The sequence below is a fragment of the Chionomys nivalis genome, chromosome 1 (assembly GCF_950005125.1).
Source record: "Chionomys nivalis chromosome 1, mChiNiv1.1, whole genome shotgun sequence".
Taxonomy (NCBI): Eukaryota; Metazoa; Chordata; class Mammalia; order Rodentia; family Cricetidae; genus Chionomys; species Chionomys nivalis.
This window is the reverse complement of record NC_080086.1, coordinates 192494866-193071581: the sequence shown is the minus strand read 5'-3', so window position 1 is coordinate 193071581 and position 576716 is coordinate 192494866. Positions and strand designations below refer to the sequence as shown.

At 38.3% G+C, this 576716-nt stretch overlaps 1 protein-coding gene and 1 non-coding gene across 4 annotated transcripts; both read left to right on the top strand.

Annotated features, from left to right (window-relative positions):
* The first annotated feature begins 106608 nt into the window (after positions 1 to 106608).
* LOC130890069 (U6 spliceosomal RNA) lies at positions 106609 to 106713 on the top strand. The gene has a single exon (XR_009058684.1). It is a non-coding gene; the product is annotated as a U6 spliceosomal RNA (small nuclear RNA).
* Positions 106714 to 143220: 36507 nt separating this feature from the next.
* Positions 143221 to 450403, top strand: Nxph1 (neurexophilin 1). Of its 3 annotated transcripts, XM_057771967.1 has the most exons (4): positions 143221 to 143697; positions 144514 to 144677; positions 447720 to 448373; positions 448477 to 450403. In XM_057771967.1, exons 2-4 carry the CDS (start codon positions 144624 to 144626, stop codon positions 448630 to 448632), a joined length of 864 nt encoding a protein of 287 aa, XP_057627950.1. In that variant the 5' UTR covers positions 143221 to 143697; positions 144514 to 144623; the 3' UTR covers positions 448633 to 450403. The 3 variants fall into 3 exon arrangements, with proteins under 3 accessions (XP_057627950.1, XP_057627940.1, XP_057627959.1); XM_057771957.1 differs by having other exon boundaries at positions 143300 to 143697; positions 447720 to 448611; XM_057771976.1 differs by lacking the exon at positions 143221 to 143697 and having other exon boundaries at positions 144228 to 144677.
* The last annotated feature ends 126313 nt before the right edge of the window (positions 450404 to 576716 follow it).

Below are 576716 nucleotides of genomic sequence, written 5' to 3'. Positions count from 1 at the left end.
AACCAAAAAATGTACACCTTCTCAGTACCCATGGACCCTTCACAAAAACTGACCACCTACTTGGTAACAAAGTAAGCTTCAACAGATAGCAAAAAATTGGAATAACCCCCTTTATCTTATCGAATCACCATGGCTTAAAGTTGAAATTCAACAACAACACTAACTGCAGAAACTTCACAAACTCATGAAAATGGAACAATGTTCAACTGAATCACCCCCGGGTCAAGAAGGAAATAAGAAAGAAATTAAAGACTTCCTGGAATTAAATAAAAATGAATACACAACATACCTAAATTTATGGGACAATTTGAAAGCACTGCTAAGAGGAAAGCACATAGCACTAAGTGCCTACATAAAGAACCTGGAGAAATCTCACACTAGTGTCTAACAGCACAACTGAAAGTTATAGAATAAAAAGATGCAAATCCACCCAGAGGAAAAGATGATAGGAAATAATCAAACTGAGGGCTGAAGTCAATAAAATATAAACAAAAAAGTAATACAAGAATCAATGAGATGATGAGAGTTGGTTCTTTGAGACTATCAACAAGATAGACAAACCTTTATCCAAACTAACCAAAAGTCAGAGAGGAAATATCCAAATTAACAAAATCAGAAAGAAAAAAAAGGAGACATAACAACAGACACAGAGGAAATCCAGAGAATCATCAGGATACTTCAAAAAAACTGTAGTCCACAAAATTGTAAAATTTAAAGAAATGGACAATTTTCTGAATAGGTACCACATACCAAAATTAAATCAAGAACAGATAAGCAATTTAAATAGACCTTTAACCCCTAAAGAAATAAAAGTAGTCATCAAAAGTCTCCCCCCCCCAAAAAAAAAGCCCAGGGTCAGACAGTTTCTTTGCAGAGTTCTATGAGGATTTCAAAGAAAGGCTAATATCAATACTCGTCAAATTGAAACAAAAGGAGCATAATAGAAACAGAAGGAACATCACCAAACTCTTTTCATGAGGCAACAGTTACCCTGGTACCCAAATCACACAAAGACTCAACCAAAAGCGAATTACAGACCAGTCTCACTCATGAACATAAATGCAAAAATACTAAATAAAATACTGGCAAACCAAATCCAAGACACATCAGAAAAATCATCCACCATAATCAAGTAGGCTTCATTCCAGAGATGCAGGGATGGTTCAGCATCTGAAAATTTGTCAATGTAATCCACCATATAAACAAACTGAAAGAAGAAACCCATATGATCATCTCATTAGACGCAGATAAAGCCTTTGACGAAAGCCAAGACCTTTTCATGATAAAGCTCTTGGAGAGATCATGGATAAAAGGAACATACCTAAATATAATAAAGGCAATATACAGCAAGAGAGCAGCTGACATCACACTAAATTAGAAGAAACTCAAAGCAATTCCACTAAAATCAGGATAATGAAAAGGCTGTCCACTCTCCTCATCCCTATTCAATATAGTACTCAAAGTTCTAGCTATAGCAGTAAGACAACAAAAGGAGATCAAGGGAATTCAGATTGCAAAGGAAGAAGGCAAACTATCACTATTTGCAGATGATATGATATTTTACATAAATGACTGAAAAATTCTACCGGGGAACTCTTATAGCTAATAAACATCTTCATTAATGTTGGAGGATAAAAGATTAACTCAAAAAATCGGTAACCCTCCTATATACAAATGGTAAACAGGCTGAGAAAGAAATCAGAGAAGCATCACCCTTCAAAATAGCCTCACACAGCATAAGTTATTTTGGGGTAACTCTAGCCAAACAAATGTTTTAAAAAAGAAATGGAAGAAGATATCAGAAAATGGAAAGCTCTTTCATGCTCTTGGCTAGGTAGGATCAACATAGTAAAACTGGCAATTTTACCAAAAGCAATCTACAGATCCAATGCAATCCCCATCAAAATCCCAGCACAATTCTTCACAGACCATGAAAGAACAGTACTTAACTTTATAGAAAAACAAACAATCCAGGATAGCCAAAACAATCCTGTGCAATAAAAGAACTTCCAGAGGCATCACCATCCCTGACATCAAGTTCTATTATAAAGATATAGTAATGAAAACAGATTGGTACTGGCATAAAAATAGACAGGGGGACCAATGGAATTGAATTAATGATCCTGATATTAATCTATACACCTAAGAACACATCTTTGATTTTTGACAAAAAGCTAAAATTATACAATGGAAAAAAGCATCTTCAACAAATGGTGTTGGCATAACTTGATGTTGACATGTAGAAGAATGTAAATAGATTCATATCTGTTCCCATGCACAAAACTGAAGTCCAACATAAATCCAGTACACTGAACCTCATAGAAGAGAATGTGGGAAGTAACCTTGAATGCATTGGCACAGGAGTCCACTTCCTGAATAGAACACCAGTATCACAGACACTAAGATTGACAATTAATAAATGGGAAACCTCCTGAAACTGAGAAAGTTCTACAAGGCAAAGGACACAGTCAACAAGACAAAACAACAGTCTGACAAAAGGGAAAAAAATTTAACCAACCCCACATCTGACGTAGGACTGATCTCCAAAATATACAAAAAATTCAAGAAACTAGAAATCAAAATATCAAATAATTTAATTAAAAATGATCTCCTGAATAAATTGGGAACATGGGGACCTTGGGAGAAGCTTAAAGGGGAGGGGAGAGGTAGGGAAGGAAGCAGAGAAAAATGTAGGGCTCAATAAAAATAATAATAATAAAAAGACTTATTTTTTTTAAAAAAGTGGGTACGGATATAAAAAAAGAATTCTCAACAGAAGAATCTCAAATGGCCAAAAGGCACTTGAATTGCTCAACATCCTTAAGCATCAGGGAAACGCAAATCAAAACAACTCTGAGATACCATCCTACACCTGCCGGAATGGCTAAGATCAAAAATACTAATAAAGCTTATGCTGGAGAGGATGTGGAGTAAGGGGAACACTCTTCCATTGCTGATGGGAATGTAAATTTGAACAGCCACTTTGGAAATCAGTAGTGTGGTTTCTCAGAAAACTGGAAATCAATCTACTTCAAGACCCAGCAATATCACTCTTGGGCATATACCCAAAGTATGCATATTCATACCACAAGGGCATTTGCTCAACTAAGTTCATAGCAGCATTATTTGTAATAGCCAGAACCTGGAAACAGCCTAGATGTCCGTCAACCGAAGAATGGATAAAGAAAATGTGGTGCATTTACACAATGGAGTACTACACAGCAGTAAAAACAATGACATCTTGAAATTTTCAGGCAGATGGATGGAACTAGAAAAAAACCATCCTGAGTGAGGTAACACTGACCCAGAAAGCCAAACATGGCATATACTCGGTAATAAGTGGATATTAGACATAAAGTAAAGGATAACAAACCTAAAGTCTACAACCCAGAGAAGATAGGAAGCAAGGAGAACCCTTGGAGAGATATACATAGATCCCCAGAAAGGGGAAACAGACAAGATCTCCTGAGTAAATCGGCAGCATGGGGTGAGGGAGGGAGGTAGGGTGGTACAGGAGTAGGGAGGGGAGAAGGTGAGCAGGGAGGAGAATATGAGGGTTCGGGAAGGTTGAGTTGGGTGAAGGACAGAGAGGGGGATCAAGGAAGGAGATACTTTGATAAAGGGGTCCATTATGTGGTTAGTGAGAAGCCAGGCACTAGGAAAATTCTCAAAAATCCACAAGGGTGACCCCAGCTATGACCTTAGTGGAGAGGGTACTCTAACTGCCCTTCCCTTGTAATCAGATTGAAAACAACCATAATTGTCATCATAGAACCTTCATTCGGTAACTGATGGAAGCAGATGCAGAGATCCACAGCTAACCACTGGGCCAAATTCCAAGAGTCCAGTCTTTGAGAAGGAGGAGCAGTAATATGAGCAAAGGGGCCAAAACCATGATGGGGAAACCCACAGAGACAGCTGACCTAAGCAGGTGGGAGATCACTGACTCTGGACTGACATCTGGGGACCCAGCATGAGACTGACCTCGGCCCCCTGAAAGTGGGTGACAGTTGTGTGGCTTAGGCAGTTTGTCAGACCACTAGCAGTAGAACCAGTATTTATCCCTAGTGCATGAAATGGCTCTTTGGAGCCCATTCCCTGTGGAAGGATGCCTTGCTCAGCCTAGGCTAGATACAGATGGTATCTGTCTTGAGACTGGTCCTATCTTAAGGGTGTGACAGGCTTTGTTGACTTCCCATGGTAGGCCTCACCCTCTCCATGGTACAGATGGGAGATGGGGTGGGGAGATGGTGAGAAAAAAAGAAAGTAGGGAGGGAGACAGAACTGAGATTGGCATGTAAAATAAGATTGTTTATAAAATAATACTAAAAAAGTAGAAAGGAAAGAAAAAACCCAAACAGTTGTATGTTTTAGATATTTAGTTATTGCAAGAAACGCCCGAATCTTTCCCCTCTTTCCTGCTGGGTGAATCAGCTTGGCCATGTAAGTGAGACCAAGACTGGACAAGAAGGAACCTGGTACCACTGTGGACTGCTGTGTGGAAAAGAACTTGTTATGGTTGGGGTGTCTTACATGTCCCTTGAAGGCCATGTGTTGGGAAGTGCTGGAACATTTTGGGGGTGGGGCCTAGGGAAGGAAGCTGGGTCAGTGAGGGATGTCCTTGAGAGGGGTGCTGACTGCTTCTCTCTGTCTTTCTTTCTCAGGCACCATAAGGTGAACGAATTTGTTCCACCGCTTACTTTCCACCATGATGTTCTGCTTTTTCATAGGATCCAAAGTAACAGAGCCAAACGAGCGAAGTCTCTCATGCTTATAAATTCCGAGTCTTGGACCCTTTTGTCACAGCAGAGGAATGCTAACACTCAAACTTGGCTATTGTTTGAGCCACTCTACCCTTTAAATATTAACACAGCTTAGACTTTAGCCTAGCAGTTCGTCACCTCAGTGAAGGGTGCTCCCTGACAAAGTGCCTCAGAAGGAAGCTCCGCAGACTGCGTCTGTTCTCTGTGTGCTGCCCCCTTCATTAGTGCCTTACCGTTCGCTAAGCGCACACTCCCAGACCCACATCTACTCAGGAAGATTGCGTTCTCTGCCTGCACCTTTTTCCTTCTATCGTGGCCTGGAAACTTTCTTCAGATAGTAAGTTAAGCTCCGCCCCCCCCCCCCAACCTAGTGCTCACCTCATTCATTTCTGGAGGACCTCTGCTCTTCATTCCGTAACGGCCAATGTTTTGAGTAACATGAGGTCTGTTTTAACTATTTCAGAAAAGGTAAAATATCTGGTTCTTGTTACTTCACTTTGATGCCCATTATGAGTTCTGACCATAGTTTCACAAATATGCGCTGTATACATCATATTAGTTTCTTTCATCATCTCAGTGACCAAACACCCAACAAAAAGTAACTTAAATCAACAGTTTCATTTTGGTTCAGGGAAGGAGGGTGCAGTCCATCATGACAAGTAAGACAGGTCAGCGGAGTGGCTTGGGCTGTGGTGGCAGGAACATTAAGCTACCTATTTACTTCTGCTGGGACCTGAACACACAGACAGAACCTGAGCCAAGCTGGATTATAAGCCCCAAGGATTTCCCCACAACAATCGACTTTTACTAGCTAGCTTCCACATCCTGAAGATCTCATAACATCCCCAAACAATACCACTAGCTGGGGACATGTGTCCCAACATGTAAGCCTAAATGAGGACATTCCACATTTAAATTTTAACTCGGAAAATTATTTTTATATCAAGGATAGTCATTATAAATACCCCACCTAACAAATGGAAAAATGACAGGGACAGGTAACTCATAAAAGAAGCAACTGAAATTATAAATATGAAAAAAAGACTACAAAAATTCTCAAATAATGTTGTTTTGAAAATCCTATGAAATGGACAGACATGAAAATTATAATGCATGGGGTTGGTGACAGTCTGGGAAACAAGAGTGTCACAGTCTCATAAACTGAGGTCTGACCCAAAAATTCACATATTTTTATAGAAAGCAATCAGGCAATATTATAAAATGTTAATTGTTCATATCTGTTGACTGACATGTCTGCTTAGAATATTTTGTCTGAAGAAACAACATACAAATATACAATGTGAATGTCTGTGGATGAACGACCAAGATCTGAAAGTAGTAAATTGTACACCTAAAAGACCGATAGGTTAACTGAATTATGATATATTTTCATGTTGAGCCACTGACAACCATTAAGAGGAATCACCACTTGTACAACCTCATGTGAAATATGATTCTGTTTAAGTGGGTATTTTATATGTTACTCTAAAATCTTATAATACTAAAATATTAACGAGGCTCTTTGGCAAGGTTTGAAAGTTAGGGAAAGTTATATTTTTATTTATACTCTCTGGTAATGTGTGGCTATTTTTTTTAAAAATCATGGTCATAAAGGTATTTTATAGTTAGTGAAAACAAAGTTTTAAATTTTGACACCAGAAATAAAAATGTGAGGGAAATATGATCTCCCAAATTTCTAGGTGTGTAATGTCCAGGACTTTTAGGGTCTTGAATGGCTTTTACAATTCCTCTTGTGCTGAGTATCCCAGTGCTAAAAGTCCACGGCTTCCTCCCTCCCAGTTCCTGCAAGAGGAATGTGAGCTGCTTAGTGTCAACCATGGACACTCCCTGCTGGAGACACCTCTACACTGGCCCAAGTTCTTTCAACTTGCCTTCTAGTCTCAAGCGACCTTATTTCTTGGCAGCAGTCTGATGGAGGAAGGTCATTTGTCAATAAACAAACTGCCTTGGCCCATTTGATAGGCTACCCCTTAGGTGGGTGGAGTGAACAGAATAGAATGCTGGGAGGAAGAGGAAGTGAGCTCAGACTCAACAGCTCTGCTCTCTGGAGCAGACGCCATGCTCCCCTCTCCCCGACAGACGTGATAAAGCTCCGACCCAGGATGGACGTAGGCTAGAATCTTCCCGGTAAGCGCTCCTTGGGGTGCTACACACATGAATAGAAATGGGCCAAGCAGTGTTTAAAAGAATACAGTTTGTGTGTCATTATTTTGGGGCATAAGCTAGCTAGGCAGCCATGAGCCGGGCTGTGGGAAGAGGCCCACAGCTCGTACTACAGATGGCGCCCACGTGGATAACTGCATCCACAGAAAGCCTGAGAAAGCTTGGGAAAGAATAGAGTAAAGCGTGTTTTCTTGGTAGCAGCAATTTCTCGGGTCTGCTCTGCTTGCTAGAGGCAAGCAAGCGCTCTCATCTAAGAGAGGCTTCCTGACTCAGCTTCAGCTGTGAAACCTTGCAGCTCATTTAAGAGGTCCTGCCACGAAATACTTAAAACGGTGTTGGTGAAAAGCTGAAGGCATGCTTTTCGGTTTTCAGCCGTAGCAGGAAAAAAGTTGTGCTGTTTTAAAATGCCGGCTTTGTGGGCCATCTTGCCAGGGCAAACTCTGACTCTTTGAGGCAGGAGGTCAGCTACAGAGAGAGCATTTGAATGTTGTAGCTTGTTTGCTGGCAAGGACCTTGAAACGCCACAGAGTTGTGGTGATAAACATGGCTACAGCCGATACCTCAGCCATGAGGCTGGAAAGCTAAGGAATGTGCTGAATCCAGCCGTCAAAGCCACGGCTTTCGTCCTACTGATATTGCTTGGTAAATTAAAGACTCATGTGGTCAGAAAAAGAGAGATATACAGTAAAGAGAGATTCAAAGACAAAGAAAACTTTAAATGATTTACAGTGTGTTTAAAAATATATGCAGGCTGAAAGATAAAGTTCTTAAAAGTAAAAAAAAAACAAAACAAAAATAAGGAAGTAGTTGGGTGTGGTAGCACACGCCTTTAATCCCAATGCCTGGAAGGCAGAGACAGAAGGATCTCTGAGAGTTCAAAGACAGCCTTGTCTAAAGAGTTATTCCAGGACGAAGATATACAGAAAATATAAAGTAAAAGTAAAAGTAAACAAAATAGAGTTAAAATAAAGCTGCACAAAGATGGAAATTACACAGAGAATCTTGATACTGTATGCTATTATGCTCTCTTTGAATTGTTTGAATGCTGAGGAAGGAGCAACAGCTGCTAAAAGATATTTGTTTATAAATGTTGCTGAACTAATCCAAGATAGATATTTTCAAAATACCTTGACTTCAGAATTTGGATCTAAGAATATGATACTTTGGAAAAGAGTTTCTTCTTTTGTTTTCACAGACGATGAGATCCTGTGGATTGCTTCTATCCCAATATGGTATGATAGACCACGCCCTCCTGAAAGGTTGCTGTGAACACCCTCAAAAAATTACTTTGCTCAACTGCAGACTGAGATGAACCTAGCACACAGGTTATACCCTGAAATATCTGATTAACAGCGCCCCCATTCAGCAGGAAGCAGTTTGGAGAGAAATAACTGCGCCCATATTCCCAAATATTGTTTATAAATGTTCTTTTACATTTCAAGAGGGAGATGATATAGATGTGAATAATTTGCATTGATATGAATCTTGGTTTACTGATATTAATTTAAGGTCAATTTTATTATATGTATATGTATTTCTGATATTGATTAAGGTATTGTGATTGTGTAGTTCACTTAAAAATGTAATGTCTATAGGTTGTTAATGGATAATTATCAATAATAGTCAAGTTTGTAGTCATGTTAGTTAGATTTTCTAGATGTGCATGCATATATTTCAGATAGGCATTCATCATATCTTTCAAAGGCTAGAGAATATGGTATTTTAAATGTTTTAATAACTTAGGGTTTTTCATGACAATGAGACACTCTGCTCCTGGCAGCACCAATCTACTTCAAGAAGAAGATGGGCATCGAAGAGGATCCTTATGGAGTTTGATAGCCATTTGGGCAAGAAACTGCTCTTGCCTGGACTATTTTATAAACTGGACACAAAGAACCCGCAGAGAGAGGACTGCTGAACTTGCCTAAAGGTGAGATGATCTTTCGGGGTTCCTGATTCATGAAAGAGTCTGCGAGACATTCTGCAGGACACAGCAGATAAGTGACTGAACTGCCTTTAAATTTCCTGCTTCATGGAAACGTCTCTGGATACTATGGGCCTTTAGGCCGAAGATGGATGCCCCAACGGTACAGAGGAACTTTGGGTGACTGTCCAGGCAGTGAGATGTCTCTGTCATTTCTAGAGTTTAGAAGTTGCTTACTTTTTGTTTGCTTAGGTAATATTGTATTCTTCTCGAGTCTTTGATGGAGTTGAATAATAGATAGATAGTTATAGTTATAGTTTTCCTTAGTTATGATAAAGATAAAATAGATGTAAATATTGTAATTTTTACTTGATAACTGTTTTGTTATATGTAATTTTGCTATGTTAAAGTTAAAGCCTTCCTTTTTTTTTTTTTTGTTTAAACAGAAAAAAGGGAAATGATGGAGGAAGGTCATTTGTCAATAAACAAACTGCCTTGGCCCATTTGATAGGCTACCCCTTAGGTGGGTGGAGTGAACAGAATAGAATGCTGGGAGGAAGAGGAAGTGAGCTCAGACTCGACAGCTCTGCTCTCTGGAGCAGACGCCATGCTCCCCTCTCCCCGACAGACGTGATAAAGCTCCGACCCAGGATGGACGTAGGCTAGAATCTTCCCGGTAAGCGCTCCTTGGGGTGCTACACACATGAATAGAAATGGGCCAAGCAGTGTTTAAAAGAATACAGTTTGTGTGTCATTATTTTGGGGCATAAGCTAGCTAGGCAGCCATGAGCCGGGCTGTGGGAAGAGGCCCACAGCTCGTACTACAGCAGTCTTTTGACGGTCGCAATTGCAAAACTACTTGAAAGCCTGAAGTAGAAATCTTAGCTGAGACTCCAGGGAGTATCTATAAATCAATAAGCAATTACATGCTTCCAATATACAATGATACATAATAAACATAACCTTTCCAAAAGAGAAGAATGGAACCATAGCAAATAATGATCAGACCAAAGCAAGACCCAAGCACAGCAGAGCAGGCACCAAATACTGCAGCTCTATGTGTAACGTTTGGGGCTCCTGATGAAATCATCTGGCCTCCCTTCGGCTTAGGCAGCTCAGCTGCCTGTAGCAAGCCTAGCTTCTCTCTTGATCAGGTTCCACCCAATGCACACAGCTTTCCTTAGTAGACACTCCCTGGTCATAGACTGTCTCTAACATACTCAGGTCTCTACATCTAGATCGCACCTGTATAACTTCGTTCAGTGGCGTCTCATGGTCTCCTTGTAGGGACTTAGACCCTGATACATGTTTTCTGACCTCATCAGCTCTACGGGATCATAGCACAAAACTCCACCATCCCTTCAATCTCTTATTGTTTATATCTGCAAATTTCATACAACACAGATAGCAATGCTACCTCCTGGCAGCTTCCGATGGAGCCAGACCTCAATGCACTGACCCAAGAGGAACACTTGCCTTGTGGGTTGTTTTCAAAAAGCTGGAATGTCTTCAGAGGCAAATTCAGTTTGAGTTCTCTTCTTTCACATGAATGTATTGTTTCACAAACCGGAGCCTTTGACGGGTGGGTCTTGTCATCAATGCACCTTCCCTACTGTCCCAGTGCAGAACAAGTTAACAGTTACAGTTTCAGTAATTTCCTTGGCTGCAGTTATTGCCAGAGCTCTTTCCCTAGGAAAAAATGCATTTGTCTTTCTGCCCCACTTGTTGCTCTTTTTCAGTTTAGACCTCGTTAAGCAATAATCATGCCCCAGCCTCGGTGTTGTTCTGTCTTGAGATTTTCTCTCCCAAACATGTCACCCCATTACTCCTGTATTCAGTCTCACCCAAGTTCTCAGAATATGGCAGAATACTGCCAGAGGCTTTGCTAGAACATTCCATAATGACTTTTAGCCCCATCTACCACAGAGTCCTCATTTCTCTGAAATTTCGTGATCCAGGATTCTACTGCCCATGTTTCTCGCAGAATTTTGGCTTTCTAAATTTTCCGTAGGATGTCCCATTAAGTTCTGGTTACAGTGTGCTCGGTCTTTTTAAAACCCAAGACCTCCCATATTTCTCCTGTAAACCACTTCCAACGGCCTACATATGGTCTCACATACCACAGCAGCAGCCTCACCTCTCAGTGCTGATTTTCTGCGCTAGTTATTTGTCTCTTAACTGGAACAGAATCCTTAGTGGATGAGTATCTGACTTTGTTTCACAATGTAAGAGTACAGTCTACACCACTATGTACATATAGTAAGTCCTGGCAACGATGCCACTGTGGAAGGACATTGAGGTAGCTAATCACATCCCATCCCCAGAAGGAAGCAGGAAGCCATGAATACTTATACTCAGTTTACTTTCTCCATTTTATTCAGTCTGAGAATTCAGCCCATGAAAGGGTGTTGTTCAAAATTAGAGTGGGTTTCCACACCTCAGTTTAAACAGTTACTCACCCATATGTCCAGCAGCTCGTCTGAATCCCATTGAGATTAACCCCCACAGTTGTTAAGTACTGGTTCATGAGCTAGGGATTTAGCTCAGTCAGGAGAATGCTTGTGCAGCAGGTAACAAAGTCCTGGTTCAAGCCCCAGTACTGCATAAACTGGACATGGTGGCACATGCCTGTAACCACAGCTCTGGAGAAGGGTTGGAAGGTGGGTAAAAAATTCAAGGTCATCTTTGACTGATATAGGTATGAATAATTTGCATTGGTATGGATTTTAAGGATTCTGTTGAAGGAGCTGCAGGCCGCTTCCTGCTACCCAGCTCCCGGCCTCCTGGCTAGCTTATGCCCCAAAATAACAACACACAAACTGTATTCTTTTAAACACTGCTTGGCCCATTAGCTCTAGCCCTTACTGGCTAATTCTCATATCCCGATCAACCCATCTCTAATAATCTGTATAGCACCAGTCTTACCAGGAAAGATTCAGCATGTCTGAACTGGCAGCTTGCTTCATCATGTCTGCCCAGTGCCACTGTCCTTGGCTTCTCATCAGTCCTCATTGTCCGCTATGTTCAGTGAGTCCGGTTTTATCCCATACTTTTTTAGACCCAGTCCAGCTGGCCTTGGTGAGTTCCTGATAGAACATCCCCATTGTCTCAGTGTGTGGGTGCACCCCTCACGGTCCTGAGTTCCTTGCTCATGTTCTCTCTCCTTCTGCTCCTGATTTGGACCTTGGGATTTCAGTCCGGTGCTCCAATGTGGGTCTCGAGACAGAGCTTTTAAATGGAACATTTGGAGTAAAATGCTATGGCTTGCTTGATGGCAATGTGGACTGCTGTGTGCCTGGAACTGTGTGTGGCTCAGGGGCACCAAATGGCTCTGAGGCAGGAGCAGCTCAGCTCCACCATGCTGAACTGTGCTGGTCTCAGGCAGGAACTACTGTAATTACCATAATAACAGCGCAGTTAAGGTTTAGATTAGACTGACAGTAAACAGGCAACACTGTATTACCTTTACATGGTGCAACTTAAGTTTTTAAGAAGTGCTTAGCATTTTAAGAAGTGCTCCTGGATAGTAAAAAAAATTACAGATTCACAATAGGACAGATTCAGACCTATAAATGGATCACAGTGTTGGATGAGTGTACGTAGGCTTGGGAGAGAGAAGAAAAAGAATATAGAGAATAAAGTTAATGGTTAAAAAAAAGGGTAAAGTCTTTAAAGAGACAGAGTACAGATAGTTATAGATTAAGAGAAATAAATAAAAATAAGCCACGTAAAAATGGAAATTCACAGAAAGTCTGGATTCTTTGTATTATTGTGTTTTCTTTAAAATTTTTGACTGTGAAGGATCTAAGTACAGAGAGACATTTCATTCCATGGGCTGCCAAGCTAAACCAGAATGGATATAAGGGTATTACGATTTCAGAATTTGGGTCTAACAGAGGATGAGACCCTGTGGATCGCTTCTATCCCAATATAGTATGATAGACCACGTCCTCCTGAAAGGTTGCTGTGAATACCTTCAGAAAATTACTTCATTCAACTGCCAACTGAGATGAACCTGGCAGACAGGTTATCCCATAAAAGACCTGAATAACAGCAGCCCCATTCAGCAGGAAACAATTTGGAGAGAAAAAACTGCGCCTATGTTCCCAAATATTGTTTATAAATGTTCTTTTACATTTAAAGGGGGATATGATATAGACATGAATAATTTGCATGGGTATGGATTTTAAGGTCAATTTTGTTATATGTATATGTATTTCTGATCTTGATTAAGGTATTGTGATTATGTAGTTCATTTAAGAATGCAATGTATAATTAGGAAATATAGGTTGTTAATGGATAATCATCAATAATAATAAAATTTATAGTCATGTTAGTTAGATTTTCTAGATATATAGAGATATATTTCAGTTAGATAGACATTCTTCATATCTTTCAAAGACTACAGAATATGGCATTTAATATTTTAATAACTTAGGGCTTTTCATGACAATGAGACACGTCTGCTCCTGGCAGCACCAATCTACTTCAAGAGGAAGATGGGCATCGAAGAGCCTCCTTATGGAGTTGGTTAGCCATTTGGGCAAGAAACTGCTCTTGCCTGGACTGATGCATAAACTGGACACAAAGAACTCACAGAAAGAGGACTACTGAACTTGCCTAAAGGTGAGATGGTCTTTCGGGGTTCCTGACTCATGAAAGAGTCTGCGAGACATTCTACAGGACACAGCAGAAAGTGACTGAACTGTCTTTGAAATTTCCTGATTCATGGAAAAGTCTGCTGAATACTATAGGCATGAAGGCCGAAGATAGATGCCCCAATGGTACAGAGAAACTTTGGGTGACTGTCCAGGCAGTGAGATGTCTCTGTGATTTCTAGAGGTTTGGAAGTTTCTTATTATATCCTTCTGGAGTCTTTGATAGAGTTGAAGAATGGTTAGTTATAGTTATAGTTTTCCTTAGTTATGATAAAGGATAAAATACATATAAATATTGTAACTGTAATTCTTGCTTTATAACTGTTATATGTAATTTTACTATGTTAAAGCCTTTCTTTTTAGTTTAAACAGAAAAAGGGGAAATGATGTGGGAGTCTTCGGTTTTGTGTTGATTTCATTGATTAAATAAAGAAACTGCCTTGGCCCTTTGATATGCCAGCCCTTAGGTAGGTGGAGTAAACAGAACAGAATGCTGGGAGAAAAAAGCTGAGTCAGTCGGTCGCCATGCTTCTCCCACTCCAGACAGAAGCAGGTTAAGATCTTTCCTGGTAAGCCAGCTCGTGGTGCTACACAGAATATTAGAAATGGGTTAGATCAATATGTAAGAGCTAGCCAATAAGAGGCTAGAGCTAATGGGCCAAGCAGTGTTTAAAAGAATACAGTTTCTGTGTAATTATTTCAGGTGTAAAAGCTAACCATGCAGGTGGCTGGGAGCTAGGAATGCTGCCTGCCGCTCCTCACTACATGTCTTGAATGTTTTTAAGAATGGAGTTAATTATTTTGAATGACTGAAGTTCCAACTTTAAAGTTTTCCAAAGTTTACAGCACAATCAGCAGCCTAACCAAGACACCAAGCCTTTATCAGCTGCCCTGGTTGCCTTATGCACCTTGCAACTCTGGTTTCTGCTTGTCTCCTTTGTTCTCCATCCCCCACAGTCACCCTTTTTTCTAAACTCATGCACACAGAACAACTGTCATCTCTACTTGCTAAGGCCAGCTCCAGACCTCCCGACCCATGCATGATTCTGCAGCTTTTTCTGTTTCCCCCAGGTACTTACTGTACTTCTCAGAGTGCTTACCAAGGCTATACCATATGAAAACAGAGAAGCTAAGTAGACTTTGCTCCATTGCTTCAAAAATTTTCAACAAGAAATTTATATGCGCACTCAGGTCATTTAGAGCGTGGGCTTTTTATTATCATCCTTGTGTTCTCTGTCATATTCACTGCAAAGTTTTGGATTCTGGTGTTTAATAGAAGTTAGTGAGGGAAGTTGTACATTTAAAAACACCCTTGGAGAGTGGATGAGCAAGTGAGTTCTCTTGGTTGTATTTGGTAAAATCTGCACTAATTCTTCAAAGTTTTTCATGCCAGACTTTCATACTCCAGTAACAATATTTATATGTCTGATACTGATTTTAAAACTTGATGTTTTACTGTCAGCTTAGCAGCTGCATATGAATCTGCTGATATTTAATTACCATCTGTGTCCCCAAAGCCCCATAGTCAACATCCTGCTGGCCACCCAGGAGAGGCCCAGAGGGACTTTCAGTCCCAAGTGCCGTGTCCCCCCTTCCCACCCCATGGTCGTGGTAAGTAGGTTTAAACTAAGTCTCTATAATTCTGTTTACCAACAAAAACTTGGAAGTCAGATGTTGGGATGAAAATCTGCTAGGTCAGAGAGATTGAGAAGCAGCCAGAGGACCTTCCTTTCTTGCAGGTGACTAAGCAAGAAGGTGAATTTCTTCTGGTCCCAAACCAAAAAGAAGTGCCAAACTGCAAGTCCCCATCCTATTCCTTCCCATGTGTCTCCTCTATCCAAATTGCTGCTCTTCAGGACTCTCAATGACTAATTCCAGTCAACTAGCGGCTGGCTCTGCCCCTGAACCAAGGTCGATTTTATTTAATTAACGCAAATACAAACTCATGGTTCACAGTGTGATGTAATATCCCACAATGAAAACTATTATTAAAATCAGAAGAAAAGGTGTTAACTATCATTATAATAATTTTGAACAATGTTTCAGTAGATTTTCCTTTCCCCTCACCCCTCCCACCCCCTTGTTAACCCCAGTCTCCATTTGTAACCCCTCTTTATGCTCCTCATTTATGTCCCGCAAGGTCTAAGAATATTCTTTACAATAACTTTCCAAATATTTCTGCCACAAGCAATCTGTTACACACTTGGAAATTACCTCTATCTAGTCCCTTTTTCTTTAGAAGCTTTAGGGTGGGCTCCTAAATTCTGACAATGGTCATGGTAAATCATAGCCAGAAGAAGCTGAAAACCCCTTTTTAGTCATTCTCAGCAGATAATAACTGGGATAATTGTTATCTAGAGCTTTATGCCAAATATAGCCACACAAACTTTGACTTGACAGCAAAATCTCTGAGCTCAAAGTCCACAAATTAACCTGAAAATAATCTAGTATTTCACAAACTCGTCTGCTCTCAGACTCACATTTAAAGTCCCCAAAACTTGACTAAGAATGATGGCCCATATCTGTAATCCCAGTTCTCGGGAGGCCAAGACAGGAAGACCAGGCGTTCTGAGCCAGCTTCAAGCACATGATGTCATAGCTCAAAATATCTAAGTAATTAGCAAATTAATTTACTAAATAATAGTTGTTCTACTCAAGGGACAATTAAATAGCAACCTATAGAGGCAGCAAAGATATCTATCTTCTATCTGTCTCTATCTATCTATCTATCTATCTATCTATCTATCTATCTATCTATCTATCTATCTATCTATCTATCTATCATCTATCTCTATCTATCTATCTATCTATCTATCTATCTATCTATCTATCTATCATCCATCCATCCATCCATCCATCCATCCATCCATCCATCCATCCATCTATCTATCTATCTATCTATCTATCTATCTATCTATCTATCTATCTATCTATCTATCTATCTATCATCTATATCTATCTATCTATCTATCTATCTATCTATCTATCTATCTATCTATCTATCATCTATCTATCTATCTATCTATCTATCTATCTATCTATCTATCTATCTTTCTATCTTCAATCAAGTGATTTCACCATGTATCCAAGCCTGGGAGCTACTAGGCTATTGTTTATTACTTCAAAGCATATGTGTTCACATATAAAATATTGGTAGTTATTATTCTGAAATGTTATTAGGATTTCATCTCAGAATGCACGTGGATATAGTATATTAACAATACAGCTCTGTACAAACCTAACATATATTTTTACCTTTAAAGTATTTAAAATTCTTAGTCTGGGGCAGGAGATGGATAATGTGAAGGGAGCTTCCTTCTCAAGTTTGTTATTATTCAGGTCTGCTTCACTGACCTTGAAGACAGTTTTCAGGCTCTGGTGGCTAAATTGGTAATGGGACCGTCTGCCAAATTGTCTCATCAGTCCCAATACCGAGCCACAAGAAACAGGAAGTATTAGTTGGTACAGAGGAAATCGACCTCCCCCTTCCCTTCTCTTCCTTCCTGTTTTCCCTTTGTTTCTCAGTCCGGGCTCCTGTCAACTTTCTTTCTTCCCTGTGATGTGCTGCTTTGTAGACCACTTTAGGAAACACCCACCTGGAACAGATCAGAAGGCAGACAAAGATCTTCATGTCTAAAAAAAATTTACCAATAATAACTGAAGCACCCAATTTGCCTTTAAATTACAGGAGCAGAAAATTTCATAATTCAGTTGGGCTAATTTTGTTTTCTGTAGTTCATACATGGTTTCATTTGATCATTCTTTGATTTGCTGGGCAATTTTGTTTCCTGTAGTTCATTTTCATTTGCCAACATCTTGATACAGCCTGAGGCTTCATCTGTCTTTGATCTCAGATACCCTATCTTCTTTCTGGAAAACAAGTAGTAAAGGATCTCCCATCTTACCTGAGCTAATGGGAGCTCACCAACTCTGACTGGACAGAGAAGGAACTTGCAAAAGACCAAACTAGGCCCTCGGAATGTGGGTGACAGTTGTATGGCTGGGGCAGACTATGGAGCCATTGGCAATGAAGCCAGGATTTATCCCTACTGCTCATACTGGCTTTTTGCAACCCATTCTCTTTGGAGGGATATCTTGCTCAGCCTAGATATGTAGAGAGGGCCTTGGACCTTCTTTAAAGCAATGTGCCTTACCCTCTCTGAGGAGTGGATGGGGATTTGGGGAGAGAAAGTGAAAGGGGGGAGGAGGGGAGGGAGTGGGAACTGGGATTGGTATATAAAATGAGAAAACATAGTTTTTTTTAAAAAAAATAGAATAAAAAAGGATTTTCTACCACACTACATTGTATTGATAGAGAAATATATGGATTGACTACTGACTCTCACATTTTATATTTATGCCTTAAAGAAAATTGCAAATTATTAATAACCTTTGTGTTAAATCAGTGTTGAATACGTTTTAGCTTTTAACCTGGACTTTAAAATAGAGGTTAGAGTATGTGAAGAGCTAGCAGGTTGATTAATCTCCTTCCAAAGAATTTAGTTAAAATTCTAATTATGAATCCCATTCTTTCCTCCCACACAGTAGATGAATAGCCAAGCACTGCTGGTTCTTGCTGTTTGCAAGGGAGGACTCACCTCAGAGGGTTAGAGGGGCTGAGGGGAGCTCACCTTACCTGTGCCATCCCCGCCTGGCCACAGTTGTGTCAGCTTGCCTTCCTCCTGGAGCTGCAGCCACTCTCTAGCCAAAAGTCACGCTAATCTTTCTAAACTAAAATTTTAACTGCTTCTCCTTTCTTTGATTAAAGTCTCCTGGTAGCTCCTTGTGGGGTGTTATCTCCAGCTGTGAAAACAAGAAGCTCTTTTTTTTTTTTAATCCATGGAAACAAAATAAACTTTTTCTTTTGTTTGTTTTTTAAGATGAGGTCCCTATTTAAAACATTTTTAATTTAATTTTTGATAATTCCATATATGCAAGCATGTATTTTGAGCATACTCCCCCTCACTGCTCTGTTCCCCCTCCCCACTCCTGAGGACCTCCTTCTTCTTCCCACCAGTCTTCCTGCTTTCCTGTCTGTGTTGCTGGTCTTGTTCAGGTCTTGTGTGTAGACTGCTCTGTGCAGGCTGCTTTTGATCAGCTGCTGTGTGTTCAGGATTCCATCAGCTACCACAGACTCAGAACAGCTTCACAGCCCTGTCCTCCTGCTTGTGACATCCTGGGTCTCCTTTCCCATGATCTTCCCGGACCTTGGGAGGGTGATGTAGATGTTCTGCTTAGTGCTGGATGTTTAACACGCATAAGCCTCTTATTCTTTGTGCTTTGTCCAGTTGTAAGTCTCTGTATTAATTATTACCTATTGCAGAAGGAACCATATCTGATCTGACTGAGAGCATCACTAATCAATGGGCACAAACAAATATTTAGAATATTTGCCATGAGTCCATTTATCATAACATCAGCAGTCCCCAGTCATAGTTATTTTTTCGTTTTACTTATTAAAATACTTTTTTTCCTTAGAGATGGATTCATTCCTGAAGAGTATTTGCTGCACTTGCAGAGAATGTGACTTTTCCCAACATCACATAAGACAGCTTACAACAGACTTTAACCCAGCTCCAGGGTAGTCAACACTCTCTTCTGCCCTCTGAGTATGTGTGTATGTGCACAGATACATAAACATATATGTATGTGTATGCATACATATATGTTCACACACTTAGACACATATGCATAAGTAAAAATTTAAGTAGATTTTAGTTTTCTTTATTCTTGAGAATTTCATATATGGAAGCAATGAATATGATCATATCTGCCCTTTATGTTCCCTCTCCAACTCTGCTCATTTCTTTCCCAGTAGGTATTCTTTTAAAAATGTTCTTTTGATAACACAATTAATTGATAGTCCAGTTAATTCTGCCCATATATGTATGAGCTTGGGGCCAAACATCAGAAAATGTGAAATCTGCCAGTAGCCACACCCTGAAAAAGAATGATTCTCTCTCCCTCAACAGCTATTGATTTCCAGTAGACCCTCAATGAGGAGTGGGGACTGGGAGCCTTTGCCTGTTTGTGCTGGTTTGCCCTTGGGCAGGTATCCATAGCTTCTATGGCTTCCTGAGTGCAGTATTCATGTCTAGCCAGAAGACAGAAATTCACAGCACACCCCCATCCTCCTGCTCCTATGTTCTCTTTGCCTCCTCTTCCAGTGGTTTCCCTGAACCTTAGTAGAGGGTGTGAGCTGATAAATATGTCTCATTTAGGGCTGAGAACCTACTCTCTTATTTTCAGTACTTTGAGAGTTATGTGTTTCTCCACTGACTGTTGCTCATTGCTAAAAGAAGCTTCTTGGACCAAAGGTAGCAGTAGCTCAAGTCTATGGGTAACATGAGTATTTGGAAAGCAAATCCACAACATGACCACTTAGCTAAGGAACAAGAGCAGATTCTACTCTAAGGCCCAGGACTAGCCCAGCCACGAGCTTCTGATCAGGTTTACAGTACCAGACATGGAATCCCCTCCTGCAGCCACAAGTTAATTTAGAAAGTGGCCTGCTACCTTGCTAGAGTCATTTCACTAAGAGGCTGATATTGCAGCATGCCAAGTCCAGTGCTGGCTAAGACCACTGAAGTCGTTTCTCCATCTGCAGTCTGCATTGTATCCTCAGGGGCTATGAAAACAAACCAGCAGGTGGGACATTTCCTGGTTGTTCGAGATTGATTTCTCTCTGTCCTGGTACCAGAGAATTTTTTTCAGCAATAAGGTATGATCATGTAGTTAAGAGTGTAACTAAGAGCAACGACAGTAGCCTGTGTTGGTTTGGAGGCCTCTGGAGAGCCCCTGAACTCCTAGGGAGCTATCCCATGCCATGTATTGTGACTTTCATATAATAACCCATGTCATCTCAAAACAGCAGCCACTGATTTTCATTATACTAAACATTATAGTACCAGGTATGTTCCTACTCATGGAGTAGGCCTCAAATTCAAACAAAAATACATTGGTCACCCCTCAAGTGATCATGCCAGTTTTGTATCTGTGGGCACATCCTGTCTGGGGATGTCATCTCCTGGTGTTGCCCCAACTGTTCTTGAACATCCCCTCTTTCTCAGGCACCCCAGTAGTTAGGACTACAAGGGTGTGTTACTATTAGACCGTTACTACTGAAGAGGGATGTGCCAATGCTTGTGGGGGAGGAGAAGACAAAAGAGGAGACGCTCTGGTCTATGATATTCAGGTTTCTCAGCAGGTACAGGACCTCGACAGCAGCCTGGAATGGTGAGCCCAACTGTGGAAAGGAGCCACCGTGAGAGGTGGCGATCACCACATCAGTTGGAATCAGAGCTTCTACTTCATGTTGTCTCTGGATCTTGGGTGTAGAAGTATTTCTATGAGATTAAGAGGACTCATCAGTCCCTCCTAAATTACGGGAATCACCCCAAACAGTTCCATAAGCAGCTCAGTTTGGCCAAAATTAGTTAGAAATATGTTTCTATACTCCAAAGAAAGAGTCGAGTTTGGTGTAGAGCTGAGTGTCAGAACATTTGTCTAGCATGATCGAGGACCTGAATGTAATCTCCACTTTCAGGGGGAAACAAATTTTTAAACAAGCATTAATTCAAACAGATTGTACATCTTTTTGTGACCTGGCTCTGGCTCATCAATTCAGTCTTAATAAAGTCCTTAGGAATTTGTACAGTTATAGTAAAGGAATATACAACAAAAATTCTTAAATGATAATCATTTTTGCTTAAATAATGTCATTTTCTTTTCTCACATGCCAAGAAATACAGATAATGAAAAGAATAATTTCAAAGATGTTTTGTCAGCTCAGCTAAATGATGGTGGCTAGGTCAATGCTTTACGCTTGTGTTCTAGTTTTTCTGTGTGTGCACGTGTATGCACATCTGTTTACACACTTGTGTGCAGTTATGTGGAGATCAGAATCAGGTGTCTTTCTTCATCTCTACTGTCTTAGTTACTCTTCTATTGGTGTAAAGTGACACCATGACCAAGCTATTCTATAAAAGAAAGCATTTACTTGGGGGCTTGCTTATAGTTACAGAGGGTTAGTTCGTTACCATTCTGGGAGCATGGCAACAGGCAGGTAGGTGGATATGGTGATGGAGAAGTAGCTGGGCATTGTATCCTGATCTGCAGGCATTGGGCAGTGTGTGTGTGTGTGTGAGAGAGAGAGAGAGAGAGAGAGAGAGTGAGAGAGAGAGAGAGAGAGAGAGAGAGAGAGAGGAGAAGAAGAAGAAGAAGAGGAGGAGGAGGAGGAGGAGGAGGAGGAGGAGGAGGAGGAGGAGGAGGAGGAGGAGGAGAAAGGACCTCACAGTTCATGCCCAGAGACACTCCTCCAACAAGGTCACACTTCTTAATCGTCAAGCTCCCAAACAGTTCTACCAACTGGGGGTTAAGCATGCAAACACATGAGCCTATGGGGCCATTCCCATTTAAACCACCACACTTTCCATCCTATTTATTGAGACAGAGTCCTTCACAAAACCCAAAGCTTGTCAATTTGGCTAACAAGGTCAGGCATTTTATGTAGGTGTTAAAGATGTGAACTCAGGTCCTCTGTGTTTAAAGCAAATGTTCTAACTCACCCACTTAGGCCCAGCTAAGGAGGGAGGGGGTTTCTTGTCAATTCTAGGATTATTGCAGCAGTTCCAGTTTCTTGATGGCCAAGGAGGGATGGTGGCTTTCCTTTCCAAGGAGGGAAGGTAATTCCTTTCTGAGAGTTATCTTCAAGAGAAGCCTTGGGGACTTCTTAGCTCATGAGCCAGACCTGGGTCACATGTCCAAGATTAGACTCATTGTTATGAAGAGAAAATGTTTTGTTAGTTTTCTTTCTCTTTTAAAGATTCTTCATTTTTTTTAAGGCATATGGGTGTTTTATCTGCACATATGTCTGTGCACCATGTGAGTACAGGTGCCCAAGGAGGTTAGAAGATGGCATCAGATCCTCCGGAACTGAGCTAAAGACACCATGTGGGTTGTTAGCCACCATGTTGGTTCTGGGAAGGAGTTTCTACAAGAGGAAGAAGTATTATAAACCACTGAGCCATGTCTCTGTCCCCTAAAATGCCTTACTTTATTCTCTTTCTGTCCTTAAAGCGAGAAAAATCTACCCTTTACCAGAGGTACTGAAAGACAGAGGCTATGATGAAGGTGAGGACCTGTGTCGGCCACATTCATGTTTCCTTCTTACCTTCTCCATCCTTCTAACCTCCACCCAGCTACTACTATCACCCGCCCAAATAAGGACCAGCATTGCAGGTGTCTCCAAATGCCATGCTTCTCATGGATTTTGTATCATTGTATTTAACTTTTGCTTCACCTGAGTACACTGCCTTCACTTCTGTCTATGGTATCTTAGTCTGAATGGCTCCCAGTCCACTGTAGCCCTCTGCCTAGGTATCAGTTGCATTAGGTACTTTCCTAACCCCCTGATGGCAAAGCCCCCTGCTCTCAGTCCTGTCTTAAGACTTCCCAGTGTATGTTGTAATCTTCTCTTCCTTTATTAATATTCTTGCTTGGATGATGAGTTCTTTCATGACTTGTTGTCTGTGCTCCTCTTTGCCTGAAGTCCCAAGTAGAGACTGCACATGATCAATAGATATAGATGAGCAATAAATACTTAAAAATAAAAGAAGTAGGCCTCTCTAGCATGGTTTTTGTCTGAATTCTAACATTCTTCATTATATACGAATACAAGTCCTTAAATTTGATTAGTACTGATTATTACCTGCGTGGTGGGAAGGCTTGTTAAAAATATGTATTTCTGGCCTTGGCATTCAAATGTTCTCATTTGTTAGTTTCAAGGTAAGATCCAGGAAGCACCACTGGTTTTAATAAGAACCAGAAGTTTGGAATGTACTTTCTCATCGGTTCCATGGTCATTGAAATTATTCTCAACACTAGGTCAATTAGAAGAAAGAGGTAGCTTACAACTCACAGTGACCCTAAGAAAACAGTTCAAACCAGCTCTGTCAAGTCATGACCAGGGATTGGGCACATATTTCTGCTAAGTTAAATTTCATTTATAACAAGCCTAACTGCCCACATTCAAGCTAATACAATCTGAAAGAGTTAATTAGGGGAGCGATCTTGAGTCTCAGTAAACCAGACACACTTTTTTGTTTGATTTACAGACAAGGAATACCTTCTGGGTCCTGGGAGACTCATATCACTTTGTTAGTCTGTTCTTCCCAATGATTATTTGAGATCCTATGAAGACTTTACATCACAAAAGTCCTTCCTTTTCCTTATTTCCCTCCTTTCTTGTATCAGTTGGCTTACTATATATTCCTTGACTGATTCTGAAGAAACAAAATTAGAGACTGCGAGAATAGAATACAAGACTAGGCTATTCCTCTCAATATCCATAGAATTTGGAGACCACCCAGCTCCTGCCTCCTATAATTTGCTGCTGATTGAGACAGATGTTTGGCTCAGCATCATTAAAAATACAACAGAACCAAAAAGAAGCCATGTGTTTTGGTTTAATACTTATTTTCAACTCAACTGAAAATACTCTGACCTTGAATGTCTAAGAGACTAATTATTTTGAATTACTGTGAAGGAACAGGTAGATGTAAATATGAAATAGCATCTCTGGTCTGTCCTGATTGTCAAAATTCTCAATTCAAATTAGTAAGGCTTAGCTTTGTTGGTTTTTTTTCCCTTTACTAATAGGCTCACATTGTAGAGAACATATGAAATATGTCATAAAGACATTTCAGATAAGAGATGGTATTAATATTTGGTATACAAAATAAATTTGAAAAATATATTCATAGTGGCATGGAGGAATTAGTGTTTCATTGAAGATCTGATTTTGAAATTATTTGCCTTAGAGAAGTGATGCCTCTTTCCCATGTTTTGAAGTTAAGAGTCCTATGGGTTTGGAAGAGTTCTGTGTTGTTTGCTTGTTCTTTGTCTAGCAGAGGAAAGGAATTTCTTCGGGAAGATGATAGCACCTTCTTGCCAACCCTTCATGCTGAGCTGTCACTTTGTCCATGTCTCAGAGATGCTGGAACAGCATAAAGCACTTTTATGGAGAGAGACATCATTTCTAAACACGTTTTTCTATTTTTCTTGAACTTTGCTCTTCCATATGTGACTTAGTATGAGCACAATTTACAAATCACAGGTTGACATTCTTCAAGCTTAGTTTTCCTGAAGAAACAACACGAAGGAAATGTCAGATTGAACAAACTGCTCTCATGTTGTGCTGTGCACGTGGACATCCCATGAAGTAAATGTCACTTCAGCTCTGTCACTCCGCATGATGTCAGAAAACATCCTAATTTCAGTTTTGTTATTCTGTTACTCAAACTAGTTCCTTCTTGCCGCATTGCCAGGTATTGCATTATTGGTATTTATTCTGCTGCAATTACTGTCATAAATTAATTTTGTCTTGCTCTTCTTAATTTTTCTAATGCTTTTAATGTTTTTCAAATTTTGGCAAATATTTTTATTGCCCAGTCTTTTATGAAACAGAATTTAATTAATTAAAAGTATGACTTTATTTAATTCATTATTATCTGTGGGGGAGGCATTTGTGTAGCGCATGTAAACGTGCACGTGTGTGTAGGAACACTTGCCTGTGTGGGTGTATATGGAGTCCAGAAGCTGGTGCTGGGATTATCTTCCTCAATTGTAAGAAGCTCTCTTAGTTAAATGAGATTATTCTGTTTATAAGATTTAATTAAAATTCATTCCTCAATACATTAGACTTGTAATTGTCCTTACATTCTGGTATTTGGTATTAATTCAAATCAATAAGGAGAATGAAAACATTCCTAATGTGAGCCAAATTATTTTCCTTGGTTATTTGAGAAACTGTACATTATCTTATTCTTGAGATCCTTTGAAACCACGTCTTTTCTATCTACACAATACTCTGTACTTTTTCACACATATACCCCATTGGCTATTCACAAGGAAATAGCTTAAAACCCTCTTACCCGAAAGTGAATCTTATCATGAGTGTAAACTGCAGCATGCTTATATCTGAGACGTAGCTGCCAAATAAAGACACTGGCAGTTCTTTTAATACTAAACATACTCAGTGAAATCATCTGTGTGTTTTATATGTGCATATAGACTTCATTAAAGTTAACAAAAAAGTTACCGGAAACTTGACTGGCAATGCTTTTATTTAAGATGGCAAAGTCAATATAAGTGAATGCGAGCTGTAACTTGATATTCAGTTAGGCATCAACTTGCTCAAATCAGGCCTTTCATTTAGTAGCAAAGCTGGGTTAAACCATGAAAGCCTCTTGGTAGTCATGTTAAAATTATTCCACTCACTGAAAATGGACTGTTTTCAAATTAAGTTTTGTTTTTAGATCTGCATAGATTACACATGAGAAAATTAGCAAGATAAATAGGAAATAAATCAAAAATGGAAAAATTTCACAGACGATTTCATCAACCAGAAACCACGACGTTCAGTCAGCTGTGTTTGGGCATGATCAGGAGGACCAAAGACGGCGGCAGTGAGCTAATCAGTGCCCCAGCATCTCGGAGCAGCTGCGAGGGCATTTTTGACTTTGGCTTCTTTGGCTCACACTGCTTACATTTTGCCAACTGATTGGACTCAGCTGCTGCCTAGCCATCTGTTTATGACTTGTATTTTAAAAAGGCCCCATCCCCTCCTTTAAAATTACTTTTCAAAAGTTAGCGTAACAAAGGAAGGGAATCAGCCTACATGACTATCTGCAGATAAGTGGGCAAAGAAATATGGTAAACACACAATACAATTTTATCTATCCATAGAGAAAAGTGAGATCATAATAGCAGCATGAGAATGGATAGTAGTAAAAAAATCAGTATGTTAAATAAAATAAGTCAGGCTCAGAAACGCAGATCCTGGATATTTTCTTCCCTGAGTGAAGTAAAAGGCTCATTTATAGGAACACCTGATCAAGATCAGAATAAGATCTTTATTTGGGACCTAAGTAATAGCAAGCCATCCTGATGGGATGTGAATTAAATGTCACACAAGAAAAGTCAATGATGGGGTGGTGGATCCCAGATTTAAGGGTCAGGAGGGCTTGAGGGTTGAGGCTCCTTAGAATATTACAAGTCTGTGTAAGAGAAGAAAAGTTTCTGAGTCCACAGAGGAAGTCAGCTGGAGTAGAAGCAGACAGGACTGAGGGATGAAGCTAGCTCATAAGCAAGAGAAACAGGAATGTATGAGAAGCAAAGGGAAACACACCCAGCTTATCACAACCAACTTTGATTTTGACCTTTCCTAGGATCTAGAGAGAACTTACCATTGACCTTGTTCCTTGAGGGTCTCCCCTTCTCTCGATTTTAAGTCAACTTTATTTCATGAACTTGGAAGATTGAGTATAACTTCTAAATAGACCTTTAATTACCACTAATGATGCCACACAAAGGGAGCCTCAGTCCCTGTCCATCCTGCATGGGAATCTCTGTCAGTAAAAGGGGACCTACTGAGGAGCATGCTCACTTCTGGTGTACCTTATCTCTAGTCCCTAAGGGATAAATGACTAATATGATTAACTAGAACCTCATTTAAATTAGGTCATACTGTTATGGGCACGTCAACTGGGCAGAGTTAGTGTGTGGAGGGACATAGTTAATGTTTGGGGTACGCCCATTCACATTGCCTTCCTCTCTTGGTTCAGTGTTCACAGTGGAGTTTACTAAGATTAAAGTAATGATGATAGTTGTAAAATAATCAAAGTAAACACATTAAAATTTTAAAAAAGAGCCTTGACAAAACATGATTAGACAAGGAACCTCCAAAGATGATGCTGAGTTTGTTTTCTGTTGGCCACCTACCGCTGGGCTTGCAGCCTTCCCTTGAGATAGTTTGTTTCCCTGGTGAGACTCCCTTGGAAGAAACTAAAATTTGGTTTGTGAGTGGTTTTCGACTGGAGATTGTGGATTAGAGACAGGACCGGTGTCCACGTCTCCCTTCAGTTCCAGGGCCCCCACCTGGTGCAGACCTCTGCAGCCCCGATGGACATGTGTCAGTCTCTGTGACTTCATGTGTGCTTTGCTCATGCTGATTCAGAGGGCCTCGTTTCTTGGTGCCCTCCATTCCTTCTGACTCTCACATTCTTTCTGCCTTCTCTTCCCCAGGCTTTTCTGTTTCCTTAATCCCGACTCTGATGCCGTAGGAGAGCTAGAGACTTCTTCCCTGTATGGGAAGCTGTCCAGTAACCTTCTCTCTGTTTCCAAAGCATACAACAGCTCAGCTTAGGCTGCCGCCACACACCACAGCAAGGGACAAGTCCGCTTTACATCAGATAAGGGGATAAGTGTGTCCCTCCTTGCTGTCTGCCTCCTTCCTTGAGTTTGGCGCTAAGGAAGGATTTTATATTGATTTCTTCCCTCGTTGCTGTGAGGATAACTCATCCGCTGGAATGAAGAGTGGAATGGAAAGCAATCCAGAGCAGAATAAAAACAGGAACAATACTTCATATGTCTCCATCTAAGCAGTGTTCTCCAACCCGGCTATCTTAAGAAGAGTTGTCTTGGTGAGTATTGGCTGCTTGTCAACATTTACCAAGATGTACTTTATTTCCTATCTGTACTTGAATGTTTACTCTTGGTAGCAGACACAAAATGATGGAGGGATGTGTGGCACCTGGGCATTCCAGTTAGGTTTCAAGGGAGTTCAAACTTAAATTGTACTTTAGAATTACTTGGTTATTTATATATTTGATCATATTATATATTTGATTATATATTAGCTACAGAAAAGCTGTAGCTAACTTGCTGGCACTTTTTAAATGAAATAGAGCTTGTTTAATTGTCTAATATTTATTAGTGGGAACACAACCCGCATGCAAGGAAAAGTTACAATAAACTCTCAAATTCTGGAAAATGGACAGGTTTAAACAAATTTCTAGCTCAGTTCAGAATCTTTTATTGAATTAAAATGTACAGAACACAGCCTCTGGGCCAGACAACATGCTGAAGACCCACGGTTCCTCACCTGAGTCATGAGCAGATGATCTCTTTCTGTGCATAAAGGAAATAAAGGCTATGAAATCACATGCAATAAAAACTGTATCCAAAGCATAAAATGGCATTGTAGTTTTCTATAGGACAGTGGTCTTGTCTTCTTAGTCTGAGTCCTATGACTGAATTTAATAGAATTTGAAGTATCTGAAAAATTATCCGTACAATTTTACACATCCCAGAGTCGTGTGAGAGGAGAACCTTTACTTGAGGAATTGCCCAGATCAGATTGGCTTCTGGGCATGCTTGTGCGGTATTATCTTGATTGCTAGTTGATGCATGTTCAACCCACTGTGGATGGCACCTCTGCCTTGGAAGCTGGTTCTGGACTGTAAGGAAAGCTGGCCTGGCATAAGAATGCCAGTGAAGGAACCAGCTAGCAAGCAGCATTTCTCCACGGTTTCTGCTTCAAGTTCCTGTTTGAATTCTTGCCCTGTTTCCCTCAATGATGGACTGTAACCTAAAAAATGAAATGAACACTTTCCTCCCTTGAGTTGCTTTTTGTCAGAGTGTTTTTCATCACAGCATCAGGAGATAAAACAAGAATATCAATGCAAAAATTCATTAGTGAGCAGGATTAAATAGATTGTGCTGCGCCATCCTAACGGTCAATTTCAGGGAGAATCATAGCAACTATAACTTCATGTGCTGGAAAATTCACACCATAACAATGACATTTCTCACTAAATGGAGATAAAAAAACATTGGTAGCTGTTTCATTCTGATTCATATAGTCCAATATTTGAGCTCTTTCTCTCTAGAAGATACAGTGATAAAATACTGTTTGCAAATAATACCTGACATTTCATATAAATATAAATTATAATATATATATATGCTATCAGGTGTTCTTTTTAATAGCATAGTTTGAACACGATTATCTATGATGACTTCTATATGAGTATTTGTATTTAATAGGTACTCCAGAGTTATTTGTTACTGACATTTACACTGGTTTCTGCTCAGACTAACTTCTTTGCAAATGAATCTTGATCTAAAACAGAAAAAATAGTAAGCAGCTTTATAACTGAAAACTTTTTATAAATCTGTCTCTGTATTTCTTTGTCTGTCAGTCTGTCTCTGTATTTCGTTGTCTGTCTATCTTTGCCTCTCTGTCTTTCTCTCTCTCCTGTTTTTAGACAGGTCTCATGTATCCCTGACTGGGATCCAGCTCGCTGTATAGTTAAGGACAACCTTGAACTTTGGATTCTCCTGTCTCCACTTCCTGAATGCTGGGTTTGTATGTATGCTTCATTATGCCTGGTTTATGCAGTCATGGGAATTCAACCATGGGCTTTGTAAATACTAGGTAAGCTTTGTACCAACAAAACCTCTGGGATTCTCACCTAATGAAGCGTGTTTCTAGTTAGATGCATTTGAATGATACCTGATGCTTATAAAGTGTTCAATAAATGATTTTTAAATGAGTATAGACGAATGAAAAAAATGAATTTGAAAATAGAAAGAGGGAATCTAATTAAATATCCTACTTTTTATAATAAATTATAGGATTAGACAATTTCAATTGCTATAATATACCATGATAAAAACCATATGAAACCAGCATCACATAGAATAAGGAAAAGATGAATGTTTTCTTTCTCAGATCTTGAGTAAACAAGATGCTAACTTGTTTATATTCCACATAATATTAGAAGTCTTGGCCACAGCAATTAGTATCCAAATGAGAAAGAATGAAGCCAAATTGTCACTGTTTGCAGATGACAGGTTCTTAATTAGAGAAAACTCCAGATTCCACCACAAAACTAATACTAATAAATTAACTCAGTAAAGCTTAAGTACATTAATGAGCATAAAATATAAACAATTCTATATGCTAAATGAGAATTATTTGAAAAAGTCGCTTATATTAACTACAAAAAGGAAAACTTAATCAAACATATAAAATATTTCCACAATGAAAACTATAAAATATTTTTAAAAGATATCAAAAAGGACATTAATAATGAAAATATATTCCTTATTTATGAGTTGAAGAATTAATATTAGATTGCCCATATACCCCAAAGTCATCTACAGATTCTAGGCACTCTTTATCAAAATAACAATGACATTATTTATAGAGACTAAAAAAATATCTAAATTTTATTTTCCAAAATGTGAGCTTGACTAGTCAGGGCGTTTGTGAACAGAAAGGGTAAAGCAGTGTCCATTACATTGCGTGACTTCAATATCCACAACACAGCTATCGTTCAAACAGGGCAGTCATGCTGTAAGAGAGGAGGTATAAATCAATAGAACACATGTCAGACTTCATACATCGGGGTACATGGGAAGTTAGAAGTGAAAAGTGGCCTCGACTAGAGGATCCTTGAGAAATAAGAGTGGAAATAGAGCCACGGTATGATCCGGCAATTGTCCTACTGAATATGTGCAGCCAAAGGAAGCGAAAGTATGTGCAAGAAATGTCTGTGTTCCCAGTTTAACTGCAGCCCCGTGCAAATTAACCAAGAAATGGAAATGAGGTCTCTATTACCAGATGAGTAGGTGTAATCCCAAAGGATTACAGACATTGTCATAAACCAAAGGAATACTCCAGCCATGAAAAATGAGCACCTCTGCCGTTGCAGTCATACATGGCTGTGGAGGACGCTGGGTTAAAGGATTATCCAGTCATGGAGAGGCAGGCCATGTGACTACTGAAACGTGGACTCTAAAAACATTGATCTTAAGGAAGCTGAGACATTAAGTGGGGGTTGCCAGAGGATCATGTCTATAAAGAGGAAGGTAGACAGTTGGTCCCTGGGTTCTAGGTTAGATGGAAGAAAATTCGAATGTGTCGTTGCATAGTAGGATGACTGTGGGTGATATAGACTGCATGTCTTGAAAAAGCCAGGAGAAAGGATTTTGAATGTTTTATCATAAAGATGCAATGAGGAGCCGGGCGGTGGTGGCGCACGTCTTTAATCCCAGCACTTGGGAGGCAGAGGCAGGCGGATCTCTGTGAGTTCGAGACCAGCCTGGTCTACAAGAGCTAGTTCCAGGACAGGCTCCAAAACCACAGAGAAACCCTGTCTCGAAAGAAACCAAAAAAAAAAAAAAAAGACGCAATGAGGAGACAGATCTGCTTATTTTTATTTGAACATCTTAACAAGATGTACACATAGAAATATGGTATAGTACCCAATATGTATATAGTAATAAGTAAATTAAAATACTTTAAAAGTTATCCAGACAGGTTTCGAGTCATTCTTGAATCTAGTAAGGACAGGAAGGTGGACCAGTGTGTCGAGGCTGGTGGGTAATAGGAAATATACAAAGAGTTGTGGAGGACTTGCTACGCACTCCATACTAGCCTATCGCTTCCACAGATGCTGGCCTAGTTAAATCCCAGGAGCCCCAGCAGGAAGATGCACTAATGCTGTTATACTGGGGGAAATATATGGGTTCCGAGAATTAGGCTGTTGTTCAGGGATATGCAGCTCCATGGTACATGAATTTGAACTTGTTTATTGTTAGTGGTCTTGAGACAGTGGTCCTTTCTGGATCTCAGTATTATTTTGTTGAAAAACCATAGAATTTGCAAGCCACTAGGTGAGGTCCTATTTGAGAAGGGTGAACAAGCACTATTACATGAAGACTTCATTTATCAGGGAAACAAGGTGATTTGAGAATGTGAAGCCATTCAAGGACATGCGTTCCAAAGCAGTTCATTTCACTGGTGCATTCGTGTCTTATTTGTTTATTCAAAATTTATTTGGCATTTTCTACATACTATGAACTCAGGTTTCTGAGACGTGGTGTGTGGGCCTGGGAGTCTTTCTGGTGCTGTGTTCTGTTTTATTTGGCTCTCCAACATAAAACCTGTTTACACGTTGATGCCTGTGTCTACTTACTCAAGTTTAGATGGGAGTTTGTCTCTACATCTGCAGCCAGGGGTTTTCCAGTCAGTGGGAGAAGTTGAAAGGAGAAAGGGCAGAATTCAAGGCAGTGATTTTTGTTTCCATTTCTGTAGAAGAAACCACTCCAACACATTTTCCTCAGGCTGTGGTGGTTTGCAGAGCTGTCTCTCATTCAATACCCTGGAACCCCGAAAAGCCAGTGGCCACAGCGAAAAACAAGCTAATGGGCACATATTGCCTGTCAACAGCCACTGAGATAGCTAACCTTCCTGTGTTACTGCAAGGTGGTCTGGGAATACCAGGTGGGAGAGACCAGCTTTCCAGTTCATTTTCCTCACCGTATGCACTAGTGCAGAGATGACATATTAAGCCAGGTTAAAAGTTAACTAGTTGCCTAGGAAGAGAAGCACAACCATGGAACCTGGCTAAGAGCATGGTAATGCCAGAGTGCTTGCGTGTATTCGTTGTGAGTATTGTGTCAGCAGTAACGGACACGGAAAATCACACTTCTCAGGAACCCAGATCCCATGAAACATTTTTAGGAAGGCTGAGATTGCTTCAATCTGGGAAGCAATGCTCCTTTAAATTTCCCTCTGGGATGTTGTTAACAGCCAGGTTCTAGGCAGTCAGTCTGGAGCTGGCCGGAGAAGACACTGGCACTAAAGCTCCCAAACGAGGTCCATGTTTCTGGTCCATGAACTGTTCTTCTCATGGCGCAGATGTAGAGCTGAGAATATCACTCCTTAGTTCAGGGCAATTCACCAAGCATTCTGTTATCAACACAAACACACTCACGTGCACACACATTCTGTGAACCTCAGGACGTGGGCGTCTCACCAAATCATCTTTATTTCTTCTTCCCATCATTTTAAAAACATGGACACTAATTATTACGTAGTGCTGGGTGGAGATTTCTCCAGACACCATGCTTTTCTGTTCATCCTTAAGTAATAGACCCTCCTACTGTCAATTAAGATCATGAACTCAAGAACCCATTCACTAATTAGATTGCAGGCCTAAGACATTAACCAAGCTCTGATCTTAATTTAATATGGAAAGCTCATGTGGCCCAGCCTGGGCCTCTTTTCCCTGCAACGTGGCCCTGGAAAGGGACTCTCATTAGCTTTCTCTGTTTGCCCTTCTTGGATTCTTTTATTTAAAGTATATTGTCTTCCTTCTGGGGCTCTTCCCCGAGGACCTTCTTCCTGCCTTTGCTCACTGCTGCCTGGAATAGCTATTACAGTTCTAGGAGGACCCTTGCCCCTCCTGACTGGGGTCCTAGGAGTCTGGCTTCACCTCATCATCTGCTGCTGCCCTCTGGGACCACACTGATGCTTGCTGTCCTCTCTGCTTCTCTTCTGGTGCCCAGGAAACACGGTGATGTGTTTTACTCTGTAAAACTCCGAAAGTGTAGGTGGAGCTTCCCCGAGAGCAGTTATACAACCATCCCCCCACCTGCCAGATTTTATGGGCTGAAGGTAGAAAGCAGATTCAGAATCTCAAAAGTGCAGCGTCAGCATCTCCAAATGAGCCTATTAGAATCCTCTGTAGAGTGGGGTGGTGGGAGGCGACGAACATTGTCCCTAAGTGTCTCTTCAGAGATGGCCTTCTTCCTTAAACTTTTCATGTTCTCAAGGTGGATCAGAGGGTTCAGAAGTTATAGGTTATATTCTCCAAATTTTTCTTTGGCATTATTTATGTGGCTGAATTTTGCTTCCTTTTAAATATTACTTAGTAGTCTCTTATATATAACAATTATAACAATAGCCTAAGCATAGCAAGTCTAATATCATCAAGTATGATACATTTCCTATTTTACAAGTAAAAAAATGTGGTAAAATTAATTACCACATTAAATTCAAAAGATTAAGTAAAAAGTGCTGGTTATGAGTCTAGTTAGGAGAGGGGCTCTTGAGTCTCCCTGTAGCTGAGGAGCCGCTTGCCGCTGATTGCTGCTGGTGGAGTCAGTTTTCTTCGGGGATGTAGTTCGTGATAGGTTAGCAATGCTCCAGCCAGTGGCTCTATACTTAAGTCCACTTTGGCAACACTAAAGGACTCAGTGGGAGTGAAAACTGTGGTAGGGATAAGGGAGAATTTGGAGGGAGAGAAAGAGGGGGTTGATGTGATCAAAACACGTTATATGCAGCTATGAAATTCTTATTAAAAATGCTGGGTGCAATCTAAAAAATCTCGAGTTTGGATTCTTTGCCGCTAGGCTCGGCCTTTAGCAGGAAGCTGCTGCTTTAATAAGCATTTCATTACTGTGACAAAATGTGTGGCGTAAATAACTTAGAAGAGAAAAGGTTTCTTCTGGCTTATAGATTTAACAGTTTCCGTTTTAGGGCCGGGCGGTGGTGGCGCACGCCTTTAATCCCAGCACTCAGGAGGTAGAGGCAGGCGGATCTCTGTGAGTTTGAGGCCAGACTGGTCTACAAGAGCTAGTTCCAGGGCAGGCTCCAAAAGCTACAGAGAAACCCTGTCTCAGAAAACAACAACAACAACAACAACAACAACAAAACCAAAAAAACCCAACCAGTTTTAGAGGATTCCATTACTTTCAGAGCTCATGCTGTGGAAGGGCACAGTAGAGGGAAGCTTTTCACTATTTGGCAGCCAGGAAGCAGGCAACCCCACAGCGGCCCACTTTCTCCAAACTGGTTCGTCCTGGAAGCCCATTCAGCAGGGCTGGCCAATGATGAAGTTAGTGCCCTTATGATCCCATCCCCTTTCAGAAGTTCAAGCCTTTCAGAGGAGTAAGCCTTAGATCGAAGGCCCAGTAACTTCTAAATACCAGGTGATCCTCTAGTGACAGATTCAGAGGTGAATGCCTAATAGCAAGCAACATATCAACACTGCAGAGTGGAAGTTTTGGATAACACTTTTGCTCCAAGTGTTACCTGTTATTGCCTCGAAAGTTAGACCCTTGGGTTGCATTTCTTAAAGTGTGTTGTCATGGACCAGTATGTTGGGTGGCTAGTTAGAATCAGTCTTGAAGGCCATTGAGGATGGAGCCTCCCATCCCCCATAATCAGCACCCTGTGAAATCAGGAACAGGACCTGATGGCTACTCAAAGATTGGGAGCTTACTTGTATCGCTGCCACTGGGTGGAGACATGACTTTGTGTACTTCCAAAAATACTGTAAGTTTACAATCTAGCAGAACACTTTCTGGAAAAAAATCCATATTATTGTACCCTTTCTTACCAGTTAATCCAAAATAGACCTGTCAGTCACTTGAACAGGAAAATGCTGTTTCGTACAGTTTTAGAAAACTTTGCAGTTTGCTTACTCATGGAGTTTGGCACAACTGTTTCTCAGGCTGCTACCTATCTTTACCAGTCAGAATGCTTTCTTATTATTCTATGATAAGCTCTTTCTGTCTTCTGTACTCCCTGGATCTTGTCTGAATTGTTTTGATGAAGAGCACAGACTATTAAACTGAGGGGAAGCTAGGGTCTGAGATTTTTGCATCACTCAACTTGTGTGCAGGTCTCATGGGAAGTCTGTAATATTTCCAGTCTATTAACAGGATGCATATTCTAAGCAATCCTGCAACAGTAAATTGTTTTATATTAGATTTTCCATCTCCTCTCATCCCAAACACTATTCTTTGGCTATTTCTTAGAATTCATTCTTGGGGGAGACATCTTATTTAGGACTAAATGTTCCAAGATAATTCACTCTGCATTGTCCAGTTGTGGGTCTCTATATTGTTTCCCATCTACTGCAGGAAAAAGCTTCTCAGATGATGGCCCATTGAGGCACTGATTATGAATATAGCAGAATTTAATTAGGAGTGATTTTATTGCTGTATTCCTTTCGTGGAAGAGTAGTGGTTGGTTTTCTCCTAGATCCATGGCCTAGCTAGTCTCAGGGTCTTGACCATCTCAGCAGGGTAAGGCCTGGACTCTAATCAGATGGTGGTTGGTTACTCCCACAACGTTTGTGCCACTATTGCAGCAGCGTGTCATGCAGGTCACCACTGTACATCAAAGGGTTTGAATCTGGATTTGTGTTCACCTTTCTCCTCTGATAGCATGCTGAGAACCTTCTAGTACCATAGACACTAGTCAGTAGGGGTGAAGGCTCCAGGTCAACTCCCTCCCCTCAGGACTCCTTGAGCCTTACAGAAAAGAAGTCTGAATGAGCCAGTGGGGATGGAAGACACAAAGGAAACAAGGTCTTCTAGACAGAGCAGGGCTGATGTACGTGTGAACTCAACATTTTGGTAGCTTGCACGGGGCCTGCACAGATTCAAGCCAGATGGGATCCCAGTACTGAGAGAGGAAACAGATCCCCATCCCCAAGCACAAGCTCTCTTCAATAGACAACCTCTTGCAAAGGAAAGTTTAGTTTTCTTCAGGAGAGTTGCAAACCACACTAAGGGCAGGCCCCCTGCCCAGCAGTCAATGACCAGTACAAACTCACTGATGGTTTTGGAGGGTGTTTGTCTCATAATTTTTGTCTGGTCATTCTTAAACCTTATAAGTCTTTTGTTTATATATTATGGTTTCTGAGTTGGTCTTTTAATGAGATTTCTGTATTATGAGAGTGTGTCTCTGTGTCTATATGTCTTTCTTGTACTTTTTCCTTGGTTCTTTTTTTCTTTCCTGTTTGTTTTGTCCCATTCTGGTGGTTTTTTATTGTTGCCTGTTTGTTTTCTAGTAAGAGAGAGAGAGAAAGAAAGAATGTAGGCTTGGATGGGTCTGTGGTTCAAAAACTATTATCACAATATACCATATAAAAAGAATCTATATTCAATAAAAATTAAAATTATAAATAAAGGAAAGAATCACGTTGGGGAGTTTGGCATGGAAAAACTCAAGAAGTCAAAGATAAATGCAAGCACATTTATTCATTATGCTTTTTTCTTTTGCTTGGTTATGAGGTGTTTTTAGTTTTTAGTCACATTTTCCTTAACCTGGTTGATTTTCTTCTCATGTACAAGTTTCACCTAATTGAGGAGCACACCCACTTACAATAGCACCGAGATTAGCAAATCACCAATGCATTAATACATGCATGCACACAATGTAAAGCCCAGAGTAGTAGTTTTCATCTCTGCCTGCCCATTAGGATCTCCGAGGAAGCTTTAAAACATCTGATGACTCCAACCTACGCAGGCCAATTACATCAAAATCTCTGGGGTAAGATTTAAGCATGAAGATCCAAGGTTGTGGTTGAAGCTTATCACACTTTATGTGATAAATGATCTAGTTTAAACCACCTCTTTAAAAAGAGATAAAATGAGCTACCAGGAAAAGATTCAGTCTGAAATAAAAGGGTAAGATGTGCAAGATTTTCTAAAAAAAAAAAAAAATCATGAAATGTACTCTTTGCAGATCATCACAATTATCTAGGATAATTGAGATACCATGATTGATGATGACCTTTTATGAAAGCCCCGTGTCTTTACCTGGCTCCTATCTGTCAGTTTTATATTTTTACTTTACACTCCACTGAAAATGATGAAATCAGATCACTACAGTTATGTTAATGGCTGTAATATGCACCTCGTTGGCACGGGAATGGAACAACATATTTTTATAAGTTCCGAATTACTCAGTTCATTGACCAGAAATGTGTTATGGCAGAATGCTGCACGTCTGAGAGACACACTGATGGCATCTTAAAGATGAAGAGCAGCAACACCTGCAGAAGTCTAGACAGAATGACAGCGCTGAACGTACTTAAACGATCGTCAACGCACTGCTTGAAGGCACAGATTATATTCGGGCTCTGACGATTACCTCTAGGAGCAAAGTAAATTGACGATGTGCTTTACTTCCTCTCAACTCACAGTTCTTTGTCACTTTGAATATTGAGCGTAATTCTGCTAAACAAAACAAAAGCAAAAGCACATGGCTGTAAAAGTCACAGTACTGGAACCATGTGATTTCATAAGAACAAGCCTGCAGTAAGGGCCTCTTTGGGGTTTCTTCCTCTGTCTTCAGGCGCACGTGTGTTTCTTTGCTGTCTCGTTTTTGTTGCTTGGGTCTCAGCACTGTTGGTTTGAGGTTTTCATTCACAGTGGAGGACACAGTGCTGAGAGTTACCATGTAGTAAGCGACTTCCAAGGTGTATCTGTATTAGAAATAGAAAGGGTTTACATATTTTCTCCCAGCGACTGGGGTAGAAGTCCTGAAGATGAAAAGGACAGAGAGAATTAATTACTTGTTGGAATACTGAAGTGAGGGCAAAGATGGAAGACCACTTCCTGGCCTGTAAAGGAGAAGAGAGCTCAGGGGCAAAGTGTCACAGCACTTCTTCTGTTTACAATGAAGAAATTAAAAACCAATCTTAGGTATAGCATTTGATCAGAAATTCACTTGTAAACTTTATAAGTATGAACTCCATTTAGTGGCTGCTGTTGAAATGTCACCTATAGAGAAAGAATTCCTTTCAACTGTACTTTGATGAGCAAGATCTTTGGGAAGGTCGTCTCCAGTTGATAATGCAGAAGACAGAAGCATTTTTAAAACGAATAAGCACTAACACTTGACACAGGCAATTCTTTTGATATGGTTCTTCTGTGGCATCCTAGCCTAAGGGGCAATCATTGGGCTTGTTTACTTGAGAAACAAGACAGAACAAAACAAAAACATGAAACAAGAAAAGCACTAGAAGGTGTTTGGGGGTTCTAGACTCAGTCTGGATTTTTGTTCCAGAAAGTAATTAGATCCTAGTTTCATGACATGCCTAGTTTGGGATGTGCTCCCAGGCTTCAGAGATACAGAAATCCCATGAATTAGCCGGGAGCAAGATTTAGCGTATTTGTTTAAACCAATAGTGACATCTGGTGGCTGCATACGCCAATGACGACTATTAGCATACTTCAGGCTTCCACAATGGCGCAGTAAGTCTTGTGTTTTAAAATGGCTGCCTTTCCCATGTGATAATGTAAAGTATCAAACATAGATGGAAATCTTACTGTTTAGATTTGATCTTTGTGATCTACTGTTTACATCATAAATTTGAAAAAAAGTTTCTACAAGTATGTGAATGGAGGAGGTTTTTTTCAGTGAATGGTTCTTTGACTTTTTACATTTTAAAAGCAACACTATAAACAAAACTCTAAAACAAAACTCTAAATTGTTTTGTCTTTGTAGCTACTTCTTCCTAACAGACCGCACTGCCCTGCAGTTGCTTGGATTTGAGCCAGATTACATTTTAAGGTAAGTGAATTAGCTTTTTTTCTCTCATTCATCCAAGTCCTGTTCTCTGCTGGCCTCTGTACTGGAGAGCAGTACTCAAAGCAGAACCGGGCTTCAGAAAGAAAAGGCTCACAGATCCCCAGTTGACCATGGACCACCTGCTGTTTGTTCCTTTTGTAAACAGAGCCAGAGCAAATCTTTATTTTTCCCCCTTCTTTGATGCTGATGTTTTAGTTTCTTCTACCATCGTGGGTGTTCACCCCTGCTTTGAATTCCATCCCTGGTCCTCTCAGTCCATATTCATAGTTCCTGTACATCAACGAACACATGAGTGAGCGTATTTCCATGCAATGCTTAGTGTTGACTTTGTGCTTAATGCTCACAATTTGTTCCATGTGCAATGTTAATTTTCCCTTCAGTTTGGAGTGACCACCTCCCTCATCTTAGTCTTTCTCCGAACTATTGACTTAGAATTCCATAATTCCCAGTCTTTACTATAATGTCCTATTTTCTCTTTTTTCATAGGAGTTTATGAAATTATTATATTATTCTTTTTTTGCTGTTTTTTTTTCCCTATAGTGTCTGCAAGAAGAATTCAAGTTTTACCAAGAAAAAGAATTTTCCTAAGACTCCAATAAGGGTCAAAGTAAGGGACTGAATCCAGTTTCTGAACTGGGACAGTGGCTCTGTGAGTGAAAGGTTTACTATTGAGGTGTAAGACCTGAGTCCAAATCCACAGAACCGACACAAGAGTTGGACTCATTGCACAGGCATCTGTGATCCCAATGCTGCTAAGAGGAAATTGGGTGGGAGATGAGAGAGTCCCCAGGAGCTCTCGTCAGCCAACATGATGCATGCATGCAGCAGAAAAATAATGAAGTCTTGCTTCATATGAGGTGAGGGCCAATCCCTGAGTTTGTCCTTGCACCTCTAAATATACTCCATGGCATAGCATGTGCATGCCCACATTTATACACATGAATGCTGGCACACATGTACACACACACACACACACACACACACACACACACGAGAGAGAGAGAGAGAGAGAGAGAGAGAGAGAGAGAGAGCGAGAGAGCGAGCGAGCGCAGGTCCTTAGATTCTGTAGTCTTCACATTGTACAACAGACTCGATGACTATGGAAGGGGAAATTGCCAGTGTCCAGCTCCCCTCCAGCCACTCCTCTTTCAGTATTTCAGTAGTGTCTACAGCTTCCGTGATGCCCATGACAAAAACGATTCAGCAGGGGAGAATGCACAGAAAACTTTCCTTGTCTTTCTTCTCTGTGGCTTTTGAAACAGGAAGTGGAGTCACGGGCAACTGTATATTCAGTTTAGTTTCCTTAGGAACACAGACAGACAGGGGGTTCAAACAGAAGTCTCAATTATTTATAAATGACTGTAGGAAAATATTTACTCTGGGAACACTAACCATTTTATGCTTGAATTATTTATAGTCTTTGCTATTTAGAGCAGCAGTTAGGATTGCTATCATCTATTCATTTCTTCAGAGAGTCAGAGAGCCTTAGTTCACCAGACATGCTGGAATAACCAGTAGGTTCTTCCCTTAAATATTGTCTTTCTAAAATATTGCTCCAAAATGACCTCCTTCTGTGTAGTAAGAGGAGGATGACACATGGTAAGGGCAGAAGGCACAGTGATAGATGTTGGTCCCCAATCAAGGATACTTAGCGCCTGGTATGTAGCAATATTTGATATATGATTGCTGCTCATTGGCTGTGGATCTTAAGAGCCTTTAAGAGCCTTCTGCAACACAGTGATGGTCTCCTGACTTTGGTGACCTTCAACCTTTGTTTTCCTTTATAACCCCATCTACACAATTCTATCTACACCAGGATTTTAAAATTAAATCTTGTCCAAAGATTTTTCTCATTTGTTTTCTTTTCAGATTTTTTCTTATGTGTGTGTTTTGTGTTTTTCCTCTATTCTTTTCTCGGGTCTCAGTTAAAATATCACCTTCTCAGAGAGACCTTTCCTGGTTGCCTTTTTTAAGTAGGGTTTTTTATTAGTCATTGCTGTGGTATGTTTTTATTGACTTTGTAGTATTTTTCCTAAACTTTACTGTGACTTAGCATCTTTTAAAAAGTCACTATTAGTCTTTGTTCTCTAGGCCAGTGGCCCAAGATCTGCCCATAGCACTACAACATCACTGGAGTTAGCAACAGTGATGGTATGCATAGATATGGCTCCCATAGGTTCTTAGGGGGTGGCACTATAAGGATAAGTGGCCTTGGAGTAGATGTGGCTTTGTTGGAGGAAGTATGTCATTGGTGATAGGCTTTAAGGTTTCAAATGCACAAAGCCAGACACAGTCTCTCTTTCTCTTCCTGCTGCCTGCTGATCCAGGTGTAGAACTCTCAGCTCCTTCTTCAGTACCAGGTCTATCTGCATCCCACCATGCTTCTTACTATGATGATAATGGACCAAACCTCTGAACCTCTAAACCAGCCCCCAAATTAAATCCTTTCCTTTTTAAGAGTTGCTGTGGTCATGATGTCTCTTCACAGCAGTAGAAACCGTAACTAAGACGGTAAACTTAACAAATTTGCTGTGTGTCTTTTCAGATGCCTAAAGAGAATCTAAGGACAACATATTTTCCACTATCCACTACAAATCTCAGCGGACTTTTACTGATAGGGCCAAGGAAACCGTTTCTTCATCTGTAGGTCACACTATTTGGGTTATATACTTAATATAACTTTTTTTTTTAGCTAATATGAATCTCATTTTGTAGTGACAAACATTCTGGCATTGTGTTAATGTTTCCTTTCTTTAAATGTCTCCTGAGTATCTATCTTCTCGGCATTAGATACAATTAGCACTGGGGATTGAGCCAGTAAGATAGATTCCTTCTGTCTTACACACTGTCTGAGTCAGCTACGCTATTGAGTGAATGAACCCATCTATTCGGTGGGTGAATAGCAGAATTTATTTTTCATAGAAATGGAGGCTGGAAGAATAGAACCTGTTGTGATGAAGGTACTTCATGGCTTTACAGGTGGTTACTTTCTGGCTTCCGCTTCATATCTATAATGAGAGAAGGAAAGTGAGAGCGAGGGACCCAGAATTTGATTTTTTCTGCAGGCTGTGGCAGGGGTGGCATAACTTTATTATAGAGAACAAACAATCTTGGGAAGGAGGTGCCAGTCAGAAGCAAGGATTCACCTTGCTTTAGAGCTCTTGGAGCCAGAGGTTTATACATAGTGGCTTATCTACCCTGGTCATCCTCAGACAATTCCTAGGCTTTTGTCGTCATTATTTTTGTGCTTATAAGGCTTAGTATCACTTCCTATTTGTGTCATTGACTGTTTAGACCTTTCAGGAGTGTCTCCTGGAACTCAGGTCAATATCAGCAAAATCCAATTTCTTCTATGAATGCATTGTTTATGTTTCTAACCTACAGATCTGGGTGTCCCTGGAAACCTCTGAGATGCAGAACACATAACTTCCACATCTACGTCTAAGGTCGGTCAAATGTCCTTATTCCAGCTGTTGCCCTAGTCCATTTTCACTCAGAAGCACATGCATTTAGGGTTCTTACAGAACCTCTGTTTGTTCCTTTTTTTGTTCATTTGTTTTAATTTAGCTCTTGGCATTGGCCTTATTTTCCTTCTGTCCATCACTGTTTCATTTTCTATTCTCATTTATTTACGTAACAAAATGTAAATGACACATCTAATACTCCTACTTAGATCCCTTGATTCCTCATTTTCAGGTGATTCCTTCTTTGTCCTTTGATCATATCCTAGGCTTTGCTATAACTCCTCTACAACCTCTGAAATAGTGATGTCAAACTTAACCTTCACCCCTGTCTACTCATTTAATCTGACATATAATGGCCACAAATTAAAAACTTTATTGGGATCTTTATTTCATTGATGTCACAACTCTTCAATGGCACCTCACTGTATTAGTTCCCCTTTTCTTAATTTCAGTGAACACATATTGAACAAGGAAGAGAAGTTTCTCTTGACTCACAGTTTGATTTGATCTGATCCATCTTGATGGGAAGAGCTCCAGGATGGGTAGCATGGGATAAGGCAGCTGCTTGCTCACATCTCAGATGACCAAAGAATCAGAGAGTGAGGAATGCAGACAGACATCCATCAGATTTTCTCTTTTTCCTCTTTTATTCAGTTTGGGTTGCCAGCACATGGGATCCTGCACCCCACATTTAGGGTGGTTCTTCCTTTCTCAGATAAATGTCTCTGGAAACACCTTCATAGACATGACCAAAAGTAGTTCTGTTATACCCTTGGAGACCACTGAGGACAGTTACCAGGCCTCTGTCAAGGTCTAGTAAGGAAACGTCATTTCCTCTTGGTCAAAAGAATAAAACATGAAATTCAACTTCATTTCCTTGTTGGGTATCCAGGTTCTCATTTTTCCACATATGTATACCACACAGATTACTCTCTGGGTCTCTAAACTTTCAACTCCAGGGACTTCCTTTCTTTGTGCCCTTACCTGAGGATAGAACTTCTTGATTCATTTAAAAATATTGACAATCTTCATGCCAACAAGTTGAACAACCTTCTTGTCCAATACTGATATGTGATGTCTTGTCTCTGATCTCATGAAACTTTTGTTTCTTTGGGGGACAACTTTTCACCCTATCACCTCTTCCTTGAGTACCCTACCCACCTTGTTTAGCTTGCATCCTTAATTTTCCTTTTTTACTGTTTTGTTTCAGCATAAAGTCATGTTATCTGGATTTCCCTGGTTTCCAAGACCTCATGCAGACTTTCCTATTTCTCTATTTACTTTCTTCACACTGAAATTCTTGTTAAGATTTTCAGACATTTTTTTTTTGTCACTTACCCCTTTGACACCTAATATTTCTGCATTCTAACCTAATCGGTACTTTTGTCTCAACATTTTTTTTTCTAGACAGGTTTTGTCAAAGCTATTGATTACCTTTATCTTTTTAAACTCAAAGCCAAGTCTTGGCTTAAGTCTACCACTCCTTTCTGATGCACTTGGCAATGGGCTTCTGCATTCTTCTTGAAATGGTTTCATTTGGATTTGGGGGGATGAAGCAGAATGTGTCAGATGGGGGAACGTGAATCCAATAATCCCATGCTAGCTCTGAATAAGGTATACTAAGATTTTTCTTCATTAAAAGGAAAAACTCACAGGTCACAATGAGGAAACAGGAATGGGAGCCAACATCCAGGTGTGGCCAAAGGGAAGAGAGAAACGGGTGCTCTCGCGGCCTTTTTGGTACCCTAAAACCACACCCCACCTGGTCTAGCCTCTCAAAGGCCTTTGACTGAAGGAAGTTCCCCATTAGGGTGTGAGTCCCAAAACTTTTAAAATTGTTTTCTTTACTAGTATTTTCTAAGCATCCTTTGCTAGCTCCTTTTCCTATGCTTGACACTTACTGTGCTAGGGATAGAGAGGATGCCTATGGCTCACTCCTTGTGTGTTTACCTCTTCAACCTTTCTGTCATCTCATCAGTCTTATTACTTTAAACAACATCTATAACCTGATGAACACTAAATCTCTACATGTAGATAAACATTTGATTGAACTCTATATTTGTACAACCTATTGTTCATTCAGTATCTGTGTAAACATGTAAAATTTACCTCACTTTTTCTATGACCTTCCAGTTCTCATTCTGTCTTTAGCTCTCCCTCTTATTTTCATCATATCTTCCTTCATGTCCACTCAGTTTTCAGGACCCTTGCCTGTTCAGTGCATAAACTATCATCTTGGCTTTACTTTGTCAATATATTCTGAACCTAGCCATTCTTCACTTTCATTGCCAATGCAAGATCTAACTCACTTTCATCTCTGACCTGGAATATTTTCATCTTCTTATTTTTTATTATACATTGGAGACAAAGTGAATTTCAAAACAATATTGATTAGTCTGTGCACATTGAAATTCTGGCTCCACTCTATAGAAACATTATGATGATATACTATGAAATCTCTTTGGGCTTACTTTTCTTATTTATATAATAGAAAGGACATGTTACCTCTTTCATAGACTTTGTATGATGATTCAATAAGTTTATACGTTCAAATCACTTAAAGTACATAATCAAGATGATATAAGAACTTTTTATACATAATAACTCAAACTTCAATTACTTCTCATTACACTTAGAATTCAGACTGCCCCCTGTCATTAATCCTTAAGACCCTGTGTTACTTTGGCCCATGGCCACCTCTTTAAATCTATTATTTGCAGTTCTTCTTGCACACTGTACAGTCACTCTGACCTCACTTTGGATTGTCAGAGCTTAAAACGTGCTTTTACTACTGCCAAGAACGTGTCTCCGTCAGACCTTTGTCTAATTCACTCTTGCATTCAGATGTCTCGTTTACTTCTTTTGGTGCTGGGTATTGAGCCCAGCCCTTTGTGCATTTCCGTAATACTCTACAACTCAGCTATACCCTCAGCTCAACTTAAGAGTCATTTCTTCTTTTCAGAGAAATCTTCCTGACTTGCTTATGTAAACTAGCTACACACCCAATCACACTCTGTTACCATATCTCTATTATTTTTCTGCAGGAGTTGTCATCATCAGTAATCCTATATATTGATTTTTTATTTAATTGTTTTCTGCCTCCACAATCCCACGTTGCTTATTAGGTTACCTTTGTTTTCTCTGGAGATAGAGCACTGTCTGAGCTCCAGTAGGCATTCCACAAATATCTGTTGAGGAAATCACAGAATAGTCTTTTAAGAACACAGTTGTTTGTATTTCTTCCCTCCTGCAAAATGTGCCATATCTACATAAAGTGCAATCCACTTTCCTTAAGTTAGCAATAAGGACTTGATTTGAGTTAGCCCAGATTTACTTGATTATAGCAAAAATTGTAGTATAATCTCATGGCATCATGTTTCAGAGTACTGTTTGTATTTTCAGATTGCTGAGTTATTTACAGAACTCTTAAGTGTAATGACATTTTCAGTCACTACCAAATTCATTAAAGTATTTTATAAAAAGCTGCTGATAGATGCAGTTTAAATCCCTTGGAATAATCTATTTATTTATTTATTTATTTGAGAGAAGGCTCAGTGGCTAAGAATACTGGCTTTTCTTCCACAGAACATGATTCAATTCCCAGCACCAACATGGCAACATAAAACTGTCTGTTTCAGCTTTCATCTCCAGTATGAAAGCATCCCACCCCCTTTTCTGGCCTCTATGGGCACTAGGCATGCATGTGGTATAGAGGCATGCATGCAGACAAAACACTGTTCTGCATTATATGGATGAATGAGTGAATTGATTTTTTAAAAGAGCAGGGAAATGGATGTGGGTGTATTCTCAAAAACTGCGTTCTTTGAGGAAGGTCTATTCAGATTAATGGCACATTTGCTTAGTTTGTCAAGAATGTAGACATTTAGACTAAAATGATACATGAGAATTGCTTCCGTTTATCATGGTGAATGAGAGGAATTAAGATAACAAAGAATAGGTTATATTTCAAAGAAATAAAGAGAGAAAGAGAGGAAGAAAAAGAAAGAAGGAAAGAAGGGAAGAGAAAAGGAGAGGAGAGAAGAGGAGAGGAGAGAAGAGAAAAACATCAGAAGTCACAAAGGAAGTGGTAAGATTGCAGGAGAGGGTTTGGGGAGAAAGAAATTTATCTTCAAAAATGAGAAAACAATCTGCCTACAGCTCCAGGTCTAGATTGTCAAACAAATAGCAGAAGCAAGACTCTTCCATGAGAAGTTTCTTTTCTCCTTTTTGTAATTTGCTGGGAATTGAGCCCTCAAGAAAAGGCTGCTCACCAAAAAGACCCCCAAATTAAACTGGAAGAGAGGTCTATTTCAACAAATGAACATATTGCAACATAGAAGCATAAGAAACATTAAAAAGTAACTTAACTCCTCCAAATATCATAATCCTCAATAATCAAATTCAAAGATATTAAAGTGGCTGAAATGACAAAGTATTCAAATGTTTGTCAAAATGATAAATAACTTCAAAGGGGATAGTGACAAGTGTAGGGAAGTCAATTCAAGAACTGGATGTGAACGTTACCAATGTGAATAAAACAGCAAGTAATTTAAGATTTTTGAAAATAAAATCAAACCGAAATGCTAGACTTCAAAACTCAAGAAATCAAATAAAAATCAAATGAGAAGAATTATTAATAGATTAGATCAAGCAAAAGAAAGAATTAAAAATAAGATGCAAAGCCAAGGAAATACTATAGTCAATCAAACAAAGAAGCAACAAACATGGTTACAAATTTTAAGAAGCCTGGAAAATAATCAAGACATCAAATGAAAAAAAAACAAGGCTAGAAAAAAGATATAAGATACACACTAAAGGAATAAAAACATGTTTGATAAAATTATAGTAAAAACCCCCAAATTCAGGTAGAGAAATGAATTTCGAAACACAAGAGGCATTATAACCCAAAGTAGTCATAATCAGTAAAAAACCTTCCTCATTGTACATTATGGTTAAAATACCATATTACAGATGAAAGAAATAAAGACTTAAAGACCGTGCCTTGAATTCGTTCTGTAGATGCACTCTTCTGGCCTGTGTAGCCAAGGCATTGCTAGAAAGGTGTCCTTGGCAGGATCTACCAGAAGTTGTTCAGAGCATTCTCAAGGGCTTTGCCATTTTAGGTTATCAAGGGACTAACATAAACATTTTTTAACTTATGTCTTTCCCATATTAAGAACACTTCATTTTTACATTTAAATGAGAGCCCAATTCTTACAATCCGAGTTTGGCAAGTTTTTTCTTTTTTCCTCCGGACTTTTTTCTTTTAAGAAAGTGACATGTTGGGTTTCGATGTCCTCTGTTGAATCATGGAACTGGTCTTCGTTAGGGCCTTGCCTAGAACAATGTGTAGTACAAAATAGAATATTTTGACAAGGTTGTCAGAATATAAAATCTGTTTTCTATTTCTGACCCTTAGCCAATTACTGGAAACTTTGAGTTTCCATTTTATGCATTGTTATAACAGCTAGATTTTTAACAGAGACAGTTTATACTTGTAACAAAGCATACAGTTAATTTAAACTAATCTTAAGCGGTGCTGTGTACAGTCTAAAATGACTCCCAGTGGATTTTTCTTTCTCAGACCACTGTGTTTTCATAAGAGCCCGCTTTTTAGTGTAGGTAGTACACATGGCTTGCTTCTAAGCTGTAGAACTTGGCAGATGTGATAAGATGCCGTTCCTATGGCAATGCTGTGCTATCATAGAACATGACATCATTTACACATGGGCCAGACTTGATCAGATAAAAGCTATTAAAGGAGGACTTGGTTCCTTTCTGAGTTGAGGTCTTTTTCTATTTGTCTTAAGATGGCAAAACTCCCCGGGTATGGCCAGGCTTTAGAGATGGTCTGGGCTAAGTGTTGCTACCTACCAAGTGAGTTTGGCAGAGGACTGTGAGCTCTGGAAAGGAACAAGGTCACCTTTTACAGAGGACCCGCTTAGTTGATCCACAGAGGCAAGAGCTGCTAAATGCATGGAAGCTGCTATATATTTTTTTGTAGCAGCAGAATATAAACCAAGTATTCGTTCTGTTCACATGCATACACATAGTGCATTATACATGAGTTTTGTGATGTCAGATACATTGTAGTTAGTTTATCTATGAGTTGTTTACTTCAACATCTGAGAACTCAGAGAAAGGAAGATGGAGAAGGAAAGGGGGAGGAGGGAAGGGGAGAGAGAATAGCTGTATCCCTAAACTGACAAGTTGTAGCCAGCTTAAGAAGATGCCCTTTTGAGAAAAGAGATGTGAAGTAGCCTAAGGCTAAGCTAATCCCCTTCAGCCCTGTTTCTGTTGTTTTTGGCCCTCTCCAGTCCTCTCTCCAGCCTAGTGCTGAACCTCTTCTAAACTTCTAGAGGAGCTGCTGTTCCAATTCATGGATTGCAAATAAAAATCAACTCAATGGTTTAATAAACTCAGAGTAAAGTTATTTGGTGAGTAGTGTTTGTGTTATAGATTTCACAGATTTCTTCATCCCACCGTAGCTGGCCATTTCACCTTTCTTAAGCATGGAGAATCAAAGAGGAGGTTGCAGGAGAGAGGTCATCCAGGACCTCTCCCCCAATCCCCCAGCATGATAATACAAAAGGTGCCTGTGAACTGCTGCTCAGGCTGCTCCCCAGTACCAGGGCTACTGGAAGGGACACACATGTTCGGTTATTCCATTCAGCCCAGTTTTGAACCATCTCATCTCTGATCTCTGTTAAGCACATTTCAGAGAGAAAAATAAAGCCAAGTGACGGAAGACCAAAGATAGAACTCTGGCAGCCTTTGTATCAGTCTTCCTTCCTTAAGGTCATCTCCCTAAATTGGCCTCATTATGTTGTCCTTGACTTCAGAATGGCTCTGTCAAAACAGCTCCATCAATGGCCTGTATACTCAAAACAGAACCCAGGTACGACATTACCTCAGCACAAGACTGACCATTATATGGTCTGCCTTTGTCAATGTGCATCCCCGGTACCCATGCTAATTAAATCAAGTCAATTAGAACTCAGCCATGACCTAATGCCATGTCTTACACATCAGAAGCAGTTTGTTTGTGCCAGTTAGCAGAGCAGGGCAGTCAAGCTACGGAGATAATTTACGTGGCACTTTCCAAACAGTGTCGATCAATTTAAAGTGAATTTGCCAAAGTGACTCATGGTCAAGCGATGAGATCAAACCTATAATAAACAGTGTCTGCAAATGGAAGGGGATGAGATAAGGTTAAGAAACCATAATGCATGATTTAAGTACTCCAGATAAATTAATCCAGTTAGCAACCACTTATTGAATGCCTACTATGAACCAGGCACAAAAATGTCTACTTTCATGAGGCTTTTATTTATGGAGGAGGGAAAATAAAAACATTGAAGAATAAATCTTTAGTATGTCAGAAAACAATAAGTACTGTGAAGAAAAGCAATAGAAGAAAGAAAGGCATGCCATACCGAGTCACCCTGCTGGTCTTGGTGGTTTTACTTTCAAAATATGCTCAGAACACGCAGTTTCTTCACTGCCTCTGCACAGGCCAAGTCACCAGTAGATCTAGAGAAAGTAAAGTTTCTTCTCGGCTTTTCCTTTGTCTTAGTGTTGGGCTTTCAGCTTGACTACATCATCCATGGAAATCCCACTAAAGGGAAGTTAGACAACATCTTTTTACCACAGAAACCCCCAATAGTTTACTGCAACATTCAGGGTGAAAGATCAAGCTTCCAAAGCCCTTCCTTATTTGACCTCTGACTCCTCTTTGTATTCCTCTGTGATTACTCCTCCTGTGTCCCAACTCAAATAGCCTGTGGGTGTATGGGTCTTGAACACTGTATCACCTGCAAGACCTTTGTTCTTACTGTTACTATGTTTAGAAATCACCTCATTTGTGTTTGCTGTGCTAGTTATCAGGTCCCACATCTTCTCTGGTGTGTGCACTGTGTTGTCGTGACAGTTCCATCACAGGATAGGACAAGCAGAGGACTGAGCCCACCTTGTCACCTTTTATCAGTTATTCTTATCATACCGCCAAGCACTGTGTGGATCACTGACGGTCAACTTTCCTGGTGATGTTCTCATTTCACCCCCATCTCACGCATCCTGCCTGACCTGGAATTGCCTTGCTTGTGCCATGGCTTCTGTGCATAGGACTTGGTGGTCTTCTTGGTGATGAATGCCCACACTGCTTTGGAAATGCAACACACTTATGTCTCTGATTCAGGGAGCGTTTCTAAAGGAAGGCTGTCATAAGTTTACCTGTGCCCATTCACAGAAGGCAGGAGTTGGACATTTTTGACAAGAGAAGGTAGCTTAAGTTGATGCTAAGATCAAACAGCAAAATATGGTCAAACATACATATAAAGCTTTACCTTAGAGTTAGTAATGACTCTTACAATGAAGTGGATGTTTATTACTTGTCAACTGATACTGCACCTTCATTTCTCAGCTGCCCAGACCCAAATAATTACACAGAAACTATATTGATTACAATGCTTCTTGGCCAATGGCTTAGATAAATTCCTATCTAGCTCTCATACCTTAAATTAACCCATTTCTATTAATCTGTACATCACCCTGAGGCTGTGGCTTGCCGGAAATGTTTTGGTGTCTTTCTCCTTTGGCAGTTACATGGCATCTCTCTGACTCTGCCTTCTTTCTCCCTGCATTCAGTTTAGTTTTCCCTCCTAGCTATATTCTTCTCTGCCATAGGCCAAGGAAGCTTCCTTATTAACCAATGGTAATAAAACATATTCACATATAAGCATAAGAGGGAAATCCCACACCAATTATTTAACTCCTTGCTCTAACAATGAATCTTTTCTGCCACTCATCCCCTCTTCTCTTTTGAAGGGTAAGAACATTTTGATTGGTTATTTATACTGTCGATTGGGCCAACTATGGTGCTATTAATTGTATAACTTTCTGCAGGGAGCTGTGATTTTCTTGCTCTTTACTTAGATTGAAACACTGATGAATGGGTTACCTTTCCTGTGGGTTATCAAGATCAAATATTTGAGTCTAGGCTGGGCAAAGTTAAGGGACATAGTTCATCTTAGCTTTTCAGAGTCCCTTTGAATGGATGATCTAAATTTCTTCCTGAACAGAATGTATATATAACATAAGACACACATAACACACACACACACACACACAGAGAGAGAGAGAGAGAGAGAGAGAGAGAGAGAGAGAGAGAGAGAGAGAGAGAGAAAGAGAAAGAGAGAGAGCGCTGACAGATTCAGATCTTTACTCCATGATGTCTAGGATGCCAGCTAGGAAGTGTTTAGTGGCTAGGAGTGACTAAATGGCTGAGAGCTGGAATCGTCTGGAGTCTCCTCCTGCCTTCAATGAGATAACTTGAAGATAGGTTCAGTTGGGAAAGCTAGAGCATCTGTGTGCTCCACGCTATGTGGGTTAGTGCAAGTACAACAGTGCTTTTCATTCTATATTAAAATGTAGCACAGTACTACTATGGTTTTAGTGTGAAATCTCTCTCATATGCTCAAGTGTTTGGTCACAGGTAGTAGAGCTCTTCTGGGAAGTTAGGGAACCTTTAGGAGGTGCAGCTTTGCTAGAGGAAGTGGGTACCTGAGGACTTGGCCCCAGTTCTTCCAGAATCTCTGCTGACTCTACCATGCCTATTCTGCCATGATGAATTGTACCAATAAAATTGTAACTGTTAGAGTAAGTTCATCTGTCTGTACATTGTTCCTGTCAGTCTGTTGGGATTATGAGGAAAGTAACTATCACAAGAATTATCTAAAACATAGCTGTGAGTCATGAACATAGCTCCAGGTTCCAAAGCCTGTCAGTCTTCTGCCAAGAATCTGCAAGTCTTATTTTTACACTTAAGACTTTTTGGATACATTTTATATTACTTGACCAATAGTAAATTACAAGAAGTCAATTAGATAGGCAAGGCTGGATGCTATAGGAGGGGGACATACAGGGCAGTGGCTGCCAGATTTGCAATGGGCTTGTAATTACATTTTAAACCAATAGATCATCACTGTGACTTCAAAAGAACAACAGTGTGTGTCACTGACTACAATAATCAATATATCTACTACACAGTTCACCAGATCCAGGGAAGTAAGGTGGGGGGGGCACTAATTTTATTTCATATACTGGGTAAGGACACAAGTTTGAAAGTGAGATACTCTTGGTTTCATTTTCTTCTCTCTGTCTCTGTCTCTGTCTCTCTCTCTCTCACTCACTCTGTGTGTGTGTGTGTGATTGCTTGCATGTGTGTGTGTATGTGTTGACATGTGTAGGGTATGCATGTGTGTTTTTGTGTATGTGTGAATGTGCCTGCACAAACATGTACATGAGGATGCCAGAGATTTATGTCGTCCACTGGTCCTCTTAGTTTTTGAGACAGGGTTTCTCACTAAGTCTGAAACTTGCTACTTTGTCTAGGCTGGCTGAATGCACACTGGAGATCGGAACGCAGGTTCTCACACTTGTGTAACAAGCATTTTGCATATAGATCCATATACCCAGGCCTTAGAAATGAAATTATTTCTGTTTACTACGCAACAGCTATGCTTCCTTGATTTCACACAATGGGCCACTGACCACTTTCAGCTGTCATCTCTCCAACCCCCCTCTACCCCCACTGTGTCTGGATATGAGAGTAAAAGGAAATATTAGATGGGGTAATGTTGTAAAGTACAAAGGACAGTAGATAGAAGAAGCAGATAAATATTATCTCTCAGAGTCCTGATGACCCTGAATCATGACGAGAACACGTTATCATGTGACACTCATTTGCGTAAGGAAACAAGGAAGCACATCATTAGCATCACAAATATCAAAATTATAAGATCATAAATAAAACATCTGAGTCACCCAGAGGCCTTCCAGGAAACAGCCAGCTCATACTGAGCAATCTGAAGAATTCTGAAACTGCGTGGAAACATAGAGGAAGATCAGTGGTCATGGGTGGCACGACCACTCCTAAGTCTGGACTGAGGCAGGGAAGTTCCAGGACCTGAACGCAATGAAGCTGTGTACAGAGAGTTGCTGAGACCTTTGGTAGAGACGTAAACTCTGCCCTCAGGAGAGGTGGAGGAACACATACATTGGCCTTGCTCTGATCTGCTGGCACCATGTACTGAACCATGCTAGTGGGTGAAGAAGCCTGCTGAGGAGGAAGACCTCTGGGATTTGATTTTCTGTAGCTGTGTCATGTGGGAACAATTTGCCTGTAGCCTATAGTAGACTTTGTGGCAGGCTGTTTATGGTAGACACTTGTGTCCCTAGGCAGACATTTTCACTCAATATGCAGAAGCAAAACTGAGCCTAAACTTTTGGTGAAATTGACTGGGGAACGAAGGTCTCCATTGTGTTTTATAGGAATTTACAGTATAGAAAGAAAGAGAGGACAGATCTTTAATGTGAGTCTGTCAAGGGAGTGTAATAATCTAAACAGGAGTTGGGATTCTAAAGAAGGTCATCAGTTGAAGACATGGTACAGCGAGAGGGGTTTTCCTGGGGTGAGAGGCAGCACAGTTCAGGTGTGCTTTGAAGATGGGGGAGACTTCTCATAACCAGACTCTTTACCAAGAAGAGTGGTTTGGGGGTTCTCCTGTTGTTTTAGCCAAACACCAGTAGCCTAGGAAGCAAGGTGAAATTGGACTGAAGTGATAGATTTAGGAAAAATGTAATAGAATGAATATGAAGGGACTGTAGAATGCCTTGTTTACTCTTTTGGTAGCTTCATAAATCTGGGTATCACACAGAGAGCTCAGGAAATTGAACACATTGACTTTAGATCAATTTAGAATTTTCAGATGTGAACAGGTGAATCTTGTCGGTTATTTTTCCCCTAGTTTTCTTCACAGAAGCTGTAAGAAGCCTACTTGAAATCTTAAAATAATGAGCTTGGTAGATTTACATTAATGAATATGACTGCATGAATTTAACTAATTCAAGCATCTCCCTGAGACAGTACATTTAATTAACTGATGATAAAAATAAAGATAGAAATTTACATCATTATACTTGGGAATACTAAAACAATTGTGATTTGTTTCCTATGATGACTTTCAAATGAGTCTTTACAAGTATTTGAAAATAACAATATATTTTATTTATATAAAATAAATGATTTCCCTGCTTTTGCATTCTTAAGATTAGTATTGTAAGTTTTTAGTTAGAACCTTTTAAATCTTCTCTTTGGTAAAATTAAAGACCTATATGGCTTTGTGTCATTTACCAAATCTCTGGTCTGGTCTGTGAAGAAATGAAAGTTCCAAGCCGAGGAGAGACCTTACTACAGTCTCTACTACATGCAGAAGTTGGAAAGAACCTTCGATGTGGCTCAGTTGATAGAGTGCTAGCCTTGAATATACAAAGCCCTGAGTTTGATCGACAGCATTTCATGAAGTAGACGTGGTAGTTTATGCTTATAACAGCTCTTAGATTCCATCCTTAGCTACATGGAAAGTTCAAGACCATCCCACCCTACATGTGTCCCTGTCCTGAAAGAAAAAGAAAACTTCTACCCACCAGGTCCTGTTATTGCCTTGCTTTTTATTACTATGCATTGCAACCTAGTGGGCGGTTAATATGATTTCTACTCTTTGTTTTAGGAAACTGGGGCTTAAAGACGGCAAATAGACTGAGGCCAGACCGTTAGAAACAGATGGAGTTGGGATTTAAATCAGGACCTTCTGACTCTACCTCAAGCCTTATTACCTTTGTTGTAAACTAACTTAAGCCTTTGCTGAGTTAATTCTTCGACAGTCACTGCACTTTTTATTAGAATTTCAGAAACAGATATTTCACAGACATTGATGACTTTTAGCTAGAGGAATAGCAATCCTAGCAAAAATATGAATGATACATGTTTCCTATTCCTTTGTTGCTAAAACTAAGGTTGAAGTTTTCATTAATGATGTCCTCCCTAAAGGCATATGCTATTCTGATTATTGATACCCTAGATAGGTTTTGCATGATTTTGAATTTTATATAAATATAAGACTACAGTGTGTACTTAAAAATTGGCATTTCCTCAGTAAAATATCTTTAAGATTCATTTCTGTTGGTCATTGTGTCAACAACTTTTCCAGTTTCTAGAGACTGATCAGCTAGGAACTATTTGTTACTAATGTTCTTGAAATTTAATACTCCATGACCAAAATTATTGCAGCATTAAATAGAGTGACTTTTCGTACTCTAAATAAAACATGAAGTATGCTGTGTAAAGAGGTATTTTAATATAATGTTAGTATTCTATTGCTGTGAAGAGATAACATGATCATAGAAACTTATTTTTTTATTTTTTTCAAGACAGGATTTCTCTGTGTAGCTTTGGAGCCTATCCTAGAATTCAAGGTTAGCCTCAAACTTATGGAAATTCACCTGCCTCTGCCTTCTGAGTGCTGGGATTAAAGGTGTGTGCCACCACCACCCAACAATCATGGCAACTCTTGCAAAAGAAAGCATTTTGTTGGGGCTTGCTTACAGTTTCAGAGTTTCTCATCAGGGCAGGAAGCATGGCGGCACGCAAGCAGGTACCGTGCTAGAGAAGTCACTGAGAGTTGTACCTCCAGATCCAGAGGCAGCAGGGAGAGAGGGACGCTAGGGTCTGGTTTGGGGTTTTGAAACCTGAAAACCCACCGCAATGACACTCTTACTCCAACAAGGTCACCCCTCCTAACTCCTTTCAAGTAGTGTTACTCTCTGGTGATTAAGAATTTATATATATGAGCCTTCGGGACTATTCTTGCTCAACCCCCAGGGATGGTTAAGCAGACCTATTGATCAACATTCTTGAAGGAATTGCTCTTGGTCAATGAATGGTATTGGATATAAATTCTAATTGTGGGCCATATTTGTTTGAAATAAATCGTTTTGTAAGTATTTATCATGTGAGAAGAATGAAATGGCGTTTTCTAATGGCTCTTTAGTTTGTTAAATGAGCATTATTTCCTTCTATTCCAAAGAGATCTTGGCTTTAGCTTACTCTTGTGCTTTGTTTACAATGCACTCCTTCATGTGTGAGGTCAATCTGTGTGCAAGAAACGATGTTGAAAAGTTGTCATGGATGAGGACCCTGAGCTGATCAGGTGAGTGCTATGAACTGTACGTAAAATACATTATCCACAAAAGATTACTGTTTAGACTCCTGCTTCTTATGTATAGAAACATCTTCCAGTAATCCACTGATATATTTGCTCTTGTGGATCTTCTGATTTTGATATTAATAATAGAGTAAAGCACACTATGCCTTCTCTCTAATGAATAAAATATTTATGTTAAAGCTTTTAATCAGTAGTTTTGGTCCACTTGTCAGGCCATGTGTGTATCGATTCACAGACATTCGTAATATAATCCTGAATCTGTATCCTCGTCTGCTATTGGTATTGCGTGCGTGTTCTCTTGCTGTGTAACTTGCCCTTTCATGCTGTTAAGTGGTGACTTTTGATAAACAGAGAGCTTTAAAATTATTGAAGTTCAGTGTATCAATCTTCCCTTTAAGGTTAGTAGTTTTGTGCTGCTAAATGAATCTTTGCCTACCAAGGTTACCAAGTTGTTTCCTTTTGGATTTGTGATCGCTCCCACCTCTGACTTTTAGACCTGCAATCCATCTGGAATTGATTTTTTTGTTTTTGTATGATGTGAAATAAGGTCAAGTTTCATTGTTTCCCAGATGGATATCCAAGTGACTCCGCATCATTAGAATGCAGCTGACCCAATCTTCCCATATTTATCATAAATCAAGTGGCTGTGCTATGTGCATGGGGCCCTTCTGGCTTCTGGTCTTCTGTTGCTCTCTCAGTTCTGACAGCCATAACATTTTGGTTTAATTGTTAAAATTTTAGTATAAACCTTGATAATTAATAGAGTAAATTGTCTAACATTTATTTTATTTATGTTTGTTTTAGCTTATTGGTCTGTTGTCTTTTGTAAACATTTCAAATGGTCAACTTAGGTATACACACACACACACACAGGGGTGAGGTGAGAGAGGGGAGAGATAGAGCTAGAAAATTGATTGAGATTCTACTGAAAATGCAATTTAATTGAGTTTAGGAAGAATGGACATAGTAAATCCTTTGTGTATGTAGGTCTTTATTTCAGCAGTGTTTCCATTACTTTGTATAGGGAAACCTTTTTGGAAAGGGACAGTTTACTATGAGAAGGAAAACATCCCCAGGAAGGAATGGGCTGGTGAGCTGAGTGGAGCTGTACTTCTTCTGTGCTTCATGCCGGAGGCCGTTAAAGTCAAGGCCAAGTTCCCTGGCAGCCTTGAGCTCTCAATTTTGCTACCCTAGCTGCTCAGTGTTCCTGCTTTTGCCCTGCAGTCGAGAACTGGCCCTTCTGATAGAAAAGGTTAGCACATGCCTGCAATTGCAGCATGTGGGAAACAGGCAGGAAGATCAGGAGTTCAAGACCCTCTTTGGCTACATAAGCTGGAGTTCAACTTCAGTTACCTGAGACCTTGGTTCAAAAATCAAAACAAAATGCCCAACAGGTATAACCAACCCACTTTCTCCAGAGTTCTTTCAGTTTCCATGATGGCCTGACTATCTCTCAAGCTCTGGGTAGCCTTGATGCTTCCAAGAAGGCACTGAAAATCTTTAAAGATCATATTTCATGCTGCATCTTTCAAATTGTGTTCAGTGGAAAGACCAGTGTCAACAGCCTCATCTGCTAGTCCAGGAGCACAGCTCCTCATCTGCTAGTCCAGGAGCACAGATCCTCCTCATCTGCTAGTCCAGGAGCACAGCTCCTCATCTGCTAGCCCAGGAGCATAGCTCCTCCTCATCTGCTAGTCCAGGAGCACAGCTCCTCATCTGCTAGCCCAGGAGCACAGCTCCTCATCTGCTAGCCCAGGAGCACAGCTCCTCATCTGCTAGCCCAGGAGCACAGATCCTCCTCATCTGCTAGTCCAGGAGCACAGCTCCTCATCTGCTAGTCCAGGAGCACAGCTCCTCCTCATCTGCTAGTCCAGGAGCACAGCTCCTCCCATCTGCTAGTCCAGGAGCACAGCTCCTCATCTGCTAGTCCAGGAGCACAGCTCCTCCTCATCTGCTAGTCCAGGAGCACAGCTCCTCCTCATCTGCTAGTCCAGGAGCACAGCTCCTCCCATCTGCTAGTCCAGGAGCACAGCTCCTCCTCATCTGCTAGCCCAGGAGAACAGCTCCTCATCTGCTAGTCCAGGAGCACAGCTCCTCCCATCTGCTAGTCCAGGAGCACAGCTCCTCCTCATCTGCTAGCCCAGGAGCACAGCTTCTCCTCATCTGCTAGCCCAGGAGCACAGCTCCTCATCTGCTAGTCCAGGAGCACAGCTCCTCCTCATCTGCTAGCCCAGGAGCACAGCTTCTCCTCATCTGCTAGCCCAGGAGCACAGCTCCCCGTCATCTGCTAGTCCAGGAGCACAGCTCCTCATCTGCTAGTCCAGGACCACAGCTCCTCCTCATCTGCTAGCCCAGGACCACAGCTCCCTGACCTCCTGACCTATTTCCAAGGCAGCTTTGGGAGAGAAAGGATATGAGTCCTCTTATACTTGTTTGATTGGAAGAAGAGAGATGAGTTGTGGGTAAAAACATCTGGCAAGCCATATCCGAAGAGTCGTTGTTTTTTGCTGTGTTCTGGGAGTGCAATGACAAGGTCTAAATTCTAGAACTATTTGTACTGGAAATGGGAATAAAAAATACTCCTGTGTGTACAGGAAAACTCTTATTTTCACTAAATATGATTTATTGCATTTTTTACTAAACACAATTTGTTTACTATTAAGCCAACTGTCTTTTCCCTTGGGCAAGCATCATTATTTTTAAGACCTAAGGCTACAATTGTACATAGACATCAGTTATGAATAGGAGTCTTAAGTTGGATTGTTCAGACAGTCACAGTCGAGAAGGTATTTCATGTTTCTGGAGCAGGAATTCATTTCCGTGTTTTATAAGATTTGCTAAGTCAGATCCACAAATGGTTTGGCAAACCATAAATACCTCTATTCTGTATAGACCTAAACTGGGTTGTCATTTAGTATAAAAATTCTGGGCTGTGTTTTCCATGTGCACTTCTCATGGCATCCCATCCGAAACCAGTAAGGCTCTGTTAAAGAACTCACCTTGAGCTTGCTGAGTAGGCTTTAAATGTTTCTCTTCTGCCTGCCTCTACTTTCTCCACATCAGGATACAAAACAAAACAACACAATAACCTCAATTCTATAGCGAAGCATTACTCTTAGACACTCCCTCGGAAAAAAATAAGAAAGGTAAAATCCATTTGTCACTGCTTACGGAGCTGAAGGGTGGACAATCAATTTAAATTTTCACAGGATATTGGCTGAGCCTCTTGGGGTCCCTTGTTCCAGTTTCCATTTCTTTTCTTTGATGCAGGGACTTTTGGGTGCGCGGAGTAGGTTTTCTTTGCTCTTTGATAATCTAGGACTTTGTCTATTTTTCATCATCTCTTAGGGAAATATTGAAAAAGATCCATATATGCATTTCCTATGAAATGGCACTTTGCTATGCTATTATGGGCTCTAGTTTTGATGAAAACGTCAATACAACATCTGCTATCCTGTTATAAACAGTACTAATCCCACAAAACAAAACTATCTAGATGATATACCTAGTAATTGTTAGAGCACAGTCTAAGCTGAAGACTGTCCATCCTGCTAAGACTCATTTTACTAGAATCTGTTCTTGACTTAAAAAGATTAGGAATGCATATTTAATAAACAGCTGTCAACATAATACACAATAGTATACTTAGAGTAAAAAACTTCATTTTAGTTATAAGAACAATTTTAATAAAATTAATAATTTTAATAAAATTTAGCTATCAGATATGGGAATAAGTAAAATAAAGGCAAGGACCACAGATGTCTCAGGTAGGCGTAAAGTCTGTGCTGTGAAAGGGACTCTCTTCCCCACACCCACATCAGAAGTTAACTTAATTAAATGGGCAAAACCTTAAGTGAAATTGATTTTATATACTACACTCTGTTGCTCAAGACAATCCCCTCTGTTTTATGTGGTGGTGAATATCTATAAGACAAGCTAGAGAAACAATGCATTTATATTTCTGCCTGGTGTAAAAGGAAAACAAATTTTGTTGAGTTTCAAAAATAATAACTATTTTCCAGTCACGTGCTATAAAATACGCTATTTCATGCTATCGGCTTGCAATTTCAATAAAGGTTGACCAAATCCTGGATGTGCTTTTTGCTTGCAATTATTCTTTGTGGAATATTTCCAAATAAAAGTTGTCAGCACAGAAGACTGAACAAATACCATCAGGAGGAAGAGAGACACGGTTTGCGGCTGGAGGGCCTTAGATGTGAGACCTCGGAAGCCCTAACGTGTAACCTTGAGATCAAAGTACCAAAGAAATGTGAATAAGGTACGAACTTGTGGCAAAAATATCAAATTATAGATTCCTTGGAATAACACAGCATGCAATTGTCAAAACATGACACGTATTCCTGTCGTGCTATATTGGGATAGCTTGCGGCATTTGGAAAGTATTCATTTTAATTGAAATCAGATGTTCAGGGTTTTCAGCTCTTGTATCATATAGAAACAGTTCGTTTCCTTAGCACATGATTAAATTGGTTCTATGAGATGGAAGGCAAAAGAAGACAAGGTTTGTATTTTTAGGTGCTGAGAGTAGCCGTGTGAGAACACAGGGAACTGAACAACAATGCCAAGATACACGTGAGTAGCAATAGTACTTAGGATTATAGATCTTTGTTCTAGACACGCACCAACTAACTAGTATTTCCTCTTCTTCCCACTGCCTCACAATGATCTCTGGTTTATTTGAATAGAGCTGGAAAATGTAAAATTAGAGAATCATAGCAGAATTTCTTCTCTCGCTACCAAATACCCTGAGTTTGCCTAAAGGGTGCCTTAATGCATGTTACTAGAGGAAAAGATGAGGCAAGAGGGCCTGTCATGGTTGAAAAGAATGTTCCCCAGCTCTGTGAATGTAGAGATGGCCAAGGCATTCTGCTGATCTTCATAGTGCCATGACCAATTAGGAAGGGAAATGTGTTGGTAAACAATCAAGTGCACATTACTGTATTGGGTACTATGGAAGAGATTTGTAGAAACCGTCACGCGAGATAGAAAAGCAGTAGGTAGAGACGGGAGATGGGAAGAAACAGGGTGCCACTTTGGTCACATTCTTCAATTTGAGCCAGTATTCACTTGCTCAGAAGGCCGGGAGGGGAGATCATGTGTTCTGGATTGTAACCACTAACTGGCTAATGACTCAGAACGTAAGTGAATCCTGGGAAAGACTGGTGAAATACAGCATGTCGTCGTTAGTATAAAAAAGGACAGGCTCAGGATAGAAGGATACCTGGCTGAAAATTCACACCCAAGGTGTTTTTTAGGTTAAAGTAGGCAGGGCTATGACTTTAAATTCATTTTATAGGGGAGAACAAACCACCCAGGCTTGGAGAGGCAACTCACTCACTAAGTAATAGAATAAGATCTCTTTGTCTATAAAGCCCACACTACTCCTTCTACTCTCTTACTGAGTCTCTAGGGAAGAGAGGGAAAAATGGATACAATGAGGATGAGGGAAGATGCTAGAGGGGAAGGAATGGGTCATGGTCTTGAGGCATGTTTTATGGACTTAAGTCCCAACACTTGAAAGAGACAGTGCCCATGTTCAACTTCTCCCGGGTCTCGCAGTTCTCACCAGGCTCGGAGAGAAGTGTCTGAAAAAACCAAATGTGAAAATAACAGCTGTCCTTGCTTACGGTGCCAACTGATTTCTGGCTGTGCATTTGTTGCTTCTGGCTTTGCTTCTTGAGCTTTTCTAACATGGAGGAGACACTGGCATTGTGGTTCTGGTGACTATGTAGAGGCTTATCATTTTCAATATGCTTGAATTTCATAACCTCATTTAGTTCTCACATGACAGCCTTCTGAATGAAGGAAATGAAAGATCAGAGAGGCATTGGTTGGCAGTACTGTAAATGCAAATTTGAATTATTAGCAATATTCTTTCCAAGATATCACACAGACATTGATTAGAGTGAGAAAGATAGGTGAGCAATATAATAGAAAAAAGAAGGCAAAATGAATTCAGTAAAAATCCAGGAGAAATGGAGTTAACTTGTATGCTTTCAAGGCACTCCTATTTCTTTCTGGAGTCTGCCCCTTTGCTTTGTTATGTGATCTCAAAGATCCATGTGGCCTTGAGACTTCAGTGAACAGCTATGAATGTAGCCTTGAAGGCTATCAGAAAGGTCTTGGAAGCGGGAGAATTAATGGAGCCCTAACTGTTCTGTAGCTGCAGCCAGTGTCAGAGTCACACTGTCCTTGCTGCAGACTGTCTGAGGGTGTCCCAGGGACTAAACAGACCATACGATGATGCTTCTTGATGTGACTGTAAAGCACAGAGGATGTGCGGATGACTCTAAGTCTGGGATCTCCTTCTAAACAGCTTCACTGTTATATTAAAATGTTTCTCCTCGAGGACCAGCACTGGTGGACGGGCCCAGGAGAGCTGTTAGCATTTCTTGGTGAATGATTTAATTTTCAATGGGCAGTGCTGCATCTTTGTTAAATACTGCAGCCATGGGCCCTTCCAAGAATCTCCTTTCTAGTTCTCCACTTCTCAGAAAACACTTTTTTCTGCTTCTCAACCATGGTGAGCTAAGGAGATACGGCTTCTCCTTCTTTCCCCCTTCTTGCTCTGAGTTGCCACTTTCAAGAGGGAGCAGAGATGGTTCTCTGACATACCTGCAAGCTTAATTACTCCCTTCCCCTGGTTGTCTCACCTGCCACTGCTATTGGAGCCAGGCTAATTAGTTAGCTTGTTCCAGAAATATCCATCCAAATCTGTGCTAGCTAAATCAAAATGTCTCCCATAATATACTTTTCAAGGTCCTGAGAGAATGTTGATCCTAATGTCTCTCTCTTCCCTTGCATGGTGTGATTTGAAAAGATGCTATTTTAATCAAATGTATGAAATTACAAAAAAGGAGTCTGTCAAACTATTAAATGCATCAGTGATAGCAAAATAGTTGAAATCCTGTAGCTGCAAAGTCTCAGGGTCATTACTTTTGATGAATATTTTCCCTTTTTTAAGAAGCATAGCTAATATAAGCAAATAGAGCAGAGACGATGGTTAAAATATATCCATAGATTGCCTTTTGTTAAGAGCTTTAACCCTGAAAAATCATGCCCATAATCATAGCTCATTATCTTAATTAGATCTGTCCTACATTATCTCACAATTTATTCTCATTACTTCATAGGTGATCAGTCCTTCGAAAAGCATTTCAACAGAATTTGCTGATTTTGATTGTGATAGTGTCTGTATTCTCTTTCAAACTCTATTTAGATCTTTTGGGTGTAATCATGGGGATGCTATATTTAATTAAAAATTACATTAGAAAGATATTAATATTCATCCTGCTGAATGAACAGCAGATTAACTGAAGAATTAAAATCTCTATAATGGCTAATGAGGTGAACTGTTCTGCGATGTCCATAAAGAGATGAGTCGTAAAAGCACCCGAAGAGCTGAAGCTTTTCTTCCCATTGTGAAGCTTGGTGTTTGGAATGTGGAGCTCTTAGCAGCAGGTCACTTCAACATATGCTTCTTTTCTAACAATGAGTCCACTGTCAGGATGGAATATGTATTTCTGAACAGAATATACAAGATAGAAGCAGAGCAAAGCAGGCCTCAGTAAAGGAGCCATACCCAAGAAACATGGTCTTGGTTGTTCCTGTTGGTGAGCAAATATGGCAATGATAACATATAGAGAAAAAGCATATTTGTTCAGACTTAAAAGTGTCTTTGGGAGGGAGGATAATAAATTGTGTAGAAGTAGCTCTAATCTGAACCAGAAATAATTTCTAGTTCTTAGTCTATGAGACATTAATCAAATTATTTAACTTCTTTAGAATTCAGGTTACTTGTTTCTGAAATGGAGAAGTTATAGTAGACAATGATTATCAATGCCTCTCAATCTTCAATTTCTGAGAAATTAGGAGAATGTAACCAACTTTTTACTTTTAAAAAAAAGGTAAAATGAAGGAAACAAAACAATCTTGCATATGACAGAGCTCAGTAAAATCCCAGTCTTTGCCCACTCAAAATCTCTCTCCTTGAAATTGACTGCATTTTTCCCACTGAGGGAGGGAGTTGACATCCCACTATTTACATGTTGCTTGACCTCCTGATTTGGTTCAACAGACAGAATTTGGTAAAGTTAATGGCTTTCCAGGTCTATTCCCAAGCCTCAAGTAACCTTGTGCTATTTTTTTCTTTTTCTCTGTCTCTCTTTCCACTTCCCCTGTGAGGGAAACCTTGATTGATAGAGGGGTTTAGAGACATTTTATAGGTGTCTTACTTCAGAGTGGGTTTCCTAGTTCCGCATGCCTCAGTTGACCTGTTAGTTAATCACAGATTCATGAGAGCAGATAAGACAAACCAAGCCTGACTCAGGTCCTCAGAGTCACACCATCTAACTAGAGGTGTGAGAAATAACTGGTTCTTGTAATGTAACATCATGTTTTAAGATATTTTAAACAATAAAAGTTAGTTAACACAAGAAGCTTTGTTGGTTTCATTTGTTTATGCAAGAACTTTCTGTGGGTAAATTTGCCTCTTTTTGACCCTGTTTTTCTAGTTCTTTAAGCTCATCAAAAGTCTAATGAGCCAAATAGCATCGGTAGGGTCCTCCCGTCACTTACACTGGTCATTCTCTCACTGTAGAGAGCTCAATTGTGGCTGCCATGGCTCTTGCGCTTCCTCACTTGGCACTCTGGAATCAGTTACAAGGGCTTCAAATTCCAACAGTTTGTTCAGGAAAGGATGACCTCGTAGCAGAACTAGCTTGTGTCTCATATTTGGCTATTTACTGAAACAATTCCAATCTACTTTAGCTTTTGCTTTAGAGAAGTTTTCAAAAAAATATTCTTTTATTTTTGAGAATTTCGAAATTCTCAAAAATAAAAGAATATATTTCCCCTTTACAACTCCCCTATCATTCTTCTAAGATCTTCTTCAGCAAGGTTCAAGGAACGTCTCGGAAGAGGAAGCAACTGGAGTAGTCCATGACCAACTGGAGAAGTTAAGGTTGTCAGCGAGGGTTCCTGGCTGAGGTTTCTTTTCACAGGTGAGCCTCTCATGGCTGAAATTCCGCCTCCATTCTCACTACAGACATTTTCACATCGTGGGATAAACAATAGTAACTCTATTGGAAATTGTTTATCTGCTAGCTGTTCTCACACTATTTTTACTTTTGGGCTCTTTTTCTATTCCCTACCCTTGCTGTCACAGGGCTTGGGGTACAGCCCTTAATTTGGTTTTAGGAAACATTCAGACAAATTTGTTTGGATCTGGAACCCAGGGGGAGTGCAATGCAATTTTCCGAGCCAGCTTCTCAATGAGCTCACACAACACATGGTAATTTTTCAACATAGTGAGCATTATGCCCTCTTTGAGGCTCCACTTTTCTCAGCAAAATCCTGTTTCCTGGTGCCCTGGTCGTCAAATAGTTGTATTGCAAGCCTTCAAATGTCAATGGTAATGGTTTTAACCAGGTTTATGGCTTCTTCAACAAGCAGTTCCCATGCAAACTTTAGGCTTCTGCTTTATCTACTCTTAATACATTCAGTGGAGCACCAAGTACATCAAGAACTTCCTTCTGAACACAGTTATAAAGTGTGCTTTGATGGCTTTCTCTCTTCCATGTATTTCTTTCTCAACTTCACCATGGCTTCTTGAAGTCTTAGAGAGTTCACATGTTCAACCCCATCCTTATCCTAAGTCCTCCATCCCCATGGGTATATTGTGTATTGTACAAAGCTCTTCAATACATCAAGTCTCAGTGCTTGGAGTCTAGCAGCACTCACTTTCCTACCATGGAAGCTTCTCCATAGACATCCATCTCTCTTTTATTTCCATTTGCAAATTACCCAGGGTTTTCCTGAGTTTATGCATTCATATCATCTTTTTCAAACACAACAAATATGACTTTTAGATGCTCTTGTTCTAAATCATGTGGATTCTAATCCACATGGCCCACAGTCCAGAGTGTCAGGATTTCATTTTTTCCAAATATGTCATTAATATTCCCTGTCTTTTTCTCTAGCCTCCAACACTGGGTTTCTTTCTTTGTGTCTAACTGCTAAGACACCATCGCATATTTTGGGTTTTCTTTGTGACAACCATTTCTCTTGAGATAAGTTATGAGTTTGTTAAGAGTGCCTGGAGTTCTCTGTGTTTAAAAAAAGGCACATCCCAATCCACTGGCTAACCTTAATGCAGTCTTCTTCTTTGTACAAAATTAATCTTCATGATCCTGTCTTATTTCACCAAGGTTTAGGGATATATATTGTCAGATCAGAATTCCAAGACATTGTGCTTGGCAAACTTTGAATTTATTTTGAGACTTATTTAAGTGTCTATACATGCAGACCAGAAGGAACTGGAATTAGAGTACATTGTGTGAGTGCTGGGAATTGAACCACGATCCCCTGGATTAGAAGTCAATGTTCTGAACCATTGAGGCGTTTCCCCAGCACCCACTCTATGATCACTGGTTTTTCCTTTTTGAAAGGGTAAAATAATATTTTATCAGATTTATCAGTGAAAATTACCAAAAATTTTGTGATGGTAGATGTAAAATTCTCCACTAAGTCGCAATCATTTAGATTTAAGTTTTTGCTTAGGATATGGAATGATTATGTACTTTCTCTGGTTGCTCACTGGTACAAGTTCAGACATTTTAATTTGCTATAGATTTTATAGTGATGCTTCCAGCAACCTAACTATGCAGGCAGGACAAAGATGATGGCATCCTTTTCTTCATTTGATGATGAGAAAATAAGGTTACCTTACTACTGAGAACCTTGAATACATTTTGTTGAATGAACAAGGTAAGAAAAATTTGAAAGATTGAATGACTATAGTGACTAGCTCTGGATTAGTTATTAGCACAACCTAACCAGGTTTACTAATGCTTCACTAATCCTGCCTCCAACTAGCTTCAGAATGCAGGCTTCTATTTCTGCTATCAATATTTTCTTTAGAGTTGTGCTGATGAATTGAAGTTTCGTAACAGGAAGAAAGCAGATGGCCTTTGGAAGGGGCTGATACTGCTCTTCTGTGCTTCTGTTTGGCTTGTTAATGCAGAGTGTGCATGAAGGTTGCCAGAGCCTTAATTTCAAACTGCATCATTTAATAAAATACAATAAGGAGAATTAAGAAGCAAGGCTGGAGTGGGGGGAACATCCTGCTTATTATCCCCGGAACGAGAGGACTATTTTTTCCCATCAGTTGCCAATGATGGGTTTTTTTGTTTCCTTTCGTCTGGGCACGATTGTGATATTCAATGAGAGGAGTGTGAAGTGCCACTTTAAAGCCAAACATTCAATTCCTCCTAATTCACAAGGGAGAGAAGGATCAAGTTGTGCAGCTGGGAGGTGATGCTTCTTCCCGGCAGCTGTCATTGAAGAGACACGTGCAAACCATAGAAGTCATTTGTCACCAGAACCCTGTCCAGAATTTGCTATGTGTGTCTCACTTGCTAACGTGACATGAAATACTGAAGCTTTCAAAATCAAGTGCAGAGACTTGGTTGTGTTGACATGGGCAAAATAAAATGAAGAGCAGTAGCAATTACATGGATAAATCAGACCCAAAATAGCCAACCACCCAGAGAAAAAGTTCCCTTGGCTTGATTATTCAGAGTGACTGTTCATGCTCATTAATTTATCAAACTAATGAATTCTATTCTATACTTTACTTTGTCACTATAGATCTATCTTTAGTCTATGAATTTGAATGACTTTTTGATATTTTATTTCACTGGAAATTATAATAGGAATTGAATGAGCAAGAACTACATTGAAAGATGGCTGCTGAAGCTGTGATAATAGTCCAGGAGAATTTAAATATCATTATTCAACAGCTATCAGATAAGGCTATTGGATTGGAGTTATAGAGGGATATGTGAAATCTGTTAGAATCAAATTTTTCTAAGAAATCTCTCTTTCTTGTTCAGTAGCCTATTACCCCAAAGTATCTTGGTTTGAAGCTCCCAGCTGGTTTTCTAATCATTTGACAGTTTAAATGATCTTGAAAAATTCATCAAGATTTATATAAAGGCCAATATAGTTTTATACATGGACTTGGTGCCTTTCTGTATTTTTAACATCCCTTATTCATGTTCAAAGGGATGAATATTTGAAGTACAAAAAGGATAAACTGTCATATGTGGCATATACCTTTAATCCCAGCACTCAAGAGGCAGAGGTGGGAAGATGTACGTGAGTTCAAGGTCAGCCTAATTTACACAGTGAGTTCCAGTCCATCCTGGGTCATATAGTGAGACCTTATGTCAAAATATTAGTGAAGTGGATTCAGTTGGTGATGTGCTTAATCATCAATCATAAATAACTGAGTTCTATCTTGAACACCCACATAAAAATGATGGCCAAGGAGCGTGGGCCTGACATCTCAGAAGTGAGGAGCGTATGCCTACACATCCGTACACGCATCTGCACACACACGGTGGGGCGGGGGAGAGAGAGAGAGAGAGCACTTCTATTTGTAACTTTAGTATACTTTTTGCTTTAGCTATTCCTCCTTTCCTTCCAGAACCACCAGAATCATGTTCAGTATGGCAGAAGCTTATCAAGGGCTAAGAGAAGAATGTTGCTGCACCTGGCTGATTACCTCAAGTGATCCGTTCAACCCAGAGAGTCCTAAACATTAGGAACATTTCATCCCTCAGAGGCTACAGATTGTGAGTCTGCTCATTGCAGGAGTGAGAATAGTAGGTGGGAAATCAATATCTAATACGGATGGCCATTTTTATCTTGTTACAAAGTTGGATCAAATAAGTGTTTAAGGGACTCTCCCTCACATATATGTTTTCATATTTAATGTATATCTACTTGATTAGAAATTATGCTTATGTAACTCCCCTATTTGTCTCCTGATCTTATTGATTTTGACTGTGATAAGTAAAGCCTTTAGTATCTACAGAAAACCCCAAAATCAAGTTGTATCATAAGAAAGGACCTTGAAAAAAATGACCATGTTTTTGTCAAAATAATTTTTGCAAAATGGAAACAAATGTATGTTATTGTTTGAGAAAGAAATATTGATAGATTAATGAAAATATTATTGAGAAAATGTTCTTGGTCAATTTAATTATTCTTTTAAATTAGATTTATTGGTTTTAAAATGGAAGTAATAGATCTATCTACTTCAAAAGGTTTTCATAGTGCTGGAGTGACAAGATGTGTAATGTATGCATGTATCATGGTGCATAGCCATAAATGCAAGATAAATTTATCTTTATAGTCATTAATACCAATTTTTGTTTTATGATAACTGGCAATTTATATATCTGATGCAACTCTTTACTTAATGACTGCTATGTAGCAGTTTAATCTCAGAGAAAACCATCTATTTTAGAGGGAAACTTGTTGAGACACAAGATGCTAGAAAGGAGGTAGAACAATAGTATGTTCTGAAGATGGATGATACATCCTCTCCTCCAGGGAAGCTTCTTATGCACAGGAAGTAGCAACACAAAGGCTTCAGGAAGTCCCTAAAACTGATCCAATACACTCGGTCCTACCTCCCCATGCTTAGATAATCTGTAAAGACAGCTGAGAGACACTCTCAAACAACCTGAGCTTTAGAAGAGCCCCAGATGAGCCTAGAGTGGCCTGGAAGAAGCACAGACAAGCTATGTCACCTAAAAGACGCAGACCCAGGTGTGCTACCCCAAAGAGGCTCAGACCAGCCTACTGGCCAAAATGAGGCAGTCTTCCAGCCCAGAAATTGTGCAGTGTGGTTGTCAAGGTTCTTGGCTTTCATGATCTGTCACCCATGCTGGAGTGGGCTTTTGGTGATACACCTGCCTTTGAGACATCTCTGCTTCTCCAAGCAACCCCATTAACTCACTGATTCCCCAAGTTCGGCCTTGGTTTTATCTGTATTTCAGTCCATAATCAGTTCTCTATCTGGAGTGAATAGATGTTTGTTCACATTTTCCAGCAGTAACGTCCCACTACAGTGATATTTTCCTATAAAGTCTAAACTCATAAACACATGTCAGAAAGTAACGTACGCTACCATCAAACATCAGGGTTGTCATTTCACTACAAAACAGATTGTGGTGTGTGTGTGTGTGTGTGCATGCAGGTGTGTGCACATGTGTGCTTAGATCACCATTTGAAGTATACAGATGAGAACATGCTAATATACTATCACAAAATTCTTCCAGGGCAAACACAACCTTTATTAAACAATTACATAATTCTGGGACATGAGGGGGCTGTGTTAAGCTGAGAACTCAGGGCACAGTGCGTTGCTTTAAATTGTGCTCAGGCAAGCGTTTGAAATATTAGTGAATAATGAAGCATCTTTCAACTTCTTAGTTGACAAGCATCCTATTACTCTAACCATTGCTAGATTTAACAGTCATTTCATTTATTGACAGCCTCAGCAAAAAGTTTGCAAAAATCAATTCTACACATGAATTATGGCATTTCATTGAACACCAACCATTTCTGTTAGCTCTAAAATCGGCACCCTTGGTAGTATCCCTTATTTCTGAGGCATAAGTTATTAAAGAATTCCAGTTGCACAATTTCCTGTGCTTGTTATAATTTTTGTCAGAAAGATAATAGCAGTTCCTAACACAATAACCTTCCCACTGCTTCGTGATTTGATTTGCTGCAATTTCTACCCTCCATTCTGTAACCGAGGAAGAGGTAAGTGGCAGGGTCACTCAAAGGACAGAAATTATCACCATGTTTAGAAGCTAAATCATTAAAGAGCTGATATCTTCCCATATGACAATGATACTAACAAGAAGAGGAAATTATATGAGAGCATTTTTTTTTTTTGGTGAAACAAAAGTAATGGAACTGGAAAATCAGTATTATACAGATTTACTGTTTCCATGATAGCTACATAGCAGCCTTTGGGACTCATCCTTAAGGGTTCTATTCCTTTCTCTAATTTCTGTTGAGAGTAGCAAATTCATATGGCATTTGTGAGCTCTTAAACTGGTCTTTTTCCTTTTGAAATAAAACTATTACATTAGTCATGTGCAAATTAATGCAGGGGGACCTAGTGACAGTGACTTCATCCACTAAAAAGTACCAGAACAAATTCTTCCCGGAGTCCTTTATTTTATATTGATCTTTTCCCTCGTTTCCACAATATTATCTTGATGTAATTTTTTGTTTAACAGTCTTTTACTGATCCTCCTATAAACTTCTCTGATATCAAAGTATGTTTGTAAGTAGAATTTCCTCCTAATTCTGTAATGTCTTACTCTACTTATTTGTAAGATTTCTCTTAATCTATGGTTTATAAACCAAATATATTAGACAGAATTCTTTAGAGCCATATAATCAATGGAATGTATGTATAATAAAATATAAAATGCTCACATATGTAGGATGTATATAATGAAGTGGATTTCTTAGATTGGTCTATGCAGGGGTGACAGAGTTGTGCGGCCATCGTCTTTTGCATGCTAGTGAGGCTGAGAATCTGGTAGTGGCTCCTGTCATAAAGCTCTGTACTGCAGCAGACCTGACTCAGCTAAGGGCCTGGAGAGGCCTGGAGACTCCACACTAAGGACTGAAGAAGACTGGATCTGTTGTTAATGGAGGGTGGCAACATGCACTGAGAGATACATTCAGAAGAGGAGGTGAAGACAGGCAGCCAATGCTGCTTCTTCCTTGCACTCCTTTGTCTGGGATGTCTGTTGGAAGATTCCACCCACTTTGAGGCTGGGTCTTCACTCCTCAGTTAATCCTGTCTGGAAACACCCTCACAGACATGCCCAAGATGTGTCTTCTCGGTCATTCCCAAACTCATTTAGCAGATACTCAAGTTAAACTCTCACACCAAGTTTACGTATTAAGTTGCTTGTGAATTATTATAGAAAAATATTAGAGTTAACTTACTAATAAGGAAAATTGTATTTCTGTGTGTATTTGCCATGACTTGAGGATAGATTGCTTCATGGAGAGAAATGTTTTAAAGAAGCAGATGATCAAATGGGGGTATCCAGGCCTCATCTGCTCCGCATAAAGAACTCTAGCAGCAGATGTATAACTTTATGGTTAGGCAGTGATTGTAGGAGAACATTGAATCCAACGGTAGAGCAAATGGAATCTGTAACATTCAGAGACCTGGGCCATCGGCAAGGCAAAGGAGAGACAGTATTCTAGCACCCACTGTTCTGTCTCTACAGCTAGGGGTGGGTGGATCTCTCCCACATATGTAGGATATATATAATGAAGTGGATTTCTTAGACTGGTCTATGCAGAAGTGAAGGGTGAATAAGAGAAGTATTCAAAGGTAAAATCCAGATTTTAGGATGAATATATAATTAAGATTTTTGAAATGATATTTTTCTTTGTTAAATATTTTATACGTCTTGATATATTTGGAAAATCTTTAGCTAGACTAGAGGAGGAGAGGAAGGGAAGAAGGGAAAAGGGAGAGGGAGAGAGGGGGAGATGAGTAAATAAGTAAATAAAAACAAAAGGGAGCTATTACAACTGGTGTCACGGAAATGTAAATCTCATTCCAGATGATTTTGGAAACTGTATGCTAACAAATTGGAAAATCTAGAAGAATTGAGGACATTTCTGAACACGTGTGATCTAACTAAATTAAATCAAAAGGATCTGATAAACAAGAATAGACAAGAGCAAATACTGAGGTCAAATCAGGTGTAAAATGTCTCCAACAAAGGAAAGTCCAGGAACAGATACATTCACTGCTGGACTTCATCAAACCTGGAAAAAAAACTGGTGCTGATGTTTCTCGAAGTACCCCTAGAATTCATAAAATTCAAAGACCAGAAACTCTTCTACATCACTCTATAAGGCCAGCATGACCATGCTGCGGAAGCAGGACAGTGATATAGAAACAAAACAAACAAAAAGGAAAACTATAGACCAATATCTCTGATAAACACAGATTCAAAAATGTTTCAACAAAATACGAGAGACTTGAGTTCTGCAGCATATCAAAATTACATCATACTAGAGTCAAGGTGGCTTCACTTCAGGACACATAAGCTGTCACATAGATATTGAGAAAATTCAGGGTAGAAATCTTATGATCATTACAGCAAATGAAGAAGCATTTAATTAAATTTCCATTTAATGATAGTATCTCTGAACAAATTATGTGTAGAATTGGTAGAACATTGTCAAGAGGTAAGAAGTTGGAAAAGTAAACTCGTGTTCAAGCTGTCCTTTGTTCTTGGGTTCAGGGATTTTGTCTGACTAGGAGCCAGGCCAGTCATTGTGTCTTGCTGTGAGCACCCTGACTTTTGGCTCATTGACCTTTGTTCCTCATCAATAATTAAGTTGCCAATACTGTCATCAGTGAAATTGGGGTCATCTATATATTGACACTACAGTTATTTAATTAAAGATTGGTGAAATAACACAGTTAAAACACATGGATCATTGCACACACCAGAGGCTTAAACAATAATTTAAAATATATACACAACCAGTGTTTATTTCTTAAAAGATACATTTAGACATGTCACTATTTTAAAGAGTTTATTTGAATGGTGATTCATGAATCCTACAACATCACATCATAGCACGGCACACCCTCTGAGAAGGGGAAAGGGGAAGCTTTTATAAAGTGCTCACGGAAGGAAGACAAAACAATCGCTAAAAGTAGAAAGTCCCAAGATGGAGGGGAGTCAGAGGGAAAGTTTCCGCTGAGCTTAGTAGGCAGTTTGTGCTGGTGAAGCTTATTTTATGTCCCCAGGAAAACTTTTTACTCTGAGCTGGGGGCCAGTTTGCTTTAATAACAACCCAAGGTGTTTGAGTTGTCTGTATAAGGGCCTAACTGGTTTCAGGTAACTTCTAGCAAAATTCATAAAACAATCAGAGAACTCAAAACTGCCCAAAGAGGGAGTGGGGAAAAACACAGAGTTAGTACAGTACTTGAATGAGAACCTAAGTTTGCACCCCCAGCATCAGTATAAGCCAAACCAAAACTAAGAAACAAACCAAACTTTGCCCCAGCAAGTGCCTGTAATCAGAGTCCTGGAGAGGGAGACACAAAGTGATTCTGGGCTTCTTGGCCAGGCAAACTAGCGAAATCAGTTAGTCCTGGATTTAGTGAGAGATGCAGCCTCTAGAAACAAGAGGGAAAGTGACTGAGGAAGCTATCTGATGTCAAGCTCCAATCTCCACAGGCATATGAATGCATGTACATGAATCTAGACACACACACACACGTACGTAAGCATACGCTACACAGACATGACTCCAAGATTGATATCAGATACACTCAAAGTAGTAACTATGTACTTCCCTGATGATTTAAAGATAATTTCACTCATTTGCTATTTTTGGAAGAAAAAAGAAAAATACTTTACTAGTCTCCTAAATTCTGCTTCAACAATCGCAGGCATTTCCTAGCCACCTTAAGCAAGAGAAGATAAAAAGCCAGCCAAAGAAAAGGCCTTCTCATTCTGAACTCTTATCAGCCCAACACAATGCTCGACAAACAGCTAGAAGGTTTTGTGTCAGCAGAGAGGAGCTCCTGCTTTGAAATGTTTTCAAAGTTTCCATGACAAAATATTCTTTCACAGTCTCTGCATCAGTGAGCTGCTTTGTGCTTCCAGCACAGCGAAGCAATTAAAAGAAGATGAATAGATGTATTCCGGCGTGTGTGATAACAAATGGCATACTTAGGGTGACAAGGTTTTCTGTGTTAACTGGCTTTGCAGTCACTTGCAAGTTTTTGAAAAATATTCCCTTTTATTGGAAGTTTCTCCCTTCTTAATCTCAGCTTTAAAGCCATTTTTCTCCCAGCAAATTGGAGGAGAGCTGTTCAAGTCATCTTTGATGGGACAAAATATATGTACATGCTCCCTGTGCAAGGCAACTGCAACGCGCCTATGACTATTTACGATGGGCTAAAGTTTTAAGCAGCAAGCCATTCACATGACAAAAGATGTTCAGCCATCCGGGCCTTGAATGATGAGACCTCTGCAGGACAATGAACTGGCCTCTTTAATTGCAACTATGCTCCGGGCTTTGTGGGCCAGTTAGTGCAGGCTAAGGGGGCACCACAACCCCCACATCCCACAAAGCATCAGACTCAGGACATTAAAAAGAAATTAGTTCCCAGGAACAGGGAATAATGGCCATTTCGATACCACTTTGGTATCTAAATTCATGATCAAAGGGTTGGATGACACAGAAGCCCCCATGATAGAATCTGTAGCTCCTCTCTGTTTTATTTTCCCTTGTCCTTTGGAAATGTATCTGTTCTGTTCAGTTAAGATGTCTCTGGCTATTTGAATGCATGTTAATTAAATCAGGCTTTCTGGTTGGAGGTGATAATTCAGAATTTGGAATGGAAACAAACCTGGGTCAGGTTTGCAAGCTGATCCTTTTAGTTTTTTGACCCTGTGCAAGGTAGCTGACCTTGCTCAGCTCTCAGTTACTGGTGCACAGTGAAGTCATAGGATAATATTATATTATATTATATTAGTTATATTCTAAGGAATGGTTAAAAAAGCCTTGTGGTCTGATCAACCTGGGTGTGCTAGGCTAATTTTACTTTTGCACTTGTGAGATCTTGATAATTGAACTGTGTAGGTTTGATTAAAAATACTTCAAAACAGCCACCCCTTACAGGGTTATCATGAGGATTAAACACAGCAGAACAGGGTTTTAGTAAAGAATAGTTCAGTTAGACCAAGATCTCTTGCCTTAAGCAAGCAAACAAACAAACAAGTAAGCAAGCAAGGAAGAAAGGAAAGAAAAGAAGAAGGTTGTACCATTCTACAGCCCTCAAAAAAAGATTCAGAAAAGAGGGCATTGTGAGCAAAATGGATTATGTAATTTCCATTCCTTATTTTACAGATGGAAAGAAGAAAGAGGCAGCAACAAAGATGTCTCCAGCTATTTGAATGCACATAATGAAGATCCCACAAGATCCCACACTGATTGTAATCCCACAGTCTCGAGTGTTTATGCCAAGGAATTTGAAATGCAGCACCCTTCCACCCCAATAAGCAAGGGACACAAAATCTTTTCTCTCTGTCTCTCTGTCTCTGTCTGTCTCTCTGTCTCTGTCTGTCTCTGTCTCTCTGTCTCTGTCTCTCTGTCTGTCTCTCTGTCTCTCTGTCTCTCTCTGTCTCTCTGTCTCTCTCTCTCTCTCTCTCTCTCTCTCTCTCTCTCTCTCTCTCTCTCTCTCTCTCGTGTGTGTTTGCAGGGAAGGAAACAGTTACAATCACAACATCCTCATTTCTAGGTGAAGTAGCAAACTTCCCTTTTTTTTTTATTAATTAATTTATTTAATTATTAAAGATTTCTGCCTCTTCCCCGCCACCACCTCCCATTCCCTCCCCCTCCCCCATCAAGTCTTCCTTCCTCCTCAGCCCAAAGAGCAAGCAGGTTTCTCTGCCCTGTGGGAGGTCCAAGGACCACCCACCTCCATCCAGGTCTATTAAGGTGAGCATCCAAACTACCTGGGCTCCCACAAAGCCATTACGTGCAATAGGATCAAGAACCCAAACTTCCCTTTAAAAAGATGGACTGGACTGAAAATAGCATAGATAGAAAGTGGACACAATTCAACTTTGATTAGAAGAGTTAGGACATTTTTCAAGACAGAGTGTTTTGTTTTGCCCAAATCCAGCTGTTCCTTTCAATAAACGCAACCAATATCTGCAAACTGCTCAAAGGAGTGCTGATGAAATTTTTATATTGAATGCTTAAATTTTGTATTCCAGTTTTCATCTTCTCCACAGACAATGTTTCCAGCCTTCCTCAGCAGCCCTTCCCTTAAGAGTTCTATTTATTGTACCTTCGCAGAAGCGGCTTGTCCCTCTGCTCCATTTTAGACACTTCACTTCATTAGGCTGAAATGAACTAGAGTTCGGAATAGGAGAAGAGAGAAAAATCCAACCATAATACAAATTTGTATTTTACGACCTGCATTTTGTGAAGTTACCTTGCTGGGTGTTTAGGCTACCTGGTACCTCTATACAAAAGAAATCTTACTCTCTAGATGGCTTGGTGGGGTTAGAATTCTTCCCAGCTATTTAAAAAGGAGAGAGGGAACATTAAATGACACAAAGGACTTCCTGCATCCTTACGCTCTGCACAGCAAACACATCTGCCATTTCACAGCCCTGTGTGCCTTGCCTCTTAAAGCATCGGCCTTCTCCTGACTCACCATCCCTTCCTTCTGCAATGGATAAGAACCTTATGCAGAGGCACAGACAGCAAATATTGTACTGGCTTTTTATCTACAAAGCATGTTGAGGCTGGAGCTGTAATGTTTACCCATAGTCTCCAATCTCCATCTGGATAAATAAAGTGGTATCTTGGGACAGCCTGCTCTGTAGATAACGAGTTTGAAACTCATTCACCCCGAGAAAATTTAACCGATTCAGTTTGTCTATCAGACGGATTTAAAATGGCATTGCCACAGACCTGCTTTCTATGGTGATTGCTGCTGCGCTGTGGTCCCATGCCTCAATAGCCAGTCTGATTGTGTATGTCACCACTTTCCTCACGCTGCACTGTTTGTAATGATCTGTAAGGCACGGCCCGGCCTTCCTGTAATAAAGCTGAGCATGACCCCTTCTGTGATTTTAGCTAAGGAGTTTGTGTGCTTCTAGTGCCGCTTCTTGAGAGCAGAGAACATTGCCCGTTTTTCCTGACGATTCTGTCTCTTTGTTTTGTACTTCTCCATTTCCTGTCCTTCCTTCTTTCTTTGATCTAGGTGTCTTTTGTTCACAGTGGGATTAATGAATATTTCTCCTGGATTTTAGTGACGAGAAGATAAGTTATCAATCCATTCTGTCTTTGTTAGTGGCTTCAGCCGCCCATCATTTATTATCCGAGGGCTGCTTGCCCTGAATAGATGGTAGAGTAGATGAGGCAGCTTGGATATATGCCCCCAACTGTCAGGGAACAGTCTGGTGTCTTTGATAGAAATCAAGGACTGTCACTTGCCTCATGTGTTACTGGTTCCAGGAAGGAGGCCAGGGTTATATTACTCTGGAAAGAGAATAAGCTGTATTTCCTTCAACTGTCTTGGTTTCATTCACAGACTCAATTATCTATAAAAAAGGGTTTCTATAGTCAAGAGAATTCACCACAGAGAAATGATGTAAAGTTAAATGGAATATAAAGGAAGCCATATTTCAAACTATCTCTGATAGGGAATTTAGTCTTAACTAAAATCTGAAGTTGAAGAATTAAGGGAGCACAAAAACATCACCTCAAAATATCTTGCTTTCTCAAGAAAAATATTGCCAGGCAACCTTGCTTTAGTTTTCTCCTGTTCCTCTCTGATTGTTTGATTTTTGAGACAAAAATCTCTTTCTGTAGTCTAGGCTGGCTTTGAACTCATGATCTTTCTGTCTGCCTTTCAATTGCTAAGATTATAAGCACATACCAGTCTTCATGATTGCTCCTATGTTATTTCCGCAAAACAATCTTCTGTTTCTGACAAAACTTCTTAAAACATTAATATTAGTATTAATTAACTTGACACAAGCTGGAAAGATTTTGGAAGAGGGAGCTTTAACTGAGAAAATACCCCCAACAGACTGGCCCTAGGGCCAGTCTGTGGTGCATTTTTTGGCTTGAATGTTGATGTGGGAGGGACCAGTTCACAGTTTGTAGTGCCATCCCTGGCTGATAGCCCTGGGTACTTTACAAAAGCAGGCTGAGCAAGCCAGGAAACAGCACTCCTCTTTGGCATCATAGAAATCCTTACTATGACAAAGACCACATCTCCTAAGCATCCTCAAACAACACAAGCTGAGGACCAAATATTCAAATACTAGGGACAGCGGGTGACACCTCATTCAAACCACCGCGTCACCCAAGTTGCTTTTGGTAGAGGTATTTATTACAGCAGTGGAGAAGCAAACTAACAGTTCCATTTCTTTGTAACCAGGTTTGATTAGGAACACTAATTTATAGAAATTATGCAATCAACATTTTTTGGAATTTCTATAAGAACAGTATTTTGTTTGGTACACATATTGAGACATTAAAAGTTACCTAGATTTTGAGAAAATAGGTGTCCAGCCTTTATCAGAATTGAAAATTTCTCTTCTACAATGGAAAACATTGCATGGAAGTGAGATTTAATAGTACCTTGTTGAGTCCGTGTGGAAACATTAAATGTTTAGTGACTAATAGGAGCTGCCATGTCTAGAATAAAAGTCAATATTCTGATTGCTTTACATTTATAATCTCTTAATCTTTACAACAACCTTGTGAGGCGGGTCTTGCCATCAGCAGTATCTTGGGCTTTCTTTTCACCTTGGGGTATCAGATGTCGTCTCTAAACTCTTGGAATTTCCAAGTGATAAGAGTGTTATTTCATTGACACTAGACTATGAGTGTGAGTGGGGCGGCCTGGATGTAGTTTCCAGATGAAGACTGAATATGCTAGAAGGACCAGCCATTGATGAGAGGCTTTGGGCTTTGAGTCAAGCAGTAGGAACCCAGCCTCTTAAGAAGACAAGGTGGCTATAGACTGAGTTTAATCACATGGTGAAGGATTCTGTCAGTGGTACTGGTATAATGAAACCTCAATAAAAATCAAAATTTAGGTAAGGGTATTGTGTTCTGATCCCATAGAGTGATATCACAGAAGGTTCACACTGGACACCACTCCTGGTAGTTCCTCTTATAGTTATCATAGATAATTCTTATTTCTGTGTTTTGCTCAGCTAACACGGCAATATAATGTGTTCCTGAATTCTGTGAATTGTTTGAGCATATTCTCAAACCTGGGCAGGTCTGAGGAACCTCTTATTTTACAACAATGTAGTCAGAAGTGCAGATAACTGGGAGACCCCAACTTTGTGGCTGCTTTTTTGAGTAGAGGAATACACCATTAGCCTGCAAAATATCACCTAGCTCCAAATCATTAGTATTATTCCCTCACAGCTGACCTAAATGATTGATCCCCTGGAGAGGCCAAATTCATCTCAAACTTCTCAGCTCATAAGTGGCAGCATCAGGAATAAATCTAAATTTTGTAATGGAGGAAAAATACATTCTCTTTACTTTGTCAAGGAAAAACCAAAGAAAATGAAGCAACTTTGGTCAAGAAGGTTGAAACAGAGGCTTGAGGATATGGCTAACCAGAAGGTAGACCTATGATTTTGTCATTGGTTAGTGAAGATTTTGGAATATATAAAGATTATTAAGATTATATATTCATATATATGATTTTGCAACATTTATATATGCAAAATTTCTGTGTTTCAAGCTTCTCCCATGTCTACAGTTCTTAAAAATTATCAGCTAAACCAACAAACAAACAAAACAAAACAAAACAAAAAACTCTTAAACAAGAAAGGCAGTTGTTTGAGGAGCAACTGACTTTGGTATCACCATTTTCTGTATGCAGAACTGTTCTATTCTTAATCATCATACAATTTTTTCCTGTTAATTCAAGAGTTCATTTCAGGTTTCAGCAGATGAAGGACTAGGATGAACCATTACAAATCTACTACCTTGCCAATATTTTGGTTGTGAATTTCTGGTCTCTGTACTGCAGAGAATAAACCTCCATTGTCTGAAGTCATATGGTTTGTACTCATTTGTCGTAATGGTTCCAAGAAGCTAATACAGTGCCTCAAATTTAATATAGTTGTTCTTCCACATTTGTGGGCTCTGCAAGTAAGGCTTTTCTAAAATTTGAAAGTCTTTCCTGTTTACCAACTATCTTCATAGTTACTAGTATTATATTTGGTATTTTAGTAATCCACAGATCATTTAAGCGTTTGAGACTCTATGTATAAACTATGTGTAAATGTTACAGCATTTTATGGAGGGACTCAGGTATCTGTATGACAGAGGCCACTCCTTTGTGAGTTGTTTTTTGCAGAGTTGCTTCCTTTCAATTTTCAATTCTTAATATTAAAGAAAAGCTAACCCTAAATGATTAAGAACTTAGCTGTGGAATACTCATTCTATACTTTACTAAAGCCAGGATATCTGTGACTTTCAGCCTGTGTAAGAATGTGTAAGATGGTGCTTAATTTACAGAAAGTGATATATTTATCAGAAGACTTACAGGAACTAGCTTCAGACTGGTTGCAATGTTCTGACCAGAGGAAAAACACACATACTATCCTTTGGTAACAAAGACAATCAAGGAACACCAGTTCTTCTATCTTCTCAGTTTGCTGGCTTTTGACTAAATTTGACTTTCATCCCACCAGCATCCTCGTCTCTTGAGTTTGGCTCTCGCTGGTGAGTAGATGCATATTGATATGAAAAACAATATAGATCTTAGGGTCTACGGCAGTGCTCAGATCATTGTCCTGTAGGAGTCAAGGGGCAAACTCACAAGCAAAATAGAATGCTTGGCCTGTTTCCACTCAAACCCCACTTTCCTCTAGTCTTACTTCCCCAGAATATGGCAGTTATTTAATTGCTAATGTTAATTTTAAAGGCTTATTTTAATTATGTGCATGTGGGGGGGTATTGTGTGGGCATGTGCAGGTGAGCAAGAGTGCAAGTGCCTGCAGAACCTACAAGTGTTGAATTCCCTGGAGCTGGAGTTATGGGCCAACTGTAAACACAGCTTGATGAAGGTACTGGGAATGGAACTCAGGTCTTCCCCAAGGTCATGGAGTGTCCTTGAACTTTGAGCCATATCTCTAGCCCCTGAAGTAAAAAATTCATTCATTCATTCTTCTTCTTCTTCTTCTTCTTCTTCTTCTTCTTCTTCTTCTTCTTCTTCTTCTTCTTCTTCTTCTTCTTCTTCTTCTTCTTCTTCTTCTTCTTCTTCTCCTTCTCCTTCTCCTTCTCCTTCTCCTTCTCCTTCTCCTTCTCCTTCTCCTTCTCCTCTCCTCCTCCTCCTCCTCCTCCTCCTCCTCCTCCTCCTCCTCCTCCTCCTCCTCCTTCTTCTTTTTCCTCTGAACTTTTATGGATTTATTTCAATTAGATTAGCTTTTCCGTCTCTGTGTCTCTTCAGTTCTGTGTTTGTGCTTACATGTGTATGTGTGTGAAGGTCCATGTGTCTATGCCTATGGGCCCATTCACCACAAATGCTCAGCAGTCAGAGAAAAAAGTCAGGTGTCCTTCTGCATCATTCTCTGACTTCTTCCCATGGAACAAGAGCTTTCCCTGAACCTGGAACTCACCTTGCTTTTTGGCTAGGTTGGTGGTCAGCAAGCCCCAGCAATCCTCCTACCTCTCCCCAATAGTACTGACTGTGGTCATGCCTTGCTTTTGATGTGGGAACTGAAGATTTGAACTTGGGTCCTCATGCTTATGTCGCATGAATTCTTATCCACCGAGGCCTCTTTCTAGCTCTCTTAAACTCTTTTGCTATTGATCTGCTCACAGTCACACCTCTGGCCTAGACAACTATGATATGTTTATTTAATAAAACAACAGGTCTGTTTTAAAGGAAAGTACAAAGATAATTCTATTGAGCCAGATACAGGTGACATAAGTAACTGGATGGATTTTCAAGTGCTGAGAGCGCTCTGAAGAAAAACAGATCGCGGTGACCCTCATGGTCAGAAAACAGAGGCAATCATAAGTTAGCATAACACTAACGTAAGGGGCATTACACCTCACACTGGTGGGTGGGCAAGCCATGGATTTCTGACCATTGAGCTACAGTAGTATTTAACTGCATTCTTAGATGCTTCAGCCAGTCAAGTGTCCAGGTTTTTACTCACTTATCGTGACAAAGTTGACAGGTACAATGATCAAAAGCAAAGGCTTTTTTTCTGAAGATCTAAAGATAGTTCAGTGTTTTCTTTTACAGACCGTCTCACCGTCTGAATTTTCCTTTAAGAATTCTATGATAATAGTTCCTTTGAGAACGTTTAGCTTCATCCAACTTAACTGATTTCCCCTCTTAAACTTTTGGTCATTATACATGGAATAAAGCCAAGAATTCTAAAAGAACAGCCATGGTAGCCCTGAAGTTGTGCAAGTGAGGAGGTTCGCTATAAAAATAACCGTGCTCTTAAGTGTTATTTTATACAAAAATGTGCTCTTGGGTGGTATCTTCAGGTCATTAAGACTATTTAAAGCTTGTCCAGTTGAATGGCCTTAAATCATTGAAAATAATGTTTATGTCTTCTTGATAGATTTAGAATTTTCTTTTGGTTTTAGGAAACAATAATGAAAAACAAATTACTGATGATGAGCTAGCTTTTAAAGAAGTACTTACTCCCAAGGTCCAGTTGAAAGGCAGAAAGAGGGAGAAGACGAGCAAAGAAGTTAGGACTGCGAGGGGTTGGTCCACCCACTGAGGCAATGTGCCTGTTCTAATGGGAGCTCACCAAATCCAGCTGGACTGGGTCTGAATCAGCACGTGATCAAACAGGACTCTCAGATTGTGGCTGACAATGGGGGCTGACTGAGAAGCCATTGATAAAGGCACTGGGACTTGTTTTTTATGGCATGTCTGGCTTTTGGGGATCCTCGTCTACATGGATGCACAGCTCCCTGGGCCTGGATGTAAGGGGGAGGGCCTTGGACTTCCCACAGGGCAGGGTTCCCTGCCCTCTCTCAAGCAGGGTGGGAGAGGAAGAAGGGGGTGTGGGGGAGCGGGAGGGGATTGGGTGGAGGAAAGGAAGTGTAAATAATTGAATGGAAAAATAAAAAATAAAAGGAAAAAAAAGAAGCACTTAAAGTTTGCTTCAATCTTTTTGAAAATTGACTTTCAGGGGCTGAATAGATGGTTCATCAATTAAGAGCACTGGCTGTTCACCCAGAAGACTTGGGTTTGATTCCCAGCACCTACATGGAAGTTTATAAGTGTCTGTAACATCAGTCCCAGGGCATCCAGTACCCTTTTCTGTCCTACTCACGCACATGTGGTACACAAACAGACATACATGCAAAACACCTTACATATCAAAATAAATAAGTAAAAAAATTGACTTTTACTTCAATATCATTTAATGTAAGCATTCAGAAGTTAAGTTCCACTTAGGTTAAATTTATGCTATACCTAACTCATGTATGATTAGTGGTTTTCTATGTTTAAAACAAAAATTGAAAATGAATATTTTTGAGGCATATGAAAAGTCTATAAAATTGAAAATGAATATTTTAAGTCATATGAAAAGTCTATAACATTTAAATTATATTGACTGTAAATAAAGTTTTATAGAAACTCTATGTGTATGACTTATGTATTATCCATGGCCATTTTCTTCCTTTTTATGCATTTATTTATCATGCACTTGTATTTGTGTGCATGATTGCGTGTGTGTGTGTGTGTGTGTTTGGACACAGAAATGTTACAACAAATGCTTGGAGGTAGGGCTCTCAGGGCCTGTTTCCACTCAATAATTTGAAATGAGTGGTTCCAATCTCATATAGACCCATTGCAGGCAACCATGCTGCTGTGCAGTCATGAATACATCAGCTATGCCATGCCCACAAGTCAACATTTCACAGAGCTTCTCTCTATCTTCTGGTTCTTCATCCCACACAGCAGTGATCCTTGAGTCTGAGAGGTGGTGACATAAACATCTTTCTAGGGTTGAGTTCTCAACTATAACTTTTTTTGGAACCTTGATCCACTATGAATCTCTGTGACCACTGCCATTTATTAGAGAGGCATCTCTTGCTAAGGCTTAGAAACATGTTTCCATTATTTGTCTACAAACATAAATATTTAGAAGGTAATTTGTTGCCATGATAATCTTGCTGGACAACAGTGACAGGTTTGCCTTTAGGGCCTAAGACATCCCAGCCATGTTTTTTTTTTTTCTTTTTTTCTCTGAGTTTACAGTACCAGGAATGTGATTAACTCTTTGCAGTGGGCCGCATGTCCCAATCAGAGAATAGTTAGTTACTTTTGTAATAGTGTTACTGTGGTGCAGGTGGACACATAACGTCTGGCAGGTGTTATAGTAGATCATAGGCTGCACAGTTAGGTAGGAATGTACAGCATATGGTTACTATGGCCCTTACCTCCAGTCACCCCAGTAACTTCTATAAAACATATAAAATATTAGAAAAATATTTTTCTTATCCTTTTCACCTTAACCTTCTGGTTAGAATACAATAATATCTTTTTTTTTTTTTTTGAGAAAAGATCTTATGTAGGTCCCTCAAGAATTTATCCCTATTTTAGAGGTAAAACAACAGAAATATAGAGACATCAACAGCATTTCCAAGCACTTTGAAATGTGTGAGGTTTGTGCTCCACTTCCCTGCTTAAAGATTAACAATGCAGGAAAAAATGCAGGTGCGTTTTTTACAAATAGCACAGGGCCGAACACATGCATAAGTAGAAAGAAGACCCAAAGGACAGTGAGCCCTGGCAAGTCCATGGCAGAATGTGTTGTTTCTTTTGAAATCTGACAAGTCCTTCTGTGGGTTCCAGGTTTCATATGGTTAGGATGAAACAGCAAATACAGGGAATGAGAGGACTACAGACATGCCGTTTGCTAAGAGGGTGTTCTTTAGAAACACGTATTTTAGTGGATCACAGACTCCATACTAAGTTTCTCACTTAAAAGAAAAAAAGCCATAGTAAATCCCTGCAAAGGATCAACGTGTGCTAACATATGCGAGAACAGTTCTCAAGTCTGCCCTTTCTTGGAGGTGGATGTGATGACCCACTTCCATCCCAGGTGGAGATTCAGTTCCAATAACTGTGCATGCCGCTGTCCCAAGAAGTCCACATGTGAACTTACAAATGGATCCTAGCCAGAACACAGAGCATACAGGAACACAGATGCACTGATAGTCACTTCTGAGGTTTAGACTAGAGAAGTAAAGGCCCACCCTGCAGCCCATGTGCAAAGGAAAAGAATCTTCCCTCTGCTCTGAGCTGCTTCTGCCACCCAGAAATTATCAGGAAATATGCACAGTCAGAGACATAGAGATAGAGATGTATAAACTTTTACCCGACTCTGACAGCTGGCTAACGCAGAACACCTTCTGTGATAACACAGTTGGACTGGGGGGGTTGCTTTTCTCTCAGCAAGTCACTGAAGGTTCCACCAATAATCATGTCTAGTTTGCTGCTCACTCTCCCCTCCCCTGGGATAATGGATTGCCATTAGAACAGGTGTGCTATTATTCATTAAAATTTCTTCACCAAAGGTAGAAAAACACCTCAAGTAAAGTTCAGCCTCCTAGAAAGAAGTATTCAAGAAAAGAGCAATAAAAATCAAGTAAGTTCATCACCTAGAGTCAACCATTAGCAGTTTGTCACTTTTGTGCCTGCATGGCCTCTCTGTTGCCATTTAGCCTAAAAATAGCTATCTAGAGGTTTACAAACTATGGTGCTCAATCCTCAGAAGAGATCCAAAGCACCTCTTTGTGCATTGCAGGATAACATATAATTTCCCCCATTTGACCCACTCCAGAATTAACTGTAGATTTTCTGACACACTCCTTTGTTTTCTAAGACATTGACATGCTTCAACATAGCCACTGATAATATCATAACCAACACCTTAACATGAATACAGAAATAACAAGTAGACTCAATACAAATCCACGGTTGTCTCAACAGTGCCTCTGTAGACATTTAGAAGTTGACATCAGAGTGGAAAATCCACAGATCTGGCTCAGGGGATAAAACCCTTGTTTCAAAAGCGTGAAGACTTGAATATGGATCCCCAGAAGTCTTGTAAAGCCAGACTTAGAAACACACATCTGTATTCCAGGACTCTTATAGGATGCTGAGACATGAAAATCCTCCAAGGCTTGTGGGCCAACCATTCTGAAATCTGTAACATTAATTAAGAGACTTAGCTGCAAGTAAGATGGGAAGTAAAGATCAACACCTGAGGTTGTCCACCTCTAGGTATGTGATATGGGTGCCTACATTTGCACACGTGATCACATACACACATCCCACATTCCCACACACATCATACACACCCACAAATTACACGTCGCATTCACCTGCCACTTGTCAGCCTCCTTTATGTGTGATGAATTTCATTTCCTTTGAGAACCCTATTAATTACCTTGCAGATTGACTTTCATATGGGGTTTGTCTAGTGATTTATTTTTCCTCAGGTTTATATTTTTCTCAGGAATACTAGAAAGCTGGTTCTGCACACCATCATCTTCTAGGAATATTCACAGAGTACATGGGTTCTATGATATACTTCTGTTATTCTTCATTACTGCTCTTGAATCTGAGTCAGTTGAATTTAGATTCAGACCCATTTCATCCTTCTGTGGGCATCTGAGATCTGTGTGATGTGAATCTGTGCTGGACCAAACCTCTCCATGGACTTGTGGACTCTGGTTACTTAGAAGTAGAGGGAACATAAGCATTAGCATCTCATGGGCCATAGACATTCTGCCTAATAACTTGACTCACATTAGTAGGAAGAGTCCAACTATTACTCTCTTCTCTAGGGTCTGGGATCCAAGTCTTCTTCCAGTTAGCCTGTCTTTAACCTCCTGATTGACCACACATCTTCTGCCATCTGGTGGTCATTTCGTGAGCTGACAGAAAGAGACTACATTATTTGGGGACCAAATAGGATGTGTTGTCACATAATGTCTAGATATCAAGTGACTGCACCCAATTATCAGCATGTTATTTTTATGTAGAACTTTTTTGTTTTAAATGTATCTCAAATCTAAGAACGGGAAAGAAAATAAAAAAACACTCACTGGGCTCTGTACTGGGGCCCCTAACACTCACTGGGCTCTGTACTGGGGTCCCTAACACTCACTGTTCTCTGTACTGGGGTCCCTAACACTCACTGGGCTCTGTACTGGGGTCCCTAACACTCACTGGGCTCTGTGTTTGGGTCCCTAACACTCACTGGGCTCTGTACTGGGGTCCCTAACACTTGCTGGTCTCTGTACTGGGGTCCCTAACACTCACTGGGCTCTGTACTGGGGTCCCTAACACTTGCTGGTCTCTGTGTTTGGGTCCCTAACACTCACTGGGCTCTGTACTGGGGTCCCTAACACTCACTGGGCTCTGTACTGGGGTCCCTAACACTCACTGGGCTCTGTACTGGGGTCCCTAACACTCACTGTTCTCTGTACTGGGGTCCCTAACACTCACTGGGCTCTTGATGGGGCTGCTAACACTCACTGGTCTCTGTGTTGGGGTCCCTAACACTCACTGGTCTCTGTATTTGGGTCCCTAACACTCACTGGGCTCTGTACTGGGGTCCCTAACATTCACTGGGCTCTGTATTGGGGTCCTTAACACTCACTAAGCTCTGTGCTGGGGCCGTTAACATTCACTGGTCTCTGTACTGGGGTCCCTAACAAACACTTGACTTCAAAAAGTTTTGGAAAATAGTTACTTTTGAAAATAATTGAGTATTCCATCATAGTAATATAAAAATTAATAAATATATTGTCTTTTCCCTCAAGGCACTTAAGACACATATTAATGAGGATAACAATATTAAAATGTATTTAATTAGAGATCAAGAACCTAAGGTAAAGAGTTTAAAAACTTGTGTAATTAAGAGATAAACTTGTACAAATAAGAAAGAAATGGGTTGTTTTTTGTAATATTATATTTCTTATCGTCTCTTAAATCACATATGTTTATATTTTCTGAGAATATTGATCTAGAATTTAACTATGCATCCATAACTTATTATAGTCTATTTGGAATCAATGTAACTCCCCATATAATATGATAATCTTACAATAATAACTTCCATTACCCCGTCTAGGCTTTGGGTTATTCTTATGATACTTTTTATTTATATATGCCTTAAGCCCATAAGTACATAGCTATTAGTTTTTATTAAGATAGCAAAATTCTTTTTAGAGGGATTTAAATGAGGATAAAACCTTATGTATTTTCCATGAAGCTGCCACTTCTAGTGCTTCCATTTCTTTATCTAGATCCACATTTCTGCATGAGATCTTTTTCATCCTGCCTGGAGGATTTCTTTTAATGTCTTGCAGTGCAGGTTTTTGATAAACACTTCCAGCTTTTTTATGTATGGAAAAAAAATCTTTGTTTGCTTTCATGTTTGTGACATACTTTTGCCGCATATAAAATTATAGAGTGATGGGTCCCTTTTCTTTCAGCTTCTCTCAGAAGCTGCCCATCTTCTTCTTGCCTCTGTTGTTTCTGATGGGGAATCTGTCTTCGTCTTTACCTTTTTTCTTTTCTACATGTTGCCCCAATCCCAGGTGCTCTTAGGTTTCTGTCTTATCCCTGGCTCTGACAAATTTGGCAACCATATTTTAGTAGTTAAATTAATTTTCCTGTGCTTTGGGTTTTCTGGGTTTCTTTGACTTCTGGGGTTATGATTCTCATAAAGTTAGATTTTGGTCATCATATCTCCAAATGTCATTCGGGTCACTTTCTTCTAATTTAGTGGCTCTAATGTATAAATATCCAACCACTTGAATTTAGCAGAGTTCATGGATAGTCTAGCTTTCTAAATTAGCTTTCTTTTCATGATTCATTTTGTGCATTTTTGCTTCTGCTTCTCTAAGTTTAATAATCGTTTCTTTTCTAGTACTTAATACACACCTCTCCCACCAAGTGGACTCTTCCCAAGGTCTCAGTGCCTTAGTCTCCTGCGCTCTGAGTCTTCCTCCCATTTCACAAACATCTTGACCATGTTGGAACACAGTCACAATTGTGATTTTTTTGTCTTTTCCCCCTTTTATTGAAAATAAATAATTTTCTCCATACAATATGTCTTGATTAAAGTTTCTCCTCCCTCGACTCCTCCCAGTTCCTCACCATCTTTCCTCCCCTCTGGGTACTGATCTCAGTTCCATGTTGCTTTCTATTGATTTATCCTCCTCTTTATTGTGGGTTGTATATTCTGGCTCTTTGCAAATCCTGATCAGATACCAAACATTGTGTATTTCATTTCAGATGTTGGATATTTTGTTCTTTCTTCTGGGATACAGTTACAATTCTTGGAAATAGTCTTAACCTTTTGGGTCTTGCTCTTTTAATTTTCTAATTATAGCCAGAGCATCACTTAAGGTGGGGAGATTATTCTCTATTGCTAAACTATGCCTGTTTCTGAACACTGTGCCAACTGGCTAAAATTTGTTCTTTACTCTGGCTGTTGATATAATAGTCACTGATCGCTGTCCTATGGGACCACTTTGTTCCTTGGACTCAAGCTTTTTATATGAATGTGCTAAACACTTGATAGAGATTCTGTCAAGATACCCAACACTGGTACTCTTCTGCAGACACTAATTGCCTTGTTTTCTTATACTCTGAGTGACATGTTCTCAACCGAAAAACTGAACCCTGCTTTTTTTCTCCTTCTCTGGTCAAGAAGCTAGGGCAGACCAAAAGCGTATTTCAATTACTTCCTGCTTTTCAGAGAGCAGTGTCCTCTATGGACTAATAGACTCATCTTGAAATCTTTTCATTAAATCCTTAAATGGCTATCTTGGAACTTGTTCTTGTAGATCAGGCTAGCCTCGAACTCACAGAGATCCATTTGCCCCTGTCTCCTGAGTGCTGGGATTAAAGGCATGCGCCACCACTGCCCGGCTTAAATGTCCCTTTTCACAGTCATGTAATCTTTGGTTTTAGTGAGAAGTAAGATACATTTGGGAGGCTGAGGAGGTGGCTCAATCTGTAAAGTATTGTTTTGCAAGCAGGAGAACCCGAGTTACGTTCCCCAAATCCACGTAAAGAAACCATGTGTGGCACATGTACTATGGAATACTAAGGAGACAGAGACAAGTGAATGCCTGGGGTTTGCTGTCTACTCAGAATAATTTACATGGCACGTCCAGGTCACTGAGATAGCCGATTTTAAAAAAAAGGTATATTATAGAACGATTAATAAAAACTGAGAGACAGATATAGGGGCTCAACCTGAAGACCAGAAAAGCAAAGCAGCCAGTCACTGGCTCTTACTTTGACCTCAGTCTGAAATGGTGATCCTGCTTCCAGGAAACCTTAGAACGAGACTGAGACTGAGAGCTGTCTCCTCCCATTTTATAATCCTCTCTAGTTCTGGGATTGAGGGTGTGCACCACTACTGCCTGGTTTCTATAGCAAGCTAGTGTGGCTACTGGGATTAACGGTGTGCGTCATTGCTGCCTGGTCTGTAAGGCTGACTAGTGAGGCTCTTTTACTTTTCTGATTCTCAGACAAGCTTTATATAGTAAAATACAAATGAAATGCCACTACAGTGGGATCTGGCCTAGGGTATGACACCTAAGGTCATCTTGGGATCTCTACACACACACACACACACACACACACACACACACACACACACACACACCGTTCTTGTTCTTCCTATGTGTGGTAATTTTGCTTTTTGGTGAAACGTTTGGCTTAAGTGTCTTTTCTATCATGTATCTAGATGGTATTCTCATCTGTATATTTGTTCTATTTTGCATTTGCCTCTCAGCTTCTTGGGTCTGTGGTTGATATTTATCACCATTTCTTTAAGTATTTCATTTCCTCCTTGTGAAATATTCATTACATGTCTGCTAAACATTTGGGTGCTAAACATACTGTGTCATACAATACAAGGGAAATAAGTGCCATTCCCTTTTTAAATGCATTTTTATTTCTTTTCTCCCATTGGGGTTGTTTTTACAGATCCATTTTCAAGGTCTTTGGTGCTATTGTTTCTGTTGTTGTTTTTGTTCTTACACATATCCAGTGAGGTTTTATATTCATATAGTCAAGTATTTAGTTTTCAAATTTCCACTTGGTTTGTTTTTAGAGTTCCAATATTTCCATTGAGAGTCTATATTTTGTCACTCACTCCAGTTACCATTTCCTTTAAATCTTTTAACATGCCTATAATAGACTTTTAAGAGTGTTTCTCTGGCATTTCCAATTCCTACATCATTCTGGGGAACTACTTCTACTGAATACGCATTTTAAATTTACCTTTAGGTCGCATTGCTTGTTTGCAAGTGTAGTACTTTTAAAAATATATGCTGGACATTGTGAATGTCACCTGGTTTGTAGATTATGTATTTAAAAGCTGTGGGATTTTTATTAGATTGGCCATTGGTTTATGGGTGACTACTTAGATCCTAGAATGTGGAGAGTTGATGATGAGACCACCCTGAGACATTTGATAACTATGGGATTATTTTTAGAAACCTAATGTGCTATCCATTGCACAATGGAGCCTGAGAGGATAATTTTAGTTCACATATCTGGAGAATGATAGGGTTGTATAGCGGGTAGAACCCAGAAATGCAGCTCAACACCCAGCAGTATACAGAGTAAGCACCCCACAATATGGTATAATCATATTCAGTATTTCAGTGTTTCTTAGGCTGAGAAACTTGGGGCTTGGGATTTTGTTAGAGAAGATTTATGGGATATTTTCCCCCCTCCAGTCCTATGCCTGTCCTTTACTTGAGAGTGTGGTTCTTAGGGTCTTAACTAAATGCCCAAGGTATTAACTGAAGTTTCTTTGTACTATGCTGACTGTCTGGGACTCCAAAGTCCCTTCCCACTTCACATCCTCTAAAAATTTCACTGAGACATCAATTCCTTGCAGCTACTTTAGGGTTAGCCTCACTAAGCTTTGCCCAGCCTGCATGCCGCCCAGGACTTTGCCATAGCCTCTGAGTGTCTTAGCTTTTGTATCTGCACTTTCTCCTTTGTCTCTCCTGGAAATTTCTTCTCTTTCCAGCCTCTGCTTGAAGAACGTCCGGTTAGGATATCTAAGTTCAGAAAGTGCCTTAGAGAGGAATATTGAGTCCTGATAAAGCTGAGTTCATATGTTTTTCTTCTGCTGAGTATCAAAGAGTTTTGTACAAACTGGGAAGTTTGTCATCCAATCCTGGCAACAGTTGCTGCATATATTTGGTCTAGTTTTATGACTTATAATAGGAGAGCAAATCCTATGTCAGTCATTTAGTCACGACCAAAGATGGTACCCAGAACTGGAATTTGAATCCCAACTCTGAATCTCAGATTCCTTTCTCGTTCTCCAAGAATAACTAGAAGTTCTTGTGATTAGAAGTATCAGTTCCATAACAGATGAAGATAAAATTATAGTTATCTCTTTCAGGGAGTGCTTGAGATGAATATTTCTTCCAAAGCTAGCTTCTCATTCAGCTTTCCAATACTATTTCCAGACCGGCTAATAATGCCATACAAATTATTTTCTCTCTGCCGAGATATTAATAGCTACCTTCTATCATAGTCTTTCTATTGCCAGGCAATGCCAAAATTATATATATTGTATTTTTATAATCACAGCACATCTATTTTCCCTCTTTCCTTTGTAAGGACCACGAGGCTCCAGGAGATGAACTCACTTACCACGTGTTCTGAGTTAGTTAAGTTAGGAGCTGAACCTCAGACCTCATGCTGCCTGACGATAAATCCTAAAGTTTTATCAGGCAGGGTAGGATACCTGCTACAGCACCCAGTTCTCAAGTCTCAGTGACTGGTGACTGGCTACATACTGACTTCGGAAAGTATTCTTCTCAAGCACATCACAGTCCAGCAAGGGTTGATGGGAAAACAGCCTCCCTCCGGCTTTTTCTTTCACTGGCTCTGCCAGTGTGGAGGCTATGGATTGCTTTGACATTTTACTTTATCAGAAAAGAGTGAAGGACAAATAATGAGAATCACATCAGGCAGTTTTTAGGGTTGTCAAGTGAATAACATCATCTCTGGTTGTTTTAAACTGGGCAGAAGTCAGCTGGAATCTACCTAACCACAGGGAGGATGGGAAAGGTAGTCCATTTATTCAGAAGGAAAAGTGCATGCATTTTGGCAAACAAATTTCATATCAGGCTAAATTCTCTCCCCAGTAGCTCCTTTGGAAGTTTTTAGTAAATTTTGCTCTAAATGAAATTTTTCTACTCAGAAAGCCTGCTTTATAGACATAACCAATCTTCCTCAAACTCAACAAAAATGAATACAAATCATATTCTGAGATTTACACTTTAAGCTAGTATATCATGCTGTTGTTCACAGGATCAATTATAATAACTGTCCTCATCATCTCCAATTTGAACAGTACATTTTCATTGTTAAGTATTTGATAGTCTACTTTCAAAGTTTGACATCAGCTATTTTAATTAAACCACTACTTATCCATCTTACTCCTGTATCATGTTCTTGAGGTCTGGAACACCATGGAGTCAATACTTGGTTTTCTGGCCATTATTTTGTTCCAGCATCTCAGAATGTTGCCTTTCTAAGTGACACTTAGAACTCCAAAGACACAAAACCAATGTCAGGGGCTTTGTAATTGCTCAAAAAACAACATCAGTACTACATGAAGAAAACAGCAATTCTTCAGTGTAAGGAAGACATTTCCAGGAAGGGCTGGATTAGGTTCATCTGGGAAAGAGTGGTGACACCTACAAGACCAAGTGTTTTCCAAGAGTGAAGCAAACCGGTAAAGCCTACTAGTCTCGGTGTTTTCTTCGGCACACCAGCGTCTTTTGACTTGAGTGCATCTCTCCCATCTGCTTGGTCAGAAAGTCTGAACAAATTTGCTAACTTTCATTGCGAATACACCTGCCTTAACCACGAACTTCTATTTCTTTCCTTATCATGATATTTCCAATTTTTCCCTGTTTTTAATATCTCTCTTCCTAATCTGTCCCACAAGAAACTGCCATTACCTTCTGAGAGCGCAGGCGACATTGTGTTCATCTCCTCAGTAGTGTCTTTCTATCTCCGGATCATGGATCTCCGCCATCTCTAACTGCATCTCTGGTCTCCACCCCTTCATGTCCCCAGGATGCAGCTAGAGTGTATACTCTGCATCCCCAGAACTTCTTACAGCCCTCTGTAGACGCTCCTAACACCCGAGTTTCTTATTCTTGGCAACATTCCCATTTTCATCTCTACTCCTCATAGCTTCCTTAGGTTCCCTGACCACAGTACCCACTGATAATTTTTTTTCTGTGAAGTCTGCACAGAGTTTCTGGTTAAAAAAATCCCTCCTTGCTCATGTCTGAGTGGCGCTTTGTGTCAATCATCACTCTGTGCTCTATCTTCCCTCTTAGATCACAAGGGCCTAGGTTACGAGTGTCTTGTGAATTTTCCTGTTGATCTCCTTTCATGCCGAGAACCACACCCTGGTCAATGAGGATACCTAGAAATGCTCAGTGGGAAATTTTTAAGGCAAATGTAACATCTACTATGCAAAGACATTTTACTTGGGGCCTGGAGAATGTAAGTTACTGTGCCTGTGAAGGTTATCCTATCCCTTCTTGGCTCTTCGTTTTCTGGCCACCATAGAATGAGCAGCTCTGACTGACTGAAGATGACTGAAACCTTTGTCATCATAAGCTAAAATTCAGTCTTTGTTCGGTTTGTATATTTCTCTCTCAGGCAGTTGTCACATAGATGAAACGCAAACAGAATAAAAGGTAGGTTTAAGCTTGATGGATGCAGTGGTACATGCCTACAATTCTAATCATTTAGGAAGCTGAGATAGGAGGGCCAATTGAGACTAAAGATTGCAAGAACCAGTCTTAATAAGGAATGGAAGAGAGGGAGAGAGGGAAAGAGGAAGAAAGAGAGAAGAAAAAGTAAAGATAAAGAACACGATCTTGAGGAAAAGAGAAACAATTTATTAAAATAGTTAATTTTAAAATTGTTTAATAGTTTTAGTTAGCCTTTATTTTCTCAAGATAATATATGTGCTACTTTACTAAGAAGATTGACACTACCCCTATAAAATATACTCTAATAATATGTTTCCAAAAAGCATCTGAAGGGCTCTTTCATGTGCCTTGTAGGCACCTTCCGCAACAGTATTATGAATAAAATTTTGCAGGTAGACCAGCTTGCGTGCACAAGCACAACTTTTGTTAGAAAGAGCAACTGCGGGTGCAGGTGGAGCAGGGCAGTGGGAAAGAGCTGCCTATGGCACGGATCCTTCAGGGAGAGCGTGTGTCTTCATCAAAATTCTAAAGGCATTGAGACTGCCATTCAAAGAGTTAACATCTGTGGAGAATAAAAAATGCAATGGAGAGGTTTCAGGCAAAGCATGGGGAGACTGATAAAATTATCAGTGAATTAAATTCAGACAGATGGTTCTGGGGAGGAGTGAAACACACAAACCTTATGTAGAGTATAATGGCTCTCACTTTGACAGGGGCTTTGTCAACAGGACAGGCTCCCCCCACTCCCTTTTAATCTGCATTTTAAGGCAATTGGAAATCAGATTCTCCTTTTTTAAAGGTGTTGCTCAATACTTACAGCAACAAAAACAACAATGAGCTTAAAAAGCAACCTGGACAGCCACAGACACCCCCAGGGACCAGTGTAGCTGCTCAGCCCCAGAGAAGGCATGTGGCAGGTGCATATCGCTCACGCCGCTTCTCACTAGTCTCAGAGTGGCTGTCTGCATCAGTAGGTCCTTGGCAGTTAAAATGATTCTAGGAAACACATGCCAATCATTAGCTCTGTTTATAACAGCAGGATGGCAAAGGAAGCTTTAGCCATCCAAACAAAGCTAAACAAACAGGAAACCCAGAGATCTCACATCACAGAATACACAAACCAGTGCAATGTTGCTGATTTAAAATTTCAGTCTTTGAAAAATCAAAATCCCAGAGGGCTGATTGGAGATTATTCTACATTTAGGCAAAAGCTATGGGAAAATAACACATAATTTCTCCCTCGGGGTTTCTTCTTTCCCTTGTGATTCTTCCCTTATTTGGCTCCAAAGACCCCGTCTTTCAGGTGACAGGACCAGGCATATTCACGCTTGAGTGATGATGGCCAGGCGGCTTCTTAGCAATGGACTTTGCTTTTGTTCCAGACCAGATGTTCTGTTTCTCCCTGGTAACAGTTCGCATTGTCGTACCTTATTATACGACACTCTTTGGATGGGATGCCAGAGTAGCCTCCAAATCAGCCAAGAGCAGAGCTGAATCAATGGGACAGCTGGCAGCCTCCGTGGGGAGGGGGCATTTTTTACCTTTTTGATTCATGCAGTCTCCACTAGTTCAGATCCAGGATGCCATGAATGATTTTTCTTAGCGACAGGTGAGAAAAAAGAAAGGCTTTATAAATCTAATTCAGTGGAATCTGGAGACTCAGTGCCCTATCGACTAAAAGGAGGCGACCAAGAGTAAGTGGACACATGGACTAGTATTTCCCCCACAATCGACTCTGTGCTTCCGTCTGTATTGGAGTTGTCAGGTTTGTCTCAAGGATAAGCTGGAAATCAAGAGTATTGTGTTTATTGACCTAAGGTTAGGATTTTCATTACGTCTCCAATAGCCTATTATCCTCAACAGTAAGATTATCACCCCCTTTAAAAAAAAGCTATAACATTCCCTGACTTATTCTTAACTTTGCTAAAAATTTAATGTTACTTTAGTGGGCTTGTTTACATCATCCGAGATTTAGAGGTTGAAATGTGTTTATCACGGCCATGGTTTTATACCAGGATCATCCATTTTAACATGTAAGGAAGGCACTAAGTTCAGGCCTTTCCCCAGGTGATGCACACTTCAGCACACTTTTTGGGTCCTTAAGAACACTGGTAATGGTTTCCTACTTCTCTATGGATGTAGACCAGTTCATCAGCCATTTAAACCCAGAGGGTTATTGGGAGATGAACAGTACCGTACCTGGGAGATCCACTCCTGGTGTGGCTGAGAGACAAAACCTTAACAGTAACAGAAGTCAGAGATCCTGCAGGGCAATGTCCCATCAATCATGGCAGACATATTGGCAACATGATGGATTATAGCCAACATTGACCTTGGTGGGTTAGCCTTTGTCATGTAAGTAACAGAATAAGTCAGAGCAGCGGGTCTACCCACTGCCAACCAGGAGAGATGTGCTGAGCCAGCAGCAAGACAAAAAGGAACATTAGTGGGAAGTGACATCCACATTTCTGAGCCACAAGGAATGGTTATCTTTTTGTTCAATCACTGAATAGAATGGGATATTTCAGGAAGGGTTTTTCAAAAAAGGAAAACAATGTGGCAATGTGTCCTTGTAACAGTAGGTTTTTTTTCTTTCTTAACCTAAATATAGCTTGGAAAATAGATCTTGGGAACTTGGGGGGGTGTCATAGATATTCTTTCAGGGTGAACTATTATAATTTATTTTGAGGTCTATCCAGTGAACAAATATGATACGAACTAAACTGTCAATCCCATTGAGAACACATGGGTTCACATACATGTAACCCAATATTCAGTAATTGGCATATGGTTTGGCTTGGGACTAGAAGTAATTAAGTCGGAAGCTCCTGTTGATTTTTCTATATGATCTTAGTACCAGTCTCTCAAGAAAAGTACTGAAGTTTTATCATCTTATATGACCTATCCAAGTTCCGTTTTCTGGAGTTTAATATTATTTGAGCAGCCACAAAAAGCCAAAAAAAAAAAAAATTCCTGGTAAGATGTTCAATAACGTGCACTTAGCTGTTTAGAGGTTCAACAGCTACAGAGAATAACAGAAAGAGAAAATATTGTGATCAATTGGCTTTTCATACGTAGGTTAGGTTAGAACAGATCAAAGCAAGGGAGCTACCCAGTTACTTTCTAGATGTTTAGAACTTATACTATGGAGTAGAGAATTTGGTCACTTTTAACCAATAAAAACAGTCAGTAGTCCTGATCAAACCCCTAATCCTATGGGGGGGGCAGTGATATTCTATGATCTCTTCTGGGATGAGTACTTATGTGTGCCAGAGATCCAGGTGCTGTGTGCATGTCCTTCTTGTTCCAGGTCAAAACACTCAAGTTGGTATCGCGCAGCACTTAGACACAAGCACCAATTAGGTGGTATTCACAGCTGGAGATGAGACTCTGCAGATTTGCAATCTGGCCAAGCCAAGCAGCTTTGTGGGTTTTTCCCAAACATCTGAACATTACAAACATCAGTTAAAGCAATGACTTTTAAGACAAAAAGGGTCAAAATTTATCACAGAAAGCTTAAAAAAAAAAAACCCCTTTTTTTTTTGGATTTAAACAACATGCGCCTACCAAAAGCATATACAGAGTCAGGAAGAATTCAAGAAAGAAAGATGCAGAGGTTGGCAAGACAGCTCAGTAGATAAGCGTGCTTGCCTCGAACTCTTGGCAATCCCTATATCCACATGAAGGTGGAGGAGGGAACAGCTCCACAATTGTCCTCCGAGCATCACACATTGATGTGGCACTCATGCTCTCCCCAGTCACATTTTCCACACATAATTATAATTTTACAAAGAAATACAGAAACAATATTATATGGATCTTGCTTTATTAAAGGTAAGGAACCCAGGGGAGTCTCAAAGTCCACATTTCCTCTTCTGAGACTGATGCCAGGGAGGATGGATGCACGCTTCCGGGGATAACCTGAAGATAGAAAACGCGTCTCGGACTCTGTAAGACATTTCATTTGTTCTGCGTTCCTTTTATGGGAACAGATGCCGAGAAGCCCAAGCATGCAGATGGGCCATCTTTAGCTATGTGGGCTACTGTCTAGAGAGGGGAGATGAAGCCAAGCACAAGCTGTGATTGTATTCTGGGTGCATTTCTCTTCTTTCTGGATGAAAGCCTATGATGCTGCTGCACTGAAGACAGAATTACTTCTCTCGCTAATCTTTCCCATTCTTCTTGACTGCAGGATTTAGAAGACATTACTCTCTGGGTCCAGACATCATTTGGGGATCCCATCATGATAACTCTATGTATGTGCACCAGGAGGGCAGAGTTGCAAAGCAATTGCTCAGCAATGCAGAGGAAAGAAGCAATTACAGGAATGCATTTTAGCCCTGCTTGTCAGAAGGAGTTTCACTGGGGCACAAGGGAAGTATTAACTTGGGCAGCATCCCTTTCAGAGCTTCATTTAGTTTTTTTTCCCCTCTCTCACTCGTGTGATTCCAGTATTTTAGCTACAATCCCCGGCCTTCGGAACAGTTCTTTATATAAAGCAGGGCTTGGATTCTTGAAGAAGAATAAATAGGGAGCTGCATAATTTATAGGAAAATGGCCTGGTGGACTATTTCTTCACAAAGAACATGAAGGTTACATTGGAAAAAGCCAAATACCTTTTTAATGAATAGTCAGTAATCACCAGCCGCTCCAGTAAATGCTTGGATTTGTTCTTTTATGTGCTGTGTGTCCACAAATGAAGCATCTGATTCTGATGGCAGTCATGCATGCATAAGCCTGTCGCCACCCCCTCACTCCCCACTCAGATCTGCAGCAGCTCACGCCCAGTGTAGAGAATTAGGAAAAGTGGACGGCAAGGATTTTTTAATAAGTTCAATTTCCATCTACTTTGAATACCACAATGGAGGCATGGTGACAATGCATTCCCTTTTTGGATTTATGCCACTGTTTGGGTTTAAAGATAGCAGTATTATATTTTAGAATGTAAGAAAAGAAGTTTAAACCAAGAGCCATTAAAATAAATTGCCAAAGCGTCTTTTAAAAAATTACCTCTGCTTCATTTCATCTGTAGCCTCCAACTTGCTCATTCCCCCTGATTTTGTACATGATCATCTCATCATTTGGAATGCATCCCTGCCTTTGAGTCCCTACTTCTCAATGTTTCTAATTCTAACAACCCTAACCAAACATCTCAGGAAATGGGTCAGGGCTAATCTCCTCTGTCCAGTTCCTGTTGAGTGACTTACTCCAATCCATAGCTTCTATGAAGTTAATGGAAGTATGTTCTAGGTGAACTTCCTGTGGTTTTTTAAATTTATATCTTTTGTTTTTGAGATTATAAAGTTAGGGGCTGGAGAGATGGCTCAGAGGTTAAGAGCACTGGCTGCTCTTTCAGAGGTCCTGAGTTCAATTCCCAGCAACCACATGGTGGCTCACAACCATCTGTACTAAGATCTGGCACCCTCCTCTGGCGTGCGGGCAAACATCGAGGCAGAATGCTGTATACATAATAAATAAATAAATAAATAAATCTTTTTTTAAAAAAAGAGAGATTATAAAGTTATTGCATTATTTTCTTTTTCCTTTCCTCCCTCCAAATCTTTCTATATACTATACTCACACTTGCTCTTTTTCAAATTCATGGTCTCTTGTTTTTACATACATACATACATACACACACACATATGTTTTTATTGCTCTTCGCATTCCTCAGTTGCGGGTAGTTCTTTATGCAAGGTTGAGGACTCATGTGAGCTTTTCCTTGTTCACTTTATCATGCCAAGGAAATGTCTTTTTGCATCAGATGGGTGCCATCAAAGAAAACCACAACCAGTCAAAATGCAAAATTGTGAAGTTCGGTCCCAGTTGCCATATGTGCTATACAACTCCCGCACCTAAAGCTTCCAGACGATTGCGAAAGAGAAATGAAAGATTGTAAGAGCCAGTGGATCAGGAAGTTTGCGATGAGATTGTCTTCTACGAATAATAGAAGCTACACTCATAAAACCTCACCAACACGACTGCCTAAACAGCAGTAGAATGTTAGTTCTTAGCTGTGATGGTTTCTGAATGTTTTAAGACTATAAATATATTTTCAAGTGAAGGCAGTGCTGTTTAGTAGTTATTAGGATATACTTAATTCAAAGTATGGGTTACGTACAGATATTTAAAGCTTTTTGTTTTGTTTTGTTTTGCTTTTTTAGGTACCAACTACTCTAGGATGTGGAGCCTTCTCTGAAGTGTGGTTTGCTTACCAGGGTCATACCACTAAGGAAACCCCTCTCCCTCTCCAGGTAGCTCCTCAGGCAGGTGTGGGATTTCCTACCCAAATCCCCTCTCCATGCTGAGATTTTGTCTGACTTGAGTTCACACAAGTCATTTGCACAGCAAAGCTGCTGTATTCAGAAAACAGTGTTTTCTTGAAGTCATCTACCGCATCTGGACCTTAAAATCTTTCTGTTCCCTTTTCCTAAAAGATCTCTGAGCCTTGGGAGGAGGATAAAGATTTTTTTAATTGACAATAGTCTTCTCTCATACTGTGCATCCTGAGCAGAGTTTCTCCTCCCTCCACTCCTCCTAGTTATCCCCACCTTCTCTCTCCCCCAGACCCATGCTCCTCCATGTCCACTTCAGAAAAGAGCAAGCTGCCAAGAGATAACAGGAAAATAGGACAAAATAAGACACAATAGGACAAAACAAAAGCTCTCATGGCAAGTCTGACCAAGACAACCCAATGGAAGGAAACGAGTCTTAAGAGCAGGCAAGAGTCAGAGTTACACCTGCTGCCACTGTCAGGAGTCCCACAAGAACACCAGACTCGCCATCAGAATCTATATGTAGAGAACCTGCTGCAGGCCCCATGCTTGCCACTGCCACTTCAGTGTCTGTAAGCCCAGATAAGCCCTGCTTAGTTGATTCAGTGGGTGATGCGATTCTTAAAATTTTAAATACTGGTCACTGAAAGAAGAATTGCAACATAAGTCTAAGCTCCCTTATATCTGATTTGAGAAGGAGGAAAAAATGCCTGCAAATGCAATCCAGAACAGTTTTGTCAAAGGCCCAGTAGGTGCTGTGCAGCCTGAGACAGCTCAGGGCTGAAGATGTATCTCTAAGGCCCAGGATTTCAAGGAAGTGAAGGGCAAACATGTGCTCAATTATGTTGACTTAGTGATTACCTTGGCAATGGTGTCACATAATATCCTTCAAGTTTTGGGTGCCTGCATGGTTTTTTTTTCCTTTGGGTGCACTATAGTATACAGGGGTCAGACATACTTACCGTATGACTATCTGGAAAACTGCAGAGGTCATTCCTACAGATAGCAGGACTTCACCTCTGCCACAGACCATCTTCCTCATGAAACAATCTCTTCACCAAGATAACGTTCTCACTGCATCTCTATCTCCTAGCAGCTCTCTGTAGACTTCACCCAACTGACAGGATTGAATCATTGGTATAGGCATTCTGAATCTTGAGTTTTATGGAAGCACAGGGATTTTGTAGTTTCAGGCTGAACATCTCTCCTCTCCCATCTGTGTGACGGCAGAGGCAGAGACTTCTGCTTTCTATAATATTACACTGCTGCTTGCCAGAGTAGGGAGTAATGTCATGTGAAGGGAAGTGAGAAGACTTGGGTAGAATGTAAGCACTGTGCAGAAGTGAAGTGCTTAGAGCTTTGCATTAGGTAAGCAGAATTTCAGTGAGTTGAGATCAGCAGATTTGCGCGATGTTCTGGTAAGCCACTTCCCTCCTGCAGCCCGCTCATTAATTTTCGGAAGTCTGACAGAATGGCTAAAAGGATGATCAATTTCAAGTGTCACTTCTGGCTTGTTTTTAGCCTTCTGCAAAAGGAGTTCCTGACAAGCAGCCCTGTTAGTGCCCTCAAAATGTCTCTTGGTATTAAATATTGGGAATAAGCTAAAATAATGAAACTAAGATTTTTATGTCACGGGAACTGTAGATTTAGAAGATGATGAGATTAGGATGTATTAATGACTTGTAGGTGAACCTGAGCACTCAAAGCATTAAGACTTCCACTAATAGACTTGCTTGAAACATGGGGAATGTCCTTGTTCTTGTGGCAAATGACTGTACGACATTGTTACCTCCTGGGAAAACCTCTGGTTCTGCCTTCCTCCTTCTCATCATCTGTTGTTATCTAACATGACAGTTTATTTTATTTTTTTGAGATTATAAGAACTTTCTTTCCCCCCTTTTTCCCTCTAACCCTACCATGTATCCCCTAGAACTTTTTCAAATTCATTGCCTCATTTTTCTTTAAATGTTGTTACATGAATGTGTGTGTGTGTGTGTACAAATAGCATAACCTGTTTGGTTTATATAAAGTTACTTATGTATATAGGTAGAAAACTCCTTTTCTTTTTGTGGTTGTCCTTGAGCTGGACCCAGCAAAGTGGAGTTGTAGGTGGCAGTGCATTTTCTTCCTTATTTTTTTCCTCCCTGTATTTTTATCCACTCAACATTTTTCCTTCTTTGCTAGATGCCTTCTTTCTTTCAAGAGCAACTCCTACCCCTATATCATCAGGGCAAATTATCAGCAAGGTTTATCTACTTGGGTGTCTATGGCATCTACTGATGTTGATTTACCATCATTTTATCTTAACATTTGACCATTTGATTTTATTCAGAGTGCTCTTGGTGAGTGAAGGGGAGAAAGGTATCAAGGAGTCCAGTTGTGGAAGTTACACATTATAAAATATGAGAAAGTTCTCATACATGCCTTTTAGATAGAAATCACACTATGTGGCTCTGTGTACCAATAAATGACAGCAGAGATGAACAATTGCCGGGAGAGGGTTGATGGTTCAAGTCCATGACAGAAGCAGCTAAGGACCGGAAGACTAGGAGACTATGCAGCTATTCAACCCCACACATACTTCTACCCTTCGGGAATGTGAAGACATATGTAATTGTTGATTTGATATTAATATTAAAAAGTTGTCCTGACAGGAGTTGTGTGGGTGAGAGGAAAAAAGAAAAAAAAAAAAAAACTAATGAGAGAGAAAGTAAAGGAGAGAAAAAGAAAAGCCATCTGCGGTCTTGGGTACTGTTGCAGCTTGTTTTGTGACTTCTGCCATAAACACTATAAAATACCGGAGACAGAATTCCGTACTTTGGTCACACCTGGGAAATTTAATGTTACCACAGTGGTCTGAGAAGTTTGAACACAACCACTTTTCTAGGCGAGTGTTTACCCACTCAATTAAAACTTGATAACTCATCAGAATGCTAAGCTCTGAACTAAGACTGGAAACAATAAACTGACAAATTAAAGAACATCACCTGGTGCTGCGATACACAGTACTATTCATTTGTAATGCTAATTGGGTTGGAATCTGCCTATACCCAATCCCAAGCTGCATTCTATTTGCTCTTTTTGTTGTCTGTGATAAGAGTCAATGCTGGGCCCGGGAATCATCATATCTTAGCTTCCAAAGTGATGATATCTTTTCTCCCCCATATCTTTAAGAAAGCATCAAAGATGAAAAAATAACATTTTTTATGGTGATGGTTCTTAACAAGCCATGCAAAGTCCTCAAAAATACTTTGTTTAAAATAGTGGTATTTGGAAGGATTAAGGGTAACAGGCCAATTCTATGGGTTATCTGAGTCTATTAGAAGCAAAATAATTTGCAAAAGGCATTTAAAATCACAGCCTACGTTTTATATGCACTAATAGCTTGTTGTTTCATAATGTGTTTTTCTAATTTTGTTTTCTGAAATGTATTTGCTTTCTGCATGAGTTGTTTTTACTTCTTTAACCAGTTAAGAATCATTTCCTGTGCCTTAATAGAGCTGTCAGGCTGTTTACAATCATCTTGGCTTTCATCTCTGCCAGGAATAGATGCACAGAAAGAAGGGTGGAAGACCTGTGTGATAGGGCACTCCCCCTGTGGATGCAGAGTGACTGACTTAGTCAAGTGGAAATGCATGTCAGAATCTGTGATGGGGGCTTGGGAGCACACGGTCGTCGGGTCTGAACCCTTGACTGGTGTTGGTGTTAAAGGGCGTGTGCACATCTATTCAGATCTACTGCTCAGATACGTGTCTTCGTGGAGGGCCTCAGATCTCAGAGGCCCTTGTGTCTTTCAACTTTAAGTTGGAATAGCCTCAAAGAGCTCACAAGTCATTTCATGTTACTCATAATGAGTTTCCTCAGCCTGTTGTTTGGTACCTTGGAAACGCGCTGTTTGCTAAGCTTTCTTGGGGGTACCAAGTATTCTCTGTTCCTCGGATTCACTGTCCCTATAAAAAGTGTGGGTTGCAGCTTAGTCTTGACCACCTAGGCTCATCAACATGGCAATCTTGCTTGCTTCGGCAGCATATATATTAAATTGATATGATACAAAGAAGATCAGCATGGCCCCTGAACAAGGATGACGTGCAAATCCGTGAAATGTTTTATATTGTTTAAAAAATGACAATCTGGACATTATAATTAAGTCAAAGGTAGAGTATTTTTTTAAAATGCATTTATTTTTATGTGTGTGGATGTCTTATCTGCATATATATCTGTGAAACACATACATGCAGTGCCCATGGAGGCCAGAAGAGGATGTTAGGTCATATGGGACTGGAGTCACAATAGTGAGCCTTCATGTGGGGGCTGGGAATCCAATCTAGGTCCTCTGAACAGCAACTAGTATTTTTAAACATGGAACCATCTCTCCAGCCCACACTAGGAGTGTTGAGACTGAGGCAGGATTTGTAAACTCTCAAGGATCAGGTGTGAGCTCTGGATAGCCACCGACTTGCCACTGTGACATGGTGGATGCTCTGTTCTGCCTCTTGAAGAGTTGGGGCTATGCATAAAACCTGCAATTTTCCAGGCTTGAGACTGCTACCGAGTGATGCCTCACAGACTCACTCGGTGACCTCATTCACTTCAATTTCTTGAGCTCTGTCTGTCATGCCTGCTTGCCCAGAGGGCTCTTTCTTCTCTTTCTAGCTTCATGGGTGTGGTCCGTGTCATGGCAACAGCAGCTGCCCTTGGTCCTTTGCCCTCTGGCTATAGCTCTGGCTCTTGTTACTTCACACACTTCTTCTCCATCTGGTTTTAGGGAGCCTCAGTGCCATGCTCAGGGTATGTACATCTCAGAGTAAGACGGCTGGGAGAACTCCGTCACCCAGTGAATGTCATGTCTTAATGAGGGAATTTCCAACCAGCCTTTACTTCGTGGCTTCCTGTATTTCCTGACTGACCACCACTCTCCTGCTCTGTGTTTCGCTTATCCTCATGTGCTCAAGCGAGACCAGCGTTACATGTTAGACATGAGTTTACCTTGAGCAACTCTAGGCCATGAATGTTGAAGCCAGGGCAACATCAAGGGGATGAACAGGAGGGAAGAATGATCGTAATTAATCTGTTACTAATACACCTCTGTGGGAAGGTGATAAAGGAAGAATGGGCTCGGGAGAAGGAGGTGTAAGTCTCCTTCAAGGCTTGCATGAGAGGAAAACTATTCTATTTTATTCCAGACATTGGCTTATTGCTTCTGACATTGGATGCTTTCCTCTTTGAGCGCCTCTTCTCACGCCTCTTCTCCCATTTCCCCCTTGCCAGCCTTAGAAAGCCACTTTCCTTAACAACACTGAATTCAACACAGCTAGGTTACTTTGGCAGCAAAGCAATCACACAGCCCCAGTATGTGTGGCCATGTGTATTATTCATCCCTGGTCGATCTTTCCGCAAACAGCGCATTTAAACACAATACACATAAGTCCATAGCAGTTCCTTTGTCGCACTATTGTTTAGGCAGCTAATGTTTTATGTAAAGTATCTAATTAATTTTCAGATCCTTAGCAGCCTCTACAGCCCCTCTCGTCACCCATGCATGTTCAGAGTCAGTGGGATATTTTATATGTTGTGGTTGTGAGCCTAGCCTTTAATGGCTGAGCCATTTCTCCAGCCCCAGTGGGATATTAAACACTTCCTGACAGTTTGCTTTCTGTGCCCCAACCGACTTCCAACCTGTGGCACCTTGAAACCCTGTTCTTGGGAATCTTTCTTTCTCTCAGAGTAGAAAACTGTATAATTAAGTGGAGTGATTATAACAGTCTCATGAAAAAAAAAATCCTTTCTCAAGTCTTGTGTCCCATCCCACTCAACCTTCAGCATGACCTCATGGTGTATGCCTGGCTAGCCTGGGGTTGCCTATGTAGATCAGGATGGCCTCAGACTCGTAGAGGCTGGCCAGCCTCTGCCTACGGAGTGCTGGGATCAGAAGTGTGTGCCATCGTGTTCGGAATCCCTTGCATTCTATTTTTATACAATGACTTGCCAAGCGTCTAAGGGCATATGGCCTGAGGATTTATGTTTGGGCAGCACTGTTTTCAATAACTGTGACATAATTCATAACACAGGCTGCAGATTTCTGTGCAGCTCCTGTTTGTGCAGTTTTATCCTTGTCTGCCAGCGTCTGCTTTATTTCTTCCTTGCTTTTATCTGTTCTCTAAGCTGTGTGAGAGAGAGTTCAATGCTTCCTCTTCAGAGGACACTGAAAGACAGGCAGATGAGAATTCGGGGGAGTCTTTGGCTCTTTGCATTTTCTACTTGTGCAGTCAACGTCCCATCAGTTCAGCCTTCTGATTCACACGGAACATTAGAGACAGAAACCAGCCTCATCCCTTCAGGATGGAACTGGACTGGCGTGTGCCCTGCATGCCTGGGGATGAATGCTCGTCTCTGGTTGTGAAGGGTTTTTAAGTTTTCTCGGCAGTAGGACTTTTTAGTTTTTACTTAGAAACATAACTCTCTCTCTCTCTCTCTCTCTCTCTCTCTCTCTCTCTCTCTCTCTCTCTCTCTGTTTTTCTCTCTCACTGTGCATGCAGCTAATGTGAGTCCAGCAAGCATCTAAAGACACAATTACACTTTGCTTTGTTTTGGGAAGATATAGAGGTTCCCGCTGTGAATGGTATACTTGACATCTTTACAAGCATGGAGAAACTTTCCTTGTAGTCACAGGATGTGTATTTAAATGAAAATGGAACTTTCTTACAGAGAATAGGGAGAGCATTTCTCCAGACATAAAACGTTCAATGAGTTACACTGTAACAGAATTCTCCCTGTGCATATCAATCTGCACCCAAACTTCCCTTTTTAATAGTGTACAGAACAACAGGCTTTCTTCTGTTACTCAACCTTACCCCCCCTTTTCCTTTTTTTGTGCCTTAAAGACCACTTCACAGCAGAGAGAATATGTGATACTGTCTGTTGGAAACTGCTCATTTCACGTGATGTTAGGTACTTCCCCAGCTCCATTATTTATTTCCTATAAATGACATTATTTCATTCTTAATGGCCAAATAATACTCCATTGTGCATTTATATGTCTTTAACCATTCAACTGTTGACAGGAACCTATGAAGAGTCAATGACTTTGTTTTCACAAATAATGCCACAATAAATGGGATGTCAGGTGTGGCTAGTGTGTGTTAACTTTGGTCCTTCAGGTGTACACCAAAGTCTGGTATAGCTGGGTTATATCATAAACATGCTTTTAATTTTTGAGAAAACACCTTAGTGGTTTTCACAGCGGCTGTATCAAGTTTCATTCCCACCTGCAGGTACAGAGTTCTTTTTTCTGGTGCATTCTTACATTGGTATTTCATGTTTTTTTGGTAGTAGCTATTTCATTTAGAATGAGAAGGATGTTTGATTTGCATTTCCATGAGGGCTAAAGGTGTTGAAAATCTTTTCATATGTTTATTGGCCATTGCTGTTTCTTCTGGCAAGTATGTTTCAATGTATGAACGGTATGTTTCAATGTGTGAACGGAGGTGCATATTAAAATATAATAGAGAGAAATCCTGTCTCAAGAAACAAAAAAGAATATATTAAAATGAGTTTTATTAAATTGGTTTAATTAAATGATGTATATATTAAGTATCATATATGAAACATTTTGTAATTCTGAATTGGTAGACAAATGTGATTCATGAAACTTAATGAAAAATGAAATAAATAAAATGTGAAATTTCTCCCTAACTCACCCAGATTGGCAATATATTATAAGAATAGTGAGAAGGGCATTTTTCTGTTGTTCTAGCTATGGTTGATATTACACAACAGTAAATCCCCAAATAAAACTCAGCTGTTACTTTTACTATCTTCCACAAGATGCCTGTCAGCTGCACTACAACCCATGTCTCATACTTCACTTTTCTCATAGGCAGCTATAAAATCTTTCATTGGGAGAGGTCGCCACATAAATGTGAAATATTGTCATATGTGGTAGATACTGGGAAGGACATGGCAGCCCAGTAGCATAGATCCCTAACCCCAAATACTGAGAATTTCCAATTTTCCTGAACATTTTCAAGGAAAGCTTGGTGATAAAAAATAATTCAGCAACAGCTCTGTTTTGAAATGTAGAGTCATGAGGTCCCTTCCCTGCGAGGCCTGGAAGGCACGCCTAGTCCTCTCATCAGACTGTGTATTGTGAGTAGCTGCCAGAGAGAGGACGTCTGTCCGTGGGGAGCTCCCAAAAGAACTAATGCCTAACCCTCCCCTTGCAACGACTTCCAAATTTGAGCTGAGATCGTGAAAGTCCACACGCAATGATAGAATAAAGTTTCACTTCTGGAAAAGATGCAGACATATTCATCTCTAAAAACCGTGATATATTGTTCTACATGGCAAATGGAATGATACAGATGTCAACTCAGGATCCCAGGATGAGGACATTACCTGGGTTATCTGAACTGGTACACTGTGATGTGGGCCCTTACGAGAGGGATGCCAGAGGGTCAGAGCAGTCTAAGTGGTGTGAGGGGACCAAGGAACAAAGAATTCAGGATACCTCCAGAAGCTGAAAATGTAAAGTTCTCCCCCAGTGTCTGTAATCATCATCACTACCACACAGCACTGCTGGTATGTCCACAGATGCTTTAGGGGTTGCGTGTGTGTGTGTGTGTGTGTGCACACGCGCACGTGCATGTGTGCATGCGTATGTGTGTGATTTGGGGTCTTGTGAATGTTAGGCAAGCATTCTATTTCTGAGCTATAGCCATAGCCCCTGCTACAGACCTCTGATTTTTCTAAGTGTAAGATAATAAATTCAGAGTATCCCAAGCACTGTATGTGATATTTGTTACAGTACTAATAGGAAATTGAAATTCCAGGTTCTGGGTTCCAGGGTTCCATTTGATGGCCCCCTTTATGCTCCTTTATAGTGCTGTTCAGTGATTTCCATAAGCTCAGCAGGAGGAATAGTAAAGGCAGTGCAGCTCCAGAGAGAAAAGCTGCATGTGACTTTTAATGAACTCAAGGGATGTTTTTGTATTGGTTCATTTATTCTAACAGATTTTTTTATTAGAAGGGATTTTAGTCTAGCTTAGCACACAAAACATTAACAATTTCTAATATATGGAGTCTTTTCAAACTTTATTATCTTCCTGCTAACCTGATTTTTGCAAGATAAGCATTTTCTGTTATAAATGAATTAGGTATTCATTATATAAAACTGGAAGAAGACTTTGGAAGGAAAGGAAAAAGCTTTCAGTTTTGCATTTTCAGAGAAAAGTGCTTAATGGTCTGATGTATCTCCTGTGTCTTCTGTGCAGTTTTAAAACTTCTTGCACTAATTTATACAGACACAGCATTGTGCATTTTGCTACTTTCACATAATATTATTTGCATATTTAGTTTATAATTATGGATTTCTTGTAACTGTACTTTATTATTATGTTCTAATTCTTAGAGATCCACAAGCAAGGGTTTCTGCATGCAACTGTAAAAAGTAAATGCTAGTTAGTGTAAGCACAAAGGTGTGATGTCAAAGGGAACTTAGGAACTGACAGGATCTGGGAAATTAGAGAACAAGATGTAGTCAGGATCAGAGTGAGTGCAGGACTCTGGCCCATCTTTTAGTGTTGCCTGCAGGGCACAAACATGTCCGATAGGCTCTGTGCTTTTCCCTGTGGTAAGAGCAACAACTTGCCTTTTGTCTCAGAGAAACTATTTTTACATCTGTACCCATAAAATTCCGTGAGTTGTCTGCAGTTTGATTTTATGGGATTAAAAAAGTCTGAGAATATAGCCCCTCCCCCCACCAGGTGACTTTTATATTGATTTGCAGATCACAGTATCATGATGTCCTGTCTTGCTTAAAAGTTTCCTGAACGAAATTTGGAGTAAGGGAATCCATGTGATTCTTGGGGAAGGTGGCTAAGTGTCATGGTGGATATTAAATATACTCAAAAGCCAAGTGCTCAATGCTTGTTCCATTATGGCTCTGTTAGAGGGTGGTAGGGACTGGGAGCTGGACCAAGTCAGAGGAAATAGTGCAGTTCATTGAGGACATGTCCTTGAGGGGTATACTGCAATTAGGCCCCTTATGCTATCTCCGGTTGCTCCCTGCCACTTCGAGGTGAACACTCTCCTGCACTGTGGTGCATTGACTCACCATAGGCCACGGGGCCATGTGACCACAGACTAAATCATTTTCTGAACCTATGAATTCAATAAATCTCTCCTCTCTTAATACCTGTTCTATCAGGGGTTTTGTCAAGAGACTCTGAGTTCACTACCATTGTAAGACCCTTCATCAGATCAAGGTAAACTCTTTCTGGCCCTTTCTGATTGAGAGATACATAGAAAGAAAAATAGATTTCGTTTACATTACAAATGATATAATAGATGCCTATCAAGTTTCCTCAAGAACAGCATTTGAGGACAGCGACATCCAGTCACTAACATTCCTTGAGTCTCACATGTCTCCTGCAAAGGCTGCCCCAACAGTTAAATGGAATTGTGCATTCCTTTGTCCTATGAGAGCTCATGTCAAGCAGGTCCTGGCCCAGATGCTGCCAATACATCAATGGAGAAAGTGGAAGCTCCTGGCTTTACTTGGCGTGTAGTTTAAGAAACTGCTCTCTGCACCTTTTCAGGTATTGGAGAAGTCTTTGCTGCTTGTGAGTCACTGTCAGAGAGGGAACGTCCAGGTGACACCCCTGCTGTGACAGCACACACTCCATTTACTCACCCTCAGCATGGTGGTTTCTTAAGTGAAGTTGTGCATATTTGTAATCGTGGTTTTTGTTGCGGTCAATAGTGGGCAGTTATTGAATTTAGTGGTCAAGGAGCAGGGATGTCGTATTCCTGACAGGCTCATGCAAGAGAGAATCGTTTTCTCTACTCCTAGACAAACTACAAGTGAGATTAAATATTAAACATTCTCATAGCCTAAGAATGAAAGTTATTTTTGCTGTGTGGATACTCTTTGAGTGTCCTAGAAGTAGAAACTTCCATGTAATTTGGGAGTTGATTTTATTGTTTCACTTTTTTTTTTTCTTAAGAATTGCTCTTCAGACAGAATGTAACCTACCTACATCAGTCTGCAGTGGCTGTAGGATTTGTAGTGACTCTGAATGAGTTGAGGATTGATTTCTTCTTTCTGTACTTAGACCCATGTGTTTTCTCTTAATATTATTCTGAATTAATTTCTTTCTATTTTTTGTTCATTATTACCAGGTAGTTCTGCTATTTTTAAAACTTACGTTTGCAGCCTGGAGTGGCCATACATACCTATGAATCCAGTACTCATAAGGCAGAGGCAGGAGAATTAAAACACGAGTCAGGGCTACAGAGTGAGATCCTATCTCAGAAAATAAAGCAAAACAGCAACAACAGCAAAAATCCTTACAGTGATAGATGTTTATATCAACTATGGTTTAATTTATGGAAAATAAAAATTAAGTTTTAGCGAGTGGCTAAGGAAGTTTTAGGTCTGTCTGGCATGAGATTGAACATTATACAAATCAAAAAGCCGGCAAAAGGAGTCTGTCAGCTGTTGCTGATAATAGTATACCTACAGAGATAGAGAAATAACTTCTGTAAATGTTTGGGGGTGTTTCAAGGATTACCATAAAATGTCCTTGATTCAGAATTTATCAATATTTATCAGAATTCTCTCCAACAGGTGAACATCATTGATGTTCTGGGCAGCTAAGATTTGTCATTCTTAGCCAGTGACATGAAGTCCCCAGGGACACAGATCTTCTTTGAAGACTGGTGAAACATTCACTGAAGATACTTGCGCCATCCTAAGTTTTCCTCAAGAACCCACTGATTCTCCATCAATTAAGGATCCTTTCATCACAGACACATCACAACCAATAAAGTTTGTGTCGCACACAGAACCTTTCTACACATACTGGGTGTCTCTAATGCAGCAACTAAGGAGTATTTGGTAGCTCGCTCCTAGATTTTGGTGTATTCATCCCTATGGTCCCTCATCTTTTGCAAAAGAGCCCACTTGAATAAATCACTCCAGGTTTCACCTGAGCCTGTTTTGGTTGTAGTTATTTCCCCATCTTGAGAGCCCATGGACCTTCTGACAATGTCCTGCACACTGGACTAAAGGAAGAGCCACATAATGACTTTCCACTCCTTGTTAGCACTTTTCTAATTGGTGCGTTTCTCAAGGCTGGAGTGAATGAAGCGCAGAGAGGACAAAGCCAGGCAAGCTGCAGATGACTGACACATCCATTCTGGCACTGCTGTATAGTAAGTTCTTCACAAGCACACCTATGGTTTGCCTTTATCCCTGGCATCTAAGTGTCATTTAATGTTGCCAGGCTGTGTATCTAGGTTTCAGAAAAGCCATACAAATACTGATTGAAATCATTGTAACTTCTTGAATTTGTTAAATTCTACATCTTTGATTAATGTACTCATGGTTAGTACACCTGTGTAAGCATTTGCAGACTTTATTTCCTTATATAATTCCTATGTTTTATATGGGTAGATAGATTTTGTATATATAATATATATATGCATATCTATAAACTACACAGCTTTTGTTGTATAAGCTTTCTCTTTGAGTGTTGTCCTTGCCGCTGTATCACAAAAACACACTGCAGAATCCCACTGTATCTGTAAGACAGTGGTGGGGAGAAGGGGAGGAGGAGGAGAAATGGGCTTCCCTTGAGCACCTTCTTCAAATAACTTCATTAATACCAATTAGTATAAATTAGCTATTAAAATTATTTACTCATGCCTGAGTCTATTCTCTTATTGCATTTTAGGATTTCTCTGTGTATTCTGGACACTTATTTTCTGTATTATATGTTATTAAATATTTTCTTCTAATGCATTGCTTTTTACTTTTAGTTATGCTCATTCATGCCCTTATTTTTTTAACTGTTAGTATTCTGAAGTACTATTTTACTTTATTTTGTTTTTGTTACCTATACATTTAGTATTATCTTCAACAAACTATTGACAAATTGGATCAAGAAGATTGCCCTACATGTTTTCTAAACATTTTAAAAGATATATCTTACATTTAGATATTTGATGTATTTTGATTTAGTCTTTTAGATGGCTGGAGAGAAATAACCAAACTCATTCTACTGCAGGACGGTTTTCAGCTTTTCTAGAACTAGTTCTTGAGAGGAATGCTCTTCTTTATTGTACTCTTTTGGGAATCCTTATAACAAAATAATTTTTATATGTGTGTGAGTGGACTTTTTGTCTTACTAGTTTATTCAATTTGTCTACTTGGTTGTCTTTGTGTTAAAATCCTCACTGTTTTAAAAAAAATGGAAGGTGATCAGTTATGGTGACGAGTCTCCATGACTGTTAAAGTTCCAAATTATTAGCTGTTTGCAGGTATTCCTTTCTGATTTGTCAGTTTAATTTACTGCAATAATAGAATCCCATAGACTGAGTTGCTTGAACTTTAGGGATATGTTTCTTACTGCTCTGTAGGCTGGGGAATCGAAGATGAAGAGGATGCCAATTCCTGGGCAAGGTCTTTCCTCCTAGTTTGCATATGGTTGTATCTTCTCTATGTTCCTGTGGTGGGAGGAGAAGATACAAGCTACCAAAGAGCTCTTCATACTGGGGTTCTAATTTCATCATGAGGAGCCCACCCTAGTGACATATCTGAACTTAATCAAAGCTCCCATCTCTAAATATTATCACATTGGAGATTAGAGTTTTGAGATATAAGACTTAGAGGAAAACATTCAGCTAATCATACCAATTATCTTTCAATAAGCAGTAACTCTGAGTTCAACTATGTGCTTCCTGCTTGATGCCCTGCATTTCACAAGACACTTTGTAAACTATTAAGTTGAAATAATGTTGTGATTCATTAATTTATAGGATAATCATCAATTATTAAATTTTAATATTATCTAAGTCTGTGTATTATTTCCTCAGTATTCAGGGTTCTAGGTACACATTACTAGTTGGCTGAGCTGGAGTCATAAGTGTGTATGCAGTCACCACCCTTTGCTCCTTTCCTTCTCTTTCAAATCCCTTTCAGGTGGAACCTAGAAAGTCCAGGTGCTGGACAAACTGTGCAGCCACTGACTTACATCCCCAGCCTCTGGAAGGTGAGGCCCTGATTTCTTAGCCTTCTGAGACTGTCCTTAAATCAAAAGGAAGTTTAAGTGTTGAGTAGCCAAAAATGCCCAACAGATTACTGTAAAAATGTTCAGGTATTTGTCTTCATTTTTAAAACTATTTTAAATGGTATCCTGACAGTGAGGTTTCCCTTTAGTTTTTAGAATAGATTGTCAGAAGTAAAGCTTCAAAGGTCTTCAGAAGAACTCTAGGATATGGGACGTACACTGTCCATTGCTTAACTATTGGGCTACACGATTCCACTCTGCCAGCGCGTGAGTGTTCCCCTTTCACTCTCCCCACGGCCACTGGCCTGACAGAGACATTTGCTAGAATAGTTCATTTTTTTAAAATAAAAGATCAACTTTTCTTTTTAGTTTTCAGAGAAACTTAGCATTCCACGAAGTGTTTTCTCAGGCTTCCTAAGAATTTGTGTAAATAGTAAGAAGGCCGCAGTGCTGTGGGGAGCTCCTTCCTCTCCTCCAACCAATAGCCTTTAAGACACCAGCTCACTTGGGCGTGGTCTCTTTTGCTTTAAAAAGCAGCGGTAGCCCTGCTCTGGCTCTCTTGCTTCCAGCTCTGCTTCTAGACTCCTTTCCTGTTGGTGTTTTATTTCTTCAGTACAGGGACCCTGATCTAGGGCATCACACACACTGGTGTGATGCTGGGTGGTTGCTCAGGTACTCAGTTATATCTCCAATCCATTCTTCTATTTAACAAAAGTTAATTGATCACTTACTATGCACTAAGACTAAAGCCATGAGTCTGGAATATATAAGAATGAAGTCCTGCTCTTGTGATGCTTTTACTGCAGTTGAGGAAGAAATACAATGAAGAGTGGACCACTTTGTGACATGTAAATCCTTTAATTTTTTAGAAAGTGATAAAGCCCAAGGGGAAAAATACAAATGAAGGAATCTAAAAACAGGGTAAAGTTTGATGGTGCCAGCAGGCTTAAAAACTGTATCATTAATCTTTTTCATCTGTATATGCAATGTGCATGCATGTAGGTATGAGTTATTTGCATAGGTGGCATACACATGTACATGAATATATGCACATGCTCACATGCACGTGGAAGCTCCAGGGTGGTGTGAGGACATCTTCCTGGGTTCTTCTTCCACCTGATTCCCCTAGGCAGAGACTTTCAGTCAGGCTTAGAGTTAGCCTTGCTAGCCAGCTTGCTCTGAGAATCTTCTCTGGCTCAAATTTCTATTAGTTCTACATGTGTCTGCCATTCACATTGGTTCCAGGGACCCAAACTCTGGGCCTGATGCTTGCACAACTGTGACTTTAATCACTGGGCAATCTCCCAAGCCCAGGACTGTGATTTTAATAGGGTAGGAAGTGCATGTTTTATGATAATATGATATTTGATGAAAGACTTCATGAAGAGGCTGCAGTTGCTCATGCAGATAGCTAGAGGAAGAAGATTCTATCAGAGGCAATGGCTAGGAATAAGATCACAAGCTACAGCAGGCATGCAATGTTTTAAAAATGCAAGAGCAGCTTCTATTTCTAGGCTTTCTTTCTTTTCTGGTTGCAGCAGTGTAGCTGTTTTCATGGGTCTGGACATAATCATAACCACCTGGGGCAGAGCAGCCATGATGATTCTCATGAAAATTGCCTCCTGGGAGAGTGTGGGGGTCATGAGACTCAAGAGTGTCTCACAAGGCCAACAATGGATCCTCGCTAGGCCTTCCCCTCTCTGAGGTTCTATTAGGCAAACAGTTCTCTAGTGTTGGGATTTTGTGGTGTGTCTGCCCAAGAGTCCCACAAGCAATGCCAGTATACTGATGGATTCACCAATTAGGATTGGATGGAATACTTTCTTTGGTCTGGTGCCATGCCTGTCTGGAATGAACAGGTATTTCTTTATACTTCCCCTGGGAAAGACACAAGAGGGCTACTCACCTTAAGGCAGATGTGAACTTCATACACCATGAATTTCATGTCATGTTTCAGATGAATGTCTAATTCCATAGCTTCTGCTATGTCTCAGATGAATGTCTAATTCCCACCCTCCCTTTCCTTCACATGCATTTAGTATCACCTGTTTTTGCTTTAGAAATAATCCTGGCTATCTGTCTTATCTGGTGCAGGAGGAGCAAACATTTTCGCTCTTCATTCTGTCACACAAGAGAGAAGGAATGCTCCAATTATATCAAAGAACAGAATAAAACAGGAAATTTGAGTTTGGGTCAAGAGGAGAGAACTTTCAGTTTCATGCGCCATGGGTTTTAAAAAACAAAATCTAGGACACTGAATGACTAGAGTGGATGTTATAAAAACCAGCATGCCAGCACAGGCGAAACGAGGGAGCAATTGCTACCTTTGTCACCATGCAGCTATACAGAAAACATGGACTTCCTTCAAAAATTAAAAGTAGAAGGTAGTAGTTTGGCGTCTAGTCATGTAATGAAAATAACTGAGAACAGAATCTCAAACAGATATTGGCATGTACATATTTATGGTGAATATTCTTTAATGTGAACTAATCTTGATGATGATGTTAGGATAAGTGTAATAAGCCAGTCACAAAGGACAAAGGTTGTATTATTTTCCTTATATATGGTACCTAGAACACTTGATTCTTAGAGAGAGAAAGTGGAAGGCTATTTGCCAGGAGCAGAGCAGGGAGAGGAAATTTTTTAATGGGTATAAAATTTCCCTTTGCAACATTAAAACTTTTGAAAATTGCCCGAACCACAGTGTGGGTGCATGTAACTACTGAACGGACTCTTTGCAAAGAGCACTGTACTAGTTCCTTGTGCACATGTTGCCCCAAGTGAAAACCTCCAGGCTCTCCAAAGGTTTCAATAGATGTTACCAGCCAGTTTAGGGCTGGTGCTGTGAACCAAGGCTGGAGGAAGCATCCACACCCATGACCCTGTCTCGCTCTGATCATACAGTATGCAGCCTCTTCTGAGGGTTTGTTCAGCTACCCCGGAAATGTGCCAGTGAGAACGGTATAGGGAGAGAGGTGACAGCAAAGCCTCTCACAGACTAGTAGGCTCATCTGCCTGGAGCTCACAAGGGAAGACACATCCTTTCGTTTCATCTAGTCTTTCTTATGTTATTACCACACAAGACTGTTAATAATACAGATCATAGGTTTTTTATATTGTTCTTTTTCTACTGAAGTCTCTTTTCTGTTTTTGGTAACTATGTTCTGTTGCTGATTTTAGCTTAGGGGCTTCAAAGGCAGTCTTGATATTTTATTGACATTAATGGCCTTGGTGTCTTTGAAGAGAGTTTCTTAGGAGTTCTGTAGAATGTCTATTCATTTGAGTCTACCTGATGTTTTTCTGTAGCTAGAAGGCAGTTGTACATTTTTAAAAATTACATTTATTTATTTACTTGTATATGGGTGCCCCTATGACCACATGATTTCCATGGAATACATGTAGAGGTCAGATTATAGCTTTTAAGAGTCAGTTCTTTCTTTCTACCATAGGGGTCCTGTTGATCAAACTCAGATCATCAGACTTAGCAGCAAGCCCCTTTAACTATAGAGCCATCTTGGTGGACCATGGTGCTGGTGGAGGCTGCTTGTTTGTTTTCCCAGCTGCCCAGACTCCCAAAGTAATTACATAGAAACCATATTATTTAAATCAGTGCTTGGCCAATCACTTAAACGTATTGCTAGCTAGCTCTTATATCTTTGATTAACCCATTTCTATTATTTTTATACTTTACCACGAAGTTCGTGGCCTATTGGCAAGGTTTTGACTGGAGACTTGTGTATTTCTCCTCTGGCAGTTACATGGCTTCTCATGACTCTGCCTTCTTTCTCCCAGCATTAAGTTTAGTTTTCCTGCTTAGCTCTATTCTGCCCTATCACAGACCAAGGCAGTTTCTTTATTCATTAACCAATAAAAGCAACACATATACAGAAAGACTTCCCATACCATTTCACCTTTTCTGTCTAAATAAAAAGGAAGGTTTTAACTTCAACATAGTAAAATTACATATAACAAGACAAGTATTGGTGTGGGGAATTGTCTGTAATCTGTCAATCATGTTTTAAATAAACGCTGATTGGCCAGGCAGGAAGTATAGGCAGAAAACCAGACAGGAAGTAGAAATAATGTAATGAGAAGAGGAGAATTCTGGGAAGGAGGAAGTTGATTTCTCCCACTCCTGCCCAGATCACCAAAGCAGCAGGATGTGATCTGCCCCACTGATAAAAGATACTGAGCCACATGGCTAAAATAGATCAAAAAAACGGGTTAATCAAGATGTGAGAGTTAGCCAGTGAGAGGCTATAGCTAATGGGCCAATCAGCTTATAATTTATGGAGACCTATGTGTGATTTTCTTTGGGGCTAAACAGTTGTGGGGTACCAGGTGGAACAAAAACCCCAACAACAAATAGGACCTTTCATGTTACAAGGTATCAGGCAAAAATTACAGTTATAACATTTAAATCTGTTCTTTTGTAACATTGAGACATCCATCTCCAGCCTACAGGATCATAGTATCTGGCAGACTTTCCACAAAGCAGGAAATTTCAAAGACAGTTCCACTTCTATTTGTCAGTCCTGCAGAATGTCTAGCAAACTTTTTCATGAAGATCATCTGAAGGACCATCTCACCTTTAGGCAAGTTTAGCAGTCATCTCTCCGTGGATCCTGCATATCCAGTTTATACAGCATAACATCAAGCAGTCCAGGCAAGAGCAGTTTCTTGCCCAAATGGCTAACAAACTTCATGAGGAGCCTTGAAAACTTCCTTTTCAAGTAATGGTGCTGCCAGGAGCAGATGTGTCTCATTGTCATGAAAAGTCCTAAGTTTTTAAAGCATTTTAAATGTCATATTCTGAAGGTCTCTGAAAGATTTGAAGATTACCTTCTAACTGAAATATATCTCTGTATATCTAGAAAACCTAATTAACATGACTATAAGCTTGACTATTATAGATGACTTTCTGTTAGCCTATATTTTTAATTATACATTACATTTTTAAAAGAGGTGCACAAACACAATACCTTAATCAAGAGCAGAAATATACATTCAACAAAACTGACCTTAAATTTGTATCAATAAACCAAGATTCATACCAATGCAAATCTCTATAGCATACCCTCCTTTAAATATAAACAAACATTTATAAACAATCACTCATTAACCAATAAAGGCAACACATATACAGAAGGACTTCCCACATGGCCACGGGGTATCCACTTTTAAGAAAGGGCTACAGGAGTCAGATGTACACATTGTATCACAGCAGAGTTGCGTGACTCAGCATGGCTCACAACTGGAGATGACAACATTGATCTCTTAAGCAGTCTCTCACTGTAAGATAATTCTATCTTTTTCAACCTTTATTTGATAGAAGAGTCATCTTATCTGACCCACATTCAGTAGGAGAGGAATTAAACCTCAACTACTGTGGGAGGAACTAAAACAGGCACATAAAAAATAAGTGTTTTAGGAGGGTCCTTGGAAGCTGTTTGATGGTACTACTTCTCATTACAATATTGTTAAAAGATGGATCTTATATACCAAATACTGCTGCGGCATTATGGTGGTAGTCTTTTGTTTTACTCAGCTGCCCTCGAATCCAAGCAGTCACACAAGCAGGATGCAGGGTTTTCCACTCTCCCTCTCGTCTTCTCTGTCCTCCCTGCTTCCCTTCCTTCTTCTCTTTCCTTATTTTCTGGCACTGTAAGATGCCCTAAGCTTGTATCATATTTTCCTGCCTCAGCCGTGCATTCAACCATTTATCTAAAGAACCACAGTATCTTCCATTGGGACATAGCATTCAGAAACCAAAATCTGGGTGCTATTTAAGGAAATTAAGTTTTTAGAAATGGCACATGTAGAAGGAGCTAGAAGTGAATTCTCTCAAGGTTATATGTACTTGTTCTCTGGAAATTCTTTTGTGTGAAATATTAAGTAAATATTGTAGAGACTTGCAGATAAAAATGTACAAAGTGATTCTAAATACTGGAGAGGTAAACTCTATAAAATGCCAAGAGAGTTTAAAATCATTGCCTAACACCTATTGTCTGTTTGATGGCTGCCATCTTTAATTAGAAAGAAGTGCAATAGTACATCAAAGCTGGTGAAGAAAAACTACTGCTAACTAACTGCTGTGATTTAATCCTATATCCTTTCTCCACAAGCTTCCTGAAAGTGACTCAAGCTTGAGGCTATAATTAATTAGGTGACATTTCATTTCTTGAATGCATGTTCTGTACCCTTTAGTCCTTTTGCAATAGCTTTGGGCAGATACTGAAATCTCCACACCTTTGTTTGGTAGCCTTCTGTTTCCTTTCTTCTTCCGTAGACACCGCGTTAGCAATTTCCTGCTCCGCTGCTCTTGCCTGTAAAGCAAATGGTAAGGTTTCACAGTCTTACATTAGAATTGAGTAAGAATACTTTCTTTATAAAAAAATCAACCTTCTATTTTCTTGTCTGGGTCTGCCTTAGCATTCCATTCAGCCTTTGAAGATATTTAAATGGTAGTGAAGAATGTCATCCCAACGGTTCAGTTTCTCAGCAATCTTTCTTGATCCAACACTGACTTGACATGGCCCTAACTGATCCACCCTGCAGGGATGTCTAAGGTCAGTGTCAGAAGATGGACACTGCAGAGTTCCTGGGGAAGGACTCAGATACAGATGTATTCACTCACATTCAAACTGTGGATTGAAGGGAAATTTTGCTTGAGGGTAGGAACCACTGCTGTTTTTTTTTCAGGCTTTGCAGCATCTCTCACTGAAAGAAGACAGAGCTTGATCATTCCAGAAATAAATATATTGGATAATATATTATATATTGGATAATATAATAAATAAATATATTGGATAAAATATAATTCTATTTTATCCAATGTTGAACACAAGCTAAAGAAAGATTGTCTGGAAGACACTTGGTACACACATTGCCTAACACTGCCCAATTTGCACCCATGCCCTGAAGCTTATCTAAGTTGCTTTTAACCCTTTAAAATATACCTTTAGATACCCAGTCTCTAAACCTTAATTAATAAAGATGTATTTTAAAATAGCAATGACATTTTAGAATCTTCTGGGAAAATAATAATAAAAATGTTATGAATTCAGCAATGTTTTGAAATTAATCTTTATTTTTCACATACACATGCATACACACAGAGGAAAATTGTGTTCTTTCTCTATGGGGTGATTAATGGCTATAAATAATTCTTGGTTAATGTATAGATTTTTAGTTTTCTCCCATGGAGCCAGGAGTAGAGCGTGAACCCACAGGTAGGCATAGTGGGTAATTTACTTAACTGACCTCATCAAGAGTTTCAATTAAGAGGTGGTAAACAAGGGAGCTTGTCTCAGAGGCAGAATCATATGCTTCCAAAATATTTATTAACAGGAATACTACAATATCAACACATACATTTTTATTATCAAAATGTCATTTTTTTGAGGTTAGATATTTATTTAGTAGGTTATGGAAGGGAAGGGGAAAGGGAGAGTGAAGGGGGACAAGGAGAGAGAGGCTGAGAAAGAGAGAGAGAATGAGTAGAAGTTATCTCTTCAGAAGAAAGATGAAAAGGGCATCAAAATGTCAATTTTGTTTTATTGGTTTAAGAAGAAATGTTGTCACTGGAGCACCGGACTGAGCTCCCAAGGTCCCATTGAGGAGCAGAAGGAGGGAGAACATGAGCAAGGAAGACCACAAGGGGTCCACCCACCCACTGAGACAGTGGGGCTGATCTATTGGGAGCTCACCAAGGCCAGCTGGACTGTGACTGAAAAAGCATGGGATAAAACCTGACTCTCTGAACATGGCGGACAATGAGAGCTGACGAGACACCAAGGACAATGGCACTGGGTTTTGATCCTACTTCATGTTCTGGCTTTGTGGGAGCCTAGCCGGTTTGGATGTTCACCTTCCTAGACCTGGATGGAGGGGGGAGGACCTTGGACTTTCCACAGGGCAGGCAACCCTGACTGCTCTTGGGACTGGAGAGGGAGGAGAAGAGGAGTGGGGGGAGGGGGAGAGGGGCGGGAGGAGGGGGAGGGAAATGGGAGGCGGGGAGGAGGCGGAAGATTTTTTTTCAAAAAAAAAAAGAAGAAATGTTGTAACTATATTACAACATCAAAAATAAAAGTGAACTATTAAATATTTAAAGAAATGAAAAATGAATAAAAAGGAAAATATCACAAATGTGCAGATTAAATTAATATAAGACATGTCATGAAGCAGTTTTTTAAAGAAATTAGCAAGCTATTCTAAACTTCTTGAGGAAGTAAAAGGAACCTGGGGTAGTGCAAAAAAAATCTAGAAAAAGAACAAGATTACTGGGTCTGAAAAAGCATGGGATAAAACCGGACTCGCTGAACATAGCGGACAATGAGGACTGCTGAGAAGTCAAGAACAATGGCAATGGGTTTTTGATCCTACTGCACGTACTGGCTTTGTGGGAGCCTAGGCAGTTTGGATGCTCACCTTACTAGACCTGGATGGAGGTGGGTGGTCCTTGGACTTCCCACAGGGCAGGGAACCCTGATTGCTCTTAGGGCTGATGAGGGAGGGGGACTTGATTGGGGGAGGGGGAGGGAAATGGGAGGCGGTGGCGGGAAGGAGGCAGAAATCTTTCATAAATAAATAAATTAAAAAAAAACAATGTCCTCAGGGCTGGCTTTCAAACCTCATATAAAAACTACATTTGGCAATGCTGTGTAAATTTTTAATTGTTGAAATGAAGAATACTCATGTAAGATGAAATATCAAGATAGTTTTGATTTATATTTCCCTGATAATGAAGGACATTGAACATTTTTTTGTGTTTCTTAGCTATTTGTGTTTTGAGAATTCTCTGTTTAGTTCTGTTCCCCATTTTTAACTGGTTTACTTGTTTTCCTGGTATCCAGCTTCTTTTTGTTATCTTTATTTTATTTGTCTTCTATTAGATGTATAATTGGTTAAGATCTTTCACCATTTTGCATCCTGCCACTTTACCTGAATGATGCTGTCCTTTGTCATAGAGAAAGATTTTCAGTTTTTTTTTTCATCTTACACCAGTATTCTGGCCAAGTTCATTAGAAAAAATGATAGCCCACGCTAGCAAGGATCTAGCTACATCACTCTTGGTGTACATTCAGTGGATTCTACATCATACTACAGATAAACTTGTTCTTCTATGTTCATTGCTGCTCTGTTCTTAATAGCTAGAAATTAGAAAGAGATTAGATGACCATTAATGGATAAATGGATAATGAAAATGTGATACCTTTATACAACAGAATATCATTCAGCTGTTAAAAATACCAGAAATCATGACATTCAGAGGTACATGGATGGAGCTAGAAAAAAAAATCATCCTGATGAGTAATTTCTGATTAAATAAATAAATGAAAATGAAACAAAGCAAAACATAAAAAAAGAAATGAAGAATACTCACTCTGATTAGAATCACCTGATACCCTGCAGTAAAAGTTGAAGTAAATTAGATGGTTATGATAAAAACTTATTATGACTATAAATATTTTCTTTTAGATTTTAAAATAATAAATATTGTTATCTTGTTGAAGACAACTCAGGAAATACGTTTTTGAACTCAATGCTACAAGGCAATTGTTCCTTTTTTTATATTATTGAAAAGTTATGTGTAGATCAAAACAAACTGAATTTGGTTCAAACTCCAGTGTTAGACTCAGGCATGTGTGTCAAGCAGAGTGAAAGGGACAGAGTTCCACAGCAGAGGATGGCATGGGATGTGCTGTCAGGGAGGACCTTTCCAAACACCGAAAGGAGTAGAAACCAAAAAGAACGGAGGGAGAGGTTCTCTAGAGAGGAAAAGCAAATCCACACACCGCGAGGATTCTAAGGCTCTAGTGGGAGCTGCCAGCCAATGTTTGGTTTAATGTGAGACCCACATGAGACTCTGCCCTCAACTTCCTGGATGGTCAGGGACTGGAGATTGTCTCGTCCAGAGTGGAGGGTGGAGGTGGGGAGAATCAGTGAAATGATTCCTAACGATACTCTGCTATACTAGTAGACTGTATCATTTGAGAAGATTCCACCTGGATGCAGAGTTCCAGTCAGACATTATCCAGAGAGAGTTCCATCATAAGAGCTGGGGAGACAGCAGGAGGGGATGGAGGACACCGGGAGAATACAACCCATGGAACCAACTAAGCAAAGCTCATAAAGGTCTCATGAAATCTACAAACACCGGGCCTGCATAGGTTTGTGGCAGGTTTACATCATGTTTAGCTTGGTGTTTATGTGGGATTCCTAACAGCGGTGTATCTGTGACTCTTTTGCCCATTTTTGAGACTCTTGTCCTCCTATTGGGTTGCCTTGTCCTGCTTCCCTATGAGGGTTTTATTTTTGCCTTGTCTTGTTGTATCTTTTTTTGTCTTGTTTAGCTGTTATTTCTCAGAGGCCTGCTCCTTTCTGAAGAGTAAAAGGAAAGGGAGAGGGGAAGTGTAGGGGAAGACTAGGAGTGGAGGGAAGGGAAACTGTGGTTGGGATGTGTTATATGAGAGAAGAATCTGTTTTCAATAAAAAATAAACAGGCAATTAAGGAGTCTCTTTTGATCTTATGCACTTATTCTAATTTGTAACCTATTATCATAAGGGATATTATGTTTGCATTATTCTAAATAAAAATATATATTGAAAATAATAAAAAATAAAAATAAATTTATTGACATAATAAAAAGTTATAACTTTATTACCAAAATAAAAACAACCAAATTTGTCTTTAGAAATATTTGTTTAAAAATCAAGCCTCAGGTGATGCTGCCACACTGCTTCATAGGTTTCTGCTACTGTTCACTTTTATACGTGGAGAGCACGAACCCATTTAGCAGAGAACATAGATTCTCATTCATTCATTGACTTGAATTTGACATGAATGGTGTGTGTGTGTGTGTGTGTGTGTTGGTAGGTGTTCAGGGGCCATTTGTACTAAATGTTGAGCTTTCCCTTCCTCTGTTTCCTAAGGAATTTCAGAGCAGGGGTAGGGAGTGGGGGAGGGCGTTCCTTGCTCCTGTTTGGTTTGTTGTTTGTTTTCCTAACCCTGGAAAGTATCGGCATTCCCAAGAGCCCAACTGCAACTCCACTGCCCAGAGCTTGGTCCTTATCTGTCAGGGTCCTAAGGAGTCTTATCTAGAAGCAATGGGGCTTTTCATGCGTTGGATACCTTTGAGAGGGTTTAAAAAAGCATAAACCACAATAGGCCCGGTCTGCCCCGGTTTCCAGGAGGTCCCACTGTGTGCTCATTGCAGGGGGTCATACCTGAGAGAGTGTTACCTCCTGATACCTGCTGGGTATCAACAGTAGACAAATAGAGAAGACCATTTGGTAAAAATACCGTGCCTCCACGTGATATTATTACTTTTAGTCATTATTATAAAGTCAGACCAGACACCAGCAGCTTTCACCCGTGAGGACCTGCTTAGGTCTCCTCCCTAAGCACTGCCCTGCTGGTCTAAGCGACTGCCTGATGGCGGTCACACTGTGACGTCTGTCCTCCTCGAGGACCAGAAAGAATAGATTCAGGACTTTATTGAACAGTATGCACAATTTCCTACTTGTCTGCTACTGGATATTTTTTGATATACGTCTATGTGCCAGGGGTAATCTGGTCTGAGACACACTTTTCACCATAATTCTGTAGTGTGACTTCAGGAGAGCAGCCGTAGCTTTCTTTCGTAATCACAAAGAACAAGACTGGCATTGCTTACTCAACCCATTTTATTTGTCATTCAAGAAAACTGGGTGCTCAATGAAAACTGGCGTCCATGTTTTCTTGCTTGTTTCTGTAACGTCAGTGTGATGTTAATTTACATGCATTTTTAAAACAATAAAATTTACAAAATCTTTAAACACTTAGATGTACAGATAGTCTACTCTAACATGCACAAATCAATTAATTAAGAAGTGACTATATCATTCGTCAAAAACAAGCTAACTTTGTTAATTGTTGTAGTTTTGGAGGAAAGGACAATTAGGTGATTAACAATGGAAATAAACCAAAGATCCAAAAATCTTTTTGTTGGACAAAAACAAGAGATACTTAAACTTAAAGTAACTTAAAGCAATTAAAACCAAAGCATTGAAAAATGCTTCACGATATCAAAACCAAGCTTTGACATGTGTCTGATTCCTTTTATTTCGGAGATCTTTGTAGGAAATTGTTTATTTGGTTTAGTAGGTGAGCTGGGTTACAGCAATGTAGAGGAACACTAGGTGGCGCTAGAGGACTGTATTAATTGACCACAATTAGCGCCCTTTACAAATCACCTCACTGTCAGAATCAGGAAGACTATGAAATTTTACATTAAACATGACGCATATGATCAGGTTTTATTTTCTTCTCACTATAGCTTTGCTCACTAGAAATCCATGCACAGTTTTTCCACAGAGTTTATGCAGTGCTCACTGGGCAGTAACTTTTCGAAACAAACGCTGGCTGAGCAATGTCCCTTTGTTTGCGTGCCCTCATTTTCAGTTTCTCTTAATCGTTCAGGTCATGGTCCTAGTGCAGCTAAACAGTGATCAGTGTTCTCTAAACCTTTCTGCGGAATGTGTGCTCGCTAGTCACCTTTCCAGCAAGTAGTTCTCATTTTAAAGTTTTTTTCTTCCTTCCCTTTTGGACGACTGTAAATCTTGAAGCAGAGCTCATGATGAAAGGAGAAACCTGTGCCTTCATCCTCCATTTGCTCACGTTGTCAAAGAGGATGAAAAACACCTTCTGCATGGGCCAGTCTTTTTCATGTCTCCTGCTTGCTCTGTAGCGTGAAAATTCATTTCATAATCATTTCATTGAAGCTATTTTTGTCCATTTTCACCCACCTCCTGGAATCTAATTAATGTTTGGCCAGAGAGATGGTAGTGAGCAGGGTTAATTGTCATTGCATTTCTATAGCTAAAAAAAAAAAAGACTTTAAAAGCTTAGCCTTAGTTTTTCAGCCAGCCTTATTTGTTAACCTCTTCTGTAATATCTGAAAGTTTCAGTCACATCGTTTTAATTTTGAACCTCAAATATGAGGTAGACATAGTAAATCTGAGATCTGAAATACATACTCTAAAGAGACAATGGTGCCTTGGTCATAAATAGCAAGATCATATATCTTCTCAAATTAAACTCAGTCTCATCCAATTCATTTTCTTTGAAATGGTGGAGAATCCAAAATCCAAACCACTCACATTGCAGGCTCGTCCTTCACTCTGACAATAGCTACAAAATATTTAATGCTGAATAAAATGAGAAGGGTAGTTATTAGTGTATAATTATCTCTAAATTAGATCACCTCACCTTGATATTTCTTTGCCAGAGATGGTTTGAAAGTGGTGCTTCACTTTAATGTGCATTTTCTCTGAAGATTTCATACAGCTTTAAGCTTCTGTACAGGTTATTTTAGGGCAGACGATAAGATGATGGCCTTGTTCGGGCACTTGGGATGGAGAATGGAACCTTTATTGGTTGGGGCCTTTTAGTAGATTATGTATTTCCTTTATAACACCAGACGTTTTTATGGTGTCTCTGCCTTCTCTCCTTTCTGCCTCCTCCTCCTCCCTTCCTTTTTTAGAGTTCATGGTTAACAATAAAGGAAAAACACTTGTGCTAAGGGTCATGGCATCTACCTTTAAACTAGGGAAGCAGAGGCAGGAAGATCTCTGGGAATTTGAGGCCAGCAGTGCTCACATATCAAGTTCCAGACCAGCCAAGGATACACAGTTAAACTTTGTCTCAAACAAAGAAATAAAAATCCAAATTGAAACAACAGCAACAAAATACTTATTAACATTGAGGAACTCAATCATCAGGTACGTGTGAGTGAATAACTCAGTTTGATTGCTATTTCTTCTAAAACTGGAAATTAAATAAATTCTTTAAAAAATATATCAGAGACAGATCTTCAATAGTCTCGAGAGAAGTACTTTTTGGATAAATTAGTCTTGATTCTGTGTTCTTGAGATTGGAAATCTCTAATTAGGATCATGTGATATGCGCCAGAAGGAAACATTCCCCAGAGAACATCTCTAGCCAGCAGGCAGTGGTCACCCGGGTAAGCTCTCTAGATTTAAGGAAACCCTGACCGCCAAGAAAGTTCTTAAAAACTGAGGCAAACTCCATTGTTCTTATGTCTTATAAAAGACAAAAGTAGACTAATCAAACCAATTGCGAGACTAGAAGTCCCTTTGTTACTGAAGAGAAAGAGGAATGAAGCTGCAGAACTACAATTTCATCTGACAAACAACAAACACAATATTCAGTACTAAGTGAAAAGGCTGGGGGAAATTTAATCAGTAGTGTTACATTTTTAGACAGGAAGCGACCATGGTAGAAGGAGAAAAGAGCGGATTATAGAACCAGAAGCTAGGGTTTCATTGCCCCAGAACGACTGTGGGATTTTTACGTGCCTTAAGAACATTTTGTCACCTGTAAAATTTGTGCTACCCTCATGTCTTTTTAGTGGATAACAATGGTTAATGTGTGAGATGTGGGAAACCCTTCCCTCCGTTCATCTCTCTCTTCATTTATGTCATGTATTATCACATCATTAAACATGGTGCTACTTTGTTTCTTGATGTGGGATTCCCCTCTATATGCTGTGATTACCATTGATGAACAAAGGAACTGCTTTGGCTCTATGGCAGTTCTATAGGGGACCAGAGGTAGGTGGGGAAAACTAAACAGAATGCTGGGAGAAAAAGAAAGTGGAGTCATAAAGAAGCCATGTAGCCCTACCGGAGCCAGATGGAACATTAGTCAGTAAGCCACAGTCACTTGGCGATACACAGATTAATAGAAATGGGTTAAATTACTATGTAAGAGTCATCCAATAAGAAGCTAGAGCTAATGGGCCAAGCAGTGATTTAGTTAATATGGTTTCTGTGTGATTATTTCAGTTCTGGGCAGCCAGGACAAACAAGGGCCCTCCTTACTACAGTTTCTCAACTTACTTCCAATTGATTCTGAAATCTCTAGGTAACAGGCATGCAAATGATAAGACATAAAATCTGAATGATTTTTTTAAAACGCAAATGGCATAAAAATAAAATTTAAGTTCTTTATTATTTACTTCCTAAAAGGAAAATGGTTCTTGAGTTGAAGAAGGCTTTTCAGAAAGAGGTAATATTATAAATTAAATGACAGGAAATGACTGATAAATTATCAGAAACACTAAAAGACTAAGTTTCAATAAGCCAGCTTGTGGACATCTTTACAGGCCTAATGGAAGGACATAAACCTAACTGAAGTTGTTTAAGATCTAGAAAGGAGAACTGAGGAAAGGCGCTCAGAGAGACAGCAGAGAAATATTTAGTTTACTGTATATTTTGCATGCTCACTGTGGGTGTGAACTTACCCAGCATCCTAAGGGGGTTGCTGCATCTGCAAAAGAAGGTGCTGATTTGCTCACTTTTTTAGTTGGAAAGAAGATATGACCAGAAGGAAGTGTTCAGCATCACGGATGGGAAGCAAGTGCAGTGAGCGAATGAGCAGGTTCTATGTAGGTAGCTCAGAGCCTTGGGGAGATGAGACCATGGGGAAAGTCCTGAGAGGAGGACTTTAATAAAGCTGCTGTTATCGAGGTTGCTGCGGACTTCCGTCTCTCACTGGTCATTCTCACCAACGCCTTTGATTCAGCCACTTCTTTCTGCCTAGAGCACTGAGTGTATATTCTCCTTCTGCTTGATCCCACCCACTGCCCACTCTTTCTTTCTTTCTTTTTTTTTTTTTTTTTTTGGTTTTTCGAGACAGGGTTTCTCTGTAGCTTTGGTGCCTGTCCTGGAATTAGCTCTTGTAGACCAGGCTGGCCTCGAACTCACAGAGATCCGCCTGCCTCTGCCTCCCGAGTGCTAGGATTAAAGGCGTGCGCCACCACCGCCCGGCTGCCCACTCTTTCTTACACTGAAAAGCTTTCTTCCTTATTTACACCTATTTAACAGTTTCATTTTCAAAAGCGCCATGAATATGCTGACAATAGCCAAATTCATATCTTTAAGTTAAAGCATTCCTCTGAATTCTTAGCTCTTTGTTCACCTCTGTGTAAATATGTTATATGCATCTCAAACGTAACAGGATCTACGCTGAGCTGGTGGCTGCCCGGTTTTCTTTGCACACCTTCCTCTTTCAGTCTTTTCCATCTCAAAGAAGGGTCCTTCCTTTTAGGCACCCAGAGCTAAAACCTTGTAGTAAACAGTGTCTCTGCCATTCCATCTTCAATCCTTCTGCAAATGATGTCACAGCCCTCTTTTTAACATAACCCAGAATCAGTTGCATCTCCCACGCCACCAACTCACTTCGGCCTAGTGTTTGGATTGTTTCAGGAACCTCCTGATTCTCCTGGAGCTGTGCTCTTGTCCTTCATGTTTTTTTTTTTTTTTTTTTTTTTTTCCTTTTGGGACAGCCTTGTTATGTTGTCAGGCTAACCTTGGATTTGAGATCCTTTTGCTTTGCCCCCAGCTGCCAGAATCACCTTTCCCAGCCCAGCAGGTTCTTCTTGAGAAAGTATCTGCAATAGTTATGTTAAAGTGTGAGTTTGAGCCTGTCACTTCCCTGCCCGGCTTAACGCACACTGTGACATCTTATCAAGACAAATTGTTTCAGTACCCCCAGTTGCTACTCAGTCTGTCACTTCTGTTTTCTTCTTTGTCACCTCTTCCTGACTTCCTCTTCCCTGGATAAAATGCCACTCTCCCTGTCTCTCCAGTCCACAAGTAGATCACTGCTTAAACTTCCCTTGCTTGCTTCTACTTGAAAAGTTTACTCACGACTTCTAGATGGTACCCTACTTCATCTCCGTCCATCTGCACTCAGATTTTAGCTTCACAAGAAGACCATCATCAACCACTGCACCTAAAACTCCTTCTGTGTTTGCTGCTATGACTGTCTCCTGTACCTTCTTCGTTTTTTCTGCAGGACTTCTCCCCATCCAACTTGCTGTATATTCTAACTAAAGTCATATTTGTTGTCAGTCTGTTGGAATGTTAGCTCCCTGACAAGGATTTATGCTTGCTTCTCTGCAGCTGCATCTACAGTACCAAGAACCATGGCTTATTTGGTAAACTGGCATTAGCTTCCAATCAAGGAGCAGAACGTAAGAGAGGATTTAAAGTTGGAGTCAAGTCAAAATGGTTGGAGGAGTCACAGTGCAATAGGCTGAAGCAAGTGTTCTTGAGAGTGCTATGTTTCTACATCTTTTAAAAACATTTTATTTTCGATTACAAAATCATTATTTTATTAAATACATGTGATGTTACATGTATTCAGTGTACAGTAATTAAACCAAGTTAATATTCTATTAGTCTCTTTTTTATTGAGTAACTTATATATAGTTAAAATTTGTTTGAATCAATATATGTAGTCATGATATTTTGTAGGTTTATTTATTTATTATATATACAGTGTTCTGCCTGCATGTATGCCTACAGGCCAGAAGAAGTCATCGGATCTCATTACAGATGGTTGTGAGCCACCATGTGGTTGCTGGGAATTGAACTCGGGACCTCTGAAAAGCAGCCAGTGCTCTTAAACTCTAAGCCTTCTGTCCAGCTCCAGTCTTGATGTTTTGGGTAAACACCACTCTGACTAATAATTTCTACATTAAGAAGCTCAATTGTTTTTTAAATTTGAATCTACCATATTTGAAGACAAACTTTCTCCAAGTTTATTTGGACAATCTTCCTCTGGATCACCTAGACACTTATTAAAATATATCCCTTTAAAGGCAAATGAGAGGCAAACATGAACTGACACGAGCCCTCATACTAAGACAGAGTAAAGACGAGACAGTCCCTTCCATTGAAGGGCTCAGAACAGCATGATGGGAATTGTGACATGGGTTATAAAAAACATAGCTTCCTAGATACTAAGTGATGAGGATCTCACTTCTAGTCATGAGATAAGAGTGGGTGGATACCCAGAAAGAAGCCTGGATCTGACAAGTGCCATACTGGTCTATGAGATGTACACCAAAAGGCTATCTATGTGCATGAACACTGCAGATGTCACTGGTGAGTAGGTGGGTGTGTAGGTAGGGAGTGTGGTATCAGTGATATTGGTGAGTTCTTCTTGAACACTGTGTATCAGAGCAACAGGGAACTGAGGATGTCCTCTGTGATGGAGGTCTCTAACTCTTTATATCAAAGACAAGCATGGAAAGAAGAATGTGAGTCTGGGTGGTCAGTAGAGAAGTGAACACAAGTGATGATGTGGGAGTGATTTCTTTCTAATCTGTTGTTTTCATTGATTAATTAATAAAGAAACTGCCTTGGCCCATTTGATAGACCAACCCTTAGGTGGGCGGAGTAGACAGAATAGAATGTTGGGAGAAAGAAGCCGATTCAGGTAGTTGCCATGATTCTCTCACTCTAGACAGACGCAGGTTAAGATCTTTCCCGGTAAGCCAGCTCGTGGTGCTACACAGAATATTAGAAATGGGTTAGATCAATATGTAAGAGCTAGCCAATAAAAGGCTGGAACTAATGGGCCAAGCAGTATTCAAAAGAATACAGTTGATGTGGTGTAATTATTTCGGGGCATAAGCTAGCCATGTGGGGCGGTGGGGTGCCGGGGACACAGCCCCAGGCGCTCACATCAAAACAAAGTGACAAATGAGAACTGTTTAAAGAGGTAGGGAAGGAGATTTTGATGGCGTTAGTTACTGACGGCATGTAGAAGAAAGGGTACAGGATTCAGGAAGCTGTATATTTTACATTAGATTCTGTCAGTGAGATAATGGAAGTATAATCCAAGGTAAGGCTGAAGGGAGAACAGAAATGAGAGATTAACATCCCTTGGTGCCTACTGTATCAAGGTAGGGATGAAGGGAGAGCAGAGAAGAGAGTGTAGCATCCCCCGGTGCCTATTGTATCGAGCATTTAGCCTAGGGCTAAAAATCCTAGTACCAAGTTTTTTCATCGGTATTGTTAATTAGGTCCAGAGTTAGGGTTGGGTGTACCAAGAACAGGGGTTCTCTAGTTTTCTTCCCTCGTTTCCCCTTCACCCGGTTTCATGGCAGAGGACGAGGTGGGGACTGGTGTAATAAAGTGTTCATGTAACACTAATGTCTACAGTGTCTGAAACATTGAGAGCCTATCTGGGATACTCCTGGGAAGAGTGAAGCTAAGGTTTAAGGACATTGGGTACTTTTCAATGCCGTGTTTACTTGGCCCTGGGCAGGAGAAGTAATTGGTTGAGCCATTGAACAGCATATCCAGCCAAATACCCACCCGGCCATTGATTCCGAGAAGAATTTCTGAGGATTTGGGGCTAGGGGGTGTCTTAGGACTGAGACCCAGTCCTCCCAATCTTGAAACTGCCTCTATTCATTTCACTGATTTAAGGTTACCTGACTTGCTCTACTCAAAATCTCTGATCAGCTCACGTTTCTGTATCTGTCTCTCTCTTGCTATATAGTTCAAGCTTCAAAATGGCCTTAAACTCATTATCCTTCTGCCTCAGCTTCTGAGTGCTGAGATAAGACCTGCTCTTTTCCATGAAATGGACAAGACGGTTTTCTGCACACTGAGCTGAGTGTGTCTGACTGTCTAGTCAAGAAAGAAACAATGGTATAGACAATATGGTGCACATGAATTGATAAGATGCTTAATGTACAAATCCTTGAAGAAAGTAGAGCAGATTGGAGGTGACTTTTGAGCAAAAGTTTGCAAGTTCTCCTTGGAACAGTGGTTCTCAACCTTCCTAATGCTGTGACATTATAACACCGTTCTTCATGTTGTAGAGACCCCAAACCACAAAACTATTTTGTTGAGACTTCATCACTGTAATTTTTTATTTTTATAAGTCATAATGTAAATATTTGTTATGGAGGATATCTGATATGTGACTCCTGATGGGGTTGCCTCTCACAGGTTGAGAACTGCTGACCTAGAGGTTAGTTGAGAGGAATCTAAGCAAAGGAAAGAACGTGCCAAGCTTAGACACAAGTTTGTGCTAAAAATTCTAAGGATTTTGTGGCTAGGGAAAATAAGGTATGTAGGTAAGGAGAAGCTGGGTTTGACAGGAGATGAAAGAGAAGATATGGATAGAGGTTGGGAGTAGTCTTCTGGTCCCTAGGAAGTTTGACATGATTCTGTAAGCAATGGGGAGGTTTAGAAAGAAGTTTAAATACATACATGTTACGAGTACATCCTTGGTCTTATCATATGGTAGTGAAGACAGTATATGTATGAAGGCAGGAGATGAAAATGGGCTAGACCTGTTAGTAGGATACTGCCAACTCAGTTGATGCAGGGTACCAACCTAAGTCAGAAGCAATATCAGGAATAGAGAAGAGAAAAGATAGCATGAGACTTAATTAGGTCTAAGTTTGAGAAGTGTTGGTAACTTAGTGACTTATGTAGAGAACAGAAAGAGTAGAAAATGACCAGAGCAATCTGACATTCGAGATTTCGAGGGTAGTGCCGCTTTATTCTTAACCAACCAGCTTTGCCTGTGATGGTGCTGAAAACAACATCAAAATCTGGACAGTTATCAAGTAAGTAAAGATTTTTATTTTTAAGTCTACATGATGGCAGATCAGCTTGGTAGATCTGCCCCAGATAATGTGCCACTTCTAGCCTGTTAAATGTGTTATTGTGTTTCAGGTCCCATGTTGAAGGCTACGACTCTGTCTGCTGGTCTCCTGCTGGCTAGAAGAGGAAGTGGAAACACATTCTTCTTCTTCTTCTTCTTCTTCTTCTTCTTCTTCTTCTTCTTCTTCTTCTTCTTCTTCTTCTTCTTCTTCTTCTTCTTCTTCTTCTTCTTCTTCTTCCTCCTCCTCCTCCTCCTCTTCCTCTTCTTCTTCTTCTTCTTCTTCTTCTTCCTCTTCCTCCTCCTCCTCCTCCTCCTGTTCCTGTTCCTCTTCCTCTTCCTCTTCTTCTTCTTCTTCTTCTTCTAGACAGAGAGAGAGAGGGAGAGAGAGAGATATTAATTTGTTTTATATAGAAGGCCTACTTCTCATTTCACAAGAGGCCTCTTGGCTAAGTCTCTTAGTGTTAACAATGAAAATTATGCGAATAAATAGAATTATGTTGTTAATGTAGCAAAATAAAGTTGTGTTTTAGTCACATTAATTTTAGTACCTCAAGGTCATCTGGGTGAGTATGTAGACTATTGAAATTTTGGTTGAAGGAAAACATCAGAACAGGAATTAGGAGCTTGGTTGTAACTGGATATTAGCAGTCATATAACTGTGAAGCTGTTAAAAGACCGACTTGTCTTCTCAGGGCAGAAGTAGAAACAGAATTACTAACGGAGTCCTGGAGAGGACAAGTGTCTCATTGAAGATCAGTGAATGGACAGCATGAGAAGGAATGGCTGGGGCCTTATTGAAAAACACGCACAAGAGTGGCACTGAAATCAAACAGGTAGGGCAGTTACGAGACACAGGTGTGTGTGGGAAAACAGGTAGGGCAGTTACGAGACACAGGCGTGTGTGGGAAAACAGGTAGGGCAGTTACGAGACACAGGCGTGTGTGGGAAAACAGGTAGGGCAGTTACAAAACACGGCGTGTATGGGAAAGGTCCAGGCACCCCAGGTTTGCTCTGAGTCGACCTCATGGGGGAAAAATAGAATGAGGAAGATACGTTTGTCTAATCTTAAAGGTTTGCCTTCAATACTAAATTCTGGATTCAAATTCAAGGGCTCACTGGGCATATTGTGTGGCAAAAGAAACAACGGTGAGGCATATATGTGTATTGTTCCATGGCAGTCATTGTCGTTCCGAGAAATGCAGTTTTGGAGGCATTATGTCACCCATTTAACACAGAATTTGATGTGACACCATTTTACTTTAAACTTTAACAAAAATGCATTATTATTAAAATTGAAAGCAGAAAGACATATAATTTTTATGACATGGTCCCTAATGTTAATCAGAGTGAAATTCTAGTATAGCTGTTTTCATTTATTTGATGTTCAAATGGGAAATTAAGAGGCTTGTTGCTTCTTTATGAAATTTCTATTTAAACAAAATAATACAGAAACAGTCTTATCTCTATATTTTAGTTGAAGTAGCTTTTGCTGCCTGCCTATATCATTTTGCTTAAGACTTTGGTTTCATATTGTCTAATCAGGACAAAAACTTGAACAACAATTGCATTTCAAGAATGTTAGATGATGAAGATAAAATATAGATGCATTTTCAGACTCACTTATGGCTTCTGGTTGCCCCAAGACTGCATCCATTGTCCTCACAGTTTATACCATCTTCACATGGTTGGGAGTTCCAGTGTTCTTTCTAGCTGAAAGCAAATACTGTACTTTGCTTTGTTCACAGAACATTGGCTGTCAAGTTCTTTGTCTTAATGATTCAGCTTTAGGGAACTGTCAGTTAATCTCTGGGGGGGACTATTATGACAAATTTCTGTAATTAGATTATAATACTTGTTTAGCTCCAATATTTAAAATATATTTATGATTTTGGGGTGTATGACCTCAATCTTTCCATCCTGTCTATTCAACTTTCCTTTCAGTGCTGGCTGTCTTTATTTCTCTTATTGTATTCATGCTCTTTTTAACCTTGTGAGCATAATTAAAGCCAACCTACCTTTCAGAGCCCACAGTCCTTGCCTAGCAGAAAAAATATGGACACAAAGACTGAGCATATACATTGCTTCTAAAATGAAAAATGCCTTTTACATCAAGCTTTGGATTTTCTTTCTTAAACTTGATGGCTATTTTTTTCTCTCTAGTCCAGTGATATGGTTACTAAAGCATTCTTGTAATGGTAATACAGCATATCTCACAGTTATTAGCTAAATTAAACTACATTGAAATGCCAAATACTTTAGGCTGGCATTAAAACAACAACAACAACAACAAAAAATAAAGACACTTCAACTGATCATTCTTTATACTAGCAAAACACCTTGAGGGTGTGGAGGGGCCAGAGAGTTTCTTAATTGTCTTGGGTGACATTTAGGAATTGTGAAGAAGGGATGGAAATAGCTTTGCCTCTTTTGTAACAAATATTCATAAATATAATAAGGATGCCACTCTGAGTGCAGATTCTCATAAATCAATGACATTAAAAACATGTGCAGAACAATTTATATGAGAAAGTGGTATGATTAATACAATAGAGTCAACCCTTGACCTAGAGAAAAGGTTACAAGAATGAGGCAGGAAAGAATGCACAGAAACTGATTTAAACCCACAAACATCTTGAGAATCATTGGAGTGTGTTGAACAAAATAATGTTCTTTTAAATTGCCAACATCTTTTTTTAGCATACACTTTGTGACATAGTTAAGTTTTTCAAAAACATTTGTGACTTCCTGTCTAATTACATGAAATAGAATAAAGGCATTTAATCTATTATCTAACCTTACTTCCTCATTAGATAGAGATGGGTACTGAGACCAGGGGCCTCTTTGGGCACTTGCTCAGGGCTGTATAACATGAAAACATCAGCTTATACTGAATTCAGGATGGAAAAATGATACAGCTATACATTTTTTGGTGTTATTAAGAAAAAGTAGGCATAACTCTATTTGTTATTTACATATATATATATATATATATATATATATATATGCCTGAAGCTTAAGCAAAATCACAACTGGGCACTTCATAACTACATTTTTCTGTCTACTTGGGTTTTGGGTAAAATATGATATCAATATGTTTTAAGATAAGTTCAGCTTAGGGCTTATTTTTGTCAAACTTGAAATTAATTTGTACTTCTCTCTTCTCTCTAGTCCCAAAATATATCAAAGCTTCAACTGATTTACTTCCCCCCATGCCAATAAAAAGGTAATTGAGACTAACAGTGTACTTCAGATAAATTATAAACTTAATCTTTTTGTTTTAATTGTCAGAAATCATTTACAATCTTAATTTCTTGGGGAAGAACAGCTCTTTGAGATCTTTCGAGACATTTTTTTTTTTTTTTAAGTAGAAGTAAGTTTTACACCAGACTTTATACTTTGACCAAGTAGACTGGGGAGGTAAAACGTGAATGTTATGGTTTGAAGTGGTTGTAACATGCAGAGGGAAAGGGAGATTTTTCAAAGGACTCTCAGCATAAATAAAATCTGGAGGAACTAGTACCTTTGTTCTTTTTCTGGGAAGATCATTGCCATTTTTCACTGCAGCATACTGTAGGAGTTGAAGCAGAAGAATGTGTAAGAATCATGTTCTTCCTTTTGTTTTTAAAGCAAGTAACAGGAGGCAGGTGAAGACGCCATCTTTGTGCCCCTCCCCACTAATATTATGTCATCAAAATTGAAGAAATCTCACAGAAATGGTTATGGACTCTTTTGTGTTGCTCAGGGGCTCCAGATAGTTTTCTAATTAAGGAAATTACTTCTACAATGACATAAAAAGTGATACACTCTTGTTTTATATCCCAGGCCAAAGAGCTTGTAGGATTGTTCAAGAATATACACGTGGATAAAAATTCTCAGGTGTTAGCATAAAAAGGCTCTTTGGCACCCCACCTGTCATAGAACAAAGTGTCTGACCATTTCTCCTGGCTGGGTTCCTGTGGTGCTTTTTAAAAAATAATCAGCCCCATTCAGGCAGAGATTTTAAGGTCCCTGATCTATTTCACAAGCAATGTATTTTTTTTTTTTAAACAGCTGAATGGCACTGTAAGAAGGAATGTTTCTGAAGAAAGTTTAGGAAAGGGCCTGGTACATTCCAAAGCTGCCTTTTTTCATTCGTGTGTCTCAAAAGGCCAGAGAAAAGCCCACCTATGACAGCAATGTGCTTGAGTACCCAGGTGAACATATAATAATTTTATAATACTATAGCCTGGGAGGACCTGGGAGCTTGTGTACAGTGACCATTGTATTTAGAACAGTCTTATGGCTCTTGTCCTCATTTTTACCCTTCATCACCAGATATAGATGTTTTCATACTTAATTTTTTCTTCTTTAAACTTTATAGAACACAGAAATTCTAGTAAGTGAAAAAGGTTCAAGTCAACTTTGGATCCAGACAATGTACCCATGTGTATTATTTTTAAAGAGGATTTTCCAGCGTCGTTATTAGAAAGCATGCTTCACTCTCTCACTCTGCCCCAGTGAATTACAATGATCACAGTGGCAGAGCACAAATTTTGGAATTAGGAGAGAGATTTCTTTAAAGAGCTGTTTCCAGAGGGAAAATATTACAGTCCTCAAAGCACAGGGACCCCTGTCCTGAGATGGGATCTAATTTGTAGCCTTTTGGAAAGATCTGATTCTCAGTGGGCACCTTCTTGCCTCTGCTCACGACGATGGTACTTCTGTTGATTGTCACTGCTATGTTTGGAGGGTAGCCTGTGCTCGCTAGAATTCAGCCCGTGGTTACCATGTCTAAAGGGCACATCGAGCCTGGGTCTCATGGAATGGAACAGAATCCACAGGGCCTGAGTTGTCCAAGAGGTACACTTAGGGGAAAGAAACTCCAAAGCCCATTAAAAACCACGATTCTATTTTGATGCTGTGCACTCAGGCTCCGGAGGTAAATTTTGACCCAGTTCCTGCAGGTTAATAAAAAATATTGTCCTGCAGTGTGTATGTATTACTCAACACCAGGCTCTGTCCAAGGCAGAGAGAAGTAACCTGCAAGAGTGCAGGAGAGAAAGGCCTTTATTATTCTCCCCTGTGGCCTAAATGTGGACACGTAGAAGGAAGACTTGGTCTCAGTCTTCCTGGAGTAGATACCAGGCTTGAGGGACTGAAAGGGTGGAGGCCAACAAGAAAGGAACAGGACTTGAGTGGTGAGGTCCTGGCAAAAGCATGGGGATACAGAGAATGAGTGTGGAAAAATCTGAAACATGAGTAAAAAGATGCCTGGGGGGACAGAGAAGACATAGTGGAGGAAGAGGAGAAATGCGGAGAGGGAGAGAGAAGTGGGGGGGGGGGGAGAGATAGACTATAGAAGATAGTCCCCATTCCTGCTTTGCTCAGCCGGCGCAGGAGAGTCCAGCGAATCCAAGGTCGCACAGTCCTTTCTGCTGCCTCGCTCGCTGAATGGCTGGCGGTCCGCAGCATCCCCGCCTCTGGCCACCGCAGCCACAGGTTTACGGTTCTCGGCAGCAGCGCCCCTCCCGAAGCCAGCTGGGGCTCCCCACACTCTTCTGCATCCACCGCTGTCCTTTGCACCTCCCTGCCTGACTTCACGCCACTCCCCTGGAGGTTGCTCTCCTCCCTATGACCCCCTCCCCCAAGGGGGCGCCTCGGCCACCAGAGACGCAGCAGGAGTCATATCTCCCCAAGGGCCAGGAGGCCCGCAGAGAGCCCGAGAACGGGATCTATTTACATGGGGGTATTAATTAGTCTTTGAGGAACCGTTCACCCACGTGCCAATGTAATTGTTGGTGGCAGGACTGTAGGCACGACCAGCCACCACCGGGAGAGAAAACCCGCTCAGGGCGGCGCGCTGAAACCGCGCTTTTGGAGCGTCCCCCGGTGGCCGGGCAGGACCTGTGAAAGAGCCCAGGACGCCAGTCCCTTGCGGGCTTTGGGAGTTTTCTGGCGTTGCTGGTAATGCTGCAGTTGCTACCAGTGCTAGCAGCTTTCAAATTCTCGCCACCACACCCCTCCTTCTGAAGCTGGGACTCATCGCGCCTGTTGTGTGGCTTTTTTTTTTCTTCCGAAAAGGCTCGCGTCTTATCGCTCAAGTTCAAGTCCGGAGGACTTGCCCAGTCTCCTCCCCTTAAGTCATTCTCCATCCTCTGGCAACCGCTGAAAGCCCGGAGTTCTGGGCTGCTGGTGACAGTGCCAGCACAGGCAGTCCGGGTCGGTCGGGTGCAGCAGCCCGGCGCATTAGTCTCTCTCCCTCCTTTCTTTCTTCCCTTGTCGTCTTCTCTACCTGCCCCTCCTTCTCTTGCCTCTTAAGTTTCCTGTACCGGGAACTCAACTGTGCCAAGCCTAGGTTCCCGCGGACCAATCCAGATCGCGACCCCGGCACTGGGACAACGACTCTGCCAAGGCTGGACAAGGCAACTGTACTCGTCCTCGCCCGAGCATGGAGACGGAGCTCCGGGGAGGGCAGGTCCCGGGCGCTGGAAACGCCAGGCCGTAGTAGCTCCTCCATGGAGCCTGTTCAGAGCGGTCCTTGCTCGCTGCATTTGCCTCCAGTCCAGTGCAGTAAGTACCGGTCGCCTCCACTGTTCCTAGCAGAGACACCTTGGGGCAGGGTGGTGAGCACTAGAAAAGGGTAGCAGTGTGGAACTCTAGTTGGGCATAGAGCACGTCTGATAGGTGACCCTCAGAGTCCCATGCAGGTTTCCACTGTGGAAGTTAGTAACTGACTGTGCCCCTTGGCTCAAAAAGTAGTGCTAGAGATATGATTGTGTGTGCCTATCTCTGTGTTACAAGGGGCTCGACTGGGTAAACTGAGCCCCGCTCTCCTGTATGCAAATTGCATCCCCTTCCCCCACCCCCATTTCACCCGCACCTAATCCGGGTCAGTTCTACCTACCGGTTTCTCTGCCCGTGTCCCCCTCACTCAGTCTCTTGCTCGCTCGCTTTTGCTATCTCTCTCCGCTGCTGTGTACATGTATGCACCCTGCCAGGGCTGGCGAAGAACCAGCCGCCGCCTTTAGTCCCAGCCTCCCGCCTGTCAAACACTAGGGCAGGTCTGGCAGCTAGAGACAGTTGGGTTCCTAACCAGCCTGTGAGCGGTTCTCTGTGTGACTAACCTCCTTCGGCCTCAGCCGTGTTTGGGCACTGGCACCTGAGACGCGTCGGGAGCTGGGAGCCCCCTCAGCCACCGCTCAAGCCCGCCCGCCCGCCCGCGGACCGCACTCGCTTGTTTCTGGAGCAGGATTGACTCGCTTTTCAAATCTTCGTGTCCCCTCCCAGCTTTTTGACTCCATCACTTCACACAAAGACACCCTTTCCCCGTTTGCTCATCAGCCTTGTCCGCGTGGTCATGGGATGTCTAATTTCATTTCTATCTAGGCTGCTGAGAGCGCTCCCTGATCTGTAAAGTGGATGTCAGGTGGATCTATGTTTTTGAAGGAACAAAGACTCAGCCAAGGCACCGCCAAGGAAGTTTGAGAGGAGGGAGGATGCAGGCTGCGTGCTGGTACGTGCTTCTCCTACTGCAGCCCACTGTATACTTGGTAAGTCGTGAGCGGTCCAGCATCTTTGAGATTCCACCCTAACCGAGAGGTCAAGTACCTGGTGGTGGTGATGGGGGGGGGGGGGTGAGAAAGAGGGCGAGGCCACCAGTTCCGTGAGAGCTGTGCTCCCAGAGACAGTGGAAGAACTTTGGGAAGCCGTTCTTTGGATTCCTGCGGGAGTTTTCGGGGTTCTCATCCCCATTTCTTGCTTTATTTTCCCCATCTCGTGGTTTGTAGCAGCGGCGCGCGTACCCTGTTCGGCCAGAAACGAAAGAGGTAGTGGCACAGGACGCCTTGGGAGGAAGAACTAGCGGGGAGGGTGAAAGTCTTGGCAGCAGTTCTTCGCCCACCTAGTGTAAATGAAAGGGGATGCAGGTGGGGTTGAAGATCTGAGCGAGAATCTACCCACCGCCCCCTCCCCAGTTTGAATTTGTGGCACATGAAGAAGTGCAGTTAACTTCTTGAGACTTCCAGACTTGTTGTTGGTGTAAGTTTATCCACCAGACACTGAGTAAACGACCTGAGTTAGGTCAGAGATGCACTTGTAAACGTACGCCCTCCCTCTCCTTCCAAGCTCCAGTTTCCTTCAGATAACTTAACCTCAGTTTTAATGTGTGGGTTCCTTTTAGAAAATAGGTTTGTCATTAGGCCTTGTCACTAGGGAGAGAATCTCACCCACGGCCTCTGTCCAGGTTCCCCCAGAAACAGTTTTCAGAGGTTTGAACTCTTCAGTCTGAGAGGAAGTCGCAGGGCGAATCGCTTTGTGTGATTTGGGAGTTACGGGCATCACAGCGAGCCTAGAAGAGTATGATTTTTCAGGTCTCATCTCTCAGGGGACCAGGGACACTTGCATTCTGCCGGCGAAGTTGAGCCTAGTGCACCGAACCCCACAGTCGATCCCGGGCCGCGGGAGTGCACTGAGAACTCAAGGTGTTCTGTGGAGGGTCGAGGAGCGCAGGCGCTGCAGTAGCAGCAGGAGTTTTCTAACCCTGCTGGAGAAATGGACTAGGTGTGGTGTTAGTATCTTTCATTCCCAAGAGCTTCGGAATCCACAAGCGCGGAAGCAATAGTGTACAGTCCCTGCAAATGGTCGTGTTTTTTTGGCCTTTGCTCTGCCTGCGATGGGCAGGGTTGAGAGTTCTGTGGATCCGGTACATACACGCGCGAGCGCGTGTGTCTCTGAGTAAGTGTATTTACCCGGTTCCGGCTTCCGGCTGCATCTCAAGAACTCTGTGTTGCCAGTCTTTGCACCTTTCTCGCCCGACTGTAGCAGAAGCAGACGCCAGAGGGCGCTGCGTATCAACGTCCTCGCCCACAGGACACCTTGAGGGTAAACAGGTGAAAGCAGGGGCAGCCAATCCAAAAGAACAGCTTTTCTGACTGTCGGGTCCGTCCTTTCCCGGGTATAACGCAGCCCGAATGCAAGAAGTGTCCTTCCTATTGCCCACCTTCCGTCATTATCGCTCTCACCTGTGTTCAGTGAGCCCACTGACATTGAAGACCCGGAGTTGGAGGGCGGAAAGTTCCACCAAAGGACAGACAGCATTTTTTTTACTGGGTGAGGTGGGAAGGAGTGAAAAATGAAAGGCGAAAACCGCAGGGGAGGGATACCACTGATTCTCTTGATCGTCACAAGCGTACCCGTCCTCTCCGCACACCCTTAGAAATGATTCAAACCTCAGGAATGCCCCTATATCCCTGGCCTGTGCTCACACACACAAGGCCAGCGCTCTCGGCTATAGTGCAGTTTATTGCTTGAAGCAAGTATTTCGATAGTCTGGAAAAATAATCTATCAAAAGCAGAAATGAAATCAATACGTTGTGTTAAATTTTAAATGTGTGTGTTGGCAGTTAAACCGTTTTCCACTCATTGTAACAACAGTGCTGGATTTATTCTAATGCGACGCGTTCTCAACAACAAGCGCATTAATTCTCCTTTAATTGTAAACTGGGAGCATTTGAAAACCATTCAGTGTGCAAATTATGCTGATTCAATTACCGTTTAGTTACAGACTTCATTACCTGAATGCCTTTAGGCATTACAGAGAAAGGAGACAATTTTTCCAATTTCACTCAAAACAATACGGAATGTGAACAATAAAACAGGGAAGGCGATTTAGAAGTCCATTCTTTTCTCTCCAATCTGAAGTTGTTTTGTGGGTAGGGGATTAGAAACCACACATACCACAAAAACAAAAGACTGGTGGCCGTGACCCAAGACAGTATTCCAGGGATTGCAATCCCACAGCTATTTGCCAGAAAAATTCCAGGCTGTTTTCCTGGAGGAGGAAACTGATGTTTACCATCAAAATGGGATTCAAAGGGTGAACTGGGCAGTTAATGTTAGGGTGGTTTTAGGTAAATGAAGAAGCAGGGAGTCTTGATTAAAACTTGTAGCAATGAACAGATGAAAACACGATAATGCCTCTTTTCATTAATTAGTTCCATTAAACACCAGCTAGAGCAAGGGAACCACACATCTATTTGTGACTGTACCCCAGAACACTTCAGTTCTTTGCAAAATCCTGCAACAGATGCACACAGGTTATCAGCAGCAGCATCAAGTTAAACTCCAAGTAGATGAGGTGGCAAAAAACCATTATTTTATTTTTTTTTTCCGTGACCAGTCACAAGTCATGGAGGAGTTAGTAATTCTTTGCTCTTAAGAATTGCATCATCAGTTGAATGATTATAGAACACTCCCTGGCTTGCTCCTCGCTAACATTTCCAATACACCTTTCCTTTATGGGTGTGAGATCTCAGCCATGTTTTTCAAGGAGCCATTCCCACAGTTTGAGCAAGGCTTGTTTAGATATCTCCTATACAGAAATAGAGTAGATCACTGCTTGTAGAATGTGAATTTAAATGTTTCTGAGTTTTGAGAGCCATTTTTATGAGAATGTCTCTGTCTGGCAGATCGTACCCCACAGTCAGCATGGGAATGAATGCTCACGAAATGTGTTTATTGGTCCAGAGGTCTCTGTATGCCTGTCCTAAGTTGAAGGTCTTTATTTACTGTGTGTTTATTGAGAGATGGGTCTGCCTTGTTTTCATACCAGGAGCTCATTTTTGTGATACAATGATTACAAGTATGTCTGTAAATTTACCTTCTGAAACCCATTATCTTGAATTCTCAAGTTTTACCTCTGGGCAAACTCTCAAAAAAAAAAAAAAAGAGTCAGGAAACCATCTTTTAAAAATAAGTGTAAGGAAAACTGCTGTTTATTAAATGTTGTGTATTTCAGATTTAAACACCTGAGCAACAAGAGGAAACCTATGGTGTAGCTTGTTATTTTTACTAAAGTCCTGCAGGCTTCATTTTCTATCAGTTCTGGACTGATTCCAGGATATTTGGAGTATGAGATAATGAGATGACCAGACAATAGCATTTAAACTGAATTAAAGTGCACACTGGGACAAGGTGGACAAATGTGGTTTCCGGTTTGAAGAAGGAAGGGGTAGGGGTTGTAAATGCATTCACTCCCAGTGGATTGTGCTGAAGACCTTACCAAGGAACAGGGGGGAGTTTGCCCGGCAGAGAACGTGACACTTCATTTGGGGCAGCTCTCAAGAGTGAAGTGAGTCTGGTAGCATTCCTGAGCATGCAAAGAAAAGTCACTCAGAATTGGAGTCCAGAGAATCTGGCAAAGCATGGATGCTGTTATTGCAATCTTTGAGGAAAGGCCTCCCCAGTTCTGCTAGGAATTACAATAGCTAATAACTTGGTTGCTGTCTTGGCCAAAATAGGCAAGAATTAGAAAACATTGCTAAACCTTTGATTTGATAAAAATTTCAGTTATCTATTTGCATGAGTTTAGGGGTTTTAAGTGTGTGTGTGATGTTGAGATATGACTTCTACATCAGTTGCTTAACTGAGTTGAATCTAAAAGTATTGACAATATCCACAGTGCCTCTAATTCCAAAAAGTTAACATGTAAACCATCAGTTAAATTTAACTCAACATGAAGGAGGCTTTTAGGGCCGATGAAGGCTGAAGGGAAAGCAGGAGAGCGGGCACCCAGATCTGCTCTAGTCTTTGAACTAGGTCTGTGTATTTCCTGCCTTTTGGAGAATAAGCTAGTTGCTCACTGCAAGCTTTCATCAATTGGAAATTATTCTATATAGTAGATAACAACAGCTACCCAGTCCTGACTAGTGTTTTCTGTTAAAACTGGTTTTGGGGGGGGGGCAGCATAAAGAATTTCTCCTTAGGCTGAATTTCCTCCCCTTTCTGCTGCAGAGCAAGCACACTTGCCCACTCATGATCAAGTGCAGATAGTTTGAGGCGCCTACACCTCAGCGGCACAGCAAGATGCCCCCTCAGTCCCAAAGTGCTCTCTAGATCTCTGCAGAGCACAGAGAGGCCCGACTGCTTCTGGGTACATCTTCAACAGGCTCCGCCCTGCCTTGACCTGGAAAGAAGTTCTTGGAGGTGTGAGAAGCCACTTGGTGGTTCACCCTTTTGTCCCTTCTACAGGAGTATTATGGCCTTGAGCCTTGTGGTAAGAACTTCCAAGACACTGCCTTCCACACTGGGCACGGGAGGGAGAGAAAGCCAGAATTTTCTCCAACCCTGTCAGCCCTGTGTTCCCAGAAAGCTATTAAATTTGTGGCTCTTTTTGTGTGAGGCTGATTTCTATTTGGCTTTGAATTGTTGATGGCTATTTCCCCCTTAATGAAAGTGTTGTCTGCGTGAAAAATATATCCGGTGGAAGGGAAATAGGTTGATTTTTTTAAAGATAGGTGCCCAAATGTCCTACTTTTCCATTCGAGGAAAGATTTTCTGCAGACTATAAAAATTGACAGCATTGTCCAAGTAATAAGCGCCGTCGACAATATTTTCAAAAGGGCATTTGAGTGATGAAAGCATATGGATATTGCTTTTTCAAATAAGCAATTCTCTGTCCTGGGCTTCTTTGATTTTATAAGGGGCTGGCAGTGGAGTTGGGAGCAAGGAGGGAGAAAGGGCCATATACTGGCAAAGAGATGCCTGCTTCCTATCAGCCCAGTCCTGGAATACTGAAGTGTTCTTCGCCTTTAGGCTGAAGTTCCCGGATCCGAATCGACCGTCAGTGAAGTCCCCCAACGTGGTGTCGGTGTAGAGTCAAAGGGGAATCCCAAGAACGAGCAATAACACGCTTTGCACTCCTCTGCCCTTACAGCAGGACAGCGCAAACGCTGCAAGTTTGCCGGCTTTCAATCGGCAGGCTAGAAAGTGCGCATTCTTCTTCTTGTTCTTTTTTTTAAAAAAAAGTCTAGCTTTGAATCAGTCCAAGAAAGTTCCCGTGGGACAGTTCTGTCGTCTTGAAGCTCCGTCTCTCTTTTTAAGACCTAACAGTTGTCATCATTTTAATTAAAGGGAGGCGGGCAAGACTGCTAGCCGGCGCCGTCGGGTCAGCGGCTCCTGTGTGCCCGGAGTCGAAAGGCGGTTCCCGCCGTCGCCTCCCGCCGCCTTCTCTGGGTCACCATTCACCCAGGCCCGCCTCTAGTTTGCTGGAAGTTGCGGTCTTGATTTATCCGCTAGTCAAGTTCGAGATCAGCTCTTTTTCACAGTGTCAGCACTCACCCCTCCCGGAGCCTGGTAAACACACCGCGCTCATTTTTCTGCTGCAGATTGGCATGTTGACGACTCTGCTTGAAGAAATGTGACAATAAAGTGGGGAACCAAAGCTTGGCAAGCACTTAATCAAGGATAAAAAGGTTCCGCTGTAAGGATGTCACTCAATTTATTGTGAAAGTCGAATGAATTACGTTTAATGAAAGTGCTCCCCAGATGAATATTACCAGCAATTTCCTGAGTTGGCTCTGTCAGCTTGAGATGAGGAAATGCCAACCCAGATCAGAAAAGAGCGCCTGTCTCAATTACTATGCAAGCTTTCCAAGAGTGGCTTTTTATTGAGATGGTATGTGTTGGCGGCTTCTTCGTGCCCCTCGCGCGCGCGCCCAAGAACATGTTTGTTTATTTTTCCCCTTTGTCGTCTGCCCTCCCCAGTACTGGCTGTTGTTTAAACTTCTGCTGCGCTCGCTGCCTCTCTGCTGCCGGCTGCAAACCTAATCACCTACTCTGTAAACAGCTTCTCTAGTTGCACTTTATTTACTATGGAGGTGGGGCTTAGCGCGCGGGGGGGGGGGGGCGTGTGATCTGGAGCTCTGGAGGGTGGAAATCGAGCACTTGCGGGGAGTCTGAGCAAAGAAACTGAGAGCTGAGAGGGGTCCCAGGAGCAGCAAGAGGGCAGCAGGACCCCCTCAGGCCAAGCTTTAGAAAAGCTTGCCCGGCAACTCTACCTTAAAATGAACGAGGTATTTTACTGGCTCAAGCCGGAAATGGGACGGGAGTGAAGTGGGGGTGGGGACTCACAGGCCCAAGCGGAGCACATCATCTCATCTGCATGAGAATGGAGAACCGGGAGGCTTTTCTTGTTCTGTTTCTTTCTCCCACAAAGTGACAAATTGTTGCTTGGAAGAGCCAAATGTTTCCTTAGAAACTGGCTGCCGGGGGCTACGCGCGTCCCCGCGGAACCTGCCTCCATTCCGGCCTCACCTACATTACCCCGGCGCCCTAAAAGAAGCTAGCAGCTGCCAAAGGCTCGAATCAAGGCCAAGTACACTTGGTCCCGCCGGAGGGAAGGCTCTTCCCTCACGCACCAGGCCCTAAGTCTTACCCTCCCCCTCCAGCTGATTGGGAAGACCATATTAGGCATCTTTGTAATAATCGAGAAACTTTCTTCGACGTAGTAGTCTTCATGCCAGTCACTCGGCAACTCCCTCCTACGTCCAGGCTAGGAAGGTATCAAGCCCAAGTCCACCACAATCACGCACTTCACTGTCTCCTTTTTTTTTTTTTTGCCGTCTGTGATAGGTGAAATAAACCCAGCAGGTTTTATGAACATACGGTTGCAGCTCTCTTGTCTTTGGATCCCATGCCATTATATGAAAGCCTTGCTTCAGGGAAACTTTTGGTCTCCTTCACCGACCTTCAATGCTCCGGGAGGTGCAGGCTGACCAGCGGCTGTTCTCCAGCGAGAAGCTCGGAAATGGATTTGGAGCGCGAAAGCGCCTTGTGCCTATCCCGGGCCTGGAGAGCGACCTTCAGCACCACGGCCAGTGCCTCAAGCTCCGCCCCGCCTGGGGCTCCCAGCCAGACTGCAGTCCTTAAAGTCGAGTTGGGGTGCTCACTGTTTGCGGACCTCCCTAAGCACCCCGGGACGATTTTAAAAACCCACTTTCTCCTGCCGATCATCTAGGAACACCAAGCTCCTATCGTTGGGGCACTAAAGTGCACTGTGGTCAGAACCTCTAGTTTACAACCCCCTTCTCCGACTCCATCTAGACTTGGGGAGTCACGTGGTTATCAGTTTATTGGGGCGGGGGCAGGGCTCGAGCATCCTGGTTTCTCTCACTTTTCCTGTTTATTAATCTATCTTTCCCCAACCAGAAACATATATTACGTAATGTGCAACTAAAAGACTCTTTAGCAACGTGCATGTCACAAATGAGGAAACGGAGGCACCGAAAGGTAAACCGCCTTTTTTTTTTTCCTCAGGAGCAAAATCATTTGAACAGAAGGTATATTGGCCCAGCACCCTCACTGAGAAGTGACTGGAGCTACCCAAAGGCCCTGCTTGATCTGGTGCCTTTAAGATGTTGAGCTGGGGGGGGGGGGACAGAGAGGGTTGAGGGAGGGACTAGAAGAGTCCTAATTATTATGAATTTCTAAAGGATAGTAATTATTCACGGGGAGCAGGACAAACCACTGCCTGGGCAAGGGAATCGATATATTTGCTATCGAAAGTGCCTGGCTCGCCTTTAATGCAGACGAATGGGGATACAGCCTCATTATTTTCCGTGGTTAGGTTCGCCGGCGTGGGGCCTGATGCAGCGTGGAATCTATCATCATTAGAGTTCCTTTTTATTTAACAAACAGCAACAATCCGACTTAACCACCCCCTCAAAAACAACAACAACAACAAAAAGTTCTTCGCCTCACCACACAAGCTGCCTCCTCCCCCTCCTCCTGCACTCCCCTGGGGCTTCTCGGTGCACTCTAGAGGTGACTCTGCAGTCACTTAAAGTGTTCGCAGCGCAGTCCCGGCTCAGCAGCTCTCGACCCAGAAATAAACTAGATAGTACCAGGCGCTGGCGCTAGGGGTTGTCTGTGTCAAAGGCTAAGGCTGCCTGGGAAGCTGGCTGATTCTCCTGCCTTAGCTGAGTCAGTCCTTTCAAGACGTCTGATTCCTCAAATCCTCGCAGTATTAAAGGAGCAGACACCTAACAAGTAGTGCTCCCTCAACCCCGCAGGAAAAGTCAGCTCACAGAAAGATGGATTCCAGAGAAAGAAAAGAAAGAAAGGGAGATGTTGGCTCAATGTCTCCAGAGTATTCTCTGAGATTGTGCGGGAGGCAATCCCCACCTAGCTTTCTCTCTGTGAAATTCTATCTTTTTGCCTGTAGACCAGTCTTCCAGAATCCCCCAAGACCTAACTAGGAAAGGGTCCTACCTCTACCACTGAGGTCACTGACCATCCAGGGTGCTGTCTCCTTCCTGGATTGCAAGTGTTTCTCAGTTTCTCCTCTCTTCTCAGGCCTTATTTCCTTGGTACCATCCTCACACTCAGAGACTTCCTGATGTCCCAGTGAGTAGCTTCAGGGGTGCAACTTTTATTGGCATGCAGCCATTTCCAGAAACATTTTAGTTACGGGGTTAACCGAGGCAGGCCTGTTGGTTTGTGAGTTCTGGCTTTCATAGGGCAGGTCCCTCTTCACAGCTCAATGGTTGCTCAGAAAACAGATGCCGACTTAAGAAAACCTAATGCCTCCTTTGTTAAAGAAAAATTATTATAATCATAACAACAACAAGACAAAACAAAAACTGTGGACTTAAAGACAATAAACTAAAAATATCCGACCACCCCATTCCACTTTCTGTCTTTGGAGCACAACCATTCATGGTGTATGTGGGTAGCAAGTGCCTTTATTCCTTCTTCTTAGAGACAGCCAGCCAACACAACACCAGGACCGTATGATCTACTAGCATCTTTTCCTCTCGCCATCACCATTTTTAGAGGCTTTATAATTAAACTCTGTGAGATATATGGAACATACATCTGGTGGAGAGCCTTTTTATTTATATTTATGTAGGACATTGAGAAGGGAAATTAAAAAAGTGCTTATATTGAAGTAATAAGCCTGCCCTGATATTAGCAGAAATGTCCTTTTAATTCACTTTTATTCAAACCTAGAGAACCATCTGGGTGATGCCAGACTGTGTAGTCTTGCCTCTTTTCAGAGAGGTCCCACCGACATGGAAAAGACATTTGCTGGCTTGTGTTAACTTATGTGAGCAAAAGGCCAGGCTTCTACTTACTAGTGACACACACTGAAATGAAGTGCCCTCTGATGCAGGAAGCTGAACAGAAAGAGCAAGTTGCCCCAGGGTCCTGCATTCTCCTGCCTTTCCACACCTCTACTACCAGGCATGAACACACACATATTCTAACAGGGCCCCATAGACACAGCATGATAATCCACAATGCAAACCGGCCGAATTTTGATAAAACCGACAGACTAAAAACTGGAGGTGTCAATGGTTCCAACTCCAAGAGGTTACTGTTAGAAAAGTTGTGGTAGAAAAACCAAGAGAAATTTTCTTGCTCCTAAAGATTCTTTTCCTTTTATAAAGTACATACATACATACATACATACATACATACATACATACATACATATACACAGAATCGGCCAAAGCTAGGTATTCTCTTTGTTTGTTTTTTAAATATATCTATGTCTACTTCCTTAAAGGAGTCTATGAAAAACTATTGTGGAAGATTTTTTTCCTTTCCCCTCATAAGTTCTTGTTTTTACATTTTCACCTTGTTTTCCTTAATACCCATCAATATTTTCATTTATAGCATGAAAATAATGTTAGTTGAGAGAACTCCCTGGCATAACTGGAAAATCAGTCACATATATATGATCTGATTGGACTTGAAAGAGAACTCCTCTCCTTGTAACCTTGTAGCTGGGTGTTCTTAGAGACCTGCAGGTATATAAAACAGCTTATATAAAATTAATGGACTGCTTTACGTTCACAACCTCCTACTTGTGAAACTCTTGTAAAATATTGCACCTGTTTCAAATCGGAAGATTATAAAGTCAAGTTTGCTGTGCAATCAATAGTTGTAAATGGTTCAGTGAAATGTTTGATTGTTGTGAGTCTGACAATGATGGGGATTTTATTGTCCGTTTTTGTGCACTGATGTGCTAATCACAAGGCTGTCCCTTCTTTTATGTACTTGACTCATTTTGAAACTGAATGTTAAGATTTCAAGGTAACATCGAAGGGCATAATAATGAAAAAAATACTTAGAGGAGAGATCTATTTATTGTCTTACCCGGTTAGAAAGAAATCCACAGGTTATCAGGAGGTTGTGGATGAGGAAAGAAATTCTCTAATAGCATTTCAGTATCCTGTTTAAAATTATCGACAGCATACCTATGGAATACGTGCCCTATTGATTTTCATGTGTATTTTTAAATAAGCAAAAGGAAAGAGGTTTGTTTTAATCAACCCCATACTTCATAAAAATGACTTTCTAAATGCAGATAAGTTATTTTATAAGGAAATCTTTTGTCATGTGTGTAATATTCGGATAAATTTCAGATCCTCATTCTTCTCTTCCTTAAAACAAATACAAAACTAAATTTTCTCAAGTATTCTATGATTTGCTTCGTAGACATTTATGAAATGCCATAGGTTTCTGCTATGAACTTCTTTTGTTCCTTAATCTGCATTTTCATTATGAGGAAGGAATAACTAAGAGCTATGCATGGCAAAAAAAGCATGGAAATATTTTCATGTCCTCTTTCCTTTCCTGTTTCACTCTCAGGTTAGCTAGAATCACTTTTGGCTCTCTAGCAAACTGTTCACTCTGTCATTTCCTCCAAATTAATAGCAAAGCGCCCTACTTTAACCAACATGTAGACTGATTGCCAATGTTACCCGGGATTCAATGGGAAGTTCTAAAATGTATGAACTGGACTCTGTGAGGCCCATTACATTTCCTGTTCAAATATTTCAGTGAAAATATCACTATTAATCTAAATTTAATTTTCAAGGCTATTGGCATAATATTGTAATTTGTTGTAGGGCAGCTGGGTTTATGACAGGGTGCAACATGCTCTCTGCAATTGAAAATGTGAACTACTCCCAGTCAGATCATCAATTTGGGGATAATTTCTTGTAACATGGCACCATCATTTATTGTTCTGCAGAGTTAAATGCAGAGAAAAATGCAAACTGTTGTGTATGGAAAGAAGTTATGCATGCGCTGCACTAGCTACTATTTCTTTGCCCTTGATGGGGGATGTAATTGCTATTGATGTGGAGAATTTGCAGAACATGGCACAGTTTTTGCCTCTTTCACAAGAAATGTTTAGTTGAATGATGAGCACCTCATGTTAGATTTTCAACCTTATTTCTTTTAGTTTAACAAGGCAGAATTAAGAACTGCTGTACCAAGCAGGCCACCACAGTTTCTAGCCATTATCAAAGTAATGCAGAGCCAGTGTTAGCATACAATGTGCCAAACACCTTTGAGTTTGCACCTCCTGAAAAATTGTTCTGGGTGGTGGTGGCGCTCGCCTTATCCCCAGCACTTGGGAGGCAGAGGCAGGCGATCTCTGTGAGTTCAAGGCCAGCCTGGTCTACAGAGCTATTTCTAGGACAGCTAGGGCTTTTACACAGAGAGATCCTGTTTCAAAAAAAATTGTTCTGTAGAGAAGAACAGAAAAGAAAATTTAAAGAGAGAGAGAGAGGAAAAAAAAGGAAAATGATTTGTCCTGAGATGTTTCATTGTGCCTTGCATTCTTGACTGAAATCCTTCACAATTAGAATAGCTCTGAGTAACATGAGGCCAGATGCATTCATGCAGTTTGAGAGATTGCTCCATCCCATTTTCCTTGAGAAAACAGTGAAAAGTGTGTGTATGCGTGTACCCGTTTGGGGATTTGAAGATGAACCCACATCTCTAAAGATGACTGATTTTCCCTCAGAGATGCCTGCCACCCAGATTCCGTTTGGTGGACAATACAACAATAGGTTGATGTTGGGCATGGACTCATGATGAGGAAAAAGAGAGTAACTTTCTCCATTCCATTGAAGACTTAGACACAAGAGGGAGAAATATCCCCATATTTGGTCATTTCAGGACTTGTTCTTTAGCTCTTCTGTTGCAGTTCTGAAAGCATGCAACACTCAGAAGGGCTTTTTCTTGTTGTTTTGAAAGGGAGATAAAGGTAAATATATTTTTCTTAAATTCTATAACCTTGGACAAATTTCACTTTTTGGACCTTCCATCAATTTTCTTATTTGTCATATGTGCTAATAACTCTTCATGTTCAGTAGAGTTATTGTTGAGACGTCCCTGAGATAATGCACTAAAGAGCTCAGAAAGAAGGGTAGAATACAGCAATGATGATGAATTGATAATGACAAATACTGTTACCCTTTACAGAGAAAGGCTTCTGGGCCAGCTTTCCAGTACTCCCTGCATAGTCCTTGGAGGGATGACACACAGGAATAACTGATGGATACTTTATTCTTGTATGCTTTTCTAGCAACTGATTTAGGCAAGCTACCTATTACTTCACAGAAATTCACATTTTTTAATGTGGATAGTATGTATTGTGACCAACAACAGAGGGAGAAAGTCTATTTCATATGAACTGGAAAGATGGAGTACACTGTAGGCAGGAGCAATGGATAGACAAAGAATCCCGTGATGTTTTAAATACTAAGAATGGATACTCAGTTATAGTTTGGGGGCAGTTTATTTTTGAGGAGCCTTTTATTTTATTTATTTATTTTTTGGTTTTGTGTGACAAGGTTTCTCTGTATAGCTTTGGAGCCTGTCCTGGAACTTTCTTTTTAGACTAGGCTGGCCTTGAACTCACAGAGATCCACCTGCCTCTTCCTCCCGAGTACTGGGATTAAAGGCATGCGCCACCAACTGCCCGAGCAGTGTTTACTTTTAATTTAGTTTTTAACACTTGAAGTTCTTTTAAAATGTGTGCACAGTACAATAAAAACTGAAAGCAGTGGCTTTTCAGATTTAAGGGTGTATGTCCAGGTGGAGTTTTGTTGTTGGAGTTTCTATCCTGCCTGTTTCCCCCTAATTGTTAAGTCCCAAAGAAATCACACAAAAGTCTATATTAGTTATAAACTGATTGGTCCATTAGCTCAGGCTTCTTATTAACTCTTTTAACTTATCTTAGCCCATTATTCTTATCTGTGTTAGCCACATGGCTCAGTACCTTTTTCAGTGGGGCAGTCCCATCTTGCTTCTTCTGTAGCTGGGCCAGGACTGTTCAAACAGCTTTCTTCTTCCCAGAATTCTGTTCTCCTTGGCCTGCCTCTACTTTCTGTCTGGTTGTCCTGCCTATACTTCCTGCCTGGCTATTGGCCATCAGCCTTTATTTAAAACATAATTGCTAGAATATAGAGCACTGTCACACACCAGAGTTTCATCTTTGAAATTCATTTTAGGTGAACACCTGGAGGTGACATCTCATAAGCTTCCTGAAAATTCTGCATATATTAGTTTGATAGAATATATTAGTTTGATAGAATGAGAAACTCTCTGTCCCTATCATACACTGCTCAAAACTTCTATTAGCCACCAAGTACATCATTTGAAGTCACTGGGGTGGTTGCCCAAGGAGATTCTTTTTTTTTTCTTTTTATTTAAATATAAGCATTTACTTTGTGTCTTAGATTTACCAGAGAATGGGGAAGGATCAGAAAAAAAAAAAAACAACTCCAAAAGATAAAATGCTCCATCTTCCTCTGTCACCAGGTCCTTGTATATTCTAGGCAAGTGCCCTCCTCTCGCCTACAATTCACTTCTCTTACTAATGCTATGAGATGATATTGGTTAGATCCTATTTCTCTCATTAATATTACCATATTATTATGCCCATCTTGGTGATCTTCACAGTTCCTTATTTTACAGATGAGGAAATAAGTGAGACATTGAAAGTTAAAGGCAACAAGATTTTGTCTCAAGTGGTCTTATATTTGAGTCAAGGCTTTTAGCTCCATATTATATTATGTCTGTTTGTTTGGATGCTGATCTTTACATATACATGTGCATTTATTTATACACACACACAGTTATGGGCTGGAATATGAGACTCATTAAAATTAAAACAAAACAAAATGAAACATTTTCTTTGCCATTCCTGATGGAAGACGTTGCTTGAGTAACTGGGGTATGTATAAAATTTCAGGTGTTACTCCTTTAGTTCAGTAGTCTTATTAGAGGTAGGGTCTTATTAACTGGGGATAAAGTCTATCAATATAAGTTTGGTATTGATAATTGTTGATTCTAGCTTCTGATGATGGTATGTAAGGCTTAAACTTTTAAGGAAGTCTGCATCTATTGGCTTACCTATTATGAAAATTGATCACTGGGTCTCAGGGTACAGTACATAAGGTAAAGGGCTCAAAACACTGGTCATCTGTAGTGTGGTTTAAAATGATTCGTAACATCTGTATCTCTCCTAACAAATTACACACATGTTTCTTTGAACTGCTTGCTGTGCCTGGGCAGGTAGAAGTTGTGGGGATGGCTTGCAGAGAAGAGATGTTTGTGAAGGGTGATCGTATGCCTGAGGCTTACCTTTGGTCTTCCTGGGATGTTCATTTTCAAGGGTTTTGTCTGGTAACAGACTTATCACACACAGAGAAATGGAAGTCCACAGCCTTCTACCAGTAGAATCTTGGCACACAGATACCATCAGAACAATTTAAAATAACTCTATCTGCTTAGCTTCTAAAATATATGATAGTAAAGAAGAGTCCTGAGTGGTTTAGTTCTATGTAAGCCTTTCTGTTACATTCTGATTGGGTGATTCTTAACAAAGTAGCAAAACTCTCACAAAACATCTTATAGAATCTTGAACTCTTTCTATTTACTAAGAACAAAGCAGGCTCAAGATTTTCCTGGCCAGTGTGGAAATCCTCTGGCAGGAGGTGATGGGAAAGAATCTGTTTCATTGCAGTCTTGTGCTACATTTGACCTTGGGAGAGCTTAGCTGTGCCTTGGGGCAAAAAATTAAATGTTCCATTTTGTAGCAGTATCATCTTTCACCTTTATGTGGATTTAAAAATGTAAATAAAATTGCTTTCTGTAAATGGTACACATGAAGGTCATGCTCATATTCTCTGCAAGAATTCAAAATGCCATTTGAGCCATCATTGGCTCAATGGATACTAATACGTTCTATTAGTTTCTAGTAATCTATTTTTTAAGTATTTTATGGACTCATATTTTTATGCCTAGTTCCTAGTTTGTGAAATAAGAAATCAGAAATAAACCTTTAGCACTTCATTGTAGACTTATTTATAGAATGTGTGCTTTCAACTCTGAACTTTTAAAAATGCCAAACCTTCCCAAAATACATTTTTTTTAGTCATTAAAATGGCCGGAATGGAAATCTGCAATGAGAGAAGAATATGCTCTTGAATGTGTTTGGAGGATCATTCCTTTTCCAATTATTATCCATTTTTTCCCCCTTGCATATTGTTCTCCAGGAAATAAGGTTTGGAGTCCTTAGCTGCAGCCAACGGACTTGGAAAGTAAAGCAACGCTGCTTTCTTTCCGAGAAGAAGGGGTTTGAATTCTTTTCAATGCAATTTGGATAATAAGGCCCTGATACAGCTTTGTATTTAATTGTTATGATTCTGATTGTTAATGACATTTGATTGCTTCTTCTGGAGGCACCTGTCAGCCATTTCTGAGGCACAGATGGCTTTATCGGCACCAGCAGGAATTTCTTTTCCTTACTGACCTTGAGTTACATAGCTAATTTGGGGAGGATGAACAGGAAGGACCAATGTTGTCACAAATTTTCTGTCTATTTTCGAGAGATGATTTTGATTTTTGAGTAATAATTTGAGATCACTCTTTTTCAAAAGCTTCTAGGTTATTATTCTTTTACTGTGAAGAGCACTGATTTTCTCTGAGTAGATGTGTTAATTCTTCAGTGACCACGACCATGTGATAAGGTGAGAGTTTGTCCTGTTTACTTAGGATGGCTCTATCTTATGCCTTTCTCAGGTATAGATATCCCTGTTATTTTTTGAAAAGTCCTAGTTTGGATAATAAAGTATGTGTGAACTTAGATATAATGTAACATTCAAATGGGTAACTGTGATAGGTTGATTATGAGTCTTTATGAAATGTTTCTGACAATGCAGAATGATCTGCAGGAAAGATGAGTATATATATTCATATTAATTTTTTCCCACTGCTCTTCAGGGTCCTAAGGAATTTGCTCAGAGTCTACCATTATGTTACTCTTTATGGGAAACAGTCCATACTCATTTCTTTAAAAATTTTGTGAAATATTAAGTAAAATTTGAGTAGTACTGCTAACCATGGCAAAAGATATTATGACAGGAATAACTGATTAGTCACTGACTGATGTTGGAGGATGTAGCAGTTTAGGGGAGGACTAAGAAAATAACCCAAGAAATGTAGGACTCAGAAAATGACCTTTGCCACTGCTTCAAGAGTAAAGAGATACACAGAGAAAAGCTTATTCTAACCAGGATGCTCTTTTGAGAATGATAACAATCTTTTCTTTATGAAGAATCTCTGAAACACTAGAGTATTTTGCCTTTTAATATGGCATCACAAAAGAATCTATGTAGAAATCAAAGTGTGTGTGTTCCTGGGTGGGATGTTTATAGCTAGATACAAGCTACAGTTATCTGAAGAGAGGAACCTCAGTTGAGAGAATGCCTCCATCAGATTGCCTGTAGGCAAGTGTGTGGTGTATTTTCCTGATGATTGTCTGATGTGGGTTGTCTCAGCTCCCTGGGGTAGGACCACCCATAGGCAGAGTGTCTTGGGTTTTTATAAGAAAAGCAGGGTGCACAAGCAGTGGGGAGGAAGCCAGTTAACAGTGTTCTTTTATGACCTCTACTTCAGTTTCTGTCTTCAGGTTCCTACACTAAGTTTCTGCCCTAACTTCCCTTCATGGTGGACTATATCTGTAAGCTGAAATAAACCTTTTCCTCCTTGAGTTATTTTTGGTCATGGTGTTCCTGGCAACATAAGCCATGACTAAGTGTATATGTGTGTTTAAAGGCATGTGGGTGCGTGAGTGTTTAGAAAAAAGTAAACAAACAAAGGAAACCTTCAAATTAGCCGTGGAAGATCTCAGAGTAGAGTTGCGGGCTTATTTTATTGATTTTTGTCTTCCTACTGTTAGGATGTTGAACGTGCATCATCATGGCTTGCTTTTCTGATTCCTAGTTTTCTCAACTGATAAGCCCATACAACTGTTTGTTACTGTCTTTTTGAAAATATATTATTACTACTTAAAATTCAGGTAAATAGCTACACTTGTAGACCTATTGAATCTTCTTCCTCTTATCATTTTATCAATATTCATTATATACTTCAAGGACATTTTTCCTCTAATATCATAGTTTATTCTTTTATTTTTTTTTGGGGGGGGGGTCAAGACAGGAGTTTTCTATGTAGCGCTGGTTGTCCTGAATCTCAATCTGTAGACAAGTCTGGCCTCATATTCACAGAGATCCGCCTGCCTCTGCCTTTCAAGTACTGGGTTTAAAGGCGTGCGCTACCATACCCAGCTTATCCTTTTATTATTTGAAGTAGGGTCTTGCTATGTAGCAGTAGCTACCCTGGAAACTCACTCTGTAGACAAGAATTGCCTCTAGCCTGTGTCTTTGGCCTCAGTCTTTGGAGTGCTGGGATTATAGGTGTGTGCCATCCCTAGTCTTTCCACCATATTAATATATTCCTTTTTAGGGTTCCTGTAGTGAGTGTAAGTGTGTAATATGGGTGTGCAATGGTGACTTAACGAGTTATTTGTTCACACTTTAGCTCAGAGTTTTCTCATGGAAAAGAATTCAAGCAATTAGTCTCCAAAGCAGAGGCAACGGCCCCTGTGATGATGGGAAGGGCAGAATAATCATTTTCTATGTTTGTATCCAGTGACTTAATCTGCTCTCTAATATACATCATGCAACCCTCTCTAGACTGTTCCAAAACAGTCTTCTTACAATCAATAAAACATTCAAAAGATTTGTGGGCAGGATATCGTGGTTATGGGGATTGATACTAGAATCACTTCAAAAATTCTCCTGTTTTTCAAATGCAATTTCAAAAGATGAACTGGGTCCCTCTTTCTTGGTAGGAAGCACCAGGGCAGATTGCTATTTCTGAAGTTCAGAAAATGAGTGTATTTCTTACTTTGCTTAATTTTGGCAAAATCTTGTCAGGAATTGCACCCTGTACATCATATTTGTGTAGACTTCTGGCAAGTGCACAGCTAATGTAACTCACTAGAACTTGTGTTTTAGCCTGGCAACTAAAATGAACTCAGAGGCAGTAAACATCCCATTTCTCTTCAAAGATGCTTTATTATTGAGCTAGAAGATGAGAAGGAGAGCACAGGGAGAAACAACAGGGAGAGGAAAGGAAGTGCAGATTCAGAGTTTGGGCTGTATTTCCTGTATTTAGAAACCTTCAGTAGACGATGGTTTCTCTTTCCAGTGAGCTAAAGAGCCGCCATGAACTCCTACCTTTTTAGTGAGGTGGCATTGGAAAGTCACTCTCAAGTTTGAATGAACAGAAAAGAGGCAAACAAACAAAAGTAGACAACAGTGGGAGGAAACCCCAAACAAGTGTAACTAGAAATATGGAACCGCCTCAGTTTCTAGTATGGCTGTGTATTCCAACCATTGCATGTTGTGGTAGGGTGTTTTTTCTGAAGTAACAAGTGGGCGACTAGAATTTGATTAGGATTCAAAAAGAACTATTTGCTTTAAAAAATTAAATTACTTTATTTATCAAGTTTCCTTAGCTAAAGAATATTTGGACTGTGTGATTTGCAATTATGAGGACTGTTAAATATTGGTGCCCCAAACTCCAAAAGCAAATGACTCTTTTATGTTGCATACAGATTATGCTTTAAAGCATTCGTTAACATGAATTTTAAAAGAAAAGATTATAATAGTCCGTTCCTCTTAAAAGACAATATCCTGGAGACAGAGGCTGGCAGAGTTCTGTGAGTTTGAGGGCAACTTGGTCTACATAGAAAGTTCCAGACCAGCCAGGGCAATGCAATGAGATCATGTCTCAAAACGTGCAAGCAAGCAAGCAAGCAAGCAAGCAAGCAAGCATACAAATAAGAATAATTCATTTGAGATTTGGAAGCTTTCTAGTTAAGTTGGGGATATGGATGAGTGAATAGATAATCTTCGGTGTCTTAGGTATTTAGAATTTAAGGAAGATTATAACTACTATAACATAAAGCAGAAAATTCACCTGTGTACTGTGTAACATGTTTCTTCTATAGAACTCTTCAGATTTTCCGAGTTCTTGGTTAATTTTTGTGCCTTAGCTTTTAATGACTTGTACAGTAATAGAATTGGGGCCAACTCACAGATAAAGATTGTATGAGTTAAGATTGCTATCACTATTATGAACTACCATGATCAAAAGCAACTGAAGGAAGAAAGAGCTTATTTTGCATATACTTCCAAATCATAATTTATCATTGGAGGAAGTCAGAACAGGAACTCAAGCAGGGCTGAACTGGGATATAGGAGCTGATGCCAATGTCATGGAAGAGTCTTGTTTACTGACTTGCTCCCTGTGGCTTGCTCAGCCTACTTTCATATAGAATCCATGACTATCAGCCCAGGGATGATACCAGCGAGCATGGGCTGGGCCTCTCCCCCATCTAATCAAAAAAAGTGCCCTATGGCAGATCTCATGAAAACAATTTCTCAGTTGAAGTTCCCTCTTTCCAGTTGACTCTATCCTGTGTTGCCTTAACATAAAACTAGCCAGCACAAAGATGGAGATCTTCAGAGATATGCGTTTGGTGGTTAGTCATTTTCTCTGACTCTCAAACACATCTCTCTTTCCTCGACTTTCAACATATTAACATTTATGAGTGGGTACAAAAGTTCGTTAACATTTATGAGTGGGTACAAAAGTTCTCTTTAAAACTAGAAAGGTGGCTCTAGAATAGTTTGTGGTTAGAAAAGGCAAGAATGGTGAACAAATTGTTTGTCAGTATCTGTGTTTACTGGAGCTTCAACAATGAGACCTCACATTCAAATGGGCAAGGTTTCAACTTTTTGGCATTCCATCTTCTTCATGGTTTCCATAGCTTGTAGCCATCTTCTTAGTCGTTGCTGTATTATACATACATTACATACATAACACACACCTACAGGCGTGTGCGTGTGTGTGTGTGTGTGTATCTGATGGAGGAAGGTCATTGGTTAGAAAATAAAGAAACTGCTTGGCCCTCATAGGTTAGAACATAGGTGGGTGGAGTAAACAGAACAGAATGCTGGGAGGAAGAGGAAGTGAGCTCAGACTTGATAGCTCTCCTCTCTGGAGCAGACGCGATGAAGCAAGTGGCCAGGTCAGACATGCTGAATCTTTCCCGGTAAGACTGGTGCTACACAGATTACTAAAAATGGGTTAGGCAAAATATGAGAATTAGCCCGTAAGAGGTTAGAGCTAGTGGGCCAAGCAGTGTTTAAATGAATACAGTTTGTGTGTTGTTACTTTGGGGCATAAGCTAGCCAGGCGACCAGGAGCTGGGGCGGCAGGAACACAGCCCGCAGCTCCCACTACATGTATCACTCCTGGTAAGTTGTGCTTTAAAAACAGAGAATGAAGATGTTAAAAGAATTGTTGTAAATGAGTCTAGAACTCTAATTTATGTTATGGACTTCATTTGTGCAGCTGTACATTACTAGAATAAGTCATAGTCCTGAAGAGTTGGGTATTAGTGTTATACTGTCAGAGATAACCTTGAAATGGATCCTGTTTGATTATTTTCTCTAAGATTAATATAAATAAAAATTATTCCATGAACTATATAATTAATTCTCCTAGGACTAAATGCAGTAAAAGGGTCCTAGTGTAGTGCTTGCAGAATTGTGTCCTAGGAAGCACATTGACTTAAATCCAAGATCAATTTGTAGCCATTTTAAAATACTATTGCTGTGACTTTAATCAATTGGCATAGCATTGAAGGAAATCAGTGTACTGTGTATTGTGTCTTCATGAGTAATTTCTGGCCCTGTTGTCCTTTGTGGCGTCACTGAAATAGGAAATGAGCAGATTTTTCTCATGGTGATCAAGCCTGTTAGGGCTTTAGTAGAAGGGAAAAGGTAAAGCTTCAGCTTCAAGCCAGGCCATGTCAGCTTACAATGACTGCTTGTCTCTCACTTCCTGTACACCATCTGCACAGCTCTACAGCCTGGATTGCCACAGCTATCTAGAGAAAGTGGTTCTTCCCAGAAAGGGTGCAAATATGAACAGTGCTCTAGATTGCAGTGTTAACATTTCCAACCAATTTGCGAGCTCAGAGAGGGAGGAAATTGTCTGCTGCTTATCAGTGTCCACATTTTGTTACTTCTTCCAAAAAGGTTTTGGGCCAATGCTCAAAATCAGATGCTGTGGAAGCCACTAACCTATAAAATATTGAGTGGGTTGTAACAATATTCAATGGTGTGCTTTTCCTTTATTCAAACCAAATATGAGATGGCAGGACTTCCCTTCCATATGTCTCAGGGGCTATTTCTTTGCCAGTCATTCACTTGCCAACCCTTACACAAAAGGGACATTTTCTCAGAGGGTATAACATGGAACAATTTTTGAGATGTAATCTCTGCTCTATTATGGAAAGGAGGTGATGTGGATGTGGGCAGATTATTTGATTTGTGGAGAAGTGGAGGCACATGGTAGTTAAGTGGCTTACCTGGGTTACGCATGCTGGAGTTAGAACTCATAGCCATTGACTTCCATGTGCAGAAGAGAGATGTTAAGTGCAACAGGATTTTATACAGTTTTCCTGCTTGCCTGTAACGCAGCTGCTTCTAAGGAAAGTACAAATTCTGGTTCATCCTGGGAGCAACTGATTACCTTGTGTATCTTTGTGTTCGCAATAATGATAATGAATGAATGTGGTAATTGTTCATCTGTATTTCTTGATTTCAAGGTTGCTACAGTTTGAGCAATTTCATGAAATAATCTTCCCTTCCCTTTAGAATCCACAGAGGCTGTGGGTCCTTGAGTCTGGTCCAAGTGGCTCTGTGTGCTCAGCATCTGACAAGAATGATGAATGGAGCTGCAGGTTCAAGGAAACAGAGGTCTTATTGGAATGACATCTGCTTCTCTTCCAGGCCAGACATGGCATACCAGGGATCAGTGAATCATGGTGGAGGAGGAATTTGACAGGCTTGAAAACATAACTTTTTTTTTTCTGGTCTATTTGATTTGGGGCTGAAAAACTGGACCCAAACAAAAGTGGTTGATTTTTCTATTAATAAAAAAACTTTACATGCAAATCTATAAAGTTATCTTAAGTTAAACACAAGAATAAATTTATAACTTTATGAGACATGTAATTTGAACTAGGCTACCATGGTAGATCTATTTACTTGGCAGAATGGAGGTTGGTAGCAATGTTATGATTTTAACATGTATTTTAGCATTTCTTTGCCGACGGTTTCTGTCTTTCCATTTGCATCCCACAATGACTTTCTAGATAGGCTTTTCAGTTCTCAAGCCACACATGTTAGTACAGGTCCACTCCCATGCATGGTACTCATATCTGGATCAGAGATTCTCTTATGTCCACAAATCTCACCTGAATATTTTTGTTCAAGGTGGACTTTCCACTGTGAAGGAACTATGGCTTCTTTCTTTTTCAAAATGCCTTTTAAGAGGTTTTTCAGACTCTTTAGCTATAAAAGAGGAACTCCTTCTTGCCTTTCCCACTTCATGCATGGTGGTACTGGGATGTCACAGTGTGTAGCTAATGCAAAATGAAAATGAACATAGGGCTAAGACTTCAGGTTAGAGCTACCACTCTTGCATAAGAGCCCAAGCTTGAATCTCAGCACGGTACAATGAAACAGAAGGGTCTCTACGTCTCTCGTCTATGTAGTTTGAGATTTTTAGGCAGTTTCCCAGCCTTTTACAAAAATAAGAGGAACAACCGATAGAATCACATAAAGTCAATGTGTGCCTAGTTTATATCACATCAGATTTGGTTTACTGATGGAGCAAACGCTGAGGTTTGGCAGCAAGAAATCATGGCATAGCAAACAGTGTGGCCTGAAGGCCAATAATCTAAACATGGCTCAAAAACTAAGAGTTAGTCACACACCATTTCCCCCCCACTGGAATGGTGCTTTTCATTGCCCTAATTCTTGCCTAGTTTTTTTTCCCCAAGAACACTTGAAGGGAGCCTCAGAAGGCAGGTAAGTCCCTTTCATTGGTCCATTTGGTCTCATAGCTCTTGGCAGTCTCTTCATTGCTTATAAGTGCATCTCTGCAGTATTCTTCTTCGAGGTAGCTCCCAGTGAATGCCACAAAAATTATTTCCATATCTATTTCTTCTCAGGCTGTTGGCAAAAGGCTGGGTGAATGTTATTTTATTATCTCCCCTGTACATAGGTTTTTGTCAGAGAAAGGCAGACAGTTCTGCCATTATTTTTGCCAATTAAATAACATTAAATAATTTTTAATATATATAAAATTAAGAAATTATTTAAACCAATTCCTTCAAAAGCAAAAGAAGACCTAGCCTAGACTGATTCACTTCTTGTTTAATGTTAAACAGCTAAGTCAAGTTGTTGGAGCAGTTCTTAATAATGTGTGTGTGGGAAGGGGAGTGGGGGAAGGAGGTTGTGCACACAAATGCAGTGCTCGTATAAGACAGAAAAGTGTGTTAGATCCACTGGAGCCGGAGTTACAGGTGGTTGTGAGTAAGCTGATGTGGGTATTGGAATGCAAACTTGGGTCCTCTGCAAGAGGAATATATGCTCCCGACTGCTGAGAAGTCGTTCTACTTCCAGATTTAGAATAACTCAGAAATTATGAAAATCTGATATCTTATAAAAATAAAATTTGGTACAATTGAGGCCTAATGATATTGCATCTAGTCTTCCCCTTTCCTCTATAATATGTGAGACTTAGATGATGTGAAATGATGAACAATGATGCTACAAGGAGAAAAGCCCCTCATCTTTTTCCTCGGGAATGTTATACAAGAAATGAGGAAATAAAGACTAATTTAGGATCACATAGCTACCTATACAGAAGGGATCGAAAGTCAGCTTCTCCAAGTCTCAGTATCTATAAAGTACAATAATGTACTAAACTAGTCAACATCATTTTTTGACAGGAATAGCCCATAATTGATGAAATAATGAGAGAGAGAGACAGAGACAGACAGATAGAGAGGAGAAGGATGTGTTACAATAGTTTGGGTAGGACTTGCAAATAAAACATTGCAAATTTTGGAGGCTAAACAATCATGACTGAAGACTGTGAAGATAGAATTTGGGGGTAAGGTCAAGAAGAAACAAATGGCATCTTCTTTTTAAAAAACTGAATCTATAAGTTGATTTTTGTCTTGGGATCTTAATTATAAGCCTACAATGACAAAAAATAATCCTTGTACCACACAGTAGATTTTATATACTGCTCCATTCATTTTTTTCTGTTCAAAAGTAAAGAATGTAATGAACATTTTGTGATATCTCTATGGTCTAATAAATTAATGTGTATCCAAGAATTCCAGTATTTTTCAGACAAAGTGGTTAATGAGGACATAAAATTATGCATTTTTACCCCCACTTTTAGATGAAAGGTTATGAGAGGATGATTAATTTTAGCATGTGGAGGCTTTTCTAGATTTTATAAATTAAGGCAAATCCGTTCACAAAATTTCTTGGAGATGTGACAAACTGATTTATATTCCATTAATTGAACTCTGTTTAAACAGAATTGTGAATTTGTGAAATAAAGCACAAATTAATTGAATTGCCCAATAGTGTAATTACATTTTCATCCCCAGCGAAAACAACTTGGAGTGCCAAAGTTTTGGAACACTGAGCTGCTTTTTCTGTTTAATATGGGAAAATGTGTAACTGTGCTCTGTCCTGCCATCGTCTTCTAGAAACATCAATGCCAGGGAATACACTTACTTTTGCTGCTAATATCTTTAGTTTTACTTTTAATCTATTAAATGTAGCCACTGAAGTTCTTGGATACTCAAAGAAATTGAGTTTGTGGAGGCAGAAACATAGAAATGGGGTGGAAGTATAGGGAGAAAGAATAAAGACAGGGAACAGGCGTCAGCTCCAATTAGGAAGTCTGCGTGCATGTGAAGCGTAGGACAGAATGCAATGGGTGGCCAGATTTTCAGTAAATCCATGGATGCAGGAATAGATTCATGAATGAAACCTACTAACTATCCCTTAAAAAGCAGAGCAGTGAAGTGCATAAAACATAGGTCCTTAGCTGGACTGAGCTATGCAGAGATGACCCATGAATATATGTGTAACTTTCTTTAAGATGACAGTTCAGTGTGTGACATTTCTTATATTCATACCCAGTCCTTCTGTTAGTTTTGTTTGGGTGAATAAACCAAAAGCGTCCTTATATGCAAAAGCAGCTTATTACATATTGAATTCACTAATACAAGAATGCCAACATACCATTTTATCCCAGACTAACTTTTTAAAATTAAACTTTCTTTTTAATTTTGAAATTATTATACAACTAAATTATATTTTCCTTCCCTTTCCTGTACCTAAATTGTCTGTATATACATCATGTTTTTATTCTTTGTCTCTCATGCCTTCCATATTCCAAAGAAATGTGAAAACAGGAACTCTTCTTATTCTTTCCATGTGTAGCTACTCATTGTTTTATACTAGATTTCACTAAGAGATAATGAAAAAACTCACCAACACTATATAAATTTTGGTATTAAGACTTGTGACAAAGCTGATTCCCCCTTGCCTGACAATTTGTTTAGAATTTCTCTGGATAAAGTCTATCTCATTAGCTGTGGGATAAAATCAACGGGAAGGCTTGGAGCCATCAGGAAGCTTCACTTTTAGATCTTTCATCAACCTCTGGACCTCCCACTCTGGCCTCTCCAGACGAATAGTAAGCTAAAAAAATAAGTCAACAAGATTTTGAATGGGTTTTATGCTCTAGGCTTTTGACTTCTGCATGATGGGAAGCAAAAAGTAAAATAAAACCAGCCTTATAGCAGACACAATTGAATTTGCATCTCAGTCTTTCCAATTACTAGCTGCCTATCATTGGCAGAATTACTTAGAAACAGCCAAAGCTCTGTCATTTTTCTGTGGATAGGGAGATTAGAATAACCATCTCCTAAGACATGGAGGAAAATAAACTATCATTTGGCACATGTATGGGTTATAACAGCTCTATATCTTTGTTTTTCCTTCCATTTAGCTTTTGGGTCTAGAATAGTTATGGATCGGGTACTAAAAAGAGCTGGCTTACACTGATGGGAAAACACTAGATTTACTCAAAATGTAGTGGGTAGAATTTGCTCAGAACAGGGAGGCAGAAAAGGTCATTGGAAAAGGGAAGGTTGCCTACTTGCTCTTCAAATATTCAATTCATCTTCTTGTCACATGACATGACCAGAAGGAGATTGGGAGGGTTCCATTCTAACTTGACATCTTTTATTTTTCTTTTCTTTTCTTTCCTAACCACTGAGAAAGAGTGACTTCAAACCCTGGAAGGTTCTAAAGAAGGGAGTGTGACAGAGAGAAAATGTAAATGAAAAGAACAGAGGATTCTAGAAGACAAAAGAAGGTTTTCAGTGGCAGCAGCAGATATTTACTGGTTTGCTCTCTTAAAAAATCCCACAGACACATATACTGCACACACACATACTGCACACACATACGCTGCGCACACACATACTGCACACACATATACTGCACATATACTGCACACACATATACTGCGCACACACATACTGCACACACACATACTGCACACACATATACTGTGCACACATATACTGCACCACATATAGTGTGCACACACATACTGCACACACATACTGCACACACATATACTGCACACACATACTGCACACACATACTGCACACACATACTGCACACACACATACTGCAAACACACTGCACACACATACTGCACACACACAAACTGCATATACACACACTGCACACACATATTCTGCACACACATATACTGCACACACACATACTGCACACACACATACTGCAAACACACTGCACACACATACTGCACACACAAACTGCATATACACACACTGCACACACATATACTGCACACACACATACTGCACACACATATACTGCGCACACATATACTGTGCACATAAATACTGCAAACACACATACTGCACACACATATACTGCACACACATATTCATGCTCCATACATCATTTATTGTAAACATTTTGTGACCTTATATTTTCACCACCAATCTATTAGAAGGCTATTTTAAAGTTATTTGAGACTCTTATACATGTATTCAATAAAATATGATCATATACACCCTCCATTTCTTTCCTTCATTTTACCCCAAATCCCCTGTATATCTTTCTAGTACCTGACACTTCTAACATCTTGGTTTTTTTTCTCTTCCTCCTGGAGCCTGAGGCTTGGAGATCATATGTGCCATCTCTGTGGGAATTGACTAAACCTGCTCTTGTGCAGGTCTTGTGCTGGCAGCCCCTAGTTTCAGTTCATGACGGTGAGAGTCATGCCTTATCCAGAAGACAGTGCTTAACAAAACTCCTTCCCATTCTCCAGATGTTATATTCTCTTAGCTTCCTTTTCCATGACATTTTCTAAGCTATGGCAAGGGTGAGGTATTGATTTATATGACCAATTTAGGGCCAAGCATTCAATGTCTTTCAGTACTTTGATCAGCTATGCGTCACTGCATTGGCAACTGCTCACTATAAAAAGAAACTTCTGACTTAGGTTGAGAGCATCCCAGGTCAATGAGTATACAGAAAAATAATTAGAAAGGAATTTGACAACATGACCATTTAGTCAAATAACAACATCAGGTTCTCCCCAAAGCCCTGTGACCTTCTCAGCCATAGCTTTGACCAGGGTTACAGAGTCAGATAGAAAGGTCCCTCTTTTTGAATAGGTCTCAAATATAATCAGAAACCAGATAGGTAGATATCCCATAACAATCATGCAACATTGTTCTAGTAGGACACATCTTACCTGATAGGTTAGATTAATATTGCAGCATGCAGAGTCAAGTATTAAATATGATCTTTAGTGTCTTTTCTCCCCCAGAGCTCTGCAAAGCACCCCCTGGTACTATGAGAAGAGTATATAGGGATGGAGTTTCCCAGCAGAGATCTCTTTCCTGCAGCTGAAGTATGTATTGTCTTCAGCAGCAGGCTCTTATCTTGTATTTCTAATGGGTAATCAAGGGTGATGGTAATAGTATTTATTGTTTTGGAGACCACTGGGGCTTCCCTGATCAGTGAGTCATAGGTCGTTTTCCATACTGAGAAGGTTATAACTTAAAACATTTCCAACTTTTTAATCATTGGCATTTACAGCGATGAAAAATGGTAACTCATTTTTCTGTCATATATACTTAATTTTGAGTGATTTTAGCTTAAATTTTCTGCTTGTCAGAGAGTTTAATGGAAAGAAGCATAGAGTAGAAATGAGATGCATGTGGTTTTCCTTTCTTATCCTTGAGGGCTGTCCTTGGCAGCTAACCTGGAAGTCTTTTATTCTCCCATGAATTCATATAGCAAATGTACTTTACTTTGGGCTAGGGCCATATGTAGCCTGGAGGTTCATATGTACTAAGGTTGGCTCTATAGTTAGCCATTGGATATTTCTTTTCAGGGTAAGAGTGAGGTTGTTAAATAATCAGAGTGTATTTTGGTGAACTAATCTGGTGGACTAATCTGGTGGTAAAATACTGTCCAGGTGGAAGAGATGAAGACATGGATATCAATATGTTGATACTGGCACTGAGAGAGGTGGGGATGGAGATTTTAATATAATGCCATTTATAACAAAAAGGATGACAACAAAAGACACAGCAATTGTGGAAAGTCTGTCCCAGTTAAAGTTTTCATTTGCAGTGGGAAATCTTCTTTTGATGGAAATGGCTCATTAATAGACTGTCCGGAGGATGACTGCACATCCTTGCACTGAAAGCCAACTAGGCTGTCCAGAGGATGGCTGTGCCTCCTTACAGTGAAGCCAACTACACAGTCCAGAGGATGACTGCACATCCTTGCACTGAAAGCCAGCTAGGCTGTCCAGAAGATGGTTGTGCATCCTTACAGTGAAAGTCAATTATACTGTCCAGAGGATGACTGTGCATCCTTGCAGTGAAGCCAACTACACTGTCCAGAGGATGACTGTGCATCCTTGCAGTGAAGGCAGCTGCACTGTCCAGAGGATGACTGTGCATCCTTACAGTGAAAGTCAATTATACTGTCCAGAGGATGACTGTGCATCCTTGCAGTGAAGGCAGCTGCACTGTCCAGAGGATAGTTGTGTGTCCTTGCAGCAGCACAGTATTTCTTTGGAAAATTTTCTCTAGGCTTTCCTTATTTCCTTAGTATGATTTTTGCAAAGATTTTAGAATGGTGGAATTTCCCACTTGTTCCTTTATGCACAGGTGACATTGGGGATTGTGCCTCCTGGAGGATTAATTACCATAAAGGGTTTCTCACCCCTGAAAGGTTTCCTATTAGGTCATGGTCCAACTCAGCCCGGGTCGAGCTGGAGTGCTTATACAAGGGATGCCTGCAGAGCTCCTGACAAGCAGATAGATGAGCTCTCATTCCTCATGTTGTGCAGCTAGATTCCTGCAACAGAGCAACACTGGATACCAGGAAAGTATTGTACAGCAGGAGATATTGTCACAGTCCCTTCCCAGCTGTTGGCTGTTAGCAACAACATCCATTCTGTTGCTGACACCAGGCTCTCCCTGGTGGGGCTTACATGGAGGAATTATTTAAACCACTTAAAGACAGTAGAATATTTAAAAGTCAAAATGCTTTCTTTCTAATTATTCCCCAGACCTCACTTAGCAATAGCTGGCTTCATGTCATACAACATGACTCCCATGGGGTTTACCACAGCCCCTGAGCAGACAAAACATCTTTGGCAACCTATTAATAAAACTGGAAGCTGGGTCTGGAATAGGACGGAGAAAATCCCTACCCTCACCCCTGCATCCTAAAGTCTCAAGTCCATTGGACAGAGCATTTTCAATGGGTTGGCCATAACATGTTTGGAGGAAATTTAGCCTTTTTATTTTGCAACTCACTCATGCCATTTGTAATGAAATGATTTGTTGAAAATGTGAAGTAGTGGAAGGGGAATTTCTTTGCTCTTGGCCTCTCTTAACTCTCTCTGACATTCCTGAGTGCCTTGAAAAGTATTTAAAAAACACAAAAGAATTAATGAGTTGGAGGAAATCAAGACCTGAACTGTGGCATTGTCAGGAAGATGGTAGAATGGGCTTTTGAATGTGCTTTGTAATCTTGAAAATGACATTAAGCAACTAATGGAGTTGATATATTAAATACAGTCTTAATCCATACACAAAATGGACACTCAATAATCAGCGGTTTGGTCCATCAATTGATATGGGGAAGATGAGTTCTTTTTATTAGCTCAGCAGAACTGGGGATGTATGGAGGCTCTAAAATGAGGGGACAGATTAGGCTGCTCTTTGCAATTTTAATTATGAATTTTATGAACAGAAAAATAAAATGTAGACATCTGTGACTGAGGAAATAAAGGTATCAGCATTTGCTAGACTTCAGATCTATTTTATTCATGCTCTATTTTTTTCTTTAGCTTCATGTTTAGATAAAGATTTGAAGGGCAGTATGAATTTTTATATTCTTAGTTTTTTAATATATTGATAAGGAAGTCAAGGTAGGGGACATCATTTTATCTGATTTCCTCCACTATTTCCCAATGTTATCCATGAAGAAGAAAGATAAGGAGAGTGGCTTGGTCTTAGAGGAATCCTAAGGGATGCTGTATGTAGCGGATTCACTCCGTATTTATTGGGGTTGCCTTCCGTGGCTCCACACGGGGTGCTGTGGAAGAGTGGCAGAGAGTCTGAATTTATCAGAATCGATGAGAATGTGGGTCTTCAGTGCTAACTTTCAGACATGGCACAAATGCCCTAGTCTTTTGAAACAATAGTAGGGTCTGCATCTGTAACATCAAGGTAAAAAGTTGTTTGGAGGATGATTAACACAAACGGGAGGAATGTCAGCACTTAGCTTACTGTTTGATATTTAGTGCTGAGTGAATTTTTTTAAACTTTAACGTTATTTGGGTGTGACTCTTGCAGAAGCACTATTAGAACAATTTTTTTCCTAATATGAATGTCTGTAGATGAATGGATTCTCTTGGATTTTCCTTGTAATGGCACTTAAAGCATGCCTGGTTTTAACTAAAATCTGGTTTAAAAGGTCACTGTATTTTGCACGTCTGTGAAGGGATATTAGTAACTAAATGCTCTGAAATGAGAACCCGTAGAAGCATCAGGTGATGAGGTCTCATCTAAAACTCCCCTAAGGTCATATCAAGCATATTTGCATAGAGCTGGCTTATAATTTACAGATGCTCCCTGTCAGTTCTGACATATTCTCAACTTAGGCTTCTATCATGGCTCCCCTTAGGACACTAATTTCCCGAGTTTCTCTAATCTTCCTACGGACTCTTTTCCATCTGAAACTCTTTACATTGTTAATTTTCTAAAACTGGAGCTCAAGACAGCAGATATATAAGTTAAGTGAGAGGCAGCAGAAGAGGCTGGCATAAACCTTTGCTAAGGCATTTCAGCCCGTTTATTAAAATGTGAAATTGTTGGCCTGCTGTCTTTAGGTCTTGCCAAAGCCTCCTGGAGGCATAGAGGAATTAGATTGTAACTAGGAGCAGTTGGTTAATGTGAGTGATCAGTAAAAAGACAGTAAAGACTCTCAATTTAGAACTGTTTGATTGAAAAGGAATAGACATTTTCTTTAAAGACAGGAGTTACTGGGTGCTGGTGCTATTTTCTTTTGAGAATTTATTATTGAACATTGCTGTTTATTTAATTTCAAGTTTTTCAGAGCATCTCATACTATCAGTATTACTGATTATGTGCTGCTGGGATGCCTGTAAATTCATATGTAGTTAATAATAAAGTCTATTGAGCATTTCGTGGTGAGATAAGTTGCACAAAAATAAAGAGAAAAACAATAGTGATCTGTCTGTAACTCATTTAAATTAAGCAGTAAAAATAAAGAACATGTTATATACCACATTTTGATATGGATCCACCAAAATTTCTTAGACAAACTTACCAGTCTACAAATATATAATCAAGTATAACTCTTTCCAGAATCTGAAATATATTATATTGTCCGAAATCAAGTTTAGAACTTAGCTAGTACATGAAAAGTCAGAAAAATCATCAGACAAGTAACCAAATAAGGATGATGCTGCCCTGGAGTTTCTCTCATTAGTAAAATGGCAACATAGGTAAATTTACAGCAGTTGAAATGGGGCTGTCATTCAAGTCAGGACATGCTCTCCGTCTAGTGCGAGGCTTTATACTCCAGTGTAGTGTGCAGTGTTTTAGGCAGTGTGGTTCTGTGTCTTGTCTATGCAGTTGAAACGCATATACTATAGGAATGAGACTGACATATGGTCAGATTGATAAAGAACATGTTTGGGCTGAGTTCAGATAAAAATATCTAGGGCTGACCGTGGCTTAGTATTCCAGACACATGGTGTTTGTATATTTGTCCTTTATGCCGTGCCTTTGTTGCCAGATGGATTATGCCAAGAACTACTTTAATCGCTATGATGGCTGAATATATATAAATATATATAAATGACATCAATATATATCAACCAAGAATGTGAGATATTTAAATCATTAATATTTTTGATATATGGACAGATTGTCATACATCAAATTCAGAAATATGAATTTGGAAGTCATTTTTATGCAGAGAAAAACATTTCACTTTATTCAGCTCTTTTTGTAATTCTTAGGAATTCATATTTTACTTACATCTTGACTATTTCTGAATTTTAAATCATTTACTGTCAACTGCCATTTTTTTAAGGGGAAATGCAGAGCAGGTACAGGCACAGAGTTGAGGGAGAGAGACCTGGTACCTAGCTGGGCCAGTAAGGAATTCTCAGATTTATAAAAGGTGGGGGGAGGAGGGAACATAACAACCCCCCACCTTTCAGACCCCTGCTCATGCATTCTGCAGCCTTATCTTCATAAAGATTTTTATAATGGCTCTTTGTCAAGTTCTTTCAAATGTCCTGCCAACCAATTATCGTAAAAACCTTGCTGAAAAGGTGCTATTTTTGTGGAATGCTTTCAGAGAAGGCAATTGTGAACTCTGCTCGTCTCCACCAGCCCTGCCTGTGGGATGATGAAAATTGACCTTTCTTATAAAAACGAAAGGAAATAGCAGGATGGATAGCCTGGACACGAGGATGGGATCTTACAAAATTCTTTAGTTCAAGGTTTTACAAAATTCACTGGAGAGTAGTGCATCGGTAGGAATGGGGAATGAGTATCTCAGACCAGCTTATCTATTGGGTTTTCTTCGTGTGCCTGGGCAGGGGAAGGATGAAAGTGGGTGGAGTTGCATTTTCTCGTAGTGTTTGTATCTGAAAATTAGAGCCGTTTCACCAGGTTTGAATCTGAATTATTTATGTAGAATTTCCAAGTTTAGCTTTTCAGGGAGAATAACCAGTAGGGCATGACCCTTTGAATTACACTCTCTATGGTAGAGATTAGGTGATAAGCACACTCTACCATAAAGGCTGCAGACAAGAGGGGTTTATAAGTGGAATTGCTCCTTACACTGAGGGAAAGGACTTACAAGCATTGAAAGTTCTGGCTCAGAGGACCATCATTATCAGTCATTATCATAAAATATACGTCCCCAATGAAACTGACCATCACTTCAGATGATGGGTGGAAAGAAACAGAGTGCAGAAGGATGAATATTAAAACACCAGAGTTTCTCAATTTTGCTTTTCAGGGTAGCAACTTCTGAGTCAAAGACTGCGACTAGACGGTGAACGGAATGGAAGACAATTTCTCTTAGAAACTTTTTTTTTTTTTTTTTTTTTTTGTACAAAAAGATACTATTGTGGTGTGGATAAAGGAAAAGAACTTGTCCCCAAGCTTTCAACTTAGCAGAAAAACCACTAAAGCACTTTTCAACTCTCATGCTCGAACCTTCTCTCTTTCATTTATATAATCTCTCTGTGTGTATTTTGTTTCCTGGAGGCCAGATAAATTTATTTTGGAAGTTTTCTCTTTCATATTTCTTTTTACAAACATGTATGGCAGATATTACTTTGTTAGAATGTATAGAATGGCATTTTAAATTCTTTTCCAAAAAGGAGATTATAAACAGTATATAGTCTATAATCTAAAGACAAATGTTATTTACTATTATGTTAACATGAATATTTTTCCCTGAGAGGCTCATTGTGGGTAATTGTTAGTCATTTATTTATTTACTTATTTTCTTCCCTATAGTATGAACATAAAAGCAACAATATTGTTCTGTCATGTCAAAGCATATAGTGGCAATATGCCATTTATTATGTATTTTAGACTGGTTCCTTTTAATTTTTATAGAAATATATCTTCTTTTTGTGCTATGAAGAAAGAAAAGTGAGTCAGTAATGCATTTGCATGCACATTCAAGTGTCAATAATTTGTGATCATTGTATTTTAAATTGTATGACAGCTCTGCTTCTGTTTGACTTTGTTCAAGTCATTTAGGCACTTGGGGACTGTTTCCTCATCTGTATAATAAGGGACTGTACTAAGTGGTCCCTCAGGTCCTTCTAGAATTCTGTGATTTTATGAGTGAACATTTTTCAAAGTACTTTTATATTAATGATTTTATTTGATTCCCTGACCACCCAGTAAGAGAGAGAACATCATTGGCATATATAAAACAAAGGCTGAACTATAGTGGGATTGGATGTTTTGTCCAAAGTCACCCTGAATCAGAGCTGATGTGAGGCTATGACAGCCCTTAGGGTTCCAAGCTCTATCCCTGAAGTGTCTGCTGGCTTGCCTCTTGTGATATCAGAGACTCCCCAACTGGAAGCCATGCTCACTGCATAGGCCCAAGGATCTGGTAGGAAGAAATCTGGATAGGATATCACTTTCATGGAATGTTTTGGTGACAGGAGAGATGATGCAAACAAACAAATAAAAAATAAAACGAAGCAAAACAAAACAAACAACCACCTTAGGCCAAAGCAGGGAAAACTGCTCATTGGACATTATTCTTCTTAGCTCCTTATAAAGTAAAATTTTTGTGTTAAAGGCATCACTGCTTGGCCACAAGAGTCTACTTACCTTTTGGAGGCAAAGCTCCTATCGAAGAATCCACTGAAAGAAAGGAAGCCATGTAGTGGCTTTTCCAAAGGCCTCTAGAAGTTTGGAAAAGCCGTAACTACCACAGTGTCCCAGTTTCCACGTGTCAATAACAGGGAATGGAGAGAGTTCCCTTCTTCACTGCATGGTCTCCTGTGGGCAACATACAAAGGGACCACTTTCTATTAGTGAGCTCTATGGAAAGACATAGCTAAGAGATGCTTCTCAAGTTAAGGTGTTTAGAGATGGTATATTTGATGATTCTTTTGATTCTTTCTTATAATAACCATAGCCAGAGTTGCAGGGACTAACAAGTTGTGGAATGAGTCTTCAGTGTAAGAAAATGATTACTATCAAGTGTTTAGAATTCCAAATGCTTCAACCATGTAGCTGTCCTGATCAAGGCTTGAAAACTCGAGAAAGCATCAGGTTGCATTATATACATCATGCGTAGCTGTTTCAATGTGCTCCACCCAGACAGGGTTATCAATAACAAATGTACACGGATGTCTTTTCCCCACTGCTCTGGAGTGGTGACTATTTGATCTCTTGACAGGATGGCAGTCAGATGACGTTACTAGAATCCTTTTATACCCCTCACAGTCCTAAAACTGGAATGGGAGGGGTAGACTCAGCTAAAATCCACTTAACTTACTATCCTCTGATTGGATTTATCCAGATTACTTATCATTGTACTTACTATTGTATCTGTGCCAAATATATTTACTTCCTCCACCTAACTTTGGTTCTGTTTTAACCTGTGCTTTTTAAATTCTCTGCTTACTACGTAAGGGAGCTTATTTCTCAGTATCATATTCTAAAGTCATTTAGAGTCAGTAACTGTAAGTGGATACTGGAATGCACAGCTTCCTAGGAGGAAGTGTGCTGCCAAACCCCAGCGATGACAAACCTTACATTTAATTAACTTCTTGGTCCAGTTTGACAAGTCTACATGAATCTACCCCCAAAGAACAGGTTTACACATTTTCAGAGTGGGCAGGATGTCATTTCCTCTTTGTAGGCTACTTTGATTTCATTTTCCACTTGAGCTATTGCAGGTATGTGGAGCCCACTTCAAATTACTCAGGAGTTTGATGAATACCTTGGCCATCAATGAGTGGACAGCTCATGAGCCAGTCTGCAAAGGGCCTTCTGTGATTATACTGAATCCAAAAGCAGGTTTCCAGTGGTGGGCAGTACTGACCTTCCTGAATTTCAGCTGTTGCTTGTCAAAGTCTGATACTCTGTTTCATCACGCTTATTTTCATGATTGTAACTGGGATTGTGAGAGGGTTTGGATGAAAATAACACAAGTATGCAAAGATGATCTTCTAGTTGCTGCATGTGTTACAGCTGTTTTTAAATTTCAGAACTGATGTGAGCAATTTTCATGTCAAGTTTTCATCAAGTGGGTGTAGCGCAATCGGACACAGAAAAAGCAAAGCTTTTGGGCCATCTATGCCTATGCATTTAAATACATATCACAATTGGGGTGTAGAGAAACAATAAGAAGAAAATCTCCCACAGCCCTTTGCAAAACAAACCTGTGTTAGCATGTTAAACATCTTATTGTCTTATTGGCTACGCCTCGTGTTTCTTTCATTTCTCCTTCATTTACATAAAAGTATACATATTCCTATTGGTTCAAACTCAAATACAAAAGTTAGTATGTGCATGCAAACTCCTTCAATGTACTTGCTGTGAAGAGGGTCCCAGATCAATATGGGTGTTAGAAAATGTAATTTGTGAGTTGTATAGCAGCTCACAGGGTTCTACTTAATCCAGCTGTTTTAGTTATTTTTCTATTGCAGTAACAAGGCACCATGATCAAGGCAATTTATAAACAATAAAAGTATTTCATTTGGGGGTTTGCTTATAGTTTCAGTGGGTGAGTCCATGGCCATCATAGCTAGAAGTATGGTAGCAGGCAGTCAGGCATTGAGTTGGAGCAGTAACTGGTAGTTTACGAATGATCCACAGTAAGAGAAAGAGAGAGAGACAGAGAAAGAGAGACAGAGACACAGAGACAAAGACACAGAGAGAATGACAGAGAGAGACACACGGGAGAGTGAGCCTTAACTAATTGGGACTGACATAGACTTTCGAAATCTCAAAGCCCGCCCCTAGTGACATACCTCCAATAAGATCAAGCCTTCTAATCCTTCTTAAACAGTTCCATCAACCAAGGACCAAGCATTCAAACATATGAGTCTATGGGGACCATTCTCATTCAAACTTCCACACCAGCTATAGTCATTTACAGCTTCCTTCTAGTTGGCTTCATCCAAGCCTACCCTTTTCCTCTTTTTGTTTTTTTGTCTTCACTTTCCAGCCCATCTTATTACTTTAGGATCATTAGCTACCTTCTGGTTGTCCCCCCTTCTCTTAGCTGGATTTCAGGATCAGCACGTTATTAAACTTTGGCTACATTGCATATTCCTTCAGTGCACTTCTTTCAGGCTGTGCAGGATGCACATGGCTGAGCCCATGTGTGAGATGGAAGCAGTTGTGAGGGCAAGGAGGGAACTGGTGAGCTTTGCTTGGCATCCTCCCTCCTTGGGAGTGCATCCTGGGCCATAGGGGCATGCTGGTTTGGAGGGAGATGAGGCATGGTTTCACTGCAGTGTGCTGTTCTCTTTGCTTACAATTTTACATCCTTAGACTCATACTTTGATGATCTTTAAATTCCAGTTGTTTAAATCCTGTTCAGGATGCTTGCTCTGGGATGTGAAGTCCAATTTTCAATCTGACCTGCCTTCTTATAGATTCCATTTAAATCTGACTGCCTTCTCTCTCTCTGGCAGTCTTGGGGGCTTTGTTCTTCCTTCATTGTTGCCCTATAACTGGAATCTTTCAGTTGTATATCCAAATGACAAAACTGGGCCATGACACTCTGACCTAAAATTAACAGAACACATTGGAATATTTGATGTTGGTGCATACGTACAAATTTGATTGTGATTCACAATTAAAGAAACCCACAGATTGGAGATTTTTTATAAGAAATGACAATTGCCAGGCTGGAAAGAAGCTGCCCCACAAAGGTGTCCTTCATGAATTGTATGAATTAAATGTCTTCACAGGTCTCCCTCTGCCTCCTATAGGTGCTAAGGACTGGTGGTAGAAGCCACCGTTGACAGACAGCTTCCTTTCTTCCTTTAGAACCACTATATTAGTTTTGCCAGACTTTCAAAGAAACCTTTTATCTCCTCACTCCCATTCTTTTCTTTTCCATCACTGGAACAAGAAGACCTGGTATCACATATATACCTGTTGCTAAGGACTGCTTAGCTGTGTGGCTGAAGCAGAATATCACATCATTTGGAGTGAGATCTCTATGGCATTTGTGTCTTATGCCACTAATCTCTAACATTTTTCTAAAATTCATATCCAGACCTTCTATTTCTTCTTAATGTTTTCCCTCATATTGCCTATACAGTATTTTTATTTATTGGCTCTTAGGGCAATCAGGCTGTGGTATGTTCGTGTGTGTAAGCAGCACCCAAAACCACACAGTTGGAAGAAGAGGCAGATTAACAATTTCTTCTTTTTTTCCTGGTTCTAAAGTACAGGAGTCATTGTGAAGTAAAACTCCAGTGAGTTCCTACTCTTTCTGACTTGGGATAGCAAATTTCCAAAGTTTTCATAAGCAACTAAAAAAAACAAAAAACAAAAAACAAAAGAGGGAAAACTTACCTTGTAAGAGACTGGTATATTCCCCACTTTCTATTTCTGCATATCATTTATTTCTTTTTATTTTGTTGCAGGTGGCTAGTACTTTAGGCATTCATTCTAGGTGGTTAGGCTGAACCATCCACTGGTCCAGTTAATGAATCTGCATTTTCTTGTCATGAGGATAACTGAGGAGAGGGCAATAGTGCTTTTGACTTTTTAGCCTTTTGCTATCAGAACATATTAATTGTGATCTATAAGATAGAGGATATTATAAAATTAAAATAGTAACATGCAAATATGTTTATTTTTTATCACATCTTTAGTGGGCTTCTTAGTAGAACTCTAGGTTTAATGGTATTTTAGTGCTTGAATTAGAACAATGACTCTTAATAGGAATCACCTCCTGGTTCACAGGGAGGCGTGATGACTGTGCCACTGTCATAAGGAGGAGAGTCTGATGCAGTACCTTAAGCAAATATGATTTCTGAGTGGAACAGTTATTACTACTTAGTCACTACTGTTGTTCTATCTCTCATCTATATTATAATAGAAAAAAGTTAAGACCCAAAGTGGATTGTCATTCAGCCCTTCACAGTAATTCTCTGTTTAATTGTCTGACCCCATATTAGATTATAAATCTTTAATGGAATGGGTCATGTCTATCTTACTAATCATTAATCTTATTAATTACGAATATCTTTCTTAATAATTTGAGTCTCATTGTTTCACGTGTAGCTGGCATTGACTAGACATGTGCTGAATGAATAAAAGGATCATGATTGCAGAAAGAGCTGCAGCTGTTCTGTTCTCTGAGGGTGAGTTTGAGTTGTCTGCTTACAGATTGCCTTGCAAAATCATTTGCAGAAGTATTTATTACCTCCTCCCCTTTAAAAGCCATCAGAAAAAAGTGTACATTATATAAAAACTGTCCATTGTATAAGAGGAAATACAATGGAAAGTACTCAATACACAAATTTGCCGTATTGAAATGAAAAATATCCAGAAATGAGAATATGAAGGGCAGCAAAATTCATAAATAAAAGACTAACTAGAATAAAATACAAGAATGAATACTATAGTAGATAATACCTTACAAGAAATACAGCAGATGTAAAAAGTAAAACAGTTTTCGAGATCAAAATACATGAAGTGTGAAAAATTTTTGAATAAAATATCCAGCATCAGGGTTGACAGTGGCTCATCAACTAAAGATGCTTTCCACCCAACCTGAAGACCTGAGTTTGATCGCTGGAACCCATATAATGGAAGGATGGAACCGGCTCCTCCAAGCTGTCCCCTGACTTCTATAAGTGTTCTTTGACATATGTACTTCAGCATTACAAAAGAGCAATTTTGACAAAAAAGGACTCAGAATATGTATAATTGGAACTTTGAAGAAGTAATCAAGAGAGCAGAAAGGAATCCTAATAATTAAAATTAAAGAAAAAATTTCCTGAAGGAACAGAGAAGTCACATATTGGAATATGTACCTCAGACTGACAATCCAAAACATCAAATGCCAAAATATGTTCCACTAAATCCTGGTATAAAAGGAAAAGGCCCCCATTTGCATATCTTAATAAAACAGGAAGTGATTTATAATGAAAAAATAATTAGATTTTTATCATTCTTTTTATGGCAATTTTTTATGCCAGAAGAAAATGGAGTAATACATATTAGGAATTCAAAGAAAGAAATTATGGCACAAAGAGTTTTATAACTATAGAAAATGACTCTTGAGCATAACTGGCACAGATTATACTCAGCACATACTAAATCAGAGAATGCTGCCCCTGGATTTCCCAAGGAAGGTGGACTTGAACCTCATATAGTGAAAACAACTCAAGAGCTCCAGAATGACATGGGATGACTAGTGAGCAATGCACATGTAGCTATTTAAAAAACTAAACTTAAATGTGGGTTATAAAGGAGAAAGTATCTTTGAAACAATATATTAAAATTATTAAGGAATAACTGTAAAGATGAGGAAACAATCAAGGAAGCATATTGAACTAAAGCTTCAAATCTATTTCTAGAAATTGCACTGGAGGTAATAGCATTACTCTTAGTTAGGCATGCAATTTGCAGCAAAAATGAACGAGTGATTGTGTGATTGTTACTGTTCATATCTCATCTAGCTTTAGAATTTTTGTGTAGAAGACAGAAGATACAGATATATGATGTGAGATTCCCCTCTGTATTCTGTGAATATGTTTTATTTCCATTGGTTAATAATGAAGCTGCTTTGGCCAATGGCTTAACAGAATAGAGCTTGGCGGGACAACTAAATTGAATGCTAAAAGAAAATAAGCGAAGTCAGGAAGAAGCCATGTAGCCGCACCAGAAACAGATGTGTCAGAACATTGCCGGTAAGTCACAGCTATGTAGTGATACACAGATTAATAGAAATAAGTTAATTGAAGATATAAGAGTTATCCAGAAATATGCTTAAGCTATTGGAAAACAGTATTACAATTAATACAGATTACTGTGTGATTACTTTGGGAGTCTGGGAAGCCAGGAAAGAAACAAGCAGCCTCTCCCAAAAGATGTAATATTAAAGAATTGAATAAAAGACCTGTTCTTCCATGTTTAAGTGGGGATAGATTACACGGAATTATGACATATTTTATATGTACAAGCATATGCCCATGTCTAATCTATTCTTACTGGCTAAGCCTACAAATAATACACTCGTTAGCATCAAAGGGCACACCTAAAAGTCAGGTTGTAATGGTTTTGAAATAAAGTTTCCACTAAAAGAAACCTGTGTTTCTCAGAGCAGTTTTAATTTCAGGCCTAAGACAGGAAATATATAAAATGAATCCAGAAGACCATGTTCAAATACTTACCCAGGAATTGTAAACAGCTACAGAGTTATGTGAGAAACTCAGGAACAAACGTTAAGTATCTTTTTTTTTTTTATAAATAAAGTGGATATTTATATTTATTTAACAATTTTCTCAATAGGAAGTTCATTGGGACAATTTAAACTTCAAACACTTTATAACTGCAATGGGGTCAAACCCTTAAATTTAGTTTGAATACATGAACTCCCAGTAGAGTTGTCCCTCAATATCACTGTGATTTTTGTATCAATGGATTCAACTTACTTTGGATTGAAAACATTTTAAAAACTCTGTCTCTGTGGTTCATATAAAGGGTTTTAAAAGTCACACATTTCCTCAACATTTATATTGTATTGGGTATCATAAACAACCTAGAGATGAATTAACCTATGAACAGGTTATTTGCAAATTCTATGTCATTTCATATAAAGAATTTGCCTGTTCATAAATTTTGATACCTAGGACCTCCAGGAACAACCTTCTCTTATGGTTATCAAGAGGTGGCCATGTGTTAAAAGCCTTGTTAACTTCATGAAATTCTGGAGCAACAGTTCATTATCTTGGAGGCAGATGGAGGTAAGAAATCAAATATTGATCCCATCTTTCCACTATGAATTGTAACAACTGAAAACCAGTCGTAAATGAAAGGAAGCTTCTTTCTCATAAAAAATTAAGATACTTAATTAACAAATGGAAAGTAATTGATAAAATAAAACTCATAATTTTATAAACTCCACATGAGTCACAAGATATAGGTATTTTAAATATATTAACAACTGCTAATATGGAAAGAAAAATATTCAGATCATGTGATTTAGGATGAAAAGTCAACATGAACTAATATCTTTGTGAAGATCTTTCCAAGCCTCTAGATCCAGTGGTTGAACTGTAGCTAACACTGAGGACATACAGTGAACCAAATTGCACCATGTCTGCCTGTAACATCTGGATTATGGCAAAGTTTGCAGATCAACTGCCCCAGTTCCTAAACCAAATACATCATTAAGAGAGAAGGAGTAGCTAAAACCCCGTGGAGTAGCTGGCCCTATGGATGGAAAGGTTGGATATTGTGATATATATATCTATTATCTTAGTACTTGGGGAGTTGGAGGCAGGCAGGTTACAAAGTTAAGGTAATTCTGGGCTACATAGCAAGAAACTGTCTCAAATAACAAAACAAAGAAAAAGGAAACAAAATCAGCTTTAACAATACCAGCTATAGTGTCTAGTAATGTACACTTATGTGATAAAATTGTGAAAATGTGATTATTACTATAAAACTTGAAAAAGTCTACAGTTTCAGAGGAAGGAGGTTTTGAAACACAGCTGAGGAGTGTGGTTAGCACTTTCTAGGAGAATGGCAAGAGTCTGATTTTGATTCAGGCAATGTTTTCAGTTTGTTCAACAATAACTCATTAAGCTATACGTGTGTTTTATGTGTTAAGGATGTAAAACTTATAAGTTTAAAGCAATAAAGGCACAAAAGTTTGAATGTCTTTTTCCCTCTCTCACACCAGTTCTGCAGTTCTTCTCATCTCTGTTATATGAGATCTTATTACAGTCAAAAGACACTTGAAGGAAGAGGGTAGCCCATCTTTACCCAAAAGTGTGCACAATACAGGAGGGAATAGCTTCTGTTCCAAATAGACATCATTCCTTATGGTATACAGAATTTCTCTACATTGTGTTTTCCTCTAGGGAAAAACAATGTGACAGAGGCCTGTTGTCCCTAGTGAGAATGTCTAACACTGGGGTCGAGGCAGTGCTGCCCGGTGGGCTACACCACTGCCCTAAGTGGTGTACTTATATCTTTCTTCTCCTCCAATAGCTCTTTATAATGTCCACAAAAGCCATGCTTTCCAGACACAAACGTTAATCTTTATTTAATCTAGCCCTCCATAGTGAGGACTTTGTCACCTGGGAATTGTGTGAAGAAAAATGAGTCACCAGGACTTGTACGGTGTGCAAGGCAAGCTACCCCCATCCCCAAGCAGTGCTGGAAATTAGATCTTTCACTGCTTAGTGATTCACTAAGTATCTGCAATCACTGTCCACACATTTAGTTGTTGTCAAGATGGATGCTTCTAAAGGAATTATTTCTTCATCTCATGTTGAGGCTCCTTTTATCTTCCAGACACTTCAATTACTGACAGGAAGTGGACACAAGAGGCTTGAGTAACATGGTTTCACTCAAATTCCAGGGCTAGGGGAGGAGAAACTGTGTTTCTTCTCTCTTGTGCTAAATGATTGATGAACCCTAAAGCCTGCTTGGCAGACACACAGATTTCTCTCTGTTTTGACTTACTACATTTTGTTGTTGTTGTTTAGTGTTCTGTTTGTGTGAGTGTTTCATATTAGGTGTATGTATGGTGTGTGTATTTGTTCATGTAGGAGTGAGTATTGGGTATACTTTCATGTGGGTATATTTGTGTGGAGATCCAAGGAGACAGTGTCCATTTTCATTTTTTGAGGCGAGGTCTCTCACTGGATCTGAAGCTTGTGAGTTTGAATAGGCTAACTAGCCAGTGAGCTTCAAGGATCTCTACCTGTCTGTCCCCCATCTCAGTGTTAGGGTTATAGTAAGGAACTCAGTGTCTTATTTGTCTCCTTCCCCTTCACCTCCTCCGTCTCCCCCTCCTCTTCTTCTCCCTCTTCTTCTTTTGCTTCTGCACCGGTTTCCCCTCCCTCCACTCTTCCCAGTTCTACCACCTACCTAATCTCTCCTTCATATCCACTCCTCCTCGGTTTTACTTCAGAAAAGAGCAGACCTCTCAGGGATATCAGGAATTCTGCAGAGGCATAACAAGTTAGAATAAAACTGGGTACAAACCCTCATATCAGGACTGGGTAAAACAACCCAGAAGAAGGAAAAGGGTCCCAAGGGCAGGCAAAAGAGTCAGAGACACTGCCACTCCACTGTGAGGAGTCTCACATAAACACCATGCTAACAACTTAATATGTATGCGGAAGACCTAGTGCAGACCCATACATGTTCCATGATTGTCACTTCAGTCTCTATAAGCCCCTGTGAGCCCTGCTTAGTTGGTTCTGTGGGCCGTGTTCTCCAAGTGGTCTCTACTCCTGGATTCTATAATCCTTCGTTCCCCACATTTGTGGGGTTCCCAGAGCTCCTAGGAAAGGAACCTGATGGAGATCTCCAATTTGGGCTCTGTCTGCACCTAATGTTTGGCTGTGAGTCTCTGCATCTAGACACTCGCTTCTTTATGTGAGATCTGGGGAAATGAATTCAGGTCCTCATGCTTGCATGGCAGGAATTTTTATTGACTGAGTGATCTGTACAGCTCCATTGACAAGGATTTCTGAATTATATCCACCCCCCCCCACGCTCTCTCTCCCAACAGTTTAAAAGATAATGGCACTATCTAATGATAGCAATGCTGGTCAACTTCTGACTTTACTTGACAGAACTCAAACACTATTATAAACAATCTCAGAGTGATGTGGGAGGACTGAAGAGCCAATTATTTCCATAAGTCCTCTCGATGTATTTTAGAACTACCTTTGCAAAGATTCCACTATCGAGATGCCGTGGCAATCCAATGGGCATTGAAGTATCTCCAGAAGGAAAAACTGCCTCCATAAGAGCATGTGTTCATGGTTGGAAAGATGTTATGATCTAGGGGTTGACAGCATTTGTAGTATGACATCAGTTCAACGAAATGAAAAACGAAAGGTCAGAGGTAACATAAAGAGCTTGTTTGCATTATTCTTGGATTTGCTTGTATCTTAGCAATGTCTACCAGGAAAAAGCTAGTATTTGGAGTGAGCTATGCAACCTCTATAGTTGGGAAAAGCAAGCAAGCAAACAAACAAACAAACACACATGCAACAAAAACAAAAAAACACCACCAGCCAACCAATTAAGCACTCACCAACAACTTCACCATAAAAAAACAGTTTATTTTGCTTTAATAACTGGTTTTAAAATTACATTATGTTGATGTCAGTGTTGGGAGCCATCTGAAGGTTCTTCACAGTCCAGACTTCGGACTGGCAAAACAAGGCCTCTCTGGCTGTCTTCATTTTGGCCTAGCTGTGATGGACACAGTCGTGTTGCCTTTTGACGGAGCTCTCCATAAGCCTGGCTCGGGAGCCCTGAGCATCTGGCTAAAAAGCAAAGGAATCTGTGGGCTGGGACTCCGCAGAAGCTTTGGCCCAACAGAGTGAAACTGCTGAACTCCTGCATTTTCACCAGTTTGCTTCATTTTAAAGAGCAGTCTCAGCTTGAACAGCTGGGGCTAAATTGCAGGGCAGAGTGTTTCAGTGAGCTTCGCTGGCTTCCCCAAATGATCATGTGGAATCTGGCCCTTGTCAGCAGAGCCCAAAACACAGTCATCCGATTGTGCCTCAGTGAAATGAGATTGCTTTCATTTTCCTTTCAAAAACCCATTTCCTGCACAATCGAGCCTCCTCTAGTCAGTCCCAAAGTCTTGTTTTTAGCAGGGAGCTTTGGAGCCAGGGAGCTATCTGAAAGATTACTGTACACAGGACTTTCGGGGGCCTTAGATTCCCTCCTGAGCTTCCCAGGGCTAGACTGGAACATACTGGGATTTACCGTGAAATTCAGCATGCTTTAGCTCAGGATTTCAATCCTTGTATTTCACCTCCTTTCTATTCTGCACATTTGATGTTTTAAGTCAAGGATAATAAGGACCTCAGGCCTGCTTCCATTCTTCCTTGTAGCTCAAAGCTTAACCTTGCGGATGGCCAATGACTCCTTTCTACTCAGTCTGCCTTCAAGCTCAGAGTACTTTTTAAATTTAATTTATTTTATTTTTTAAAAGAAAACAAACCATCACCCCTCATCCCACATACCAATCCCAGTTCCCTCTTCCTCCACTCCCATGCTCTCCACCTTCCCCACCCATCCCCCCATCCCCAGCCATTCCTCACAGAGGGCAAGGCACACTGCCCTGAAGAAGGTCCAAGGCCCTCACCACTATATCCAAAGAGAACAGGCTTCCCAAAGGCAAGCACAAGCAGTAAGAACAAGTCCCAACGCCACCGCCAATGACCCCACAGTCAGCCTCCGCCATACAACTGTCACCCACATTCAGAGGGACTAGTTTGGACCCATGCTGGTTCCTTCCCAGTCTGGCTGGAGTTGTTGAGCTCCCATTAGCTCAGGTATAATGTTTCAGTGGGTGTCCCCGTCATGGTCTTGACCTCTTTGCTCATATTTTAGGGGTTCAGCTCAGTGCTCCACTGAGGGTCTCTGACTCTACTTCCATCAGTTGCTGGATGAAGGTTCTATGGTGACATTTAAGATATTCATCAATCTGACTACAGGGCAAGGACAGCTTGGGCACCCTGTCCTCCATTGCTTAGGGTCTTATTTGGGGTCCTATGTTCATAGCAGCATTATTTGTAATAGTCAGAACCTGGAAACAACCTAGATGCCCCTCAACCGAAGAATGGATAAAGAAAATGTGTCACATTTACACATTGGAGTACTACTCAGTGGTTAAAAATAATGACATCTTGATATTTGCATGCAAATGGATGGAGTTAGGAAACACTACCCTGAGTGAGGTAACCCAGACGCAGAAAGATGAACATGTTTTGTACTCACTCATAAGTGGATACTAGCTGTAAAGCAAAGGATATTGAGTCTAAATTCATGATCCTAGAGAAGCTAAGTAACAAGGTGAACCCTAAAAAAAAAACATACATAGATCCAACTGGAAAGGGGAAATAGACAAGATCGCCTGACAAAATTGGGATCATAGGGATGGGAGGGGGGAGAAGGAAGGGTGGAAAGGGAGGAAGAGGGGAGAGGAGGAGAGGGGAAGAGAACTTGAGGGAATGGGATAGTCGAGATAGAGGAAGGACAGAGATGAGAGCAAGGAAAGATAATTTTATTGAGGGAGCCATTATGGGACTTGCAAGAAACCTGGCACTAGAGAAATTTCCAGGAGTCTACAAGGATGACCCCAGTTAAGACCCTAAGCAATGGAGAACAGAGTACTTTTTAAAGTGCCGCATCCTGAGAGATCTCAAGAGTTTGATTGTATTTACTGCCCTTACTCAGGAGAGACACTAATGGGCCTTGCTTCTGTACTCAGTGATGGACTAAGTAGGTGGTTAAAACTGTTTTGACCTAGTTCTGGCACTTACCAGTTAACTACAGTTAACTGCAGTAATCATCCAGTGTCCTCAAGCTTAGATACCTTCATTTAAATCCATCTAAATGTCTTTTCTAAATATATTACAATTTGTTCTTTATATGCAGGACTAAGGCAATGAGGTTCTTTGCGACTGTCTTTTGTTGCATGCATGCAACTACAGATAACACAATGCATTACACTTTTCAGCTTTCCCATTCCTAGATTTACAGGAAGTGGGGTGAGGAGTCTCTGAAGGTGAAATTACTGCATGGGGGAAATTAGTCTATTGGACTTTAGCTTAGTTCTGACACTAATTGCTGAAAACATCTTGGATGTCGGAGATATATATATATATATATATATATATATATAAAGTTGAATTTGATAAATGAAATCAAGTACTGTTTATTAGCAGTAGAATACATACTTTTCTAATGAAGTGAATGAAATCCCAACACTTAGCTTGTACCTATACAATTTAAGTCATATGGAAGAGGTGTCCAGAGTGTCTTCTGTGAGTCTACCCCAAACACTTCTGTAGCATCTTGAGCTCCACTGAAACTCACTCAAAACCATGATGCCTAAAGTTTTTGGAGGCTTATTATTTTATATATGCAATATATTATAGTAAACCCTAGACATATCAGTCTATGGTTTTAAGTAAAAAACGGCCTCCTATTCTCTCATTGTCTTTGTCAATTTTCTTATTATTTCAAGAAGATGACTTAGAATTTTTGGTCACAGGTATGCAAACACAGTGTGTAGTTAGAGTAAATGGTATTCTCCGTGTTTTTTCTTTTGAGAAGTAGGCCTGAAGTATCTCACACAACCTTGACTGTGGAGCCATCTGATTCATTAAGCCTTCGAGCCTCCATATGCTCTCTCTGCAACAGGTCAGGTCTGCAGGAACTTGCTGATCATCCTCTGTGTATCAGGCTCGATGCTGGCATGAGAGTTGCCACAGTCACTGAGATGCAGCCCTGTGTTGAGGATCTCTTACAGCCATGGCGCTTTTAAACTGACTCAGCAAATCACAGGGAGAAATTTATGTGTAGGTCATTTCTTGTAAGATCTTGTTCCGTTTCTAACAGCGAATACAAAAAACAAAAACAAAAACAAGGAACTTTCAAAGAATGTAATTATTTTTATTATTTAAAATTGTGTGTGTTTGTGTGTATGTGTGTGTGTGTACATGCTTGTGAACATGTGCAGTGCAGGTGCTCCAGGAGGCCAAAGGCCTTGGGTCAGCGAGAGATGGAGTTATGAGTGGTTGTGAGCGACTTGGGTCACCAGGAAGGTCAGGAAATGCACTTAACTGCTATCTAGATTTCCAACCATGAAACTTTTATTTTTATATTTGAAAATTTTATTCTGCTTCATTTACTGCAGTTTTCTTAGGTTGGTATCACCCAAAAGGCCAAGGAAAATGCTTAGGACTCAGGGTCCAGTGATAACAACTGTCAAAATAGCCTGGCTTATTTTTGATTTCTATAAATCATCTGAGCTTTCTTAACAAAAATAAGAAAAAATATATTAAAATCCATTTAAATGAAAAATTTAGAAGTCATATCAATGAATGATATCATATTTGCCTTTTCCCATTGAACGTTACAAGGTAGAACTATCTGATAAGATGTTTTAGGGCTTTATTCTAGATTTAGTTGAATACCTGTCATAAACTGAACTTTTCAAAAATGATAGAGGAAAAAAGTCTCCAATAAACTATCATATTTTAGGTATGGTAATAGGAAAATGGACATTTGTGGACATAGTTAATATTTTGTTTCTTTTCATAAAAATAATGGTACATTAGTGCCAAACTACATAATAGAAACTACTTCAGGGAGGAAGGATATATTGCAGCTATGGTTTTAAATGGCTCCATCCATGGCTGCTTGACTCCTTGTACTTAAGTAGAATATTATAGTTGTGGTAGATTGTGGTAGAGGTAACAATCTGTTGTGTGATATTTTGTTTATGTTCTGACAAATAAAGCTTGCTTGGAGTCAGAGGGCAGAGCAAGTCACTAGTTAACCATAGAGGTCTGGAGGACTGTACCAGAGAGATAGGAAGTGATAAGGCAGGAGGGAAAGAGGATCTGGACCTTTTTGGAGCAAGGAACAAGAGAGGTTGGAAGCAACTGGTGGCTGCTCCCTGTTCAATCATATTCCAGGTTTTTACCCCTATATCTGACTCCTGTTTTTTTATTGATAAGATTAGTTAGATTAATGTGTCACCCCCAAATAGCAGGAAGTAATTTTAAGATCATGACACCCACATATCCAAGAGGTGGGGTTGGTGGTTTTTGTTGTTCAGTGAGTTATGGATATTTGTCTTCATTTGGGGGGGTGTTACTGGTAATGGTCAGAAAAAAGGAGATAAGAATCAGGGGTCTTGTTCTAAAAAGAAAAATGGGGGATAAAGAAATAAGGTAAAAGAGTAGATTATTGAATCTATTTTTAAACCGAAAAACCAACTACTAGTTTAAATATTTTATATTGGCATGAATTTTTATAAATTTTACAAATTAAAGTTATTTTTGTTAGAACATATTGTACATATGTTTCTATTTATTTAAGGTATCATATCTTAATGTAAATTTCTAGTCCTTGAAAGTTATTATTGAAAATTATTAAGGATATTAAGGAAATGCAGGTTATTAGTTAGTCACCTATTACAGTCAAACTTGTAGTCATGTCATGTATATTTTCAAGGTCAAATGAAGAAATATTTTAGGTAGATAGATGGCCTTCAAATACTTCAGAAATCTAGAGAATATATCATTTAAGATGTTTTAATAACGTAAGATTCTTTTTATGACAATGAGACATGTCTGTTCCTGGTGGCACTAATCTACTTCAAAAAAGATGATGGATATCAAAGAAACTCCATATGGAGTTTATTTTTTTTTGTAACAAAAGTTAAACACTGGGCAAGAAACTGCCTTGCCTCAACTGCTGACAGTACACTGTCCAAATTAGATAAGTAGTACACAAAAGAAAATGACTGCTAAACTTTTCCAAGACAAGGTAGGATAGCCCTTCAAAATTTCCTGCTTCTCAGAAGTCTGTCAGACATTCTAGACCTGTAGGCTGAAGAGGGGTGTCCCAATATTACAGAAGAACCTTGGGTGAATGTCCAGGTAGCTCACTGTTTCTGTCATTTCTTAGTTTTGGAAGTCATTTACTTTGCACTTTCTGTTTACTCAGGTAATATTATATCCTTCTCAGGTCTCTGATGGAGTTGAAGACTAAATAGTTACTGTTTTCTTTGTTAGTAAATTCAGAAAAAAGCTCACAAAGGAGGTATAAGGTGTATAAGATTGAGAGACATAAAAAGATAGTTTGGGTTGGTAATACAAGTTAGGTAGAAAGTGAATTAGGTTTAATGCTTTGGATTTACTAAGATAGAATAGCATTTTCAGAGTATTTTTTTGAATTTTTCAAATGCAAACGGATTAACATTGTTAATGTAATTCCTGCCTGTATATATTTTATATAGTTATTGTACTTATTGCATAGTTTTTGTATTGCTAAAATCTACACTTTTTATTTAGACAAGAAGGGGGAAATGTGGGATATTTTGTTTGTGTTCTGACAAATAAGGCTTGCTTGGGGTCAGAAGGCAGAGTGAGCAAATAATTAACCATAGAGGTATGGAGGACTGTGCAGAGAGAAAAGAAATGATAAGGCAGGGTGGGGAGAGGATCTGTACCTTTTTGGAGCAAGGAGTGAGAGGGGCAGTAACAACTGGTGGCTCCTCCCTATTCTCTTATCTTCTAGGTTTTTACCCCATATCTGACTTCTGGTTCTTGTTTTTAAGATTAATTATATTAATGTTTCCGTTCTCTTCTGTGAGGTCAGGGAGCAAAGAAATGTCCATTGTGAGATATAGCCTCAAGCACCTGCTAATATGGGCCTCTTTGCTCCATTACCTGGTCATTCATTCATGAGCCATTCATCCATAGATTAGAACCAACCTTTTTGGGAATGCTGTCATAGACACTCCTGAGAGGGTGTTTGACTAGTGCTTTGGGCATTTCTTAACCTGATCCAGTTGACCATCAAGATTAACTATCTTGAATTGACTCTCTTTACTAATCTAGGAAAAATACTCTAATTCACAAATTTACTTTTTCACTTTTCAATGTCAGGATACTTTTAACTTCCCCATTTCATTCTATTTTTAGGCATAGAAATGTTTCACAAATTTACTTTTTCACTTTTCAATGTCAGGATACTTTTCCCCATTTCATTCTATTTTTTAGGTATTGAAATGATTATGTACACACTTATAAGATACATAAGTTTCTTATCCAAGGTAAATCTACAGGTAATTGTAAGCATGTAGTGTACTCATTCAGACACGATTCCCTAAAGTGAGCTAGAAACCATCAAATTTTCCTTTAGAGTGCCTCATTAGTAGAAATTCCAAGGTAAAAATATTACCTGAGCTATCTTCCTAGCCCTTTGTGGAAATTTCAGATATTCATGTGTGAGGAACTTCTAGCTTCTCTTATTTCTGCAGAAGGATGGAAGGAAGAGTTTCTCAGTTCTTCTGGCTCCATAGGGGCCTGTTTATTTTCAGTTTATAATGTTTGTTCATGGGGGAATAGTGAACTCAAGATAACTTCTTAGATGGAAAAATTTTGGTGTGTATTTGAAATATACTGTTAAATGCCCATTTTTAAAAATTCTAACTGATATATTTTAAGTCATATACCAAAGCTAGAGGACAGAAGGCAATAATTGCAATCTGTTCTCCTGATGAAAGCATTTTAGATTCAGGTATTGATTAGGACCATCTGTGAAAATGAAGAGGAAACCAGCGTTGATAAGCTCAAATCAATGTCACGAAACAAGAATGGCAGCTGCCAGAAACATTAGTGGGTTCAGTGTCATTCATGTTCATCTAATATTGACTCTGATTATTAATCTTAGCTACATTCTACCTGGTTTTCCATTTCTAGCCTGACATTTAAGGGCAAGATGTCTAGAAAATGAGTTCCTGCTCAGATTCTGAAATATCCATGCATGAGGGGACTTGAGCAGCCATTATAAACACTACTCATTTTCTTGATTGTATTTGAACCAATTGAGGAATATTAAGAAGATGATCCCCAAATATCTCTATTTATGATAGAATTGATCTTGTAAACTGTAACTTTTCCCTCTTTGCATGAAGATACTACTATTCTGAAGGCAATCAGCCCCATGCAGCCAAATGGCTTTGTGCCACTCCCAATGTAGGGCAAGTGTGATTCAGAGCAGATAGTGTGACTCTTTAAGGAATGAAGCAAAGGAAGGAGGACTACGTTCTGATGTTCTGACTTTCTTGTCCCTTAATATTCACTTGTTGAATGAGCTTTCTCTTTCTGTAATAACCTGGTGTCCTTGGTGGATTCTCTCACATCTGGGTATCACTATAAAGGGAGCAATATTCTCTCAGGGGATAAATTCTTTCTTTCAGGAAGACCACATTCTTCTACTGACCAGTTCTGTCATTTAGATGAGTCACTGAATTTGCTGAATCTTTGTTTTCATGTCTATAAGGATAATGTTACACAAACATAGCTACTTGACTGGCTAGGTGAAGTGCATGCATGATATGCTGGGATACCCCATTCTACCTATCCCAACACATCCTGGTTCCAACCTGATTTCCAGTATTCTTTACTATTGTTCTTCAGTTCCAGGCACACATTGGGCTCATTCTGATCTAAGGATTTTGGACATGAAGTTATTTTTATCAGGCTAGTGCATTACTCCTCATCCAGTTGATTATTGTTCTGTTGTAAGGGGGAAATAATGCCTTTACTTAAGTCATCCTGAAGGCTCATTTACTTAAGTTACAAATACTCTATTTCTTGTTTGTATTAAGCATGGCATTAAAAATTTATTTTAGCATATATTTAAAGTATTTGTTTAAATATATTATTTGACATTCTCTCACCTTCAGACATTATACACATAAGAAGAAGCATTTCAGTTTATTTTGTTTACCATTGTACTCTGCAAGCCTCACAGAGTACCCATTCTAATAATTGCTCAATAAGTATTCGTTGAGTAAATATATAATCTCTTTGTGTATGTGCTCCACAGCCAGTTGTTATCCTACCAGCTTCTATGCTGACAGTTCTTGTTAGTTACCCTATTCTTATCACGCAAGGAGAGTATTCCTTATGAACTAGTCCTTCATGTCTTTACTCATCGTGGGTGCTAGTTACTTTCTACTTTCCCACTCTAAAACACTGTCAAGAATAAAAATTACAGAATCTTGCTCTGCAGTTCATGCTGGCATTGAACTCATAGCAATTCTTCTGTCTCAACTTTCTGAGTGCCAGGATAATAGTCCTGGACTACCACACAACTTCATTTCAGAACTTCTTAATTCCTTAACTTCATGCCTTTGCCTAAAATGTACTAATTCAAAATAAGACTATGGATCTGCTTGGGCTTCCAAGCCTACCTACCTTTATTAAGAGTCACCAGTCCTCTGATCAGCCATGACTGTCTTTGACTCCGCAGGCTTTCTGGGCTGAAAATCATACTTCTAAAACTAATATCCTCTCAGCCTCTGGGAAGGGTGAACATGAGTAACGGCTGGGGAAGCTGTCAGTCTGTTTTCCTCACATTCCCAAAAATGCTGACAACTCAATGAGCGCTGGTCACCAGCCACGTTCCGGGGGGTCAGCAACCTTATCTAGGTCTGTGGTGTTCGGTGCAGTCCTCCATTAAATGCCTCATGGTTCTTTAGGGTTTCCTGAGCGTGTGACACGAGTCACATAATTTGACATAATTTCACCTAAAATTGTAAGTTCACACATTTCGCACATGGGCAAGGTTTGCTTTAGTTCTCATGGTTTTGTAACCTGGAATAAATTCTGTAGAACACTGAAAAAAATGAAAAAGACTAAAAATTAAAATAGTAAAAGTTTATTATTATTCATAGTTTCTGTCTTATATGACACAAAAGCAGATTGGGATTCAGGTGGGGCATGCTGTAGAAGCTCTTTACATCATGTAAACCAGGAGACAGAGAGCAGCCAGAAATAAAAGCAGCATAGTCACCTTGAGGGCTTACCCCTAGTCATCAGCCACAGAAATCACCCACACCCCCAGTAGTGCCAACTAACCAGGGAATAAGCATTTCAAATATGACCCTGTGCTTGGAGACATTTAATATTCAAACCATAATATATTGAAGATTTCTCTATATCCCTAGAAATAAAAATCTTTTACATCAAGTTTTTACAAGTTTGTTTAGGAACAAAAAACTCTATTCCAAGTAGAAAGGTAAGAGAATACAATTTTAAAATTCAGTTAACAAAGGGAAATTTCCCATTTGTCATGGTACAAAGACTCACAGGACAGCTGGAGTGATATAGTGAAAAGAACTCAGGGATCACTCTCAGATGTGTCCCGAGTTTCTGGTCTTCTGCCATACAATTACATTATTTAAGATTTTAAGCTTAAGTTTCCTCTTTTGAAATTTTTAGAGAGTCTTAGTTTGGGTTTTTACTGCTATGATGAAGAACCATCATTAAAAAGCAAGTTGGGAGTAAAGGATTTATTTTTCTTTTACTTCCAGATCATAATTTATCATTGGAGGAAGTCAGAACAGAAACTCATGTAGAACTGGACTTGCAAACAGGAGGTGATGCAGTGACCATGGAGAGGTGTTGCTTACTGGCTTGCTTCTCCTGGCTTGCTCAGTCTGCTGTAACATAAAATCCAGGATCACTAGTACAGAAATGGTACCACCCACAATGAGCTAGGCCTTCCCCCATCCATTACTACTTAAGATAAAGTCCTATAGGGATTTTATGGAGGCATTTTCTAAATTGAGGTTCCCTCCTCTCAGATGATTCTTGACTGTGTTAAGTTGATATAAAACTAGTCAGTACAAAGCATCATGCAAAATAATGCAGAGGCAATTGAAAAAGGGATGATATTGAGACATGAGGGGCATCTGTCAGGTTGTGCCTTCAGGTTACATCAGCCTCTGTCTGAAGATTACCAAATTGGTTTGGGACAATCCCTGTTATCATGAGTGAATCCCCTACAATTCCTCTTAATTTACCAGCATTACCACTGAATGGAAAACACATGAATGTACTCCACAGCCCAGTAGGAACTTCTTTTCTTTTCTCATTGTCTTGTGCTGTGTTGGAGCCTCCATATATCACATACTGTACATCTACCTTCCACTAGAATGTGGTTATCAGTTTGCAAATAATCCACTAACTGTGGTATCAGTCTCAAAAAGTAGTGATTTTTACCCTTTTAATATTTAAAACAAACTGTGAACTGACTGGTCAACCCTAGAGAATAAATTGATCAAGTAATACTCCAAAAAGAATAAATCTATTCTTGTTGAGGAAAAATGATTGAAATTCAGGCTTCAGATCTCTAAGTTTTGCATTTTTTCTTAGAGCTGTGGTCATTTATGGTGACACTATAAGCTCCATTATGGAAATTTTAATTCTGTTTTTAAATATTATATATTATTTTTATTTTCTATTTTGCCCTTTGTTTATTTGGTTTTGGTTGTTGAAGTTTCATAGAGGACTTTGTTCTTTCAAACTTGATGTGGGAGGTCCTGTATATGTGTTGCTTTTATTGGTTAATGAATAAAGAAGCTGCTTTGGCCTATAGTACAGAGTAGAACTAGGCAGGAAAACTAAACTGAATGCTGGGAGAAAGAAGGCAGAGTCAGTGAGATGCCATGTAGCCACCACAGGAGACAGATGCTCTGGAACCTTGCTGGTAAGCCACAGCCATGTGGCAACACACAGAATAATAGAAATTCGTTAATTTAAGATGTAAGAGCTAGCCAAAAAAAAGCTAGAGCTAATAGGAAAAGCACTAATTTAATTAATATGATTTCTGTGTGATTATTTTAGGTCTGAGTGGCCAGGGAACAAATGAGCAGTCTCCCCTTACACAAACTTCTCTCACATAGGGATCTCTGATAGTGGACAATTACTTTTTCATTGTGGGATATGAAATAAATTCATATTTATCTGATTACTTCATCTGTAAAGTGGTCACCCTTTTAAAAGTTATGCCCTTTTAAAAGTTATGAGGGTTAAACTAGAGTCCCTATATACAATAATGCAAAGTTCTTCGAAGACAGTGAGAGAGCAATCAAAGCTCTTATAATTCTTTATAACATGGCAGGTTAAGCAGTTATCCTTCTGTATGGTGGGTAATTTATTCTGTTAAATCATCCTAACTTCTAAATCTTTGTTCCGATGGGAGACTCCAACCTTTTAGACCGGTTTTATTTGGTTCCTTGTACTTGGAATCATAACACATAGAGGACTAAAGTATGGGAGGGGCTTCAAACTTACATTCTTAGCATTTCTTGTGATTGACAAACTCAGTGTCTGAGATGAATGTGAACCATCATCTCTACTCCTCTCCGGGTGCTAAGGAGGACTTGATTCCCTACTTGTGGGGTGCTCACTTCCTACTTTGGCACTTCTCTTGGAACCCTTTAAAAGTAGGAGGCCTTACCACAGAAAAGAGAGCTTCTTATTCAAGAAGGTCTCAACTTTTATGAAGCACTGAGGTTTTGTTCCAGTTTCAGAAAACTCGGGTGGCCTAATAGAGGACCTTAAACCACTAACTACCAAGATAAAAGGAGAAGAAGTAAACAGTTCTTGGGTGTGTATGATGCTGGATACTATATCCTTATATATTAGAGCCATTTTCACATTTAGTGCCTCCAACATCCTGGGACCACTGTGAACAGGATCACTATTCGAGTGTATGCTGCTATTACTGTATTTGAATGCTTGATTTGCTCATGGTTCCCTGAGCTGTGTGGAGATAGTATCCTTGTAGTTAATGCTGACTCTCTGAAAACAATTGTGAAACCTTAGAAGTTCAGGATTTCTGCCTGGTATTTCAGTTGGCTGAACTATTTATGGCTTATTAGCATTAATTGTGGCTTGGTGAACTGATTCAATCCACCCTCAGTTCCTTTAGATGGACATTTCCTCTTCACCTCTAATGTCAGAAGTGCTCTTGTTTCAGAGACCAATTAAGGGTTTGATCTAGAGGCTTTCCCTGCATCTCAGTAGCTCTGGGATATTAAGTTTTAGGATAAGTTAAACACATTGTCTAATACTCTATTGCTAGGTATATGGTCTTTGATTTAATTAAGTCACAATCCATCTTGTTCTTTGTAACCTGAATTTTGGTACTTCCTTCATTTGTCTGTTGTATCCACATTGGAGACACCACAGACAATGGTGTTCCTGACTCCCAAAGCTAAGTTATTGAATGACTTGATGTTGTTCTTTGTAACATTTTTCTTGGGAAATATACTTCATCTGTATATTCAAATTCTGTTTTTCCCCCAGGTATGGTCTATTAGTTAGAACAAGCTCTCACAAATGTTACTTAAAGGGAAATAATTATGATTAAATAATAATTAAAAACACAAGAGAAATGGAAGGAATGTATGAATGGTAAGATAATTAATATGGAAGTTTTTGAACTACCTTTTCAATTCATGTACAGCTCAGTGTTTTAGTAGTGACATACGGGGATAAGGAGGGGGTAAACACTTATGATGCTGACACACAGGCTGGTTCCTAACACATTTCATCTCATTGGTGATGATTCATGCGTGACACCACAGTTACCATTAAAGGGTGTCTTTGCTTCTTGTGAAGATTAATTCCGTTCCACCATTTATGGAAACATTTTGACTACTAATGCTTACTACTATAAAAAATCTGTGCTGTAAAATATGAGAGTCACTGTTGTTTTTGCTATAAGATGTCAATAGTTTTAAAATGGCAATAAATATTTAAGGGAAGAAGGAGACAGTGTTCAATGTGTCCTAAAACTTGACATCCCAAGCGATATAATTTAATCACAACAGCCCCGCCCTTTCGTTCTTTAATATTTTACTCAGTACATTTCATGAATAAATATTAGCCAAATACTTCTGGAGTTTGTGATTAAATATTAACGCTGTTATTTTTACAAAATGCATGGGAACCTTTCATAGATTGCATCTGTGAATGCAAATTGGTCTACAGACATTTTGACAGATGCTTGCGGTTGATTATAGTGACACCTGCTCTGGTTATCATTTGCTATTAGAAAAAAAAATACTTTTGCTAACGCTAACATCTCAGCTCTTCCCCATCAGTATAACTTACAGTTGATCATCATCTGAAAGTGTGACTTTACCAGGGCAATGAATACTGAAAAAAATTGTAATTGGTCCTAATAAGCTTGAATGGGAATCCAACTTGCTTTGGACATTTCCAGCCAGGCATAATTTATCTCCATCCTTGGCTGTGAAACAGTGTGGATCTTCTTAACTGAGTCCCTGACAGATGGTTTCAGTGTTTCCAGGACTCCATTTCCAATCATTTTGCCCATATTGCAAAATTGGCCTTGAAAAAGGGTAAAGAGTTGTTCTGCTGCATTAACGTCCCTTTAGAGCTGTTTGCTGTGAAGGGCATGAAGAAATGAAGGAAATCAAGAGAGTGATGCTTGAAAAATACGCGACTGGAACTCGGAAATGTTAGTGACATATTGATGATTCCAAGATCACATCAGAACCTGCCTTTGATTTTGATGGTAAATCTCCAAGACACACTAAAAGCAACAGTAAGAACACAGACATTCAGTTACCGTGGTTTGCAAGCCACTTCTATGCTGAGCACAATGTGGGACGTCAGGAAGGGCTGTGGGTTCAGACTGACTTCCTGTCACTTACAACCTGCTGATCAATACCACCACCGAAGGTTAGAGCATGGTACCTGTGAAGCACTGTGACTGTCTCCAAAGGAGAGGCCTGAAACATCGACACTCATTTTGCAGGAACCACGAACTGATCGCCTTCAGCATGCCGAATCTTCATTTTCTTTTGCAGCTTCAGCTGACTGACTTCTTCATCTAAAGTGCTGTTCTTTTCTTTTTGTCGCTGTTTAGTTTATGATCAAAATCAATGAGGACTGAAGCTTTCCACAGCCATCTATAAAATGCAATTACTGTATACAACACACAGTAAAACTCCTGTGGTGTATATGTTGAGACATAATTTATGCCACTTACCTCCAGAGAGGTATCGATCTTTTGCTGTGAATGTTTTACAAAAGGGTCTCTAGAGACAAGCACAGGGAAATATGTGGCTATTGGGGCTGATCTATAATTTGATTAATAATGACCAATCTCTTGAACTTGACTTCTCACTGCATTTTTATTGTGAGATGATCTCAGAATCTTAGAGTTTTCTTTCTTTTTATTATTAGTTTTTTCAGTGGTAGAGTTATTCCTATGTTTTGACATGCTAGTCTTGTTACTTGCTTTATTTACAATGTGGGTGTCAAATTCGCACTTACAGGGGACAGACACAAAATCTGGAATCAGAGGATCTTAGTTTGGATGGGATTCAGCCAAGTAATATTCATATGACCTTGGGTTTGGGCATTTTGGTTTTGTCATCTCTCAGTGTTTAAAATGGAGCATGTAATCCAGCTGAGAAGCCATTGATTTCTAAGATAAAAGGAAACATTCACCACACTTTTTGCAAACATTCAACAACCATATATTTTGACAGGTTGTTTGAACTTGATTGCAAATAAGGCTTACATAATCCTTGCCTTCCTGGAGCTGGCATGAATTAAATCCATGCAAGTAATCCCACATGTTTTGATGTCTTGTACATGTACACAGTGACATACTCATCTCTGTTGCTACATTGTTGTCATGACTGAGACTGGAAGAAAATAATGCTGATGATGCTCCTAAGAGTCAGTCCCATTGGCGGAGGGAGCAGTTAGAGTTAATGACATGGAAATGGTTCGGAAACTGCACAATGAGCCTTCTTAGTGCTCCAAAGCATAGCATTCTCTAGCTTATCCCCTTAAGTTTGGCTGGAAACTCTATTTATCGATTATTTTCCTTGTAGCCAGAGTCCTGTAAGTGAAAGAGACAGAAAGAAAAGGAAGGGAAGGCATTTTTCTTTAACTCTTCTAAAGTGTAATCTATCAGAGTCAATGAGCTAGGGAAGTTCATTTTTAAAGAATGAAGCTTCCTGTTTCATCCAGGGTTCTTCAGCACCCTCAGGGTCTTATCGTGGGCTACCATGTAACAGACAGCCCAGAATTCTTTCTATTGTTTTTATAAAGCAGGGTGGATTTGTCATTAAGGGGTTATGGTCCTAGACTGTACAGTGTACTAGTCATCACCAGGGTTAAAATATGGGACCTTCCATATCCCTTGTGCCAGGTAACACCGAATGATTGTTAGCCACCTGGGAGAGGTATCTCTCAAGGTTCTGCATTTGCCATGGAAGAAAGTACATTTCAAATTGATGGTAAATTTAACTTTATGACAGTTTTTTGGCGATTTCAGCATTGCTAGATGGAAGGTTCTTTTGGGTACCGAACAGCAGGTTGGCTTTGATGGATCAGGGTCATTTCTAGAACCTCATATTCTCCTGGAGTATTTATCTGGACCACATGGAGAGAGAAAATTTTGTCCTCATAGAACGAGAGGACAGCTTGGGTTTATTTGCTTTGAACAGAATTCTGGAGAGCAGTGTAAACCTCATCGTTATATTAACACAATATATTTTCCTGCTTTGACCTAGAGTAAGAGTCCAATTTTGGGATTAGAAAAAAATAATTGCCTATTATCACTCCACAGAGGTCAGCAACATAGTGAATGCTCATATGTATGCAATCAGAATGATTACACGGTCAGGGGAATGTTCAAATGGAATCAAGGGCCATCTTTTGTCTTAAAACAAACTCTGGATGAAAACACTTCTATTCAGATTAGAGATGCATGAGCCTTCAAGCTTCTCTCCCTTACTCCAGTCGCCCATTCATTTCCCAAGTTGAGAAAATTTTCTAAAAGTTTGAGGTGCCTGGGAAGCAATGGCATGGTTCTCTGCAGAAAACCCAGCACACAGTGCATTTTATCCAGGGTGTATTTGCTCAAGTCAGAGTGAGAACCCAGAAGTGAAGTAGGGGGACGCTTAGAACCCGTAGATGATTTGTATTGCCATTTCTCTGTTAGGAAGAGTTGCATATGTCTTATATATTTCTTAATTGTTTCATAATATAGGAGACTTTTACAGAGAGTCAAGTGACCAGCAGGCACACAAGAACACGATTGTCATTTTTGTGTTCCAAATCCCTTTGTTGGCTTTTCAGAGGAGATCAATTCTTCAGGTGATTATCATGTTTCTCTAAGCACATGCTTCTGTAAAGAAAAGACAGGGCTAGTTTTCGTTGAATATACACAAAGCCATAAGCCCTGTGATAGCTATTTTGCACATATTCATCAATTTTTTCTCTATATATTAACCTATGAAGTAGGAATTATAGTTTTTTGTTTCTGTTAGACTTGAGATTTAAACATTTTTCTGGAAACCTGCTTGACATCTAAGAGCCTGAGTAGTTTCCTAGTTGTCAAATGATACTGTGAGATCTTTGTAGATATTTGATGATATTGTGACTGTAAGGATCAGCTATAGGGTAAAGATTTAAAAACTCTCCACTCCATGCATGTGTGTGTTTATTTATGTGTGTACATGTATACATTATGCACAGGTACCTAGAGACCAGAGGTCCGTATCATGTCTTTGTGTTTTAATAAAAATTTTACCTATGAAGTAAAACATGTGAAATTTATCTTTCTGGTTCTGGCTTATTTTGTTTAACACAATAATTTTCAGTTCCACCAATTTTTGTACAATTGATAATATATTTTTTTTCTTTGTTGTTGACTATAACTTCAGTGTACAAATACATCAAATTTTCTTCATTAATCTATTGAACAATTATGCTGGCTTAATTATCGAGAAAAGTGATAAAATAAGAATATATATGTAGGTGTCTGCTATATTGTGACTTAAATTTCTTTGGATACATACCTAAAAGTGTGTAGGTGGACCATATTGGTGCTTCTAGTTTTTCTTTTTCAAGGAAGCTCCGTTATGATTTCGACAGTGGCACACAAACTTACCTTCTCACCTGCAGTGCACAAGATTTCCTTTGCATCCTCTTCTTCACCGTCAATTGCAGTTTTCATGATGGCAGCCTTTTTGATTGGAGTGAGATGGAATCTCAACGCAGTTTTGATTTACATTCCCCATGGCTGAAAAGGCTGGATTCCCCAACAAAATATGTTTATTCTTTGATCATTTATAGTTTTTTTTTTTTGGAGAACTTCCTAATTAATGTGTCCAGTTATTGATTGGGTAATTTTTTTTTTCAAGACAGCATTTCTCTGTAGCTTTGGAGCTTGTCCTGGAACTAGCTCTTGTAGACCAGGCTGGCCTCGAACTCACAGAGATCCACCTGCCCTTGCCTCAGGAGTGCTGGGATTGAAGGTGTGTGCTACCACCACCCAGCTGATTTGGCTTTTTGATATTTAAATGTTTGTGTTCTTTATATATTCTGGATCTTCTTTTTAAGACAGGATCTCATGTAGATCAGCTTGGCCTTTAATTGCTATATAGATGAAAATAACCTTGAATTTTTGATCTTCTTGCTTCTACCTCCAGAGCACTGGGATTATAGGTGTGTTTGGTTTATGCAGTAGTCCTGGGGATCAGTCCTAGAGTTTCTTGCATTCTAGGCATGCACTCTACTAAATGAGCAACATTCCCAGTCCATCATCCGTATGCTAGGTATGCAGCTGCCAGTGAGCCAATAGGCTGTTTCTTCACTTGCTAATTGTGCCCTTTGCTGTGCAGGGACTTTATAATTCATGGAGTCTCATCTGTCAATTCCTACTCTCATTTTCTGAGCTACTAGAGTCTTATTTTAGAAGCCATTGTCTATGTCTATATTTTAAAGTTTGTCCTATTATTTCAAAGGTTTTAGACATTAAATCCTGTTTTTGAACTATTTGGAATAGAGTTGCTTTTTTTTTTTTTTTTTTTAAAGGTATGAGGAAGGGATCTAGTTTCAGTCTTATACTTGTGGATATCCAATTTTCTGTTAGAAGTTCCTGGCATCTTTGTTTAAGATTAGCTAGGTAGTTTCATAGGTTTACTTTTGGGTCCTGTATTCCATTGGTGTACACGTTTGTTTTGGGGTCCTCTCCTGTATTCCATTGGTGTACACGTTTGTTTTGGGGTCCTCTCCTGTATTCCATTGGTGTACATGTCTGTTTTTGGGTCCTCTCCTGTATTCCATTGGTGTACACATCTGTCTTTTTTGCCAGTGCCATGTTGGTTTTGTTACTATGGCTGGTATATAGTTTGAGATGGGGTGTTGCTCTTCTGTTCTGGATTGCTTTGGCTATTTGAGGCCTATTGGATTTAATATGAATTTTTGCATTTCTCGCTGATTCTGTCGTAAGTGTTTTCATGGGGACATTAAATCTGTGGATCACTTTCAGTAATATAGCATTTTGCACCACATTAATTATGCCTATCCACACATATGGAAGGTCATTCCATATTGTGTTGCTCAATGTTTTTCTTTAGTGTTCTGTGATACATTTCTTATTTGTGAGTTAAGTTCATTATTATAATTTTGGATAACAGTCACAAAGAGCCTTGGCTTTCTCTCATGGTTTCCCTTAACATCCAAGAAGACAAAAGAGCAGTTTATCAAGTATTTCCATTGTCTTCCTAAAGTCAGAGAAGCATCCTTCGGGTCTCCCCCAAGAGGTGAAGATGACTCAGGAGGTTTTGGCACTCAGCAATTTTAAGCCCTGAATTTGGTTGTGGATTGTGCTATAATTTGAGAACACATACCTTGGAACAAGTTTGGCCAACAACACAAGAAAAAAGCAGTTGCCTCCTCTCATGAATGGATTGACCTATTTAATAACTGTGTTTCACATAGTAAGTGGTAAGGAGGCAGTGAAACAGAATACTTAACCTGTTATCTTACTTCAATTAATATCGTATCATATCATATCATATCATATCATATCATATATATAACAAACATCTATGTTGTATTCATATATAAAATGTATATATGTGTGCATGTGAAAACATTTTAAATTACAAAAATTCTTAACATGCACAAGGTATAATTATTACAAGTACCTTATTTCCATGGTGTCAACTTCACTTTGAAAGGATATCCCTGGAGTTTGCTGATCACTTTATTTTCATAATCACATGTGTCAACTAGTTTCCATCCCTAGCCAATTAGGTATCAAGCAAAAGGGCCAAATCAGAGGGGAAATTGGTCACATAATGGCTGAATGCTTTAATTGAGTGAGAGAAAAACTAGAGTTGACGGATTTTATGTAGGTTGAAACAGGATATTTAGAGTAGTTGAATACTTTATGGCTTATCAATCTCCCTGTTTCCTTTCCCCTACTTTCAAAATTGTTTCTGTCTATCCTATAGGCATTAACAGTTTTATGTGAAGTTAACAAAACAACAACTACAAACCAAAATAAGATGCATTGATTTTGAAATTTTCACTGTAAAAAGCCCTTTTCATTTTGAAAATAGAATCTCATTTTGCTTGTTCTTATTGGAACATCTTTTCTGTTCTTTGGGGGCAATTATACCACAGTGAATTTATGTTTTTACAGATACTGATAATTGTGTGTTAATGTGCCAGCATGCAATCTGTCAGTGAACACACTATTTTGGGGAGCTATTATGAACAAGGATTTATGATATATTTCATGTGTCCTTGCTCCAACTTCTTCCCCAAATTTAGTTGGAGGGATAAAATTGGGGCCTGTGAAAGGGAAGCATATTAGTTGGAAATGGTGGCTGCTATAGAACTGGGTGGGAAGCGCGCAATATAAACACCGTGTGAGGTAGCATCAGATAAGATGAAGCCCTAGGCTGCCTGCACGGTGGATTACTGCTGTTCAACAGGCAGTGCCCTGCGCTGTACCAAAGTATTCTTTTTGTTCATAAGGCAGGAAATACCATTCATTCTAATTGATTTTTTTATGAAAAACATTTTTATTCAATAAATTTTGATCATTTCCTTCTCCCTTATCTTCTCCCAGATCCTGTTTACCCACCCAACTTCAATTCTTTCTTTCTCCCCTCTCAGAAAAAAAGACCAAGAAGAAGCCAAAAGACCCCCCCAATCAAAACAAACAATATCAAAAAATAAAATAATAATACAAAATAAACAAAACAGAAAGCTATACCTAGTACCATTCCATGGTAGAAAACTAGTTTTTCCTTTCTCAGTGGGTTGGTATCAATTGCAAACAACTGCTAGGTTAGGAGTAGAATCTTGTGTCCACTTCTCCTTCTCCATGCTGGGATCTTGCTTGGTTTGAAACTGTGCAGGTCTTGTGTGTGTTGTCATTGTCTCTGTGTGTTCATTTGTGCATCAATCCTGTTGTATCTAGATGATGCTGTTTTCTCGGAATCAACCACCACCACTGGTTCTTACAGTCTTTCTGCCTTTTCTTCTGCATAAATTCCTGAACATTGAAGGGAAGGGGTTGATAAAGACATTCCATGTAGGACTGAGTGCTCCAATGTCTCTCACTACCCTCATATTGTCCAGCTGTGGGCTTCTGTTAACTGCTGTAAGAAAAAGCTTCTCGGGTGAGGGTTTGGTGACTTTCTTATCTTTGGGCATAGCAATATGTCGTTAGGAGTCATTTTATTGCTATGTTTCTTGAGCAAAATAATAATAGTAGCTTTACCCTAGGGTCTTAATCTCAGGTTATTATTCATTTTAGCACTGTCAGATATGGATTCCAAGTCACAGAGGGGTCCTTAAATCCAATCAAGAAGGGGCTGGCTTCTCTCATAATAGTTGTACTGGTATGTATTGCTGGCAGGTCACAGGATTTGTAGCTGGGTGATGATGATAATTATTTTTCTCCTCCAGTATCATGCCATGTACCCCCCAGTATCGTGAATGCTAGTCAGAAGGGTTGAAGCTTATAGTTGGGTACCAGTTTGATTCCTCCATACTCTATGACATAACTAGGTGAGCAGTGGAGAATATCACGTTGTGAATAGCAATCAGTGGCCTTGGCAATCTCCTGTGGTGTTTGGGATGTCTATGAGACCCCCTGGGCTAATGAATCAGTCAGATGTCGCCTATTTCTGGAACTGGAGGTTTTATTTGGTGATATAAGATAGGGAAAAACAATCTTAATAAAGAAACTTTAAAGCCCCTTCCCACCTCTTAAAGCAAGTGACATTAAGTTCTTGAACGTAACAGTTTTCTCCTCTGAGACAACTGGGAAGGAATAATTCAGTAACTCTCAGCTAAACAGCCACCGGGGGGGGGGTTCCACTGGTGAACATCCAGCTGACCACATTACTTTCATCAAGTACCCAAGTAGGAACCATGGTAATAAGAAACTTGACCCAAACAGTGGTTAGCTGAACTGAGTTGAAGCAGTCACAAAGGCCAGTGTGGATCTAAAGATTAGTAAGGAGACTTGGATTTAGCTATTTCACTATTGAGTTTCTGTATTTCACTACACGAGTTTCACTATTAAGCTGCTAAAACCAGCAGTGCAATGATAAGCGTAAAGGTAAGGGAGTCATTTACACACGACTCCTGCAGTTAACATTGAAGCCTCGTAAAATCAGAGGAGTGGATGTTGGACTCAGGGCAAGGAAGCTTAGATGGACTTGACTCTATTCTGGGAGCTTTTCCTTCATGTTCTTGTTGTACACTTTTGAGCATATGCCTGTGTCCCAGCCCTTGCTAGAAAGGGAGAAGATCTGGACAGAGAGCCTCTTTACACAGCCACATTAGTCAAAGCTGATGACTGCTTCTCTCATGGGGAAGAAACGTGGACAGAACAGGCTCTCCATATCTTTTATAGCTTCATATCAATTCAGTGAACTATAAAGTCGATAATGTTTTAGAATGTAATGCAGGACCAACATTCTCAGCAAAGAGATTTTCTTTTCCTTCCTTCCTTCCTTCCTTCCTTCCTTCCTTCCTTCCTTCCTTCCTTCCTTCCTTCCATCCTTCCTTCCTTTCTTCCTTTCTTTTTTAAATGTGATTTTGTAAACTTATCCTTACCCACTTAGGTAGACTTGTGCTGGCAGAAGTTTGACATCTGGACTCTAGAACTTCAAGAGGACCAAGAAGCAGGGCTTTCGCTGGTGTCCAGCATGGGCTTATGTGGAGTCACTCTTACATTCCGAGTCTCCCAGTTTCCCTTGACAGCACTGGAACCTTCTGTCTATTATCCTCTGATGTCCACCATGTACTCACCAGCAGTACTGGGCAAGCAAGTGTCCTTTCTTACAGTTTCTCTGGAAAACTGATAACTCACTGCTTTGTGGAAACCCTTCCTGGTAGAGAGTTTTTGAATTCCTTTCATTTGGGTAGATGCAGGATATTGTGACAATGAAGAACATAAGCTTGGGGTCTGGCTGCTGCCATTTGGAATCTGAGGACTGAGTTTCCTACCTGTGTAGCACATGTAGATTTGAAGATTAGCAGAGAGTTGGATTTGTCCAAATTTGTTGCAGCTTGATTCACTGTTGAGCTAACATCTGCAGTGGAACAGTCGAGGTAGAAGCAGTCCAGTGGAAACACACAGCAGCACCCATGTTCTGTAACCCACAGCGAAGCCTGGTGTGAATCAGAACAACAGGAACTGGGTTCAAGGAAGTGGTGTCCAGGCAGGATTCACTCTATCTTGGGGTCGTGGCAAGAGCACTATCTTCTCTATGCTGTTTGCTGTAAACATTAAGTGAGGAGCCAACTTTTGAGCATTGTTAACATAATGTGATGTATTTTTCTCCTATTTTCTGAATCGCACTCTAGTACATAGATTGTTCAGGGTTTTGTCTGTTACTAGAACACCAAATTTTGAAAGGAATTTTTAAAGTAATGGTGCTAATACTGTGGTCATTCACTCATTGGCTCCATTATCAGTAGCTCTGATAACAAAAATACAGATCCAATGGTCGTTTACTTTCTCGACTTTACATAAACCTATATAATTTCAGATCATATATTCTTTAGTTGGTCATCTTGCTCAGACATATGGCTGAAGATTAATTAAGCAGTTCAGGGTATGCTGATAAGAAGCACAGATGAAGTCTGTGAAGCTCAAATCTTGCAAAGTTGGGTCTGTAGCAATAGACGCTTTCCTGTTAAATCTTTCTGCGGTGTTTGTTTATGAGTTGGGATCTTCAGCATATGTTTCTGGCTTTGCTTTTCAAGCTTTGAAAAGTCTGTCAGCTGTCACAGATATAGTCCCTGTCATCTGGCTCTTTCAAGCACTAAGAATCTGTCACTTCTAAATTTCATGATATAATGTGGCTATCAGTTCTCAATATGGAGTTGAAGTTAGGGTTTTCATGTGCAAAATGTGAAACTGAAAAGCTGCAGTTTGTTATTGAGTAATAAAAGGACAAATAACTGGTTCCTGAAAGCTTTTAGGAGTTGTGTCGTGCATACAAGATTTGGCTATAGAATAGCATGCCGAAATGCCTATGCAGTGCTGACCACACTTGGCCAAGTATCCTGGGCATGAGCCCTTTCAGAAACATACATTCTTTGACCAATCTACAACCTACATCCAGGTTTCTACTAAGTAGGATATAATTTCAGAAGTTCAGTTGTGATTTTAATGAGCTGCTTTATAAAATAATCTTAAGAAGATGTCAAAACTCTGGAGTCATTCCAAATGTTAGGACTTAGAGACTGGTAGGAATTTAGTATAGTGTTCAGTACAATACAGCCCTTGGCGAGTGAATAAGTCAAGGTTGGGGTGATTTGGCCACTCGGATGTTTAGAGGAGGAAGATAGCTCTTTGATTTCTGATATGCTGTTGACCTTCTACAAATGAATAAATGGAGGACATGAGCACTGTGTGGCTGCCCAGTTATATTCAGCACAGTAAGCAGAGAAGACTCATCATCGTCCCCATTGCAGAAATGGGACAGCTTCAACAGTGACAGAACAAAGGTCCTGTCCCAGAGATGTGATAGCGTCAATGATGGCTCAGGGTCTGTGTATCCACAGTGATAGGCATGGATATTTTAAAGTTTTCTGAATATTACACAGTGACAGAAAAATAGTTAATTCAAGGTTCATTTTATCTGGGGACAGTTTTGTCCATGACAGCTGGGGCACGCATGGAGTGAAGAGGAAAAGCTTTAACGAAGAGTTTGAAGAGCTCAGATCTGTTCTTGTTCCACATAAATCATCATTGTGGAAATGTGCCAGTCACTCAGCCTCTGACCTGCATTTCTGCACCTCAGAAAGGACAGTGAAGGAAATTTCCCCAAGAACCCTAATAAGTCATCATGGGTATCAAGCCAAAAGGCATGCAGGAAAGAGTATTGAAAGGAACAACTTACATATTTTAATCAGCAGAAATGTCTGATTTGGGAATAAGAAGATATGCATGAGCTTAAGTTTCATCTATCATTTAGCCATGAATTAAAACCACACAGTTTTTACTGTGTATTCATTTAAAAATATTTATAAAATCTTGAGCCTTACCAAGTATGATGTACAACTATTTTTATTGTAGGAGAATATAGTTAATGGCTAAATGTAAACAAAATTTAAAAAAGTGTAAAGTTTTCTTTTCCTAAGGCTACCAGAATAAGGTATTTTTCCATATGATATTAGATCATATGTTTGTTTTCCTCTGGCCCTTCTATAGATTAGCATACATCTATAAAAATGCTTCTTCTATACCTGACCCTGTTTTGCAACTAAAGAGTAGAACTTTATTGGTCTTGCTACAATAGACAAGGTCTAACCATGAGCCAAAAATCACATAGTAATTTGAATAGGAAAAATATAGAATAAAGAACTAATAATCATAGAATTGTATTAGAGCAAGTGCAGGGCTAGCTAGTAAGAAATAAAGAAAACAATAAAATATATAAGAATAGCAATTCACCCTCAAGTTGAGACAGAGGTTTCCAAAAAGAAATAAATTAGGAAATGTGTGCTTCTAACTTGGGCTTAAGACCTGAAACTTCATTGGAGATTGTAATAACCGTGACCCACTGCTAAGGGGAAGAAATGCCAGGGAGTCCGCAGGTGAAATTCATCCTTCTGGGTGCCAGGGGACTTTTCACAGAAGGTGTTGTGCCTCAGAGCTGGCTGTGTTATGGTTTGAAAAGTGCTGGGAGACTTCCCGGGTGAAGGGTATCGCCAGTATGAGGAAGCTAGGTATGAGAATAGCCATTTCCGAGCACGTGATCAAACCGGACTCTCTGAATGTGACTGACAATGGGGCTGACTGAGAAGCCATTGATGAAGGCACTGGGACTAGTTTTTAACGCACTTACTGGCTTTTGGGAACCCTAATCTATTTGGATGCAAATCTTCCCAGGCCTGGAAGTAGGGGGGGGGGGAGGGCCTTGGACTTCCCACAGGGCAGGGTTCCCTGCCCTCTCTTAAGGAGGGAGGGAGAGGGAGGAGGATAAGTAAGGGAGCAGGAGGGGAATGGGAGGAGGGGAAGAAGTGTAAATTTTTGAAGGAAAAATAAAAAATATAAAAGGTAAAGGGCTGTGGGTAGGGAGAATAAAGATGACTGTTGGGGAGAATAAATTACATGATTGTGAAAAAAGAAGAATAGTCATTCCCACATGAACTGGAATGGAAAGAGAGGCCCACTGAGCACCACAGTTGAATCTAGGCTCACTGTCTTTTAGTGTTCTAGGTCCCTTTAGTGATGAGATTTAGCTTATGCCACCTGGAAAAGCACAATGATTTATAAGGCCCAGCTCTGCCTGTAGAGAGTGACAAGGAGCAAAGGTGTGACTTTGAGTCACTTGGTAACTGGAACGTGCCCCAAGAGTTCTAATACAGTAGTATTTGACCCCTTAAAGTTAATGAACAGAGGTGCAGAAAGATAATTAACATGCATGAGGCCCCACAGCCTTTCTACCTTCCGCGTAAGACGCATGCTCACTGTTATCTCGTGTCCTGTGTACAAGTTCCACAGTAGTGTGAACTGGCTTCTGAAATTATAAACATCATAAACAATTGAACTTTCTTAAAGTGTTGCTTCATTTTCTTCATAACTAATCGCTGACTTGGTTTCTGTTTCTTCTGTTTTTTGCTCAAACCCTGTATCCAAACCAAACCTGCTTCTCTGCACGTTCACTGTTTCCCAGAGAGAGGGAAAGTAAAGGAGACTACCTCCTTTTAGATTTCCATTTCCTACCTTATCACACAAACTCAGACCCATACACCTTTTACCACAGAAAACCTGGATGCCACTCTGCTGGTCTAAGTCATCTGAACACCATCACATGTCAGCTGCCATGAAGAGCGTCACCACTGCCCTCCATATTCTCCGGTGGTTGCTCAGCTGTGCTCTGTTAAGGCTATCTCATCCATGTGTGTGGAAAGGCTTGGAATTCTGAACTCAACTTTGAGCTTTCCTGTTTTCTTGCTTGAGGCGAACATTTGGTGCTCCTTCAACTTTGTCTCAAACGTACATTTTGCTAATTTTTATGCAAAGTGCATGAGTTCATCCCAGATGTCTCCTCATCCAACACAAGGCCTTTATTATATTCAAGCAATCATTTTCTCTCTTGGAGCTCTGGAGTGCTACTTATTTCTCATAACATATTTTGCATTTTAGGACAGTAATATTCACATCAAATTTCATTCTATTTTATGTTTCCTTGAAGACAGGATAATATTTTATTTCGTTTTGATTCATTTATTCATTCATTTGTATATTTATTATTGTATTTCCTTTTATCCAAAGGCCACTAAAGTGATTTTGTTTTTAGGTAACCCTACAAGACTCAGTTAGAAGCTGCAGCTAGTTCCTGTCTGTTAGTCGTTGCTGGGACTTGTCCCAGGATAGAGAGCTATGATGGCAAACAGTGCACATCAGAGACACCACAGACTGTGACCCTTCAGTGCTATATGCAGAATGTTTGTTGCCTTCCACCCTAGACTTAACATGTTGAAACCCCAGTGTGCTAGTAATAAGATTCGGAGCATTTGGGAGGCAGTTAAGTCAAGAGGGTGGAGGCTTAATAAATGGAATTAGTACACTGGGCCTGTTCTTGGCTGCATGAGAGTCTGTGAGGTGAAACCAAGAAACCAAGACATACGGTCTCACCCAGAAGATCTGCTGGTGACCACACTTTGGAATGCTTAGCCTCCAGACCTGTAAGCAATGCATGCCTCCTGTTTAAACTGCTCAGTCTATCGTATTCTATTTTAGCTTGCCAAATTAGAACACTATCTAAATGCCCTGCTGCAGAATTGCCTTAAAAAATAAAGGGAGAATTCCTAATGCAGTTCTGGGCACATAATAGATTAAGGAAATTTCACTTCACAAAATTTTAGGTTACATTTCTGACTTCGCTTTGTGCCAAAGGATCATCATTTCCTGCTATCAAGTAAATGCGAGGGCCAGGACCCGCTTGGTGCTGGTTCTTTCTATATGTGTCCTTACCTGCAGATTCTAATTCCCACCCTTGTTCAGACCTCCAGTAATTGCTTGGCCTTTAAAACTTCCTTAATGACTTCACCTCATTTTCAGTAATAACAACCTTCTTGATCTTTGAAGGCTTCTCTTACTCTCCTCTCCAGTGCTAGGTCCTCAGTGTTTATCTGTAATTTGCCTCAGGGTAACCCAAGTGGACAAGACAGCTGCTTGTGAACCATGAAGCACTGTGATGCCTATAGATTCTCCAATCATTAATCAGAGGTTCTCAGAAGAAAAAAATCTAAAGAAAACCATTTTAAAATCACATTTCCATTATAGGAAGTCAGGGAGATGCAGCAGATTTCACACAGTTTTACAAAGCTTACCCCCATTAAGTTTGCGTTAAGGCTTTACATACACTGAACTTTCAATAGCTGTTAGTTGACTGCTCAGGGCTGGTTTGCTCTCAATTATCACAAGGCTGTTTGTTAGAAAATTAACTTTGGAAAGCATGTAGGTTTCTCTGAATCCCAAGCATCATATATTCCTTTTCAAATAAAAAAATGTAGATTTGTGGAAACTCACTCTGATCTTTTGATTAAGTAGATACAAAAATAGGCTTGTGCATCTACATTACACGTTTGTGTATCTCTCTGTGTGTGCATGTGTGCACCTGTGCATGTATGCATGTCTTTTTGTGTTCTTGTCTAGTGAACACATGTGAAGACCAGAGCAGAATGCAGGGTGTCTTCTCCAGTGTCTCTCTTCCTAATTGCCTCAGGACAGGGTCACTCACTGAACCAGAAGCTCACTACTTTTTGGCTAGCCTGGCTTCTTACTGAGCTATCATGATCTGCTGTCTCTGTTCCCTATTGTCAGGTCGCAGGAATTAAACATGGTTTTTGCAAGGGAACAGGGGATTTGAACTCAAATTCTCATGCTTACAGAGTAAGTGCTGTTACCCTCTCAGCCATCTCCTCAGCTTTAGCATCTGAATTCTTTTAGTATCAATAGCATCAATGATGGCTTTCATTCAAATAGTCTGAGGATATATTTTAAGACTAATTGGTAATGTGGTGGCATGTACCTTTAATCCCAGCACTTGGGAATTAGAGGCAGGCAGATCTCTGTCCATCTGAGGCCAACCTAGTTTACAAAGTTTACAAAGTCAGTTTTAGCCCAGCCAAGAGTTACATAGTGAGACTTTGTGTTGTCATTGTTGGTCTTATTCAGGTAACCATATTGTTGAGACTCCACGTGTGTATTTTCTCTGTCATGTCCAGGAAATACTATTTAAGAGCAGGAATACAATTGATCTGCCAGCACAGATAGGAGAAATTTCACTGGTTTCAAGAAGTCAACGGCTGCTGAGAGAGTGAGAAAGGATAAGCTCTTGAAAAGGTCATCTAATCCAAGTAGTTAGACATGAATGCATGTATGTACAAGACATGCTAAATGGACACAGTAGGTTCTACACACTTGTGCACATGTGTATAAATATATATTTTTGTACAAAAAGAATTTAAGAAGATATCATGAATTTGGAGGTGGGAAATATGTGAAGAATTGGAGGGGCAGTGGTAGAAATGATAAAATGTTCATGTATGATTTTCTCAAAAAATTAAAAAAGAGTAATTGTTAATCATGATGGATAATGTTCAAATAGTTTGTATTTTAGATGTGCTTTCTGGCTTATGTAGTATAACATCACTGAGAAAGTTCTGATAATTTTGAAAAGTAATATTGCTATAGTATAATTTTCTTGCTAAAAATCACATACTTTAGTGTACATACAATACTTTTAGGAATTCTTTGAGTTCTACAACTATAGTTTTAAAGATTTTTTTTAACCTCCTTTGCTTTGGCTCGGTTGAAAAAAATTCATCACAACATCAGGCGGCAACGTAATATGGAAGGCAGCGAAGTGTTTTGACTAAAAGTGTGCAGACCTGTTTGAGCATTTGCTCTTCCATTCACCTGGTGACAGGTGACATGATCTTTTTACCCACCTTGTTTACAAGCAAGGTTTCCTTTAAGTGGCATCTGTGAAGGTTAAATGGGAATAAAAAGGTGTTTGTTTGGTGTGAATTTTGGATTTTTTGCAGCTATTTAGTTAAGATACCTTCTTCTCTATACATACTTTCTGGTCTCAGAGCGGAAGATACATAATGAGTTGGTAGGCAGTGTTGCTGATTTCCCCAAATGCAGGGACAGTGAGGAAGTATGCATCATTCCATGAGGACCTATAGCAAATACATTTGATTCGAATGGGAAGAAAAGGACTGGTCAAAGGGATCAAGCATCATTTCCCTAAGGAAACAAAGATAATTTTTGAGCGAGAGATGGCAGAGTAATTGGCATTAGTAGTGAAGGGAATGGTGGCAATTACAGCCATCTGGAAAGAGTGGGGGTCATTTTACCACATGGTACATAGGACATTTGAGAGATCTAAACAAATGCTAGGGAAACTACGGAGTTGGTTGGTAAAGGTTAAGGGAGAAAGCAGTGCTGGATAGCACGGGCTGTGTCACTTGTAGCCCGTAAAGGTTTGGGCTGATCTTTTGAAAGCTTAAATGTATAACCCATGGGCATATACACAAACAATGAACAGATGTAAATACCCGTTCTGGAAAATCCATGTAGAAGTGGGATGGGATGAAGGCAGAAGATTTCAGCAGGCAACTGGGATGTTATTGTAGCAGTTCAGGTGAGCAAAAACCGAGTTTGGCTGTGGACTACATGGAGGGGACACCGTAGATGTTTTGACTTGCATGTGAAACACTGTTTAAGGACCAAGAGTTTGAGAGTGAGAAGAAGACAATTGTGAGTAAAAACACACAAAGCATTGACCAGAACTTTCTGCTTGATAACTGGTAGCTGCCATTAAGGTGGTGGACTTTAGGAGGTTTAGAATCACCCTGGTGCATCCCTTGAGCTGTAACAGTCTGATTCATGCTGGTTTTGATCATACTGTCATTTTCACAGTAAAGCTTGGGAAGCAACTTATTAATTCATGGTTATTTTCTTTATCTTAACATCAAAATCATTTATATCGTGGACCCTTGGAGTAGCTCTTCAAATGACACAAGAGCACTATAGTGCTGTACTAAATAGGTGCCCATGTTCTATAATCTTCTGGCTATTGATTGGAGCTGACAGCTGTTCCTAGATCATTCCTCTAGGGAATGTCACACCAGAAAAATAACAGCAGACTTGTAAATTAGTACAGTTTACAAACCCACAGACATTTGTCACCGTCCCTCCGCAGAGGACAGCAGAAGGGGAGCAAGCAGTCTTTCCTCGCTGCTTCCTGCCTCCTGATTTGTTCGGCATAAATTGCTACCTGCCTTGTGACTAGGCAGTTAGCTAATTTAAAGGTGGACTGCGAGAGCTCTGAGTGGAGCGAGAGTGCTCTATTGAAGTGGACAGTCCATCAATAGGGAAGGGGAGATAAGCTGAATTACGACTACATCATGAATACACTCTGAAAAGGATCCTCGCGTTTTGTCAAGCTGCTTTATGTGGTCTCATTTTGATGGTCACCTACTGTCCTTCCACTGTTTCTGATTTTGGCCATAGATACTTCCCTGAAAACCACTATTAAATCATGACCGATGCTTCCTTCAGGAGAACAGTTCTTACATAATTGTGACTTAGTTTCTTTATAGTATCAATTTTGCTGTCACTTTACCTGTGCAACAAACTTGCAATTAATAAACACTTGCACACTTGCATTTGTATTTAAAACAACAACAACAACAACAACAACAACAACAACAACAACAACAGGAAAACCACCTAGACTTTTAGATTAAAGCTTAAAATGCCTTAGTTCCTATATTATTGACCAAGACAACTATTGTAAGAGAAAGTATTTAATTGCGGACTTGTTACAATTTCCGAGTTTTAGTCGGTTGTCATCATGCTGGGGAGCTTGGTGGTGCACAGGCAGATAATGGAGCAGTAGCTGACCATAAGCTGACAGAGAGAGAAAGAGAGAGACAGGACCTGTTATGAGCCCACCCTCAGTGACACACTTCCTCTGACTGGGCCACACCCTTTCCATATATATAGAAACTAAGACAGATGACGACACAGTTAGTGGTTAAGTGTGGTTACTCACTATTACCTCCACACTGGAGTCACACTGAGCGACCGAGAAGCTGCAGCTGTGATCTGATATTCAATGACCCCAAAGGCAGTAGAGAGCACCAGGGCAGTCATGAGGAACACAGAGGCGAGCTCATCAGGTAATTCAGAAGTATGTTTTTCCAGGCCAGCTTATCCTCACTATCGGCTTCAGAAGACTCACGAGACCCCATGCACTAGGGCAGAATGTAATGACTGCAAGAGTGTGGCAGGACAAGGCTGCTCCATCTCACAGCAGATAGGGGGCAGTGACTGGAACTTTCCCTGTTTTCCAGCCCTCTCTTCCTCCTTCTATGGGATCAAATTTGCTTTATTCCTATCATCTATAATCTTTATAAAAATGAATCTTTATTCTTTTTCTGTTTTTCCCACATTTACATATATTTGTAATTTGTATTTTAAATCTGTAAGGAAGCACAATAACAATAAACTCATTGATTTTTCAGAGTGGGGGAAAAAAACCCTTAAAATGCCAAGGGCACATCGAGTTAGTGTTTGGTTATGTGGCATTTGTCTCTCAGCCTTGCTTTGTTCTCATTTTAAAGGCAGAAGTTATATTTCCCTTTCAGAAGGCAGTTGCTGGAACTTGAGCATTGCCTGCTACACTGGAAACTGTCGATGAAGGGTCACTTTCTGGCTACCTGGAGGAGACGGTGGTGGAAACAGTTCTCCTCCACACGTGTGAGCCGACCAGCTGTGGACGAGCCAGGTCCAGAGGACTCAGCCTTCACTTACTCCAGCTTGTGTCTTGCCAGCACGTTTTCCTCTCAAATGTGTAGAATGGGGTTCCCTGAGGCCCAGAGATGCAGCTGTTTTTCTTAGAACCACCATCTATACCTTTGTGTTGTACAGGGAAGTGCAAGGTTCAGTGGCATGAAGACTTTTCTTTTCTCAAGTCTTTGTGAAAGAAAGAAAGAAAGAAAGTGGAGTCTTGAAAGAGGTGTTGATCTGACAACATGTCTCTGTGTGTGTGTGTATGTGTGTGTTGTGGGGTCGGCATACCACTAAAAAGATAGAAATAGATCCATGATAAAAAGAGATCTGATGACACAATGCAGCAAGTCCCAAGTGGGTATTTCTAAACGCAATGCCACATTTCCGCATTCCTCCTTGTCTTCCACATCTGCATTTGCCTGAGCTGGACAGGAAGCACCATGAGATAAAACTTTATAAATTAATTTGTGACTACCTAGTCCAGTGTTTAACTGCTTGAGATCTACAGTAAAACTCACATACATTATTTAGCAATTAAAATGTTCATGTCCTTGTGGCAGCACTGTTTGTCATAGCCAGAACCTGGAAACAACCTAAATGCCCCTTGACTAAAGAAAGGATAAGGGAAATGTAATTTACACAACGGAGTACTACAGAGAAGACAAAACATACTGACATCTTGAAATTTGCAGGCAAATGGATGGAGTTAGAAAACATCACTTTGAGTGAGGTAACCCAAACCCAGAAAGACAGTTATCACATGTACTCACTCATAAGTGATTTTTAAACACAAAGCAAGAAAACCAACCTACAAATCACAATCACAGAGAACCCAGACAACATTGAGGACCCTAAGAGAGACATACATGGATCTAATGTACATGGGAAGTAGAAAAAGATAAGATCTGCTGAGTAAATTGGGACCTTGGGAGAGGGTTGAAGGGGAAAGGAGAGGTAGGAAGGGGAGCAGAGAAAAATGTAGAGCTAGAAAAAAATCAATAAAAAATTAAAAAAAAAAGAAAAAAATGTTGATGTCACAGTTACTGAAAAATATATCACTCTGATTTTGTATTGTCAATTATGTAGATAAAATTAATTTTGAAAGGTGTTTCGTGTAATAAATTGGCTTAAGTCCACATTAATGAACAAGTGGAAGTTTCTGGAATAAACTTCTTACTTTGAAGCAGCACATTTGGTTTTAAAGACAGTGGTTACCTGTGCTATGTCATAGAGAGTAACATCACAGCATTTTTTGAGGCATGCTCTTATTATGCAGCCCATATAATGCTGCTTCCTCAGACTCAGTGCTGGGATTACAGGTATGGACCTCCTAGTTAGAGTCACTGGCTCTCCTTTTCTTCCCCCCCTTCTTGTCCTTTTTTTTTTCCATTTCCCCTTCCTTCCCACATCTTGCATCCCTCTTATTATCCCTGAAGTCTCACATCCCTGTTTGCCAGGGTTTACTGTGATGTGAATCAACCCTAGGGAAACTGGAGCGCATATGGCTCCCCTTTCCCACTGTGTTCTCTATGCATGTCCTGTGTGTGCTTCAAAGGGACCTGGGAAGGAGTGCAGAAACTTGTGCTTTACTTGAGAAAGAGGGGAGTGGCTAAGGGGACTGGGAGAGTGAGGTGACCTGGCAATCTATGGTGACCTGACTTTCTTATCACAGTCTTTGCCATGACTTCACCAGCAAGACTTCTCTAATCCCAGAGTTATCATGTGTTCTGACAAAGGCAAAAACCCCTGGAGGGCCGGCTCATCAGTGCTCCTGTGATGAGGAACAGGAAGGAGGGTGGTGGCATTTTTGTCATGTAGATGAGAATTAAAAGTGATTATTTCTTCATCAAGCATTTGCATAATTACAACTTCCAAGAACCACATGAGAAAAATTGGTGAAAATTCTTGGTTATAAATCCTAGAGTGAAGGGACCCAGTTAGTTGCTTCGCGTTTCAAGGTCTCTGAGCTAAGCCCTGATTTTAGGTTGTGTACTTTTTATCCTGCTATACTGGCCATGGAAGTGGGGCTCTAGTAACACAGCTGGGAAAGGCCTTTATAGAACAGGCCTCCGAGGTGTGGTATGGGACTATGCTAGGGAGGGAGCTGAAACAGTCTCAACATTTAGCTTATGGTCCTGAAATCATTATTTGTAAGCCATTAACGGGTGTAGTGATATTAATAATTCCCAATATTTCTCACTATTTTATGAACCTCAAGTATTTAACATACTGTCTAAGAAGTGTTGTCTGAAGAAGCTCTCTCCAATTCACGAATGGCAAAATTGAAGCTCAGAGTAGTTGAGACATTTATTGGTTCTCAGTGAGATACGGGGTCACAAGGGAGAGTTATTAAACTTTTGAAGTTCTATGATTAAATAAATGTGTTTTGATTTTAGTGGAATGAGAAGTATGGAAGCAAAGACAAAAAAATTCTTTTTGGAGAATTACATAAATATATGTTCAAGGATTTATAGGTTTTGGAAATAAATAGACAACTGTGTATGTATTTATGAATACTATTAATATTTATTCTATTGGTCACATTGCAGGGATAGGTTTCAAGTGTTTGTTATTTTTTGCTGGAGATATATAGGTTCTCTCAGTCAACTCCTACTTTTGATTCCAATTCACAGAAGTTTCAACTTCTGAGCCCTTCCATAGGAAGAGTTCATTTATTTTGTCCCAGATTCTTGGGATACAAATACCTGGAGTTCACTGATACTAGTTTGATCGTCTTTGCATCCTTGACCTTGGATCAATAAAGGAGAGGCTGACGAGGCTGTTTGTAGTTTTACAAGCAAACCTTACTTTAAGCAGAGCAGTGAAGCTTGGCTTAAACTAGAATCTGAAAACGGTATGGCTTGGATTGCAAGCATAAGGAAGTATTCTGAAGAAATATGCTAAGTGAGAGTGCATTACTTGTAACATTTAAGAATCATTTTTACAGTTAATAATAAGAAGTCTTATGGGGCATTTTCAGTACCTTGTTTGTGAAAACTTGTGGCATTTTTTTTTTTTTTTATTTTTCGAGACAGGGTTTCTCCATAGCTTTTGGTTCCTGTCCTGGAACTAGCACTTGTAGACCAGGCTGGTCTCGAACTCACAGAGATCCGCCTGCCTCTGCCTCCCGAGTGCTGGGATTAAAGGCGTGCGCCACCACCGCCCGGCTACTTGTGGCATTTCTGGTCTTGTATTTGCAACAATTTCTGAGTTAATGGCTGGAAAGTTTTTTCCCCTCATCTACAGAGGTCACAACTGTTGAAACTAACTACTGGATACAGTTTCAGTTTCTTACTGAGTGTGAAACTTGTTCTGCCTGTGACTATTGTTCTGGATTTTGATTTCAAGTTTCTGCTGCAAGCGGCCTTGGCGCCAATGTAATCTGGCACTATGCCCCTTCTTTCAGGTGTGAGGCCATTATGCCCAGTGCAGATTGATCATTCATTTACCCAGAGACCTTGAAATGTCTCCTTCACTTTTTAAGCAGTAGAAATGAAAAGACTAGTGGTGGAATAAAGGGGAGCCAAACGCTGTCCCTAAATAATTTGCTGAAGAGCTTTCTTCACTCCATTCCTTGACCCCAGAAAAGTTGTTGCCAGGGACTAACATGTTGGCAACAACATAACACAGGTAGTAACAGTTGTTTCTGCCCTGACTCTGTCAGTCTTAGCTTTAATCTCATAGAGATTTGTCACCCCCACTAGAGTTTCCGAGTCGGCCCTAATGCAGGCAGTTTCCACGTGGCATGGGCTGAAGACTCAAAGTGAAGGCAGATTTCCTTTTATCAAGGTTGACTGAAGGAAAGTAGCCACCAGGAGGTTCTGACAGTCCAGGAATGGGCGACCCTCTGCTGGCAGCACTGGCCCTTGGAGTTCAGCCAGGACAGATACAGGAGATGAGGCTCACTACAGCTGCAGATGCCAGAGCTCAAGATTCATAATCCTGAGCTCGACAGCTGCCAAACTAGCCCCCAGAGTGCCCAAATGAGTTGGCTCTTCTGAAGGAGATGACAGGAAGGAACCAGAGGGATTGTCGTGGCATCCTTCCAAATGCAGCATTAAAGGGAAGCAAAGAGAACACTGCAATTTTTTGCTTTAAGTTTAAGGAACACAAAGAGTCGCACAATAATGCTAATTTAGCATGTCATTGCGATGGACAGAAGGGTTGTGAACTTGATCTTTATACTCCTGTTACTCTTTTTGATTTTTACAGAAACTATTCATTCAGGTAATCAGTGGAAATTTATTAAATGCCCTTCACACATCAAGCAATGAGAATATAGAGATGGATAAAGGTGCAGCCATCTACCTGAATGAGGGGTTCTGAATGCATTTGAATAGTATAGTGAAGAAGGGCTAAAGACATCATGACTCACCAATCCCACCCTCTTACCCCTTTCAGTAGTGACAAATTAGAAAGAGTGATAAAAATGTTATTACCTTAGGATTGGCAAAACACCTTGGCTTATTCTTGGATGGTAAGGATTACTCTGATGCTTGAAAACTATGAACTGATTGATTTGAATAGAAACACACAGTTTTGACCCTGTGCAGTTATCCAAGTAACCCCAAGTAAAGTAGTAACACAAATGAATACTATTTCTTAGTTATTGTAACAAATGCAAGTTCTATCTATCATGTGGCTTATAACATGCTGGTGAGAAAGTATTTCCTTTCACATGCAAAACTGTATGTTATCTCTTTGTGTACATGTAGAGAATTTTTTAGTAGAAAGTTAAGCGTATTAGTCAGCCTTCTGTTATTATACCAAAACACCCAAAGGGATCACTGATGCACAAATCAAAAAAAGTCTATTTGGCTTACAGGTTTGGTGGTTTCAGTTTATAGTCATTAGGACCTTTATATTAAGACTTTGACTTGTCTGTACATGATGGCAGGAGATACTGAATACCTCGTGTCAGGAGAAAGAGAAAGACACACACAGAGAGAGAGAGAGAGAGAGAGAGAGAGAGAGAGAGAGAGAGAGAGAGAGAGAGAGAAGGGGAAGAGGGACACAAAGGCCCCCACAGCATTTTAAGGGAATGTTTTCAATGCTCTAAAATCTCTGAATGGACTCCACCTCTTAAAGATTTCCACTGCTCCCAATCTAGATATTCTGGGAACCTTGACTTTAACGAGGGTAGAGAGGGAAATTTCAAATCACAGCACTAGCTTAGGCTCTTCTTTGCATTCTTAAGAACACTAGGTTTCATTTATATATACTAAATGTTAGAAACGTCTGGCATACTCTGATAGGAAATAACCTCCCACGCTCCATGAGAAAGTGGATGTTTTATACTGACTGTGAGTGCAAGTGAACACGGTGAACCTGAGAGTTCTGAAGCAGAGATGTGCAGGTAGATGATATCCCGGAAGAAGGAAGGAGGGCAGGGCTCCCTTATGCGTGAGCACCAGGGACGTTTCTTGGTGTTGCTGTTCTCACAGTGAGTCTGAGAAACTCATATAGATGAGGGTATGGGAGGAGTTGTTCAGGTGGAGGAAGCTGAGCTAATAGGAATAAGGAGATGCAGAATGACGTGGGGACTCTAAGCCCATTGTTAGTGACTCTGAATTCTCCAAAGCTTTACAGCCTGTCAATGTCCCTATACCCCACTGCCCCCACCCAACTCATTTGGGGAAAAGCTGACTTGCAGTAATGTGGGATCATGTGTGGTTCACATTTATTTTGCTAGTGTTAATATCCACATATTTGCTTACAGAATTATTAATGTGTTGGTCACAAGGTCCACTCCTATGCTTCATGAGGGCTCTTGTGTAATGGATGTTCCATGCACTAAAGCACCTTTTCAAATGTGAGAGTTTGTGAATCCTAAAACACAGTAGGCTCCAGCATATTATCAGGTGATTGCGTGCCTTTGGGTTGCTCTAGAAATTTTTCCTATGGTTTGACAATGAGGGGAATTCGGAGTTCACACCTGTATCCCTAGCATGCCTTACCTGTGCCTTTGTTTCCTAGTGCTGCTCCAGCAAGGCACTGCTTGAACAACCACAATTTACTGCTTGAGATTTTGGGAGACAAAACTTCCTTTAAGGGCTATGAGGGCAGGCTTGTTGAAGGCTTTTCTCCTGAGATTTTCAATGACCATTGTCTCCTCCCTCACATTATTTTTCCTCAGTGAGATACATCTGGCTTCAAATTTCCTCTTCCTTTAAAGCTGTATGTTCCATTGGAATTGTACTCAGTTTAATGACATCATCTTAATTACATTTACAAATACATTTGTATTGTGTTGTACTGAAGGTCAGAATGTCAACAGATGCATTTCAGTCTCTTTGTATATTAGTAACGGAAGGTGTGGACCATTTCTTTCCCCCACATTTATTACAGTTTTAATATTCAAGAAACCTGCAAGTTATTCAATATATTTACATCCAGAATGTTACCCTTATTTCTAAGGATGACTCAGAGAAGTTCAATAACATCCTCAAGGTCACACAGTACACAATAGTCTTGGGATTCAATCTTGGGCTTTTGTTCAGTGAACTGAAAAATGGTAAAAATGAGAGATCTATTTCCTGGCCATATCTTGGGGTAGTAGATAAAACTTAATTTCTTCTACGTGTTGTGCAGAATGTTGAAGAATGTATGCTTCCAGCAGGTAAGTATTAAATCTCTCTGGTGGTCTAGATGATCAGCTTTGGAGATGATACAAGCCCTGTGTCCATCTCCCATCTGAACAGCGACAAAGGCAGTATGGTCTATGGCAGTCTCCAAAAGTATGCTAACTTTTCATATGAGGTTGAGATCCACCAAACTCTAGCAGCTTCTTACCCACTTACCTTCTGTGCTCTAAGTCAGTGGCTCAAGTGAGATCAAGAAACATTATACACTGTAAAAGAAAATCATTTATTATCTTGTTTCCTAAACATTTTGTGGTCAGTTTAACTCATATGAATGACCAACACAGCTGCATTCTTAGGGTCATTTTTTTCTGTCTAAAAGGTGTGTGTGTGTGTGTGTCTATTTAGGTAACTAGTAGACAAAGGGACAAATGAATAAATAGCTAATAGATGTTTGGCAGTTTAGAGAAACATTTTAGGTAAAATGACCCTTTGAAGCAATTTTTAATGTAGCTGGGCTAAAAATATTCCCCATGGGGGCTAGTTTTGAGTAAGTCAAGAAGTCTGCATTTCTGGCCAGATGTGTGTCCAAGTGGGAGGTGGGATAAACACAAGAGCAGTTCTGCAGAACTCGCCCTGGTCTGTGGGATTCTGCATCATCATCATCAATTACTGTTTATTGAGTGATAGATCATGGGGCCTGTGGCATTCTGTGCTGCTCCAAATGGCAATATTTTATTTCCTGCCACGAGAATCCCGGAGAGTCGCTACATTTCACAGCTAAATGGTGGATGTTTGAACAGTTGGTTAAAGGGGATCTTTCATATCTTGTTTATAAAACTGCTTTCCAGTGTTTTTGGAATTGAGAGAAATCTTCTGAAAGTATGGAATATCTACCCAGTGGGTGTCAATCCACTGTCCATTGTCACTTCTTCCCCTGGTCCTCCTCTTTTCTAAAGAGGAAGGGAATGCATCTGTCACAATAAAATCATCTTTCTCCCTTGAGAATATAGAGTGATTCAGCTGCTGACATTCACATTTACTTTTTACCAAAATGTTCTAAGGGGTTGTGGGTAAGAGCTGATCCACATCAGGCATGGTGAGGTACGTCTGTAATTACAGCTCTTGGGAGACTGAAGCAGGTGTAACCTGACATTAAGAACAGATTCGACTTGACAGCAAGTCCAGCCTGACTTGACTACTCAGAATGATCCCATTTCAACAAACAAAGCAGAAACAAGGTCCAACCCATACTGGGAATCACTGTTGAGAAATCCTCCTCGTCTGAATTTCCATATTTTCATTTAGCAGTTGACACAACTATGAGTCGGCCATTTTAATGACATCAGCAAGCTTGCATATGCGACGCAGATGTCGCCCTCTAGGACGAGGCAAACTGAGTAAAGCACACATTTCCCTCTAGGATGACTCCTGAGTTGTTACTCTGCATTGGTATTTCCCTCTGCTGCCTCCCTGCTTCGTTCCCCAGCCACTTACTTCTTCAAGTACATGTTTGGTGCTCTTGCCATAGGAGATCATTCACAGAATTGTGTGCTAGTCATGTTTTACTCCCCTGTGCCTTTGAGTTGATTGGTTTTCATCTGTAACGCCATTTTCTGTTGCCCAAGCTAGGTTTCAGTCTTGAGTATCAGTGTGCTGCTGCTAAAATTCTCCAACAAGCTCCCTCATCGCATGACTAGAAAGCGCTTTCCCCTTTCTTCTTCCATCGCCTATCTCTCTTCTCTCTTCCCCAATTCCTTATGTTTTATGTGCTTAATCTTTGCTTATTAGTAGCTGCACATCTGCTGTCACTGGCTAACTGCCATCTTTGACTTTAAGACATTCAAGTTATCGTTCAAAACGCCAGAAAATCCAGAGCCTTTGCTTCGTTGTCCACTGTGAAGTGACAGTGAGCACCAAGGACTTACTCACCAATATAGTTGCTAATTGCAAATAAAAGAGTTTTCTATCAAATATCACTTGAGATTCTTCAGATATTACCTAGGGCTCAGAGATACTTTGATCTTGCAGAGATTTCTAAGTAGATCAATAAAAGTAATTTTTACCTTTAAGGAAAACACTGCCCAAGGCCTATGCCTGAGTGAAAAATTACTTTAACAATTCATTTTTGCCCTTTTTGTATACTTGCTCAGTCGCCAAGAGGAATCAGATATCTTTTTAAGGTTAAAACGTCAGTAAGAAGCAGAAAGGAGAGGAAGTGAATAATTCTCATGCAGTTCATCTCAACGCAAATAAAAATTTAAAGTTCTTTGTAAAGAAAAAAAAAGGATAAATATAGAGAGACTACAATGTCCTGGGTTTAGAAGGTTAATTGAAGGAAAAAGGGCTCAATGCTTCCCTTTACTATCCAGGGGAGTCTGCATGGAGACATATTTACGTTTGTCCTTTAAGGTTAAATTTGATACAATAAATCACTTAATAAGTGAAAGTATATTAATTACTATGTGATATGATACAGAGGTATTGGTTGATTAATTCACTCAAGTCATAAGTATTTACTGATCACTACTATATGTAGGCACAATGAGGCACTAAGCATCCAATAGGGAAGAAGAGAGATTCACTGCTTATTCTCAGTGTCCTTACTATAGTGCATAACAGCAGGTCAGCAATGAGATGAACTGGAGCACAGCAATGCTGATATAGGGGAACGACAGGGTGCTGTGGGCAACAGAGGGACCTAAGCTGTACTTAAGGGCTCATGGGAAGGCTCGTCTTTAATTGGAGAGTGAAGGATAGATAAAATTAATGGCCAGAATAAAGGAAAGGGAGTTGTAAATAGAAGGATAGACATACATGAAGTGCAGGAACATGACATTTGTGAAGGTCACTGTCACTAAGGCACAGAGATCGACATGTGACATTTGTCACGAGGAGCCTACCCTCTCTACTGGTGAGCAGGGAGCAAGACTGAAGTCACTGTTTAATTCCAGCCTTCACCTGTACTATTTGATAGTTTGTTCTGAGTTTGGAATAGTCAGGCATCTGCCCAAAGATCAGAAGCATACTTGGATTATTCCTCTTTAATAAAAACGTGGTATCGAAACATTGAGTTTCTGCCAAAGCCATCTCCACCCATGTTTGTGTTTGTGATCTTGTTTGTGGAATGGTAGAGTGGGGCTCACAGAGGGGAGACAGAAACAGCATTTAATTTCCTTATCATGGGACATTTATATGGGTGCAGCTCTCGGCGATTCTCTGAGATAATATAAAACACACGCTGAAGAGACGGCTGCAAAGATGAGGGCTGACATCTGAAGAAATGCCAGAGAGGACTGGCTGCCTGGCACAATGTTTGGATAGAATAATAAAATATTGGATTTTTTTCATATGTTTAATCCCCTTAAGTAGCTTTATTTTTTTCACATGTGCAAAATTTATCAAATAGGCAGATAAAGGGGAGGTAGCAAGCACAGTGCTTAGAAGCTGAATTTAGTAGTTTGTCTGTGATACTTGGAGTAGTAGATCTAGATTATGATACAGTACTTTGTACATAATAGATGTGCAAAAGGTTATTGGATTAAGGATGGTTTTTAGCACATTAATAAAGACTGTGAGCAATATGGAATTAAAAGAAGTATCTAGGCTACTTTTATCAACATATATGTATTGCATTATTATGCCCACTTACTGGGCTGGGTATGTCGCATTAAATGTCATATTGAAGAGATATACCTTCACTTAAGAGAAATATGAATACAAGTCTTCATTGTCAACAATGCAGTTACACTGCCCCATGTTTTCGAAGGTGTATTTGTAGGTACCTATCCTACCTCATAAAAATTTGCAAAGATGGAAGAAGGAATAAGGATAGCAGAAATGGAGAAACGTGCGGAGGCTGCATTTGCTCCCAGCTCTCTGAAACATGGAGTATGATTGGAAACAAACCAGTCATGATTGAGCCTAACTGTTAGGACAGGTTGTCAAAGTCATTGTGTTTCCTTCTACGGCTCTCTCCATGCCCTGTTTTTTTTTTTTTTTTTTTTTAAATTCCAACAGTGAATTCCATCATGGGTTTCTGAGGAACGTGTGATGAACAGAGGTTTTACAGACAATTTTTAGAACACCTGTATAGAATATGTATTTGTTATTTGTCTTCTCTTCACTTCTTAGGCATTGTCTTCTTAGTTCTTTTCACCTTCTGAATTTTATTTTCTTTGCTGGGGAAAACAATTTTCTTATATTGGCTCTATAAAAGAAAACTTTCCTCAGTTAATAATGGAAAGGAAGTTAACTGTTAAATTTAAATTTACTCAATATCCATGCTTTTAAAAATATTGAAGCAAATGAATGTCAGCCATTAATTAAAGCAACTGCTTCCTATGTAGAGAGCTCTCAAGAGTCGATTAAGTAACACACTGTATTCATTTGTTCAATTTCAGAGTGTCTTTGCTTTTCCCAGTTTAGTAACATTTCTCACAACCTTTCTCAACGTTACAAATACTGTTTTGTTTTCTTCAATGAACCCATCTAAACTATAAACACACCTAAACTAAGGGATTCTGAAGACAGAAAAAATAGACACACATACATGCACTCACACACATGCACACATTCACGAGCACCCGTGCAGCCGTACACACATACCCACATGTATAATTTGGAACAAGTACACGCACCATTTTAAAAGTGAAATTGTCAATATTCCTCTCTTGATAATTTGAAGGTCAGGTTTCCTTTTCTTATGTTTTATTCTCTTTTTCCTTTATCTTTCTTTATCTTTCCATATGTATATGTGCTGCTTGAAAGTCTGCATCGTCAGATACTATTAGTGAGGAGAAAAAAAAAACAAGAGAAAATCATATTGATTTTCACTATTTGTTACCATGAAGAAATAACTACATGCATGTAGATATTGGAGCATTCACTCACATATGTAAACACATGTGTATATTGGAGGTTATGCAATTACTGGTGGATTAAGTACAGACTGATGATATCTGAGAATTCTCAGGGACATAGGGAGAAGCTACTTTAACAAGTGTGTCAGTGTTGCTCAGTTTCTTCATGCTTGTGCACATTAGGATGTGGAGATGGCGTGTAATAAAGATATTCTTCATGAAACTGAGAGAATGGGGGGTCTAGACCACATCTTTAGAATGAGAAATTGGCACTGGAAAAACCCCTTGACCATGACATTAGGAGAGAATCGGTTAATCTTCCAATCTTTAATACTTATCTGGATGAGCCCCTCAGATATTCCATTATGGTGATCTGTTCTCCTGACAGTACCTAGACAAACTAAAAGAAAGGATTTTTGCAAGTCACTGTCTGACTTTTTCAGGCAATTCAACAATTTATTTTTGAGAGAGAGAGAGAGAGAGAGAGAGAGAGAGAGAGAGAGAGAGAGAGAGAGAGAGAGAGAGAGAGAGAAAAGCAGCATTTGTTTTCCTTCAAAGAGTTTCTGTTCTGTGACTGAGATGACATGGTTTCTGGACTGCTCCCTGCAGGAGGAGAAGCCAGACAGAAGGCCGCTCTCTCTCAGCTCTGGCAATTATAACAGTCATAAAACCCCAGGTAAATGGGAACTCTTTAAACATTTGCAGATATAAATCCAACACAGTAGGAAAGTGACCCAAAGGAAGTGTTTATTCATCCAATACCCCCCAAAGCTGTCAGTGACGAATGAACATCCTCTCATTTAATAGGAGCGGCTCCAAGCTGGCAACCTTGCAGGTGCTCACCCTCACCCCTCCATTCCTTGCATGGCTGTGCAACACCGTACACGAGAAGCTCGACCTTTTTAGGCATCACCCTCTTTATCTGTTAATAGGCACAACAGCTTTAGCTTGGAGCCTTCCTTTGGGAGGCAGTTAGGGAGGAATAGGATGCCAGGGCGCTTTGTACTATAAACCTATATCTTGTCAGGTTTTATCATGTATTTTTTCTTCTCAGTAGGACCTTGCCCACCACTGTCAGTTCCTTTTTGTCCCAGAGTACAAAGAGCAGAGAGGAAAGTTTTAATGTTGTGGTATTTACACCTAGTTGAGTGAGACAGTCATGAGCAATTCTGCTTCTCCTGCCCTGTCTGCTGGTCTGGGAAGTCACACCTTTTCTGCTGTTCCACCATGCAGCCAAAGCATATGGTAGAGGCCCAACTTGGTCAGATAGAACGTTTCCTTGTCTGTTTCAGATTAAGTCTGTCAATAATCCTTCCGTGGGTGATTCTAGTGTAGAGATGTAAGACATGGTTCTGGGAACGCTAGTACAAGCCTGAAGATAGGTATGTCGGGTGCTCAAGCCTGAAGATAGGTATGTCGGGTGCTCTCTGTTTAAGAACTCTGGGGAGTCAACTCCAGGGCAGGCCCCAGCCTAGGGAGTACTTGGCCAACACAAATCAGACTTCAGATCCTTTTGTGCTTTCTTGTTCTTGTGTTTTTAAGAGAGATAAAGATGATGTTGGATGGGTGGGTGGGGGAAGGATCTGGTAGGACTTCGGGGATGGGAAAGAATCTGATCAAAATATATAAAACTCTTAATATATAAATAAAAACCTACAAAAAGAAAAAATAAAATAAATTGAAGAAATTATTTTCAACAAACAATAAAAACAATGACATTAGAAGGTATTTATTTTCTCCTTGTTATTTATAGCCATGTTTTCAACAAAATTTCTTTAAATTGATAACCTACAAGAAAGAGACTATAAAAAATTATGAGCTTTTGTTTTTGCCCTGAAAAATAAAATTTACCTAAAAATTTGAAAAAAAAAATAGAAAAACCAGGAGAATCAGGAAAATAAGGCTTACTTTCATTTTAGCATATTTCATGTCCTCATCTACTAGGACAGGATGTGATCTCACTGTGGAATCTCTTGTATTTGGGTTTTCTGTTTCCAGGAACATTTGGGAATACTCTACTTCCCAGGCCCTTGTCAAGTGGGCTGGTTGATTGTTGTTTAGGATGCTTGCTGTACAGGGAAAGGCACTGAAAATTTGAGAGAACATTGTCTGGCTTTCTCTTTTTTCCTCCATGACACACTTAAGCATTACCGTTTGAAATAATTGCATCTCAAGATGGAGTGGGTGTCAGTCATTGAGTGTTCAAAAATAGGTAGCCTAATGATCTTTACTGTATTTCTTGTGAGTGAGAACCTCACTCATATAGAATTTCTAAATAGCCATACATTTGAGATACAGTGAACTTTGTTTTTGAAAGTCACACCCTAGTCTAGCATTTTCTGTGTGAATGGAATGTTAAGAAAATAATGAAAAGGAAAGTTAGGGTGTGCTGGCACATGCCTTTAATCTCAACATTTTGAGGCAGAGGCAGGTGGATCTCTGTGGGTTCGAGGCCAGCCTGGTCTACCGAGCAAGTTCCAAGACAACCAGGACTGTTACACTGAGAAGCCCTTCTCAAAAAAATAATAATAAATAAAAGATTGGAAATGTTTTAAAGGAAAAGGAAGAACCAAGTGGACAGAGGGACAGAGGACAGGGAGAGGAAGAGAGGTGCTGGGAGGAGTCTCGGGAGATGATGAGAACCAAGCCTTCCGAGGTGGTATAGAACATGCCTTGCAGAAGAGGCATGATGCCAAGCATGGCAGCCTGTGCCTGTATTCTCGCACTTGGGAAGCTGAGGGAGCAGAGCTGATAATTTGAGAAAGGAGAGAAGGGTGTGGGGAGAGGGATCAGGAATTTCTTATTAAAATACTGAAATCTGCAAGCCCATGACTTGATTTTGTTATTAAGGGGCAGCATTTCTTTTCTTCTTCTTCTTCTTCTTCTTCTTCTTCTTCTTCTTCTTCTTCTTCTTCTTCTTCTTCTTCTTCTTCTTCTTCTTCTTCTTCTTCTTCTTCTTCTTTTTTTAAATTAAGAGCTGGAATCCATTAACAGCATTCAGGATAAAGAGCATCATCGTTCCTTTGGAAGAGAGCAAAACATGTAATGAAACAAAGGCAGTAATGCTTTTTGGGCAATAGGAGGAGAGCAAGTGGAGTACATGATATCTGTGTGAATTTTGGACGAATATAGCTCTATTGTTTCCTTCCTCTTGCTGGAGTAGCTCTTCAGAGCTGTGTAGGATTCACAGAAAACACTCATTGTATGGTGGAGGGGCCTATGAATCAGTTCACAGAAGTCAATATGACAGTTAATTATTCTCAATATTGCTAAAAGTCCCACAAGGAAATATCTAATTTGTTTTATGTAGTTAATATTATTTTATTGAGTATGCATTATTGATTTTATAGAGTAGACAATTCATTGAGAGATGTATTTATGGATTTGTATTAACTGCAACATTTTTCTTTTTAAAGGACATGGGGTGTTAGTGAGAGACTCAAAATTCAAGTTTTCATCTTGAGATTGTTAATTTTAATCCATTGCCATTTAGATTAATTTCTTCCTAGGTTATAGAAAACTATTTTTCTATGAAAGTCTGAATTTCTACCTCAGACCTGACTTTCTTAGCTTGCTGTGCCAAAGCTGGGTCTGCTGCTGCTTTCTTCAAACTCCATATAATTTTCATACCTCTGTTGAAGGTGGCGATTATACCAGCCTCTGGGCACAGAGATTTTTCGGGCCCTGTACAGCCCTAGGCAAGAATTGCAATGTGCATAGACATTGTCATTGGTGGGGGATGGACCAGGACTTTGATTCTGGCATGTATTGATTACACAATTTAGGCAAATCAGCATGTATTTGAATTTCCTTATCTACAAAATAAATATGCAAGAATGGTAACTGTAAGAATCACAAACAATGATGCTATTTATTATTGATGATAACAGGCACTTGATGTGATTGATGGATAAATAGATATAACTATCAATACTGGCAAACTCTCCCCTGGGACTTCATTTGGCTGCACTAAATCTGATTTAATGTCCATACTGATTTGCAATTTTCCAGAGGGGTAGCAGCCAGCCTATTGCTGCCTCTTCCACATGGTGTCTTACGACAGACATAGCCGGAATTCTCTTCATTCTATCATGTTGCTATTAAGACATCTGCTGCCACCTGCAACTTGAAGCCAGGATCCTCCCAACCATGCCTTCCCTAGTTGAAAATTCTTACGTGTTTTTCTCTCAGAAACTATTTATAGGGGAGTCTAATAAATATCATTGTTCAGTTGTGATTGTCAAATACAGTTTTGTTTGTACAAGCATTTCAAAACTCGTGTTTTAAGTTTTTAGAAGAAAATCAAAGTAGAATTCTAAACACTATATATACTTGAGGGAGTGTCAATTAATTACCATTTTCTGCAGTTCCATATTTCTCAGATATTTCGTATACTGATTTGTAGTAAGTGGCACTATGAGTAAGGAAATAATGAGAGTTGGCAAGTGACTGATATTCCATGATTAGACAAATAACCGAGTGTCTGAGTTAAATGTAGACTGATTTTCTGCATCTAGTTTTGGAGCAGTGCCAGCTTTTCTCGCTCTGTGTCCCCCACATTCCTTCCCATAGCTCTGAATGCCTCTCCTTCTCAACGACCCATGTGGTTTTGGAGACCTGTGAGCCTTTCGTCAGAATGTCAAGTGTGGAAGAAAGCGGTGTTTGGGAGCTACTAAAGCTATTCACATTCTCATGAGTCCTTATAGCATGGGCGTGACGAACCCAGTAAATCTCAGTAACCTTTTGCAGCCTCAGTCTTTCTTTTGGAGAGGCTAAGGTCTTGAATGAAGCATCTTCAAGGACTTGCAGTGTTCTATCTGCAAGGGGCTTCTTCAGAGCCAAACACATTGCCCTGCTCTCATCTCACAGGATTGGACAACTTCCTCTGGAGATCACAGTATAGTATGTATAAATAAGGTACTGATTTTCTAGAGACAAAGCCACAGTGTTTCAGCAAAGGTAAGGAAGACGGCGGGAAAAGTGTTGCTTTTCTTTGGCAATGTGAGCAACCCCAGCCTTTAATTTCTCTTCTTTGTCTAATACGGTTCTGAACTACTGTGGTTAGAGCTCATCAGGATTTTCTCCACAGTAATTTCCCAAATGAGACTACACAGAAATTTTCTACTAATTGAAATCCAGCAAAATCAGTCCTAAAACCCACACCTCTCTCATTAGGGAACAGAGAAACTACTTCTGTTGGGTAGAAGGGGAGGCTGTTCTGAGTGGCAGCTTCTTACTCTGTAAGGGTTTCCATTGAGGTCATTTTCACAAGGATAGGACCACCCCATGGGCACCAGCCTTGGCTTTGATTTTCTTGAATGTGTTTGGGAGCAGCACGCCTCCAGGAAGCATACTGCTGGACAACAGGCGAAAGAAGCAGGAGGAAGCTTGGAGAAGTTCAGGTGGTACAGCATTGCCATCAGCATCTTGTCTTCAGCACAATTATTGATATCCTAGTGGCAATCCTTTACCTTTTATTTGGGAGTAACACATATTCTCTTGGAAAGGTGACAGCGAATGTGACTTTGGCATAGAAAGGACCTGACAGGCCCACTCACTCAAAGTGGGATCTGTACCAGGGCTTCACGTTTTATAATTCTATGAGAAATTTGTGCTTTTAAATGAGAATTCTATATAACCTTTTCAATGGCATATTTTTATAACTCCAGAGAAGAGAGAAACAGGTGTATTGAATGAATTGACAGAGGTGGATTCTTCAAATAGCTCATTCATCCAGCATCCAACCCGAAACTGACTGACATTTTCCCTGTTGAAGAAACCTAGCTACTTAAAATAGCAAAGGAATGATACCCTTAACTTAATGTGCTTCCTGGGGTGCTGTGAGAATTAACCAGATTGTCTTGGGCTCCCTGTTAATGACCAACTATCTTTTCAAGAGATGATTTGGTGAGAACACCCCCTTGAGGAAGAGACCTTCCTCTGTAGATTAGTTTTTCAGCTTTTGTTGTTGTCTTGTAGCTGACAGAACTCACAAGAGTGTCTCTTTTCTTGAGCTCCCAGAGCACAGTCATTGGATGAGGGAGGGCTGTGGAGTACAGCAGCAATTTTCTTTGTTAGGAACAGACAGCAGAGAGAGGAAGGAAGCAAAGGCTACTCTTGTAAGTCTTCCTTTTTCCTCTGAAGAGAGAGTGTGGGTACCTGGCTGGCCAGCTCCAGGGGCACAGACTGTGTTCTCCACAGTCCCTGGCTGCTTGCCAACGACAGATCTGGGAGGAGTCTGCGCAGGCAGGAGTGCCCATGCATTCTAGTGCTCCAAGCTGGACCTTTTTCAAGAGGCTGTGGTGGGATTTAGAGGATTCGGAATTGCAGAACTGCTTTTGTTTTTCTAACAGCTTGTATCACACAAGTAAACAGTACAGACGCAGAGTTTGTTTGAACCCAGAGATGAAAAGCAGGGCTTGAACCATATTGGATCTTCTTTGTTTTAAAACTCTTTATCTCAGAAATGCTTAATTTGCATGTGAAAAGTATGTTTCTTCACAGTATGGGTGTTTCTCTCAGTTTTTCTTTCAAGGAACAGTTTTCTGTTACGATCAAAGATTTACTACACACACACACACACATATTAACTAGAGAGTAGAAAGAGACGTCAGGAAAGTTACACATAGCTGCCTAAAATTTTAACTCTTGCCTTGAAACTAAGACATCTGCTTCTGCATGTCAGGTAGACCTTGGAAGAGGAGGAGAGCTTCCTGGAAGAGAGCTTGCTGGTTTTCTGTTGCTGAGGTAACAAACAGCAAACTCAGTGGTTTTAAAACAGCATCCATTCATTATCCCCGTGGGAGTGACGTTCAGACTTTAGCATGATGTGACGATCTTCCATTCAGGCTTTTAGCTTCACACCCATGAGCCCGCTCCCAGATCTTCTTTAAAATTTACTAGTTCCTGAAAAAATTTAGTTACTTTTAATTTTTCATGTCTTTTTATTTATTTGTCTTTCATATTCTACATCCCAGCTGAAAATCAAGAAAATGTTTCACTGTTAAGATACCCTCAGGCACACTCATCCCTTCCCCCATCTTATCCTTCTCCAGTAAGTCCCTTCCTTATTGTCTTTCTGCTTCCTTCTTGTTTTTACACTGTGACTGACTGGGCTTAACCAGTGTCACTCGAGCTTTTGGGTTTGGAGCTATCTACTGGAGCATGGCTAACTCACCAGTGGCTGTGGCAATGAAGAAAATAACTTTTCTGACTACCTGTAACCCCTCCCTCTCGATGACTGATGATTCTAGGTCCAGTCTTGTGTAGACATTTTGTAGGCAACTGTGCCTTGTCTGAGTTCATGAGGGTCGTAACCCTGCCATGCACATAAGGCAGCATTTTACTGCTGGTGTCCCAGCATTAAACTCTTACATGACATTCCCCCTCGTCCACCATGTTCCTTGAGTCTGAGGAGGTTATATGCCTGTACTGTGTATTGTTGAACACTCAAGGTGTTTAACAGTTTAAAGTATATACAGTGAATAATGATCAAATCAGGGAAAAGATTTCTATCTCTTTAACCATTTATGATATTTTAACTAACAGCAATTGTATACATTTCTGAGATATATTTCACCACATGTACATAGTGTGCATATATCAGAGATATCATGTTCAGGCTTAGTTCCTCAGTATACACAATGAAACATGAAATCCTCTATATGCCAATATGTATTATTTGATAAGGAAATGTGCTAAACGTGTGCAATACATATTATTGAGCTGTATAAAGACTATAACCTATAATTTTCTGCTGAATGGGTAGAATTTGAGGGGAGTGTGCTAACTGAAGTCAGAAGTAAGGTACAAAAGTCAATGGGGTACTATAGCAGCTATAACAACTAGAGGCTGCAGGTTAAGGTGTCTTAGTTTGTTTTTTATTGCTATGCTAAAACACTCACCATAAGTGACTTGGGGAAGAAAAGACTCATTACGTTTTGCAGGACAGAATTCCTTAATGCTGGATATAAAGACAGGAACTCAAGACAGGACCTGGAGGCAGGAACTGAAGTTTCCAGCCTTGCGGGGATGGTGCTTACTGGCTTGTTGCCATAGCTTGACTACCCCGCTTTCTTATACCGTCCAGGACTGCCTGTCCAGTTATGGTGGCACCTCGCGGAATAGGCTGGGTCCTCTCACATCAATCGCCAATCAAGATTATACCCATAGATTTCCCTACAGGCCAATCTGTAGGAGGTATTGTCTCAGTGAGGTTCTCTCCACCCGAGACTCTGGCCTGTGTTACATTGACACACACCCACACTAAAAAACAAAGAAACAAACAAAACTCAACCAGCATAAAAGGGCAGCCAAACCCAGGTAACAGAAACAACTACCTCTAGTGGTGTGTAGAATAGGAGGTTACTGTAGTTCAAAATAAGTTGTCACACATATATATGTACATGATATCTCTGATATATGCACACTATGTACATGTGGTGAAATATATCTCAGAAATGTATACAATATACACATATATATGTACATATATATAGGAGGTTACTGTAGTTCAAAATAAGTTGTCACACATATATATGAACATGATATCTCTGATATATGCACACTATGTACATGTGGTGAAATATATCTCAGAAATGTATACAATATACACATATATACGTACATATATATGTACGTATATATGATTTTCTTCTGTAGTCAAAGGTCTCACACTATCTCCCAAGCTAGTCTCAGATCAACAATTCTCATTCCTCTGCCTCTTGACTTCTGGGATTACAGCCGTGTGCATCTGCACCCAACAGACTATTGCATGTTTTATGAATAACGGAAAGAGAAGATTTTGACATCATCAAACACAAAATAATGAAACTTTGATCTCTCTAAATTTACTTCCTTAACCTGGTCCTTGCATGTCTTTTCTCCTTGGCACATTGCTTCCTGTTTTCAAGCCAGTGGCAGTGCTTTACTGCTTTCTCATACAAATCTCATTGTTTTCTTCTCTGTCGTAACCGCTCTAACTTCTTCTTATGCCTTTTGCTTAGAAAGTTCATTTGGCCACCCTGGGCTCAAGGAAATAATTCAGGATAATCTTCCTAGAAATAATTATTACATAGGAAAGATCTCTTTTTCCAAGTGAGGGTAACATACTGATAAGTGGAGACCCCAGGAGCCCAAAATTCTGCCTGAAAGAAAAGAGAGGAAGAGAATCAGGCAGAAAACATGACAAGAGCAGAAGTATGGGTGTGATGTACATGAGACAGTAAAGGAAGATGTGATTAAGTTTATATTTTAGGAAGAACAATTTGATTAAGAAGATAGGTTAGGAGTTAGGATGGAGATTCGTGCCGGTTCTCTAGTTCATGCTGTCAGGAGAAGTCTGCTTTACAACCCACTACAGTAGTTAAGTGTGAACAAAAGCATGAAGTGATTTGTGTTCCAATCTCCTGCATAGAATGAGGATAACAACAACAAATTTAACTCAGAGGAGTATTGTGAGGATTAAATTAGCAAGGCATAGCTTGTATTATAGTCAGTGCTCAATAAATATGATAATCTTTAAAACTGAAATCTTGCCCCCGTATGGAACAAAAAGCTTGGATTAATGCATATCAGGATGAGAACAGCTTGAGTCTAATACCTTTCCTATTTCTCTACCAGGTAGTGTGATCTTCTTCACTTTGTGCCACAGTTTTGCCATTTTTAAAATGAAAATTATATCAATTATGCTAAATGTGTCAAAAAGGTGATTTTAGAGCACTTTGAAGTTATCACTTGTTATTTTTTGAAATGGAGCTGATGATATATAGAAAATATTCCTGATCTTTCTTAGTTTATTCTTGATCTGAGTCACAATGTAGCCACATCTTTTTTACATCCTACCACAACAGACACCCAGGAAATTCCTCTTGGCCCGTCATTTAGATTCGGCTGCAGGCAGATAGCATTCGACCCCATGAAGATATGCTGAGGACTACCTTATCACAGAAGGACAGAGGAGTATGATTAGGAGAGGCCTGATGTGTGACGCTGAGTTAAAAAGCCAGCCCTGTGCCCACTGGAGTGTGCCTTCTTTCCTGCTGTACCTTGGCGAGATTGTCTTTCCTAACATTAAGATGTGTTATTTTATTTATTGTGTTTATGTTTGTGTGTGCGTGTGTGTATCTGTGTGTGTGTGTGTGTGTGTGTGCACATGCCTTCAGCAGATGACTTACAGGAGTTAGTTCTCTCCTTCTTCCAGATAAATTTGGGAGGCGCAACTCTGACCAGCCGGTGGGAAACATTTTTACTTCAGAGCCATATTGCTAGCACAAATGTTTGCATCTGAAAGGGACATGATAGATGACAAAGGGAACTTACAGAGAACACGATGCCTGGACTCTAGTTTGACTTGAAGACTTATTAGCTGTAAGTTTCACATGCCTTTTGGTTTTATTTGTGAGCAAGGAAGGTCAGCCTAACCTGAGCATCTCTCTTCTGTTAAGACCCTACAGGGTGTTGTGAATTTTCATCCCAGTATTTAGGAGGCTGAGGCGGGAGGATTTTGAGCCTAAGACAAGCCCCTACTACACCGTAAGAACTTGTCTTTGAAGAACAAAACATCCCATGATCCAGACTGCTGGGCTTTTGATCTAGTTTATAAAAATCGGACAGCCATTTTGGCAGACAGCAGGTGTGCCAGGAGGCTTACTGTGAGGAAGCGGGTTGTAGAGAGGGTGGCTGTGGGGACTCTGAAAGTGGTGGTGGAAATGTGCCTTGATGAGGCCAGAGAGGGCATGAGGGGCGGAGGCGAGTCAACAGAGCAGATGGTCTCATGGAGAGGTGAACATAAATGATGTCATGCAGGGTCTTGCCAGCCTCCCTAGCCCTGCTGACAGTCTCTGATTACAGGGAACATCTATTCAGACATCTGCTTTGTACAATAAACTTAGCAGCCTGTTCCCTAGACTGATTGAACTCTCTTGGTGAGAGCGTCGTTTATACACGCGGCTAATACTAATTTATTTGTCAGAACCCAGGGGGTTAAGTTATATTGCTTTTTGAGATCTGTTTAGTAATGAGGTAGAGCTTTGTTTATCCTGGTACATAGAGGGTCTGTTTGGTCTCCAAAAAAGATAAAGAATTTCCTTGAGGTTTGTACATATGAAGAACTCAAATGAAGGGTGACGAAACATATTCTTTATCCCAGGTCTGTCCCCGAGCAGAGATGGGACTCTGGACATTTTGTAACCCATTCGGTGTCACTCCTTTTTGGTGATGTGGAGATAATGATTTCTGCCCAACTGTCTATTAAGCTACGTAAAGTGTTGTGTACAATGTTTCACTCACCAACTGTGTCATAAATGTGAGCTGTTCTTCTCCCAGCCCTGATATGAAAGAGTCAATAAAGAGCTATTGAATGAACACAGGAAATAAAAGATGCAGTTAATTTCAAAATGTGCTAACAAATGGTATCCTTATAAAGTAAGTTATACTCCACTTGTTGAGTGAGGCAGCAGCTTTCACACAAGGAGGTTCCCACAAAACACCTCGAACCTGAAACATCCCACTCTACCCCAACGAGGAGGAAGGTATAAGTGCTAGCTTTTCACCTCATATCAGAGACACCACCCAAGACTGCCCTATCTACAACTGTAGTTCATGCTTCATCTTGTCCTTGTTTCCATCTTAGCACCCTTTGCCTAAGATTGCTTATTGTCTCACTCCAACCACTGAGCTCCATGAAACACTGAGATCCATGAAAGAAAGTACTTTTTTTTGAGTTTATCTTTTCCTCATTGCTATAGTCTTCACACAGGCATTACCATGCACAAGATATAGTAGGTGCACAAAAGAAGATTAGTCAGATCTCTTGGGGATGCCTTGGCTGTGGTAATGACTTGGGTATTACGATTAAGCCCCTTTCAGCCAGCATTACTTGAATCTTAAAATTTAAAGAACCTGTTATAAAAACAAGAGCGGTAACGTTTCCTTTGTGACTCCTTTTAGGGATCCATACATGTGGTTGGACAATATTACCAGGTCTTGGAGACACTTTGTGTAGGCACTTTTGTCTTCTTGGATATGGTCAAGTTAATGGCTTCCCAAATGCAGGTTCTTTTATTCCCAGCAGCTACTGAGGGAGTCTAAATTAGGAGCAACGCCAGTAATTCTGCCCTGTGCTCCATAAAAAATTAATAGCCATAAAAGTCAAATCGGCTTACTCACTAGCAAATGAACTTTACAACCTGCTTTAGCTTACAGACTCTTTGCAACCAACACGTTAAAAAAAATACCAACCAGGGAAAGATATTTTCCTGTTTTATAGGCTTTAAAAAAACATTTAATTCAATCTGGTACCCAGGCTGAATGTAAAATAACTAAAGCAGTATTGATGGAATAACACATAATATAATTAAATCTATATATCAATCCATCAAGTGTAAGATAAAAATCAATCACACACAAGGAGACACCTCCAGGCAGGAAAGGAGAGTAGTGTTTTGCGGCAGCCCTGTCCCCACACTGTGCCATTACACATCCGTCTCTTACTGGAGCAATTTTCTCACCTGTCACAGGATTATCTTTTAGTATTTTTTTCTGGGGTCCTTCTTTGCACAGTACCCTGAATACAAGTGTCTGAGTTTAAATGGAGGTTAGCAGTCTCTGAATGAATCATGTTCAGAGATCTACTGGGGATTTCACTAACTTACAGAGTCATTGATCTCTGTTCTATTTTGATGTAGATTACGCTTGTGGAAGCACTCAGATGTACTTTACAAAGCAGTCATTGGTTCCGGATGGGAATCAGCATCCATAACTTAACAAACCCATGACTTTAGGAAATGTGATGCATCTTTTCATTTGTTGTTTCAGCTTAGAGGTGGAATTCCTTCCATCTCTCCTTCCAGGCTCAACCAGCTCTGTTATCCAGGCAAGTGCAGGAATAACTGAGATAATGCACACAATGTCAGATTTGGAGTCCAGTGAACATGGTGCCATTCTTATGGCCAGCAACTAATTCTTCTTGAGAGCTTACTCTCCAACGACAGTGCCATTAGTCCCTTATGTGTTTTTCCACCTTTACAATCTCATTACTTCACTTTTACTTATTTTACACAGTTAAGAACACAGCGGCATATAGAAATAGTGTAACCTGTTTTTAGTCACATAATTGTGAAGTGGTTAAATAAAGTCAAGATTCCAGGTTTATGTAATCTCAGATACCACACACATGAACTTTCACTATGACTGGTTTTTCAACTGGAGCTTACCTATTGCTTTAAAATATTTTATCTTTTGAAATTACAATATAATCATTCCATCCTTTTTTTCTTTTGTTATTTATTTGTTTATTTTTGTTTTTTTGAGGCAGGATTTTTCTGTGTAACAGTCCTAGCTGTCCTGAAACTACTCTTGTAGCCCAGGCTGGCCTCAAACTCACAGAGTTCTGCCTGCCTATGTCTCCCTAGTGCTGGAATTAAAGGCGTGTAATACCACCACCCAGTTTTCCTTCTTTTATTTTTATTCTTGCATATATCGGATTTTCATCTGCCCAACTTTTTGTTCTTTTTGTTGTTGTTGTGACCGGGTCTCATATAGCCCAGGCTGGACTCCGATGTGGTACATAGTTGAGGTGTCCTTGAATCCTTCCTGGTCTTCCTGTGTTAGGAGCAAGTATCAGGATTACAGTCATATCTAACACTGATGGAATCCTCCTGGGTAATCTGCTGTTCTTTTGTGTATTCTGCAGTTCACCAGTTAACATATACATTCAAATGTAAGAACCTACTCCATGGTTCTTAAGATGTGCAGATTGGCTATGTTTCCTTCTCCTTGGCACCCCAGATCAACACTAAGTGATACGTGCAAAGATTTAAAATAGGTTTGATTAAAAGTTGTGTTCATCCACAAAGAGAACAATAAAGGAAAGATCTGAAAGCCAGACGAATTTTGCTCTTGTTTATGGCTTCCCATGGCTAGTGGTATTGTCCTAATCGATGCTATTAGATTTTGTTCCTTTAGAAAATGTGCTACAAAGAGCTTCTGTTACTTGTATGCTAATACTTCTATTACTTTGAAGAGCAAATTAATTGAAAGTCGACCCTCATATTGCTAGTCCTCTGCTTCCCCAGCCTGCTGTTCACTCACAAGTATACATCCTGGTCACCTCCATAAGACACAGAGAGAAAACTAAGAGCTGTCACTAACTCGAGGCCAAGAAGAAGAAGGAGGGGATGGTGTGAAGGGATGCTTTAAACTCTCAGTGAGTTCTGTTAGTATGCCTCAGTTCACTGACCTTGAAAATTAACCTGGGGTGTCCGCAGGACTAAGCCCTGGAATAAACAAACACGAGAGATAATTCATTTCTAATTTTGACCAAATGTTAACAACACATTCTGATGCATGATGCCAAAACTTACTAGGTTTCATGAAAACAACATCAATCAAGTCATTGGAAACACATAAAATCAATATGGGTGTTACTTTATAGATCAAACTATCACTTGATAGATGGCGTTTCCCTGCTGATTATGTGTTTGTTTAGTTATCACTGGGTATATGCAGAGGTCGTCCTGAATTCTGAACAAATACTAGCATGTCAAAGGCAATTATTATGAAAATAACATGTTGTGGAAGGAAACATAGTAAAAAAGGTTCTAGCATTTTGGGGGGTTGAAAAAAAAACCCTCTGGAAACATTTTGTTTCGACAAAGTGATTGCTGTAAAGTGGCGTAGTGAAGCCATTTACCACCAGGCTGGAAACCTTCGGGGATAAACTATTGTGGACTGGGTAGAACAATCCTGCTCAGCGGTAATCCCCTCCCAGGAAAAGGGATGCATTAAGCTACTTTGTACTGAGTTGCTTGGTAGCTAATGGGATAGAGGGCTCTGGAACTAAGGCATTTCATAATCTTTCGTATAAAAGCAGAGTGTCTAAAATGGAGAGAGATGTTATTGTCATTTTCTGAGAAATTTGAGAAGAAAATCCTATTTATCTGTGTGAGCCAAAGCAGAAATACCTTGTAATAATGATATCTTGTGAAGTGTAATCCTCTCAAATATTTGAGATTTTTTCTAATCTACTTTAGGAGTCTACTCTAGCTGCAGAATTATGCTAGGTAGCATTTAAAACTTTTATTGATGAGAAAACTAAGCATTTGCTTAACATTACTGGTAGAATGAACAGTACAACATAGGCCTTTGACCCTCTAAATTGGGCTTATTTATTCTTTTGTGTACCTGGGGTATTTGCCATTATGGCAGAAATATGTCTATGAAAAACAAATGAAGACAAGAAAATAATCCAAACAGGTTGTGTTTGTGTGTGTGTGGGGGGATGACCCAGCACCCGGCTTGTATTGTTTACATAATATTTAGTACTTAGAGGATCCCAAAAGAAAAAAAAGTCTTCCAAAGCTGGATAATTCACAAATGCTTTTCTTTTTGGTTAGATTGTTTGGTATAGTTTAGATAAATCATAAATTAGAATATGGATAGATATAGAGACAAAAAATTAATGATTATTTGATCAAATTATGTAAATAGTAGAAGTTGTGTGTTTGATTTAGGTTATATTTTTGTCAAAAACAAACAGTAAAAACAATGAAGACAAAAATAAAGAGATACATTGTAGAATCTCATGCCTCAGGTTTTTTTTTTTTTGTTTTGTTTTGTTTTTTTGTAAAAGATTAGTACAAAGACAACCTACTTCTTGGTCTTGATGATGTACTGACTACCCTTGCCTATCAGCAGAACAGAGACTGACATTAAGTCATCTGGGTTCTTATTGTGTGCTGACAAAGGCATTGACTGGAATGCACACTAGAAAAAGAAAAAGCAATCCTTGCAGACAAAACAACCCAGTCATATCCCAAGATTCAGTTCTAATCTCTCAGTACTTAGTGTCGAGGGGAAGACAAAAGAGATAAAACATGAGAACAAAGTAAATCTCTGTGCTGGAGGTAAGTCCTGGAAGGAAATGAAGGACATGAAGCAGGCAACAAGTGACTAGGGTGTGCTTTCAGAGAAGTTAGTAAGGTTTTTACATGGATAAATTTTAATACTCTCATTCGCTTTGCCATTATGGAAATGGGCTAGGATTTGCAAATGTGGGGTATAGACAGTGTATGAAGCACTGAGGTGACGTTTGGCAGGAGAATTACACTTACGTTCATCTTAAACCCATCAGGCTGCTTTATCTACTGTAAGGTGCTCTTTTGTTCCCATGCCCCACTCAACTCTCCCTTTGCCTACATGACTCTTCTAATTTCTATTTAATTAGGTCCAAATTTAAACGACCCTCTGCTCAGGCAGGTGTTGCCTCTCCAGTTCTTCCTAAGGCCTCGGGCTCACTTTGAAAATAACCATCTCTCTAGTGGTCAGGTGTCAGTATCAGCCACCTTCTCAAGCTCGTTGGGAGAGTGATAAATTCATGCTCTCATTTCACTTTATATTTTGTTTTTTAAGATTCCAGTAAATATGAAGCTTAAAGATAAGAAGAGTTTATCTTCCAATCAGAGGATTAAACTCACATGTGTAAATTAACATAATGATATAGAATATTTAAAGTTCAGTTATGATCACATATTTAAGGAATCAGTGATAGTTAATAGTAGTTAGATTTTGTGTTACAAAAACGATTTTAGAAAATTTCTCCTTTAATGATTGTATCATAAGGAGTGGACTAGCAACATTTTCTGCTATTGTTTATTGTTCTAGTGAAATTGTGATAAGATATAATATGGTCACTGAGGTCGTGAATGGTCCTTTTGTTAGTCTGCTGCCTAGTCAATTACTGGTTGACCAAAGTGCAAATTGTGATTTATTGTGTCTACTTATGGAAGCTCTCAACTCGCCCTGCTTAAAAAAATATGGAAGGGGGCTATTAGGACCTTCTGTAAATTCAAGAAAGAGAGTGATATAGTCCCATCCTTGTGTGTGTGTGTGTTTTTTTAAAGGACATTCTAAGGTAAGGTAGAAAATGTATTGTAGGGCTTCCAGTGTAGTGTGGAAGAAGAGGAACTATGCAGGAAGTTATAATAATATCATGGAGAAGAAAGCAGGTTGACTTAGTGCAGGTAGTAGACATGGAGACACCCAGGTGAGAATATCTTTAACACAGATTCCAAAGGATCCCTTTAATGGATTAAACATAGACTGAAAAAAAAGTTAAGGATGTTTGCTGATATTTTTCACAAGTAGTTGGTTGATGGAAAGACTAGAATGTGGGTCAGTTAAGAGTTCCATTATGGGAATTTTAACTACAAGATGTCAAATTATAACAAAAGCGTATCTTTTAAGCTATGACTGCAAAGTGTGGCTTTCATTGGGAGATTTTAAAAATGAATTCTGAATCTGTTTTATTTTTACATTGTTTACTTCTAATACTGGAATGCCTTTTTTTTGGCACTCATTTTACTCTTTCCTCTCTGGTATCTTTCAATGAAGAGGATGAAAAGATGGATGGATGGATGGTAGTCTGGACTTCCACACTGTTTATTCTTTCTCTATTTTGTTTCTTTCCTTCAGGAGCTCTATGAGCTTTCTCTCTGCTTTTTAAAATAGCTTACAATATAAGAAAAAGATTTAAAGCAAGAATCACTGCATTGGGTGCTAGCTATATGTTGCTAAAGTAGCCCCAACTTGTATTTTTTTGGAGCCCATGTTTCTTAATCTAGAAAGTAAGAATTTTCTTATTGGTTAAAATTATGTAAATGGTATTTATTTTTGTTTGAAATGTTTAAATATAATATGTGTTTATTTTGTCTTGTAAATATTTTCAAAATAATGTAATTTTAGAAAAAAACCTTTAGCTGTAATGAGTTCAACTCTTTTATGTGAAAGGTAAGGGAAATAAAATCCTATGATATGCATTTCATTGTAAAATAAGACAAGTAGTGATAGCAACAAGAACAGAAATAATAATAACTTGTAATTCCAAAGATTCTTGCAGAATAAAATTCATAAAACCTGTAAGCATTTTGTAACAATTAACCTTCACTTACACTGTGACTGGATTTGTAGTCAACTAGGAGACTTAGCTTTGGGTGTATGACCTTGAGGGAGTTGTTAAAGGATTAAATGAGGAAAGACCAAACCGTGGATGTAGGTGACACTCCGCCTTGCTATGAGGGCTTCAGACAGATTTAACAGGGGAAAGGAGAGAGTGACGTTGGCATCAGTATTTATATCTGACTTCTTTCGAACTAGACACAGCACAACCAATGACCCCATGCTCCTGCCATTATGTCTTCGCTCTCAGGATAGGTGTTGCACCTTCAAATAATGAGACAGAACAAATCTTTTCTCCACTAAGATGCTTTCATAGGCATTTCATTTTACAGCAGTGAAAAATTAACTAATGCAATATGCCTTGTTAGCAATAAATGTCCAGTAACCATTGGTTCACAATAATTATCATCTGACATATAATATGATTGCCTAACCAGGAAATGCTGGAACTGGTACTAATTTGTTTTTGCAAACAGTGCAAGATTTCCATTTCTTTTTCAGTTTTGCTTCTGATTTTCTTTCCAGCAAACTGAGCTGAACCATACTTCTTAAAATGTGAAGAAAATGCATGAAGAGTGATGAATGTATCTTAGGGGTAGGAGTCATCCTGGGATTGAAACTAGGTTTGGTTAATCTCTACCTGTAGGACACGGGATATTATTAATTATTTTTTCATCCCTTGTTTCATCATTTGTAAGCAGGACTAATAATAACATGTAATAACTTCAATGAGGTATACTGAGGATAGCAGAAGTTTTGTATGCCATGTTCATGCCATGAATAAAGAAAATTGATCCCCCTCATTCTCTGGTGACAAATGTTCTTAATGTTACTGGGTCACTGATGACACTGAAGTTATCTGTACTTTTGGAAGATGGTCTGAATGCCACCCATCTTGGCAGTCAAAGGTATCGATTCAAATGCTTCCCTGGCCAACCTGTCAGCCTCTCTAGTTTAGTGTCACAGACAACAGCAATGCTGGTGGCCCAACCAGCAAACTTCCATGAGAGGTAGAAGGCGATTGGAGGGAGGTCTGTGGGAACAGGAGGAAACTGGTACACTGCCCAAGGTGTTTGAAGATCTGAAAAGTGAAATATGGGAGTATTTAAAAATATTAACGACAACTCAAGTAAATCTAAGAGAAGAAGTGGAACTATTGAAAAGAAATGTACAAATAAAAGAAATGTTATCATAGCACAAATCTTTTGTCTCAACAGTAAACAATATTAAAGCAAAATCTATAAACATGAGCCATCTGTGTAACTTAACTCTACTGGGACAAAAGGTGTGGTTAGAAAAATGGTAACAAGAGTGAAGATGCATCCTAGCTAAATTGCTCATCTTATCTGTGCTTGATGCTGAAGAGCAATGCGTAGATTTAGAAGCATGTTAAGTAAGCAGCAAAAGCAGCTGTATTAAAGGTGCTGAGTTGGAGAAGAGGGCTTGAGTGTGGACGGCTGCCGTGTCGAGACTACTGTCTTCTCTTCTGTGAACTTAGAAACTGACAGAAAACACCAGTCACTGGTGTTTTGATTACAAAAACAGAAAAAGAGATAATAGGCACCCAAATATACATTTTTTAAATCTTTTCTAAATGAGGTAAATATGAGTACCAGTAAAATCTGTCTGAAGAGTTTCTCGTCAGAATGCTTATCACATATTTATAATGGTTACAGAACTACACATCCCTGTAGTGTGGATAGGCTGCCTATAAAATGCAGAATTGGGCAATGTAATTTTCATGGTATTTAGATATAAACTTAAGATGTCATTAGTGTTGGAAATAAAGTATATGTTGAATAAATCATCAACATATTTGCATTTGTAAAATCACTGAACGTCTTCAATAAAAATATCAATTATAAATTTTTGCAAGTAGATGCCATTGTAACCCAAGAAAACATTCTTCTGCTTTACTTTTACTTTATGGAGGGCATACTTATCTTTAGTAATTCTTGAAAAATGACACTGAATATATGCATTATAAAAGTTCCTTTCGTGAATAACTTCAATGTCATTTCTGCTTATGCAAATGTAATGTAGAAAATCTTCATATTTCATTTTAGATTTTTTTTCACTGCAAAAGCTATTTTCAAAAGTTTACTTGGTTTCTATTTTATGCCATTTAGGAAAATATATTATCCTGTCACATATTAATTTTGTTTTCATTAGCAGATTCTGTAATCTTAAAACACAGTATGTTAGCAATTTGGGGAAGGAAATGAATGGTGTCATGGAGCAATCATTTGAAAGTCTGGGAACTCATGGAGAAAGAAACTGACTATAGGTTCAGATTTTCAAAACAGCTTTCCAGTCCCAGGGGAGTCAGCAGTACTTCCTTTCAAAATCCAAGGGCAGTAGCACAAGAATGCAGAACTATTCCTCAGTGAGGATGTTTTTTTTTTTTAAAGATTTTAATGAGAACTGGATTGTAAAGCCAATGCATTATTTTAATTATTGTAATGAAAGCTGAAATTCCCACACAAGCCTTACACCTTATACCTACTGGCATCATGCAAGTAAACTCTTATTGTAAAGTAATCCACTTAAACTAGAAGTACTTTGTTGGATAAAAGCAGAATTATAGTGGCCAAGTGAAACCATAACAAAGTGTGACCCAAGTGTGAAGATATAGGACAGTAGACGACCCCAGAAGGCATAGTAGACAGTAGTCTCCAGGATCCTAGAGAACAGGGAAACAAGGTTAGTGCTGCAGCTCCCCCAGCTTATTGCATTGAGAGAATTTCTAGGTTCTTGTACAAGGAAGGGCCTGGTGGATTTCTGTGTGAGGAGATGGAGAGTCGGTTGAGGACAAGGCTGGAGGAGTTGGAAACAGCTGGTCACATTGATTTGGAGTGGAGTAAAATAAGGACATGAAGCCTCTTTTTTTTTTTCAGTTGAAGAACCAACCCAGGTAATAGGGCTGCCTACTTTTAGAGTGATTCTTCACACCCTAACTAAAATAAACAAGTAATCCCCTGCAGGTGTGCTCAGAGAATTTCTCTTAGAGTCCATATCCTGTCAAATTGATTTTCTCTAAATATTTTTATTTATTTGTGGCGTGTTTGTGTGTTTACATCAGAAACCTGTAGACGTTAGAGGACAACAGTTTGAAGCCAGTTCTTTCCTCCTACCTTGGATTCCAGGTATTGAACTCAGGCCATCAGGCTTATGTGACTAGCAATTTTACCTGCTAAGCCATCTCACTGACAACTGCATTAACCTTTCATGATGAAAATAAGTCAAAAAATCAAGGAAGTACTCCATAAATAAGTTACAAATAAATTAAAATTCATACAATTACAGTAAAACTGTCCTTTGAATTTAGGAGGAAATTATTTCTATCTCAGAAGGAAAAATTATGATTGTAAAGTATATAAAATGACTAATACAATAATATACTTTTATGTATGATCTTATTTAGGAAAAGCTGTATGGGTACTAGAAGGATATAAGATGCATTCAGCAAAGAAACACATGGTTTTGATAAATCAATTAGGAGACTGACTGTAGAATTACTGCAAGATTTCATTGTTTGAAATTTTTATTACGTTTAGTGTGTGTGTGTTCATCTGTGCATGCATGTATGTGTATGTGTTTGTGAATGTGTGTGTATGTGTCTCTGTGTGTATATCATAGCATGTGTGTATTTGTGTATGTGTGCACATGTGTATGTGCATGTGTGTGTGCCTGAGCTTGTGTGTACATATGTGTGTGTGTGCCATAGTCTCTGTGTGTGTATGCTACAGCATGTTTGTATGTGCACAGCATGTTTGTGTGTGTGCATACAAATGTGTGTGTTTGTGTGCCAGCCACAGCATGCGTGTAAAGGACAGAACTAAAGAGTACTTGCAGCAATCCTTCCCCATGCTGCTTCTAGGAAGTCAAGTTTGGTGACCCATTGTTCTAGTTACTTTTTGTTGTTGGGATAAAACACTTACCAGAACCAACCTGGGGAGGAAAGTGTTTATTTCTGTTTACAGGTTAAAGCCTGGGCAGAACTCAAGCAAGAAGCTGGGTACAGGAACTGAAGCAGAGATCAGAGAGGAACACTGCCTGCTGGCTTGTTCCCGGATACATCATGTTCAGCTATCCTCACATAGCCTAGTTCTTCCTGCCGAGGGATGACAGCATTCACAGTGTGCTGGGCCCTCTGTGTCAACTGGTAATAAAGAAAAGACTTTACAGATAAGTCCAAAGATCAGTGTGCTGGAGGCAATTTCCCCAATTAAGTTCCTTCTTCCCAGGGTTTTGGTTTTGCCTTAAGTGCATAAAATATATTTGATTCTGAAAGTACAAAATTCAAGCTTCACAGCTTTGTTTTGAGAGACAATTTTTCCCCTAGATAGGGTTTTTCTGTGTAGCCCTGACTGTTCTGGAACTCACTCTGTAGACCAGGATGACTTTGAATTCACAGAGATCCTTCTACCCAAGTGCTGAGATTAAAGTCGTAAACCACCATTGCCCAGATTGAAAGCTAATTTTTACTCTATATACATTCAATAGGTCGTATAGACTTTTACTTATTTGCAAGTTTTCTAATAATAAAGTTTATTTTTCAAAGTTAACCATGAAGATTAGCCATCACATGCATCTTGCTCACCCTCATTTTATTTTTATTTTGCTTATACACTCTCAAAAATAGGGAAACATTTCATTAATTTCCTTAAATGAAGCACAATAAATTAAAATAACATTTTAATTTATTCTTTTAAGGTCAATATTTTGTCCAATCGTCATTAGAAAAGGTTCCTCCAGAAGTAGATGGGACTGGGTGCAAGACCCGTAGCTAGATATTATGCAGAGAGAATCCAAATTGAAGGTCCCCATTGGGGCCTTCCCCTCTGAGATCTGGGAACTCCTCAGAAGAGGAGGAGGAAAGACTGTTGGAGTCAGAGGAGATGGAGGACAGCAGGAGAACATGACCCACTGGATCAACTAAGCAGGGCTCGTCTGGGCTCCCATAGACTAAAGCTGCAAGTGTGAGATCTGCATGGGTGTGCAGTAGGTCCTCTGTGCGTTATGACTGCTAGCTTGTTGGTTTTGTGGTCTAAGAGTGGGTACAGGTGTGCCTCTGACTCTTTTGTCTGCTCCTGGAAGGGATCAGCCCATGGTGGTCCTGGGTTCTATAAGAAGGTTGGCAGAGCAAGCCATGGGAAGCAAGCCAGTAAGCAGTCTCCCTTCTGGTCTTGGCATCAGCTCCTGTCTCTAGAATTCTGTCCGTTTGAGTTCCTGTCCTGACTTCCTTCAGTGATGAACAGCAATGCTGAAGTGTAAGCCGAATAAGCCTTTTCCTTTTCGTCTTCCTTTGGGGCATGGCGTTTTGTCACAGCAATAGAAACCCTACCTAACACAGGGACTTCACATACATATGCTGTAAACAGAGGAGGGACGGAGCTAGGAATGCAGCTTAGTGCCTTAAAGTAGAGTGCACAGGATGACGTGATTTAGATTTTTATGGCTTTATTATTTATATGAATTTTATTACACTCTTTTAAAATGTTATTTCTTAGTGATACCATGCTTGTTACTCTCTAAGTGGAATATTCTGCGTGTCTTTTTAGCTCTTATAAAGCAGAGTGTATGTATTCTCAACATGAAAAATTAATCTTGTGAATTTTCCAAAAGTCAAGAGAAGCTATGCAGGTTACTTTTGTGAGCCATAAACATATATAATGCCCTGTTGATGGAAGACTTTATCCTCACTTATTTCTTTGTTTTGAATGTAGAAGATGATGGGTGTTCATTGGATCACGTCAGTTGAACATGACCACAATGGAGTCATTGCTCAGTGGATAGCTAGCTGACCATCTTTGCTGCTGTGTTGAAGAAAAAGCATCTTTTGTTTTTATAGAGTAAGAAATATGCATGGAGATTTAAAAGATGAGCATCACATTATCAAGCAGCAACTAGAGAAACATCTCTTTAGTGCGATTATGGTTCTACACTGACAAAAGAGGACTCTTTCCTCACCACAGTGAGCAGCTTGTCTAACAGAGGCAGAAGGGTGTAGGGAAGGTTGAAGCTTTGAGTTGTAATCCTAGGTTTTTCATTGGAGCATATTGCCGTTTTTGCATCACTTTTGCTGATTAAGTAAGAAAAGTGTTGAGCAAGTACCTGCTCTTGGACATACCTGTGTTTCATATCTACAGTACAAATTCTAGCTGTTTATACTACCACTATTCAAATCATCTTACACTAAAGACAAAATATTTTTAAAAGCGAGTTTCACATAATAATGTAAGCTTCATCAGATACTTGAATTTGGGATTTTACTGGAAGGACTTAGAGAGAGAGAGAGAGAGAGAGAGAGAGAGAGAGAGAGAGAGAGAGAGAGAGAGAGAGAGAGAGAGAACTTGGTACACCATGATTCTAATTAAAATAAAGCAAAATACAAGCTTCCAGATGATTTTCTTCTTGATGGCTTAAACACATGCTGTATTCTCCTTAGCAATACTCTGCTCTGAGAGGTCAACCAGCGGTTTAATATTTTAAGGAAATATTTGATTGTTATAATACTGATGATTGTAATAATTAAAATATAGAAGTTATGAATATTAATTATGTGGGTTCCAATTAGCATATTAATATTCTGTGGAGAATACATGTGTCCCTCTTTAATATCATTCTTTTTTTCTCACTCATTCCATGGTACTGAGCACTGTCAGCCCTTAACACAATTACATCAAAGTCTCCTTCAAGTTAGCTCCTGGCCACAGTCTGGCACAGGAAGTCAGTATCAGGGCTTAATTATGTTGATGAACAAAAAGTCACTTTTTTGTGCATAGGATAAACATGTACAGAAGGTTGGGAGAGCAGCTGTTGCACTTTTGATTTGCCCTAAAGACTGCAACAAAAGGTCAGAATTTTTTGATCCTAGCTAATGAAAATATCAATAATTAGGTAGCTTGTAAACTTGTTTTAGGTTTGGTGTATGAAGGCAAAACTTCATTTTGTGTTTATCAGGAGTCTGCACTTTGGTGTAATTAATTAAAGATGTAAGTGCCAAGAAGATTGACATTCTAGCCTTTCAAAGATGATTCAGATAAATATGCCTGTCCCTGAGTATTCTTCCTTTACAAAACTGAGCACACTAACATGTGCTATTCCCATTCATGACAAAGGTGAATTGAGTCTGGGAAACACTCAGAAACCTGGAGATAATTGCAAACACAAGGAAAGGTATGTTTTATGAAATCTTATTGAAACCCAATGAGGCCTTCTTTTCCTGGTGTTTCTGGAGCCTCTTACACATGTGTGGGCACCTCAGTGAAATCAATTGTACTATTCTTCACAAAAGTCAGTGTCTTAAAGGCTATGGATTGTGGCTTACACTTGTAATCCTTTTGAAATGAATGGCTTTGCATTCCTTTCAAAACGCTGTTTGTGGAGTTGCGAGGAAATGTTCACTGTACAGGTCGTTTCTGTCTTAAAAGGAATTAGTTTGGTTACTGTTATCAGGTTATTTCTTCCAGATACGAAATTCTCTGTAATTCTGTAATCCTGTAATTCTATAGAATGAGCAAGGTGATGACCTGGAGCCCCAGGCTAGCCTGGGCAATGAAACAAGACCGGGTCTAAAAAAAATGTAAACACAAACAACAGATCTTAACATCTAAGTGTGGTATCATTATTACCAATTTTAGAATCACCTACGATTCTTGATTGAACTCAATGATATGAGGCTTCCTACAAAAATTCCAAGTGATTCTGAAACTTATGCAGCTTTGTCAGAACCCAAATAGGTCATAGGAACCTGGGCTAAGTAAGTCAAATATTTTATCTTCTGCGTGTCCACTTTTCCGCTCATTAATCTCACATTAACCCATCATTTTCTTCCCTGTCCCTATATGGTTATCTCTTCTTCAGTAAGCAAACTCTTTTGACTAGGAGTTAGACTATTAGCATTTCTGTTTCCATAGTGATGGCAGAATAACATCAGTGATGACAGTAGAGCTACGAAAGTGAAAATGACAGTGCTGAACGGAGTGATGAGGACATCTGACTCTCAATGAAACCTTGCATTTCTTCTCTACTCCTCTGCTACCAGAGTCTAAGGAATCTCATAATCCAAAGTAAATTTGACCTCGGATGTGCTGGACCATTAGAAATCAGAATATTCCTGGACACTAAACTGAAATGTTTAATGATGACCTGTGTTTACAGTGAAACAACTAATATGTGTTTTTAAAGTCTAATCAATATAATCAACACAATGGATGACTTAGTAGATAGTCAAACAGGAGAAAGCCAAAGTAGGCTTGATGGATGTCCTTAAAGTATTTTCTTCATCAAATTACTAAAAAATACAAACATGAGAGTACTTTTGCCTCACGCTAAGCCTTCCCTCTAAACCAGGAGTTCTGAAGCTTTATTAGTTCATGTCTGCCTGCGTATCTCATTCAGAAATGGGTATCTTGCAACTCCAGAAAAACACATAGACCATAAATTGATGGATCTATAGGAAAGGCGTGGTTACTGTCCTTTCAGCTTTTCAGATAAGAAATTGAAGTTGACTTTTATGAAGTCACACATCAAACAATAATTCATTAAAAAGAAACAAGCAATGGTCTTTACTGTGTTCTCAGGGGCCAGGAGTGCCAGTATAGGCCATGTTGGCTGGGGTCTACGTATGGCATTGCATTCATTTTAAACAGTTATCTCTACTAGTCCTGTAAGGAAATGTCCACTGCACAGGTCCTTTCTGTAGTAAATGAAGTTAATTTGGTGACTTTTGGCAGGTTATTTTTTCCCAGATACCAAAACTCTTGACCCGGTTAACTTGTGATCACTCAGATGTGCACAAAGTATTTGAGCAAATGCTGGGGGAATGGATTTCAGGGTCGCTGGCTAGAGTTAGTGTCATCAAGCTTCGATAACAGGTTTGGGAGCTGATATTCCTGGATTCTTCATAGTTCAGTTGCTTCCTTTGCAACTTGGGCTAATATTTAGTCCTATCATATCAACATTGCATTTTCATCACCATAAACATCTCAACAAGGAAGTGAGAGGTAATTATAATAGTGTAGTTAGTTTTTCAGGTTTTTTTTGGTTCTTGTAAACTCTTCATACTGGCAAGCACATTACCTTGTTCTTTGCTTCCTCAGCAGTGAATGGAGCAGTTAAGTGACAGTTAAGAGCCAGACACTGCTGTAGGAAGGGGAGTTTTCATCACTACACAGGAATTCGTTAAAAAATTGAACCCACAACTATTGTGAAACTCTTTCATTTAATATTTGAAAGACAGGAGTCCACTCCATTCCCTAGATTTAAATGCATATTTTAAAAACTGCAACTAGTTGGCTTCTTTCTTCCTCTTAGGGAACGAGTACACTGAAGAGGTTTGTTGCCTAATGAACCAAGAACCCAAACCTTGGATTTCATTACTGTTATGATTCCAGATCCCACTAGAGTCCCTGATCAAATGTAGCCTCATTAAGTGCAAGAAGCAATGCACTTTTCCATTAAATTGTGCTGAGCTAACTCGCGGCTGACATGAGCCCAAATGAAATGTAATTATTTTAAATCTGTTCCTATTGGACTGTAGTTACCCATCACAAATAGACATTAACACAGGCAAAACTGCTGTGAAACCTTGCTTACCTACACTTTATCCTGAGTGCGTATGCTGGGTACCAAAGCTGCTTAATGAGGCTTTGGTCAATAATCAAACCTAAATATAAAACAATGTGTGGGTTCCTGCTCAGACTAAGTTATTGCTAAGAATAAACAATACATTGTTTTTCTTCTTCTCTTGAAAATGAAACTTTCATAAAGATAAACTCTCTCAGTTTAATATGCTCTTTTTGTGAGTAGCAAATAAGTTTGTAAACAGATCTATAGCCTATAAAATGAAGGCGAAATCTTGCTAATGATATTTAACAGTTTTTGATGCTAGAAATGATTATAAATACTGTGTATGTTAAGTATATGTGTTACATGTTGAGTAACTCACTTAATGCTTTTATAGGGAAAGAAAAAGAAGCAGAGAGATTTATCCCGTTAGTGAGTGACAGGACCAGACTCATCACCAGACAGACTGGATTGTATCTGTGATAGTAATGACTCAAATACAGTAGTTTCTCCAACTCCCCTCTGCATTGTTTCAGCTTCCTTAGGCAAAAGGAACAAACTGCTCATTGAAACAGTGAGAATAGGAACTGCAGAATGCAAGCTATATCTGGTGATATTATGTCTTATTTTGTCTCCCAGTGAGATCGAATATGATATCAAATGCAACTCTGTTTTAAAATAGGAGAAACAGCTAATAAATGGTTTATAAGATTTGCCTGCAGTGCTCTGGAGTCAGTAGAGAAAGTAGCGACAGGTACAAGCTCCCAACAGACTCTGTCTTGGCTAAAACTGCTAGAGAAAGTGTCTTCCCGGTGACAGCCATCAATGGCTGCAGGGGATAGAAGTATCTAGGAGGTAATTAGTGATTCCAGAGGAAGTGACAGGACACGGAAAGCTGCTGTGTGAAAGTCGGGTTTCAGGGCTGTGGATCAGGGCAATGACTTTACCAACAACCTTGACTCAACACAAAATAAACCTGAGTTTTAACTGGGCGGTGATTGCTCACACCTTTAATCCCAGCACGTGGGAGGCAGAGGCAGATGGATCTCTGTGAGTGTGAGGCCAGCCTGGCCTACAGGATGAGGTCTAGGAGAGCCAGCACTACACAGAGAAACCCTGTCTTCAAAACCCAAAGCAACAGCAAAATTAAAGTGAGATTTAAATGGCATTTCAAGAGGAATTTGCTACTCTATGCTGAATTTCAAGGACCCTCCCCTGAATACTCATCCACATTTTTATCTCTGAAGTCTCAAAATAAATAAATAAATGAATAAATAAGTAAAGCAAGCACCAGCAATTTTATAAATTCCTCCCTAGATGTCTTGGGAAGCCTAGTATCTTTGTGTTTTATTGACTTCAACAATAGATCAATTTAAACTTAAAATAATGGCTTCTAGAATAGACATTTCATATGGAAATGAGTCAAAGGGAAAATAGATATAATTTTATCATTCAGAAACTAACATATAACTTTTAGAGTCATATTTTTGGTTATAACAATTCTAGGAGGCACATGCATTTGTAATTTAAATATTCTTTTCTTACCTGTGTGTGTGTGTCTGTGGTGTGTGACATACTACATGTTAGAGCAAAATGACGTCAGAAGACAGGTTATGGGTCTTAGTTCTCTTCTTTCACCTGTTGGTCCCAGGGATCAATCTCAGATCCTTAGGTTTGTGCTTTGACCACATTCATCAAGTTAATTTTTCATTTGCTCTCATAGATCTGTACCTTTGAAGACATATGTTATCTTTGTACGGTTTCTTCCCTTCTTCCCCTTCTCTAGTATTCTGGTGTTCCCCCTCCCCGCCCCACCCGCTTAAACAAAGGGCACAGATTTACTTAACTGCAAAATTTGTCTAGACTCTTCCCAAGTCTGAGAATAATAATTCTACTTGGCTTAATTCCAGTGTTCTGTGAGGAAAAAAAAAAAAACTGTACAAAAACTGTTAGGCGAGTAACGATTTGTAGAAATCTGCAGGAGGTCTTGGTCCTTGGTCCAGGAGTACTACTGCTGACAATTACACAAATCGTGTTCCTATGCAATTATCTCAGCAATAACCAATGGCAAGCAAAAATTACAGAGCCCTGATGCGATTTATGCCCACAGGTTTCTGCATAGCACTTTGTTTGAATCAAAATGGCTATCTTTATTTTTCCCTTGGTTTTCAAGAAAAGAATCAACTGACTCCTTAGGAGAATATAATTTTCTTCCATCTAGTTTTAAATGGCATTAGCCTAGCAATCAGATGTCAAGGTGAAAAATAAACATGTCCGTTCCTAGTGCATAAATGGCTAAAACATCAGGTACTACAGGCGCTATCATTCTGGCTTTGCATTTTAAACAGCGCTAACCTTGTGTGCTGTAGAGTTATGATTTCTTAAACTGCTTTCTCTCTACAGTGGCCAATCAGTACTGCAGTTTAAAAATATGGTCTGGGCTGTCATGTTTTTCTCTTAAATAAGAGGGCACAGTTATGAAAAAAGGAATGATTTGTTTTTTCATTTTTCATGATTACTTTTTGGTATATTTCCACATTTCCTTCAATGTCACCATTTAACTCCCTGCATTCAAAACTGCTTGTGTTTACCCTTTGGCCAAGGAGAGGAAGTTGTACATATAATATAGTTTAAGCAAGTCAGATTAGAAGATCTTTTCTCCTTCCTTCCTTCCTTCCTTCCTTCCTTCCTTCCTTCCTTCCTTCCTTCCTTCCTTCCTTCCTTTTTTCCTCTCTTCCCTTTCCTCTTTCTTTTTTCTTTACTTCTCTTGCTTCTCTTCTCTTCTCTCTCTCTCTCTCTCTCTCTGTTTTTTTTTTTTTTTTAATTCAGGTACTAATGGTCACATATGAAGTATTTTGAAAATGATAATTTGCGGGTTATTACTAACTTAGAAATCCATTTAAAAAAGCTAAGCATAACGGCAAAACTGAAGAATGAAGAAAATAGCCTCATGTAGCCTCACTCTTCCACAATGGCCCCCTTTTTATAAAATAAAACAAAATAAAACTGGAGATAAAGGGAAAGCGAAACATAGTTTTGGTTAAACTGTTTTTTGGAGTTGTATAGGTTTTATTTGTTTTAAATGAAAAATAAGAATAGAATATGACAAAAACTCAATTTTTTTGAATATTTAATCTGTAAAATGGAAAACAGATTTTAGTGTGCAAATGACTATGTCTTCTTGGGGATAAAAAATTGATATTCCAAAAGACTGGAAATTTCGTGACTTTTTTAGACTTTTAAAATTATTATTGTTATAATTTGTGTTTTTGTGTATGCCAAATGTCTTTAGTTGCCTGTGAAGATTGGTAGACAAAAATGAGTGTTTTGAGGCTATAGTTACAGGTGATTATGGGTGCTGGGAACTGAACTCAAGTCCTCTGGAAGAACAAGAAGCCCTCTTAGTGCCGACTCATCTCTCCAGTCCAAAGACACCTAATACCCTCTAACAAAGTATCTCATATTATTTTCCTGAGAGGTGGTACTCATAATTTGCTTATTATTTCTATTAAAATGTCATAAGCAATATAATTATATAATTTTCCATATTTAAATGCTGAAGAAGAAACCACCCATATAAATAAATGCTTACTTGATTAAATATTGTTGGTAATTTTGCCTGAAACCCGAGCAAGATACATAATTATTTGGTCTACTGGGAATATTCTCACATTTTGATTATAATTAGGATTTTTTTTTTGTTTTACTAGGATGGAGGGGTTGTTATAAAACTTTCCCAGGGCACTGAGTTAGAGCATATGTAGCAATATAATGTTAGATTTATCTACACATTCAGCACTATTTTTCTCTCTAAGCCTTCCAACTCCATGGATTTAATGAATTACCAAGTCAATGTGTAAGTCTGAATCAACTTGAACACGCTCTGATTAATACCACAGTCTCTAGGTTGTTTGAAATTGAGATTTATTAGGGATTCCAAGTGTCACACGCTTTCTGATGAGTTTGGGGCCTTCCTGTGTCCTCAGAAAACTGTTCAGTACTTGTTTTTGAGAAGATTTCTTTAATAAACCTTTAACAGTGGAATTGAATACCAAGATATTAATATTAAGGAGCCAAAACTGTTATATCAGCAAGTAGGGTGTAGTCGAACTCAAGGTGATATGGGGGTATGTAAGGAGGTCAAGGTGGGCACTGTGTTTGTTAAGAGATACAATAATAGTCCCCACAAGTCACACAAATTAATGGAACACTTAAAATGATCAAAGAAAAGAAATAGTGATGTACAAATGCTTAATATTGCTTCAGTGTTAGACTTCAGTCCTTTACGATGTACTGAAGTTGACTAAAAATGCAATAATAGCCAGGGGCAGTTCTTCAGTCTAATGAGACAGATGTGATGTGAACTTGGGGATGATATGCTCATCAGAGGAGAAGAGATGTGGACCATACGTTGTGAGGTCACCTCACATTCATCAGGATGAGCCCTTAGGGAATCTTTGGATTTGATACTGAGAATACCATGCTTCTGAGGTCATTTAAGGGTTTTCAGGGATGCCTGCCTCAGTTCCCCTCAGCTCCCTGGACTAAGAAACACATACTCATCTACAATACAAGGTTCTTTTTCTGCTAATGCATGGTATTTCTCATACTCTCTCATCGTTTTTCTATGCTCCCAATTCTGGAAAAGAAAAAAAAATCTTATTTAGTCAGAAGAGAGGGTTTTGGATTTCGTTTTAAAATTTGTCTTAGTCCTATTAGTGTTCAAGCTGATGATATATTGCCATGATGGGGCATATGGGAACCCTGGGGTTTTTTTGGATCAAGACACATCTAGATTCGTCCACTAGAGCTTGACAACAGTTCAGGTCAGTTCTCATCAGAGAGTGTGGTAGTGCCCTGCAGTTTCGTTTTATCCCTGATAAAGGGTATGTCATCGGAAAAGTCACAAGATGAAATGATTGCCTGCAACTCAGTTATGCGGATGTCAACAACCTGTGGTTCCAATCGCTGCGAGTGTATTAGGTCCACCGGCTTTTGGGAAATAAACACGGCGGATGCACTGACGTCCTGTGGGGTTCTTCGCTGCTCGGTTCTCTAATGGTGACTCAGTTTGTGCATCCACCAAGAACAGCCTTTTCTGCTGTGGTCGCTTCGCTTTTATTTCCCGTTTTGAAGTGTGACTCTTTGATGGATGTGTAAGGAATCCACTTAGGTACCTCTGACAGGACATACCATACACAAGATAGGACTGGATTTTCAGCAACCCCGATGCTACAAAAGCAATGACGTAGACTGCTGAGTTGCACGCACCAAGCTGGTTTGTAAAGAGACCAAGCATTGTGTGACAGAAGCACCTAAGTCCCCGTTTCAGGCTGTGAGCCTTTGAGGGCTAGAAAGAAGGCATTTGTCTGAACAGAGAGAAGAAAACCTCACCAAGGCTGAAGCGCGCCAGGACGTTAAAGTTAGAGGCGCCGTTTGTTGACCCCAGGTTCCGCTCTCTCCAACCTCACTTCTTTGTTCTTGGCAAGGACCCTCTGTTAGAGTTCAGACTGTCTCCTTTACAGATCTTGTCTCCGACTTGTTCATTCCTGGTTTCCAGTCTTCTCACTTTCCATTACTAACACATTCTGTTTGCGATCTGTGTGTCCCCACTCTGTGTTTGGTCCCCTTTAAAACTCTGGTTTAAATAGAACACTTGGGACAGATTTTTTTTTTGTAAAGATATCAAATTTTATTTTTTTATTCTTTTTTACTTAAAATTTCCGCCTCCTCCCCGTTTCCCATTTCCCTCCCCCTCATCCCACACATCGCCCCTCCCCCCCACTCCCCTCCCCCTCTCCCCACTCCTCTCCCCCTCCCTCTAGGTGCTGAAGAGCAGTCCAAATTCCCTGCCCTGCGGGGAGTCCAAGGTCCTCCCACTTCTATCTAGGTCCAGGAAGGTGAGCATCCAAACAGGCTAGGCTCCCACAAAGCCAGTTCATGTATTAATATCGAAACCTAGTGCCATTGTCCTTGGCTTCTCATCAGCCTTCATTGTCCGCCATGTTCAGAGTCCGGTTTCAACCCATGCTTATTCAGGCCCAGTCCAGCTGGCCTTGGTGAGCTCCCAATAGATCAGTTCCACTGTCACAGTGGGTGGGTGCACCCCTCGTGGTCCTGACTTCCTTGCGGACAGATTTTTAAAACATAACAGCCTAGCTATGAACTGCAGTCCCTGATCATCTTTTTATCTGTAGTTGGGAACCAAAGGACCCAGTTTCATGTGTTGTGATTTAAAGGGTTAAAGTTATTGCTGCAAAGGTATAGTCTTTCTCCCCAGCTCTGCTTGATACCCGTGAGTATAAGAGTGTGTTTACTCATGCAGTGTACTGTCTTCCCCAACCCCTCCATTCAACGTAAGGCTTGATTGCGTAGATGCAGATACTGAGTACCTGCTATGGCCAGTCATCGCCCAATCGAAAGTGCTTTTACGATGGATCCACTCAGGGAGGAGCAGAAAAGCTGCATAGTCCTGTGTTCTGAGAGTCTCTACTGCATAACAAACTACCATAGGAATATGGCTCAACACAGCAACCAATCAATAAGCAGGATTTATATAAGACTGCTCAGCTCTGTTCAGTGTGGAGTTAGCTGTGGCCCGGCTACTTCTCAACTCAGCTTAGAGGAACCAGGGCAACGAAGGCAGGTGGTCATATTTAAAAAGCAAATTAAAGGTGATGTATAAAGCATGCATAACACCACTCCATAAGAAATAAATTGTGTGTCTGTGTGTGTTTGGGTCACAGTCACATTGCAGAAGTATTTTGAACATATTTGGAAAATATAGATTATTGCATATTACTTTATAATGAAACTACACCAAGTCTCCTTATGTAAGTAAAGAAAGCCTGTTTAGTAAAAATGATGGTGATTAACTTTTATTTAGTGCTGATATTATTTCTTAGTTGATTCTCACAACTTATGAATTGATTATTCATTTTTGCTCATTTACAGAGGAATAGACAGAGATGCAAGGGAGTAATATGGATGCTGACTTAATAACAGTCAAATGCCAAAGGTAGATGGTAACTCCAAGTTGGCTAGTGTTTGGGATTCTGCTGTCTTCACTTTCCTGTCTCCTTGAAGCATCAAAAGTGGACAAAAAGTCCTTCCTTCGCCGGCCTGTGGTGGCGCACGCCTTTAATCCCAGCACTCGGGAGGCAGAGGCAGGCGGATCTCTGGGAGTTCGAGGCCAGCCTGGTCTACAAGAGCTAGTTCCGGGACAGGCACCAAAAGCTACAGAGAAACCCTGTCTCGAAAAACCAAAAAAAAAAAAAAAAAAAAAAAAAAAAAAAAGTCCTTCCTTCATGAGTTATGAACTGGGGTTAGAAGTGCATGTTATTATTATAGAGCATAATTTGTGTGTGCATACATGCATGTTTGTTTTAGTGTGACTTTTATCATACTCTAAGAAGGATTTGTATTATAAATGCTTAACTATAAAAGAACAGGTAATCTCTCTCTTTGTAAGGCCAGTTTAGTTTCAAATGCCTTACAAGATCAATTAACATGTTTCTTTAAAATCTTCACAAGAGAAAGTTGCATGATAACCCGGGACATACTTGCTTTAGGGCCTCATGGATTTTGTCAAAATCTTTTGTAATTCTTATAATCTTGGGTAAATTCCTGACCCCTCCCCTCCGGACCTGATTTTCCTGGCTGGTGGAATAGAACTTCTGAAAATCACCTTTAATGGCTTTGAGGACAAAATAATACACTGTGTTTAACAGAGTCCCTGGCAGTAATAGGTTTTTATCCAATGCTGTTTTCTTTAATGGTGTTTCAAGTGTTGCACAGAGCTGATGCAGTAAGAACATTTCCTTCCCTCTCAAGCAGTTGTTACCCTCTAAAAGCAGGGCAAACCCCTATTGAAATCTATACACTAAACCCCGTAGGCATGGCTCTCCGTGCTGCCCTGCCCAGCTCACTTTTTAGTATTTGGTGGTGTGCTGGACCCCCTCTTGTACAAAACCTTTCTTCAACTTTAGTATGAGGAAATCAATCTAGGTAGCTTCTTAATTTTCTGATCATTCTTCCCAGTTTATTCCCAGCTTTGGATGTGTTTGATGTCTTGTTTGTAGACCAAGAACCTGTCCTTCCTCCCTACAATCCTATCACAAAAATAGAACAACAACCCTTTCAACTCAGGTAATTATTTAAATTTTTGATGGGTTTCCTTATTATTGGCTTTCATGAAGCAAAATATTATCTGCTTTATTTATTCTAACTAGAAAAGTTTTTATTTCATTTTGAAATACTTGTTATTGAACCTGGAATGTTTCAAGTACTACTCAAGTGTGCTACCACCAAACTATTCTCCCAGCTTTTATCTATGTATGACCATAAGAAGAACCATTTTCAAGTCCTTATGATACATAGTTGTTGGAATCCCTTCTAGACCTGACATATTAGAGAATTTAGGCTCCAACGAAGAAGGTTAATGGGGGGTTAAAAGTGAAGCTAGTTATTGATTTTGCCTTACTTATCTGGTACATACAAGGATCAATTAAATTGACTATGATTGATAATATTAACAAAAGGTTTAGAATTATCTCTCTCTCTCTTTCTTTTTTTTCCTTTTTTTTCTTTTAAGACAGGGTTTCTTTATAATCACATTGGCTACTGGCCTCAAACTCACAGAGATCTACCTGCCTTTGCCTCCTGAGTGCTGGGACTAAAGGCGTGTGCTACCATGCCTGGCGATTTCCCTTTTCCTTGAGCCCTGTGTTACCAGCAGTCTTGTTTTGAAACTCCGAATTCATGACACAGAATACCCGAGCTGGTATTCTGGTTTTATCCTTGCTAGTTAGTGCTCACGGTATTGAGAGATGTAATGCAGACTTGCTGGAAGAGAAAGATCCTTAATGGCCTTATCCAGCTGTGGAACTGTGAACTACAATACCAACCTGTTAGGTAACATAGAACTAATGGAACAATAGTGTCGTGTCTGTGTGTGGGTAATTTAGTACTTTTTACTGGAATTAAAAACTTTTGCAAGGAATGAAATACATGCCTGGTGTTGTAGTCACAGCAAATAAACCCTGTGGATAACAGTTGAGGGATGTGCTCAGAGGTAGAATCGTGAATCAGAACTCATGAAGTTCAAGTTTGATTCCCAGCACCATAAACAAACAAACAAACAAACAAATAACATTTAAAAATTCTATGGCTAGGGAGATCAGAAGAAGAAATCTACCTTAAATCTTTGAATGTGGAAGTGGGAGGACCTTGGTCTTCCTGCAGGGCAGGGAATTTGGACTGCTCTTCAGTATTGAGAGGGAGGGGGAATGGTGTGGGGGGAGGAGAAGAGGAGTGGGGATAGGGGGAGGGGAGTGGGGGGAGGGGGCAATATGTGGGAGGAGGGGGAGGGAAATGGGAAACGGGGAGGAGGCAGAAATTTTAATTTGAAAAAAAAAACTTTGAATGTGACTTCATCCTCTGCTGAATTCTGACATCTCATAGGCCCACGTCAGTTATGGACCAACTTTTCCTTTTTATTGTGATGTTTAAATAATTTTCTAAAAAGTGCATCAGTCTAAAACAGACTTCAAAGTATTTTTAGAGTCAATTGCTGAGCTTTTAACCTTGCTTCTCATTTCATTATTTTGAAGACAGATGGCTGCCATCCCTTTTGTTCATTATTCTGCTAAGTCTTCTATCATTCTTGCTCTGGTTTTGCAGGTATTTAGCAAACTACAAGGAAAGATGAATATATATCAGAAAATTGATCATATCCTAAAATATCAGGGATCTAACTGTAAAATACCAGCCCTCACTAAACAAGGTGTATGTGATTAGAAAGCATTGTTTTCTTCCTCCAATTACATCCTTTGAGGCTTTATAGGTATGAGTTTATAGTTTCTCTTAGGTTAGAAAGTGTTCCTTTTGTTTTAAGTGTTTTTATTAACATTTGTCCATTCTGGATAAAGTTATGAATTATTATTGTTTGTATGCCCATTTTTAATAAAAAAATAAAGCCTCATTTGAATTTTCTTTGTTCCCTGATTTTTTTGGTCAGATTTCACAATTAGCTTCCACTGAGATATGCTATATTTTATTTTTTTAAAAAATATCTTAGTTGAGTTCCCTAAAATTTTTAGCATTTAAGTTTTTAGGTACATTTAGACATCACTAAGGCATCCAGGTGTTTAGAAAACTTGAACTGGGTCTAATTTCTAGTTTTTTTTTTTTTTTTTTCAGTTAGTAAAACCAACTAAATCTCTACAGATTTAGTTCTGTAATTTTTATCTCATATTTTCCCCTTCAGGGCACTGTTGCAAAGACATGGAGTTTAGTCATACGAATTAAAACACAATGCTGACCACAGAATGAGCCATTGCGGTATCACCATTTGAAGTGAACATGGCATACCAGGCCAGTTCTCAATTTGTTTGCTAGCTCTGAATTATGTGTAGACTTGTAGTGACTCCCGGGAGCACTGTTTTTCAGAAATCACAATGAGCTTGACATGAAAGATGGCCAGAATTGATTACAGATATCTGTTGTGGAGTAGCAAGGGGAAAATGATGAGAGAGCTTCCATCCCCTTCAGTGTTCCAGCGGTTACTCTTTAAAAAGAGAACCTCTTTCCAGGTCGATTTGATGCTTTATGTACAGAGCAGACTCCTAGGTCACAGAATACACATCCAAACATTTTGAATATCTACTTGAATTTATATGGCAGAGTTGGGTCACCTAAAAAGGAAACATCTAGAAGGTTAGAATTATAAAAAGACTGCCCGTTATGATGTTTTCATAATTTAGACTCAGCCTTCTCATTTTCTGAAACAAAAGATAGCCCGAGACTAGCATTATCTTTGCAGTAGTATCTTCAGATTACTGACATCCAGAGCATCTGAACAATGACTTTCTGAATAATAAATACTCTTAGCGAGGGAAAGCACTGCTCAAATCTTTGCCATTGTATTTGGTGTGACATATTGTATTGGAGTATACCATACCCTTGGTCACACAGTTCCTCTCATCTCCGTAGTAGCCACTTAAGTAGAATCCATGTTAAGTTGAATGCATCCTTGGACGGCAGACTATAAATAAGTATTCAAAACTCTTTGCCAGAGTGCAAGGAAAACTCCTTTTGGGAGGCGAGAGGCCCGGCTGGAGTGTCAGGGAAAGGTGAGCAGGAAAGGAGTATGAGATGAGGAGATATCTGTTTCTATACCTCCATCCACGCCACTGTCAGGCTATTGGTTTGGTTTATATACCTCCATCCACGCCAGTGTCAGGTTATTGGATTGGTTTTTCTCAACCTTTTGTGTGCAATTCCCCAGCACAGTTGTTGGATGCCGAGCAACCATGCAACCATTCTCAGTAAGTGGTTTAGGTAAGGGCCTTTTTCTTTGTCATCTAGCTCTCACATACTTAAACAGAAACTCAATTTGCTAAGGTTTTTAACTCTTGATGCCCATTCCCTTTACCCATTTTTAGCACCAGCTCCCTTGGTGGTATTTACAACACATGTGGCTGTAGATTATGGCATTTTGGTTAGTATTTACCACACTAACCTCTGTTAGTTCTCCTAGTATTTACCACACTAACCTCTGTTAGTTCTCCTAGTATTTACCACACTCTCCCTTGCATAGAGTTAATGCTTGGCAGTCTTTCCTTCTCCTAACTAAATAATATGGCAGACTGAGAAAGGGGAGAAAGCCCAGAGAACTGAAAGTTTAGAATGGGAGCTGACAGGTTTTCTTGTAATATTTGATAGAAATGTAGTTACCTCTAGATAATCCCAGACTTGACTTATCCTGTTATAGGTGGGGAGGACACTTCTATCTTCAAAAGTGAGACTCAATTCAAATAAAAATCTAAACAAATCATTTTTATCAGGATTCATAACTTGGTTAAGTGCTCAATAAATGCATTTATTAGTGCCTGTAAGTTGCATGTATGTATATGTATACATATCAAAATAGTGTCGTATACTTTTACTATAAATAACTATTAATTCTTTTATTTCTTGACAATTATCAAGAAATTACTGAATCATCATCTAGGTTTCTTGATTTAACAGAACTCTTTTTATAAAAATTTTTCCTTGTATTAGTTCTCCACATTTTTTATTTCTGTGTGAGCTCATATGGATCTTTACAAACCTATATCATTCCTTCTAATAAAGTCTTTTAGTCAGCCTGGAGTTAGGGGATCTAAGAGAAATGTCAGTCACAAAAGATTCAGTCAGGGAATCTGTGTCTGCCAGCAGGATCCCTGGTCCATATGACACATAACCAATTCTATAATGTCTACTCATTTGTTTTCACCCTTAGGCTGAACATCTCTGAGTAGAGAGCCTGTCTCTCAGGTGGCAGTGGAGTCAAAAATAAAACCTACCACTCTTCCCTGGTACACTATTCTAATTACTGCAAACAGCCCAGGGGAATGAGAGAAATTGTGAGGGAGACGGAATGAAGTGCGCAGGCTTCCCTTGTCTCCCAAAGGGAACATTGTAAGAAGTAAGGAAACCCCCGCCAGCCCATGCACCCACAGGCAATTTGCATACACAGCTTGTTCAGCAGTTGTGATACCCTCCTTCACCAACCAAATACCCTTCTTAGAGTCATGTTTTCTCTGTTAGGCCATCAAAACAGCAAAGCACGAGGAAGCATTCCATTACAAGTATCAGAGTCCAGCTGAGTGTCCCTGGGTGTGCAGCTGTGTATCTTACTGAGACAATACATTGGAGTCCCATAGCTATAACTGATGTTGCCCTTCAGCTTAAAATTCCATTACTTGAGAAGCAGAGGGGATGTTGTTGTACTTATGATTACTAATATTTCAATCCAAAGGGTCTTCCCTGCTGCAAAACAGACTCAAGCCAAACTGCAAAACTAATTTTTTAAAAAACAAGTACTTTAAATCAGTGTAGCAATAAATTAATTTCATGCCTAGTCTAAACGGTGCTGTTAATAAAAATAGATCTCGTGTGGTGCTTGAGAATGACTGTACAGGAGATGCTGGCTCGCTCCTCAGCCTTTGCCGTTGCTCACAGTTCTTTCTTTCCAAACGCTGCCAGGAGCTGTGTCAGTTGCTGGCTGAGGGTGCATAACAGCCAACTGCAAGGGAAGTTGGCAACACCTTGCTGAAGGCATATCTCAAGCTGAGGAATCCTGGCTGGCATCTCAGTTAGTAAGCACTGTAGCTTTCCCACAGGATCAGATGTCTACTCCAAGTTCCTGATGGGAAGGGAAATCAAGCAAGAGAAACGATACGTGTCACTTGAATATGTTACTGATAGGCAATTCATTAAGACTGCATGTTTTTCGTTTATTTCAGAACTCCTTCCAGGTGAAGTGTGGCCCATTTCTGTTAAAAAATCTTGTTAGTCACTAGCTGTTCAAGCATAGGAGAAGGAGTACATAGGTTGAAAGCTCTCTTATTTATTTATTTTTATTTCTCTCTTTTTTGGAAACAAATGAAGGAACAAGAGGCCCTGGATGATTTTGTGCGCTGTTTAGTTGACTTGTCAGCTGCTAGTATTAAACCATCGCAGTGAGCACCCTCTTGTGCTGAATTGTTTTCTTTCAGGAATGGAAGTCCATAAAACATTGGGACAGAGAAGCACGTGGAGTCACTATTGGAAATTGCCACCTCAGAGCAAAGGAGAGTTACTGAATTATTTCCCAAGATTATACTCATAGCTTTTAGGATCTTTCTCAGAAATATAGATGGTAAAGATAGTTAGACTCCTGGCCACTGTCACCATGGATGTCCCTTTCAGGCCAAGTTTATGTGCTTTGGCTGTCATCAAAGCGTCCACTTGTCTCCTCTAAAGAGGATTTCCCAGGAAGGCACAAGGAAGCTCTTATGCCCCCATGCAAAACGACATGGGCATTTCTAAAGTCAAATCCATTACTAAGGGCATAAGCCAAATGAAAAATGGGAACTAAGAATCCATATTTGCTGCTTCTGTCTGCTCCTAGAGTTCTGGGTTTGCGTTTGTGCTTCAGAGCCCCAAGGTCCCGTTGCACAGAACAATCTGCCGGTCTTTCAGGTAATTGTTGCATCTCACTTACCAGAGCTTTGGGAAATGCACTTTTATACTGGTTTGGTTTTGTAAGGTCATAGATTGGGGAATTGTTGGGTCACAAAATAAGAAAAACTCTTTTGGTTTAGTCTTCTTCCAGAAGCTTTATTGTAGCTAACCCTTTTCCTTGGGGTATATATGAAAGCCTTTTAGAGGCCATTGCCGTTTGATTCCAGATAGTGCTTGCACTATCAAGAAAATTTAGTTCATATTGCTTCCTCCTGTCCGTTCCAGTTTCCAAGGAAACACGCCTCATACTTCCCGAGTCTCCGTAGCAAAGGGGTTTTAACATCCCCCCCGCCCCGCCCCTCTGTCTCGGACACTGTCTTTCTGAGGACCCAGAGACCTTCCCTTCCCAAATGGAACGATCTTCGGAAGATTCTCTTCGTGACCACACTGCGATGCCATCGTTTATTTGTTCATAGGGCAGTTCTGGAGCTCAAACTGCTTCTTCTCTTGAGCTTCGCTGGTAGAAATGGTACAGTCCTCATTCAGGAAAAAAAGATTAATGGGAGAAAATGAGAGGAAGGATTTATGTGGTAAACATTAAGTTAACATCGTAATAATTGCCTCATTTGGATATTTTGGTTTTGGTTTATGTTTCTGCCCCTAACAGAGATTCTGTGGTAAATACTCTGCCTAGAAAGGTAAGAGGACTTTTATATGTGGGCAGCGACTGTGCACTCAGGGGCTCTGGATGCATCACCTTGGTAGGATCACTCTGAGACAGGCACACATTTCAATATTTTACTCTAAACGGGAGCATTTCATTCCTGTTATGCTTTGAATGAATGACTCAAAGCATTGCTCTTGAAATTATGAAATGTTGTGACTGACATAAAGACTTCCTGCTGTCTAGTCCTTGTCTCTCGAGTTTTAGAAGACACCTGACTCAAATCTGCATGTATTTCTGAGGAGAACCACGCTGTATCTCTTTGAAGCTTATTTTCTGAGACAGCATAGGGTGCGAAGTTTTCAAGCAATGTATGCATAGGTTATTTAAAGAACACGTTATCTTTTGGGAGGGGTATTGTTCTGCATGATTTCATTGGCATAATTTCAAGTGTGAACATTTATTTTTCTGTCCTAGAACTTAATAAAATCCTAACCCATTTGACCTGGGAGTGGTCTTATATCATACAATCCAAATCAACTCCAATTTTGCCAAAATTATAGGAAAGAATCTATTGAAATACAGACAACTGATGTGGTTGTAGAAACCAGCTGAAGTGTGGAGTCAAGATTTTCTGCATGTTTTGTGTTACTTCCAAAGATGGGTAAAACATAGAGCTTTTAAAATTGGCATTTAGTACATTCTGACAGGTGTAAGAAACCAGCGAGTAACACAGGGAAACTTACTTCATGCTATCTTGAAATGACCTGAGTTTAAAACTTTTGTCTCCTCTTACTGGCTCTTAACCAAGGTGTTGGGATTTAATTTCCTCAAATGCTTTCTGTATTTAAAGATTTTCTTGCATGTTTCTCTTTGGGACCCAATTTCCTTTGGCAACGAATAGGCAAACAAGAACTAATAATGGACTTTCATTAGCTTCATTCTTCTCCTGATGCCATGATTTTCTCTATCTGATGTGCAATGCAAATGTTATAAATGCCGACTTTTTACACAATGCCTTGCACAGCAGCTTATCATGCAGATTTTAGAAAAGAAAAGGCTGTATTCAGTAGTGCAAGCCTTGTTAATGCTCCAGGGAGAATTTTTCTTATTTAAATTTCTCTTTGCGCATTATGACCTCCTAATTGGAGCTGTATTTTCTTTGTGTAGATCTTTAAATTTGATATTTTTGTCAAACAACAGGTCGTCAAATATCTCCTTTCTGTAATTCAGGAAAAACTCATGTCTGTAGCAGAGGCTTCCCATTTTAATAGGATGATGATTGTTGAATCTGTGTCAAAATACTCTGCACAGAGCCAAGTACCTTGTGGTACTTGAAGTCTATGTCAGCTACATTTTGATAAGAGGAAGTTTTCTATGGTTCTGATGTGCATAATAAGTTTTAAGACTGAAGACTTATAACTGCCTAAAATTCTGAAGACAATATTATATTTATTTGCATTTGTATCTGCCTTGTTTACTGGATACCATGGTAGGGGATGGTTGATAATACAAACCAATAAAAAATGTCCATCTTACAAATGATAAGGGATATTTCAATTATAAGAGTATGCTAGCTTAGAAAATCCTTGACATACTGACCCATGACAATAAAAGTTCATGACTTTTGGAATAATTTCTGTAAAAAGCACAGATGGACGGATCCCCTCAACAGTTGTGGAGTGCTTTGGTTTTGGTGTTGCTTATTTTGTTTTAGTTTTTTTCCATGTATATTATATCTTTCCAGTTTTTAATTTATTTTTATTCATTTTACATTCCAACCACAGTTCTCTCTCCCACCCCTCCTCTTGCCCACCTTCACCTTCCTCTCCGGCCCACCCCCCTCTTCAGTTCTCCCAAAGGGATAGAGCAGGAGCAAGCCCCTCACCCCTGCACCAAGGTTGAGCAAGCCATCCCACTACAGGAAATGGGCTCCAAAAAGCTGGTTTATGCACCAGGGATAGATCCTCGTCCTACTACCAGGGGCCCCTCAAATAGTCCAAGTTAAACAACTGTCTTCCACATGCAATGAGCCCGTGCAGGCTCCACAGTTGTAGGTTTAGGGTTCATGAGTTCCCACAAACTTGATTCAGCTGTCTCTGTAGATTTCCTGTCATGATCTTAACCTCCCATGTTTATACAATCCCTCCTCCCTTTCTTTGACTGGATTCCTGGAGCTCAGCCTGGTGCTTGGCTGTGGATCTCTGCATCTGATTCCATCAGTTGCTAGATGAAGGTTCTATGATGCCAGTTGGGGTATTCACCAAGCAGATTACAAAGAAAAGTTAGTTCAGGGACCCTCTCCACTACTCCATTGCTAGGAGTCTTAGCTGGGGTCATCCTTGTGGCTTACTGGGAACTTCCCTAGCACCAGGTTTCTCCCTAACCCCATAATGGTTCCCTTTATGAAGATAAATTGACTCTCTCACTTTGTTCCTCCCCCAACTTGACCATCCCATTCCTGCATGTTCTCATCCCCCATTCTCTCTCCCTCTACCACCCTCCTTGCCCCCAGTTTACCCAGAAGATCTCATCTAATTATCCTTCCCAGGGCGATCCATGTATCCCTCTTAGGCTCCTTCTTGTTACCCAGCTTCTCTGCAGTTGTGAATTGTAGTCTGGTTATCCTTTGCTTTACAGCTAGTGTCCATTTACAAGTGAGTACATTCATGTTTGTCTTTCTGAGTCTGGGTTACCTCACTCAGGATGATTTTTTTTCTAGTTCCATCTATTTACCTGAAAATTTCATGGTTTCATTTTTTTTTTTTTGCAGCTAAGTAATAGTCCATTGTGTAAATGTACCACTGTACCACTGTTTTTTTTTTTTTTTTTTATACATTCTCTGGTTGAGGGGCATCTAGGTTGTTTCCAGGTTCTGACTATTACAAATAATGTTCCTATGAACATTTTGGAACAAGGGTCCTTCTGGTGTGATTGAGCATCCTTTGGGTATATGCCCAAGAGTGATATCCCTGGGTCTTGAGGTAGATTGATTCCCATTTTTTTTTTGAGAAGTCATCATACTGATTTCCAAAGTGACTGTATAAGTAGGCACTCCCACCAGAAGTGGAGGAGTGTTCCCCTTACTCTAATCTTCTTCAACATAAGCTGTTCTTGATGATGTTTTGATCTTAGCCATTCTGACAGGTGTAAGATGGCATCTCAAAGTCACTTTGATTTGTATTTCCCTGATGATTAAGGATGTTGAATAATCCTTTAAATGTCTTTTGGCCATTTGAGATTCTTCTGTTGATAATTTTCTGTTTAGATCTGCTTCCCATTTTTTATTGGATTATTTGTTCTTTTGATGTCTAATTTCTTGAGTTCTATATATTTTGGAGATCAGCCTTCTGTCAGATGTGGGGGTTGGTGAAGATCCTTTCCCTTTCTATAAGTATCGTTTAGTCTTATTTACTATGTTCATTGCCTTACAGAGGAAACTTTTCGGTTTCAGGAGTTTCCATTTAAGGTCTTGCTGTCTCCATAGATGTGGCTGGCCTTGACCTTGTCATTCTCCTTCAGCTTCTCTGCAGACTCGTATTTTATATGTGCACTAGCATGTCTGGCCATGATAAAAGATTCTTCAATTTATTACTACTCTGCTAAATTTGGGATTGTCAGACATTATCATGATATAAGACCTGCACATAACCACTATTGCAAGTTTTTCTTAAAATAGTTTAGAATGAATCCAATTAAGCTTCTAGAATAAAATTACAAATAAGTTTTACAAACTCACCTTTTCATTAAGTACTTAGTTTTTATGATGTTATAAAATCTATATATACAATGTGCAGAATAATACTCTGTACACAGTAAATTCCACATATGATAGAAACTAGTGCACCTTTAAACTGGTGCTCAAAACACACAATTGCAGAAGGTGCAGTTGACGACATTGGGCGCCGGACATTAGTCCTGAGCTGGAGAATAGGAAGTTCCACAGAAAAAGTGTGACATCTCTGAGTTGCCAGAAAAGTGACACAGTTTGGATGGGTATTTTTGGCAGAGAGCTCAGAATGCACAGAAGCCTAGAGAGAATATGAGTTTGAGTTGCAAAGAGAAGGGGAGGAAAGTTAGAGTTTGAAGGTATAGGATGTGGAGATGAGAATATACATGAAGCTGTCATAAGAGATGGTTTATCCTAGTAATTCAGTAGACAAAGGGAGTCATCAGGAATCTTACCCAGAAGATCAACAACAATACACTGACTAACTGCAACAGATGGATATCTTCTTGAGTATCTACAAAAATAATACAGAACTTAGTTTCACTGTGTGTGGGGTGGGGGGGGGTGGGGGCGTGTTCCTTGACCAGTAGGGTCAGTTACCTCTATTGGACCTGTTTGAAATTTTACACAGAGAATTAGGATGTACATATATCCAAGATGCCCAGGTGACTTATAAGCACACTAAAATTTGAGAAACACTGGTCTGAAGTTAGCACAGGCAGATATAATTTAATGCAGGGAGAGAGAATGAGAGTCACTTTCAGAAACTTCTAAGAGGTGAAATGGGGAGGAGTAGGGAGTAGGGATGATGGGTGGCAGAGAGAGTGCCTGGAGAATTTGTTTCCTTATTAGCATTTCTAGGTGGAAGATGATGTGATTACAAACTAGGAAGTTTTGGGGAGTGAAGATAAGAAAATAATTCTCTTTATTGCATGGTGTTTTTAAGTAGCCCATGCTGCATGCAGAGGATCCACTAAAAATGTGTGGGTCATGCTATTAAGGAGAAAATCTGGTCATTCTCTTAATGTCATGGAAGAGTTCCCCAAATGACCCCTCTCCACTGTCCTTCTGTAAGAGAACAAGGGCATGTTAAAATTGGCTTTCTAGTACACATTAAATATTTTGAGAAAAATTGAGTTCATGAAGTCAGAGATCTCTGACTCTTCTGTTAAGTATAAATGCATGAAAATAAAACCATAAAGCACAACAGAGCTTGGTAATTTGTGTGTAATTCTTCTGTGTAGACTTGGCAGGGTTTCAGGCTCTGGAATTGGGTTAGGTTAGGGATCCTGGTGAGGCTTGGCATCAACACTGGTGGATTTTTTTCAAGCTTTCTTTAGAAAGATGTAGAGAATTTAGGTATTTTAGACTACTGCTTGCTGAGTTGAAAGGAAATCTTCCTCAGGGGTGAGCTTGAAAGGTTATCTAGCCAGATTGTAGGATTTCTGGACAACCAATTACTCTCCAGCCTAGAGTTGCCTGATTTAGAAAATAAGAGTGGAGAGCACCCTGATAAATTTGAATCTCAGATGAATATTAATAATTTCTCAAGTCGGTTTGTCCCAAATAGTTCAGAAAATATACACATAAGGAAAAATATATAATACTTTTCTGAAACCCGCTTGAGCTGTATGTTATTTGTTTTAAAGTGGCCTAAGTGAAGACTGTAAATATATTTATAGATATAAAATACCACAAATATTAATGTTTAAGGACAAAACTGAGAAATTAATGAAGTGTCCAGTAAAAATTTATAACATCAATTTAAAAAGCATCTATATATCCATTTTGGAAGAAGAAACAAAACAGGCTTTTTGGGAAAATTATACCATGATTTTCCTTCCTGTGCTGAGATAAAACTACTGATTTATTTTTTAAACCTTCCATACATTTTATCATCCTCTTCTCTAATCTTAATACAACAGAGAGTGGGAAGACAGCCTATAATTAAGGCATAAGTTATCAAACAGACTGCAGATGCAGAGCTGCAATGGGAAGGACGCTTGGCGGCTGCCGGCAGCTCTAGTGTTCAGCAGATGTGCTCCTTCCAAACAAGGAAGGCAGTGTGGAAAATAACTCTGTTACAGGTAGTGGTTAATATAGAGAGAAAACGTTTCTTTAATTAGATCTGTTTTTAGAATTTCTTTGGCCTGGATATATATTACATCTTTTTTTTTTCAATCAAATTAAACAGCTACATCAAAGAGAAAATGCAATTTAAAGTATCTGGAAGTATGATGTGGGAACATAGAAAAGTTAAGGTTTAATTCCATTAAGGGTCATGGAGAGGTTTTCCAGATGGCAGCATGCAAAGATCTTTATAATATATGATAGAAATATTCTTTAGTGCATTTTTAATGGCTAAGGTCATAGATGCAGAGGTTGTGGGTAATAGAGAAGATGATGAAGCAGCCAGAAACCCTTACCTTAGATCTGAACACGTAGAAACACTGATAATTTTGATACATTGCCTTGTAGTGTTTTTTCTTTTTAATGTAGAGATTGTTTTGTATACATGAAAATTTCTACCTCCTACTTCACTCAATGAATGTCCTTTTTTAAAATTCAAAACTCTCCATTTAATATCATTATACAGGCAACCAGCAATACATTGCATGGATGAATAGTGATTTTTTTAAAAATAATCCTTTAACATTGGGCTTTTGGTATCCAGGAATTTTTATCTATTATAAGAGGCATCATTGTATATTCAAAGAATTATATAACATTGATTATTTCTGATGATATGAAGTAGAATTCCTGGACTAAGAGTATAAGACAACATTAATGGTTTTACCATATATACCGTCAAACTGTCTTCTAAATAGACTGTCCTATTTAGGCTTACTTGTTCACAGAGATGGCGAAAGGTTACCACTGATAGTCAGAGGTAGAAAAATGTTGCACATAGTCAGTCCCAAGAAATCAAAGAATGTGCTGGGGACATACGTTATGGGTATGTGGTGGATGGGTAAAACCAAGCTAAGAGAGACTGCTTCATTATTGGTTTGTGGAAATCTTAAACGCCTCACTAATGTAGTGAATTTCTCTTTCTATACTAGGGAATGGAGAACCATGGAGAGTTTCTGAGCAGAACAATGCTGTGACATTAGAACTTTCTTTCAGTTAATTATAGGTTATTAAATGTTTCTGAACTCGTTGATCATGCTCAAATAATATTTAAGGTCATCAGCTATCAAAATTTGAATGTCTGGAAATAAACTATTCCATGGGCACATCATGTTTAAAGATACCATTGACATTTACTTTATTGAACATAAATTGATTTTTATACACTCCTGTCAGTAACTGCATAAAGCACCTGGAAGATGGAAAGAGGCCAGGCCATTCTGTGTCCTGAAGACCTTTAAACGCATACTATGGTGCTTATGGGACTGCGGTGGGATAGAGGTTTACTGAGGATTCAACATGTTTCTAGGACATTTTTGTTTAATGATGTATTCCAATGTTGTTCCTGGCTTTGATAAAGGCTAGAAAAGAACAAACGCTATTTAAAAAGACTGTTCAGGCCGGGCGGTGGTGGCGCACGCCTTTAATCCCAGCACTCAGGAGGCAGAGGCAGGCGGATCTCTGTGAGTTCAAGTCTAGCCTAGTCTACAAGAGCTAGTTCCAGGACAGGAACCAAAAGCTATGGAGAAACCTTGTCTCGAAAAATCAAAAAAAAAAAAAAAAAAAAAAAAAAAAAAAAAAAAAAAAAAAAAGACTGTTCAGATACACTGATTTTAAAATCAGCACACAGTGTGTCATTTTCATGCTTCTTCTCTATAAAAATATTCTATGAAAGTATAAAGAAATAGATTACTCCTGTATCCAGCTCTTTTATATTTCTCTAGACAGAGCTGCTTTTTAAATTAATTTTTGTTTTTGTGGGCAGTGTACTTTGTACATATCCACTCCCACTCCCCCTCAATCTCCTACCAGTCTTCCTACCCCTCTTCCTAAAGCCCCTCACATCCCTGTTCTGTTTGTATTTTCTTCTTTTCTTGTCTTATAACCTGCTGAGTCTGTGTGCATAGGTGTGGGGTGCTCTCTGCCAGAGCTTAGTCAGCCTGCCCATGACCATATCCACAAAGGAAGCTAACCCTGCCTCTTGCAGTAGACATCAACTGATAACAGCTCCTTAGATAGCAGTGGAGCAGTGCGACTCTCTTCCCACCCTGTTGGGTTATTGATGGGCTTGATCTTGTCTAGGCAGCCACAGCTACTGCAATTTCATGAGCGTGATGGCCTTGTCATGTTGAGGAGATGTCACTTTTCAACACACCTCCTTGACCTCGGACCCAAGCTACTTTTATTTCATCCCCCCCCCCCCCCCCCCTACTACACAGACATTTTCAGGGAAACGAGAATACAACTAGGTTAATATTGTTCAGTCTGGACATTGGCAGTTTCTGAAGGAAAAAAAGATAGAATCTGTTGCTTCTTTCACATAAACATCTGCCATAAAAGAAAGGTGGAATAAGCCATGAAGAGAGGGAAGATGGAACAATTACAGGTATATTGTATTTCCTCGTGTCTCTTTATTGTGAACACTCTGGTGCTGGGAGAATGCATGCTTCTCAATTTGAAATCTTTTTAAATGCTGAAGGTTCTGAGTTTCAAATTCAACCTGATCTTTTCAGCCTGTGGATTCTGTCGCCTGCTGTCATAACATCGCTTCTCGATTCAAAAGGGGAAAGGAGATCCACAGCACCTCAAACAGAGCTTGTCTGGCATCAAGTAAAAATGAATCGGAAAACCAAGCATTATCGCTTACTTGAAATAGATAAGACGTTAAAAAATAGGGCCAGAATTGCATTGATGGTCTGAAACAGCTATTGAAGTGTTTTTATGGCACCTGCAACCAGACGTGCTTGGCTGGGAGTCTGAGGCACTTCTTCAGCTTTACAGCAGTCATTGCTGACATTGTGTTAAGCCTAAAATGCAAAGAGCCTCTGCTTGTACGCCTTTTGACTCTACGGGCCTGCTGCACCATTGAGAGTGCAAGTATTTCTGACGAGGCTTTCTAAATTTGTCCAGAAAGTTTCCAAAGAATGAATTTTTGCTCATAAAGCAAGCCATTTAACACATTTTTTTCTTTTGGTCAATTTAAAGCAAATAAATCAGGTCAGGTCAGTTTTATGACATAAAAGGAAAAATGATATTTTCTCATGTTGGATTCTTTTATTTTTAAATTTCTGCAACTAAAATGCCTTTTCTTTAAGTCCATAATGACAGGTCATTAATCCTTAATGTGGATTTCTACCTCTGGGTATTTGGAGTAAAAAACTCATTAAGATTCTTTTGTTTTATATATGACTGTCCTAATATAAATTTGGAGTTCATGTTTAGAATTTGTTAAAATGAATAGAAAGCATAGTCATGCATTTAATGAGTTGAACTATGTAAAAACTACTTCAACCTATAGGAAATGTGTCGCTCTTTTTTTTTAAGTGTTGGCTGGTAATTTTTCAAAAGAATGGAGTTCTGTAAACACATCTGGGTAGATACACTACAATTTTTAATTTTTTATTATGATTTCCTTTTTGACAAGTACTGGCTTGGCTATATCTATCTATATAGATATAGATATATACATGTATATGTCTATGTATATATACATACACACATATGTTAACTAGCCATGGCTCATCTATAAAGACTGTCTTATGGATATTGGAGGTATCTTCTTCATTCTCTTCTTAATCACAGTTTCCCTTGCTCACTTCTTCCTCTCTCTCTTCTATAAGATTCTTGAAAGTCACTGCAAAGGGAAGATCTGCCATCAAGACACATTCCAAGCTCAACCAGAAAGACTTCACTATCTTACATTTACAAGTACACTAGGGACAGCCATGTTCAAGATTACCAAATAGCATCTGTTTCTTTTTATTCCATCTGCTCATACCTATACAAGAACTCATAGAGAGGGATGCTATGATTTTGGTATTGTACCTTCTTTTCCTTAATTATGTGCCAATGTCAACACAGTCTAAGCTATACTTCATGTAAGCATTTGAAAAATCCATAAATTCAGTCCATCAATATTTGGTGAATATCAGCTGCATATCAAGCACTAGGAACACAATGAAGGGCAAAGTTGTTACATTTGTACTCTTAAAATGATAGTGAGTGTAATGTGGAGATTATCTTTTCCAAATTGTCCTACAGATACTAAAGTTGTGGTAAGGGCTTATAATGTATATAATACAACAAACAAATTCCCATTGAAGACCAGCAAAAGCTTTCTTTAAGCAGGAATGGATGCAATGAAGGACATTGTTGCCAGGGTAGTCTAGAAAAGAAAGTGGCAAAAGACTGCACTGTGTGACTGGAGAAGACTGAACTTAGCTTGCAACGGTGTTCTTATAAAGGAGAAGAAAGAAAGCCCTCATATTGGTGCATGCATGGCCATGGCCATATCCGATTGTGAACCAGAGACAAAGAATCCAGCAAATAGTGGTGGATCTACTAAGGAACACGAGGGAGAGGGATGACTGGCTTTCTCATTTGTTCTTGAGTGTAGGGCTGTTCATTATTGGAATGCTGAGTTATATTTTAGCTCATTAGGTCATAAACACAATACTAAACTATGTTTCTGGAGTGATTTTGCAAGTTTGAATATTAGTACAATCAATTTTAGTATGTAACACTTCTTTCTTATTCTGAATGCCCTTGCTGTTTTGTAGTCAAAATTTACAAACATTTCCTCCTAAAAAAAAGTGTCAAAGAAAATGCAAATCATGTTATTATTAGAACTCTGAAATGGTAGTTACAGAAAGGCTTGTATTAGTCTGGTTGTTCTGAGTGCTCAGACCCCCTGTACTGTTTAATGTATTTCTGTAGCATTCAAGACAGTAGCTAAGTTATAAATTTCCATCACAAGAATGATGCAAAAAGGTAAGTTTTTGACAGCATCTAAATCTTTAATCATCATCATTTTCTTACATAAAAGCCATAGCCTTTTCATTTATATATCTAATTACCAACTATTGTAGTGGTTTAAGAAGAGGAAGGCTGGGTTTGGAAAATTCTGATCTGCTTCAGGGACACACATTTTTTCCCCGCTATCAATAATTCCCCTTTCTTAAATCTGTAACATTCAACTCCCCTTTCTGCTAAGGTGACTATAGAATTTGTATATGTGGTCTCATTAACTAATCCAGCATTTCTCTGGCTTTTCTTTTACTGGCTTCAGAAACTCTATAGCAGCCATTCACAAACCCATTCTTTCATCTGTTGACCAATCATGGATTCCTTTGGTCGGTGGTGTTAGCATGTCACGTGCAGGAGAACTTGGGCAGAAAAAAAGTCTTTGGAGGTTCAAGGCACCCAGGCTTCTTTACTTTCCTGGTGCTGGATTTTTGCGATGTCACCTTCCACAGTGAATCAAGACATGAAACATGGCAGGGATAATACTACCAAGTTATCAAGACTTCATTTTCAAAGCATTGTGTTCTCTGAGTGACTTGTTTTGACAGAAGCCAACTACCACACTGTGCATATTAACAGCCCATGCTGTCTACATGGTGAGCCTCTTGTAGACAGTGGCTGAGGTTCTTCTGATTATGAGAGCTACCTTGGAAGTAGGTCTCCTTCTTTAGCTTGAGTTCATTGGATTTATAGTTAATTAATTTAGTCCTTTCATGGGTTTGACAAAAACTTCATGAGAGATTCTGAGACACAAATAAGCTATATTAAATAATTTTCCTTATTAAAAAGTTCTCCTTTATTTTTTTAGCCAAAAATAAGTTTCTTGTCACTTTAAGTAATTAACTTTTGAAATAACTTGCTAAGCTATCATAGACTCGAGTGTTGATCTATGCCTTCTTTTATCCTCACATATGTATCAAGGAAGGGTTATATTCACATCTCAGCTATGTGCTTCACAATAATAAAGAAAGCAAAATCAATTTCAGCAAATAGAGACATTACCACAATTTATGCTTTTTTTTTGGGAATCCAAACAGACATAGATAATAGTAGTCACTTGGACTTTTATCACAATTTGTAATTTATTTTTGTAGTTTGCAAATTTCTTTCAAGATACATATATATATATATATATGTTATAGACAAGGAGACAGTTAATAAATATATACCAAGTGATACCACGTTTCTGTCAGTGAGGTATGTATTGGGGTCATACCCAGATGAAGAAGAATGAAGTCTATTTTCTATGAAGAATGGATAAACACTCAAACGGTCACAAGAGTCATTTTAACTGCTAGAGTTCAAGTACAGGTTGCTCTTAAATATAAAATGAAGGAAGACAGACTAATCTGAGGGTCAGAACGGCTTCTCTGAAAATGTTATAGTTCAGTTGAGGTTTACAAGACTCAAGGACCAATCTGAGAGGAAAGAGTGACAGGTGAAGGAGAGGCAGACTAGTCTAGGTCTATCAAGGCTTTGAGTCAGGGCAGTGCATGGTGTGTCTGAAGAGGTGAAGAGGAAGTCAGCTATGAATGGACAAGAGTGTGCGAGAGGAGAATGTTGTGGCACAATGCTGAATATACAAACAGAGGCCAGCCATTCAGTACTGCCTATGAGTTAAGTGAAGTCAACTAGCACTTGAACTCAGATTTTCTCTTTATACCTTTCATTATATATAACTTAGTATTTCTTGTTACCCTGTCTTTGTCAGTTAGACAACATGAAAATGCCTGCTTTGAAAGAGAGAAAGAATCTTAAGTCTAAGACTTGAGGGCAAGGACAAGATTTAGCAAAGATGATTAACTCATCAACAGCAGAGGTCAAGAATTTGGTAACTGGCTTGCTGCTCATGGATTGCCTTTTAGAGTCAAAATGAGACTAACTCATTTTATCTGTTGGATTTCTCACTTGATCCACATACCTGTTCTAGCTGCTTTCCACAAGCATGGTTAATGAGTGTTTCAGAGAACAGATTGCATAATGACAGCAAGTAAGCCCAGAAAATTGTCAAGCTTTAGCCAATGCTGACAAGTCCCTTGGGGGATTCTAAGATATATATACATATTGAATCCAGCTTTATATGCCCTGGATTCAATACTTTTAGATAGTATTTATAAAGTCTTTACATAAAGAATGATGTGTGTATTTATCAAGAAGTCCAAGCTCTTTTAAGAGCTGGCTGGTTGTTTTGGTTTCATCTTTGTTGCTGGGATAAAATGCTCTAATCAAAAGCAACATAGGAAAATCATTTCGACTTGATTTTGGTTTACAGATTATATTCTATCATCGAGGGGGTCAAGGCAGGTATCTGAAGGCAGACTTTTTCTTTTTCTTTTTTTCTATTCCTTGATCATTACCTCTGACTAAGGAACTCACTTTACAACCAAAGAACAATGGCAGGAAACATGAAGGATGTGGTTTGCTAGCTGGTTTACACACTCAAGCTTAATAGCTTTCTTATTCAGTCCAGGATCACCTGCTCAGGGAATGGTGCTTCCTAGAGTGGGCTGGGTTCTCCTTTACCAATTAACAATCAAGACATTCACCCACAGACATGTCTGCAGGCCATTATCTGAGCAGTCCCTTACTGATACTCCCTTAGGTGATTCTTTTCTGTGTCAAGTTGACAATTAAAGCTAAGTAGGCCTCTGAATCTAGGTGAAAGATGATACCGATTACTTATGGAGTCTATAGGAGACCTTCACAGACTTCTATTATTAGTAGCATATACTTGCACCTAGAAAGATTGAAGAGAAAGAAGGAGAGAGACAGAGTTTCATATTGGGTCTCATACTTAACTTACTTATCTACTGACTTATTTCTGGAAGCAAAAGATTAAGGAATCAAGGATTCTTGAATTAGTAACCAGAGCCCGTGTTCCTTAGGCAAGGAGAAGCTATTGCTTTGCTTGGAGATTAGAGGGCTAAGAGGAGAAGAAAGGCTGATCCTAGGAAAATTGCAAAGCTGCTGAAGAGGCAGAAGCTGAACATATTTTTCTTTTATTTTTCAATGTTTCGATGTCTGAAGAAAAAGATATCAGACATAGTACTGACTGGCAGTGATCCAGCTAAATCTCTGGATAGTTTAGAATTCTGTTGATTGGCATTTGACTGAAGTTCCCTGACATCCAAAAGAATCTGCTCTGCTCATGAAGGCTGACTCGCATTGGCCACTTTTTTACTTCTCATGGGGAGGGAGAAAAGCATATGTGATATTGGGACTTGTGAGGTGTCAGGATGAATCAAAATCCTTTCAGAGCATTTGGGACACATCTTTCTGGGTTCAGCCCTGCCTTCAGTGAAGTCTTTTAATATCTTGCCCGTGGAGATAGATTTATTATCTATCTATTTATTAAATGTTTTCTTAACATTTTTCTCTATATGTGGAGATTTTATTCTAATATATATAATCCTCTTCTTGTTTTGAATGGATTTTCATTTAAAAAATGGCTAAATCCCTAGGTGGCAAAAGGAGTCATGCCCAAAGTTCAAATGGATATTAATTACATCACCATACACCTTCAGTCTTTGGCCTCAGAAGCTTTAGGTTTATTGAAATGTTCTTCAGGTGATTAAGTATAGAAGAGAGAGTGTAATTTTCATGTTTTCTTTTCCTTTTTTCCCAATCTACAATAGATATTAATTAAGGATATATATCATATATACTAAGATAGGATAATTAACACTACATATTCATATATTATAATTAAGGATATATCTTAATATTAATTAAGGATATATATAAAATATTGGGAAAACAATAAGAAGCAGGATATTCAAACATTCCATAGATTGCAGAGTCCACTGGGATATAAACTGATGAAACATTCTAGTATCATCTACTGTGAAAATTGTAGGAAAGTAAAGGACAAATCAGTGACACTCAACTTATTTGGGAGGGAGATGAGATGAGGACAGTCAAAGACGACCATGAAGAAGTTTCTGTGTAATCCAACTAATAGAAAACTCGGTAACAAAGTGGTAGGCAGAGTATTCTCAGAAGAGTGAAACCTGGGAAAGGTCCAGTACTTAGCTAGTGAGATGGTTCAGTGGTCTGCCACCAAGCCTGGAGAACTCTGATGAAATCCACTTGATTAAAGGGGAGAGCCAATTGCCACAGCTGTTCTCTGATCTCCATAGGGATGTTGTGACACATACCCTGCCCCCCACAAAAAGGAACATTTTAAAAAATTCACTACAGAGAGATGATGGCATCACAGTACATTTAACACCACATGTATAAAGTTTAGTAGGTTGGGAAAGGTTATTACTAAGGGTGGTAGCAGAGGTGAGAAATGGTCAGGGAGATAAATGGGGAACAAGGTATTAGAACTGTGATGGTCATATTCTGATATTTAAGTATAGGTTAGTGGGCCTTTTACCCACAGGAATATAATGAGGAGTCCTACTTCCCTCCTAAATTTTGTGTCAATCATCACGGAGGTGGTAAAGCATACCAATGTTTACAGAGCATCTACTATATCGCTAGGCTTTGTGTGCAACACTGGCCTTTGAATACTGGTGTTATCAATTATTTATCATGTGGCCTTGAGCAATGATTTCTTCAGCTCTGTCTGTCATATGAAAATTATGTACAGTAACGATAGTTTATCTTATGATTGGAGGAATAAAGTTAAGTCAGTGTTTAAATGAAATAAAGTCAGTATTTGACAGATTCTAAGCATTTGGCGCATACTTGCTAACAGTACTATTGTTACTCTTAAACACATTTTCTAGTTAGAGAGATTAAGGGTTACAAAGGCCTGACTACATGGCACACATCACTAAATGATAGCATTGGAGTTTGCAATACTCTGGCAAAAGATATGCTAGTCTTTGCTTGCAGATGGAGCTGGCCTTGAACCCAGGAGTAGAGTGCAAGCCCTAAAGGAGCCTAGAGGAATGAGTGTTGCCTAGAAGTTTTCGTGGTTTTGATGTGTGACCTGATAAAGAAGGCCTACAAAGATGTGTCCAGACTTCTCTTCATTTCCTGTAACTCCTTTGAGAGTTGGCAGGGGTGGGGCAACAAAATTATTTTTGAACACTCTGTAGTCTTGCCATAGAGCTCGTGTACAGTGATGAGAAGATACAGAAACAAAAAGAGGTGTTCAAACTTGTAGTAGCTAGTAGCAGAGCAGCTATCTGTGCAGTCTTGGACAGGATATTTAGCAAACCTGAGACTCAATTCTATCCTTACTAAGTTAATAAGCTATGGTTTAGTTAGTTCTGCACTTTTTCTCTGAAATGTGCTTCATAGGTAGATATTACTTCAGTGGATAATCATAACAGGTTGGTAAGGTTGGGATTCACTATCCTATTTTGTAAATCATCAATCAAAGCATTTAGGGATTAGCATGCACAGCCTCATATTGCAATGAAGTGGCATGTTTGGCCCTAGACAGTGGGAGACCCAGTCCTATGTTCTTACCTACCACACTTAAGAGAGTTTTGGTTACAAACAGTAAGTTTATTACTAAGTAACCAGTAACATTGTGACCAAAATAGTCATTGGAGATTAGAGATCAGAATAAGTCACTTTTTTCTTCCCTTATAACTCTTTTCTTCATTAGAATTTTATTTTTAAGGAAAGATTGTGTTAATATTTGTATAGGGAAGTGATTGGTTTGATCTTCATCCTGGAATTAAAGATGAGTAAAAAGCTTACAAGAGGTTAAGAGCCAGTGAGCTAAACACACTTGTAGAGAGACGGACATACGCCAGGTGTCCACCATGAGGCAAAGTATTTATTGCCACCACAGAGGAGCAGCCGCATGGGCATGTCATTAGTGTTGTGGATTCTGGTTTGTACAAGAGGCATTCACAACTTTTAGAAGCCTAACCATCTATTCCAGATGGAATCTGTGGGGTCAGCATGGAGACTCTCTTAAAGATCGACACTGTCAATGTCCACCTTTAGTTGTCTAATTGCTTTCGGTGTTCTTGCAGAGAGGCAGACTTTCACAACTTGTATATTTCAGTGTCCTCGTTTTTCAGGGTACTGCATTTTATTACAATATATCTTAAAACATTCCTGTATCTCATTTTTATCCCTTCAGACTGACTTCATAGGAAATTTTTAGCGAGCCAGCACTTTCTACATCACTTGAATGAAGAAGCGGGTCTCTATCCTTTCATAAAGGACACTTTTTTCATTGAGATTATTATTTTTTTATTTTGAAAGGCCAGTAGTGTTCAAATCTTGGAAAATAGGTCTGTGCAATGTTTTCACATAGCTGTCCTTGCGAGGGGTCTCAGGTTTGTTTGTTTGTTTAAAATCATGTTATTCCTTCAGTGTCTGATAACATTAAGTCATTCCTCTCAAAAGTTTATACATTTCTATACCTCTTTCTTTTATATTTTAAAAATACAATCAGATTAATTCCTTTCTATACTTTTCAGTACCACCATATAAATAATGCAATCTGCCTGTAAGTGATCATGTCTACCTGTGATATTCAAATGGGGACACTTTTTTTCTGCTTGAGTTTTAGGGTTTCTGCTGTAAGCAGTTAGGCATGGTGACCTGATACTTAGAGAGTGGGTAAATTCTTTTGGTACCTCTTAATATGGTAATTCCTGGGTAAACCTTCATTAAACTTATCAATGGAACAGCCAGGCTTAGTCAAAGGAATCCAAGGGACAAGATTGTCCCACTTTCCCCACTCTGACATCACAGCATCTTAAGCAATTCCAAGCCTTCGATACAAGTTTACTATCTTATTGCTATAATCACCCCCATTCTGTTGAATTTTAATCTGTTTCTGAATCTATTCTCAGACTCATCTTCCATCTGGCAATATGGTATGTTTTGGCTGGACTGCTTATATTTCAAGGATCTTCTTTTGTGTATTAAATAAAAGGATGTGTGTACATCACATATGTTGGAACATTTGCAATTAGTTGGTATTACTCTCTTTAGTGACTGGGCAGGGAAGGCAGGCTGCCAGCCTTGGCAATCTTTTCAGATTCCTTCTCATGCCAATTTGCAATTTGTGATGGAGCTACATTTTCATCAGGAGAGTTTCACTGAGCTTTGGAGATGACTGCGTCTTCAAGTGACTAGGTGGATTCTTGACTAGAGTTAATTACATGACTTCTTCCTAAAATATATTTCCATGGAAATGCTGAGAATAATGCCTTGCGAAACTCAATATGGGGCAGACATTGATGTTCTTACATAGAGTTTACCATAGGGACGGAGAAAGTATGAATGATTTTATCAAATGCACAACTTATCTTTGTTGGTTATATAATAACAGAAACAGCTGACTAAATATTCTGATTCAAAAATATGGGGGGCTCTGAAACTGAAAATTCTAAACCAATAGTGTTTTTCTTAGGAAATGACACTAAAACTGTAGTCGGGCTTCAAGGGGAGAACTTTGTGGGGGGAGGGCTTTCACACAAGGGCTTAAGGTTGTTTTTGTACCTGAAAGGATGTTTTGTATGGAATCCAGGATTGCTTCATTAAAAATTAACCAGCAAAATCACATGTCATATTTTCATGGGCCAAATTGTGTTACTGTTTTATGAATGAGGACTCAAGAACACAAGGAAATGAGAACTCAAAATACTGGATGGTAAGAGAAGATGGTAGAAGAGAGTGGGCTTTCTTTAGTGTTGAAGAACAGAGAGTGAGCAATAAGATGAAGGCAAGTGAGAGGAAGCCATAGTCCTACACTCCAGGGAGAGGAACGGTGTGCTCACAGAATACTGAACAAAAAAACACATCTAATAGAAACCAAACACCATAAAACAAATTATAAATTTTGTTTTAAAATAAAATTAATGATTTTTCAAAAACATTTTATTTAACTGTTTGCGTTGTTTCTGAGAAGTGGTATATAATTGTTGGATGTGGAATAAGGTATTTTAAGTCTCAACCACAAAACTGTGAAGAAAAAATTATACCGCAACGCATTCCAGTTCTTGGAAAACATCTAATATCAACATTAGTTAAGTATATGAAGTAATTGTATGTATTTTGTACACATACACGTACTCACATGCACACATACGTTACACTTTCTCACCCACAAATATGCATCCACTAGATAATCAGAAATAACTTCATAAAACTGGATCATAATGTACATGGCTGAAAGTTTCATCCTTTATTATTTTTAGCAATCTCTAATTTGAACGTATAGGTGGAAATGTACATGCCAGAAATTTCAAGTGACATTTCTCTCCACTGTCTAATCATATCTCAGGCACAGTGTTTCCATAACCTTAATATATCTGTGACATTTATTTGCTTACTATGGGACTCTTCATTTGAATTTCCTGGGTTCCTGTATATATTTCTAATTCTTATTCACAATGTTACGTTTTTCAGAAGTGGAGTTTTTTTTTTTTAATGTTTAATCTGTTTTATGGATGGCTACTCCCGTGTTTGAGCGACAGAAAGTTCTTGAACTAAAGGATGGAATTTGCAGGACTTTTTAAAGTCAACAGCAGGGAAGGGCAGGGTCAGATGGGCTCTAGTGTGGGGGAAATAGGGAATCGAGCCCCTGTTGTCTTTGTATGGTGGCCTCTTTCTGCACAGTAGACTAGATATGTGTACATTTGGTAGCATAGCTACTCAAAGCTCCTAGACCAGATGTCCTAAACTTTTTTAGCCTGTAAAATTTTTTTTTCTTTTTTTTTTATTCTTTTTTAATTAAAATTTCCAACTGCTCCCCGTTTCCCATTTCCCTCCCCTCCTCCCACACATTGCCCCCTCCCCCCAGTCCCCTCCCCCCATCCCCACTCCTCTTCTCCTCCCCCCAGTCCATTCCCCCTCCCTCTCGATACTGAAGAGCAGTCCAAATTCCCTGCCCTACAGGAAGACCAAGGTCCTCCCACTTCCATCCAGGCCCAGGAAGGTGAGCATCAAAACAGGCTAAGCTCCCACAAAGCCAGTTCATGTATTAGGATCGAAACCTAGTGCCATTGTCCTTTAGCCTGTAAAATTTTATGACACGTTTATGTAGCTTGGACTATGTGCTAATATATTTTGAAGTTCTCTGACACAGAGATGGCAGCAGAGACCCCCTCTCAGTGGTGTCAGGCAGGCTTGGAAAATTACGGTTGAGTTGGAGTATAGAAAAATTGGTTGGAACAATTAAAGTGAAATTATACAACCATGAAAATTACAGCTTTTTGCCAGTTTATTGTTTGCAATTATATAAATGAGGTTGATATATAATTTGTATATGTGAATACTACCACCTTTTAAAATTTTTTCTTTTCATATTAACATCTACCTCCTTTCTTAAAAACAACCCCTTTCTTATTAGCATCCTATAGACATTCATGCACGAACTTAGGGTTTTCCGCCTTGTAATTTAAGAATAAAACAATGTGTTGTTATCAATGCAGAAGAAAAGCTTCCAAACAAATTTCTGATGGAATAAAGTCTGCCTGCTTTCACACTTGGATAACTGACCTTTTGAAATATAAAAATTTAACTTCTAAAACATTTAGCTCTCCTCTGAGCTCTGGAAAGCAGACTACTGATGAAAACTAAAAAAGGAGACTAAACTTAAAGTGTAAGATGAAAATTGACACCCAAGGTAAAGCAGAAGCAGGGAGTTCAGAGGTGGAGCTGAAATGTCTTTGTTTGGCAGGCCTGGCTACTTCCATTATATTAAGCCACAGGGTGTAAGGTTTTAGAAGGAAATTTCTGGAAACTGTAATTTCCTGTGGTTGTAAGATTGGATTCTGCAGTGTTGCTATTTAGAGGAAAAAACTCACTATGCTTATCAGCAACTGGGACAAAATAGCTGAGAACTATGTGGATGGAATCATGTAGAAGACCAGAGATGTCGGTAGAATGCACACCAGAGATGTGTGTGGGGTGGAGAACTGGGATCTGTCTTGCCCCAACAGACAGAAGAGTAAAGCAACTGATGTCTAGTCCTGAACTCCGGAGATAGCAAATGATATGACCCTAACAAACAACGGGGACTCATGAGTACTAATGGAAAAGGCCAAAAAGATGTGGGCTCTGGTGGCAGACACCTTTAATTTTAGTACTTGTTCCCAAGCACTGACTGACAGATCTCTGTGAATTCAGGCCAGCCACGGCTGCATAGTGAGATCCTGTCTGGGCTATCTTGATCTTGTTAAAATGTGAGCTCCAGGAAAAGGACAATGAACAGTTAGATGGCAGATGACAAAGGCTGATGTCTAGCCCCATTACTCAATGGGTTGCTACTTACTACGTGTTTCTTTACCTCATACCTGACGCTGATAAAGTAGTTAAGAATCTAAGATTAGGTAGCTCATGGGCCTATGGTGAAAACTTACCACTATTATTCTGCTACAGCAGTTTTGCAATAACATGACTCCCAATGGCATATTTCTGCACCGATAGATCAGTGCATTGCTCGACCCTCATCAGAGAAACTTCTTTTCGTGGGAGGTGGAAATTAACACAAAGACCCACAACAGAACAATGGGCAGAGAGTGAGACACTTTGAGGCACTTGCACAGATGGGATGTGTTTATGTCTTCTATGTGGAAGAGGAGGCAGGAGGATTGTCGGAACTGGAGGTGATGGTGACTCCAAGGAAACAGCATTGTCCAGGGACAACAGGGCTGATGCACATGTGAACTCACAGAATCCACAGCAACATACCTGAGACCTACACAAGTTCAAAACAGCAAATCCCAGTCTGGAGAAGGGGAGTGGGCACAAAATTCTCATCAAGAAGCTATTTATAATGAATACTTGCTTGGAAAGGGGAAATCAGTTTTTTCCAATGGAGTGACACTGAGATGTCAGTCACACCTTCTAGGGCAGGCCCCAAACCCAGGAACAGTTGGCTAACAAAATGTATCTCATTTTTTTGTATATGCTTTTTTTTTGATTATTTTTATCTGATTGGTTTTTATTTGTATTTTCCTTTTTTGAGGGATAAAGAGTGAAGTAGAGCAGGTGGGGAAGATATAGAAGGGACTGGCGGAGGGAAAAATATGATCAAATTTTATTATATAAAAATTTAAATAAGAAATAGAATAGCAAATTAAGAAAACAAAGAATTCAATCTTATAGTATTACTGACCACACTTGAGGTTGCTGCATCAGCCATTGTAAGAATGGAATCTTTTCCTGGTAGCAGAAATCCTGTAGGAGAGAGCTGAGAGACTCCACAGTGAGTTCCTAGTGGCCATCAGCCTGAAGGTCAGTCCCATGCCTGGCCTTCCTTCTTCTTATAGCACTCAGAGACTTCTTGGGAGCTCACTTAGATCTTGGCATTAATCTGACATTTGTGGCCAAGCATCACTAGTGACACAAACACTGAGCCATGTCCCAGCTTGCACCTCTGCATCTAGAGCCCCCATTTGCTTCCTGAAACAGTCTGTTTCTCTGGTGGCTGCTAGGCAAAGACTCCAGGTAGTTCGCTCCCATTTCTAGAGAAGGTTATATTTAAGCCGAATAAAAGAGTTGAGTGGACAGGCTATTTTTAGATGGCGTCTCATTTCATGAAGGAAATTATATCAGGGTTTTAGTGGCAAAATCAGACCCTTCACCTTCAAGTCTTTTTTACAAAGAGAGGCAGTGCCTGCTTTACCCAATATTGAATAACGTTAAGATCCTGTAAGGAAATAATAAACCCAGTCTCTTCACTTAAAAATAATTCTTAAAGAAATGGAACCCACACTTTGCCTCTTGAACACATTAATTATTTGACTTCATGTGTTTGTGTATTTATTTTAGCTTAGGTCTGTTTTGGTGTCATCAATGCTTCTTCCTGGGGGTGGGGACCTTTTCAAAGTCATTGACTCCAATTTTGTTGAACTAGTGAGCAATTTAGATTTGGACATTTATTTAGCTTAATTTTGCTCTTTTAAAAAAGAGTGTTGAGAAGAATGTCAAGGCAACTCACAGTAGCTCATTCCTCCACTCCCCTAAAGGTTGCTATTTTTAAATCAACAGTGTTTTTTAATTGCAGCAGCTTTCTGAGGCTATTAGGCTACTATTCAATTAGGTACTGCTTCTGTGTATACAATGGCACCCAGAAGCTTTAAAGTGTGCATGCAGCTTCCGAAATGTTCCATTTGCTACCAGGGAGTAGCTTAGTTCGGAAAAGCATGAGGGAAATATAAAGGAGAAAATAGGAACTGTTTCTTATCTCTGCAGTTAGAAAGGAAAGGCAGTGAAAGCAGTGGGAACAGACACACATTGCATGCTGTATCAGGTTTGACCTCCACATGAGTGACTTGAGGTGTTCAATATACCTTTATCCCCGTTTAGCTGATGAGAAAGCTGAGGTTTAGAGAGTGTTGTGGTTAGGATATGACCTGTCTGTTTTAGGCTCATGTGTGGAACACGTGGTCTCCAAACGGCGTTACTTTTTTTGGAGGTTCTGGAAATTGTGGGGGTCCTAGTTATAAGAAGCAGGTTCCTGATGTACATGGGGTCAAATAATTCTGGATGGAATTGTCTGTATCTATGAGCTAAACCATATCATTCTTAAATTATTTATGTCTTATATATTGTCAAAGAGACACAGAAAGTAATTAATACAGAGGGCGAATAATTGACAATGAGACATAGAGCCAGGACTTTTACTTAATTTGATTCTACAATTTCAATTACCCTTCAACATCTCAGTTGAGGAATATGGATGTGCACTAAACGTGCTATGTAGTTTTCTGCTTTAACTTTTGTTAATCTTGGCTGGAAATGTTCTGTATCTGTCATCTTTTAAATTTTTATCATGATGTAAGATTCAAATTAAGTCTCATCTCCCTCAAGACCTTTCATCCCTTTCTAAGCAGACCATTTTTTTTTTATTTTATAAACCTCTATATCAGCAGTTCACAACCTATGTGTTGAGACTCCTTTGGCAATCGAAGGAGCCTTTCACAGGGATCACATGTCAGATATCTTGCATATCAGATATTTACATTATGATTCATAACATCAACAAAATTACAGTTATGAAGTAGCAATAAAAATTTTATGCTTGGAGATCACATATCATGAGAAACTGTCATAGCATGGGTCAAACCATTAGGAAGGTTTAGAAACCACAACTTTGTATGACCTTAAAACCCCTATAATCTTTTAACATTTTCAGAGTTGCCTTGTGTTAGACATATGGACTATTTGCTCCTGGTTTGCATAGGATTTATCTTCCCTCATTCCTACAATTATGTCTTGATCATAGTAGATACTTTTTATTGGTGATTTGAAAGTTTGCTAAAGAAATATTTATATTATATTTTAAGAAATTGTTTCTTTTTTAAATTAGCTATTTTGGGTAAGTGGGATTTTCCTTTTTTATTATTTTTTATTGAGTTCTCCTCCTTGCCTCTCCCCTCCTGTTTAACCCTCTTCCAAGGCCCCCATGCTCCATATTTACTCAGAGATCTTGTCTTTTTCTACTTCCCATGGAGATTAAATCTATGAATGCCTCTTTTAGGGTCCTCATTCTTGTCTAGGCTCTTTGGGATTGTGATTTGTGGGCTTTTTTTTTGCTTTATGTTTAAAAAACACTTTTGAGCGAATACATGTGATAACTGAATTAAAAAATGGAGTACAGATCTAATCAGAGAACTCTCAACAGAGGAATCTAAAATGGCTGAAAGACACTTAAGGAAATGATCAACATCCTTAGTCAAATGCAAATGCAAATCAATGCAATTCTGAGATTCCATCTTACACCTGTAAGAATAGCCAAGATCAAAAACACCTATGACAGCTTATGGTGGAGAGGTTGTGGGATAAAGGGAACACTTCTGCATTGCTGGTGGGAATGCAAACTGGTACAACCCCTTTGGATGTCAGTGTTGTGATTTCTCAGAAAATTAGGAAACAACCTTCCTCAAGATCCAGCAATACTACATTTGGGTATATATCCAAAGGATGCTCAATTGTGCCAGAAGGACATGTACTCAATTATGTTCATAGCAGCTTTGTTTGTCATAGTCAAAACCTGGAAACAACCTAAATGTCCCTCGACCGAAAAATGGATAAGGAAAATGTGGTACATTTACACAATGGAGTACTACACAGCCTAAAAAAAATAACGACATCTTGAATTTTGCAGGCAAATGGATGGAGCTAGAAAACATTATTTTGAGTGAGGTAACCCAGACCCAGAGATGATTTTGTTTTAACAACTGCTTTTCCTTTTGTTTTAAGAGAAGATGGCTACTGCCCTTTTGTTATTACTTTGTTTATTGGCATTCACTCTGTACAGACCCATGGTCACCTTTCTTCTAATTACTGGATATATTTTGAAGTTCAGAATCTGAAGGAAAAGTTAGATCATTGTAAGCAAGTGCCACCTAAATATACAGGGGGTGCTAGGATGAATGACAAAGGCAGAGGCATTGAGGCAAAGACTTAATGGATGGAGTAGGGGAAAGCACATAGTTAACAGATGAGACATGCTGTGTTACTCTTCCAAAGCTACTGAATAGACAACTCCTTTTTGTGATCCGTTCTTTAGCCTTTATGCATGATAAGCTGTGTCAGTACAGCATGCATATAGGCAAGACAGCCCCATTACTTCAGTTTTATTAAGGTACCTACTGGTTCTCCTAGTGGTAAGTCTTCCCTTTCATAGACATGCTAAACTTCAATGTTATACATTTGGTTCACAGTATAGGTTCCTACAGAACAGTGCTATTTATTACTTATCGAGCCTTCCATGTCAGATAGCATGCTTGCCACTCTATGTTATTTCTTTTAACTGTGTAAAACAGAGGCCTTCACATAGTTTCTGTAGGGATGTAATTCATGTAATAAATATTTTGTGGTTGGTACATAAGATCTATATTCTAAACACTCAACTTTCCCGTTAAGTAGAAAGATAGTTGAGAATATAGAAGATGGATAAGGCCATTTTCTGGCAAAACTTAATTAACTTAATTTTAGGCATTATTAAATTTAAAGAAAAATGACCTTAATGAAACACAAAGACCATCATAGCTTGACAGGCTATTCAAAGACAAGCATCATGTGTAATTTTTCTAATGAACTAGAGTTTTCTAGGCTCTGCTTTTCTCATTGTTCCCATTTCACGGAAGAGAAAGGTAGGTCAATCCAAACAAAGGTGTTATAGATTGCAAGATCCATTTTGTAAGCTCAAAGGTATCCTGCTATTACCAATTATTGGATTCTCAGAATAAATTCCTAGTTTGTTCATTGATTAATTGAATGGTTGTATATGTGCACACACATCTTGAGACTAGAGGTTGAAGTTGGATAGCTTCTTCATTCTTTCCCTCCACCTTATATTTTGAGGCCAGTGAGGTCAGTCTCTCACTGAACCTGGAACTCTCCTATTTGGCTTGGTTGGCTGGCCCGAGAGTTTCTGGGATTTACATGTCTCCATCTTTCCAGCCCAAGGTGTTTTAGGCAGGTGCTGGGGATACAAATCCATGGTTTCATTTTTACATGACAAACACTAAGCCCACTGGGCCATCTCCCAAGAATCAGTCCTACTTGATTTTATATGAAAAGCTTGGTTGCCTTCTAGAATGCCTGCTTCTTAAGGGAAGAGGTTGCTTCTCCTGTTTGGCTTTATTCCCTCTTTAGGCACAGTGGACATGGAGAATGTACTAATCTTACTTGGATGTCCTTCAGATAATCTGAAAGTGATTCTGAACTGTAGATATTTTGTAATACATAGAAGTCATAGTTATATTGCAAACTGAATTTAGTCACCTCAAATGCAGCCCCGAGGACTGATTAGAAAGATGATTAAAATTCGAGGTGTGGCTTTCATGTCATATTTGTAGAATTAGTGTCATATTATTCGTTTTCACGTGCAAATCTTGGAAAACACAAAAATTGATTTTCCTTCCTTTGTGAAATGAATTGCTCTCTGGTCTTCTAAACCATGGGGGATTCTTTAAGTTCTTACTTTGAAATTGTGCCTGTGGAGTCAATTAAAGCTAAATTTAAGAACTGTTAAATTTCATTTTTAAAAGAGTGAATGAGCCAGCCTGGTCTACAGAGCAAGTTCCAGGATAGCCAGAGCTGCAACACAGAGAAACCTCATCTCAAAAGACCAAAACCAAACCAAACCAAAACAAAAAGAGTGAATGACAATTATAATCATTAAGGAATATGTAGGTAGAGATTTTATCATATTGTTCTGTTGTCCTTCACGCTCCTATTTTGTTTCCTTCTCTGGCTACCATAAATAAAGTTAAATTTCAGATGTGACCAAGTTGTCCCAGGATTGTGTTAATACATAGACAATGGCCTTTTAAGCAGTGTAAGCTTGTTTTGCTATTGCAGATGTTTTTCATACTAGGAATACTTAAAACATAATTCCAAGGCTTGGAAAAAGTATATTCAAGGCACACACACACACACACACACACACACACACACACACATATTCTATCATATGCAAGAATATAAATCTTTTATAAATTAATTACAATTCAGTTAAAGATAAAAGTTTTAAGTGCAAACTTTAAAATGTAGGAGTGGGAATAACTGATTCAAAATTCTAAATTAGAAGACAAATAAAAACTAAACATTATTGATTAAGGTATTTCCTTCAAATTTCCATGAAAGCTGGTTGTCTAATGACCATCTCTCCTGAAAGGCCTCTGCTTTATAGGACTACGCAGTCTATTCCTCATTGGTGCAAATGAATTATAAATGTAAATTTTAGAGAAAGCAGCTTCAGAGACATGCACACACACTGTGGGACTTTGGAAATAAATATCATTTGCAATGTAGTATTTTTCGGGAAGACAAAATGCTCTGACTTTGACCCTGGTTGGGAACTCAAAAGGCCTGTTTGGAAGTTGCACTTGTTTGAGATCTGTAGAAGTACATTATTCTTGACAATGATGAGTGTTATGCCCAGATCTCGGAGTCCCCCAAAACCAACTAGTAGACCGAGTCCTGTATGTAAAAGCAAAGAGCCTTTATTCTTACACGAGTTTGTGAACTCAGACTCTCCATGTGCCCTACATATTAGAGTGATCTGAGAGCCTCAGGCTCAGTTGGGGTTGGGTTTCTGTAGTAGCAACGGTGGGGATGAGGAATTTCTAAGGTTCAAGACCCCTGGTTGGCTGACATTTGTCTAGGTGTGTCCTGGCGAAAAGCGATGGGTGTGTGCTGGCAGGTGATCCTATCTACAATGGTTGGGATGTTAGGAATTTCCTTTGGATGGTCTGCTCCTGGGTAGTACCAGCTTATAGCTTTTCCTGGAACCCGGTGCTGCCTGCTATGGCAGCTGTGCGGCCTGGGCCCCATTATTTGTGGCCAGGATGCTCTGGACCAACAATGAGCAGCTCGAGAAGAGAAGTTAATGTTAACTTCTTCAGAAGTATGTGCACAGAGGAAGGCCTCGTTTCCTAACTAAAAAGTGCATTAGTCACACAGATGTGTAGTTCATGTGTCTAAACAGTAACCCCTCCCCACTTAAAATATGTTTCTTGATGTGGGAGTCCCCTATGTATGTTATGAATATGTTTTATTACCATAAATAATAATAATTTGTTAATAAAGAAGCTTCTTTGTTTCATGGCAGGACAGAATATAGCTAGGTAGAAAATTAAAAGATAGAGAGAGGAAAAAAGATGGAATCAGGGAAACATGAGCAACTGCCAGAGAAGAAGAGGTGAGGTAACAGCGTGGCCACATGGCAATATGTAGATTAATAGAAATGGGTTAATTAAAGATGTAAAAGCTAGCCGGTAATAAACCTGAGCTATTGACCAAACTGTTTGTAATTAATATTAAACCCTAAAGTGGATATTTAGGTACTGGAGAGTGAGAGAGAAACCTCCAGTTACAACTTTGCTTTGCCTGTTTGAGGGACAAGATTGTAACAAAAACAGACTTAGTGAATAGCACAGGCCTTAGTAGCTGCTTGCTCCCAAATGACAGCAAGGCATGACGGGAAGAGACATGACATGTTTTTCACCTTATATGGAATTTTCTAAAGAGAGTATATGTGGCAAGATCCCTTTCCTCAGAAGCTGACTTAACATTGCCTTGGTTCAGTGAAGAATTGTACCCTATAGAGCCCTCCTTTACTCAAAGAAAACCATACTTCTAATTGACAATTTGAAATTTAAATAGATTATTCCTTTGTGGAAAGGCAGCCTTTTCAGTATGTTATCTTCCTCTAGCATAAACTTCCTACCCTGGCTTCAGGTCGAGTATGTATGTTTATTAATTATCAAAGCAGGAAGCATAAAACTTCAAAGATGTGTACACCCAGGTAAGACTTGAGAGCTGTAGTACCTGGTTAAGACCTCTGTAGATGACAAAACAGAAGGTGTTGTTGAACAGAACACCATGGTCATTAGGGTGGGATATCTGGCTCTAGGTTTCATTTGCGATAGCCCTGAGACATTTTTAAAAGACAGACTTTTATCTATATTTTTCAAAGTGACTGCATATTTTAGACAGATATTTTGGCTCATGCCTATAATCCACTGGGGACTGAGAATCACCATGCATTTGATGACAGTGAGTTCCATGCTCACCAGAGCTATAGATTAAGACCTTGTCTAAAAAGAACCAACAAACAAACATTAAGTTTTTTTTTTTATCATATAAAGATGAAGTGCCACTAACTAACACAGGCAGTTGAATTTAAACATTCAAGATTATTTCACTTTAAGTGAACATCATATCAGAATATCGGAAATACATGCAATAAATATTCACTAAAGAAGTAAGACATTGAATTTTAGTACTTCAAAAGTGAATATACAAATAACAGTTGTGGTGGTTTGGATAAGAATGGCCCCCATATGCTCATATATTTGAATGATCAGTCATTAGGAAATAGTTCTATTTGACAAGGATTAGGAGGTAGATTAGGAGGTGTGGCCTTGTTAGAGGAAATGGGCTTTGAGGTCTCAAAAGCCCACAACAGGCCCTTTGTCTCACTCTATTTCTGTGTTTGTGGGTTAGTTTGTAGACCTGTCACCCACTGCAGTCACACTTCTGGATGTATGCCACCATGGTCCCTGCCAAGATGATAGTGGACTAACCTGTGAAACTGTAGGCAAGGTCACTATTAAATTCTTTCTTTTATAAGAATTACCATTCTTTATAAGAATTATAAGCATGGTGTCTCTTCACAGCAATAGAACATTGACTATTAAACAAGTTGGTACCTGAAGTATGGTATTGCTGTGATAGGCCTGACCATGCTTTTCTTTGGAAGAACATGGAAGATGTTGAGATTTGGGATTAGGCTATTGATTGAATGCTGTAAGCATGGTTTAGTGAATCATTCTAACAGGAGCATGGAATATAGTGCTGAGGTAGATTTGAACTGTGGGCCCAACACAAGTTTCAGAGGGGAAGAATATTAGTAAGTGGCCTAGAGATAATTCTTGTTACATTAAAAAAAAAAACTGCCTAAATCTGAAGAGTTTCTATTGATTGTGGTTTGTGGTTATTAGTATCATTCTCCTGCAGATCTATAATAAAAGGGGCATGCTAGACAAAGATAAGTACAATACATACAGTCTGAGGAGAGAAGGAGTACTGGTAAGTGTAAAGTAGCAAAGCCCAAACTGCTCAAGAGATAAAAAGTTTAAAGACACGCTAAACAGAATAAAGGAGTTATGACCTCAGGCCAAGACATCACCATTATAAGCTTTCTACTTGTGAAAAGGAATTAAAGTAGAACTTAACCAGTTAAGGAGACCATCAACAAAAGAAAGGTGATATATGAGGGGACCAAGGTCAACCCCAGTCAAGCTGTAGAACTTAGCAACTTCAACAGTGGTTCTGGCTTTAAAGTTAAAGCTACCAGAAAGGGTTGGGGAAATCATGCATCTATAGCTAAGGAAAGCTGCTGAAGCCAGGAGTCGTTCAGGGGTGTCCCTGCATGTAGGCCTGGAGAGGCCATTGCATGAAGCTGTGAAGGTGAAACGTGAATTGTGTTGGAGATCCCAGCATATTGGAAATGCCAAAGTCACGGCATATTTGCCAAGAAGAGCTGTGGATCAAGTGTAGAACCAGTCAAAGAAGTGTGTTGTAGTCAATAAAGGTGGACGGAGCTGGAGTTCTAAAGAATGCCTTGATATCAGGCATGGAGAGGCAGCATTTGATGTTTGCCCTGCTAGGTGTCATCTTGCTTTGTTGTAGTATTTCTTCACTATGCTTCTTCACCTACCTTTGGGAAGGTAATACATATTCTGGGCTACTGAATGTTGGAAGTAAGTGATCTTTTTTAAATTTATTATTTATTTTTTTATGATTTTTCCAGGGGCTTACAGTGAAGAGATTTTTTTGAATCTCAGAAAGGCTTTGAACTTTGGCCTTTTAAGTGATGTTGAAACTGTAGTAGAATATGGGGACTAGTCTTTTGAAGTTGAACTGAATGAATTTTTACATTAAGATATGGCTACATGCTTATGGGGAGCAGGGAGTGTACTATGGTGTTTTTTTTTTTTTAAATAAGAATAGACTTCATCATATCTTAGAATGCTTAGTCATCACAGAATGACACTATTTGAAAAGAATTGTGAGGTGTGGTTGTTGGAGGAAGCATGTCAATAGGGGTGGGTTTTGAGGTTTCAAAAGTCCATGCCAAGCCCAGTGTCTGACTCTCAGTGACTATGGACCAGTATGTAGAACTCTCAGCTTCTCATCTAGAACCATGTCTGCTTACATGCTACCATGTGATAGCATGGACTAATCTGTGGAACTGTAAGCAAGCCCACAAAAACTGTAAGCAAGCCCACAAATAAATGCTTTTTTCCATAAGTGCTGCCTTGGTCATGTTCTATTGTTTTTCACAGCTGTATAGCAATATTGACTAAGACAATAATTCATTACTAACTTAAAAAGTTTATGTTAAATCCATGTATACCACAATTTGAAAAAGTGAAAAATGACAGCCATCTAGGAATGATTTTATAAATTGTTTAAAAATATATAAAACACATGAAATTTAATCTGTATTATGTAACTGTATTAACACTGTAGAAATGAATTATTGAGTGTGTATATGGTATCAGCTCACTCCAGTAGGCATTTGTTTGCGAAGCCTTTGATAAGTTCTATGTCTAATGCTGTGATAACACAGCTCATTAAAGTTAAATTCACTTTTGCAATATCAGAGAACACAGAGTTGAGTTTATAACAGTTCATGTAATCTTGTGATTTTGAGATGGGGGCAATCTTCCCTTTGAATTGTTGACATTTGATGCTCTACTCAAAAGATTATGGAACAGAGATCATTACTCTGCAGCATTTTGAGTGACCCCCTGCCCATTTGTGGCTCCATATTACTCTGTTCTCCATTCCTGTGGTTTTTCTGAGGACTGACAAGCAACAACTTCTATAATTTTTTTTAAGTTTTACAGATGAAATGATTTATAAATGTAATGTATTTCCTGACACACATTGCTATTTAAATCATAGTATATACGTTTGATATGTGTTGACTGCTTGTCACAGAAAAGACAAATGTTCATGTTTTCATTGATACATTATGTATTTTTCTAGGTATATTGTGTCATTTCTTTCTTATACTGATATAAAATTAGATTGTGTTTCTCTAATGTGACTGATCAGTGAAGTAAGGTTGAGAAGTTTATTGTGTTGTGTGAGTAAGTTCATTAGGTTGTTTGGATTTACCTGGGATGTTCTATTAGAAGCACAATAACAAAAATAAAACTCTGAAAAAGTTGAGTGTTCTTGATAATCAAAGTTTGAAAAGAGACAGAGTAGCATTCCTTTATGAAGGTAATGAAAATGTTTAGGTATTAGGGCCCTTGGAATAATGTTAATTGCTAAATGGCGCCAAAACTACTGAAGCGTTTCATATGGAATGAACTTGCCTGTAACTTCTTTCATTAAGTCAGCCTATATCCTCCATACTGGAGATTAAAGACAGATTTCACTGACTTTTCAGTCTGAAAAATAATGCCATCTGAACATTGCTGTGTTAGAGTTTTACAAGGACCCGGTTTCATAATCCTCATTACAGTGTCTATATTGCCATAGTCGATATAGACCTGTTAACAGCTGAGCACACTGTAACCCAGAGAGGTTGGGTAACTTGCCGAGTTTCACACAACTTGTATGGTTAGGTGTCAGGATTGAAAATTAGAGAACTCTGAAGTCTCTCCACCATATTTTAAAACAAATATTAATTATACAAAATTCTACTGTGTCATTCTCATACAGCATCATAAACATACTTTGATGATATTCATCCTCTCTACTAGCCTGTCTTTCCCCCTTTTTCCTCATGTTCTGGTATATTTGTAGTAGTTCCTGTTTACCATTCTGGCTTTCATCTCTAAATTCTGCATATGAGAAAAAGCATTTGTTATTTGTCTTTTGAGTCTGTCTTGTATTACTTAAATACCCATTTCTATCTCTCTTCTTGCAAATGACAATCTTTTTTTTCTTGTTTATGGCTGATAAAACTTCACTATGTATGTATGTCATCTTTCTTTACCCATTCATCAACTGATGAGCACATACTCTTGTGTGTAAACTGACTTTGATTTCTATGAATGTGTTTCTAGACGTCATAGAGTGAATCATATGGAAGCTCCAATCTTAGCCTTTTGAGGAAAGTCCATAATGATTGCTGTAGCATCTGAACTAATCTCCATTTCTTCCAAGAGGATGTCAGAGTCCCTTCTCCTGCACCCTCCATATTCACTAAAGTTTCCTGAGATTTGTTTGCTTGTTGATAGTTACTCTGACCGAAGTGACATGAATCAGAATGTAGTCTTGGCTTTCATTTTTTTGAAAACTAAGAACGTTGAACACTTTCTCGTGTATTTATTGATGGTTAGAACTTCTTATTTGAACTGTGTTCAGTTCTTTTCTCTTTTATTGATTGGATTATTTTATTCTTTTGATAATACTTTATCTTTTATTTATGGATTATTTTATTTTTATCATTTAAAAATAATTCTTTGAAAATTCCTTCACGCATGCAATATTTTTGATCATTTTTGAGGTTTTAAATACATGTTTAACATCACTCTCCTTCTGGTTGAATAGATGGTAAAGATATCCCATTGATAGACTGTGTTATTACACTACTGGTTGTTTCTTTTGGTGTCAAAGCCTGTGTTCACCATCACTGCTTTACTTTAGCAGAAGGTCTTGGAGAACTTATCTTCTACTATGAGAGGATGGGGAGGCACGGTTTTAGTATGGTAGAATAAATGCAATCCAAGAACTATGCTCAAGATAGAATAACACTAAAGAAAAGGAAATTTCCATACTTTTGTGCTGGTAAGTTCAGAGGAGGTGTTCATTGGAGAGAAAAGAAGAGACTTTCTATATGAGCAGAACTGAGTTGCTTAGTTATGGCCCAGGGAAGAGCATAGCAAATCCAGGTGACTGGCACTTCTGCACAGCTTCTTCAGCTACACGTAACTCCATGCTAATAGATTTGGAGTGAAGTAGCAGTGAGTGGGATATCCAGGAGATGAGGATGGGGATACTGACACCAGTCAAGAGACATAGTGTTGTAGGGAGCTGCGGGCCTCTTCCCACAGCCCGGCTCCCGCACGGCTAGCTTTACACCGTAAATAACAACACACGCATTGTATTCTTTTAAACACTGCTTGGCCCATTTCTGTTCATATGTGTAGCACCCAAGGTGCGCTTACCGGGAAGATTCTAGCCTACGTCCATCCTGGGTTGGAGTTTCATCGCGTCTGCTCTGGAGAGGAGAGCATGGCGTCTGTCTCTCAGAGGAGCTGCCCTGCATCTGAGCTCACTTCCTCTTCCTCCCAGCATTCTATTCTGTTTACTCCACCCACCTATGTTTTAACCTATGAGGGCCAAGCAGTTTCTTTATTACTTAACCAATGAAATCAACAGATTGATACGACATTCCCACATCAGACATAGGTCTTTTTTCCTAAAGTTAGTGGCTTTAACCATGTTTAATAAGCTATATTGCTTTGTTAAACATATACACAGTGGGCAGAAATGATGGAAGGAAGATCAACTAAGTTGCTTATCCTAGAGTTTAAGAAAGGACAATGCTTGGTGTGTTTCAAAGGAAGTGAAGTAGACAGAAGGGTACCTACATCTCGAAGCAAAGGTGCATGAGTGGGCTTGAAAAGATGATGAATTTGAGTAATGTTATAAAATTAATGAATGACTTGTATTATTATTATTATTTTATATACATTTTGTTCAGCATTTACTTGTCAATTCAATTATACAGTTATTTTAAGTATTGGTTCTAAATGCTCTATTTCATGGTGATAGACACTCAGGGAAACCAGTTCTTAAAACCAAGCAGGCAATCTATTTGCTCATTCAGTTCTCAGAGTTGTCAAAAGATCTAGAACACTGAGTAAACCTCTGTAGCTCTACTCAAACTTTCAAGTCTGGGAGAAAGTGTCCCTGGGGGGAGGGGAAAGCATCAGTGGTTAGCTTTATATTCATCAACATAACTAACTACTCTTAGGGAGTCATTCTTTAACTGTAGTAAGTGCTAATTATAGGGAGAACTATTCCAACACTTCTTCACTTTGATATGGCCAATATTATGAAATTCCCTGTTAGACAGAAAGTAGTACTACCACCTTGTTTTTCGTGGATCTATACAGGTCTGAATTCTTTTGCTGGGGAGAGTGGTCCTATTGTTTCCATACAGTCAATTAGCTGAGGTATTCTGAGAACATCCAGTTCAGCAACAGGAAGCGAATGGCTTTGCATGACTGTTAGGGAGCTTTCTTGTTTGGCACTCCCCACCCCTGCCCTGTGATGAAGACGAAAGCATTTGGATTTGGATCCTTCCTATGCTGTCTATATAGAGCATATGCCATTCTCCCCATCTTTATTGCTATTCATATTGAGGTCAATTATGAGCTGCTGTTTAATGTCACCACGAAATTGTCCAATTATTTTCTCTCAGCATTTAAGCATCTATCCTCAAAGGGATTTAGGAAGAGTGGTATGGATGCTGAGGAAGTCTTAGGAACCTGCTGGCTCTAGGTGGCTTTGATTTTGTGTTTCATCCTTTCCCAACTACGAAATTCAAAGTACTTCATAAGTCAATAAGGAATAGCTTGATGTGCTATCATCTTCTTGCGTAAGATTGGTGGAAATGGACATTGTTCCCTTCATGGTGATGGAGTAGCAATTGAAAAGAAGCTGTTATACTTGACACTTTTTCCTTATCATTCATAACTAAACTTTTCCAGAGTAACAAGTCTTTGTGTTTGGTTACATCTAGGTAGGAAATCATTAGGGAGAGTTTTCTGTTTCTATTTTAGTGTTGGAATGAAAGATTATGGTTACAGAAAATACTTGTTTTGAAGTGAATCATAAGTGTCTTCACATTATTAGTGTTTACTTGTTGGTAGTTTGCCTATAAAGTGTCCAGAGTCACTGCTGCCACTGTGATTTGCTGAAAGATGCACAGAAAAACATTTCTATAAACATCACAGATTGGTTCAGTGGTCCTTACCTAGAAATATCTCCTCTTCTAGTTATTTTTCCTACAGCCAAAATTTTTTTTTGCACTTAATGTTCAGATTCTTTTTTTCTTTTTCCATTCAAAAAATTTACACTTCCTGCCCTCGTCCCATTCCCCTCCCGCTCCCCCACTCACCCACTTACCTTCCTCCCTCCCCCTCCCTCCTTAAGAGAGGGCAGGGAATCCTGCCCTGCTGGAAGTCCAAGCCCCCCTCCCCCCATCCAGTCCTAGGAAGCTTTGCATTCAAATAGACAAATAGAATAGGGTCCCAAAAAGCCAGTACATGCAGTAGAAACAAGTCCCAGTGCCTTTATCAATGGCTTCTCAGTCAGTCCCCATTTTCAGCCACATCAGAGAGTCCGGTTTGATTGCATGCTCATTCAGTTCAGCTGGATTTGGTGAGCTCCCATTAGAACAGGCACACTGTCTCAGTGGGTGGACCAACCCCTCGCAGTCCAGACTTCCTTGCTCAACTTCTCCTTCCTTCTGCTCTTCAACTGGACCTTGGGGGCTCAGTCCATTGATCTGATGAGGGACTTTGTCTCTATCTCCATCCTTTGCTGAACAAAGACTCTATGGTGATATTCGAGATAATCATCAGTGTGATTATCTCATGCTCCCAACTTTTGCCCAGCAATCTTGTTTGCTTCCAATTTCCAAGAGGATCTATATATGTTTTTCTTTGGGTTGACCTTGTTATTTGGCTTCTCTAGGCTTGTCAACTATAGGCTTACTGTCCTTTGTTTATGGCTAGAGTTCACTAATGAGTGAGTACATTCCATATTCATCTTTTTGGGTCTGGGTTATCTCACTCAGGATAGTGTTTTCTATTTCCATTCATTTGCATGCAAAATTTAAAATGTCATTGTTTTTTACTGCTGCGTAGTACTCTAATGTGTATATATTCCACACTTTCTTTATCCATTCTTCCATTGAGGGGCATCTAAGTTGTTTCTAGATCTGGCAATTACAAATAATGCTGCTATAAACATAGTTGAACAAATGCTTTTGTAGTATGATTGGACATTTCTTTGGTATATTCCCAAGAGTGGTATTGCTGGATCCTGAGGTAGACTGATTCCTAATTTCCTGAGAAACTGTCACACTGATTTCCTGATGGAGGAAGGTCATTTGTCAATAAACAAACTGCCTTGGCCCATTTGATAGGCTACCCCTTAGGTGGGTGGAGTAGACAGAATAGAATGCTGGGAGGAAGAGGAAGTGAGCTCAGATGCAGGGCAGCTCCTCTGAGAGACAGATGCCATGCTCTCCTCTCCAGAGCAGACGCGATGAAACTCCAACCCAGGATGGACGTAGGCTAGAATCTTCCCGGTAAGCGCACCTGAGGTGCTACATACATGAACAGAAATGGGCCAAGCAGTGTTTAAAATAATAGAGTTTGTGTGTCGTTATTTTGGGGCATAAGCTAGCCAGGCAACCATGAGCCGGGCTGTGGGAAGAGGCCCACAGCCCCTACTACAGATGGCGCCCACGTGGATAACTGCATCCACAGAAAGCCTGAGAAAGCTTGGGAAAGAATAGAGTAAAGCGTGTTTTCTTGGTAGCAGCAATTTCTCGGGTCTGCTCTGCTTGCTAGAGGCAAGCAAGTGCTCTCATCTAAGAGAGGCTTCCTGACTCAGCTTCAGCTGCAGAACCCTGCAGCTCATTAAGAGGTCCTGCCACGAAACACTTAAAAGGTATTGATAAAAGCTGACTGCATACTTGTTTGTTTTCAGACGTAGCAGGAAAAAAGTTATGCTGTTTTAAAATTCTGGCATTCTGGTCCATCCTGCCAGGGCAAACTCTGACTGTTTGAGGCAGGAGGGCCAACTACAGAGAGAGGACTTGAGTGTTGTCTGTGGATATAGTATTGCAGTTTGTTTGCTGACAAGGACCTTGAAACGCCACAGAATTGTGATAAACATGGCTACAGCCCGTACCTCAGCCATGAGGCTGGAAAGCTAACTAATGACTGGATCCAGCCGTCAAAGCCACGGCTTTCGTCCTACTGATATTGCTTGGTAAATTAAAGACTCATGTGGTCAGAAAAAGAGAGATATACAGTAAAGAGAGATTCAAAGACAAAGAAAATTTCTAAATTGTTTACAGTGTGTTAAAAGTATATGCAGGCTAAAAGTTCTTAAAAAAAATAAGGAAGAAAGAAAGCAGTTGGGTGTGGTAGTACACACCTTTAATCCCAACACTTAGGAGACAGAGGGAGATTGACCTCTGTGACTTCAAGGTGTGGTAGCACACGCCTTTAATCCCAATGCCTGGGAGGCAGAGACAGACAGATCTCTGAGAGTTCAAGGACAGCCTGGTCTAAAGAGTTATTCCAGGACAAAGATATACAGAAAATATAAAACAAAAGTAAAAATAAACAAAATAGAGTTAAAATAAAGCCGCACAAAGATGGAAAGTACACAGAAAATCTTGATACTGTATGCTATTATGCTCTCTTTGAATTGTTTGAATGCTGAGGAAAGAGCAACATCTGCTAAAAGAAATTTGTTTATAAATGCTGCTGAACTAATCCAAGATAGATATTTTCAAAATACCTTGACTTCAGAATTTGGATCTAAGGATATGATACTTTGGAAAAGAGTTTCTTCTTTTGTTTTCACAGACGATGAGATCCTGTGTATTGCTTCTATCCCAATATGGTATGATAGACCACGTCCTCCTGAAAGGTTGCTGTGAACACCCTCAAAAAATTACTTTGCTCAACTGCAGACTGAGATGAACCTAGCACACAGGTTATACCCTGAAATATCTGATTAACAGCGCCCCCATTCAGCAGGAAGCAGTTTGGAGAGAAATAACTGCGCCCATATTCCCAAATATTGTTTATAAATGTTCTTTTGCATTTCAAGAGGGAGATGATATAGATGTGAATAATTTGCATTGATATGAATCTTGGTTTACTGATATTAATTTAAGGTCAATTTTATTATATGTATATGTATTTCTGATATTGATTAAGGTATTGTGATTGTGTAGTTCACTTAAAAATGTAATGTCTATAAGTTGTTAATGGATAATTATCAATAATAGTCAAGCTTGTAGTCATGTTAGTTAGATTTTCTAGATGTACATAGATATATTTTAGATAGACATTCTTCATATCTTTCAAAGATTATAAAATATGGCATTTTAAGTGTTTTAATAACTTAGGGTTTTTCATGACAATGAGACACTCTGCTCCTGGCAGCACCAATCTACTTCAAGAAGGAGATGGGCATCGAAGAGGCACCTTATGGAGTTTGATAGCCATTTGGGCAAGAAACTGCTCTTGCCTGGACTGTTGCATAAACTGGACACAGAGAACCCACAGAGAGAGGACTACTGAACTTGCCTAAGGTGAGATGATCTTTCGGGGTTCCTGATTCATGAGAGTCTGCAAGACATTCTGCAGGATACAGCAGATAGTGACTGAACTGCCTTTGAAATTTCCTGCTTCATGGAAATGTCTGCTGGAAACTATGGGCCTGTAGGCCGAAGATGGATGCCCCAACAGTACAGAGGAACTTTGGGTGACTGTCCAGGCAGTGAGATGTCTCTGTCATTTCTAGAGTTTAGAAGTTGCTTACTTTTTGTTTGCTTAGGTAATATTGTATTCTTCTCGAGTCTTTGATGGAGTTGAATAATAGATAGATAGTTATAGTTATAGTTTTCCTTAGTTATGATAAAGATAAAATAGATGTAAATATTGTAATTTTTACTTGATAACTGTTTTGTTATATGTAATTTTGCTATGTTAAAGTTAAAGCCTTCCTTTTTTTTTTTGTTTAAACAGAAAAAAGGGAAATGATGGAGGAAGGTCATTTGTCAATAAACAAACTGCCTTGGCCCATTTGATAGGCTACCCCTTAGGTGGGTGGAGTAGACAGAATAGAATGCTGGGAGGAAGAGGAAGTGAGCTCAGATGCAGGGCAGCTCCTCTGAGAGACAGATGCCATGCTCTCCTCTCCAGAGCAGACGCGATGAAACTCCAACCCAGGATGGACGTAGGCTAGAATCTTCCCGGTAAGCGCACCTGAGGTGCTACATACATGAACAGAAATGGGCCAAGCAGTGTTTAAAATAATAGAGTTTGTGTGTCGTTATTTTGGGGCATAAGCTAGCCAGGCAACCATGAGCCGGGCTGTGGGAAGAGGCCCACAGCCCCTACTACAATTTCCAACGTGGTTGCAGAAATTTGCATTCTCACCAGCAATGGATGAGTGTTCCCGTTACTCCACATCCTCTCCAGCATAGGCTATCATTGGTGTTTTTGATTTTAGCCATTCTGACAGGTGTAAGATGGTATCTCAAAGTTGTTTTGATTTGCATTTCCCTGATAGCTAAGGAGGTTGAACATGACCTTAAGTGTCTTTTGGCCATTCGAACTTCGCCTGCTGAGAATTCTCTTTTCAGTTTCAGTACCCTATTTTTTAATTGGGTTAATTAGAATTTTCATGTCCAATTTCTTGAGTTCTTTATATATTTGGAGATCAGACCTTTGTCTGATGCAGGGTTGGTGAAGATCTTCTCCCATTCAGTAGGATGCCTTTATGTCTTAATGACAGTATCCTTTGCTTTACAGAAGCTTCTCAGTTTCACAAAGCCATTCCACTAGAATTAGGAACAAGACAAGGCTGTCCACTTTCACCATATCTCTTCAACATAGTGCTTGAAGTTCTAGCAATGGCAATAAGACAACATAAGGAGATCAAGGGGATTCGAATCAGAAAGGAAGAAGTCAAACTTTCGTTATTTGCAGATGATATGATTGTGTACATCAGTGATCCCAAAAACTCTACCATAGAACTCTTACAGCTGATAAATAACTTCAGTGATGTGGCAGGATACAAGATAAACTCCAAAAAATCAGTAGCCCTTCTATACACAAAGGATAGAGAAGCAGAGAGGGAAATCAGAGAAACATCACCTTTCACAATAGCCACAAATAGCATACAGTATCTTGGGGTTACAGTAACCTAGGAAGTGAAAGATCTATTTGACAAGAAGTTTAAGGCTTTGAAGAAAGAAATTGAAGAGGACACCAGAAAATGGAAGGATCTCCCATGCTCTTGGATGGGTAGGATCAACATAGTAAAAATGGCAGTTCTACTAAAGGCAATCTATAAATTCAATGAAATCTCTATCAAAATTCCAACAAAATTCTTTACAGACCTGGAGAGAACAATAATCAACTTTATATGGAAAAACAAAAAACCCAGGATAGCCAAAACAATCTTATACAATAAAGGAACTTTTGGAGGTATTACCATCCCTGACTTCAAACTCTATTACAGAGCTACAGTATTGAAAACATCTTGGTATTGGCATAAAAACAGAGACCTTGACGAATGGAATTGAATTGAAACCCAGATATTAACCCACAAACCTATGAACACTTGATTTTTGACAAGGGAGCTAAAAGTATACAATGGAAGAAAGAAAGCATCTTCAACAAATGGTGCTGACATAACTGGATGTCAACCTGTAGAATGAAGATAGATCCATATCTATCACCATGCACAAAACTCAAGTCCAAATGGATTAAAGACCTCAATATAAATCCGACCACACTGAACCTGATAGAAGAGAAAGTGGGAAGTAGACTGCAACACATGAGCACAGGAGACCACCTCCTATGTATAACCCCAGTACCACAAACGTGGTTTTTTCTCTTAAGTTAATCCAATTGTTCCTGGTCATTTATAAATGCTCTTGGCTATGGAATTTGGTTTTGATTTTAGACACACAAAAGCAGCCAAGTGTCCTGGGGATATTTATTCACACAGGCTATCGTGCTCGTGCAAGGGTGTGTCCTGTTTTTTGTTGGGAGAAGGGTGTAACTGCATGAACCTGCCAAGGAAATTCTTTGAGGGAGGTTGTAGTAGATGGAGACATCAGACACACAGACAAGGGACCCCAAGTCAAGGCAGAGTGAACTGAGTCTTAGAAGAGAAACAACCATAAGTTTGTGTCGGAATAGGCAATGGAACAGATCTCTTCAGTAGGTGGTGAGATATTTGTGGTGAGGATAAGAAGGATATTTATAGTCAGCATGGCATTGGCTGGGCATTTAGGTGAGTGATGCCAGAGGATGCAACTATATCATTGAACTGTTGACTTCATCTTACTATTCTCTATCACCATGTTTTCTGAGCCCTTCAGTGTCCTTCCTTGTCTTGATCTTCTTACTTTCTTCCTGTATTATTCTTAAAAAATCTCTTTCTGTATATAGTTATCATAGTAAATTTTATTATTTACAGTTTCCATTTTGGTCTCCCAGATTAATAAGAATAATAGGGTTCCATTGTTGTCAAATTGAGGTAGAAGTTCCCAGCATATGATCTGTTTGCTGATTCATCTCTCTCTACTCCGACTCATGGTTACCTGTTCATCTTTATGCCTTTATTGCGTTCATCTTTCTAGCACTCAGTTCATTCACTTGCATCTGTGCTATGTTTAGCTATGAAGAACAGGTTTATTCTTTGAGGACCATGGCAGAATGGGTGGGTCAGGTAGAAGCTACCATGATAGAGTGTTATTTTAAGAAAACATATTTATATCTGTTTTCATATTATTGCCATGTGATAAGATTTTAATTTTGAGTGAGAAAGGATTGGATCATCTTAATTATCAAGTAGAATTTTCAGTTTTCAGGATTATTCATGTATCTTTTCGCTATATGACATAGAATAGGGTAATTTTGAAAGATTATCTTAACAGTGAGAGGACATGGGATTGACTGACTGAGAAATACTCAGATAATTTCAGTAATCTAAAATTATATCATAAAAGTATCATATTGGCAATCTCCAATATTTAAAGGTACCTTTCTAAGGTATATAATACATATTTCCTATGCGCTTACATTACACTGATATGTTCTTCAAGCAGGAAATTGGATTCACTTATTCATTCACTAAATAATTATTCAAAAAGCTTACTGCAAGGGAAATATTTACTTGGGTGTCTGCTTGATTTCACTTTACTTTTTTTCCTCTTCTTGATTCTTGTAATAGATCCCGAAAAACTCATGCCAGCAACAGAGAGAAGCCACATTAAAAAAACAAAACAAAACAAAACAATTTAGAAGCCCGGAATCCAGCTCAGTGGGTTTTTAAGGCTCAGTTTATATCCTCTTAGCACACGCTTCAGCTAATTCAGTGCCTGACCTACTTGGCTCTTTGTGGTGTTGACTCTTCTTTCTGATCTATTTAGACTTGGTTAGTGGCTCTAGATTGTATGCCTATGCCACTAGCTAGACAGACTTCCAAGCAGCAGAACCGTGAGCCGCCAATCTTCTGGAAGGCATGCCTTGAGAACTATGCTGCTGGAGCAGCAGCAGCTGCTTAACTCTGTGTGCCCAGGGTGGGCACAATTATCCAGACTCAGTTTTCCATAGGAAGTTTGTGGGCTATGTGGTGTTGTGACCCATTATTTGCATCCCTCAATTTTTTGCCTTCATTGAGCCTTCTCTCTCCCGTACTGTTCATGTTTGGGCTGTGGTTTGAGAGACATATTTAAACAGACACCATTGATTTCAACATAGTCTGCAAATATTCTTTTTATAAAAGAAAAGTGTATAACTTTGTCGATCCTGACTTCAGTTAGGATTATTGTCTTCCTTACTGAAACTCATGAAATTAGTTATGGTCATATCATACCTCTGAATACGTTTCGGAAATCCTATTTCAGGGGCTAGAGCACTTGGCTGGTAAGAGCACTTGTTGCTTTTGAAAAAGATTCAGGTTCAGTTCCCAGCACCTATCTGGTGGCTTAAAACTATCTGTAACTCCAGTTCCAGGGGACCTGGTACTTTCTTCTTACCTCCATGGGCACCAGGCATATGTGTGATGTACATACGTTCATGCACACAAAACACTTATACACATGAAATAAATAAATCTTAAAAAATTATTTAAAATGTATTTTTTAAGTAGATGAAACTTTCTCTGCATTAGTGTTAAGTTCCAGGGTAATCAAGACTAAAGAGATGTGAGTTAGAATTGATTTTTTTTTCCCAAATCACCCTTGATGCATCAAGGAAAACCTATTGGGTCAAACAATGTCTCTAATTTGGTGTTTGCAGGAATTTTCCTGGGCTTCCTTCTTCATGACTGCTGCTTCAAATTAGCTCTGGCCAGTTTCTCCACTTCCCCATGTGGCAAGCGGGAGCTACTGCTCCACAGAGGTCAAGTGTCTGATCCCTTTTCTCATCCGTGTTAGGCCTCAGCTGTTTTTTATTAAGGATCGGGACAGAGTACCTAACAAGGACTTAGAGTCATCTTGCAGTACATCTTATCAGGGAATTTGTCTGTCCTTGTGCCTGTTTCTCGCTATCCTGTTCTGTGATGGGAAACACCTTGACTTCCCAGATACAACTGAATCCCCTTCCTGTAACACCCAGTCACAATGCTATTCTAGGAGCAGACTGCAGATTGTTTGGGAAAATGCCATCATCATTTGCTGGCTGCTGGAAATATTTGGCTTTTAATCAATATCTGTAAGTGTCCTGACTAAAGGCCAATGGCCACATTTGGCTTTAATCAATACTGAAAGTTAAATACTTATATGACGTTAGTGACTTTTTGCCTCTAACCCCCACATTTAGGCTACAACAACAAGAAATGGTATATTTACTACTGGGGAAAATGGTATAATAGAATAGCATATAATACTTTTTTAAAATAAAAAAATCAACTTCACTTCAGTAATATCATTAGAAAAGAAAAATTTCCAGTTATAAAAGCATCATTTTGTTAATATATCACTGAATGTGCTTTTGATTATTTCTCTTCATTTTTAAAATATAAAAGGTCCACAAGTGTGTTTTAGTTTTTTCTGTATTAGCAACATGAACATTTCACTCTTTGACTCCCCATACTTACTTTAGCCTGTAGAATGAACTCCCATCCCTTGGTTGAGTTTTCAGAGTCCTTTTGATTTTCAAAGATTCTCCCTTTAAGGCCTCTTACCTATTTCTTGTCTCTGACATTTGGGCACTTGGCCATTCTCTCTGCCCTTCTTGGTCCAGTCGTCCTACTTCTTGGGAAGATTCTTCCCTGAGAATGCCCTGAGTCAGAAGAAATGCCTTACTTCATTTGGTGGTATGACCCAGTTCTATTCTGTATACTTATGCATTGGGCTTTCCTTTGATGTATTCCCATGCATACCTTCCTCATGATTTGAGGTGTTTTCTGGGAACTTTTAAACACCTTAATGCTATTCTCCCTCACTTTGCTGCAATCTATAGCAGGGGAATGCACAACAATAACTCTAACACCATATTCTTACCGGCTGGGTATCTAAGAATGCAAATTCAAAGGTAGAAAGGTACATTCACCATCTATCTTTTGCAGTTCTTGCCATAGTGCTACCAATATGTTAGTGCCTAAGAATGAGTAGTTGAACGAAATGTTTCCCTCTGCTTTTAAAGAAACACACATACACCAAAAGCCAAAGGACTATAACTTATCTAAATTCTTAGGAACATTTTCAAAAGAAGAGCATTTATTGCTTTGTAATGTATACATTACATTACATACAAAGCATGCTGGATAGAAATAGAGTAAATAAATAATATTCCAGTCAACTCTGTGTATTACTGCATATTATTAAGGACCTCCACGTCTTAGAAATATTGTTGTTCTTACTATTTTGCTGTTGTTATTCATCAGGCCACATCATTGAGATTGGACGAATAACTATGTCATCAGCTAAATTCTAGGCAGACAGCCATCTATTAAGATCACCCAAGTTTGCCTTTACTATTTTGGAGTTTTTTTTGGGTTATCACTGGCATCTACTTTTCCACAGTTTATATTCATTGTATCTTTCAGCTTTCACACACTATGGCTAGAATCATCTTTCCAGCTCTACCTTTGGTTGGAAATGATTCTGTTTGTACTCAAAGTGACATTGAAAGAGACATATTTTCATTTTTTTCTGCCTCCTATATAGAATGGTACATTTCATGTTACATTTCACCAGCTTTTTCTTCAGATTCTCTTTTATTTGTTGAAAAATTTTAAGTAAAAATGGATTACTTTGTTGTGCTGCTGTTGTTTAGATACCATTCCTTTCTCATTTAATTCCTTACAAAATAATTCAGTATAATAAAGTCTTCAATTCTATATAAAAATTAAATTTTATATTAAAATCCATACTTTTTAAACATTTAGTGTGTGTGTACATATCAGAGGACAACATGTGGAAAACATTTTTCTTCCACTGTGTGTATTCAGAAGATGAAACTCAGGTCTTCAGGCCAAGTCACTGCCTGGCCCTTGAACTTAATTTTTCTGTGCCATTGAAGGTGGTTCAAATAGCCGGGCGGTGGTGGCGCTTGCCTTTAATCCCAGCACTCGGGAGGCAGAGGCAGGCGGATCTCTGTGAGTTCGAGGCCAGCCTGGTCTACAAGAGCTAGTTCCGGGATGGGCACCAAAACTACAGAGAAACCCTGTCTCAAAAAACCAAAAAAAAAAAAAAAAAAAAAAAAAAAAAAAAAAAAAAAAAAGATGGTTCAAATAATTTTCGTCGACTGGAAAAAAAGCAATGAAGATGGTGATAATGTTATGTTAGTTGTAATGTTTTCTCTCATGTAGTTAAGAGAAAATGAAAAGGTACAAATGGTTTTGTCTCTTCTCTTAAGGATGGAGCTAGCTGTTGTGTTCAAGATTGTTGGTGGTGTTTTACAGATCAGGATCTTATGATACTTAAATTCTGAATTTTATGTAGTAAGAAATGATTAGTTCTGTAGACAGAAGGTCTCATCTGGTCCCACTGAACTGGTTTCTCCCCACCCACCGGGTCCTACTCGCTAGTTCCTTCAGATGCTTATGAAATAACCACTCTGAGGCTTATTATCAGTTACAATTGTTTGGCCAGTGTGTTAGGCTTCTTACCGGATAGCTCTAACTATTAAATTAACCTATTTCTATTAATCTGTGTATTGCCTAAAGGCTAGGCTATGGCTAACTGATGTGGCATGTTACTACTCCAGCCGCTACATCGCTTCTCTTTGACTCTACCTATGCTCTCTCTGTCTCTGTTTACATTTCCCACCTGGCATTACTCTACTAAACCTTTGGCTGAAACAGTTTTATTCATCAACTGATAAAAACAACATATACACAGATGGATCATCATTTCTCCATTTCTGTCTAAATAAAAGAAGGGTTTAGCTGTAGCATAGTAAAGTTAAATATAACAAAACAATTGTTATAGAAAGTACTCTTGAAACTTAATTATTGTTTGAGGTTTTTATAGGATACCATAGATATACTGCCACCCCCAAGACAACTAGAAGTAATTCTAGAAAATTATGCTGCCCCAACAGATTTTGTCTTCTCAGGGTTATGGATAATAGTCATCTGTTTGGGGTGGATTATAAATTGTATAGGGTTAGAGATAAAATGTGAAGTAGGATGAGGAATCTCTTTTTTGGAAAAGAAAAGAAAAGGGGGATGATTGGATGGGATAATAGGCAGATTACTGTATCCATTTGTAAGCTATTAGTTAAAGAAAATTTACATTGTTATAGATTCTTGTATATTGATACATATGTAAAATTATCTTTGTATTCTTGTCTAAGATAATTTGTATATTGATACAAATTCAAATTATATTTGTTATATTGAGTAAGCGTGTATTTCTTTTTATAATATTTGTACAAAAACATAAAGTTATTTTGTCATATTCTGTGTATGTATGTTTCTACCTCTGCTTAAGACATTTTGTATATTGATGTATTTTTAGAATTTTTTTATCATATTGCTTTATATATGTCTATCTCTGATCAAGATATATATATATATATATATATATATATATATTTACAACTCAAGGTTATTTTCCTCATTTCTACACATTCACTTAAAGATTGTCTATTTTTATAATGTAAAGCTCTAGTCTTTAAGTTATATAGATGTTAAGAATTACAGGTTAATAGTCACACATGTTTATCATATTTTTAGTTATCTTAGTCAGGTTCTCTAAATGTATAGAGATGTATTCTTCATAGATAGGTAATCTGTAAACTCTTCAAAGAATGTTAGAATATGGCATTTAAATAATTCAGGAGTCTGTTGATATGAGGCACAATTGCTTCTGGCAGCATCAAGCCATTTCTGAGATAATGTTGGACACTGAAGACAGTTCTCTTGGAGTTTGTCTTCTTGGAAAAACTGACCTTTGGGTAAAGGACTGCTCTTGCCTTGCCTACTGACAAAATGTATGCTGTCCAAACTAGACAAGCAGGATATAAACAAACATGATTGCGAACCTTGCCAAGACAAGGTAGGACAGTCTTTCAAGTTTTCCTGCTTTAGAAAATGGTTGTCAGATACTTTAGGCCTTAGCCTAAGTTGGTTGCCCCAGTGCTACAAAAGAGACTTGGGTGATTTCAGGTAGCCAGCTGCCTCTGTCATTTCTTGCTCCTTTTGGAATTCACTTGCTTGCCCCTCCTGCTTATTCAGGTATTATTTATTTCCTTCTCAAGTCTTTGATGGGGTTAAGACTAGCTGGTCATAGCTACTTTCCTCTCATAACTTAGCTAAGACATTTTTAGTATAAAACTTAGACTCTTCAGAATAGGACAATTATTGAGATAATCACTGTTATTTTCTAATTATCTTAGACTGAACATTTGGTATGTGTTTCTAGCTTGATGTTGTTTATGTTGGTTGCAGTTCTATTTCTGTGTGTGCTTTTGCCCTTTCTTTCTCCTGGACAATAATTGATATTTGTTCTCATTTTATTTAGTTTTGTATTAGGTTTAGAACCCTCTTGTTTAGGCAAAAGGGAATTTTGTTTTGGGAGTTCTTTCAGCCAATAGCCTTTTGGGTATTGGCCCATTAGGGTGTGGTCTGAGGCACTAAGACATAAGTGCAGATGAGAAGTGTGCCTGCTCTCTTGCGTTGTTGAAGTTCTCTAGGCAGCTTCCAGTACCCACAGAGCAGAAAACTGCAGTGGCTCTCTACCCTTACTGTGAGTTTTTCCCCAAATAAATACTTGTTATATTTTATTCTTGGCTCTGGTGGACTTCCTTAATTACATCTACACCATTCAACGGTTACAAACACTTTTTAAAGATTTTATTTATTCTTGTTTTATGTGTGAGTGTTTTGTCTGGTGCCCACCATGTCCAGAAGAAGGTATCAGATAATCTGATGTGTAGTTTTGGAAGGTTGTGAACTACTATGTGGGTGCTAGGAATTAAATCTGGGTCCTCTACAGAAGAACAACTCTTAATTATTTAGCCATCAGTCCAGCACCATAAACACTTTTAAAAATATCTGCTGATTTAAGATTCATGTAGTCATTTTTAATATTTCCTGGTCATTTAACCCCAGGTTGTTTTCTATAATATTCTTGAGAACCTGTGGTTAACACTGAACTGGACATTTTTGAAGAGTAGAAATAGAGGATAAAGTGTAATTAGAAAACAGACTAAATGGGTTTTGGTTGTATTTTCTCTGCAGCTGTAGTGTTCCTGAATTTGTACTGTAATATTGCTTATTTTCATTACACTATCAATACAGCTTTGCTCTCACAGAGACTTTTGGTTGAAACTGAATTGAGCAAAAGAAATTTTTAATTGAACTATTTTGAAAATAAAAAAATCACTAATTTCAGACCTCATATTTATATCTTTTCATTGCATTTTAGGATATCTAATGTATTACCACATAATATTTACACTGTATTTATAAATTCATTTACATTGGAAACTTTTATTTATTAATTGTTATATGTAGGCTTTAGTATGGCTGCAAATTACTAGTGGTACTAGTATAGTCAAACATTAGTCTTTTGATTTGAGAATATAAATTGCTGCCAATCATGTGCCTGAAAAAAATGTTGACATTCTAATTGGCAGTATATCTCCTTAAATAAACATGATCCACTTACTCACCTCATAGAAGGGATTCAGAGAGTATTGCCACATAGTTTACGGAATAGAAATGTACTTGTTAATTTTTGTCAATTTAGATAGTTGTCAAGACATTACAACTTCACATAGCACCATTCGTCAGTGGTGAATTATATACCATATGTTCTTTACTTTTGAAGCTTTGATGTTAAGTGTTAAGACAACATCAAATCAATTCACCGAGATTCATTCTTAATCACTATATTCCTAATAGGAAATCTTAAGGAAGAGCTTCTCTTTGTTGAGAGGGAATGAAAGGTGATATAAAAATGCATTATTGTGGGGTGGCTTCTGTGTAATTTTGGATCACTGGAATGCCAGTTGGGGAATGGCAAAGGCTAATGCTCAACAGATGGCAGAGTCCTAAAACCTATAATAATAGATGCGGTTACCCTCATTACTGCCATTTGACGACACACACAATAGTGTGAAAAGGCTTGAACTGGGTAATCATAGTAAGTATACTCAAAGGGTCCAGATGCATTTCAAACAATCAGAACAGTGATGGATATTCAGGCTGAATGCCATTTCTGTACATATTCTAGGTACATTTATTGCTAGGGATTAGAAGCAACATTGCTTGTCACAGAGAGGAGCGCCACGTCCTCTTATAATAACAAGCAACAAAAATTGACATCTTTTGTAACACAGACAGATTATTCCACATCCTTTATGATTGTGTGTCATTACCGTGCATATAAATGTAGTTTGCAGATGTTCAACATCAGAGATCAAAACACCAATTTTGCCTACAAAGGAATTGCAATAGATCTCGAAACCTAAGCACTTCTGAAAATAGATAAGTTAAATCGTTAAGAGTGGGGACAGTAAAAATCAAATGCTATCAGAAAGAGCCAGCATCAAAAGGCATCAGAAGGGTTGTGTAGCTTTCCAAAAGACCTTGCTATTGCTATTTTCAGCTTTGTTAAAGCACAATTCTTGGTCTTAATTTCCAGAACCTAAAAACAAGATGAAAAAAATGGAGGCTGTTTTTTTTTTTTTCCTGAAAGACAGAATCTATCATTCTAGAAAATTAATTAGATCACATTTGAATATTCATAATTTGTCCTGTGTCTAATATGTAAAAATAGGACTTGGTGATTACGGCAGGGGGAGGTGGGTGGGTAACAATGACCTACAATGACACTATTAAACATGGTATAATAGACAAATTTCCCTTTTGATTTGATGAATAATTTAATAATAGTCACATGTATATGTGTATATATATATTTGTTGCTCTACTTAGTCTGTATGCAAGATGAAAAAAGGAATTTTTATTTTGTGGCACATTATAAAATACCTAAGAATAAAAGAAACCATTATGGTTCATAGAAAACACTTTCCCCTGTCCCCAGCCAAGCAACCTCAAACCACAAACAGTATCAACCAAAGGAAAGAAATCCAAGTCACTTATTTTAACAGTCCTGTGTCTGCTTGGAAGGCATGGCTAACAATGTGGATATATTTTGCATTTGCCTCTGGGGATTTACTACTCAATATTAAAGCACTTCCCACTGTGACATTTTTTAAACCGTCTCTTTCCTCTGCTGAGCTAACAACATAATGGGGATCAAGAAAGCAGTCTGGAACAAATACAGCATAAAATTCCTGCCAGGCTTTGGCAGCAGAGACATGGTGTTCAGACCTCTTTGTGCAATGGGTCAGGATATAGGAATGCTGTTCTCTGCCCTTTAAAAGCTTCTTAAATGAATTAGCTTGGCCATATTGTAAATTTGAAATATGTACACAGGGTCCTTGGTTCAAATCTAAGTGTGTTTCTTTTAAGTCAGTGATTATATATGGAATAATGCATGTAAATCAAGAAATGTTGATGATACCATTAAAACTACAAAAGAGGGGCTAGTCAGTGGGAAGCCACGATCCAATAACGAGGATGTGCAATTTCCTGGGATGTTGTAAAGGTTCATTCCTTTTCATCAGATTTATTTTTTCAATTTCAAGAAGTAGAACACTAAGTTTACTGACTATATTACTTTTAATGCTTTTACTATAGATTCTGTTGATAAATTATTTTATTCTTAGTAAATTCATAATGCAAATATTTATTTTACTAGGGACTTGAATCTGACTTGTCTTGGGACTAAGAAATTTGAACACTTAGTAAAGCTATTAGAAATAACTCAAGGAACTTTGAACCTGAGCAGTGAGAAATCACATTGGGACCTTTTAAATCAAATGAAAATAATTGGCCCATCTACAATTAATATAGTATTTATATGGATTATTGCTTAAATAGGTGCTTAAATTTTATATGCTCTAGATGATTTCAGCTTAAATTAGTTAAAAGCACAGTTTAATTAAGACTGATGAGATGCAGGAAGAATGCATTTGGCTTTATACTTTGTCTGGCAGTGCCACTTCATACAGTGCTCATTTACCAGCGACAAATAAAGAAGTCAATAAATTCCTGTTCCCATCAACTAGACTAATGAACTTCATTAGTTGATCATGTTATCAGTATAATTACTACAGACCACATTTTGCCCTTGGTTATTAATGAAACAGACTTCTGCATTACAAAAGCATTGCCTGAGAGGAGAACTCAGTCCATCCAGCTCTGGAAAAGAACTTTACTTCCTTTCTTTTCACACTCTTTGTTACACTTCTTTAAAATATACAGAACATCCTATGTGTCCATTTGTGATGGTTCCCACACTGTTTCTTACATAGTTTTCTCCAAAGAGATCCCTGACTCTTGGTGTCCATAGATATGATTTGATTTGGAAGCACATTTTATTTTGAAATATAAGCTAAGATGAGGTTATGCTGGAGCAGGATAGGCCTGAACCTAAATGAGAATTTTTAGAATGTGTACAAACAGACATAGGGAGAATGGCATGGGCTGGCAGGAGCAGAAGTGAGGGTGAAGCAGCTGTAAAGGCATGAACACCGAGGCTGGACTGTCAGTGTTCTTGGTGGTGGGACTGAACCCGGGCCAATTAAATAGATAAAAGATTGATAACAGAAGGAAGAAGGGAGAGAAATACAAGCTTTGGTCAGTTCTAAGACCTGCTTCAACTGTTTTCTTAACCTGAGTGGCTGTGTGGAAGACCCAGGATGGGGATGGGGAACTGGGCAATGACTGTCATTTTGAAGGTGGAATACTTACCATGATACAATTTTAGATTTCTTTCCAAGTTTTTGAATCTTTTTTTTCTATTAAATACAACACAATAGACTATCAATTTCTTATTTTTATCTAAGAGAGAAATTCTTCCTATATTTTCTATGATATAGAATAGCATTTTGCTGTTAAAATAGTTGAGGACAATTATTTTTGCCATTTAGACTTCCCGATTCCTTGGTGGAGATGGTATTACACTATTATAACTTTGTTTATTGATTTAGAGGTACTGCTAGCAGACATGGGAAGAGTTATAAACTTTTATTTTTTGACTTATTTGCTTGGTAGAATGAAAGTTATGAAGAATTCATAAATTTTATTTTAAGTGGAAAGTTGCTAACAGAATTGACATTACATTATAATCTTTTTGAGACAACACTGATTGCAATTTCACATTGTTTAACAGCACCAAGAAAGAGAAATTTAATTAAATGAAGTAGGGAATAGGAACTTCCTCAGGAGAGCTGGGAGACTTTCGCGGAACCTGACTGTATCTTTCCTATGGAAATCCAAGCACTCTCCATGACATGACACTGAATCAGATGCAAATTTACATTCCCACATCATGTATAACGAGGCTATCACACCACTCTCGACGCGTTGTTGGTAGCTTGTACATTGTGAATGAAGGGCAGGCAGGAAGTTGTATGATGGGATCTGTGAGGGTTGCTCACCTCAGAGCTCCTACTACCAGCAGGCTCTTTGGCTCTCCATTGCCCAAGTCCTTTAGAGGAAATCGCTGTGTCTTCAGGAAGTTCCTTTGAAAATAAAAAGGCTCCATGAGAGGGAAACCATTCTATAGATGACCTGCCAGACACCAAAATGCTGAGAAAAAATTAGCATAAAAGAGACTTGACAGAGCAAAGGAGCTGGAGAACTGATGGGGCTGTGAATTTCTGTAACAGCAGTTAGGTGAAGGGATCCACAAGTTTGTTTAAAAGAATGCCAAGCTATATTTTGGAATGTTGTGATTTATAATTTTTCTGAATTTTCGTGAAGTTTGTAGTGACAAGGTACTGGCTGTCTTGCTTGGGCATGAAGTACATCCAACTGCCACATGAGATGCTTCTTATCAGAGCTTTGTTATTGGTTTCTAGTAATCTTACTCTAGAGACCGTGGAGGGCTATTTTTTTTAAAGAAGAGTTCCATTAGAGCAATTTTAGACAATTGATTTATTAAGTAAAAATTCCTAGATACATGATATAAGACTAAAGAAAAACTCAGTGTAGCTAAATTTTATGAGCATTATAAAGCTATCAAGACTTTATGAAAGGATTGATTGACTTATTCTACTTTTTTTTAATATTTATTTATTATGTATACAATATTCTGTCTACATGTATGCCTGCAGGCCAGAAGAGGGCACCAGACCCCATTACAGATGGTTGTGAGCCACCATGTGGTTGCTGGGAATTGAACTCAGGACCTTTGGAAGAGCAGTCAGTGCTCTTAACCTCTGAGCCATCTCTCCAGCCCCCGACTTATTCTACTTTTATCAGAAATTAATTAAATAAACATTTGTCCTCTCAGGTTCTAAGAGACTCTATGAATTCTGCAGCACCGTAGTGATTTTGGCATCAACTCCTGTTGTGAAGCAAAGATTTTGAAGATTCAAACTAAACACAAAATAAAACAAAAACCAAAACATTTGAGTAGTATCTGTCTGTGTCCCCAGCATGCTATATTCATTCATTAGACTCTTCCCCAGGCTGACATCATTAACCTTGCTTTGAAGATAAAGAGACACACTCAGAGGTCAATAATCCTGGCAAACGTTTTGTCCACTCACTGCCACTGCTGATAGGAGATAAGTCTTAAAAAATATGGAGTCTCATTTCTTTGTTTATCTTACTTGAAGTTAGGTCTCAGTCATCAGCCCAGAGATGTGCTACTGTGAATCTGCTTAGGCAGTGGGTTATCTAAGAATAATCTCATTTTGCTTTTCATTGTAATAAATTGCGGAAAGATGATTGATGCTTTGCTCAGTTTCCCGTGGTTCTCTACATCTCTTTCTACACTTGTGTGACTAGGCTGAGCTTTCATTCTGCTGTCATCTCGGTGTTTCTTTTACAGAATTCGGTGTTTCCTCAGTCCTTGGCTCCATTAATTGTCTCCTTTTAGTAATTATAGCCATAGTTTAAGGCATGTGTGAATTTTCTTTCATCCAGATAAGCTCCATTTTAAATGCTAGCAAACCCAGTTTATAAAAAAAAAAAAAAAAAAAAAGAAAGAAAGAAATAAAGAAAGGAAAGGCTTTCAAACACGGGCTATTGTCCAGGGCTTTCAGAGTGCATTTCAACAAAGAAAATCTGCACTCTCTCAATTTGCAAACATCTGGAGGAAAATAATGTGCTAATTAGAAGGCAACATGGGTTCATCAAAAACAAATCATACCAAACTAACCTAATTTCTCCCTTTGATTTCTTAACAACCTGAGTGGGAACACAGTGGGTATTTTTATTATAGTAAGATACTTGATATAGCCTCTTAATATCTTGAAAGGCAAAGTAAATGCAGATTAGTGAAAATGCCTGGCTAATGTAGAAACGAGCGAGGGACCATTATCTACCTGTGGTTCGGAATATAAGAGGCTGTGGTGAATTCTATTTTATTCATTGCATGACTATTAAATATCTCAAACTTTTGAATTTGGTTATAAGTATTTTTATTTTCCACAATAAAAAATGTAATTGACTAATGGCATTTTATTTTTAAAAAAGTAACACTGAAGGAATATATATTAGAATTCTTCAGTCCAAAGCAGATTGTAATATTAAGTGAATTAAGCTGGTTTCAGAAAGACAACTGTCATATGTTTTCTCTCATAAGTGCTTTCCAAATTTCATATGAATTTATAAAATCATGTATGTAATACAACAGGGAAATAGAAGTGAAGGGGAACAAAGAGAAGAGAGAGGAGCAGGAGGTGACAAAGGGGAGAGCAGGGCCTAGGGGATCTTTTTAATGCACAATATATGTTCTTCTGTAGCACTGCCATTTATAATGAATACAGACATACACACAAAATACAATAACCTCGGTCATTTTCTATCCAGAAAGAAACATATCCTGGTTATCTTTATATTAGAAAACTACAAAACTTAAACATAGAAATTACATGCATATATTCTAAACACATATAAACATGTGTATATTTCAAAGTATAACCAATATTCCCATTTTCCATATTGAATTAATTTTTTAATAATTTTTATTTTTGTTGCATGATTTTTAATTTGTTTTAATAATAAAAACCCGGAGTCAGATATTATGGGATGAAAGCTGAAAGATCATAGAAGCAGAACAGCCAACAACTAGTTTTACTTCTAAGGAATCCTCAGACCAAAGAGGTCTCTTGTCTCTACACATTTTTATCAGTGATATGTAAGCTTTTGCAAAAGTTGAAATATACTATAATTGCCTTAAAGTTTACCTGTTTTTAATTATTAGTATAATATTAACATAGTCTTGATGTTTATGATTAATTATTTGTCCTTTATTAGATAGACTAGAAGACTAGATCTTTTTATCTTATCATGAATGATACATGAATATTTATCATAAGACAAATACCTAAAATTGTATTATTGTGTCAAAATATGAGCATAGTAAGAATTTATATGTTCTTTCTAATTTTGTTTTAAATTTTGAACATGTTTACATTTTTTCTGTCTGTTTCTAAGAGGAAATCAAACACACATACACACACACATATATGCTTGCATGTGCTCATGTCTATACACATTTATACCAAACCCAACTCTAGGTAGATAAATATCTTTTTTTTTTTTTTTGATTTTCGAGACAGGGTTTTTCCGTAGTTTTTGGTTCCTGTCCTGGAACTAGCTCTTGTAGACCAGGCTGGCCTCGAACTCAAAGATATCTTTTATACACAAAGTGGAAAGTTTCGTTTCAGGGAAAATGGAATTCACTGAAAAGGTTTAAGTAATGAAAGTTGTCGTAAATATTTTAGATGTCTATGTCTTATTATGCAGCTGTGATGAAAAACTTCCAAAGTATAGCCTTAAATTGACTTTCTTCTGTCTCTTTCCAAAGATTTCTCCAAAATCAAGATTCGTTTTGTGATAGTTATTGTTCTTACTGAACATACTGAAATAAGGATTATTTTATACCCCAAAGTGATATTTAATTATTTTTTTATGTATTATGCCAACTAAAGTCAACTAAATGGTGTTTGAGGATTCTGCCTTGTATTTTAATGCTGCAGCACACACAGTTTTGTAACTTCCATTGCTATCTGTGCCCAGTCTTTTTTTTTTTTTTTAATTTCTCATCTTTTCTTACATTTTGCATGTTGTGTCTCATTAAAATTTCAAATGAAATTGTATGACACTGATTGGAATTGTTTCTGTGAGGGAAAATTTGCACATAAGATATGCCCAGAATACATCTGTAATAAACACTGCTCTTTGTTCAACACAAGGATGCTGTGTTTTAGGATAGCTTGCAGGAGCTAAATCTTCAATAAAATTGCCATTGATTGTTCCTGTAGGAGGCAGTGTGCATGGTGGCTAAACATGAGTTGGACCCCATCCCCCCAGTTCCATTGCTTACTGACTGTGTAACTAGCATCTCTAAGTTCATTTACTCATCTGAAAAATGCCATGATATTAATCCCTTATGGTTGTGGATAGGACTTAATGAGACAACACTTGGGACATAGTGGGATCCCAACAAACAGTTCTAATTTTTATGTCCTGGTGACCAGACTTCCATGGAAGGTAGGAAATAATCTTTCCTATGTGCTTTAGAAAAAAATAATCTGTCACTGCTTTCTCAAGAGTGTTGAAATTTTTTGAATACTCACAACAAGTATACTTTTACAAATAATACATGTCAATACTGAGCTTACTCTTATCCCTTTCCTCTACTCTCTGGGTTTCTTCCCCTCTTTAGTAATGACTGAGAACCGGTGGTGTTATATGCTCACTTGGCATTAGAGAAGGAAAAACATATTATATCCCTTCATGGACCAACAAAGGAGGCAAATATTAATCAAATAGTTATACAAATAAATCTAAAGTTGTAGGAATACCAAGTGTTACACAGATAATAAAAACATGAGTAGCTAAGTCTGTTATGGAAAAAAAAACACATTTTGAAAAAAAATTACAAGGTGTAAGAAGATAAAACAATGGAATCCTAATTAGTTATTCTCTTTGACTAAGTGATTATAAAGTTTATTTTCTAAATTGTGGTCAGTGTGATCCCATTAAAAGGAAAGTCAGATTACACTAGACTTCTGCTCAAATCCCTCTTAATATGACGCTCACCTCAGAGTAAATCTTCTAGTCCCTACATAAATCTTATGTTTTTGACTCCAACTTCATTTCTGACCTCATTTTTCTATACTCTTTTCTTACAATTATCTTCCTGTGTTCAGGCAGCATTCAGATAAACTCATGTTAGAACTTTTGATCTTCCTGTTCTAAGCTCAAAACAGACTTTTCCAATAACCCCATTGACATAACAGTAAGATCTTCCCTGATGACCTTGTATAAAACATTAACTCAGTCTCTATCAGCACCCCATTATCCTTACTCTGTGGTTACCACAACCCAACATTTTATGCATTTAGTAGCTTACATGCTCCTTCCCGCCTTGTCCAGTCCTACCCAGTTTATTAAAATCTTCATGGATCTGGTGATGCTTACTCCTGAAGTTCTAGCTCTCAGAGCAGTTCCTTGAAGGTGCCTGTGAAGAGTAGACATGGTAGAGAGATTGCACAGAGCAGAAAAAGCAGCACACTCAAGGGCTCCAAGGAAGGTGTAAGAAAGTAAGCCATCTGCAGAGGAACACTGCTGCTCTTCACATGGTGAACAAAAGACTGCAGAGAGACTGAAGCAGAGAGGCAGGGAAGGATGGTACTTGGCCTTTGCTAAGGTCTCCCCACTACAATACAATGGACAATATTGTGTCATAAACTGAGAAGCAGCTGGGCGGTGGTGGCGCATGTCTTTAATCCCAGCACTCGGGAGCCAGAGTCAGGCGGATCTGTGTGAGTTCGAGGCCAGCCTGGTCTACAAGAGCTAGTGGCAGGACAGGAACCAAAAAAAAAAACAAACAAACAAAAAACAAAACAAAACAAAAAAAAAAAAACTGAGAAGCAAATGACCTTAGTTATTCTGACTTCAGGATGGTTTTTTGATGAGGTAGAAGCATATTAATAATAAGGACAAATAAGTTAGGTAGCTAAAATACAAGATGTGGACATTAATATGTACTCACTGAGTAAAAGTACTTATTCCTTGACATAAAATTTAAAAATCCACTCCACAAAGCTGACCTTTGAATTCCATTTGCATGTCATAACATGAACTGCTCCTAGTTCAACAACAGCAGCAGCAGTGGCAGCAACAATAGTGATAGCAACAGCAATGTAGAGACAAAAGATAGGCCAGGGATTCTGTAGGCCATTCTACAGCACACAGCACATCCTTCCACGTGAAGAATTATCCAACTCCAATATCAGTGGGACTGAAGTTGTGAAACTATCGTTGTAGAGCTGACCTTACAAATTGCTCAGTGTTCAAAACTTGACACTTGGTGTTGAAGTGTATGGAAGTTAAGAAGGTTGGTGTAATCACATTTAGCTGTGGCTATCTGCAGTTGAATGACTGGATAATGGCTTACATGTAGTCATCGATTCTTCTCTTTATCCTGTATCTTACCTTCCCTTTTGTGGAGATAAAACCAGTGGAGAGGCTAAAAATAGTTAGGATTGTACTTCATAATAAGTGTGAGTATCTGGCCATATATTTTATGGCAGTGGTATAGACGTTAGAATGCATATTTGGTTTGAGAGTCACTCAGTTAATTAAAGCCAGTGAGTCAGCGGACTGCATGCATCCGATATGATAGAATACTGATTCTAAGAAGAGGTTTAATCAAAAATAGCCTTGATATCTTTCCTTTGGGGAGCATTACTATCATCCAGTATATTATTGGATGATCAGTTAATGAATGACTATCTGAAAGCAATTATTAATAATTATCTTATTAGCTTCACATACAAAAACCCCAAGCACATTCATCACTTTCCCCTTCATCCTTTTAGGCTTGTGTTGACAGGAAGAAGCCAAATTAGCTGTATTGTTTTTGTGAATAAACCTTGAGGCATTTAGACATTCATGAGGCTTAAATTTCACTTGCAAAACAAGGAGCTGAAAACAAGGGATCAGGATTTACCCTTCAGCAAATGTATTGTTTCTCCCACAAGTGTGATTGCTGCATCCTTTCATTCTGAAGGTCTCTTGGGAGTACAGAAGGTATCCAGTCCAATACATTTATATTTCAAATCTGCAAAAGAACTGAAGAATGTGTACTCTTTTCTTTTTTATTGCTGGGTGATGCTAAACACATCATCCAGATTCAAGCAATGCTGACTTGTATGTACCTTAGTTGAAAGTGTCATCAGGATCCTAGTTTTTTCTCTTCTTCTGATACAAAATATTTCAAGCCAGAATATGGAAAGAGAATACCATTAGGCTAAAATAATTCAAACTTTCTTTTTCCTTCCTTTCTTTCTTTCTTTCTTTCTTTCTTTCTTTCTTTCTTTCTTTCTTTCTTTCTTTCTTTCTCTCCTTTATTCCTTTTCCTTTCTCTTCTTTTCTTTATTTTTCATTTCTTTCTTTCTTCTTTTTTGAGAAAAGGTCTTTCTACTTCCTACATAGCCCTGGCTGTTTTGAACTTCCTACATAGAACAGATTGGCCCCAAACTTGCAGAGATCCACCTTCTTCTGCCTTCCAAGAGCTGCGATTAAAGTCGTGTGCTACTATGCCAGGTTATGTATTGCTATTTTTAAATAGGAAAAAAGTTTAGTAAGTAAAAAAGATACATTGTTAGACTTCCTTACTACCCATTTATTCCTTTCTCTACCTTGGTTACCTTTGGTGAATGCTTTTACCCTTACCGTGTATTTATGGTAGAACGTGAAGAGGCGTGCATTTTCAAGGGTCAGTTGCTGTTATTGGATAGGCAATTGATATAGTCCATACTCTTTTACTTTTTTTTCTTACTCAAATGAGCCAATAATCTTCTGTCATCCTACTTTATAGGAATTTATTCCTATTCTCTTATTTTTACTTAGGAAATGAAACTAATAATGTGTGTTCATTACAAAACTTTACTTGGATTTTGGTCAAACCTAGTTTTATTCTTTTTATGTTTTCCAAGACAAATCATGCTTCATGGTCTTTCAGATGATCAATAAAGTAATGGGATAACTAATTAAAATGCTAACAAATACACATGTTCTAGGTGACCCTTTTCTATCCACATTCATCTGTAGTGTTAGCCGTACCTATTATTGAGCAACTGCTTCAAGCTCTTTGAACACATTGAATTTTGAAATAGATACAGATAATAATATAGACTGTGCATGAGAAAGTACTGTAGCAATCTTATATTCCCATCCAATTTATGTCTGAAATGATAAAGTGAGTCCAAGGAACTTGGAATGATGTCTACGAATTATATACTTCATCGAGTTTAACTCCAAAGCCAGTAGTAAAACTGAGGAGAGGGTAGAGTGTGGCTGAGTGCCCACCCCTCACCACACAACAAAAATGCTGAGATTAATTCTACACTATAAAAGTACACGAACCAATAGCTGGGGGATATATTAGTGATTAAGAGCACCTACGGTTTTTGCAGGAGACTCAAGTTCACTTTCTTTCACCTGTAGACAGTCTCCATCTCTAGATAATCTAGTGCCTTTTTGGACTCTGTAGTACTGCACCCATATACACAAGCACATAGATAGACACACAAAAAACATAATGAAAAATAAAATAATTTTTACAGATAGATAGGATCAGATTAACCCAAATTTTCATTTTATGATGATTAGGTTTAGATGTTATCATATAAGGGATAAAGCATCCAAATATATTTCTAGTTAAATAGCAATGGAGTCACCTTATGAATACTTAAAAATTCTGACTTGTCCCTTTAAATGCCCAGTGGAAAGAGGAAAGATTTAGAAATGAATGTTCCAATTTGATTTGCTTTCTTTTAGCTTCATGTTTGAAAAGATGATTCATAATAAGCTGTTTCTCTATAAACTTTTGCATACTCTATGAGTTGTAAAAGATATTTTTCTTCATAATTTGTTTTAATTCAACAAATAAATTATCACTGTGACACCAGGTCACAAGACATTTTCATGCTGAAAAGTTAATAATTTAGTTGTTAGAAAAGACATTTTATTGTGGAATGAAAATTGTTTGACTTTATATATATATGTATATACATATATATGTGTGTGTTGACATATATTTATATACTTATATGTGCTGACTCAAAATCACACACACAAACACACACACATATATATTACAGCCATATTTGTGTAAATGTGATATGTCTTTATTGGGAGATGTGGAAAGCATATAAGGCCAAAATAGATTGAAAAGTGTCAATCTCCATGAAAGAGACAGAATGGTTTCAGTTGTTAATGTTTGAGCAGGCAATGAGGAAAAAGATTATACAGGATCTCCAGGATAGCCAGAAACATGGAGCAAGGAGAATGTCCTTGGGGAAGTTATTGACTGAACAGGAAGGGTTGCAGAAAAGGAGAAGAGTGAGGGAGAAATAGCTCGGGAAGTTTCATCTCTTCTGTAAAGATCCTTGGAACAAAGCTCATGATGATGTAATGGTGACATTCATTAGTGTTGGTTGTCTATTGCATAAGGCTGTGCATGTCATGTGGATTATCTCACTCAGCAATTCTAAAGTACATTTTGGTAGTCATTATGGTTTTCTACATCTAATACAGAACTATACACATGTACCAATCTTGTAAGTATTTGAGTTCATCAGATCCAGGTAAGGCTAGCCTGCCTTGGGAATTCACTCAGGTTTGATACTGTGAAAGTGCCCTCCCCCTTCAGATGAGTGGAATAGTTTCTTAGTAATGTGAGTTTTATATTTCTTCCTCCACTTCAGTGAGCATTTGTGGATTTAGCAAATATTCAGAGTTAATAGAGTTTAACATTCAATGTTTCTATCTACAAATTCTCCAGATGACTTGATGTCAAATATTTGAAGCCTGTCTCTTTAACATGAGATTAGTTCTTTCTTCCTGGGGCAAGTGAATGGATTCTATGGTTAGATTCATCTAGTAATGATTGAGAATACTGCAATTGCATAGGGCTGACTTTTGGGACCCTTCTTCTTATGAGTACACCACTTCTCCAGAACACTAGAAATGTGCTATCATTCCCATTTTATAGAAGGAAACCCAAAATTAAAACATTTAAATCGCTTGTCTAAAGGCATACTTCTGGTTTGAGATGAGCTGGGATTTGAGTTCGGTCTCATCCTGCTCTTTCTCCACGACTTTTGCTCACAAGTGGACAAACATACAGATAAAACCTGTATTTTTACGAACATCTAGAGTAATTTTCTCATATTGATGATTTGACAGAGATTAATTTTCTTTCAAACTTTAAGTTTGATTTCCACAGCTGTCTGGTTATATGTTCTTTAATCTACTGGTTAGTTGGATAAATGTATTGAATGATTTTCACCCTCTGTTTTTGAAAATAGATTTCCCCCCTACATAATATATCCTGATTACTGTTTCCTCTCCCTCTCTAGTTCTCCCAGTTTCTCCTACATCTTCTCTCATCTGAATCTACCACCTTTTTGCCTCTTGTTAGAAAGAAATGAGCTTCTAGGGGATAGTAATAAAACATAACAAAGTATAATAAGATAAAAAAGCTATCTCATTGGACTTGGACAAGACAAAAAGAAGAAAAATAAGGGGGAAGAAGAACATGAGAACTAGAGTTCTTGATTTAGAGAGGCTTATTCTCTTAGTGGTTTTCTTAATGGTTACACTGAGGTTAGATTTAGATGTGAGGATGTCCTGAAATCAAAAAGAGTAGAAGCAGGGAAGTGAGTAGCCATGGCATACTCTAGGGAGCAGCTTCTTTGAAGCCAAGATTTAAACAGGGAATAGTTAGAAATAAAGCCAAGCAGTGGGTCAGGGCCAGTTTGTAGGGGTCTTAAGTGCAACATCAAGGGAACTGGGTTTCATGATGTGAGAATAGTTGCATGGAGACTGATAATAGAGCATGACGGCAGGGGGATTTTAGGAGAGGAATTAAAATAAGAACCCATGTGGTATATAACAGTCAACTTTCGGAGGGATAAGCAACATGAACTAAAGAGTAATTATAATTGGTCAGATTCCCACCAGTTATGAGGGAAAGAGGAATGTGAGAAACAATCTTTAAGGAAATAGACAAATTCAAATTGTTGAACATTCTCCAAGACAGAGTGAACTGTCATGACCAACGAGGGTGGAGGGGATGATGGACGGACACAATATAGTCAAAGAAATAAAATGATTAGATATCACTATAGTCTGTAAGATGTGACTGCATCATAGTTTACAAAACCACGGAACCATTTTGTGAACCACTGAGAATAACCACTGGTGGCTAGTTTTGAGATTCTATTAGAAAAGTTTTATTCTTATTATTTTTAGCTATGATAACATTTGGGGGGAATGGAAGACAATTTTTTTCACTTAAGAATGTTTGCCTATAAGTATCATATCTATCCCATTATTTCAAATTATTCTGCAAAGTGTTTGTGGGGTTTTTTGTGTGTATGTGTTTGCTTGTTTGTATATGAATAAAAAGAGACAGAAAGAGACAGGGATCCTATAACCCCTTTCATGATATATTCCACTGACTTAAGGAACATTGTATAATCCTCACCAGTCAAAGGTTGAAACATCCCTCAGTATTGCCACACTGGGGACCAGGTCTACAACACATGAACCTTTAGAAGGTCTTGAGTTCCAAGCCATAGCACTATGTTGATGTGTATATGAACAATTCTAACTGTTCTCATCCCTATGTCAGTTTATATACCTGTAGCTTCATCAGGATACACAAAAACCAAATTTGACATAATTTTAAAGATTACTGAATATAGCCTATACAAATGTTCATCAGAGCGTTGTGCTCCTCTTCCAATTTTCCTCTATGTTGAACACTTTTATTATAACAACTGAGCTAGAGGGAATGGAAGAAATAGGTCAGGCATTGGAGCCTAAAGCAGAACAGTATGAGTGGTAAAGAAGGAGCAGATGTTGCTAGGATAATTGGCATCACTGTGTGAGTTGTTCAACTATCAGAGGAGTTCCTTAACATTGGGGCCTTGCAGAGTGAACATGGACACATTCAGAACAGAGACAGGAAAGGCTTTAGAGAAAGAGCTTGGGGAGAAATGCGTTCCATTTCACAAGTGTTTAGCTCCCAAAGAGCTTCCCAGTACAGTACTCACTGGAGGAAGACTCTGAGGGATCTAGGTTAGAGACATGACTTTGGTGGTCAGTCATAGAGGTGGATGGCTGAATTCATACAAACAGCTAGAAGAGTAACAGGGGGAAACTGAGAACGACCTTTAAGAGTGCCTCCAGGTGATGATAGAAAAAACTTGATGCCAACAAAGCAGATGAACAGACCAAATCAGAAGGAAAATGCAGGAGTTATATCATATAAAGAAATGGAGGGGATATATTGTGCATGGTAGGCAGACTAGTAACATTTTGAAGCTGAGTGGAGATCATCAAAGTAAAAAGACAGACAAGTACAGCATAGACAAATGGCCTTGGAGATTACTTGTGAGGGTATTTTTAACTTGAGTGAGAGGTTTGTTCAAAAGGCTGTCATAGTGACCTATGGAGGAGACACAGGGCTGTACCAAGAAGAGGGATTCATGATTTGAGGAGGAAGACATAGATTCATGTCATGGCTTCTGTGTCATGAAAAAGCCACCCTAGGATTCAATTATTTTTGCTTAGCTTTTTCCCACTCCCTAGCCACCTTGACAGCTACTCTTGTTTGGCGGCTGCCCCACACCTAAGGCAGGAAAATGGCAGTCCCAAGGAAGATGGAAAAGTTGCTGGAGTGGATCAACGTGAGGCTCTAACTTGTTAGAAAAATTGAAAGTGTGTGCTGGAATGCAGAGTTTGAAGATGATCGTATAGGGCAAAGTGAAACTGGTTATCCTCACCAACTGCCCAGCTTTGAGTAAATCTGAAGGAGAAAACCATGCCACATTGGCTAAAACTAGTGTCCATCAATGCAGTAGCAATAATATTGAATTGGTGCCGGTGGGAGGAAAGTTGTATAGAGTATGCACACTGGCTGTCATTGACTCAGGTGGTTCTGAGATTACTAGAAGAATGCCAGAACAGACCAGTGAAAAGCAAACCAGGAATATTTTTCTTTAACAAAACTTCAACATAACTACTTTAAAAAAATTCATGCTTAACACAGAGATAGCTAACATTCTTTCAACATGTATTTTACTGGATTTTATGCTATTCAAAACAATAGATGTAGTCAAAACTGTACTGATCCCAGCTATGTCATTTCCTGTTCCTTTGTTACTATGCAGGGTATAAGGTTTGTGTGCACTGTTGTGTGCACCTTATATAGAAAGAGAAATATTTTCTCTCTTGCTTTGGAGTCTCACTAATTATAATTACAATTAAGTTATTAGGCTATTAGTCCACATAAACACAATATTTTGAAAAAAAATCATACATTTGCTGAAGAGTAAAATGATACTGTCATTTTTATTTCCATATTTTTTTTAAAAAGAATGAGAAGCTGCCATAACAAATTGCTATGCATTTGTAAATATTTCTAATAAGAAGTTAGGGGGAGACCAAGTCCAACCTTGTATTTTTGCCTTATTATAAACTTCTCTATGCTTTATTAGGTCTAAATATGCAGAAAAGTACAGTTGGTATTATTCTGTTTGAGTCACTCGTCTTGAATGGCAAATGCTTCTCTGGCCAACTCTTGGAAGACCTGTTAGAGGCTGGAGGACATGTATGGAACAGTCCCAAGAAGACTGAAGTGCATGATTGCGGATCTGAAGAGGGAGGTGTTCCATTAGGAATCCACCCATTCTTCTTAACTCTATGTTTCCCAGTATCTCGGAACATGTGCCAGAGGCTTGAGCACAAACTGAATCCCCACCAAGTCACTTAGCAAAGCCTTCAGATCTCAATTATCAAATCCTCTTTGTGATTCAGGCATCTTCTGCTTGTCCGAAGCAATGTCAGTCTGAAGGTTTCAGGAAGCATTTTGTGAAAGTGCATTTGTAGATTAACCCACGGCATTCCTTCAAGTAAATGACATAATGAGGGTTTAGAACAATGAGTCAGAGGCCTGGCCTCTGATCCCGAGGTGACTGACTTTCTCTGTGACCTTCAATTAGTTATATAATCATCTTTTGGTCTGAGAATCAGTTATCTAATCTGTGCTAGACGAACTCTGCTTTGGTTCATTTAGGGCCATGGAAAATTTAAGGTGTGGTTAGTTCTCATGTTTGATTTTTTCTTCATTGAATCTCTGCTAGAGGACATCTTTCCCTTTGAGCATGTAGACTTCAGTAGCAAGGAGAGGTTTCTGATGAGGAAAACCAGTCCTATAAGAGGAAAAAAAGTGACTGATGGGTTGCATATCTTTCCATATTTGTCTTTACTGGGAGTAATAACTTTGTTAAAATCATGTGCATTATTTAAAGGGTTTATTTGTTTTCCTTTTATATACATATGAATGCTTTGCTTTATGTATGTATGTGCACCGTGTGCATTATTGCTGCTCACAGAGGCCAGGAGAGAGCATTAGATCCCCTGAAACTGGAGAGACACATGGTTATTAGCCTCCATATGAGTGTTGGAAACCAAACCTGGTTCCTCTATAAGAGTGAGTTCCCAAGGTCCAAATGAGGAGCAGGAGAGAGAACATGAGCAAGGAAATCAGGACTACGAGGGGTGCGCCCACCCACTGAGACGGTGGGGCTGAGCTAATGGGAATTCACCAAGGCCAGCTGGACTGGGACTGATGGAGCATGTGATCAAACCAGACTCTCTGAATGTGGCTGACAATGAGGGCTGACTGAGAAGCCAAGGACAATGGCACTGGGCTTGGATTCTACTGCATGTACTGGCTTTGTGGGAACCTAGTCTCTTTGGATGCTCACCTTCCTAGACCTGGATGGAGGGGGGAGGACCTTGGACTTCCCACAGGGCAGGAAACCCTTACTGCTCTTTGGTCTGGAGAGGGAGGAAGGGGGAGGGAAATGGGAGATGAAAATTTGTAATAATAATATAAAAATAAAAAAAGAGTAACAAACGTTAGAAACTGCTGATCCATCTCTTGAGTTCAGAGACTAATTTTTGTAACATTTGTCTTTCTTTTTTTGCTAAATAAAACCATCTAATTGTAATGAAGGCCACAAAAACATGAAATAAAAAGTCAAATGGACGTGAATTTTGTTGTTTTACTAGATTCTGATCATTGTTAAAGCATATTCCCCCCAATGTCCCCACACCTTAGCACCTCATGATGCCACCCTTTCTGCTTTTGGCTGAAGTAACATGCCAGGCTGCTGTTTGGGCTTCATGACTTTGCCAAGGGCTCAAGTTTCCATTCTCTTTCTTTACATGATGCATTGAAGGTCTAATAGAGATAGCACAGGTCCCAGTTCTTGGTGCTGGTGTACATAGTTTGAGGCTTTAAGTCATACAAAACTGACATATTCTTTAACCAACTTGGAAAGCCCCACAATGCATATGGTCTTTTATGAAATAGTTCCCAATAGTTTCTTCCATTACTCCCTTTTGGAATGATTTGTTTAGATTTTATGCTTTAAAAAGGACAACCTAGAAATTATGGAGATGTAATATTTTCTTTATTATGGCCAAACTTTATTTACGTCTTTACGTCTTCTTATTCTCAAGGCCATTTCCCCATCATACCATGCCTACTAAAGTTCACTTATACTTCATATAACCATTTCCAAACTATCTTTCCTGATCTTTTCTCTCAAATGGTCAAAATGATCCTGTGTCCATCCTATTTACATACTTCTGACTTTTGGCTCTGCCTTTTACTTCTGTTTACCTGGTACACCTAGATAGTGATCTCAAGATTCTTTGAGTGCTTGACATACAGTAGGTTAATAATATGTGTATGTGTGAATGAACTGGCTGATATGAAAGGATAAATACAGTTTTATATTTCTGTACAATTTCATGCGCCCTAAGAAGCTCAATTACTTAGGTAACTGGGACTCATGTAATCTTGAATAATATTCACTTGATAAGTGAGCAAGGGTAAAGAATCACTAATTAAGTCAGAAATAAAAATAACACACACATACACACCACACGTTTGTAATGAATTAAACCTCAAGTCTGTAGCATATATTCTTTAGCTAATATCTCATGTAAAACAGACAAGACTTCCAGGCCTTCAATGCTCCATGTTGCCATGGCAGCAGCACCATCACTCTTGGCTCTTTGAGTCATAGGATTTCAGGGGAGAATGGCCTGACACTATTAGGCAGATTGCCAAGGGGCTGGGAGAGGTTACTGAAGCATTTTATTACTGACACTGAAGAAATGATTATAGATCTGGAAGCAGGAGACCTACCATACCGTGGCAATGAGATTCATTGGTTTTCAGAGAGTTGCGTTTTGACTTTTAAAGGAGATTTTTAAAAATGATAGTCAAATGCACTTCAATGGATTAAAAAGAATAACCATTTTAAAAGCAGAAGGTAGACACTGCTACAGAGTGTATTTAAATCCATGCTTCTTAGCAACCAGACCAGATTTCACCTATGAAAGAAGGCTAGAGTTACAATAAAAAAAGCCTTTTTGGTTCTCTAGAGAATATAAAGGCATATTAGAGAAAGGAACCACTTTGAGGTCGGTGGATAAAAGGCGCTGCATGGGCATAAAGTACTTTTGCAAAGGCGAAGGACAAGGAAGAAACAGTGTCTAGACTGGTGAGCTTATCTCGGGTACATATGAGAATAATTGCCAGAGTCAAAATGAGAGATCATGACAACGAGGATCATTAGGGTGTTCAGAAGTTGGTCTTATTTTTAAACATAGCGGCTACAGTTTCTTTGCTGAATCAAAGCCAAGGAAATGTAAAGCAAAGTATGTGATGGCTTCGTGACTTGCTAATATTTCTGCAAAAGGTTTTCACAGTAAAAGGAGATGAAAAGTACAAATACAAATATCACTAATGTGGTACTCTCTTTGATGTCAACTATCCGCAGACAAAATATCAGCTCCAATGTTGGTTCTTAGTAATCCAACCAGGTGGGAAGCATCGGAACATTTGTGTATAGTTCCTTGATAATATAAGAAGAAATATGAAATCCCAAACTACACAACAAATTCTTTCTTTAAAAAAGAACCATCAAAGGAAAAAAATACAATTTCTGTTGATAGTATTAAAAAGTGGGTAGTTAAGCTAGAACTTCCACTTCCTGTAATTGAATGAGAACTTTTGTATATGTACAAAGAAATGGGCCAGGAAATGATTCTATTCATATATCAAAAACCAACACATAGATTCCATCAAGATAATTCATCTATATTTTTGAGTGGTATGAAAAGCCTAGTGTACTTGAGAGAATAGAAATGCAAATGAATGTGTTCTGGATAAATGAAGAATAAAAATTCCAAACTAGACTGCTTACATTATGCAGAGATTTGAGCATGGTTTGAGAAGACAGTGGGGCCATTTTTATCTACTCAGGTTATTTTATGAAAGCTACATTTTCTCTTGGAGCCAGACCCCATATGGGGCTAGTATGTCAAAAGCCTCCTACATCTTGCTATCATTAGGCTAATGAGATTGGTCAAGGCCACATGCATTCTAATTCTTGATAAATTTAAGGTAAATCCAGTAAGTTGTTCTAATAGACTTGTGCCTTCTTTGTTGTTTGGAGAACGGATGAAAGAAATGAGTAATAGATAAAAAGTATATGGCTTTTGTTTTAGAAGCATCGATGCAAAAGTACTTTAAAATTATTTATTCACCTTGCTGTCACTGCTTTTTTGATCACTGAATTAATTTTAAGCCTATATTTGTGACATTCCAGCGTATAGACACAAATATTATACAGGGCTTATTTCTTGACTTGTTTCTTGACAATTCCTTTTATGCACAAAAGTTTGCAGTATTTAGTCAAGAGTTTTGAAAATAATGATGCATAGACATTGAAAATAGGCTAACTTAGCTCTAGAAAGTTTATTTCTAACTGAGACCAACTTTTTAAAATATAACCAATTTATAATTGCTAAGAAAGTTGACTTTGTAGGAACCATAATAAATATGTCCTCATTAAATATAATGACCAATGTGCTATTAGGGGGAAATATAATTTCTTTTAAGATCTTAGGATAAGTTTTCATAGCTAGTTAAAAATAGTTCAAACTCATTTTGAGTTTGGTGTGTTAAAATGATATTACAAGCTGCTACATGGATAATTCTCCAAAATTACTGAAATTGCTCTTTATATTGGTAGGCAGTAACTACAAAGTGTTATCTATAAAGTGGAGGCAACTTGGTGAAAAATGTTCATATTGCTGTCCAAAAGCTGGAGTTATGAGAGGGTACAGAGCAACACCCAGTAACAAATGGGAAGAACCATCTGCCGTATATTACAAATGAGTCAATTTAAAGCCTTTTGCGGGACTCTCTAAACACAGTCATAGCTAAGCTGACAAAGTGAACTACAGAGGTTGGAAATTATCTGTTGCATTTATCAGCCTAGACAGTCACTGCGGATAATTTAGACCCTACAACCCTTTGCTTCTGTGGAATTAGATATCTCTCCCCGGATATCTTACATTATGGCTGTAAATTTATATATACCTTCATCAGATTGTTTACAGTGATAGAGAAACCCAGATGGGTAGGTTAGCAAATATTTCCCTCCCCTGACTCTTACACAAGAGAAAATATATTACTAACTTTTCTAGTATAACTTATATCGTAAGGCTGACTGATGGTAGTTCAGTAGCATCACAATGAAGCAATATTATAATAATAGATTCTATCTCTGGTGACATTCTGCATCTGGGTCTTGTGCTTATCCAGGTATTTTAAAGAGTGGATTTCCTTATGCATTTATACACTTGGAAAATATTTTTTTTTGAAAATGCCATGCCAAACTGCCTGTATTTGTGATTTCATTGCCTTTTCACAAAACTCCTTCTCCCCACCCCTCTCCAGGGGATACTTTGTATGTCGAATAACATCTAGTACTGGTCACAACATCCATCAGTAAGTGGTTTAAAAATAATGAGAATTTATAAACCAGTTTTATTTTCCAGTTAACTTTTCTTCTAGTACTCAGTTGAATTTGACTCAACACCTAATTTTAGAAAAGAATATTGTAAAAAAGCATTCTGTATATGAAATGTTTGTGTCTTATTTTCTATTCTATTTCTGTGCCAAGACAGCATGACCAAGGCAGCTCTTATAAGAGAAAGTATTTAACTGGGTCTCACAGTTTTAGAGGGTTCGTCCATTATCCTCATGGTGGCACACAGGCTGGCATGTTAGAGTAGTAGCTGGACTGGAGGTTTTACAGAGAAAGAGAGAGAGACACAGAGCAGACACAGAGAGACATAGACACACAGAAAGAGAGACAGAGAGACCAGGACACACACACAGAGACAGAGATAGAGACAGAGACACAGAGCAGACAGAGAGAGAGACACACACAGAGACATAGAAACACAGAAGGAGAGACAGAGAGGCCAGGACACACACACACATACACACACACACACACACACACACACACACACACACACACACACAGAGAGATTGGACCTGACTTTTGAAATCTCAAAGGACACCCTAGTGACACATTTCTGCTAATAAGGCCACACCCATTCCAACAAGGCCACACCTCATGATCCTTCCCAAACAGTTCAACTGAGAACTAAGCAAGTAAATATATGTACCTATGGGGAGTGGAATTCTCATTCAAACCACCACAAACTGTGCTTTATAAGTTCTTACTATTGTCAGAACACTTATTGAAGGGCTTTGTGGACTAGATCCAGTACTAGATGTTATTGCAGATATAAAATATCCCTTGAAAAAAACGAGAAATATGTGCAGTAAGCAATGGAAGTACAAACACAGGCAGTTTGGCATGGCATTTGTAAAAATATTTTTCAAGTATATAAATACATAATAAAATTCATCCTTTAACATTCTTGGTAAATTTCCATTTTACAGGAGAAATTATATCGATTTTAATTAATAATTTGTTTATTTTTCTAATTTTTATTAGTTCTTTGAGAATTTTGTAGTATATATTTTGACCACATTGCCCCTCCCCTACTCTTACCACATACATTCCTTCTTGCACACTCACTCATCTTTCTGTTTGTGCTTTTGAAAAACCCATCAAGTACAGTTAGTATTGGCCTTACACTCTTGGATATTTAGCCATAATCTGGATCACAGTCAACCCACCAGGGGCCTCAACCTTAAAGAAAGCTGACTCTTTCCCCCATCAGTAAACTGCTGATAACTTGGAATATTTCAGGTGAATATCTCACAGTTTGTCATAGAGTATTTTTCTCTCACTACTTTTTATGGGAAAATACCAAGCACTGAAAATACCAAGCACTGCATTTTTCTCCTTTCTGTGCCTCTGTGAATTCTGCACCTTCTGGGGTTTCTCGAGTAGTTTCCACTTGGACTGTCCGTGCAGTCAGAAGTGGGTGGCGCACCTGTCACATTAGTTCTCGCCTTTCATATTTCCCCTTTCTTCCTAGTCTCTCATACTTTCTAATGGGGCCTGTGGGGCAATGTTGGAAGCATAGAACCTCTGATTTCAGTTTACCCATGGTAACTGAGTCATCTACTCCAGAAAGTGCTCTTCTCAAGAGAGGACAGTAGTGTCAAGAATTTTCCTGTAAAGTCACATACTGTCATCTTGACTCATCTCTACTCTGATGGGAAGGATGCCCAAGACATGGAGTTGGAATCATAAAATAGAACTATAGAACTTCCAATTCTCCTAGAAGTTGTGTAGTTTGTCAGACATTTCCTCATATATACTTCTGGGATTTTTTTTTTTGAGCCACAGTTTACTTAGAGGAAGACTGTGATAAAGAAGGACAAATGGAAAGGAAGCATCATAACTATATTCCAGGGAAGACACATTTTCATTCTTCTCATTATATTACATATCACTTTTGCTGTAGACATATGTGTAGATAATTCTTTTTCTAACTGTAGTGAATGCATGTGTATAGCATATAAAAAGTTATTAGAATTTTAAAGAATAATTCATGTTGTAATTATATGCTTTTATACACAGCCAAGCAACTTACATGTGCTCATTAATAACGGTGAAGTCCAATTGACCATAATGTTTTAAAATAAAGATAGCAGTAATCAAAGCTTCCTGACAAAAGCAGACATCCCTGTTGGTGCTCAGACAGTCAACTGCCATTCTTAAAATTACAGCAATGTCAACGTTTATACACATCGCGTCCCAGAGTTCCATGGTAGGCTCTAGCAGACAGCATGCCAGCCTCAGCAAGTTCCAGAGGTATGCTAAAATACACAAGCATGCTTGAACTTTCAAAACACATCATAAGCTATTCAATTCACTTTTTAGTGGCTTTCATTTATTTGTAAAAAGCAATTTCCAGTCAACTTCCTGTTGGAGCAGAAAAAAGGACAGATGACTCCTGACAGACAGCTTACCCAGCTGATCCTTGTGTGATCTGACGGAGATGCACATGCATGGGAATTTACCTTCATTTAACTTTCTTATCTATATAAACAAAATCGTGAGGTTTGCTTAAGAAAGCACTTTATTGCTTGTATCAAATTTAAGTACTTTTCTAGTTTACATGAGAAATGTTTGGACAATTTAAAAATTAATAAACAAATCTTTACTCCAAAGCATCTGTGATTGTGGATTTCTCTTCATACTTGGTACCCTCTGCTTCACCATATGAAAAACCTAGTGGTCTAAAGTTAGGCCTGATGTTTTGTTTAAATCCGTCTCATGGGAGCTTCAATTTCTTTTCTCATATGCCTGATGGAGATGAAACTGGTTTTGTTTTGTTTGGTGGCTATTGTAGTCCCATCATCTGGATGCATCTGCTGCATTAAATTATAAGGTCATAGGAATAAAATCTTTTGGAGTGAACTCTTTCTTGAAACTGTATTACAGAAATTTTTCCAGAGCATTTCTTTCCAAAAGGAACAGCTTCCCTTTGTTGTGTGTTTGCGTGAAGACGGAAATCATGCAGAAATTGCCACATTTTTGTCAGCTTGCTTATGTTACAGAAAAACAGACAGACACAGACACGTCCCCTCCTAGACCAATCTCTGGTCCTTTCACTAGTTCTAAGTATGGAGAACTCTACAATATACAAGTTCAATTCTTTTCTGGATGATTTTGAAGTACCACATGATGAATAATTTCTGTATAAGTTTGTATTAATGATAGAAATGCCTTTTTGCTCCTCAAAATTGTCATATTACCAGAAATGCAAACAGTTCCTGAGGTTATAATCACAATCTTGAGAAATAATTTTTTAAAAACCATTCTTGTTCAAAGCAGGCTAGAGGTCTTATCTATAGGAAACAGTCAAGCAGGGGGTGGTTTCTCAAGTATTAACTTCAACTGCTGAATAAGAGTTGGAAATAGGGGGAAAAATGCTGTGTCACTGAAGTAGAGGTGAACTCAGAGCTGGAGTCTGTGGTGTGCGTATTTCAGAGGTTATGGGAATGACTGCAATCAGCAGTTTGGAGGTACAACTCCTTAAGAACTGGCACACATGAGTCTTTATTGCTTTTTGGTCTCAAATCTCACTTCACATTCAATTTCATTCAACTTGGTTGGATGGCTATTGAACTCAAAAACACTTGGGGGTTTCTTTCAAGTGAGTCTCTCTCTCTCTCTCTCTCTCTCTCTCTCTCTCTCTTATTTTAAAAACATTCAGTAGTTTTGGTAAGATTGGCATTAAATTCTCTAAAATTCTAGGTTGTTATGGAATTCCCTCATTAGTGAGACAGCTGTCAAAATTTAAAGGTAATCCCACGGTCAATTGAAAAATTAAACAGAGAGAGAATGTAGATGAAGAAGTATCATCATATTACCCGTCAGAAGATTAAACAATAACTTGTAATACTGGGACAAAATGTGTCTAAAACATTTAAAAACAAAATATAAAAAAGCAACATCAAAATCTTTGATTTGTGGGAATATTTGGTGTTTTTATCTATGGGATTGTTTCAGTCAAATTTAGAATATGTATGCTTAAAAATACTTGGTCAATTGCTCTAGTGAACTTCTAAGATTTTAAAATGTATGTTAATTTTAATTCTTCCATGAGAGAAAGAAAAATCCAGGGGAGACAGAATTCTTAAAAGCATTACTTTTTGCTATACCCAATGAAGGTCACTTTTTCTGTCCAAGGGTAAAGGCTTTTCTTCCTTTTATTTTTTAACTGAAGTTGGACTGCAGCCTGCATAGAGCTTCTTTTTCCTTAAAAGATATCGTTTTCTGCCTAATTGTGCCCAGTTTCATTTCCACTCTTAAAAGGACTGTGTTTGAGCTCACAGACTCAGGAGACTGTTCCACTCAATAGCCAAACTCTGGCAACAGCCCTCCGGGATTTCTGAGTGAATGTAAGTGAAAGTGCTGTGTGTTTGTCTCCATATTCCATTTAAACAAAAGTTTAACTCAGGACACTTTGGGAATATTTAAAGAAATTTATCTGGAGAACCGTCTCTAGATAAGATCAAAAAATTTTTTTTTTTTTTTTTTTTTTGGCCCATCAAAGTGCTCATCAGTCAGCAGAATTTGCATAGTGCTTCTGATGTTTACAAGACACCTTCTTCCCACAGTAGTAGGGATGGAAACTACAGCCATCTGCCTGCAGAAGATAATGACATTCCTTTAAAAATTTCCATGAGAACTTAACAGCAAAGGACTGAAAGAGAAAGGGCAACTCAAGGATATCGAATTGATTTCAATTCCAATGGAATGCCAATTCTAATCAATTAGTAAACAAGCATGAAGCGTGAGGCAAGGGAGATGATGAGACTGCATCTGGGTTCAGTGGGAAGGCATGTGGTGGCTGACTGCTGATGCCTGCCATGGGTGTAGGCAAGCAAGTGATGGCATATGTTACCCATGTATTAGGCTTCTACTGAAGATGCTTAGCCAGGATTTCAACAGCTCTACCATTTTCTTGAGTTTTTTTTTTTTTTTTTGGCTTTCTGATGTACATTGTTCATCTCTTTTAGGCTGCGAAGGCTTAACTAGTGTGAGTTCATCAGCATTTAGGGCCATTGGATCTCTTTAACTACTAAGATGTTAAAATGTGAGCAATGATCGAAGGTTTCCTAAGAGGTCAGTTTTGATAACTGGGCTGTAGGCTTTCAGAACTAGGTATAGCTCTTTGATTTTTCTGAACACAACTTACTTTGTGTTGCATTTCTTGTTAAAATCTTAACTTCTCTACCCATGCCACTGACCACAAATGGGGGCCAGGTTTAACATATAAACCATGAATGTGTTTGGTCTTTGCCTCTTGTTCAGCACTGTTTTTTTGTTGCTGTATTACTTACACCTCTTTTCCTTGATCTTGCTTGCTGCTGCTGCCTCTAATTTTCTTGTCTAACTAGGGAGACTCATCTCTCTCTGATTAACCTCCTTTTAACACAGGTGTATCTGCAGCTGCTTTTGACCTACATGATGTGTTTAAAGTTTGTTCAGGTTTAGAAATAACATTTGAGCTTGAAATACCCTGATCTTTTTTAGTTAGTTGACAGCTCAAGCTCAGAACATTACATTTGCCATTGAGCGTCACCAGGTTTACTGTTACAAAGGCAAGGGTATTTATCAAGCTGGGCAATTTACTAGTAATAATTTTGATGATACAGTTACAACACAGCAAAGGAATTTATTTAGAAGTGCATAGGATTTAAAAATTCTTGTCCAGGCTATCATATTAGATAAGACATTCCTTCAAAAAGCTGCAGAAAATTAGAGAATTTGATATAAAAATGGATATGGAGCAGTTGGCCACGACTTTATAAAGAAAAACTCCAACTTGTAGCAACTTTCAGTGGGGAACCTAAAGAGGACAATGATGATCTACTGAAGCAGATGGTCCAAACAATCACAGGCTAGGAAAACAAAGCAGCCAGTCTGGGAGAAGAGCCAACATCCACGATGGACTAATAAAAATGAACAAACACCTCGGCAACCATGTCCAAGAGCTAGGATTTCAAATTGGCATTGGCAAGCTCATTGTCTTAGGCAGATTAGAAAAAGAAGAAAAACAGAGGGATCACCAATCTGTAGATGCTTCAATTCATTGCGACCCAGTGGTCAATGTGGAGACCGAGAATACTAGCCATGTGTATCCTCTCTGAAAGGTTCTAGTTAAGCAAGGGATTACAGAATATGCCATATAAAGAAATTGTAGTTTGCAGGGGCACATTTACCGAAGAATGGGTTTATCTTGGGCTCTACTGTATCATGTTTTTCATAAATGCTTGTGTTTTTGGCAAGGTAATAAAATACATTATTTATTACAATATTATTTAATACAAATAAATACTCTTAGAAGGTAGAGAGAAGACAAAAGTTTTTATTGTTTTGTTTGCACAATACTGTGTCCATTAGTTTAGTGAATGATTATTTTATGTAATTTTTTTTGATGAATGATTTTGACATTTTAGTTAATTCTATATTGTGTAATTCATAAATAAATCAGTCTTGAGTGTATTATTTTTTACCCATTGCAATACATCTTTTGCTTATATTTTATAGAGTTCAGAATCCTTCGAGACAGTCAGACCTGGGCTTGAAATACCCTGTATCAAGCTGTGTGACCTTTGACAAATTCCTCAATCTCTAACCATTGGTATCTTCATCTCCAAACTATGAATACAGTATTAGCATCATAAATAGATCTATGCTCTGACAGAAAGCGTCTAAAAATGGCTTCGTATAGTTTGTTACATGGAGCAAGTAGTGGGTGACTGATACTAACTTTCTTTTCTACTTTTTCTACAAGCACATAACAATAATTGCATAATTACTAAAATTCATATAAGCTAAAGATCAAGAGTTTAATGACAAATTGATTCAATTATAATCTTGAGAATTCTGACCATCCAAATATCATATTATCAAATTTCAAACTTGATTAAAATTGTTTTAATTTTGAAAAACTAGTCGATACCTTATCTATGTAGATAACTGGAGAAATGAGAATTCCCTGGTGATTTATACCTCTGTGTAGTCAAATAGGTTTCCACAGTCTGATTTAGATAATGACTACCAGAAAACATAAATACCTCATTATATAATCATAGTAGAATTTCCTATGAAAGATTGTACCAATACATGCTACCTGCAGTGCAAAAATAATAAAAGTCAGTAATATATGTTGTGGTTTGCTACTATAACAGTTAAAACAGTAATTTTTTAGTTTATACTTTGTGAGTTATTAATGAGGTTGAAACTATTCACAATACACTATCAGTTATTCACGTAGATTCTGTGAACTGCTTGACCATGGTCTTGGATAACTCTTCTGTCATGTTCTTGGATAACTCTTCTGTCCCATTATTTTTTTAAAGCATTTTATTAAAAACTCAGGTCAGAAATTGGGGTTCAACCTGAAGATCTGAAAAGCAAAACAGCCAACATCTTACCTCGACCTCAGTCTGAAATGGTGATCTTGCTTTCAGGAATCTCAGAATGAGACTGTGTGTGAGAGCTGTCTCCCCTGTCTTATACTCCTCTCTAGGGCTGGGATTAAAGACATGCACCACCCAATTTCTATGGCAACTAGTGTGGCTACTGAGATTAAAGTTGTGTGTCACCATTGCCTGGTCGGTAAGGCTGACCAGTGGGGCTGTTTCACTCTCTGATCTTCAGGCAGTCTTTATTGATTAAAATACATTGGAAATGCCACTATATTTTAAAACTTTATTATTATTATTTAATTGAAAATTTAATACCAATTCCAGTTCCACTTTCTCCCCTCCTCCTGCTCCCTCTATTTTGCACTTACCCCACCCCAATCCACTCTTCAGAGAGGGCAAGACGCATTGCTCCTAGGAAGAACCAAGTTCTTTCCCACTATATCTAAGCTGAGCAAGGTGTTCCTCCAAAGAGAATGGACTCTTTAAAACCAGTTCAAACAGTAGGGATAAATTTTGGCTCCACTGCCAGTGGGCCCCACAGATGTGTCAGCCACACAACTGTCCTTTTAATTATTTTTAAACTTTTCAACTACTAAAACTTGCTTATCAAAGTAATGTGTGAATAGCGATTTAACATCAAATGAAACTAAAGCTTCACCCTTGGATCTAAACACTGATGGGTTACTGCCAGTTTGCATGATTCTCTTGGCACATATACCACAAATCTGGGCACTTTCCCCCCAGAGAACACATTTTAAACATTTACTAGCCTACCACAAGAACAACAGGGCCATCCGCCAATTCCCTAACCCACCGGAGACTGTGTGCACTGCTTCCAGCAGTCTCCTAGCTATGCACACATGTCTCTAAATACCATGATTAGCTGTCCCCTTCTTTTCCTCCCATTTCTTTCTTTTATATTTAGCCACCGCCTGTGGTGTTTGCCTCCTACGTTGACGGATGAATGTTTTGTTCTTATATCAGCCCCTTGCTTCCCACTCCTCCCCCGTCGTAGCTGCTTCTTACTTTCGGTTAATTCATTTTTCAGGTGCATTATTATGATTATGGAAGCACATGAGCTTGACTTACAGAGCTTTGTAATCTCATTCTCACTTGCACACATCCTCTCCCTGCCCATTTGAATTGTTTTATTTCTCTCTGCTTGTTCTTCTGTAAATATCTCACTAATCATTCCTTACCCTCACAACATAATTTTTGCACCCAAAACATCAAGCAGTTCCTCACGGAAACCAGTTCGGTGTATCTCACACCTGGGCCTGAAACACTTCTGTGGTAGTAATTTATTTTCCCAACGTTGTGGACGTTTGCTTTGTTTCTCTTTCTGACCTGGTTACCTAGGCTGAGAACCCTCTCAGGAAAGATTCTCCTTTCTTGCAAGTATTTCTGAAGGCATTATCCCCGGGAGCGAATGCCAGTGATGGCTGCATTCTTCCTCTGCTAGAAGTAGGGCCAATCCTGGCACAGTGCTTGCTTTCTGACTGATGGTCTTTTAATTAATTGTATCCATGAATGCCTGCCCTTTGAATCTGCTGACTCTGAGCTTGGGATTTCTTTGCAGCTCTTGTGAGAGGAAAGGCTCTTACCTTGGCAATAGCTTTTTCTTAGGCCTACTTTGGGCTGAAGTTTTTTCCTCAGTTGTTTCTGTCAGTTTGGTTCTTTTCCAGTGTCTCTTCTACAAGTTCTGTGTTCCAGGTTTGGTTACAGTACCCTTTCTTTCTGATGACTGTACTTATTGAGTTTTAGGATACATGCATATGTATATGTATAATATACATGTATAATTCCATATATACATACACACACATATATATGTGTGTGTATGTATATATGGAAGAACGTTTTTATTCAACCCAATGTCTGATATCTAACTTTTGGAAAGAGTATATTAATTGGTTATTCAGTGTCAAATGGTCAGCCCAGAAAACATACATACAAGACATGAATTGAAAGAGAACAGGAATATGAGAGAGGAAAGGGTAGGGGCAGAAGAAATGATGTAATTGTATTATAATCTCAAAATAAAAAATTAATGAAAGGAAGTAAACATTGATTTACTTTTTAAAAAATTAGGATATAGTAATGATTTTAACTTTGCTTTGTGGTACTTCCCGTATACCTCTTCCCTTTGTTCTAAATGGCAATTAGTTTCTTAAAGATCATGAAAGTCATTCCTTTGCTCTTTGTAGTAATTTTTTTCAGAGATATAATTTTGCTAGTACTTCAGGCTGGCTTTGAAATTGCAATCTGTCTTAGTCTCCCAACTAAAGGGAGTATGTCCTAATATGCCTGGCAATAATAATTTTTACTGTATCTATATTTATACCCATACTTATTTACAGCTGTAGACACTGCATTATTTACTTTTGTTTAGTTTTGACTTTATATAATGATAAAGTCTGCTCTGACATATTATTTTGCTTAATATACTATTTTTGAATTTATCCATGCTTATTAATGCAGTTCTAATTAATTTGTCTTGTTTCCTGATATGGAATATTCTATTGAATTGGATAAAGATAAGTCTCATTATTTTGTTGGTAAAAATGCAAGTGGTTTCTACATTTCTATTTATTGGAACATCATGGTTATGATTCTTTTTCAAAATATGTATTTATTATTTTAACTGTATAAATGCATAATTAAATGCATAATTTTTTTTCTGCATCTATATATGTGCTACCTGTGCATATCTTCTGCCAGCAGATGCCAGAAGATGGCACTGGATCTCCTGGAACTGGAGTTACAGATGTTTGTAAACTGCAGAGTAGGCTCTGCAAACTGAGCCCAGGTCGTCTGTAAGAGCAGCCAATGCTATTAACCACTCAGCCTTATTTCCAGCCCCACAAATGGAGTGGGGGGAGGAGAAGAGGAGTGGGGATAGGGAAAGGGGAATGGGGGGAGGGGGCAATATTTGGGAGGAGGGGGAGGGAAATGGGAAACGGGGACAGGTGGAAATTTTAATTAAAAAAGAATAAAAAAATAATAATAATAATAAAAAAGAAAATTCAAAGTTAAAAAAAAAGAAAAACTTTAATACATATGAAGAGCTCCTGTTGTTTATTCTTTAGGTTTAGACTGGTTAGGTCATCACACACAGACACACACACACACACACACACACACAGAGAGAGAGAGAGAGAGAGAGAGAGAGAGAGACCTCTATTTTTATTACATTGATTTTTTTCCCTTAAGGTTTTCGTATTATAAACCTACAAGTGCCATATGTTGTCAAGGCTCCATTATTCAGCAGTATTTTCAAGTTTTATCATATCAGTATAAATGCAATTTTGAAGGCTGCATTCTATGTTCAATTTCTTAATTTGTAGTTTATTTAGCATCTTTCATATATTTATAATATTTAAATTATATACTCATGAAATGCTTTTATATTTTTCACATGGCATCATCTCTTAAAGTCACTTTTAGTCTAGTTAAATAAATTTTAGCTATCAATTCTCCTCTGAATATATAAAGATTATCACATATGCTGCAACTGTATTCTCTCTGTTTTGGCTTCATGCTTTAACTTCAGTGTATTTCTTTCTCCTGTTTGAGTGTCTGATCAATGTGGAATTTAGATTTTAAGTATGTTATCAGTTGGATACACAATATCTACTTTTCAGCGCCCCCATTTCCCTGCGAATCAGTAGTCATGCCGGTTTACATTTGTTTTCAGATTCAGTTGTTTTCCCATTATCTCTGTCATCTTTCTCTTGATCCTATCTGTACTGTATTTTTGTTGTATTTTTTTGCTAGTGTGTATTTGAAAAATATGTTGTATCTTTTTGTATGTAATTTAGTATCATATTTGAAGGCTTTTAGGTATAATTTTGATACTAATTAATTAATTAATTTCAATAAATGACAATTTTAAGTATTGTCCTGTTGATTTATAAAGTCATACTCTGTTTTGAAAGGCTTTTAAGACTATCTAGAAAATATTTTTTTCTATGAGATCATATTCACTTTTCCTAGATGGTTGCTGGTAATAACTTGTTAAATAACTTACATAAATATTTTAAATATTTTTATAATAATATTTCTGTTAATTCTTTGACAGTTTCATAGAATACATTTTGATTATACTTACCCCAGATTCTCTGATGTCCACACTGTCTGCCCTTATCTTCTTACCTACCCAACACAGGGGCTTCTTGTTTATTTATTTATTTTTATTTGAACTCATCCAATCTAAGGTATGTTGCCCAGTTACTCTTTGGTAAGGTAAGGTCTGCCTGGGAGTATAGTAGTATAGTCATATATTAGGCACACCAAGAGAACATACACTTAAAGAAAATTGACTCTTCTGGTGCCTCAGCTACCAAATGTTAATTGTTCCTCAGCTAGTGATAAGGATCCTTGGATTTTGTTGATTTCAGTTGCACAGGTGTTAAGCCTGCGGTCATAATCTCTGTAAGTCCACATGTGCTACTGCCCTGCTGATTCTGGAAAACACTATTTTCTTGAGGTTGTCTTCCATATCTGCTCTTACAGTCTTTCTTCCCTCTCTTCCTGGAAGAACCTTGGGCCTTGGCAGAAAAGGTATGACATGCACGTCCCATTTAGGATTGAGTACTTCCTATTTTCTTGTTCTCTACCTGTTGACCTGCTATGGTCTCTGTGTTCATTGAAATCTTCAGTGAAAGCCTCTATTTCTCTCTAAATTCTGGAGAACACTTGACTTCTCAAGTATAGAATAGTTTGTCTACTGTCTCACAGAATTCAACATACTTAAACCTATCTTCAGGTTAATAAAGAGTTCTTTGGAGCAATTTTCAGTTTTTTCTTAAAGACGAGATGCCTTGGACATCATTTATTTATTTATTTATTTTTAATTTTTTCAAACAATATGTCTCATTAGGTAAAGGCAGTCACTAGCACATCTGAAGACCTAAGCTCAGTCTCTGGGACCTATGTGGTGGGAGGAGCAATCTAATTCTTCTAAGTGTCCTATAAACTCCTTAAGTAGTGCAGTCACTCTCTCTCTCTCTCTCTCTCTCTCTCTCTCTCTCTCACACACACACACACACACACACACACACACACACACACACACAAAGTAGATACATGTAAAAGACTAAACTTGTATCTCTTGGTTTAAACTATTCATGATGTAACCCATTCCATGATGTATTATCAATGGGATTAAGTCTCTGATTAAGGATGTGTTATCCCTTTTTTTTTTATTATTTTTATAGTTAGCATAAAATAATGTTTTATATAACATTTTCTTGCATATGTTGGAAAAAAGATTTTAAGCTGCCCTTTTTGCTGTTTTGGTTTTATGCATCATTTATTCTGGGAATATTTGGATTGAATGGAGACTTTGGAGAATATCGTATGAATGATTTTGATTGAGTTTTAGGAAAAGGAGGGCTTTGGAGCAATACCTGCTGATATTGCTAATATAATGCTGCTGACTGTGGTGTGTGTGTGTGTGTGTGTGTGTGCATGTGTGTGTGTGTGTGTGTGTGTATTAGAAGATGAGAGTCCGCAGTAATTCAAAAGAGTGAATACAAAGGAAGTTATTTAAAAATGAAAGTCAATTCAGATAGTTTATCAGGGAATTACAGAAATTCTTTTTTTGTGTGTGAAATCAAGACTCCCCACTATACCTCTTTCCTTAAGAATATGTAATATTTTTTACGTAATACTTCTAAATATAGGAAGAGAATAGTGGTACCTAATCTCTGATTATGAGTAAATTTTTTTCATATAACACCATCTTTTTATTGAAATTCCTATGAATGGAAAGAGCAGGCAGATCAAGAGAAGCTTGGGGGATCAGCTGCGCAGACACAGCTCCTCATCCACTCTCACTCCGCTTCCAGATTTTCTCCTTCCTTTTTTCACATAGAAAGCAGATATTTAAAAAAATCATTTTTAATTATTATGTGTGCATGTGCATCTCTGTGTGGATATATACATGAGTGTACATGCCTGCAGAAGCCAGTAGAATGCATCAGACATCTTATGCTTGGTGTTACAGATGGTTGTGGACTGCCTGAAATGGGTACTTGGAATTGAATTTAGGTTTTGCACAAGAGTAATATGTTTTCTTAATCAGCAAGTCACCTTTCTAGCTTTACAAATTTTTAAATGGGCCTTTTCAAATGTTTTTGCTCTGATATCATACCTAGATTCTACAGGCTCCAAGACAGCTTTTACATACTAGATTCTAAAGAAAATTTTGTTTTGCAACACCGTATCTTGTGTGCAGGTTCTTTTCTTCATGACTGTCTTCAGTGTTGGAAAGCTATGAAGGCAGTCTTCATAATATCGCTAGTGATTAGCAATTTGTTGGCACAGATTATATGTAAGATACAACAGAATGAATAATCTTAATTTAAATGATGTATATCATTGTCTTCAGTTCACATTGTGGTTTCTTGTATGAGATGGATGTATATACAGAAATGTAGTTAAGACAGCTTCTCTTATTTTAAATATGGTAATAAGAAAAATAGGGGTGACTAATAATTAGTAATATGTATTACTTGCTTTGTGGTATAAAGACACTGTAGGTCTATAGTGATACCCTTAGAATATTTTGTAATTTTTATTTCTATTAACTATGTGCAACTGAATATTGATATGTGCTGGGCATTGAGCAAAATTTAATTTTTATCAATTTACTTCTATTGCTCCATGAGTGAGTTATCATCACCCCCAGTAAAAATGAGGGAGAAAACTCAAGATATAAAGTAGTTTTATCAAGATAATTGCAAGCAATGGAGTCAGTACTTCAACCAATCCTTGTTTCTCCTTATTCTTGTTGCTGCTTTCTGTGTTGCTCATGGGGAGAGTTTTGCATTCTTTGATTTTAAAATTCTGGTTCTTTTTCCCAAGCACGTCTGGAAGAGTATGATATAGCTTCCAATAATTTGTGGTTCTTTTACTAAACAAAGTTGAGTTTATTATACTTTTATGTACATGATGTTTTCCTGGCTGCTTCAAAATATATACTCTTAGTTAATTAAGGACAAAACCTGTGCTTTACTTATTTCAGCCATAGTGTCCTGTTAGTAAAACTTTTAGTTTATAAAAGAATAAAACATTCATTTTGCAATTCTAATTTTAAAAAATCCAAAGATTTTAATGTTAAGCAAGTACAAAACACGTGTTTCAAGAAGGTATGGGTGGGGCATCAAAAATGAGGCGAATATATTGGCACGGCATAGGACTGGATGATATTTTAAGGTGTTTTGAAACTTCCTCCTGTTTGTAACATGTAGTAGTTCCTGTCTGGGTTTTAGAAGTGAATTTTCAAGCTTGGCAGTGGTGGTGCATGCCTTTAATCCCAACCCTCAGGAGTTAGAAGTAGGCAGATCTCGGCGAGTTCGAGGTCAGTGCATTCCAGGACAGTCAGGGATACACTGAGAAACCCTATCTCAAAAAGCAAAAACAAAAACAGCAACAACAACAAAATAAGTGAATTTTCAGAACATTTTCTCATTCTCAAATGTGTCATGGGTACAAGAATGGAAGAATGGAAAAGTCTCCTGCTATTTATAAGTTCTTGGTTGAAACAGGATGGATTCTGGTGAAAGGGGAACCACTGTGCCAAGGATAGGGTAATGCCCATTGAAGTGAAAGTCGATAGCAGGATCAATGATAATCCATATTGTAGTAGCACGGGTCATAAGTGTATTTTTGTTATCATAAATTATAGGTGTCAAAAGTTTCTTGTTTAAATAGTAGCAATGAGGATGCTGGAACAAGTCACATTTTTAAATTTTTTTTTAAAGAAAAAGAGCAAATCAGGTGAAAAGCAACAATGCAAAGTTAACTGCAAACTCTCTATTCATGTTCAGACCAAACTTTGATGACTGTGGAAATTGAGTATTGCTAGTAGACATGCCCATATATTCTTCTTTGTAACCTTAAATAAAATCAACCTCAATCCTTATTACAGACCTAACCTAGAGTTTTTCCTGCTGTTTTACTTATCCTCTTATTTTTAGTCTTTGCCACAGTGTCTAATTTATACCAAGTGCACCTTGAGTATTTAACTAATGAATAACCTTTCATTAAGTATACAATAGTATTTAAGAAAGAAATTTCTTGAGTTTCAACTGATTTATTATTTAAGAACATATTGTAACTACAGCTAAAATAAGTCTGATAGATACTATGGAACACCAAAATAAGCTGTTATCCAGTTATGAACATATCTAAGACATACAAATATAGATTATCTTTTAGTCACATTAATAAACTCATGATTTATTGAAAAGAAATGTAGACTAAACACAGGCACACTCAAATATTTTGTAGAAAACCTTTCTGGTTTTAAATTTATTTTACTTAAAAAATTTCCACCTCCTCCCATTTCCCTCCCCCTCCCCCCATCCCCTTTCCCCCCTCTCCAGTCCAGAGAACAGTCAGGGTTCCCTGCCCAGTGGGAAGTCCAAGGTCCTCCCCCCTCCATCCAGGTCTAGGAAGGTGAGCATCCTAACAGACTAGGCTACCACAAAGCCAGTACATGCAGTAGGATCAAAACCCAATGCCATTGTCCTTGGCTTCTCAGTCATCCCTCCTTGTCTGACAAGTTCAAAGAGTCTGGTTTGCTCATATGCTCCATCAGTCTCAGTGATCCTAGGGAAGCCAAATAAGAAGGTGAACCCAAAGAAAAACATATAGTTATCCTCCTGGATATAGGAAGGAGACAAGATTGCCAGGCAAAAATTGGAAACTTGGGGGTAGGTTGGGGTGGGGTGAGGGGATATGGGGAGAAAAAAGTGAGAAAGGGGGGATGGGGAGAGCTTGGGGGAATGGGGTGGTTGGGATGGAGGAAGGGTGGATATGGGAGCAGGGAGTATATATCTTAATTAAAGGAGCCATTTTAGGATTGGCAAGAGACTTGACTCTAGAGGTGTTCCCAGGTGTCCATGGAGATGTTCCCAGCTAGATACTTGGACAGCTGAGGAGAGGGAACCTGAAATGGCCCTATCCTATAGCCATACTGATGAATATCTTGCATATCACCATAGAACCTTCATCTGGCGATGGATGAAGCTAGAGACAGAGACCCACATTGGAGCACTGGACTGAGCTCCCAAGGTCCAAATGAGGAGCAGAAGGAGGGAGAACATGAGCAAGGAATACAGGAGCGCAAGGGGTGCGTCCGCCCACTGAGACTGAGGGACTGATCTAATGGGAGCTCAGCAAAGCAATGTAGAGAACCTTTCATCTAAACTTGTCACTTCTTTGTATTTTGTACAATCCAAAAGAGATTTAAAGTCATTAATGATAGTGGTCCCCATTCTACTACTTATTTATAGTAACTATCTGCTGTTCTCACTAAAATCCCATTATATTACTCAATATTTACTACATATGCTTCCCACGTGTTACCCTAGTATTTATGTTTTCATAGAAATAATGGTAAACCAATTTCTGTCACATATGTAAAAATACAATAAATATAGATTAATGCATGTAAGACTAGTATGAGGGAGAATTGTTGAGATTTTATGAAAATATCATGGGAGAAATTGGCCCTATCATCTAGAATGTCACAATGAACTGTAACAGGCACAGTTTGATTCAGATTCTTTTAAAAATGTTTTTAGTTGAATAGAATTACATCATGTTCCTTCCTCTCTTTCCTCCGTCCAGTACCCACCTCTGAACTCCTCCCATGTACTTCCTTCCTCAAGTCGATAATCTTTTTAATTTTTTTGCATTACATATGCACACATATATACATAACAATAATAATCATATGTAAGTGTACATATATAAAATACATGCAAACACAACTTGCTGAACACATTTTACTTTCACGTATATATGGTTTCAGGGTCAACTAGTCCATGTTAAAAAGAGAATAAGGGGATTCATGCTAGAGAAAGGGTAGTTTTCCCTCTTCCAGGAGTCATTAGTTGCCTGTAATTCCTTATCTAGAGGTAGGATCTGTGAAAATTCCCCTCTTCCATGCTAACATGAACAAAGATATCGCCGTTGTTCCAGGCTTGTTTATGCAGCCATTTCTAGGAGATAGTCTTTTACAGCAGACTTCCTAGAATTCTGACTCTCAACTTTCTGGTCCCTCTTTCCATTATGTTCACTGAGCCATCGGTGCAGGAGAAGTGATGTAGACACATTCGATGCACTTGGAAACCCTACGATCTGTTGATTGCTGTATTGTGTCCATGAGTGGATTTCTGGTACAGTTTCTGCTACAAAGAGTTGTGATAGCTACACTTATCTATAGGTACAAAGATGAGATTTAGAGTGTAGTAAGGAATTATGCTGGTTAAAAAAAAACAACAGTAGGAGATTCTTTTCTAAGGTCCATGACCTCACTTGCCCTGGGAATCTCTAGATTTCTGGTACCTGGAATAATTTTCCTCCTGTTGAGTTTGCCTTAAGTACAATTAGACAGCAATTGGTTGTCACTGACATTTGAGTGTCATTTAGGGCACCTTTATGTACATCTTGTTGTGTGATAAATATCATGGCTCATGGTGTTGCATCTAAGTAGGACTGTTTACTCACTTCCCGCCCTTAGTAGTTTATGCAGTAGTTTTTGGAATCATGCAGCTAGACCTCAGAAAAGGGGTTTCCATGTCAGATTCAGTACTTAAACCATTGGAGTCCTGTGTCCAACCTGTGTAGTGTCTTTAGCAAAACAGGCCATCATCAACCCATGAACAATAACCAAAGAAACACATGTTACTGTACTATCCTGATCAAACATTCAAAAGGAGGGTTTTTATTGGCTGAGACTAAAATTTTTGTTAGTCTGTGGTTCTTCAGGGAGACATTGTCAATTCAAGTGATTTAATGTTCTTTAACACACACACACAAAATAAATACATAAATAAATAAATAATAAATGCATGCTGGTGAGGTTGTGGAGAAGAGAAAATTCCATTTACTGTTGGTGAGAATACAAATGCTAACTGGTACAATCATTCTGGAAATTAGTTTGGAAAATCCTCAAAAGAGTAAAGATAAATCTACCATGTAACCCAGGTATATCATTCCTAGGGAAAAAAATATTAAATTAGGTAACCCAGACCCAGAAATACAGATGGTACATGTTGGATGTTCTTTATATCAGCAGTTCCTATCTCTAAATCCTCAGCTGTGAGTGTACAACATGAGATAACCACAGGTGCAAGGAAAGTATTATGGTACCAAAAGTCAGTGAGTGTGTGTGTGTGTGTGTGTGTGTTTGTGTGTATCTCGGGATGTGAATAGCAGGATATAAGTAATAAGAAGTGTGAAAGGAATAATGGCAAAGCGCTCAAACCTGAGGAAGAGAAGGAAGAAGGTCAATACAGAATGAGAATGAGGGAAGGGAGACAAATGATACAATAGTAATAAAATCTCTATATTACTTTATATTTATCTAAATTATGTACAATATACCTGGGTGATTCATATTAATAATACTTGTGTGCTGTGTTTACAGGAGAATGATAAAGGGAAGCTGGCATGAGAAATATTTCCCTTTTTGTTAAGTTAGGCTTCTGTGCCAGCAAATGGAGTTGTTCCATGAGTTGAAGATAACTTGCAGGTACCTCCTCCTGGCTGTTTTGTTGGGTCACCTGGAGGCCTTCAGAAGAACACCCAAAGTATAAAAGCTAATTAGTTTAGTTAAAAAGGGTGTCTACCAAAGTGTTACCTGATAAGAACTTTGTGGAGATTGAGGACTTTAAAGAGGTTTATTAGGGCCAAGAAACATTCTATTTGAAAATTTTAAATGACTGCAGTCCACAGGATTATTTTTAGGATTGTCTACTAAGTGTTGTCACCAGGGAATACCCTTTAAAGAGGTGTATAAATACAACTTGAGGAATATAGTGAGTTAGCTTGTCAAGTGAGCACACATATTTGAGGATGACAGCACAGTCAAGTCAGCTCTCATGCAATCTGTTGTTAGTGGAAGCAGTACACCAGGATTGTACATATGAACTTCTGGGGTATTCCACAGTGAGGATGACACAGGCTATGTGGAACATGTTTGAGTAACATATGTGTAGAGGGATCCTGGATAGAATTACTTTAGCATGACATTTTTATTTTGTCATGTAAGCTTGTTTACTTAATTTGCTAATAATATGATAATGATGATTATAAAATATATATCAAGAATTTTCCTATGCAACCACACCAAAAAATGTTTTATATCAATATCTCATTTTATCTTAAAATTTTACTACTATCTTGCTTTGTCATTGTTAATATTTTGCAGATCAGGAGAGTGAGGCATGGAAAGTCAGCTAACAGTCTGAGCAATTAAGAATTAGTTAAGGCAATCAACGGGCACTGCCAGAAGTGACAAGATAATTTGGACCCCACTCTGGCAGAGGGGAGCTTAGAGATCCAGGGGCTTTCAGGGAATGTCACTGCTAAAACATATATATATACATATATATTAACCATTCATGAAGGGCAGGGGCGGGGGTTTGTGTGATCAGAGGATCTGGCGTGGCATCCCATAGCCGGTCATGCCTGCCTGCGATGCTCCACGATTGGTGCCCATCTGTAGTGGGCTTACTAATACATTCCTTCCCCACAGCCATCAAAACTGGACCACCTTCCCCTTGGGACCAAAAGCCTCCTTCCCCCAGCCTGCTTCTCTTTTCCTGACCTCTGTGCTTCCAGTCCATTCCTTGGCTAGGAGTCAGAGATGCTGCCCTGTGGCATTGTGCCACGCTGACCTTCCTTCTACGAGTATGCCTCTCCTACAGCTGTGGCTGCAGGGATTTAATTTATAAGGAGGGGCCTGTGGCTGTCACCCCAGCCACAGCTGGGCTGTACTTAGCACACTTCTGGGCAGCTTTCCTCCCTAGCAAGAGGCCCTTTTGGCTTCTTATTTTCCATTCCTCTCACTGTGGCTAAGGGGTGGAGCCGCGGAGGCAGAGGTGGAAGAGCTGCCCACCATGGTCTGGGGCTTGAGGAAACATGTGTTTGCTGATTTTCAATAACGAGTTTCATTCTTTTTTGAAAAAAAAAAAAAAAAAGAATTAGTTAAGGGTAGTGATGGAATAAAAAATCTGCCTGAACATAAACCTGAGCACAAAATCACCAAAAAGACACACTAGGTAGAGCTGTAGAATGTGTGTGATTAACGCAACTATTGCCCAAAAAGAGGGACAGATTTCCCAACATTTAAACAGTTACTAATTATAAAAATGGTAGTGCCCAATGCAGTGAGATTTTATGATTCAAGTCTTCAATGTAAAATGCATGTCAACTTTGGGGATTGCCTGAAGAACAAGAAACGTAAATTTGAATTGAATTGGATAACCATGAAGCCATTTACTGGAACAGAAATCCTCTTCAATGATATAAACTGAGAGCTTCTCAGTATAAGAATAGCTGAAACATATTTGTGTTTGATTGATGCAGCATTCCACACACACACACACACACACACACATGCACACACACACCCAAAGATTCATGTCACTCTTCTAATAGTAAGTTTGAAATTAGATAAATATATTTTAAAATGCATAATAGGAATCATTGGAGGTTATCTTGGAAGATTAAACATTTAAACTTTAGCTTCTTTAAATTGTATCATGCTTATCAAAAACTTTTTAGATTAAGAATGGTTTATTTTATAATGAGAAATGCAGAAATTACTTGAAAATCAGAGGGTATAATTTATATATGGTTCTCATATTTAATAATAAATATGGCTGACACCATTATGCATATCCTTAGGAAGGATGATCTTTTCCTCTGGTAATCTCTTTTGATTAAGAAGCACTCACTGGCATAGAAGGACAGTGATATGATTGCTTCCTCTGAAAGTCATGCAGGAATAATAAGCAGTCACAGAAGGAACAAACAGAAAGCTGAGGTCTCTTCATTTTCAACCTGACAAGCATTTTGTCATTCTTTTTCACTCAGATATTTGAAGCCCCAAGTTGCTCTAAAGTATGGCATATAAAACAAAGTTTGTGGAGAACAGCAACCAAGAGTTACAGGCCAAAAAGCTCCATGCCTAGGGAGTCAACTCCAACGTGCTTATCTCTTACCTATCCATCTTAAATCATAATCTTGCTGAGTAAATCCGGAATTATTATGAGCATTCAATCTATTGGATATAACAACTCTTCAAGTGATAACTAATAGATGATAAATAAGAGGCACTTGAAAGGGGAGGTTCAGGGGAAGACTGGAAAGAGTGGAGGGAGGGGAAACTGTGGTTGGGCTGTAATGAATGAGAGAATTTATAAATAAATAAATAAATAATTGGCACTACAAAATAGGGAAAAGAAATGTAAATAAAATTGATGGTCTTGGTTCAATTTTATTCCAAGTACCCAAAATGTGTAGAAGTAGCCAGCTTGGGTTGCTACAAAGTTATCATTAATTTTTAGTTTCCTAATTGATGAGAAGTCTTGGTTCTTGATTGCATTCAAACAATCCTCTCTTCATATTTTTAATAATTCCTCACCAATTATGACCCATCAAGGAGTCACTTAGCCTAACACCAGGAAAACTTAACTTACCCTAGGTCTTGAGATGGCTTCCTAAATATCCATTTCCGGTTTTTTTTTTTTTACTTTTAGTAGACATTTCATGCACACTGAATATGACTCATGAATAAATAAACTTGAAAGTGTTTATACAGTTTAAGACAGTGATCTTCAACTTGTGAATCATGACTCCTTTGGGATGGAGCAACCCTTTCACAGTGGCTGCCTATGACCATTTGAAAACATAGGTATGAATTAGCAATGTAAATAATTTCATGGTTGGGAGTCACCACAACATGAGGAACTGTATTAAAGGGTCGCAGCATTAGGAGTGTTGAGAACCACTGTCTTAAGAGAAGATATGTAGTCTCATGGTCTTTGTTTCCGAGTACAATTCCTATGACCTTGTAGAGGCATATAACTAGACTGCATAATGTCAGTGCCTTTTTAGGCACAAAATGTACAAAGTACAGTAAGTACAAAGTACAATCAAGAACCAGGGTTTATCATCAGTTAAGAAGCTACAAATTGGCAGTTTGGTTTGTTGTTGTTGTTTGCCTGTGTGTGTGTGTGTGTGTGTGTTTGTATGTGTGTGTGTGTGTGTGTGTGTGTGTGAGCATGCGCACCAGCCCGAGAGTGTGCATGTGTATGTGAGAAAGAGACAGAGACAGACAGAGAGACAGACAGATCAGGAGGAGTTTGGGAAGGAGAAAGCGTGATCAGAATATATTGTACAAAATTTTTTTTCAATTAAAAGGAAGAAATACTTTTTCCATTTCTGTTTATACTGTCATAGGCCAGGACTGAACTGAATCTGCATATCACTTTGAATAATACAGAATCTATTGGAACAAATCAGTTCTTAAATTTGTTTCATTTACACTTCTCTCCTTCTCTTACTTGGATGTTCTTTCACTTGCTCTTACCTAATTGCTCAGGGAGGACTTCCAGTGATATAAAGAAGAGAAATGGGAGGAGCCTCATGTGTAAGCTTGAAAAGCTTTAAACGTTCTCTGATGACTGTGGTGTTGGCTGTGTGTTTGTCATACACGTCTTTTTGGGTTGTATATTCTTGTACTAATTTTCTGTGAATGCTTACCACGAAAAGATGTTAATTATTTTTGAATGTGTTTTCTATATCTACTGAAAATGAGCATATAGTTTTGATCTTTCGTTATCTCAATGGCATTTACAGGTCTGCATAGTTGGAACCATTCTTGCAGCTCTGAGATAAATCCTAGTTGATCATAATGCATGATCTTTTAGAATGCTTAGAAATTTTACTACCCTTTTTGTATTATTTCTAAAGCTACTTTCATTAAAGATATTGTTCTATTGTTTCAAGCCTCATAAAATAAATTTGGATGTTTTTTTCTTCTTCAATTTTTTATTAAGTGTTTGAAAGTTTATGTTTTGTTTTTATTTTATTTTTAATGGATAATTAAAAATTTAGAATTTTAAACTTTAAAATCTTAAAATTTTAAATTCAGAATTTCACTGTGAAGTCTCCACATCCTGGACTTCTCTCTGATAGGAGCTACTTTATTGCTTACCCAATCTCCTTCCACATTGTCTGTTCAGATCTGTTTACTTATGCTGCAGTCATGATGGGTTTTATGTGTCCAACATTTATGCATTGCTCATGTTTTCCATTGTAGTATCTTTAAGTCCTTTGTACAAATATCATATTACTTGCAATTTTCTTTTTGATTTCTGAACTTATCTCAGTCTCTTTTGTTTTAATAGCCAATATAACCTTTGTTTTTAACACTCTTTCTCTTTTTGTCTTATTGCATTTACTTTGTTTTGAGTTTTATTATTTTCTCCCTTCCCCTCACACTGAACTGAGTTTGTTCTTCTTTTTCAAGTTCTCAGGTTGTTTGAAATTTTTCTTTAAATCATTTGGTAAGCTTTGGTATGTTTATTTTATTTCAATCAAGATACTTTTTTAATTTCTCTTCATTTCTTCTTTTATATATTGGTGTTTGTAAGTATCTTGTTTAGCTTCCTGTATTTGTGAATCTTATCAGCATCTATCCTTTTGTTAATGTCTGGTTTCATGTTGTGTGTGCAGAAAAATACTCAATATGTTTGATTTTCTTTTTTAAATTTAAGACTCATTTTTCAGCCTAACATCTACTTGGTTGTTCCTGAATATTTCACAAGAAAGTGTATTCCATTGTAGTTGGATAAAAGTTCTTTTTATATGAAGAGTTCATTGGTATAAATTCTAGCTTAAGCCTGATATATTCTTGTTTTCTTATATAGCCTATATTTTCTGTATGAACAATCTGATCATTTTAGAAATTGTGATAGTGACTGAAGTCTCTACTCCTATTATATTATAGTTCATCACTCTCTTTTTTGGTATGGGTAATTTATTTATTTTTGAATTTAGGTGCTATAATATTGGATGTAGATGTCTGCACAATTGTTATAGCCTCTTGATAAATGAACTCTTCATCATTATATAAGAGTTGTCTTTGTTTTTAATAGCTTTTGACTTGGTGTCTATTTCATCTGTTTTAAATATAGACAGCACTGCTCCCTTTTAATTTTCATTTGCATGGATGTCTTTCCAACCCCTCCCATTCACTGCCTGTCTATGAAGGTCTATAAAAGTTAATTGAGTTTCTTAAAGGCAGTATATAGTTGGAGCTTCTTTATTGAAATCCAGTCAACCACTCTAAGTCTTTCAATTGGATAATTTAATCAACTTATTTTCAAGGTAATTGCTAATAGGTAAGAACTTAACATTGTCATTTTGTTAATGTTTCCTGGCTTCTTCGTAAAGTCTTTGTTTCTTTATTCTGCTCTGGTTGTGTTCATTGTGATTAGATCACTTTCTCCAGTGATGCTTGATTCCTTTTTGTTTAGCTTCTATAGCAGTGGATTTCAACCTTCCTAGTGCTGTGAACCTTTAATACAGCTCCTCATGTTGTGGTGACCTCCAGTCACAAAACTATTTCATTGCTACTTCATAACTGTAATTTTGCTACTATTATGGAACATAATGTAAATATCTGTGTTTTTCAATGGTCTTAGGTGACCTCTGTGAAAGGGTCACTTGACCCCCAAAGGTGTCCTATAGGTTTTTCCCCCTCCATGGTTATGCTGGAGCTCACCTAAAATTAAGTACAATATTTTAAAAAGTAATTTAATATTTTAACATGTTAAAAAAAAAAAAAACACCCTCCAAATGTTTATGCTGCACTAGCCAAGGGCTCTTTCTTTCTCTACTTCCTGGCCCACATCAGTTACTCCACTCTGCTCTACTCCACTTGCTCCACCATAGTTCATGGCAATAAGGTTAAGAAACCGTGGACTGATGCCTAAGAAATTGTGAGCCAAAATATATTCTTGTTTTAACATGTTTGTTCAGGTACTTCATTGCTATAGTAGGTTAAAAGTGCACCCATATTTAGAAAGTTTTTCTGTTATTCCTTTTCTGGTAAGGAAGGACTCTTCGGATTGAACTCAGCATATCCTCTGTGTGAAAATTTGTACTCTGCCCATGAGTTGTACCCCCAGCCCTCACTATTAGTTTCTTAAATTAGCTCTGTATCTTTCACTTCCTTATTTTCCTTTTCGAAGTACTACTCTTTTGTCTTATACACTATACATCTTTTGAGCTTTATTTGACCATTGGCTTTTGTTCTTTCATCTGTATTATACATATTTAGTAATTATTTTTGGATTACACCAATTCTGTTTGATCAGTTTTAACATGACTTCATTGAAAATTTGGAATCATTCATTTCTTATATTTTACATTTTTAAATAAATGAATAACCTCAATCTCCTTCAAATTCCTAGTCTTCTTGCTTGTTATTTCTATAATTATTTTAAATCATTTCTGTGCATATTTTGAAGTTCTGAGATAACTTAAAATAATTTTGAGCTGTCATGCAGCTTCTGTACCTCTGCTTTTTTGAGGCTAGCCTCATCTACTGACAGATCATTATAATTTTTTATATGTTATATTTCTTTTGTTTATTTTTTCTTTATGTTTGTGCTTGTAGTTTTAAAAATATAAATAATTATTCCAGTTTTTGTAAAATGTCTTTATTTAGAAATGCTTTCAGCATCATGTCCATCAAGAGATTCCAAACAGGCGGTCTCATTTAAGCCACTGGTGGACTTGCTACAATGCTCAAGCAAATGATGTTCCTGAGTCAGCAGGAGGGTGGACCTGTGACTTAGGAATTATTTTGTCACTGTTCCATCCTGTCTCCCCCTTGTAGACCTGATAATTGGGTTTATAGAGGGGAGGCATGAAGCTATTATCATCCCAGGACAAAAGTATTGGCATAGAATGTCAGCTGCAATTTCATGCCCAATACTTGCATTTACTTGGACAGAGCTGCGTTGTAGTAGGCAAACATGAAGCTGCCTTCCTTTTCATTTCCCCAGGTTCTATGTGGGTAGGTGTTGAAGGTGATGTGGATAATATGAACTTGTCTTTGCGATTCTTTTCATTTCATGTTTTTTTTTTGTTTGTTTTTTATCTTGCCTTGCTTTCTTAGCCCCTGTGAATATATATTCATACATGTATAATTGTTCAAACTGATGCTTGTATTGAGAATTAGAGTTAGAAATGCTATTTTGATATCTTGCTTCCATCTTGCTGGACCAGATGCTAATCTTAAGTTGTTGATGACTTAACAATCCTTTTTATTATGAACAAACAGTGAGATTGCTCTTCTGAAGGTGAGTAGTGATTTCCAGTGGTACAAACCTACACTAGTTCCTGGTTTTCCGGTATTTGGGCTACCTGATGGTATTTTGAGATGAACCTTTTTCAGCTTTGACTGTATTTTTTTCTCAACTCCCCAGTCTTCCCCCACCTCTAATTATAGATGACCTAAAAGGCAGTGTTTTCATTCTGACAGAATTTTTCAGGGTAAAATTATTTTGCCAAATCTATATTTCACTGTAGAAATTTGTTATCTTTTTCTGATAAAACCTCTAACCAAAACCAATAGTTTAAAATAAAACTAGGCTGTTTGAAGAATCTACAATATATCCATTTTATCACCTTGCACAAAACTCAACTCCAAATAGATCAAAGGCCTAGCACAAAATCGTACATACTGAGCCTGATAGAAGAGAAAGTGGAGAATAGCTTTTAAATCATTGGCACAAGAGAAGCCTTTCTAAACAGAATACTATTAAAAAAGAAACTAAGATCAACAATTCATAATGAGACATAGGGAAACTTTTATGGCTGTAGTGACTGGTTTTGTGTCTCATCTTGACACAAGCTAGAGACATCAGAGAGGGAGGAACCTCAGTTGAAGAAATGCCTCATGAGATCCAGTTATATGATATTTTCTCATTTAGTGATCAACGGTTGGGGCTCCATTACATGTGGATAATGCTATCCCTGAACTGGTAGTCCTGGGTTCTCTAAGAATGTAGGGTAGGGGAAACAAGCTAGTAAGCAGCACCTCTCCATGGCCTCTGCATCGCTTCTACAGCTAGGATCCTGCCCTGTTTGACTTTCTGTCCTGGATTTCTTCAGTGGTGAACAGCAATGTGGAAGTATAAGCTGGATAAACCCTGTCCTCCCCAAATTGCTTTATGGCCATGATATTTCATCACAGCAATAGAAAGTCTAACAAAGGCAATGGTAAACAACACTGCCATTTGGACAAAACTGCAGCCTAAAGAATGGGAAAAGATATTTTTACCCCTCCACATCTGATAGAGGACTAGTACCAAAATATATGAAGAACTCAAAAAATAAAGATATAAAGAAAGAACAATCCAATAAAAATGGGTTACAGATCTAAAGTGGATTGTTAATCAAGGAAACTTAAAGTGCTAAGAAACACTAAGAAATGTTCAACATGATTATCCCTTAGGGAAATACCTGTCAGAAAGGCTAAATTTAACAAAACGAATGACCAGTCATACTGAAAAGGTGTGGAATAAAAGGAACATTCATATATTACTGGTGGGAGTACAAGCTAGTAGTACAGTCACTACAGAAATCAGTGCGATGGCTCTTCAAGAAGATGGGAATTGATCTACCTCAAGATCCAGATATACCACTCTTAGGCATATACCCAAAGGATACTTTAAACTATCACAAAGGCACTTGATCAACCATGTTTATTGCTGCTTTATTAATAATAACCAGGAATTGGAAACAACTTAGATGTCCCTCAACAAATGAATGGATACAGAAAATGTAGTACATTTATAGAGTTGAATTTACTCAGCTGTTAAAGACATCATAATATTTGCAGGCGAAGTAATGGAACTAGAAAAAAAAAAGCATCCTGAATGACGTATCACAGACTCTGAAAGACAAATATGATATGTATTTATATGAGGATATTAGCTGTTAAGTCAATGATTACCAAGCTATAATCTATAAGACCACAGAGGATAGGCATTGAGTAACAGACTAGATGGAATGGATAGATCTTGTTAGGAGAGGAAAACAGAATAAATAGTTATGGATGGAGACTGGGGTCGTGTAGAACATTAGGGTCAAATGGGGAGGAAGATGGTAAAGAGGATGGTTGGAGTACACAGGGAGAGACACATAAAATTAAGGAGCATTTGAGGGTTAATATGGAAACATAATACAGGAGAAGCTTCTTAAAACATATGCATATATGAAGGCAGTCGAAATTAAACTGCCAAATAATAGGAGAAACAGAGTCCAAACTAGCCCTCTCTTGTCAATGTGATTGGTAGTATCTAATTGAGTTGTTGATCAAAATCACCCATGAAAATTCCCAAACAATCCAGGCTTTTCTCCATGAACTGAACCTATTGGTTGTTCTCCATAAACTGATAGCAACACCCCATACTCACACAATTCACTGAAGATGGAGATGTGGAGTTTGTACCTATAGAGAGGCTTCACTACTACTTTCCAGTGTTTTGTTTTTGTTTTGTACAGGAAGGTATTCTTTATGTTTTCAAAAGAGAAACATAAACACCAAGCAAGCCACAAACCCTTTATCTGCAATAGTGTACAAACTGCAAGAATTTCTAGGGCAATGGTGGCACAAAGCCTGTGGGAATAACCAACTAACATCAAATTTAACTTAGGGCCCACTCCACGACATGACAGCCATATCAGATAATGTCAACCTAATCAAGAGTCTAAGACTAGGTGACCCAGAGACCTAGGGTAAGCCAAATAACACTGACCTAAAAAAGAAAACAGTAAAGAAAAAATGTAGAAATAAAATGCCTCCTAATGACTATTCTGCTATACATCTTGTACACCTGTCAGCAGAGGAATTTCCTTTTTCAGGGGATGGGAACAAATATAGAGGCCCATAGTCAGGCATTATGTAGAGAGTAGGAGACCTTGGAATACACAGCCCTAAATAGGATGTTTACATAAAATCCCTCCTTTTGGATCTCAGAGAATCCCAAGGAAAGAGTATGAGAGCCAGAGGGGATGGAGGACACCAAGAAAACAAGACCCGCAAAGTCAACATGATCAAAGTTCATATGAATTCACAGAGACTGTAGCAGTATGCACAGGGCCTGCACGGGTTTGCAGTAGGTACTCTGCATTTATTATATTGCTTCCAATTTAGGGTTTTCACGGAATTATTAGAGTGACAATGACTGGGTCTCTGATTCTTGTGCCATCTCTTGTGCTCTTTTCCTTCTGCTGGTTTGTCTTGTCCAACTTGATGTGATAGTTTTTGTTTTATCTTGCTATATTTTTAAGAATGAACGAATGAATGAATAAAAATAGAACTAGACTTATTCTGATTTACATAAAGTTGAATTTAACCGATAGAAACTCATCATGATTTGTGACACCAGATTCCCTTTAGTGATACCAACTGCCATCTCAACCTCTAACCCAAAGGAAAATGCATGCGGTCAAGTTCCCATTTTCTGTGCCAACATACCCAGATACATCTACCTCTCCCTATTGTTTGATTTCACTGAAGTTTATTTTACATCGTTTCAATAAATCTTGTAACAGCTGTTCACATTACATTTGAACCATACCATGCCCTCATTTATCTGAAAAATAAATGTAGTCTTTGATATGGAAGTTTTGTGATAAAACAAGATATGACATAGCACATAATCACAATATAAGCAATTCTTTAAAACAAAACAACTTTAAACTCTAAAGTATCTGAATGGGAGGCATTTTCTTTCTTTTATTTTCCTTTTTCCCCCCTGTGAAGTATCATATAAGGTGCCTCCATTCCTGTTTCTTCACAGACTTCTGGCTTAGAAAACTTTTCTCTGCTTTCACCTCTTGGGGGTCTTGCTTTCTAATTCTTAAGATTAGCAAATAATCAAAGTCTTGCTTGGAACACAGTCTGACAGCTTAATATAGTAGGAGATGTGATACAATCTGATTTACCTGCGATATTTCTATCTCCATGAATCATCAGCAAGATCCTTAAGCACAATTTACTAAATCATTGACCTGGTCAAAAGAACATTCATGGCATTTAACTAAAAAATCTGTATTCTTTCCTAACCACACATAATGGTAGCAATATTTATGTGCACAGATTTTAAATAAATACTACTACTATATGTTTATGTTGGTAATACCATCATAACTGGTTTTTTTGTGGAGGATAGAAAGATCAGGATAGCTATTTTACAAAACTCTCACAAGTGGAGAATCTGCATTTGACTAACAATTTTACCACATTAAGCACCCAGTTGTCTTTAGCTATCAAAGCATTGGGCGTTCCAAAACATTTTTTTATCAATAATAAGAAACTTGGTTTTGGGGATAGTCTTCATTTTGCATATTTTCTAGAAAGAAGGAAAACCCTGATACTTTCCCTCAGTTGCATGGTGAGAATCATTATAGTGTCCTGAAATGAGCTAATGCTGAAGGTCGTATAATTACCTCCCATTAAGGGCTTTAAAAACAGAATGGCTATTTATATTCCTGGAGTTGTCTTAATGAAGCTCTTTCTTCAGTGGGTGGGTGATTCCATCATGGTATTGAGGTCATTTTAGGTCTTGTTTTGAATGGTTTTAATGGCTGAGGTAAGTTTGGTTCAGTAAAACACTGCTGATGAGAAAAAAAGGGACCCGACACCAGTTCTTTTATGTTGTTATTATGCAAATATTAATTCTTTCATCACTTCTGAAACAATGTGTTCAAAAGTATGCTAAATAAAAATGAAAGCATTCTACATCCCCTTTAATAAAGAAACTATGAAAGATAAATCTGGAACTGTTCTACGTTTTTGCCTCCCAAGCTTTCTGTAGCCAAAGTCCTATGATGGTTAGAGCAGCTGATGTGAAAGGCATCTGATTGGAAGACTGGAAAAGTGGGGATGAAATTAAAGAAGAGAACTGTTGCAAGGAGGTGATGGGAGTGACATTGGTCCATACTGACAGTTTGCTAACTAATGTGAGTCTCCAGTAGTGTCCTTGCTTCCTTTCCCGCTTAAGGATTTCCCGTCCCAGTCTTCCTTCCACAGTCTCCTCTCTTGCTTCTCTTTTCATTACCTTTCACAGCCTCCTCCTCTGTTCTTTTCCTTTGTGCTGTTAAAGTTGGGGTCCATTAGCATTTGAGTCTACATACTTATCTGCTTTCATAAAATGATATCTAAAAAGATGAGTAGAAAACAGTTCAGTTGTGAACACATACTCTATTCTGAATAAAAAATAGACATTGTTGTTCCAGGTTAAATTCTGTATCAAGGGTAACTCCCCAATTTCAATACAGTTATTTTAAGTTTAATAAAGGAATACAAATTTACTTTAGCAATTAAAAAAAGGAATGAGAAGCTAAAGATATTTGGGAGATATAGCAAAAAAAAAAGCACACTTACAGCACTCTTACTATAGATGGTTCCAATTAAGATATTAACCATTAAATAGAACAACATTTAATTTGCAGATGTGATTAGAGGATGATGTCACTGGTAATATCTGAAAATTAGAGACCCCAGAGAGAAATGATATTTTATATATGTATAGTTAAAATGCACATTAGTTTGTTTATGTGCTTGTGTTGTTTCCCAAGAGCTAAAAGTGTGGGCTTTGGATCTGAGTGTGCTAGGTTGTATTCTCATTCAGTTAGTAAGTGGCTACATTCCCTTGAACTAATTACCTATCTCTTTTATGCTCCAAGCTTTTATATAAAAATTTGAGACAATAATTTTATCCAATAGAGTTCATGTTTGTTTCCATGTATGCACAAAAATTAACTGAACCAATGAATGAATGAATGGGATTAACACAGCCTTTGCTTGTCAAAGACTAAGTATTCAGTCTCTATTAGGTGCTGTTAGTATCATCATCAGTAGTAGACTTGTGTGCAATGCCATAGTGTCACATAAAAACAATTGTATTTGTTAATCTTGTCAGAATTATTTTAGCATTAATATTAAGCAATAATTACATTTACACACTAGAAAAGTGAATTATTTGGGACTAACATAAGATCAATAATATGAGCATTTTAATTCATCAAGAAAGAGCCGAAGAAGAAATACAGTTTAGAAATCTGTAATCAAAATTGGGAACATTCTCCTATTTATTAATATGATATAGTATTGTGATTGTATCTGATTTTTAAGAAAAATTTCTAGGAGACTTCACTATCATGAAAACAATTGCACAGTGATTTTAAGGTAAATCTCTAATCTATATCTGCAATACATAAATACAGCATGTGCGTGCACATGTGTACACACACACATATACACACACAAAACATGCCCCATAGATTGAACGTTGAAAAACTCCTGAAAGGAAAAGCAAACCACCAATGAAAAAACTGAGATCTGGAAGACTAATATTCTAATATTAGACTTTCTTGTTACAAACTAAATAAAAGGAAAAATTCTTGACTATTCCCTGTATAATATCATTGATATTCATATAATAATAGTGAATAATAGGCCATGAACTTGAAAGAGAGCAAAGCAGGGTATATGGGAGAGTTTGGAGGGAGGAAAGAGAAAGGGAAGTTCACAATTACATTATGATAAATAAAAAAGGAAACTTATTTGCAACAAGTTCATATTTTTCAGTGTTTTTTATTGTTGTTTTGTTTTGTTTTTAGAGACAGGGTTTCTCTGTGTAGCCTTGGAGCCTGTACCTGGAACTTGCTCTGTAGACTAGGCTGGCTACAGACTCAAAGAAATTCGACCATTTCTGCCTCCCAAGTGCTGGGATAAAAGGTGTGTGCCACCACTGCCCAGCAGCAAGTTTTACTTCTCAATGGATTTTGCCACATTCAGTTAATGTATAGTATTTAAGGAGAATTTCTGTTTTAAAAATCATTGTCTATAGAGACATATTTCTGTGCTCAGATGGAGACTGGCTGACAGTCAGAGGCAGAAAGGGAAACAATCTTCTTCTGATGGAATGCAGGTTCCAGACATTCCCAGAACAGAGACAAAAGTGGAGATACTGATTAGTAGACAAAGTGAGCCTGATGCCAGAAGGCCTGGATGGTACCCATCTTAATGAAGCAGGTTCTTGTCAATTTGGGGTGAATCAAGCTGACAGTCAACAGCATGCACCAAAGTATAACTCGTGCTCTCTGGAGGACTATCACAGAAGGGATGCAGCTAATGAGAGTCTATATATCACTCAGATGAGGTATGAACACACATCAGGAACAGTTGACCTAGAAACCGAGACAGGATTTCAAGGGGTGGGGTAGGGTGGATGGGATCTTAGAGTCTAGCCGCTACTGGTAAAGGGAGCTACAGATGAAAAATTAACATTTTCTAAGCCAATTGAGTGACAGTGCAGCATTGACTTTGTCCTACTAGGGCTGACAGAGGTTTTTGGACTGAGTGTGCATGGTTATGTAATAAAACAGAACAAGAAATAGTTACGTGAAGTCTTCCCGATCTTGTGTTTAGGGGAAAGAACAGAAACTCTAGTGCCAGAGAGACTTAGACTGAAATGTCAACTCTTCCAGTTATTACTTCTGATATTCCATGAGTAATTTATTTTCCTGGGCCCTAGTGTCTTATTCTCTAAAGTGAGACTGAGAACACCTGCCTAAAATGTGTTAAGATAATTGCATAAATTTTTGTCTCATAGTATTTTTTCAGTTATTATCAGTTGTATTAATCTCTCATTTAGAGATAAAAACTGGAAGACAGTGTTCTAGATACATCCTATTAATCATTAATTATAACTTCTTCACATTCCTGATGGAGGTTATGATTTGTCATTGCTCCCAACAATCACCAACTGACTTATCAAAGTTGATGGGAACTATGCCAGGGACGGAGATTATAGAAATAAAGGAGGTGGTATTGTTTCCAAATCCACACTTCAGAGTTAAAGGAAACATCTACACAATTCAATGAAGACAACATGCTCGGGGAACATCTAGAACAGAGCAAGAGATGACTACATCTATGGTGCGTTTAATGTATGGATTGCCTATCTCAAGGAGGCTGAACATAATGTTGCATTCCTTATATGTGATGATATATACAAAGATAGGGAAGTCTTGTGTGGTGAATAAAACTCACTTTTAAGTTTTATAACTCACTGTTTGCCTTCCTCCCTCCCTCCCTCCCTCCCTCCCTCCCTCCCTCCCTCCCTCCCTCCCTCCCTCCCCTCTCTTGCTCTTTCTATTATAACACTGAGAATTGAATGCAGGGCTTAAAGCATATTCATCAAATGATCTACCACAGACCTATACTCTTAGCTCCCTTTAAGCATTATTTTTGAGACAGTATTTTGCTAGTTTCCAAGTCTGCCTACGAGCTTGCAATCTTCCGGCTTCAGTCTCCTAAGTATAAATTTCACACCATTGTCACTAGAACAAGTCCATTAAAACATGTAAAGAGTTTCCAACAGTGAATTCAACCCCTAGCCACGGACAAGCATGACTATCTAATCCTTCCCAAACATTGCCTTCCAGCCTGAGCTTTACCTGTGTTGAATTATCACACCTCCTTTGTTGCTTGGCTGTGCAAACGAAACTCTTAGGATAGATTTTGGAATTGTGGGTATAATATTAGGTGTTTCTCTAAACAATCTGACAATGGTCAGTGCTGACAAAAGTGAACTATTATTTAGATGTTCAATTTTGTTGCATATGAACATTTCAAAGAAGATGCAGCTTGCCATGTTATAGATTGAACAGATGAAAGCACCCCTTTCTAGATATACATGATTCTAACCATCTATTGTGTATGATGTTAAACACAACACTTATATTTTGTTCAAAATATCAGAGGGAAATGCAATTTTGAAGCTGTGTGCAACCAAGATGACCTTGTGGTCAAAAGTGAGCAGCAGGGAGCTGAAGCCACTTGCATACTGCATACTGAACCCGAGAGCCTCAATATGACATTTATCTATACATCTGTGATTTTTATTTTGGGTAGGATAAAATATGTAAGAAAGACCTTTTCCAGGATATTGTTCTTTTCTTTAAGCGTTGTTGGAACAAATATATTTAAATTTTATTTTGCCCAGCAAAGTCAGTGCACAGAGAATTGTCTAGAAATGTAAATATAATTTTTACATATGCATGTATATTGCTCGCAATGAAGTGCTGGTTGCTGACTTAAGATGTTAATGAGTATTTGAGTTTCATAAAGAACTTTGCAGCCTCTTAGTGGTTGCTAGTGTTTTAAACAAATTAGTTAATTGCTTAATGAGTCAAAGTTGAAACTTCATGTTTTAGGATAACCTGGCTAGAAAATATATTGACTGAAACTTATAGCTTTATGCATTGATTTTTCAGAACTTATTATTTATCAATAATTATTTATCAAATATTATTAGATCAAAATAATTTATTTTGATTTTCAGTTTTGTGTTTTTGTAGTTTCATTTTAAAGGCAAGAGAATGAGAGACAGAGACAGGGAGAGACACACACAGAGGACATAAAATTTGATAGGTAGGGAGGTAACTTGTTTGTTGAGTTCAATATAGTAGAGGTTATTAAATTCTGAATGTGAAAATGCTGAGAATTATACTGAAAAAATGGCAGGTCAGAGATGAAGAGTTTCATAATAGGAATAGTACAATCAGATGAGTTATTTGCTAAGACACTACCGGGGAAAACCAGAGACAGATGCCGGGAATAATCATGAAATTCCCCAGATAGCAAAGGAGAAGTGAAGATGGTACAAAACCAGATGTTCTGAGTAGTGGGATATGTGGTCTGGTAAAAGCTCGTTCCATAACAGTGAGACAGAAGAAGAGATAAACCTTTATTTATATTCAATTTCTTACTGAAAGAAAATTCTGACACTTTTAATTGAGAGCACAAAGACTAAAAATTAACCTAGCCACAAAAGAGATATCCTTTTGTTCTTAAGTTTTGAGACAGGGTTTCATGTAGCTCTGGCTATCTGAATGCACTATACATATAATCAAGATGATCTTGACCTTGAACTTCTGATCTTTTTGCGTCTGCCTTACAAGTGTTGAGATTATAGGTGCTGGCCACCATGAGTGACCTCACCAAATTTTTCACTTCCTTTGTAAGCCATATTTTTAAAATTATGAAGTAATTAAGGTTAATTTGAAGCTTAGAAAATAAATTGCTGGGCTGGAGAGATAGCTCAGAGGTTAAGAGCACTGACTGCTCTTCCAAAGGTCCTGAGTTCAATTCCCAGCAACCACATGGTGGCTCACAACAGTCTGTAATGAGGTCTGGTGCCCTCTTCTGGCCTGCAGGCATACACGCAGACAGAATACTGTATACTTAATAAATAAATAAATATTTAAAAAAAGAAAATAAATTCCTATTATATTCTCAACCAAACTCATTGTCATCAAAATGATTGTATGATACTCCAAATAGTTAAAACATTAGTTCATAATATATAAATATTATATTAGGTTCAGAAGTAATCCTTATCTCCAGAAAATATAAGAGTCTTATCTTATATTGGAATGATGTAAATGGGGACTAGTAGAAGAGATTTTTTTAAGATTTTTTTTGATGTAGGAAGAATGTGTCTGTATTTCAAGTACTTACCACAGCAGCTGATCCACCAAGAGTCTTAGTACTGTAGATGATAATTCTGGGAGTGAGTCTGTAATAAGCTTCATAAACTAAATTGCTGGGTACCTAGTCTAATGACCTCTATATAAGCCTATATATCTTTCCTTAACCAATAATTATTTTTCCTTTTCCTACATTCTGCTTAGAGTTGAATTTTACTTCTTTTATGGATCCTCCCCTATCCTAGAGTATCTCTGAGATCTTGGAGTTTCTCCTATACTGTCTTGACCTCTCTAGTGTAACTTTTCTCCAATTGGTACTTTATTTTGTTACTTCCTATAGTGCATAAGGGAGAGGTCTGTGCCAGTTGGCAGCAATGTTAGTGTGTGGAGGTGCCCTTATGCATGGGATCACTGACATCTCTAATAAATCTTGCTCCTACTATGACCGGTTAAATCATACACTCCAATGAGTCATGGCCCAGAATGAGGTTCTGTATAGGACTGTAAGAATCCATGAAGTGATTAAATTAATATGTTCAATTGGTAGATATAAAAATTAAAGCATTTCATATATTTATAAGGTAAATATGTATTGAAATTATTAATAATTCAACTCTGTCAGTTTTCTTTCAAATTTTTCACAGATCTATTTTGAAAATTATTTTGGTGTGAATTGAAATAATGTGGATTCCCCTCTGTTTGCTGTGAATATCATCGGTTAATGAAGAAACTGTTTTGGGCCTGTAGCAAGCTATAGTGAAACAGCTGGGTGGGGAACTAAATGGAATTCTGGGAGAAAGGAGGCAGAATCAGAGAGACGCCATGTAGTCCTGTAGGAGACAGATGCCGGAACTTTAGCTGGTAAGCTAATGCCACTTGGCCATACACAGATTAATAGAAATAGGTTAAATTAATAAGTAAGTGTTAGCCAATAAGAAGGTGGAGCTAATGGGCCAAGCAGTATTTTAATTAATATAGTATCTGTGTGATTATCTTGGGACTAAGCAACTGGGAACCAACAAGCATCTCTGCAACATTGGAAGCCTTTTGGTTAAGAGTAAACATATGTATAAAACATGTCTGAGTCTGATGAGGCTCATTTCTTTGTAGTTTTCATCATGTAGACCTTATGTTTTCATTTCTTTATTAAGTTTGAGCAAAATCAGCATTTTGTAAACTATTTTTCCCAAGTAGTATGACATTCATCCGTGGTTTGATTAGCTATCTTTATTGAAAACATTTTATTCAATGCTAGTAGGTTCACTTCTACTTTTAATTGTACAAAACAAGGAATATTTATTTCCTTTAGTTCTGTACTGCCCATGAAGCATCAGATATGTAAAGATGTATGGATGTGAATTAAACAACTAATTTGCAGCCTGATATAAGGAGGAAAGAAAGTTGCTTTCTTTCAGATAGGTAGGAAGAATCTGTGCACACAGAATATTGTGTCCAAAATGATGAGTTATAGCTGAAGCTACAAAGACATAGAATTTGTGCTTCAAATTCATTTAATCCAAGGACTGGAGAGATTGATGTTCCTCTTTCAGAGAACTGGGATTGGATTCCTAGCACCCACGTAATGGATAACACTGCTGTAACTCCAGTTCTAGGTGATCTAATGACCTCTTCTGGTCTCTGTGGGATCAGATATGCATGAGGTGTACATATGTATATGTAGGAGAAATTAATATGCACATAAAATAAAAATAAATCTCAAAAATTAAAATTGTCTACAGAGCAAGACAAATCTTGTTCTTACAGACATTTTTATCTATGTGATTCAAAAGTAAAAGATAAACAGTACACACAGATATCTATTTACCATCCACTTGATGACAAAAAGTATTTAAAAATGAATTAAAATTGTGTGTGTGTGTGTGTGTGTGTGTGTGTGTAGCTAGGAAGCAGGTATACACTTTCTGAATAAGTTAAGAGTCTTGTCAAGACAATAGTGATTGAGGAAACAGTAGAATTATCAAGATGATCAAAGGAGGGAATTCATATAATATAAGGGGTCACCGTAGGAGTTATTCGTATGAAGTCAGAACTTGGAGCTGCCATCACTAATGAGATAGCTTCAGCTGAAAATACCTGCTATCAGCATCTCCTTCTAGCTCACAAGTGTTAAAAAAGCTCCCACGCAACCCATGAGGGAAATTTCTATTAACAGAATGTTGTCACTGGCAAAGGATCATCATGATCTGAGGCTTACAGAAGCACAGATGTTTCAACTAGGTCATCCTTAGGGGAATGTCTAGTTATTTTTCTCATTTCACACATATGAAAGCAGGCTCATACAAGTACGTTGAGTTGTTCAGCATCCATAGCTGGCTAGGAGCCATAGTACAGATGTAAAGAAATATCCCATTGTGTTATACTAGGTAGTTACATAAATATGTACTCATGAGAGATATGTGTTTGACTGCCTTTCCAAATTACTTATGTCAAAGATAGAATAATAGTAATAATATTATGTACTATTATTTAATATCTAATTCTTTTACTTTTAGATTTGAGGTCTTTCTACCAGACACATACAATGAAACACTTTTTACCTGACAAAGTGACATATTATGCAGAAATACCAAATTAATGTCACATGGATTTCATTTATGTTCCTTTCTCTAAAGGTTACATTCTTTTGTGAGACAATCTCACCAGTAATATTGGTTTCTTTATATTCTCAAGACCATAGAGACCATATGTGTTATGTGTGTATGATGTATGTATGTTTTAATGTAAAATTTAATAAAAACTACTCTAAGTGAAGAAAGGTCATTAGATAGCATAGGCCCAATGTCCTGACCTCTGCTGCATCCATAGATAGGACTTTAACTCAACAGAAAGATCATGACTTTAGAGAGGATGCATGAACACGGAGGGCAGTGACAAGAGTGAGCACTTCTTCAGCTTTAACAGATCTGCATAAGGATTTTGATCTCATAAACTATATCGGCAAGTGGGAATCTAATTATTTTAATGAATTTTGATGCTTGTGATTGCTACAGCACGCAAACCTCTTGCTTTGAGAAGCACCAATATCACCTGAGGAGGCTCGTGGGACATCATGAAAAAGTTTGGAAACATAGGTCAGTGTTGACCACAAATCCCCATAGTTGGAACTTATGCAGCTCATCGGTATAATGTTCATCGCAGTGAGATTGACAAGGACATTGTCTCATTTTTAGACACCTGAAAGTTGAGACTGAAAGCCAGATTTGTTCTAGGTACAAACATCAGGAATCATAAGAGGAAGACAGGAAGAAGAGAAGCCATGGGTAAGCAGGCCTATGAAAAGATTTGGATGAGTCATGGGGGAAGGAGTGGTGGTCAGCCTCAGCATGTCTGTCTCTCTGAGAAGGCTAATCTAGGGCAGAGCAGGGAATGAGTGCACTTGATTGGGCTCTGGGAAGAGGATGTAGGAATCAGAGTGCAAGGAGAAAACTAAGTACAGAGCCATGAAAAATATCCTTTGCACCATCTTGAAATGAGTTAGGAGCTAACTATTAAGAACAATGACCTATCTGGGTGGTGATGGCACATGCCTTTAATCCCAGCACTTGGGAGGTGGAGGTAGGTGGATCTCTGTAAGTTCCAGGCCAGACTGGTCTATAAAAGCTCGTTCTAGGACAGGACCCAAGGCCACAGAGAAACCCTGTATTGAAAAACCAAAAATAATTAATAAATACATACAAATTAAAAAAATTAAGAGAACAATGACCTAGAGTAGTTGGCTCACCAGAAACAAAACCTGAATGGATCTGCTGCATGGGTAGGGAGAGAACCTAGAATTCCTGAAGAACTGCTTGGTCTTAGGACCAGCAGCAGCAAATGTCAGATTGGCCTTAGCACCAGCAATGTCAAATGTCAGATGTCTCTGAATCTCAGATCTGATTCTCAGCATGGTGATATGCTCATTTTGACTTTGTACATCTTCAGTGCAATCCTCTAGGATTTTGGTACACATCTGGTTCGGGGTTATATTGCTCTGAAAATACTTTAAGAGATGAATATGATTATCAATAATTATATTTTAATATTTAATACAGTCCTAAAATGCTTTCAATATCTCCACTACATCACATTTCTTTTTGGTTCATATGAAGGTCATTTAATTAAGATGGGAAATCAACATACAGATACCATGTTGAAGCACAATGCTATGCCTCTAATGATTAGTGGAAGGGAATACCCACTGACTAGTCCTTTAGAACGCATAACTGAAAATGTCGACCATCAGTCAAAAGACATCATTTCTGCATTTTAATAAAGATGACAGATGCTTTTTCTAAAAGATAGTACAAAACATGCCATTTAAAAGAATGAACATATTGTTAACCTTTTTTGTAGTTCAAGTCATTAAAATGTGATGTTGAATATTTTAAGAGAGCAGAGAAAACAGATTTTTTTTTTCATGAGACAGTTTGTGTGAGCAAGAGTTTAACGATAGCAAGTTAGATTTTAAGTCTAGCAATCTGGGTTCTGGGCCTTATTCAGCTACTAACTAGGTGAGGAGACTGCACTTTGTTCTTTCATATGCTGGAGAGGAAGGACTAGGATCTCCATGGCTATGCGGTCCTAGCATTATATGATATTTGTCATGATGACTCACATGGAGCAGATGGATACAGAGCTACAGTGCTGACAAAAAAGTTCCTATAAGGTTTATGCTCTTTCAAAAGACGTTAAATTTGCAGAATAATTGTTCAATTTGAATATATTGTCTTTAAATATACTCCCTCCTATTTCTGTGCATAGAGAGTTATGGATATGTGTCTGAGTGATGTGTATATTATAGATATGTATGTGATTGTATGTGCGTGTATGATATATGTGTGTGATATGAATGTTCATGTGTTGGGGGTATAGTATGCATGTAAGTGTGTATTATGTATGTGGTGCAGATATACATGTGTATGATGTATTCGTATGTGTTTTTATGACATGCATGTGAATGCCATGGCACGTATGTGGAGATGAGAAGACAAGTTTCAGAAGCTGATTTTCACCTTCTGCCTTGTGTCAAAATGGTCTTTCTGATTCCTACCATTGCACACTGTACTTCAGGGAGGCTGACCTGCAAGCTTCTACCTCCCATCTTGCAGGAGAAGCACTGTGATACAGATGTATGTGGTGGCAATTGGCTTTGCAGGTGGTTTACAATTTGAACAATCATGAACTAGTCCATGTTTCCACCCACTGAGCCACCTTGCAAACCTTAGGTCTCTTTAATTGTAAAGACACTGTCAACTTCTGTTTCTAGCTCCTTGATCAATGTCTTTCCCCCTTTAGAACATCACAACATGTATTTAGTCATTCATTTAACACATTTTTTGGGTTCTCCGTGTGTACGTGTTTGTGCATATCTTCTCATATGTGCATACACACGTGTGTGTATATTCTGTGTATACAAGAAGTCAGCATTGACTGCCTCTTCTTGTGTTGTCCACCTTATATAAAATATTTAAAAAGATTCATCATATTTAAAATAATACGTTATGTGGGGGGTTGGTATGTGAAGGTGACCACAGAGACATGAAGTGTGTTGGATCTCATAGAGCCAGAAGTGCAGACAGTTGTCAGCCACCATATGGGTGCTGGACAGTAAATATTTGTCATTGTAAGAGCAACAAGCATTTCTAACCACTGAGCTATCTCTTCAGCCCTCAACTCATTTTAAAATTATTGTCACTATTACTGTTGCTGTTGTTACTGTATTTTGTGTATTGGTGTTTGGCCTATATGCAAGTCCTGTGCACCATGTATGTGCATAGTGCCCATGTGGAGACCAGAGGAGAGCATCGGATTCCCTTGCACTCAAGTTACAGACAGTTGTAATTTGCTATATAGAGGCTGGGAATTAAATCTTGGTCCTCTGCAAGAGCAAAAAATGCTTTTAACCACTGGGCCATATCTCTAGACCACAAAACCCCACAAATACCTTATTCTTTGAAGTTTGTCATTGAACCTGCAGGTAGGCATGCTCCGTGTTTCCTGTCTTGTTTCTGCACACTCGGATTATGTCACCAGCCCTGTTTTTTGACATGGGTTTTATGGGATTGAATCTATTTCTCATGCTTGTGTGACAAGTATTCATGAACTGAGCCATTTCCCAAGACCCATTTAACCGTGTGTGTGTGTGTTGGCATAATTATATTCAAGACATTGAAGTACTTAGTGTAGAAAACCTACCTCCATGGAACTTAGATGTTAATAACAATGATGAGACATATACTGTGACCCAGGAGGAAGAAACAACGTGTTATAAAATGATGTGACTTATAATAATTTAAACTAGGTGACCTTATCTATTATGTGAGTCAGGTTTGCTAGAGGAGAAATCTGGCTTGTGTCTGTGGGCAGGTAGGGCTTGTGTCTGTGGCAGGTAGGGCTTGTGTCTGTGGCAGGTAGGGCTTGTGTCTGTGGGCAGGTAGGGCTTGTGTCTGTGGGCGGGTAGGGCTTGTGTCTGTGGGCAGGTAGGGCTTGTGTCTGTGGGCAGGTAGGGCTTGGAAGGCACAGAGAACTGAAAGGACTAGGCTGTGTTTGGAGAGCAGCGAATAATGTAGTTTGGTGTACAGGACACCTGAAGTTAACCCTAGGACAGGAGAGGTAAAAGTGGGTTTGATGAGAGGTGGCAAAACGCCACTAGCAAGGAGACTTTCTAGTTTATCAGAAAGAAACTTGCTTCAGAACTGGCCTTTGCTAGGCTTGTTAATTTCTTATTTCTGCCAGAGAAATTTCTGTTCTTTATGTGGTTAGTAGCCACTCTAGGGCTCATTTTCAGGAGACACCTCACTGCTGTGCTGGCCTTTGATATGTTATAGATGACAGGAAAGGTTATGTTCTGCCTTCCTGCTACCTTGATTGCATTCTCTCAGGCCAGTCTCTGATTTTACTAATTCTTAATTTCTTCATTATGGGATGGTTCAAAGATGATATGAATGTTGTAAAAAAGAGAGATCAGTGAATAAAACAAAATAGAAAACACAAACCTATTGATATCAAGGAAGCCTTGGAAATTCAAAGTTTCTTGACTTCTTCCTGAACATTTACAAAACAGCCCCGGTACAGAAAAGCAACTGTGAGCAGAGGCTGAGTATGTTTCAGAAGGTTTTACCTTAGCCAACCATACCTAATAGGAAATAAACTCTGAAACCAACATTTTTCAGAATGGCAAGGAAATTGCAAATTACCGTTCCAAGTATCTAGCGTGTCTTTTTACATTTACCATATTCCTCTGGCAGCCGCTTATTCTCACCCTTTCATTATCTAGTTATATTCACTTATTTATTTATTTATTTATTTATTTATTTATTTATTATTTGTGTGTGTTTGTGTGTCGCATATGTATGCACATACATTTCACAGTCTGCGTGTAGAAGTCACAGACAGTTTGAAGGAGTCAGTTCTGTCCTTATACCATGTATGTGTATGTCCTGAGATTGAACTTGAGTTGTCAGGGTTAGTGTCAAGCTCCTTTACCCAGTTTGGGCCATCTCACCAGCCCTTATTTACCACTTTTAAACTGATAATTTTTTTCTCTGTCTGGTGACACTTAGATATTTCATAACATGTATTTGAACAATAGTAATTGTTTATCATCCAATAAAAACAATGGCTTTTTCCCCAATGCAATTAGTTCAGAATGCTGAGTTTTAAGAGGTGGGAGCCCGCCAAGTGTATCCAGGGATGCTGTAGACAGCATTGGAAGCTGGGGAACTTCATTCTAGGTCCCCAGCTTTCTTTTCTGTCCTTTGCTCATGGATTTGCCTCCTCTCTCAGGTACAGCTTCAGCCAACTTCCTGCAAGCATCTGCTGTTGTTGAGTGATGTGCGTTCAAATCCAATTACTCCGGGCTTGATGAACTGATAGCTGGGAGGTGTCCCTTATCTATGATATTTGTTTTAAAATCACTTTTAAAACTCAAAGCCAAAGGAATTATTTTCTAATTGAGTATGTTTGGTATAGAAAGCTGTTCCTAGTTCATTAAAATAAATAACATATCTTTTACCCTCTCCAAACTCTGGAACAAAGAGTCACTTCAAATTAAGTGTTTGATAGGATATTTCTAAGCTCCCTGTAAGGTATGACCTTAAGTTTAGCAAATGTGCCTGGTGTTTTATATCTGCAAGGTTCCTGCTTCTACTTTGCATTTAGAATATATTCCTTTCCTCCAGTGTTTGATGTTTCCTTCTAACATCTAATGAAAATTCTGTACTGCTGTCAAAATTCAGAAAGCACAGTTATCATTTCACTGTGGTAGTTCAGGAAAATTTAAATTAGATTTGTACTCCTCAAAAATCATTCTGTTTGGGCATAAGCAAATTACATGCAAATAATGTCGAAAATATCAGGTGTATTTGTTCCACTTGAATATGACCTTTGAAGAAATAATAGAGTTTCTGGCTGTCTTGTGGGAATAGTGGAGCAGCCTGGCTGGATAAAAGGTCACCTGCACACAGGTAGACTATAGTTTCTTTATGTAATTGCTCATATCAGAATTACATTCCTGCTCTGATAAGCAAGGGGAAAACCAAAAGGGGTTAACTCCACAAACATGCTAAAGCCAAAGAGACAACTGGAATAATTTCACCAGCTGTTGGTAGTAGTCCTGCTGAAGGGATGATAGTAACATGAGAACCATTGTTTCCAGAATGACATGTGCAGCTCAACTATTGCTTTATTTTTTTCAAAACAGACAAGTTTTGTGACAAATTGAAACTGTTGTCAGTAACATCAGGTAGGATTTGTAGCTAAGAATTCTGCATTTTATTTTGATTTATACACTACAATAAATAGGTTATGATACTTACATTGTCTTTAAGTTATTTCAAAGAAAGGAAAGATAGGAAGCTTTACTTGGGGGAATATAAGTTTTCTATAAGGATGAAGTAAATTGCTATTAATATGATGTAGTTTGGAAAGTATTACTCAAAGGCCTGAGGCCCAGTACAAGCTCCCATGATACAAAGATACATTATATGTAAATGATAACCCACAGCCTTAGTATGTGGCACAGCTGCGCTCCTAGCCTCAGGATATGAGCAGGTAAACTGCGGCAGATGGGTAAGCTCCTAAGACTAGCTTTGCCTTTTGGAAGGAGCACACTGTGCGGGAAAGCTAATGGCAGTGTGCAGGCATTTGCATTGCTAGGAAGAAATCAAGAAGAACGAGGAATACTAAAATGAAGAGAAAAGGAGTTCAAATTTAATCAAGTATTTAATACTGAATACAACTAATTTCAGGTATTGTTCCTCATTTTTTTTCCCATCTGAAACTGTGAAGAGTGACCATGCAGGGGTTCATGTGGGAAAATACTACATTGAAACTTGATTTTACACCTTTTCTTCTTACTGAAGAAGAACGTTTTTGTTGTGGTTGCTGTTTGTTTTGATTTTTGTTTTTGTTTGTTTTTCTGTCAAATTCTCGTTTCTGTACTTTTCTGTCTCTCAGAGTACATGGTCCTCAAACAGAAAGAAATGGGTTTAAGTAGCAGTATTGCTACTGAGGAACAAAGCAAATCTGGGTAAGTAATTACACGGTTCGCCCATTTTCTCTTATTGAAGGACTGGTAATAACTCAGTGAGACATAGAAGTGACAGAGATGATACTTCTGCGTTATCTGAATGAGTGTCTGCTAAACTTTCAGGGAAGCTGCTACCATTGTTACTGACACAACTATCTCTCTGCTGACGTGTATGGAAAATGATTTCTTTTGTAAAACAGCTTTAAGGTCAGATTTATGGTATAGAAATGGGATTGCAGTTTTCTATAGGTTCCAAATCAGAGCTATCACGTTCTTTTATTATAGTCATTATAAGTCTATTTAAGTTAATTTGCCATACCTAAAGTGAGTTAAGAGAGCATTCATCTAAACTTTTTTGTAAAAAAATTATTATTCTGTATTAATTGCCTTTTTTGCCCTTGAGGCAAAATACCTAGCCGAAGAAATACACAAGGTCAAAGACTCATGTTGGGCTCATGGATATGGGGTTTCAGTTGATCCTGGAGGGATGGGAGCAGGATTGCTCACCTGCTGCTTCTCACAAGATGACGATTGTATCATCATCAGAGAGATATAGATGAAAAGCAGGGCTTGGCTTGTCCTGTAGAAGTTCATCCCCAGAGACCAGCATATGCCAGCCAGGACCCGCACTTCCCGAACACTTGCAGCAGCTGAAGACTAAGAACTGAAATATATTACTTTGTGTTGAATATTTCACATCAAAATCATCAATGGTCAACATGTCTTTTATCTTTTCACTGACTGTGAGAGTTTTGATGCTGCTTCCACTCTTATTTTGTATGTTCTACTTATCTTAGTTTACAAAGGATGTAGATTTCTTACATCCCCAAGATTCACAATTTCATAAACAAAGGGTACCATTTCACTGATTTGTGGCATGACAGGCAAAAGAAATACGTAATGGCTGAACTTTGTCTGTTATATTTTTAAAAATATGGGCAATAATTAAGAAGTAGTGGTAGTTAAAAGGGGGGATAAATAATATATTTTGTTCTTACCCTGCCCAACCCTTCAGTTTTACTTGGAATCTTACTCAGAGACTGCAGACAGATTTTCCTTGTGAAGACACAGCTAATGATCCAGATTTCAGTTTCTCAGAAAGCACTTGATAAACGTTAGAGAGAAGGTGTATGGCTTTTTAAGAATCTCCTGCTAATTCTCTTCGATTCTGTATGGGCACAGTTTAAAATGGCACCTGTGAGGGTCTCCAGGTGTTTTTGTTTTATATGGACTTTATTTTGTTATAATTATATAATTATTTTATTATATTTCTTCTAACTATTTTTCTGTTTAGTTAATTCACAAGGAACTCTCTTGTTCAAAAGACAGAGAGTGAAAGAAGGCATGAAGCTGGGTGAGTTGGGAGGTGTGAAGGATCTAGGAGGAGATGAAAGAGGGGAAACTATGATTAGAATATGCTGCATAAAATTATTTTCAATAAACCTACAAAGAAGTAATTGTTAAATGAACATATTCATATTTGATCAAAATATTTCCCTTTTATTCTTTACTGTTTTTACATGTATATAATATATTTAGATTATATCCACTCTCCACTTCCCCCTGCAACTCCTCCGACCCTCCCCCACATCTACTTCCCAAATTCTTATCCTCTTGTGATAGAAAAATTTGCAAGAATCTGCTTTTCCCTTCATTATCTAATATTGGAAGCAGCTGCTAGGTTGACTAACTTGATATAGAATGACAGCCTGAAGCTTTCATAGTCAGGGGCATCTAAAATTGAATTTCATTCTTCTTTGAGCTTAAACTTTCTCATAAGCAAAATGGATATATACAGTTTTTACACACACTGTAGATAAATTGAAAGAAAAAAAAGAGGAAACATTCTATCATTCAGTGTCTTAGTAAGAAATACAAGATGTATACAATTGGGGGTGAGACTATTTTCTATAAAAAATGTAGGCAAGATTAAAGAAATTTACAAGGTACTATGAACTTCCTGAGGGAAATAACAGCGGAGAAATTTTTATATGCCTTGGTCTAAAAGAACAGGGACAAGTGTAGACTTTAGAAGCCAGAACTAGTACTTCAACTTCAATTTCAACTAGCCATTGAAGTCCCACTTTTGATAGTGAACAAACCAGGGTATGAATAACCAGACTCCACATTGCTGGGCCATTTCCCCCTCACTCGGGTTTCTGAGTGACAACACTCACTTAGAGGAAAGCCACTAAAAGAAGACATATAGGATAGCTTCCAAGAAACAGCAAACTGAAGAAAAAAACCAGAATGCATGTATTCAGTTATGTGTTCTTTTTTCTTTTTCTTTTTTTTCTGAGACAGGGTTTCTCTGTAGCTTTGGAGCCTGTCCTGGAACTAGCTCTCATAGACCAGACTGGAGGTGAACTCACAGAGATCCTCCTGCCTCTGCCTCCTTAGTGCTGGGATTAAAGGCATGCACCACCACCGCCTAGTCTTGAGTTACATTTTCATCTATGACTCTATCATGAGTGTTGTAATAAGAGCAGCGGGGCTGCGTCACCCCCATCACATGAGCATAGACATAGATGCCTTATATGACTGTCTAAATTGCAACATTTTGAGAATGAAAAGGGGTGTTATTATTCCTAATTGTACAAAGACATGAGCCATGATACAGAAGGATGCCAGAAAAATTTGAGCTCATTTTCACTTTAGTGGGTAAGGATAAGACTGGATGAAAAGAATGTACTTCTTTTCCTTTGCCACCCTCCAATGTTTTCCTGTTGTGAAAGAGTAAGATGAGCATTTTTGAGAGAAAAAAAGTAGATTATTTTAATAAAGCCATCTAGACTTATCCCTTTGTGGCAAGCTTACACATACTTGCTAATTATGATTTAACCCTTTGATAAACTCTGCCAAAGGCATGTGAAGTGCTTAGGTCATTCTTTGACCCTACATCCCAGTTATGTACTTGTATAGTTTCCTCTCTTTAGCATTGTCTTGTGAACCCTACAAGCAGAAGAGAAAACAAGGATGATTAGTTAATAAGTGGGATGCACAGACTTTATTTGAGGGAATATGGTGTACTCTCCATATCCCTAAAGCAAGGACCTTAGTCTATTGATACAACTTTTAGACTGATTTTGTTATACGGATATTTCTGCTCTTGAAGTAAGGTATTGTGCTTGTGCACAATATATAATGTATAATTAAGAAATACAGGTTAATACATAGTCATCTATAATAGTCAAGCTTATAGTCATGTTAGTTATTTTTTTCTAGATATACAGAGATATATTTCAGTTAGATAGGTAATCTTCAGCCACTTCAAAGAGCTGTAGAATATGGCATTTAAATAAGTTAGGATTCTGTTGATATGAGACACAATTGTTCCTGGCATCACTGATCTACTCTCGAAAGAATGTTGAGCACCGAAGACACTGCACTTGGAGCTTATTTTCTTCTTGGCAAAATTGGCCTTTGGGCAAGGAACTGCCTATGCCTTGACTACTGACTAAATTTCCAGACAGGACAAGCAAGTTGGTTGCTCCAACGTTGCAAATGAGTCTTTGGGTGAGAGCCTCAACTCTGGAAAGCACTGTGCAGCACATAAACCCTTTTATCTGAGTAAAAGCTAAATCTGCCATGCAGTGCACTGTGCAGCTTGTGTGTATGGCAGTGGGAATCCTCCATGCTCTCCTGCCTGTGCACTCCAGCAGACCTGATTTCACTGCCTGCCCCAGTGGGATGCACTGAGCCATGGGCATGGTCTCAGCTCCTTTCCTCCCTAATCTGAGTGGGCTCAAAAGCATCCGGACCTGAAGTTGGTGGTGGACATCGTCCCCAAACTTTTCAGACCACGTTGGCACACCAATTGTTGGCAGAGACTTTGTTCAATCCCAACTGCTCAGACCCCTGAACTAATCACACAGAAACTATATTATTTGCAATACTGTTTTACTGATAGCTTAAGCATATATCTAGTTAGCTCTTCCATCTTAGATTAGCCCTTTTCTATTAATCTATGTATCACCACATGGCTGTGGCTTACCAAGTAAAGTTCCATCCAGCGTCTGTCTCCAGTGGGGCTACATGCTTCTCTCTGACTCCACCTACTCTCTCTCTACATATATATATTTTCCAGCCTGGCTATGTTCTGTTCAGTCATTGACTGAAAGTAGCTTCTTTATTAATCAGTGGCTATAAAATATATTCATAGCATGCAGAGGGGAATCCCATAAAATAGGTTCTTTGTATCTTATAACTAATTACTTCACATACTGACTGCTTTCTCTTAAAAGATACCTGTAATCTGCATTTTTTCTTTTCTTTCTTTCTTTTTTAGCTTCTTTTTTTTATTAATTAATTTATTTAATTATTAAAGATTTCTGCCTCTTCCCTGCCACCACCTCCCATTCCCTCCCCCTCCCCCAATCAAGTCTTCCTTCCTCCTCAGCCCAAAGAGCAAGCAGGTTTCTCTGCCCTGTGGGAGGTCCAAGGACCACCCACCTCCATCCAGGTCTATTAAGGTGAGCATCCAAACTACCTGGGCTCCCACAAAGCCATTACGTGCAATAGGATCAAGAACCCATTGCCATTGTTCTTCAGTTCTCAGTAGTCCTCATTGTCCATTATGTTCAGCGAGACCGGTTTTGTCCCATGCTTTTTCAGTCCCCGGTCAGCTGGCCTTGGTGAGTTCCTGAAAATGTGTATTTATGTTGAATGCCAGAGAATAATTCTCAATGCCATTACATACAATATGTGACAGTGCAGAGAAAGTCAATGAATATAGGTACAATGAAATCAATTTATGTTGGATAAAATCCTGAGATGCATATATGAATTCAAAGATAAAAATAACTATTTACAATAGGAGTTTGTAGGGATATAGCCCCACCCATTGGGGGCGTGTTCGCCTTGGGCTAATGTTTACTGATAAATCTGCCGGGCATGATCCCAGCAGCTCTTTTTTCTCTGCTTTTCCTGTTCTCCGCAGGAACCTGTGGTCCTGTAAGTCTATTTCCTTATTAAAGCTGTATATATCTTTATAATCTGTCTACATTCATTTACACCGCCACATTTGACGCCCACGTTGGGCACCACTCTGTAGTAATATGAACGGCGGGCTGCGTTCCTGGCGCCTGGCCACCTGCACGGCTTTACCCAAATTAATTACACGGAAACTGTATTCTTTTGAACACTGCCTAGCCCATTAGTTCCAGCCTCTTATTGGCTAGCTCTTACATATTGATCTAACCCATTTCTAATATTCTGTGTAGTACTTGGCTTACCAGGAAAGATCTTAACCTGTGTCTGTCTGGAGTGGGAGAATCATGGCGACTCACTGACTCAGCTTCTTTCTCCCAGCATTCTGTTCTGTTTACTCCACCCACCTAAGGGTTGGCCTATCAAATGGGCCTAGGCAGTTTCTTTATTAATTAACCAATGAAAGCAACAGATTAATACAAGACCCACCTCCATCAGGAGTTGAATATATAATCAAATGTGATGGCATGCATCACTTAGGCAACTCTAATTGTGGGAATTGTGTGTGGTTTACCACTTACAGGTTTAGCACTTTGACATGTGTTGGTAGTAATCTACATGAGTATAATCTGGTGAGCAGAATCAGAACACCATTTATTATTATCAGAATAGAACATGCAGGTAAGGTCAAAGAGGGATTTACATGTGGCTTGGTTACTACCTTTCCTCTGGTTAATTTTCTTAGACCGTCTCATCTAAAATGGTGGTGTCTGAATTTTCTCAGAGAACACTGTGGGGCAAGTTTCCCATTGCTTTTTCCTACTCTGCTTATGTGCCTGAATGCTTTGTGTAACTCAGTCCCTTCCTTCATTCCTTCGTTCCTTCGTTCCTTCCTTCGTTGCTTCCTTCCTTCGTTGCTTCCTTCCTGCCTTCGTTCCTTCCTTCGTTCCTTCCTTCGTTCCTTCCTTCGTTCCTTCGTTCCTTCCTTTCTTTTTTTATTTTTTTTTTCTGAGGCAGAGTTTTTCTGTGTAGCTTTGGAGCCTGTTCTAGGACTAGCTCTTGTAGACCATGCTGGACTCGAACTCACAGAGATCTGCCTTTTTTCTGCCTTCTGAGTGCTGGGATTAAAGACATGCACCACTATCACCCAGCAATCACTTTCACCTTTTGTGTTCATAACACAGTTTATAAATTGTTATTCTGTTAATGGAAAGGTAAGGTTGAGTTGAGAAACAAAGTTTAAAGAAGTACATGTGTAGTTGAGAGCACTGTTGTGTGCAAGTTGCTGCAGATGATAAAGTGGCCTACATGAATATTTTTGATAAGGAAAAAGAGGTTTGAACAAATCAACAAATCAACAAAAAGACAGAAACAGCCTGTAACTGATACAAGGAGGTGAATTACTGAAGAACTTTACTTAGTAAGCTAAGACTTCTGACGAGTCCAGGTCTGACGTCTTGATTAAATATTTAAAAAGGCTCTCTAAGGCAAAGAGAAAGAAAAGTGAGAGGCTAAGGAGGGGAAAATAGAGAGCAGACATAGAGCTTAAGCAAAATCAAAGCATGATGTCATGGAAAACACTCCTTTCCACTGAAAACATCAAGGCAAAAGTAAACAGATAAAATCTCAGCCTACAAACAAAACCCAGCCCATGTTTGGGAGAAGGAACATTGACATTAATGTCAGGTAGACCCAAGTTTGAGTTTGCCTTCCAAATTAGACATGTAAGCTCAAACAGAGAGCAATCCCTCAGTTTCACATGTTCATGCATCAAATGAAAATATAATGTTTAAATTATAGTGATCTTGGGCAGAATGGAATGAGCTCAGTGCTCTGGTCCAGTTTCCATCGTTTGTTATCTAATTATCTTTGACAAGAGACTTAGTCTTTCTAAACTTCGTTTCCTAGCTCTAAAACCCAACCCAACTAAAACCCAAGATGGCTATCCAACACATTCACACCATCTGGCATTCTACTGTTGGAGTTTTGCTTGGTCTAAATAAAATAATCAATAATCATATTTTTCTTATTTTCTTGCTTCTTAATTATTTTTCTTTATCCATTGCAGATAAACTCTTTCTCCCTACAATGTTCACATTTTAGTTCCACATATTTTCTTATTCAAGCATATTGTTTAAAATTATTTTTTGCTAAAATACAATGGATGATTATAACCCTTTGGTTTAGCACAGTTGTTAATGTGTTCTCATATTTCTGTTAAAAATTCAGCTTCAACATGTTTCATGACCATATTGCCTAAACTGTGTATTACTCATGTGCCTATCCAAGAAGTGTTTGAAACATTTGTCCTTGAAAGGATTAAGGCTCTATAAAGGGAGATTCAAGTCAGGGTTGCATTTGAAAAAATGATGTTTTGGTTATAAAAAAAAAGTTTCTTATCTACCAAATGAGTAAAAAACTCATTATCCTCCCATAAATGACAGGGGTAGTTTTGATGGCCTGTAACTATATTGTTACTACTGTAGCAATGGTGGTGGAACAGTCACATTTCTGTGGGTCATTTTCTAAGACTGTATGTCATGAAATTCCATAGACATTGAGATAATTTTATTACTCCAACCTTCTCTGTGCAAGTTCAAAGATATCTCTGTGATTCAAATACCTTCACGTGTCATTGGAAGAACTGAATTTTCCTTGTTGTCTTGAAATGCCTGTCAGAGCATCACTATGCTCTGGAGTGGGGACTAGCTTTCTAAAACCCATCAGAAAGTTTCACTACATGGTTCTGGAATTTGGAGATGATGATTTAATTTCTTGACATATCCATGTGATAGAAAGAAAAATCTTGGGAATATTTTAGCTTGTACATTGCCCCAGGACTGCATAAAATGGAGTTGTGGTGAAATTGTGGGTATTTTATGTTTCCTTAAACAAGTTATAATAAAACTCATTGAGTGACATTTAACTCACAATTCAATTGATATTTGTATGTTCTAGGAAGAAATTAGTGAATAAATGTCAATCAACTACAAAATCTGTCTCATCATTTTTTTTTTTTTTTGTACCCTCTCCATCCTGTAATACGACAAGAAAGTTACATGAAATATCTTTCCCTTCAGGTAACTCGCTAACTTCCCAGAAGTGTGACACATTGGAAAAGTTGAAGAAAATAAGTGCGAAATTAAGTTTATAATGAATACTTCAGGGCAGGATTTAGAGTTCCAGTGATAATTCAGTCAGCCTCAGAATGAAAATCTCTGAATACATTATTACTTTAAAACCAAGTATTAGAGAATTTAGACTTTTAAACGTACTGGACAGAATTTGGATGTCTGGCAGAACTAGGAAATCCACTTTTATTAAAACATTTCCTTTGGAAAAAATTAAATATTCATTGGTAATACTGAATCAAACTTCCTTCTATATTAAATCTAAAATTAGGACAGGATGGATACTTTATAGGTGCGTTATGTTGTGGCTGTAATCGCTGCAATCTAAGAGCCTGACTGATGATGTTCCTTTGAAGTGTACTGTGTCTAGCATTAGCATCCTATTTTTTTCCTAGACTATGTAAATTTAGTCATAACTTCCTCTTGACCTAAATGCTTGTTGACTATCTCTATATTCTTTTGCCTACAATATTATCATTTTAAGATTCAGGTACACAGTAGCTCCATGCCTCTTGCCTCTTTGATTTGTGTGTGTGTGTGTGTTTGAGAGCTCCTTGACCTTTCTTCTTAAGGAATTTGGCTGCCTCTTGGCCATGGATTTTTTATTTGATCTTAACATACTGTGTGTTTTATACCACATTAAAAACTGACCACCACTCGCAGGAAATAACTTTTAAAGCTTTATGATAAAGAATGAAAACTTACACTTGTCAAGATTTGGACACTGGAAATTATTTCCCCCTCCCACGAGGACTTGCTTATGATCTCTGGTGATGTCTCTAGTGGAACATTAAAAGTGCTCCTGTTTCCCACTCACTGATCCAGGAAAATCAAAGAATGACTCCTGTCCTTTGAATATTTCTTCTTTTAATATTAATATACTTAAAACCAAACATAAATGTACCATATATCTGAAGATTTTGAATCAAGGTTTTAAGAGGCTGCTAAAAGTTAAAAATTCACAGAAAGCATGATTTATGTCACAAGATCATGCAAATTATATATTCTAATTTATTTTGTATTATTATCTATTATATAATCATATTGTCTAAAATGCCTTTGTATGAAGGTGTTTTAGTAAAGTATATCAAATTTTCTTATGGTTCGTTCTATCGTTCTTCTGATTAAGTAATAACTTCTAGGGCTTTGCCTACACAGTTTGAAAATCAGGACCCCTACTGAATTTTTCGAACACTTGCTCATCTATTCACTCAATAGATACACTGGGTATATCCTAATGCTTAATTTGAAAAATTTTCATTTTCAGGGGAGCGTACTTAATGTAGAATGAAGTACACCAAAAACGCCACAGAATAATCAATTCTGTGATAAAAAGAAAGTAGTTTGATTAGAAAAGAATTGGGGTGAGGCTTCAGCAGACTCAAAGATTGGGGAATATTTTTCTGGGGCCATGACATTTTAAACTGACATCTGGTTAAAAGAATATGTCAAGTCACTTCCAGGCACGGTTCCAGGATACAGCTGACGTCTTCAGAGGGAATGGGTATGACTTAGATACCAGAAAGAGGGCCATTCGTGCAGGGAATGAGTAGATAAAAGTAAACAATGAGGTGAGGCAACCAGGTAATCAATACTCTTGTAGACCTTAGTGCAAGAATTTAGGTCAGGGCTTAAAAGGGAAAGATAGCAATGGAGGGATTGAAAGACACAAAACGTGACCTTTCTTTTTATGAGAGGCAGTCTGGAGTTGAGGGGGTGTTACACGGCATGAGAGAGAGAACACACAGTGATGACTGAGAGCGGAAGAGCATCCTTGCCTGTGGTCAGTTTGGGATGTGCTGTTGAGATAAAGTCCGCAGCACGCACCCACTCATTATATAAAGTCTTGCATTTGTAATAGGATTTGAGGATGTTAGGGCCAGCAAGACAGAAAGTATGTCTGGAGCACAAAACAAGAGTCTTGGTGGGTATTACCTGATAAACGTGCTCATAAAAGGGTCATTAAAGGCTGATGGTCATGAAAAAAATTGGATTATACTCCAAATATGACATACCTAAGTGGCTTACCTAAGAAATATGTTGTGATTCGTAGTGTTTTTAAAATTATCACTCTGGCTTTTACATGAAGAATTCATTTGGAGAGGGCATGATAGTAGAATCTGGATGCAAGGAACATGTGAGAAGGTTACTAGAATAAGAAATACCCATTTTATTACAGTATGTTGGTAAGTTTTACAGAATCAAAAAAATTTCCACTCACATTTCATATGATTTTCAACTATCCAACTGGAAATTCATGCAAGCAGAAACATACTTACAATTATGTGTTATATATTCACAATTCTCCATAATTATACTGCATACTAAATTTTCTAAAATGTGATTATTATGCATATTCAAGGAAGCTTCATAGCTCTATTTTTCAAAACTATACTATTCTTAGCTTATTATTTGGGACAAGCCAAACCATTGGTGGCAATGACATGCGTAGTGCTTAGCTAGTTGATTTCTGTCATCTGATTGATGACATTCTATATAAGAATGGGACTCTGACTTCAGCATCTTCATCTGTCTTTGCCTACTAAATACATCCTGTGTGGGCGCCGCACATAAATTTTGTAGTATGTGTATCTTATACTCATTCTTTTTATTTCTGAGTAATAAAGTATTGTTCTATGTGGGGATTACGAGTTTGATAAGTTGAAAACTGTTTTTAGGTAGTGATGGGGAATATGACCCAGAAACTTTGGTTTCTGGATTTCTGTCTTTGACTGATTTAGTCAAGAAAGAACTAAACTGGTAGACTCTCAAATGAGTTGTTACTTTCCCAAGACTCTCAGCTTATCTGCCACAGGTGCTGCTTTTGAACTCAGATCAAATTGCACCAAAAATCACAATCATCACATTGTCTAGTTATGTCACCACAGATTGCTTTTCAGAAGCTGGCACATTGTAGTAGAGTATTGTGCTAATTTTCTTAATGAATATGATTAAATTTTAAGTTGTGCATCTACTAGCAACGAAATAAAGTTATCAATTAGCCAATTTAATAAAAAGTTAAGTTTGGAGGGAAAGAATGGATCTAATAGATTTTTAGTTGCTAATATAAAAATTAAAAAAATCTTAGTTATGGCCCTTTATTTTCATTCCAATCCAATTATTGGAAAGTATAATAAGAAACAATCTTTTTTTCGTGATTTTAAAATTTCAACTTGGAAGCATGTTTATGAGTGTTTTGAATTATTCCTTCCTATTACAGGTCTGTCTCATCATACTTGATTCATGACTGTTACCTGTAGATTCTTGCTTTCAGATCTTAAAACCAGCAGTTGTTCACAAGAAACGCTGTTTAGCTTTATGTCTGCCTCCTCCCGTATACACATTCGTACAGTGAAACATTCTTTTGAGTGTCAGTGTCTCATCTTATCAGGCACCAACAGTATTATTATTCTGAAGAAGAGCTGAGAGGAATGAACTTGGCAGTAATTCTAAAAAAAATGTAATTTTGAAGGGATATGACAGTTTTGTGAGCCATAGTTGCAGGCACTCTCACCAAAGCATTTTAATTTCAACACCGAAAAAATAGTTACCAGAGAATAAATATATCAACATACTCTGTGCTGTATCAAATGCTTTTTGACAGTCTTCTACTGATGGGAAAAGTACAAGTTAAAATAATCTATCTCAGTCTGTTTAGGCCATTTTGCATTGGAAATTGACATGGTATTAAAGACTGAATTTTAACATTTCACTAATCTTCACGCTGCACCTTGCTTCTCATGGTGATTTGTGTCTAGCTTTGTCTTACGAATAGAAAGAGAAGAGCCACTCACTTACTTTGCTGAAGATATAAAAGAAATTAATTACACTGCCTGTGGTTACTATCTGCACAGAATCAAATTACTTGGTTTGGGAAATATTTCATCTGTTAAAAAACCAGTGTGGACCAGAGATACTGTGCCTCCACCAAATAAATGGTGAAGCCTGAAGATAAATTTACTTTCCATTTCACTGTCTACGAAAGGACAGGCCACACATGTCTGAAAAGCTTCCCACAGAGCTACCTGAAAAGCTGCCATCTCCTCTGCACCAGAGTGAATTATAAACTCTCTCTATTTGGAATGGTCGGTGTGCTCCGTAAATTATTTAACAAGCATGATGTTGGTTGTTGTTACATATTTCCTAGGAGGGAGGCTCCTATTGGTCCTCTTTCCCTTTTGCATCAAGGTTTGACAGGTGACAAATGAAATTTGTTCTCTGAAATTAAATCAGGCTTCATTTCTGTCTGTCCCCAATAAAGGATGAAATGTTCCTTGCTTCTTAGACAGTTCTTGTACTCCATCATTGTTCATTACTTTTACAAGTTATGTCACAAATGCTTTATCTCTTTGGCCTTGGCTTCTAACTGCCTGTTATGGAGATAAGTGTCCTGGTCTGACAATATAAAACCTCAAATGTTGTTTTACCTTCAATTAAAAAGAACTTTCAAAGCAGCATTAGAGTACAAAATGGTCTATCATGTCCCTCTTGTCTTTGTCTCTTCATGTACTTTGGATTCTTTATGACCAGAGGAGCAGTGCTTGTATAGCATTTGAGAGATCTCTTTAGTGGGCTCCACAGCAATCTTTCTGCTCGTAGACATTCCTGTCCTGGTGTCTAGAGCATCCCACACTTTAACAGCACACTCTTCTTTCCCACGCTTTCTCCATTTTGAACGTGGGTCAAATATGGTTGGGGCCTGGTCCAACTGATTCCCTAGCGTTGCACAAACTAAGATATGAGAATAATCGTTGCATCTGTAAATCTTAGAGAGAAAATAGCATTTTCTGCTCTGCAAAACTTAAATGAAATTGCAATTTCACCGTAAATAAATAATACTTTCTTGGAATGCATCCACTTTTACTTAATTGTTGCCGATATTTGATCTTGAGGAGCCTACCCTACTCATATTCATGTTGAAGTGACATGATGTACTCTATCCCCAGCTCAGATTCCTCTTTTTTAACATTTGTAGAATTTTGGGGCATTCTGCTCAGAGTCTTTCTGGACATTTTCAACACTTTCCTTAACTTATGTTTTTTTTTTTAACCATACAGTTTGTCTTTGCTAGTATTAGTGTTATCATGTGAATATTAATAATATAGAACATTGTTCTCTCTTATTAAGCATTCTATTAAGATCCTGTTTACCACAGAATCAAGTGAGTACTTTGCAGGATCTGAACAAATCCGTTTATTCATTGGACCTCAGTTTCTTCTCCAGTTTCAATGTCCTTTCTCTGTCTGTCCTCTCTGCTTCTGCTTCCACCACTTGCATCTTAAATTCTGAGGACACAGTGCTGCAGATTGTTCCCCTAATATGTTACTGCCTTTCATGAGTCTGCCCTAGCAAGGCAGCTGCCAAATCTTTACAGCCCTTTCACTATGTTCTAAATAGAAAACTCAATTTTGGATTGTTAGGCTCGTCTTAAATGTCACATTTGAGAATCTTTTCCTAGAACTTTGAGGTAGGGATAATTCTTTGTCCATTGCATTTTATGGACTCATTCCTGTTGTATAACCTATCTAGATATTAGATCCTCGCTTTTATAGTCTCAGAATATAGGATTTGTCACAAATAAGGCAGTAAATATTTGTTGGCTGAGTAAGTATTCATTTACTTTGAAAGATGTCCTACACTTTATTTCATTAGAGTTGAAGTTCTGAAAATAAAGACAAAATTTATAAATCTTCATAATTTATAATGAACCTCAGACTCTGAGAACCAGTACAGTAGCCTTTATTTTTTTGCTTGTTTGGGGGTTCTTACATGGAAAGTTTATTAACTAAAAGTCATACATTTATCTTTTAACTATTGCCTTTTCAAAAGTGCTCATGATCTCTAGGTAAAATAAAAAGTGCATCTGCATTCCAATTTTGTCATTCACTTTATATCCTTGATTTTAATAATAAATTTATTGATCATTCTTGTGGGTTATAGTTATATTCTCAAATTCAGCTTTTTCTGGTTTTGGGGGGGGGGCATCTCAAAAGGCTACTGTAGCTGTTGAGGCTAATGTATAACTAATCCATGACTGTGGTTTGGCAATGAACACTTCTGTCTACACAGGAGTTAGCCAGGTACCTGGTACCCTATCATCACTCCATTACCCTTTTAAGGTTGATATTTTGCTTGTTAGTATCTCTTCAGAAAGCTAGGGTGAATCTCAGTTATCTATTTTTTTGTATCCTTAAACAGACTGATTGAAGAGGAAGGAATATAAAATCACCTAAAAGAAGATTTTAAGATAATTTGAGTTTCATTCATCTGTTATTTTCCTGCCTTCCTTAAGCCTGGACAATAACAGCGAGAGACACTTATGAAGATATAACAGTCTATACTTATTCAAAATGCTTGACCTCCATTATGTCTTTTGAGAAAAAGGCAGATAAAGAATTGTTAGGGCAATTTTTCAGTGAAACTGAATATGGAATAACCTGCTAAAATTCTTCCAGTTAGTTAGACATATAATTTAGACTAAAACAAGGTTCTTAAGCCTGTATAGTATTTTGTGGTTTTTGTTTTGTTCTTGTAGCCTGTGTCCTGGTTATCAAGCTATTTACTATCTTTTGGCTATAAAGCCATCCTTCCATGGGAATAAGATATTGGATTTCTACTTCCCTTTATCAGCCCTCTTGCTACAATCTTCCAGTAAGTAGAACCTGGGAAAGGCTGGGTGTTTGCAATGGAAGAGAATGGACTTCACTCTCTCATTTGCTTGTGCTATCAGCATATCCTCAGCAACATAAGTTGACTAGAACCTCCAAACAAACCCCGTCACACTTTCTCTGAGTGTAGGACTAGGGATGTAGTGGCTGTCCTCAGAGTTCCGACTTGCAACCCCTTCTACGAGCTTGTAGAGCCTACGTAGTGTACCAGCTCCCTTCTATAGCACTACCTTAGTGATGGAAGCTGACTTGTACAACTGTTATCTTTGCTGTGCACTGAACCCTGCATTCTCGGCCAGCTTTTAACATCTGTGAAACCAATTCTCCATATATACTACTCGTTGAAACACTAGATTTAGTTTTAGTTTTCCCCTCAAAACTCCATGCAACAGTATGGCTAATACCATGAGTGTACAAGCTGGGTTTGGTTAACAGTGTGAGGTTGGTTTGTTTAGATATTTTCTTGCAAGCACGGATCTATTGCTTATAGTATACAGTGGGAATATTTTGCTTGTTAGTATCTCTTCAGAAAGCTAGCACTGATCCATTGCTTATAGTATGCTTGAGAATATGGATTTATTTAACCTGATTTCAATACAAACTGCATAATTAAACCTTGTCTCTGGTAGATTTAAATAAAGTGTTTGCTGAAGGAAGATATTGGAGTGATTAAATGGGTGTTGAAAGTGTGGTGGTGATAATTACACGTTCTATGGAAGGGATAGAAGAACGGTTGGTGTCCAGAGGCTGCAAAGTAAGAGTAACAGAAAGAGTAAGAGAGCTAGAGAACAGGAGAGCATATTCACATGCAGTGCTATTATGGTTTAATAGGCCTTTGAATTTGCTATTGACTACAGATGACAATATGTACTACATATGTAAAGAACCCAAAAGAAATTATTCTGAATATTTTTGTCATAGATAATGAATGCTTGAGAATATGGACTTATTTAACCTGATTTCAATGCAAACTGCTTTTTGGATAATACGTATTTGTAACATATTTGTATCAGCCAACTCTCTGTTACTACAATGAAATACTTGATCCTGGAGATTTTAAATTTAAATAAAATAAGTGTTATTCAATGTATACATACAATAAAACCACATTTGGTGCCCTGCAAATATGTAAAAATTTACACATTTTCATGCATCAGGTGAAAATATAAGCTTAAATATTTTTAAAATGGGTAAATTTCTTCCTCCACTTCCACAGAAATCTCTGATTCCAGAGTGGAGGGATTTGATGGAGACAGCCCAGTTAGGACTGAATGTTCCTAGGTCTCTCACTCCACATAAAATATCTGTCTGTGGGTCTCTCCATTTTTTCCTATCTGCTTCTCTGATGACAGCTGAACAAGGTACTAATCTATGAGAGTAGCAGAATATCATTAGAAGTCATTTGATTGCTGTGTATTTTAGTTGAACAGTAATATTTTGTCTTATTCTAGGTCTCTGGGCTAGCTAGTCTTGGGTTCCTGGTCACCTGAACAGTGTCAGGTATAGGTTCCATCTTGTCAAGGGGGCCTTAATTCAAATCAGATATTGGCTAGTTACCTCACAAGCTCTGGGCCACCCTGGCACTTACATATGCTGCAGACAGGACACCATTGTAGATTAAAGGGTTTGTACCTGGGTTGGTGTTTATGTTTCTCCTTTGGTAGCATGTAGAATATCTTTTGTATCAAACATGTTAACATGTATGGATGAAGGCTCTGTGTAGGTACCATAAACAGCACAAGGTTCTGCATGGAGGCAGGGGCTAGAGCTGAAGGAGAAGTGGACAGTGAGCCCCCATCCTCAATTCAGAAGCTATCTACAACTTATAACCAATTGCAAATGAAAATTTGGTTTTCTCCAACGGCGTCTCCCTGGAGAAACAATCTACTCTTAAGTAGACTGCATAACAACCCAACAGTAGATGGCAAATACAAAATGAATTCAACAACATCTTTGGAAGTTCCATGTATAATGCTGGATCAGGTTTTTAAAACTGTTATTATTTTTATTATATATATATGTATGTTTATATAATTTATTTGTTTAGTTTTTCTCTTTTTACTCTATTAGTCCTTTGTTTACGCATTTTGGCTTCCAGTTTTGTGTTTTTATGGGATTCTTGAATGTACAAAGCAGTGTCTCTGTGTGTCGAAATCTATTTCTTGTACTATATCCTGGACTCTTTTTCTTCTGTTTTTTGTTTTGCCCTACTCTGTCATGTTGACTTTTGTTTTGTTTTGTTTTGTTTTGTTTTATTATTATCCCTTAGATGCCTGTTTCCTTTCTAATGAGAGATAGAAAGAGGAAGAGGTGATGGGGAGGAACTGGAGGAGGAGAAGGAGGGAAACTGTAACCAGGATAAGAAAAAAATCCATTTTCAAGAAAAGAAAAAGAGAAAACAAATTCATGACTTTGTTATGAGTCTTCAAATGAGATCAGATTTCAAATAAGCCATAACAGACTCATTTATTCCCTGTTTTAAGATTAACCTATGAATAGAAGATTTGAAATGAAAAAAAAATTCATTTGGCTCACTTTGATTGATGTGTCTGTGGTTACTTGGGGTAATTCCCCTGCAAAGGGATGCCATCCTTCTCAAATTCCAGTCAAGCCACTTCTTGTCTATAGGCTGATGGCTACAATCAGATGTAGAATACTCCACAACGGCACGAGCCAAGGTGATATGTTACATTGTGAGATGATAATGAGTATTGATTTATATTGAAACTTCAGGGGATTTTATACTGAAGGGGCAACTTAAGACCAGATAAAGTTAAGGTTATTGATATTAAAGTTGCAACTTAGTATTTCAGTTTGTGCAGCTGGAAGTTGTTCACGAAGTTGGTTACTTAGCAAAAATCTCAAGTGAGTCATGGTCTGCATGTAAAAGATTCAGTTTCCGGCACTTATGAGATATTATATTGGGGGGGGGGATTAAAAACATGTTACGCAGATACTTAGGTAGTTTGGACTTCGGTGATTGGCACCATCAATTCCTTCAGTGCTACTATAGCTACAGCCATAGCATAGCCTAGATATCCCATAGAATATTCCTCAAAGTTAGAATTTGAAAAATGCATTGTCTAGTAGAACCATCCAGTTATCATTTATAGGTCAGATGAGAGTGTAAATCTTATGATTGAGTTGGCCTCCCTGGATTTATGGGTGATATTGCAGTTTTAGAAAATTCCAAATGTTACTGTCTAACTGACAGAGTCCAAAGGACAGGATATCACCAGTGACAAACTAACACTGAACATTTATTAGCTGCATAGACTTTTTGGTATAGATAATTTCTATGACTTTCATAACAGCAGAAAATATGATATACCTCTCTACAGTATTGCTTTATTATTTAAAAAGACAAAACCTGTGTCTAATGGTGGCTTGATTAATCCCTTGAATCTTATTCGAACTTACAGACTTAGAGGCCAAGCCCTCACAGGTGGAGCTATGACACTACCTTAAGTATTTGCTCACTCTTCTTGGCATAGCCCCCAAAAGAACTTGCAGCCACTAATTATAACAATCCTACTCCCTCAAAGGGATCAGCAAATACTGACTTGGATAACCATATATTTTGATCATGGATCTTCCAAATATATTTAGTTATTACTAAAAAAAATGTTCAACTTACAAAACACAAAATGATACCAGAATTACCAGGCAATGTGGACATTATGGTTGTCAAGTGTATAAGGCAAGACAAAGATGAAGTGAGCTAGGCATTTATGACACACAAATTTGAATAAGCTCATATATTATGTAAATGCCAACCCTGACTGAGATTTTAAATCTGAGTTTACAAGTGTGGTTTGGAGCAGAGTTTATCTTCCCACTAGGTCATGAGTACACAATGTGATTATTGCTTTCATGTCTTCCTATGCAATTAGAAGATGCTTATATGGAAACACTTGAGTTTCTAATAATGACCCCCAACTGATATGATGAGACCTCTCTTGGCGGGAGATTCAAAAACTTTTAGAACTTCCCATCCTGGCCAGGATAGTGAAACTCACAACAGCCCCAGATAAGCTGCAGATCAAAGGAGTCATCAAAAACTTGAAATATGCAAATGTGGTGATTTCTGTTATGTTCTCATTTAACTCACTTGGATTTTGAAGGAGATGGATGTCTTAGAGAACTGCTGTGGATTATCTTAAATGCAATCAGGCAGTGATTCCAATTGCAGCTGTGGTTCCAGATGTTGTTTCTCCACTGAGGCAGATTGGCCAAGCCCCTTGGACCTGATGCACATCAATTGATCAGGAGAAGGTTTTTGTCTTTATGAAAGATTGAAAAAAAATCAACTACAGAATGGTTTTCCCAGGCACAATCAGTAGTGAGTTTTTATGGGTTTTCCTTTGAACTACACCGACCTTTTTTCTTTCAATATAGTTTTCAAAGATTATATATTACCATATTAACTTATTGAGATTTTGGAGACAGCACATACCATACTGAGTTTACTTCACTATTTTTACTGAGTAACTCAAGGCTTATCATCAGAAGAAAAGGCTAGTTAGGCTGAAGTGAAAACCATTGTTCTATTTGAGACTAATGACCCAGAAACTCCTATAATATTTGAACTATCCGGAAATAAACTTGTATAACATCTGAGAAATTCCTAAAGGAAGAAAAATCACAGTTATGATCTCTAGGACTTAGAACAAAGCCAAATTAATTTCTGACTATCAATAGTCATTAACATTTTGTAAAATGGCCCCTGGAAAGCTATCTGACCTTGATGGAGTTGGGATGCCTGAGAACATGCCATTAAGATGGCACACAGTGTTAGTTGTTCTCGTCAACTGAGTGTCTGTTTGGGTATGTGCAGCAACAGATAGCCATTAGTGGGAGAAAAGTTAATCAGGATGAAGCAGTAGAAGGTAAAACAGATACGTGAGACTATTACTATTCATTCTCTTACATTACCCCTCTACTTTCAAAGAATGTTGAAGGTCTCAGGATAATTTCTTTTATTATCTTCTTTGTGCTGGAGGCATAAACCTGGGGTCTCATGCATTCCAAGCACATACTCTATTGCTGTCCTTAAATTTCTTTATGCTTAGTATTGAGCACTGAGCACAAAGACTGGTTTGAGGCCTACACATAATCATTGGGAATGGTCAGTATGTAAAGCCATTTGGGTTTGCAATGGGTTGCAAATTTATGTAAAAACTGTTAAATGGTAAATTTTGCACAGGGAATCTTCTAGAGAACAACTCAGAATAGTCATGTAAGCTAGATGACTTATCCTCTTATTGCCAGGCCTTTGCTTTTCTCATGCAGCTATGTCCACAGTATAGACAGTAGAAGTACAGTCTGTCTGCAAAGCTCAAAACATGGGTGCTCCCTTCACTATCAGTCCTGACTTAATTGACTAATGTGATAGCCCTAAAAGTCAATTATATGTTTTATGGGAGTATAGCACCATACTTAGGTGAAGAGAAAGGAATTTACTGAGAAAAGTTTACTCTATTATATTACATGCAAATATATAAGAAAGTTTTAATATGTTATAATGACTCCTGGTTGTATTATTTTCATTATTATTGTTAAAGGGGAAGCCAAAACGTATAAATGTATTTTTGATTATTTTTCTCTCTTCGTAGTTCTTCACTTTAATCCCCACTCTACAGTTGTAGTTGTAAGGAATATATACGGGATTCTTCTAGATTTTCAAAGACAAGTTTTTCTGTTGTTTCTTTCCAAAAGATATCTAAAACTCAGGCCCTATCTTCAACTTTCCTTCCTTTAGTTTCTGAAAAAGATATCCTATGTTTATGCTGTACATAACACTAATCAGATTATTCGGGATATATTACAAGTTATTTCCTATGTGTATTCTTTGTGTGTATCCCAGGAGAAGCCAGTGATGCTGTGCATTGTTGCATCCTGTTCGTCTACCCTCGTCAGAGACAATGACATCATTGGTTTCCCACATGCACTTTGTTAGTTAATGAAACATGTTCTATTTTACCACTGTAGTAAATGGTGATGGTTCTGGAATCTGTAGATCCACTGCAATAGAGCTTGTATAGAAACATGGCATAGGGAATATAAGTGTCAGTACTAGTTAGTACTAGTCAGAAGCCTAAGTAGTGTGACCTTGAGGGTGCCCTTTAATTTCCCCTAGCTTTATTTCTATTTTCTAAAAGGAAGCCTCTTTTAACTTTGTAATTCTACTGTTTCCTAACTTCACAAAAGAAGGAAATTCTATTATAGAAACAATTAACTTCAAAATTTTCTCTTCCTTATTCTTCATTTTCACATAGTTTAGAATAATTGCTTAAATAGTGCAGATAAAAGCTTTCCTTTTTTCTTTTGAAAATGATCAATGCCTGAAATTTTGTTAGGATAGAAAACATAAATCTTTAAATAATTTAATATACGCTCATATATATGAATATGCAAATTCTAAATTAGATTAATATGAAACTGAAAATATTTATAACACGCTATTATAAAGGCTTCATCCTACATTTACAGTCACTATAGTGACAAAGAACCAAATTATAGACTGTAAAGTCCTCTTAATTCTTTTCTGATCAGAAAAATAATCAGATATGAGGAAACTGATGCCTACTAATGTATTCACCTGACTTACATGAAGAGAGATGTGCTGTTTTCCTTTTTCTGATTTAAGTGTTTTAAATTTTTACCTCACAACAAAGCGGACATTAAGGGAAATGTTTGCCTGAATAAATGTCTTCCTACTTCCTCTATGGAAAGCACTTGCAGAACCATAGTTCCAGAGCTGGTGAGTGTCAGCAGCATACCACGAGGAATGCTGTAAGCAACTGATGAAGTTGATTATTGGTGGGCTTCTAGCTGGATCCTTCTCACTAGTATCCATGGCTCACTGCTCAACATGTTATTCCCGAACTAACCCCTCCCATGCTATCTGAGCTGTGAAAAGTTCAGAATCACAGGCCGTATCCTCAGAATTTTTGGAGTCAAAATTCAACTTTTTTCATCAATGTTTTTTACATATACTGTATTTTGATCATATTCTTTCCACTCCTCGACTCCTCCCAGATTCTTCCTGCCTCATTATCTACCAAATTTCATGTGTTTTTCTCTCTCTCTCTCTTCTTCCTTTCTCTCAAGAAAATAAAATAAATAAATAAATAAATCAAACAAAAAGCATAAGATCCGCACAAGTTCATGCCAGACAAAATCCCAGCAGGGAGAAGGGGAAATGGACACGTCTCAATCCTAATAATTGGACTTTGTGATTGAAACCTTCTGGGAAAGGAGAAATCAGTTTTTTCCAATGTAGTGTCATCAGGCATCTCAATCACACTCCAGGACAGGCGCTGTGCCCAGAGTTCATCTTTCAGCGGATCCCTAGGCGATCTGTACATATACCATAAACTCCATGAGAAGTTGTGGGCACCATCTCCTAGCAATATCCTTTCATGAGACTTGTAATAAAATAATTACAAAAATATCACAATAGCTCACATAATCACGAAAAAACCGTATTTCTCCAAAGACAAGTTTTATGTTCTAGGATTTAATCCTTTCAATAGTGAGTTTTGTGGCTGATCCTTTTCCCTCTGCTTTGGTGCCTCTCAAGGCACATGCTTTTGAGCATTGTCAGCTCGGGCTTTTTAAAAGTACCCCTTTCATCCTTTTGTGTGTTTGCAAATCTCCATCCACTTTCTTTGCCCTGGTTCAAATAAGTTTTAAAATTATCCCAAGGTGTTTGGGGGCCTCATATCCTCTGTGTGACGAGGTAATATAGAAACAAAAGCAAAACACACCGCCTAAATATTTTCAGAATTTGCTGCAAGATCTGAGCCTCACGGTCCTTAGCTGTTGTGCTCTTTGCTCCCCACCTTTCTGTGGCACCACGGTGGTGGTTTCCCAGTGCAGAGATCTTCAGGCACGCTGGGAGTTATAGCTATCAGGGAAGCATTACTATCCTCAGCACATGATACTGAGCCCGAAACACGGACTAATGTGTTTTTATAAGGATTTTAAACAAGAATGCAAAACCGAGAAGATTTCAAACTAAATTGGAACGTTCACTTCAATTAAAACATTCTGTTTTGTGGAAATTCTGCTGATTATTGGCCCTTTATAGACAAATTGCCTAGCTCTTTTAAAAGGGAGGCACAACAATTTTCTAGAAATTTAGAGATCATTCCCTTCAAATATGTACAGATGAAATTCAGTAGCAGGTGAATTCTGAGCCAGTGTCAGGCTATATATCTCTACCAGCAGGAAGCCAAACAGCTGAACGGACTGCCTCAGGAGGCCATTGAACCAACTATGGTGGCTGAATAATTTTATGACCAGTAATAAGGCTCACAAGTTACACATGCTAAGAGAGGGGTAATCAAATCTTATGCTTCAGGGCATAAATTAATCACCGCAGGGGTCAGAAAAGAATCTCCTTTGCCCTATGAACAGAACTGTACAATTAGCAGAGGCCATATTGATAGTTTTAAAACCTTTTTCTTCAGCGTCAGCCTTGGCTTGAAGAGAAATTCTGAGACTTTGTGGGGGTGTTTGAGTTTTTGATTAGAACAGGAGGGCTGCAGCAAGTTGAGCAGTTTTTTTCCCCCTCTGGCAGACAGATAGGCTGGGCTGCTCCCTGATACCACACTGTTCAACCTGATTTTCATTAAATGTTCAAGTGCCTGCTGCTAAAATGGCTCCAGGCTGCTGGGAACAATGGGCTTCCTTGCCTCTCTGGAAATCTTGAGGTGAATTTTTTGCCTTCTAATCAAGTCCCCTTCTAAGGAAGAGGGAAGATAGTGTACTAAGGTGTGAGGCTAATTCTCTGTCTTCTAAAATTCGCGTTTTAAAGAGTCGCATTTTCCTATGACTGGTGAATTAATCCTTGAATTCTTTTCAGCAAAACAATCTCAAGGAGAAACCCATTAATCAAATAGCATTCAAGGCCAAGTGTAACCAACTGCCAAACACATAAATCTTCCCAGGTTTGCCTATGTGTTTATTGAACAAAATCATATCAAATGTTATGGTTTTATGATAATGTAAAATACCATATTTCACAAAAAGTAGATAATACTTGTATTTCCAAGTACTCCTAGCTTTATCAATGTCAGATGAAACAGAATAACTTTTAAGTCATTTCCTAGGAATATTTTTAGTAAAAAGAAAAATGAAAATGAATTATTTTCAAATAATGACCACCTATAAGAGACCTAGATACTCAATACTCTAAAAGAGAAAAATACTTTTTTGACATATCTTTTCATTGACTCCAGTGGCCTTTTAGATGTTTATATATCTGGTTCTCTTGGTCTCTTCCTGTTTTTACTTTGAGATCAATCAAATGGTATTATATAGATGGTGCAACAGTTGTTCGGACATATTTACTTACAATATAAGATAGCAAGCATAGTTTTCTCATGAGGGGTGACTGAATTCTTCTTACAGGCCATAGAAACTTAAAACCTTTTCCTTTATAAACTCATGGCTTAACCGGGAACATAGGACTTATCTAGAAATACAGTTAACTCATGTTCTAGCAGTATCAGGTTGTGTTTTAGAATAAGTATGCATACAAAGCTGGACAGCACTGTTGGTGATAGAACTAAGACAATTGTGGAGGCTGATGAGGATGCATGATGTGTTGGAAAAGATAACCCAATGTAGAGAGGAGGGGGGGAGAGCAGTGGTGATGGAGCTTACTTCAAAATAAACAATGATTTGAATTCATAATGGCACTTGAGATGGTCTGGGAAAGAATGAGGTTATATTTTGATGAGAGAGAGGAGCTAAGGTTAGTTAACCAGAGACTTATGCTGAAAGAAACTGCATGCAATGTTAGGTCATATCCTACTGGGATTGTGCAGTTCTTATGGAAGCAAACCTTAGGAAGAATCATACAATTATGGTATGGCAGCTTATCTACTTCAGAGACTGGTCAGGGTCAGACATGTTGGTTCATGTGGAAACCAGTGGTAGGTAATCATGTTATATTACCTGTCATTCACTTAGGTTTTATACCCAGGATTTTCATTTTAGTGGCTTTCTTATATTCTCTGTAAAACCAATGGATAGATGAGAGGTAGTGCTTGATATTTTGGATATGTGCTCATGTGACCACCCTACTCTCTACAACCAATAGTTACTGAAAAAAGTCTCCAAATCAAGTTGGATTCAGTGTGTTTAACTTCAGGATCAAATTCTTTTCTTATTTTTAATCAAGAAACAATATTTTTATAGGTCTATATTAATGAATTTAATATACATTAAATACTTCATATGGAAAATAAATTTGTATCAACAACTATCACATTCTTACTAGATTTCATTTTGCTATATTTCCTGTTGCTGGATAACAATGAAGTAAATCAACTTCTCTGACAAATCAACAAACAGTTCAAACTCTTTTGAAAAGTCAGTCAAATGCAGAGATACACAGACAAACATTAGAGAGAGCAACCGTGCAAGAAAAGGGACGAAGGATTGTAGGAACCAGAGGGATCCAGGATACTAGGAGACCACAACCCACAGAATCAATTAAGCAGGGCTCATAGATTTTGAAACCACAACCTCAGAGCCTGTATGATTCTGCACCAGGTTCTTTGCATACATGTTGTGGTTGTTTAGCTTGAGGTTGTTGTGTGACTCCTACCAGTGGGGAGTGGGCGTGTCTCTGACTCTTTGGCCAGCTCTTGGGATCCTTTTCCTCCTACTGGATTGCCTCATCCTGCCTTAACAAGAGGGTTTGTGCCTAGTCTTCTTGCATCTTTTTATGCCATGTTAGGTTGATATCCCTAGGAGGCCTGCTCATTTCTGAAGGTAAATGGAGGAGCAGAGGATCTGGGGGAGAGTGAGAGTGGAGGAAAACAGGGAGGAGTGTGAACGAGCAGAGGCTTTTAATTGTATGACAATGACAAAAAAAGATAAAAATTTTAAAAAGTCATTGATTATTAGTAGAGTACCTATTTAAGAAAAATTATTTCTTCATAAGCTATATCTTGGGAAGACACAAAGAATCAGAATACCAATCCCATCAGTGGCAAAACTACAACAGTACAAGAGAAAAAAGAAAATCATGTTAAGCTGTATCCTAATAAAAATTCCAAAATAATAAAGGCTCTGATTTAAATTGTTTTGCACCAGCTTTTCAGGCATCATCTCATTTACTTCTCCAGTAAACCCTCTGTGTGACTATATCCCTAACTCCCTTGATTTTTCAGACAAGGATCCAGGTTTGCAAAAATTAGCCATATTACTTATTTATTATTTATTATTAAGTCAGAGCCCACTTCTGAACTCATGACTCCATAATTTTAATCCAAATCCCTTTGGGGACTACCATAATCAGTTAAAAAAGACAAAAAAATTCTTGTTAATTTTTAAACACCAAATAACGTTAATTGGGATGATTACAGTGAGTTATGCTTTGGAGACAAGTAGAGCTGTATAAAAAAACACAGTAACAATCCTCAGCAGAATGCTCTCGGAGAGAAGTGATGGACTCATGATCATAATGCATAAGGCTACAGGCATGGTGAGCAGTGGATAGAACGATGAAGGGAGATACACTGGAAAATGAGTGTACCACTAGTACTTAAAATCTGATGAGAAAGGTTAGTACCAAATACAAAAACAGATTGTCATCATGTATTGACCTGATGGTGTTATACTATCAGGATCCATGGTTAGCAAAGATATCAGATATAGAGAGGGATTAGAATATGATGCTTATAATTGTAACTATTAAAAGAAACCCTAAAACACAGTAACAGTCCACCAAAAAGTTTTCAGAATTAAATCTAAGGAAATAACAAAACATAATTAAAGAAGTAAAGTAATATAGGCATGAGTTAAATTTAACACACAGAAATACAACACCAGGTGTTTCCCACATCATATATGTCCCTTATCATGCATATAACATCATCTTTTAAATAACTATAAATGCACTTTTAATTATACAGGCCTCTTTAACTAACAATCTATGGGCTTCAAGTGGCCAAAGATAGCTATAAATGCTACCTAGCATGAGATCATAAACTTATTTAAAAACACTGACAGGGTGTGGTGTGCGTGTGTGTGTGTGTGTTGTAGGCTGCTTGTTCATTTCCCGGCTGCCCAGACTCCAGAAAAACCACACAGAAACTGTTTTAATTAAATCACTGCTTGGCCTATTAGTCCTAACTTCTTATTGGCTAGCTTCTATATCTTAATCGAACCTATTTCCATTACTTTATATTTTACCATGAGGCTTGTGGCCTATGGGCAAGTTCTGTGTCTGTCTCTGGAGGTAGCTCCATGACTTCTCCCTGACTCTGCCTCCTTTCCTCCAGCATTCAGTTTAGTTTTCCCTGTCTATCTCTACTCTACCCTGTCACAGGCCTAAGACAGTTTCTTTATTAACCAATGGTATTCACAGCATACAGAGGGCAATCCCACATCATGTGTTTGTATGTGTGTATGTGTGGTATATATGTGACTTGATTTTACAGTTTTTGACTAAGACCTTTGTGCTCAACAGTATCCACTCTCAATAACAAAAGTTTTATTATACCTATGTTCTTGCTAGATTATCTAAATTATATTTGGGAGGGAGGAAAGTTAAAGTTAACTTAGTCTTGTGCTCTCATGAGTGGATCCAGTATGTTAAATGGCAAACTTGTTACATAGTTTCATGTCAAGATTAATTTGATAAAAATATCCTTTTTAGATTTATTTTTAATTTCATTTTACATTTCAATCATAGTTCTCTCTCCACCCCTCCTTGCCCCACCTCACCTCTCACTGAGTCCATCTTCTATCCACTCCTCCCAATGGGTAAGGACTTCGATAGAGTGTCCACAAAGTCTGCACATTAAGTTGGGGCAGGACTAAGCCCTTCCCCGCTACATTAAGGCTGAGCATGGCATCCTACCATAGGGAATGGGCTCCAACAAGCTAATTAATGCACCACGGATAGATCCTTGCCCCCCCAATAATCCAAGCTTCATCATTGTCTCCCACATATGGAGGGCCTAATATGGTGCCATGGAAGCTCCACAGCTGTGGGTTTAGAGTTTATGAGTTTCCATGAGCTTGGATAAAGTACCTCTGTAGATTATTCCATCGAGACCCTTGGCCTCTCTTGCTCATATATTCCCTCCTCTGACTCTTTGAATGAATTCCTGGAACTTGGCCTGGTGCTTGGTTGTGGATCTCTGCATCTGGTTTTATCAGTTATTGGATAAAGGTGATAGTTGAGGTATTTACCAATATGATTACAGGAGAAGGCTATCTCACTATTGTTAGGAGTCTTAGCTGGGGTCATCCTTGTGGATTCTTGGGCATTTCCCTAGCACCAGGTTTCTCCCTAACCCTATAGTGGCTCTCTCTATCAAGATATGTCTCTCACCACTCTCTCAATTCTCAACTCAATCATCTAGTTCCTTCATGTTCTCATCCCCCTTCTCCGCCCCTTTACTGGCCTAGCTCACCCCCAGTTTACCCTGCAGATCCCATCTAATTCCCTCTTCCCAGGGTCATCCATATGTCCCTCTTAGTTTCCTCCTTGTTACCTAGCTACTCTGGAGCTATGAATTGTAGTCTGGTCATTATTTGCTTTGCATCTAATATCCACTTATGAGTGAGTATATACTGTGTTTGACTTTCTGGATTACTTCACACAGGATGTTTTTTCTAGTTCTATCCATTTGCCTGCAAATTTCATGATGTCATTGACTTTTGTACCTTAATAATGCTCCGATGTGTAAATATACCACATTTTCTTTTTTTCAGTAGAGGGGCATCTAAGTTGTTTCCAGGTTCTTGCTGTTATGAATAATAATGCTATGAACACGTTGAGGAATGGTCCTTGTGGTGTGATTGAACATCCTTTGGGTTTATGGTATCATTGGCTCTTGAGGTAGATTGATTCCTCATTTCTTGAGAAACCACCATATTGATTTCCAAAGTTGCTGCACAGGTTTGCACTTCAAGTAGCAGTGGAGGAGTGTTCCTCTGACTCCACATCGTCTCCAATATAAGATATCCTTGGTAATTTTGATCTTAACCATTCTGGCGGGTGTAAGATGGTATCTCAGAGTCATTCTAATTTATATTTCCCTGAAGATTAAGGATGTTGAGCCATTTCTTAAAAGTCTTTTGGCCATTTGAAATTCTTCTGATGAGAATTCCATGTTTAGCTCTGTACCTCACTTTTAATTGGATTATTTTGCATTTTGATGTCTAGTTCTTTGAGTTGTTTATATATTTCAAGATCAGCCCACTGTCAGATGTGGGGTTAGTGAAGATCTTCCAATTCTTTAGGCTGCTGTTTGTCTTAGTTACCATGTCCTTTGTCTTAGAGAAGCTTTTCAGTTTCATGTAGTTCCATTTATTGATTGTTTCTCTCAGTATCTGTGCTACTGGTGTTATATTTAGGAACTTGTCTCCTATGCCTACCCATTCAAGGCTACTTCCCATTTTCTCTTCCATCTGGTTCAGTGTAACTGGATATATTTTGAGGTCTTGATTTTCTTGGAGTTGAGTTTTGTGCATGACTATAGATATGGATCTATTTGAAATCTTCTACATGTTGACATATGATTATGCCAGCACCATTTGTTAAAGCTGACTTTCTTTTTCCATTGTAGCATTTTGACTTCTTTGTCAAAAATCAGGTGTTCATAAGTGTGTGGATTAATGTCGGGGTCTTTGATTCTATGCCATTTGCTCACATTTGTTTTTATGTCAATACCAAGCTGTTTTTTTTTTTTTTATTACTATAGCTCTATAACAGAGTTTGAAGTCAGGGATGGTAATGCCCCCAATAGTTCCTTAATTGTACAGAATTGTTTCAGCTATTCTGTTTCTTTTTTCATATAAAGTTGAGTATTGTACTTTCAAGGTCTGTGAAGAATTGTGTTGGGGTTTTGATGGGGATTACGTTGAATCTATAGATTACCACTTTTTTGTTGTTGTTGTTTTTTGTTTTTTTTTTTGAGACAGGGTTTCTCTGTGGTTTTGGAGCCTGTCCTGGAACTAGCTCTTGTAGACCAGGTTGGTCTCGAACTCACAGAGATCCACCTGCCTCTGCCTCCCAAGTGCTGGGATTAAAGGCGTGCGCCACCACCGCCCGGCCTAGATTACCACTTTTATTATTATTATCCTACCTATCATAGAGCATGGAAGATCTTTCCATTATCTGGTAATTTTTTCAATTTCTTTCTGGGAAATTTATTCAGTTTCTTTCTTTAGAAATTTAAAGTTCTCATCATACAGGTCTTTCACTGGCTTGGTTAGAGTTAACATTTTAAAATTAAATGCAGATTTTAATTTAATCATATTAAAAGAACAATCATGAAGAAGAATTCTACCTATGTATTGGAAAAAGATAACTGTGAGTGGTTTTAGAAATTCAAATATGTAAGCTTGTATTTTTATGCTTCTGAAAGTCTTGTCGCTCCTTTGAATTTCCTTGCTTTAGGTATCAAATGAGTACTAGCTTATAGATCTGTGTTTTTGCCTTATGAATGGGAAACAATAATGAATAATATATAGTAGATGTTCCAGTAGCATGCACCGGTATTGAAGTGTTGGAATGCTGTGTAAGACTGGTATCACAGTTGTGCTGGGCATTGGAGTGCCATCACGCCCTACACCTGCTCACATGTCCCTGGTGAGAATTTGATTCAAGGTCTTCCCCAGGGTCCTTTTCTCTTACCCATTAAGGTCCAGGCCCTATGGTTGACTTCAGTACAATAGAAGGTTCTGAGGACGTTAGGACCCTTCCTTGATTTATGAACCACTTTGAATTTTGGCCCAATAGATAACATGCCAAAGTTATCTTCAGATGAAATTTGAAATACACCATTTTTTTTCTTTCTCAAGGGGCTCTGGTCCTGCACTTGTCCTTCTTTACTCTGTAGGTTTGCAGAATGTGTGGATATAGAGCTCCAGAGTGGCTGCATGTTTTTTCTTAAATGAACAGTGTTTCTAGGTATATTCATTTCTAGAATTACTAGAATATAGGCAATTAATATACCTAGAAAACAGGTATATTAATTCCTGTTTTCTGGATCTTATTTTGGGAAACTGGTTAGATGTAATGAGCTTGACTGAGATCTGGATAGCCACCTGAGACTATATTAGTGTCTGAGAGCCATTTTGCCTCTCAGGTCATACTGATCTGGGTGACCTGAGCTAGCACAAGGGCCATGGTAACATCCGACTCTGAGCTACTGCTGAGGGCCTGAACCTCACTGGAGATCTGGCCCCAACATCCAGGTATGAGAGAACCATTACTCTTCACATACCCTGGAGAGATAGCCCCACCCCACACCATGAGCAAGGGTAGGAGTACTGACCTATACCCTGATGGCATGGGCATAGACGAGCTGTCTCCAATCCTTTCCCCACTGGACTGGACTCAGTGGTCAGGATTAATCAGCTCAGTTGCCACCCACTCCCACATTTAGGGCCTTAGGTTCTCCCACCCTAACATCCACCCATCTATGACCTGCTGGAGTGTGTAAAGGGACGGGTCCTGAGGAGTGGTGCTCTCAGGATCTCCCTGACTTGGAGTGGGCATGGGATATCTGAGAGCAGTTATGGTGCTTGTATTAGAAACCAGAGGCCTTGAACCAGATAAATGACTCGTTGCAATGAACATTTGCATGTATGGCTGATTAGAAAATGGGTATGACATACCGCAGCTTCCAGTGCCACCAGAATGAGTAAGAAGGTGTTGTAGAGGTGGGGAAGATGAAGTACCGAAGAGGTTTTTGTTTGTTTGTTTTGGTTTGGTTTTAACTTTTAAAAAAATTTCCTTTGGTGGATGCTGCAAGGGTAAAGGGTAGAAAAGGGAGGCATGATATGAAATTCCTAAAGAATCAGTAAAGAAATGATGTTATAAAAAAAGTAATGGGCTTGGTTAGTTTGTCATTGTATATATAGCTGGACTAAAAACGTGGAAATTTTATTATGTGGTTCTCTACATGAGAATTGCTCTTACATTGATGTAAAAAGCTCTAAAATTAGCTAACTGATGTAACATGAATCAAAAACTGTTCCTATGACTCAGATAAAACCGCTCTTTACAGTTTTAGATACATATAACTCTTTAAAATTTTTGTTACATTTTTGTTTACTTTGTGTGCATTTGTGTGTGCATGTGCATGCATCCCCATGCACCTACATATGACTCTCTGTGTTTCATGTCTGTGAAAGCCAGAGGACAGCTTTCAGGAGTTGGTTCTCTCTCTACCACATGTGGCCATGAGATTGAATTCAGGTCACACCGGGCTTGAAAGCAAGGGCCTTCGCCTGCTGTGCCATCTCACCCCCGACGAGGCTCCTAAAACTCAATCATTGGCTTAATGAGAATTTTGAACACCAGCTAGGGACTTCTATCAAAGCCTTCTTTTAAACTTTAGTTCTTTTATTTGCAATTTTTGAATTAAAATGTAATTACATCATTTTCCTTCTCTCGCTTCTCCTTCTGGTCCCTCCCATACATCCCATTTGATTCCTCTTAAGTTCATGGCTTCTTTTTGTTATCTATTATTGCTTCCTATCTATCTATCTATCTATCTATCTATCTATCTATCTATCTATCTATCTATCTATCTATCTATCTATCTATCTACCTACCTACCTACCTACCTACCTACCTATCTATCTATCTATCTATCTATCTATCTATCTATCTATCTATCTATCTATCTGCACATGCACTTATATATACATATGCATCTGTGAACACATAAACGTATAAATACAACCTGCTGGTTGCATATAATGTTCCTTGTATGCCTGGTTTCAGAGCTGATCACTTGGTGCTGCATAATTAGTTTTTTTTAACTTAAAAAAAAAAAGTCCCAACTGTGCTGTCCCTATTTTGGGGGGCACACAAGCCAGGAAGAAGGTTGCTGAGATTTCACTCACAGTTGTGTTCGGCATGCTCCTACCAGGGAGACCAGTTCCTTCCTGATTCGCACAGTATTTTGCTTACCCTCTATGAATATGGCTTCATAATGGAATAATGTGAAACTTCTTGTTTTTATAGCTCCTGTGTTTAATTTAAAATAACTATGAGAGTAAAGGGTTATATTTTTTTCTAAAAAATAATTAAGCCATAAAATTTCAAAAATGGATTATATGCTTATGTATACCTATCTTTTTATAAACTCTTGTAGAAATTAAAGGCATATGCACATATTCTCATGTTTGCACCTATATGTTTTAAATTTGACTTGATAGGCCAAGGTTTTAAGAAATCCTAACTATAAATATGTAGTAATGCATTCATATATTCCCGAGATTAGCTGTCTGCAGGGGCTCATGGCATCCCTGAAGGAGAGGTGCTGCCTCACCTTTGCCTCTTCTTGAAATGAATCTGCTGTCTTTCAAAATAGAGTATTTACACAGTCATGCTGAATGTGAAAAAGTATCTTTCTTTGCAATATTATATGTAAAGCAGGCTTGAACTCAGCTTTTGATTAAAGTACAGTTGTGTGGCCTTCCAGCTCCATTTTAATTACATTTGAAATTCTTCCCTGCACTTGCATTGAAGATCACAACCCAGTATTAATAAAGTAGGCTTAGAGCGGTATAGCACCTGAGCAATTGGTTCTTGACAAACGTTATTTACCTAACTAGAGTTTCATTTCACAGTTAACATGTCTCTGTGCTACTTGAATAAAGCACTCATCTGAAAACTGTGTTAGACATTTTAACCCAATTTAATTTATTCCCTGAAAGTTTAATCCCCTGCTGAAAAGAGTAGTTGTCAGTGTCCCCGAGTTACAATTCACTGAAGTGAAAAACGTTTAATGACATCATAGGTATTGAGCTTGGAGAGGTTTAGTTACAAATCTTTCTCCAAATGTAAAACGGGGGGCAAGAGTTAATAGGATATTTTATACAGTTACATTTCAATCCCTTCCCAAATCTTTCTACAATCCCTTATGTCTCTTCCATTAAAGCTTTGTGAGTTGAGCTACGTAGGCATCTCCAGGGAGCACTAACTGCGGGGGAGGGCACTTAAATTTCTAAACAGAAAAGAAACTCTTCTGAGCTTTGACTTAAAGTGGTTCATTCAATCATTTTTGGATTTTATGAAAGTCTTTTTATAATCACATTCACTAATCAAAGCAATAGTAGGTGCCAACCATATACAACTTCCTACCTAGCCATTTGAGGCAACACAGAGTGCATTTGCTCCCACATAATCTCTGCCTACACCCGGTTTATACTCTATTTTGTATAACAGAAGTCTATTTATTTGTTGTTGAAATATTTTTGGTCTGAGTGCCAAAGAATGAGGGTAAAAACATGGGAGGAGAGGAAATAAAATCTGAATAGAGTTTGGTTTTGGCATAGTGAGGAGCATGTTGCTCCCTTTATAGTCTCTTAAAAATATAATTATTCATTTGGCAGCTATACCTTATAGTGCAACGGGATAGTTGTTTTAAAATATGCAATGTACAGACTTCAATTTAATAGGAGACAATGACTGCTTACACCCTGTCAGGTCGTCATGGCCATTTGACCTTGTTCCAGAGATGTAGTTTCATGGTTCAACTCCTCCAGAGTTGATGATGGCTTCAGGCCAGCAAAGGTGTTACCATAATAGTAAGTACAGATTTCTTTGACACACTAAAGGGAGGTCTGTAAAACATAGATCAAACATGTCATGGCTCCACTAGTGTGTTTAATTCATCTGTTAATCAGAAAAGGATCAAGAACCACCAAAATTCTATATAGGCAGTTACAATTTCACATTCTAAAGTCAGGGTTATTAATACAAATTTTGTTTTGAGGGTAACTACTTCGAAAAGATAACTTCATTTGCCTGCCAGAATGACTCATCTTTTAGACAATTCCCACGGACAAGAGCATCTGTTTTAAGTACTGGATGCATGTCTGTAGTCCGGAACTAAGGTCCGCACTCTACCATAATGTCTATACAATAATGACCAACATTTGCTGACTTAGTTTTCAGTATGGATTTAAAACTTTTTCATACAAGGTTATCTACATAGGTCCATATGATCATCTTTAGAGTGGAAGTTAAATTATTACCTTCTACCAGTTTATACACATTATCTCTAATTTACCAGGTCATGAAGTTATGATGGTGTTGATATCTCTGTTTAGAATGAGAAAATCTCAACCTCAGAGGGTTACCACTTTGAAATCCATGCTAGGTGTGTTAGCTCCTGTGGGGATTTGCGATTCAGATCATGCTTGAATTCACTCAGAATTCCACATCCATGATTAAAGGCTTATGTCATCTTTTCTTGGTGAAATGTACATTTGTGAATATGTCTATTCATGACTAAAATACTGTCATGCTTGTCATTGTTAAATGGCAACAGCAATAGGAGGTACAGTTACCTTCTCTTTTTCTTCTTTCTTAGTTGTCTTGATTTCTCTGGTACCACAGAACTATCTTCTGATTTTAGGTTGGAAGGACCAGGTTTTATCTTAGATCTTAGAGCTGTTTTCTCGATATAAGACACTTATAAAACAGACTCTTAGGCTTGGGTCTTTTCTCTTTGTTATTAGTGGTTGGTACTCTGATTTTAATCTTGGGCATGAAAGAGTAGGAGGCACAATTAGCATATGATACATATTAATATTTTTTCCTGGGTTACTTGTTATTTTACAGGTAAACATATACTTCCATAAGCTGTCCAGAGGAACAGAGGTGGTAGAATGGATATGCATTACAAAAGAGGTTTATTGGAATATCTTATACAATGTAGGTTGCTCAGTTTGACACTGGGTATGTGCATACTGGAGACACTGAGACCTGGTACGTGCCATAGTCTACAAAGCTGTTTGACGTAGTACACTGAATCTGGTGTTGAAGGCCTGAGGAATTCCCAAAGAACCTCTGGTTTTCATGTTGAAGACTGAATAATCTAAATTCCAATGACAACAAAGTGGAGGCAGCAACTGGGTAGATGTGTTGACTACCAGGGAGAGGTTGTGGGCAGGCAAATGTAGCCCTTAGAGGTGCTTTTCTAGAGGAAACTATTAGACATCTTTATTTTTGGAGTCAACAGTTGGAACAAGCTACCTGATCTGAGGGAGGGTCTTCTTTATTTACTTAATCCTTCTATGAAATACTGCCACGGAACATCTCAGAGGCATATCTTCTAGATAATTCCAAATCCAATTAAGTTGACAGTCAAGATTAACCATAACAATTGCACTATGATTTAACCATTGTTACAGAGTACACGCCTTACACTTATGAAAGATGTTTAGCCTAAGAGAGTCTGTCATGTTATTCAAGCAGCAACCTCATTTATTTCACCTTTGCTGATTTCAAAAGACCACATTGAAGCACTGATAAATTGTGGAGGGCGAATTATGTCCTGAGTGAATGTATGTTGTTGACATGGGAATGGCCATATCAAGGATCCCAATTCCTCAAATCCATGAGAATGACAAGACCTTCTTTATGTCAGGCTCAGAAGAATGGTGAAGTCTTCTTCTGGTCTTACAAACATTGATCTTTAGTTAAAATTAGTGTAAGAAGAAACTATCCATCACAGCTTCCTCCTCACCAATGAGTGCAATCTGAAATCATTCTCCTACAGAGACTTCCAACCAAGATTAACTAACTCACCTACCTTCCTCCTCAGTTGACTGTGTACTATAAACCCATCTCCTTACTTAGTGGTTTATAATAACAATGTGGAGTTTCTAGGCTACTGGTGAATATCCAATAGAGTACACAGCTCAGCAGATGAATGTCTATGTCTTTCCACTCTTCATTTCCTCAGCACTGTAGTGAGGTCAAGTCTAAAACTATGTAGATCAAGACAATAGATACTATTAAGGCTTGCCTAAGCACACCACATGATATTTGCACAATGATGAAATCACCTAATCACCTTCATGTTTGTCTGTCAGGAAGTGATGCATGAATTTAGTGTCAGCCTCTGACTGATAGATCAGTTCAGTGCATCCAGTAAGTTTTTTAAACATTAGCCTCATTTAACCAAAATAAGAACTGAAGGAAACCACAAAATTACAAGTTTTAATAAGTTTATTATCAATAACATTAAAACAATTGTATACAATGCAGATTAATTGCCTGTAAAATTATATTAAGTATTCTAAATGACTTGCAAGGCTATGGTTTAACACAGTACGATTATTCTTTCTCAAGTTACTGACAGCTTTGCTTCCTAAACTCTCAGATCAAAGGATGTACTCCCCAGAGTCATCTTTGATAGTTGAAAGCTGTAGAGCATAGTTATAACATGATTATCAGTACACATCAGTGCAATACAAGCTTGGGGACATTTTACAAATCACCTAGTAGGTGTAAAGGGAAAAAACTAGACCAAAAGAAGCAGTGAAAGGATCATGTCACCCAGAGACAGATAAATGCGTGATTCTTATTGAATCTTCAACCATGGTAATCATCACAAAGGTTTTTTTTTTTTTTCTCTCCCTTAGGGACTACATCAAGATCTATATAGGGAAAAATGTTTTCTATTTACTATTGAAATTATCTTAGCCATAAAAATACATGAATATCTGCATCCATGTAAGAGCATAGAAGACCAATAAAGTAACATGTGAGTAAGTAAATTTAATTGGTGCATTTATATAAGGGGTGTGTGGAAATTTCTTGCAACTTAAATTGCATAAAAATAAAATATTACAAGAATTTAGATACAAATACTATTTTATATGCAGATTGTGATTAACTTAAATTACTCTTTTAAGATATACAAAGAATCAAAAGTTACTCAGAGAAAGATGACTTAATTTATGAATGTTTTTCTTATCTAGTCAAATAAAACAAGTTTCAACATGAGGAAAAACACAAGCATCTTATCCCCTCCTTCACCTTTAGATGAGACCGGGTCATAAATACTTTGACTAAAAATGGTGGTACATTTGGAAAGTGTTACTTACTATTTTACATATTTTGCCAACTGTGCTGCCGATACCACAGTAATTTCACAATATACCTCAGCTCACGAAACCCTGAATTCCCTATAATTCTCTCTGGTGAGAATCAATGACTTTTGAGGCTTGTAGAATAAAGGGAGATATGAAGTATTCTTTTATTATTAAGACTTTCATCCAGGAGAACTGATCTCAGAAAGCAATCTGAGGGATTGTGTTATTGCTATATCCATTTAGCAGAGAAATTGCATAGTGGGTGCACTTGGCAGCACACTGATAATGTTACTTGCAGGGTCCATTGCTGATGACCACTTTTCTCCTCTGATAGTATGGATAGTACATTCCAGCACCATGTATTCTGGAAGGATAATGCTTCTTGTTGAACACTATCTCAATTTCCCCAAATTCAATTCAAAGTACATAATGTCTTCATCAATAGAGTCTTACTAGATGTATATGGAGGGTAACTAACAGCATTGGATACTAGTGGACCATGATGCTTGGGAGGTTCTGTGAGACCTCTTTAGCTGGAGAATTGGCTCAGTGCATGAGAACATTTGCTGTTCTTCTTGAGGACTGTGATTTGATCATCAGCACCCACATGGTGGCTCACAACTATCTAACTCCAGTCTCTGGGGTTGGATGCTCTTCCCTGGTCTCCTCAGCATGACATACATATAACACACAGGCATACACACAGGAAAAATACCTATAGATATAATTAAAACCAAAGACAAGACTTTCATCCACAATGAGGTAGGAAGTACTAGTATAGGTTGTCTAGAGTGAATTGAGTTACAGATGGATTTGACATAAAAACAACTTCATGGAAGTGCTTTTAGTGGAAAAATCTAAAATCCCTAGTGGAGTTTTTAAATTTATATTCTTTTTCTTGGGTGTAAGAGAGAAGAATACAGCATATCTTTTTTTTTTTTTGACTTTCTCTTTTAAAAAATAAATCTTCTGAAAATAGATATGAAACAGTCTTCCACTCACAACTTGAAGAATAATTCCTCTGCCTAACCGTTTGTTTAACTGAAGACCCATGATGATGAGTCTCATTTGATTTTCCTCCCTCATAGTGGTCAAGAGTCAGGGGTTAGAATTAGATCTAGTTTTGAGAGGCCGAGGTACTTTTCACAGTCAAGCCCAGGGTGTCCTTAGGTGATGTTGCAAATCCCTAAGTTAGTGTCCCATTGTTTCAGAATGGACAAATGCTGCTAAATTTCCAGCATCCTTTCTTTCTCCAAAGTCAAGACACTCCTGAAACAGAAGCCAGTTTCTTATCTTGATGTGACATACTGATTTAAACTCTGAAGGAGAGTGTAAACCTTGGCTTTCAATAAGGAAACCTCTGCATCATGAATAATGGGCTGGAGGCTAAGAAACCTTTACCACAGTTTTGACTCTGCCCTAAATCACTGTGGTATCTCATACAAGCTCAAAACTACAATACTCAGCGTTTCAAGTTATAAAATACTTTCAAAAGTCCCTCAAGCCTCAAATGCTTTGTTATTCCAACAGTCATGGATTTTTCACTATGTAGCCACGAAGCAAAACAACAACAAGAACAAAAAAACAACTTCCTTTATTTACAATTTGTCACCATACAGAATAAACTCCAAAAAAGCCTTCAAGATTCACATTTTAATATTATTTCAATCCATGCTGTTAATGGGCACTTTAAAGCATCATTTAAAACATTTTGAAACATACTCATAAATTGATTTTTTTCCTTCACATTTTAAAGTCTGATTGTATTTCCCAAGCAAATGAGCATTTGTGAGAGGAAATAAACTAACATATGCCAAACTGCCGGCTTCAAGGAAATTATTATTCTCTAATAGAAATGTCCACTTGAAATACTGGGAAGCAAATACCTCCAGGAAGCTTGTCAGACTCTTGTTGAAAGAATCTGTTCCTTTTGACTCCTGCTTGCATTTCTTTCATTACTGTTTTTGGATCAAATAAGAAAAAAGCCCAAAGCACGAACCAAGTTCCTTATTGGCCAACAGATTGCTTTATTCTGCCTTTTTTGCATTTGTTGCAATGATGTTTCATGTTGATTTACTTTTGCTTCTTTTCACTCATCTCTCTGCATGAAGTAAAACATGCTTATGTATTTAGGTGTGTGTGTGTGTGTGTGTGAACAGCTAATAAAACAAGAGGGCAGGAAATTGAAAGAGATAAAAGAAAAGTTATGTAAGAGGGTCTGTGAGGAGGAAGGGAAGAGAGAAATATTGTAATTGTAATCTCAAAAACGAAAAGAAATCATTTAAAATAAACTTATTTAGGTACTGATATAAGTTGCATTGACCTAGAGGTATTTCCAACACATAAACAAATATAAATATTTTGTCTTTAATGCTTTAGAAGCTGTACAAACTCGTAAGTGCTTCTTCAGGTGTCCATGGCTCCTAATAGCTCTTTGGGTAGCCCTCTTCCTTACTGCTCTCTGCGGTTCACTGAAGACTATCTTTCTGAGATAGTATCAAGCATGAGAGGGCACAAAGTGTCCTGCTGCATCACTGTGCTAGTGACTCAGTTGTCTGATTTCCAGCACCATAAACAGAGACAGCTGTCCTGTGTCCCAGTTGCTCCCTCTAGTGGAACGTTATCCAGCTCTAAAGACTTGTCAGAGTGAAGAAGTTATGTTGGGGTCATACTAGAGGAAGAACATATCTTAACATCTATTCTCCTTTTATTTCCTGTATTTTAGGGCACATTAAACATAGGGCTAGAGATTTGTTGAGCTCCACCAACAAACTATTATCTAACTGATCTCTTTATTTTAGCCTCTCCTACAGTAGTATTCTCCCTGTGGGCTCTGCTCACACCACTCTATTGATGGCTTGTTTAATCCTTTCACAATACAGCACACAGAGGGGAATCCCACATTACCCCTTAGCACATGGTTCTTAATTATGTGGCTTCATATGTTATGCTTTCAACAACATGGAAATATGAGAAGGAGTTATACAAGCTGAGTCTAGCTCAGACTACTGGAAAAACAGTAATATCAGATTCATATGTGTCCATGCTTCCAAAGCTGTTTTCAAAGGTCAGGCTGTAGTTATAGGTACTATGAATATTGAAAAAAATCTTTCTTAGAAATCATAGTTCAGAATTTTCCAGGGAAATAGGTTTTTTCTATTTATCCAAGATAAAAATGTGTGCATTTATGTATGCTTGTATATGCATGTGTGTGTAATGTGTATAGTCATAGAAGTGTAAATGTTCCAACACACGTCTTCCCAGAGCTATGTTTATAAGTTTACTGGGTCCTGGTTCTGTTGGTTGGATATGCTTTGTAAAACTCACTCTTTCTCTAATGAGGCATGATCCAAAGATACTCACTTATGTAATATCCAAAGTTTTGAAAGCTCAAATCACAGGTTCTCAAGCTTTGCTAAGTGGAGAAAATGAGGGGTACAATCTTTCTGCTGTACTTTATTTTTCTTGGACAATGCAACCAGAACATCTTGGCTCTGAGTGCTTTAGTGGTTCGGAGAATCCCAATCCCTGAAATGTGTACAGAATTTGGATGGTCTGTACCCTCAGGACAATTGCCCCATCTCACATATCTGGATTGGCTAACCTATATACGAGGTGCCAAGAATGCTCTGAGCAGCGTAAGTGTACTATGCTGCCATAATAAAGGGAGCATGAATTACTTTTTTTTCAGATAATCTAAGATTTATACACCACAGCACTGGCATGCCTTTGTAGCTGGTATCTCTCAATTTGTTTACAGGATCTCTTTCTGTGTCTAAAAAAAGACTTTCAGATCAATCTCTGGATATCAGAGGGTAATACAATAGGTGTATTATACAGTGTCAATATCACTATTTGCTCCAGGATTTCAGCTCCTATTGAACAAGTTGTATGATTTTTTTGGGGGGATGTAATCATATACCAGTATGTAGACAAGGTCATGGTCTCATTTTTTTGCATCTCATTTTTTTCCTGGTAAATAGTACCACCTAAAGACCAGTTTCCTGTCTCCATGACTAAAGTGTGAGAAAGATGAACTAAAAAGTTCATTTTAAAATTTTTATTGTTGCTGTTATTTTTTTTCTCATAGTCTCAGTTTCCAGTTCCCAGCAGGCTTACTCATTGATTCTCTGGGAAGAAAGGAACTCCTAAAAGCAGGAATACAAATAAGGTAGCGGCTACTGCATCCTCTAGGAAGAGAAGAAAGCAAGCCTTTCCCTGATTTCTACTTTTGTTCCATCTGGTCCCCCAGTCTATTGGAGGTACCCCTTTCATTTGGGTACGTCTTATCCCATCACACCAGTTGCTCTGCATTGTCCTCCCACACACCAGTCCAGAAGTATCCATAAGACAGGCCCAGGGAATATGCTTTCCTTATGTCTTAGGGTCCTACAGTCCACTGATGTTCCCAGTGGACACTGATCATCACATCCACTCTCCTGATTCCTTTGCCATACAGTCTATGAACACTTACTGGGCTAAAGGAGGAGGCCCGGTTCCGCCACATGCCTTCATTTCCACCCCTAGAGGAACATGGTTGCTTCTGGAGCCTGCTTCAGACACAAAGAAATTATATAATTTCTGTTGTGGCTCTTCCTCAAACTTTTGCTTGTTTTGTTTTTAGTTTTAAAAAGTATTTATCTTTTATTTTATTGTGGATTATTGACAAAAATTATCTACATTTAAAGTATGAAATATGGTGTTAGATCATATGTTTACACTATGAAGAGATTGTTATGATCAATTTAAAGGAGCCATGCATGACCTCACTTAGTTAACATGTTCTGGTGAGAACACAGAACACTAGTCTCTTTGTCTACTTAAAATTTACATTTTATTAATATGAGTCACTATATGTTATATATTATAACTCCAGAACATGTAAGTTACAGTATGTGCCTCTTGGCCAATGGCCTCTCATTTTCCTCTCCTACCCTATAGTAACGACCATTCAACTCTTTTTTTGAGGAGTTTAACTTGTGCATAGTCAACTTACATGTGAGGTTATATTGTATTTCATATTTCATATATTATATTGTATGTCAATGAATAGATTATTTTACTTTATGTCATGTCTTCTGTGTATATCTTTGCTAGTTCAAATGTCATGGTGTCTTTCTTTCTTAAAGCTGAATAAGAATCATTGTATGTGTTTGCATCTATGTACATCTTTATCTACTCATTCATTAGCAAACATGCAGACAGATGTTATGTCTCACTAATCAGTGATAGGATAAATATGAGAACTCAGATATCTTGTTGACATACTCATTTTATTTCTTTTAGATACATACTCACAAATGGAGTAAGAAGTAGCTCTATTTGTTGTCTTAAAAATATTATTTTTAATAATGGCAATTTCCATTCACAATCAGACTAATAGGTTTTTTCTTCCACATTCTCATATGAATTACCTTGGCAGGTGTCAGGTGATATTGCATTGTAGTTTTATTCAGAGAAAGTGATATATTTTAACACATATGGCACTAATCAATTTCCACAGGTTCATCATTTATAATACAGGTGTACTATATATTGTCAAAAAAAGGACTTGAACTTACAACCAAAGAAAGTCTTTGAGGGTCACAAATCCCCATATCTTTGTTGTGTGACGGAAAAGTGAATGATCTTTTATTACTGAAACAATGTATGTAAGAACATAAGCGATGAAAGAAACTTATTGAGAGGTTCTTGTGTCCCGAACATTCTCATCTCCACAAAGCATGAGTGCAATGCAGAAAGCATGTTATAGTTCTTGGGAGAACTTGGTGAAAATGAGTTTAATATTAATATGCAAAAATATCCACCTTTTTCTGTAGACTAGTTATAAAAAAGGGTTAACAAAACTCTTGCTAATATAATAGAAGACCTTGTGAGATTCAAGAATGACCGAGGTAAACTCAAATTTATGAGAAGATCATAATGAAACTAAATAAACAAGTTGAGACAAGAATGAATATCTATACCAAATGCAAGTCAGTGGGCAATGAAAACATTTTTAGGCATGGGTAAAGTTGTAATTTATCTTACAGGAACCTCTTCTGTAAGATTCACACAGCACATATACTCAGAAAAAATTAAATTCTCAGGTGAGAGAAGAGAATAGAATGTCAGAACTTTTAAAATAAAGAACTTACCTTATGGGACAACTTATTGAGTAGTTGTTTTACCCTATGAACTTCAAAACCTAATTAGTAAATTCAAATGTCTCTCTGTGTGTGTGCATATGGCTTAAACACAATGCAGTGCTGTATGTAAGATACTGATTATAATGCCAGGGATAAAGTGAACTAGAATTACTTGATATTTTAGAGCAGCTATTCAACACATTAATCATACAGCTGATATGATAAAGTTATAATCATAAAGCAGTCCACTTTGTTGATTAGTTATTTACTGATGAGCAATATTGTTTAAGCATCAAGTCATCCCAGTTTTGGTTTGGCTTTCAGTATTCATGTACTTGATGCAGTAAATACTAAAATTTCAAGGTAGACTTAGACTATTTATATTTATATTCAATAGTAATATATTAACAGTACATTGATCAGGTTGATGAAAATTAAGAGACATATCACTGAATTTTTTTTTATAAAAATGGAAATATGAATGTTTGTAGGCACCGCTTTTTCAGAAGACCAGAAACAGTTCCGGAGGGAGGCAAGTTGAGAGATCATTTATTTTATAAAACATTGCTTTTCCATAACCTTTTCTGCAATAGCACTTGAGCATGATGTGAAGTCCAAAACGAGAAAATATTGTAAGACTGGCCTTAAGACGCATAAAGGTGGAGCAGCCAAGGCAGAGCTGGTCTCAGTCATTCACACTTTATCTGCACTGGTCATTTCCCCTCCATGGTCGCACTTATAATTCCTGCCTCAGATATAAATGTTTGATGTCAGAACTACTCTGTCTTAGTGTTTATGTTCTCCAAGAAATACAGTCTTTAAAATGTGCACACAAAGCTTTGTTTCTAAAACAATTAAATGGGTGGCATACAGACAAGCATACTTTCTGGACATGGGATCATTGGACAAGTGAACCCTGAAATATGACATAGCCATGCATCATTTAGAATAGTATAATAAATTCAAAAAACTTCTGGGGTTTGTTGTAATAAGAGCGGCAGGGCTGTGTCCCCAGCACCCAGCCGCCCACATGGCGAGCTTATGCCCCGAAATAATTACACGGAAACTGTATTCTTTTAATCACTGCCTGGCCCATTAGCTACAGCCTCTTATTGGCTAGCTCCTACATATTGATCTAACCCATTTCTAATATTCTGTGTAGTACCACGAGCTGGCTTACCAGGGAGGATCTTAACCTGCGTCTGTCTGGAATGGGAGAATCATGGCGACTCCTTACTCGGCTTCTTTCTCCCAGCATTCTGTTCTGTCTACTCCGCCTACCTAATTTTCTGTCCTATTAAAGGGGCCAAGGCAGTTTCTTTATTACTTAACCAATGAAACAACAGATAGAAAGATGACCCACCTCCATCATTTCCCCTTTTTCTGTTTAAACAAAAAATGGCTTTCACTTTAACATAGTAAGATTACATATAACAAAATAGTTATCAAGCAAGAATTACAGTTGATGGAGGAAGGTCATTGGTTAAATAATAAAGAAACTGCCTAGGCCCATTTATAGGCCAGCCCTTAGGTGGGTGGAGTAAACAGACAGAATGCGGGGAGAAAGAAGCCGAGTCAGGGAGTCGCCATGATTCTCCCACTCCAGACAGACGCAGGTTAAGATCTTTCCTGGTAAGCCAGCTCGTGGTACTACACAGAATATTAGAAATGGGTTAGATCAATATGTAAGAGCTAGCCAATAAGAGGCTGGAAATAATGGGCCAGGCGGTGATTAAAAGAATACAGTTTCCGTGTAATTATTTCGGGGCATAAGCTAGCCATGCGGGCGGCCGGGTGCCGGGGACGCAGCCCTGCCGCTCTTTATTACAACAGGGGTTCTTTGTAATATTATATGGAAAATATTATTTCAAGAAAAAAATTCAGGAATACTTCGAGTTTTGTAACTAACTAGGCAAGTAAGTTGTCACGCCTTCAGATTCATGTCTCCACTCTCTAGTTGGATGTCAAGAATTCTGTGTAGATGCTTCAGCCACAATGCTTCTATGAGATTTAATTTTATATCAGAGACTATTGCTACTCTGTCACTTTTTAGAAGGTTTAGGAAAATTCAATAATTTTCAGTCTTTTCATGTTTCCCTTTAGTCAATAAATAATCCTGCTGGCCCAGACTTGGTGGCACACTGTAATTTCAACACTTTGAGGGAGAGGAGGGATCCTGGTCACAAGTTTAAGAGCAGTCCAGGCTATGTAGTGAGGTGGACTTCAACATAATGATAATTAAAAATAATAAAACTGATTTATTCCTTTTGTGAAATATCTGTTAAATTCATGTCTTTTTCCTCCTTTTCTCATTCACTATTTAGTACAGGTTCTCCTAACGAATCTTGCAATTAGTCATTTAACTAGCCTCTCTTCCCTTGGGATTTTCCTCTAACAATCTTTCTTTTATGCTTAGTGGGTAATTCTTTTACAGTTAGTAATGTCTACATGAAAACAGAGCTAAACTAATCTCAATAATTCCCTATTACTCAAAATGAAGATTAAATACATTAGCAGGGCATTCAGAATTTGGAGATGGGCTACTGCCTCTTCTCTATGTTTCACCCATGTGGCTTCCAAAGTTCCAGGATTTCAGAGAAAGAAATTTTCTTTACTCTCTCTCCCCTCCCTCCATCCCTCTATCCCTCCATCCCTCCTTCCCTTCCTCTTTTCCTTTTTCTCTCCCTCCCCTCCTTTCTTTCTGTTAAAAATAAAAAAGTGAGTCTCTTATGGTATTCTATAGTTTGATGTAGAGATACTGATGCATCTGTATGCACACACACACGCGCACACGCGCGCACACACACACACACACTATGCAATGACCAAATCTAACTATCTAGTGTTTGTAGCGTCTCACTTATCCCTCTCTGGTTTTGATGATGGTCTTACTTCACTTGATTTCATTATGTGTGGAACATAAAATTTAAACTCAGGAAGAAAGTAAATGTTAGTTTCTGGAGAAGTGGGAATAGAAAGAGTGAGGAGAGAATATACTTCTCAAAGGAAACAAAATTACATAGACATGGTAGGGAAATATATTCCATGTCTACCTTTGACACATTCCTTCTGGACTTCGTGATTTTCCTCCATTATGTTCCACATGTTTGAAAGAATTACTCTGGACCATTCTCTACAAGGCAAAAATCAAGATGATTTTATTCGGATTTTAGGATCATCTCCTCTGATATACCCTTACTGTTTTTTTTTTTTTTTTTTTTTTTTTTTTTTTTTTTTTTTTTTTTTTTTTTTTGGTGGTAAAGGAGTTTTCAAGACAGGGCTTCTCTGTGTAACAGCCATGGCTGTCCTTCAACTCAAAGAAATCTGCCTGCCTCCTCCTACGGAGTGCTGGGATTAAAGGTGTTTACCACCACTGCCTGGCTACCTTTCTCTTCAGATCATATAAATCTTTGACCTTTTACTGTTACTGTTTTTAAACTTTGTGACTTTAAGAACATTACATAGGCTACAGGTAGCATTTCAGCATGATTCATTAAACTGACCCCGGATTAGACTGTGAACCCCTTGAGATAAAGAACCATGCAATGCACCATTTACCTCTGATTTTCTCTATTCCATGTCTTTTTAAAAGTCTCATTCCATAGTTTATAAATTCATAAAACAAAAGTAATAAAGGTTGTTAATACTAAAAAGATCAAGGAACATATTGATGAGGCTCTTTTTTTGGCATTTCATTATTGATACGGTGCTGTAGAGATTGTCCTGTTCTCCTCCACTAATAGGGGGAAGGAGTGAGAGTGGTAACATGAAGATACTGCTGACAATTCCAGCTGAGGATACTTTGGTTTGGAAGCCACACTCAGGGTTTTCTTTGTTGTCAGCACTGCTCAAGGCGTTGTACCCCACTGCCTAGGACAAAACCATTTGTTGCTTTTAGTGCTTGAGCTGTTTAATAGCTACACTTACACCTCTTCTTCGTTACATGGAGTTTTACTGCCTGCTTAGTTTGTCATGTTTCTTAGCTTGTCACATCAGTACTTGAAAAAGTATATGCACTTTTCTGTTCTGAAAGCTATATCACCAGATATTTTCATTAGCATCTAATATATGTTCTCAAGTTTGCTAAGATATATTTTAGAGTATTTTTATTTTAGTGATCATGTTTATTATAAGGGCTGTTTTTAAAACAGATTTGTGAGTATTTAATACGGTTGTGTTGGCTAGAGGTACAGTGCTGCCCAGCTGGTTTCTAAAGTGCAATTCATTCTTTCTTATATGAAACTTTTGGCATACATCTTGCTCATTCACTCTCACTTTTAGTATGAAAATTTTTAATTGTTTATATTTACAGTTCTGCTAAAGACAGATTTTCTTAAAAAGTTTGGTTGCTTGCAAATACTATTTCAAGTTATCCATCATCTCTCATCGTCATAAGCCACTTGAGATAGATTTTAGAGGTACAAATGTGATAATTGCAGGTAGTGACACTGGTGTTGAACACCGGAGACTTTCTTTGATACTTTAAATTGAATGTACTGTGTAATTCCACTATCCTTGGGAAAGACATGGCTAATATCTCCTAGTCTCTAGGCAAAAGAAACCATAAGTTTCTACACAATAAATAAGTTTTGCACATAACACAGTTGTCAAGGATCAGACCCTAATCTGAAATTCAGGTAGTCTACTCCAAAGTCCACATTCATAACCACTAGGGCATTGGAGAATACAATTCAGAGCTAAATGATGGACATTCTGACTGAAAATCAGAGGTTTGTTCATCTATTAGAATTATAGTATATTCTGGATACAGTGGTTCTTCCTTCTTTAAATCATATGCCCCATTTTTACACTTTTCCTCTTGTCCTCTCCACCTGTTGCTGAGAAATTGCACACTAAGTATTTTCCCCCTTCCATCTTGGGACAGTGTCACTACTGCTTTGTTAATAAGTGCATGACAGAAGTATCCCATTACAGCTCTTCATTGATTCTGAAGGAAAGTACTGTAAAAGCCATTCTGTGTATGCCTGAATTTATTCTCACTAGCCAAACAATGGGAACACATCTAACTCTAAAAGAAAGAATCAGAGAAAAGTAAATTCACTTATGTCTTTTCTCCTAAAGAATAAATAGGAGGATTGTAGAAAAATGATGCTTATATTGTTAGGTAAGTACATATTTGGATATTTAATCACAAAATAGATTTTATCGAAATGTAAAAAGCAAATACTCATTAAAAGTATTCTAATAAGTCAATTCATGCACATGGGCTAAATCTTGATCCCACTACCAGCTCCCACCCAATCAACAAATGTAGCCACATAACTGTCACTCACATTCCACATTCAGAGGGCCTAGTTTGGTCCCATACAGGTTCCTAGCTGTCAGTCCAGAGTCCATGAGCTCACACTAGCCCAGGTCAGCTGTCTCTGTGGTTTTCTCAATCATTATCTTTAGCCTCCATTGCTCATATGATTCTGCCTCCCTCTCTTCAACTGAATTTCATGATCTCAGTCCAGTGCTTGACTGTGGATCACTGTATCTGCTTCCGACAGTACTTTTCCCTATGGTGGGATACCTTGCTCAGCCTTGATACAGGAGGGAGGTCCTTGGTTCTGCTGAACATGGTATGCAAGACTTTGTTGACTACCCAAGGGAAGCCTTACCCCCTCAGAGGAGTAGACAGAGAGTGGGGTGAGAGAATGGGGGAATGCGAGATGGGGACTGAGGAGGAACTGGGGTTAGTACATAAAATGAAAAGAATTTTTAAAAAAGTATTCTAAAACCAATGGATCAGTACTAGACTTACCAAGTAGTGTTAGTAAATTTTATTTACAATATAGCTTATAATAGCTACCTTGTGTCATACCATAGTAAAATGCTTTTTTTTCTACCTTTATTTCTTCCTTTTCTCCCATTCTTGGGTACTGAATCCAGGGTCCTACACATGATGGCAAGTGCTTTATCACTGAGTATGTATCTTCAACCTAAAAAAACGTATTCTTTGAAATGTTTTTAATCTAGAGAATTATTAAAATATCTTTCACTGCTTCTACTATTTTGTAATTATGTGGGATAATATTAACTCTGAAACTATCATAATTTCTACTTTATATGAGATACCAAAAATTGGCTTATAGCAGATTGACATTGTAATCAGGCAAAGGAGATAGTTGGGAAATTAATTTACTACTTATTCTATATACATTCCTATGTCTAATTCCCCCTCCCTCAAGTAATATTTCCCCTTGAATTTCATTTTTTTAGGTTATAATATTTAGTCCATGCTAAAAACATTATTTGCCTTAAAACCTTTACTGTATGTTTCTTGAAAATGATCCATTCTTGAATAATGATGGGAAAGTGTAGACAGGAAACAGTTTGGGTGGAGAGAGAGAATATAGAAATCAAGGCAAGAGCAGAGAGAAAGGAAAGAAGAATACTTAGACTTAAAAAGAAGTTGGTAGCAAAGACATCCTTCTCCCAATTCTCAGCATTCCGTCTGAGATGGAAGTGGTCTATTTGGACCTTCTCTAAAAACATGAGGTTCTTGCTTTGTTTTTGTATATGACAAGTTAAAAGTCTGAAGAAATAAGAGGGAACATGAGCCTGGACTTTGCTGTGGTTAGGTGTGCCCATGAAGACACTGTTTTCTGCCTCTTCTTTCTATGTCAAATTATGTTCTAGATTATGGTTCTGTGCAGTTTTCTGTCCTGTAGTAAAATGATCTTTGATCCTTCACATACGTACAGGTCGGCATAGCTTTTGCCTTAGAGATGGCAAGCAGATGCAACAGGATATGGACTCTCAGCCTGAAATGTTTTTTTAAGTTGTGTTAGCCTTTCCAGTGTTTTAGCTTTGGTTTCTTAGGGTGAAGTCATGGGATACAAACCCATGAGAAAACCACATTTTCATTTTGGATGCAATAAGGTTAGATGGAAAGAAGTACAGTATTTCTTAAGGCCAGCAGTTTTTCAAATAGAGCAACTTTGTCTGGTATTTCTGAGAATGGCCCCACATCAGTAATGTCTCAGGAGATGACAGAGCTGGGAACATATACTAGTAAGTCTGCTCCTAAGCTTATGCACTCCAGGAGTTGGTAAAAACACATACACATCTTATAGAAGAATATTTTCAGTAGAGATTTGTGTCATAACAAAAGGCCTACAATGATAAAGCTACAGGTATAGGTGGACAAAGTCTAGAACATGGCACTAATTCCCAATGAGCCTCATTTAAGAGAGCTCTTTGACAAGTACCTTTTAACCAGAGAACTTTTATATAAAGGCTAAAGAGATCTAAGAGGTTGATATATAATAATCGGGCTCATGTTTGAGAAAGAACTTAGGGTTCTTAGTGTTGGTTTATCAGAAACCTGACTAAAGAATTTTTTGGGGAAAACTTAGCTTTTCAGTGGATATCTGGGGAAATTTCTTCAGCAACCTCAGCCAAAAGAGTCAGTCCATGTGGTCAATGAACTATATTGGCTGTTGGTCCTTTTGCATTTTTGGTTGTGCTTACAGGATGTGTTTCCTACATGCCCTGTAGTAGTATATTATTTGTATTTTGATAACGAATTCTTGCCTGAAGACCAGAGGCAAAGCTAAAGCCACTAGAGGTCAGGCAATGGTGACATACACCTTTAATCCCAGGATTTGGGACACAGAGGCAGATGGAACTCTGTGAGTTCAAGACCACCCTGGGCTACACAAAATCAAATCCAGAAACAAATCCAGGTGGTGATGGCTCACACCTTTAATCCCAATCTTTGGGAGTCACACAACTTTATTCCCAGCACTAGAGGGAACGTAAAAAGAGAGGAGAGAGAAGCATAGGCTGCTTAGTATGTGGTCACCAGCCTTGGTAGAGGTAAGGCTTCTCTAGTAACTTGGCTGCCTTGCTTTTCTGGCTTTCAGGTTGAAGACCAATTTCTGTTTGTTTTTTTTTTTTTTTTGCTTTGTTTTTTGTTTTTGTTTCATTTTGTTTTAATTCGTGCTACAGTGCCCCATGCCAGAATGACCAATTTCTTCTGTGAGATCCTTGGGGTACTGGTTCTTTTGAAACCCTAGGTTTCTTGAGGAACAAGTTGTTTCTAAGAGGTGAGGTGGGATCTCTAAGAATGCCATCCAAATGTGTCTCTTACAACCCACTTGAAGTGACCTTCTGACAACTTTGTGTTGTTTTTGCAGATTTTCAAATGTCTATATGCTAGTGAATGCTAGATGTTAAAACTCTTTCCTTAAACAACATTTGAAGTCTTAAAAGTATAAAAAACTTATTCTGTATCATGTTTGGTGATAATAAGGACTTTTTCTGTTTGAGTATGTTGAAAGATAAAAACATGCCACATTCTCTTTATAAAACTATTTTTATTTCTAATATTGTATTGACATAAGTAATCAAAGCACATAGGATACCAATTGACACATTTATGTGAGTCATCTAGCTTTAGAGCTTATGGTGATTAGGAACTGGCAAAAGTACATAATGATTATAAAAGTTTACTTCAAAAACGGGTTTAGTGATGAGACATTATTTACTTTAGTTTAGTTTATATTTGAATTCAGTTTGGCTTGCTCATGCTAGGAGGTCTTTTCCTCCTTTAGTCAATGTTCTATATGGATCTTCAGGTCATGCTTGATGGTTTTTATACACTCACATGTCCCCTTTACCACTGCTGAATAAAACAGAAGTGAGATTTTTATCACTTAATCAACAGTGGCCAGATACTGGCGGTGCTTTTAAGAACAATAACAACAACAAAAGTCATTTAATTCTGAGCCTCCCAGCAAGGGTTAGAACGTATGTATTGTGTATTCTTCGATGTGGAGTTGTAAATAAACACACGTCTTTTAAATTCTCTTCTCAGGTCACGTGTGCCAACTTAACAAACGGTGGAAAAGCGGAACTTCTGAAGTCGGGAAGCAGCAAATCCACACTAAAGCACATATGGACAGAAAGTAGCAAAGACTTGTCCATCAGTCGGCTCCTCTCACAGACTTTCCGTGGTAAAGAAAACGACACAGATTTGGACCTGCGCTATGACACCCCAGAACCTTATTCCGAGCAAGACCTCTGGGACTGGCTGAGGAACTCCACAGACCTTCAGGAGCCTCGGCCCAGGGCCAAACGACGGCCCATTGTTAAGACCGGCAAGTTTAAGAAAATGTTTGGATGGGGTGATTTTCATTCCAACATCAAAACAGTGAAGCTAAACCTGTTGATAACTGGGAAAATTGTAGATCATGGCAATGGAACGTTTAGTGTTTATTTCAGGCATAATTCCACTGGTCAAGGGAATGTATCTGTCAGCTTGGTGCCCCCAACAAAAATTGTGGAATTCGACTTGGCACAACAAACCGTGATTGATGCCAAAGATTCCAAGTCCTTCAACTGTCGCATTGAATATGAAAAGGTTGACAAGGCTACCAAGAACACACTCTGCAACTATGACCCTTCAAAAACCTGTTACCAGGAGCAGACCCAAAGTCACGTGTCCTGGCTCTGCTCTAAACCCTTCAAGGTGATCTGCATTTACATTTCCTTTTATAGTACAGACTATAAACTAGTACAGAAAGTATGCCCCGACTACAACTACCACAGTGACACACCTTATTTTCCCTCAGGATGAACAGGGCATGAGACTGAAGCCTGAGGAATTAGAGGTCACAGGAGAGGGCTGTTACCTCAAGGAAGAAGGTCCCATCTGTTGCCTGGAATGTGTCTACACTGCTGCTCTTGTTGACTGGTGCAAACATGCTAGTGGAAAACAGTTGATGTAACCTCTGCCCAGTCAGCTGCATCTCAGCATACTTGTAAATCATCGTAGATCTCCAAGTCTCACCTGAAGACACGCTGTCACATGTAGAGGCACACGAGCACCACCCTTGCACATCTCAGCTTGCATCTCTCATGGTTCCCTTTGAGAGGGCTTTCATTGTCTGACTCATGATGGTTCAGGATAAACTATGATCAAACACAGAGAATTAGACAGAGGAAGTGTCTAACATGCTGTTATGGAAATCTTTTTAAGGTCTTGAGTCCATGCTAATCAATAGTCCCCACTCACGCATTCCTACTGCTTGGAGTAGCTGTGCTGGTGAATACTACTGTAGGAGTTATATGCTTGTTAAATGGAAAAAAATGTGTCTTTAGAGCTCAGTATTCTTTATTTTATGAACACAACAAAGTGTAGTAACTTTTCCCCAGCATACAGTAGGCACATTCAAGGTGATACAGGATGGCTTTTCTTTCTATGGAGGGAGGAGCCCATTCTCAGTAAAGATGAGCAAACATTTGGAATTTACATGTGGGCAGACACTGGGAAGACAGCTTTTCTCGCCTATCACCGGACCATTGCAATGTTGAGATCAACTAAGACTGCTTAACACAAGTTCTGATCATTCTATAAGAAGGGAAATGCTTGGCAGACACCATGTAAGTTGTAAGTGTCTGTCTTATCTTTACTACACATATTGTAACAAATTCAATATCCTAGTCTTCATTTGTATGAATGGTTTGTATTGTACATAGTTTAACCAAGTGTTATTTGAGCTGCTTATTAATATTAAATTGTACTTGTCTCTCTGCTTGTTATTGGTTAAAAAGAAAAAAAGGATCTGAGGAATCCATTTATTCAATGTAGCTGTGAATTCCATTAAAAAAAGACAGATTTAATGTACAAAGCATTTATTCAGCTCCAGTATTGTTGAAAGCTATACATATACAACATTACACTGTCTGTATTTAGATATTTTATTTCTGGAAAAAAGAAATGTACATAAAAATAAAACACTTAAAGTTGAGTTTCAATACGTATTTGTGTAAGATGGTGATTTAAATGGTTCTGACAGGAAGAATGTGCTGGAATACAGCCATGGCTTTGCATCTCATGTCTTTGAATTTGAGCAGAGTTCTATAAATTGTTATTAGCTACCCAGTCAAAACAGCTTAAGAATTTCAGTCTCAAGCTTAGAAAATAATTGTGGCATAAAACACTGCATGCATTTTTGGTTTATTGTAATATTAACTACTCAAGAGTACCAAGGAAGAAAAAAATTACAAGTGAACATAGGGAGAATATTGTTGTTGCTTAAATTAATTATAGTGAGTAGGTTTTCTCCCCTGTACAGTCTTTATTTAGTAGGAGCATTGAAATGAAAGCCATGTGTTCTCTTTAAAAGAAAACCAAGATGTCTTGAGGATTGTAACTGAATTTTCCTGTGTCTGTTGTGATGACACCATCCAGCTGGAGAAATTGGGACAGCAGTGGAGGGCTCCTAGTCTCAAATTGATTATAACAGATGAGCTCAAATTATCTATGTAGCTTTCTTGGACATAAGCTTTATTTTTAAAGTTGATGTGCACAGTCTTAGAAAAATAAACAGCTGAAGAAATGTATGAGATCACTCATTTTTAAGACTATAGATTTGATGTTGAAATATGAAGAATCTCAAAAGTTAACCAAAGAAGAGCACTCATCCATCCATGCTCACCCTTCCCACACTGCCTAGGCTGGACCTATTTTTCACAGAGAAAGCAACAGAAGGATGACAGAGAAACAAAGACACACCATTCTACAGTGGGAGCTCAATTACTGCTCTGATGAAAGAGCCTTCATCTGTCAACCAAACATTTACTTGCTAAGGGTCCATCTTTCAGAGCCATCTGCCATGTGTAGGCAGCCATTTGCATCAGTCTGTAAGTGATTTGCCCATGAAATTTCGAGACAAAGATTAAAACACCTCTGGCAGAACAGGCAGTAAGAGTTTTATGCATTCCAGCCAGTGGACATGGTTTTTACAAACAAGTCTTACCTTGTGCTTCATAGCACTATAACCACTGCAGACTTGCTCCCTCACAAACAAGAGAGATAAAGGGGGTGAAATCAGTTGATTTCTTTAGGGTCATTTGACCATTGGACTGTGACATTCATTATGTAATCTCAAATGTCTTTTGCTAACCCTAAATTCAAAATGAGATAAAAACCCTCCTTCAATTTCTACCCCTCTACTTTTTTTTACAATACCCCCCCATAATATACTGTCCATATATCTTGATAAACATACAGATACACCGAACACTGTGATTAATTTATCTGCTGACCTATCGAATTTTATTTATAAGAAACATAAAATCAAAACACATAGGCCAACTTTTATTTCAAATACTTAAAAAAATCCAAGCTTTTAGACTTTTTCTAGGCCCATAAATAGTTTTGCAAACTCCATCATTTTCAACACTTCTCATTTATTACACAGAGAGATACCATGGTGACACAGCTTGCCAGGATGTGGGTAGAGGAGATCATCAATAGGGAGGCTTCAAATATGCATACTAACAATTTTATTAGACCAACTTGCTATTTCAGTGAGCTAGTTAAGTAAGTTTTAATTATTTCTAAAAATGCATTGGATGTGGAAAAAAATGAACTTTGAGCAGTGATAAGGAAACACCTTCTCTCAGATTTTGGAAATCATTCTGCACTTTTGTGAAGATATGGAAGAAAGCTTTCATAAGCACAGTGCAGCTGAATGAAAGAAGGGTTTGTCAGTCATCTAGTTTTCTTTAAAAAAGATCCAAAAAATTTGAAATTAAGAAAAAAGCATTATTGTAATTTCTTGTTTCACTAAATAAAAATAATATCAGTTTATCCATTTATGATTAAAAAAACCCTCTATTTTCATGATGTAGTATCAGGTTTTGGGATCAAGACAAGAGCTTTTTTGCTTGAGTAGAAGGAGCACAGTCATGAATAATGTGGATGATAGAGTTATTTTGCAAGTACTTGAGAGGTTTGTTAAATTTAAAAGTCGTCACTTCAGCAAGGAATTGTAAGCCATATTTTTTTTTAACATAATAGATTTAAACCAATTCCGAGACGCCTGAGAGACTTTTCTTTCTGTTTTCCCACTGCTTTGCATGAAAAAGCAGATTACCCAATATAAACAGCCCTATGGAAGAGTAATTTGCTTCTTCACCATCAACTGTGAATGCCAGGTTTTAAATAGAAGCAAACACAAGTGAGTTGCTTATAAACTCTGAAAGATATACTTGATGTATCAGCCCCGGACAATTTATTTAACTGTCAATCTATGTATCTATCTAATTTATCTTTATTCCCATTCAAATTAAGTGTAAGTCAGTAGACACCTTTAGAAAAAATGTCAAAGCAGAATTGCCCAAATATTATCACTATTTATTTAATTTGTATGTGATAGAAATTGAATCAATTCATACAGCCTGAATAGAATCCTTAAAAACTGGTTTCTAGGTCATTCTTTTTTTTTTTTTTTTTGGTTTTTCGAGACAGGGTTTCTCTGTGGTTTTGGAGCCTGTCCTGGAACTAGCTCTTGTAGACCAGGCTGGTCTCGAACTCACAGAGATCCGCCTGCCTCTGCCTCCCGAGTGCTGGGATTAAAGGCGTGCGCCACCACCGCCCGGCTAGGTCATTCTTTTGAAGAGGTTTCACACATTGCGTATCAGAGAAAGTTGCTAGGAAACACTGAAAACTTAGGGCCTCCTTTTTGAGTTTTATAACCCATAGGGAAAAAAAAATTAAAGTAAGAAATCTATAATTTAACTTTAGTTCTTACTGGGATGGGGAAAAATGAAAGTTTTTAAATAAAGAATTCTAGTTTTGATTTTCTCTGAGTAATGTTGAGGAAAAGATACTAAAATGAATGCCATGCTTCTGGAAAAGTGCACTAAGTTTGACTAAAAGAAGTTTAATTTTCCTATTTCTGACTTGCAGGGATATGCATTTTATCACTGATGAGTTACAGGAAGGCTCTAAAGGTCCTAGAAATGTGAGCTGAGACGGTTTCTCTTGGTGGCTACAGTATAGCAGCTACTGTTAGGGGAGGTTTAGTGCTATTCTCCTTTTTAACCTGGGATTACACACTCAATCCCTTCATCTCTGTGTAGCCCCGGGTGTGCTGAAATTTACTGTATAGTACAACCTGACCTTGATCAAGTAGATCTGCCTACAACTGCCTACAGTGTACTGGGATTAAAGACATGCACCACCCCCCTCACCCAACATATCCTTTCTTATTTCAACCTAGCTGAAACTGCTTTATTATTAAAGATCCTGCATTAGGGCCTCATAAAACAGACCAAGAGTTACTAGTATCTAATCCTAGGTTCTTCTCTTCAAACAAGAGAGTGGACTTGACCCTTGTAGTTGTGACTGTTGAAGAAATATTGCAAGGACTTTTTTTTTAGCATGCAATTGCTGCTAAGTAACTACTTTGAACAAGAACACAATTGCTATTAACAAAATTAACCTTGTAAACTTTCTGAAGTCTCATTTTCATATCATTTTTTTCATTTTATAACAGTGTTTCAGAAGCATTCACATAAAGTGACATTTGCTCAGTAGGTTGTTAAAATTTCATGTTCAGGATCCCTTAGAGTACGATGCAAATTCCAGCCCTTGTTTCTGGTTAAGTTGAACTTAGCTCTGATTGTCACAGCCAGTAAACCAATGTGGCAGTCAAGGTCATTTCCCAAGCAACTATTTGCAAACTTATTTTTGATTTGGAGACAGATATGTCTTCAAGCTTTATAAATACGAGACTTGTGGACTAGCAATATATACAGGATAATGTAATTCTGAATTATTGCATGTTCTTGCTTAGAGTCTCATTTTAGAAAATTATTTGCTGAATATTTAGGAATTTTTCAACACTTTCACTTTAGTTTCTATTGAAAATGACTTAAGCAACTTTATATGGGTCCAGTTGGAATCTTCTCGTACTGTTAGGTTATGAATTGGGTTTCTTGTAGATGTACACACACACACATATAAAACACAGAGGATATTTTCTGCATAAAGTTGAATGAATGGGGAAATTTGAAAAGATGGCTCAAACTTATGTTTTACTTTTTTCTTGCATTATTTTATTATTCAAACAAATATATCCAAAACTGTGTTTATGTTCTTGCTTTCCGAAGCTTCTACATAAAAGAAGGTATTGGAGTCTCTTTAGTATTTTTCACTGATGTTTTCTGGCATTCTAACAACCAAGTAAGCTTCTACTCATGTAATTTTCTGAATTTACTTAAACCAATGTTCTGCTAATGTTCAAAACAATAATTATTTGAAAGAACGAGGATGTGAAGGGAAGTCACTCACTACCATTTTTGAGTAGAACCTTGTTCATGTTCTTCCAGTACAATCTGAGAACTCATCATCACTAACTGTGTCTGGTCATCATCACATTTTCTCCTGGGGCTATGGAAGAGAATTTATCAGCAAAACATCATGTAATTTATTATTGTCAAAAATACTTTATTTATTGTGTTGCACCTAGCATACAATAGGCTATAGAAGCTTACTGTGTCCAGTGTTGTATATTCATGGGTGTGTACACAGCACCATTACAGTGTATAATAATGAGAAGCATGTTTGTCATCCTCCCACAAATTATGTACTGAAATCATCTCTGGTAACTCCTCCAAGCCTTGTACCTTTAGGCAACCACTGATGTGCTTTTGATCACTACATGGTGGCTCTTTAAAATACATTGTGATTTATTCTTTGACAACTTCATGTATGCATGTAGTGTGTGTATTTTGATCCTACTCATCTCATTACCCTCTTTAGTGCCCCTGTCCCTTCTGTTAGGTGAGTTTAAAATTCTGTTGTTTCTTTTGCTCAGTATGTTTTGTTTTATTTATTTATTTCTTTTGCAAGAGGGAACTCAAATTGTTTTTATTAAAGCTTGAAAAGTTAATATTAAAAAAGAAGTAATGAATTACTAGGGCACCAATTCTGCACCATGTTTACAACAGCTTGTTGGGCAGGTTAAGAAAATAGAGCACTAGTCCCCTCTTGAAAAGTCACAATAGGTGCTCCGTGTTTATATCACAAAGGGAAAGAAGTTTATTTTTGTTGTTTGTTAAAAATGTAATGGTAGCAAGTTCCTGGGAAGGAACTTTTAGGAGTTCTTTGCTTGCTTGTATGTGGAATTTTTGGAAATGTGAGGTTCTCAATAGAGTGAAGATAAGTGTGTGGAGTATATAGGACATGGGTAATGACATTAAAATGTTGAGTTCAGTGTAGTGGCCGATGTATCCACAAGAGTGGGATGGAAACACACAACTGGTGGACAATGGTGACTAGAGATGACAGATAGCATGTGGGTCTCTGGAGATGGGAGAAAGGGGTGATTGTGGGTGAAAATCAGGTGCCATCTCCAAATAAAACCAGAGCACTCTACATGACCTGTGGAAGTCTAAGCAGTGTTTGAAACAGGATGAGAAGATCCCTAGACAGACTAGGGTTGTCTGAGTTACTAGGACTTGTATTGATTTTGGTTTCAGAGAAAAGTAGAGAAGATTAGATGTTTTTCCACAGTTGACTATATAGTATGTAATTAATATCTTCTAGGTATAACCTGAATCATTCTGTGGAGTTTGTGGATGTGATTTGGTAGAAGTTGCAGAAGCACACTGTGAATCCACACAGAATGTAGTCTATTGAAGGACGTGGCAATTTATTAAGATGCAGAAATTTTAAGACCTGTTTGATACTTTATGTCCAGTATAACTCCATAATCTTATATTGTCTTAAATTTAATCCCAATAATGTTGCTGAAATAAACAGATACTTCCAGAAGTAGGAAGGAGATGGTAGATGGTAAATAATGCTTGCAATTCACACTTTCACTTCTTCCAGTTTTTTTTCTGGTCAGATTTTTACAATTTGTGGTTAATTAAGCAAATCCTACAAACTGACAAACAGAATATAATACAGATTTTATTCCTAAAATAAAGTCTTATGGGTCATTTCTGTCGATACCACACTGAAATGCAAACATCATTCAACATTATGATAAAGCATATCAGTTTAACACTCTTTTATATTACATCACAATTCTACTCTATACTTTCTGAATGGTCCTACTTACATTTTGAAAAACTATGTTTCTATGTTAGGCCCAAAATTTATGTATTTCATATGTCTGTAAATTTCAACAGAAGTTCCTCATATGCCTCTGAGCAGGAATTTATGGAGGCTAGGAAGTGGGTGTCTATTCTACCTTTCGCCTGTATATAAACTTATCCATTGGACCTATTTATTGAATGCTTTCTAAGTTCTACGCACTGTTTATATTCTACTACAGCTGTAAAAATATCTACCCAGAGCCCTCAATTTCATGGATCTTAGAACATCACAGGAGAAGACAACCTTCACTAAATAAGTACTTAGTGTGCTTTGTGGTAATAAGTGCTCTGAAGTGTACAGAGGTTTATCAGTTTAGTGTTCACTCTTAACATTGGTAGCTGGTTTTTCCATGGTGCTCTTTGGAAGAAGGAAGAGAGCTAGCCACTTTGGTATAATGGACATCAGTACATGAGCAAGCATAGCATCATGAATGACTGCAGTAGATTTGGCTGGGTAAGTGTAGGCAAGGGGAGTTAAAGCAGAGTGAAGAAATGAAGAAATAAAAGTTAAAGCAGAAAGAGAAAATGAAATGTAAAAGAAGCAGGGTTTTGACCACAAAAGGAGTACTTAGAGGATTTTGAGCAGATAAATTACACGATGGAACTAAACTATATTTTAAGGGAAGCATGGGTGCAGAAGACCAGGTGTGGAACTACTGTAATAATGCAGTAAGACAAAATGAGGTTTCAGATTCAGATTAAGGTGGTTGCTTATAGCCAGCAAGACATCATTAAACCCTGGATATTCTGCAATGGTGGAGCCCTGGATTCATTTATAGACTGGTGAAACATTAGAGAAACAGATGTCAATGATGGCTTAGTTGTGTTTTGTATCTGTTATATAGAGAGGTAGACTTTTTAAAAAAAGAAATAGGGCAGGAGAGATTGGTCATGACTTACTAGCTGTTCTTACAGAGGATAAGGGTTCTGTTCCCAGCAACCACATGGTGGCTCACAATCATTAGTAACTCCAATCAAGGATTCCAATACCCTCTTCTGTCCTTTTAGAAAATCAGGCTTGCATGTGTTGCACATGTGCACATGCAGGGAAACACTCATCCACATAAAATGAAAAGAAAAGAAATAATGCCATTAAGGAAACAAATATTTTAAAGCCCTCTCCCCCCCTCCCCCCCGTTTTGAGACAGGGTTTCTCAGTAACTATGGAGCCAGTCCTGGAACTTGTTCTGTACACCAGGCTGGCCTTGAACTCACAGAGACCTCCCTTCCTTTGCTTCCTGAGCTCTGGGATTAAAGTCGTGTGCCTCCATTACCACCTTTAAAGCCCATTTTGGAATTCACAGATGCTCACATATTATTTGTTTGCTATTAGCTGGTACCTTTGGCCTGTCTCTTCAGAATCTTTGAAAGGAAAAGGAACTTACAGTTTGAAAAGTCTATGTATCTTCTTGGGGTATTTATTTTTATTGTGTTTTAATGCATTATGTTACTTTGCATAATTTTCCTGAGCTATCACTTTTGAAAAATAATTGAAGAACACTTTCTTTCATTTTGGGTGAGATTTATGTTACATTAATCCACTGTGGAAAATTGAGAGGAAAATGATTATGTAAATTGGAAAGAGCAATTAAGTAGACAGTGAACACTAAGCAATTTTTATTAGGATATAATAATTATATATAATAATAGGTTTCATTATGTCATTTTCATATGCATATTATATAACTTTATCATATAATTTATGTCTAATATATACCATTATTTGTGATTCATATCATAGCACATTCTCATATTGTCTATAAATAGGGTGATTATTTTTAAGTGGGATTTAATGTTGGCTACGAAATTTTCTAAAATGTACATAACAGTATTATCATTGGAAGTAAAAATTTAGTTCTGTTCTATATAAGAGAATTTTTAAAGGCAAAATCTTTAATAAAATGAAATTGAATGATTCACGATACATGAAATTATAAGTGGAACCAAAATCATTAATTACTCGAATTAGTAAAAAATTATGATTATTTTTAAACTGAATCTATTATATAATTAACTACCTGCAATTTAATCATTCTCCAAACATTTAATAATGTTTAAAAATTATTGTAAATATATAATTTATTCATTTTAGTTTGGAACAAAAACTTAACATATATAGTAATAATTAAAACAAAATATTTCGTCAAAACGTACTGGGAATGATACTTTGGGTATATTATAAAGGTCCACTGTTGCCAGCAAACCTTTTCCATATCTGTAGTTACCGACATAAGAATTCATCTCAAATTTCCTCGATAGTCAACCAGGACCTCACAAAGTAGAAAAGAAGCTCTGAATTACAAAATGCAGATGTTGCCGGGCGGTGGTGGCGCACGCCTTTAATCCCAGCACTCGGGAGGCAGAGGCAGGTGGATCTCTGTGAGTTCGAGGCCAGCCTGGTCTACAAGAGCTAGTGCCAGGACAGGCTCCAAAGCTACAGAGAAACCTTGTCTCGAAAAACTAAAAAAAAAATAAAAAACAAAATGCAGATGCTGTGATAATTAATGTGCCTAGAAAAATATGTACTTATTATGTAACTGTGTATGTCTTGTGCCTTAAAGGCCTATTTACTTGACCCAGATAAATGTGATGTCTTGAGGTAATTGATTCAAAAGTAGTGTGCTGGAGATTAACATGTGAAATCTATATTCACTTAGAAATGTAAATATGTCTGGTACCCAAATAGTTACAGCCATAGATTTTTGCTGAGTTATAACATTTGTAAAACACAGAAAAGTAGACAAAACTGCTTCATTTCATAAGTGTTATTTATTTTATATTATTTATCCTAGTACTCTGTGAAACTATTTTAGGATCTCCTGTCATAGAATAATAGTTAATAGCTTTACTAGTTAAGCATCTTAATAAATATATTTATCCTATGTACATTTCTGATAATGAGCAAACTGGGGGAATACTACTTGAATAAAGACAACTGAAAGCAGAATAATTCCACACTTAGAAGTTTTGCTTCTATGAATGAATATTTAATATGATGGCCAAACTTGATAGTGTTTACATTTTTCAGTATTTCTGATTCATAAAAACTTGATTTCAAAATTTTGGGTCAGTTCTTTTGACTTCCACCTTTATATTTATAAAACAAGTAGAAATATCACATAAAGGAGCCAAAAGATGACTTAACTCAAATATGACAATGCCCAAAATTTTATAAAACAGCAATATGCTCTGATTGTTGTATGTCCCTTCCAGGAATGCTGTAGCAAACCTGGACAAAGTCTCCCTTAAATCTCTGCTTCTTTTATGACTTCAGTCCACTTTGTTTGACCATTGCTTTTCTGAAAGTCTTTTCAGTACAATAAGGTCCGCTTTGTTTCCTGTGCAGCAGGCTGTACATATTAAGATAATCTGTTCTGCACCTTCCCAGGAACGGATCTCCAATGACGATTATGGATGTCTTCATTCAGAGGTCTTAAGTGGGCAAGTTGACTCTGTTATGTTGTCTCTCACATGCCACACTCGGTTTAAAGGGTGGGACATATTTTACTATATTTCTTCTCTCTCTTCCATGCTTTGCCTCTCCTCAGTTCTCAATTCCACTACTGAAGTCTATTTACCATTGCCCCAGGGTAAACCACACTCATTAATATTGTGATATGAAAATACTTCTGGGAAATATATATCAAGAAAGACTATAAAACTTTTATTTGATCTTATGCTTGTTCTCGGTCATGCAAAATGATCCCTTGCAAATGTTGATTTTGTAAACACATTTATTGAGGCAAAACTTACTTCTGATTAATTGCAATCATTTTAAGAGTATAGTTTAATAAACTTGTATATATGTATCTGTACTCATCATTGCAGTCTTAACACAGTAAATCCCCAATATTCTAAAATGTTCCCTATGTCTTTCTGTGGTTAGTAGGACACCACATTTGATATACCATCTTTCAACAAAGATAAAAATTTTCTTACTCTATGTTTTTATGGTGAAATGTACATGCTTTTTGACTAGCTTCCTCTGTTCTATATTGTTTTGGAGACTCATTTAGTTTATGTTCTGTGATTCACTCGGATTTGGGCTATTATGAAGAAAGCTGCTTTGGATATTTGTGAATATGTATTGTGTGTGATATTAAGTCTCATTATGTTAGGGTAAATAATGATGACTAGAAATATATGTTTTGTGATTATAAGAGTAGACTTTGAGAAATAGATTCTCTAGTTTGGAAAATGGTTTTATTCATTTTACATTCCTGTGGATGGTCTAGAGTTATAGTTGCCTTGTGACCTTTGCACACTACTATTGACAGTTTTAATCTAAAACTATCTCCTAGTAGTTTAACTTTTTATTTTCTCCATGATTTGTGATACAGGTATTGTTTTAAATTCTTATTAACAATTTTTATTTTCTCCATGATTTTTGATACAGATTTTGTTTTAGACTCTTATTAACAATGTCTGTGTGTGTATTATTATTTTTCAAAATCTATTAATTAAAATATTTCCTTATTTTGAAATTATTGAATTGCAGAATTTCTATTAATTATTTTTAAAATACATATTCTGGATATGAAACTTTATCAGAAATAACAATTTTGTCAACCTTAGCTTACTGTCTAGTTTTATTAACGAAGTTTTAAGAAGAAAAAAATTTAACTCATCATTTAAACAGCTGTGCTTTATTGATATCCTAACACATTTTTGTCTATTTTATTCCAGAAGTTTTTGAGTTTAATCATTTTTGTTTAGATATATAAAACATTTAAAATTATCTTCTGTGTTCTATGTAAGAGCTGATACAGTGAACATATTTTTTCCAGCTTTCTTCATTGACAAGACTATGTTCTCTGTTAAATTATCAAGACTTTGTAAGAAAATTAGTGATTTGCAAGTGATCTTCTTTTCAACATATTACTGTCACTTTCACCTGCATGCCTATGTCTATACAGCTTGATACATGCTAATTTCATTTTTTATTATAATGTGTTTTCAAAATATTCTTGTCTTTGTACCATGGTATGGTTAGATAATGGGATTTAATTTTTAAATAATTGAGAATTTCCAGACATCTTTTGGCTACTTATATTCATCTTCCCTCTGGCCCAGGACTATATTCTATACGAGTGTAATCTTTAGATTTATTTTGTAGGTCAATATATGTTCTATTTAGCTAAAGATTTGTTTATATAACCTTAAAATGTATGTTTCACTGTTTTTCTGTAAAGATGTATAATGCTTACTGTATCAGGTTGGTAGAAAATGTTTAGATATTTAATATCCTTCCAAATTTTGTGTATATTTGATTTTTCATTGATAAGTATTAAAATCTGAAACCATTAATATTACCTTTATCTATTCTCTCATTCATGTCATTTAGAAATAGATCTATCTTCATCTATCACCTATCTATCTATCTATCTATCTATCTATCTATCTATCTATCTATCTATCTATATATCTATCTACCTATCTATCATCTAAACTTATTTTATGAATCTATGTGTGTTCCTGTATAAGTTTATGTGCACCACATGTGAACCACCTAGTATAGTTCTTGGGAACTGAACCCAGAACCTCTACAAGAACATTCAGTGGTCTTATCTATTCTGCCACCTCTTCAACTCCATGTCTGCCATTTTTACTGAATGCATCTTTAATAATATATCATTTAGTACATAAAAAGTTAACATATTATATATTTTTGGCAAATCATAATTTTATTTCATTTTGAAGCATTGGCATTATCCCTGATAATAATTCTTAATCAACAAATATTTAAATAGTGAACAACCAAAATTTATTGTTCTAAAGGTAAACCTAAACTTACAGAAAACTTTAGAACAAAAGCAGGGTTTGTGTATATACTTGGCAAGTGCTCTGCCACTGGGCTTCATTCTCAATCCAACTAGTCCATTTGAATTAAATATACTCTACCCCATCTTCTAAAGTATGTTGTAACAGCATCTAAGCAATTGGATGTCAACATTAAAAAAAAGAACATAGAGATATTAGCTGAAAAAAGTAATGACCTAATAATGTCCTAAGTATTTCCTTTCTATGACTATAGAACTTTTAAATTTTGATTACAAATTGTAATCTTTATAGAATTTTCAAGTTCCTCATTGTTCATTTCATAGATTACTACATGAGATCAATTTCCTTTGTATTATGTTTTAAAACTATTGTTTTCTTTATTTTATAATTCTATTGTTATGTCATTTCCTTTTCTATATCTGCCTTCTCAGGTTGGCAGAAAAGACTGTATTAGAGATGGGAAAATCAGGATTTTGGATAAGTCACTGGCTCAGGTCACAAAAGAAAGATCTGCAGATTCATTATAAAATTTCTGATTCCCACTCTGTCTGACTTTCTATAGTACCTGACTTTTGATAAAGTTTAATGTGAGTTCTATGCATAAAGGGCAATGCAATGAATTAAAAGGTGAAAAGAGTAACAAAATTTAAAAGAATATTCTTATGCCAATATTATTAGAAATATAGATATGTTTTCTTAGTGAGTTGATGAGATAGTTTGTAGGCATGCAATAAAACACTATAATATTTTGTACCAAATTGTAATCTTGATTCCACATTTAATTAATTTGTTTGACTTGGAAATGAGATGCCAATTTTCAATATTCAATATAGACTATTTCAATTTCAATATAGAAACTGATAGAGGTAGAATATCAAATAAGTAATAGAAAATCTCATTAATTTTATCTTCAAGGAGAAGAATTTCTTGATACATTTCGCACCAGGTTTTACATGAAATCTTTTATGGCAGTCAGAATTTCATTGCTGTTAAATACTTATGATTTTAAATGAAGGAAAGATTTATTTTGGTTTACAGGTTTAGTGGCTTCAGTTCATGCTTAAATTATTCCTTGCCTTCTTGACCTGTGGTGAAGTAGAGCTTCATGATGGGGAGGGTGTGATAGAATAAACATATATATTCCTAATAACTGGGAAGCAAAGAAAGAGGATGAGTTCAGAGTCTAAATATTGTGTTGCAGGGAACCCCTTGTTTGTCCTGGACGCCTGGCTAGCTTAGCCCTGAAATAACCACTCAGAAATTGTATTAATTAAAACACTGCTTGGTGCTTTAGCTCTAGCTTCTTATTGGCTAACTCTTATATTAATTTAACCCATTTTTATTAATCTGTATATAACCACATGGCAGCGGCTTACCTGCAAAAATTCTAACTGGAGTCTGTCTCAGATGGAGGAACCATGGCTTCTCCCTGACTCTGCCTTCTTCCTTCCAGCATTCAGTTCCATCTTCCCCACCTACCTAAGTTCTGCCCTATCAACAGGCCAAGGCAGTTTCTTTATTCATTAACTAATGAAAGCAAGATATAGCCAGAAGGACTTCCAACACCATTAGGCTTGCACAGACAGGAGAGCATGGTGGATTCCTGCTGCCAAGCACAGAGATGTTTCCAGGCTGCATGGTGCTCTGTGTAGCAGATTTGGCTGTAACGCAGATAAAAAAGGGTTTATATGCTGCATGGAGAGCTTGGGAAATAATTCTAGACACAAAATAACAATGTTAAGCATGGCTTCTTAGTAGCAGCAATTTCTTGGGTCTGCTCTAGAGGCAAGTAAGCCCTCTCATTTAAGGGAGGCTTCCCGAATCAGCTTTAGCTGCAAAACCTTGCAACTCTTTTAAAGAGGTCCTCCCACGAAACACACTTAAATGGTGTTGATGAAAAGCTGACCACACGCTTTTTGGAGGTGGCAGGGACCTTGAAATGCTATAGAGTTATGGTAATAAACATGGCTCCATTCAGTACCTATGCCATGAGGCTGGAATCTCAAAAGCTAAAGAATGGGCTGAATCCAGCCGTCAAAGCCACCATTTTAATCCTAGCCACATTGCTTAGCAAATTAAAGTCATGTGATCAGAAAAATAAAGATATACAATAAAGAGAGATTCAAAGATGAAGCAAACCTCTAAATGGTTTACAGCGTGTTAAAAATATATACAGGCTTGGGAGAGAGAACAGAAAGTTTAAAGTCCTTAAAATAAAAAAAGAAAGAGAGTAATTGGGTGTAGGGGCACACACCTTTAATCCCAGCACTTAGGAGGCAGAGGCAGGCAGATCTCTGTGAGTTCAAGGATAGCTTGGTCTACAAAGTGAGTTTCAGGACAAAGATAGATAGAGAAATTAAAATTAAAAATAAAAGAAATAGAGTTTAAAATAAAGCCATGTAAAGATGGAAAACACACAGAGAATCTGGATACTTTATGTTATTATGTTCTCTTAGAATTGTTTGAATACTGAGGAAGGAGCAACAGCTGCTGAAAGATATTTGTTTATAAATGCTGCTGAATTAATCCAAGCTAGGTATTTTGAAAATACTTTGACTTCAGAATTAAAGTCAAATGGTATGTAACTTTGGAGAAGAAGTTTTGTTTTTGTTTCCACAGGAAATGGGAAGCTGTGTATTCATTCTGTGTTAAGAAAAATCAGGTTTGGTCAAGGAAGACACCTGAGAAATCTCCGATAGGAGTGGATGGCCCAAATGTCTGAATTCTACTTCCAGAACAGATTTGAGACTGATGCCTGAGATGATCAAGCCTCCCAGGACACTCCAATCATGACTTGATCATAATTCTAAAATTTCTTTTGGTCCCCATAAGATTATCCTCACCCCCAACCAGCAGGAAGTAGACTGGAAAACTATGCTGACATTTCCCCCAAATGGTCTATGGATATTTTCCTTTGTTTAGAATGTTGGTTACAAGTTGTTATGGATAATGGTCAGGAGAAAAGCTAAACAAAGAATATTAGATTCAGAGTTCTTATTTTTTTTAAAGGGAAGGAAGTGCTATGGGACAATGGTTTGTACCCTGTCAATTGTACTTTAGGCAGGCAGGAAGTATAGGTGGGGAGACCAGGCAGGAAGTAGAGGCAAGGCAATGAGAACAGGAGAATTTTGGGAAGAGGACACAGTCTGCAGTTATGACCCAGCCACAGAAGAAGCAAGATGTGTCTACCGTACTGAATAATGTACCAGGACATCTGGCTAACATAGCCAAGAATAATGGGCTAATATAAGTTATAAGAGAAAATAAGAAGCCCAAGCTAATGGGCCAATCAGTTTATAACCAATGTAGACCTCTGTGTGATTCTTTGGGACTTAACGGCTGCAGGACTGGGCAGGACAGAAAACCTCTGAGAACAATGTTGCTGTCAAAGCATGCCACTAAGGTAGGTTGCTTTTCAAGAGCCATCATTCTAGACACTCCGTCTCTTTCCAAAAGCACCCCCGTCTGGCAATCAAACCCTTTTCATATGGTCTTGGGGGATGGTGTGTGAGCCAATTGTGAAAACTACAGTATAAGAGATTGTGAGCAAAATAGATACAAATCTGGATTGAAATCTATTTATTATAAAACAGGAACAAAGTAAGTAAGTAATTTCACTTTTTTGCGAGTGATTTTTTATTACTGCTAAAGTGCTGTATGGCAATGTCAGAGATTTAGGATTTTCTGGAATGATTTATGTTCACTAAACTCTGAAAACTGTCATCCCAAGGCATATTTATGGCCTCAATGTCTCTGCTACTGCTTTTTTTTTTCTGTGGTTGGCATCGCATTCTGGATCCAAGTCCTTTAGGAAGAGAAGAAAGTTGCTGCATATTTTTGATGACATTTTCTAAAGGTTTACTTCCCATTATTTAAACTTTTGTGAAGACAAAGTACAGACCACTGTATCATTATTTAATTCTTCATATTAACTGGTGATAAGGGTGGTTCCTTCACTGGAAACCTGGTGTCTTGACTTCTGCAAAAGTAAATATGGAACCAGTTAAAATTCTGCTTGAGAGTTTGGGAAAGATTATGCATGGGTTAAGCTGCTCTGGTGTGCTGTGGGACAATGGTCTTGTCGTTTGCAAAGATTTGTCACTTGTATTTTAATAAAATACTGAATGGCCAGTAGTTAGGCAGGAAGTATAGGCTGGGTGACCAGTCAGGAAATAGAAGCAAGCTAACAAGAACAGGAGAATTCTGGGAAGAGGAAAGATGCAGTTTTCAGTTGTTACCCAGATAGAAAGGAAGCAAAATGAGAATGCCTTGCTTATGAAAGGTACCAAGCCACGTGGCTAACACAGATAAGAATAATGAGTTAATGTAGGATGTAAGAATTAGTTAATAAGAAGCCTGAGCTCACAGGGCATCCAGTTTATAATTAATGTAAGGCCTCTGTGTGCTTCCTTGGGACTGAAAGGCTGCGGGACCCAGTGGGTGAGAAACCCTGTCAACACTGGTGCACCTAACAAAAATTATCCTACTTCTCTTGAGTCTCAGATTACTAATCCGTAAAATGGATATAATGCTTACCTCCAGAGACTGTAAGGATTAAATAAGATAAAGTTTACAATGAACTCAACTCGATGCTTCACACTTGATAGATGTTTCATAAATGAAAGCTGTGTTGTTGATTTTGGTGCAAAGTGTATTCTAACCTCATAATTCAAATAGAATGTTAAAAGGAATAACAATACAATGCTGTGTTTATTTCAGGAGGGATTATATGTTAAACTGAGAAGTAAAATGGAATGTTAAAAAGCAATGACAACAATATGATAGCATTTATTTTAAAATTACCACGCAAACAACAGAATAGGCTTGTGAAGGCCCGGGAGACAGAGCAATTTATAAACAGCTTTGTTCTTTTTACTGTCTTGGTTTATGTGGACAAATTCACCTTCAGTCTGAGCTACTCCCACTGAGATTTCCATAGGGCTCTGGAGCTCTTTGAAAACTAGATGCTTAAGATTTCACTCTGTATTACCTCAACCAGAACCTCAATGGTAAAGCCTGTCCTTGGCCAGGTTTAAAAGTTCTTCTAGTCAGGTGCATTCACTGATGAAAGCTTTTGGTTGACCATCCACCTGACCTAATAATGACATATTACTTTTTTAAACTGACCGCCATAAGGCAATTAATTTAGGTTAAAGTTATTAGGGACATTTTGTGCTGTAATAATGACATTTCCTAAATCTTTTATTGCCTTGACTATAGACATGATCTGAAATGTGTTATAGAGTCAAGTTCATCATTGCCGTGCAGCAGGCTGCTGTGGTGCAGAAAAATTAAAGTGGGCGACAGAATTTCCATTTGAAGAAACCCCGGAAAAATGATGGAGTGCTGATTATTAATAAACTCTCCATTTTACCATTATGTAATCTAAAAGGATTACAACCCAACCTTAAATAAGGATGCATTCAGGGTGCTTTAAAAGGCATGGTGAGAAAGTGTAAATCTGTTGTTTGGAACTTGGCTAACTTAACCATAGTGAGGAAAGGATGAGGATGGTGCAATTCTAGATTGATGTGATTCTCTGAGTGGCCACTGCACATGACAAAGAGACAGGATTCATCTTAATACTGAACCTATGGATATGGTGTGATCCTATATCCTGTCACTGTCCCCAGGAAAGAGGAAGTCATGGTATGTATTTAGAACTTTCTTTTTTTATTTTATTTTTTAATTTTTAATGCTTTATAAATAATACCATTAAAAATTTCCACTTCCTTCCCTCCTCCCATTTCCCTCCCGCCCCCTCCCCTTCTCCCTCCAGTCCTAAGAGAGGGCAGGGTACCCTGCCCTGTAGGAAGCCCAAGTCCCTCCTCCCTTCATTCAGGCGTAGGAAGGTGAGCATCCAAATAGACTAGGATCCCAAAAAGTCAGTACATATAGTAGAGACAAATCCCAGTACCATTATCATTGGCTTCTCAGTCAGCCCCCATTGTCAGTCACATTCAGAGAGTACAGTTTGATCACATGCTCGTTCAGTCCCAGTCCAGCTGGCTTTTGTGAGGTCCTACTAGATCAGGCATACTGTCTCAACAGGTGGACCAACCCCTCATGGTCTTAACTTCCTTGATCATCTTCTCCTTCCTTCTGCTCTTCACCTGAACCTTGGGAGCTCAGTTTAGTATGCCGATGTGGGTCTCTGTCTCTATCTCCATCTGTTGCTGGATGAAGGTTCTATGGTGATATTCAAGATAGTCATCAGTGTGACTATGGGACAAGGCCAGTTCAAGCACCCTCTCCTCTACTGCCCAAGGACCTAGCTGGGAACATTCCCGTGGACACCTGGGAACCCCTCTAGAGCTAAGCTTCTTGCCAATGCTAAAATGGCTTCCTTAATAAAGATATCTTCTTCCCTGTTCCCGTATCCTCCCTTCCTCCATCTCAACCATTTCACCCCCTGCAAGCTTTTTCCAATCCTTCCCTTCTGTCTTCTCTCTTCCCCTCTTCCCTTCCCCCGACCTCACCATCACCCCCATGCTCCCAACTTTTGCCTGGCAATATTGTCTGCTTCTAATTTCCATGAGGATCTATATATGTTTCTATTTCTGCCTACAAAGAGACTGCAAAACTGGAAAGAAGAACTCTTACAACAGTAATCTCAGCAAAAGTAGCGAGTTATTTATTATCCTGTGGTTTTCATGGTTGTTATTATATATATATATATATATATATATATATATATATATATATATATATACTCCTCTGTCTCAACTTTTAAATTTTTTGTTTATTTTTGAGATTATAGTAGAACTACATAATTTTCCACTTCCCTTCTTCATTCTAAATCTTCCCCTAAACGCTTCTTTTCTCTCTTTCAAATTCATGGCCTATTTTTTCATTAATTATTGTCACATGCATATATATAATTCCTAAACATAAGCTGTTCTGTCTGCATAATATTTAATGTATTTATGTTTTCAAGGTTTACCTAAAACTACCACTTCCCATCCACAGCATAATCCTCAAATACTATCTAAATATTTACCCTTTCACTCATAAATAAGTATAGTTCTATTCTTCATAAAGGAAATTTCTCTTTGCTATAGTCAGAGACTAGTATAGAAACCCACAACCAGTCAAAATGTAGAATGGTGGAGTCCATTCCCAATGGATACATCTACAAAATGTTCTCGTATATTAGATTTAGGGAACCCTGAATAAGAGGGAGCAGAAGGATCAGAGAATTTGAAATGAAATTTGTCTCCTAGTAACATCAGAAGCTATACTTACAAAATCTCACCAACATGAAACCCAAATGTGAGCTGAACAAGGACAACACTAAGAAACACGAGTAAGTGGACAAGGAAAGCCTGTGATACTTTAATTCTATATAAACAACTATAGGCAACTAAAGAATGCTGAGAGTAAGAGAAATAGTAAGGAAAAATGCACCAATCTGTGATCCACTTCTATGTGGTCATATCTGAAGACATATTTTCTTCGTGTGTACATATTTGTCAAGGTAGATATGTACATCAAATACTTCTAGGTGATGTGTGGGGAAAATAAACGGCACATGTTTCTAAAAGCCACAATGCTGTTATATACATACATATATACATATATATGTATTATATATATATATATTCAACATATATTCCCTACCCTCTGTTACCCCCCCATATATGTAAATTGGTCACAAACTGACAAAGACACACTATAATAGCAATTATCTATGAAGTTACTCAGCAAATTACCTGTGGCTATTATTTTCTGATGGTACCAAACTGTAAACATTTGGTCCAGAATAAAATGTAGGTATTAGTGCCTAGAGAAGTAACCTACCTAAATCTGAGAGAAAACTTATATTGATATGTGTTGAAAATGATAAGCATACAAAACTTATTTTAAGCATTCTAAAAAACAGTATGAAAATATTATTTTCTGTTAGATGATCTAGTTTGACCTAAGGGATATGCAAATCACTTGGTTCTTTCTTTATATCTACCTGATCTATTTCTTTTGACATATAGTTATTAACTATTGGAGAGTTCTAACTCATGTGGTTTCCTCAGTAGATTGGATAGTCTTCTTATACATTACTAAAACTCAGTAGAACACAAACTCAGTAACACTGAGAATGTATTTTCCATGACCACTAATGTGTGATTGAATAAAACATACCATTTGATATTGCTCTAGGTACATAGTCCTGTAGTGTCCTCCTCACCACCATTTCTGGGTTTAATTTCTGTGGTTTCATGAAGCCATGGCCAAGTGTGGCTTGGAGATATTAAATAGAAAATTTCTGATGTAAATAATTTATAATTTTTAAATTGCTTGGTGTCCTGCTTAGCATGATAAAACCCGAGGCCATCCTGCCCCATTCTTCCCTGGATGTAAATAACCCTTTGCCAACACATCATCACTGTACACACTACCTGCCTATTTGTCACTTTGTGACATCTTCACTATCAGATTAACTCTTTCAGTGTCAGTGATTGTGTCCAAGCAAACTTTATTTTTTGAATAATAGCACTGAAATAGAAAACAACTGGTGTGTGTAATTCAGACATCCCAAAGGGAAGCCATTGGCTGCATCATCTGAATAAGTAGTCTCAACTTCTTAATGCTGTGACCCTTTAATATAGTTCCTCTTGCTGTGGTGACCCTGAACCATAAAATTATTTTTATTGTTACTTAGTAACAGTAATTTTACTACTGTTATGAATTAATATATGATGTGGAAGGGTCTTCTATTTTGTGTTGATTTCATTGGTTAAAGAAGAAACTGCCTTGGCCATTTGATAGGCCAGCCCTTAGGTGGGTGGAATAGACAGAAGAGAATACTGGGAGAAAGAGGTAATCGCCATGCCTCTCCTTTCTGGGTCAGATGCCATGGAGCCAGCCACCAGGTCAGACATGCTGAATCTTTCCCGGTAAGCCACCACTTCATGGTGCTACACAGATTACTAAATATAGGTTAAGGCAAGATGTGAGAATTAGCCAATAAGAGGCTAGAACTAATGGGCCAGGCAGTGTTTAAAAGAATACAGTTTTAAAAGAATTCCGTGTAATTATTTTGGGTAAAACTAGCCAGTAGCTGGGAGCTGGGCAGCGGGAAGGGGCCCGCAGCTCCTTCTACAAATATAAATATCTGTGTTTCCCAATAGTTTTAAGTGACTAATGTGAGTCATTCCACTCCCAAAGAGGTTACATGTCAAGAATCATTGATCTAAATACCATTTTCACACCCTCACAAGGTGCATCATAGTCTACAATGCAGTAATGGGAAAGACAGAGATAAAAAACATACATAACTTTTAGTAGAGTATATTGTTATAATAATTTTGTTTGTTATTATTATTGCCAGTTTCCTCAATACCTAGTTTATAAAGTAAATCTTGTAATAAGAAGGCTATAGAGAATAGAAGAGGCATAATACAGTGCAAGTCTTATACTATATGTGGTTTCAGGCATTCACGGGTTGAGAGATATGTACCCTGAAGATAAGTTGGTTATACATAAAATTTCTTTGTTCTTACTTTATTTAAAAATGAAGAGTGCTCTCTCTCTCTCTCTCTCTCTCTCTCTCTCTCTATATATATATATATATATATATATACATATATATATATATATATAAATACAGAATGCTATTCTGTGTGCATTTATATTGCTTTCTGCAATGGCTTATATTTATTTTATCCATTAAAGACAGGATAGTTTAATTTTATTCAGTCATGTTTTATAATTTCCCTGAAAAATGTTTCTGTTTTTCCATATAAAGTTGATGATTGCTCTCTCAAGGTCTGTGAAGAATTTTGTTGGGATTTTAATGCAGATTGCATTGAATTTATAGACCGCCTTTGGTAGAATTGCCATTTTTACTATGTTGATCTTACCCATCCAAGAGTATGGGAGGTCTTTCCGTTTTCTGGTGTCCTCTTCAATTTCTTTCTTCAAAGCCTTAAAGTTCTTGTCAAATAGATCTTTCACTTCCTTGGTTAGAGTTACTCCAGGATACTTTATCCTATTTGTAGTTATCGTAAAAGGTGAAGTTTCTCTGTAGAAGAATGAAAATAGATCCATATCTATCACCATGCAAAAACTCAAGTACAAATGGATTAAAGACTTCAATATCAATCTGAACACACTGAACCTGATAGAAGAGAAAGTGGGAAGTAGTCTACAAAATATGAGCACAAGAGACTACTTCCTATGTATAACCCCAGCAGCACAGACAATAAGGGCAACATTGAATAAATGAGACCTCCTAAAACTGAGAAGCTTCTGTAAAGCAAAGGACACTGTCATTATACAAAAAGGCAACCTACTGACTGGGAGAAGATCTTCACCAACCCCACAACAGACAATGGTCTGATCTCCAAAATATACGAAGAACTCAAGAAACTAGACTTCAAAATGCTAATTAACCCAATTAAAAAATGGGGTACTGAACTGAACAGAGAATTCTCAACTGAAGAAGTTCAAATGGCCAAAAGACACTTAAGGTCATGCTCAACCTCCTTAGCTATCAGGGAAATGCAAATCAAAACAACTTTGAGATACCATCTTACACCTGTCAGAATGGCTAAAATCAAAAACACCAATGACAGCCTTTGCTGGAAAGGATGTGGAGTAAGGGGAACACTCATCCATTGCTGGTGGGAATGCAAACTTGTGCAACCACTTTGGAAAGCAGTGTGGTGGTTTCTCAAAAAATTCAGGATCAACCTACCCCAGGATCCAGCAATACCACTCTTGGTAATATACCCAAGAGATGCCCTATCATACTACAAAAGCATTTGTTCTAGTATGCTCATAGCAGCATTATTTGTAATAGCCAGAACCTGGAAACAACCTAGATACCCCTCAATGGAAGAATGGATAAAGAAAGTGTGGAATATATACACATTAGAGTACTACTCAGGGGTAAAAAACAATGACATCTTGAATTTTGCATGCAAATGGATGGAAATAGAAAACACTATCTTGAGTGAGGTAACCCAGACCCAAAAAGATGAATATGGTATGTACTCACTCATAAGTGGATTCTAGCCATAAATACAGGACATTGAGCCTATAATTCGTGATCCTAGAGAAGCTAAATAGGAAGGTGAACCCAAAGAAAAACATGTAGTTATCCTCCTGGATATTGGAAGTAGACAAGATTGCCAGGCTAAAATTGAGAGCTTGGGGGTAGGTGTGGGGTGAAGGTAAAGGGAGATAGGGAGAAAGAAGTGAGAAGAGGAGGATGGGGAGAGCTTGGGGGAATGGGACAGTTGGGATGGAGCAAGAGTGGATATGGGAACAGGGAAATACATATCTTAATTAAGGGAGCCATTTTAGGGTTGGCAAGAGACTGGACTCTAGAGGTGTTCCCAGGTGTTTAAGGAGATGTCCCCAGCTTGTTCCTTCAGCAGCTGAGGAGAGGGCACCTGAACTGGCCCTATCCTACAGCCACACTGTTGAATATCTTGCACATCCCCATAGAACCTTCATCTGACGATGGAAGGAGATAGATACAGAGACTTACACTGGAGCACTGGATTGAACTCTCAAGGTCCAAATGAGGAGCAGAAGGAGGGAGAACATGATAATTTCACAGTTCCAAATAATCTGCTATGATAGTTTTGGGATTTAAGTGTATTAGACTTAAAACGAGCAAAACTATAAACTTCTATTGATTTTGTTTTATAACTCTTTCATCTTTTGTTTCTTTTCTAATGTAGCAAGGAAAGTAAAGCTTTCAAAATACATTTACAATTCTAGCTCAGAGATTCATCTAATAATTCCATTTGAGTGTTAACAAATCCACAGGCAAATCTCAAATAAAAAGATTTTATGTATGAGGACAGCAAAGAAAATTCTAAAGAAAATACCTAACATCTAATAACAGCTACTGAACATATTGTGGTCTATCCACACTGTTCAAAACATACATTTTTATTTTCTTCTAAGATTTATTTATTATTCTGATGTATATCTGTGTGTACTTACATGAATCTACATGTATGGCATGCATGCAAAGACCTGGGAAAATCAGATGACGGCATCATATTTCCTGCAACTGGAGTTACAGGGGGTTGTGGACCGAGACTAGGTACTTTGCAGGAGCAGTAAGCACTCTTAAACACTGAGCTATACGTTTACTCTCTGAAATATACTTTGTTAACTCAGATCTGTTGGTGGACGCTTCATAACATCATGACTTGTCATGCCCCCTGAAAAATCTCAACGTGTCAGAATTTTGGTATATATACTTACATATATTTTGATGTGGTGATAGCAAAATCATAAATATGATATTCTGTGTATCAATACACCCTGAAAAAAGTAACATTTGTTGATAGGGATTGTTGCTAAACCAATGCCACTACAAATAGTTAAGATTATTTATTTATTTGTCAAAAGGAAGGGAGACAGTAATGCAGTTATAATTTAATTTAAAATTTATATATAAAATAATTTCGTCTTCTTTATTTTATATATTTATACTGTTTACACTGAATGCATAGTTTCCTATCAGGAAGATGCTACAAGAAGAGAGATTCTCTGTTGCAACTCAGTACAGATAACCATGGGCCTCAAACCTCATCGCTGGAAAGCAGTTTTGTTGGTAACAAGAGGAACACAGCCTGCAGAGGATCTTCTCTGTAGTGGAGAGACCAGATCATCCAGTCAAACACAGCAAGTCAAAAGATACTGAGAAATCTCACTAATCTTGTATCCATCTTCAAGGCTGTGTGTCAGCTCTTTACGCTCAAATTCAACAGCTTCATAGGAAGAGATGTTCAATTAAGATGAAAGAATAAAAAGGCAATGTAGTAAAACTTTAAACACCACAATGTGTACAACGTAACATTTGTGAAAAAAAAATTAGTAAATATCAAGAGCCTAAAAATGGTCGTAGTTTTGGAGTAATTAATTTAAATTCTGAAGATAATTTTCAAGAAAACTACTTAAAATATTGAACAGTTTTTACGTGCCAATGTGTTCAGTTAAATTTTATTTTAAAGGGTCAAATATTAGAATTAAATATCAAGTAAGAGACCATTAAGTTAATCAGTAGATTTACTTGGTGAACTACCATGCAGAAATTAAAAACAACATTTTGAAAATGCTTAAGATGTGATAATAAAAAAGAGAGAGAGAAAACCAGGGTGTATCAATGGATCTGCCCATTTTATGTTAACAATTTTGCCTAGAGGAACCTGGAAGAAAAGCAAAAGAGGAATAATAATGTATTTTGTGTAGCTGTTTTTGTTGGTAGCCATGATGTGATTTTTTTTCCTCTTTTTTCTCTTATTTCCTAAATTTTCATTTTTGATCATTATTTTGTGAGGTAAAGAACTAAAAACAGAGTTTAAAAGTTTTGTTAGAATATAATATTATCATAGAAATGGTGCATTTTAACATTGCCTCAAATATTTCATACCAACTTGACTGTGATTCTGATATGGGATGTCCTTCTGTATATGTGTTATTTTTCTTGGATAATGAATAAAGCTGTTTTGGTCAATGGTATAGCAGAGTAAAGCCAGGCAGGAAATTCAGATAGAGATATATAGGGAGAGTAGGCAGAGTCAAAGAGATGCCAAGTAGCTGCCGCAGGAGAAAGACTCTTGCCAGAATCTTACCAGTAGGCCACAGTCTTTGTGGTGATACACAGGTTAATAGAAATGGGTTAATTTAATATGTAAGAGTTAGCTAGGAATATGCCTAAGCTATTAACCAAGTAGTGTTGTAATTAATATAGTTTCTGTGTGATTATTCGGGTCTGGACAGCCAAGAAATGAATGAGCAGTCTCTGGTTACATGATTCCATTCTTATATTGGCTCTCTACCTACTAGTTCCAATTCAATAAAAGTCTGTCTTTCAGAAACCCCACTCTTGCAGAAGCCAAATCTTAATGCCACTTCAGAGCCTGGAATGATATTTTGTCTATAGAGGTTCAGGAAGTAAGTAGTGTAAGGAAGGTATTGCAGAAAAATTAATTCAACAATTAAAGATTATGATAGAAAAAAATTTGGTTGAGCATTTTTCCCATTGGAATTCTCACAGACAGATAAAGTGGAAAACCACTCTGATCTTTGTATTTTAATTTATGCACTAGGTTTAAGTAGCTAATTTTTAAAAAGAGTGACCTGATGGTAGCAGTATAACCTGTTAAGTGTATGTCCAACCTTAGGTTCTTCCTTGTGAGGGGTTGCCAAATAATGTTAAGAGCTGAGTGACTCCTGTTGTAATGTTAACCATTGACCTGATTCTCCCATAAATGCCAGCTCCACTTGTGGTCGTTTCTCAATAGCTGCTTTTAAATAAAGGCAGATGGAGCTAGGACAGAGGAAAGAGCCTTGTAGCCACGACTGGGGAGGGGTAATGTGGAAAGAATTTTAAGAGAAGCTGGATTGAAGGCATCAGTTTATTTCTTTGTATCTGATTGGTGAAGCTACTTTTATTTGTATTTCAAACAGCAATGTGATGCATGCCAACAATGTCTTATATATGTAAATGACAGAGTTTATTATATGGGTCTGGAGAGTTATTAATGATCTAAATTATATTGCATAAAATTAGAATGATCAATTTCTTTTTTCTTAGTCATATTTCTTTTACTTGTAATATCTCAGAAATAAGGGAATTTATGTTTTAAAATGCATTCTTTCAGCTCATAATATTTTATTGTCTACTATACATTGTGTCTTATTATAGGTACAGGTGTTAAAACAAAAACAACATAGGGCAAGTTCTGTCTTCATAAGACTTGTATCTACTTTAAAATCAAAACTTCTGAGAAAATTACCATCATGAGTGAAATTAAATGGACAAGGTTTCCATATGTATATGCTCATGGAGTTGCTTTTTAGAACGCTGTGGATTCTGTAGTATGTCCAGGTAGTCAAGGAACAAGTATCTCAAAAGAGCCTGTTTCACTCCCTGAGAGACAGTGGACGTAGATATGAAAAGAGAAGAGTTAAACAGTACATGCGGTCAAACTCGTTTGTGGAAGTCCTAATTCCCAAGGTGATGATCATAGAAAATGATTTAGTTGTAAGTATAAGGTGTTCACTAGTGAATTAATGTTTCTGTAGAAAATGCCTAAAAGACTCCTCACCCTTTCTGAGTGAGGACAGAAACGAAATGTTGTGTATAAAAGAAAATAAGACGAAATCTGATGCACGATGACCTTGGGTGTTCAGGCTCTGCTGTTTGTTAACTGCCCAGCTTTTAAATCTTTGTTGTATCAACTATAATGAACTAGCACACAGTGAAAATTCTGATTACAATGGACCTGATGAAAATTTGGGACTTCTTCCCAAGGTTACTGATTTTATTCATTCCCAAGAAACCATATGTTGGACACTCTTCACGTCAATCAGAGACTTGGCTCTTCTTGAATCACTTGAGTACTCTAAATCAACAGCCTGAAAACAACAAGAGCACTAGTAACAACAAAAGCTACACTTATAAACTGTAATGAAATGCCGTGAAAATTGTTTGTTTTGATTTTTTTTTATTTTTTTTATTCTTTTTTAATTAAAATTTCCAACTGCTCCCCGTTTCCCATTTCCCTCCCCCTCCTCCCACATATTGCCCCTCCCCCCACTCCCCTCCCCCATCCCCACTCCTCTTCTCCTCCCCCCAGTCCATTCCCCCTCCCTCTCAATACTGAAGAGCAGTCCAAATTCCCTGCCCTACAGGAAGACCAAGGTCCTCCCACTTCCATCCAGGCCCAGGAAGGTGAGCATCCAAACAGGCTAAGCTCCCACAAAGCCAGTTCATGTATTAGGATCGAAACCTAGTGCCATTGCCCTTGGCTTCTCATCAGCCTTCATTGTCCGCCATGTTCAGAGAGTCCAGTGATTGGGGATAAAGGAAGGTTGGATAGGGGAGCAGGGAAACTCATACCTTAGGTAAGGGAGCCACCTAAGGGTTGGCAAGAGACTTGAACTTGGAATGGCTACCAGATGCCCAGGGCAATGTCCCCAGTTAGTTCATTGGGGCACCTGAGGATAGGGAACCTGAAATGAACCTATCCTATAATCATACTGAATATCTTGCATATCGCCATAGAACCTTCATCTAGCGATGGATGGAGATAGAGCCAGAGACCCACACTGGAGCACCGGACTGAGCTCCCAATGTTTTGATTTTTTATACTTGTTCAGCAATACTTAAATGTGGTCTTCCTGGTAATGTTTTTGGAGTTGACACTTCTTCTGGTCACATATGTTTAGAAGGTCATTCCCTACCGGGAGTTTAACAATGAGTGTTGGCCTAATGTGCCTCTAATACATTAGTTTTGTGGGTAATTTTTGTTCATTTGTTTTTATTTATTTGTTTTTACATTTCAATTAAAGTTTCCCCTACTCCACTCTTACCAGTCTCTCTCTCTCTCTCTCTCTCTCTCTCTCTCTCTCTCTCTCACACACACACACACACACACACACACACACACACACATTCTGCCTGAACCCTCCAACCTCATCCAAATCTCTCTTCTGTTCAGGTATATCAAATTGCAGTGAGATTAGGCTCTTCCTCGTCTATTAAGGTTGATTGAGGCAATCCAGTAGAAATAATAGGTGTCAAAAGCAGGCATCAGAGTAAGAGACAGTCACTGCTTTTACTGTTAGGTGTCTCACAAGAAGACTAAGTTACAGAACTATAACAAACATTCAGAGGTCCTAGGTCAGTCCCATGCAGGTTCCCTAGTTATCGTTTGAATCTCTGTGATCTCCAACTAGTCCATGTTAGCTTGTTCTGTGGGTTGTCTTGTGATGCACTCGACACCACTGGATCTTATAATCTTTCCTTCCTCCATGTGCAGGATTCCCAGAGACCCACGTAATGTTTGGCTGTGGGTCTCTGCACCTGTTTCCATCAGTTTCTGGGTGAAGTCTTTCTGATGACAACTGAGCTAGGCATCCGTCTATGGAGTAGAGCAGACTATCATTAGGAATCCTTTCATTGACTTTGTTTTCTTTTTTCTTTGGCTCTATCCTAGGTCTCAAAGGTATTCTGTCCCTGGGTCTAAAAACCCTAGCTGGAACCTGCAATGTAGCTAAGTATTCTTTCACCTTCCAAGTATAAACAAAGCCCTGGGCTTCAACGTCAACAAGAGCAAAAACACCTAACCAACCAATCAAAACCAAACCTGACAGAGCAATTCTGTGAAACAAGTTCCAGGACCGATTTAGCTCAGTCTACCGTATTTCTAAATGGTTTTTTTGACCGTGATAGGTAGTTCCCTTTGATATATTCTTGTTTCTAGAAACATCAATTATAACCATATAAATACATATTTAAAAGTTTGCTCTAAAGTGGTTTTAATATTATAGTATAAAGTTTTGAAGAAAATTTAATCGAGTTTTTCTGAGTGGCACATATAGTGATATTTTATGGGCAGTGACAACCTTAAAATATTTTAGAGATTTTTGTGATTATGCTTTTTTCTACTGAATCAAAATAATATGAAAATATCAAATATGTTCCTGGACCGCACATGGCTGATGGCAATTTGTTGCACAAATTTGCTTGGTACATAATCGAATTCTTACCACTCATTTCAAGCTGATTACACTCTTTGAAGATGTTCTACTTTTTCCCGACTTTGCATTTCAGACAAACATTAGCTGGGCAATTGCTTGTAGTTTTTGTTTTCCATTCTCTAGCTTTTAATGCCATTTGAAGAACTAAAAACCTTCAAGAAGCAGCAAAGCAAGGAAGTGCTGTCCAGCTTCCTAAAAGAAAATAAAACCACTTCAAGGTATTTTTATTCCTCTAATTTCATGGATACTAAAATCTATGAATGAGTTCCAGGGCAAGTCCATTTTGAACAGAGTTACTCTGCTCTTCTAACTGGGAGAGAATTTTATATTAAGTTTGAGCAGCAGCATTTCTCCAGATTAAGAAAACTTTGCAATGACTTGAATTGTAGACCTGACAGGATATGTTAAAACAATGAATAGCATCCCCTCAAAAGTCACACATCTTATGGGCAAAATAAAACCATATAATTTCTTTTTATTTTTGTATTAATTACATTTATCTACTTAATAAAAAGAGAATTTTTTTGTCCTGAGTGGGTTTTGTATCTTATAAACTATCACAAAGAGTAAAAACTGTATTTTGTTTATGAAGAGAAACCATTTATTCTCTAAGGCTCAGGTAAATGGCTAGAATATCAAGGATATTATTATCAATAATATATTATGTTTCTATAAATAATCTCATGAAAATAAGTCATCTTCAAAGTAAGAACCAATAAAGATCTGCATTTCATAGAAGAATGAAGTCCACTAAAGGTCTTTTGTAAAGCAATATGAAAATCTACTAGAAGCTTCTAGTAGTTTCTATAGACCCCCTAAAAGGAGGAATCTAAATTGAATTACCATAAAATCAAGAAGACTCAATCAGACGTTTTACTTTACCATGAAAACCCAACATCAGTAGTGGGTAATATCTTGTTGAATCATTGGCCAAAGGGGTTCCCCAAACTTCCCAAATGTCACAGACTATTGCAGATGCTATTGGTTACCCTTCAGATTGCGAGGGTGAGTTTTTATTGCTGAGGACACCACTTATTTTTAACATCAAACATAGAGGAATAAAGCTGATGCCCAACTAGAAGCTTCACCCCTGTTGAATAGCATTTGTAGAACTGGAGGAACTATACTCCATGAGGGGGAAAGTGATCAACTATATCTCCCAGATACAAACCCTGTAACATACAATAGTACCATTCCTGCAAGGTAGATATACTGACATAATGTAATAACGGCACAAATGTTATAAAAATAACCAACCACTCTGTGATTGGCTTTGAAGCCTAATCAATAAGTGTGAACCTGGCACTGTTAACAAGGACACAAGCCTTAAGCTACTAGGCAATTGACCCTAAGGGTAAGCATGATACTATTATTCTGACAAATGGTAAGAGCACTAAAATGACTCCCAATGACATATTGCTATATACATTGATTATTGGTTCACTCAACCTTCATCAAAGAAGCCTTTTCTTGCAGTAAGTGGTAATTAACATAGAGACCCACAAAGTTAGACAATGTACAAAGAGTGCAAGACTTTAGAGCATTCAATCCCAAATTGAATGTCTATTTCAAAGCCTTCCCATCAAAGTTCAGGAATTTATGTGGAAGGGAAGGAAGAAAAATTATTAAAACAAGAGGTCTTGGTTGGATCTAAAGAAACAGTGTCTTCTAGAAATAAGAGAGCTGATGGACATATGAATTTACAGAGAGCTGTAGTGGCATACAGAAAGGTGGAACAAATGTAAGTGATACAAAATCCCAGAATAAAGAAGAGAAAGTGAGTACAAAGTCCCACTCTTAACCAACAAGCAATTTGCAATTGACACCTGTTAAGAGAGGGGAAATCAGTTCTCTCCATTGGAATGGAGATGACATATCAGCTGCATTTCAAGGCAGGACACATGCTCAAGGTTAGTTGACTAGGACAAAACTGATAGTATATTTTTATTTCATGTGTGTGTGTGTATGTGTGTGCTTTTCTTGTTATGGTTTGGTGTTTTTGTCTTTTTGCTTTTGTGTTCTTGGCATTTTTATTTTCAGAACTATTCATTTTTTGAGAGAAAAAACAAGAAGTTTTGTAGGTAGTAAGGTTGTAAGAATTGTGGAGGATTTGAGGGAGAATAGGTGATATGAACAAATATATAGTGTGAAAAAAGTTTAAAGATTAATAAATAATAATAATAATACAGAAAGTAAATCAATGGCTAACAAACTGTCATGCACTAACTTTCTATTGTATAGTAGGGACTATGACAGGCCTTAAGATGTTAGAGAGCAAAGCCAAGGTACCATTCCTGAGTAAGGCTTACTCAAGCAGGAGAGAAATTCCAGGTAATAGACAATGAACTGTATTCAGACTTAGGCAGAAGGGAGGATTGGCAATTATGATTGCCATAGGCTGGAAGATAGAGCTGAGGATTAAATTGTGTCTCATAGGCTGAGTAAGGTGAAGGAAGAAGACAGTCAAGGCAGAGCATCTGCTGTTTCTGACAAGTCAGATTAATATATGTATATGTGAACATCATAGGAAAACACTGGAGAAAGTAGGCAGGATTTCCTGATACACCTTGCTATATAGTTAAGGTTTTATTCCTTGCAGCAATGAGAAGCAGATATATTTTTGAACAATATCATAGCTGAGTTCCATCAGGCATAATATTATGATTTAAATGAATGCCATTCAATTTTTGGTGAGAAAAAGAAAGAGAGAGAGAGAGGCAGAGAAACAAAGACAGACATGGAGAAACAGAGACAGACTGACACATACACACACACACACACACACACACACACACAGAGAGAGAGAGAGAGAGAGAGAGAGAGAGAGAGAGATCAAATGTGAAGGTCCCTGTGGAACTTAGCTGAATCTTGCCTTCGTGGTGGTACACAGTGTGTGTTTTAGTATTACAACTAGCATGTAAATGCATACAACACCAGTACTAGAGAAAAGTAACATTTCTTTTTGTTTGAAATTATTCACTGTTTGGAGCCAAAGATCAGAGTTTTCATCTGCCTTTTCAAAAAAGTATAATAATTCTTGTGACAGTGGAAGCTGAGTGATGTTTCTAGAGTCCTGTTCTGTGCATGCATGGCACTCTACTTCCTCAATATACTGTTTTACTTCAATTATTTTTTATATTTTTGATGTCTTAAGAAGATGTATACTATTTATATAATGCAATTTGTATTTTCACAGGAAAAGTTTCTGGTAGTTATGGGATTAAGACCTGGGCTGACAGATTGGTTCAGGGACAAAGGTGCTTGCTACCAAGCCTAAAGACCTAAATTTGATCCCTGAGGCCTAAATGGGAAATGGAGATAAATGACTCTCATAGGTTGTGTTATGACCTCCAATACACACACACACACACACACAAACACAAACACATACACACACACAGAGGAGAGAAATAAGAAACAGAAATACAGAAACACAGAGAAATGCAATTAAAATGTTTTTTCAAACACCCTAAAGATACAACATGCTGAGACTATAAATTTATTTAAACCTTGTTAATCAAATGTCAAACACTGCCTGTTTAATAAAGCTGTCAGACCTTTCCTCCTTTAAACTACCTTACATATATATGTGTGTGTATGTGTGTATATATATATATATATATATATATATATATATATATATATATATATATATAGTGGGAATCCCCTCTATGTGCTGTGCTGTGATTACCATTATTGAATAAAGAAACTACTTTGGATCTATTGCAAGGCAGAACTTAGGTAGGCAGGAAAAGCTAAGCTGAATGCTGGGAGGGAGGAGACAGAGTCAGAGAGAAGCATGGAGCCCACTGAGACAGATGTGCTGAAACTTTGCTGGTAGGACACGACCTCATGGTGATGCACAGATTACTTGAAATGGGTTAAAGATTTAACAGTTAGCCAATAAGAAGTTAGAGCTAATGGGCCAAGCAGTGTTTTAATTAATACAGTTTCTGTGTGATTATTTCGTGTTGAAACTATCTGGGTGGCTGGGAAGAACAAATACTCTCCTCCAACAAATTGGCGCCCACATGGCTGTCTAAATCCACATAAAACCTGAGAGGGCTTGAAAAGGAATTCTAGACAATAATAATAATAAAAAAACCCACAGGGTTTAACATAGCTTCTTGCTGTTTGCTGGTGGCATTCCACAGCTTAAGAGAGGTTTTCCTGACTCAGCAGCAGCAGTAGAAAAGCAAAGCCACACATTTTGAAATGCAGACTTTCTGGGACATTCTGCCAGCACGACCTCTGACTCTTTCAGGAGACCAAGTATTTGGATGGGATCTGTGAGCAGACTACTGCAGCTTGCTTAATGACAACATGGACTGGCTGTGTGCCCGAGAGTGAGGCAGTGTGCATGATTCTCAGAGGCATGCATGGCTCTGCCATGCTGGACTGGGCAGCATATATACACACACACACACACACACACACACACACACACAAATATATATATATATACTAATATATATATACTAATTTTCAGACATTCAAGTGAAGATACTGTTTGTTTGGATTCCAAGTTTTATTACTCCAGGGAAGTAGATGGGCTAGTGGCAGATCTTTATTTCTCCTTTCTTCTTCCAAATCTCATCCTCAGCTCTTAGCAGAACTGCTGTGGCAACCTTCATCTTTCCATGCCACCACCTCCAGTGGAACACATAGGTCTTCCACTCCAGCTTTTCCTCACTAATCATTTTACCCAAGTCTTCCACCACAGCAGGCATTTTCTGGGAACCTGCAGGCCACTCTGGAGGAGCAAGTAGGTAGCCTAACCATGGAACTACACTGCGGCCTCCTCTCTCCTCTTCAAATCTAATGCCCTATTTTCACTGTCGTCTCTATAGTAGATGACCTGCTGGGACCTCCCTTCCTCTCTGTCCCCATCTCCGGCAGATCATACAGCTCTTCCAAGTTCCTCTCCATTCATCCAGTTATCCCAGCAACCAACTCCAGCATGCTTTCTTTGGGAACCTTCCATCTAAACATGACATAGAAGCAGGTAGGCTTACTTCACATCCTCACTCTCCTTCCTCCTGCCATACTCAGTTCTGCAGTCTCACTCATATCTCTGTAGCAAACTACCTGTTGTGGTCTCTCCTCTCTATGACATAATTGCCAGGGAACTAAGAAGATCCTTTTGGAACTCCCTGCTTTCTTCCCTTTTGTTGAGCTCCTAAGTCATCCTCTGTCTTAGTTAGTGTATTGCTGTGAAGATACACCATGACCATAGTAACTCTTATAAAAGAAAACATTTAGTTAATATGGCAGATTACTGTTAAGAGGTTTAGTCAGTTATCATCATGGTGAGGAGCATGGTGGCATGCAGTCAGATATGATGTTGGAGAGGTAGCTGAGAGTCTACATCTTTCAAATAGTGTACAGAAAACCAAATAGGCTTGGAAAATTATAATTCAAACAGGAAACATACATAATGAAGAAAGAATATTGAAAGTTACGGGAGGAAGACAATGTAAAAATCAACAGGTAGACATATTAGAGTAGCACCTGACTTTTCAATGGAGACTCTAAAAGACACAAGGGCATGGACAGATATTCTAAAGACTCAAAGAGACCACAGATACCAACTTAGGCTACTATACCCATCAAATCTTTCAATTATGATTGATAGAGAATATAAGAAATTTTATGATAAAATCAAATTTAATCAATGTCTATCTAACAATCCGGTCCTACAGAGGCAGTAGAAGGAAAATTAATAGCAGTTAATCACATTGAAGAAAGCACAAAGAATAAATAATCCCAGACAAGAAAATCAAGAACAGGTAAGCACACACCACCACCACCACCACCACCACCACCACCACCACCACCACCACCACCACCACCACAACAACAACAACAACATATTACCAGGAATCAACAAACACTGATCATTGATATCTCTCAGCATCAGAGTTCTCAATTCCTCAATAAAATGACACATACTAACCTAATGGATTCAAAAACAGGATCCATCCTCTGATGTATCCAAAAATCACATCTTAACATCAAAAATAGACAGCAGGGAAGAATATAAGTTTTGAAAAAGATAATCCAAGAAAATGTACCTAAGAAGTAAGCTGGTGTAGCCATTTTAGGATCTGAAAAAATTGATTATAAACCAAACCTATCAGAAAATATCGGGAAAGACACTCCATATTCATCAAAGGAAAAATCCTCTAATAGATGTTGCAATTCTTAACATCTGTGCACAAAACACAAGGATACCTGTGTTTATAAAAGAAATATTCTTGTAGCTTAAATCATGCAATGATTCTTACAAACTTGTGGTGGAAGACTTCAATAACTCATTCTCACCAATAAACAGATAATCTATACAAAAAAATCAAAAAATAAACAGAAATGCTGGCGTTAACAGATATTATAAATCAAATGGACTTAATAAATATTTACAGAACATTTTCCTCAAACATAAAAGAATATATGTGATTTTTATAACTTCATAAAATTCTATACAAAATTGACCACATATTCAGACTTCAGAAGTCTGGATAGGTATAAGAAAATTGAAATAACTCCATGCATTCTGTCTGATCACCATGGATTAAAGCTTGGCATCAACAAAAACAAAAACAAAGTAGGCTTAGAAATTCATGGAATTTGAACTTCTCACAACTGAGAGACAAATGAGTCAAGACAGCAGTTAAGAAAATTAAAGACTTCTAGAATTGAATGATAATGAACATATAAAACATACGGGAAACAATGAAGGTGGTTCTAAGCAGCAAGTTCAGAGTATTAAGTGACTACATAAAAAATGTAGAATTCCCATACTAGTAACTTAACAGTATACCTCCCGAGACTTCTGGAACAAAAAGAAGATATCAAACTCAAAAGTAGTACATGGCAATAATAATCAAACTCAGGTTTGAAGTCAATAAAGAAGAAAAAAAGAAAAGATAAAATAAAAAAATAATAAAAGAATAAGTTGATTGAGAGAACTAATAACATTAACAAACCTTTATACAAATTAACTAAAAGTCGAATAGAGAATATACAAATTAAAAGAATTATAAGCCAAAATGGGCTTAAAAACAGACACTAAGAAACCCAGAGAGTCATAGGAACATACATTGAAAACTATATTTTACTGAATTGGAAAATCTTAAAGAAAGGGATATTTTTTCCATACATACCACCTACCCAAGTTAAATCAACATCAGGTAAAATATTTAAATAGATCTGTAACCTCTAGTAAAATAGAAGAAGTTATTAAAAGACTTCAAAACAAGAAGCCCAGGGCCAGAAGGTTTTAGCACAGAATTCTACCAGACATTCAAAGAAGAATTAACACCAATATTCTTCAAATTATTTCACAAAATAGGAACAGACGGATCACTGCCAGATTCACTTATGAAGTCACAATTACTCTGATACCCAAATGACATGTCTCAACAAAGAAAGAGAATTATAGACCATTTCCCCCATGAACATAGACATAAACATTCTCAGTAAATTATTTGTAAACCAAATCCAAGAACACATCAAAATGAACATCAACCATGATGAAGTCAGCTTCATCACATAGATAAAGGGATGGTTCAGCATATAAAAATTGATAAATGTAATCTACTATATAAACAAGATGAAAGACAAAACACACATGCTTATCTCATTAGATGTAGAAAGGCCTTTGATGAAATCCAATTCTTACTGGATTTTGATGAAATCTTCTATTATGCAGTCCTGAAAAGATTAGAGATACAAAGGTTATACCTCACCATAATAAAGGCAGTTTATAGTAAGCCTATAGCTAACATTAACTTAAATATAATAATAATAAAATATTATATATATATAATATAATATATATAATAGAGACAGAGACCCACACTGGAGCACCGGACTGAGCTCCCAAGGTTCTAATGAGGAGCAGAAGGAGGGAGAACATGAACAAGGAAGTCAGGACCATGAGGGGTGCACCCAACCACTGAGACAGTGGGGCCGATCTATTGGGAGCTCACCAAGGCCAGCTGGACTGCAACTGAAAAAGCATGGAATAAAACCGGACTCTCCGAACATGGCGGACAATGAGAGCTGACGAGAGGCCAAGGAGAATGGCACGGGGTTTTGATCCTACTTCATGTTCTGGCTTTGTGGGAGTCTAGACAGTTTGGATGGTCACCTTCCTAGACCTGGATGGAGGGGGGAGGACCTTGGACTTTCCACAGGGCAGGGAACCCTGACTGCTCTTGGGACTGGAGAGGGAGGAGAAGAGGAGTGGGGGGAGGGGAAGAGGGGCAGGAGGAGGGAGAGGGAAATGGGAGGCGAGGAGGAAGTGGGAAAATTTTTTTTTCAATAAAAAAAAATTCAAAGCAATTCTACTGAAATAAAGAACAAGAAAATACTGTGGGACAATGGTCTTGTACCCTGCAAAAATTTGTCACTTGTATTGGTTTAATAGAATGTTGATTGCCCAGCAACCAAGCAGTAAGTATAGGCGGGGTTACCAGATTAGGAGAATTCTGGGAAGAGAAAAGGCTCAGTCTGCAGTTGTTACCCAGATGCAGAGGAAACAAGTTGAGAATGCCTCACTGATAAAAGGTACCAAACCACATGGCTAACACAAACAAGAATTATGGCTTAATTTAAGACGTAAGAGTTAGTTAATAAGAAAGCATGAGCTAATAGGCCAACCAGTTTATAATTAATGTAGGCCTCTGTGTGCTTCTTTGGGACTGAGTGACTGTGGGACCTGGCAGGACAGAAACCTCTGTCAACAACAACAAAAAAAAGGATACCTACTCTCTCTACATCTATTCAATAGAGCACTTGAAGTTTTAGCTAGAATAATAAGGCAACTGAAGGAGAACAAGGGGAGACAAATTGAAAAGGAAAAAGTCAAAGTATCTTCATTTGTAGATGTTATGATAGTAAGCTACCATAAAACTTTCATAGGGAAACTCCTACAGCTGATAAACACTTTCATCAAAGTATCTGGATACAAAATTAACTTACAACAATCACTATCTCTCCTATATATAAATGACAGAGTGAGAAATAAACAGGGAAACAACACCTTTCACAATAGCCTCAAATAATATAAATTATCTGGAAGTAACTTTAATCAAGTTTGTGGAAGTTTTGTATAACAAAAAGGTGCTGAAGAAAAAAATTGAAGATGATGTCAGAAGATGGAAAAGATCTTCCATGCATGGATCTGTAGAGTTGGTATTAATATTCTAAACATACACATCCTACCAATAGTAATCTATAGATGCAATGCAATCTCCACCAAAATTTCAACACATCCTTCACACATCTCAAAATGACAATATTCAGGTTCATATGGAAACTCACACAGACCCACAGACACATACACATACACACACACATACACACAACAGAATAGTTAATACAACCATGAATAATTTAAAGAGCTGTACTACAGAGCTATAGTAATAAAAACATCATGGCATTGGCCCATTAACAAGCACATCAAGCAAATTGAATTGAATTGAATCAAAGTCTCAGATATAAATTCACACACATATGGACATCTTATTTTTGATAAAGAAACCTGAAATACACACTGACAAAAGGACAGCATCTTTAACAAATGGTGCTGGTTAAACTAGATGGTTGTATGCAGAATGATCAAATAGGTGCTTTTTCAGTCCCAGTCCAGCTGGCCTTTGTGAGCTCCCAATAGATCAGGATAAAACCAGACTCTCTGAATATGGTGGACAATGAGGACTGCTGAGAAGCCAAGGACAATGGCACTGGGTTTTGATCCTACTGCATGTACTGGCTTTGTGGGAACCTAGCCTGTTTGGATGCTCACCTTCCTGGACCTGGATGGAGGGAGGAGGACCTTGGACTGCCCACAGAGCAGGGAACCCTGACTGCTCTTTGGACTGGAAAGAGAGGGGAAGGGGAGTGGGGCGTGGGGAGTGGAGGGAGGGGGAGGGAAAAGGGAGGCAGGGAGGAGGCTGGGAGGAGACGGGAAGGAGGCAGAAATTTTTAATAAAAAAATAAAATAAAAAAAGAAAAATATAGGTGCATAGTTATCATCCTGAGAAAAATAACTCATAAATGAATCAAAAACATTAACATAAAACCAGATACACTGAACCTCATTGAAAAGAAAGTAGCTAATACTCTTGAACACATTGGTACAGGAAAAGACTTTCTGAACAGATAAGTTTTAGCTCAGACAATAAGAGAAACAATTAATAAATGGATCTCATGAAGCTGAAAAGATTCTGCATGGCAAAGAACCTGTCAGTCAGACAAAGTGTCAGTCTACAGAATGGGTAAAAATTCTTATAGTTATACATGCAATAGAGGTCTGATATCCAAAATAATATACAAAGAACTAAAATAGTCTAGACATCAAGGAAACAATAAAGCAATTAAAAATAAGGCACTGATTCTTATCTCAAAAGAGACAATCCAAATGGCTGAGAAACACTTAAAGAAATATTCAACATCCTTAGTCATTAAGGAAATACAAATCAAAACTATTTTGAGATTTCATTTTACATATTTCACAATGGCTTGATCAATAAAATAAGTGACATCTCATGTTGGTGATGGTGTGAGGGTGTGGGGGAGGGGAACAACTATTCACTGATTGTGGGAGTGCAAAATAACATAGCCACTATGGAAATTAGTATGGTTGTTCCTCTGGAAAAATGGAATTGATTTACCACAAGATCCAGCTATAACCCTATTGGGCGCATACCCACAGGATGTTTTAGCCTACCACAGACACACTAGCTCAGCCATGTCGTTGCAGCTCTCTTCATAATAGCTAAAAATTGAAAACAACCTAGATATCCCCCAACAGAAAAACGTGTAATGAAAATTTGCACATTTGCATAACAGAGTCTTACTCAGCCATTACAAAATATGAAATCATGCAATTGTCAGGTAAATGGATGGAACAAGAAAAAATCTCCCTGACTGAGGTCACTTAGAATACAAAAGATAAATATTGTATATAATTGTTTATATGTAAATACTACCTGTTAAGTCAATGATAACTAAGATACAATCTGTAGAAACAGATATTTCATACAGAGTAATGGAGTAGGTGTGTGTGGGTTGGGGAGAATTATATAGATCTTCCTAGTAAGGGAACAAGAATCAATTATTATCGATAGATGTGAGGGAAGAGCTATAACAAGATCAAGGGCACACAGGGAGGGAAGAGGGTGCCAAGACAGGGAATACAGGAGAGACAGTTAAATTTAATGACCATTTGAGAGGTCCTATGGAAATACAATATAGTAGAAGTTTCCTAAAATGTATACATATATGAAGGTGATCTAAATGAAATCATACAATAAATAATGGGGAGACAGAGTCCCAACTGCCAATCTCTTATCTCCAAATCAATCTCCCAGTACCAGGATTGGGCTACATCTAATTGAGCTGTTGGCTTAAGGGTCCCATGTAAATCCCCATACAACTCAGGCTGTTGCCAATATTATAAATTGCTCTCCACTCCCTAAGAGCAAGGCTCCACTGTTGAAAATAGAACCTACATAGCTCATTGAACATGAAGAAATCAAGCTGGTGTCCACATAAAACCTTCATCCTTCATGCTAGTGTCTTTGGTATGGTGAGGTACTCTACATACTAACAAAAGAGAATTGTAAACACTAGCCCATCTACACCCTTTGATCTACAGTGGTTTTCTGCAGGTTCAATGGTTGCACAAAATTTGTGGGAGTAACCAAAGAGTATCTGATTTGACTGTAGACCCACTGCACAATATGGAACCCATCTCTGGCATTTAGAACCTGTGAATAAATAGCCCAGGGATGCAAAGTAAAACCAAATACTGCTGTTATAAAAATAATTAAAACAAACAAAAAATACGTAACAGTAAAAATTATTCTAATGACATTCTCCTATAGTGTTTTGCTCATTCATCATCAGAGAAGCTTTCTTCTGCAGTGGGAGCAAATACAGTAATCCACAGGTAGACATAGTGGAATGAATGAGAAGCCACGAAACACTCAGCCCTAATTGAGAAGTCTCCTACAAATCACTCGCTGCAGGGCTTGGGAAACTCTATGGTAAGAATGTAAGAGCAAGAAAGATTTCAAGAAAATAATTCTTCAGTGGAGGAAGCATCTTTTGAAGAAAGGTAGCTTCAAAACTATAGTCACATATCAGACATATCCATTGACTGAAAATTAGTTGGTTTTGTCCAACGCTGAGTATAAGCACAGCTCTTTCTTGCCCTCACATCAGCTCTACTACTCAAAGTCCAGAGTGGTCAAGTAGGAATACCATGATTTTTCTCTTTCAGTTATAATCCTGTCGAACCACCTAAAAAGTGTACCTGTACCTTTCTGTACCTTTTCATCCTTACCCTTGCTAACAGAACAAAGGAAAGTAGGAAATCCTGGGAAGGAAAGAACTTTTACCACATGAAGGTCAGGCGGGTTAAAATTTGTATGATATCCCTCTAGAGACATTTGCATTCTTATTGGTTAGGAATCAAGAAATGTGGCACAGGATACAGTCTGTAGAAGAAGAGGAATAAACAGCACCAATAGGAAGAAGACAAATATCTACTCCTGCCTAACTAGCAGAAGGTCAGGAGAGGTTAAGTACCAGACCATTTTCAGGAAAGATTCATAGAACTAATTCAGCTTGCGCTACTATTACAGCAAGGAGTTCATGTCACTGTGAGCACACCCTGGTTCAGAAAGAGGAGTGAATCCTCCTGCCCAGAATATAGTAGGTCAGGGTGTGCAGGTGATGCTGGATTAGTCAAAGGTTTATTATCTCCTTCATGACCTCTGTTGTCTGTCTTCCCCTTATTCATGTTCATGGTTTAGTCATTTCACTGCTCATTAGCATCTAAATTAAAGAGTAAGGACTTGGGCTAAGATTCCTTTGATTCTGAGGTGGAAAAAGAGAAAAAGTAGCAGGAAGTTCAAAAAATGGTCCAACTGCTGACTCAGTGATGCCAGTTGTGTCCTCCTGACCCCACATCCTCTCCATAGAGCACCTCTCCACTTCTCTTTTTAGACACTCTGCTGTATGCACACTGACAGACACAGTGGCCTAGTCTGTTATTCTTTTTATAATTAATAATTTTTTTCTTATATTGAAAATATTTTTTTTCACATAATATATCTTGAATATGATTTTCCTTCTTTCTACTCCTCCCAATTCTTCCCCACCTTGTCTCCCATCCATATGCACTCCTTTTTTTCTCATTAAAATATAAATAGGATAAGAATAAAATAAAAAACTTAATATAATAAAATAGAGTAAGATAAAATAAAACTAACTCATTGGAGTTGGACAAAACAGACAAAACAAAGGACAAGAACCCAAGAGAAGGCATAGAAAACAGATCTACACTCAGAAATCCCATAAAAACGCTAAACTGGAAGCCATTATATGTATGTAGAAAATCTGGTACCAATCAGTGGTGGCCATGTGCATGCTGCCTAATTTGGTTTGATGCAGGCAGAAAACAAGAGAAATGATGTAACTTCAAATGCATCATTTAATGTATAATTTAATGATAATGACTTATCAAACTCTTAATGTTAGTGATTTCACAAAGGTATGTGTGAAACACCAGAATAACAGAAATGAAAGTGAGCATCTCATGGTCTCATGCCCCCTAACGTAGAGAGAGCTTTACAGTTCTGAATGTTTTGTAGTCTTCGTGGAAAACCCATTGAAGTTATTTCTGATTTTCTTTTTCCCCTCAACTACCTACCCACAGTTAGAATATAAACTCTGAAATCATCTTATAACTGTGTTCAAGGGTGGAAGAAAGCTTTTGACTCCTGTCTTAAGGTTTCTATTGCTGTGACAAAGCTCTCTGACAAAAAGCAAATTGTGGAGGAAAGTTTTTAATTCATTTTACACCTCTAGGTAATAGTCCATCATGAGGAGAAGCCAGAATAGAAACTCAAGGAGGGCAGGAACAGGAAAGCAAGAACTGAAGCAGAGGTCATGGAGGCAGGCTGCTTACTAATTTGATCTTTGTGGTTTGCTTAGCCTGGCTTTTCATACTCTCCAAGACCACCCTCATTGAGGGCAACACCACCCACAATGGAATGGGCTCTGGGAACACCAAGAAACTAAAGACCCAATAAGCAGCGTTCATTCTTCCATGGCTTCTGGCCTCCAGGATTCTCCCTGAGAAGTACCTGCTCTGACTTCTCTCAGCGATGGACTGTGATGTGGAACAGTTAATTAAAATGAACACTTTCCTTCCAAAATTTGCTTCTGATAATTGTGTTTTATCACAGCAATAGAAACATCTAAGAAAAGTCTATATTTCTTATATGAAAACCCTCTTGATGACTGTTATTAGATCTCTTAACTGTCAATTATTTTCCAGGTTATTTGGTGCCTCTGTTCTTTATTACTGTCGTGTGTGGTTTAAGATTAAAGTTTTATTATATTAGCAGTTCCTTGCTATTATACATTTTTCTGTCTTTCCTTTTGTCTCATTTATGTGGCAGAAATACCATGTCAATGGGAACCCAACTATTTTGTGTGTGTGTATATATATATATATATATATATATATATATATATATTGTGTATATATATATATATATATGATGGAGGAAGGTCATTGGTTAATTAATAAAGAAACTGCTTGGCCATCATAGGTTAGAACATAGGTGGGTGGAGTAAACAGAACAGAATGCTGGGAGGAAGAGGAAGTGAGCTCAGATGCAGGGCAGCTCCTCTCAGGGCAGACGCGATGAAGCTCCAACCCAGGATGGACATAGGCTAGAATCTTCCCGGTAAGCGTACCTTGGGGTTCTACACAGATTATTAGAAATGTGCTAAATTAATATGTGAGAATTAGCCAAGAAGAGGCTAGATAATATAGGCCAAGCAGTGTTTAAAAGAATACAGTTTCTGTGTCGTTATTTTTGGGCATGTGCTAGCCAGGCGGCTGGGAGCCGAGCTGTGGGATGAGGCCCGCAGGTCCTACCACATATATATAATATATATAATATATATATAATATATATATATATATATATATATATATATATATATATATATATATATATATTATATATGTGTGTGTGTGTGTGTATTCATGTCCAGGTAAGAAAATAGTCAAGAGAGAAATAAATAAATAGTTTTCTCTAGTTTCACGACTTTTCACCTTTGATAAACTCAATATTATTTAGCAGGCCTAGTACATTTCTAGGAACCAACTTTCTACTTCCCCTTTGATATTTCAGTTTGCCAACATTTTAAAGCAAATTTTTCACTCCAACCTCACTCCATTGGCACCCCTAAGCCATCTTTTTATTATTTATCAGAGGGAAAAGGCAGCCAGGAACAGACTAGTTATTATCTGAATGTGCTTGAGTGCATTATCCTCTCTTCCTCTCTCAGCTGTTCCTATCCTACTAACAAACTAGCAACTCCATCTTCTCAGAATCAATACCCTAGTGCCTATCTTCTTAGTCTTCCCTTCTACTGCTCAATAAACAGTAGTATTAAGTAATCAAAGAAAATTGTGTGAAGTTATTTATTGATTTAACAAAATGCTTTACTTTGAAAAAAGTTCTCACTAAAAGCATAGGGTAAATATATTTGGGGATATAGATAAATGCATAGTATCTTCTGTATTTTATTGAAATTTTGTAAAAATTAAGAATTTCACACACCAGTACTGGGTTTCCACCATTTGTACTGCCCCTGTCACTTCTCGAACTCCTCTTTTATCCCCCATCTAAAATTCATTACTTTTTTTTCTTTGCTTATAACACATCATGAGGGTGTGCATACATACACATATACACATACACATACATATAATGTTGCTCATATGCATGCATGTTGAAGGATGACCACTGACTAGGCACTCATCCCTAAAGAAGAATGGTTCACCTTCTCTCGGTAGACATTAATTATCTGTAGTTCTTCATCCACGAATGGGACTTATGTGGTTTCTCCACCCACATTGGAAAGTCTATTAGATTTTTCATTGTGCAGGTACTATTTAGGAGACTATATTGATGATCCCTATTTATCCTTAGTTAGGGAAACCTAGGAAGTAAGAAAACATTAGAAACACAGTGTGATTTAAGCTACATGAAGGTATGTTTATACAACAATGGAAACACTTTCTTAAAAAACTGAAAATTTATGATGGCCACCTAACTTCTGTTTTAATAAGTAAAGTAAAACCAGGTAAATGTGACTTTAAATACAGACCAGTTCTAAAGAAATGGTAGCATAGTGCACATTCTGTCCTTGAAATTTATACAAATGTAAGTTTATGAAGGTTTCAAAATTTCTATAAAATACTTGGTTGTAAACAGCCTTTATAATATTGTGCTTGACCACCACAGCTAGGTGGATGTATTTTCTTGTGTTAATGTTGTCTTTCATGTCTATAGCAAATTTCTGGTATGAATCCATAATCTGTACATTACTTTAAAAAGTCACAAATAACGGGTTTATTGTGGTAGTTTCATCCATACTTTGTTTTGGCTGATTTTTCTCTTCTGTTATTCATTTGCCTATAGATTACACCTTATGCCCCTTTAACTTTCATTTCACATGTGTTCTTTTACTCTTCTTATTTCTTTTTCATTTTAAATCATGATATACACTCATATTTACTCCCACAAATGTAAAAACCCGAAGCTAGTGTCCCCCTGTGAGAGAGAACATGAGGTGTTTGTTTTTCATTCCTCATGAACTCTGTTTTAGGTTGTTAGTTTTCACAAACAGACTTTCCAGATACCTAATTAATAACACTATATTGCAGAATAATCTGTGGAAGGTTAACCAGCTGAGAAAAGGTGTCATGATGTAAAAGGTTAAATACATGGATAAAGTAAAATGAATACTGGAAAATAAGAATAAAAATCTTGTGCAGTATATGTCTGTATAGACATAGATGTATCTGTGTATGTGTATTTAATTTGGAAAAGAAAAGAATATGATAAAAATATATTTAAAATTAAAAGTTGTTTCAAATAACAAACATAAATCCAAACTTATAAATAACTACAGTAAATATAAATAGACTGAATACTGAAAAGAAAAATATTGGCTAGGAAAATATTAAGTTAAATTTTATGCTGTCAAGTTTAAAGTCACAGAAAAGTTGAAAGTAAAATGAAACAGAATCATACAATGAACATTTATAGGTGAGACAATTTAGAGATAAAAAGTGGTATAGCAAAAAGGCTAACAGGCAAGGGAGACATGATTTTACATCAAGTGGTTCTACTTTGATGTGCATCTAATATAATAGCTTAGTCTCAAAGAATATGAGGCAATACAGTGAGTAAGCAGACATGCAGAAAGAGTTAATTAAATAAACCATCTTACTGAAAAAGTGAATGTTCTTACTTAAATAAAGAAGAATATAAGTAGGCCAGAAATATGTATGCGCAATAATTGAAGAATGCAATGAACTATATACAAACAAAATGAACATGCACACACACACACACACTTGGACATAGGATCTGCAACTACAGGACACATACACATACATATGTTAAACAGCCAAAGATTGCATAATCTTTTCTAATGAATATGGGACATTTGTCAAAATTGTGTATATGTCTCTGTCACATCTTTAACAAATATCACAGAGTTAAAATATTATATGAGATGATTTTTGACAGTTGAACTAAGTTTGAAGTTAATAAAATAAATTTAAATATGAAATTAAGAATAAAGCAATAAAAATCTATTGGTTAAAGGCATAAAATACATTAAGCTTATATATATGTTTGAATTGTAAGATAACAAAAAATAACACTTTAAACCATGTGGCATGCAACAAATCAATGCTTAACTGGATCAAACTCCTGGAATCCAGTCATAGAGAGGAAGGAGGGATATTATGAGCAGAAGGGCCACGATCATAATGGGGAAACTCACAGAAACAGCTAACACAAGCAAGTGGGAGTTCACTGATTCCAGACTGACAGAGCTGGGGATCCTGCATAAGACTGAACTAGGCCATCTGAATGTGGTGACAGCTATGTGGCCTGGGCAGCTTGTGGGGCCACTAGCAGTGGAACCAGTAGTTATTCCTGGTGCATGAACTTGCTCTTTGGAGCCCATTCCCTATGAAGGGATAACTTGCTCAGCATAGATACAGAGGACAGGGGCTTGATCTTGCCTCAAGTGATGTGACAGACTTTGTTGACTCCCCGTGGGAGGTCTTACCCTTTCTGAGGAGTAGATGGGGAGTTGCAAGGGAACAGTGTAGAGGGGGGAGCAGGAGGATAGGAGGGAGAGACAAATGGGATCGGTATATAAAGTAAGATTGTTATAAAAAACAAAATCACTGCTTAAAGAAAACCTTATAGCTATAAATATATATATAAAGTAAGACTTAAAATATGTATTGATCTCTCTAAATCAGACAAAGAATATCACAATTTATCCAGGTACACTAACAAGATTATACTAAAGAAGATCAACAAATTTTAAGAAAACATGCCGAAAAAAGACCAACAAAGCCAGTAATAGTTCTTAATATAGACTGATACAGTTAGTACACATCTATTAACATGGGCAAGAACAAGAAAGAAAAAGGAAAGAAGAGGAAATATCAGATTAGGAAAAATATCCAGGTCCTTTGGAGTCCAAACTTCAGGGTTAAGATTGAATGCTACAGCAAGCAAAAGGCACTTGTATTAGGTGTATCTGAAGATGAATGAATTCTCTGACACCATGCTGCTTCAAAGAAGTCTCTTTATTATTTGCCGCTATTCTAATTCTTATGTCCTAATTTTAATTCCTCCTAGCTTCTTTTCCTCTAGCTGAAAACTTCTTTACCCATGTGGGGCTGGAAGCAACAAAAAAAAATTACAAGAATTAACTCTCATTGGTCAAAAGCACATCCTTGGGTAAGCAATAAGGAGCCGAGCATTTTCCAAAACAATACAAGACTTTAAGGTTACAGGAATAAGACTGTGACCGGACTGGGTGGATGGGCACGGTGGCCAGTGACAGACTTAGAGACATTGCTCTATTTTCAGCTAGACTTGGCAAGTGAAGAATTGGCATGTTTTCTTTGGATGTTTTGCATAGCAACCTTGGTTGGACACCTGTGACTCTGAACTTGTACATAGCTGTAAAGTTTTAAATTTATGATCTATTTACAAAAAGCCTTTAGTTTAGTTTGAATCTGTTCTAAGGTAATTTTGTGGAATTTTCCTCAGTATGTTGTAATTACCATTAGTGAATAAAGAACTGCTTTGAGCCTATAGCAGAGGAGGGCAGGGTAAAGTCAGAGAGAAGCCATGGAGCCACTGGAGACAGACACTGGGAACTTTACCCAGTAAGCTAAAGCCATGTGACAATATACAGATGAAAAGAAATGGGTTAAATTAATGTAAGAGCTATTCAATAAGAAACTAGAAATCATTGGCCAGTGATTTATTAATACAGTTTCTGTGTGATTATTTCTGATCTAAGCTAGCTGGGCAGCCAGGAAACCAACAAACGGCCTCCTCCAACAGATTGGCACATAAACATGGGTAACCACATCAACATAAAAACCCAAGAAAGCTTAAAAATTAGTTCTAGACACAAAAGAACAGAGTTAAGCATGATTTTCAAGTAGTATTTTCTTGAATGGGCTTTGTTTGCTAGACGAAGCAGAGGCACGGGTCCTTTAGGAGTGGTTTTCCTGACTCAGCAGTAGTAAAAAGCCATTTTGAAATGCTGGCTTTCTGGGCCATGCTGCCATCATGTCCTCTGGATCTTTAGGGAGATGGAGCATTGGGATGGGGTTTGTGAGCAGCATGCTGTGGTTTTTCTATGGATCTTGGTTTATTGATGCAAATTTACATTCAATCTTGTTATATGTATATTTGTGCTCTTGACTAAGAAATTATATAGCTCATTTAAAAATGTAATGTATAATTAAGAAATATAGTCAACTTGTAGTCATGTTAGTTAGGTTTTCTACATATATAGAGATATATTTCAGTTAGGTATTTTTCAAATCTTTCAGAGAGCTTCAGAATATGGCATTTAAATGTTTTAAGAAATTAGGACTTTTCATGACAGTAAGACACATCTGCTCCTGATATTACCAATTACTTCAAGAGAAATATGGGCATCAAAGAGTTTCCTTATGGTGTTGGTTAGCCATTTGTGTAAGAAATTGTTTTTTCTTGGACTACTTAATGAACTGAAATGCAGGACCCACAGAGAAAAGTCTGTTGAACTTGCCTAAAGGTGAGACAATCCTTCAGGGTTTTTCCTTCATGAAAGAGTCTGCTAGACATTTTGCATTACACAGAAGAAAGCGACTGAAATTTTCTTCTTCATGGAAAAGTCTCCTGGATATTATGGGCCAGTAGACTGAAGAAGGATGTCCCTATGGTACAGAAAAACTATGGGTGACTATCCAGGCAGTGAGACGTCTCTGTCATTTTTAGAGGATTGGAAGTTGCTTAAAATGTTCTTCCTGTTTACTTAGGTAATATTATATTCTGGAGTCTTTGATGGAGTTGAAGAATAGATAGATAGTTATAGTTATCCTTAGTTATAATAAAAGATAAAGTAGATATAAATATTGTAACTGTAATTCTTGCTTGAGATCTCTTTTGTTATATGTAATTTTACTATGTTAAAGTTGAAACCTTCTTTTTATTTAAGCAGAAAAGGGGAGGTGATATGGGATTTCCCTCTGTATGCTGTGATTACCATTAATGAATAAAAAACTGTAAAGCAGGCAGGGCAGAGCAGTGCTAGGTGGGGAGGGCTGAACTAAATGCTGAGAAAAAGAATGGCAGAGTCAGAGAGAAGCAATGGAGCCACCAGAGACAGACACTGAGAACTTTACCTGGTAAGCCACAGTCACATGGTGATATACAGATTAATAGAAATGGGTTAAATTAATATGAATTAGTCAATAAGAAACTCAAACTAATGGGTCAAGCAGTAATTTAATTAATACAGTTTCTCTGTGATTTTTTTGGGTCTAAGCTAGCTGGACAGCTGGAAACCAAGAAGCGGCCCTCCTCCAACAAACACAGGCCTGAAAAGATATGCTCACTGATAAAGTAGTGACGTGAACATTCCTGGAGCAATCAGCTACTTTCTGATTGAATTTAAATCCCACTCCAAAAGATAGAACTCATGCCTAGTAATATTGACTGGGCTAAAACCACATAACTGACTAGGTCATAAGTACTACCAGAGAACTGCCTATGATTCTTATGTTAAATCAATACAATAATAAACTGCCTCAACTTCTTAATTTATACCTAGAGATTTGTGACTCTCTCAAACATCATCAGAGAATATTCCTTTATAGTAGGTAGTGACTAACACAGAGACCTATAACTAGTCAAACTACAGAGAATAATAGATTATGGAGTGCTTAGGGATCATATTGAAAGAGGGGGACATAAAGATTGCAAGAGTCAGATACATTACATATCTGTAGCAGAACAGTATTGGCCACATATGACAGGACCATTATATACAAGGGTTTGCATTAGTTGTGGTTTCATGCAGAACACCTACATGATATCAAACCAAGCAAAAGTACCAGCGTGATGTAGAGGAATACATGAAGTACCATTCCTTGGCAAATAATGGGTGCTGAGAAAAGGAGAGTCATTGTGTGAGTGCTGTGGCAGGCAAGAAGATACCCATATTCTAATAGGTTGTACTACATCCAGGTACATATGGAAAAATGCTAATTTCTTCCTTGATCAAGAAAACATCTCTTTGCAGTGAACAGTAATGAAGGCAGAGACTCACGGCTGCTCAAGGTGCTAAGAATAGTGATGATTGAGTGCATAGTCCTAAATAGAACATTTTACCACCATTTTGAATAACTGGGGGATATCAGAAGAGAGTAATGAATTGAGCTGGAAGGTAGGGAGACAGGGTGAGAAACCCCATTTTTAGGGGTTTCAATTACATCCATTATAATCATGAACTCAATTATTTGCATTGGGTTCTCTGGTTTTGCCAGCTTGACACAAGCAGAGACATATCTGAGAAAAGAGAATCTAAGTTGAGAAAATACCCTCATCAAATCACCCTCTAGGTAAAACTGTGGGTTATTGCATCAGTTATTGATTGGTATGGGGTATATGGTCTTGAGTGTTATAAGAAAGCAGGCTAAGAAAGCAGTTAGCAGCGTCCTCCATTGCCTCCACTTCAGTTCCTCCTCCAGGCTCCTGCATTTAGTTCCTGCTATGACTTCCTTTGATGATGAACTGTGATGAAGAATTGTAAGATGAAATAGCCCCCTACACACCAACCTCAAGCTGCATTTGGTCGTGGTGTTTTGTTACAAATGAAATGGTTATCAAGGCAACTTCTTAACAGTAAGGGATGGAGAGGGGTGAATCTGGTGAACTACAGCCTACTTATTATGAAAGATGAGGGTCCATCTCTTTCATTGTGTGCCAACTGGTGAGTTTACCAGGTTCACTGGATAGTTCCACATACATGAAGATAAGCTTAGTTAAGTTTAGTGAGTCACACAATAAACAAAAATGTTGTGAATGTAAGAAATGGATTTATGGTATAAGAGACAGATAAAAGGGCCTGGGAAATGAGAGTAGTCAGAATGAATTACAATTGCCATAACAGTATTAAAGAATAACTTTACTACCATACAAATGGCCAAACTGTTTTATTTAATTCATATAAAGTTATAATATTAGCAGGATAAACCTCACTGAAGAGTCAGGACAATAATTGACATCAGAGGGATGCTGTCTTAGGGTTTCTATTGCTGTGAAGAGATACCATGGCCATGGCAACTCTTATAAAGAAAACATTTAATTGGGATGACTCACAGTTTCAGAAGTTCAGTTCATCATCATGATAAACGGGAGCATCAGAGTGCAGGCAGAGACATTAATAGAGTAGCTAAAAGTTCTACATCTTGCTGGCAACAGGAAGTCAACTGTGACACTGTATCCTGAGCATAGGAAACATTGAAACCTGCCCCCAAAGTGAGACTTCCTCCAACAAATCAGTATCTACTCCAATGAAGCCACACCTTCTAATAGTGCCATTCCCTATGAGATGATGGGGACAATTACATTCAAGCTATCACAGAGGCTATCTGAAATCAGGTAGTGATCCTCTCTTTCTCTCCTAGATAGATATATTTACTGTGTTCACTCATTGTGATTTGTTTTCCGTAAATATGAGCTCAAATATAATAAGTTTTTGTTAGTTGTTTTTGAAATTATTATAGGTTGGAATTAGCAGAGTCATAGAAACTTTTTGTGGGAAAAAAAAGAAGAACCCTGTTATTGTTTCAAGCTTGGAATATATTTTCATCAAAAAGCAGGATGGAAGAACAATAAAATTGTATCAAGTAACAGGTGTTTTTGTGTTTCTATTTAAGTCCGCCGCTAGCTTTATGACCTTGACCTTATTATATGGTCTATCTAAACATTTGCTTGTAAAGGAAACTACAACAAGAATATATAATGTGTATCATTAGACAAAAAGGATCTTTTCCTTTATGCTAGGGAATTTGGTGCTCAGAGCATGTCCTCAGAATGACTTACAGGCAGAAGATGTGGCTTTTGTGGTTACTGTATTTCTACTTTTACTTACTTGAAAAAATTGAACTTAGAAAATTATAAGGTATCAATGACACAAAATCCATAATCACTTTGCTTTTACCATATCCTGTATTCTGGTTAGATCCTAGGGCAGCCAAAATACTGCAATGTTAAGATTAATTTTTCTATGCTGAACTATCAGTCAGGAAACACTTTTATCTCATCTGGGACAACAGTAAATATCTTCACAATTCGCTTTCAATTATCACCAGTTACATTTTCACCTATTCAATTTGTGAATTCTCACCTCTTCCTTCCTTCCTTCCTTCCTTCCTTCCTTCCTTCCTTCCTTCCTTCCTTCCTTCCTTCCTTTTTTTCTTTATTTTTTGCTTATCCTATTAACAATTTATGATCTTCTTTGTCTTCTGTATACCTGGAAGTGTAAGAGGGGACAGTGTCTCCACAGGGGAATTTCCCCTTCATCTGATATGCTGTCCAGTCACATCCATCTGGTGTTAGACAGGGACATGCTAAACAGAAATGCTTGGAGAACTCTAGCTTGTTTCAGCTGCTACATGCAGATATCTAGGCTGTCATTTTTTTTTTCTTGAAAGTGTTTTACACTTTGTTCAAAATCAGGCAAATGGCAAATAAACACCCCACACTACAGATTAGATTTTTAAAAGAAAAAACTGAGACCCCAATAAATATATATATATATATATATATATATATATATATATATATATTCCCTCTTACACTGCCAGGTGTACAGAAGACAAAGAAGATCAGAAATTGTTAATAGGATAAGCAAAAAAAAAATAGTATGTGTGTGTGTGTGTGTGTGTGTGGTGTAGGGGGTTCTTCTCTTTGTGTGTTGTTTTCATTGATTGAATAAAGAGACTGCCTTGGCCTTTTGATAGGGCAGCCCTTAGGTGGGTAGAGTAGACAGAACAGGATGCTGGGAAGAAGGGAAGTGTGGCAGATGCCAAGAAGCTTCGGCCTCAGATGGACGTAGGTTAGAATCTTTTTGTTAAGCCAGAGTCACGTGGTGTTACACAAATTTAATAGAAATGGGTTAGTCAAGATGTGAGAGTTAGCCAAGAAGAAGCTAGAGCTAATGGGCCAGGCAGTAATTTAATCAATATAATTTCTGTGTTGTTATTTCGGGGATTAAGCTAGCCAGGTGGCAGGATGCAACCTGTCCTTGCTCCTCATACTACAAGTGTGTGTGTGTGTGTGTGTCTGTGTGTATGTGTGTGCCCTGACATGAAGAGCTTTTCATAAGGGTACTAGTGATGGAAGCTCAGGTTAATGTTGGAGGCCCAGTAATTACCTCTATTCCTGTCCACTTTATTTTTGGAGGCATAATCTCCCTCTGAGGCTGAATTGACCAACTTGCTTCCCAGACAGGTTCCGGGATCCTTCTGTTTCTGTCTCTCATGTCTACTATTACAGGTGGTCCTGTCATTAAGACCTTTTGACAAGGAGGCTGGGGATTCAAACTCAGGCCTCATGTTTAGACTGTATGCACCTGACACATTAAGCTATCTCTCTTGGCAGTAATAGGTGAAGTTTTAAAAGTGAAGGATTTCTGATAAAATTTAATGATGGGTTAGCATTTAGTAAACCAAGAAAGTACATAAACTTAAAAGAGGTAGTGTTATAGAAGGTCGAAAGAAAATAAAAAGACATCTTAGTGAAATTTATTGGTGGTTATATTTAAAGATAGCCATTCATATAAATTAAATAGAATATGCTCATTAAATGAAAGACAGTCTTAGAACAAATATGAGTTATAATAAAATATAACTAAATATTTTATTAACATGCAAAAAGTTGTAGTACATTATGGGATGATATTAATCAGTAATATATATATATATATGTATATATATATATAAGGCATTGATTCATGGATTTAAATTATGGGTATAGATATGAAGACTTTTAGCTATAGAAAAACAAAACAGAGGATTAAATTTCATCCTTTTCTATTCAAAATAATTGTTTAAACAACAATACACTGATAAATAAAGAGGAAATAAATAATAATGTTAAGGTATAATTTTTTTCTCTTTATCCTTTTAAAAATTATTTGTTAGACACTGAACAGTGATAAGTTGTAATAGGACATTCTAACACATTCACTATACTTGCTCTTATTCGTCTTCTTCCTTAAATCATTTTTCTTGTACTGTAATTGTTTTTCCCCTTTCTCCAACAAAATATTTCTCCTTTGTGCTTTAATGTCACAAGAATTCCAATATCTCTCTGCCCAATAAGAGATCCACTCCCTTTAATGATCCTGTCTACTTTTATGAACCATGCATACACCACACAGACACACACACACACGACATATTTCTCATTTTTGATTATATTGTAACATCAAATTTTATTTTACTGCTTATAATTTTTTTTTATTTTTTCTCTCATACAATGCATTCTTACTGCAGCATCCACATCCTCTCCTTTCCCTTCTCCAAGTTCCTCAACCTCATGTATTTTACCCCAAATCCACCTCTCCTCCATTTTTCCTCAAAAAAGAGCAGATACCTCTCAGTGATATTAACTGAACATAAAACAAGATGCAATAAGACTAGGCATAAACCCTCAAAACTGGACAAGGCAATCCAGTAGGAGGAAAAGGGTCCAGTGATCAGGCAAAACAGTCAGAGACACCCCCACTCCCACTGTTATGAGTTCATCAAAATCCCCAAGCTATGCCAGGCTCTGTGAGTGCCTGCGAGCTCTGTTAGTTGATTGTGTGGGCCTTGTCTTCCTAGTACACTACCTCTCTGGCTCCTATAATCCTCCTCTTTCTTCAGGCTTCCCTGATCTCTGCCAAATGTTTGGATGTGAGTCTCTGCATCTGCCCTCATAATCTGCTGGAGGAAGCCTCTTTGATGACTGTTGTGCTAGGCAATTAGGAATTATTGCATTGACTTTTTAAAATCAATTATATTTGGTCATGCCCTAGGTCTCTGAGCCACTCAGCTTCCAGATCCTGGTCATCTAGGCAGTGTTGGGTATGGGCTCTTTCTCCTGGCTTAAGCCTCAAGTTAAACCAGTCCTTGGCTGGCCATTCCCACCATTGCCCCAGCACATCTTGAAGGCAGGACAGTTTGTGGGTCAAAGGTTTTGCGGATGGATTGAGGCCCCAATCCCATGACTGGGAGCCTGCCTGGTTACAGAAGATGACCAGTTCAGGCTTCAGATCTTCTATTACTAGAAGCTCTCACTAGGGTCACCTCATAGGCTCCAGGATGATTCCACTGCACTAGATTTCCATATCATCCATTAAATGCCCACCTATTCCAGTTGTCTCTCTCCATATTCTCTACCTGCATACTTCTCTTCTTCATCTTAAGTCATTCTGAGTTAGGCAACCAAGACCTAGAAAGACAAATATGATATATACTCAATTGTACACAAGAAAGTTGATTACCAAACTTTAACAAGACAAGGTAGTACAATCCTTCAGAATTCCCTGCTTCTCAGGAAAGTTTGTTAGATATGTTAGGCCTCTAGGCCAGAGTTGGATGACCAAACATTACAGAGGAATTTTGGATGACTGTCTAGGCAACCTGATGTCCCTGTTATTAGGTAATATTACATCTTTCTAGGATCTTTGATGGAACTAAAGACTAAATAATTAAGCTTTCAGGTTTCCTTAGTTATGATAAAAAGGAAATTAGGTATAAAACTTTAGACTTGCCAAGATAAGATAGATAATATAGTATTTTATGTAATTTTGCAAATGCAAATAGACTGAATCTTTTGACTGTGATTCTTACTTGATAACCATTTTTGATGTATATAATTTTGCTATGTTAAAGTTAAAGCCTTCCTTTTTAACTATACAAAAAGAGGTAAATGCTATGGAATAATCCTTCTCTACACTGTGTGAAAATATGTCACTATGATGGTTTAATAAAGAAAAAAACCTGACTGGCCAGTAACTGAACAGGATAATGTTAGACAGGAAAGCCAAACTAAGAAAGATGAGATGAGGAAGGAAAGAATCAGAGGAGCTGCAAGGAGATGCATGGAGAAAGCAAAATGGATATGGCATACTGAGAAAAAGCATGAATCCACATGGTAGAGCATAGATAAGAAATATTATTAATTTAAATATAAGAGTTAGCTAGTAATAAGTCAGAGCTACTGCCCAAGCATTTATAATTTATATTGTCTCCAAGTCAGTGGGAAGTTGCTACTGGTTATTTAGGAGTAGATGGGAACCAATTTCACAAGTTCCTGAGAAATGCTGACTTTTATCTAACCACCGGGAATCCTCCTAAAGTCCAGATTGAATTCATGGCAATTCATTGCCTTTTGGGATTTAGGAAACTGGACCCAACAGTGTACATAATTCACTATGCCATAATACCTATTATTTGGATGACTGCACTAGTACAATAAAGCAAGAAGAAGAAGAAGAAGAAGAAGAAGAAGAAGAAGAAGAAGAAGAAGAAGAAGAAGAAGAAGAAGAAGAAGAAGAAGAAGAAGAAGAAGAAGAAGAAGAAGAAGAAGGTCAAATAGACCAGGCTGTTCTTGAACTCGCAGAGATCTTAAACATGCAGAGATCTGTCTGCACCTGCCTTCCAAGTGCTAGGATTAAAGATGGATGCCACTGTACCCAGTAGAACAGTGTTTTAAAAGTATAGTTTCATTAAGAGGCAAGAGGCAGAATTCCTTTTTTTTTTTTTTTTGTCCTTATTTCAAGATGCAGGATAAGATCTTCATTCTAAACTTGGTTGAATGTTAAGAAAAATGACACCACACTTATATTATGGGCTCTGAAAACTTATTGCTCACACAGTCAGGTTTTATCTATGAAGCAGTCTTTTCAGCTACTGGAAAAATGATTAGAGATAATAGGAAACATAGGGCTTGGAGAGCTGGCACAGTTGTTAAGTGCACTCACTAGCTGATTTCCCAGAGGATCTGAGCTCAGATTCTTGCACCCTTGTCTTACAGCTTACAGCTGCCTATAATCTTATAGCTAACTCCAACTCAAGTAGAGCCAAGGACATTTTATTCACTTCTGTAGGGACCTCACTCCTGAATATATATCCCCACACATAAATGCATAATTCAAAGTAAAAAAAAGGGGGGGGGTGAAGAGAGACAGAGACAGAAAGACTGAGAGACAAAGAGAGACCACATGGCAAGGAAAAATAGGTTGGGATTTTCATGGTGTTTGGTGAGAAAAAGCTGTTAAGAGTTTTTCTACTGTTGAGAATGTTTCCAATATCCTTCGTCAAAGAGGAGTCTGAATTTTCTTAGAAGTTTAGGTAGATTTTAAGTGAGAGGGATGAGTGAAGAGTAGAACTGAAAAGTTGTATGTTGCCAACCATAAAATTGGAGTGAAAATATTATGAACATTGTACAGACAGAAAAATCCTAAGTAATGCCTTAGAAGTGATCAAAATGAAAAAAAAGAACTGGTCAAAAATAGAAAAGATCAACATAGAAATCAGAACTCCTATCAGCAGTTCAGGTACTTGATCAAAGATGATTTGAAAGTTAATTTTTTATTTTTTTTGTATTGTGCTGTATTTTCTTCATTATTCCAGAGAACTCTTATTGACTTTATTAATTGAAAAATTATTCAAATAAAAAATAAAGAGCTGAATTTCAGAGAAATATGAAGTTTAGGTTTTGAGCTCTCAGGCATGGTTTTCAATAGGAACAAGTTCTGTAGTCTCCATTTTATATAAAGACATGTTTAATTTAAAAAATTAAAAGTGAGGCTATGGAATGTTCAAAGAACTCATATTATTTTTTAAAAACAATATCCAGTTTTCTTCATTGTGTTTAAAGCATTGAAATATGGTGCATTTTTATTTTAAAATAAATATGTCTTCAACTGAAGTATAAATCAACCTTAATTTAACAAAATGGTAATGCCCTGAGAAGAAAATCCTTACATTTAAGTATTCTCAGTCTAATACTTACTCTTTCCAGAAATCGTCCATTGAGAACATGTTTTAGTTCATTTCACACTGTGAAATTGTGAAACACACTATCACCACCACCTTTTACCAACTACAATAGCTCTTTAATGAAAAGTGATAAATTTATCAAGAAATTATTAGAACCATTTGATCTAAGCATGAACAAGTGGTTGATGGGAAGAACTTCTTGATGAATATTTAATTTCTGTTGTTCCACCCTCCTCCAACTTTCTAATTAAATTACATGCTTTAGTTTAGTTAAATAAGGAATATAACACATTTCTGACCACTAATGGCATTTGCCTTTTATTTTCCCAGTATGTGAGAGTAAACATTTCGAGTTACATTTTCTCCAAATTTTATTTTAACTTTTTACTTTCCTACCTTCCAAATGCTTCTCTAATGGATTGAATGTGTCCTACTTTTTTTTTTATCATTGTCTATATAAACTATTAAATAGAAGTCCTAGTTTTCTTTTTCCTTTTTTTGTCTCTACTTCCCTTCTAATTCTTCATCAGGAAACTGTATAATATTTACATTATGCTTTGGACATTCTAGTGAGTTCTCATTGCCTGTTGGAAAATGTGAAAATATCTGAGGATTGTAAGGCTTCTAATAGGATATGTTTTGGCTATTTCTCAGTGTCACCTTTCCCATGCCAAAATGAGCAATCTGCATAATTTTCAACTACGAATGATTTATAGTGATCTCTATTTTAAAATTTATTCACCATAATCAATTTATCATTTTATATTTCATGTTTACAAGGAGTCTGCAAATAACTTTTAAGGAATGTTTAATGAGGAAGAGAGAGAAAGCACCACCCAACCCAGATCTCTTCTTTCTTATATTTGGTGAGCACCAGCAGTATACAATATTTAAAAAAAAGATAACAAGAGCAAAACAAAAGGACAGTAACAATCTCAGACGAGATTGGGGGGACCTGACCAGTTGTATAAAGAAGTACCACACCTCTTTGCTCTGCATCTGAACTATTGTTTAGGGAGATTATTGTTCCATGACATCACTCTCTCTTCCTGTTACTGTGTTTTTTTTCTTTTTCTTTCTTATTTTTTTGTCTTGTTTTGTTTTTTGTTTTTTGAGATATGGTTTCCCTGTGTAACATTCCTAGCTGTCTTGGAACTAGCTATTGTAGATGAGGCTGGCCTCGAACACACAGGGATTCACCTGACTCTGCCTCCCCAGTGCTGGGATTAAAGGCATCCGCCACCACCGCTCAGCCCTGACTGTGTTTTAAACTATGCTATATTGTCAACTTTTCTCTTTAAATATTTGAAAATTTTCCATGTAATTAAGTGTTCTCTCAAACTGTTTTCAGTGGTATAGATTAATCACTTTGTTTTATTTTCTTTTGGACATTTAGATTTATGTCAATATTGTAAGTTATTTCTTCATAGGTCTTCACAGGTCTAGGTTCAGAGTTTTACTGTTTGAGATGCTATATGATAACTATATGATAGAATTTTCCTGACTCCCATTTTAATTTGATAAATCACTATACTTTTAATAATTTTTCCCCTCACTTAACAAAATTCCTAGACTTTAAAACATATGTGGATACAAACAAGATCTAGCATGTAGTAGGAACTTAGCAAATAGTTAAAATTTAAATCAGTGCAATTGGGAAAAATGTCATCTTTAGTGTATCATTTTTTAACTCTAGATACCGTCTCCTCTTATCATGAGAATCAACACTTCAGTATCATCAAACACACACACACACACACACACACACACACACAACCACATACATTAGGTTAGAGTTTTGCTTAAGGCATGCCGTGTTTAAAATTTTTCTATGAATTTTCAGAATTTTTTATTTATCTGTAGCAGAAAAATCATCATACAAACCTGAGTGTGTGTAATATAGAAGCAAGAAGAACTAACTGGAGATTGATTTGAGTTGTCATAGCCTAGTACCAAGTATCAAGAATGCACATGTTATCATTCTATGCACAGGTTCACTTGATAGGTACCATGTGCTAGAGTCTTTGTGACATCACTATCTGCATTGTCCCCTTGGGACATCTTCTAGAAGAAATCAAACTGCAGACACATTTGAAGGTTATTATTATACTTCTGCTAATTTTTCTTAGATTTTGGCCCATTGATGCTGTTTTATCTGATTATCAGTATGATAGTTACAATAGTTTTCATTGATTTTATTTTGTTGATCCATTTAAAAACTTTTCTTATTTTAAATTATGTATATCTGAGTGTCTGTGTCACGATATGCACACATGCATGCAGCTGCTCACAGAGACCAGAGTTACTGGGGTTACAGGCAGGTTGAACCATCTGATTGTGTCCTGGGTCCTGTAAGATCAATACTAATTGTTAATCATTAGGCAATGTTCCAAATTTTGTCTATTCCAAAGGAAGTTCCTTCTTTCTTTTTTTGAATAAATCTTACTTATGTTCCTTCCCATGGATGAGCTTGGTCACCTGATACCATAGGTGATTAACACAGGTCTTGAGAAGGAGTTCAAGGTATTATCATTCTATAATTAAAATGCTAGAGTAAGAAATCAGTTTTCCTTTCTTAGCTTTGTTTTTCTAGTTCATTCTGACTTTTGGAAATGAGCCACCCACCAAGCTAACCAACTAGAAATGCTATCCTACAAGAATGAGAAGCAATCCCTCTGTTAAGGTTGGTTCAGTACTAATGCTCCTAGTCTTAACTTTATGGAGAAAGCCATTGTCATATTTATATAATATTTCACATTGAACACCATAAATGAGAAAAACAAAGGCAATACATGTACACTATTGTACCTTTTTGATGAAGGTATGACCCAAATTCCATATATATGTACATCAATTATCTAAACTCAGTAAATAAAATAAAACAAAGAAAAGCATTGATATTTGTTTTGCTGCAAATGGAACAATTTATATTCAAACCAAAAATAAAGGGCACAAATTTAAGAGAGGAGCCAGAGGCTAGAAAAAGAAATTTGCAATGCATGAAACCTCACTAAGTTGGGACCAGCATAAATAAGCATTCTTTTGTTTAGTTGGACAGATCTAAAGAAAACAATGAAAAGTATGAGGACAAAATTCAAAGAGAAATAACCCTGTGTGATCAAAAATGCTTAAGTCAGAGTTGTTGCCAAGTTGAAGTGCTAACAGACCCATTATAGGTGACACTAATTCTAATATTAGTAATTTGTGGCCTTAAATGTTGCTCAGACAGTATACCTTAAAGTTTTCTCCAGTCCCTCCCCTTAGAGCTTGAGAAACCCCATGGAAGAAGTGGAGGAAAGACTGTGGGAGTCAGAGGGGATGGAAAATACCAGGAGAACATGACCCACTGAATCGACTAAGCAGGGCTCACATGAACTCACAGAGGCTGTAGTGCCAAGCATGGGGCGGCCTAGGTCTACAGCAGGTCCTTTGCACATATGACGCTATGGCTGCTAGCTTCATGTTTTTGTGGGATTCCTACCAGTGGTAGCGGTTGTGTTTCTATGACTCTTTTGCCTGCTCTTAGGATTCTTTCCTCCTATTGGGTCTCTCTGTCCAACCTTAAGGTGAAGGCTTATTGTATCTTGTATTGTCTTGTTGGTTGTCACTTAGTCACCTGCTCTTTTCTGAAGGGGGGCAGAGGGGGAGTGGGTCTGGGGCAGTGGGGAGTAGAACTTGGAGAACTGGAGGGAGGGGAACCTGTAGTTAAGGTGTATTGGATGAGAGTAAAGTCTATTTTCAGTTAAAGAAAAGTTTGCATCACCAAAATGAAACTTAAATGGTAATTAAGATAGTAATTATTTCTGTTTTACCACCCCACAATGAATACAGAACAAAACCTAAGAGCAAAATCAAGATGAATAATTGCTACACACCTAAAGAATATAAAAATGTATCTGTTCTTACTAAACAGCTGCAAGCTGTAAATAAGACAACTGAGCTAACCTTTTAAATCCAGTCAAAAAAAACTTTGCATATCCAGTGTCGATAAGCTGTGAAAATATAGTAACTATCACTCAGTATTTCAGTATAAATTAGTATATTCCTAGATCTCAGTCTGGTAGTCTTAATTGTAAGTCAAAGTACAGATAATAAGAAATTCCACCATTTTACTTCTAGCATTGCGTTTTCAAAAGTAGTCTGGAGCCACCAAGATACCTCACTGAGGCCATCCCTTGTATCCACCCAGACTTGTCTAATATCTTGAGCTACATCTAGTGGAGATATCAACTCAGGTCAGAAGAATTAGTTAATTTGTTTCACACCATCAAAGTTTTGAGTAGTTTCATATAAAAAATCCGACTTGTATATTTCCCCCAGAAATATTTTTCCTATAGGTGTCAGTATAAATTTTAATACAGTGAAAAATAAAATAGAATCTACAGTAATATAAAATGATTTTTCCTATATGCCTGATATTTATTTCCCATATAAAGCTAGTCATTTAGAATGAAAATTTCCATACTGGACAAGATTTTGTTTTATTGTCCTCTGTATGATTATCGAAACCCAGGAAAATAAGTAGAGGTTTGTGTTTCCCTTATCATATGGGGAAAATGTATGAGCTTTCTGCTTCCTGAGTCTGTGCTCTGCTGTTTCTGAGATCTTAAGGGATTTTGATGTTTTGTGGTCACAAAGCGAATTTGCTTTGTCTTCCTCAATTCAGAGGCTGTGCCTGAGAGTCAAAGAGCATGAAGTGTTCAGATCTAACACGAAGAAGAAAATTGTGTTAGTTTAGGTTAATCCCAGAAGCAGACAGAGAGACAAAGTTTTGAGTGCTCAAGATTCATTTGGGAAATGCAGCAAGTACCAACAAGGGAAAAAGAAGTTTCTGGAAGAGAGAGAACAAGTGAAGGTACATTATTCAGCCTGTTCCCAAGGAGCAACCTGAGTGTCACTGTGTTAAAGCACCGGACCCAAGTTCATCTATCTGTATCCTCTCCTCTCCACCAACGGGTGACTCAGCTGTGTTACATATCCATACCAGTGAGTTCCATGGGAAGCACTGTTAATATCCTGGAGAACTGGTCTGCTCTGTCAGAGAAACTTGTTCCCTGGTTCTGGGGGAAATATAAAACAAAACAAAACAAATGAAGCAAAATACAGCTAACCTACTAAACTAAAACTTCCAGAAACAAAATAGCTCACTGGCCACAGTAAAAATGAGATTTGCGTAGTGTGGATATAGCTGGTGTCTATTTCAGAGAGCATTCCCAAGGTGAATGAAAGGAAGTGGAGTTGATTTGAGAGTCTCAGAACGGACTTACTTGCCTAAAGGTTTGGACAGGATGCTTGGAAGGATGGAGTAGCATAGCTTGGGATTCTCGTAGCTACTGTAAAACAGGCCCTTGTGGGTATAGTAAGCTTTTATTTGTGATTTCTCTTGTGGGCCTTTGAAACCACAGCACATTCCTGGGTTCTCATACTGCAAAATGCAGGCCAAATGATGACAGGAGAACAGCTTTTAAACTTGAATGTGTTTGAAGAATATGTACTATTAGGGAGTAGATTACATACACATTTTCTTACTAATTATATAAAATAAATCACCCATATTACATAATAATAATTACAGTATTCTAATATATACATGTAAAATTTGAAAGAAAATGTCCCTCATAGGGCTCTCTATTTGCATTTGAGTATTTGATCTTTAACTGATAGTGCCATTGAGAAGGTTTGTGAAATGTAGCCTTGCTGGAGAAAGTATGACACAGGGCATGGGCTTTGAGTGCTTAAAGAGGCCCTTGCCCTAATTATAGTTCAGTCTCTTTGATTTGTGCTCACAGTAAAGGATGTGAATTCTCAGCACCCTGCTCCAGGCACTATGCCTGTTACTTGCTCCATGTGTCCTCCCTATGACTGATTCTTATCCTTCTGAAACAGGAACTATAAGTACAAATAAACTCTTTCTTCTATAAGTTGCCCTGGTCACAGTGTTTTATCATATCATCAGAAAGTAAGTAGACAATACAATTTTCGTCTAAGTTCTGCAATTTCATGTTGGGGTTATATCATGTTCAACTGAATCATATTTCCTTATGAATAACCCATATATTGTGGACAAAATAAAGATAGTTATCCTTGAATTTTATGTTTAAAGCAGCCTAAAAATTTTCATAGCAGAAACCTCTAAATAGAGAATTTTGCATCAAGGAGTGTGCAAAGCTTAAGAATTTTATGATAAATTACAAAATAGCCATTTAAAGAGTATATATTTATCTATACACCCATCATGATGTGGTTGGGAACTTAGGGATGCATCATCAACATTTCAGAGTGTGCCTTTAAACCACACCCAGTCATTCTTTACTCCTTTGTCCTGATCTCTGAATTCACCAAAGAATAAAAAGTCATGAGTTATCAGGATGCATGCAGCAGACACAGTCTGAGTCTTTTTAGTGTGGGTTGCTAGTGTTTTTATTTTTGAGATAGGATTGAAAAGTGATAGCTTTTAACACTGAAAATAGATCTTTTTTCATATTGTAATGGTTTAGATAAAATGACACAGTTCCCCGAGGGGTGCCAGTGGGCCATAAAGAGTGGCCGGTCCCACCACCCGAGGCCTATGTGGGTCCCAGGCAGATGGGAGGCAGTGGGTGAGAGACCTCCTTGGGATGGCGGGGTGGCAGGTCCCATGAGAAGCCACTGCGGGTGTGAGACTGATAGGCATGCTATGCAGAGAAAATTAGATTATTTAGTGGGTTATGGAAGGGAAGGGAAGGGAAGGGAAGGGGAGAGAGGGAGAGAGAGGGAGAGGGAGAGGGAGAGGGAGAGAGAGAGAGAGAGAGAGAGAGAGAGAGAGAGAGAGAGAGAGAGAGAAACAGACAGACAAGACAGACAAACAGAGGCAGAAACAGAGAGGAAGAGAGCAGAAGTTACCTCTTTGGGAGAGAGATGGAGAGAGAGAGAGCACAGACTGGAGGAGGCTGTCTCTGTGAGTTTTGTGTGTTTCAATCTCCAGTCCCTTGCCAGGTTCATGAGTGTTATCGTAGTGGATAGAGTGCAGATGGGTGTGGTGTGCCACAAGACTTAGTGTTTTTATAATCTGGAATGAGATACAATGAACAGACATTATAACGTTTAACATTAAATATATGTGCATTTACACCCAATTGAATTTAAGGGTTTTTTTTTTGTTTGTTTTATTTATTTATTTATTTTTATTTATTTATTTCTTAAATATTTCTGCCTCTTCCCCGCCACCGCCTCCCATTTCCCTCCCCCTCCCCCCGATCAAGTCCCCCTCCCTCGTCAGCCCAAAGAGCAGTCAGGGTTCCCTGCCCTATGGGAAGTCCAAGGACCACCCACCTCCATCCAGGTCTAGTAAGGTGAGCATCCAAACTGCCTAGGCTCCCACAAAGCCAGTACGTGCAGTAGGATCAAAAACCCATTGCCATTGTTCTTGAGTTCTCAGTAGTCCTGATTGTCCGCTATGTTCAGCGAGTCTGGTTTTATCCCATGCTTTTTCAGACCCGGGCCAGCTGGCCTTGGTGAATTTAAGTTTTATACACATAGTAAAATAAAAAATGGGCCAAAGGAAGCTGGCTAGGGGTGGGACCTCATGTGGAGAGCCTACTGCTAGCACTTTTTAGCTAGTGGCAGAACCTCTGGCTCCTCCCTTTGTTAAGCTCAAAGAAATGGCAGCAGACATAGTTGTCCATGTGGTGTGACTATTTAAATTTAACCATCTGCTGGTAAAAGTTAGAAATGTGGTTGGTTTATCTGAGGGGACCTGGACCACAAAAACGAATGCACCACTCAGCGAGTTCAATGCTATGGGAGAACTCAAGAAAGGGCAGTTGCACAAGAGGCACTAGGCCAAAAAGGGAGCAGTGACTGAGTGGCCCCAGGCCCTGAAAACAAAAGCAATACTCAATGAGTTCAGAGCTAAGGGAGGACGAGAAAAAGGGCAATCTTGTGAGAGGCTCCAGGCCAAAAAGGGAATAGTCTTACCAATTGTCCCAGCGGACTGATGGAAAGTTGGGAAGTAGGCTGGTAGATGGACCAGGTTTAGTAAAAATGCTAATCTTACCAAAAGCAATCTACAGATTCAATACAATGCCCATCCACTTTCCAGCAAAATTCTTCACAGACCTCAATAGAATGGTACTCAATTTCATATGGAAAAGCAAAAAATCCAGGATAGACAAAACAATCCTGTACAATAAAAGAACTTTGGAGGCATCACAATCTCTGACTTCAAACACTACTACAGAGTTACAGTACTGAAAACAGCCTGGTATTGGCATAAGAACAGACAGGAGGACCATGGAAACAAATTGAAGACCTGAATATCAAGCTACATACCTTCAAACACCTGATTTTTGACAAAGAAACAAAAAATATCAAATAGAAAAAAAGAAAGCATATTTGACAAATGGTGCTGGAATAACTGGATATCAACATGTAGAAGAATGAAAATAGACCCATATCTATCACCATGCACAAAACTCAAGCCCAAATGGATCAAAGACCTCAACATAAAGACAACCACACTGAACCTTATAGAAGAGAAAATAGGAAGTACACTTGAAAGCATTGGCACTGGAGACCACTTCCTAAATATAGCCCCGGAAGCACAGACACTGAGAGAAACAATTAATAAGTGGGACCTCTTGAAACTGAAAATCTTTTGTAAAGCAAAGGACATGGTCAACAAGCCAAAATGACAACCTACAGAATGGGAAAAGATCTTCACTAACACCCATTAGACGGAGGTCTGATATCCAAAATATATAAAGAACTCAAGAAATTGGTCTTCAAAAGAACAAATAATCCAATTAAAAAAAATGGAGTACAGACCCAAACAGAGAACTCTCAACAGATGAATCTAAAATGGCTGAATCTAAAATCTAAGATACTTAAAGAAATGCTCAACATCCTTAGCCGTCAGAGAAATGCAAATCAAAACATCTCTGAATTTCCATATTACACCTGTAAGAATAGCCAAGATCAAAGATGGTGCAGGACAGTTGTCTGTATTCTGTCAATCATCTATTTTAATAAAACACCGATTTTATTAAAGTGTAAGCGGGTAAACCAGACAGGAAGTAGAACAGGAGAATGCTGGGAAGGAGGAAGCCAATTCCTTGCATTCCAGCCAACCCAGACCACCAAGAAGCAACATGTGAGCTGCCCTGCTGAGAAAGGTACTGAGCCACATGGCTAACATAGATAAGAACAATGGGTTAATATAAGCTACAAGAGTTAACAAGAAGCCTGAGCTAATGGGCTAATCAGTTTTATAACTTATGGAGATCTCTGTGTGATTTTCTTTGGGGCTTGCTGGGTGTGGGGTACCGGTCAGGATGGAAACCCCAAGCATCAGGCCCCTCATGTTACACAAAGACATTGATAACAACTTATGCTAGAGAGGTTGTGGGGAAAAGGGAATACTCCTGCATTGCTGGTGGGAGTGCAAGCTGGTACAGTCCCTTTGGATATCAGTCTGGTGATTTCTTAGAAAATTAGAAAACAACCTTCCTCAAGACCCAGTAATACAACTTTTGGGTATATAGTCTAAGGATGCTCAAACATGACACAAAGACATGTGCTCAACAAAATTCATAGCAGCATTGTTCGTCATGGCCAGAAAAATCAATAAAAATCAAAAAACAACAATAACAACAACAACAACAACAAAAGAATTTCACCCAAGGCACAGCAGTGGTAGAAACAGGCCTCCATGAATGGAAGAGAGACAAATTCTGCTGCTGCAGTGGGAGACAGCATGAGGTGGGGGTTGCCATCAGGACAGGATGTCTGTTATGCCACCAAGCTGGGAACTAGAGTTGAGCTCATGAGACAGGGCAGGTCCTGGCAGTGATGGGAGGAGGAGGAAAGACAAAAAAAGTGAGTGGGAGAAGGGAGAGTGGCAGAAGTTGCCTCTCCAGAAGATGGACAGAGAAAAAGAGGATGGGGAAGGAGAAAGAGGAATTTAAAGACAAAAAGTTAAGTAAACCACAAGACTAGGCAAGGAATCCACATTAAAGATGGTGGGACTTGGTCATTTGACCTGCAGTAAGGTAACCTGACCTTAGATAAGATGGTGGTGAAATCACCTGACCTTAGTTAAAATGGTGATGAGGTCACCTGACATTAGTCCAAATGGTGGTAGTCACATGTTGTATGGAAATACCAAATTTTTTGAGACACAGGACATTTAAATATAATAACAAAAGAGACATAGAGGTTGTGTATAACATACATTTGAAACAAAGTTATATTCGTGTGGCCACACTATTCATACATTTTTTTCATACATGAAGTATTTAAGTTATCTAAATCTATTTATTAATTTTTCTTTTCATTAATGCTAAATTTGTGTTTGAGCCATTCTTAAGAGAGATTAGAATTCTAGATTCATGATTCACTTTTCTTTATAATCTTATTTGTATCTGATTATTTTTGAGCTTACATGATAGAACAAAAGTCCCATTAGTTAGCTTTTGTTAAAGAAAACTGATAAAATTCCACATGCATTCTAAGTATCATTTCCTTGATTTAAAGTAACTTGAAACTCCCCCAAAATAAAAAATAAATGAGAGAGATTGTACTATTGATAAGATCAGAGTATCATCAGAAAGTAATACTTAAAATTGGCTTTCAGAATATAAGCAAGCCTTTGTCCAGATATCTTCATTTTATCTCTGTCATAAGCCACGCATCGGTGACATATGTTGGAGTCCCTCATTGATGAAATTTTCTCATTCCAGGTTAGGAAAATGAAGCTTAATATAAGCAAAAGGAACAGAGATATTAGAGAAATTAAGACAGAAACACAAAACAGCACCAGGAGCAAAATTCAGTGAATACTGAATCCACCTGTGCTTATTTTCTTCATGTTTAGATACTTCCCTCCAAAAGGGGAGGGGAGAAGCAACAGACTTCACTAGCGTGATATATAAAGAATAGACCAAGTATCCTGCAGGTAACACTCCAGGACCCTCCTGCCAATCTCCTTAAAGAAACAGGCAGAGACTTGAATAGACTGACCTTCTAAAACACCAAGTAACCACACCCTAGGTCAGGATATGTGCTTGTAGCCACACCTATTGTCAACAACTTTGAAATAGCAAGGGAGCTCAACCCCTCTGCCTGTTAGTCACGTTGAAAGAGCCTCACATCTGTAAGCTCCCACAGATCTCCATGAAAACGAGCGTGCCAGTAGTAGGTGAAGTTGCCATATATAATGAATCGAGATGGTGGCTGTGACTGAGGCAAAGCCATGAAACTGCAAAGGCATTTAGTTCTGTTTTCGTCTGGGCTTTCATGGACTACTTATTTAATTTTGGTTACTGTTTCTTCACAGAAGCATGGGGGTTCCACAGAACTGCTTGAAACTGCCTGGCTCCAGAGCCCAGATAAACCGGTCACTCAGAAACCATGGATAGTAGGCTAATAATGTTGATGAGGGGAGAGAGGTGAAAGAAATAAGTAAGCACTAATGTCCCAAATAGTATGTTACTCTCCTAGTCTCTTTTCTAATTAAAGCTCTGCACATGTGTGCTTGTTTTCTAGAAATGCTCTGGGGGTGGGGAAGGTGAGAGCACAAGATTGAGATTTCCAGGTATGTAATCTCTCCCAGTCTCTATCACCTAATTTGTATATTCTTTTTGGTGACTGCTGTTGATTTAAAATTTATTTCTTTTTTCTTTTTATTATTTGTCAATTCACACATGAATATGAAATATTCTGAACTCAATAATTGCCCCACCATCTCCAATTTCTCCTTTCCTATCAATAAGTAAGTTTTTAAAAATTTATTTGAGTCTCATTTTATTTGTCTCTAAAAATGGGAAATAATGTCAGTCCTTTTGAAGATTACTAGATTAATATAAGGCAAACAGGCATGTAGAACATGTACTGTTTTGTCACATACACATATTTCCATTTTTGGTTCAGCTATTTTTGCTGCTAGTACTCTTTGAATCATTATTGTAAAAATTTACTTAGATAAGGACTTAGGAATTTATCAGAAATAAATGTACAATTCTACAGAATTAAACTTTCCTGTAAATAAAGCTTAATGATGAACTACAAATAATTGTTCACCTGTAGATGGAATATTCTTTTTTGGTAGTGCTGTTGAAGGGCATGCTTACTAAAATTCTTTAAAATTGTAATAAGTCTAGTACATCTGCCAAGAAGACTAGTAAATAAATTAGAGTACTTCTATAAACCCATTCATGAAATTTCCTATAATGTAATTTGGATTAGTGTGTTACTAAGACTAGATGATGTACAAACTTACTTGTGAAGTTCTTAATACACTTTTTTTTAAAAGAAATACTACCATTTTCCAGATCTCCCAAATTAGAGCAGTCATGTAGTCTATCTATATGAATACAGGGAGCACTTCCAATGATCAGACTAATAGGACAACTACTCACAAACTTGATTCAATTGATGTAGGAGGGTCATCTGTCTGTGTGTTCCTTTCATTGGTTAATAAAGAAACTGCCTTGGCTTTTGATAGGATAGTAGCTTAGATAGGCGGAGTAGACAAACCAGAATGCTAGGAAGAAGGAAGTGAGGCAGATGCCATAGCTCTCTTTTCCGAGATGGATGCAGGTTAGAATCTTCCTGGTGAGCCACCACCTCATGGTGCTACACAGATTACTAAATATGGGTTAAAGCAAGATGTGAGAGTTAGCCAGTAAGAGGCCAGAGCTAGCCGGGCGGTGGTGGCGCACGCCTTTAATCCCAGCACTCGGGAGGCAGAGGCAGGCGGATCTCTGTGAGTTCAAGGCCAGCCTGGTCTAGAAGAGCTAGTTCCAGGACATGAACCAAAAGCTATGGAGAAACCCTGGCTCGAAAATAAAATAAATAAATAAATAAATAAAGATAAGAGGCCAGAGCTAATGTGCTAAGCAGTGTTTAAAAGAATACAATTTGTGTGTTGTTATTTCGGGTATAAAGCTAGCCATGTGGGAGCCCGGTGGGAATGCAACCTGCTGCTCCTTCTACAAATGGCGCTCATCTCTACAGAGTGGTGCCCAACTGCTTTTGGTCCCATCTGGCTCCTGCATAGCTAACTTATGCCCCGAAATAACAACACACAAATTGTATTCTTTTAAACACTGCTTGGCCCATTAGCTCTAGCCTCTTACTGGCTAACCTGCATCCATCTCAGAGAGGAGAGCTATGGTGTCTGACTCACTTCCCTTCTTCCCAGCATTCTGATCTGTCTACTCCACCCACCTATGTTCTGACCTATCAGGCCAAGCAGTTTCTTTATTAATTAACCAATGAAAGCAACAGATAGATAGAAGACCCACCTACATCATTCAATTTAGAAATGTGTCTTTGTTACATCAATGCCAAACAGCCCCTCTTCTTTGCTTTCTGTTTACTTTTCTGGTACCACATTCTGTGAGTCTTTTCAGTGTGGATTTCCTCGTACTCAAGAATTCTCATATTCCTAAATCCTACAAAGGAAAGAAGGCATTCTCACCAAGGTGTCAGAAATCCCTTTTGGGAGATCTAAGATATATATATATATATATATATATATATATATATATATATATATATATATATTCCTGTAACATTTATAGAATGTTGAGATGGCCTTCTGATATCTTTGTCTTTGGTATATCTATTATTTAAAAACCAAAAATTTATATAAAACACTGTAAATAAGGTATGACTCTAGTTTGTGGGTTAAAGAAACAAAAATTCAATGATATTTTCTCTGTTGAGTTTTCTTCACCAAAAGAAAGATTATTATATTATTGATACCTATATTAACTACTTATAGATATATACATCAGGTTTTTCTTTAGTTCTGTAAAAATTATAAAGAAAGGCTGGTCGTGTGAATGAAGTAAGTGGAGATTTGTTCACAATGACAGTTGAAACCATTGTAAAATTCTCTCTGCTTCATTTTCTTTATAAGTTTTATCCATAATGGAGTCAACTTCTTAGGCAGCCTTTGTATCCTGGTTGATCTAAAAACCTGTGGGTCGCTTGGTAAAGTTTTATTTTCCTTTAAAATTTCGAAAGAAACATGATCTCAACAAACCTTTCGTTTTTCTCGTAAGTCTCCTTTAAGAAAACTGTCAGTGACAGTGTGGTGATGAATGGCAGCTGACAAAGCACGTCAGTGTCCAGAGACAGCGGAGAGCAGTGAAGATGCTGATGAATGGAGAGCTTTAGTTCCTGTCACGAGAGAGGATCACTTTGCGCCCCACTGTTGCTGTGCAGGAAGAAATACCCAGAACCGATCTGATAACTTTTACAAATGTTTCCATGAATTTAAAAGCTGGAATTAATAAATAGTATTAAAAGTGTGCAGTTAGGGCAATGAAAATATATCTCTAACGTGAGAAATGACTCTATGCGTACTAACTACACAATTATCCAGAATCATAGCAGGCCAGTATTAGATTGTTTTGAGAAATTTTCATTTTTGTATTTAATAGATAAATAAAAAATGAGGATTAAAAAGGTCATGTCTCTGTTCAATAGTAGAGTTGGGGATCTCTAGATCTTAGCAAATTAAAGGCAATATCCATTTATGCTTTTTTGCAATATTTCAGAATAACTTAAAGTGACAACAATGATTAAATTTTAAAGTGAATGCTTCATTCTATTACTAAAAAGTCACTACTTTTCTTAGTATTTGTCATATAGGTAATTTTTTCTAGGATTGGACAATGTCTCAGGATTTGGGAGTCAATGTTCCTCTTTGTTTTAGTTTTAATTGTTTATTAGAATTAATGGAAAGTTAATTTTCCTTAAGTATTGTTTTAAGGCTTTATTGTGAGTTTGTTAGCACATTTATTGTAGTCAGTGAATTCCATACTATTTCCAGTAGAACTCATATCGTCTAACTCTCATATCTGGGAAGTAGCAGGTGATAATGCAGTTATTTTGTTACTGTTCAGAATCTTCTATTTCTAGGTGTGGAAAGATGCAGCCTAAACCCCATTTCCAGTTTTATTACCACTCAGAATCTGTGAGCAAGCATCTTTTCTGGTCCTTTTACTTGTCTGTCTTGTCTATTGGCTATCCATTTTCCATTGTTGTCCCAGGTTAGCTGCCAATGGTGCATTTCTCAGGCACTTAATAACTTTACTTAGACAGATTTATAAGAAGGCGAGTGCTGTCAAGTCCCTGAGATGTATAGATTGAGGCGTTCTTTCTCTTCTCCACCGGTTCCAACTTTATGGTATAAGTCTGTCTCCTTAATAGCACTTTGGTCTTAATAGAGTGTGTCTCTCAGGGTCTGGCATCCACTGCGTTGTTGGAGCATGGCTGACGCTCATCTCTTCTGAGCTGGACGGCAGTTAAATAGGAGCAATTTATTTCTGCTGTTGTCAATATCACATTTCATGAACCTGAAACTCATTACACTTTTTTTCCAAATTGCCTTGCTTGGTTTTGTAAGGGCATTCTGCATTTGCCACAGATCATTCTTTCAGATTTAGAAAGGACTGAAACTTTCTGTTACACTTTTCATTGGTTAATAAGTGCAATTTAGGCAGGACTACTGACTGTAGAAACTGCACATGTTATTTGCTCAATAACAAAGACAGTATTTGAGGAACTTCTAACTCTCAATATAATTGAAAGCCTACAGGTCAGGCACTGTACAAAGTTTCTAGAAACACATAAGGACTAGGATTTTTTTTTTTATCACAATGAAGTTAAGAAATTTATCAACTGGAAGCTATCAGTTTTATTAAGGACATGCCTAGTTTGGCATGGAAACACTTATGATCAAGTAAAATAGTTGGTTTATTCTCCTTGCTCATTTATACATCACTTACTCTCTGCGGTGTTTTTATATAGGCTTATTTACAGCACAGCTGATCTACTAAGATCCGCTCCCTGTTCTCAGATAGCTCAAGAACTATAAGCTATTTTTTCCATTTTTAAGTAGTTGACAATCACCTAAAGATTAACCTTTTATGACAAGTGAACATTGTATGAAATTAAATATTGATGCTCATGAACAAATGTACACCTGGATTTGTATGTTAAATTTCTGGTTGTCTTCAGAGTACAGTGACTGTGCTTTAGCCATACAACAGAAACTCCTGGACCTGCAAAGCTTAAAGTATGTGCTCTTTATCTTTACAGAAAAAGTCTGCCAATGCTTTCTGTAGAAAGTGATCGTATAAATTTAGGCATTTTTTTCCTTTAATTATGCCAGTTCTGCTAGTTGGAGAAAACTGATAACAAGAGCTGCAAAGTCAGGGCTGGCCTTTGGCCCAGATGAAGTTACATAAATGAAATGATTTATAGAGCTGATCAAAGTTTTTCCTATCTCTTAGTGTTTTAGTGTCTTGTCAAGATACAGCTATCTTATTCTTGTCTGTTCTCTTTCAACCCTCTGGTTGATGCTCAGGAGGTAATGGGGCAGATATAATTTCTAGAAATTCACAGAGACTTATTTTACATCAAAAATTCTTGAATTATCATTGAGAAAACCTAGATTTAATTAAGAATAACATTGACTAGGATGTATGTATTTGAGCATTTGATTTATCCTGTTGGCTAAAATTGATGGAACACTTACTCTTTCACATCTGTGTTGTCTTTTACTCTGTGTCTTTCAAGCATTGGATGTAGGCTTAAGTAACTGTTACATTTGTGTTATTATTGTGATTGAACTAAGAAGATAAGATCTAGCCGTTTTGTCCCTAGTGATCAGTATTTCTCACCTATCCATACCATCTACCACAAAGGTGCTGCATAACACTTGAGTGGACAGAAATGAGTTATAATTGTCACTGTGTAGTCTGTGTAGTGCCACTAAAAGGCTCCACTTTTTATGGAAGTCAGTCTTTGTGATCTGTGTCCTGTATGGCTGGACCACATACTTATAGACTGGGGAATAATTTTGCTATCCCTTTTCATAGCTACGACTTAGACTTTCAGTTCACTTTCTGTAAGCATGACTTACCTAGAACAAAAAAACAGAGTCAAATCTGGTGGTGCTCCAGACTCTTGTCATAACTATCTCAGTTAGGCCTCTGAATTCCTTAGACAGAATTCAGGGGCCCTCTCGGGGATAAGAAGCAGCTTGAGAACATTGAATCAAATGAGATCATATGCCTTTTTAATGAATCCCAATAATGTGAGGAATACCAGTGATAACTGTTATTCTTTACAGATTTTCTAGAAGCCATGCATTGTGCCACCTGAGTGGTGAGTCTATGCTGGCATCTTAGATTGGTACTTGGGAATTCCTGTATCTGTCACCTTTCCATCTTCAGAGTTCCAAAAAACAGTCTCTTCATAAAGTTTATGTTTGATACTTAGTTGAAGTATTTATAGAGTTTTCATGGTAACATTAGCCTTGAGAAAGAAGACATAGTGAAGGAATCTTTAAAACATATTTTAAGGTCCTTTCTACAGTAGCACAACCTTTAAACATTAGCTTTCTAAGCAGTAGAAGACCAGCAAAGGCTGGATTCCCAGGCAATAGAGGCAGAGGGGGAAAGGTCTCTGGAGGTGGTCTGCTACTAGGCTGGGGATGGGTTTAAAGGACTTGCAGAAAAGAAGGCAAGTAACGATTGCCTACCTAATTCCCAGGCTAACTTGTCCAGCTAATGTAGGTGGGCCTTCTATGTGTTGCTTTCATTCGTTAATTAATAAAGAAACTGCTTGGCCTGATAGGTCAGAACATAGGTGGGTGGAGTAGACAGAACAGAATGCTGGGAAGAAGGCAATGAGGCACACACTATAGCTCTCCTCTCCAAGATGAATGCAGATTAAGATCCTTCCTGGTAAGCCACCACCTCATGGTGCTACACAGATTATTAGAAATGGATTAATCAAGATGTGTGAATTAGCTAGTAAGAGGCTAGAGCTAATGGGCCAAGCAGTGTTTAAAAGAATACAGTTTCCATGTAATTATTTTGGGTAAAGCTAGTCGGTGGCCGGGAGCCCTCCTGGGTGGCAGGAAGCAGCCCACTGCTCCTACATCCAGCAGATTTCAAGCAGAAAATACCTTCAGATGTTGGTGGCTGACAAAGGAGGGACTGAGTGAGGGAGGAAGGCTTGGGTCCTGCAAGGGTATGTGGAGCACTCAAAGAATAGAGGTAGAGGGAGAAGCTATGCCTCTGTGTGCACCTCCTGAAGGGAGAGATCTTGGAACACTCAATCATAGATGAGATGCCTCCATTAAATCCCTCCCCTTAGGGTTCAGAGGACCGTGCAGAGGAAGAGGCAGCAAGAATAAAAGGGGATGAACTCCAAGAAATAAGACCTTCTGGAAAGAGAAGGATTGACCTGCATAGTCTCATAGAGACCTCCAGCATGTATAGGGCCTGCACAGGTCTAAGCCAAATGGGGTCCCAGTGCTGAGAGGGGAGGTGAACACAAAACCGTGTCTCTAACCCAGATGTTCTCACCGATTGATAACTGCTTGCAAAGGACAAGCTAGTTTTCTCCAGCGAAGTCTTACTAGATATGCAAGCGGTGTTTAAGGACAGGCTTCATGCCCAGTAGAAGATGACTAAACAAAAGGAATTCAGTGCTACATTTTGGAGAATATTTTTTTTTCGCAGTGCCTGGGCATTTTTTTTAATCTTTCAGATCTTTTGTTTATCTATTATGGTTTCTGATTTTGTTTTTATGGGTTTGTGTGTGTGTGTGTGTGTGTGTGTGTGTCTAAACATCTGTATGTTACCTGAAATTTTTCTTCACCCTTTTTTCTGTTTGTTTTATTCTATTCTGGTTTGTTTTTATTTTTATTATTATTAAGGTTATTCTTTAGATTCCTGTTTGTATTCTAATGAGAGAAAGAAAGGGAGTGGATTTGGGTGATTGGGGAAATGCATAGGACCTAGGAGGAGTTGGGGGGAGGGAAGCCATAATCAGCATATACTATATGGAAAAAATCTATTTTCAATTAAAAAACAAGACAGGAAAAGTTGTTAGTTGGTTTTGCTGTATTACAGAAGTTTAGTAAATATTCTCACTAGCTAAGCCATTGTAGCATCTCACAAGAACAACACAGTAATTACAAGTAGTTACAAAGGACACTTTGATTTACCACTTTGCCTTTTCATTTAGTAGGCAATGACAATAGGAAGAAGAAAGTTATTACATGTGCATAAAATGATAATATAGAGAATCCAAACTGAAAAGTAAGTTTGTACTTATTTCAAAAATATGCCTGCATTCTATGCATCTGTGTCATTCCAACTTCAGCAAATGTCAACAACAAAATTTAAAATCGGTTTTGGTCAAGTCTCCAGATGACATTAGGGAAGGGGCAAGAGGAAGGACTTATGTTTCCTTTTACTTTTAGATACTTGTGGTATTGATGTTATGTCTCATTTGATCCAGTTGGTGAAATAATAGAAGAAAGGATGGAGAAGGTAGGTAGGACTAAGATTGAGAAGGTGTGAGAGGATACAGCATCAGGCTACTTTAAACCAGTTTTCTGATGCTGACTAAATCCTAGCTGATCTATATTAACTGGATATTTAATCCCAATATTCATTCACACAAATAAGCAATGCTTTTACATAAGAGAATAAAGTGTTGTGTTTATTTTTCTATGTGTGGATCACCAAAAAACCAAGATATTGATACATTTAAAGTCAGTTGCTCTGAGTTTTCAAGTGCACCATGTAGACATTGTAAAGTGTCCAGGAATAAAATATAGAAAATAAAGGGTCTGGTCCATGAATATAGAAATATAAAATTGTAAGCCTAAACATATTTTGGGAGAAAAAATAAATGAATAAAGCTGGTAGCCACTTTTAACCTTTAATACTTTCTGCCTTAAAAACAGACATTCTGTCAGCCACCGTGTACAGAAGTAACTTTTACAATCATCTCCCATCTTCTCAACTCTAAGGGACCCTCTGTCTGTATTTCCTTAATTTTTAATTGTCTCCCTGTGTGACCCTACTCTCTGCCCTGCATTCTTTCAAGGACAGTGAAAAGTACCTGTGTCAGCCACAGGGTTTCGCAAGCATCCCAAGTTAACATCCTATAACCAACAGTTGTAAAACTTAAAATGTAATGTGACTTTAAGGCTGACCTCAGGTTGTAAAAGTTCTTTGGCCCACACCTGGTGCTTTTAGTGTAAGAGGCCCAAAATCAGTCCCCATTGCCATAGCTACTGAAGCCCAAACTCTGGCTGTGGTCACAGCTATAGCTGATAAGTTTGTGTGCTCCATGGAGATTTTTTTTCTGAATAAAGATTGCTTCTGGCTTAATAGGTTTGTTGGTGTGTCCCTTGTCTTTGTGTGACACTTGTACCCAACAATTGTACTAGTTAGATTCTGCCTTGTTGAGTAAATACCAGGGAGTATCTGACACTTTTGTTTTTAAATATTATTTATCACATGCACGTTTTAATTGTTATGGAGATCAAGGTTCCAAAGATACAGACAAAGTATGATTCACATGAGAGTAGAAGAAGTTATTTGTATTCAAGTTGTGCTGGTTAGTTTATGTCAACTTGACACACTGAAGTCCTTGTGAAAGAGGGAACTTCCATTTAGAAAAATACTCCCACCTGGTTGGCCTATGGAGAACCCTGGGGTGCATTTTCTTCATTGATGGTTGATGTGAGAGGGTCCAGCTCACTGTGGGCAGTTCCACACCTGGACTGTTAGTCATGGGTGCTTACAGACAGCAGCTTGAGCAAGCCAAGAGGAAGAAGCCAGTAAGCCTGTAAGGAAAGTAGATTCTTTTCTCTTGTAACATACTATGGATGAATTCTTCATACTCCTTACTTGTCAAAGTTAAATGTTAAATTAAACTGACTTCCTAATATAGGAGAGAAGGATACCCTGACTTATACTCTTCTTCTTTTCTAGTTATTTAAGCAAATAATACAATATTTACTGGTAAGTAAATAAAGTAAGTAACTTTAATTCATGCTTATGCAATCATATAAATAAGAGAAAATGAGAAACAAGGGGAACTTGCTGGGAGGAAGAAGGAGTTCACTGGAAGGGAAAAAGGGTAATGGGAGAAAATGAAAGAGAATGTTGTCAAGGTTAATATTGTTGCGTAATGTTATTTTAACTGTGTAAAGCTGTGTTACATTTATTTCTACTGCCTTTGTTAATGAGGCAAAAGTGTGTTACTTTTGTTTGACTAAATAAAATTAACCTGGAGTCAGGAGATTGAGTCAGCAGCTAGCCAAAAGGATGGGGTGGGGAAGAACTAAGTATAGGTAGGTGAAGATGGACGCTAAAAAGAAATCCAACACTAGTTCAGAATTGAGTACAATAAAGGGTTATTTATTTAGGGGTAGACTCACAGATATAGTCCTCAACTCGAATGGGAATACAGCAACCGAATCCAGCAGCTAGAAGAGAGAGAGAGAGCATGAGCTTTACATAGGCATGTATAGTATAAAAGGCCATACCCAAGTGGGTATGTAACTTAACGGATACTGGCTGAAGGATTTCCAACAGAACCTCCCCCTTTCATTTAAATAAGAGAGTTCTTATAAGAGTATTATATACAATAAAAACAAATATCATCAGGCGGATCCCTGTGAGTTCGAGGCTAGCCTGGTCTACAAGAGCTAGTTCCAGGACAAGAACCAAAAGCTACAGAGAAACCCTGTCTAAAAAGTTCAAAAAAAAAAAAAAGAACAAATATTAAGCATAAAAATTAGAATTACAACCTGCATAAAAAATATCAAGCTAGAAATATGTGATAAATGTTTCAATAATTATCATTTCCTAAGGAATCTAAGTCTTGTATTATAAATAATTTGGCCATAGTTGAGCACATGGCCTTGTGGCACGATTGAGCAACCTTTGAATATATACCCAAAAGTGGTATTACTGGGTCTTGAGGAAGGTTGTTTCCTATTTTTTTTTTTTTTGAGAAATCACCACACTGACATCCAAAGGGCCTGTTACAGCTTGCATTCCTACCAGCAATGCAGGAGGAGTGTTCCCTTTACCCCACAACCTCTCCAGCATAGGTTGTCATCAGTGTTTTTGATCTTGGCCATTCATACAGGTATAAGATGGAATCTCTGAGTTGTTTTGATTTGTATTTCTCTGATGACTAATGATGTTGAGCATTTCCTTAAGTGTCTTTCAGCCATTTTAGATTCCTCTGTTGAGAGTTCTCTGTTTGGGTCTGTACTCCATTTTTTTTGTATTATTTGTTCTTTTGATGACCAATTTCTTGAGTTCTTTGTATATTTTGGAGATGAGACCTCTGTCTGATGTGGGGTTAGTGAAGATCTTCCCAATTCTGTAGGCTGTCATTTTGTCTTGACCATGTCCTTTGCTTTACAGGAACTTTTTAGTTTCAACATTGTTTGTCATAGCCAGAACCTAGAAACAACATAAATGCCTCTCGACTAAAGAATGGTTAACAAAAATGTGGTACATTTACACAATGGACTACTACACAGCAGAAAAAAATAATGACATCTTGAATTTTGCAGGCAAATGGATGGAACTACAAAACATTATTTTGAGTGAGGTAACCCAGACCCAGAAAGACAATATCACATGTACTCACTCAAAAGTGGTTTTTAAACATAAAGCAAAGAAAACCAGCCTACAAATCACAATCACAGAGAACTTAGACAGCAATGAGGACACTGAGATAGACTTAGATAGATCTGTTCTACATGGGAAGTAGAAAAAGACAAGATCTTCTGAGTAAATTGGGAGCATAGGGACCTTGTGGGGAGGGTTGATGGAGGGAGAGGAGAGTCAGGGAGGGGAGCCAAGAAAAATGAAGAGTTCAATAAAAATCAATAAAAAATAAATAAATAATTTGGCCAAGTCATGAGAGGAGAGTAACTATAACTATCTAGTCTTCAACCCCATGGAAGACCCAAGAAGGGAAGTAATAATACTTGAGTAAGAAGGAAAAACAATCAAAGAACTTCCAAAATGTGCAACAAACGACAGAAATAACTGGCTACCTGGGCAATCACCCAAAGTTTCATTTGCAACATTGGAGTAACCAACTTTGGCTAAGACATAGCATAACTGACAGACCATTTTCAGAGGCAGGGAATTTTTCAAAACTGTCTTACCCTGTTTTGGCAGAATCTGACAGCCTTTTGTCTTATAGTCTTCTTGTCCTGTCCAGACATCATGCATTTTGTCAGCGGTCAGTGCATGGGCAGTTCCTTGCCCAAAAGCCAGTTTTGCCAAGAAGAAAGCAAGTTCCTAGTGGAGTGTCTTCAGTGTTCAACATTCTCTCGGGAAAAGATCAGTGCTGACAGGAACAATCGTGTGTTACATCAAGAGAACCCTAAGTTATTTAAATGTCATATTCTACAGTTCTTTGAAGTGGTTGAAGATTACCTATTTATGCAGAATACAACCCTAAGAATCTAAAGAACCTGGTTAGTTTAACTATAAGTATGACAAACATGGATGACTATTGACCTATAATTTTTAGTACCTATATAACTTAAAGACTAAGACTTCATATTAGAATGTTAAACAATCTGTAAACAACTGCAACATATGAGGACAATGACTTCAAAATGTATCAATATAAAAAGTCTTAAGGTAGAAGTATGCATGCATACAATATGACAAAATAACTTTGCCTAGGTAGACATATATTGTAGACAAAAATAAAAACATATTCCATACAATTTAGGTTTGTATAAATATACAAGAATCTATACCAATGTAAATTACCTATAAATAGTAGCTCACAAGTATTCACTCTATTATTCACTGTTATTATTAGTGTGAATAAGCTCACACTAGTCTATTATCCCATCCAATTTCCCTTTTTATTTTTCAAAGAGATCCCTGTGCCTTCCTAATCCCCCCAAACCACTAACCCTATACCAATTAAAATCAAACCCTAATTGATGTCCCTAATCCTGAGAACAAACTGTGTTGGGAGAGGGGATGTCATCTTATAGAATTACTTCCAGCTGTCATTGGAGCAATATTCTTTCAGCTAATCAAGTTGGAACCATCTTGAGCATCTTGATACCTAAAACAGGTCATATAGTAGTGATATCAACATCTTGACATTGTATCAACCAGGTGGAGTAGTTGCTTGAGGCCCAATATTCTTCCTGGAAACTTCGAAGATTACTACCGGAAAATTTATTGTTCATTGTGGAAAACTTAAACATTATTTATAAAGATATATATTCAATAAAAGGTATGATAGAGACAAAAATAAGGATGAAGAAATACAATTTTTTCTAAATTCTTTCTTCTTTCTGTCCCCTACTAGTCCCATACCAGATGGTTCCTGACATGAGACAGAAACTGAATTTTTCTTTTAATAACATGCTTGGATTTAAATAAGGACAGACCATTGTCCAACTCCAAAGCCAGCTTTAATTTTTAAGTGAGTCATGACTATTATTCTAGTTTATGTTCAGAGATTCTTACCCTCAGATGACTTGACCTCATAAGTCATTCTCTTTTCTTGGTCATTCTATCTGGATAATCATCTTTTCCTCTTTAGGACTATAGATGTCCAGGGTCTCTCAACTTTGATGAGTATTTTCCTGCAAAGATAAGAACAGAACCCTGTCTCAACCCTTGTAAAGTTTCTTTACCACCTGTATGGTTGTTGCCTTTGTAGATGAGCTGTCATTTCTCTTTTTCAAGAGGTTGAAACCAAATCTTTATTAATTATGATGGTATCCATAGTTTTTCTTCTCCTGTGGAAACAAGAGCAAAACCCCTTCCCCAACATAGCACATCTCCTGGTTTCCATTGTGAGGTCAACACATCCTTGAAATACACTGACTGATGTAATTCAGAAGACTTTTCTGTTATTCAATGTCTCTTTGCTGCTGTTGTTCCTTTCTCATTCGCAATAAGAAAATTCAAGGTTATTAAAGCATTTTGTATCTATTTATGTGGGTATTTTCCATCCCTTTCTGTTTGTTTAACATATGTTTTATAGTTCTATTTGTTCTTTCTGTAAATGCCTGATCTGTAGGATTGTTTGGTATTGATGTAGGTGGGTCTTCTATCTATCTGTTGTTTCATTGGTTAATTAATAAACTGTTTGGCCTGATAGGTCAGAATATAGGTAGGCAAGGAAGGCAGAACAGAATTCTGGGAGAAAAAAAGCTGAGTCAAGCAGACACTATAGCTCTTCTCTCCAAGATGGACACAGATTAAGATACTTCCTGGTAAGCCACCACCTCGTGGTGCTACACAGATTACTAAATATGGGTTAATCAATATGTGAGAGTTAGCCAGTAAGAGACTGGAGATATGGGCCAGGCAGTGTTTAAAAGAATACAGTTTGTATGTTGTTATTTCTGGGCTAAGCTAGCCATATGAGAGCCAGGCAGCAGGAATTCAACCCACTGTTCCTTCTACAGGTATACATGTAATATGCTTTATATTATAATAAGCAAAAAACTGTTTCATTTTCTTAAAGACATATGTTGGTCCATTATCTGTCTTTATTTGTGCAGGTATACCCATGATGGCCATAATTTCAAATAAATGTATGATTACTGAATCAGTCTTTTCTCTGTTCAAAGCAGTAGCACATTTAAAACCTGAATATCTATATGATAATTTCAAAGAAGTTGTTTCCAATGCCTGTGAAGGAATGGGTGTGCTGACAGGGTTAGTGCAAGCAGACATAGAACAAATAGCCCTTCCTTCTTCCATTGTTTTTGGATAGGTTTCCAACAGAAGGTGTGGTCCACATTAAAGGTGGATCTTCCTGCTTCAAGATCTGCAGTAAAGGTGTGTGTCTTCCTGCCTGAATATCCTGATCAAAAGCCTGTGTCTTCTAGTCTCAAGATATGAATCGGAGGTGTATGGTCTTCCTGCTTCAAGATCAAAATCACAAGCATGCCCTCCACATCTGGATTGTAGTTCATCCCAGACAGAGTCAAATTGACAATGAAGAATAGCCATCACCATATCACCCTAATTGTTTCTCATGTAGATGCTTCTTTGGAGTGCATCCATCTTGTAGCTGCTGTCTGGACTTTGTTAATATTTCCCTCAAGAGTGAACATTCTGGAGCTTCTTAGTCATACTCCTGTTGTTGGAAGTCCTGTGCTCTATGCTCAGGTTGTTCTTTGTATTAGAATATGCTCAGCACCTGGTATTGGCTCCAATTTTTCCCTTAATTTCTAGTGAAAGGAGACATAAAATATTATGTGCTTTAATTTATCTTGACCTAGGCACATCATAATAGTACATACCAGTAAACCAAGCACTTTAATGAGACAGTAGAAGCAACATGAGTTGAAGATAAGCCTGGGCTACCCAAGGAGACCTTGGCATTATACAGAAGAACCTACAAAAAAACCCCAAATATCAAAATGTGATATACATTCAAAAAGAAAGTTTATTGGAACCTCATTCATAAATGAGGAATTAAATTATGAAATTTTCACAAAAATGGATAAGATTGGTAATCACCATTCTAGACAATATGAACCAGACTCAGAAAGACAAATACCACATAGTCCCCTTTACATGTGCAATTTCAAAAACAGAAAAGAGAGGAAAGTAGAAGAGGGACTCATTTTGATGTGTAAGGATGTAATAAGAATAATAAGTCAAGGAAGTAACCTATAATAAACTATGTTTATAATATATGTTTTTGTTGTTTATGTACTTCTCATATAAGTGTAGTTATGTGTCCAGAAATATATATAGAGAAAGCATATCTAAGGCTGGAATTTCTTTTTGTTTCTTTCCTTGTGTAGCACAAGGTACTGTTTATTTATTTATTTATTTATTTATTTATTTATTTTTATTGAAAAAAAATTTTCCGCCTCCTCCCCGCCTCCCATTTCCCTCCCCCTACTCCCGCCCCTCTCCCCCTCCCCCCACTCCTCTTCTCCTCCCTCTCCAGCCCCAAGAGCAGTCAGGGTTCCCTGCCCTGTGGAAAGACCAAGGTCCTCCCCACTCCATCCAGGTCTAGGAAGGTGAACATCCAAACTGTCTAGGCTCCCACAAAGCCAGAACATGAAATAGGATCAAAACCCTGTGCCATTGTCCTTGGCATCTCGTCAGCTCTCATTGTCCACCATGTTCAGAGAGTCCGGTTTTATCGCATGCTTTTTCAGTCACAGTCCAGCTGGCCTTGGTGAGCTCCCAATAGATCAGACCCACTGTCTCAGTGGGTGGGTGCACCCCTCGTGGTCCTGCCTTCCTTGTTCATGTTCTCCCTCCTTCTGCTCCTCGTTAGGACCTTGAGAGCTCAGTCCGGTGCTCCAGTGTGGGCCTCTGTCTCTATCTCCATCCATCGCTAGATGAAGGTTCTATGGTGATATGCAAGATATTTATCAGTATGGCTATAGGATAGGGTCATTTCAGGTTCCCTATCCTCAGCCGCCCAAGGAACTAACTGGGGACATTGCCCTGGCACCAGGTAGCCACTCCAGGTTCAAGTCTCTTGCCAACCCTTAGGTGGTTCCCTTAACTAAGATATATGCTTCCCTGCTCACCTATCCAACCTTCCTTTATCTCCAATCATCCCGTTTCCCCAAGTTCCCCCATCCTCTCCTTCACACTTTTCTCTCCCCATCTCCCCTTACCCCTATCCCACCCCACCCCCAAGATTCCAATTTTGTGCCCGACAATCTTGTCTACTTCCCATAGCCAGGAGGATAACTATATGTTTTTCCTTGGGCTCACCCTCTTATTTAGCTTCTTTAGGATCACAAATTATAGACTCAGTGGCCCCTATCCATGGCTAGAAACCAATTATGAGTGAGTACATCCCATGATCTTCTTTTTGGGTCTGGATTACCTCACTCAGGATGGTATTTTCTATTTCCATCCATTTGCATGCAAAATTCGAGAAGTCATTGTTTTTTACTGCAGAATAGTACTCTAATGTATATATATTCCACACTTTCTTCAACCATTCTTCCATTGAAGGACATCTAGGTTGCTTCCAGGTTCTGCCTATTACAAATAATGCTGCTATGAACATAGTTGAACAAATGCTTTTGTCATATGATAGGGCATCTCTTGGGTATATTCCCAAGAGTGGTATTGCTGGGTCCAGGGGTAGGTTGATCCCAAATTTCCTAAGAAACCGACACACTGATTTCCAAAGTGGTTGCACAAGTTTGCATTCCCACAAGCAATGGATGAGTGTACCCCTTTCTCCACAACCTCTCCAGCAAAGGCTATCCTTGGTGTTTTTGATTTTAGCCATTCTGACAGGTGTAAGATGATATCTCAAAGTTGTTTTGATTTGCATTTCTCTGATCGCTAAGGAGGTTGAGAAAGACCTTAAGTGTCTTTTGGCCATTTGAACTTCTTCTGTTGAGAATTCTCTGTTCAAATCAGTGCCCCATTTTTTAATTGGGTTATTTAGCATTTTAACGTCTAGTTTCTAGAGTTCTTTATGTATTTTGGAGATCAGACCTTTGTCTGTTGTGGGGTTGGTGAAGATCTTCTCCCAGTCAGTAGGCTGCCTTTTTGTCTTAGTGACAGTGTCCTTTGCTTTACAGAAGCTTCTCAGTTTCAGGAGGTCTCATTTATTCAATGTTGCCCTTAATGTCTGTGCTGTTGGGGTTATACATAGGAAGCAATCTCCTGTGCCCATGTGTTGTAGGGTACTTCTCATTTTCTCTTCTATCAGGTTCAGTGTGTTCAGATTGATATTGAGGTCTTTGATCCATTTGGACTTGAGTTTTGTGCATGGTGATAGATATGGGTCTATTTTCATTCTTCTACAGGTTGACATCCAGTTGTGCCAGCACCATTTGTTGAAGATGCTTTCTTTCTTCCATTGTAACTTTTAGCTCCTTTATCAAAAATGAGGTGTTCATATGTTTGTGGGTTAAAATTTGGGTCTTCTATACAATTCCATTGGTAGACTTCTCTGTTTTTATGCCAGTACCATGCTGTTTTCATTACTGTAGCTCTGCAATAGAGTTTGAAGTCAGGGATGGTAATGCCTCCAGAGGTTCCTTTATTGTATAAGATTGTTTTGGCTATCCTGGGTTTTTTGTTTTTCCATATAAAGTTGATTATTGTCCTCTCAAGATCTGTGAAGAATTTTGATGGGACCTTGATGGGGATTGCATTGAATCTATAAATTGCCTTTGGTAGAATTGCCATTTTTACTATGTTGATCCTCCCAATCCAAGAGCAAGGGAGATTCCTCCATTTTCTGGTATCCTCTTCAATTTCTTTCTTCAATGCCTTAAAGTTCTTGTCAAATAGATCTTTCACTTCCTTGGTTAGATTTACCCAAGATATTTTATGCTGTTTGTGGCTATCGTGAAAGGTGATGATTCTCTTATTTCCCTCTCTGCTTCCATATCCTTTGTGTATAAGAGGGCGACTGATTTTTTGGAGTTGATCTTGTATCCTGCCACATTGCTAAAGGTGTTTATCAGCTGTAGGAGTTCTTTGGTGGAGTTTTTGGGGTCACTTATGTACACTATCATATCATCTGCAAATAATGCAAGTTTAACTTCTTCCTTTCCAATTCGAATCCCCTTGATCGCCTTATGTTGTCTTATTGCTATTGCTAAGACTTCAAGAACTATATTGAAGAGGTATGGGGAGAGTGGACAGCCTTGGCGTGTTCCTGATTTTAGTGGGATGGCTTTAAGTTTCTCTCCATTTAATTTGATGTTAGCTGTCGGCTTGCTGTAAATAGCTTTAATTATATTTAGGTATGACCCTTGTATCCCTAATCTCTCCAAGACTTTTATCATAAAGGGATGTTGAATTTTGTCAAATGCTTTTTCAGCATCTAATGAAACGATCATATGGTTTTTTTCTTTCAGTTTATTTATATGATGGATTACATTGATAGATTTGCGTATGTTTAACCAGCCCTGCATCTCTGAGATGAAGCCTACTTGATCATAATGGATAATTTTTCTAATGTGTTCTTGGATTCGGTTTGCCAGTATTTTGTTGAGGATTTTTGCGTCGATGTTCATGAGTGAGATTGGCCTGTAATTCTCTTTCTTGGTTGGGTCTTTGTGCGGTTTTGGTATCAGGGTAACTGTAGCTTCATAAAAGGAATTTGGCAATGACTCCTCTATTTCTATATTGTGAAATACATTAAGGAGTATAGGTATTAGCTCTTCTTGGAAGATCTGGTAGAATTCCGCATTGAAACCATCTGGTCCGGGACTTTTTTTGGAAGGGAGGTTTTTGATAACAGTTTCTAATTCTTCATGACTAACCGGTCTATTTAGGTTGTTCACCTGGTCCTGGTTTAACTTTGGTACATGGTATTTATCTAAAAAAGTGTCCATTTCTTTTGCATTTTCCAGTTTTGTGGCATACAGGCTTTTGCAGTAAGATCTAATGATTCTCTGAATTTCCTCTGTGTCTGTGGTTATGTCCCCCTTTTCATTTCTGATCTTATTAATTTGCAAATTCACGCTCTGCCTTTTGATTAGTTTGGATAGGGGTTTATCAATCTTGTTGATTTTCTTCAGGAACCAGCTTTTTTTTCATTGATTCTTTCAATTGTTTTCTGTGTTTCTATTTTGTTGATTTCAGCTCTCAGTTTGATTATTTCCAGGCTTCTACTCCTCCTAGGTGAGTCTGCTTCTTTTTTTTCTAGAGCTTTCAGGTTGGCTGTTAAATATCCAATGTGTGCTTTCTCTGTTTTCTTTAAGTGGACACTTAGTGCTATGAACTTTCCTCTTAGGACTGCTTTCATAGTGTCCCATAAGTGTGAGTATGTTGTTTCTTTATTTTTATTGAATTCAAGGAAGACTTTAATTTCTTTCTTTATTTCTTCCTTAATCCAGGTATGGTTTAGTAGTTGACTGTTCAGTTTCCATGAGTTTGTAGGCTTTCTGGGGGTAGCATTGTTGTTGACTTCTAGCTTTAATCTATGGTGATCTGATAAGATACAGGAGGTTACTAATATTTTTTGTAACTCTGGATGTTTGCTTTGTTACCGAGTATGTGGTCAATTTTCGAGAAGGTTCCATGAGCTGCAGAGAAGAAGGTATATTCTCTCCTATTTGGGTGGAATATTCTATAGATCTCTGTTAAGTCCATTTGATTCATTACCTCCATTAATTTTCTTATTTCTCTGTTAGGTTTTTGTCTAATTGACCTGTCCATTGGTGAGAGAGAAGTGTTGAAGTCTCCTACTATTAGTGTATGCGGTTTGATGTCTGGCTTGAGTTTTAGCAATGTTTCTTTTACGTATGTGGGTGCTTTTATATTAGGGGCATAGATATTCAGGATTGAGACTTCATCCTGATGAACTGTTCCTGTTATGAGTAGAAAATGTCCCTCTCCTGATGGAGGAGTTAATTTTATTGGTTAAATAAAGAAACTGCCTTAGCCCTTTAATAGGACAGAAAATTAGGTAGGCGGAGTAGACAGAACAGGATGCTGGGAGAAAGAGGCCGAGTCAATAAGTCACCATGATTCTCCCACTCCAGACAGATGCAGGTTAAGATCTTTCCTGGTAAGCCAGCTCGTGGTGCTACACAGAATATTAGAAATGGGTTAGATCAATATGTAAGAGCTAGCCAATAAGAGGCAGGAACTAATGGGCCAGGCAGTATTTAAAAGAATACAGTTTCCATGTAATTATTTCGGGGCATATGCTAAGACATGTGGGTGGCCGGGTGCGGGGGATGCAGCCCCGCCGCCCTTATTACAACACTCTCCATCTCTTCTGATTGATTTAAGTTTGAAGTCAACTTTGTTAGAAATTAGTATGGCCACACCTGCTTGTTTCTTAGGTCCATTTGCTTGATAAGCCTTATCCCAGCCCTTTACTCTGAGTAGGTGCCTGTCTTTGTGGTTGAGGTGTGTTTCTTATAAACAGCAGAATGTTGGGTCCTGTTTTCGTATCCAATCTCTTAGCCTGTGCCTTTTTATAGGTGAGTTGAGTCCATTGACATTAAGTGATATTAATGACCAGTGGTTGTTAACTCCGGTCACTTTTGAAGTAGTAGAGCTAGTGTGTTTCCCTTCTTTGAGTTGCGCTGGTGAAGGGTCTCTAGATGTCTGAGTTATTGTGGTCATTGTTGGATTCCTTGGTTAGTGATTTTCCTTCTATTACTTTCTGTAAGGCTGGATTTGTGGCTACGTATTGTTTAAATTTGTTTTTATCCTGGAAAATTTTGTTTTCTCCATTTATAGTGAACGAAAGCTTGGCTGGGTATAATAGTCTGGGCTTGCATCTATGGTCTCTTAGTTTCTGCAATACATCTATCCAGGACCTTTTGGCTTTCATGGTTTCCATAGAGAAGTCAGGTGTAAGTCTGATAGGTTTACCTTTATAAGTAACTTGGCCTTTTTCCTTTGCTGCTCTTAGTATTCTTTCTTTATTCTGTATGCTTTGTATTTTGATTATTATATGGTGAGGGGATTTTCTTTTTTGATCCAGCCTATTTGGTGTTCTGTATGCTTCTTGAACCTTCATAGGTATATCTTTCTTTAGGTTGGGAAAGTTTTCTTCTATAATTTTATTAAATATATTTTCTGGACCGTTGAGCTGCGCTTCTTCCTCTTCTTCTACTCCTATTATTCTTAGGTTTGGTCTTTTTATTGTGTCCCATATTTCCTGAATGTTTTGTGATGAGAGATTGTTGGCCTTGCTGTTTTCTTTGATCAGCGTGTTTATTTTCTCTATGGTATCTTCAGAATCTGAGATTCTTTCTTCTATCTCTTGTATTCTGTTGGTTATGCTTGTTTCTGTAGTCTCTATTTGTTTACCTAGATTTTCCATGTCCAGCGGGCTCTCTGTTTGTGTTTTCTTCTTTGTCTCCATTTCAGTTTTCAAGTCTTGAACTGTTTCCATTATCTGTTTGATTGTTTTTCCTTGGTTTCCTAGAGTATCATTCACTGATTTACTCAATTCCTCAAACTTTCTGTTATACTTCTCATCCATTTCTATAAGGGCATTTTTTACATGCTGTTTAAGGGCGTCAATCACTTTCATAAAGTCAATTTTTTCTACTTCTTCATGATTAAGGTGTTCATGACCTCCTGTTGTGAGGTCACTGGGTTCTGGTGGTTTCATATTGTTTTTCAGATTGTTTGGTGAATTCTTGCATTGGCACCTGCCCATCTCTTCCTCTGAGTGCTCCCCTATGGATCTTCTTTAACAGGATCAGGTCTCCTTGCCTACTGATGTACCTTCCCAGTGGTGGCACTCCCCTGTGATGGCTCTCTTGTTGCTGCAGTAATGGCTCTCCTGGTGCCGAGATCAGATCTCCGTGCCCAAAGATGACTCTCCTGGCTCCGAGAACAGATCTCCATGCTGGTTGGGTAGTTCGTAAACAAAGCGCCTACCTTGCTTGGTGCAGGCAGGTTATTGACACACAGGAACTCCTGCCTGCCCGCTTGCCCTGAGGGTTCGACCCCAGTGCCTAGGCAGGCTGAGCTGCGTGGCTTTATGAGCCCAAAGAGGGAAGGCGGGCAGAGGGGAGGAGGGTTCTGGATGCAAGCCGAGTGGGATAGGAAGAGAGAGGCAGTATGGGGGAGTAGAGCCCCTGCAGGGAGCCCTGGAAGTATCTGGGGGGGGGATGAGGAACTTCTGAGTTCCCTGACCGGGGCTGCTGCCGCCGGTCAGAAACTCACCCCAAAGATGGCTCTCCTGATGCCGAGAGCTAAGGCTGGAATTTCTGATTTGATTTGAGATTCCCCTCTATTTGCTGTGAATACCATTGGTTAATAAAGAACTGCTTTGGACCTATAGCAGGGCAGAACATAGATAGGCAGGAAAAACTAAACTGAATGCTGGGAGAAAGGAGGCAGAGTCTAAGAAAAGCCACGTAGCCTGGAGCTGGATGGAACTTTACCCGGTAAGCCACAGCCATAGGGCGATATACAGATTAATAGAAAGGGACTAAATTAAGATGTAAGAGTTAGCCAATAAGAAGCTAGAACTAATGGGCCAAATAGTGTTTTAAATAATGTAGTTTCTGTGTGATTATTTTGGGACTGAGCAGCTGGGAGCCAACCAGTGGCCTCCTTCTCCAACATTGGTTTCAAACTTATATGTTCATAGATTATGGAAACTGCCAAAGAGTTTTTCCAAAATGGATATCCTGACTTCACTACCAACCACAGTATTCAAGAGTTCCAGATGCTCCAGATGCTGGAAGTAGTTATAAATGTTCCATTGACAGGTCTTTACATTTTAACATTACTTGTGGGTGTGTAGTGCTCTTTTATAATGTATTAACTTGAATTTCCCAAAATTGATGAGGTTGAAAATCTGTTTACATATTAGTTGGCCATTTGAGTATTTGCTTTTGGATTCAACCATTTATTCCTTTTAATTCTTTTCCAATGTGCTGCTGAATCATTTGCCTTTTTCTTATTGATATGTCAGAGTTTTACATATTCTCAATGGGTCTTTTATCCCTTAAATTCACTACAGTTATCCTTTCTCATACTAATTGCTCCATCCTGACAGAATATTTGCCTAAATAGTTTTGCTTTTAATGTGGTCTAGTTTGTCAAGCATTTCTACTTAATTTACTCAGGTTTTCTTACAGGAATACATACTATTCCAAATTCATGAGGGTATTTTCTTCTGAAATTGATTTAATTTATTATTTTTAACATGTTCTGTTAAGAGTGATAATATATCTGAAATTACTGTTTTGTAAGGATGCAGCCTATGTGGCTGAAGTCAATAAAGTATCAATGTTTTTCTGTCATATGGATTTGTATTTGCACTAACTTGTTTATTGAGAACCATGGTCTTCCTCTATGCTGAAGTTCTAGCTTTGCATTTAGTTACAACCCTTATTTGAAAAAAAGAGTCCTTGGTTTCTTGTATTTCTTTTACTTGTGTGTTAGCATTGTGATGTGACCTTAAGGCTTTGATACCTTATTGTTTTATTTCTGCAACTTTCTTCTTAAGTTGGTGCTGACAAATATTGATAGGTTAAGCTTGTGTGTGACATTAGATTAGACCACTCCTCCTAAACCTAGAGTTTTGTGGGAATCTATACACTTTAGGGGAGTTACAATGCAAAAATTTCCAACACATAAATCCATGCCTCCAGCTTTTATAATTAGTGTTTTGTTCTTTCAAGATCTTTTATTATTTTTTTTTGTTTTGTGGGCTTTTCCCCAAACTTTTCCATTGTTGGTAAGATATACATAACAAATTTAGTTCTATATTAATTTTGCTTATTTTTCTTCATCCTGTGACTGTGCTGTATTACACTGAGGAATTTCCATGTTGAACCTTGTATGCATTCCAAGAATAAATCTCATTTATAGTATGTAATTCTCTTAACATGCTGTTGTATTTGGATTACTAGCTATTGTTGAGGATTTTTGCATCAATATTCATAAGATTTACATATTCTCTTATTACAATCTTGTCTGAGTTTTACATCTTGGTATTAGTGTTTGATTTTTTGTAAGTGAATAGGAGACCAGGAGTTTCTATAGATTCTTATATTGATTCTCAAATGAACATTTCATTTTCAATTTTAAGCCTTGTCAGTACATTAAGCTTTTACCATTTCTAATATGAATTAAGTGATTTTTACTAGGGGCTATGCAATACAAATAGATAGAAATAAATTAATGTGTTTGGTGTACCAGATTCTCGTGAATTAAATTATGTTTCTTTAGTCTTTTCATCTTAATTACCTAGCCCCTGGTCTGATATGGATTTTGAAATTAATTACTTTGTCAATTAAATGGTTCCCTAAAGAACTTGGAAAGATATTTTAAATGAAATATGTAAATATTTTTAATATTTTTAGATAAGAATATTGTCAAGAGCTAAAATTATACATTTAGATGAGCATTTGATTTATGTCATCCATACAATGAGTACACTAAGATAAATTTCGGGATAATTAAAGTTTTGTTTTCTAATTATATTACTATTTACTATTATGATAATTGAGAATGCCAAAATAAAGTTTCTAGACTGTGAAAAGAATAATGTAGGTAGACTGCAAAAATGTTTCTTTAGACAGCTTTGTAGCAAGTATTTTAATGAACCAGGAGAGTACTGTACTTACCTTGCATGAGAGCAGCCCCTGAGTCATGAGGGGAATGCCTAGGGAGGGTATTGTTGAGAATATATAAACATGTCTCTGTGACTAATGATGTAACCCAGTAGGGGGAGACTTGTCTGGCATGTTTGACCCCTGGCTTTGGTCCACAGTCCTGGGAACAAGGTCACAAATGAAAAAACAAGTTAATTTGGGCATCATGCTTTGAGTTATCGCTCATAAATTTCATAATGGTGGTTAATGACATCATGATTCATTTACAACTTAAAAACTTTATCAATATAAAGTGTTAAATTATTATATCTTAAAATAGAGAAGTTTCTGCCTTATTTAAAATTTTAATCTGATCTGGCCTGATTAAATGTTAGGTAGGACTGTGACAAAGTATTAGTGTGGGGACACTAGATAATCACTATTTCCTTAGAAGGGTATTGATCAATTAGTGTATTTCAGTAGAAAATATATGATCTCTGATATGTGCGAATTGGCTTCAAACATGAAGTATAGAACTTCAACCATTTTTTTGTCTTATCATGAAAATAGATTGGTAATATCCTCTTAAGAATAAGCAGGAATGCTTGTAAAGCATACTTAGCACTTAGTTGATAGTTAATAGATTTAATAAGTGACTTTAATCTGGTTTTTGTTTGTTTTCACTTCATCTCTCTGTAGTCATTATGTTTGATTCTAATATGTCCTTTCCATGTAGTCATCTAAAATTTTGTGAACTTGACAGGAATTAGCTGTGAGCTTTATTCTATTCTCTTTCATGCAACTTTTCTTGTTAGCTTCTACTCCCCTTTGGTGTCTCAAACAACTACCAGTTCTCAAAGAATGTCTTCTAAAACCTGCAAGAGAGATTCTGTTTCTCTTCACTGCTTGGTGTCATAGAATCATAATCAAACTGCCTGGTTGTATTAAAACTGCTTATTTATTGGTTTTCTTCTGTTAATGATTTTAGGCTGAAGTGACCGTGTCTTTTTTTTTTTAATTAAATACCTCCAAAGTCTTTTACTATAAGAGGATAATAGAAAATCCATTTAGCAAATGACCAAATGTTTCTAAGGATTGAATCATAAACAAATAGGTATTTGATTTAGATTTAATTTTGAGGAAATAGTAGAAGACATTAAATGAGAAATTATAAATACAACATTGAATCAAAATTATTATAAGTTCTATAAAGAAAAGTGACACTAGAAATAAAAACATTCAGCTCATAGTCTTGGACATCCTTTTGATTGGAGAACTGTCAACCAGTGATACTTAATCACAAGTAACAAACGGCTATATTCCAGAATCCCACTGTCCGAGTGATTGTCTACATGTTGTAGCTGAAGTATTTCTTTAGATGGTTTGCATTTAGATAAGCAGATGTTAAGTAGATTGTCTTCCACGTGCGAGTGAACAACAGCAGCCAAGCCTAAACATTTTAGTGGGTAAGAACATCCTGATGTCCAGACAATCTTTGGACTCAAGGCCACATATTAATTCTTTTTAGACTCTGTATACTGCCAACTTGCCTTGAAAATTTTAGACCTGTCGACTCCAATAATCTTATAATCTAAGTATTTAAGTAATCACTTTCTATGAAGACACGTGCTTTGCCTGTGTCTCCGGAGAACACTAAAACAGCTCTATAAAGAACATGGAAGAAGTACTGTTTAGTTATTTATTTATTTATTAAAAATTTCTGCCTCCTCCCCACTACCACCTCCCATTTCACTCCCCCTCCCCCATGTTTAGTTTGGTTTTAAGAGGAGAGGGGATTAATAGATGAAACAAGAAAAAATAAAAATTACTAAAAAAACACGCCCCCGGACCCTCAGTTGGGAAGATGCTATGTCTTCAAAGAATAAATACAGAGCATGCTAAGGTGTGTGCCCTGAAGAACAGGATTATGCAAAACTCAGTATTTGAAGAAGACACACAAACTATTCACTTTTTTCTCATTTGACTATATTTATTAAAGTACTTCATAGGATTAGTCCTGTATAGCATTGGTATTAACCATAATTCAAATAGTTATAACTTAAATAATAGTATCTTTTCTTCTCTCCATCAATGAGAATGAACTATTATGTACTTCTTGTTATCTAAATTTAAAAAATACTTTGTTGAAGAGAAGAAACAGGTCCCACATGATTCAAGTAGATGTTTGCACATATGAGAAGAGATCAAATATTCTAAGCTGAATCGAAATATCAGTACATTAGATCAGCTTGAGTAACTGTGACAAGAGTTAGCAAAACAATTCACTTAAGAGGGAAGACAGTTCAAGTGTGAAGAGGCAGAGATACATTCATATCATTTAATAATCCCCATCATTGTGCTTTACAAAGTGTAATTTCTCCTTTTTCTAAAATGCCAGTGCACACTTTGTAAATTCCACTGCCCATGTTTTCCCTGTGTAAACTGACTTTGGACCTTTAAGTGATGTTCTGCATTCTTTGGGGCTTGACAATTATTTATGAAAGTGTACATTCAGACTTGTTAAGAATTAGTAAAAGGTGAAAGGTAAGAAATAATAAAGCAATAGCCTTCAAATAGTTTCATGAGAGACATTTATAAAATGATTTTGATTTAAAAAAACCCAATAGCATTGAAAAGAAACGTATGACAACAAGTGAACATTTTTGATGTTCTCTGCTCGTCATAGAGTCCGTTTTCCAGTAATTGAAACGCCGAGTGCGGTGGTGAGAAGGAGAGAGTGAGACTGCTGACACAGGCTGAATATAAGCCGCCCTTTCGCCTAAAAATCTAGCCACTGAATGGATCGCCTGCTACAAGCTGTATTAAATAAATTCTGCCTCCCTGTCGACCTAAGATTTTGGCCTACATGATTATGGAAGTCAAAAACAAACCAACAACAAAAACAAAAACAAGAACAAAAACACCTTTCAGAAAGCTGGAGATTCAGAAAATGTGATAGTGTAGTTCAAACAGTCTGAGAGGTGGAGAGCAGATGGTGTGGATTCCATTGTTTCATAGCTCAATTACAGGAATGCCAAGTGCAGGGGGAGAGGGACGCTATCCAGCACAGCCAGGTGGGGAAAAGCCAGTTCAGCCTCGCACTATCTGTTTTCTTCAGGTCCTCAGAGAGCTGCAAGATGCTCACCCACACTAGAGAAGGCCATCTGCTTTCTTGAGTCCATCCATTTAAATGCTAATCTCCCCTGAAGTATTCTCATAGACACACTCAGGAATATTATTTAATCAGATGGCTGGGCATCTTGTGGCTCAGTTAAGCTGATATGTAAGATTAACCACGACAGTAACATATATTCTATATTCTGAAAAATAAAACCTCATGTATGTGCTGCTGACACCTTAGCATTGTTTAAAATGTCATCCTTACTTTGATAACAGTTGTCATAGTCTGGGTATCCGTCTTAGCAACTATTTAGTTTTATGATGGTGGTGAGGCTTTTGCTGCCTTAATCTTTATGTTTCTTGAAGAGCTGTGTTTTATAATGTTTGTTAATATTACAATAGCCAGTTCTTTGTTTTGAAAGCAGTATTCTTTCTTCTTCTGTTTCAGGCAGGTTACAATGACTTTGTTGCTTCGGATGACTGTGTAGAGAACCAGTGAGAAAACAATGAACATACCTGGTACTGCTAACTTAAAAATATGAACCCACTGAATTAAAAGGGACATGAAAACCGAGGCAGGCTGGTTACCAAAAAGTGGCCATCTTCACTGTCAGGGGACTATAAAACCTACATACAGTTTCTTGGTCTCAGGGAGTATTGCTATTATCTTAGTAAGACGTTAAGTCCCAAGTCCAGATATCAGTTAAGGTGTACACATCTTAATAGAAGCACTGAAAATGATCAAAACTTTTGTAGCGATACAAGTTATAGAATACATATACTGGTGATGAACAGCCTTGTTTGAGATTCAGGATTGGCTAATCTCACCGAGGAGTGTGTTGTTCAGGGGATCCTGTCTAAAGAACATTCATTAATTCCTAACTTTCATAACTACATTCAGGCCATATATCAAGAATTTAATTTAATTGGATATATAGTTAGCAAATGTGAAGTTAAATAGCCGACCAAATTAAGTATTAAGGAGAGTTCCCAGAGTTAGAGATTTAAATCTTCAGGAAAACAATTGGTTTTATATATTTTTTTCAACCTAGGGACAATAACTGAATTTTAGTTTAGCTCACTTAATATGTACTTATCATCAATATAAACTTGATTATGTTGTAAGCACACATCTAGTTTTAAGTAACAATAGGATTCTCAGGCCCCATTCTGGCATGAATTCCTGCTGTTTGTCTTCCTCTCCAGGAGAAAACAAAGAAATAAGGAACACGTTGAATAGACCCCACCACAACAAATCCTTGCTGTTCTCTTCATTGCTTTTGTGCTGCACAGTGAGTAGACTGGAAATGAGGGACAGGAGCTTCCGGAGTGAACAGTGTTGGCCAGCTGCATCTCCTGAGTAGCCACACCAAAGAAAGGACTGTGCCTTTGTTTTCTAACTAGCATCCCTTTCTTCATCAAGGCATGTATTAACTGATTATCTGTGTTATAAAATCAAATCATTGCTGAGAAGCAATTTGGTTTTAAAAATGTAGCTACTAGAGAGAAACTTTGATTAAACCTCAGGAAAAACTAAACCAGCTGGGGTGTCACAACAGAAAAAGCTGATTTTACTTTGCTCTGTGGGCCAACCTTTGGCATTGGGTGCTCGTTTTCATACCTAGGGAACTAGAGAATAGCAATTTAAAGGTTATGTTAATACTTTCCTGCATGAAAAACATTTCAGAATATCTGTGGGGTTTTTGTTGTTCAAATGACATTGCTCCCTGAAAATGAGAGTGAAAGGATGAGCTGGCCTTTAATCTCAAGCACTGTTATCTCAAGCAGCAATAGTTCAACGATTTTGTTCTTTTAATGACCTACACCCAGAGTAAATGATTTATAATGTTTGTTTCACTGTCACACCAGTAAAATCTTATCGTAAGTGATCTCTTTATTTTTTTCTCTTTGTTTTTTTTTTATGATGGATTACTTTGAATAATATCATACTTAGGAAATATCCAGTATTTATCAGCCTCTTCCAAATATATATGTAAGTTACAGCAGACAGTAGATCTTCTAGCTGCAAATTATTTTCTTTCTTTCTTCCTCCTACGCGTAACTCCATGACCAGGAAGAAGTTATTCTACAGTGGATTCTGTATAACTATATGGGTTATTGCTGCATAAACTCATTCTTCTAAAGAAGCAGATGTGAAATAAATCTTTGATATAGGAATAAGAATGTAATGATAATTCTGTCAAATATAAACATCCATTTGTTTACATTTATTAGACATAAATCATATACTTTGAATTCAATATTAAAATTATATCTCTCTTATAGGACTAGGGTCTTGTGTTTCTTCTGTTCACATTTAAATTTGAAGATACATACACTAATCAGATAAAAATAAAATAAAATCTTACTGGAAGACTATCTGAGACTCAGAATTCATTTACTTTTCTATATTCCTTAGGAGCTTTGAACTGTGAATGTAAATACAAATTAATACCTGCTTCCCCTTCAATAGTTGTGGTATTCTGTTAATCCCAAATCATTTTTTATATAAGAATTCAATGAGCAATCTGAGAAAGGCAGTATTATAAATTCCTTTACATATTGAGGTCTCAAAAAACCTTAATAAACTATAGTTTATCTACTATAAAATAAAAGGTCAAATGTTTCTCAAAATATTTCATTTCTGGATGTTTAGTAATCTCTAGATAAAGTTTGTACAATAAGTATTTGTTTTGGTTCTGAGAAAACCTTATTTAAATACCAAATTAAATATGATACTTTGACTTGTTGAATGTTTGATATAAATATCTGAAGTGCAAGTCATATTTATATCAATCTCATTTAAATCCATAGAATTTTTCTTAGGAATACTTTATAAAAACATAAAGTATTTCAGCATGTGTTTGGTAGTTTGCATGTGTGTGTGTATGGGTGTGTGTGTGTGCATGAGCATGTGTGTGTGTGCATGTGAGTGCATGTGTGTGTACATTGAATGTGTGTGCGTGTGTGCATGTGCATGTGAGAGTGTGTGCATGCGTGCATGTGTGTGTGTAGATGCTCATGTGACAGAGCCCTCATCTGGAGGTCAGAGAAGAACTTGAGAAGTTGATTCTCTACTTCTACCATGTAAGTTCTGGGAATCAAATCAAACTATCATCCTTGCCAGCAAGATTCTTTACCTACTGAATCACCTCTTTTTTAAAGTTTGCTTTAAAAAATGGTAGAAAAATCAAATGCCAAAGTAGAGTATAGAGGCAACTAAAAGAACATTTAAAAAGGATCATGTGAGTAAGCTTCTCTTTCAGTACTGGTCTTTTGGAACCTGAGGTATAATAAGAGTGTGCTACAGCTCTATAATCCTATCTAACTTACATCTGAGACCCTCTCTTGAAATCACAAAACTAAACTGTTTGCATTTTCTTTCTTTTTTTTTTTCACTTAGTTCCAATGAAATTAAGGAATGATGGGAGGTGTTCTGTTAACTTTGGAGCACAATTATTTGTATACACATTCTTTCTTTTTCCTTTTTGTAGAGGTATTACTTTTTGTAGGGGTATTACTGAGCTTAGGGAAAGAAAAGAATATGTAGGCAGAACAAATATGCATAAGCAAATTGAATTAATTAGGAAAAAGCAAACTTTATCCCTTGGTCTAGTGGTTAATATGACTTTGAGAGTGCATAATCTCTGTGAGAACAATTTGGAAAATAGAAAAATGATATTCTAGTTTGAATGTATAAAAAAGATTAAGTGCTCTAAACATAATAATAATAAATTCAGAAAAATAATGAAATTCACTCAGTTGCTAATATGCAAGCACCAGGGGTGCTCTAGGAAAAAATATAACAATAAAATTATAGTTTCTTGTTAATTATGCCATTTGACAAACTGAGCACCGAGTTGCTTATGTCCAACAGCCCTTTCATAGGCAAGATCACAGACATAGTCTAAGATGTTAGAATACTGGAAATTCATCTTCCCAGGAGCATTTCTGCCAATTAGTTTGGGACTAAAGAATCCTGCCAGGCATGAGGCTACCCAGCAAGGTAGAACATCAGAAAAAGAAAAAGAAATATTTTGTAAGAGAGTTTAAAAACCAGCAACTCAGCTGGTAGCAAACAGTGCTGCAAAGTAATGGAAGCACTGGGAAGTGTGCAGAGCCATCTGCCCTGTGCAAGGCTTTGGGGGAGCACTGCTGTTTGTCTCTATTAGAAGGTGGTGTAAAGATTACAGAATGTGTTTTCTCAAGGTGATAACCTACTCCTTCTGGTGAAAACAATTCACTACTTGAAAGTGTACTTCAGAGGCAAGAACGAGATCATGATGGACCAAATTATCACTTTGGAATGAGAAACTATTTGGAATGAGGAACTCTTCCTGGTCATTGAGATATCTGTAACAATTAATTAGATGGACTTTATCTTCTAAATTTTACTTGGAAATGAAGCATCATGAGATTTAAGGCATATCTCTTACTCAAATAAAACAAAACAACTTACCAGTATGGTTTATAAATTACTGAGCAGCTCTGAGGCAAGGGACGAACTGGAGTGCAGATCCTGTCCTTCGCTAAGTCTTTCCCATCCTCATCTTTCCCTGGCAAGCTGCATGTCACACATATATGACATATAAATCATGCATTTTCTGTTCAATCTTTTTTGTTTTCTTATATTCTCTTATTTCTAACATCTTTATCTACAATGACCAAGACATCAAAACTCCATAATTCTTTGGAAGAACCTATTTCTAACTCTATTTGAAAATGTTCCTGGATATATATATATATATATATATATATATATATATATATATTTAACTGTTATCTTTCTTTTATTTTCTTTTGAATTTCAAATTGTATGTTTATGGCACAATTGATGTTTAATAAATGATGGGAAGAAACAATTGAAAGAGAAAAGTATGTTAATTTAGGAATCATAAGTTCAGTGTACAACAGCAAACAAATTTGAATATCCTGATTGTATAGCAAACTTTCACTCTGCTTTTACAAAAGCTTTCCAGTCCCTTGGCACTGGTCATGAAACTTACTTTAGTTTTCTTCCATTTTGCAAGGGACAAGAAATGGGTAGAAAAATCTGAAGTGTTAGCAAAAACACTTTGGATGCCATTGAAGAACTGTCAAATTTGGAAATAGTACTTATTATGTATTAAAAATAGAGAAAATGACTATTTATTGGGGACTAAGTCCAAACTGATCAATCAAATAATCACTTCTAGAATTTATGATTTTTTTCTTAAAAAGAGATGTTTCATGAAACCCAAATTTTAAATAATTGAGTATATTTAGTCAATTCAAAGCAAATTTTTTTGAATTGATAAATAACACTAAAAACATATCACATAACTATTGGGTAGTATTTGGTGTTTCAGTATATGATTGTGTAATGTTTAAGCAATGCTATACTTCTCTATCTCCTGAAGCATTTAATATTTGATATTTATTTTTAATAATTCATTTTAATTTTATGTGCATTTGTGTTTTGCCTACATTTATACCTAATAGCTATGTGAGTGTGTCAGATACCCTGGAACCATAGCAATAAACAGTTGTGAGCTACTATGTGGGTGCTGGGAATTAAAATCCTTTCTCCTAGCTTTTTCTTTTTTTTTCTTCTGAGGCAGAGTCTCACCAAGTATTGCTGACTGGCCTGAACCTCTCTGTGTAGACCAGGTTGATCTAGAACTCAAAGAGATCCACTTTCCTCCTCCTCCTCAGTGCTGTGATTAAAGGCGTGCATCCCCATGCCCAGCTTTCTCAGTTTTGATCTACACAGTACATTGTTGTTACCTGTTCTTACTCCTGTCTGTGCATACTGGAACCACTCACACTTATCTTAGAAGCCACCGATCAACGTCTTTCTCAACAGCTTGCCCATAGAAGCAGAGAGCAGAACAACTGTTACCAAGCACTGTTTTCAACTTTCAAAGGAAGAGAAGCCCTAAACTTCCTAGGTATTTGTCATCATAAAAAGTAGGTTTTTTAATAATAACATGAGAGGGAAATGACAAGTGATTAGCTAAAATATTGTGATATGTTTTCTCAGGCTCCTTAAAAAATACTTAAAAGTACATTTATCTAAGGAAATAAGACAGATAGCTAAATAACCTTAAAATTTTTCTTATATTAGCACTTGCTTTACATGGAATATGAAATTTTGAAGCATTGGCAATTTACTTTCTTCTGCCTTGTGGGGATCAGTGATTGAATTCATGTCTTCTAGCAATCTTGGCAGCAAGTACCTTTACCCAAGGAGCCATATCTCCAACTCTGGATTAATTATGTTTCAATCATGATATTTAAAAACAAATGAAATATACTTCATAAAAGACTCAAAGAATGTTTTAAAATATAATCTTTGTAGTATATTATTTCATTTATTATCTTAATAGTTCTATAGTAATATTTGAATTCTAGATTTAATTAAAATTCAGAAAAGTGTTGGGCTTAATTTGGTGAAAATCTTGTCTAAGACTTGAACATCCAAACTCTTCCCAAACTTTGATTGTTTACATTAGAATAATGCAAAGAACTCTTTAAAAATTATAGCTATCTAATTATGGGGTATAGTTGTCATTTTTTACAGTTTCTGTCATTTGGCCTAATGATTGAATTTTGGGAACATGATTCCCCTGAATAGTTCTAAAATTGAGGAACTTTTACAAGAACACATATCAATACAAATATGGCTATTGAACTATGATAAAAGATAGTTTATATACAGTTATTGGCTAAATTTAAAGGACGGTGCACAAATCACAATTAGTGATGTAGAATGAAATCTTCTCTTCTTTTACACCTCCTTGCATATTGGATGGCATTTCACTTGGGTTCTATATTTATATTTCATTTAAATTTTTTGCCATACAATATTTTAAGTTTAATCAAAAGTCAACTTAGAAAGGCCATTCTGCCTAAGGGATATTTTTCCATTAAGTATTATGACATATTGGTGGCCTTGAGGGATTATTGGTTTTTCAAGAAATATTAACAACTGGAAATTTGCATTTTAATACAGTTCTCCTCAGCTACTCAAGCAATTTTATTTTTAAGACCTGTGACAGGTTTCAAAGCTCTAGTTCTAAAGCAATCCAGTCAAGTAGAGCTAAAATAATTTTATTACAAATAACTAAGTTTTTAAATAGTTTTTATTTTTTTTCACCTGAAAAATTTAGTTGGAGATGTCAGGGAAATCAACACCCAAATTTTATGTCTGCACTATAACCAGACTTGATAATTAGAAACAGTGAGGAATAATTCTTTTTAAGGTTCTCCTTTCAGAAATTGAAGAATAAGAAAATAGGACATCTAATTAAGTTTTTCTGATTAGTAGTTAAAACTGAAGTTGATGCAAAGCAGCCCTTCATAGGAATTGTTTCAGTCTATCTAGGTGTCTGTCCCTGAGGGCAATGATTGCTGAGATATCATGAGAAGATTCTATGAAATGAGGGCTGAGTCTTTTACCCTTGATCCTGGTATTAAACACATATTCAAAATTGCTACTGGAATTAGTTGGAGATTTGGAGTCAGGATCAAATGACGCTGCCACTTAAAAGGGTAGTAGTGAATAAAGCTGAGTGGTAATTTTAACAATTATAAATGGATTTTCTTCTAGAAATGACAAAGGGGCTAAATGTCTTAGAACAGGAAATGGGATGGAGACAATCATCTTTCCTCCTCATTTCTGATCAGAAATGAAAATTTGTTTTCTTAGTCAATCTGGACAGCATAAAGTGGTTAGTACATGGGCAGCTGTTTACTTGTTAGGGACTGAATCAAATTACAGGGTTTTAGTGCTCTCATAAGTTTATAGTTAGAAAATGCCAGTTTGCATGAGAGAAAGCTAGAAAAGAAAAGCAAAAAAAAAAAATAGGGAAGTTAGATCTTGAATTTATAACAATGGGCAAGAGAGGGGGACACCCGAATCCATAACAAATCTATAGAGAGGGGGACACACGAATCCATAGCAAAACTATAGAGAGAAGGACACCCAAATCTACAGCAAATCTACAGAGAGGGGGACACCCGGACACATACCAAACAGACACAGGTTGAAATGTCTGAATTCATGGCAATTGGATGGAAAGGGGAGCACCTGAGTCCACAGCAAAAAGATTATGCAGTTCTTTCTGTTTTCTCTCTTTCTTTTTATTGTAAATACAAGTTTAAATACAATATTGTATAATAATTTAGATTTTTTTTTATATAAAAAAGCTCTTTGGGGGACTACTACCACAGCTCTAAATGTTTGGCCTTAGTTTGGCTTGTTTCTAGTCGCTTTTCTAACTGAAACTATACCATTTTTCTTTGTTTGTCTCTGGGATTTTTGCCATATATATATATATATATCTTTTATATATTATATATATATATATATATATATATATATATATATATATATATATGGTTGGATAACTGGCTCCTCTCCTGTTTTCTTGGTTCTCACTCTTCTCTTCTCTAGATTTCTCCTTCTGTTTATCTCTTTGCTTTCCAGTCTCACATGTTTCACTATCCTGCCTAGCTATTTCAGGTGTTTTGGACAGGCAAAATAAAACAGTTTTACAGTGTTAAACAAATTCAACATAAAGGAATTCCACACATCTTTGTGTCATTAAATTAATATTCCACAGCATAAACAAATGCAACATATCTTACTAATATTTGACAACACAATATATTTTAGTTACAGTTTCCCTTCCTCTAATTTTTCTGAATCCATCCCTACCTCTCTTCCTACCCAGATATTCACCTTTTCTGTCTTTAATTGGAAAACAAAAAAGCTACCCAAAGAATAATAAAAAACAAAATAAGAAAACCAAAACAATTGGAATAGAACAAAACAGGAGAAAAGGAGCCAAAGATAAAGCACAAGAAATGTATAGCTACAGAAAGACATACATTCTCATACACAGGAATCCTGTAAAAACACAAAACCAGAAAGTCATAATATATACATAAAGGATCTGTAAGGTTAAAAAAGTCCTGATAGAAGCAGCGGGGACCGGCACAGCACAGACAGCCAAGCGACTGGGACCGGCACACAACTCCGAGAGCAGATCGCCCCACTAAAATTAAATCAAAGAGGTAGGCCTTTTGTTGTCGAGGTCCCTGACAAACAGGGAGCTGGGTCCTGTTCCTGAAGACCCTTCTGAGTGGTGAGAGGGATCTTGGCCCACGACAGGAGCCAGGAAACGAAGTGAGGGCATTTTGTAAGCCCCTGGCCAGCAGGGAAACCTGATCCGGTTTTAAAAGACCCATTAGATAGCATCGATAGGAGGTGATGGGCAGGCACCAAGGCAAGAATTCAGCCAACAATATGAAAAACAACATGAAAATGCCAGAACCCAATGATCTTACAACACAAGGACTTGAACACCCTAACACAGAAGAAGGGGATAAAAATGACTTTATGAAAGCAATAGAGTCCCTTAAACAACATGTAAAAAACACCCTTATAGAAATGGATGAGAAGTATAACAAAAAGTTTGAAGAAATGAGTAAATACGTACATGATACCCTGGGAAACCAAGAAAAAACGATCAAACAGGTAATGGAAACAGTTCAAGAATTGAAAACTGAAATGGAAGCAAGGAAGAAAACACAAACTGAAGACCAGATGGATATGGAAAGTCTAGGTCAACGAGCAGAGTCTACAGAAACAAGCATAATCAATAGAATACAAGAGATAGAAGAAAGACTCTCTGATTCTGAGGACACCATAGAGAAAATAAACGAACTGATCAAAGAAAACAGCAAAGCCAACAAATTCTCATCACAAAACATTCAGGAAATATGAGACACATAAAAAGACCAAACCTAAGAATAATAGGAATAGAAGAAGGAGAAGAGTCACAGCTCAAAGGCCCAGAAAATATTTTTAACAAAATTATGGAACAAAACTTTCCCAACATAAAGAAAGATATTCCTTTGAATATTCAAGAAGAATACAGAACACCAAATATGCTGGATCAAAGAAAAACATCCCCTCGCCATATAATAATCAAAACACAAAATATACAGGTTAAAGAAAGAATATTAAGAGCTGCAAAGGAAAAAGGGCAAATAACTTATAAAGGTAAACTGATCAGACTTACACCTGACTTCTCTATGGAAACCATGAAAGCCAGAAGGTCCTGGATAGAGGTACTGCAGAAACTAAGACACCATGGAAGCAAACCCAAACTACTATACCCAACCAAGCTATCATTCACTATCAATGGAGAAAACAAGACATTCCAGGATAAGAACAAATTTAAACAATACAGAAAGTAATAGAAGGAAAATCACAACCCAAGGAATCCAACATTGCCAACACTGCCTACAATAACTCAGGCATCTAGCGATCCTTCACGAGAGCAACTAAAAGAAGGGAGACACACAAACTCTACTACCAAAAACAATAAGAATAACCGGAGCAAACAACCACTGGTCATTAATATCACTTAATATTAATGGTCTCAATTCACCTATAAAAAGGCACAGGCTAAGAGATTGGATACAAAACCAGGATCCAACATTCTGCTGTTTGCAAGAAACACATCTCAACCACAAAGACAGGAATCTACTCAGAGTAAAGGGTTGGGAAAAGGTGTTTCAAGCAAATGGTCCTAAGAAAAAAGCAGGTGTGGCCATACTAATTTCTAACAAAACTGACTTCAAACTAAAATCAATCAGAAGAGATCGAGATTGACACTTTATACTCATAACAAGAACAATCCATCAGGATGAAGTCTCAATCCTGAATATCTACGCCCCTAATATAAAAGCACCCACTTATGTAAAAGAAATATTACTAGAACTCAAGGCAGACATCAAACCACACACACTAGTAGTAGGAGACTTCAACACACCTCTCCCTCCAATGGACAGGTCAATCAGACAGAAACCAAATAGAGAATTAAGAGAATTATTGGAGGTAATGAAGTAAATGGACTTAACAGACATCTATAGAACACTTCACCCAAATAGGAAAGAATATACCTTCTTCTCTGCAGCTCATGGAACCTTCTCGAAAATTAACCACATACTCGGAAACAAAGGAAACCTCCACAGATACAAAAAAATATCAGTGTCCACCTGTGTCTTATCAGATCAGCACGGACTAAAGTTAGAATGCAACAACAATACTACCCCCAGAAAGCCGACAAACTCATGGAAACTGAACAGTCAACTACTGAACCACACCTGGGTCAAGGAAGAAATTAAGAAAGAAATTAAGGTCTTTCTTAAATTCAATGAAAAAAAAGAGACAACATACTCAAACCTATGGGACACGATGAAAGCAGTGCTAAGAGGAAAGTTCATAGCACTAAGTGCCCACTTAAAGAAAACGGAGAAAGCATACATTGGGGACTTAACAGCACACCTGAAAGCTCTAGAAAAAAAAAAGAAGCAGACGCACCCAGAGGAGTAGAAGACTGGAAATAATCAAACTGAGGGCAGAAATCAACAAAATAGAAACACAGAAAACAGTCCAAAGAATCAATGAAACAAAAAGTTGGTTCTTGGAGAAAATCAACAAGATTCACAAACCCCTATACAAACTAATTAAACGACAGAGAGAGAACACGCAAATAAATAAGATCAGAAATGAAAAGGGGGACATAACCACAGACACAGAGGAATTCAGAGAATCATTAGATCTTACTACAAAAGCCTGTATGCCACAAAATTGGAAAATGCAAAAGAAATGGACATTTTTTTAGATAAGTACCATATTTCAAAGCTAAACCAAGACCAGGTGATGATCTAAATAGACCTGTTATTCATGAAGAACTGGAAACTGTTATCAAAAATCTCCCTTCCAAAAAAAGCCCAGGACCAGATAGTTTCAATGCAGAATTCTACCAGAACTTCCAAGAAGAGCTAATACCCATACTCCTTAATGTATTTCACAATATAGAAACAGAAGAGTCATTGCCAAATTCCTTTTATGAAGCTACAGTTACCCTGATACCAAAACCACAGAAAGACCCAACCAAGAAAGAGAATTACAGGCGTATCTCACTCATGAATATCGACACAAAAATTCTCAATAAAATACTGACAAACTGAATACAAGAACACATTAGAAAAATTATCCATTATGATCAAGTAGGCTTCATCCCAGAGATGCAGGGCTGGTTCAACATATGCAAATCTATCAATGTAATTCACCATATAAATAAACTGAAAGAAAAAATCCATATGATCATTTCATTAGATGCTGAAAAAGCATTCAACAAAATTCAACACCCCTTTATGATAAAGGTCTTGGAGAGATTAGGGATACAAGGGTCATACATAAATATAATAAAAGCTATTTACAGCAAGCTGACAGCTAACATTAAATTAAATGGAGAAAAACTCAAAGTCATCCCACTAAAATCAGGAACAAGACAAAGCTGTCCACTCTCTCCATACCTCTTCAATATAGTGCTTGAAGTTCTAGCAATAGCAATAAGAGAACATAAGGGGATCAAGGGGATTCATATTGGAAAGGAAGAAGTTAAGCCTTCGTTATTTGCAGATGATGTGATAGTATACATAAGCGACCCGAAAAACTCTACCAAAGAACTCCTACAGCTGATAAACACCTTTAGTAATGTGGCAGGATACAAGATCAACTCCAAAAAATCAGTTGCCTTCCTATACACGAAGGATAAGGAAGCAGAGAGGGAAATCAGAGAAGCATCACCTTTCACAATAGCCACAAATAGCATAAAATATCTTGGGGTAACTCTGACCAAGGAAGTGAAAGTTCTATTTGACAAGAACTTCAAGTCTTTGAAGAAAGAAATCGAAGAGGACACTAGAAAATGGAAGGATCTCCCTTGCTTTTGGATTGGGAGGATCAACATAGTAAAGATGGCAATTCTACCAGAAGCAATCTATAGATTCAACACAATCCCCATCAAAATCCCATCAAAATTCTTCACAGATCTGGAGAAGACAATAATCAACTTTATATGGAAAAACAAAAAAACCCAGGATAGCCAAAACAATCTTATACAATAAAGGATCGTTGGAGGCATTACCATCCCTGACTTCAAACTCTATTACAGAGCTACAGTATTGAAAACAGCTTGGATTGGCATAAAAACAGAGAAGTCAACCAATGGAATAGAATAGAAGACCCTGACTTTAACCCAAAAACCTATGAACACCTGATTTTCGATAAAGGAGCTAAACGTATACAATGGAAAAAAGAGAGCATCTTCAACAACTTGTGCTGACAAAACTGGATGTCAATCTGTAGAAGAATGAAAATAGATCCCTATCTATCACCATGCACAAGACTCAAGACCAAATGGATTAAAGACCTCAATATCAGTTTGAACACACCTAACCTGATATAAGAAAAAGTGGGAAGTATTCTACAACACATGGGCACAGGAGACCACTTCCTACGTATAACCCCAGCAGCACAGACATTAAGGGCCTCATTGAATAAATGGGACCTCCTCAGACTGAGAAGCTTCTGTAAAGCAAAGGACACTGTCACTAAGACAAAAAGGCAACCCACTGACTGGGAGAAGATCTTCACCAATCCCGCAACTGACAAAGGTCTGATCTCCAAAGTATATAAAAAACTCAAGAAACTAGACCGTAAAAGGCTAATCAACCCAATTATAAAATGGGGCACTGAGCTGAACAGAGAATTCTCAACAGAAGAAGTTCAAATGGCCAAAAGACACTTAAGGTCATTCTCAACCTCCTTAGCGATCAGAGAAATGCAAATCAAGACAACTTTAAGATACCATCTTACACCTGTCAGAATGGCTGAAATAAAAAAAAACACCAATGTTATCCTTTGCTGGAGAGGTTGTGGAGAAAGGGGTACTCTCATCCATTGCTGGTGGGAATGCAAACTTGTGCAACCACTATGGAAAGCAGTGTGGCGGTTTCTCAGGAAATTTGGGATCAACCTACCCCTGGACCCGCAATACCACTCTTGGGAATATACGCAAGAGATGCCCTATCATACAACAAAAGTATATGCTCAACTATGTTCATAGCAGCATTGTTTGTAATAGCCAGAACCTAGAAACAACCTAGATGCCCTTCAATGGAAGAATGGATGAAGAAAGTATGGAATATATACATATTAGAGTACTACTCAGCAGTAAAAAACAATGACTTCTTGAATTTTGCATGCAAAAGGATGGAAATAGAAAACACTATCCTGAGTGAGGTAAGCCAGACCCCAAAAAGAGGAACATGGGATGTACTCACTCATATTTGGTTTCTAGCCTTAAATAAAGGACATTGAGCATATAATTTGTGATCCTAGAGAAACTAAATAAGAAGGTGAACCCAAAGAAAAACATATAGACATCCTCCTGAATATTAACCTTCATCAGGCGATGAAAGGAGACAGAGGCAGAGACCCACATTGGAGCACCGGACAGAAATCTCAAGGTCCAAATCAGGAGCAGAAGGAGAGAGAGCACGAGCAAGGAACTCAGGACAGCGAGGGGTGCATTCACACACTGAGACAATGGGGATATTCTATTGGGAACTCACCAAGGCCAGCTGGCCTGTGTCTGAAAGAGCATGGGATAAAGCCAGACTTGCTGAACATAGCGGACAATGAGGACTATTGAGAACTCAAGAACAACGGCAATGGGTTTTTGATCCTACTGAACGTACTGGCTTGGTGGGAGTCTAGGCAGTTTGGATGCTCACCTTAATAGACCTGGATGGAGGTTGGGGGTCCTTGGACTTCCCACAGGGCAGGGAACCCTGATTGGTCTTAAGGCTGACGAGGGAGGCGGACTTGATTGGGGGAGGGGAAGGGAAATGGGAGGCGGTGGCGGGGAGGAGGCAGAAATCTTTAATAAATAAATTAATTAATTAATGATTATAAATATGCAAGGAAAAAAAGTCCTGATAATCATTATGTGACAATGAACCTCCAAAGATACCAATGAGTTCATTTTGTGTTGCCATCTACTGCTGGGCATGGGGCTTGCCCTAAGAGTGTTTTGGATTCCCAGTGAAACACCATTTGATGATGCATTTATCTAATTTTTATCAATAAGAAATCAGGAATCAGATATTGGTTGAAGAACCTGAAAGGTCAGAGAAACGGTGGAGCAAGGCTGTCTCTGCCCTCTGACGCCATGTAAGCTTTATGTTAGAAAATGACTAAAATATCACAAACCAATTGGAGAAAACTAATCTTTCATTTTTAGATGGTTATCAACTGGAGACGGCTTCTGAGTTAGGAATGGGGCTTATATCTAGTTCTATGCTCAGTGCTGGGTGCAGATCCTTGAAGGGTGGTTGGAGGCCTCCACCACATTTTCCTTGAGTTCATATGTGCATTTGATGGAGGAAGGTCATTGGTTAAATAATAAAGAAACTGCCTAGGCCCATTTATAGGCCAGCCCTTAGGTGGGTGGAGTAAACAGACAGGATGCTGGGAGAAAGAAGCCGAGTAGGGAGTCGCCATGATTCTCTCACTCCAGACAGACGCAGGTTAAGATCTTTCCTGGTAAGCCAGCTCGTGGGCTACACAGAATATTAGAAATGGGTTAGATCAATATGTAAGAGCTAGCCAATAAGGGGCCGGAACTAATGGGCCAGGCAGTGATTAAAAGAATACAGTTTCCGTGTAATTATTTTGGGGCATAAACTAGCCATGCGGGCGGCCGGGTGCCGGGGACGCAGCCCCGCTACTCATATTACAACAGAGTGGCGCCCAGCGTGATAATGAACTCCACGTAAAACCTGAGAGGGCTTAAAAAGGACAGAGAGAGAATTAAGACAGCTTTATGCTGTTTGTGGGTTGTGTGCGGCAAAGAAATTGTCCTGACTCAGCAACAGGAAAAAACTGGCTGTTTTAAAATGCCGGCTTTCTGGGCTGTGCCGCCATCGCGATCTCTGTCTGGCTCCTGCGGGAGACAGAGCTTTTGAATGGAGCATTTGGAATAAAGTGCTACGATTTGTTTGATGGCAACTAGACTCACTGTGTGCCTAAAAGGAAGTCATTTTGTGCTGCGGCTCAGAGGCACAAGCAGCTCCACCATGCTACTGGTGCAATGTGCAAGAATCAGAGGCACGAGCGGCTCCGCCATGTTGGACTGGGCGGGGCAAGCAGGCAGTACCTGTTTTTGACCTAGGAATGTCACAGCTTAGATTCTTAAGCACTTAGCGATTTAAAAGCACAAAACAAAGTGCTCCTGGATAGTAAAGAAATTACAGATTCACAATAGAACTGATTCAGACACTGTTGGATGAATATACGTAGGCTTGAGAGAGAGAAAAAATATATATAAAGAATAAAGTTAATGTCTTAAAAAAAAGGGTAAAGTCTTTAAAGAGACAGAGTACAGATAGTTATAGATTAAAAGAAATAAAGAAAAATAAGCCACGTAAAAATGGAAAATTCACAGAGAGTCTGGATTCTTTCTATTATTGTGTTTTCTTTAAAATTTTTGACTGTAAAGGAGCTAAGTGCAGAGAGACATTTCATTATATGGGCTGCCAAGCGGAACCAGAATGGATATCATAAGGGTATTATGATTTCAGAATATGGGTCTAAGGATACGATGCTTTGGAGAGGGTCTTCTTTTGTTTTCACAGAGGATGAGACTCTGTGGATTGCGTCTATACCAATATGGTATGATAGACCACGTCCTCCTGAAAGGTTGCTGTGAACACCTTCAGAAAATTACTTCACTCAACTGCCAACCGAGATGACCCTGACACACAGGTTACACCATGAAAGATCTGAATACAGCGCCCCCATTCAGCAGGAAGCAGTTTGGAGAGAAAAACTGCGCCCATGTTCCCAAATATTGTTTATAAATGTTCTTTTACATTTAAAGGGGGATATGATATAGATATAAATAATTTGCATTGGTGTGGATTTGAAGGTCAATTTTGTTATATGTATATGTATTTCTAATCTTGATTAAGGTATTGTGATTGTATAGTTCATTTAAAAATGTAATGAATATAGGTTGTTAATGGATAATCATCAATAATTGTCAAACTTTTAGTCATGTTAGTTAGATTTTCTAGATGTGCATAGATATATTTCAGCTAGGGATATATATTTCAGTCGGATAGGCATTCTTCATATCTTTCAAAGACTACAGAATATGGCATTTAATGTTTTAATAACTTAGGGCTTTTTATGAAAATGAGACACATCTGCTCCTGACAGCACCAATCTACTTCAAGAGGAAGATGGACATTGAAGAGGCTCCTTATGGAGTTTGATAGCCATTTGAGCAAGAAACTGCTCTTGCCTGGACTGTTGCATAAACTGGACACAGAGAACCCGCAGAAAGAGGACTGCTGAACTTGCCTAAAGGTGAGATGGTCTTTCGGGGTTCCTGACTCATGAAAGAGTCTACGAGACATTCTGCAGGACACAGCAGAAAGTGACTAAACTGTCTTTGGAATTTCCTGCTTGATGAAAATGTCTGCTGGATACTATGGGCCTGTAGGCTGAAGATGGATGCCCCAACAGTACAAAAGAACTTTGGGTGACTGTCTAGGCAGTGAGATTTCTCTGTCATTTCTAGAGTTTTGGATCTCTTGTTTGCTTAGGTAATATTATATCCTTCTGGAGTCTTTGATGGAGTTGAAGAATGGTTAGTTATAGTTATAGTTTTCCTTAGTTATGATAAAGGATAAAATAGATATAAATATTGTAACTGTAATTCTTGCTTGTTAACTGTTTTGCTATATGTAATCTTACTATGTTAAAATGAAAGCCTTTTTTTGTTTAAACAGAAAAAGGGGAAATGATGGAGGAAGGTCATTGGTTAAATAATAAAGAAACTGCCTAGGCCCATTTATAGGCCAGCCCTTAGGTGGGTGGAGTAAACAGACAGGATGCTGGGAGAAAGAAGCCGAGTAGGGAGTCGCCATGATTCTCTCACTCCAGACAGACGCAGGTTAAGATCTTTCCTGGTAAGCCAGCTCGTGGGCTACACAGAATATTAGAAATGGGTTAGATCAATATGTAAGAGCTAGCCAATAAGGGGCCGGAACTAATGGGCCAGGCAGTGATTAAAAGAATACAGTTTCCGTGTAATTATTTTGGGGCATAAACTAGCCATGCGGGCGGCCGGGTGCCGGGGACGCAGCCCTGCCGCTCGTATTACAACATGCATTGGCCCTGCTGTGTTTAGAAGGCCCCTTTGCCTAAGGTCCTCTGTCCTTCTGGCTCTTATACTCCTATTGCCTCACTTCCTGTACTGTTCCCTGAACCCTGAAGGTAGAGTTTTGTTGGAGACAACCCATTTTGTATTGAGTGTTCCATGATCTCTCCCTCTCTGAATGTTATATGATATGAGTCTCTGCATTTGTTTCCACATGCTAGAGGAAAAAATAACTGATGATAGCTGAGCAAGGCACACATCTAAAAGTATGGTGTAGAATGTCATGTTATTGCTACATTCCTTTAGTATAATAATAATATAATAGTAATAATAGTAATAGTAATAATAATAATAATAATAATAATAATATCTTGCTTTCCCCTTTGTTCCTGTGCTATATAGTATCAGGTTCTCCACCAACTGAGCATGGGTATAGGTTCCATGTCATAGAATCAAATCAAATATTGATTGATTATTCCTGAAAACTTTATGCCACTATTGTACAGAACTATTTTTCAAGAGGGTCACCACTGTAGAATGAAGAATTCATAGCTGGATTGGTGTTTACCTTTATCCTTTGGTATCCTGTAGAGTACCTTCTACTACAATGAACACTAATTTGTAGTGGGAAGGTTCTAGGTAGGCAGCAGCACAACTCCTCTGTGTTCAATGACTTGTGTAAATTGCCTTCAGTAATAGGGCCTTGTATCAGTTTGTGGAGAGTATCCAATAGCTTTGGCAATAGTGTGGGTTGTTTTGGGGTTCCCATGGGATCTGTTTGGCCAACAACTTGATTAGATATAATCCATTTCCATTACTGGAAACTTCATTTGATAACAAGAGATCCCTAATTTGGACCATACCTCCCTTGTTATGTGTTGATTTATTTTATATTGACTTCATATATGTATGTATTTTGGGAAGCTTCTACTGTATAAGGTTTCCATATGACACTTCACATAGCATTTGGTTTAAGCTGAACTTCCCCCTATTCCCTCTCTCGCTCCCTCTGTCCCTCTTCATTGTTTCTTCCATTTCACCCCCTCTCCATGTCCTTCATCTTTGCATAATTATCTATCTATCTATCTATCTATCTATCTATCTATCTATCTATCTATCATCTATCTAGATATATATTTTTTGCTGTGGAATAATTCTTCTGTACTGTGTAAATATGTATTGCTTTCATTGTTAATAAAAATAATAAATATGTATTGCTTTTATTGTTAACAAAAAGTTGATTGACCAATAGCTGGGCAGGAAGAGATTGCATGAGACAACCTAAGACAGAGAGAATGCTGGAATGAGGAGGGAAAGAGTCAGAAATGTCACCAACCAGACTGAGAACGAGTTGGACATACAGAATGGGATAGAGTTTAAAAACCTCAAGTCAAGGGACAACACATAGGTTAATAGAAGAAATAAGTTAAGTTGTAATAGCTAGTTAATAATAAGCCTGAGCTATTGGTCAGCATTTATAACTAATATTAAGGCTAAGTGTGTTTATTATGAAGTAGCTGCTGGGACACAGAGAAATTCCACCTACAGTATCTTCTTAGGGAGATCCCTCTTTCCATCTTAGTCCTTACTCTATGCCTAACCTCTGTGGTTAGATACAGAGGACAAATGTATCTGTAGTAGAATGAAGTATCCATTTGTATACACCCAATAATGGTATAGCTGGATCTTGAGGTAGATCTATTTCCAGCTTCCTGTGTAACTGTCACATTGATTTCCATAGTGCCAGTGAAAGTTTGCACTCCCACCAGCAATGAATGAGTGCTCCATTTACTATGTCTTTACCAGTATGAACTGGCATTTTCCTTATTGATCTTACCTATTATGACAGTTGTAAGATAAAATCTCAAAGCAGTATTGGTTCATAATTCCCTGATGACCAAGGATGCTGAATATTTCTTTGTTTCTTAACCATTTGAGTTTTATCTTTTGAGATTCTCTGTTTAGATCTGTATCCCATTTTTAATTGAGTTATTTGGTTTTTTGATATCCATTTTTTAGTTCTTTATATATTTTGGATATTAGCCCTCTATTAGCTATGTAATAAGTAATTTTTTTCCATTCTGCATCTTGCCATTTTGTGAACATTATGATATCCTTTGCCATACAAAAACTTTTTAGTTTCATGAGGTGCCATTTATTAAATATTATTTTTAATGCTTGTGTTATTGGTATTCTGTTCGGAAAACCTTTTCCAGTGACAATGTATCCTTCACTTTCTCTTCTGTCAGATTCAGTTTATTTGTTTTATGTTGAGATCTTTGATCTATTTGGAGTTGATTTTTGTGCATTATTATAAGGGTCTATTTACATTATTCTACATGCAACTGTCCAGTTTGACAAGAACCATTTATTGAAGATGCTGTCTTTTTAAATGTATATTTCTGACTTTTTAATGAAAATTCAGGTTTTCCTTGGTGTGTGTACTTATGTCTGGGTCTTCAGTTTTATTCCATTGATCAACATGTCTGTTTTTGTTCCAAAACCACACTGTTTATATTTCCATATCTCAGTAGTAAAACTGAGCTCATCTATTCAATTATTATATTTTCATAATTATCACTATTAACATTATTTCTCAAGAAATACTACTTTTGTCCTGCCATCTAATGATGACTAATTCTATCACTGCAACCTTTTATAGTTTTATCATTATTTAATGAACCTTACAGATTTTTTTACTCTGTTTCAAGTGAAGAAATAATATTTAAATATCTGTGAACACTGATTAAAGCTTTTTCATTTGCTTGTTTTGAAACCAAAAGATAGCAGTGGTTTCTCCTAAATTTTATCTATATATTTTTTACATTCTCATTAAGACCATGAAGTCAAATTGCTATGAATATTTTCCAATCATATTTTGGAAGCAAACCATTATTACTTTTGTTGCATAATGATTAAAATCTATTCTAGGCAGCTATAATCCTGTTCAAAACATGAGGAGATTAAAGAAGACTAGTTTCCTGAATACAGTTATAATGTTTCATCAATATAACCATGTAAGAGTAGATATTTTGTTCTAAATCATGTAGCAATATAGCTCTGTCACCTGTATATTATTAGTTTTAATACAATTAAGATAGTGATATCAGGTAGCTATAGAAATTTTATAAACAAGGTCAAATGGAAAAACAAATATCAAACTATTACAAACCTCATTTTATTTGTAGGATTGTTTCCCACCATATTTAATTTTTAGAGCACACACCTTCTGCCATGCTGTTCAATGTATTCTGCATTTTAGTATTTGTTGATGGAAATTTCTGTCCCATTTGGTCCCACAGCCATTCAGTCCCAAAGAAACACACAGAAGATTAAATTAATTATAAACTGTTTGTTCTATTAGCTCAGGTTTATTATTAACCATCTCTTACAACTTAAATTAATCCATAATTTTTATCTATGATTAGCCATGTGACTTGATACCTTTTCCTAGTGCAGAATTTTCATCTTGCTTCCTCTATATCTGGTAGTAAATGCAGACTGAGCTTTTCCTTTCCCCCAAATTCCCCCAGTCTGGTTGTCCCACCTATACTTCCTGCCTGGCTACTGGCCAATCAGCATTTTATTAAGCCAAAACAAATGACAAATGTTTAGAGTACAAGAGCATTATCACACAGTAAACATTTGCACAAAAACTAAATGAATTGGAAAAACATATTCCAGACATGGTGGCTCATACTTGTGATTCCAGCTCTCAATAGGCTGTAGTATGAGAATTGCCATGAATCTGAAGATGTCCTAAACTATAAGGTGAGTTCCTAGCAAGCCTGATGAACAGAATGAGACTCTCCCACAAATACACAACAAAGGCATGTGTTTTGAAAAAAATAAAAAATAAGTTTATAGCTTATTCTTGGTGATATGCAATTTTATTTATGAGCCACAATAGTCTCACTTTTCCAATAATATTTCCCCTGTATTTTCTGAATAAGAAATATAAGTCATAGTATTAGCTAAATAATTTTAAAAGAGAAAATATGTTCAATAAACTCCTGTCTATCTCCCTTTGCTTCCTGAAAATATACCTTTATTGTTTCCACACCTCTCTAAAGATGAACGTCATGCATTTAGACCTGATTTACTGTATAAATTCCTGACCACCACATCTGCATCCCTGCCCCATCAGGGATAATCTATCACATGACCTATTCTAAAGAGGTGAACAAGAACTCAAAACTTCCCACAATGCCTTTATATTAAGCTCTCTATTGTGTCCTGACTCACTCTTCGTCTCACTGAGCTCTAATGGAAAGGCAGTACAAATAGCCTTCTCAAGCCATCAGGACCTTATAGGTATCCTTTATATTCTCTCTCTCTCTTGTTTATGTATAGCAGAGTTTGAGGATGAAGAAAGTAAAATCTAAGGATTTTGATAAAAAATGTTTAATTATTCTGATGACAAAATAAAAAATAGACATGGCATTTGTATGTCATGCCCTGTGATCTAGACTCATTTAATTTGAAAGGGATAGGCTTTTCAGAATTTCACATGTTAGTGGAGAAACATATTTAAAAGAAATTAATGTTAAGGAAAAGTGAGAAAACAAGCGGCACTTATGCTGAATTGAGAGACAGCTAGATTGCCTGATAAAACAGGTTTTGTGTTTAAAACAGAGACGACAACAGGAACAAGGTCAAAGTCCCTTGACATTAGTTTTAGAAAAGACAGTGAGTTGACAGAGATAGGGAGAGTCACAGTGGTACAAACCACAAGACATTTGTGAAGTCTGAGAAGGTTTAAGCTAAGCTGTCTTTTAAAATCTTGTTCCCCAGTGCCTAGAGGAACTCATTCATAGCAGATTCCAAGTAGGGGATGGGTCTCAGTGATAAAATGCTTGACTTCTTGCTGTAGAAAAATCTTTGGTACACCGTGAAGAAGTGCTGCTCTCATTGGTATAATAAAGAGTCAACTAGTCAATAGCTAGGAAGGAAAAATTAGACAGAGGAGCCAGACTGAGAAAACTTGGGGAAGAAGAAAGGCAGGCTCACCAGTCAATGAGGGAGCAGAATGTGTAAAAAATGAGGTACCAAGCCACGAGCCACAAAGAAGCAGAATAGAAATGGGTTAATATAAGTTGTAAGACCTAGTTGGTAATAAGCCTAAGCTATCTATCAAGCATTTATAATTAATAATAAGTCTCTGTGTGGTTATTTGTGAGTAGGCTGGTGGGACAGAAAAGTCATCTTGTATTTTATGCTTGCCCAAAATACCCCCAACCCCCCAAATAAAAATAGCCAACACAAAGAAAACTCTTAAAGAAATACTTTCCAGAATTACTTAAATTTATAAGTTCACAATGAATATCTCTCTGCCACACTTTTCAGCACTCTTTTGTCTCAGTTGTAGCTAGTTTGCTGAAGTACTCAACTACTTTAAAAAGCAATATTTTCAGATTCTTTTTGTTCATATAAATGTGGTTGTTTAATTCTTCTTACAATTTAGGATATTATATTTCTAGTGTCTATATATGAATATAATTCATGCATATATATCTAGAAGTTTCATTATGAAGTGTTTGTAGAGGGTTTGTAGAGTGATAACTATCTTTTTCTTCTTCTTTTTTTTTTTTTTTTTTTTTTGGTTTTTCGAGACAGGGTTTCTCTGTGGCTTTGGAGCCTGTCCTGGAACTAGCTCTGTAGACCAGGGTGGTCTCGAACTCACAGAGATCTGCCTGCCTCTGCCTCCCGAGTGCTGGGATTAAAGGCGTGCGCCACCATCGCCCGGCCGATAACTATCTTCTTGAGGAATACTCTAAGTAAAGTAACTAACAGTAAAGACGACTAGTTGCTTTCTTCCATTGATCAGTGGTGAGAACAATACTGGGTTGGGAGTCAGGGGGAAATAAACCTGATATCTGCTTTAATAAGAATACCAAAGAGAATTAATTCAATAGAGACATATCAATAATGTTCAAGAAGGAAACCACTGGGAAGCCCAGATGGATGTGGGCAAGGTTCTGTGAATACTCAGACAGACAGAAGCTTCCGAAGCAGTCATACAGTTTTATTATCAGCCAGGAAGTACCTTGTGATTTACATGCCTTTATTGTACTAGATGTATATACCTACATATGTCAAAAATTGATGCATTGCGTGGGAAAATAGAAACAAGAGGAAAGATGTCTCACAAAGAACTAAAAACCTTTATAAAATGGAGCAGTGATAGGTGCTTCATGTGTGAGGAAAATAAAGTATGTCTTTCTACATAGGCTTCAGAAAGTCATATATATCAAGCAAAAATATGATGATTGTATATAGTGAACACAGGTCATTCAATAATCATTAAACCCCAAATACAAACGTTTTGCCTTTTAGCTTTTAACAGCTGAGCGAAAAAAGGAAACTATTAATAAATTTCCTTAGGAAAGTGAGAGACATTTTTTGCATTCCTAAGAACCACAGATCAAAGTGCTTCTTCTTCCTGTTTCGGAAGGTCTGGCAAGACATGTAGGGCAAAAAAGTACCTTCTCTGACAGATGTATCTAGATCAGAGTAAAAACAAACGATCCCCCTTATATTACCTGAACAGTCTTTGCTATAGTTTGTGTATTCAGGTAATCATGATAAATATGGCCTAAAACACTCTCTGACTTTATGCATTTCCTTGTCTTGTCCTTCTCCAGGACCCTGTGGAATGTTCCAGCTTGATAAAAACATACTCTGTCTTTTTGAACTAAAACTCTTAAAAAAAAAAAAAAACAAAAACAAAAACAAAATGTGCCACCACAAACATTCTCTTTCTCTCTCTCTTTTTCTCAAGACAGAGTAGCACAATGTAGCTCTGACTGTCCTAGAACTCACTTTGTAGATCAAGCTGGCCTTGAGCTCCCACTTACTGCATCCCAAGTGATAGGATTAAAGGTGTGTGCCACTAAGCTCAGTTCACAAACATATTATTATTTCTTACATTATTTTTATTTGCTTTTGAGTGACTTACAGCCAATTCATTTTATTATTGAGAAAAGATAAATCTCTACCAATTTGAAGATCAAAAGTAAAGCTAGGTCCTGTTTCTTGTTTTCTCTTTAATTTTTCTATATTTCAGTTAAAAATTTAATAAAGTTGGCATAACTCTTACAAATAGGTGTAAAAGACCTGATTGCTGAAGCAATTCTATTTTTAGTGTCAAAATATTTTTTCAAGTTTTCTTTTTTTATAACTCTTTTTTCCCCATTATTTACATAGAGTGCGAGCTGTTCTCAAACCCGGGACCTCGGGAACAGCGGTTGGCGCTCTTAGCCTCTGCACCACCTGTGCATCTCAAAATATATTTTTTAATTTTTTTATTTTTTATTAAAAATTTCTGCCTCCTCCCCGCCTCTTCCTCCTATTTCCCTCCCCCTCCCCCACTCCCTCCTCCCTCTCCAGCCCAAAGAGCAGTCAGGGTTCCCTGCCCTGTGGGAAGTCCAAGGGCCTCCCCCTTCCATCCAGGTCTAGGAAGGTGAGCATCCAAACAGCCTAGGCTACCACAAAGCCAGTACAAGCAGTATGATCAATACCCAGTGCCATTGTCTTTGGCTTCTCAGCAGCCCTCATTGTCCGCCATGTTCAGGAGTCCGGTTTTATCCCATGCTTTTTTAGACCCAGTCCAGCTGGCCTTGGTGAGTTCCCAATAGATCAGCCTTATTGTCTCTGTGTGTGGGTGCACCCCTCGGGGTCCTGACTTCCTCATGTTCTCCCTCCTTCTGCTCCTCATTTGGACCTTGGAAGCTCAGTCTGGTGCTCCAATGTGGGTCTCTATCTCCTTCCATCGCCAGATGAAGGTTCTATGATGATATGCAAGATATTCATCGGTATGACTATAGGATAGGGCCATTTCAGGCTCCCTTTCCTCAACTGCCCAAGGAACTAGCTGGGGACATCTCCCTGGACACCTGGGAACCCCTCTAGAGTCAAGTCTCTTGCCAACTCTAAAACTGGCTACCTTAATTAAGATATATACTTCCCTGTTCCCATATCTACCCTTCCTTTATCCCAAACATCCCATTTCCCCAAGTTCTTCCCATCCTCCCCTTCTCACTTTTCTCTCCCCATCTCCCCTTTCCCCCATCCCACCCCACCCCCAATTCCCAGTTTTTGCCCGGCAATCTTGTCTACTTATAATATCCAGAAAAACTATATGTTTTTCTTTGGGTTCACCTTCTAATTTAGTTTCTCTAGGATCACAAATTATAGGCTTAAAGTCCTTTATTTAAGGCTAGAAACCAATTATGAGTGAGTACATCCCATGTTCATCTTTTTGGGTCTGGATTACCTCACTCAGGATAGTGTTTTCTATTTCCATCCATTTGCATGCAAAATTCAAGAAGTCATTGTTTTTTACTGCTGAGTAGTACTTTAATATGTATATATTCCACACTTTCTTCAACCATTCTTCCATTGAGGGCATCTAGGTTGTTTCCAGGTTCTGGCTATTACAAACAATGCTGCTATGAACATAGTTGAGCATATACTTCAAAATATTTTTTATGTAATAGGGAGACAGCTTATTGGATAAAGGGCTTGTTGCACCAACATCAGGACCTGAGTTTGAGTCCCAGCAGTGACATAGAAATGACAGATATGGTGACATATGCTTATAATCCTAGGACTGGGGAGGCAGAGATGTGTGGATATCTGAGGCTCTCTAGCCAGCAAGCATAGCTTATTTTTGGCCTAGTGAAAGACATTGCCTTCAAGGATAGGATGGGCAGTAATGAGGAGCAACATCTGAGGTTGTCCTCTGGAATGTGCATGCATAAATAATATAATTACATAATTTTCCCTTCCCTTTCCTCCTTTTAAGCCCTCTTATGTACTTGTCCTCCCTGCTTTCTTTCAAAATTATGGTGACTCTTCCTAGTAATTGTTATTTGATATATATATTATACATATATATTAATATGTATGTATATATATATCAATAAACATACACTGTTTAGTTTACATACTGTTTCTTGTATGTTTGCTTTCAGTAGGCTCATTTTATAAATGAAAAAACTAACTCTTATGTGTTCCTCTCTGTGTTAGAAGAGCACATATGTTCGCCAAATATACATGTAGGGAGGAGAGGAAACAGAAAAGTGATAAATGCAATGTCCCTATTGTCATGTAGCTTACTCTTGAGTGTTTTACTTTTGTGGGAAGTTGAAAAACAAGCTAAAATGGCTCGATATTGCTGTAGGAACTCCTTCAGGCAGTAGCCTTTAAGATACCAATCCACTTGGGCATGGCATCTTATACTATAAATGCCGACATAAAGCATGCACTTGCTCTTTCTCTACTGTCTTCTGAATTTGGTTCTTGTTCCTCATTCATGCAGAGGACTGTAGTCTGTGAGAGTACCCCTAAATAAATAACCCCTTATTATATTCATTTCTGAGCTAGGGTGGGATTATTTTATAGCATCCACCGTCACAATACTACATAATAACATGGGCTATGGAAGAAAGAAGTTAATGCCAGATGGTTGATCCTAAAAATACTCTTTGAGTCACTGATATCGTGTGCCTTAATCCCAATACCTGGGTTTGAGGGATGAGTAAGATTACCACTAGTTGGAGGACATACTGGGCCATCTAAAAAGTATTAGGCTCGCCAGTTTTTTCAAAACAGAAAGAAATCATTACATTTCTTTCTTTTAAGGAAATTACGTTTGAATCAGGAAGTGAATGATGAGGAAGAGTCAGACACAGTATGATCTGGGTAGAATCAATTCAGGCAGAAATGTGTATGAGGAGCATCAATTTTTCATGGACATTGTGACATGGAGATAAAGCTCTATTTGAAGTCAACAGCTGCTTTTGAATGTCTTCTTATGTGGGTACTGTCTCTTAATATGTATTTTTATAGCTATTTTCTATATAAAAGTTGTTTGGAATTCAAAAGTGTCCTTACAACTCTAGTAACAATTCTAAGGGTGAGGTTAGGTCCAGGTTTTGCTTTCTGTCCAAAAAAAAAAAATGTCCCTTATATTCTCCAGCAGCTGTAATACACCATGAATATTAAATTAAAATCAATTGCACACTTACTTATCCCACTCTGGGGATGAAAAGCATAAGCTAACTTTGAATTAACTTCCACTCTAAAAACATGACTTCATTTCAAAAGCTTCAAGTGCTTTCTGGGAAAGTATGATATCCTTATGCCTCCTGATTAGAAGTCATATACAGTGGAGAGCTAGTGAAAAAAGAAGAACAGTATAAAGTAAGTACTTAAAAAATACAATATATACCAAGCAGATACATCAACTCAGATGTTTTTTCCCTGGGTGATTTATGATCTTTGGAATTATAGACAGAAAAATTGGGGGTTATTCAAACATATATACTCTCTTACTCCTACTGATGAGACAAGAAAGAAACTAAATTAGAGTCCTAACACTCCTGTGGTTAATAATCACCTCGGAGGCTGGGTGCTAAAAAACATTGTATATTTATGTAGATCCAGAAAAGTCACATTTGAGAATCTCACATCCTAATAATCTGTTTAATGCTCAGCTCAGAAGTGAAGCTGGATAGGAAGTGGTCACCTTTGCCCCAGTTAGAATGCAGACAGAGGGAACCTAGGATATTTACACTTGTCATACAGTACTACTTAGACTCTGCATTTGCTGGCATGGAAAGGACGTGTGAGATAAGAACTGATATTCATGACTTCAGAAAGAGGAAGAGCATGCCAATAAGATGAACACCATGACAGTGATGGTTTACAACAAAGTGGTGTGATACATGACTTTTCAAAGGTTGGAATGAATATTTAGAATGAAGTTATAGTAAAGCACCACGAGTAGATGGTAGCTTTTATGGCTGTGGCATTTTTGATATTATTTTGAAATAAGAGAAGATGGGAAAATGTATACCAATTCCAGCATGTAAACAAAAAGTAAAGGTTCTGAATAAAACTCAGCTATTGAAAAGACTAAAGGATTTGAATGCTCTATGGCAGGGAGGAGAATATTTCAAGGACTAAGAAGTAAACTGAGTTTTGTTAATACCGAGACATTGGAAATACAAAGCAAAAAATCCCTACTGTGTTTTGCACTCACTCCACTTAATAAAATACAATCGTGATCTTCCCTAAATA

What these genes read in the sequence shown, in the direction of transcription:
- Nxph1 (XM_057771967.1), top strand. Translation starts at nt 144,624, where the DNA reads ATGCAGGCTGCGTGCTGGTACGTGCTTCTCCTACTGCAGCCCACTGTA. An exon ending in TGCAGCCCACTGTATACTTG is followed by an intron (nt 144,678 to 447,719) that starts GTAAGTCGTGAG and finishes TTCTCTTCTCAG; the next exon opens with GTCACGTGTGCCAACTTAAC. An exon ending in TCTGCTCTAAACCCTTCAAG is followed by an intron (nt 448,374 to 448,476) that starts GTGATCTGCATT and finishes ATTTTCCCTCAG; the next exon opens with GATGAACAGGGCATGAGACT.